Source organism: Pelobates fuscus, chromosome 2 (genome assembly GCF_036172605.1).
Source record: "Pelobates fuscus isolate aPelFus1 chromosome 2, aPelFus1.pri, whole genome shotgun sequence".
NCBI classification, from domain to species: domain Eukaryota; kingdom Metazoa; phylum Chordata; class Amphibia; order Anura; family Pelobatidae; genus Pelobates; species Pelobates fuscus.
Window position 1 is genome coordinate 202,013,066 of NC_086318.1, and position 576,716 is coordinate 202,589,781.

The window sequence follows — 576,716 nt, forward strand, 5'->3', positions numbered from 1 at the left end:
TAGAATCTAAATGGAGATTTGGGGGAAGGAAACTGACTAACAAAAAAATGGCTGCTTTCCAAAGAAACAGAAAATAAAATAAAAATTCAGGAACACTTCTTACAACTGTTCTGTGTGGTACTGCTTGAAACATGTTCCTACACAGAGTCCTGGTTTCGAAGGACAATCAGGACAGTGAAAAGGGGTGTCTGTCCTTTTCCCGTTTTTAAAACAGACCCGGCAACGTTTCTGGGGGTTTTTTTTTCTAGCAGTTGGCGGTAACTTAAAAATAAAAAGTCTGGACTCAGCTTGCACCGTTGTTGGAACTTGTCCATCTCCATAAATTGTTAAAGAAATTATTTTCAATTGAAATTGGAGAAAGGTGATTTTCCCTGGATTATTTTTTTTAAAAAGTAAAAATGAGTTGTGGGTTGCTATTTGCATCAGATATATAGCCACCTTTTTATACCATGCTTTGGTTTTTCGTAAAATAAGATACGGCTGCATAAGCTGATCAGCCAAATCAACACCACCCATGTACTTATTATACGCCCTGATGCAAACCGGTTTGGACTCTACTTTGCCCCGGACAGAGACGTCGGACATGCGTTCATCATGGATGGTGGTGAGCATTTGGACATCCTTCCTGTCCCTAAATTTTAGTGCAAGCACCTCAGCTTTCCGAAGTGCTTTACATTCGCCTTTTTTTAATTTTGCATCTATGAGAGATCGTGGAAAATCTTTGGAATTTTTTCTGGCAGTGCCGCAGGCCAGTGTCTGTAAAGCATAAAGGGTTTTAAATAGACGGACACTACTATAAAAATTATCCACATAAAGGTGGTAACCTTTATTAAACAAGGGGTTTAGTAGGTCCCATACAAGTTTCCCACTTGTCCCCAGGGAGTCAGGACAGTCAGGAGGGTCCAGTTGACCATCTTTCCCCTCATATACACGAAAGGCAAATGTGTATCCGCTTTCGCTCTCACACAGTTTGTACAGTTTAATGCCATACCTAGAGCGCTTTGAGGGGATGTATTGTCTGAACCCTAATCTCCCTTTGTATTTCATTAGAGATTCATCTATGGATAAATTTTGTTGGGGGGTATAAACATCCGAAAATTTGTCCTGAAAATGGTCTAGCAGTGGGCGTATTTTATAAAGCCTATCGTATTGGGGGTGATCTCTAGGGTGACAGAGGGTATTGTCACTGAAATGTAAAAATCTCAGCAGTAACTCGTATCTGGCTCTAGGCATGGTTTGGGAGAATACTGGACTCGACATTATTGGGTTGGTGCTCCAGTATGAGCGAATCGATGGCTTTTTTATAATCCCCATGAGCGATGTGAGAGCCCAGAATTTTTTAAGCTCTGGGACATCTGTGGGATGCCAGTCATGCTCCCTGGCTGTATAGCTACCTGGATTGTTGTCAATAAATTGGGTAGCATACAAGTTAGTCTGGGAAGCAATCTCCTCCCAGATGGTATCCCCTAAAAATAGTTCTACATACTGCATTGGGGAGAAGCCATCCACATTAACATTAATGCCTGCGTTGGCACTAAAAGGGGGGACGTTGGGCTCGGCTAACTGTGGAGGTACCCAGTCCTCCTCCACATTTGGCATAGCAGAGGAAGCACAGCTTCTTTCTTCAGCCGGCTCACACACAGATGACATGTCGTCTTGACTAGACATGTCAGAAAACTGACCTGGGTCAAAATCTGACGCAGTGTCAGTGGCGTCAGAGTCTGACGCCAAGAAGGCATATGCCTCCTGCAAGTTATACATACGCTGCATGTTTTACACACGACTAAAACAAATTACAAACACACAAATTTTTTTTTATACTTTTTTTTTTTTTTTTTTTACTAAAACAGACTAAACAGCAATCCCTAAACTAACTCCTGTCACAAAAATCTAATGGAGATTTGGGGGAAGGAAACTGACTGTCTACGACAGACTACGACAGACTACGACAGACTACGACAGACTACGACAGACTAAGACAGACTAAGACAGACTAAAACAGACTAAGACAGACTAAGACAAATATTTTTAAAACAAATTTAACCCTTTAAGGGCAAAAAAAAAAAAGACAGACAGTACAAATGAACTGCTGAAACAGATCTGGCAGGGAAGGGGTTAAAATGGATTTTGAATTCACTGCTGATACTTTTTACAACTCTCTGGAACACTCTGCTGCAACAAACTATCACGATCTCTGTCTCTCTCGCCTCACAAAACTCTACAGAGGAGAGAGGGGCAGAGATCACTGTCAAAGTGAGTGTTTGTAACACCCACTTTGACAGCAGCCAATTGTGAGCGATCGCGGATCGCTCACACACCGTAATTGGCTGTTACTATCTGCCTGGGATGTCTGGCAGATAGTTACATCATAGTACGGGCAAGAGCGATCTTTGATCGCTTCCTGCAGCCCGTTTTCCGCTATGACGGTTCAGGACCGTCAGCGGTCCAAACGCACGTTTTACCGCTGACGGTCCTGAACCGTCCGCGGTCGTGAAAGGGTTAATATCAAAAAATATAACAGAACGGCAACAGGTTGCTATACATCCTTTGCTTCTCTAAATGCGCTGCAAAAAAAAATATTTATAAAATAATTAAAAATAATATATATGTAAGATAAATCAAGGAAAAATAAAATTGTAAATATGAAGGATCTCTGATTACTTTTAAATTGAAATTGTTGAAAGGTTTATTTAAATGAAATGTTAAATACATTTACAGCTTTAAATGTGACCAAAAGATACTAAATGATGTGTTAAGCAGCCAGCCCAATTTACTAGAATAGCATAAGTATTCTATTATTTAAAGTGCATAATTCCTGCACATAATGACTTTACTTACTCAGGTACAGACTATTGCAATGGCGGAAGGATTACAGTCCACCAATTTTAAAAGGAAAAACTTACTTAAATCAGTGGTACAATCCCACTGTACCTGTAGTGTCAGCGGTATGGAAATTAGAACAATGATATTGTATAGTGATATACCGAACTGTCCACCGGCGAACAGTTCCCGGCAAAATTAGCGTGTTCGCGTTCACCGCGGCGGGCGGACACATGCGCAGTTCGATCCGCCCCCTATTCGTCATCATTGGGCAAACTTTGACCCTGTGCCTCTCGGTCAGCAGACACATTCCAGCCAATCAGCAGCACTCCCTCCCTTCCACACCCTCCAACCTCCCTCCCAGCATCCATTTTCGATTCTGTAGCGGCACCCCGGTGTAGTAGGGGTTTACGTCGCTGAGAAGGTGTCCTTTCCCCCCCCAAGATGAAGTCAGCTAAAGCATAACAGGTTCCCAGTAATTACGAATCCAAGTAATAGCCATCCCCTCCAAGCACGAGACGAGACTCTGTGTTGAGGGTCAAAGTAGGAATAATGTTGTAGCGGAGAGCCGATCTTGCACAGCTATTCTCCACTAGAGATTCCAGTGAGGCTCAGGAACAAGGTGATGTTAAGTCCACAGGCAAGGTTTCCAGCAGGTAAAGTAATACAGCAATATCCCCATCGCAATCCCAATAACTGGACGACACACAGTTTCAGGAGTAGACTGACAAGCTTTATTCCACAGTTCCTTATAAAGCCCTCTCCCATGCAAGGGAGGAGGTTCTATCACTTAAGACATTATCCAATCTCTAAGTAGTAACCTCCCACAGATCTCCTCCCCTCCTCTAGCATCATAATCCCCTTATTGTGTACACAGTTTTCCCCGAGTTTTGGATGTACCCTAAATACTTGGGGTACATCCACAAATCCAACATCCCCAGATAGCTCTATTCTGGGGGACCAACATACTTAAAAATTAGCCCATTCGGATGAATGGTTCGTGAGATATGGGGTTCCAAAGATTTGACCGACCGCATGGGTAAAGTAACCGAAAACAGTTCCATGCATTTTGGCCCTGCGGTCGGTCACAAACAAGGGAATGAAAACAGGCGAATTGCCTGTGTTATAGAGCCTGGAGAGGGTTTGAATGAATTCCCTTGTTTATGGGGCTCTTTCTACCGAACGGCGGGTCATTCGGTAGTTTCCATACGAATTTCTGGAAGTATGGAGGTCTCAGCGGTGTTTGCCTAGTCAAGTGTCCGATTTTAGTTCCAGACACTCGACGGCAAAACACCGCTGTTCGGTAGTTTAAGATGGCCGCCGCCACGTGTTTGTTTCCCGAATGGCGGCCACCCAGAGGACAAAGACCACACTGCACTGATTGCCAATTACCTGTTTGCAACATTGTTGCAAACGGTAATTGGAGGCACACTCATTCCTGGGTGGTCTGGTTGTTCGGTAGTTTCATTCCCTTGTTTTATTTGAATGATTCTACCGAACAACTAGAGGAATACAATTCTTTACATACATTTAACTGTCATTATACCCGGATACCATGCTTTCTATACATGTACATACACATTAAACCAGCCATATGACCAAATACACTTATTCTCATACATGTCGTGGGACAGCCCGGTACCAATCCGCTACACTGCTCCCCCTTGCCCACAAGCCGGCATACACAGTCTGATCCAACACGGATCGGCTTGGGGATGTCCGGGGGCTCACGGATCATTTCTCTAAGTCAGTTTGTCTTGACAACCCGTCAGCATTTCCATTCTGCTTACCCGGCCGGTACTGGATATTAAAGTCAAAAGGCTGTAGCGCCAAACTCCAGCGCAGCAGCCTGGCGTTGTCTCCAGCCACCCGGTTCAGCCAGACTAACGGGTTGTGATCCGTGAGCAAGGAAAAGGGCTGTCCATATAAATAGGGTTGTAGCTTCTTTAGGGCCCACACCACAGCCAGGCATTCCTTTTCGATGGCGGCGTAGCTTACTTCTCGAGGTAACAGTTTGCGACTGATGTAAGCCACTGGATGTTCCCCGCCATCGGCCCCGACTTGACTCAGTACTGCCCCCAATCCAAACATAGAAGCGTCTGTGTGAACAAGAAAACGTTTAGTTGGATTGGGAGCTGCCAAGACAGGGGCATTTATCAGTGCATTTTTCAATTGTTGGAATGCCTGCTCACACTCCGGGGTCCAGTTTACTTGGCGGGGAAGGTTCTTACGGGTCAGGTCAGTGAGGGGTTTGGCCAGGGCGCTATAATTGGGAACAAACTTCCGGTAATACCCTGCTGTCCCTAGAAATGCTAAAACCTGGGTCTTAGTCCTAGGGGTGGGCCACTGGGCTACAGCCTCTACTTTGGCGGGTTCGGGTTTTTGTTTACCGCACCCTACTCTATGTCCCAGGTATTGTACCTCAGCCATGCCGATACTACACTTGGCCGGCTTCAAGGTCAGACCTGCTTCCCTTATCCTATCTAGTACAGCTCCGATGTGAGCTAAGTGTTCCTGCCACGTATTGCTAAAAATAGCAATATCGTCCAGGTAGGCACATGTATAGTCCTGGAATCCATCTAGGAGTCGATCCACCATCCTTTGGAAGGTGGCTGGGGCGTTTTTCATCCCAAATGGCATGACCTTAAACTGGTACAAGCCAAATGGGGTGACAAAGGCCGACTTCGGGATGGCGTCTGGGGCCAGGGGGATTTGCCAATACCCTTTACACAAGTCAATAGTGGTGAGGTATTGGCCCCTGGCCATTCTGTCCAGTAACTCGTCTATCCGGGGCATCGGATAGGCGTCAGATACAGTCTTCTCGTTCAATCTCCTATAGTCCACGCAGAAGCGGGTCGTACCGTCTCGCTTTGGTACGAGGACTACAGGAGATGCCCAAGGACTGTCTGAGGGTTTAATCACCCCCAGTTGGAGCATTTCGTCGATCTCCTTACGCATGTTTGCCCGTACCGCTTCTGGAATGCGGTATGGCGTCTGGCGCATGGGTAGTTGCCCTGGGGTCTCGACCCGGTGAGTTGCCAGAGGCGTGTATCCAGGTACATTAGAGAACGTGTCGCGTTTCTCTTCCAATAGTTGCTGTACCTCGATCCGCTCCTGTGGGCTCAGCCGATCTCCCAGCGTAACCTCCCCTAAATCTCCGGACAGCTGCCCATCCCCCAGCAAATCGGGGAGGGGTAAGCTGTCAAACTCTTCCGTGTTAGGGGCACAGATGGCGGTTACCTCCTCAGTACGCTCGTGGTAGGGCTTCAGCATGTTCACATGGAGCATGCGTCGCCCCCCAGTCCCTGTGCAGGGGCCGATAATATAGGTGGTATCGCATCTTTGCTCCACCACCTTATATGGGCCCTGCCAGGCGGCCTGTAACTTATCATGTCGGACAGGTTTTAAAATTAGTACCTTCTGCCCGACCTGAAAGCTACGGTCCCTGGCTCCCCGATCATACCATGTACGCTGGCGGGTCTGGGCCTCCTGAAGGTTTTCCCGTACCGTCTTGGTCAACGCTTCTAGGCGGTCCCGAAAGGCCAACACATATGGTAGGATGGGAGTGCCATCTGTGCTCCGGTCTCCCTCCCAATGCTCTCTAATAAGATCCAATGGGCCTCGGACCCTCCTTCCAAACAATAATTCAAACGGGGAGAACCCTGTGGATTCCTGCGGCACCTCCCGGTATGCAAATAGGAGGTGCGGCAAGAATCGTTCCCAGTCCTTGTGGGTCTCTGCGAAGGTTCGGAGCATCTGCTTCAAGGTACCATTGAATCGTTCGCAGAGCCCGTTCGTCTGGGGGTGGTAAGGGGCGCTGATAATAGGCTTAATGCCACAGATCCTCCAGAGGTGTTGGGTGAATTCTGCGGTAAACTGGGTACCCTGATCCGAGATAATCTCCCTGGGTAATCCCATCCGGGAGAATATCCGCATGAGGGCATCCGCGACCGTCTCAGCGTGGATGTTGGTCAGAGCCACTGCTTCTGGATACCTGGTGGCATAATCTACGACCGTTAAAATATACCGTTTTCCTGACGGGCTAACTTTATTGAGGGGGCCTATCAGATCCACCGCTATTCGGCTAAAAGGTTCCTCTATTATGGGTAAGGGGTGAAGTTTAGCCTTCCTGCGATCCCCCCTTTTTCCCACTCTCTGGCAGGTATCGCAAGTCGTGCAATATCTGCGTACTTCCTGGCTAATCCCTGGCCAGAAGAAACTCTGGGTTAGTCTGTACCTGGTGCGACTAACCCCTAGATGTCCGGATAGCGGAATATCATGCGCTATCCGGAGTAATTCAGCCCGGTACCGCTGTGGTACCACTAATTGTCTCCTCGCTATCGGGTCTAACCCCGTAATCTGTTTGGTTGTTTCCCTGTATAAAAGTTGTTTATCCCAGATAAACTTCTCTCCCTCCGCCCCGGGGGAACCCGTGCCAACCTTGTCCCTATACACCTGAAGCGTGGGGTCTGTTGCGACTTCAGCTACAAATTCATTAGGTGGAGCCCAGGGGACACATTCTAGAGGGGGGGTAGGGTTGCTTACCTGGACCTCCGGCAGTGTGTTGTGGTCCTGGGTGCGGGCCTGTTGTCGGGTGACTACAGGGTTGACCTCTCCTGTGGTGGGTGACTGGGGCTCAAAAGCAGAAGTGAGCCTCCCCAGATCGTTCCCCAATAAAACCTCCGCCGGTAAATGTGGCATCAACCCCACCTCCACTTCCCCTGCCCCCGCTCCCCAATGTAAATGTACCCTTGCTGTAGGTAGCCGGTACACTGCTCCCCCAGCTACCCGGACGGCAACAGTTTTGTTCAGTTTTGCCTGATCTGAAATCAGGTGGCTCTGTACCAAAGTGATGGTGGCTCCCGAATCTCGTAATCCCCGGACTGCTGTACCATTCAGATATACCGTCTGTCGATGGTGCCGTAGATTATCCACATTGGCCTGGACCGGATCTGCCTCGTGCAGTACCTCCCATTGTTCCACAGTAGTAATGGGGACTGCGGAACCATATGGGGTGGTGACTAGGTCCTGGTAGTGGTGGGCTGCGGCCGCCCTGGGTGGAGGTGGGCCTGGACGAATCCAGGTGGAACGGTCCCGTAGCTGTGGGCATTCCCTTTTATAATGTCCCCACTTCTGGCAGTGATGACAGGGGCCAGCGGTGGGTTGTCGGAACCGGGGCTGTGCAGCGGGTGGTGGAGGTGGTGGTAGCGGTCTCGGTGGAGCTGGGGTGTAGTTGTTTCCCCCGAATGTTTTAAAGGTTGCTTTTGGAGCTGCAGGTTTTTGTGACCTGCGTGCATCCAGGTAGTCATCCGCTTTCCTAGCCGCCTCGGTAAGGGAAGTAGGGTTTCTGTCCCTTACCCATTCCTGGACCTCATTGGTTACTCCCTCATAGAACTGCTCCATCAGCAACATTTGTATTACATCCTCCATAGAACGTGCCTTGCTAGCTTGCACCCACCCGAGCGCTGCCCCCTGTAATCGGCATGCCCACTCTGCGTGCGAGTCCTTCTCTGTTTTCTTTAGATCCCGGAACCTCCGCCGGTATGCCTCGGGTGTTATAGCATACCTGGCGAGTATAATTTCTTTCACTTTACTGTAATTCCTTATTTCGTCATTAGGTACAGTCCGATATGCCTCTGCTGCCCTCCCGGTTAACCTTCCGGCCAAAATAGGTACCCAGTCCTCTGCGTTAATTTTATGCAGTGCACACAGTCTTTCAAAGTCTTGCAGGAAAGCGTCTATATCTTCCTCTGCCTCCACATATGTTTTAAAAGCCTGGTATGGTATTTTAGGCTTACCTTCCTGTGGCACATTAATTGCAGAGCTTTGTTCTGGTGCCTGTGTCCTTAGGATGAATTCTTGTACCTCGGCCATTGTCCTGGTAACAATTTCTGTTGGGGGGTTTTCCCCATAAAAGGATAGCCTGAACTGAACCTGCCTCTGGAATTCCGATCCTTGTGGTGTTCCTCCCGGCTCCCTCTGTGCCGGAACTGAATCGCCCTCCATTCTGTACTCTGCCATGAGTTCTGTAACAAGTACTGCTTTCTTCTTATTGCTGGCTTGTATACCCCTTGCCTCTAGGAGGTCCTTTAGCGTGGAGCGTTTTAGCGCAGAAAAATCAATCTCCATCCGTACTCCATTTACGCTTGTTCCTCTGTGAGTTTGGATCCCAGCGCTGCCAACCAATGTAGCGGAGAGCCGATCTTGCACAGCTATTCTCCACTAGAGATTCCAGTGAGGCTCAGGAACAAGGTGATGTTAAGTCCACAGGCAAGGTTTCCAGCAGGTAAAGTAATACAGCAATATCCCCATCGCAATCCCAATAACTGGACGACACACAGTTTCAGGAGTAGACTGACAAGCTTTATTCCACAGTTCCTTATAAAGCCCTCTCCCATGCAAGGGAGGAGGTTCTATCACTTAAGACATTATCCAATCTCTAAGTAGTAACCTCCCACAGATCTCCTCCCCTCCTCTAGCATCATAATCCCCTTATTGTGTACACAGTTTTCCCCGAGTTTTGGATGTACCCTAAATACTTGGGGTACATCCACAAATCCAACATCCCCAGATAGCTCTATTCTGGGGGACCAACATACTTAAAAATTAGCCCATTCGGATGAATGGTTCGTGAGATATGGGGTTCCAAAGATTTGACCGACCGCATGGGTAAAGTAACCGAAAACAGTTCCATGCATTTTGGCCCTGCGGTCGGTCACAAACAAGGGAATGAAAACAGGCGAATTGCCTGTGTTATAGAGCCTGGAGAGGGTTTGAATGAATTCCCTTGTTTATGGGGCTCTTTCTACCGAACGGCGGGTCATTCGGTAGTTTCCATACGAATTTCTGGAAGTATGGAGGTCTCAGCGGTGTTTGCCTAGTCAAGTGTCCGATTTTAGTTCCAGACACTCGACGGCAAAACACCGCTGTTCGGTAGTTTAAGATGGCCGCCGCCACGTGTTTGTTTCCCGAATGGCGGCCACCCAGAGGACAAAGACCACACTGCACTGATTGCCAATTACCTGTTTGCAACATTGTTGCAAACGGTAATTGGAGGCACACTCATTCCTGGGTGGTCTGGTTGTTCGGTAGTTTCATTCCCTTGTTTTATTTGAATGATTCTACCGAACAACTAGAGGAATACAATTCTTTACATACATTTAACTGTCATTATACCCGGATACCATGCTTTCTATACATGTACATACACATTAAACCAGCCATATGACCAAATACACTTATTCTCATACATGTCGTGGGACAGCCCGGTACCAATCCGCTACAAATGTTTATTCTGCAACTCGGGCTTTTATGCCGTACAACAACTCCTCCCCGTATCCGGAGGAGATAATACATTTACAGTGGGAGTCACTCCCACTGTACCGGGCAGAATATTTTACAATTATTACAGGTTTAATAACACACACAATATATAACGAAAATACAATGTGCTACGTGTATTAGGGAACGGAGATCTAAGGGAACAATATACGTGAAAATCCCCTAGATCGGTTGGGCCGTTCGCTAGATACACGTTTGCACCATTTACTCAGGAACCATATAACATAAACAAAAACTCTCTCTTGGATCCGGTGTCTCTATTTCGGTACTTTGGATCTGTCGACCAGCATGGGCGTACGTTACCGGTAAGGTTGAAATTCGTCGTGTGGAAAGTTCGTGAGTATTCGGTCATTAGTTCATGCGGTCAAAATGGCCGCGACCCATTGTTCTCTCCACGTGGCGGTGTGTACCGTACGGATCCACAAGTACCCGAAATCCACAATAATCCAAATACAACGGCAATTCTCCGAGATGGTATCTGTCACTCCAAAAGGGGTCTGTCACAGATTCATTCGGAAGATGCATGCTTAGTGAGAGGAGGGAAAGTTTAGCTGCTGCTGATTAGATAGGGAAATAGATAGCTAGGCTAGGGTATTCAGTGTCCACTACAATCCTGAAGGACTCATCTGATCTCTGCTGTAAGGACAGCACCCCAAAAAGCCCTTTTTAGGGCTATAACATCAGGCTGCTTTATTTTTTTTTTCCTGTGTAATGTAATTGCAGGTGCCTGCTTGCCAGCTTCTGTGTGAGGTTCACATTGGATACTGTGCCTATTTGCCCAGTGCCACCACTCATATCTGTTTTAACAATAGGTTAAGCTTTACATTTAAAATAAATATTTTTTTTTTCACTGTAATAGAAGAGCAGTTGCCTGCCTGCCTGCCAGCTTCTGTGTGAGGTTCACATTGGATACTGTGCCTATTTGCCCAGTGCCACCACTCATATCTGTTTTAACAATAGGTTAAGCTTTACATTTAAAATAAATATATTTTTTTCACTGTAATAGAAGAGCAGTTGCCTGCCTGCCAGCTTCTGTGTGAGGTTCACATTGGATACTGTGCCTATTTGCCCAGTGCCACCACTCATATCTGTTTTAACAATAGGTTAAGCTTTACATTTAAAATAAAAAAAAATTTCACTGTAATAGAAGAGCAGTTGCCTGCCTGCCAGCTTCTGTTTGAGGTTCACATTGGATACTGTGCCTATTTGCCCAGTGCCACCACTCATATCTGTTTTAACAATAGGTTAAGCTTTACATTTAAAATAAATATTTTTTTTTCACTGTAATAGAAGAGCAGTTAGTTGTCTGCAAGCGTCTGTGTTTCAGGCCTACTTCAGCGTGTGCTCTGCAGACCTGTGCCAGCGTGCTTTGACAGTTGCCAATCATATTTGGTGTCTCTTTAGCGTGCTTTTACAACCAAAATTTTGTTTCCACTGTAATAGAAGAGCAGTTGCCTGCCTGCCAGCTTCTGTGTGAGGTTCACATTGGATACTGTGCCTATTTGCCCAGTGCCACCACTCATATCTGTTTTAACAATAGGTTAAGCTTTACATTTAAAATAAATATTTTTTTTTCACTGTAATAGAAGAGCAGTTGCCTGCCTGCCTGCCAGCTTCTGTGTGAGGTTCACATTGGATACTGTGCCTATTTGCCCAGTGCCACCACTCATATCTGTTTTAACAATTGGTTAAGCTTTAGATTTAAAATAAATATTTTTTTTTCACTGTAATAGAAGATCAGTTAGTTGTCTGCAAGCGTCTGTGTTTTAGGCCTACTTCAGCGTGTGCTCTGCAGACCTGTGCCAGCGTGCTTTGACAGTTGCCACTCATATCTTGTGTCTCTATAGCGTGCTTTTACAACCAAAATTTTGTTTCCACTGTAATAGAAGAGCAGTTGCCTGCCTGCCAGCTTCTGTGTGAGATTCACATTGGATACTGTGCCTATTTGCCCAGTGCCACCACTCATATCTGTTTTAACAATAGGTTAAGCTTTACATTTAAAATAAATATTTTTTTTTCACTGTAATAGAAGAGCAGTTGCCTGCCTGCCAGCTTCTGTGTGAGGTTCACATTGGATACTGTGCCTATTTGCCCAGTGCCACCACTCATATCTGTTTTAACAATTGGTTAAGCTTTAGATTTAAAATAAATATTTTTTTTTCACTGTAATAGAAGATCAGTTAGTTGTCTGCAAGCGTCTGGGTGTCAGGCCTACTTCAGCGTGTGCTCTGTAGACCTGTTCCAGCGTGCTTTGACAGTTGCCAATCATATTTGGTGTCTCTATAGCGTGCTTTTAAAACCAAAATTTGTTTTTCACTGTTATAGATTGAATAGCAGTTACTTGTCTTCAAGCGGGTGTCTCAGGCCTACAGTGTGTGCTCTGCAGAACTGTTCCAGTGCACATTGCCAATCATATCTGGTGTCTCTATAGCGTGCTTTTAAAACCAAAATTTGTTTTTCACTGCTATAGATTGAATAGCAGTTACTTGTCTTCAAGCGGCTCTGTCAGTCCTTCCTTCAGCGTGTGCTCTGCAGAACTGTTCCAGTGCACATTGCCAATCATATCTGGTCTCACAGTAGCTTGCACGCATAGTACCACTAATCCCAAAAAAAATGACAGGCAGAGGCAGGCCACCCCGCAGGGGCCGTCGTGGTCGTGGTGCTGTGATTCCCTTTTGCCCTAGAATAATGCCCAGTTTTCAGAAGCCACGTACCCTGAACTTGAAAAGTTCTGAGGACTTAGTTGACTGGCTAACACACGACACACAATCTTGTACAGCCTCCGCTCGGAACCTTGACGCACCATCCTCCTCCAGCTTAGCTTCAGGCACCTCTCAAGATAGCACTCACCCGCCTGCCGCCACCACCAAAACTAGCACCACAGCCGCTTTACTTGGTATGTCAGAGGAGTTATTCACACACCCGTTTAAGAAATGAGTGATGCGCAACCATTATTGCTAGAGGATGTAGATAACAGGGATATGTCTCAGGCAGGCAGCATTAAACACATGGAGGTACGGTGTGATGATGATGATGTTGTACCCGCTGCTGCTTCCTTTTCTGAGTTGTCAGATACAAGCGAAGCGGTTGATGATGACGATGCGTCCATGGATGTCACGTGGGTGCCCGCTAGAAGAGAAGAAGAACAGGGCGAAAGTTCAGATGGGGAGACAGAGAGGAGGAGGAGGAGACCAGTTGGAAGCAGGGGGGGGTCGTCGCAAGGAGCTAGTGGCACAGTCAGACAGCATGCATCGGCACCCGGGGTCAGCCCGACAGCACGCCAATCAACGCATGCTGTGTCCACCACCAGAATGCCGTCATTGCAGAGCTCAGCAGTGTGGCATTTTTTTTGTGTGTCTGCCTCTGACAACAGCGATGCCCTTTGCAACCTGTGCCAAAGGAAACTGAGTCGTGGGAGGTCCAACACCCACCTAGGTACAACTGCTTTGCGTAGGCACATGATCTCACATCACAAACGCCTATGGGATCAACACATGAGTACAAGCAGCACGCCTACTCTAAGCCGCCATCCTCCTCCTGGTCCAGCATCTTCAGCCACGTCAACCACTGCTGTCCTTCTTGCCCCCTCTCAACCATCCGCCACTCCGTCTCCCACCTTGAGCAGTTCCCGCTCATCTGCCCACAGTCATGTGTCTGTCAAGGACATGTTTGAGCGTAAGAAGCCAATGTCACCAAGTCACCCCCTTGCCCAGCGTCTGACAGCTGGCTTGTCCGAACTATTAGCCCGCCAGATTTTACCATACAATCTGGTTGAGTCTGAGGCGTTCAAAAAATTTGTAGCTATTGGGACACCGCAGTGGAAGGTTCCCGGACGGAATTTCTTTTCACAAAAGGCAATCCCCAACTTGTACTCGATTGTGCAAAAGGAAGTCATGGCATGTCTGGCACACAGTGTTGGGGCAAGGGTCCATCTGACCACTGATACCTGGCCTGCAAAGCATGGTCAGGGCAGGTATATCACCTACACTGTGCATTGGGTAAACCTGCTGATGGCTGAAAAGCAAGGAATGCGTGGCATTGCAGAGGAGTTGGTGACACCGCCACGAATTGCAGGCAGTCCTGCTGCCACCTCCTCTACTCCTTCTACTCCATCCTCTTCCATAACCTCCTCGGCTGAGTCCTCTTGTGCCGCTGCTTCTTGCTCCACATCAACGGCACCCCCCCAGCTCCCCAGGTACTATTCCACATCCCGGATACGGCAGTGTCACGCCGTCTTGGGTTTGACTTGCTTGAAAGCAGAGAGTCACACCGGACAAGCACTCCTGTCCGCCCTGAACGCACAGGTGGAAAAGTGGCTGACTCCGCAGCAACTGAATATCGGCAAAGTAGTGTGTGAGACAACGGAAATAACTTGATATCGGCATTGAAGTTGGGCAAGTTGACACATGTGCCGTGCATGGCACATGTGTGTAATCTGATCGTACAACGCTTTGTGCATAAGTACACAGGCTTACAGGACGTCCTGAAGCAGGCCAGGAAGGTGTGTGGCCATTTCAGGCGTTCCTACATGGCCATGGCTCACTTTGCCGATATCCAGCGGCGAAACAACATGCCAGTGAGGCGCTTGATTTGCGACAGCCCTACACGTTGGAATTCAACACTCCTAATGTTCGACCGCCTGCTCCAACAAGAAAAAGCTGTTAATGAATATTTGTATGACCGGGGTGCTAGGACAGCCTCTGGGGAGCTGGGAATTTTTTTGCCACGTTACTGGACGCTCATGCGCAATGCCTGTAGGCTCATGCGTCCTTTTGAGGAGGTGACAAACCTAGTCAGTCGCACCGAAGGCACCATCAGCGACATCATACCATTTGTTTTCTTCATGGAGCGTGCCCTGTGAAGAGTGCTGGATCAGGCTGTGGATGAGCGTGAAGAGGAAGAGGAAGAGTTGTGGTCAGGGCCGCCATCAGAAATTTTGGGGCCCCTGACAAAGCACAAGGTCTGGGGCCCCCGGGCCCGCCCACGCCCTACCTAGTCCGCTGACAATGATGCGGGACTGAATGTGGTGTGTATAGTGGAAGTGAAATGTGTGTAATGGGTGTAGTGTTTGTGTGTATTAGATACTGTTTGTGCAGTGAATGCAGAGTGTGTGTTTGTGTAGCGGATGCAGTGTGTATACTGAATGCAGAGTGTGTTTGAGTAGTGGATGTAGTGTGTGTACAGTGATGTAGTGGATGTGTTTGTGTGTACTAGATGCATTGTGTTTAGTGGATGCAGTGTCTGTAGTGGATGTAGGGTGTGTATTAGACGCAGTGTCTGTGTATAGTGAATGCAGAGTGTTTCAATGTGTGGTGGATGTAGTGTGTGTACTGTGAATACAGGATGTTTGTGTAGTGGGTGCTGTGTGTATAGTTAATGCAGAGTGTGTGTCAGTGTAGTGAATGTAGTGTGTGTAATAAATGCAGTGTGTGTTAGTGTAGTGAATTCAGTGTGTGTTAGTGTGTAATGAATGCAGAGTGTGTGTGTGTTAGTGCAGTGAATGCAGAGTGTGTGTCAATGTGTAGTGAATGCAGAGTGTGTGTGTGTTGTACTAGTGAATGCAGAGAGTGTGTTAGTGTGTAGTCAATGCAGTGTGTGTGTCAGTGTAGTGTATGCAGGGTGTGTCAGTGTAGTGTATGCAGTGTGTGTCAGTGTAGTGGATGCCGTGTGTGTCAGTGTAGTGAATGCAGTGTGTGTCAGTGCAGTGGATGCAGTGTGTGTCAGCGTAGTGGATGCAGTGTGTGTCAGTGTAGTGGATGCAGTGTGTGTCAGTGTAGTGGATGCAGTGTGTGTCAGTGTAGTGGATGCAGTGTGTGTCAGTGTAGTGGATGCAGTGTGTGTCAGTGTAGTGGATGCAGTGTGTGTGAGTCAGTGTAGTGGATGCAGTGTGTGTGTGTCAGTGTAGTGGATGCAGTGTGTGTGTCAGTGTAGTGGATGCAGTGTGTGTGTGTCAGTGTAGTGGATGCAGTGTGTGTCAGTGTAGTGAATGCAGTGTGTGTCAGTGTAGTTGATGCAGTGTGTGTCGGTGTAGTCTAAGCAGTGTGTGTCAGTGTAGTGGATGCAGTGTGTGTCAGTGTAGTGGATGCCGAGTGTGTGTCAGTGTAGTGGATGCAGAGTGTGTGTCAGTGTAGTGGATGCAGAGTGTGTGTCAGTGTAGTGGATGCAGAGTGTGTGTCAGTGTAGTGTAAGCAGTGTGGGTCAGTGTAGTGTAAGCAGTGTGGGTCAGTGTAGTGGATGCAGTGTGTGTCAGTGTAGTGGATGCAGTGTGTGTCAGTGTAGTGTAAGCAGTGTGTGTGTGTAAATGTGCAATCTGTGGAGGGGGAGGGGTGGGGAAAGTGGCATTTTTATATTAATTTTATAATTGTATATTAAATTAATTAAATGTTTCTCCCCCCTCCCTGCTTCTTACCTGTGTCCAGGGAGGGGGGAGATTCCATCCTTGGTGGTCCGGTGGCATGAAGGGGCCCCCGGCCCCCAGTTACCGCAGAGGGGGCCCAGCACACAGCTTCTTCACATTCAGCTCATTGCCTCCAATAACTCTTGTGACGAAACCAATCTCGCCACATTGTATTGGAGGAGCCTGGTTGCCCGCCTGCTGCCTTTGGACTATGGCCCTGGGAGATTGGGCCCTTTACAAACAGTATTCGGCCCTAACAGAGTGCATGTCACTCATTCTGGCCCTTTAAATACAGTGGGGCCATTCGGTACTTGCCCTGTGTGAGCAGTGATACCCCCCAGATAGCTATGCCATGGAGCCTATTCATATAATGAAAGACTATGGGAAAGACTTTGGCTCCATGGCAATTAAGCTGTATTTGTGTGGTCTGCGTGCCATTCACCTAATAATGTGCACGCAGACCTGAGCTATCTGGGGATATGTTAAATGTCTGTGTTTAATGTATAAAATATGACTTTATGTATTTTAAAGAGTTTTATGTTGTTTTGCAACCATGTGGTTAATGGAGTCTGCCTCTAGTCCTGGATAATTAGATTTCTTCTCCAATTATCTCCAGGGCAGAAGGGAGGAAGCCAGGATGCATTGTGGGGATGTTTTACTTTTACTGTTTGAGCCAGGGGGAATAAAAGATACTTTTACTAACTTTTGAACCCCTGGTCTGATTCATGCCATTTTTTAATATGTTGTTCCCCTGAATGGATTGATTGTGGATATGTATTTTTATGTGAATGTGATGCATGGTTTTAAAGTTATGAAAGTTGTGTAAAAGTATATTTTGAACTGCACACATAATGGGATTAAGTGTCACACTAAGGGGAGGGGATGTGTGGGAGGTAACATCTATGTTATTGGTTATTTTATGCCTCCCCATGGGTGTGGCCTGTATGTGTACTCATGTAATAAAAACCAGGCTGGGTGCCCAGCACCTCAGACCACTGCTTGACCTTCAACACGGAGCCTTGTCTCGTTCTTGGGGGGATTCACTGTATGCTGTTGGAGATTTGACTGCTAGGAGTGTAAGCTGATGTCTGCTTTTCCTATTCATCTGCTAGCAGCTATTTGTGAGGTTCCAGCTGGAGTGCTACCTTATTCACCTATATCCAGTTCGTGAGTTCTGATGTTCTGCAGTAGCTGTGCCTTTCTGAGAAAAGGGGATTATCGCCTAAACGGATTTTAACCCCTCATATGCTGAAACGGTCCGTTACAATTGGTGGCAAGCGGCGGGATCGTTCCTACAGCCAGAAGGACAGCTACAGAACACCATTGCTTTGGATTTTTACAATTTGAGGGCAACGCATGTCTGAGTACAGCGACCCTGACAGCACCAGGATGGAACCAGCAGTGGAGTACAATGAGGGTGACATGGATGACCGGGATGCATTAAGGAAAGGCATCTGGTACCAGGCCCTGGATAACGTACAGTACCAGCAGGGCAAGAGTCTCCCCAGTGAAGAGCAGCGATGGCAGACACGACTGGCACTGCGGATGCCCTTCCTGGGAGAGCAGCCCCTGAAGGGATGGGTGAAGGAACTAGAGCACCGGGTATGGCAGGAGCTATGGCTGGAGGATGCCTACCAGGCGCTCTGGTGGTATATGGCACAGTATATACCCTGGACAGCCGAACATGACAAGCCAGAGGGAGAAGAATTTGATGGTCCTGGCTTGTTATGGGAGTCCTTTGCAGAGCCTGGCTTTGGGAGCCCTGCGCAAACCAGACTGCAGGACATTTTCTATGAGAGGGAGGCTAGGCATGAGTGGGATGACCCCCATGAGGTAGAGCAAGACCTGGCTCACCTAGCAACCCTGGAGTGGGAACTGGAGCAAAACTACCAAGATCTCTTCCACTTCATTGGGAAGGCTCAGCAGGACAGTAAGGTGACAGACCCAGATCCAGACCCCTTCCGCTGGGAAGATATTGTAGAGATTTACTGGGAAGAACCCCAGGTGGCCGGTAGAGATGGGACCGAGGTCTCTCCACCGGTCCTGCAGGGAATTGGGAGCCCAGTCTCCATTCCCCAGCGGCAGGCTGAGTTACAGGGGGCAGAGGTAGTTGGTCCTACCCCCCAGCAGCAGAGTGATATGCCGGGAAGGCAGTGTGAAGTGCAGGGAGAGGAGAGCAGCGTCCTCCCTCCCCAGCGGCAGGCTGAGTTACAGGGGTCAGAGGTAGTTGGTCCTACCCCCCAGCAGCAGAGTGATATGCCGGGAAGGCAGTGTGAAGTGCAGGGAGAGGAGAGCAGCGTCCTCCCTCCCCAGCGGCAGGCTGAGTTACAGGGGGCAGAGGTAGTTGGTCCTACCCCCCAGCAGCAGCGTGATTTTTTGGGAATAGAGAGCACAGTCTCCTTTCCCCAGCGGCAGAGTGTCCAGCAGGGAATAGAGAGCCCAGTCTCCTTTCCCCAGCAGCAGGACACTGTATTGGGAGAAGAGACAGTCGGTCTCCCTCCACAGATGATGGAAGTATGTATGGGAGAGGAGCTTGCTACCACCTCTCCCCAGCGGCGGATCATTGATATGCAGGGAATAGAGAGCCCAGTCTCCTTTCCCCAGCGGCAGAGTGTCCAGCAGGGAATAGAGAGCCCAGTCTCCTTTCCCCAGCAGCAGGACACTGTATTGGGAGGAGAGACAGTCGGTCTCCCTCCACAAAGGTGGAAAGTATGTATGGGAGAGGAGCTTGCTACCACCTCTCCCCAGCGGCGGATCCGTAATGTGCAGGGAATAGAGAGCCCAGTCTCCTTTCCCCAGCGGCAGAGTGTTCTAGTGGGAGAGGCGCCTGTTACCCCCTCTCCCCAGCGGCAGCTTAATATACCAGGGGGAGACTGTAAACCCCCCACCGGTGCAGATGGGACCGTGGTCTCTGCACTCACCACACAGGGGGTAGGGACGGTCGGTCCTACCCCCCCACGACAGAGCTGTGTATCCAAGGGGGAGACAACCGGTCTCCCCACTCAGCAGCAGAGCTATGCAACTAAGGGGGAGACAGTCCGTCTCCAGCAACCAGGCTCCAACCAGACTACTCCGGTGGTAGTGCTGGCACCAGGACAGAGTACCGCTGGTCTCTGCCCACTCAGCAACCCACCAAGGCAGCCTACCAGTCCCCTACACAACCGTGGTGAGGCACCTGGACATGGACAAACTTCTCCTCTACCCAGGTGTAGTAACTATTTATTGTGGGTGGGCTGTACTGTTTTTTTTGCTTTATGGGTGGGTTGCTGGACTAACAAGGGCACTGACCGGCAGGAGGTCAGGTACCCTGTTAGTCTTTTTGGAAAGGGGGAGAGATGTGATGAAACCAATCTCGCCACATTGTATTGGAGGAGCCTGGTTGCCCGCCTGCTGCCTTTGGACTATGGCCCTGGGAGATTGGGCCCTTTACAAACAGTATTCGGCCCTAACAGAGTGCATGTCACTCATTCTGGCCCTTTAAATACAGTGGGGCCATTCGGTACTTGCCCTGTGTGAGCAGTGATACCCCCCAGATAGCTATGCCATGGAGCCTATTCATATAATGAAAGACTATGGGAAAGACTTTGGCTCCATGGCAATTAAGCTGTATTGGTGTGGTCTGCGTGCCATTCACCTAATAATGTGCACGCAGACCTGAGCTATCTGGGGATATGTTAAATGTCTGTGTTTAATGTATAAAATATGACTTTATGTATTTTAAAGAGTTTTATGTTGTTTTGCAACCATGTGGTTAATGGAGTCTGCCTCTAGTCCTGGATAATTAGATTTCTTCTCCAATTATCTCCAGGGCAGAAGGGAGGAAGCCAGGATGCATTGTGGGGATGTTTTACTTTTACTGTTTGAGCCAGGGGGAATAAAAGATACTTTTACTAACTTTTGAACCCCTGGTCTGATTCATGCCATGTTTTAATATGTTGTTCCCCTGAATGGATTGATTGTGGATATGTATTTTTATGTGAATGTGATGCATGGTTTTAAAGTTATGAAAGTTGTGTAAAAGTATATTTTGAACTGTACACATAATGGGATTAAGTGTCACACTAAGGGGAGGGGATGTGTGGGAGGTAACATCTATGTTATTGGTTATTTTATGCCTCCCCCTGGGTGTGGCCTGTATGTGTACTCATGTAATAAAAACCAGGCTGGGTGCCCAGCACCTCAGACCACTGCTTGACCTTCAACACGGAGCCTTGTCTCGTTCTTGGGGGGATTCACTGTATGCTGTTGGAGATTTGACTGCTAGGAGTGTAAGCTGATGTCTGCTTTTCCTATTCATCTGCTAACAGCTATTTGTGAGGTTCCAGCTGGAGTGCTACCTTATTCACCTATATCCAGTTCGTGAGTTCTGATGTTCTCCAGTAGCTGTGCCTTTCTGAGAAAAGGGGATTATCGCCTAAACGGATTTTAACCCCTCATATGCTGAAACGGTCCGTTACAACTCTCGCGAGACCCGCGGAGCGTTGCCATGGCAACCGGGTCTCGCGAGAGTTAATAGAAGCGAGAAGAGGAGAAGCTGTGTGCTGGGCCCCCTCTGCGGTAACAGGGAGCCGGGGGGCCCGCGGCTGCACACATACATAGCGATATTCGCTATGTATGTGTGCAGAGACTAAAGAGGGGCCCAGGACTGCTAGAACAGTCCGGGCCCCCCAGGGCCGCCGGGCCCGTGACAACCGTCATGGTTGTCACCCCCTGATGGCGGCCCTGGTTGTGGTCACCATCACCCCCAGAAACAGCCTTATCAGCATCGCTTGCTGGACCTGCGGCAACGCTGGAAGAGGATTGTGAGGAAGAGGAGTCAGAGGAGGATTGTAGCTTTGAGGAGGAGGAGGAGGAGCAAGACCAAACACAACAGGCATCCCAGGGTGCTCGTTGTCACCTATCTGGTACCCGTGGTGTTGTACGTGGCTGGGGGGAGGAACATACCTTCAATGACATCAGTGAGGAGGAGGAATGGGAAATGAGTAGCTCGGCATCCAACCTTGTGCAAATGGGGTCTTTCATGCTGTCCTGCCTGTTGAGGGACCCTCGTATAAAAAGGCTGAAGGAGAACGACCTGTACTGGGTGTCCACGCTACTAGACCCCCGGTATAAGCAGAAAGTGGCGGAAATGTTACCCAATTACAACAAGTCGGAAAGGATGCAGCATTTGCAAAATAAATTAAAAAGTATGCTTTACACAGCGTATAAGGGTGATGTCACAGCACAACGGGAATCTAACAGGGGGAGAGGTGGAAGTCATCCTCCTCCTCCCACGACCACGCCGGCAAGGACAGGACGCTTTAAAGACGTGTTATTGATGGAGGACATGCGGACCTTTTTAAGTCCTATGCATCGCCACAGCCCTTCGGGATCCACCCTCAGAGAGCGACTCGACCGACAGGTAGCAGACTACCTCGCCTTAACTGCAGATATCGACACTCTGAGGAGCGATGAACCCCTTGACTACTGGGTGTGCAGGCTTGACCTGTGGCCTGAGCTATCCCAATTTGCGATAGAACTTCTGGCCTGCCCCGCTTCAAGTGTCCTGTCAGAAAGGACCTTCAGTGCAGCAGGAGGTATTGTCACTGAGAAGAGAAGTCGCCTAGGTCAAAAAAGTCTAGATTACCTCACCTTTATTAAGATGAATGAGGGATGGATCCCGAAGGGACTGACACTGGGCGATACATTCGATTAAAAAAGGCCTGATGAGATGAGCTGCCTTGGGCTAAAAATGGTCCACACGCTGCTGTATTTTACCTCTGAATGACGTTTCACTTGCGTGACTTATCCGCCACCAACTAGGGTTCAAGCCGCCATGTTTTAGGGCACTTTCTGCCTGTGAAACAAACATAAATTTTTCTGGCCGCTGCTACAGCAGCGGCTGCAACAATACCAAATTTTTCAGGCATGTGTACATGCCTAATTTTTAGGCCCACTGGTGCAGCACTGTGGCTTCAAAAACCAAACCAAAAATTAAAATCTTCCAAGATGGCACCAATATACCAGTGGTCTAAGCATCTTCCCACCTTGGCCTAAAAAGGGGAGGTGATTCAACAATTAAAAATCTCTGCCATTTACACGTCCACTGATAGGAGACGTGGAAGGTATTAAACTGATATGAACAATACTCCACTCCTATCAGTAGGTCCGTCCCATTGTGATTTATGCCCCCCACCCACCGCGCAGGGATGGGGTCCGGGGGGGAGGAAAGTAGGCCCCCCCATTGTGATTTATGCCCCCCACCCTCCGCACAGGGGTTGGGGAGGACAGTAGCTCCCCCCAGTGTGTATCAGGGGCTTTGAGGACAGGTGTCAATCCATACCTGCCAAGTGACCCTATGTAGGGGGAACAGTCTCTATTCTGCTCTGTGTCAGTGTGTATCATGGTCTCTGTGGACGGTGAACAGTCTCTATTCTGCTCTGTGTCAGTGTGTATCATGGTCTCTGTGGACAGGGAACAGTCTCTATTCTGCTCTGTGTCAGTGTGTATCAGGGGTTTTGAGGACAGGTGTCAATCCATATCTGCCAAGTGACCCTATGTAGGGGGAACAGTCTCTATTCTGCTCTGTGTCAGTGTGTATCAGGGGTTTTGAGGACAGGTGTCAATCCATATCTGCCAAGTGACCCTATGTAGGGGGAACAGTCTCTATTCTGCTCTGTGTCAGTGTGTATCAGGGATCATTAGGATAGGTGTCAATCCATATCTGCCAAGTGACCCTATGTAGGGGGAACAGTCTCTATTCTGCTCTGTGTCAGTGTGTATCAGGGGTTTTGAGGACAGGTGTCAATCCATATCTGCCAAGTGACCCTATGTAGGGGGAACAGTCTCTATTCTGCTGTGTATCAGGGATCATTAGGATAGGTGTCAATCCATATCTGCCAAGTGACCCTATGTAGGGGGAACAGTCCCTATTCTGCTCTGTGTCAGTGTGTATCAGGGGTTTTGAGGACAGGTGTCAATCCATATCTGCCAAGTGACCCTATGTAGGGGGAACAGTCTCTATTCTGCTCTGTGTCAGTGTGTATCAGGGCTGGGCTTTGAGGACAGGTGTCAATGTTAGGTGATTTCTGCCCTTTATGGATTAAAAGCAGACTCTGCATCAACTGTGCAATTTTCCATGGGAGTTTTGCCATGGATCCCCCTCTGGCATGCCACAGTCCAGGTGTTAGTCCCCTTGAAACAACTTTTTCATCACTATTGTGGCCAGAAAGAGTCCCTGTTGTTTTTAAAATTCGCCTGCCTATTGAAGTCAATGGCGGTTCGCGCGGTTCGCGAACATTTGCGGAAGTTCGCGTTCGCCGTTCGCGAACCGAAAATTTCGGGTTTGCGACAACACTAATATTGTACCACTGACTGTAATCAGATCAGACACATGTAATCTCAGTGAATTTCATAAATTAGGTTTTCATAAAATAAGATAAAATATCAATGTTGTTTATATATAAATATATCAATGTTGTTTATGAATAAATATATATTAACTAGACAATTAAAGCATTTACATGCTGTCTCAGAGCCAGAAACTGATTTATAAAAAAAAAAAGTTTAAAAATCTAGAGGAAAGCCCACAGTGATAGGTAAACCACATCCACATGATGGATAAAATAATTGCTTCTATAAAAGCTATGTGCTGCTGAAATGATGTATATAAATACAGATTAGGGAACAGCGTAGAAATAAAACTACAGTTTCAAATCTCATACATGGGGATTCAGTACTACATATTCTACACTGTCCCAATATTTGTGCATCCTACACTTAATCCAGTGGGAGATAGTGCTAATGCTGAAAGAGGCTAATTTTAATAATATGTTGTAAGAGCATTGCGAATATATATAATGCAAAATCAATGTGATATTGCAAAGCCTGCAATATTCTAAAAATACATTAAAATGTAAAAAGTAAAAAATAAAATGCATAATATTTTTTTTTAAGAAAAAAAAATTTGTGTCAAAGTTAGATTGCTCTGATATTTAAAATCACATTGCATATCACATAACTGCTATATGAAAAGCATAATTAAAGTGACATTGCTGTCCAAAGCCCCCTACGTTAAAAAAAATAAAAAATATATATGTGTAAATTTGTTCTAACTGTATTTTAAAATTAATATATATATATATATTGATATCAAAATACATGTAGAACGAAATAATATATATATCTATATACACTATATACATAAGTATATACACACACACACATATATATATATATATATATATATATATATATATATATATATATATATATATATATATATAGCTATATACAAATCCCCTCTCATCTATTTTATAGAATCTACACTTTTCTGTGGTTACCTCCAAAGGGGCCTTTGGAACTGGGGGTTGAGAGGGGGGCTCATCCCAATAGAAATCTGATTCTGATTCCAGACTTAAAGAACAAAATATGATAGCGAAGGAATCATGGGAACACTCAGAACATGCATTTTTGTATATAATCTTAATTTACAGATAATATATGCCTTAGAGACATATAAAGGATTTTAAAATAAATATGCAGGTATCTTTAAAAATTAATCAATGTAAAAAAAATATATATATTTTTACATATTTTATTTTTAACCTCAATATAAACAGCTTTGTTAAACAGTTTTAAATAGGCGGCGTGGCTAGCCGAGCAACAGAACGGACGCTCACCTCTGGAGCTCCAAGAGAGAACGCTAAAAATACCCTAAAATCTGTACTATAGAGACCCCACAGGCGGCATCCCTACTCACCCCCCAAAAGAGACAACCATGGGGCGCAAGAACAGAAAAAAACAGCCACCGACGACCCCAAGATTGCCGGATATTAGGCTCTCCTTTGAGAGGCCTGCAGCCGGGATTGCGGCTCCCGCCAAAATGGCGCCCGGGCTGAAGAGGGGGCCTCGGAAACATCCCAGGAGGAGGGAGACATATCCACCTCACCTGAACCGACCTCCAAGGACTGACAGGCCGCATGGGAGCTCTGGAAATAGACTCACACAACGCCAAACAACAAGTAACTCACCTGCAATCAGAGCTGCAGTCCCTACGGAAACACCATGCCGCCCTGGAAAGAAAAGTCACGTCCATGGAGCACGCAAGGCGATCCACGAACCTAAAGATCAGAGGGGTAGTGGAGACGATGCCAGACGCGGAATTACCGCACTTTGTGAGACGCCTCCTGTGCTCAATATTGCCCCCGAAACAGGCAAAACTGATAACACTGGAGAACCTGTTCACAATACCTAAGCCCCTTAAAGCTCCTAACAAAGCTCCCAGGGATCTGATAGTCTGCTTCCAGACCAAACAAGACAAAGCGGCAGTAATGACTGCCTTACAATGACACTCACCTTACACATTTGAAAACTCTTCCCTCACTTTCTTTGCGGACTTATCCGGGGACACGCTGAAGTGGCGAAGATCCATGCAGCCTCTCACAACGCTGCTCCGCTCACACACTATCACCTACCGGTGGAGGGCGGCCCACACCCTGATGATCACCCACGAGGGGAACTCCTACCCGGTTCATAAACTGGAGGAAACAGCTGCAATCCTAGGGAACCTGGGCCTCCCGCCCACTCAATCCTCAAAGCCGTGCACCAACCGTCGAACACACAGCACAACTGGGATCCGGCGAATGTCACCGCCTTCGTACCCCGGAGAACTCAGGAGACCACCTATGCCACAGTCACGACATGAGGATACAACATGAAGGAGAGTCGGCAGTTTACCCGCTGCACAAGACAGGTCACACCCCACTTGTCATAAAGACGGGGTCAGGACAGTTAGTGCAAAACCTAATAATCAATGACCCAACTATGCTCACCAGATAATGCTTTCAAAATGGTGGCGATATGCCTAATCCTTACCGCTCCTATTGCCAATTGCCGCTTGTGGCGGAACCAACCTCGCCACTGGCCACTGGAGGAGCATGGTCACCCGCCTCCTGCCACTGGACTATGGCCCCATGTTGAAACGCTGGATTTTCCCCTGCAAAGACATGAAAGCCGGGTAATTTGGTGCTTGCCCTGTTTGAGCGGTGATACCCCAGATAGCTATGCCATGGAGCCCATTCGTATAATGAAAGACTATGGGAAAGACTTTGGCTCCATGGCAATTGAACTGTATGCGTGTGATCTGGGCGCCATTCGGTAATAATGTGCGCTCAGATCTGAGCTATCTGGGGAGATGTTGAATGTATCTGTTTTATGCAATGGCCGCACAGTTATATATTTTTATGCATTTTATTGTCTTTTGCTGCCATGTGTTCAATGGAGTTTTGCCTCTGTCCTTGGAGATAATTAGATTACTTCCCAATTATCTCCAGGATAGAAGACTCTGTGGAACTGGTTTTGGGCAGAAAAGCCATGCTTCATTTGGTCACAAAGGACTACGATCTATCTTTTGAACCACTGGACCAATTTGGATGATTTTGACGTATGTTTGTATTTGGAGTATGCTGATTCTGAAAATGTGAATGTGATGCATACTTTTAAAGTTATGAATAATGTGGAAAAACTGTATTTCTCTGCCTGTAATAATTACATTACCCATTGTGTAAGGTAATTGTATCACAGGCAGAGGGGAGGATTTTGTGTGGGAGTGTCTGAGTGTATTGTACGTGTTTATTGGTTGTTTTCAAAAAACCCTGTGGGTGATACTAATGTGTATATAAGAACAATAAACCCACAGCTCTGGGAGTTCTGCTTGACCTCAAAACGAAGTGTAGTCTCGTTATTGGGGGAATTGGATTGTATGCTGATTTTGATTAATTCCATCCTTTAAATGTTGGGATATAATGCTGCATGCAATGCAGGCTCTACTAACATGCACTCTGATGCTAGACTCTCTGACCATACCACCCGCATTCCGACACCACCGTGCCTGACAATAAGATGCAAAGTAATCTCTGTTCCTCTATTTGTGTTTAATTGTTTTTGTTCTTTTTTGTTCTTTTTTTGTTTCGCTAAAGATCTCTAATATTGCCTTTCACAAAACTTATAACGATGTTGTCGCTAGCAACCCTGAGACAACCTACAGAAAGTAGCTTTGATTAATAGAGTACAGTCCAGGGGTTAATAATACTGACTATTTGGCCTTACCTGATAACTCACTTACTTACCTAACCCCCTTAACTAACAATCCACATGTCTGATGTACCCCACGACTGTCCCACCAAGCCTGTTTTTCTCCCAGACGTGTGGGTTCAAAAATTTTATAATGCTGCAATAGTAGACAGTAAAAACTCTAACTAATCACATGCCAAATACATTGCAGTAAATGTTGACCACTGCTAAACCTGTTATACCATTTATACCTTTAAAAATGTGCACGTACCCAGGCCACAAACAAGTTTGTATGGATATCTATATGCACGCTGTTGTGGCGTATGTGATTGTCTTGTACCTTCCTGCACAATAAAAATACAGAATAAAAAAAAATACATGTAGAACAAAATAATATACATATCTTTATACATAAGTATATACGTATATATCAATATATATATACCTATATATAAATAAAAATAATTAAAAAAATGTATATATATTCACAGGGCCGGCGCTACCTGTTAGGCAGACTAAGCAGCCGCCTAGAGCGCCCCCGGGGAAGGGGCGCCGCCAGGAGCGCCGGCCCCCCTCATGCTGCAGCTGCCCGAGCGCTCTATAGAGAGCCTCAGACGGCTGCAGCTTTGCCCGGGCTGGTGCATCCATGAGGGCGCACGGCCCGGACGCAGCATCAGGTGAGAGAGTGAAAGGAGGGAAGCGCTCAGCGCTCCCTCCTGTCACTCCCTCACTGTAGCGTGGCCGAGCCCTGTATGGTCTGCGGGTACAGGGAGCATCTGTCTCCTGTACCCAGTCGGACTAACAGGAAGTGTGCACTGAGTGTGCACTTCCTTTTAGTCCGGCCGGGTACAGGAAACAAAAGCTCCCTGCACCCGCGGACCATACAGGGCTCGGCCATGCTACAACAGAGGTTGGGGGGGGGGTGGGATTGACAGGGGGGGGAGAAAGACATTAGGAGGGAGGGGGGGAAAGAAATTGACAGGGAGGGGGAGAAAGAAATTGACAAGGGAGGGAGGGGAGAAAGACATTGACAGGGGGGGAGAAAGACATTGACAGGGGGGGGAGAAAGAAATTGACAGGGAGGGAGGGGAGAAAGACATTGACAGGGAGGGAGAAAGAAATTGACAAGGGATGGAGGGGGAGAAAGAAATTGACAGGGAGGGAGGGGGAGAAAGAAATTGACAAGGGAGGGAGGGGAGAAAGACATTGACAGGGAGGAGGGGAGAAAGACATTGACAGGAGGGGAGAAAGAAATTGACAAGGCGGGGGGAGAAAGAAATTGACAGGGAGGGGGGAGAAAGAAATTGACAGGGGGGGAGAAAGACATTGACAGGGAGGGGGGAGAAAGAAATTGACACGGGAGAGGGAAGGGGAGAAAGAAATTGACAGGGAGGGAGGGGAGAAAGAAATTGACAAGGGAGGGAGGGGAGAAAGACATTGACAGGGAGAAGGGGGAGAAAGAAATTGACAAGGGAGGGAGGGGGAGAAAGAAATTGACAAGGGAGGGAGGGGGAGAAAGAAATTGACAGGGAGGGAGGGGGAGAAAGAGAGTGACAAGGGAGGGGGAGAAAGAGAGTGACAAGGGAGGGGGGAAAAAGAGAGTGACAAGGGGGGAGAAGAGAGTGACAAGGGAGGGGAGGAGAAGAGAGTGACAAGGGAGGTGGGGGAGAAAGAAAGTGACAGGGAGGGGAGGAGAAAGACATTGACAGGGAGGGGAGGAAAAAGACATTGACAAGGGAGGGAGGGGCAGAAAGAAATTGACAAGGGAGGGAGTGGGAGAAAGAAATTGACAAGGAGGGAGAGGGAGAAAGGGGTGAGAGAAGAGAGTGACAAGGGGGGGGGAGAAGAGAGTGACAAGGGAGGGAGAGAGATTGACATCCATCACACACACACAATCACACAATCATGCAACCCTTACACACAGAAACACACAATGCATTCCTTACACACACTCAATGCACCCCTTACAGACGCACACACTGCATCCCGTACATACACAGAAACACACCTTGCAGCCCTTACACATACAAACACAGATTCACACAATGCATTCCTCACACACATATCAGGACATCCCCTACACACTACACCCCCTGTGAACAAACTCATTGGTGGAACATGAAGGTGGACCCTGGGACCCAGACCTTGAGCTGTGTAAAGGGCCCCAAAAAAGGGAGCTGCTTCCCGTTCTCCCAGAACATTGTTTTTTGTCACCACAGTTACAAACAGACTCCAGAGATCCTGTTCTACACCAGACCAGTGGAGCCAGACTGCAGCTAGAGCCCATTATCATCCTCATCTGGTTGTAAGTAGGCAATCTAGTATATTATTCGTGGCACTAATCTCTAATTTACCTCACATTAAAGAAATACTATAGTCCCCAGAACCGCAAATTCAAGTTTTTGTTTCCGTTTTGTTTTGATCACAACATGTACATTTGGCTCAGTCCTTAAGGGGTTAAAAAGCTGTTCTATTTGTCTCATGTTTAGGTCGGCCTTGTGATTCATATGCACACTACAAAAAATGACTTTTAGATGCACATTGTTTAACTTTGAAATTCCATTGTTAATACAGGAACTAAAGTAATTTAAAGAAAGTCGATTAATTGTAAAAGATTTCATTTATCTATTTTGGTCCACTGTTCACTGATCTATCGAGTCTCAGTCTGGTGTTCAAACTGTTTTCTTACAATACGTTGTGAGTTTATATCCACGACTGCATGTTGCTTTATGGAAACAAATTGAAAGCCTGGCATTGTAATATGTGTATGGACATGCTTATAACAAAGCTTGGTCCCTCTCCTCACGTAGTTGATCATTAACAGGCACTTTGATGCAATGTGTCTACCAACGCTATTCTGTGGTCACTGCATCACAAAAGCATACCCTATCTCTCAGTCGTGATCCAGAGTTTATGCTTGCAAGGATAACCAGATCTAATCCACCTGGTTATCCAAATAAATACTCCTATCGTTTAGAGGGGTTAATTATAAATTAACCATTGGAGGTAATAAGTTGGTTGTTCTTCCTGTAAAGGAAAGAAAGACTTGCCCTAAAAGCTTATTCGTGGCTAGGACAAGCTCATATAGATAGAGGTAATGCACTTATAACTCCTGAAAAGGAATATTGGTGGCTGAATATGGGAAATACTGTAGTTTGTGTGTTTAGTGATCGTAAGTATTTGCGTATTGCCTTATGAATATGTTTTTGTATGTGTTGATGCATGTACCAGGTTTACTTGGATATATCCTGTGCGAAGTGCAACCTCTGATAACACGATTGCTAGTCTCACTTCCTTAGTATGCATTTGGTAGTCCCAGGACCATCAACCCGGATGGTGGTCCTGCAGATAATGCAAAAGAAAACCCAAAACTGGGCAACCGCATTTGGGTTACTTTGGGAATTCAGTGTACCTAACCACCCCCAAAGTAGTGGGATTGTGATTCAGGAAAAATGCTGAGGTGAAATGACTATTAACCAAGTTACTAGTTGCTTGCCCCCACACAGTGGTATCTACTTATTCCTATGGTACAGATGAGCATTAACAAAATACCTGGTGATACAAATGGTGAGACACCATATGAAATGTTACACATTTTTCACTGACAATCATATTTCTGCACATTGAGAGCTTAGAACCATTGGGTCTATTAGAGAAATTTAGGGATTTCTTTTTTCCAGCCAACCTCACTATGCACTACCGTCTATTTCCTACTGTTGGCCAATTTGTTCTGGAGAGGGTGACTCCAAGAACTTTTACTACAGAGAACAATCAGAGCCAACAGAGAATAGTACAGAGAATTGATATTTTACAACCTGCTATACCAAGATGTTCACAGAACCTCTGACTGACACAATGGATGCTGTTAAAAAAGGCAAGATAAAACAAACAGAGGACGGCAGAAATGCCATCAGAACACAGCCACCAGAAGCATAGCCACATAACAGACTGAATCATGATCTGACATCTGAACCTGCAAATGTGAAGGAGAAGGATGAACAGGCAGACGTGATAAATTCACAGTTAACATGGAATATATGAAAAATTAATCATATTAATCAACGTTATTATCAGAAAGACTCTGGAGAAAAACTGTACCTGAATTATCTAATACAGTAAGAAAGAAATCCAAAGATGCAAGCAAAAGGATGCTAGAAAATTGGTTATGGTGTCTCCTTACAATCTGCAGCATTATCATAACATCAACCCTAGCTGTCGTTTTAAAACTGCATTGGGTTTATGTTAACAAGCAAGAAGCACCTGAACTGAATTGGACTGCACATAATACACGTTCTATGATCGTGAGGACAACCTCCAAGAACCATCTCAAAAGGAGAGACATAGCTCACAGTGAAATGATTGCTAATGTGACCTACACTGGTATTTCACAAGGAACCTATTATTCCGAAAACCGATTATACATGAGAAAAATGTGATTGAACTATTTCAAATCCTAATATTGGACTCAAAGATGATCGCAAAGCATGCTGAAATCAGAAAAATGAAGGTGATGCAAGAAAAGATTTTGCCATTTAGTTTATCATTGAATTATGCTGAAAAGAAGTGCTATACTAATTCTAGACATTGCTATTATGTTTCCAGACAGAAGATGGCCGGAAAAAGAAATAAAGCCTGATAACTGTAAACACCCAGCTATTTCTCAAGATGGAACATAGTACTGAGAATACCTAAATGATTGTAAAGGAATGCACCTTGATTCCAAGGCTCAAGCTTGTAGGCCCCATAAGTGTTGTCCTATATTAAAATTGGCTAACTTGGAATCATGTATTGCCCTGTGCTTAACCCCTTAAGGACCAAACGTCTGGAATAAAAGGGAATCATGACATGTCACACATGTCATGTGTCCTTAAGGGGTTAAAGTAAACTTTGAGTTGAGAGTGAAAAACCATACTGGAGGGGCGGAGCCTGGACGCCAAGCCGAGCGGACGCATCTGCCACGAGCTCCTGCCGGACGTGCCCAACAACGGGGAAAAGCAGCAGCAACATGGCACAACGACCCATAAGGGTGCACCACCCATGCCGGGGATGCACCGCCGATCCGGTAGCCACTACACCGGGGCCCGCCGGTGCCGGGAGTACGGAGATGAGGCCGCGGCCTACTGGGGCTGGAGCCGGGGAGAGACGGCCGATCTCCTCGGCGACGGAGCCCACAAGCGGCATAACTGCAACCTACCCCCCCCCCCATGGACCGGTGGGGGATATCCCGGTCCCTGCTGGCAGCCTCTACCTAAGCGGACAGACGACAAGCGAACCCCACGGCACACAGAGGCAGCAGTCTACCAAGGCCCTACCAAAATGGCCGCCAAGCACAGGCCCCAACAGAGGGTCGCACCACCCAAGCTACCCTCTCCCCAACTAAGTAACCTTGACTGGCTCTGCACAAGGCTTTGGGACATGCTACATAGCAGAGGCATAACCTACTACAGGGCAGAAACGATCGTAGTCTCGTGGATCCGACCGGCGGCACGCCGCAGTCACTACAGGCGCACACCACGAGCCTCCAGAGCGGCAGTTCGGCTATACAGGTTCCAGCAAGCCTTAAAGAGAGACAGAGCGCCAGGTCTCTCGCACGCACGCTCCCATTTCCAAACACACAAAGCCGGGACAACCACGCAAGCCACACTAGAAAGATACCCACCAGACTGGAACAATAATGGCCGGCGCAACACGACCCAGCTCCCGACCGCCATCGCTGCGACACAGGGGCGCGTGCGGCTGCACACCCCCATAGGTACCACCGGAGCTGAGACCTGGCATGGAGACACCGCATCCAGGGGCCCTGGAAATATGAGGCCGTATCACACAACCATTATATCGGGGGCAACCCAGCAGCAGCACCAAGGTACGACCAACCAACCCCATCAACCCACCTACCTACCCCGAATGGGGACCCAGAGACACTCTAAAGGGGCATTAGGACTTGGCCCGACTGGCGTAGGCTGAACAAAGAACACAGTGCAAACTGTCTACTTTGAGGACTAAAACCACCTGTACCGCTTAACCCTCCATTACCCAGCGGACTCACCCTTGCTTTAAAAGACTCTTGTTTGTTTTTGTCCGTCGTATAGCCTCATTAGACAACCCATTATAAGAATTTGAAATTGTTGTGCCTTAACCTCCTGTTTTAACTTGTTATGCCTTAATATTGGATTACCTTACTGTCATTTTAATACCCCTCAACTATACACAATTCCAATGACTCTGTTTAGTCTGTTAGGCCTTACACATATCTGCCTCACATACTGTAGTATTGTATAGATGTGAAGCCGACGGTCTCCACTGTTACCATGTTAATTCATGTCTAGAAACCACCTGTCTCTAACGTTCCAAAGCTCAGATTTTAGACATCTATGCAATCCCATGCCTCTCTCTACACATACGCTTAGTAATTAGGCAATGCATAAGTGTATAGGGACATCTGGCAAATAATGCACCCAAGCTGCTAATATAACGGTCATTATCCGGTAAAGATTTCCTGCTGCATCATACCACACTGACTAGACTAATGCTACAGTGAACCTCAGGTGTTACCCTAAGTTGAAGCACTGACCTTAGGCTTATCTCCCAAACCCTAGCAGCATTAACTACCCGGATGCCACTGCAGAATGTGCCAACTGTTACTTTACTCTAAAATCAAGCACTGTTTATTTTATATCACTTACTATAATATGTTAGTGTTGTTAGCATACCCTATTAGGCACTGAACTATTACTAAATTAGCACTGTTAAGCGACGACGAGCTTAATAATACTCTATCGACCTCACTATATAGTCAAGCTTGCTATAATCATATAATAACACTATGTTCTGAACGTAACTACAACAAAGCTTGACTTATCTCTGTTGACCAAATGTTTATAACCTGTTTCTTTAAAAAAAAAAAATGTGCAACGTACCTCTTTCATGTCAATATAAGCTATGAATCGCCTGAGTTGCTATTGTGGCACCACAGGCTTGTCTGTTAACTCTACTGCACGGAAAAAATAAAGAATTTAAAAACCATACTGGAACCATATTCTGTAATAATGAACTTTACAAAGACATTTAGTGGTATGTGAATTTGAATTCGGAAGAAACACATTAACAAAAGAAACCTTGATGCAATTAATAAATAATAACAAGACCGGCCTTCTAACAGCAATTCTATTGCTGATGTGATCTACCGATGTACTCTTTTGGTATAACTATACCAATCAAACATTAAATGGCTCCCTAGAACCATAGACAAATGATTCTTGCTGTATTCTGGACTTACAGGAATACAGTTTGCATGGACAGAAAAATTATAATTACTAAAGCAATCATGCTATTTTTTTCCTTGTATCAGAAATGTGTCAGTGACAATATGTAATATAATACAGTTACTATAATTAATGGTATAAAATAAATACATAATGTGTTAATTGCAAAGGTTTGACTTTGTGAGTATCTGAAATGTAATTGAAAATTATTGCTAAAATGCCATATGCAGCTGCGGTCTGGCCTACAAACAAATATGTTAGACGTAAGGTATAAGAGCATAACAGCTGATTATCCAGATGAATATACATTAATGCCTGTGTCTTGCAGCAAAAGGAAATAGCTAAACAATGCAGATTCCTTTATATCTACTGGACATTTACTTGTAGATTAAATCCAAGCAATGGCCACATTATCTGATTTTAACAATGTATCTTTACATAATTGAATCATGATACTTAACTATCATATGATTACAATAGCAACTGCAATAATGAATAATGTTTTAACCTTAAAAATGTTAAATGTTTTGATTAAATCAGAAACTACTCGATATTTGTTTAAGTTTGCAGATTGGTATGATTAATATATTCTAATTAATATAAGTGAAGTACTTCAACAGTTAAAATTTAACTGAAAGATAGGCAGAAACTTTACTTCAATTATTGCATACCTTTATTTGTAATGATAAACATGTTCAGTCTGCCAGAGCTAAGGTCAGTCAATGAAAGGTAAAAGAGTATTATGGATTAACTCTCAGGTGATATACATGATGAATCTGGAAATTGATAACTTAGGTCACCTATTGCAAACAGGTGAAAATATGTCAAATATATAAATTCAACATCCATACTACTATATGCATATATATTAAAATACATGTGATCGAATATTTTATTTATCTGTTTTTCAAATAAAAAGAAAATGTTATTTGGTTTGTGATGATTAAAGGTACATATACCTTGTGGTAATGATCCTGACACATCTATTGATTGTTCAATAGGCATGTGCATGGGGAAAATTTTCAGTTCGGTTCGGCATTCCGAAATTCGGAATTTTCGCAAATCGGGACTTCAACACTTCGGAACTTCGGCAACTTCGGAACTTCAGCAACTTCGGCAGTTCGACACTTCAGAACTTTGGCACTTCGGAACTTCGGCATTTTGGAACTTCGGAATTTCGGGTCTTCGGCACTTCTATTGCAGCCGCTTAGTAGATAACTCCCTAATTCCCACGGTATTAGGGAGTTATCTACCAAAAGGCTGAAAGACCTAAATTGGTATTTCAGACAAATTTACTAATACTAAGTAAAAATGACTTAGTATTGGTAAATTTTGCCCCTACTCGCTATACCGCAAGTAGGGGCATGTCTAGCCTGTGGCTGCTCACTGTTTAAAAAAAAAAAAAAAATAGGCCCCCCCGGCGGGTGGGGGCCCTAAAGTAAAACGATGGGGGGACCTATTGTCCTCCCCCTTGGCCCCCACCCCTGAGCGGTGGGTGGGGGCCCTATATACTAATATTTTTTTTAACAGTGAGCAGCCACAGGCTGCTCACTGTTTAATAGACATGCCCCTACTCGCGGTATAGCAAGTAGGGGCATAATTTACTAATACTAAGTAATCTTTACTTACTATTAGTAAATTTGTCTGAAAGACCAATTTAGGTATTTCAGCCTTTTAGTAGATAGCTCCCTAATGCCGTGGGAATTAGGGAGTTATCTACTTATTCATTCCTGTCATTACATTGACTGGCCAAGTAACTTACATTTTATATGAATGTATGTTACTTGATTGTTGTAAGTGTTGCAAATGCTTACAGGTGAATCCTGGCTATGTACACCTTTTATTTAAAATTGTATACAATGTAACATTTTTCTTCTTTCACTGGGTAAGTATATCAGTACTTAGGCAATACTGTGCTTCGGCACTTCGGCACTTCGGACATTCAGAAGTACCCGAATGTCCGAATTGCCCGAAATTCGTCCGAATACATATTCGGACCAAAACGAATTGTACATGTCTATTGTTCAATCAATACATCATATATATGATTATTAATTATAGATTATACTAGCTTTAGTGTAACTATAATCTTAATTTTATTAATGACAGGAGGTAAATATTTGCTTAAGTCTCTCTTTACTAGAACTCCACAGCAGAACATTAACATAGAGAGAAAAACAGCAATCACAAAAAAGTAAGGAATCCATAAAAAGGCTCCTCGCAACCAACTATTTCCTCTTTCACGCTGCGACAAAATAAAGTACATGTACAATACACAACTAATAAAAATAACAGAATAAATCAAACATAATAATACGATGATTGTCATCCGAAATTCTTACTTGGAACCAGTGGATGGAATCTTGACCTTTATCCTATAGAATATCCGGATGTGAGAACCGTAGTCGAACCATTAAACTGAAACGAGATAAACAGAGTTGAAAACTCTGATTATTGAATGAAATGTACTGTGAAAACATGAATCCCCCTCAACAAATAAGGACAGTACAAAATCCCAGATAAAACCCTACTCCCCTAGGAACAATACCAGACCTATCTATCATGGCCCAAGAGACCAGGCAAAACTAACAGTAGGTCAACCAAAACTAACAAAAAAAAAACAAGGGGAGGGAGAAACTGGGAGGGAAATATTTGCCTCCTGTCATTAATAAAAAATAAGATTATAGTTACACTAATGCTAGTATAATCTACAATTTTATAGCATGACAGGAGGCTTCATATTTGCTGTTTTAACACTCCAACAGCAAAGTAAAAGAAGCATAACCGACTGTCAAAGTATCTTCTCGTGACCAGTCAACTGAACACATGATGTCTTGCAGGGAAGCGCCTGCCATAAAGGCACCAGAAGCCGCCGCGCCTCTAACCTAATGCGTACCAAAGATCGAATTCACCCCCGCCAATGTCAATAACCATTTAATCCATCACGCCATAGAAGGAGTCGAAACTGATATGAGTGGTCTGACATAAGAAATCAACAACTGGCCAGAAGGGGAAGAGCGAGGAGGAGTGGAAACCGCTAACTCGCTACCCAAAGCTAAGGCGTGAAGCGTAAATACGGATAAAAAATTTCTTTCGAATCCGACTAGTACACTTAGACACCCTGAAAGTGACCCCATCCAGAAAGAAAGAAAAACTTTGATATCGAAGGCCGGGCCTCAGAAACACAACTGAAAGAGATAAGACATAGTAAGAGGGCAAAAAAATGAAGTTGACGAAAAGAGAGTCCTCGGTAATCGGGTCAATCCCGAAGAAAAAACGCATGCACGTGCCAGAAAGAAGAAAACTAGGCAGGGTGGTCGTTACAGTCTCATACCACGAAGAAACCTGCCGACTACTAGATCCTGATTAAATGGTAACCTATTATTAGTACGTGGGCCACGAACAGTAGATTTCGCCACCTTAACCGAACGATACGACCGTCTCCCAAACAGGTGAGACAGAAAGTACAGCACACTGGTAACAGGACCCGTGAATGGATTGGTATCTCATTCCAGACACCACCGACACCAGGAGCCCCCTGCCTAAAATAGCATCTCCTGGTCCCAGGGATCCAGGGATTACAGAGGAGATCCTAGCCCACTGTGATCATGCCTCAACCTTCCAGGCTCCCCTGAAAGAGTCCAGGCCTCCAACTGTAGAGGGGGCAAAAAAACTGCAGCCAAATATCCCCTCCGGGTACAGTGCATATCCCTTTAAATGGCACAAAACGAGCACTGTACCTTTAAGAGCGGCCGGCACTAAGCCGCAACCCCCCAGCGCGCACTACGAGGGTGAGCGAGGAAACAGTCACCGGCAGCAAGTGCATTAACTGACCGAAATATCTAGTGAAAAATCATATAATGCCTTCCCCTATTCACACAAATAATACCGCTCTCAGCACATGTTGGTGCAATATAATGAAAGGCCACCGACAGTAAGAGCAGGAACTGACAGGGATTAATAGTGAAAAATCATACAATGCTAGTCCCTATACACATACCTCAAACTGTAATACAGGGAAAACGGTCACTGACAGAAAAAGCCTGAACTGACAGGGATTATGTAAGGACATGAAGGGGTGCTGCTCCCCTAAATGTGGGAACCAACTTAGCAGAGAAATAATGCAAGGACACGATGAATGGAGTAATAAAGAAAATGTAATAAAGAAAACCAAAGGATATATATACACACAAAACAAAATATGTACAATGCCACAAAAAATATAAATATATACAAGAAATCAATATAAATACAATAGAGCAGGCAGAGTACACGTGATAGTCCTAGGCAAAAGTAAAGGCTTTAGTCAGGATAGTGCAGCCACCACAGAATATAAGTGGGGCACAGATCCTAAGCCACCAAGCACTAAATAAACACCAAGGAGCAAAGCCCGAAGCAGGTCACACAAAAATAAGGCAGCAAGGTCAGAATCACTGGAAATGGAGTCTAGGCAGGAACACTGCAGGCGAACACTGGAACAGGAGGCACAGGACGCAGGACCAGGCAGAGACAAGAACACAGGACCATAAGGACATTGGAACACAGGATCAGGATACACAGGATACACAGGATACACAGGATACACAGGATACAAGACACAGGAGCAAGGAGTCAGAATCACAGGAACCAGGAAACAGCAGGTACAGGATACAGGATGAAGGATAATGATCTGACCGGGAGTGAGGGGAGAAACCAGAATATATAGGTGCTAAACAAGGGCCAGGTGTAGTGCTTAACGAAAAGAAATGAGAATCAGTGCCAAACAGAAACAGTAGTGAGTGCGAGTACTGCACGAGGGCATATTAACTAAGGAGTGTCATGACAGATTAATAGTTAAAATCATACAATGCTCTGCCCCTATTCACATACATCATACTGTAACATAGGGAAAATGGTCACAGACAGTAAAAACATGAACTGACTCTCAGGCGATCGGGAGCAGTTGCTCCCATGTGGTCAGCCTGCTCTCCCACTACTGTCCACACCGCCCAGCCAAGCCGTGGTAATCTGGCGCTGCGAGCGGGACCGGGGACAGGGTGGGAGAGAGCAGGCAAACAGCTCCCACCCGGCGGATGGTGCCGGCGAGCGGGTAAACACGTGGTACTGCCAGAGTCTTACTCCGCGGTCCCAGCGGACGGCAATGGGAGGCGGTCGGAGGACCACCACCCAGCTACCGCTGAGCAAGCAAGGGGGGGGAAAGGAAGCGAGGGAAGGTGAAGTAAACTGCCTGGCAGGGTGAAGGAAATGGGGAACAGGCTACCCCAGAACCCTAGCCGGCAGGACAGACCACCAAAAAACAAAAACCCAAGCAGGAAGAACCCTGCACAAATCCCCCACACGGCATAGCAACATAGCACACCAAATAATGAAAATACAATAAGAACTAAACCTTATAAATCTGTATAAAATATGAGTAAATAATGTATAAAATATGCCTAAACATGTATAAAATCTCTACAAACCAAGTATAAATCATGTATAGAATATGCATAAAATATGTGAAGAAAGTGTATAAAATAAATATCAGCTATGAATAAACTATGAATAAATATGTGTAGAAAATATGTATAAAAAATCCACAGCCCCCCAAAGGAGCAGGTGGCAGTGGTACTCTGACATGTGCTTGATGTGGAGCAGCAAAGAAAGAGGAAATAGTTGGTTGTGAGGAACCTGTGGCGGAACCCACCCCGCCACTGGGCATTGGAGGGGCCTGGCTGCCTGCCTCTTACCCGCTGACTATGGCCCCTGGAAAACTGGTACATTTAAAGATTTATATTTGGGCATATTGTACTGTATATTGCTGCTACTGGCCCTTTTAACAGCATCTATGGACACATTGGGACTTTTGGGACTACTGTCCCTTTAAGACTGTGAAGCATGTTCTAGTGTGCTGCCTGTAGTATTATATATGTATTTATATATGTGTTAAGTTTAACCTGGGTGATTTGTATGCAGCATTCACTGATTGTTCGGTAGAATCACTCCATTCAGTATATTGAGTGAAACTACCGAACAACCAGACCACCCAGGAACGAGTGTGCCTCCAATTACCGTTTGCAACAATGTTGCAAACGGGTAATTGGCAATCAGTGCAGTGTGGTCTGTGTCCTCTGGGTGGCCGCCATTCGGGAGCCGAACACGTGGCGGCGGCCATCTTAAACTACCGAACAGCGGTGTTTTGCCGTCGAGTGTCTGGAACTGAAAACGGACACTCGACTAGGCAAGCACCGCTGAGCCTCCAGACTTCCAGGATTCCGTGGGGAAACTACCGAATGGCCCGCAGTTCGGTAGAAAGAAATGCACGAACTAGGGGATTCATACGAATCCCCCTTAGTCTCTATAATCCAAGTAATTCGCCTGTTTCTATTCCCTTTTCTGTGACCGACCGCAGGGCCAAAATGCATGGAACTGTTTTCGGATACTTTACCCATGCGGTCGGTCAAATCTTTGGAAACCCATATCTGCCGAACCATTCATCCGAATGACTTGAATTTTGAGTATGTTGTCCCCCTAAATAAGGGCTATCCAGCGATGCTGGATTTAAAGGTGTACCCCCTGTTTTTGGGGTACATCCAGAACTGGGCTGAAAAGGTGTACCAGATAATTGGGTTTAATGTTATCTGAGGGGAGGGGATGTGTGGGCTGAACCATGTATATTATTGGTTATTTTATGCCTCCCCCTGGGTGTGGCCTGTATGTGTATTATTGTAATAAAAGCCAGGCTGGATGAGCCAGTCCAGAGTTCCTGTTTTACCCTCAAAGTGATGTGTCGTCTCATTATTGGGGGAAGGATTTATTGCATGCTGTTCCAGTTGACTGCTAGGAGTACAAGCCTATTCGTATGGTTCCTATTCAATGGTCTACAGCATTCATATGCTTGGGAGAATTTAAAGGTTTCTCGGATTCGGTGATTGTGGTGTCTGTCAGAGTGCTTGGAGTCCTCAGGAAGCACTAGGAGCATCCATTAACGGAGGTACTCAGTCGGGGTGCCAGGTGATCCGTTACAGAACCTTTTATGGATTCCTTACTTTTTTGTGATTGGTGTTTTTCTCTCTATGTTAATGTGCTGCTGTGGAGTTCTAGTAAAGAGAGACTTAATAATATTCTAATTGTAACATACCCCCACTTCAACCAGTTATAGTTACAACAGATTCTGATATCTATTGTTATGGAAATGTTAAGACCACTTATACAAAGGTAGAGTTAAAATAATAATACCTTCAATATAGTATCTGAGTGCTTTCTTAACTCACTTCTAAAAAATAATAAAAATTCTAATCATCTTAAGCTGCACCCAACAGACGCTGGAAAATATACTTAAACAAATAAGATTCATATTGTTAAGCATCCAATCTCACGAACGTGACTTTCCACAATGTATCTGCCCTATCCCTGTACTTCTGGAGAGTCGGGTCTGCCCGGGTTTCCCTCCCAAACTCTTCTGGGGAATACCAGCTAACAGGGGTCTGATCTATGGTACCAGTCAGGGAATCGGGTCTTACCTGGGTCTCAGCAGCAGGCGGGCTGGTTCCAGTAGCACGGGTCTGAGCACGGGTAGTCACTGGGTTAACATCAGCAGGTCCCATTGGAGCATAAGCAGAAACCAAAGGGGCCAGATCATTCCCAAGCAAGACATCGGCAGGCAAGTCTTTCATGACCCCCACATCCACATGTCTAGCGCCCACTCCCCAATCCAAATGAACCCGGGCAACAGGTAGACGGAACACGGCGCCTCCTGCTACCCTCACTGCCACAGTGTCTCCAGTGTGTTGGTGTTCCGAAACTAGGTTCTTTTGGAGCAGGGTCATAGTGGCTCCGGTGTCTCTCAATCCATTGACCACTCTGCCATTCAGCCTAACAGTCTGCCTATGACGGTTGTCCTAATGTGCTGCTTGTACTGGATCAGCCTCATGTAGTATACCCCAAAACCCCTCCTGCTCAAGACAGTGAGCGGCAGGCTGGGGTGGATGCTGATTCCGCCGGCTGGTCTTCTCCATGACTGGGCTTGGTTAGAATTGTTCAATGGGCACTCCGGTCTCTTGTGCCCCAACTGTTTGCACCCAAAGCACCAAATAGGCTGTGAGTAATCCCGGGCATTGAATCGGGCTGGCTGAACATAGTTATTCGCTGGTGTCGTGAGGGTGCGTTGTGCTGGGGGGTGATACACAGTAGTGGTTGGAGGTGCTGTCGATTTGTACTCCACTCGGTTAGGGACCTTGGTTGCTGTCTGGTCCAACTTCCGTGCGTCGGTGTACTCATCGGCCAGACGAGCAGCTTCAGGTAAGGTAGAGGGTTTGCGGTCCCTAACCCACTCTCTAAGTCCTGCAGGTAACCGATCAAAGCAGTGCTCCAACGAAAACACTTGCAGCACCTCTTCCCCAGTTACCGCTTGGCACCCTGCCATCCAGTGGGCTGCTGTGCAGTGTACTCTGCATGCCCACTCCACATAGGAATCGCCAGCTTGTTTGTTGGTGTCCCAGAATCGCCGCCGGTACGCCTCAGGGGTCACAGCGTACCTGGCCAAAAGGGCATCTTTTACTGCCCAGTAGCTTGTGATTTCCTCCTCTGTGATGGCCCGAAACGCCTCACTGGCCCAGTCGGATAACTTCCCAGAGAGGATAGTGACCCATTCCTCTGTGGGTACCTGGTGTAGGGCACACTGTCTTTCAAAGTCAGCCGGGAACCCGTCAATCTCTCCCTCTGATTCCACAACATTTTTAAATGCAGCAAAGGGTACCTTTCTCCTTCCAACATTGTTATTGGGTACCTCTGCTGCTGCAGCTCCTCTTCCCTGGAGCGCCTGTTGTGCTGCTACTGCTGCTTGCACTTGCACCACAATATCTGCTGCAGGGTTGGGGCCAAAGTAGACTGGACTGCCCGGTTAAATTGTATCTCCTCGGGTGTTAAATCCAGTATGCCAGGCACATTAGCTCTCTAGATGAAGTTGCCGTTTAGTCAATAATCCCCTTTTCCAGAAATGCAGGTTCTGTACAGCTGACCGTCCAACTCTCGAACGGAGGATACGTGAACGCGGCAACTCCCGACCATCAAATCAGCCGAACTCCTTTCACAGCTAGAAATAACGAAAGCGCTGTCCCAGTAATAATTCCCCCCACAAATGAGACCAAGCTCCGTCTTGAGGGTCAAACAGGAAATGTGTTTAATGGGGGCTACCTGCCCGGTATTTATGCAGGTCTCCCACAAGGTGGACACTCCCCTAGGGGACCTTGTGGAAGACTGTAACACATATTGGACAGTAGCCAATCGCAGTGGCTTCAGTATAAGCCCTCCCCATCTTACCCATAAATCCTTCTTCTCTATCCCGGAGATAATTGGGAAGAAACCTAATTATCTCCAAGGATAGAGGCAAATCGCCATTTTAAATACAATAGGAAAAACAATTTAAAATACATAAATGAGGAAGTACCGAATAAATATGGTTCGTATAACGTATCCCCAGATAGCCTGGATCTGAGGGCATATTTCTACCGAATAGCGCTCAGATCCGATGTACATAGTTCAATCGCCATGGAGTCAAAGTCTCTCACAAGTCCTTCGGTATTCGATTAACTCCATGGGACGGCTATCTGGGTGAAGTCCACGTGTACGTTACAAAACTCCCGAACTGACCGGTGTTCGTATGCCTCAACGAAATAGAAGGCGGGTGGCAGTTTCCAGCGGTGTTCTTTAGATAAAGTGTCAGTTTTTAGTTCCATAGGATCGACACCAAACACCGCTGATCTTCCTCGTGTCCCAAAATGGCCGCCGCCTCGTGGTCGGCATACGAATGATGACCACCCGTACGGATGGAATGGAGAGGTGTCTGCGGTTAACCACAACGTTCTAATTGGGGCAAAGAGGTTAACCAGCAGCACACTCCTCTCCTGGGTGGCTGTCTGTTCGGTAATTTCAATCGGTATTCCGGAACCACACGAACAGGGGCATACGGACAGGAAATCCAACGAAATAAGGGCAAACAGACGAACCAGCATTACTAGTCTGTACAGATGGATCTGTCACACAAAAGACAAAGACAAATACCAGCACCATCACCATGGTGAAAACAGATGATGCTGATTCAATATATGGATAACTGGACTCTACAACCAATACTATACAGCTAATAAGTGAAAGACAAAAATAAAAGCAAGGGCTGCGCCATAATAAATAATAAATAAACACTGTCCAATTCCAATGATGGAAGCAAATATAAAAGAAGATCCAACCTAGGTATCCTCACTGTTGTCTTTAAAGTTCTTTGTACAGGGGTAAGGTCCTCAGGTTTGTAGTTCCACTTATATGTAAAATAAAAGAAAAGGGACAACCGATAGTGCAATATTTATAGCTCTAATGAAAACAATGGATAAAGATAATGGTAGAGAACTCACATTTATAAGAGCTATATCCAGCTCTAGGGTAAAGCGCATACCGTGGTATAATCCCCGATTGTGGGATATATGGTGAGTACCTCTCCGTCACTGGTGTCCAATACTCAAAAGAGAGGAGATAAAAGAGAAAGCCAATAGTGCTCTCTGTTTAACAATCTCAGTGGTAATTAATTAAAATGGTACTCACAAGTGGAGAGCAGACCTACTGCTCTTTGATGTCAGCGTTGGTGGAATTATCCCCACCTAGGATTTCTTGGGGTACAGGAAACTTCCACGAATTTTAAAAACCAGGGTAGTATAAAAAACAGGATAAAAAAAGCAGGATAATAAAAGGCCAGGATTAAATAAAAATAACGTGTATATAAAAAAAGATAATTGGCACAAACAAATGACCAAAACACCTTTAATTAATAAATACACAGTATAAAATTTAGATAACGCATTTCGTCAACAGACTTTATCACTATACAGCTAATACCCAGATATTCTACAAACACAACCTATCTGAGAGTCAAATAGAACCGTCAAATACTGTGCTTACAGCGCACTTTGACCCATTCAAATTTTTGGGGTGATAAAAAGCAAATTTGGGGTGTGCATTTCATATCTGAGAGTCAAATAGAACTGTCAAATACTGTGGTTACAGCGCAGTTTGACCAATTCAAATTTTTTTGGGTGCTAAATAGTACATTTGCGTCCGGCGGTGCATTTCTTGCAGTCCAATAAATAAAAACAAAAAAAAAATAGTAGATTAGATGGCTGACAGTGCCTCCAGTTCCTTCACATTGTCTTCCACCCGGTCCCCTGATGAAAGCTCAGAGTTGGCACCTGCAGCCCATGGCCATCTGTCTTTCACCTCACCCCCTTGCAAATCAGCCAAGCAGTCTGAGCCACAAGTCATGCAGCAGTCTCTTATTCTTTTTGATGAGGGGTTTCCGTGGGCCATCCACCAAGCCCTGCCCCAGAAGTGGAATAGATTGAGTGCACCGATGCACAACCACTTATGTGTCAGGATGTGGGCATGCAAGGACCACCGCAGCACGTCTCCGATGATGACGAAACACAGGTGCCAAAGTGGCTTTCTGCAGTGTGCAGACCGGCAAGGAGGGCGGGTTGAAGAGTGGGTGGAAGATGATGTGGAGGATGATGAGGTCCTAGACCCCACATGGAATGAAAGTCATGCAAGTGACGTGTGCAGTTTGGAGGAAGAGGTGGTGGTCGCACAGAGGCACCAGCATAGCATAAGAGGGAACAGGGTGCAAAAGCGGAGCAGCTGTCCCCTGGACTGCTACTGCCCACCGCACCCAGGGACCGAGCACACCAAAGCACACTGGCGTGGCAGTTCTTCAGACAATGTGCTGACGACAAGCAGGGCCGGACTGGGAACTAAAATCAGCCCTGGAAAAAAATTCTATACCAGCCCAATAATGCGTCGCGCCAGCATAGTGTGCTGATATAGAGGGTGAAAAAATAACTTAAAATTGAAAACTCTTACTCCAACGAAGGAACGCATATAGGGCTTCAAAATAAACAAAAGAGCGCCTTTATTTTAAGTAGACGTACATTTGCATGTAATCAATGTTTCAGTACAACTACTTTGGCCTATTAAGGACATTTTAGTAATGATACTGAAATGCTGAATGTCTGCAGTTGCACAACTAAAAAAAAAAGAAGTGATCTGGTTAATTTTGAAGTTCTATGGGTGCGTTCTTCACTTTGAATATGTTATTGTGCATGAGTATGCATCTAGCAACAAGACAGGGCCAATACGTGCTCATTACACACATACACACATACACACATATATGACATTTATGTGTGTATTATGCATATATAAATGTATATTACTATATGTGTAAATATTATAGGCTTAATTATATGTTACTAATACACACATCAATATACATGCATATATATATATATATATATATGTGTGTGTGTGTATTACTGTCAGGATCACATCAATTTACGTCTATTACCTTTACCTTGTTTAGTGTATCTTGTCTCCAATTGTCTCCTTTTTTTTCCTCTTACAGCAACCCTTGTGCATCTTTTACTTCATCCCAGTCCCTGTTTGTTTCTTTTTACCCTTCTCCAGCCTCTGTATTTCTCTTTCCCCCAGCCCCTTTTGTGTTGTTCTTAGCCCCAGCCACTTTGTCTCTTTCTCCCCTTCCAAATCTCATCTGTGTGTCTCTTTCTAACGCCAGACTCTGTGTGCCTCTTTCTCTTCTCCCAGCCACTCTCTGTCTCTTTTTCCCCAGCCCAGCGTTGCCTCCCACAAATCTTGTGTCACTTTGTTCCCCTTCCCTACTGTATGTCTCTTTGTCCCCCCAACAAACCTTCAGTGTGTCTCTCTTCCCCATCTCCTCCCTGTGTCTCTCTTCCCCATCTCCTCCCTGTGTCTCTCTATTACCCCATATGTCTCTGTGTCCCCCCTTCTCCTGTGTCTCTCTAATACCCCTCTCTTTGTCCCCCCAACCCCTATGTCTCTCTATTACCCCTCTGTCTCTATTACCCCTCTTTGTCCCCCCATCCCCTGTCTCTCTATTACCCCTCTGTCTCTTTGTCGTCGTCCCCCAACCTGATGTCTTTCTATTACCCCTCAGTCTCTGTGTCCCCCCTTCCCCTGTGTTTCTATTACCCCTCTATTTGTCTCTCCCCTTCCCCGCTATTTGCCCCCCCCTCCCCTCTATTTCTCTCCCCCCTTCCCCTCTATTTCTCTCCCCCTTCCCCTCTATTTGTCTCCCCCATCCCCTCTATTTGTCTCCCCCCCTTCCCCTCTATTTGCCTCCCCCCTTCCCCTCTATTTGCCTCCCCATTCCCCTCTATTTGCCTCCCCCTTCCCCCTCTATTCGCCTCCCCCTTCCCCTCTATTCGCCTCCCCCTTCCCCTCTATTCGCCTCCCCCTTCCCCTCTATTTGCCTCCCCCTTCCCCTCTATTTGCCCCCCTTCCCCTCTATTTGCCCCCTTCCCCTCTATTTGTCTCTCCCCCTTCCCCTCTATTTGTCTCCCCCCTCCCCTCTATTTGCCCCCCCCTCCCCTCTATTTGCCCCCCCTCCCCTCTATTTGCCCCCTTCCCCTGTGTTTCTATTACCCCTCTATTTGTCTCTCCCCTTCCCCTCTAGTTGTTTTCCCTCTATTTCCCCCCTTCCCCTCTATTTATCCCCCTTCCCCTCTATTTATCCCCCCCTTCCCCTCTATTTGCCCCCCCTACCCCTCTATTTGTATCCCCCATCCCCTCTATTTGCCTCCCCCTTGCCCTCTATTTGCCTCCCCCTTCCCCTCTATTTGCCCCCCCTTCCCCTCTATTTGTCCCCCTCCTTCCCCTCTATTTGTCCCCCTCCTTCCCCTCTATTTGTCCCCCTCCTTCCCCTCTATTTCTCTCCCCCCCTTCCCCTCTATTTCTCTCCCCCCTTCCCCTCTATTTGTCCCCCTCCTTCCCCTCTATTTGTCCCCCTCCTTCCCCTCTATTTGTCCCCCTCCTTCCCCTCTATTTGCCCCCCCTTCCCCTCTATTTGCCTCCCCCCTTCCCCTCTTTGTCCCCCCATTCCCCTCTATTTGCCCCCCTCCTCTCTATTTGTCCCCCTCCTCTCTATTTGTCCCCCTCCTCTCTATTTGTCCCCCTCCTCTCTATTTGCCCCCCCTTCCCCTCTATTTGCCCCCCTTCCCTCTATTTGCCCCCCTTCCCCTCTATTTGCCTCTCCCCCTTCCCCTCTATTTGACTTCCCCCCCCCCTATCTGCCCCCCTCTCCTCTATTTGCCCCCCCTTCCCCTCTATTTGCCTCCCCCCTTCCTCTCTATTTGCCTCCCCCCTCCCCTCTATTTGCCTCCCCCTTTCCCCTCTTTGTCCCCCCCATTCCCCTCTATTTGCCCCCCTCCTCTCTATTTGTCCCCCCCCCCCTTCCCCTTCTGACCTTTTTACAGGAGGACTGAGGGAGGGGGCGGAGCTAACTACCAAGCTCCCTCGCGGTTCCCATAATTCCCAGCATCTACACATCAAAGAGTAATCCCTACTCTATGATGTGTAGATGCTGGGAATTATGGGAACCGCGAGGGAGCTTGGTAGTTAGCTCCGCCCCCTTCCTCAGTCCTCCTGTGCTGACAGCTATGATGCTGTCAGTATCAGTGAGTGTGCTGCTGCATCGCTTAGGCGGCCGCCCGGCACACTCACTGATACTGATAGCATCATAGCAGTCAGCACAGGAGATGGGGCCGCCGGCCGCAAGGTGAGTAATCACCTCAGAGTGTGCAGCCGGACCGGCCACCCGGCGGCACTGACATGCGGCCGGCGGCCGCGATATTCTTGTGCAGCAGGGCTCCATCTCTCCCTCCAGCCCCCCAGGTGCCGCGGCCCACCGGGAAATTTCCCGGTATCCCGGTGGGCCAGTCCGGCCCTGACGACAAGACACGAGTGGTTTGCACGCTGTGCAATCAGAGCCTGAAGCGAGGCATAAACGTGCTAAACCTGTGCACAACCTGCATGACCAGGCATCTACATGCAAAGCGCAAGCTGCAGTGGAGTAAGCACCTCAAAAACCACGAAAGGTCTCAGGCTCCTCCTGCTTCCTCTTCTGCTGCTGTCTCTGCCTCTTCCTCCACCTCTGGAGTCACAGTGGCACTGCCACCCTGCAAACAGAGGATGTGGCAGCAACGCCACCACGTCCGCCACCATCCCAAAGCATCTCCACACTGTCCCATGGAAGCGTTCAGCTGTCCATCTCCCAAACACTGGACAGAAAGAGGAAGTACCCCCCCTAGCCACCAGCGATCCCTGGCCCTGAATGCCAGCATTTCAAAATCCGTGGCCTTTGAAATGCTGTCATTACGTCTGGTGAAGATGGACAGTTTTAAAAACCTGATGGCGTGGCTGTCTCACAGTACGTGGTTCCCAGCCGTCACTACTTTTCCAGACGAGCCATCTCTTCCCTGCACAACCAATTGGTGGACAAAATCAGGTGTGCACTGCGCAACGCCATCTGTGGCAAGGTCCACATAACCACAGATACATGGACCAGTAAGCACAGGCAGGGATGCTATATCTCCCTAACTACACACTGGGTAAATGTAGTGGCAGCTGGGTCTGAGGCGGATAACAGTTTGGCGCATGTCCTTCCACCACTGAGGATTGTAGGGCATTTCTCTTTGCCTCCTGTTGCCTCCTCGTCCTACTCCGCTTCCTCCTCCTCTACCACCACCTCATCCAGGCAGCATAACACTTTCACCACCAACTTCAGCACAGCCAGGGGGAAACGACAGCAGGCTGTTTTAAAACTCATCTGTTTGAGGGAAAACCCCGACACCGCTTAGGAGCTGTGAATGGGCATGGAACAACAGACCGATGAGTGGTTGTTGCCACTGAGCCTCAAGCCCGACCTAATGGTGTTCGATAATGGGCGAAATCTCGTAGCAGCTCTGGGCCTAGCCGTTTTGCCGCACATCCCTTGCCTGGCGCATGTGCTGAATTTGGTGATGCAGAAATTCCTGAAAAACTACCCAGATATATCAGAGCTGCTGCAGAAAGTGTGGTCCGTCTGTGCGTGCTTTCTGCGTTCTCACCCTGCTGCTGCTCGCCTGTCTGCGGTGCAGCGCAACTTTGGACTTCCCACTCACCGCCTCATATGCGACGTGCCCACAAGGTGGAACTCCACCTTGCACATGCTGGAGAGACTGTGTGAGCAGCAGCAGGCGATAGTGGAGTTTCAGATGCAGCACGCACGGGTCAGTTGCTCTGTGGAGCAGCACCACTTCACCACCAATGAGAGGGCCTCCATGCGAGACCTGTGTGCCATTTTGCACTGTTTCGAGTAATCCACCAACATGGCCAGTGCCAATGATGCCGTTCTCAGCCTTCTATCCCGCTTCTATGTCTCCTTGAAAAAAGGCTTTGGGCGATTTTGGAAGATGATGTGGCACAGGAGGAAGAGGAGGAGGAAGAGGGGTCATTTCCACGGTTATCAGGCCAGTCATTCACAAGTGGCTTGGAGGGTGGGTTCCTGCACCAGCATAGGCCAGGTACACAATTGTCCAGCCAGGGCACAGTTCTGGAGGATGAGGAGGATGAGCAGGAGGAACCGTGTTCACAGCAGGGTGGCCCCCAACACTGCTCATGGGCATCACTGGAGTGTGGCTGGGGGGATACGGAGGACACAGACGATAGAACTCCCACAGAGGACAGCTTGTCCTTGCTTCTGGGCAGCCTGGCACACATGAGCGACTACATACTGAAGTGCCTGCACAACGACTGCCGAGTTACCCACATTCTAACTTGTGCTGATTACTGCATGGCCACCCTGCTGGTTCCCCATTACAAGGACAACGTGCCGTCCTTAATTCCCTCACTGGAGCGTGATCAGAAGATGCGCGACTACAAGCGCACGCTGGTAGACGCACTGCTGAGAGCATTCCCAACTGACACCGGGGGCTCGGTGGAAGCACAAGGCGAAGGCAGAGGAGGAGGAAGAGGTCGCCAATGCAGCTGGGGCACCGCGTCCACCTCAGAAGGCAGGGTTAGCATGGCCGAAATGTGGAAACGCTTTGTCAGCATGCCACAACAACCAGCACCACCATCTGATATGGAACGTCTTAGCAGGAGGCAGCATTTCAGCAACATGGTGGAACAGTACGTGTGCATAAGCCTACACGTACTGACTGATGGGTCTGCCCCATTCAACTTCTGGGTCTCCAAAGTGGGCACATGGCCTGAGCTTGCCCTTTATGCCTTGGAGGTGCTGGCCTGCCCTGCAGCCAGTGTATTGTCAGAACGTGTGTTTAGCACGGCAGGGGGCGTTATCACAGAAAAGAGCAGCCGCCTGTCCACAGTCAACATGGACAAGCTCACGTTTATTAAAATGAACCAGGCATGGATCCCACCAGACTTGTCTGTACCTTGTGCAGAATAGACATTTATACCGGCCTCACCCAGCATTGTTATACTCAAGTGCACTTATTCTTTGTTTTCTTTTTTTTATATGTCCCAATATTTTGGGGACTACCCCAATTAAAAAAATAATAATAATAAAATAAACAAAACAAACAAATAAAAAACAGTGTTGGCTACCTCCGCTTCCACCTACACCGCCACGGTCACCGCCTCCTCAACCTATGGGTCACTTAGTATAAACTATGTACACAACAGCAGAGGCTTGTAAAGGCCTTTTATCCATGCATCAGGAGTTGAGCATTTCTCCATGCAACACGACTGCAAGAAATGCACTGCAGGCCGCAAATGTTTATTATTTTATATGTCCCAATATTTTGGGGGCTACCCCAATTAAAAAAATAAATAAATCAATAAACAAAACAAACAAATAAAAAACAGTGTTGGCTACCTCCTCCTCCTCCACCGCCGCTTCCACCTACACCACCACGGCTACCGCCTCCTCAACCAATGGGTCACTTAGTATAAACTATGTACACAATAGCAGAGGCTTGTGAAGGCCTTTTCCCCATGCATCAGGAGTTGAGCTCAGTTTGAACAATGAAAGAGAATACCCTGCACTCCAACCCTCTCTCAAATGGATAATTATGTTGATCCTCCTGACAGCCATGCTTTGGATTTTGATTTATTTTCTTCCAAAGCTAAAATCAAAGATTCCATCTAGTGCTATTTTATGGCTCAGCTGTATTTTTAATTTTTATGTATTTTATGTTATTTTAAGTGATTTCCCTATCCACATTTGTTTGCAGGGAACTTGTCCTACTCTTACCCCCATTTTACTTCCTTTTGCAGCCCTCTAGCCCTTTCCAGGACTTTCTTAGAGCCATTTTTGTGCCCAAAAGTTCGGGTCCCCATTGACTTCTATGGGGTTCGGGGTCAAGTTCGATCCCGCACCCGGACTTTTTTTCCGAAGTTCGTCCGAACCTGCCGGACTTGAACATCCAGGTGTCTGCTTTACTTACCTTCAGTGCATAATATGTTTACACCATTTTGTCCCAGACAAAATACAATAACAATAATGCATAAACAAGCTTCAAGGCTATGCTACGACTCTTTTAGTACATAATATACTGTGGTAACCCTAAATAGATAAGAAGTTCAGACTTTAAGATGCATCTTGTCTTAAGTCAGGGAACTTCCCTTGACGTGTGCACCCGTACGTTTTTATGGCCTTGTATTTTTTTCCAAGTTAAGGGAGTTCCCTAGAATGAACAAAAACAAAAGAAGTGTTACTTTTTCATTTATGATACCTAAGGTATAAATATGTGTACCTTTTAAATGTTAACACAGAGAGAGGAGAGATTTGGAAACAGACGCTGCTCCATCTTAAAATGACAGAGAGGCTGACATGATGACATGTTCAGGAGGGTATGTTAATCTATTAATGATATTTGCAAGCCTTTAGTTTAATCTTATAAACTCTGCTATAAACTGTAATGGATTTTATATGTCTATATTTATATTATTGTTATTATTATTATGTTATTATTTATATAGCGCCATCAAATTCCGCAGTGCTTTACAATGGGTGGACGAACAGACACAGTTGTAACCACACAAGTTGGACACCCAGGAACAGAGGGGTTAAGGGCCCTGCTCAATGAGCTTACATGCTAAAGGGAGTGGGGTAGAGATGTCCCGAACAGTTCGCCTGGAACTATTCACTGGCGAACATAGCTTGTCCGCGGTCGCCACGGCGAGCGAACATATGCGATGTTCAGTCCGACCCCTATTCGTCATCATTGAGTAAACTTTGACCCTGTACCTCACAGTCAGCAGCCACATTCCAGCCAATCAGCAGCAGGCCCTCCCTCCCAGACCCTCCCACCTCCATGACGAATAGGGGGCGGACCGAACATCGCATATGTTCGCCAGCCGCGGCGACCGCGAACAAGCTATGTTCGCCGGCGAACTGTTCGGGACATCTCTATAGTGGGTTAAAGTGACACAAAAAGGTAAGGATAGTATTAGACCAGTGACAGTTGCAAAAGAGGAATCAGTCAGGAGCTATTAACAGTTTAATTGATACGTTTTTATGAAGAAGTGGGTTTTTAATGATTTTTTGAAGGAGTGGAGACTGGGTGAGCATCTAATGGAGGAGGGAATCGAGTTCCACAGGAATGGTGCAGCCCTCGAAATGTCTTGAACAGCGACGGGAGGGGACCCTAAATATCAATAAGGGGGGGAAGCAGCTGGAACTAGCACCATATCTATACTGGTTTAGAAACCCAAATTAAATATGTTCAGGTACCCAAATTCTATTTCTGTCTACTACACTCTAAAGGCTGTCATATAAGGGTAGGTATTACCATTGACTATATCTGTGTCAAAAAAGGAGAGTAATCCAGAATGTCCTCAAATGTTTAAAATCCAGTTATCAAAGTCTCCATAAGTGCACTGATCAAACTCCAGGACATGATAAGCTTTAACCAGATATTATTCTCCAAATACTTCAAAACCAAATTGAAGTCACCTGGGGGGGTTAAATTTTTATTCAGGGGCGGGTGGGGGACGGGGGGAGGACAATAGGCCCCCCTTATTGATATTAAGGGGCCCCCACCCACCACTCAGGGTTGGGGGCCGGGGGGGAGGACAATAGTTCCCCCCCTTATTGATATTTAGGGCCCCCACCCACCGCTCAGGGGTGAGGGCCAGAGGGAAGGACAATAGGCCCCCCCATATTCTAATTTAGGGCCCCCACCCACCGCTCAGGGGTGGGGGCTAGGAGGGAGAACAATAGGTCCCCCTTATTGATATTTAGGGCCCCCACCCACATTTTTACTTAGTATTAGTAAATGTGGCTGAAAGACCAATTTAGATTGTTCAGCCTTTTGGTAGATAACTCCCTAATACTATAGGAATTAGGGAGTTATCTACTAAGCAGCTGCAAGATAAGTCCCGAAGTGCCGAAGTTCCGAAATTCAGAAGTGCCGAAGTTCTGAAGTTGCCGAAGTTCCGAACTGTCGAAGTGCCAAAGTTCCGAAGTGTCTAAGTGCCAAAGTTCCGGAGTGCTGAACTGAACCTAAGTGCCAAAGTTCCGAAATGCGAAGTCCCGAATTTCGGAATGCCGAACCGAAAATTTTACCCATGCACATTCCTAGTAACCAGCAGCAGAAGCAATGACAAAAAATTCATGTTCTGCCTGACATCCAAACCAGCCCAAGTATTCGACACACAACCTACTCTAAATATATGCTGTGAGTTCATTAACACTTTTTTTTTTGCAGAAATTTGGAATATCATGGAAACATTTTCTACTGACAGTTGAAATTATTCAAGAATACAGGACTGAGCTCTTAGAGCAGCTCTTTGTTGTCTTGGGCCTTCATTTAACATTTTTGTATAAGTTTTTCAAATGATTTAATTTTTTTAAATAAATGTATTCAATCATTTAAAATTTGATAATTTTTTATATATTGATTATATTATTAGTGTATATACAGTTACCGTATCTTATGACAACTGAATCATAAACTTGCTTAAGTTTTGTCAACATGACTACTATACATGAAGAAAAGTAGTCTCTACTTTTATTCATGTATTTAATTTAAACAAGAGAGCTCAGGAAATAATAAAAAATGCTTCAGGCACAGAGAGCTATATATAAACAGATTAGATTGTTTGTTTTTGGTGACAGGACAGCTTTAAGCCCCCTTACCCACATTGTGTGATTCTTATCCCTGTTACCCTTGTGTGTCTCTTAACCACCCATAATTGTTTATATGTCTCTTAACATCTCCTGTTTGTAGATTAATTCCAAATCACACACAGAAGAGAAAATAGCACAGTCAGTAAAAAAGGGGGACAAAACCTTTTTTAGATACATAAATGAGAAAAGAAAAGTAAAACAAGGATTAGTTAGATTAAAAACAAAAGAAGGAAGGTATGTAGATGAGGATAAAGGTCTAGCTGACTGCCTCAATGAATATTTTTGTTCGGTATTTACAGATGAAAATGAAGGAAAGGGACCTCAGTTAAGAAAAAGGATAAATGAGTCATTTATTACACGTGAGTTTACAGAGGAAGAGGTTCTATTTCAACTGTCAAAAGTAAAGACAAATAAGTCAATGGGACCTGATGGAATACACCCAAAGCTATTAAAAGAGCTTAGTGGTGTACTAGCAAAACCATTAACAGATTTATTTAACCAATCATTGATAACAGGAGTAGTCCCAGAAGATTGGAAGTTAGCGAATGTTGTGCCCATTCACAAGAAAGGTAATAGGGAGGAGTCGGGCAACTATAGGCCAGTAAGCCTAACTTCAGTAGTGGGGAAAGTGATGGAAACCATGTTAAAGGATAGGATTGTTGAACATCTAAAAACACATGGATTTCAAGATCAGAGACAACATGGGTTTACTTCAGGGAGATCATGCCAAACTAATCTTATTGATTTTTTTGATTGGGTAACTAAAATTATAGATCAGGGTGGTGCAGTAGACATTGCTTACCTCGATTTCAGTAAGGCTTTTGACACTGTTGCACATAGAAGGCTTATCAACAAACTACAATCTTTGAGTTTGGATTCCAATATTGTTGAATGGGTAAGGCAGTGGCTGAGTGACAGGCAACAGAGGGTTGTAGTCAATGGAGTATATTCGAAGCTTGGGCTTGTCACCAGTGGGGTACCTCAGGGATCTGTACTTGGACCCATTCTCTTTAATATTTTTATTAGTGATATTGCAGAAGGTCTTGATGGTAAGGTGTGTCTTTTTGCGCATGATACTAAGATATGTAACAGGGTTGATGTTCCAGGAGGGATAAGCCAAATGGAAAATGATTTAGGTAAACTAGAAAAATGATCAGAGTTGTGGCAACTGACATTTAATGTGGATAAGTGCAAGATAATGCATCTTGGACGTAAAAACCCAAGGGCAGAGTACAGAATATTTGATAGAGTCCTAACCTCAACATCTGAGGAAAGGGATTAGGGGTGATTATTTCTGATGACTTAAAGGTAGGCAGACAATGTAATAGAGCAGCAGGAAATGCTAGCAGAATGCTTGGTTGTATAGGGAGAGGTATTAGCAGTAGAAAGAGGGAAGTGCTCATGCCATTGTACAGAACACTGGTGAGACCTCACTTGGAGTACTGTACACAGTACTGGAGACCCTATCTTCAGAAGGATATTGATACCTTAGAGAGAGTTCAAAGAAGGGCTACTAAACTGGTTCATGGATTGCAGGATAAAACTTACCAGGAAAGGTTAAAGGATCTTAACATGTATAGCATGGAGGAAAGACGAGACAGGGGGGATATGATAGAAACATTTAAATACATAAAGGGAATCAACACAGTAAAGGAGGAGACTATATTTAAAAGAAGAAAAACTACCACAACAAGAGGACATAGTCTTAAATTAGAGGGACAAAGGTTTAAAAATAATATCAGGAAGTATTACTTTACTGAGAGGGTAGTGGATGCATGGAATAGCCTTCCAGCTGAAGTGGTAGAGGTTAACACAGTAAAGGAGTTTAAGCATGCGTGGGATAGGCATAAGGCTATCCTAACTATAAGATAAGGCCAGGGACTAATGAAAGTATTTAGAAAACTGGGCAGACTAGATGGGCCGAATGGTTCTTATCTGCCGTCACATTCTATGTTCTATGTTCTAATTAACACACACATTTTGTGTGTTTGTTATCTACTCTTTACCTCCCGTGTGTCTGTAATCCTCTTCCTTACACCTGGTATATCCCTATTCAACACTTCAGGCATATCACTTCTGATAAAAAAGTATTGCATTTGTGTGCAGAGCAACATCTACAGATGAAGGTGTTATTTATAGGCCCCCAGGACAAATAGAAGAGTTAGATAATCTACCAGTTGAGGAAATAGCTAAAATGACAATGAAGAGGGAAGTTATCATAATGGGTGGCTTTAATCTTTCTGATGTGAACTGGAAAACCAAAATAGCTGCTTGTGCCAGGAGAACACATATTCTAAACTCCCTACTGGGATTGTCTCTAATACAAGTCATTGAGAAGCCAACTCGTAAAGAGGCCATACTAGATTTAGTGTTAACAAGTCGAGATTTGGTATCAGATATTACTGTAGGTGAAAGTTTAGGATTCGGTGATCATCAGTCATTGTGGTTGAATATAAGAACAGTGACTGAGTCACACCACACAAAAACAAAAGTTTTAGAAAAACAGACTTCTAAAATTAAAATATGTGTATATGTGTAAAGGAATCATTATCAGACTGGAGCAGTTTAAATGGCGTCCATGAGAAATGGAATTATTTAAAAGTTGCACTGCTGAAGGCAACAGAAAATTGCATTAGGCTTGTCAGTTAAACCCCCCAAAATCAAAGAAACCACTGTGGTACTCCGCGGATGTGGCCAAAATAGTAAAACAAAATAAAAAGTTAGCATTTAGAAATTATAAAAAAACAGAGTGAGGAAGATAGACAGATCTATAATATTAGGCAGGAAGAGGCTAAGCAAGTTATAAGAGCTTCTAAATCACATACAGAAGAGAAAATAGCACAGTCAGTAAAAAAAAGGGGACAAAACATTTTTTAGATACATAAATGAGAAAAGGAAAGTAAAACAAGGATTAGTTAAATTAAAAACAAAATAAGGAAGATATGTAGAAGATGATAAAGGTCTAGCTGACTGTATCAATAAATATTTTTGTTCAGTATTTACAGATGGAAATGGAGGAAAAGGACCTCAGTTAGGAAAAAGGACAAATTAGTAATTTGTTACCTGTGAGTTTACAGAGGGAGATGTTCTATTTCAACTTTCAAAAATAAAGACAAATAAGTCACTGGGGCCTGATGGGATACACCCAAAGTTATTAAAAGAGTTTAGTGGTGTACTAGCAAAACCATTAACAGATTTATTTACCTAATGATTGTCAGGAGTAGTCCAAGAAGATTGGAAGTTAGCAAATGTTGTGCCCATTCACAAGAAAGGTAGAAGGCCAGGAGGTCAATTACAAACTGATCTCCCTATGTACTGTGGCGAACGCGAACACGCTATGTTCGCCAAGAACTATTCGCCAGCGAACCGTTCGGGACATCACTAGTCCACAGTACTTTCCAAGTGTTGCTTTCATTTACACTTCCCTAGTGTAACTATCTATCTACTTTCTTAATCACTGAGCAAAATGGCGTTACATCAAAGATCATTACACTGATACAGAGACTTTAACTTGTTGACAGTCCCATAACATTTAGTACCTTCAAATTGCAGTACCTTCTCCTTTATTATTACAGAATGCACTGCTTGACACGCATACAATAAATCCCCCCAAATACGAGACAAGGCTCCATTTTGAGGGTCAAGCAGGAACAGACAGAGCTGTGGGTTTATTGTTCTTATATACACATTCTTACACATTAGTACCACCCACAGGGTTTTGTAAAACAACCAATAAACATGTACAATACACTCAGACACTCCCACACAAAATCCTCCCCTCTGCCTGTGATACAATTACCTTACACAATGGGTTAATGTAATTATCACAGGCAGAGAAATACAGTTTTTCCACATTATTCATAACTTTGAAAGTATACATCACATTCACATTACATTTTCAGAATCAGCATACTCCAAATACAAACGTATGTCAAAATCATCCAAATTGGTCCATTGGTTCAAAAGATAGATCGTAATCCTTTGTGACCAAATGAAGCATGGCTTTTCTGCCCAAAACCAGTTCCACAGAGTCTTCTATCCTGGAGATAATTGGGAAGTAATCCAATTATCTCCAAGGACAGAGGCAAAACTCCATTTAACACATGGTAGCAAAAGACAATAAAATACATAAAAATATATAACTTTGCAGCTATTGCATAAAACAGGTACATTCAACATATCCCCAGTGTCAGGGTACCTGTAGTCTCTACCTCTGATAAGAGGAGAGACTTAGACGTTTTCCCGATCAGAAGGGCTGTTTCCTCCGTTCCTCGCGGTTCCTCCGGTCGGTTACACGCCGGCCGCGAGGGATCCACGCCCTTTTATGACGTGACACCCAGTAGCCGACGTCATGACGCCAAGCCTGCTCGACCTGTCACTCAAACCCTGAACACGAACCAGGACTCGTCGGGGGTGTGATTACCTCCTAGAACCGGGGTATTTAATAGAGCTTCCCGCATTTGCTCATTGCCCTGTCGTGGTTCTAGCCAATCTAGTCACTCAGTGCTCTTGTAAGTCTATTGTCTCTTTGGTTCTCACCCGGCTTGTCTCTCGCTTACCTGTCTTCTCGTTCCCTCGACCTCGGCTTGTCTCTGACCATCCTCTACTTACTCCTTACGTTAAGTCCGGCCATTCTAAGGTCCGGTATACGTACCTACTACGCTTTGTACTCTGCGTGTTGGATCCCTGTCCCGATCCTGACATTACGACAGGGCCAATGGATCCTGCAGGTACAAGTAGTCAGCTTGGTCCTTCCGATCCTAGGTTTGACGCCATGGAACATACAATGGATCAGATGGCCTTAGCGCTACAGGCGTTATTATCTCGTCCTAATAATCCACCAGAAGAGATGCGTAATAATTCTATCTCTCCTGTAAGTTCAGGTTTAGAGGTATCAACTGTAGGTGCCTCCTCCCGTATTACCCCACCTGTACGTTATGGTGGTTCTCCTGAGAAGTGTCGAGGTTTTTTAAACCAAATCAGTATCCACTTCGAATTACAACCCCGTTCCTATCCTACAGATAGGGCGAAGGTCGGATTTATTATCACCTTACTCATTGAGAAAGCTCTGAGATGGGCCAATCCGTTGTGGGAAAACGATAACCCGTTAGTATATAATTATAATGCCTTTGTAGCTGCTTTTAGAAGAACTTTTGACCCTCCTGGTAGAAAGGTCAATGCAGCCAGATTACTGTTGCGCCTTAGACAAGATAACCGAACACTTGTGGATTATGCACTAGAGTTCAGGTCCTTGGCGGCAGAAGTTAACTGGAATGAACAGGCTTATATAGACGTATTTTTAAACGGATTATCAGATGTAAAACTTGATGAGGTTGCTACTAGAGAGCTTCCTGAGAATTTGGAGGATTTAATCTCTTTTATCTCTCGCATTGATGAACGCTTAAGAGAGAGGCAGAACACTCGAGATAGAACTTGTAGACCTTCCTTCAAACTAGCTCCCTCATTTCTAAGTCCTGAGACCAAATCCTTACCTTTTCCAGAACCTATGCAGATAGGCAATACTCATCTCTCAGAAGAGGAGAGACAGTACAGAAGAAGGGAGGGGTTGTGTATGTACTGTGGAGTCAGAGGTCACTTACGCCTAAATTGTCCTAATCGATCGGGAAACGCTCGCACCTAAGTTTCTCTAGAGGACAGGCCTTGGGTGTTTCTATTTTGTCCTCTACTCATAATTATAAAGATCATAGGCTTCTGCTACCCGTTTCCTTAACTTGGGAGAGGGGAGTAGTAGAGACTGTGGCATTGATAGATTCCGGAGCTGCTGAGAGCTTTATCGACCAAGTTTTTGTCACTAAACACACTATTCCATCTCAGTTAAGGGAGACGCCCTTGGCCGTTGAGGCCATAGATGGTAGACCTTTAGTTGAGCCTGTGATTTTTCGTGAAACCATACCCGTTAACTTAACTGTTGGTATTTTACACGAGGAAGACATATCTCTGTTACTCATTTCATCCCCTTCTGTTCCCATAGTCCTGGGGTATTCTTGGTTAAAGAGACATAACCCTATTATTGATTGGGAATTAGGGGAGATAATCTCATGGGGTCAGAATTGTCAGGAGAAGTGTTTACAGAAAGTCTCACCGCTTTGCATAGTTAATACATCCACTCAGTCTACCGACTCTACAGAGGTACAAATACCGCCACTGTACCTGGACTTAAAGGCGGTATTTGACAAAAAGAAGGCAGATACTTTACCTCCACACAGGACCTTTGATTGTAAGATTAATCTACTCCCTGGTACTATGCCTCCCAGGGGCAATGTATACCCTTTGTCTACTAAAGAGAACGTAGTCCTAGAGGAGTATATTCGTGAAAATCTAGACAAAGGATTCATTAGGAGATCCTCCTCCCCTGCCGGGGCTGGGTTTTTTTTTGTTAAAAAGAAGGATGGTACGCTGAGACCTTGCATTGACTACCGAGGTTTGAACAAAATAACCGTTAGAAATGCCTACCCGATTCCTTTGATTACCGAGCTCTTTGATCGTTTAAAGGGTTCCAAGATTTTCACCAAGTTAGATCTCAGAGGGGCATATAACTTGGTGAGGATTCAGCAGGGTCTCGAGTGGATGACGGCGTTCAACACTCGATATGGGCACTACGAGTATACCGTAATGCCTTTTGGTCTCTGCAATGCGCCGGCAGTATTTCAGGACTTGATCAATGAAGTTCTTAGGGAATTTCAACATGACTGTGTTATTGTATACCTGGATGATATACTTATACATTCTAGGGACATTGAGACTCACCACAGACAAGTCAGAAGGGTTTTGCGCAAACTTCTTCAACATGGCTTATACTGCAAACTGGAGAAATTTTGTTTTGATCAGTCTCAGACAAACTTTCTTGGTTATGTGATTTCTGGGGAAGGGTTTAAGATGGATCCGGATAAACTCCAGTCCATTTTAGACTGGCCCTTACCTAAGGGTCTCAAGGCCATTCAGAGGTTTATTGGATTCTCCAATTATTATAGGCGCTTCATTAAGGGTTACTCCTCAATTATTGCTCCTATCACCAATATGACCAGACAGGGGGCTGACACTAAGAATTGGTCTACTGAAGCACTTCTTGCTTTCAAGACTCTCAAATAACTTTTTGCTTCCGCACCAATTTTAGTTCACCCTGATACTACTCTGCCTTTCCTACTCGAAGTAGACGCCTCAGAGACTGGTGTAGGCGCTATCCTGTCCCAAAGATTAGGTGTGGATAAACCATTACATCCATGTGTTTTTTTTTCCAAAAAGCTATCTGGCCCAGAGAGCAGATATGACATTGGTGACAGGGAACTACTAGCAGTTATCATGGCTTTAAAGGAGTGGAGACATTTATTGGAAGAACTTGTCCTATATTGGGGAGGCCAAGCGATTGTCCTCCAGGCAAGCTCGTTGGTCTTTATTTCTCACCCATTTCAATTACGTACTCACTTATAGACCTGGTTCTAAGAATTCTAAAGCCGATGCTTTGTCTCGCCAATATGAACCTTCTACTGTATCTGAGCCAGTTTTATCCTCTATAGTCCCCAAGTGCAATATTATCGCCAACACAAGTCTTAAAATTCATTCTCCACTGCTTGACCAAATCATGAAGTTGCAACATCTGGCACCTAGGCAGACTCCTGTGGCAAGACACTTCGTTCCTCCTGAACTCCAACGGGAGCTCTTACAGTGTTTTCACGAGAGTAAGGTGGCGGGGCACCCTGGCATTCGCAAGACATATTCCTTAATCTCTAAAGATTTCTGGTGGCCTTCTTTACGAAAGGATATTAAGGATTTCATTGCAGTGTGTGAGATCTGTACTAAGACTAAGAAACCTCATACTCTTCCATGTGGTCTATTACAACCCTTGGGCATTCCAGAGAGACCATGGTCCTGTTTGGCCATGGACTTTATTGTTGATTTGCCTATTTCTAAAAGACAGACTGTTATTCTCACTGTAGTCGATAGGTTTACTAAGATGGCTCATTTTGTGCCTTTACCTAAACTTCCGACTTCTCCTGAATTGGTGGAAATATTCGCTAAAGAAATTTTTCGTTTACATGGGATACCTTCCGAAATTATTTCTGATAGAGGTTCCCAATTTGTTTCACGTTTCTGGAGATCCTTCTGTTCTCAATTAGGCATCAAATTGAATTTTTCTTCTGCTTATCACCCTCAGTCTAACGGAGCTGCTGAACGTAGCAATCAAAAAATTGAACAATATTTACGTTGTTTTGTTTCCGAACATCATGACGATTGGGTCGGTTTGATTCCTTGGGCAGAGTTCGCACACAATAATCTTGTTTGTGATTCCACTCGTTCTAGTCCCTTTTTCATGAATTATGTCTTTCATCCTTCCATTCTTCCTTCGGTCTCTTCTTCCCAAGGGTTACCGTCGGTTGATGTTCAGGTTGCCAATCTGAGGAAGTTGTGGGATCAGACTCGACAAATTCTCCTACATAATTCCATGTTGTTCAAGAAACACGCTGATAAACGCAGAAGGGCGGCTCCTGTTTTTGTTCCTGGTGATAGGGTATGGTTGAGTACAAAAAACATCCGTTTAAAGGTTCCTTCTATGAAATTCGCTCCTCGTTACATTGGTCCTTACAGGGTCCTGACTCGTATTAACCCGGTTGCGTATCGCCTAGTTCTTCCATCTGCCTTACGCATCCCTAATTCTTTTCATGTTTCCTTGTTGAAACCGTTAATTTGCAACAGATTTTCCTCCACTGTTTCCTCCCCTCGCTCTGTTCAGGTTGAGGGTCAGGAGGAATACGAGATCAACTCCATTATCGATTCTCGAATTTCTCGAGGGAGGTTACAGTATCTTGTCGACTGGAAGGGATATGGTCCTGGTACCTCAGGAGGATGTACATGCTCCTCGCCTCCGCAGGGCTTTTCACTCCCGCTTTCCATCTCGTCCCGGTTGCTTCCGCCCGGTGGGCGTTTCTGAGAGGGGGGGTACTGTCAGGGTACCTGTAGTCTCTACCTCTGATAAGAGTAGAGACTTAGACGTTTTCCCGATCAGAAGGGCTGTTTCCTCCGTTCCTCGCGGTTCCTCCGGTCGGTTACACGCCGGCCGCGAGGGATCCACGCCCTTTTATGACGTGACGCCCAGTAGCCGACGTCATGACGCCAAGCCTGCTCGACCTGTCACTCAAACCCTGAACACGAACCAGGACTCGTCGGGGGTGTGATTACCTCCTAGAACCGGGGTATTTAATAGAGCTTCCCGCATTTGCTCATTGCCCTGTCGTGGTTCTAGCCAGTCTAGTCACTCAGTGCTCTTGTAAGTCTATTGTCTCTTTGGTTCTCACCCGGCTTGTCTCTCGCTTACCTGTCTTCTCGTTCCCTCGACCTCGGCTTGTCTCTGACCATCCTCTACTTACTCCTTACGTTAAGTCCGGCCATTCTAAGGTCCGGTATACGTACCTACTACGCTTTGTACTCTGCGTGTTGGATCCCTGTCCCGATCCTGACACCCAGATAGCTTAGATCTGAGCGCACATTATTACTGAATGGTGCTCAGATGACATACATACAGTTCAATTGCCATGGAGCCAAAGTCTTTCACATAGTCTTTCGTTATACAAATGGGCTCCATGGCATAGCTATCTGGGGTATCACTGTTCAAATAGGGCCAGTACCGAATGACCTGGCTTTCATGTCTTTGCAGGGGAAAATCAAGCATTTCAACATGGGGCCATAGTCTTAAGGCAGCAGGCGGGCAACCAGGCTCCTGCAATGCACAGTGGCGAGATTGGTCTCATCACAGTGAGGAACACTGAACTTAATGGACACGTCTGTTTTCAGCCTATGTATCTATATAAGTTCCCTCACTGAGCATATGTAATATAAATAGTCACATTATACACACTAGAACTTTATCATGGAATATAGGAATAAAAAGCTCAACATATCACTTTAGTTCACAGTCAAAGCACAAACGTTAGTGAAGGGAAAAGTTTAAAAGCAAAACAAGATAAAATAATTGTATCTGGTACACCTAATGTGCTAACCAGGGGTGAGGGAGTAGGACTGGCACTGGGGTGCTCAAATACTGGAAAAATAGGAATCCACTAAAACCTATAGAAAAAATACTATGGATAAACACTGATAGTGTGTGCAGATACCAGGAGCTGGCCTAGAATATGGCTGAGATAGGGTGAATATCTGGATATGAAAGTGAGTAGGTGTGCAATGGTACTGTGCCTTTAAGAGGGAACTGATGTTGATAAAAGGTAAAAGCAAGATAAATAGATAGCTATACTTAAAAAGCATAAATGGGATATATCTGGATAAGAAATCGGTATCTTATAGACAAATAATACATAAAATGAATGAATAAATGAATAAGTGAATGGATGAAAAAAAAAAATGATAAGTTTGTGTCCGAAGCAAAACTGTGCAGTGCAGGTGCCTCTATTACTGCTATGAAACAGAATGGCTGGTACTTGTACTAAATAGTATACTCTGTGTCTTAAAAAGATACAGATGGAAAAAGTACACAATGGGAATATAATAGCGATACAGTATGTGGAACTGTAAGCTAAAAATTGTTACAATGTAACAGCAGTACTAAAAAGCAATGGTTCTGAAACTGGATGGGAATAAAAAAACAGTTTATTGGACAAAGAATAAATTATATGAAAAAATAGGTATTGTTAAAAAATATGCATCAGGAGAAATTCATACAGATGTTACCAGTCAATATTGAAGTCAGAATTATTCAGAGACCTTCGGATTGTACTCGGATGGATGTAGATTACATTTCTTGCCGCTTGTGATAATACCGCCAGTGAGGACAGCCCTGCGGGAGCCTCACTCCGCAGGAGCGTGTGCTGTAGGCGGCTCCAATTCAGCAAAGAAAAAACCAACAGGTCCTGTAGGAGTACTGGCTTCAAATGATGTATGGATGCTGGGTCTGTATCCTGATGTGTGTCCAATAGTCTTACGCGTTTTGTAGAAGAAGTAGGGGTTCACCTACGAAATGCGTAAGACTATTGGACACACATAGATATCCAGATATTCACCCTATCTCAGCCATATTCTAGGCCAGCTCCTGGTATCTGCACACACTATCAGTGTTTATCCATAGTAAAAGCAAAACAAGCTTACCTTACAAATCCTCCAATGATCTTTAAATCACAATTATTCTAACTATTTTGTCCACTATTTTAGTGTCAGGTGATTATTTAGACCCCTTACCTTGTTACATCACCTTACCCAGTTGACTTTGAGCTGCAAATGGCTTCCTGCCCAGAGTAGCTATGCATATAGTTGCAGGTTCTTTATGATGTCACTCACTGTCTGTAGCCTGTATGATGTGATCAGCTGAACCGTGTATGTGATAGGCATATCTATATAGTTTAAAGTTGTAAATGGCTGCTGTGATTAACTACTTCACATTATTTAATTATTCTTATTATCTAAGAACTGATATTGATGGATTATGTTTTTCATTGCACTGGCCTTAAAAGAGAATTGCAGAATTGCAGATTTTGCATAGCCTGAGCTAGCTACGTATATAGTGACTGGTTCTTTATGATGTCTGTAACTGTTTGTTGATTTTGTGACTTTGTCAGCTGAGCTATTTATGTTATATGCAGAACTGTATAGTGCAAAACTGTAGATGAATCCGTTGTTATTCAATAAATGTGAACTAGGTTAATTATCTACTTTACAATTCTTACATTTGACTGTGAACTCATATTTAAGGCTTTGCATCAAAATTATGCCCTCTGTAAGGGTGCTGGACGTTCCTGCTTCCAGCATTAGTAGTGGAGGCAGAGAGGTGCCTAACAAACCCCAGGTAAGGACTTGTGAAAGATAAAAGATGACAAACAGTGAGCTGCTTTCACTTCCACTGTGACCTGATACCATCACCAAACTGTAAATTGCGCCTGCTGAGCAGAAAGGGGCAATCAAAGAACAATAACATTTAAACTCTGTTAAATTTATATGAATAAATCAAAAAGAAAGAATATGAGAACTCATTCTTTCTTTTGGCTTTAATGCATTAACGTGGTTAACCCCAAGTTAAAAGGGTAATCCAGACTCCCCGTGCTCACTGGACCTAGAGGGGTATCAGCTACACCACACTGACGAGGCCCAAAAGAAGGTCCAAACGATTGTCTGGGGTTGCTGTATCTCTCGTGCAGATGGAACTTGTTTACATTTTGAATCTAGTCTGCCCGTATAGGTGGGATTAGTCTGATATGCTTCAGATATGTTCTCTCTGTAACGGCACATGTGTGCAAAAACTATTTTGAGGCCAGCACGGGGATTTACCAAAGGGCAAGCTATTGAATCTCTCTAAGCTTTATATGAATAAATACATTATGCAGAGTCTCATCTTTGTGTGGTGCATGGAACCCATTGTAATTCAAGGCAGCCCTGTGCTTCTGGGAATTCAAATAAACTAAGCATTTCTTGTTGTCAGTATGAGATTTGGGTAAACACTGTTCGCATATGTTTATTGCTTTTACCACCCAGAGCACAATTAGATTGTCTTGGGATTAAACAAATATTTTGTAAAATTGTGCATCTGTGAAAAAGTCTTGTTTTACATTTACAACATTTAAGATTTTAGAAAATTCTGTAATGTGTACATGACTATGACTACAATACAATATGTATGTATCTATGTATCTATTATTATAATTTTTAATTTCTTTATTTATATAGCACCAGCAAATTCTGTAGCGCTGTACAATGGGTGGACTAACAGACACGTAATTGTAACCAGACAAATGGACCCACAGAAACAGAGGGGTTGAGGGCCCTGCTCAGCCCTGCTGAGCTTACATGCTAGAGGGAGTGGGGTATGGTGACACAAAGGGTAAAGGTAGGGGTAATGAAATGTTTCTAGAAAAGTATTTACTGATAACTTATTTTTGACAGTTGCAGGAGAGGAGTCATACGGGGGGCTGGGGGGGAATGAAAACCCCCTAACTGTTTAAATGATATGCTTTCCTGAAGATGTGTTTTTTCAAATACTTTTTGAAGGAGTGGAGACTGGGTGAAAGTCTGACGGAGAAGGGAAGGGAGTACCACAGAAAGGTGCAGCCCTGGAGAAGTATTAGAGGCGAGCATCAGATGTGGGACAGAGGATAGACGTAGATCTTCAGCAGAGCCCAGGGGCCTCGACGGGACAGACTCATGTATTAGGGAGGATAGGTAGATTGGAGCAGCATTATGCAGGGACTTGTAAGCAAGCACCAGAATCTTAAATTAAGTCCCTAAATCTAACTGGAAGCCAATGTAGGGAATGACAGAGGGGGGAGGCGTGGGAGGTGTGGGCGGTGCGGGCGGAGAGGAAAATTAGCCTCGCCGCCGCATTCATTCTAGATTGCAGCGGTGCAATCTGGGAACACGTACGACCACTGAGAAGGGGATTGCAATAGTCAAGGTGAAAAAGAACAATGGCATGGACCAGCACCTCTGCTGTGTCTAGTGTTAAATAGTGTGGCGAAGCCAACCTCGCCACTGTGAACTGGAGGAGCCTGGTTGCCCGCCTGCTGCCTTTAGATTATGGACCGGCAGCTAAAGGGTTAATTTTGCTGTGCAGGAGGATTTAATTCTCCCTCTCTGCACAGCCGTTCGGTAGATTCTATCTACCGAACAAACAGCCGTTTATCAGCTTCCCCAGAGCCGTGGGAAGCCGGCCGGCGCTGTTAATTGGCCACCCAGAAGCTGGAGTGTGCCCTCCATTTACCTCCCTGAAGCTGCGGTTAACCGCAGCTTAATTGATTGTTACTGGGTGGTCGCGGTTACACTTAGCCGCCACACGATGGCGCTGTTCTGGAGCTCCCCGGGCAGCCAGCGCTTGTCTGCCCGGCTTTCATGCACCAAACCCGGACACTGTTACGTGCAGGCACCGCTGAACCTCCAGCCCCTGGTTTTAATTCGTATGGATTTGGTGAATGCATGTAAATTCGGTAGTTTGTTTTATGTGAATGTTTTAACCCAGATAGCACAGCCATGGAGCCTGTTCGTATAATTAAAGACTTTAGCTCCATGGCAATTAAACTGTATTCGGGTGGTCTGAGTGCCATTCACCTAATAATGTGCACTCAGACCTGAGCTATCTGGGAATATGTTACATGTCTGTGTTTTATGTATAAAATGTGTCTTTATGTATTTTAAAGTGATAGGCTGTCTTTGTGTCCCCACGTGTGTAATGGAGTTTTGCCTTTGTCCTGGGAGATAATTGAATTACTTCTCCAATTATCTCCAGGACAGAGAGGAGGAAGCCAGGATGCATTGTGGGAAAGTATTGGGGCTGTATGTACTAAAGTGATACATGTCTGTCTGCTGTTTCAGTCTCCCATTTGGTTCCTTAGGGGAGTGTCCACCAAGTGGGAGACCTGCATAAATACTGGGAAGGTAGCCCTCAGTAAAACAGATTCTGCTTAACCCTAAAACCGAAGTGTCGTCTCGTTCTTGGGGGGAATTGGAGTGTATGCTGACTGCCAGGAGTGTAAGCTGTTTGTATGCTTTTCTTGTTCGGCTGATTCCAGGGTTCGTGTGTTTCCAGTTCGGGAGTTTCCAGAATTCGTAAGGTTTGCAGTTCGGGAGATTGGTGCTTGCAGTAGCTGCTGGTCTAGGAAAAAGGGGATTATCGCCTAAACGATTTTTATCCCCTTTTGAGCAAAACGGTTTGTTACAATTGGTGGCTGTGACGAGACCAATCTCGCCACATTGCTTTGGAGGAGCCTGGTTGCCCGCCTGCTGCCTTTGGACTATGGGCCAGACTGTAAAATACTTATTTGCCCTGCAGAAAGGCTTATTCGTGCCTTTTCTGCTGGGGTGTTCGGTAGATTTTATCTACCGAACAAACTACCGATTACATGGCCACCCGGGAGCTGGAGTGTGCCGCCAATTGACCACCCTGAAGCTGCGGTTAACCTTAATTGACGAAGGCAGGGTGGTCTTTGTTCGTCGACCGAACATGTGGCGGCGGCCATTTTACAAGTACCGTACGACCAGCGGTGTTCGGCACCTAAGCTATGGAACTATAAACGGACACTTATTTGCATGAACATCGCTGAGCCGTCCGTCTCCTGGTTCCTATTCGTGGGGATGTAGCCGAACAGCCGTTCATACGGTAGTTGTTTCATGTGAACTGTGGTAACCCAGATAGCTATGCCATGGAGCCTATAAGTATGATTAAAGACTTTGACTCCATGGCGATTAAACTGTATTTGTGTGGTCTGGGTGCCATTCACCTAATAATGTGCACTCAGACCTGAGCTATCTGGGGATATGTAACATGTCTGTGTTTAATGTAATAAAAGTAACTTTATATATTTTAAAGCATAATACTGTATTTAGGCCCCCACATGTGTAATGGAGTTTTGTCTTTGTCCTGGGAGATAATTGGATTACTTCTCCAATTATCTCCAGGGCAGAAGGGAGGAAGCCAGGATGCATTGTGGGGATGTTTTACTTCTGTTTGAGCCAGATTAAAATGCTGCCAGCCAGGGGAACAAAATATACTTTTACTAACTTTTGAACCCCTGGTCTGATTCATGCCATTTTTTAATATGTTGTTCCCCTGAATGGATTGATTATGGATATGTATTTTTATGTGAATGTGATGTAGGGTTTTAGAGTTATGAAAGTTGGGTAAAAAGTATGTTTTAACTGCATGTATAATTGAGTTTCCTCTCGGGATAAGGGGAGGGATCATGTGGGATGTAAATGATGTGTGAGTGGTTGTTTTATACCTCCCTGTGGGCGGACCTGTATTTGTAACAACTGCAATAAAAACCAGGCTGCGTGTGCCAGCACCTCAGACCACTGCTTGACCCTCAACACGGAGCCTTGTCTTGTCCTTGGGGGGATTCACTGTATGCTGTTGGAGATTGCCAGGAGTGTAAGCTGATGTATGCTTTTTCTGTTCGTCTGCTAGCAGCTATTCGTGAGGTTCCAGTTTGGAGTGCTACCTTATTCCCTTGTATGCCGTTCGGGAGTTTGGTGTATTCATTTATATCCGAATTCGTGAGTTTTGGTGCTTTTACAGTAGCTGTGCCTGTCTGTGAAAAGGGGATTATCGCCTAAATGGATTTTTCCCCTTTTCTGCGGAAACGGTCCGTTACAATTGGTGGCAAGCGGCAGGATCGTTCCTACAGCCAGAAGGACAGCTACAGGAGACACCATTGTTTTGGATTTTATAATTTGAGGGCAACGCATGTCTGAGTACAGCGACCCTGACAGCACCAGGATGGAACCAGCAGTGGAGTACGATGAGGGTGACATAGATGACCGGGATGCATGGAGGAAAGGCATTTGGTACCAGGCCCTGGATAACATACAGTACCAGCGGGGCAAGAGTCTCCCCAGTGAAGAGCAGCGAGTGCAGACACGACTGGCACTGTGGATGCCCTTCCTGGGAGAGCAGCCTCTGGAGCAATGGGTAAAGGAGCTCGAGCACCGGGTATGGCAGGAGCTGTGGCTGGATGATGCCTACCAGGCGCTCTGGTGGTATATGGCACAGTATATACCCTGGACAGCCGAACATGACAAGCCAGAGGGAGAGAAGTTTGATGGTCCTGGCTTGTTATGGGAGTCCTTTGCAGAGCCTGGCTTCGGGAGCCCTGCGCAAACCAGACTTCAGGACATTTTCTATGAGAGGGAGGCTAGGCATGAGTGGGATGACCCCCATGAGGTAGAGCAAGACCTGGCTCACCTAGCAAACATGGAGTGTGAACTGGAGCAGGACTACCAAGATCTCTTCCACTCCATTGGGAAGGCTCAGCAGGACAGTAAGGTGACAGACCCAGATCCAGACCCATTCCGCTGGGAAGATATTGTGGAGATTTACTGGGAAGAACCCCAGGTGGCCGGTAGAGATGGGACCGAGGTCTCTCCACCGGTCCTGCAGGGAATTGGGAGCCCAGTCTCCATTCCCCAGCGGCAGTGTGAATTGCAGGGAATTGGGAGCCCAGTCTCCATTCCCCAGCGGCAGGCTGAGTTACAGGGTGCAGAGGTAGTTGGTCCTACCCCCCAGCAGCAGAGTGAGATGCCGGGAAGGCAGTGTGAAATACAGGGAGAGGAGAGCAGCATCCTCCCTCCCCAGTGGCAGCTGAGTTACAGGGGGCAGAGGTAGTTGGTCCTACCCCCCAGCCGCAGAGTGATATGCCAGGAAGGCAGTGTGAAATGCAGGGAGAGGAGAGCAGCGTCCTCCCTCCGCAGCGGCAGGCTGAGTTACAAGGGGCAGAGGTAGTTGTTCCTACCCACCAGCAGCAGCGTGATTTATTGGGAATTGGGAGCCCAGTCTCCATTCCCCAGTGGCAGTGTGAATTGCAGGGAATTGGGAGCCCAGTCTCCATTCCCCAGCGGCAGGCTAAGTTACAGGGGGCAGAGGTAGTTGGTCCTACCCCCCAGCAGCAGCGTGATTTTTTGGGAATTGGGAGCCCAGTCTCCATTCCCCAGCGGCAGTGTGATGTGCCGGGAATTGAGAGCCCAGTCTCCTTTCCCCAGCAGCATAACTCTGTATTGGGAGGAGAGACAGTCGGTCTCCCTCCACAAAGACTGAAAGTATGTATGGGAGAGGAGCTTATTACCACCTCTCCCCAGTAACGGATCATTAATGGGAAGGGAATAGAGAGCTCAGTCTCCTTTCCCCAGCGGCAGAGTGTTCTATTGGGAGAGGAGCTTGATACCCCCTCTCCCCAGCGGCAGCTCAATGTACCAGGGGGAGACTGTAATATTTAATTTTATTTAGTTTTGTAAAATGCTTCCAAAATTTAACAGAATAACAAAATAAATAACAAAATAACAATAGCAACCAGCCAACATAAATCAACAAAAGAAACAATATAACTGAAATAATACCCAACTCAAACTTAATACCAAAATGAAACATAAATAACCAAATTAAACATAAATACTGAAATAAACTCTGGAAGGGGCACTAGTAGGGTATTAAACTCATACCAAACTTAAAACTGGGAAATAACAGGGAGAGGGATTAACATAAGGGGGAAACTAAATCATAAGGCGGGGGGCTCCATTACATCATATACCTCCAGCTCACCACCAGCCACTTATACCAATAATTGTAAGTTACCTCCACTTCACTTTCAAATCACTTGCACAAACTGAATCATTTTGACCTATTCACTGATTACCAAAGTCTTGCATTGTAATATACTGCAAAACTCATAGCACTCAGATGATTAATTCAAAGTAAAATAATTAAATTGATCATTGTGATACTCATTTGCATACATTTCCTGAAAGAATACATGCCGTTCAATACTACCTATGAATATTTTTCAATGAGAGTGCAGATTTTCTGTTGAAAACTCCAATGTAATTAGAGCTGTTCAATAAATTACACAGATATCTATCTACTCTTTTGTTTTTTGCATTCTTGCAGTAGGTCATGTATTGTAAAAAAAAATAAAAAAAAAAATAGAAAAGTTAAATGATTTTTGGGAGTGCATTTCTTTGATTAATGTTGCACTATTTTGCTGATAAATTAGAATTGTCACATATGGACGCAAATTGCTTCTGTTTTGCTTTAATAAATATAACTCATTGACTGTTTTAGGAGAACATGCTAAAGGTTTATATATCCAGAAAACACCAACAGGAATTTATCAAATAATGGAAATTATATCTGACAAGGTAGCTTGAATGATGGAATTCTTGATAAGAATAATCAGCTGCACATGGTTCCCTTTGGGTGAAAGGTATGTGCCATTTTCTACGCTAATATTTAGATAATTCCATGCTTTATTTTATTTCGCACCATTGTGTCCATGAATATTAGAAAATATGGAAAAAAAATATGTTGCTGGAGGGAGGGAGAGTTAGGATAAATGCTTTTAAGGATGAAGAGTGAATATTCTGTTGGAAAGTGAGAAAGAATAAATGGTAGATAGAAGGCAGAGGTGTAACTAGAAACCATTGGTGCAAACATTTTCTTGGGGTCCCCCATGTGTCTCATTACCCCCCCCCCAGTCCCTCCATGTGTCTCATTCCTCCTCAGTCCCTCCATGTGTCTCATTCTCCCCCCCCCCCAGCCACTCCATGTGTCTCATTCCCACAGACCCTCCATGTGACTCATTTCCCTGCCACCCCAACACTCAGAGTTTAGAAAAACAAGGGACAAGACTAGGAAATAACGTATTACCGGGCATTAGAATAACCAGACTAAACGTTAAACAGAAAAAAGTGTAATCAGAGACAAGCCAAGGTCAAGGTAATGGGCAGACAGCGAAAACGAGAACTAGCCAGAGTCAGGTACACGTCATCAGTCAGACTGATGTAGAATTATTAAAAATCTTTATTGAACTTGTACTGAATTATTGTACTAACTCCATTTTAACCTCACACTGTGACAAACCCTCCATTTTGTCCTCATTACCTGACAGATTCTCCATCTTAAACTACATTACATGACAGAATTTCCCAGCAACATTTAATACAATGAACAGAGACTGTATTTTCTATAAAGACATAGCTGACTCCGGAATTATTGAATCTCCTGTAACATGCAACAAAGTATAACCAAGGCCAGAGCCAAGGCCATGAGAACACTGTACTAATGAAATGTTCTATTCATAAAAGAACCTTGGACCTGACCACAAGATCTGACATCACCGACCGTGTAAAATGACGCTCAGGACCCCCTTGTCCCCACCCGTGTCCAAAACAATACCACCTCTTGGTGGGTGGACACGGAGCTAACCACTTAGTTTCTGAGCCAATTAATAATATTGATGGGTGGACACTGATATAGTCACATAACATTTAATCCAATTAATGATGTTTATTTGTTATTATCTGATGTTCAATGATGATGTCATTTTGCCATAACTGTTTTCCAACTGGATGGCATTAAATTTTCTGAAGTGCTTTTAACCTGAACTCCATGTGTCAGTGTGAACTTACTTCTGCGTATACGCAATTTAATCATCTCAGATTTGGACAGGAACAGATAGACATTTAAACATATTTGTTTATTTCTAAATTAATCTACATCAATTTGGCGCCCAGAAACGTGGGGCATCGGGCTATGTCTGGCCGGTGAGCCGTCCTAAGGAAGATGCTGTTGGACGGGGGAATCCTGGGGGTAGGAAAGGAGACTGATCACCTCCAGGTACACGGTAGAGACTTCTGCAGAGCCACCGGTATGTTCCGGCCCCTTTGATTGACCCGTCCACGTGTCTGTGACTGCTTCCCGGGAAGACATCAAAGACAGGTAATATCTTGCCCGGTGTCTCGTTACTCACTTGTTTACCTGCATTTAGTCTATCTGTTGCCTGGGTGTGTTTGTATTGGCCTATTTTAGCTTAAGTGCCCGGGTTGAGTGTCTGTTTGCTTGTTTTCCCCTTTTTGAGATAAAGGGGGGTGGACCTGCGGGGGTTTTGCCTGGGGTTCTCTGTTTTGCCTGTTTCCCCTTTTTGAGATAAAGGGGGGTGGACCTGCGGGGGTTTTGCCTGGGGTTCTCTGTTTTGACTGTTTTCCCCTTTTTGAGATAAAGGGGGGTGGACCTGCGGGGGTTTTGCCTGGGGTTCTCTGTTTTGACTGTTTGCTTGTTTACCCCTTTTGGGATAAAGGGGGGGGGGGGGGTGGACCCAGGGGATTTGCCTGGAGTCCTGTTGCCTGTTTACTCCTTTTAGGAGCCACGTGGCTGTGGTTGTAGGGAAAAAGGGGGGTTGACCTGTGGAAGTTTCCTGGGGGTCTTCTTTGCCTGTTTAACTCTTTTAGGAGCCTCGTGGCTGTGGCTGTATGGAAAAAGAGGTGTGTTGGATCTGTGGAGATTGTGTAGACTCATAGTTTCCTGGGGATCCTTCTGGTGTTACTTTGATAGCCTAGCTAGCTTCATTGTGCACATAACTCTGCTTGCAGAGAGGTGGTACCCTCCAGCTTTGAGCGCTAGGCTGGAGTCATTCCAATTGTTATTTGTGGTGCGTGAATTCGGGCAGGCATTGCTGTCTTCATCACCACGGACAGTGGTGTATCCTGGTTTTGTGCTGCCCTAGGCAGAACAAAACTCAGGCGCCCCCCCCCCCCCGCGCGCCACCCCCACCCAACCTTTACCCCGCCCCGCATTCTAAATACACACACACACACATTCACTGACAGATACGCATACACTAGCTAACAGAAACACACACTCGCTAACAGAAACACACACACTAATAGACAAACTCACACTCAGTAACAGACAAACTCACACTCAGTAACAGACACTCACTAACAGACACTCACTAACAGACACTCACTAACAGACACTCACTAACAGACACACACTCACTCACTAGCAGACACAAACTAGCAGACACACACACACGGTCAGACACACACACACACACACACACACTCACAGGCAAACACACACACACACTCACTAACAGACACACACTCACTCACTAACAGACACACACTCACTCACTAACAGACACACACACTCACACTCACTAACAGACACACACATTAACACTTTTTTTTTTTTTTTTTACTTTAACCCCCCAGCCTCCTTACCTTTGGGAATGCTGGGGGGGGGGGGGCTTATTTTTTCCCTGGTGGTCCAGTGGCTTTTTTTTTTTACTTTAACCCCCCCAGCCTCCTTACCTTTGGGAATGCTGGGGGGGGGAGGGGCTTCTTTTTTCCCTGGTGGTCCAGTGGCTTTTTTTTTTTACTTTAACCCCCCCAGCCTCCTTACCTTTGGGAATGCTGGGGGGGGGCTTATTTTTTCCCTGGTGGTCCAGTGGCTTTTTTTTTTTTTTACTTTAACCCCCCCCCGCCTCCTTACCTTTGGGAATGCTGGGGGGGGGGGGGAGGGGCTTCTTTTTTCCCTGGTGGTCCAGTGGCTTTTTTTTTAACTTTAACCCCCCCCCCAGCCTACTTACCTTTGGGAATGCTGGGGGGGGGGGCTTCTTTTTTCCCTGGTGGTCCAGTGGCTGCTGGGCGGTCGGGCGGCGCTGCTGGGCGGGCGGCGAGGGAGCACTTCCTCTGAGCTGTCTGCTCAGCTCCCTCGCGCGCCGCACAGTGAGGCTGGGAGGCGGAGCCGGAATATGACGTCATATTCCGGCTCCCAGCCTCACTGTGCGGCGCGCGAGGGAGCTGAGCAGACAGCTCAGAGGAAGTGCTCCCTCGCCGCTCGCCCAGCAGCGCCGCCCGACCGCCAAGCAGCAGCCCAGCATGTCTGTTAGCCGCAAGGCTAACAAGACATTTGCCTTGGGCATTTGGGGGGGCGGCTTTTTTTGCCGCCCCCTGGAAAATGCCGCCCAAGGCAAATGCCTTGTTTGCCTCGCGGCTAATACGCCCCTGACCACGGAGTAGTGAGACTTATGAGTGGGTCTCATAGGGGCACTACAAGGGTGAGGGTAGCGCAGACACTATTAGTGGACTGCTGTGACGAGGGAGGCATATGGATTTCGGACCGGTGTTAGCTGTTATCCTTGGCCGCTGGTAGTGAGACACTACGAGATTGAGGGAGGTGACTTTGGAGTAAGCACACGAGTAAAGGAAAGGGATTACTGTTGATTTTATTTGAACTGTGATGCATGCACTGTATTTCAATTGTATTGTTGTCTTGTTTGTTTAATTTGGAGTCATCCAAACTCCTGTGTCTGTCTCTAAGGATTTTCCTTACCTTTTTACCTTTTCTACACTTCCTGTACTATTATACTATCCACTCCCATCCCTCTTAACAGAGAAGTGATTGGTCACACACTTCTCACCTCGCTCCAATCCGTGTCTACCACCCCAGGTAGGCGGATTCAGTGACTAGTCTACGTTTTGGGAAGACGCACTTGAGTAGGACCCACCTACATTTAAAGTGGCAGTCGAGCATTGTAGACATTCCTGTTCAATTTTCCTTACCTTTCCCTATATCTAGGACGCTGGTGTAGGGGAAAGGGGATTATGGGGCAGGATTTGAGTAAGCCCAGTAAGGGCTGGTTAGCATGTGATTTAGTTGGTGACAGAGAGGGTGAGGAGATGGTTAAAGGTGTTGAAAAGATTGCAAAAGTATGTAAAATTGCTGTGCCTACATGTGGAAGATTGCAACCAGAAAGCTGGCGTAGGTTACTGACAGAGAAGAAAGGCAAGCTTGCAAATAATGATTTATTAAAGACAGCTGAAGCATGGTACAGAGTAGCGAAGGCTATTCAGCAAGAAGGTTGGGTTGAGGAAGAACTAAATCACAAAGGGTTAGGAATATATGTATATTATAATAATTGTTTTTGTATTTTGTGTTAGCCATTACCCTGGTAGAGGGTGGGGGTTTTGTATTGAGTTTCACTGAGTCTCTTTGCTTTTGCAATAATTGTGACGTAACTGTCTTTCCAGCACTGACATGGTTAAAATGTCATGCTTGCAGTCCCCCCTCTCCTACCCCTCCCTTTTTGCCTTCTGTGAGACAGGGGAGGGAGGAGGAGGGGGGGCGTGTTTGGGACTCAGTGCGATTCAGATTTGTGTTCCGTAGAGTTATTACTGATAAGACTTAGCAATGGAATTTTTGCTAGAAAATATTCTAATTGAGTATTTTGCTACTTACATAGGAGTGATGTGTCGTATAGGAGGTTTCTAGGGTTTGTGTGTTGTTGCTGCTGCCATTCGTGCGACGCCAGCAGGTTCCGTGGCGTTGTATATGTATTTGGACGTGTTGAGTGATTAATAGCTGGTGAATGATGGGGGAGGTTGGTTGCATCCCGTGAGTTTATTTTTTGCACCATGTTATTCCAAAGCTTCACGGGCTGTTAAATGTATAATGCTTTCATTTGTCAGCTGAAATGCCCTAAAAGAAAATGGCCCCTAGAACAAAAGAAGGTTGTCCTTAAAGAGACACGTCAGCCCAGGCTCCTGCCCTCACTCTGCCCTTAGTGAGGTCATATATACGCCCATATATAGTGTCACTTCGAGATCTACTTCTACCACGCTCATCCTATCCTAAGACATTCTGTCTTCCTTAATTCCCACATATTATGAACAAAAAGTTACAATTACTAAAATTATCCTACTATTAGTTTCCCTATATCAGGAAAGTGTCTGTGAACAAGTGTGTTTGAACTTTGTATAAAAAAAAAAAAAAAATTGATAACATGCTGGAAGAGGGGTTATCTTAAAGAACATTTACTAAAAGAAGTTTCTAATAAACAAAGATTTCTTGAACAAATGGTAATACAATTAAGGACTGGTTTTAAAATGTTTTGATCAAATTGAAAAGGAACCAGTTAACATTATAAGCATAACTATTAACAAATGAATAAGCCAAGTTTAAAGACTGACTAACATAATTTTTGTTGTAAGCCCAGATATTTTATTATTACATGTGCATAGGAATTGAGACTTTGGGCATTATAGTGTATTAATTATAGATCTGTTACTAGCAGCAAGTGCTTAGCCTTATGCCTATCCCACGCATGCTTAAACTCTTCTACTGAGTTAACCTCTACCACTACAGTTGGAAGACCATTCCATGCATCCACTACCCTCTCAGTAATGTAATGCTTCCTGATATTATTTTTAAACCTTGGTCCCTCTATTTTTGAGACTATGTCCTCTTGTTATGGTAGTTTTCCTTCTTTTAAATATAGTCTCCACTTTTACTGTGTTGTTTCCCTTTATGTATTTAAAATGCTTTTATCATATTTCCCCTGTCTCGTCTTTTCACCAAGCTATACCTGTCAAGATCCTTTAACCTTTCCTGGTGAATTTTATCCGGCAATCCATGAACCAGTTTAGTAGCCCTTCTTTGAACTCTCTCTAAGGTATCCATATCCTTCTGAAGATATGGTCTCCAGTACTGTATCCAGTACTCTAAGTGAGGTCTCACCAGTGTTCTGTACAATGGCATGAGCATTTCCCTCTTCCTACTGCTAATACCTCTCCCTATGCAACCAAGCATTCTGCTAGCATTTTCTACTGCTCTATTACATTGTACATTGCCATTAACAGCCAGGAACTGGAGAACAAGAAATGTGAATTCAGGTATAGCTGTTTAACAATGCTTAACAAAATTTCCGTTATCTTTTCCATTTATTTTGCAGAAGACAATGTTATTTGTCTATTTTGTTTGTTTTAAAAATACATTATCAGTGAAGAGTAGAATAAATGTTATCCCATTTGCGAGACATAAAATTGTGATAATGTATATTTGTGATATAAGTAGGAATTACATTTTGAGATGTTAGATATAAATTAATAAAATAAAGAACGAGAGTCAGGGATAGCGTCTGTCTCCACGGGCACAAGTCTGGTGTGGGAGATGTGGTGGGCTAGCCGCTGCGGGACACCCACGGAGTGAAACGTTCGAGGCTTGTGGAGACAAGATGAGCATGTTAGCCTTTTATTATTTTTCTCTAGGGAAAGCATAGGGCCAGTTAATAGTTGTTGTACATGGGCTATTTGCAGCCTCCATTGCATTTCTACCTAGTCTTGATTTCTGATGTACCCTCCATTGCTACATCACCTGTCTGCTCCCTTACCTGCCCACCCCCGCTTACTCCTCCCACCGATCCCTCCCCTTCATCTACAGTCCCCCACTTTCTCCTACTACCCCTCCCTCTACTCCACCTTCTCCTCTCTCCTCCTACTTCTCCTCTACTCCTCCTCCTACTCCTCCCTCTACTCCACCTTCTCCTCTTTCCTCCTACTTCTCCTCTACTCCTCCTACTCCTTCCTCCTGCTCTTACTCCTCCCTCCTCTTCCTACTCCCCCCTCTATTTCTCCTTCTCCTCCTCCTACTCCTCCCTCTACTCCACGTTCTCCTTCTACTCCACCTTCTCCTCTCTCCTCCTACTTCTCCTCTATTCCTCCTTCTCCTCCTCCTACTCCTCCCTCTACTTCACCTTCTTCCCTCTCACTCTATCCACTACTCATTCTTCCATCTCCCCACCACCATATCTATATCCTTTATATGCTTCCTCCCTTCTTATTCCTTACCAATTTCCTCCGCTCATAGACAACTCTGCCTCTACCTGACAACATTATATTTTGAAGAAAAGTTGCTCTGGCCACTCTTCCGCCACTTCCCAGGGGGGAATACCACATCCTGACCCAGATTCCCATGGAAGTAAGACACCTGTAAAGGAGGTGGCTGTCCCTCATGTTTTTTTCTTCACTAAGTCCCCAGAAATCTCATGAAAGAAACCTGACTCATTAGAACAAAACATGAACAATCAATTCACAACTCTCTACAGAGGGGGGTCAGCAAGAGAACTGTAAATAGAAAGACGAATACCCCTCAATCTCACACAGAAATAGGTGAGGAAACCTCTTCTACTGCTCCTCATGGTTGTTTTGAACAGATGAAAGAAGAAACAAGACACCTTTCAACAGAGCATGCAGTAGCTTTACCAGATCCTGACTCCACTCTGTTTGCGGATAATGAGGAAAGGTACCATACTGGATTTGCTGTTGCTACAGAAGATCAGGTACGTCAAGCATCTTCACTTTCCTCACTCACATCTGCTCAAGACGCTGAATTGACAGCCTTCTCAGTGGCATACAAAATGCCTGAAGGAAGACATGCCAATACCTACACTGACTCAAGATATGCCCTGGGTGCAGCACATTATTTTGGATCAATCTGGAAGATAAGAAGCACCACTCAGCTGACTAAAAGCTGCCAACCAAGCCACAAGTGCACCAAGGGAAGTGGACAGAATGGTGTCCGCTAAAGAAACTTCTATACTCACCATGTAGATCCTACCTACAGATCTCAAGCTTCTGAAAGAATGACAAGCAGCTGCTGACCCTGAAGAAATATAAAGCTGGAAAAACAGAAAGGGGCAACCCTTGAAGACGGGCTGTACTCCAACACTCTCAAGCTCTGTTTACCCAAAAACATGTACTGGGCAGTGAGCCCATGGAACTTTATACCTATCCAAGACCCTCATGAACTCTTTGATCTCTAAATACTCCTAAGCACCTAGCTAACTCTCAATATCCCTTTCAAGAATCCAGGTGACAAAGAGCTGCTGGGTCAAATATGCACTAGTTATAATAGACATTTTGTCAGGATGGCCAGAAGCCTAGCCGGTCATCAATGTGACAACCAAGACCATATACCCAATAGTGCATTGTGAAAGTTGCAGAGATCACTCAGTGGATTCATTGTTCCAGATTCAAGACGCTCTCTCTCTCTGCAACATGAGAAGTAACATTTGTTGATTTTGACACACTTTTGACTCTAAAGAAAAAATGACTTGTTAAAAAAAAAAAATAATAAAAAAAGATACCAACAAGTAGGTGTTTGATGGCCATAATAATGCCTGACCACCTGCCATCGATGGAAAGCCGAGGACCCCAAAAGGAGACCTCGTGAAGCTAAAGAGATCCAAACGCCAAGCTCCCTCAGGATTATTTGCCCATCCTGAGTTTGTGGTGATATTAATATTGACTAAATGATCCGAATCCACCTACGCTGATGTAGCGTGGGACAGGTTTAATACTACAATGCATAAGCAAATGCGCCCTAGCCAAGGTTATTATGTCCATACACATAATACATGACAAGGTACTCTTGACACACCACATTCATGCTTCAGAACATAAAGAGGAGCACCCCTCTAAAGGGAAAGTTTGACACATATATATATATATATATATATATTGATGCCATAGGTGTGCCAAGGGGGGTACCAGATGATTTTGCAGTAAAAGGAAAGTTTGAGTCCATTTTCCCAACCGTTACTGCTAATAATAATAATATTTTGATTTGCATTTATTATATCTATTGCAACCAATAACGTTTACCTGTCACCATGACTTGTTGTGCCTATACTCCAGATAACACAGGTCCATATGGTAATGTAAGCTTGTCTATTTATGATGTCCCTCTGAAGAACTAAGAAGACTTTAAGAACCGTTACTTCATAGGGTTTTGTGCCTTTGGGCTAACCTGTCTTCTGAGACTAACCAATCTGTCTTCTGAGACTAACCAATCTTTTAGAATTTAACATTTCATAGGGGGGACTGATGTAGAATTATTAAAAATCTTTATTGAACTTGTACTGAATTATTGTACTAACTCCATTTTAACCTCACACTGTGACAAACCCTCCATTTTGTCCTCATTACCTGACAGATTCTCCATCTTAAACTACATTACATGACAGAATTTCCCAGCAACATTTAATACAATGAACAGAGACTGTATTTTCTATAAAGACATAGCTGACTCCGGAATTATTGAATCTCCTGTAACATGCAACAAAGTATAACCAAGGCCAGAGCCAAGGCCATGAGAACACTGTACTAATGAAATGTTCTATTCATAAAAGAACCTTGGACCTGACCACAAGATCTGACATCACCGACCGTGTAAAATGACGCTCAGGACCCCCTTGTCCCCACCCGTGTCCAAAACAATACCACCTCTTGGTGGGTGGACACGGAGCTAACCACTTAGTTTCTGAGCCAATTAATAATATTGATGGGTGGACACTGATATAGTCACATAACATTTAATCCAATTAATGATGTTTATTTGTTATTATCTGATGTTCAATGATGATGTCATTTTGCCTTTAAAAAGGTCTGCATAACTGTTTTCCAACTGGATGGCATTAAATTTTCTGAAGTGCTTTTAACCTGAACTCCATGTGCCAGTGTGAACTTACTTCTGCGTATACGCAATTTAATCATCTCAGATTTGGACAGGAACAGATAGACATTTAAACATATTTGTTTATTTCTAAATTAATCTACATCAAGACAGGCAAACAAGACAGGAAAGGGTTAAAGATAAATTCAGAGTCAGATACAAAGCCAAGGTCAATATCAGAATAAACACAATAGAACAAAGAACTCACTAAAGGGAAACAGAAACCATGATAGGGCAAAGTGGATAGGGCTAGGAAAGTTTAAATATCCTTAACTAACATTTGATTGGCCCACGTCATGCCCACATCCCCAAAACGTGCGTGTGTCAGCGCACGCGGCCCACTCAGGCGGGAAGATTGAGGACCCCGGCCGTCCCCCGGATAAGATAAGTACCGCCACATTCCCCTGGTCACTCCATGTGTCTCATTCTCCCAACCACCCCTTTCCATTTGTCTCATTCTCCCCCCCAACCTCTCCATGTATCTCATTCGACCCTGCAGCTCCTGCATGTGTCTTATTCCCGCTCAGCCTCTCCATGTGTCTCATCCCCCCAACATCTCCATGTGTCTAATCTCCCCCCAAGCTCCTCAATGTGTCTCATTCTCCCCCCAGCCCATACATGTGTCTCATTCTCCCCAGCTCCTCCATGTGTCTCATTCTCCCCCAAGCTCCTCCATGTGTCTCATTCACCCTCGCAGCTCCTCCATGTGTCTCATTCTCCCCAGCTCCTCCATGTGTCTCATTCTCCCCCTGAACTCATCCATGTGTCTCATTCTCCCCCTGAATTCATCCATGTGTCTCATTCACCCTTGCAGCTCCTCCATGTGTCTCATTCCCCCATCTCCCTCCCCTCCTGTCCTGCTCACCTCCATGTAGCGTGGCCAAGCGGAGCAAGGTGCCTGGTCTGACAGGACGTGCTTGTTACTCTCAATGAGCATTAACTGTCTGACCTCTGTCTGCTTGGCCATGCTACATGCAGTGACTGGCAGGAGGGGAAGCACTGTGCTGTGCGCTCACCTCCTACTCGTCACCTGGTAACTGCACACCCCAGGCCAGTGTGGCCGTGCCCCGATCCTGACATTATGGACCTCTGCATAAGCAGGGGTTGACAGGGCATCTGGGCCCCCTGGAGTGATGGGACCGGTCACCGCTGCAACCCCTGAGACCACGGTAGTTCTGCCACTAACAGGAGTAAAAAATATACTGTGAAAGAAAGAGAGAAAGTGAACAGATTGATACAATTATTTACTAAAGTGAGAATTCAAATTGAAGGTCAGAGTAGCTGAGCTGAAATCATATCTCTGACTTTGACTTAGAGAATGTTTTCAGTTATTTATTTATTTATAGTTATATTTGAATTAACTTTAAATTCTCACTTTAGTGAATAACCCTGTGGGTATCAGGTTCAGAATGCCACAGTGAAACACAAATACAAATCAGCTTATTGACAATCATCCAAAAGATAAATAAACATAGCAGAAACTATACTTCCATCCAGTAGATACCTCCCAGAAGGTCCTTCCAATGATACTTTCAGCAATGAAACAATATGTAAAAGGGGAACATGAAAACAACAAGAGTGTAATATCCTCTAGAAACAGTTTAGGCTCTGTTTTAAATACAGTAGCTTAAACAAGGAGCACAACCACAAAAGTATATAGAAAAAAATGTTTATTACATGGGTCAAAATAATAGGCTCTCATAAACAGTATCAATGCATAAAAAGGACAATAAATGTCCAATAAAGCCTTGCCCCGCCCTGCAGTTAGGCTCAGAGCACTCTGATTGGTGGGTTTAAGCCATCCAATCAGAATGCTCTGGCAGGTAAATGAAGAGACTGACAGGTAAGTCGGTAAGTCTCTACATTTACCTGTCACAGCACTCTGATTGGTTGGTTTGAAATCCACCAATCAGAGTACTCTGTGTCATTTTACACAGCGTGGGAAAGTTCTGTGGAATTTTTCCACGCTGTGTAATTTGACTCATAACACTCTGATTGGTGGATTAAGTAACCAATCAGAGAGTTATGAGTCAAATTACACAGCGTGGGAAAATTCCAAAGAACTTTCCCACACTGTGTAAAATGACACAGAGCACTCTGATTGGTGGATTTCAAACCAACCAATCAGAGTGCTGTGACAGGTAAATGTAGAGACTTACCTGTCAGTCTCTTCATTTACCTGTCAGAGCATTCTGATTGGATGGCTTAAACCCACCAATCAGAGTGCTCTGAGCCTAATTGCAGGGCAGGGCAAGGCTTTATAAGCCCTCCCCGCCCTGCAGAGCTCAGTCTGCGCGGAGCCCTCGCCGGGTGAAGATGGATTTTTAAAAAAATTTTTTATTTCTTTTATTGCGTCGGTTTGGGGAACCCTAGTCACCTGGGGGGAGGGGGGTTAAATTTTCATTTAGGGCCCCCACCCACTGCTCAAGGGTGGGGGCCAGGTGGAGGATATTAGGTCCCCCCCATTATTCTTGTTTAGGGCCCCCACCCACCGCTCAGGGGTGGGGGCCAGGGGGAGGACAATAGGTCCCCCATTTGTATTTAAGGCCCCCACCCGCTGCTCAGGGGTGGGGGCCAGGGGGGAAAACATTAGGTCCCCCCATTTGTATTTAGGGCCCCCACCCGCTGCTCAGGGGTGGGGGCCAGGGGGGAGGACATTAGGTCCCCCCTTATTCTTGTTTAGGGCCCCCACCCATCGCTCAGGGGTGGGGGCCATGGGGAAGGACAATAGGTCCCCCCCCCCTTATTTTTGTTTAGTGCCCCCACCCACCGCTCAGGGTTGGGGGCCAGGGGGTGGCAATAGGTCCCCCCCTTGTTCTTGTTTAGGCCCCCACCCACTGCTCAGGGGTGGGGGCCAGGGGGGAGGACATTAGGTCCCCCCTTATTCTTGTTTAGGGCCCCCACCCATCGCTCAGGGGTGGGGGCCATGGGGAAGGACATTAGGTGTCCCCCCCTTATTCTCTTTAATTTCCCCCACCCACCACTCAGGGGTGGGGGCCAGGGGGGGAAGACATAAAGGGGGGATAATGTATAATAAACACAGGTTACTGGCTATGGGAGGATAATGTATAATAAGCACAGTTTACTGGCTATGGGGGTATAATGTATAATAAACACAGGTTACTGGCTATGGGGTGATAATGTATAATAAACACAGGTTACTGGCTATGGGGGATAATGTATAATAAACACAGCTTACTGGCTATGGAGGATAATGTATAATAAAAAAAAATTAAAGCAGCTTCAAAATTAATCTAAATTGTATGCTGTCTAGGAGGTGGGAGCGTCTGGGAGGGAGGGTCTGCTGCTTATTGGCTGGAATGTGTCTGCTGACTGTGAGGTACAGGGTCAAAGTTCACTCAATGATGATGAATAGGGGGCGGACCGAACATCGCATATGTTCGCCGTATGTGGCGAACGCGAACACGCTATGTTCGCCAGGAACTATTCGCCAGCGAACCGTTCGGGACATCACTTTATGTCACATATGCTATGTGTCCTTAAGGAGTTAAAAGGGCCTTCTTGTGATTTGAATCCATAGTCTAAGCACTGCTCGAAACCAACCAATCATAATGCTCTGACAAACAAGTCTCACCTCTTGCAAAATCTGCTTTGTAATGTGTTTAGATGTACAGTATAGCATTGCTGAAAATATAGTAAAAGGTCTTGGAATCCTGTGGAAGAGGATAAGAGTATAACATTTTTCTAGAGGGAATAGAGTTTATGTGTTTTTCACATGTTATGGAGACATTACAATGTACAGCTATACTTATAGTTATGGTTGAAGGAGAAGTGATAAGGGGAAATGTGAAATAACAAGGGTATTTAAAAAGGAGATGGTCATTATATCACATTAAAAACAAGCATCGTATTTTTATTCTAGTCCATGTGAAGCTTTTGGAACAACCATTGGACTCTAAAACTGTGCATTGAAATATAGTTTATTTTGATCAAATAATGGTTCTTAAATACATGTTATGTTTCCTTTATATTAATAGCAGTGTTTATATACCTAGGGCAATGATACTCTGAAAAATATTTGTAATCCATGTAAATATAATTAAGTTTTGCAAAAAGTAATGTCTTTGTTTTTTAACAAGGCTGCAATATCTGAAACTTAAGCCTCTTGATAAACCCAATCCCCTAGTAGCAACATACAGAGAATAATTTTTCTTTTAATTAAATATCAAGCCTGCACAGAAATGGTGTGGCTTCATGATTGCTAATATTTCTTGCTTGAACAGACATGTACTAGTAATATGAAGAAAATAGTATTTTTCAAAAACACTGATTATGTTTGTATACTTCATATCCATCAAGTATGATGGATTGGATGTCAGGCAGAGATGGCCACCGTTGCAATGACTTACAGCATATCAATCTGGAATTAAAATAACAATATTACTTGTTCAATGCCATCTGGAAATAATGTAAGAAGAATACAAGTTGTGAATCCAATAAATCGAATAAACGGTGGTCTTTGCTGTCATGAAAGAACGCTAAGCTGTAGAGACATTTATTTTTAAATATGATTTTTATTTTATTTATTGAATAGAAATAAAATATATGATTAAGATTTGAGGAGATCACTAGTTTTAGTATGAAGCAACTGCTGCACTTGTGTTAAAAAAATAAAGGTTATTATTTGGTGACATATGATAACTATGATGTGTGGCCCCCAAAGCCAGCAAGAGCTTCAAAGTGTCCCACTGAAATATTAACAATTTAAACTAAACTAAGGGACAGCTCTACAAGTGATATCCAGGCTGAAATATCACGAGAAGGTATTGTAATACAATCCTACACTGTAGAACGTAGTTAATTGTCTGTTTCCTAAGACAAACTGACCAACATAACCAGGCACAGAATCCATTGAGCTGTGGTCAACAGGATCTCTAAATAAACCCATTCACTAGCAAATAAACTATGCAAAAACAATTACATAATTTGTTCAAAATAAATGTAAAATAAAGAGCAGACAAACAAATGCCTTACGCGCGTTTGGCGCTAATGATGCACATTGATGTATCGAAGGGCAGGCTAATTGAGCTGTTGTCCGTCTTCAGCGCTCTCTTGTTTTTTGTTCTCCTTAAGCTTAAAGGGTAGTCCAGACGTGGACCCCTTGCTCATGGTGCCTAGAGAGATATTAGCTATGCCTCACTGATGATGCCTAACAAGGCTGAAACGATCGTCTGGGGTTGCTGTATCTCTCGTGCAGAGAGAGACGGCCTGTATTTTGGATCTGTTCTGCCCTGAGATGCATGGTCTAGTTCTCTTTGTAATGGCACAAGATGAGCTAAAACCAGCTTGAGAACTGAGCAGGGACCATCCGAAGGGCAGGCTAATTGAGCTGTTGTCCATCCTCAGCACTCTCTTGCGACTTGTTTTTTTGCTCACATTGTCTGGGGACACCCAGCATTATTATTTAAGCAGAGCCCCAATGTGGGAACACCAGGGGGACATATTTTTTCAAATGATATGCCACACCTGTGAGGTGAATGGATTATCTGGGCAAAGGAGAAGTGCTCACTAACACAGATTTAGACAGATTTGTGAACAATATTTGAGAGAAATAGGCCTTTTTTTGTAGATAGAAAAAGTCTTAGATCTTTGGGTATAGCTCATGAAAAATGGGGGAAAAAAACAAAAGTGTTGCATTTATAATTTTGTTCAGTGTATAACCACAAACCATTATCAATATAAAAGGCATGGGCCTGGGTCATCGGGGGGCACATTTATAGAATGATAACTTTGCAGCTATGTCTTAGGACCTTTGGTTGTTCAGGTAAGTGATTCAGATGAAACAAAAAACAATGAATGGAAACCTATTAACTGGAGAGTTATGCTGAGCTTGGAATAGCTAAGTGTACATTTTTGCCATCTTGGTTGTTTTGAGCTGAATTTTGTCAAGTGTTATCTCGCCACAAATAATCTTCATGAACCCATAGGACAGTGTTTTCCAAACATTTTTGGTTGTGACTATGAACACTGAATATTTTTTGACCTGGCAACCTGGCAACCCTTGATGACTATTTAGCAGCTACTGTGATGTTCTGTCAATGCATGGGCAAGTTCTTTCAGATTCAGCTCTATGATGACAGACATAGCACAGTGCAGATAATGCTTAGGATCCAGACAATTTCTTGCTTTAGTTCTGATCCAATTCATTCACAGATTTATACATACACTCACAGATACAAACACCTATACCATTCACAGACATACACTCACAGATTGTTTTGTAAATGCTGTTGTAAATGCAAGTCTTTTTTTTTTCATTAATAAAAAATCATTAATGTAAAAAAAATGTAAATTAAAAAAAAATCTAAATATTCTAATGTGATTTTAGGCAGCCCCTAATTTACTCAAAAAGGCTTTATTCTATAGGTGCTCACTATAATGAATTAATAGTAAAGGCAGTGTTGGATCACACAGGAATTCCCAAAATCTTGTATATTGAACCAAAGAAAACAAAGCAATACCACCCCAAAGGCTTATAAATGCAATATTAGCAAAACATATATCTTTCAGGATATGTTGATGTTAATAACCTTGAAAGGTAAACAGAAACAAATAATAGTGCAATACAGTATAGATAAAGTGCAGTGTTTTGCAGGTTCATGTAGGTGATTCACTCACGTTTTTCAGAGCTAACAAAGAGCTCTGCTGTGTTATGTAAGGATGGTATAATTCCAATCACACAAGTCATACACTACAAAAGCTGACCCTGATTCTGCAACCCTCAGGAGGATTCTTGTGACCCTTATTTGGTCACGATCATCAGTTAGGGAAGCACTGTCCTAAGAAAAGACGACCAATAAATGAGATGTTTAAACCGCAATTGGATAAATACTTGCAAAAACATAACATACAGGGATATAATTTCTAATTAGTGGGGTAATAGCTGCTTGATCCAAGGAGACATCTGACTGCTATTTTGGGGTCAAGAAGGAATTTTTTCCTAGTTTGTTGCAAAATTGGAAGCGCTTCAGACTGTGTTTTTTGCCTTCTTTTGGATCAACAGCAAAAGCATATGTGAGGAAGGCTGAACTTGATGGACGCAAGTCTCTTTTCAGCTATGTAACTATGTAACTATGTAAGAGTGATGACATATATATGTTTACATTTCAGCTCTAAGTCTGCCCTCTGTGGCTGCCTATCAGACAGCCACTGGGGGCGCTTCCGGATTCATAACGGACTTTTGGTCCGTTATCTGACGCTGGACGTCCTCACGGACTTCCAGCGTCAGATTTTCCCCATAGGAAAGCATTGAACAATGCTTTCCTATGGGGAGGTCTAATGCGCACGCGGCCAGTGCCGTGCATGCGCATTAGGTCTCCCCGCCGGCTGACGTCGGTGGGAGAGGAGCGTGGGCGGATTCTGTTTTAACCCCTTCAGTGACATAGGATTGGGGGCGGGAGGAAGGGGGGCACTGCAAGATCCTGCAGTGCCAGGAAAACGGGTTTGTTTTCCTGGCACTGGACAGTCCCTTTAACCCCTTAAGGACACATGACATGTGTGACATGTCATGATTCCCTTTTATTCCAGACGTTTGGTCCTTAAGGGGTTAAGTGCTTTAGGGATCTAGATCTAAGGTCTGCCCATTGCTAAAATTAGTCAAAGATCACAGTCCCTAGTTTTTCTTATATATAACTAAAACGTGAATTCCTTTCAAAGCAAAACCTGCAAAGTGACAGAGCTGCTTTAGCTTTCCAGCAAGCCTCAAGCAATGATTTGCATCCATAGTGCTAGAAGTTCTGGTATAGCTATACACCCTAATAGATTCTGCCGCTTGGCTTCCACAACGCCATGTGGTTGCAACTACATTAAAGTAACACTCTCCATACAGAAAACACTTGTGTTTGCTGAAGTGCTCTATGTGTGAAGAGTGTGTCTTCTTTTTTCATTTTATAAAAATGTTACAGCTTTCAATAGATAATTACCACTTTTATAACTAAACCTTGTTACATCCCTCTGGCTGTCAATCACACATCTGGTTCTTTTACTTCCTTCTACTTACTGAGAGGAGCTTAAAGGGACACTCCAGACCCCTAAAGAAATTAAACTTGCTGAAAAGCTTTATGTGTGAAGAGTGTGTCCTATAAGCTCAAGAGGCAGGATTAGCAGAGCACCAGCCTTGCAAAGACTTTTTATTGAGCTGCATTGGGAAGTAAGTGATTGGATACTGACAGAAAGTCTGGGCTGGGGAAGCAGGGGAAGGGTTTGCTAAGGCTTCAGATTGGAGAAGCTGCTTTTAGACAAGAGGGAAATCTCAATGTATCCTTTCTGGTAAAATATTTTATAAATAAATAAATAAAATAAATAAATATAATGAAACAATGTGTAATGTGTAATCAAATGAATGCACGAGTAATTATCACTTATAGACATCTGCTATTCTTTTTTTCTGGTAATGTTCTTTATGGAGTACAATTTTAGTTAGAAAACTAAAACAATTTTTCATCCAAATCCATTTGTTATACAGCCAATGCCACGCTGTTTGCTGTTTGCCAGCCCACCAGTCAACGTAATGACGCTCACAAATAAATACATTAACTGTAGTTAGTTTGTAATTAACTGTGACCATCGCAATAAGTATGTGACAGCATGATTTGTTTGTGTATGTGAGTGTCTGTCACTGGCTATATGAGTACTGTGTTTATACCGTTACAAATCTTGCTTTACCGAGACATTTCTCATGGTAAAATTACAGTAATTTTAAAATTCTAAATCAAGTGTAGTGTAGCAATAATCCAATTATTTCCATTTCCTGTAAAATATAAAAAGTTTTATAAACTAAAAAATGGTGTATCATCATGCCAAATCCAGAAATCTATTTTTCAGTACATCAGTTTGATTTAAGGACAGTACGGTATGTTTATGTAAAGCGTTCTCCCTTCTGTTTGTTGGAAAATGCCCATTATGAATACATGATTGCATCCCTAGGAAACTCATGCATAATGCTAAGATATGTCTCTGTATAATTTTTAAATATCCTTTTATTCTAGGACTCTAAACTGAATATCCTATGCCATTGTCTACTGATTATATGTCAAATCCCTCTGTGTTTACCCCATGCCTCATTAGCACAGTGTCTACGGCTGCAAAACTGTAATATAGTCCGTCAGATGGTACAGAAAATTACAGTGAAAGGTCATAATGATTTGCTAGTCCATGCATTCTGACCATATTAGATGAGTTTCTTTCAAATTGGAAAAAAGTGCAAAGTTTAAAGCCTTTCAATGGTATACATTAGTGTGGGTAGAATGTCAGAATGAAAAACCCTTTGTAAGCTAGAATGAAAGTAATCATTCAATTTTCTTGTTTGAATATTAACATGGAAAATTCAATCCTTTTGTAGAACTGATGAGTATCACTCAAAACAATGGCAAATAATTGATTGTTGCACTGTGCTGACTGGCACATATGACACGGAAATATATATACTTTTTCTGCACTCTCTCTGCATTTCATTCACTTCTACGTTCTAATTAAAACTCTATATCTGCCAGTAATCAACTAACTGTGTATTTATGGTATGCTTCTTTTAAAAATTAGTTATTTAACATAGACAAATCAAAGATATATGGGCAGAATAAGCAATGTGTGTGTTACATTCATCAGGCAACATTTTAAAAATCTAATTATGCAAACATTAAAAATAAAGATATATTAGGGAAAGATAATATTATAATATAATTTATTATAGGCTGTTGAAATGTGGTGAAAGTTTGCGCATCAGTTTAATAGAGTTAATTTTCACAGAATCTTTCGACTAATTGGTTACAACAGATTTCCTAGTTGCCACGTTAATTTTAAAAATAAATGTGTTTCTTTTTTTCATTTTGTGAGATTGTCCAGAAAATTGAATGTTTGGAATGAACCTAGGCCAAAATGAAAATGGTTTATAAAAAAACCTGAAAGAGCATTGCAGTGATTCAAGACCGCAAACGGGTTATTTTGCACAATGCCACTATATGTGGTGCCAGCAAATTTATGTTGCACTATTTTTTTCTATTTGCATTAAGAAAACAGGAGAATAATACTATCTGAACTACATTGTTCCTGAAGTATGACTAAAATAGAGAACATCCCCTTAATGTCTTTTTCACGTTTTGGCATGTATAATATTTTGATGTCTTCCTTAAGTGAGAGGTGAGCCAGAAACAGGAGAAAGGAAACAACATTATATATGTGCACATTGTTGATGGCTTACTTCAAAGAAAGATAGATTGGTCATAGCAGCGGAAAAGATATACAATTATCCATTTACAGATGCCTAAAAAATTCTACAGGAGTGAGACAGGTTCTCATGTAAGAAATGACAACTTCATTTTTGTAAAAGATGTAGGTTTCAGGACTACCTGATGGTTTGGACAAGTTATTATAGAATATGACAGGAAATATAGAGGAGGACACAATTAAAAAGATATATATCAGTGTGTGCAGCACAGCACTTAGAATGGTTACATGAGAGCTACACAGTCAAGACTCGATTTAATTTTAAGGAGTAAAAACTGTGATTTTTTTTAAAAATTGAATAATTCTTGCTGGCATGGTAATAAATGTATCTTCCTATTACTTGCCAAGGCCTGATCCACCCTTGGCCTGATCTTCCTCTGGTGATGCTACTCCCCCTCCCAGGCTGAGGGAGGACTTGGGCAGCTTCTGTTGAATATTGCATGTTGAATATTGCATTTTCTATCTAAACATTCTGACAACAGATACCAAATATGCATATAATTGACATTAGGCAGCTTAGAACTCTCATAGACAGGTGCAGGGCCGCCATCAAGGGTTGACAACCATGATGGTTGTAACGGGCCCGGCGGCCCTGGGGGGCCCGGACTGCTCTGGCAGTCCCGGGCCCCACTTTCCCTCTCTGCACACATAGATAGCGAATATCGCTATGTGTGCAGCCGCGGGCCCCCGGCTCCCTGTTACCGCAGAGGGGGCCCAGCACACAGCTTCTCCTATCTTCTCTCTTTGAATAACTCTCGCGAGACCCGGTTGCCATGGCAACGCTCCGCAAGAGTTATTGGAGGCAATGAGCTGAATGTGAAGATGCAGTGTGCTGGCCCCCCTCCGCGGTAACAGGGAGCCAGGGGGCCCCACCATGCCACCGGACCACCAGGGATGGAATCTCCCCCCTCCCTGGACACAGGTAAGAAGCAGGGATGGGGGAGAAACATTTAATTAATTTAATGTACTATTATAAAATTAATTTGAAAATGCCTCTTTCCCCACCCCTCCCCCTCCGCAGAGATTGCACATTTACACACACACACAAACTGCATACACTACACTGACACACACTGCATTCACTACACTGACACACACACTGCATCCACTACACTGACACACACACTGCATACACTACACTGACACACACTCTGCATTCACTACACTGACACACACTGCATGCACTACACTGACACACACACTGCATTCCCTACACTGACACACACTGCATACACTACACTGACACACAATCTGCATTCACTACACTGACACACACACTGCATCCACTACACTGACACACACTGCATTCACTACACTGACACACACTGCATACATTACACTGACACACACACTGCATTCACTACACTGACACACACACTGCATACACTACACTGACACACACACTGCATACACTACACTGACACACACACTGCATCCACTGCACTGACACACACTGCATTCACTGCACTGACACACACACTGCATACACTACACTGACACACACACATTGCATGCACTACACTGACACACACACTGCATAAACTACACTGACACACACACTGCATCCACTGCACTGACACACACACTGCATTCACTGCGCTGACACACACACTGCATACACTACACTGACACACACTCTGCATTCACTACACTGACACACACTGCATACACTACACTGACACACACACTGCATCCACTGCACTGACACACACTGCATTCACTGCACTGACACACACACTGCATACACTACACTGACACACACACATTGCATGCACTACACTGACACACACACTGCATACACTACACTGACACACACACTGCATCTACTGCACTGACACACACACTGCATTCACTGCGCTGACACACACACTGCATACACTACACTGACACACAATCTGCATTCACTACACTGACACACACACTGCATACACTACACTGACACACACATTGCATTCACTACACTGACACACACACTGCATACACTACACTGACACACACACACTGCATCCACTGTACTGACACACACACTGCATTCACTGCACTGACACACACACTGCATACACTACACTGACACACACACACTGCATTCAATACACTGACACACACACTGCATACACTACACTGACACACACACTGCATTCACTACACTGACACGCGCGCTGCATACACTACACTGACACATGCACTGCATTCACTACACTGACACACCCACTGCATCCACTGCACTGACACACACACTGCATTCACTGCACTGACACACACACTGCATCCACTGCACTGACACACACACTGCATTCACTGCGTTGACACACACACTGCATACACTACACTGACACACACACATTGCATTCACTACACTGACACACACACTGCATCCACTGCACTGACACACACTGCATCCACTGCACTGACACACACTGCATTCACTGCACTGACACACACTCTGCATTCACTACACTGACACACACTGCATCCACTACACTGACACACACTGCATTCACGACACTGACACACACACTGCATACATTACACTGACACACACACTGCATTCACTACACTGACACACACACTGCATACACTACACTGACACACACATTGCATTCACTACACTGACACACACACTGCATACACTACACTGACACACACACTGCATCCACTGCACTGACACACACACCGCATTCACTGCACTGACACACACTGCATACACTACACTGACACACACACACTGCATTCAATACACTGACAAACACACTGCATACACTACACTGACACAAACACTGCATTCACTACACTGACACACACGCTGCATACACTACACTGACACACACACTGTATTCACTACACTGACACACACACTGCATCCACTGCACTGACACACACACTGCATACACTACACTGACACACACACACTGCATTCGCTACACTGACGCACACACTGCATACACTACAGTGACACACACTGCATTCACTACACTGACACACACGCTGCATACACTACACTGACACACACACTGTATTCACTACACTGACACACACACTGCATCCACTGCACTGACACACACACTGCATACACTACACTGACACACACACACTGCATTCGCTACACTGACGCACACACTGCATACACTACAGTGACACACACTGCATTCACTACACTGACACACACACTGCATACACTACACTGACACACACTCTGCATACACTAGTACAACACACACACTGCATACACTACACAAACATCCTGTATTCACAGTACACACACTACATCCACCACACATTGAAACACTCTGCATTCACTATACACAGACACTGCGTCTAATACACACCCTACATCCACTACAGACACTGCATCCACTAAACACATTGCATGTAGTACACACAAACACTACATCCACTACATCACTGTACACACACTACATCCACTACTCAAACACACTCTGCGTTCACTATACACACTGCATCTGCTACACAAACACACACTCTGCATTCACTGCACAAACAGTATCTAATACACACAAACACTACATCCATTACACACATTCTAATTCACTTCCACTATACACACCACATTCAGTCCCGCATCATTGTCAGCGGACTAGGTAGGGCGTGGGCGGGCCCGGGGGGCCCCAGACCTTGTGCTTTGTCAGGGGCCCTAAAATTTCTGATGGCGGCCCTGGACAGGTGTATTTGTGGTGTAGTATTTGTGCAAAGGGGTCTGTTTCTGGAGTTTGGATACTGGCTGTGTTTATTTGTGTATAGAGATACATGGTGCGTGTGCATTAGTAGCTGTTGTGTGTGTTTATAGGGGCTGTAGTGTTTGGAATAGGGGTTCAGTGTGTGTAAAGTGGGTGTAGTGTGTGTGCATATGAGTTGTAGTGTGTGTATAAAGAGGGTGTAGTGTGTGTGTGTGTGTGTGTGTGTATACAAGGGTATAGTGTGTGCATGGATAGAGGTGGAGGGTGAGTGTATCTGTATATGGGGGGTGATATATACTGGTATAGGAGAGATGTTCACTTGCATAGTTGTGTGTGTGTATAGTGAATGTGCATAAGGGGTGTAGTGTGTGTATAGGGGTTGGAGTGAATGTGTATAGGGAGTGCAAGGTGTGTAGGGGGTATAGTAAATGTGTAGAGGCAGCATAGTGTGTGATTAGAGGTGTACTGCGTATATTGTGGGTGCCTACTGTTTGTGTATATGGGGTGAAGATAGTTTAAAGGGGTGGCAGAAGGTATTTTTAATTATTATTATTTTAAAAATTATTTTTAAAACATCAAAAACTGTTTTACACCCTGCCTTGTGTTATTTTGCAGGGAGGGGGACATTCAGATACCTGGTGATCCAGTGTGCCAAACTGAAAATAAAACATTTCCAAATAGAAATAAAAAAGCCAATCTTGATCTTTACATTCAAAACATCAAAATAAATATTGTGTTGCTTGATTCAATCCACATTGACATGCACCATTACATAGAGAAAATAAAATAATTATTCTACTGACAACCCATCTGCTCACAACAAAACACAAAATAATCCTTTCATCTTCCATGTAAGGTTTGGACTGGACCTGGCCAAAATCCATGTTGGAGAACCGCACAAAGTGCCATTCTGGGGGGGGGGGGGGGCCTTCCTGTTCAGAACTGGATTAGGACTGCCCAGGGCCCTAGCCAGAATGACAGATTGGTGTCTCCTTCTAGAGCCCTGGGCTCTGTTCTGAGAATGGGAATGTGTTGGTGGTTGAGTGCTGTGTGTGTGAGAGTGTGTAATGACTGAATGTTGTGTTTGACAGAGGCTGAGTGGTTGAGTGTATTTTTGTGTGGAGGAGTCTGTGTGTGTGCGGCAGGCCTGGACTGGCCATCAGGCATACCTTGCAAATGCCCAGTGGCCGCTCATCAAGAGATCTCCCCGGCTGGCTCATGCAGGGTCAGCACTATCCGAGCACTATCGGAGAAGGTTCTACTGTGTACCTTCATGGGCTGTCGGGGAGATCAAATATCTCCCTCACCGACCCACGGGCAATGAGATGGGCAGCCGGCAGCTCAGCTGGGTTCATCCTCTCACGTGGTCAGAGTATTGCCGTGGTTAACATGGCAACGCTCCGATCTTGCGAGAGGGAACTCTAGCCCCAGGAGCTGCTGGCTAGAGTTCAGTTCCTACCAGACCACTAAGGACTTACCACTGGACCACCAGAGATCGGAAGCAATATCCCCCTCCTGTCAAAAGTAAGAAGGGAGGGATATAAAGTATGTTTTTTTTTAAATTATATATATATGTATATCTTTGCTTTTTTGCCCCACTGCACCCCGCACACACACACTACCCACCCTTCATACATGCACACACTGCACCCCAAATCATACACACTCCACCCTTCACACACACACACACTGCACTCCAAACACACACACTGCACCACAAACACACACACTGTATCCCAAACACAAGCATGGGATCCTTCACACACACGGTGCACCCTACACACACACGCGCAATCCACCCTTCACACACGCAGTGAACTACAAACACACAGTGAACCCCTCACACACACAGTGCACCCTTCACACACACACACACACAATGCACCCCTATACACATTACATTTCAGACATACTCACTACATCCCTTATATACACACACACACACTAGTTTCCATACACAATCTGGATCCTCTACACACAAATACGCACACCAGAATTTCAATGCACACCCTTGGCCCTTCACACATACAATAGAACCCCTATAGACACACACTGAACCACATCCACACACACTACTTGACATATACACTCTGGGTTCCATATGCACACACTAAAACTCCTGTAAGAAAACACACTACATCCCCAAAACACATCTTTTACAACCCCTACACACAATACATCACCTATACATGTACGCTACAGCCCCTATGAACACACTTGCTACGTAATGACATATACACTCTTATGCACACACTAGATAAACTGTAAGCAAACACACACTACTTTCCTTAAACACACACACTTTACAACCTCTACACACACTATTTCATCTACACACACATGCACTACAGCCCCTATACTTACACTCTCTCACTCTCTACAGCCCCTAGCCACACATATTACACCACAAACACAGCACAACTGAAACAACAATCAACTCACTCTACACACACACAAATCCCACAAGTATGCTCCAAACACATGCACAATACACTTTCCTGGCCCTTTTGTCCTTTGGTATCCCACTTATGGAGACATCAGAGACATGTCACAGGTAAACACAGCACAAGCATGTTAATGAATTTGCTTGTGCTGCTTAGAACAAATACAGTGCCTTTTTCTCATGTGAAAGTTCTTCAGCAGGGCTCTGAGCATGGACTGCCCTGGAAGTGCATTGAACCATCACGCCCCCTTTTCAGTGGACCACTGTAATTAAAAAATGCCTGGGCTGATTTTCTTTCCCAGTCCGGTCCTGGTGTGTGGTGTTTGAATGTTTTGAAAAAGGAGATTGAGTGTGTGAGAAAGTTTTCATTTCCCTCCTCCAGCTAATCTTTTGGAAGGAGTGGGGACTCTGTGGAGAGTGGAGCCGGCTCTGGGCTGGAGTTGTGGTGGTCTGCACCATTCTCATGCGCAGATAACTTTAAGAACTCCCTCACAGTATGGGCATTTAGAACTCTGACTGCAGCACTCAGTGTCTTTCAGAAGCACCCATAACCATGAGGGAGATCTTAAACTCATCTGCACAGATAGTGTATGAGGGTGTCATAGTACCTTATGGTTGCCCAAGCTGTTAAACAGAGGTTTAGGAAGGGGAGACAGTCCCTTCCCACGGTCCCTTTCATGTCTCCGATTCCAATGCCGGCCGCTGTAACTCCGCCCCTTTTTATGATGCAGAACATACGTGCCGATGTCATGACGCCGATGATGTCACGGCCCGCCAACATTTTTCCATTCAAATGTTTTGGGGGTGTGGCTATCAATTAAAGGTGTAAGATATAAAAAGGACATTCGGGGTATTGATCATTGCCCTGTTGTGGTTTCTGTTTATAATACCCAAGAGTGCATTGCATTTCTGTGTCTCCTTTGTTTTTTGTTTTTATCTCGGCTGCCTCCTGACTATTCTCCGCTCTGTTATCCCTGACTCGGCTATTGGTTTTTCGCTTCCCTGAATTCTGGCTTCCCTGAATTCTGGCTTCCCTGACTCGGCTTGTCCCTTACCATTCTCTATTCTAATAACATATAACCCGGCCATTCTAAGGACTGGTAAAGGTTACCTAACCTATTATCATATTCACTAATGATAACCCTATAATTTATAACTACGCAGCCTTTTTCGAAGATTTTAGGAAAACATTTGATCCTCCAGGTAGGAAGGCTAAGAAACCTTTTATATCCGAGACGAGAGAATAAATATTTAGTAGAGTATGCACTTGAATTTAGATCCCTAGTTTAGAAGTGGGCTGGAATAACCAGGCTTATGTGGATGTATTTCTCAATGGTCTTTCCAATAGTCTTCTTGATGAGGTAGCTAACAGGGAGCTACCTACGAACCTAGAAGAACTGATCACCTACATGTCTCGTATAGATGAAAGATTGAGACATAGAATGAATACTAGGGAGAGACCTAGAAGGGCAGCCATAAGACTAGCACCCTCCTTTACCCCACTGATTCCATGGCCTTAGCAATACCAGAACCCATGCAACTAGGGGTGGCTAGACTATCAGAGGCTGAAAGGCAATACAGGAGAAGTGAAGGTCTGTGCATGTATTTTGGTAGTAGAGGGCATCTACTCTTGTCCTGCCCTAGCATGCCGGATAAACTCCCGCACCTAAGCCACTCAGGAGGACAGGCCTTGGGTGTTTCATCTTTGTCCTCCAATAATCACAAAAGAGATAGGCTTCTTATTCCCATCACTTTAACCTGCGGAAAGAATGTGCTACGTACCTTGGCATTATTAGATTCTGGGGCAGCCGGAAGTTTCATCGCCCAAACCCAATAACCATTACATTCCATCAAGGTTAAGGTATACACCCTTGGCCATTGAGGCCATAGATGGTAGACCACTTCAGAGTCCTATGGTTACTCACAAAGCCAAACTTATGACTGTAGGGGCTCTACATGATGAAATAATTGTGTTGAAAATGATTTTGTCTCCCTCTTTCCCAGTAGTCCTGGAATATCCATGGTTGAGAAAACACAATCCTTGCATAGATTGGGAGAAAGGAGAAATAATGTCCTGGGGTGTTTCTTGTATCCAGGGATGAGTTCAAAAAGTTAAACCCTTGTTACTTATAAATGTTCCTACCATGCTTCCCTTGTACACTATGGTTCCTGAACATTACTTGGATATTAAAGAAGTATTTGATAAGGGCAGGGCTGAGTCACTACCTCCTCACAAAGCTTATGACTGTGCCATTGACCTATTGCCTGGCACTATGCCACTTAGAAATACGGTGTATCCCCTCTCTGCTAAAGGAGGACGCTGTTTTGGAGGAATATATAAAGGAAAACATTAACAAAGGGTTTATCATTTCAGAGTGGGAGACACTTTTATGAAGCTGTTGACATAAATAGATGCTAAAATTATTGTCTATAAATGTCCAGGGTTTAAACACAAATAGAAAAAGGAGTAGATTGTATAATTCCCTTATTGAACATGATATACAAGTGGCATTCTCACAAGAAACTCACTGGCTTAAAGATTCTAAACAAAGATGGGGGGGGGGGGACAAATTTACAACTATTATTCATGCCTCATTAATGGATAAGAAAAAAAGAGGAGTTGCAATCATCTTTAATAGAGATATAAATCTTGAAATTAAACATATCGAATTAGACCCAGAAGCTAGATTCATAATAATAGTTTGCGCTAATGACAATAGGACTTATATTCTGGTCAATGTTTATCTCCCTAATGTAGATCCCACGGCCAAACTCTCGACAAAAATGGATAGAGTTGCTTAGGTCTATAAGGGACATTTAATTGTAGCTGGCGACTTTAACTGCGTGAGCGATCCCAAACTAGATAAGACGCATATATCTTCAATCTCAATTGATAAAAGAACTGTAAAGCAGGCTAAAAAATTACATAATATTTGCAAACAATATAATCTTCATGATATTTGGAGATTATTACACCATTTGGATAAAGATTATTCTCATCAATCCTGTGCATATGGCACATATGCACGGATTGATTTTTGTCTAGTCGATGCAAATTCGATACCTTTGTTTTAAATATTTTCATTGGTATCATGTCATAGGCGTGGGTTACAATTGCATTTAATCATTACGTTCGGTTGCCTGCGCAGAGGCGTGTTTCTCTTTGCGTCGATCTGAATATTCAGTTGCCTGCGCAGAGGCTTTTTACTCATTACATCAAACACAACATTTAGTTGCCTGCGCAGAGGCTTTGTTTTCATTGCATTTTTCATAACGCTTTGTTACCTGCACTGAGGCATGGTTCTCATTACGTCAGATGTAACGTTTAGTTGCCTGCGCAGAGGCTGTTTTTGCATCTTTATCATCTGTCATAGTGCGTGTGTTGCCTATAGTTTGGTTCGTGTGTGTGTGTTGTTCGATGAGTGTGGGCGTGTTCCTGTGTTTGTTTTGGGTTTTGTCGCGTGTTGCAGCGCTTTGTGTCGTATCTACAGAGGTGATCGCCCGCCTTATGTGTGGTTGGAGCGTTTTTAAGGCAGTGTGTGGTTGTGTATTGGATGGGTTCGTGGTGTGAGCGGGATTTGTTGCGGTCCTATGGGTAGTACTGTATCCAGTGTTCCGGGTGGGTTCATGCCCTTGGGTTGTCGCTATGTAGTTCATCGGGTCTGGGTGTGTCTCATTCTTTGGTCATGCTGTTGCTTTTACATATCTGGTTGTTCAGCTAATGTGCGGGCCAGGTTTTAGTTTGTTGTTTGTTGTGTGGGAGGGGGGGTCGTTGTTGCGGCCCGTGTCTCCTGTGTTTGAGTCTGTGGTGTGGGAGCGTTTATGTTACTTTGTCACGTCTTGTTCGGTCCGTGCTTGTTCGTCGTATGCTCTCGGAATGTTTGTGTGGTTTAGGTTTGTCATGTGTGTATCGTTTTGGCCTGTCGTTGGTTGTGATCGCGGTGTGCGTCTCCTTCTCTTCGTTTGGTAGTGTAACTTTCTCTTGTGTCCGGAGTCGATTTTTGAGTGTGTTAGTGTGCGTGGACGTGTCATGGATGGGTGGGTGAGGGGTGGATTGGATGGCCTTATTTTCTGTTTTCTAGTCCCCCGTCGCCACCTCGTTCTGTTCAGCCCCTGGGCCCCTCGGCCTCCCACTCGGGCCCGTCTCTCTCTCGCTCGTTCCCCTCGGGGGTGTTTGCTGTGAGGCGGCTTTGGAAGGGGTCCGACACGGTGTGGCGTAGCCAGTAAAACCAGCATTGAGTGTAGCGATCCCTTTGTCGCGTGGTGTTGGCTTTCAGGTCCTCAAATTTTTGCGTCGCTTCCACCTCTTCTATCCAGCGTCTCAGTGGGGGTGTAGTAGTTTGCTTCCAGTAGATGGGGATGGTCGCCTTGGCTGCATTGAGTAGTCTGGGAATAATGGATCTGATGTATGCCTGTGTCGGCATGGTGGTTTTGTGTAGAAGGAAGGCGGCTGGGGTCTCAGGCAGTAATTTATCTGTTACTTCATGTATAGTTTTCCTGACCGTCTCCCAGTATGGGCGGATCTTGGGGCATGTCCACCAGATGTGTGTGAACGTCCCCACTGCCTCCTCGTACCTCCAGCAGGTGTCTGGTATCTCCGGGTTTCTTGCATGGAGCGTTGATGGTGTCAAGTACCACCTGGTGAAGAGTTTGTAGGAGTTCTCCTGTAGGCGTGCTGAGCCCGGCGTTTTCTGTATCAAGGTGATGAGGGTGTCCCATTTCGCCTCTGTCATGGGTTCTTCTAGGTCCTCCTCCCACTGTCTGATGCATGAGGGTGCTAGTAGGTATCTGCTCGTGATTAGGAGCAAGTAGATTTGTGATATGGCGCGCGGCGTCGATACCTCTTTGTAATTCAATAAAAATTAAAGAGAATTTATGGTCAGATCATAGCTTTATACTAATTGATCTTGGAAATAAACCACCTGCGGCCCGCATGACCTGGAGATTGAATGATGCTCTTATTAATTACCCTAAGAGTAGGGATGAATTAACTCAGCTACTAAAATACTTTTGGTTAAAAATAGCTCTACCGATACACCTCCAGCAAATAATTGGTGCACGCATAAATCGGTTATGTGAGGGTATTTAATTAAATTAGAACATATAATGAGGATAAGGAACGGTAAGACTCTAGCCGACCGATATATTGAATTCTATAATCTATCTAAATTAAATAAACAGAATCCTTCTGTAGAATTAAAATCTCACTTAAATGCCATACAAAAACAAATTAATTTAAAAGTTGAACAGAAAATCAAATTAAATATTCACAAATTAAAATTAAAAAATTATTATACGGGCAACAGAGCAAATAAAAATTTGTCTAAAAGACTGCAAAATCAATATTCAAAAAACAGAGTGGAACAATTGATAGATGGTCAAAAGGTTTATTCGACACCTACTCTAATAGGGGAGAGATTTAATCAATTTTATGAGGATTTGTATAATCTCAAATTGTCTCCCAATTTAATGGATATTCAAAATTATTTAGCCAATACGCAGATTCCGAAAGTCTCATGTCAGGATTTATTAACTTTAAACAAAATTATTTTGCCCGAGGAAGTGCAATTTCAAATAAATAGATTAGCCATAAATAAAACACTGGGCCTTGATGGCTTCTCGAATCTATATTATAAACACATGCAGTCTTTATTAATAAATCCATTAACAGAAATGTTTAATCAGATAGCATTAAATTAATCTTTCCCAAGTGAACTATTGCAATCTAATCTCATTCCAATACTGAAACAAAATAAAAATAGCTCAGACCCCAGTAATTATAGACCTATAGCGTAAATTAATGTGTATATGAAGATATATTCTGCTATTGTTGCTGAGAGAATTAAGACTATTATACCGAGTCTGATCCACCCGAATCAAATTGGGTTTGTTCCGGGTAGATTAGCTTCTAATAATACTAGAAGAATAATAGATATTGTAGATTTGGCCAATAGAGACGGGTTCCGTCCCTGGCCCTGTCTTTGGACGCCGACAAATTATTATTATTAGAGTGAGGTCCTAAATGCTTTTGGGTTCACAGGTTGGATACATAATGCAATATTGGCTTTGTACTCTCCCCCTCCGCTGGAACCATAGGCCCGAAAATAACGGGCTGGTTTGAACTTAAAAATAGTACGCGCCAAGGGTGTCCCCTTTCCCCTTTGTTGTATATTTTATCTCTTGAGCCTTTGGCTATAAATATTAGGAATAATCAATTGATTAAAGGTGTACATACGAAATTGGCGGATATTAAAATATCACTCTATGCGGATGACGCGCTAGTTACTCTTTCATCTCCTTCTTCTTTACGATCCCTAATGTATGAAATTGATAAATATTCTAATATTTCAAACTTTAAGTTAAACATTACAAAAGCCACAGTATTGTTTCTGAATATAAATAATGATCAGGTAAACATCTTATCCCAGTCATATAAATTCATATGTACAGACAAAGAAATAAACTATTTAGGTTTAGTTATAACTGCTAATGTTTCTAGTATTATGGAGAGGAATGTGTGGATCCTTATGAGAAATATGAATGCTAAATTTAAAAAATGGAAAAATCTTGAAACTTCATGGCAAGGTAAAATAAATATTATTAATGCATATATTCTTCCCAAGTGGCTATATTTGTTTTCCATGGTTCCACTTAAAGTCCCCAGGCCCTGATTAGCACTAAACCAATTAAGCTTTAATAATTTTATTCTTCAACAAATTTGATAACATTATCCCAAACTTTGGAAGAATGGCTAGAAATTAAGAAAAAATTAGGTCTGAATAATCTTATACCTAAGACGTGTAGACTCGATATATTAGAAATAATTATAAAAGACTTCTCGTTAAAGAATTGGGTCAATGTTGACAATTTAAAGATCGCAGATATTATGCAGGGGGATAATGTATTGTCTTTTCAATGCATTATATATACCCTCCATATACCACGGAGAGAAATTTTTACCTATCTTCGTTTAAAAAAATTAATTCATAAAATTTTATTAACTCTTCCTCTCTGTTTGCCAAAAAAAATAGAATTTATATTTAGTAACCACTCTATCAAAAAGGTTGTCTGTTGCAGCCTCCATGTTGGAAGGTCTTAAGGAATCTCCCTATAAATTAATTAAGACTTGGGAAAAGGAATTGGAACTTGAGATTCCTCTAGATGACTGGCATTCCTCTTTAAGTCATTTAAACATACATATTCATTATTTGAATTTGTCTGAATGCCACTTTAAGGTTCTTTACAGATGGTATTATACTCCGACTAGATTAGCTAGAATGTATGATTCCTATTACCCTACTTGCTGGAGATGTGGTAGTCATCCAGGTACATATATTCATATTTAGTGGCTATGTCTTGTTGTTAGTCCCTTATGGTCATGGGCTTTTAACCCCTTAAGGACCAAACTTCTGGAATAAAAGGGAATCATGACATGTCAGACACGTCATGTGTCCTTAAGGGGTTAATATCTTTACGACTATGACTGCCAATAGAATTACGGAACATGCTGTCTCTGCTCTTTTGCATCTCAATTGGAAACTTAAATCTCAAAAAGATATTTGTTTTGCCACTCACTGTTTAGTTGCTGTTAAAATTATTATTGCGAGACACTGGAAATCATAAACGGTTATTGATTAATCAAATTATACGATCTTTATCTCTAAGAAAAAAGACTGGTATTATGAATGGTTAAAAAATATAAGGGATTATTTGGACAATCTTCTCCTTAGACAGATTCTCCTTATTACCGTATATACTCGAGTATAAGCCGAGTTTTTTAGCACATTTTTTGTGCTAAAAAACCCCAACTCGGCTTATACTCGAGTCAATAGTCTGTATTATGGCAATTTGCATTGCCATAATACAGACAGGGGCTGTGGGGGCTGTGAGAGAGCGTTACTTACCTGTACTGCAGCTCCTGTCAGCTCTCTCCTCCTCCGCGCCGTCCGTTCAGCACCTCGGTCAGCTCCCAGTGTAAATCTCGCGAGAGCCGCAGCTCTCGCGAGACTTACACTGTGAGCTGACAGAGGGAGCTGCACGGACGGCGCGGAGGAGGAGAGAGCTGACAGGAGCTGCAGGACAGGTAAGTTACAGCTCTGCCAGCCCCCCCTTCCCCCAACTGAACTGCCAATGCCACTGGACCACCAGGGAAGGAGAGCCCCCCTCCCTGTCATATATCAAGCAGGGAGGGGGGACGAAAAAAAATAATGAATAATAATAAAAAAATAATAATAATTAAATAATAAAAAATAATACAATAATAATAATAATAATTAAATAAATCAAAATAATAATTAATAATAATAAAAAACATTGTAATAATAAAAATTTAAATAATAAAAACAAAAAAACACCCACCCCCCACCAAGGCTCTGCAACTCTCACACTCTCACACACTCACACACTCACACACTCACGCTGCACTCATACACTCACACTGCACTCATACACTCACACTGCATTCATACACTCACACTGCATTCATACACTCACACTGCACTCATACACACACTGCACTCATACACACTGCACTCATACACACACGCTGCACTCATACACACACGCTGCACTCATACACACACGCTGCATTCATACACACACGCTACACTCATACACACGCTGCACTCATACACACGCTGCACTCATACACACGCTGCACTCATACACACACTGCATTCATACACACACACTGCATTCATACACACACACTGCATTCATTATACACACACTGTAAATAAATATTCAATTAATATATTTTTTTTAGGATCTAATTTTATTTAGAAATTTACCAGTAGCTGCTGCATTTCTCACCCTAGTCTTATACTCGAGTCAATAAGTTTTCCCAGTTTTTTGGGGTAAAATTAGGGGCCTCGGCTTATATTCGGGTCGGCTTATACTCGAGTATATACGGTAAGCTAATATTGGACATACTTATTAACATATAAAATACTACCGAATTTCACTATAATTATATAAGATTCATAATTAACTCACAGGGTACTAAAAATTTTTGAATATGGTCATAGAGACACCAATATGGTTTCAGTCTCATGTATTATTAATTTTTTTTGTTTGTTTGTTTAGAAATTCTCCTGCTCTGAATATGGTGATGTGTACTGTTATTTTATGTATGTTTTTTATTTATTTGTTATATTTTATGCTGGTCATTATGTGATAATGTTTCAATTAATTTGAGGATGTATAATGATGTAACATGTTTAATATGATATGTAAATATTTATTTGTATGCTGCATATGTTATGAATTTGATTGCAAGGTGCAGTATACTTGTTGTATACGGAAAAATTTGCTCCAATAAAAATTTAATTAAAAATAAAATAAAAGAAAGCGTTTATCATGAAGTCTTCATCACCAGCAGAAACAGGGTTTTTCCTTGTCTCCAAAAAGGAAGGTGATTTAAGGCCTTGTATAGATTACCATGATCTTAACAAAATCTCAGTTAGGAATGCATATCCCATCCCTTTGATAACTGAGCTACTCGATAGACTAAAAGGGGCTACCATTTTCACCAAGTTGGATCTTCGAGAAGCTTATAATTTAGTCAGAATACGCCAGAGAGATGAATGGAAGACAGCTTTTAATACCCATTACGGGCATTATGAGTATACCGTTATGCCTTTTCGGGTTATGCAATGCTCCTGCTGTATTAGGATCTAATAAACTATGTACTAAGGGACTTTTTACATGAATGTGCCATTGTACACCTAGATGACATTTAGATTTTTTCTAAAGACAAGGAAACGCACCATATTCATGTTAAGAAGGTACTGACCAAACTTCTACACAATGGTCTATATTGCAAATAAGAAAAGTGCCGGTTTGATCAAAAACACATTGCCTTTCTAGGATATATTATATTGGAGAAAGGATTTGCTATGGACTCAACTAAACTAGAACCCATACTTCAATGGCCTCTTCCTTCTTGACTTAAGACCATACAAAGGTTTATAGGCTTTTCTAACTATTACAGGAGGTTCATTAAAGGTTTCTCTTCCATAATCGCTAATACGACCAAGAAAGAAGACGATTCCAAAAGTTGGTCACAAGACACACTGGAAGCCTTTGATACCCTAAAAAAAGTCCTTTGCCTCTGCTTCTATACTGGCACATCCAGATCTCACATTACCTTACTTGTTAGAGGTTGATGCTTCTGAGACTGGGGTAGGAGCTGATGCACCCTTACACCCTTGTGGGTTTTAGTAAAAAAAACTGACTGATATGGAAAGGAGATATGAGATAGGAGACCGGGAATTACTAGTAATAATGCATGGAAGAAGGACGACATTTGTTCGAGGGTACCCCAATTCCCATTACTATCTTGACTGACCACAAAAATGTATCCTATCTTGGAGAGGCTAAGAGATTATGTGCTAGACAAGCCCGTTGGTCCCTTTTGCTAGCAAGATTTAATTGTATACTGACCAGTAGACCCTGGGCAAAAAATACTAACGCTGATGCCTTCTCTCGTCATAAGGGACCTCATGCTTGCCTTGTCGTTTAAAAAGCGACTATCGAGCCCACACGCAAGATGGTGGCTAATTTTTTTGTTTGGATTAAATCCAAACTCATTGGTAACATAGAAGCCAAACAACACCAAGCTCCTAAAAATTCACCTATAGGCAAGAAATACATACCTCCCGAGTATCAAAAGGGTATACTCCCCTTTTACCATGATGGTAAAACAGCTGGTCACCAAGGCATAAACAAAACGTACTCTCTGATAGTGTTGGGTTATTGGTGGTCTTCCTTACGTAAGGATGTTAAAGACTATGTTTTGGAATGTGATGTGTGAGCCAAAACCAAATTACCATGTACCATTCCTTGTGGAATATTACAACCTCTCGATATACCACATAAGCCATGGGAAAGCATTGTAATCGATTTTATTGTTTATTTGCCTGTATCTAAGAAACATACTGTCATACTAACTATGGCTCATTTTTTCCCCTTAGTAAAATTGCCTTCTTCACCTGTATTCTCCACTATCTTTGCCAAAGAGGTGTTTTGATTACATGGCATACCCAAGGAAATCATATCAGACAAAGGGTCACAGTTTATTTCTCGTTTCTGAAAGGCTTTCTGTGCGCAGTTGGGCATTATAATCCCCAATCTAAAGGAGCAGTCGAACGTACCAATCAAAAGTTGGAACAATACTTTAGATGTTTTGTCTCCGATCACTAGGACGATTTGGTTGACCTTGTTCCCTGGGCTGAATTTGCACATAATAATGTGGTCCGTGAGGCTACTCGTTACAGCTTGCTCTTTATTAATTTGGGTTTTGATCAGCTTGTTCTTCCATCCACAATGCCTTCGTAGGAACTGCCGATGGTGGAGGAACATGTGCAAACCTAAAAAGGACGTGGGAACAAATGCATCACATCCTGTCTCGTACTTCTGATTTTTATAAAAAGCATGCTGACAGCGTGCTGCTGTTGTGTATCAACTGGGTGATAAGGTCTGGCTCAGTACAAAGAATATCTGCCTGAAAACGCCATCAATGAAGCTTGCCCCTAGGTATATTGGTCCTTACAAGGTGTCAGGGTACCTGTGGTCTCTACCTCCGAAAGAGGTAGAGACTTAGCTTTTCCTCCATCCAGACGGTCTGATGGCTCCCTTCCCCGCGGTCTATCCGGTCATGCTAGGCCGGCCGCGAGGGAGTGACTGCCTTTTACAGCATCTAGGCAGGAAGTAGTCATCAGGACACTCCCCCGGAACAACCTGTCAGTCAATGGCTGCAGGACCAATCAGGACGCCTTGGAGGCGTGGTTACTGCTCTGAACAGGGTATTTAACAGAGCTTCTTTCATTAGCTCATTGCCCTGTCGTGGTTCTAGCTTGTTCTAGTCACTAAGTGCTTGTGTATTCTATTATCCCTTTTGGTTTTGACCCGGCTTGTTTACCTTACTCTGCTTATCTCTGTTACCCTTGATTCGGCTTGTCTCTCGCTTACCTGTCTTCTGTTACCCTCGACCTCGGCTTGTCTTTGACCATTCTATACTGTACTACTTACGTTAGTCCGGCCATTCTAAGGTCGTATACGTATCTGGCTACTGTTTGTACTCTGCGTGTTGGATCCCTGTCCCGATCCTGACATTACGACAGGGTCAATGGATCCTGCAAGTACAAACAGTAAGCTGGCTGCTCCTGATCCTAGGTTTGAAGCCATGGATCACAGAATGGATCAGATGGCGCTTGTGCTACAGGCTCTATTAGCTTGTGCCAATAACCCACCAGAGGAGATACGTAATACCCCTGTTTCTCCTGTCGGTTCAGGTCTAGAGGTAGCCACAGTGGGTGCTTCTTCTCACATTACCCCCCCCCCCCCCGTACGCTATGGTGGGGCTCCTGAGAGGTGTCGTGGTTTTTTAAACCAAATTAGTATCCACTTTGAATTGCAACCTCGCTCTTATCCTACAGATAGGGTAAAAGTAGGATTCCCTACTCATTGAGAAAGCTCTGAGATGGGCCAACCCATTATGGGAGAACGATAACCCATTAGTTTATAACTATAACGCATTTGTAGCTGCTTTTAGAAGAACATTTGACCCTCCAGGTAGAAAGGTTAATGCAGCCAGATTACTGTTGCGCCTGAGACAGGAGAACCGAACACTGGTGGATTATGCACTAGAGTTCAGGTCTCTGGCGGCAGAAATCAAGTGGAATGAGCAGGCGTATATGGATGTATTTTTGAATGGCCTATCTGATGTAATCCTTGATGAGGTTGCTACCAGAGAACTCCCTGAGAATTTAGAGGATTTAATTTCGTTCATCTCTCGTATAGATGAACGTTTAAGAGAGAGACAGAACACTCGAGAGAGGAACCAGAGACCTTCTTTTAGGTTAGCTCACGCTTTTCCAAGTCCTGACTCCACGATATCTTTGCTTACTGAACCTATGCAGATAGGGTATACCCGCCTCTCTGAGGAGGAAAGACAGCACAGGAGAAGAGAGGGTTTGTGTATGTACTGTGGGGCCAAGGGTCATTTACTCTCGAACTGTTCTAACCGCCCGGGAAACGCTTGCACAGGCCTTGGGTGTTTCTATTTTGTCCTCTACTCCTAATTATAAAGATCACAGGCTTCTGCTACCAGTTTCCTTAACTTGGGGGAAGGAAGTAGTAAGGGCTATGGCATTGATAGATTCCGGTGCTGCTGAGAATTTTATCGACCAAGCCTTTGCTAGTAAGAACAATTTCCCATCCCAGCTAACGGAGACACCTTTGGCCGTTGAGGCCATAGATGGTAGACCACTACTAGACCCTGTTATCTTTCGTGAGACCATACCCATTGATTTAAATGTTGGTATCCTACACGTGGAGAATTTATCTCTTATGCTCATTTCGTCTCCTTCCGTTCCCATAGTTCTGGGGTACCCATGGTTGAAAAAACATAACCCTATTATCGATTGGGAGTTAGGAGAGATACTCTCGTGGGGCCAGGGCTGCCAGGATCGGTGTTTGTGCAAGGTTTCTCCATTAGCTAATATTAACATACCGGAGAATCCTACTCAGTCCACAGAAAGACAAATACCAGACCTTTACCTAGACTTAAGGGCAGTGTTTGACAAGAAGAATGCCGATTCTTTGCCTCCACACAGGTCATTTGACTGTAAGATTAAGCTTCTACCCGGCACTATGCCTCCGAGGGGCCATGTATATCCTTTGTCTGTTCAGGAAAACTCGGTTCTAGAGGAGTATATTCGGGAGAATTTAGAAAAGGGATTCATCAGGAGGTCTTCTTCTCCGGCCGGGGCTGGGTTCTTTTTCATTAAGAAGAAGGATGGCACGCTGAGACCATGTATCGATTACCGAGGCTTGAATAAAATAACTGTCAGAAATGCCTATCCTATCCCACTGATTACCGAGTTATTTGATCGTCTTAAGGGCTCCAAAATCTTCACCAAGTTAGATCTCAGAGGGGCTTACAATTTGGTGAGAATCCAGCAAGGTCACGAGTGGATGACGGCATTCAATACCCGGTATGGCCATTACGAATACACTGTTATGCCATTTGGACTATGCAATGCTCCTGCAGTATTTCAAGATTTGATTAATGAGGTACTTAGGGAGTTTCAGCATGATTGTGTTATTGTTTACCTGGACGACATACTAATACACTCTAAGGAGATTGAGACTCACCATAGACAGGTCAGAAAGGTATTACACAAGCTGCTGCAACATGGTCTATATTGCAAATTGGAAAAGTGCAGTTTTGATCAGTCTCAGGTAGACTTTCTTGGATACGTGATTTCTGGGGAGGGTTTTAAAATGGATCCTGTAAAACTCCAATCTATTTTAGACTGGCCCTTGCCCAAAGGACTCAAGGCTATCCAAAGGTTTATTGGTTTTTCCAACTACTATAGGCGCTTCATTAAAGGATACTCCTCTATCATTGCGCCTATTACCAATATGACCAAACAAGGGGCTGATACTAAGTTCTGGTCTAAGGAAGCTCTTGGTGCTTTCAAGACTCTCAAGGAACTTTTTGCCTCGGCTCCCATTCTAGTCCATCCTGATACGACTCTGCCTTTCTTGCTCGAGGTCGATGCCTCTGAGACAGCAGTTGGGGCTGTTCTGTCTCAAAGGTTAGGGGTGGATAAACCGTTACACCCTTGTGGTTTTTTCGCTAAGAAATTTTCTGGGCCTGAGAGCAGATATGACATCGGGGAAAGGGAACTGTTAGCAGTCATTAAAGCCTTAAAGGAGTGGAGACATTTGTTGGAGGGGACCCTACACCCTATTACGATTTTGACGGACCACAAAAACTTGTCCTATATTGGGGAGGCTAAGCGCTTATCCTCTAGACAAGCTCGTTGGTCCTTATTCCTGACTCACTTCAATTATGTACTGACTTACAGACCTGGTTCTAAGAACTCTAAAGCCGATGCATTATCTCGCCAATATGAACCTTCTACTGTACCTGAACCAGTTCTTTCTTCTATAGTTCCGAAATGCAATATCATTGCTAATACGAATCTCAGGATTCATTCTCCATTACTGGCCGAGATAATTAAGTTGCAACATCTAGCACCTAAACAGACTCCTGCGGGCCGTCATTTCGTTCCTCCTGCTCTTCAACTGGAACTTTTATAGTGTTTACATAATAGCAAGATGGCGGGACATCCTGGTATTCGCAAAACTTACGCGTTGATCTCTAAGGACTTCTGGTGGCCTGCTTTACGGAGGGATATTGAGGAGTTCATCGCTGCATGTGAAGTTTGTACTAAAACCAAACAACCCCATACGCTTCCATGTGGATTCCTGCACCCCTTGGAGGTTCCAGAAAAACCATGGTCCTGTTTGGCCATGGACTTTATTGTCGATCTACCTATCTCTAAAAGACAGACTGTTATCCTCACCGTGGTTGACAGGTTTACTAAGATGGCACACTTCATTCCCCTGCCTAAACTCCCGTCTTCTCCCGAATTGGCAGAGATATTCGCTAAGGAGATTTCTCGCCTACATGGAATACCCTCTCAAATTGTATCGGACAGAGGCTCCCAATTTGTTTCCCGCTTTTGGAGGTCCTTCTGCTCTCAACTTGGTATTAAATTAAACTTTTCTTCTGCCTATCATCCTCAGTCTAACGGAGCTGCTGAACGTACCAACCAGAAAATCGAACAATATTTACGATGCTTTGTTTCTGAACACCAGGATGATTGGGTCGGTTTGATTCCTTGGGCGGAGTTTGCACACAACAATCTCGTTTGCGATTCTACTCATTCAAGCCCCTTCTTCATGAATTATGGTTTTCATCCGTCTATTCTTCCTTCGGATTCCCCTTCCCAGGGGGTGCCGTCGGTTGATGTTCATGTTGCCAATTTGAGGAAGTTGTGGGATCAAACTCGACAAATCCTTGGGCACAACTCTATGTTGGTCAAGAAACACGCTGATAAACGTAGAAGGGCGGCTCCGGTCTTTGTTCCAGGTGATAGGGTATGGCTGAGCACGAGGAACATCCGTTTAAAAGTGCCCTCCATGAAGTTCGCTCCTCGTTATATTGGACCCTACAGGGTGCTGACCCGTATCAATCCAGTTGCGTATCGTTTAGCTCTTCCTAATACCTTACGCATCCCGAACTCGTTTCACGTTTCATTGCTGAAACCAATCATATGTAACAGATTTTCCTCCACAATAGCCCCTCCTTGCCCCGTTCCGGTGGAGGGTCAGGAGGAGTATGAGGTTAACTCTATTATTGATTCTCGAATCTCCCGGGGGAGAGTACAATATCTGGTTGATTGGAAGGGATATGGTCCTGAGGAGAGGAGTTGGGTACCTCAGGAGGATGTTCATGCTCCCCGTTTCCGCAGGGCGTATCACTCTCGCTTCCCATCTCGTCCCGGTTCATTCCGCCCGGTGGGCGTATCTGAGAGGGGGGGTACTGTCAGGGTACCTGTGGTCTCTACCTCCGAAAGAGGTAGAGACTTAGCTTTTCCTCCATCCAGACGGTCTGATGGCTCCCTTCCCCGCGGTCTATCCGGTCATGCTAGGCCGGCCGCGAGGGAGTGACTGCCTTTTACAGCATCTAGGCAGGAAGTAGTCATCAGGACACTCCCCCGGAACAACCTGTCAGTCAATGGCTGCAGGACCAATCAGGACGCCTTGGAGGCGTGGTTACTGCTCTGAACAGGGTATTTAACAGAGCTTCTTTCATTAGCTCATTGCCCTGTCGTGGTTCTAGCTTGTTCTAGTCACTCAGTGCTTGTGTATTCTATTATCCCTTTTGGTTTTGACCCGGCTTGTTTACCTTACTCTGCTTATCTCTGTTACCCTTGATTCGGCTTGTCTCTCGCTTACCTGTCTTCTGTTACCCTCGACCTCGGCTTGTCTTTGACCATTCTATACTGTACTACTTACGTTAGTCCGGCCATTCTAAGGTCCGGTATACGTATCTGGCTACTGTTTGTACTCTGCGTGTTGGATCCCTGTCCCGATCCTGACACAAGGTCATACAACGTATCAATCCTGTGGCTTATAAACTGGCGCTTCCTCCTACATTATGTATCCCTAATTCTTTCCATGTCTCTTTATTGAAACCTCTGACGTATAATTGATACACTAGGTCCGTTGTCATTCCTCCTCCTGTCCATGTTGAGGGACAAGAGGAATACGAAGAGAGGGCCATTCTTGATTCTCTTATTTCAAGGAGTCATCTTCAATATTTGGTTGACTGGAAGAGGTATGGCCCTGACGAACGATCTTGGGTTGGTTCTTCTGACATTCATGCTCCTCGTCTCCTCAAATCGTTTCATGCTCGCTTTTCTTCTCGCCCTGGTTCTTACTGCCCGGTGGACGGTTCTCGAAGAGGGGGTCATGACACGGTACCTTGTATTGCCCAGGCTGTTAAACAGTCTGGGGAGGTCCAGGAAGGGGAGAGGGACCCGACAATAAAACTCTGTTATGGGGCGTGGCTTGGATCGCACCTGTGCAATAGGACCTACTAACACATATCTACAATGGCACTTTGAGGATCATACATTCCAGCCCTTAGTATTACTTCCTTTGGAATCCATGACACCTCCTATGCATCAAAAAGCCACAGATGTGGCTAAACTACAACCGTCTCCGAATCAAAGTTACCCAACTCCCCTTTGGTGACTTGCCTGCACCAGGATGAGAGGTATAGGCCATGCTACATAACCTTAGGCTCACACTGCTGGCAAATTTCAAGTTGGTTGTGGCTGAGCTCAGGAGAAAAGTGGGGGACCGCACAGATCACCTGGAGGTGAAAGCAAATGAGATGTGCATAGCTTACAATGAGCTGGTCGACACATTGCTCACTCTAGAAAACAACTGCACAGTACTTTTATATAATGTGGCTGATCTGGAGGATTGTTCTAAGAGGAACAACATCAGCCTGAGAGGGATACCAGAATGAATGAGGGCTACCAGATCTACCCGCTTACATCACAAATTTCTTTAAAATGCTTCTTCTGGGAATGGAAGAAAGTGACTTGCTCTTGGATAGAGCACACAGACTGCCAAAACTCAAGGGATTGCCTCTGACAGTATCCCAAAATAGTTCAGATCCACTTCTATCATCCGAGATAGTTCGGATCCACTCTTTGCTGAAATGTTCCTGGAAAATTGGGAAAATGGCAGAATGATACACTCAAACCATCCTGCACTCTAAACCTATCCTTCCACACGTGAGTGAGCAGAAGGGAAACCCTCCTCAACAACAACATACCCTTTCGTTCTACTATCTCCTCATCTAAAGATGGCCCACAACTACTCAGGCATAGGAACCTCGTTTCCTCACCTTGCAGCAAGTCATCTTGGACCTCCACCAGACTGGCAGAAGTTGGGGGCCCCCCACTGAGACCCATAAGAGTCTGTTGTAGGGCACTTCATTAATTGCATGCTGAAAAATGTATAGATCATTTATCATATCATGATGCCCTCTACAACATGTACTCTTTTTCTTTACAATTACATACATCTTCTGTTCTAATCTTGCCCCTCTCCCATCTCCACCCCTTGTGCTTAGCTAAAACCCATCTCCTTTCCCATCTCAGTTTTGTAGATTTCTGTGTAACCCCCAATAATACTTTAAGACCTCCTCCTACCTGCTAGCATAAAGATTGTATGCAAGTGTGAAATCAGCCCAGTGTTCTAAAAACCCAAACTCTCCTTGCAACAACATGACTTTACCACACATTGACCTCCCTAATCTCCTGCTGCATTTACACAGTAGCGCGTGGCACAGCTAATATTTCTGCGACCCGGAATGTACCCACTGTGGCCAGCCTCTTCTCAAGCACCTTTAAGACAGAAAACTGTCTAGTTATATATGATGTATCATAAATAAAGTCTAAAGAATAATTGGAATAATCCAGCAGATGTGATAAAATTAATAGGTAAACAAAAGCAACTAAAGTGCTGAATTAATGATTACAACTAAATAACCTAAGTGCTTACATTTCTAAAGTGTGCTTAATATAGTGCAACAATGCTGTTAAAGTGTAACAATGGTAATGTATAGTTCCTATAAAGGGGCCATCAAATTAATAAAATGATGGAAGAACTGCTGGAAATGAGCTGGTAATGGCAATTCAGTTTGCAGATTTATGTTTCAAAAATTTGACCTACGTAAAGGAGACCACAAGGACATTTTAAAATACAGATAACAAAAGCTGTGTTGCAAGTCACAAAGTGATTGATAGAATGCTTCCTTACTTTATGGGGATGATAAAATAACCCTGTATCATGGACTGACACAAAACATAGGTGAAACAAGGATAGTTACCTTTTGTTTATTTGAAGAATCAATAGGTTGTAAGTCTGCTCTTACAAGTTTGTCCTACAGTGAAGGGCACCATTTATATGCCAGGATTGGTTGAGTCACATATTCGGGAATTTCTCTAACTGTCAGGTAAAACATGCCAATGTCTTAAAATTATCTTTTGAATTACTGGTCCTTGAACACTAAATTGTGACCCAAATTTGATCCTGTTGTCCCTACTATACAACCTTTTTGGGGCAAATTGATGGCAAACTGTTGATATAACTAATTTTAGTAAATGTTTGTTTCCTCCAATTCATACATGAATATACTGGCATATGTGGGTGCTACATTGGAATCCACGGAAGTTCCTAGTTGGAGAACAAATTATCCTACTTACAAACAAGTGTTATCAACCATGACCATCTTCATAAACTCCATTAGTACCACTAATGTTTCACCTTCATATGCTAAATCAATCAAGGCCTTTTTGGTCGCCAAAAAGCCTGCTTGATGTGTGATAAGGTATACAAACTGGTGACATCATATGTCACCATAATTAACCCACTTGCATCCTACATTTCATTTAGTTTAATGTGTACCTCACATGTGTCTTTGACATAATAGTATGGGCAAATATTACAAGTTTTTAGAATGAAAAGTTATATTTCTTAAACTGTGTACTTTGTCTTAAGAGATTCTGCAAACTGACAATTTGTTAGAAATGGAAAATAGTGCTTTTCATACAATGTTTCTTTATTAAATGACCTCTTACCCATATTCAGGCAAGCCTCTTAGGGGGGTCCTACACTAACTATTCACATTGCTTCCTTGAGTTTTAGGCTCATTAGAATAGGTGAATAGGGGGGCGTGGTCTAACCCGCAACGAGGACGGTCGCATGTAGCCGGAGCTCCGCTCTCACGGACCCGAAATAAGCGTCTTTTAACAGCGAAATACAGGGTAAGAAGCCACCGGAGACCCTAAGAATGTCGCAAACAAAATGCAAGCCCAAAAACCCGGACAAAGGGGACAAAAACACGTTCTTTGGGACGAGGCCGCAAACTCACAAACCGGCCGCAATGCGAGGAAACGAGCAAGATGGCGGCGACGGAGACGACACGCTGCCTCTGCAGCAAGATCCTACAGATAATTTGCCGATCACACAAGGAGTACTACAGAAATGCCTAGATTCTATGTCGGACAAAATCCTGACCAACATAAATAACACCTTGGCCGACATGAAAAAGGACATACAAGATCTGAGTGACCGCACAGCGAGGATGGAAAATAGAATGGGAGAATATGCGGAAGCCCATAATGACATGGCGGAACATGTACAAACCCTCGAGCACCAACAAGAACAGCTACAACTGAAAATAATGGATCTGGAAGACAGGTCAAGACGCCAAAACATAAGATTTAGAAACATTTCTGAAGAGGTGAAACAACCGGACTTACAAGAATTCTTGACAGGATTGTTTAAGTCGCTTGCTCCAGACATACCCGTCGATATGCTGCTCATCGATAGAGCGCACAGAGTGGCCAAACCGAAGTTTTTACCAGCGGAGGCCTCACGGGATGTGCTGGCCAAACTCCATTACAACCACGTAAAAGACATCATCATGCAAGCATCAAGGACGAAGGACGACCTACCAGAAAAATACAGAAACATCCAGCTTTTTTCAGACTTATCTGCCCTTACTCTCCAGAAACGCAGAGAATTCCGAGGAATTACAGAGGCCTTGAGATCCCAGAGACTCCCTTACCGATGGGGCCACCCAGTCCGTCTAACCATCCACAGAAACGGGACTCTAACCACCATATTGTCACCAGAGGAAGGCAAGCGAATCCTGAAAACGTGGGGAATCAGTGTGCGACCGAGCACAGAGGACTCACGGCCCCCACGGGAAACACAAGCGGACTGGAAGAAATCCCGCAAATGAATGATCTCCCCGCAACCAGAAATAACATCTAATGGTTTGCATATAATTTAATAGCCAATCTAAGATAATAATGTTGTTATATACGTTAACTTATGTTTAACTAGCCGTAAATTTACAATGTGTTACTGAGACCTAAAGGATGAGGTCCAGGGTCAAAGTAAAGTAAACTGTTGTGTTTAAAGCTAAATAGCAATCTAGATACCAAAAGTTATGCATTTAAATGTTATGTATTCAGAAACAGTGAGACAAATGTCATAGTGAGTTTATTCTACACACGAAGGAAAACCTAATGAGAATGTACACACAGCAACCCATAAACAGCACAACGGGTAGCGTCTTCCACTCAATCCCCTTCCTCCAACACTCTCCGAGCAGATCCATAACATACTACTTGGGAGCATGACACGAAACCAGCCAGAGAGAGGAAAGGGTGACAGTAGACATAAGTATGGGTCAATGCAATACCCCCATAGAACTAAGGGCTTAGACCAATACTCCGATGAGCTACATCCCTATGCATTCAACCTAAATATCAACCCTGCCAACTAAGAACGAGGGTCGAGCATTATTGTTACCACACCGTTAATTAACCCCACACCACGCTCTCACTTAGTGCTAACCTTTAGCACTCAAGCCCGCCTTTGGGCACTAATAGTCAAGACTACTAATTTGTTTCTTCCTCCCATTCCCCATCACCTATCCCCATCCCAGTTATACGGTAAACCCCATCCTGATTCAGTGAGTTCAGAACTAACAGATACAGTAAGGTCTAGATTTAAACTAGACACACGCTACATAAGTACCGTAGGCCACGACACTGAGCCGAGCGACATACAGGATAAAACCACTACAACTACCACATACGCCACCGCGCGCTTCCTACCACAGACAAACAACTAGGATATAGGCGGGAACATAACATTAAATAATGAAAATATACTCTCACAATGTGAAAGGACTGAATACCCCTTACAAAAGGTACTGCTTAAACCGCGACCTAAAACAAGAACGGGCTGACATCGCATGCCTGCAAGAAACGCATTTCAAAACAGCGCCCGCTTTTAGACCAGACCTATACCCTCACCAATACCACTCAGTCACGGGACAAAAAACCAAAGGAGTGTCAATCCTCATCAAAAACACAGTAGCATTCACACACCATGAATCACACATAGATCCCGCAGGAAGGTATATTCTGCTGCTTTGTATGATTAACAACGTAGAGTACACAATAGTATCGATATATGCTCCAAACACTGACCAACGAAATTTCCTCCACAAACTGCTGGCGAAAATAACGAAAATCCAGAGAGGCATGCTAATCCTTTGTGGAGACTTTAATCACATCATAGATCCCTCCTGGGACACCACCGCACGTCCGAACTCTAAACAAAAAGCAAAAACCCAATCCAATTGTATAACTTACAAAAAGCTGCTAGATGATTATCAACTATATGACGTATGGCGGGTGCTACACCCGAACCAAACAGATTACACGTTCTACTCTGCACCACATAAGACATACACAAGAATAGACAGGTTCCACATCCATAGGCAGCACTTAGACCAACTGGCAGATAGCAATATACAGGTGATCAGTTGGTCGGACCATGCAGCAGTGACAATGACCATCAAAGATCAATACGAATACAAACATAAAAGCCCATGGAGACTTAACGAGTCGCTACTAACAGATGAAACATTTACAAACTCACTAGAAAAAGAAATTACACACTACTTCACCACCAACCAATCTCCACATATGCCAATGAGCACAGTTTGGCAAGCACACAAGGCGGTGATTAGAGGACTATTACTGAGAAGAGCTGCGCAGATGAAACATAGCACACAGGCGCAATGGGTAAGCTGGCACAGACAATTACATGAAGCACTCGCGCTACATAAAACCGAGCCAACCGCTAAAATACAAGCAACCATAAGAGACCTACAAGACAAACTTAAAGAACATACTCTTCAACGAGTGCACTACAACCTAAGAAGACTCAACATGCACCAATACACTCAAGGAAACAAAGCCGGCAAACTCTTGGCGTCTCGACTCAAACAAAGAGAAGCAAAGAACAAAATCGAATACCTCATCGACCAATCCAACAAGAAAGTAGTCTCACCGGTAGATATCAGCAAAACCTTTGCCACATACTACCAAGCCCTATACAACCTGAAACAGACAGAAGACATAGTAGAACCAAAGAAGGAGGATATTCGAAGGTACCTAGAGGACATCCAACTGCCATCTCTAACAGATACACAAAGAACAGATTTAGTAGCACCTATCACAGAAGAAGAAGTAGAGAATACGATCAAACTATTACCAAAAAACAAAGCTCCAGGACCGGATGGTTTCTCTAATTCATACTACCAAACCTTCCGTAAATCTCTGGCACCGCACCTAGCTCAATTGTTCAACCAGGCCACGCAATTAGGCACTTTACCCCAAGAACTACTAACAGCACATATCATCACACTCCCTAAGCCGGGCAAGTCCCCAACACAATGCCCTAACTTTCGCCCAATATCGCTACTGAATACTGACGCCAAACTATTCGCCAAAATCCATGCACAAAGACTAAGCAAGATACTCCCATCACTAATCCACAATGACCAGGTGGGATTTGTGGCAGGAAGGCAAGGATCGGACAACACGCGTAAAGTACTGAACCTCGTACACAGCATACGTAGAATGGGTAAAGAAAGTCTCCTGGTATCATTAGATGCCTTCGACCGCCTCAGTTGGCCATTCCTTCAAGAGGTTCTCAACAAGTTCAACTTTCCTAAACAATTCCTAGGAACAATCAGCGCATTATATAATCATCCCACAGCTAAGGTTGTCACTGCGGGTTTCTGCTCGGAGGCCTTCGAAATAACAAATGGAACCAGACAAGGCTGCCCACTATCGCCGCTCTTATACGTACTAGCACTGGAACCACTGGCAAGCAAGATTCGCAGTGAAACCTCGATCAAAGGTGTCAGATTGGGAGATGACGAATACAAGTTGAGCCTCTTCGCGGATGATGTTTTTCTCACATTAACAGAACCGCACATATCAATGCCTAACCTAATGAAACAGATCGAACAATATGGGAAACACTCATACTATAAGCTCAATGTGAACAAAACACAAGCTTTAGGGATAAACATCCCCACGCAAAAACTAGAAAGATTACAAGACAGCTTCCCATTAGATTGGCGCTCAGACTACCTGACATTCCTAGGCCTAAAGATCACAAAAAACCCAACCAACTTGTTCAAAGCCAATTATAGACAAATTTTGCCACTATTAAAACGACCCTACAAGACTGGGAGGGGAAATTTCTATCATGGATAGGCCGTATAGCAGCCATAAAAATGTCACTATTACCCAAACTACAATATTTGTTCAGGACTCTACAAATACCATTACCAAAGAGTTTCCTCATAGAAATCCAAAACATATTCCTAAAATTCGCCTGGCAAAACAAAAAAACAAGAGTAGCTACCAAAATACTACAGAAACCCATCAAAGAAGGCGGGCTGGGCTTCCCAGATGTCCAAGCATATCACCAGGCAGCACTACTTAACACTATCGCACAAACAATGTCAAAAGCCAACACCCCCCAGTGGTCACACATAGAGACACATTGGGCGAAACCCGTAGAAATAAGAACCATTCTATGGACCCCACAGAAGTGGAGACCGCAAACGTACCAATTACTGCCCACGACACAATTACTACTAGAAACCTGGGATTTACTCAAACACGACATGACAAATTACCAAACAATCCCGCTATCCACTAGCATAGAAGCACTTACGAAAATCATCCCTACATTAGACAAACAGCCGTGGCTGGCACAGGGAGTGAAACATGTAGTACAACTATTCGAAGCAGGGAAGTTGCTACCGTTTCCCGAGTTGAAATCTAAATATAACCTTCCAAGTCGGCTATTATTTCCATACCTGCAAATCAAATCTTGCATGGCAAGCATAAAACCAACCGACAACAAGACAGGAGCACCATCCATGCTGTCACACTTTGAGAAACTATGCTTAGACAGGATACCCCACAAGAAGACGATCTCGGCATGCTACAGTCAACTACTCTCCAACAAAACTGAAGGCAAAATAAGCTTCAAGCAAGCATGGCAAAAAGAACTTAAATGCACTATAGAAGAAGATCACTGGAAAAAAGCATATGCATCACACAAAGGCGTCACATCATGCACGAACCACCTAGAACTACAAAGGAAATTGCTTTACCGCTGGTATCTAGTTCCAGACAAAATACATAGAATATGGCCTAAAACATCCACAAATTTATGCTGGAGATGTAATACACAAGTTGGAACAATGCTCCACATCTGGTGGTCATGTCCGCTATTGCAACCCTTCTGGAAGAAGGTCCAAGAACTCATAGCACAGGCCTCGCAAATAGACATAACACCTGACGCAATCACCTGCATCCTGTTCATACAGCCAGAACAAATGAACAAGGTACAATGGGCAACTACGTACCATATACTCATTTCGGCGGCGACAGTGTTAGCCAGACTATGGAAAAAAACAACCCCACCCCGGATAGAACAGCTAATAGACCAAGTAAACACCAACTGGAAATACGAATCTATGCATGGGCGCCAATATGGTGAAAAGAAAATCTTAACCAAGGCCAGTCTCATGTGGAAAGACTACTGGACGAAGCAGAGCAATAGAGGACCTCATCAAGACAGGGAAACTAACAAAACACAGTAGAAGGGGAACACATACATAGCCCAAGAACTATCAGACACAAGGCACACCTAAGGAGGCCATAAGGGGTAACATGACCCGTCAACCCCTAGCACCCCTACCTGCATAATCTCCCCCTCACCTTCACTATCCACAACGAAACAGACACGTAGACTCCCGATACAAGAAGCCACCACTAGGTACCCAACACTAGATAACCAGTAAGAGGCCCTGGGCATTAGCAAGCACAACATTTATATGTAGCATGTACAGTACAGTTAAATTGAATTAGAATTGACCTGTGCACTTTGTACCTATGCCGAACAAGTGATTATAATATGTTCAATAAGTATGTACTATTTGTAATGGAACTGGTATGTCGCATTGAAACATTACTGATCTTGCTGATGATATACCCCCCCTCCCCTCCCCTCCCTTTTTCTTCTTTCTGTATCCACCCCCTGTTTACTCATGCAAATAAAAATTGTCAAATTGAAAAAAAAAGAATAGGTGAATAGTGGGGGGGCGTGACCGGACGTCGAGCACAATGGCAGCACACTGAAAGAGCTCTGCTTTCTAGGGCTCTTATACACGGCTAAAACAAGCTATTTGGCATCGTCCCCAGCACCGAACTAAGGGACACGATGTCCCAACACCATACGAAGAAAGCCACAGAGGCTAAAGACAAAGCAGCCTTTTTCACTGCCAGAACTCCGCTACCCAGACAGCCTGAGCACCAGGCCCAAGATGGCGCTGACTCAGACTTGGATGCAGAACAGGCGGGAGCAACGGGGAAACACACTGATACCCCACTCACTCAGCAACTACTACAAACCATGCTGGATGCAGAAGTCTCCAAGATGCAGACCACCGTTACAGCAGCTATAGAAGACATGAAAAGAGACCTCACTGACCTGGGCACCCGTACCTCACATTTAGAGAACAATAAGGAGGGCCACAACACTGCCCACACCACAATGGGGGAACGCATAGACTGGCTGAAGGAAAAGCTGTCTGCCCCCGAATCCAAGATCATGGACATGGAGGACAGGTCCCACCGCAACAATTTTCGCCTGAGAGGAGTACCGGAAGAGGTAGGAATGCAGGACCTGACAGCCTACACTATAGAGCTGTTCCGGGCAATACAATATACTATATAGAGATATCCCAGCTGACCTACTCCTCCTAGACCGCATACATAGAATACCCAGACCGCAGCATCTGCAGCCCTCCACACTGAGAGATGTACTCATGAGGCTGCACTACTACTACATAAAAGACCAGATTCTGCAAGCCCATAGGACCAGGAAAGCCTTACCTGAAAAATTTAAAGGCATCCTCATGTTCATGGACCTCTCTGCAGAAACGCTATGACGCAGACGATCATACAAGGACATTGCCGAAACGCTCATACACAAAAACATTCCCTACCACTGGGGGTACCCAGCCAAGCTCCTCATCACAAAGGGAGGAAAACTAATAGCAGCTGCTTTACCTGCAGAAGGAACAGAACTGCTACGCAAGTGGGGCATGTGAAGGAATTCCCAGCACCGTTCGGTTATTTCCACTCCCTGCTATCTGTTTCCCCTAGTTATTCATTTGAATAGTTTGTCCATTATTCAAATCATTCATTTTACTGAACGGAGACCACCCTGGGACTAATTAGAACATGAAACACTGTGTAGCAGTACAAAAAACGCAGACTAATTGAATGCTTCTAGGTGGCCGCCATTTCATGCATACAAACTCACGTGGTGAGAACAATGTCTTGTTTTAGGGCAGCACACATAGGGCGGGACTTGTTTTAGGCAGCACACTCGCACGAACCCCGGTCTCTATGGAAGTCCCCTACGTTCTACTTCCCAGCACTGTAGACGAATGGCGTTCGGGAGTTGGAAACAGACGAACGACAGGAGCATTCTACATGAACCACCTTTATTTCACCTATTGCGGTTTTCTTACACATCCACGTGAATTTGAGACCAGCTCTTGCTACAAATCATCTGTAACTGTTTCTCGGATTCACTCTCGTGGCAGACCGATCAAACTTCCACACGGTGCCGTTAGAAAACTGCCAAACGGATTGGGCTGAAATCTTAATATGTTTCTCCCACAGAGATCAGCTATTTAGGGTTTTTTTATGTATTTTTGGGGTATTTCTGGAAAATGTGAAAATGCTAACTTTTTCTGGCCAGCAGACAATTGAGTTTAGTATGTTTCCAAAACTCAGTTACCTCGCTGGCTCAGAGGAGGAGTTATGTGTTGTATAAATTGAATGCCCCTTCTTGCCATTAAACCAGTCTTGTTCCAGCATTAAGCTTTGGCTCATGTGTGGATTATTATGCGACACCAGTGATATTGTAACCTTGGGATAACTGCGATATTCTTTCAGGGAATAAGGAAATGCAAAACAGTGCAGACCATCACAGGGTATACCCAGAATCAACAGACCAGAAATACAAACACAAGCAGGAAGCCAAACAAAGAATGGCGGCCGCCTAGACCAAGACGTGCATCCCCGAAGAAGGACTGACACTGGATAGCAAGTTATAATCCTGTTATGCAGAATCTTAATATGTTGTAATACTATGCGCTTGTTCAGTTTTCTGGGGCACAGTTAGAATGTAATCCAAAGTACAGTCATATTAAGTCCAATAGAACACCTCCATAATGGAGAATCGTGGTGCCGTATATGGACCCATGGACAAGGCAACCATAACCAAGCCCCCAGACGTCAAAGCCAGGTATGACATATCTGCGCACTCCCGCCACCCCAGCAGTTACAACTGCAAACAAGGGAGTAACCCTACTAGCGCCTAAAAAACATATGACCTACAAGTGATAGAGCCCTGGCTGCATCATTCATAAAGGTGCATTTACCACCATGGGACGGCCAAGGTAAATCGAGCCCAAAGCTGCTGTCAGAAAGCCCCTACCACATTTCCATCACTTAAGAAGTGCCACCTTACGGCACTTACCCTTTAAAGCCATCACTGTATTATACTTTGTTTAACTGTTTAATTGATTTATTGTTGCATATTATATAATATACTCTGTTGGTAACAACCCCCTAAGTACAGGGACACAGTACGATCCCTGCCCCCACCAAACAGACACAAGGGGCCAAGCGAGACATTTTGGAAACAGAGCTATTGTCAATATGACACTGACAGATCTACAGCAATAACAGTTTTGTAGATGGCCACCTGCTTGACATACGACCATGACACCTGCCACAAGACAACCTAAACGAAGACCTACTGACACAAGCCACCCACGTTCACACACCACTAACACGAGCTTTCAGCTCCACTCACTCCCCACGCACCATGAAAATCTACACCCATAATTTCAGAAGGTTGAACACACCCCACAAAAGATATAACCTCCTTAAGAGCTGCAAAGCTCCCAAGTCAATGTTATTTGCCAACAGGAGACCCATTTCAAACACAACTCCAATATTGGGCCTCAAAAGTTTTCCTCACCAATACCACGCTATATCCTTGACCAAAAGCAGGGGGTCTCAAACCTGCTGAGCCATAAGCTAGCCTTAGACCAAATAGCAGTCCACCTAGACCTACAGGGTAGATTCATTATATTGAAGTGTACATTGAACAAAACCACTTATACAATAGTAAACTCCTATTTCTCAAACAAGAACAGAAAAGCTACATAATCACCCTTCTGATCAGAGTTGCGAAGCTCCGGAAAGGCACAATGATTATCTGCGAGGATTTCAACCTGCAGACTCCACAGCTCGACACTCATCCAAACAGAAAAAGTCCCTGCACAAACACTGCAACTCCCTAAACAAAATGTTGGCAGTGCACGGCCTCTATGACGTATGGAGAACCCTACCCCCAAACGCTAGAGAATACACCTGTAACAGAGCTTCTTGTACCCCGGTTGGGTACCACCGCCGACAGATGCTCCTAGTGCTCACCAAGGACGCCAAGCACTCCCCCAGACACCATCAGCACCGCAGTCCCCATGTCCAGCAGTTACAGCTTGGCTGGGAACTCGCCATCTCCTACCCACCCTGGACCTATGACAAGCCTCCAGGTTCCAGTGGGTAAACCTCTCTTCCAGAGAGTCAAGTAGGAACAGCTCTTAAAGGAGCTTAGTGATTATAATCCCTGGGGAGTATAGTGATATAGCTATCCCCAGGGTAGATGCAGCCTTTTCCCCCACACATGAGACAAGACTCTATGTTGAGGGTAAAACAGGAACTTTAATGGGACACACTTGCCTTTTATATATTTTTACCCCTCCAACACCAGATACAATCAGTACAGAGAGAAATAAACAAAATCCACCTACGCAGGGCCAGTATCATGCTAAAGAAATTCAAAGCAACATCCTATACCATGGGGAACAATGCCACAAAAGTGATGGCCCAGAGACTGCGAGACAAACAGGCACAGATGAGAATCCCATTCCTACACACACAGTCTGGTCAAAAAGTAATACAACCCACACAGATATGCAATGAATTTGCACATTACTTGCCCTTCCCACTATACAAGAACACCAATCACCACTTCTTTAACGAGGCAACCCGGATGGGAACCTTCCTGACCGAGTTCCTATCAGCCCATGTTATCACTATCCCAAAACCAGGGAAACCCCCGACCGCATGCCAAAATTTCAGACCGATCTCTCTATGCAAAAATCTACACAGAAAGGCTCAAAACCATACTACTGACCTTAGAACACACAGACCAAGTGGGATTCGTGACAGGCAGACAAGGCCCAGACAATACAAGAAAATTACTAGACCTATACAAACTCCTAAAAACAAACAAACAAGAGAGCGTTATGCTCTCCCTAGACGCCGGATAGGCATTTGATTGCCTGGACTGGCACTTCCGCCACGAGACCCTTACAACTTACGGCTTCCCACCCCTATTTATATCGGTAATTAAAGCCTTGTATAGCAACCCCACAGCTACAATGATGAGCTTGGGATTCTGTTCACAGCCATTCCTGATCACCAACGGAACTCAACAGGGATGTCCCCTATCCCCCCTCCACTATGTTTTGGCCCTGGAACCCATGGCCATAGCCATATGGAATAATAGCAACATACACGGGCCAAACAGAGTACAAACTCAATCTCTTTGCAGATGACATCCTACTAACACTCACACAACCACTCATTATACTCCCCACCCTACACAGAGAACTCCACTCATACAGCCAACAGTCATACTACAAACTCAACATTACCAAAACACAAGCAATATGCCTCAACATCCCCAAGACCATGGAATAGAGACTAAAGGCTGCCCATCGCTTTGATTGAAGAGAGGACCACCTGGTATACCTAGGTATCAGAATTACTAAAAAAGACAACAAACTATTCACAGCAAAATATACAAAACTACTAAAAGAGATCGAAAAGCAGCTACAAACATGGAAGACCATATTCCTGTCCTGGGTAGGGAAAATAGCGGCGATCAAGATGTCAATTCTACCCAAGATTCTCTACCTCTTCAGATCCCTGCAAATCAAGATACCACAAAATTCTATAACAAGCCTGCAAGCAATCCTCCTACGATTCAGCTAGGGAGGGAAGCACCCTCGAGTTCCTAAAGGACTACTTTTAAGACATGTGAAATGTGGGGCATGGGATTCCCGAACCTGAAAGCATACTACCAAACAGCCCACCTAACCAACGTAGTCAGCGCCCACTCGACCACCTACACCCCTCAATGGGTAGCAATAGAAAGTAGCTGCTGCGAAACCCAGGACCTGTCATCCATGCTCTGGACACCCCAACATTTGAGAACAATCCCCCCAAACACACTACCTGCCACCAGACACCTACTACAAATTTGGGATACATGTAGGAACCAACTATGTTCGGCACACCCATGGTCCCTAGTAGCCCCGATTAAAATTCTTATACAACTGCAACGGCACATTCCCATACCAGAAATGGGATCGAGTGGGAATCTCACATTTGTACCACCTCTACACAATTGAGGGACTGAAGACCTTCCCTGACCTTCAAACGGAATTTGCACTCCCCTCGAACTATACATTCGCTTACCTTCAAATCAAAGCAATTAAGACCAACAATAAGATACAAGTAAGAAAACAGTCACTACGAGCCTCCCTCACGAAGTTTGAACTACATTGCACATCAATACTCCTCCCAAAGAAAACATTATACACTTACTATACTATAACCTTGCAACCCCAAACTAAGAAACTGTATGGAAATTCATGTCGGACTGGCAAGCCAACCTCCAAGAAGCTATTCCTCCAAGAGAATCGGAGAAGATCTTCACAGAACATGGGGGATTATCAACTTGCGCCAAGCACTTCGAAACGTCACGTAAGATACTATATAGGTATATAGATGCCACTCACACAGGGGCACCATGCTACATATCTGGTGGTCATGCGACAGAGTGAATACCCTATGGAAGGAAACCGTCATACTGATCCGCGAGGTCATGGCCTGCGTGCTGGCAAACACACCGAAGACAATCCTACTCAAAGCCCTGCCAGGGAACATCCCCAAGCCCACTCGGAAAATTATATTCCTCCTACTGAGTATGGTGTCAATGTTGATAGCCAGAAACTGGAAGACCCCCAACCTGCCATCCCCACACAAAATTACAACTCTAAAGTCCTCCTCAACAGTGGACTACAAACTCATTATGTGGAACCAAACTAAAAAATAGGGAAAATAAGCCCCACCATTGCAACCATGTGGCGGACCTACCTACAATCTACCAACAACATGCCTACCCGGGTTAATTAAACCCTGACCAGAAAAAGGGCTTACACCACAGCCATCCACACAACACTGTCCAGAGTCCCCAACACACAAACCCGACAAATAAGCCATTCAGGGAAGCCCATCACAGCGGCAGAGACACATTTTCAAGTCCCCCTTGATGTATCATTGGCCCGGTATAGGTGCCTATTACATCTTCCTACAAATCACCCCGAGTTATACAATTCAAATTTTATTGAACAAACCTCCTAATGATAACAGTATTTTTTAAAACTTTTTTAAAAAATTTTTCCAATTTATTACGCATAGTAAGTTTCAAAACACTTTATAGATTGTAAAGAACTGAAAATTGTCAATTGTTTTGTTTGCAGCATATTTACTGAAATCAAAAGCTATTTCAATCAAACTTATAACAACATTTTAACTTTTTAAACATTTTAACAAGTCACGTTACATTTTAACATAGGACCCCTTTTTTGATTGCAGCTTCACAAGTCTTGAATCCATTGAACTTGTGAGTTTTTGGACAGTTTCTGCTTGAATTTGTTTGCAAGATGTCAGAATAGCCTCCCAGAGCTGCTGTTTGGATGGAAACTGCCTCCCACCCTCATAGATCTTTTGCTTGAGGATGCTCCAAAGGTTCTCAATAGGATTGAGGTCAGGGTAGGATGGAGGCCACACCATGACTTTCTCTCCTTTTATCCCCATAGCAGCCATTGATGCAGAGGCATCCTTTGCAGCATGTCATGCATGAAGATGATTTTATTACGGAAAGCATAGTTCTTCTTTCTGTACCAGGGAAGAAAGTGGTCAGTCAGAAACCCCACATACTTTGCAGAGTTCATCTTTACACCTTTGGGGACCCTACCCTACTACTCCATCCATCTGGACCATCCAGGGTTGCACGGCACTCATCAGTGAACAGGACTGTTTGGAAATTAGTCTTCATGTATTTTTCTGCCCAATGCAGCCGTTTCTGCTTGTGAGCATTGGTTAGTGGTGGCCGGATAGAAGGTTTATGCACAGTTGCAAGATTCTGGAGGACTCTACACCTTGATGTCCGTGGGACTCCAGAGGCACCAGCAGCTTGAAGTATCTGTTTGCTGCTATGTCATGGTATTTTAGCAGCTGCTCTCTTGATCCGATGCATGAATCTGGCAGAAATCTTAATTTTAATAAAATGTTTTATCTTCTTTTGATTTTTACGATTCATCAACCTAAAAGAAAACCTTGAAAGAATGATGTAGTTTATGTTCATGCCACATTAAAGAAAGTTAGTGATGTCACACATTAAAAAGCCAAAAAAGAAGCAAGGCTGAATAACAATGATATGGAATTACTGCCAACGGATGTGCTTCAAATTCCTGTACAAGTCAAGGTAATATTTTGTAAAATTAGCAGTATAAATATAGATATGCCAAAGTAATTCACTGACTAAATGCCCAAGTGTAATAAATTGAAACCTGGATTGCAACAGTTAGGCTAAAATGGCTAATTTAGAAAAATTCTCCAACTTTATAATTACAGTTTGTTATTTTACCCAAAATGTTACAATTCGGTCTCAGCTCACTGCAATTCAGTATTTTGAGTAAACACTTTGCTTGCAGTTTGTGTTGGAATCATTTTTTTGTCTGTTCATACAGTGTTGTTAATCATGGGTGCTGCTAGAATCCAACATCTCCCAGGACTCGAGCCCAAGACAAACAACCCTAACAATTTCTGCCTGTTTACATCTGCAATATATATATGCAATATATCATACTTTCAGTATGATCCTTACATACATGCACAGATACACACATTAAAATGCACACACATTGACAGATGCATACATAAATACAGAAACAGACAAGCAAAAAAAATCATAAACAGACACACAAAAACAGGGTTGCACACACACTCATACTCGGGCTCGTAGACTGGCTACACAGACACGAGCATATAAGACACACAGACTACACTTACTTGGAAACCAGAGTGATCTGATGTACCTTTCCTGGTTTTATACGTTGTTGTTATTATTTACAACAATATACTATGCCATTGGATTTCATTTTTGTCTTTACATATTGTGCTACCATTGGATGTGGAGATTATCATCTTTGATCAAAATACATCTAAGATGGGGATTGTACTATCCATGCTGACTACAGTAGAGTTCTAAGTAGCTCTTGTAAGTATGAGTGAGTTTTTGATATATAATGGCTTACCTCCTACTCTGTTATTTCATACTGCACTATTTTTGTTTGTCTCTGTTATTTTGGAGATGCTTGTAACTGAACATAAAGAACCTTTATTGGCCCACGTGTGTGTGTGTGTGTGTATATATATTTATATATATATATACACACTGGAGATGACTGCACTCTAAGGACTTTTGTAGGTTATACTAAAATATAACTTTTAATTGATATCATTAAAAAATCATCGCTGTTTCAGCCCCAGTACATGGGCTTTTATCAGGATGGCAATAAAAAAAAACTATATATATATATATATATATATATATATATATATATATATATATATGTATATATATATATATGGGTGTAGAAACAATCGCACTCCTGGGACTTGGTTGAAGTAGTAAAATTTAGCTTTTATTTATTCCATATAAAATATCAACGTTTCAGCTCCAACATGGAGCTTTCATCAGGATAGGTAACATGTAACAAATGTGCAGACAAGAGAATATATACCCCAGATCCCTCCAAAACAAACTGAACACTCAAATTAAATTAATCCCTTCAGGACGGAGTCAATAGTGCACGTTCTGATCAAAACAAAACGTAAACAAAAACTAAAATTTGCGCTACATGTCTGTTCACCCGTAGTTCCCCTCTTTCATATTCTATGCACCCACACTTATTATATATCATTTTGTTCAGGAGAAACAGGGCTTTAATTTACCATTAACTATTCATATATGGAACATAATTAATTATGAATAAAATTTAAAAAAAATGTGAGAAAATAAGATTTTTTTTAAAATTTGTATTTCCGTCTGACATTTTAGCTGTGAATGTCATAATACTGCACATATTTGTAATCAGCGATGTCTCACGAGTACAACAGTATCCCCCATTAACAGGTTTTATGGTGTTTTGGAAAGTTACAGGGTCAAATATAGAACGTTCCATTTTCAAATAGAAATTTGCCAGATTGGTAATGTTACCTTTGAGACGGTGTGGTAGCCCAGCAATGAGAATTACCCCCATAATGGCATACCATTTTAAAAAGTAGACAACCAAAGGTATTGAAAGTGGGGTATGTTTAGTCTTTTTTAGTAGCCACTTAGTCGCAAACACTGGCCAAAGTTAGCGTTCATATTTGTTTTTGTGTTAAAAAAGCAAAAAGCGAATATTTGGCCAGTGTTTGTGACTAGGTGGCTACTAAGAAAGACTGGACATACCCCACTTGCAATACCTTGGGTTGTCTACTTTTGCAAATGGTATGCCATCATGGGGGTAATTCTCATTCCTGTGCTACCATACGCTCTCAAAGGCAACAAAACCAATCTGGCAAATTTCAATGTAAAAAAAATGAAATGCAAGCCTTATATGTGACTCTCTAACTTTCCAAAACACCATGAAACCTGTACATGGGGGGTACTGTTATTCTCGGGAGACTTCACTAAACACAAATATTAGTGTTTTAAAACAGTAAAACATATTACAACAATAATATAGTCCATAAAAGTGCAGCTCGTTTGTAAAAAATGCAAAAAACTTCACTTTTACTTAAAATATCATCGTTGTAATACAATTTACCAATTTGAAACACTAATATTTGAGTTCAGCGAAGTTTCCCGAGTAAAACAGTACCCCCCATGTACAGGTTTTATGTTGTCTTGGAGAGTTACAGGGTCAAATATAGTGCTTGCGAATTAAATTCTCTGCACTTTCTCCCTGTGTTGTCAGGCATGTCAATCAAATTTTAATTAATCAAATCACATAATTACATTAAAAGATTATTTAAATATACATGTAGAATTTTAATATATATGCATTTATAGGTATTTAAATTCTACGTGTATACTAATGTAATATTTTATGTAATTATATGTATTTATCTATATATATATTTGCGGTTATTTGCATTTTATATATAGATAGATATAGATAGAATGTCATTCTAAGTGTATTTTGTTACCAATATATATATATATATTAATAACGAAATACAGTTAGAATGAAATTACATATGTATATATAATTTATATTAAATTTTGTTTCAATATTTTATTTATTAATTTTATTATTTTATGTATTTATTATTGTAATTATACGTATTTATATATGTAATATATGTGTATATATCTATTATATATATAATATATGTATATTATATATGTAACGTCATTCTAAGTGTATTTTAATACTAATATATGTACTTATATTAGTATTAAAATACACTATGTATGACGTTAAATATATATAATATACATATATATTATATATATACATATATTATATATATGTAAATACATTTGATTTATTTTAAAACATGTCTAATAATTTATTTTTTATACTTCCCACCAGCAGGGGGACTGTCTGATATTTCAGACAGTCCCCCTGCTGGCAGATCCACAGCCAGCTATAGGGGGCCATGTGATCGCTCTTTGAGAGCGATCACATGGCCCCCGGGTGCCTGGTTTGCCGTGGGGGGGCTGCTTGGGCTGTGTGGCAGTCCTCCCGAAGCGGAGCGCCGGGAAGGTAAGTATCCCGGGCGCTCCAGGGCTTAAAGCCGTTACGGCGTGCTATGCCGTCGTAACAGCTTTAAAGCCCACTTAAACCTTGACGGCATAGCACGTCGTAATGGCGTTAAGGGGTTAAATATGCACCACAGGAGTGCACTTACTGAATCAGTGTCCGGATGTAGCACAGCTGGCCATGGCTGTCTCCCACTCTGCCCTTGTATCTGCATAATTGGGGCTCAGAGGGAAGGGGGGAGTGTTTGTGTTCCAACCATTTCCTGGCAATATCCAGTATGCATGGTTTGAGGTTACCATGATTACAAACAGAACTTTAACTCTCATCATCCTTAGCCAGCGGTGTTGCCCGGGTACTTGATTCAGTAGTGTAAGTCCAAACCAGTTTCCCTTTTTCTCAGTCTCAATAATTCATGATAAATTTCTTTCAATGTTGTAGTGTTAGGTAAATCAGTACTTGTCGTTTCCCATCTTATCCTTTCTGCATCCTGCTCAGTGTATTGGAAAACCTCAGCTAGTTCTGCGAGGCCTCCTGCTTGAGTAAAAAAGTCATCCATAAGGTGATGTTTGAGAGGCAGACAGGTGTTGAATAGATGAGGTTGAAGGTACGATAAGATCGTATGGTATAGGTATCCTTGTGTTGCTTACAGTTGCAAGAGTATATAAGTAGTTTAATAGTTCTTATGGGGATGAGTTCCCTTCAGTCTGGGTGCATGGCAAGGCTCCTGCCTATGGAGTCATAATACATACATTGTAGTAGCTTGCACTCCAAGAAGACTTTTGTAGTGCCCGGTGCTGGTTGTGGCAAAGGTAGATATGGGTGTAGAAACATGTTGTCTTAGCACTAAAACCTTTTTGCCACTCAAAAAAAGTGCCAGTACAAGCTATTACTATAAGGTTGACGGTACTCTGTCGCTACTCCCACCAAGTCCTTCCCTTAAACTTATAGATAAGATGCATTCTAACTATCCATCTATTATACTAATAATTTGTTAGCTTTGTGATTCACCATCTTGTCCTGCGAGTATTTGTTTTTAGTAATTCACTGCTTAGTAACTTTCTATTTATACAAGCTTTTTCACACTACTGAATCAAGTACCCGGGCAACACCGCTGGCTAAGGATGATGAGAGTTAAAGTTCTGTTTGTAATCATGGTAACCTCAAACCATGCATACTGGATATTGCCAGGAAATGGTTGGAACACAAACACTCCCCTCCCCCCTTCCCTCTGAGCCCCAATTATGCAGATACAAGGGCAGAGTGGGAGACAGCCATGGCCAGCTGTGCTACATCCGGACAATGATTCAGTAAGTGCACTCCTGTGGTGCATATTTAATTTAATTTGAGTGTTCAGTTTGTTTTGGAGGGATCTGGGGTATATATTCTCTTGTCTGCACATTTGTTACATGTTACCTGTCCTGATGAAAGCTCCATGTTGGAGCTGAAACATTGATATTTTATATGGAATAAATAAAAGCCAAATTTTACTACTTCAACCAAGTCCCAGGAGTGCGATTGTTTCTACACCCATATCTACCTTTGCCACAACCAGCACCGGGCACTACAAAAGTCTTCTTGGAGTGCAAGCTACTACAATGTATATATATATATATATATATATATATATATATATATATATATATATATATATATATATATATATATATATATGTGTGTATATATATGTATATATTTTTTTTTTCCGGAACATTCTAAAAGCACCGGTATTAATAAAATTCAGGACAGAATGCATCCAGCAGGATGCACATTCACAACTAATTTTCACTTGCTTTCATGCACGTGGATGATAATTGTAGATTATACTAGCTTTAGTGTAACTATAATCTTAATTTTATTAATGACAGGAGGCGAATATTTGCTTAAGTCTCTCTTTACTAGCACTCCACAGCAGCACATTAACATAGAGATAAAAACACCAGAGACAAAAAAAAAATCAGGAATCTATAAAAGGCGACTCCCAACGAATTATTTCCTCTTTCACGCTGCGACAAATAAAGTACATAAACAATACACCACAAATACAATAACAGGAGAAACAAACATAACATAACGATGAATGCCATCCGAAATTGAAACGATGGAACCAGTGGGTGAAACCTTGACCTTTATCCTGTAGAGTAGTCGGATCTAAGAACTGTAGCCAAACCATTAAACTGAAATGAGATAAACAGAGTCGAAAACACTGATTAGCGAATGAAATGTATTGAGAAAACATGAATCCCCATCGTAAATACTGACAGTATAATATCCCAGATAAACCCCAACTCCCCCATATAACCAACCTTGCCCAGGAGACCAGGTGAATGAACAACAAGTCAGTCAAACCAACAAACAACAAGGGGAGGGAGAAACTGGGAGGGAAATATTTGCCTCCTGTCATTAATAAAATTAAGAGTATAGTTACACTAAAGCTAGTATAATCTACAATTTTATAGCATGACAGGAGGCTTCATATTTGCTGTTTTAACGCTCGGACAGCAAAGACCAAAGAAACACGATCCGCCGTACCAACCTAAACTCTGCGAAGATAGCTCCTCGTAACCGGCAGAAAAGCATACGATGTCTTGGAGAAAAACGCCCGCCATGTCGGTACCTGAAGTTGCAGTGTTACAGACTGAAGTGAACTGAAAAATCCTATACGCCCCGCCAATGTCAACCACAACCAAGCGGTACATGAAGGGAGAGAAAAAAGGGAAGAACCATTTAAACAAACGGTGACGCCGAACACCGCCTAAAGGTGGGAGCGCTACCAAAGTAAGAATATGACCCTCAGATCCGACTAAGGCTGATAGACAACTAAGGTCCAAACCGCCAAACCCATCTGAAAGAAAAACAAGGTATAATAACGGAAATAAATCCAGAATCAGTGAATGGGCAAAACCCGACAGAACCCACCATAGGAGCATGACAAAAATGCGTGTACCCCCTGGGGAGATGAATACCCGTCCTCAGGAATTGTAAAGGGAATTCTAAGCAGAGCTTGGCCCGCCGACAACAGTCTTATGCGCTACCTAATCTAACTAATATGGCAGTCCCCGGTAATAAAGTGACCGAACAATATCCGAACCCTGTAAAAGCGGTAGTTAAATTAGGAGATACGTACCAGACCCAACTATGTCAGTGTCATAATGCAGAACAAAGTCTCACAATCCCATGTCCGGGTCCCGACGCTTGGAAAACGAGAAAGATCTCTTCAGATAGTTCTGGTATTCCTGAATGTCCTCAATTCCTCCCAACCTGCCAACCAGGTTGTATTGTCGCTCAAATGACTGATGCACAAGATACCTATCTCACCAGGGAGAAGTTTCTTGAGGGCCACGTCTAATTCAAAGAAACTAATGAATATACGTTCAATCGTAGACTCGTGTCGGGACTCCGAGGGGCTCAGATCTCTTTATCCCAAGTCCAAATTGCATTTAGGAGTCCCATCTGGGATGTCATCCGAAAGTGGAGGCAAGTGTGAAATTCCGGGTCAAGGGTCCAATCCCCTATAAAAGGTACGGGTTGGAGGATACTTCCTCGTATGTTCAGCTAGCACAACTTACTCGTGTAGCGGAGAAAAATCGGCTTGCCAGTGCGGAATTAATAGTATAGGCACTGCAGTGGGCCGCACTAAGGATCTCCTGTATACTAGACAGGTGCTTAACCAGCAAAACCGCAGTGACCCATCGGGGTCTAAGTCTGGGTTTGCGGCTACTTTGTTCGGGAGCCCAGCTGGGAACACCGCTCGAATTATCCTGCGGGCTCTTCAAGCCAGTGGTCTACGGGCCCAGAAACGCACCGATGGTGCTAGGTGATCGGGCAGAGACCATTCCAAAGAAACCAGGTGAGCAATGGATCGAGGGTCGAACAGGGGTCCGTTTAAGGCAATCCACGAGACGACCTCTTCTTCCACGGTTGTCGGGGCCCCTGTATTGGACTTTGTTCTACATATGGTGCCACTAGGGGCCGTCATCATAATCCACACCCCCATCATCCTCTTCGCCCTCCATTCAGCTAGGGCGGCCATGGTGGGGGGGTTACGGGGACCTTCACCCCTGCACCACATAGGCAGTGTCGTCTGGCTGTCAAAGCCGATCGTATCAAGGCTAGAAACTTCTCTGGAGTCTAATCTTTCCGGGTGTCTGGTTCCGGGCCTTCACCTTACCCATAGTGCTTATGCGCCCTTGTCTGCTCTCCACTTGGAGAGTCTGACTCCTTCAAGTCGTCTGCCTTTTTAAGAAGGTGGTCACTGCCACATCCGGTGGTCATCGCCTCCCCCGCGCCATATAGGCAGGGCCGTCTGGCCAATTGCAGAGGGGTTCGCCGCTCCTCGGAGTCTTATCTTTCCGGGAGCCTGGTTCAGGGCATTCACCCTTCCAGTAGCGCTCATGCGCACTTGCCTACTCTCCTCAAGGAGAGTCTGACATATTCAAGTCACTGGTTCAGGGCCTTCACCCTTCCAGTAGCGCTCATGTGCCCTTGCCTGATCTCCTCTAGGAGAGTCTGACTCATTCAAGTCGCCTGCCATTTTAAAGGTGGTCCCTCTAGTGTTACGCTCCTGATAAGCTTAAGGGAGGACCCTGGCTGAAGCCTAATTCCAATCAGTAAGGCACGGACAAAGCCGGCCAAGTCCTGGGGCACAGACAAGTCAGGACCTTCAGAGATGTACAGGTGAGGAACTGCGCATTCCAGTCTTCCGATAAAATGTACCTTTCACCCTTTAGATAAGATGTACATAACACTTCTTCAGATTAATAGCACTCAACACACTTCTGTGTAACTGTACGTAACCTTCTTCTGTGTAACTGTACGTAACCTTCTTCTGTGCAGCCGTACATAACATCCTTCTGTGTAAACATACAATACGTTCTTCTGTGTAACCGTACCTAACGCTCTTCTGTGTAACGGTACATAACACTCTTCCAAGTAACTGTACGTACATTCTTCTGTGTATTTGTACATAACACTCTTCCATGTAACTGTACGTACGTTCTTCTGTGTATTTGTATATAACACTCTTCTGTATAACAGTACATAACATTCTTCTGTTTAACTGTACATAGCCTTCTACTGTGTAACTGTACATAGCGTGCTCCTGTGTAACTGTACATAGCATTCTTCTGTGTAACTGTACATAGTATATTACTGTGTAACTGTACATAGCCTTCTACTGTGTAACCGTAGATAGCATTCTTCTGTGTGACTGTACCTAGCATTCCACTGTGTAACTGTAGATAACGCACTTTAGTTAAATAGTGCCTGACACTGTGTAAATAGTGAACTTGCATATTGAGTACACCTGTAGTCAGGAAACTCACCAACTGAGTTACCTCACAAGAGGTGCTCCATTGGTCAATATGATAAAACAGAGCGCTGCAAGCAATCTGAACAAACAAAACGGGGGGATGAGTATAAGTGGTAAGACTGCCAATTGTGCCTGTAACCCTTGAAGGGTTGTGCACAGCTCTATACAGCATGCCTGTGATCTATATCATCCACTATGGTCCCCAGTAGCCTAACCTGCCAGCCACATGGGGCACAAAGCCAGGACAGCCTGAGGGTGCAATGCGCCCAAGTCATAGCTGAGTCCCAGTCAAAGCTACAGCACATGTGCCTGCCATCGATGGAACTAATGCGGTAAGTCTGGTAACTGGCCGGCCCCGCCCGCACCCGACCACGCGGTCGCGGGGAAGTGGATGCTCGGGGCTGCCGCACTGCATGGGAAGGTAACCACCCCCCCACCCATGCAGCGGGAGCAGTTAGACCGCAAGCGGAAGCGTCGGTCGGGTGAGGTGTGGAAGCAGAGGATCTCGCTCGGTGGATGAAGCCGGCGGGCGAGATCCAACACGTGGGACCGCTGGAGTCTTACTCCGGGATCCTGGTGGTCGGCACTGGAAAGTGGTCGGAGGACCGCTTTTCGGCGGCCGAAAAACGGATAGAAAAGTGAAGGGCGCAAAGCCACCCGGAAAAGGTAGAGGTAGGGAGGGAAAAAAGAAAAAAAAAAAAAACCCGAGAAAAAAAACGATCCCCATGCAGAAAATACATCCCTAGAGCAATAAAGTAGGGACAAAAAAATACAATCTAAAAAAATAAATCATAATGGCAGTAGGGAGGTAAACACATTCTAAACAAATAAATCCCTGCAGCCATAAGAAGGTAGATGCAGAAAAACAGAGTAAATAAATCAATCAAGCAATCACTACAGCACTAAGAAGGTAGGTGTAGAAAATACAGTATAGCTAAATAAATAAATCAATCACTAGAGCACTAAGAAGTTAGATGCAGAAAATACCCTCTAAATAAATAAATAAATCAATACAGTAATAAACATATAAATACAGTAAAATATCCACAACCACCCATATACAACAGGAGGTAGTGGTACTCTGACCCGTACTGACTGCGGAGCAGCAAAGAAAGAGGAAATAGTTAGTTGGTTGAAGCCTTTTATAGATTCCTGATTTTTTTTGTCTCTGGTGTTTTTATCTCTATGTTAATGTGCTGCTGTGGAGTTCTAGTAAAGAGAGACTTAAGCAAATATGAAGCCTCCTGTCTTGCTATAAAATTTCAAGTACAATTTGCACACTGGCAACTCTAGCGGTCTGTGGGCAAATAGTTTAAAAACCATTGTCGGCACTAATCTTAATTAAGTGGCAGCTGGCTGGTGCTCACTAGCCACATAAAAACAAACAAACAAAAAAATAATAATAATTGAAACTCCTGTGCAAGTCAAAAGGACACCCATATTATTATAATGGAGGTATTTCTCTTGCCTATGCCCTCACTTGCCTATTGTGTCCTCCCTGGTGCCCACCCATTTGCAGTAGGTGAGGACACTAAGGGTAAAAATCAGGTGGAGGACCTATTGTCAGGTGCCAGGTGGGGCCCTAATTTATTATAGAATTGGCGTATCTCCCCCACTCCTCAATCCTGGGTGCTAGGTGCTTCTCCTAGCCGCCCCCTATTAAAAATAATTACTCAATTAATAGTCAAGGGTGGTCAATAAATGTAATACCTGTGAAAAATAATATTCTTACCATCAGAAGTCTTTTTTTGAATTCTTCGCGTCTTTAGTCCCAAAAAAGGCTAAATAAATATCTAAAATTCCCAATGCAACTAATGGAAAAAACCAACAGATTCTCAAACAAAAACAAGAGAAGAAATAAAAGCACATGCCATAATAAAAGTGATTAATCTCCAACTATCAAGGGCTATGCCCAAACTGAGCTCTGATAACTTGGGAAAACATTTATATATTCCAGGTATTACAAAGCGTGACGAAAATTGAGTCTTCTCTCGAGACTTGGCTGTTAGGGCACTGATTGTTTGGCTATAGTCTGGAATTTTTTAAAATTCAGGTCCAGTTTGAAGCTTCAAGCCTGGATTTGCAGCACTTGATCCTGATTTCATACCTTGGCAGCATTCGGTCTGGTTGAAATCCTGACCAAATTCACACCTGTTCGGGGTCTGAATTGCAAAATCTGAGCATTGTTAAATAGCATGAACAATGTCCAGATTTTGCAATCTAAATACTCCCATATGCAGCTGGATGGTTTTGTGTCATTCGTTCAGGGCCATTAAGACTTTAGTGAGTAACCCCAAAAGTAAATTCTCACTTTAGTAACTAAACTTGTTAGATTCCTAAGAATTGTTATGCAGACTCTTTACTATGAAGTAAAATGTGATGAACTGAAGAAGGGAGCCAATTTTTTTTTCCCAACGTACATTGGACCACATTGACAGGTCAGGAGGTAGATAAGGCCCTTAGAACTGCAGTTGAAAAATGACTTGGTCATAAACTTTTCACTGTGATTACTATTTTCAAATTGTTGTGAGTCCCAGAGAATGAAATTGCAGGCTTTACAGCGCCCGCATTTTTAAGTTCCTTTCAGTTTGTTTGATAGCCAATGAGGTGCAGGAGCCTCTCTTTGGAAGTGACTATGCACTAAGAGATCTTTTATGTTTTTACCTCTCCTTTTACCTCCTGACCTGTCAATGTGGTCTAATGCACGTTGGGAAAACTTTTCTCCCCTTTAGGAGGCGCATTTTAGAACTTGTAAATTCTGTAAAAACACTTAGGAATATAGAAACCCCAATATCAAGACATGTCAAATGTGCCCATCAGGGCATTGCAAATGTACTTCGGTTTAAAGGCATAGAACTAGTAACACCTGATCAGAGAAAAGGCAATTTTGACACGCACCTCCTGAAGAGAGAGTGTTTATGGATATATCGTCTGGGAACTCTCTCTCTCCCCAGGGTTTGAATGAGGAATTTACTTATTCTGCCTTTATTAACGATCTCTAATAAATACATACAAAGGTTGAATCTAAATATATGAATTTTTCAACATATGTCCCCCCATTTTTTCAGAGAAAATGACTAGCTAGCAGACCTCTAGTAGCACCACATACTTCATATACACACTCGATACTCACCTCCAAAATTCATAAAAGTGCAGACTATCAAATTGAGACCATGGGATAACTTTTCTATGGTTACCAACATGAAATACTTCGTTTTTTCTGACAATCGCACAATTAGGCTTGGATCATCAATTGGACTGAAAGAGAAATTATTTAATGCGCATATTCTCCACTCCTGTTTATATGATATACTGAGCAATTTCTATATTTCTTGGCTCTATTCACTACTAAGCTATGATGATATCTCTTTAACCCCTTAAGGACTGAGGACGGTTCAGGGCCGTCATCGGCATTTTTGCGTTGCTAACTTTAAGATGTACTTACCCGATCGCCGTTGTTCCCCTGGTGGCGATCGGCGGTGCTCCCATTGTGGGGAGACTGCCTGCAGCCCAGACAGTCTCCCCATGGCGGATTAGGACCCCTGGGGCCATGTGATCGCTCAACAGAGCGATCACATGGTCACAATAGGTGTCCATGTGTCTGCCTGCAGGGGGACTGTCTGTGCTGACAGGCAGTCTCCCTGCTAGTGTAAAATCAAAGAAAAAATAAAGTTAATGTTAATAATAAAAAAAATTATATACCGTATATACTCGAGTATAAGCCGAGTTTTTCAGCACATTTTTTGTGCTGAAAAACCCCAACTCGGCTTATACTCGAGTCAATAGTCTGTATTATGGCAATTTGCATTGCCATAATACAGACTGGGGCTGTGGGGGCTGTCAGAGAGTTTACTTACCTCTCCTGCAGCTCCTGTCAGCTCTCTCCTCCTCCGCGCCGTCCGTTCAGCACCTCGGTCAGCTCCCACTGTAAGTCTCGCGAGAGCCGCGGCTCTCGCGAGACTTACAGTGTGAGCTGATAGAGGTGCTGAACGGACCGGCGCAGAGGAGGAGAGAGCTGACAGGAGCTGCAGGAGAGGTAAGTAAACTCTCTGACAGCCCCCTCCTCCCCCCCACTGAACTACCAATGCCACTAGACCACCAGGGAAGGAGCCCCCCTCCCTGCTATGTATAAAGCAGGGAGGGGGGACGAAAAAACATAAAATTAATAAATATTACTAATAAAAAATACATATTAAAATAATAAAAAAAAATTATAATTAAATAAAATAAAATAATAAAAATTAATCATAAAAAAATATTAAAATAATAATACCAAAAAATTGCCCACACACACACACACTGCATTCATACACACACTGCACACATACACACACTGCACTCATACATTCATACACACACTGCATTCATACACACACTGCATTCATTCACACACTGCACTCATATACACACACTGCATTCATACACACACTGCATTCATTCACACACTGCACTCATATACACACTGCACTCATATACACACACTGCATTCATACACACACACTGCATTCATACACACACACTGCATTCATACACACACTGCATTCATACACACACTGCATTCATAGACACACTGCACTCATACACACACTGCATTCATACACACACTGCACTCATACACACACTGCACTAATATACACACACTGCACTCACATACACAAACACTGCATTCATACATACACACACATCACTCATACACACACTGCACTCATACACACACTGCACTCATACACACACGCTGCATTCATACACACACGCTGCACTCATACACACATGCTGCACTGATACACACACGCTGCATTCATACACACACTGTAAATAAATATTCAATTAATATAATTTTTTTAGGATCTAATTTTATTTAGAAATTTACCAGTAGCTGCTGCATTTCCCACCCTAGTCTTATACTCGAGTCAATAAGTTTTCCCATTTTTTTGGGGTAAAATTAGGGGCCTCGGCTTATATTCGGGTCGGCTTATACTCGAGTATATACATATATATTATAAAATACAAATAATAAGTAAATGAAATTAAATATTTTTTTTAAATAATAAAAAATTAAAACAAAATTATATATCTATATGAAATGTTATTCTAACTGTATTTTGATATTAAAATATATACATTTATATCAAAATACACTTAGAATGAAATTGTATATATATCTATGTATATATAAATAAATAAAAATAATATGAAATATACATTTGTTTATATACAAAATTACATAAATAATTATATTAATATACACGTAGACTTCAAATATATAAATGTGCATATATATTTAAATTCTACATGCGTATTTATGTAATATTTTTACATAATTAAATAATTTTATTAATTGCAATTTGAGGGACCTGCCTGCCAACCCAGGCCGAAATTGCAGAGAATTTAATTTGCTAGCACTGTATTTTACCCTGTAACTTTCTAAGACACCCTAAAACCAGTACATGGGGGCTACCGTTTTACTCGAGAGACTTTGCTGAACACAAATATTAGTGATTCCAAACAGTAAAACCTATCACAGCGATGATATTGTCAGTGAAAGTGACTTTTTTCAAATTTTTCACACACAAACAGCACTTTTACTGATGATATAATTGTTGTGATACGTTTTCCTGTTTTGAAACACTAATATTTGTGTTCAGCAAAGTCTCCTGAGTTTAACAGTACCCCCATGTACAGATTTTATAGCGTTTTTGAAAGTTACAGGGTCAAATATGTGGGTCAAATATTTTTACATTGAAAAAGGCCAGGTTGATTACGTTGCCTTTAAAAGCGTATGGTAGCCCAGGAATGAGAATTACCCCCATGATGGCATACCATTTGCAAAAGAAGACAACCCAAGGTATTGCAAATGGGGTATGTCCAGTCTTTTTTAGTAGCCACTTAGTCACAAACACTGGCCAAAATTAGCGTTCAATTTAGTTTGTTACTTTTTCACACACAAACAAATATGAACGCTAACTTTGGCCAGTGTTTGCAACTAGGTGGCTACTAAAAAGACTGGACATACCCCATATTGAATACCCTGGGTTGTCTACTTTAAAAAAAATATGTACATGTGGGGTGTTATTCAGAGAATTTTGACAGATAATAGTGTTACAATGTCACTATTGATAAATTTGAAAAAATGTATGTTTTGAAACCACAATATCCTACTTGTACCTATAGCCCTATAACTTGCAAAAAAAAAAAAAAAGCAAAAAAGCATGTAAACACTGGATATTTTAAAACTCAGGACAAAATTTTGAATCTATTTAGCAGTTTTTTTTATTCGCTTTTGTAGATGAGTAAAAGATTTTTCAAGTAAAAGTCAAAAAACATGTATTTTTTTCATCATATTTTTTTATTTTTTTTAAATTAAATTACATGAGATTATATAAATAATGGTATGTAAAGAAAGCCTTTTTTTTGTCCTGAAAAAAACAACATATAATTTGTATAGGAACAGTAAATGAGAGAGCGGAAAATTACAGCTAAACACATTCTGCTGGGGATAACTCACATCAGGATCGCATGTATCTTGAAGAGGTAACTTTATTATAACCGCTTTATATTAGAGTCACGCATATTCTGTGGTCTGACCCAGTTGACATTTTCTAAGCTTTTCATCTGCAGATAAACCTTAAAAATTCTGGCAGGCATCAAAGGCTCACATGATGCTGGATGGAATTTAATAGCAATTGGTGCAATCGAATAATCCATACCTACCTCTAACCCTAATCAGAGTCAACTCAAATCTAATACCTGTAAAAAAAGTCATACTTCAGAATTATTTAAATATTATTTAGTCTTCTTTATTCAGTCTCCAAATGTTCACATGCATGTTTTGACATAACAAGGTCAATTGTGATCAATCCTTCCCCTAGTAGGGTCATTTAAACTCAAAGTTGAATTTTTATTGAGCCCTGTCATGGTTTCCAATTGTTGGTCAATCCGAGAGCGTGTATTTTCCTTGATTTTCTCTGGCTTATCTGTCCTTTGCTTTACCTTGACTATTCTACATTATATTGCTAACACAGAATAATGAGAAGAAAACATCCCCCTAAGAAGGGGTACATCTCCTCAGAACCACTACCCCTTTATAGACAATCAATGTGAGAGCTTGCAAAAATATAATAATCTTTATTGAAAGACAAATATAGAATCAAAAACACACACTTGCCCTATAAACTAGGGAATTAAAATTATATCAGTAGAGACTGAAAATATATCTGGCTCGAAGTGACTAGAGGGCATAATCCCCTAACAAAATTGCAACAGTTCTACAAATGTAGCTGATCAGCAGCACTAGTCGTCTCACATAAGTGAGAGTCGAAACAAAGTGGCAGCTAATGGAGAAACTATTGCAGAGTCACTACAGGGGAATAGAGCCTGGCAATAGTCAATTGATGCCAGAGAACCAGCATGACATGCCCAGGTATACTGGGAGAGAGTGGGTTGGATAATAAATATCCCCTATTTCAATCCAAAAAATTCCCTATATTACAAATATACATATATACAGGTATGGTTATAGTCGCCTAACGATACTATAAATCAGTAGGGTTATTACCCTGCTAACAGGGCAGTAGGTAAATCGAAAGGACAGGGAGATATCAATAGAGGAAAATAAAGAAGGAAAAACTTGTCTAGGGGTTTAAGTAAAGTAAAGAGAGAGGCCAGCCGGCCAATGGTCTCTCAGATAGGGTACGGAACAGGCTACCAGTACAGTCAGCTAAAAAAAATGCTAAAACCATAGGTACATTGGGCCTCCGAAGGGTCAGTGTTAGGACCCGCTTAGGGGGGGTCTGCCTTGACGTTGGCAGGCGGGCATCCCTCCAATGGCCATTGGAGCAACTAAATGACCTCCATTTGTCTAAATATACATAGGGATTAAGGAAAAAGCGCAAGTAACATTTTCTTTTCTTTGGTTTTTACTATATATTGGGGCTGATGTGTGTTGTAGTCCTTGCTGCTTTAGCGCAGGACTTCTCTTTTTGTATTTGTATTTACTTTGTATCACACAGCCTGGTTACAATGCTGCTACCCATCCCATGTGTTCCCTATTAAGGGTTAATAAGTAAAGGGGTGTATATAAAAAATACCCCTTTCTGTCTCATTAGAGATATCTTTGCCAGAAGCTCAAGGAAGCAGGCTGAAGGGTCAGTGTTAGGACCCGCTTAGGGGGGGGTCTGCCTTGACGTTGGCAGGCGGGCATCCCTCCAATGGCCATTGGAGCAACTAAATGACCTCCATTTGTCTAAATATACATAGGGATTAAGGAAAAAGCGCAAGTAACATTTTCTTTTCTTTGGTTTTTACTATATATTGGGGCTGATGTGTGTTGTAGTCCTTGCTGCTTTAGCGCAGGACTTCTCTTTTTGTATTTGTATTTACATTGGGCCTCCGATGCCTAATGTACCTATGGTTTTAGCATTTTTTTTAGCTGACTGTACTGGTAGCCTGTTCCGTACCCTATTTGAGAGACCATTGGCCGGCTGGACTCTCTCTTTACTTTGATGGTTGGGGATAAGTGGGTCTTTCTAGCGGTGGTGTCCCTCTTTTTACTTTGGACTCCCCCTAGACTAGTTTTTCCTTCTTTATTTTCCTCTATTGATATCTCCCTGTCCTTTCGATTTACCTACTGCCCTATTAGCGGGGTAATAACCCTACTGAATCATGGTATCGTTAGGCGACTATAACCATACCTGTATATATGTATAATTGTTATATAGGGAATTTTTTTGATTAAAATAGAGGATATTTATTATCCGACCCACTCTCTCCCAGTACACCTGGGCATGGCATGCTGCTTCTCTGGCATCAATTGACTATTGGCAGGCTCTATTCAATGGTAGTGACTCTGCAATAGTTTCTCCATTAGCTGCCACTTTGTTTCGACTCTCACTTATGTGAGACAACTAGTGCTGCTGATCAGCTACATTTGTAGAACTGTTGCAATTTTGTTAGGGGATTATGCCTCTAGTCACTTCTAGCCAGATATATTTTCAGTCTCTACTGATATAATTTTAATTCCCTAGTTTATAGGGCAAGTGTGTGTTTTTGATTCTATTTTTGTCTTTCAATAAAGATTATTATATTTTTGCAAGCTCTCACATTGATTGTCTATCAAGGGGTATTGGTTCTGAGGAGATTTACCCCTTTTTAGAGGGGTGTTTTCTCCTCACTATTCTGTGTTTTCTACATGTCCTGGGGTTATGCCCTTTACTACCCCTGTTACCCCTTCTCTACTCCCTGTCAGAATGTTTCTCTGGTTGAAAGTACTGTGTATATATACTTTCTATTGTTTTGACCTTTGGCTATTCTCTTGTTTATTCTGCTTTCTATTAACTTGACCTCAACTAGTCTTGTACTATTCTGTTTAGCATTCAGTCCAGCCACTCTAAGGCCTGGCAATATGCTTGTCTCCATTTAGATTTATCTGTTTTAGTTAAGCTCTCTGTTTTGGGTCATAGACACAATATGACAGGACTGGCCTTGAAAAGGCACAAGTGAAGTATTAAGCTCTCTGAAATACATTTGAGCTTATACTTGACTAGAAACAACTTGGTCAAGAGACACAGGGTCAAATGCATAGGAAAAGGAGAGAATCCTTAATGTTGTCGACAAAGGCATGATAGAATAGAACTGATGCCACACAAAAGGAAAGGACGGCAACAACATATGGGGGAACAAAAGCAAGAATACTACATTGTTACAAATGAGAGGACATACTAAACATTTTAGTAAACTATGATATACAATACATGACATTGAATGTCACTTTATAATCATAGAACTTTCATTTAGCCCCCAAAGTTATTAAATATTGAATAAACCATTCTTATATAGGCTTTAACCCCTTAAGGACACATGACATGTGTGACATGTCATGACTCCCTTTTATTCCAGAAGTTTGGTCCTTCAGGAGTTAAACTTAACATTTTTGGTTACACCTTTCAAATGATCACATTATGCTAGAAAAAAAGAAACTTTTCAGATTAATATACAAAAGTCTATGGGGATTTTGTAGATAAATCCTTTGAAAGATTTTTCCAACAGATTGTGGTAATTTAAAAGATTTCCTTAAATATTAAATAGAGGCCATAATGTTTTAAATTTTTTTTTTATTAATTGAGTTTATTGTTTTCGATCATAAAATAGAAAGGGTGGGGGTACAGAAAAAAAAGGGGTAGGGTGGGGGATTCAGGGTTACAGTACAAAGGATCAGATACAACACAGTGACATTCATATTTCATATTAATCACCGCCTATCTATGTACGCAGTGGTTTGGGCGTAGTGTAGTCTCTGCTCGTCCCAATTTAGAACGGGCGTTACCCATACCCCTCTTTTCCACTTTCAAGTGTAACTCGTCATTGAGACAGTGTAGCTATCAGCCTTTTATAGGCATGCAGGGGCGATGCTCTGGCTATCTTGTGTCTGTTCGTCATGTGATACGTGTACCTGCTATATACCTTAACCTTGTTGGGCATTCAGGGGGGTCAAGAAGTCTCAAGTGTCGGCTATCTACTCGACGAGGCTCTCCACCTACACGATTAATGCCTCCTATATATCCCCCTAAGTGTGGCACTCTGTGATGTATTACGTAAGTGTCAAGGCATTGCTCCGCCTGAACCTCCCAAATTAAAACATAATAACGGAAAAAACAAATAAAATACATTTAAAAAACAATCTAACATAAATCTAACATGAGGGAGAACCATAACTGCTTGCTATCCAGCAGCTATTCGGATTCCTATGGCTGTCGTCTTAGGCGATGGCATCGACCAGGATGGGGGGGGGGGGAGGAATAAGAAGCTCCCTGCCCTAAAGTTCTCTTATTTTTTTTTTTTTGTGTGTTTTTTTTTTTATAGTTAGTAACAGGTGTGTGCATGGTCTGGCTCTGAGGCCTATTGAAGGTTTTATGGAGGCTGGAACTGAAAGCGGCTACACCAAGGTTCCCAGTTTTGAGATATTTTATGTTTTTGGTCGGCAGTTATCGCCGATGAGATGTCATATACATAATTTAGTCGGATTTTGTCCATGAGGTTCTTTTCAGAGGGGCAATTGGTTGATTTCCAATTGAGCGCTATAAGAGCTCTAGCTGCTAGTATCACCTGTGCGGCCAATGCTTTCTCCTGCTTCGTCCAGCTGGCGGGAAGGTCCAACCATAGGCAGGCCCCAAACTCCAGCGGGAGAACAATATCTACTTTGCTAAGCAACCTAGAAACCTCCAACCACAATGGCCGAATAAGGTCGCATCCCCACCATATGTGGAGCGTCGTGCCTTTTTGTGCTCGGCATCTCCAACATCGGTCAGAAGTGTTTGGGTATATTTTGCTAAGTTTATCCGGCGTCAGATACCATCGGTACATTAGCTTTCTGTGAGCTTCAATATGTGAGTAGCACGCGGTATACCCAGTCAGTGCATTGACTAGTGCTAGCCATTTGTGGGGAAGAAGAGTTGTCCCACTTTCTTTTTCCCATTGGGACATAAATGATAGGTTTGGGGACAGTGGGAAGTTCGATATTGCTTTGTAGCACCTGGAGAGCAATTTAGGCCTAAGGGGGTATTTCCAACATGTCATAAGGAGATCGCATTGCTGAATAGATTCCCCAGCCTTGCCCTCTGTGGTCCTATCTACATGCTCCAATAGTGCGCTTTTAATTTGGAGGTAAGGGAACACATATCTAGGAGCTAGGCTGTACTTCTGTTGGAGCTCAGCAAAGGGAGTGATTTCCGTACCAGTAAACAATTGGGAGACACTAGTGATGCCCGCTTCTGCCCATGTGGATAGTGAGAGCCATGGTAACACTGTGGACATGGCGTTTAATGGCGCCAATCTGTGAAATCTAGGAGTCTTAGTCTGAATTGCTCTAAACTTATCCCATATGTGTACCGTCAGTTTTGTTGTGGAAAGGAGCGTGCGCGCCTTCCCCCTTTTAGCTGGTGGGGACCACATGTGCTCTAGGAGTGTCTCCTTAGGCCATTGTTTGCGTTCCATGTCGACCCAAAGTAGTTGTCCCTTGTCTGCATGGAGATTTACTGCCTGGGATAGTATGGCTGCCAAGTGATACATGGCCACCTGCGGCACCCCCATCCCTCCCATCTGGAACGGTCTATACAAGGTGTGACTCGCTACTCTCGCACGTTTGTTCCCCCATATAAAGCTATTAATAATGGACTGGGCTTTTTTACAAAAACTTTGTGGAATAGTTACAGGCAACATACGAAATAAGTACAGTAGTTTAGGTAGGGCCATCATTTTCACTGCATTAACTCTCCCTGCCCATGAGAGCATCACGTCTTTCCAGGAGTTCAGGTCTTTGCGGATGGTTTCCAAGAGAGGAATATGGTTTAGTTTGTATATAGTATGTATCGATTTGGCAACTCGTACTCCCAAATAGGTTACCGACTCCGTCCTCCAATCGAAATCGAAGGTCTTTCTTAACACCTCCGCATTCTCCAAAGGGAGGTTAATTGGCAAGGCTTGTGTCTTAGCCGTATTAAGTTTGTAATAGGAGATAGAGCCGAAAGATTGTAGGATGGGCATAAGGTTTGGGAGTGACACCTCTGGCCTTATCAGTGTCAGCAGAATATCATCTGCGAACAATGAGAGTTTGTATTGATGTTCGTCGATATTGACTCCGTGGATGTTCGGGTTCTGCCTAATGATCTGAGCTAAAGGTTCTAGACATATTATGAAAAGCAGGGGGGACAAAGGACAACCCTGTCTCGTTCCATTCGAAATTGGGAAGGGTGGGGAAATGAATCCCGCGTTAGTGACACTAGCTTCCGGGAAGGTGTATAAGGCCATAATCGCTTTTATGAATGCGGAAGGAAAGCCAAATTTGTCTAGTGCCGATTTCATGTATAGCCAATTGAGCCTATCGAAGGCTTTTTCCGCATCCAACGCAAGCAGCAGTCCTCCCAGTTTGTTAGTGTTGAGACCCTCCAAGACGTTAAGAAGAAGCCTAGAATTGTCTGAGCCCTGCCTGCCTTTGACAAAGCCAGATTGGTTATAGTGGATTAGAGTGGGGAGTAAGTGTTTGAGTCTAGTTGCCAGGATTTTTGCATATAGTTTGGTGTCAATATTCAATAGGGATATTGGGCGGAAGTTAGCACATGCTGTGGGTTTTTTACCCGGTTTAGGTAGTGTAACTATATGAGCTCGTAGCATTTCGCCAGGTAATTTACCTTGTGTGAAGCCTTGGTTAAACAGAGACACTAAATGTGGGGTAAGAGCAGTTTGGAAGGTTTTATAGTATATGGAGGAGAGTCCATCGGGCCCTGGTGATTTCGCGTTGGGTAAGTCTGTGATCATTTGTGTAACTTCCTCAACTGAGATTGGTTTAATCAGGTCAGGGATCTTATCAGTGGGCAGCGAAGGTAAATGGATTGTTTCTAGAAATTTATTTATCTGTTCTTGTGTTGGTTGGGATGTCAGGTTATCATCTTTAAGATTATAGAGTGTGCGGTAGAACTGAGCAAATTCCTGTACTATTTTATCTGGGTTTACAACTTTCTGACCCAGGGGATTGTGAACGTAAGCTATTTTGGTTGCTAGACTACGCTTTTTAAGTCTAGATGCAAGTACTTTCCCTGCTCTGTTTCCCTGCTCATAGAATTTTGCTTTAAGTCTTCGTAGAAAGAAATTTGTTTTAGCCACTTCCAGTTCTTGTAGTTGCGTTCGTATGTCTGTAATCTCTCTAAGATGCGTTTTTGAGGGTGTTTGTTTATTGAGTGTATTCAGTTTTGTGAGGCGGCTAGTGAGGGTTATATACCTGGCTATACGCACGGCTTTGGCCCTACTCGCATGCTTAATTAGTACTCCCCTGATATATGCCTTATGGGCTAACCACAAACTTTCTGTGGATGTGTTTGGTTGAGAGTTGGTCAGAAAATAGACTTCCAGTTCTCTATGGAGGTCTTCTAATACTTGGGGGTCACTGAGCAGGCTTTCGTTAAGCCGCCAAGTTCCTCTCCCTTTAGCAGGGAATTGTTCGTTCAGGTGGAGAATGATCGGCGCATGGTCCGACCACGATATCAGGCCTATACTAGTATTGACAACGTTGCCAATCAGGGAGGTAGGTATCAAAAATCGGTCTATTCGGGAGTACGAGTTATGAGCCACTGAGTGAAATGTGAAATCCTTTTCTTGCGGATGTGTCACCCTCCATGGGTCTATAAAATTCTGCTCTAATAGAAGTTGATTGAGGTGCCCCGAGTTTGTTTTTCTGCCTATCTCAGTAGATGCCTTCACTGTGTGTGAAGAGGATGTATCCAGTTGAGTATCTAAGATGAAATTCGTGTCCCCTCCTATTACTACATCCCCTAGTCTGCCTTCGTCCAGTGCATTGAAAATAGTAAGGAGAAATGTGGTTTGTGCTGTATGAGGGCCATAAACGTTAATTAAGGTGTATGGGGCGTTATTCAGCAAACATTGTATAATTAAATATCTTCCCTGTTTGTCTGTGCGTTTTTTTACTAGTTCAAACGCCACATCTTTCCCGATAAGGATCGACACCCCCCGCTTCTTTTTAGAGAAGCAGGAGTGAAAGTCTAGGGGATATAGAGGGGAATTAAATTTGGGTCTTTTACCCCACTGGAAATGGGTTTCTTGGAAGAATACAATTTGGGCTTTAGCCCTTTTCGCTTCCAATAGTGCCAGTCTCCTTTTATTTGGGGAGTTGAGTCCTTTAGTGTTCAATGACAGAAACGTCAGCACCATTATATTACATACAACCTAATATGCTGTCTAGTATTGCTGAATGGCAATTCATACTCCTTTAACTTAGTCCCCCTGTCAGTTACCATCTCCCTGGGGCTCTGAGTGCAAGCCTCTTTATGTGTCCGTACTATGATTCCCTCAATCAAGACAAAGAAAAAAACAGTAAGATTTAAGAACTGAAGAACAAAATAACAGAACAAACATATATACAGTTGCCTGAAAACCACGTGACAAGCACACGGTAGGCAATCAGAATTGGTGACGTATACTGTATACGTCTGAGTGGCCTGGCTTGGGCCACTGGGGGGTGAAGTATCGGGTGGTACCATCTGTTGGATACAACATGTCATAGGGGACCTTCCCTATCCATGGATTTAACCTTAGACCGAGTCAGAGATGGAAGTCTCCAAGTCGAGATAATGAAAGGACCTGACTTATGTATCGCTGACTCGCTCCCTACATATTTCGGCTTACCTTCTATGTCCATTTATACTTATATATTTTTAACCGTGTTAACTTATGGGAATATGTCAAACATGCCCGGTTATTTTCCCGTGTATTTTTTTTTTTATTATTATTATTATTATTTTTACCTTTATTTATTTATTTTTTTTATTATAGTTTTTTTTTTTTGTTGTTTTTTTTTTTTTTGTTGTTTTTGGTTATTATTATTCTTTTTTTTTTTTTATTCCTTTTTTTTTTTTTTTTTCTTTTTCTTTTTAGTGTGTTTAGTTTAACGTCTCATCCCATTATGTGATTTCTACCTGCATCCCATTTTACATTTACGGGATCCGGCCTCCAAAACACCTTCCCTCTCATTTAAAAGAGATGGAAAGAACTAATGACAATATAAGTGTCTGTGCCGTGACAATATAAGTGTGCCGTTCACTTAGCTGCGTCAATCCTGTGCCAGTCTCCAGCTACTCGGGATGGATGGGCTTGGGTGTTCTTTTCCGCCGACTCTGGTTGCGGCAAAGGAATGTTCCACTGTGTTAGCCCGTTCCTCCCGTCTTCTGGGTTGAGAAACACCCTCTCCACTCCATTTCTCCGTGCGATGAGGCGTGTCGGGAAGCCCCATTTATACTGTATGGACGCCTCTCTGAGTGCCTTGTTGATAGGGCCAAAAGCTCTTCGTTTAGCCATCGTCGCTGGTGACAAGTCGGTGTATAGCTGTATTTCCTTGAAGCGTTCTCCTAGGTTCCGCGCGTCTCGCGCCGCCATCATCAGCCTCTCTTTTGTCGTATAGAAATGCACCCTTACGATGATGTCTCTGGGCACTGCCGCTGGCAGGCCCCTGGGCTTCATCAGCCTGTGTACTCTATCTAGCTGTAACTCCTGCTCAGAAGCCTCTGGTAGTAGTGCCTGAAAGAGTTGGGTGACATAACCTCTTAACTCCGGTTGTTTAACCTCCTCAGAAATGCCGCGCAGGCGGATGTTGTTTCTGCGGGCTCTATCTTCTAAATCCACCACTTTTGTCTCCAACTGTTGGATTTGAGACTGAAATGTGGAGTAGGCGTCAGCCAGGGAATTATGTGCTTCTATGACCTCCTCCATCTTGTTTTCCAAATGGGCCGTGCGGTCCCCAATAGCCTGCACATCTCTTTTAATATCAGCAGCTAATTTTTGGAAGTCAGCTCTCATAGTGTGTTTGAGGTCTGACAACAGGATCCTAATGTCCCCTTCAACTTGGGGAATGTGTTGGAGGCGAGACACCGAAGTGACATCACTTGCCTCTGATTCAGATGCTGGTGAGTGCGCCACGTCGGCGCCATCTTGGAGCAGCTTGCTCGATGATGAGAGGGCCGAGATCTGCAGATTCGCGGCTTTCTGCCTCTGCTTTCTGGCTGGTTTGGACGACATCGCGGTCTGCCGGTGTTTAGCCGTGGAGGCAGCCGTTTTTTCCGGTCTAATGCTGTGGATACAAGCTGTTAAGGTACCCGGTCCGACGGAGCTAGTCTCTTACACGTCCAGCTTCGTCCGTGCCTTAGCCACGCCCCCATAATGTTTTAAATTTTAAAGATCACATCAAAGAAACTCAATGTACAATGTTATGCATCAGGCATATCTAGGTTGCATATTGCAATTATTTGTCAGCGAATTTATATTACAGTCATTTCCAGTTGCATACCAAATTAATGATGTGCTCTGAGTATATCAAGAAAGACTTAAAAATGTACTACACATATTTAACTCAGACCACAAACACACAAGGTATGCTTGTGCCTGTTGGTTGTGCTCATCTGTATGGACATACAGACACTTTATAAAATTTTAAAGGCCCTTAGAACTTTTATGATATACCAAGTCCAGCTGTGTTTATGATAAGAGGTTTCTATCTTTACTTTTATTTATATGCGTTCCATTTGGAGTGTTTGACTATCCTCGGAGGCTTAATACCATATGGAAGAACATGTTAGCTATATTGGAATTGTACCTGATTATTGCTACTACTATAACTGTAGGAATGGGCTACAGATTCCTCATAGCCTATTATGCAAGAATGGGCTATAGATTTTTCATTGCTTCTTTAAACTTATTCTCACACTATACACACATATATGTCTCAAAATAAAATCATGACAGGAAGATTTTTTTAAATCCATAAAATGTATAGAAATGATCAAGCAAAAGTGTGCTAGACATTTCATTTTTTCATTAAATGGAATGCCATTGTTTCTAAAGCTATATGAAGAAGCAAGAAGTTCATGAAGGTACATGTGAATGAAAGTAAAATGTGTTTTGTTCATAGTGATTAACTGATAAAGCATAAGGTCTGAACAAGTAGACCATCTTTTACACCCATAATGGATCCTCATCCTAACAAAAATTACAGAAGATGAGATATTGGAGATTCCAATAATAAAGAACCTCGTAACCCATGATCGTCTACTACATCCTTCACCCCACTGACTGTGCCTTCAGCCTTCAATGTTGAAAGAGAGAGACAATCAGAGAAGGGGAAATTAGACTACAGATGAAAGAGAAAAAAAGATGGGTCTGCTGGGATAGAGAGTGAGAAAATGGATATTCATGAGAGAAAAACAAAGAATGGAAAAAATTGTTTAAAGGTATGGGTAAGTAATACAAATAACAAAAACAGAGAAATTCAAATAAATAACTGGAGGAAAATAAATAACATGTTCTGGTGAAGAAAGTCATAATTGCCATTCAAAAACCATAACCCAGGCTAAAAAATCTCTCTGCATAATGTATAATACAGCTTTCAGGATCTGGTATATTAACAAGAGAAGTAAATAGGAAGGTGTTATTTATGAAGGAAAAGTGGGGTTCAGCAGAAGTAGTTGGCCATTAAAGGCTTCATTATTCCAGCTACCTATGATACATATACTCAAAAAAATTAATAGAACTTCTAACAGTAATTCCAATAGCTCATCTACAAGATCATACAAATTTAAATATACTTCTAACTTGCATGTTCATTAGTTAACTGTACGGTTTACAGTCGCTTAGTTCTAGCTTGCCATTATGACATAAATACATCAAAATCTCTCTAAATCCTTCCAACAAACGTGGCCATCTGGCCAGGCATTTCACAACATCAAACGAGTTGTTGACATTGAAACAGGTCAGTCATAGCCAACTAAATAGCTGGGCTGACCATATGGACATATCTTTCAAATTCATTTTTTCCATGTAAAATATGTGCAAGATTAAATAACCCAATTCCTATTTATTTTTCAAGATGTTTGAATATACAAAAACAAAAGGCTCAATGGCAGCATTTTGAAAAAAAGAAGTCTAAATGTTCTGCACCTGGTTTTTACGGCACTATCTTTCAATAGTGCTAGTCAACTGGATAAATCATTTGGCACAGAATGTAAACATCTTATAGCTATGTGTCTATTTTTGAATCTATAATTATGTTATGCATGCTTCTATATTAAATTAATATAATTGGTTAAAACAGGAGGAATGTTATAGTACTAGATATGGTTATTTGGAATTTAACGTTTTTTTTTCTCAAATGCAGTTCATGTCATTATAGTGTGTAATGATTTAGATGTTCTCAATTCTAATGTTTTAATCAATGAAATGGATGGACAGACAAACAAACAGACAAAGAGATCTGTGCATTAAGCAACTGCCAAATAAGCTGTTAATTGATTCTAAACACACCTGGCTGATTACATTCTATTGATAACTTATTATAACCCAAATGAAATGCCCTGGTGCTCCTCCAGCTACACAGATTTCACAAAGAATGAAGTACACGTGCCAGTCATTACAAACTGCGTCTGCTTTATTGAAAACAGTAAATTGTTAGGATTTGGACAATTTGTTATATGACTACTTTTTCTCCAATAAAACATTTGTGACCAGTAAGTGTTCCGCAGTTCTTTGTGATATATACTTCCGATGGGTTATATTAATAAGAAGACTAATATGAGAAATAAATGAGCCAGTCTAACAAGTATAAATAGATTTCGCTTGTTTTGAAAACAGACTGGTAAACCTAATTTAAATAGCATGTGTTTGAAATAGCCTTGGCATCTGCATGTTTTTTTTATTGAAATAGATGCACTGATTTTGCAAAATTATTATTATTACAAACTGCCAAACAGAAATGCTTTTGTTAAAGTTTTAGCTTCTTGCATTGCTGTTTTTTTATTGTCTTAAAACTAAACATATCTACGGCAACCTCATTGATTGTAAATATGTTATATAAAGACTTATAAACAAATTGTATATAATACAGGGCTGTGGGTACCAGAGCACTGCTTAGAGATGTAATTTCTACAGATTTTTCTGTTTCAATCAAGGAATCAGCATTACAACCAATTACATCACCATTACATCCAAACAACTATATTGCATTGTTTCCAGCTACGAAACTGCATTAGTATAGTTTCCATTTACTTTGATAATTATCCAGCTGCCAAGAGTAGAGAGGCAAATCATATTGGTACAAAGAATGGTTTTAGGAAAGTGTGGGATTCAATAAACTTACTAACTGTTTTTGTTATAAGAAATAGCAAATAGTTTAGTACAGGTTTCCATGATTCCCTCAAATCAGGAAACCACAAGGCTCTTTCAGAATCAGGCAGGGGTGTCATAGATTGTCTGAGTGCGGTCAGCTAGCACTCGCAGCCATTCAGTGACTCCCCATTCATAAAATTGGCGTAAAAAGAAACATCACAGTTTTATGAATGGGAAGTCTGTGGTTGACTGAGAGCGTCAGCTGCGCCCGCTGTCCGATTCTGCAAGAGACTTCCGATTTGCTGACTTTGAGTAAATGGAAGGACAGAGAGGCAGGGAGATTCAATGCTGGAACAGATTTGGGATTAAACCATTTCAGAACAGTTTAACCCCTTAAGGTGAGCCAGTGCCAGGGACCTCTTGGCACCATAACTTAATTTTGATTAGGTCGTTACGCTGCCCAAACTGGATCTTTAACTGTCTTAAAATGTTTTTTTTTTTTTTTTTTCAATGTCTGATTTTTATTGAAAAGTTTTCAAACAATAAGTGACAATTGGGGATACAGAAGATAAAAGGGGAAGGGAGTGAAAAGATATCAAAGATAGCAAATTTTGCACAATTATACACGGTACATGTAAAAACATATGGTAGTCCATACATACATAAGCACAAAGGAATTAGAAATAAAGTGTACGTATAGAGATGTACATGTATGTCGCATATTAAGAGCATAGTGACAGCAGTAGAGTTAACAATAATAGCCATTACATGATATGTGAAAAGAAAATGTTTTACACAGTATAACATACTCTAGTTCGTTCATAATGCCACGCATTGGTTCGGTAGGATAGCATAGAACATAATACACGATGTACAATTAATTACTGCTTGTGACACTGAAGTTGAAATATGCAACACTACTTTGACATTTTATGTGCCAATATTCCAAAGTGGTGCAATGAGTCGAGTGTCTCTGGTGTGTATGGTTTGCCTTCTCACTATGCTGTATATAATCTAGTGTGTATAGCATTAGTCGTCTACGTTTATGACTAGAGTAGCGGAGAAACTAACCTAGAGGTGCACTATGTAGCCACATGTCACACAAGCAGTGTAGAGCAGACCTAATCATCCCGAGGCACAAGTGTGGGTAATGATATGTAGCGTATGTTGAGTTGTTTGAGAAAACAATTGACTCGAATCATGCTATAATGCAGGACTAAGACATCTTAGTAGTGTTATAATCTATGTGTGATTCGTTGTTGTTGTAAAGTTGTAGACTTGTTGAGCTATTGACTTAAGTGCATCTTTTGTCACAGCATAATAGGGAGAGAAAAAGAGGAGAAGAAGTGGGGAGGCAGTAGGCAGGGGGGAGGGTGTGGGTGGAAAGGAAGAAAGAGGAAAGAAAGGAAGAAGGGAAGAAAAGAAAGAAAGGAAAGGAAAACCTCATATTCTGAATTTCAATTGTGGTGTAGAAAATTTGTTACATCATTGAAATCATGCCAGGCTAGCATATTGTTTGCATGTGGTATCCCAACTTTTCCATTGTTCATGGAATTTGGTCATATTACCCTTCTTCGCCCATTCCCTTTCATGACAGTAGGCGGTGTTAACTCTACTAAGCAATTCTTGTACAGAGGGAGTAATGTCACTCTTCCAATGAGCCGCAATGCATAGTTTTGCTGCTATCAAAATATTAATAATTGCTGCCGTCGAGGGGATATGATTCAAGTCGGGTATTAAATGGAGTAAGAATCCAGCTGGGCGAAGAGAGATTTGTGTCCCAGATATTGTTTGTATAAAGTTATTCACATAGTTCCAGAAGGTACGTAGTTTTGTACAATCCCAGGAAATATGTTTTATAGATCCTCTATCTCGGTTACACCTCCAACATGTAGAATCAGTTGCAGGGTATATTTTGCTCAATCTACTGGGTACTAAGTACCATCTCATCAAAACTTTGAAATATGCTTCCCAAAGAGTGACACATTTAGTGGATTTTTTGGTAAGTGCTATAGCAGATAACCATTCTTTTAATTGGAATTCCTCGTCCAAGTCTTTTTCCCAGTTTAGCATGTAAGCTAATTTATCATCTTTAAAGTTTTCTGATTGTGGTAAGTAGCATAATGTGAGAAATTTCGGTGGGAAACGTGTTTTACCTGACATATAACATTTGTGACCTATAGTGCTAAGTGACGATATATCCATATAGGCTATTGCTGCGGTGTCTAAAATGTGTTTTACCCTCAAATAGAGGAAGACATCTCGGTACGGTAGTTTATGGGAGGCTTGCAAATCAGGGAAGGTACGAAGGCCATTGATGTTATACAGAGAATATATATGAGTTAACCCTTGTTTAGACCAGTGTTGTATAGGTAAGTCTGGTGATATCGTTGAGAGGACTCGTAGTGGAGCTAGGTAAAGCAATTCTTGATGGGGACAAAGTTTCGTACTCCATGACTTCCAAGAGTTAAGAAGAAATTTCGTGCAAGGCAATGGTGAAGATGTGGTACAGCTGTTTGTTGACCACATTATGTCAGACAGGGAATGGAGATAGCCGCAAGCTTGTTCAAGTTTAAGCCATATTGGGTTGGTTTTACCTGTCATGATGTCCAAGCTTTGTGAGAGCGTAGAGGCTTTATAATAGTGTTATAATGTTGGGAACGCTCAGGCCCCCTTGGTGGATGGGGCGCCATAGAGAATGGAACGCAACTCAATTTTTCTTTTCCAAATGTGTGCGTTAATTGTTAACTGGAATTTTGTAAGAAGTGAGTTGGGGAGGGTAATGGGTATTGTCCTGAATAAATAAAGTATATGGGGTAACGCCATCATTTTTATAGAATTCACTCTTCCTATCCAGGAGGTATTCAGTCTATCCCACGATTTCAATTGATTGGAGATTTTAGTCAGGACTGCTTCGTGGTTTTCTTTTATAGTTTGTGATTTAGACTGAGTAAGCTTGATACCCAAATATGTAATGGAAGTTATGTGCCAATCAAAGGGGAATTGTGACCTCAGAATATCTATAACGTGGGATTCAAGGTTCAAGGGAAGTATTTGAGTCTTGCTGATATTATTTTTGTAAAATGAAATGTTTCCATATGAGACTAGAGTATTTAAGAGGTGGGGTATGGAGGAAATCGGGTTCGCCAGAAAGAGTATGATGTAATCCGCGAATAAAGCAAGATTTTTTTCCCCTGCAGGGGTTTTTAGGCCTGGAAGCAAGGGATCATTTTTGATTGAACAAATGAGTGGTTCTAGGCATAGAATGAATATTAAGGGGGATAAAGGGCATCCCTGCCTCGTTCCATTAGATATATTAAAGCTATTAGATGCAAAGCCTGGGTTGAAAACTTTCGCTGAAGGCGAGGAGTAGAGGGCCATTATACTTGTGATAAAGAGTTCTGAAAATCCAAAGGCTTGTAGGGTGGTTTTCATGTACGTCCAATTGAGGCGATCAAAGGCATTTTCTGCATCTAGAGCCATTAGGACCCCAGATTGACGTTGACGGTTAGCCCAGTCGATTAAGACCATACAAAATCTGGTGTTATCCCCCACCTGCTTACCAGGTACAAAGCCTGCCTGTTCCTCGGAGACTAGAGTAGGCAGCAAAGGTTTTAATCTGGTAGCTATAAGTTTCGCATATAATTTCGCATCAGCGTTTAACAATGATATTGGTCATAAGTTACCGCACGTTGTGGGTGGTTTATTCGGTTTGGGCAGAGTGATAATATATGCTTCCAGCATTTCTTTCGGGAAGCTACCTACTTCTTTTATTGCATTAAAAGGTTTTGTGATGTGTGGGGTTAGTTGTGGTTCCATTTTAATATAATAATAGTTGGAAAGTCCATCTGGACCGGGGGCTTTGTGCTTAGGAAGGGACTTAATGGCTGCAGACACTTCACATTCCGTGAACGGAGCGTCCAGTAGATCATTTTGTTGCGGTGTGATCTGTGGTAATGATAGGTGAGTTTGTCTTTTTTGACTGGATTATGTGTGTTCTTATTCTTGTCTAAGTTGTAAAGATCTTCGTAATAAGAAGACAGTTCGTTAACTATGTCGGTGGGGTTGTATATTTTTGTATTTGATTTGGATAGAATATATGGGATTTTTGTTTGAAGGTATTTAGATTTCAATTGATTAGCTAACAGTTTGCCGGCCTTGTTACCTAAGCTATAGTATTTTTGTTGAAGTTTTACTATATTATTAGTGAATTCTTGAACCTTAAGTTTTAGAATTTCTGCTCGCGTTTCTGTTATTTGTTTCGTCGTGATTCGAGAAGGGGATAATTTGTTGGAGTTTTCCAAAGTTGTGAGTTTTTGGTGTAGCGTGTTCTTTTGGTTGAGAAATTTTTTCTTAATAGTTGATCCTATTTTTATAAATTCTCCCCTAATTACCACCTTATGAGCTAACCATTGGGTTTCTATAGAAGTGTCTTCTGTAGTGTTGTCGGTAAAATAATTTTGTAATTCAAGAGCAATTTTCTGTAATTCCGTAGGTGAGTCGAGAATGGATTAATTTAATCTCCATTTGCCTCGGCCTTTTGCTGGGTATGGCACTGCTATTGTGATAACTATTGGAGCATGGTCAGACCATGTCCTTTGTCCTATTGTTTGGTCCAATAGGTGAGGTAATGTTGATTTATCTATCAGACAAATGTCTATCCGAGTATACGTTAAGTGGACTGGAGAGAAATATGTGAAGTCTTTGGCTGCTGGAAATAGATTTCTCCATGTGTCATAGAGATCATGCGAGAAAATGAGATTTGAGAATAGTTTGCTATTATGGATGGTTAATTTGTTAGGCTTTTGATTGTTAGTACGCTGTACATCCAATGAGGGGTCTAATGTGCAGTTACAGTCGCCACAAATTATAACGTGTCCTTGCTTTAAGGAAGATATTTTTTTTATAGCCTTATTAAAGAATGAGAATTGGGCATCATTCGGGGCATATAAGGATGTTATTGTTACCTGGATCCCGTTAAGTTCTCCCACTAGAATTAACAGTCTGCCAGTTGGATCAGCATATTGTATGGTGGGGGTAAACACCCAGTCCGTATGTATGAAAATGGCTACACCTTTGGATTTGTTTGGTGCATAAGCATGGTACGCTGTGGGGTATTTGGTGGAGCGTAGTTGAGGTGTGTTGTTCTTACAAAAGTGGGTTTCTTGGAGGCATACTATGGCAGCATTAGTGTTATGCATGTCTTTTAGCCCTTGTCTCCTTTTGTACGGGCTATTGAGACATTTAACGTTAAGAGATAACATTTTCATTGTGTTAGTCATTGTGGTAAGTAAGTTTGGCACTAAAGGTAGTGTGTAAATACAATGTCTTTGAGTGGGATGTGACGATCTGTCGGTCTATATGTAAAGAAATGTGGATACACATATTTGAGTCCCGGTGGCATATATATAAGGGTGAATTGTAGCTTCCAGATGGAATATTTGAACATGAGGGTAAGTTGTGAAAGAAGGAGAAAGGAAAGAAAACATTGAAATAAAAATAACTATATACACATTTATCTTCCTTGGAGGGAAGATGTAGCGCAGTCATGTTGAGAGCATTATGGGTGTCTCAAGTGATGACCTGGGGGCAGAAGGAGAGCTCCTACAACCTGATACAAACATTGTTATAGTAGGTGTGGCGAAACCAACCTCGCCACTGTCCACTGGAGAAGCCTGGTTGCCCGCCTCCTACCTGCTGACTATGGCCCCTGGTAAATTTGTACTTTGAAATAACTGATTTGGGCATGTTGTATTATATTATGCTGCTACTGGCCCTTTAAGAACCATCTGGGGACATACTGTGGAGTTACTGGGTGGCCACCATTTCATGTATCAGAGGCACATGGTGAGAACAATGGATGAAGCACATGGTGAGAACAATGGATGGCGGCCATTTTAACTCACAGACATTGTTGTGACTTTTCTACACGGTGCCATCTCGCCGGTATTTGGTACACAAAGACATCGTGCAGTAGTTTTAAACTATACAACAGGGGACACATTATACAGTAATTATTTTTTATATAATCTGTATATGTTCTGCGGAATCTGCATTAAACTGTATCTTCCAAACTACACAATGGATCTGGGCGAATTTTGGATATGTGGTTCACCCAGATCCCCTGGTTCTGAGGATATACTTTATATGGGGTTATTGCATGTTTTGGGGTCCCTGTGATATGTTTTATAAAACTGTATTCTTCTGCCTGTGATAATGAGATTACCCATTGTGTTCAGTAATCCTATTACAGGCAGAGGGGAGGATTTTGTGTGGGAGTGTCTGTGTGTATTGTACAGATTGATTGTTTGTTTTTTCCCTCCCTGTGGGCGGTCCTGTATTCTCAACAACTGTAATAAAAACCAGGCTGGGAGTGCCAGCCTCAGATTCTGCTTGACCCTCAAAACGAAGTGTCGTCTCGTTATTGGGGGAATTGGATTGTATTCTGACTGCCAGGAGTGTAAGTGGATTGTATGCTTTTCCTGTTCAGCTATTCCAGGGTTCGTGTGTTTCCAGTTCGGGAGTTGGAAGATTCGTACAGTTTGCAGTTCGGGAGATTGGTGCTTGCAGTAGCTGCTGGTCTATGGAAAGCGGGATTATTGCCTAAACGGTTTTTATCCCCTGCTGAGCGAAATGGTCTGTTACAGTATGTAACTGCATATAGGCTAGGGAATATTCCAGAGCAACAAGATCTAATAATTTCTTGTATAAATGAGGAAGTACTCCTTATGCCCGACATTTAACAATAACTATTAACAATTCACAGTTCTTCCTATATTGGAAGTATGCGCCCTGTGGAAGTTGAACGTTAGAGTTATGACTAAGACCTGATGTGAATTATAGAGGAACACTATCAACCATGATGAAAGGGATTCATGAGTATAATGAGGATTTATACTGCTGAAATTGTAAATCACACCTACCAAATTTAGCTTGGTCTATTATGCAACTCCTGATAGTTATGAGAGAGACATTGAGTTGGTCCTCATATTATTAGCAAGTAAACGGTATTGCTAACGATTAGTCATGGTATGTATCTTAATCAGGGTCGTCTATAATATGAATAGGACCCTGGGCAAAGCATTTTCTTGGGCCCCCTAGGCCCTGCCTGTCCACCCCCTAATTACGCCCAACCCCCCCCCCTCCCCGAATTACGCCCAACCCCCAATCACACTGACCTTCTGACACATACACACACAAAGACAGATATATTAAAACATTTGCAGATACATACTGACACACGTACACTGACACACAAATATATACTTATATACATTCAGACATACTGACACACATACACATACACTGACAGATATACTGAAACACACACAGGCAGATGTATTGACACACACAGACATTCTGACACACACACACACACACAGACATTCTGACACACACACAAGGATACTGACACACACAGGCATACTAACATACACACCGACAGGCATGCTGACACACACACACAGACATACTGACATACACACACACACACACAAACATACTGACATACACACACACACAAACATACTGACATACACACAAACATACTGACACACACACACATACATACTGACACACACAGACATACTGACATACACACAAACATACTGACACACACAAACAGACATACTGACATACACACAAACATACTGACACACACACACAGACATACTGACATACACACACACACACTGACACACACACACACACACACACACACATAGACATACTGACATACACACACAGACATACTGACACACACACACACACACACAGACATACTGACACACACAGACATACTGACACACACACACAGACATACTGACACACACACAGACATACTGACACACACACATAGACATACTGACACACACACATACATACTGACATACACACACACACACACACACACACAGACATACTGACATACACACACAGACACATTTAGCCACCCTCCAGGTTCTTACCTTTTCCTGGAGGGTGGTTTCCCTGGGGTCCAGTGGCAGGCTGAGGCAGATGGGAGTTCTCCTCTGGAACTCCCCTCCTCCTGCCTTTCTCCTCCCACGCGGCTATTATCTCCGGTGGGAGGAAGTGACGCGCGGCACTCACTTCCTCCCAGCCGGTACAGGAAGGGGCCCGGTCGCGCTGTTTAAGCGCCACAGTGCCCGACCGGGCCCCTGCTCACACATGCTTACCGGGTGGCCCTTAGTGCATGGGCCACCCAGGGGGGATCCCTAGTTGGCGGGCCGGTGCGGCTCTGTGCAGCCGCACCGCCGGGTACATGGGGGCAGCTCAAATCGCGGGGCCCACGGGGCAGCTGCTCTGGGGCCCCCCAGGAGCAACTGGGCCGCCGGGGCAGCTGCCCCGTTTGCCCCGCGCTAAAGACGGCCCTGATCTTAATGTTCACACGCCATGTGAGGCCTGCGTTCATTGCATATCACGGGATATGCATTAAAGGGTAAACGCAAATACGGGTGAACTCGTACATTGTATATGTATAAACATTATTATGCACTGTTATACAGTATGTTACTGTCGGGTTCCCAATTCGGAATATATAGTATCTAGGAGGAAGTGTTGTAATGAATGAATATGGACATAGAAGAGAGTCCTTTGAATGTGAAATCCAAGGGCTATCTGCAACACCATGTTTACATAAAAGGAAAAAGATAATATAACATAATAATAAGAAAAAACATTACACATGATGACACATATTAGTAGCACAAGAAAGCTATTATACTCATCATGTCACAGATGGGAGAATCTTAACATGGAACAATAACACATAATAATGCTTCTCATATTGGAGGTGTACGCCCGATAGAAGTTGAGCGTTTGAGTCATGACTGAAATCTACTGAGAGTCCTGGAGGAACACTCTCAACCACTATGAAAGGGATTCATGGGTATAAAGAGGAGTGATACTGCCGAAATCGGAGATGTCACCCACAGATATCAAAGTGGTTTGTTTATGTATTTCCCGGTACTCGTGGGACATACATTGAGTTAGTCTACAGACTATGAGTAGGGAGTATGGAGTAAACGGTAATTACTAACATTAGAACATAGCTTGTAGCTTAGTATTTACCTTTCGTGAGAGGCTAGCGTCCATTATATAGCACGGAATAAGCATTTAAAGGTAGATGCCTTTAATGACGAACTCATACCTCATCACATACGAACGTAAAGCAGTGGTATGGGTTATTATATAAATTGTTACTGTCAGATCCTAAGTACTGAATATATAGTAACTAGGTGGAGGTTTTGTAATGAAGGAATATGAACATAGAAGAGAGCCTGTTTGATGTGAAGTCTAAGGGCCATCTGCGCTGACATATTACAACAAGAAAGGAGATAATGTAGCGTAAAAAGAAAGAAAAAACATTTTACCTTATGTCACATTTTACCTGTTTTTGGATGACGATCCCGCCATGCTCCATTCTGTCTGAAGTCGCCTTGGAGAAATATCTGTTGATAGAAGGTCTGTTGGGGTTGTAGTGGTGGTAATCCAAAGACCCCAGGTGGTGAGAAGATTCATGCCTTCAGTTGGTTCATTGATGACTTGAGTCTTCCACTGTCACCAGACCAGTAGTTTCGTCGGGTATCCCCATTTATAAGAAACGTTATTATTATGTAGAGTTTTTGTTATGGTTATGAATTATTTCCTACGTGCCATGGTGGAGGCCGATAAATCAGCAAATAAGGATACCTGTTGAAAAGGTTCCGAGAGTGTGCCTGTTTTTCGTGCTGCGTTAAGTAAAGCGTCCTTGTGTGTGTAGTAGTGGAATTTCACAATGACATCTTTAGGGATGTCACCTGCCATGCGGGCCGGGCGCGGAGGTCTGTGCATGCGGTTGAAAGTCCAGGCAGAATCAGGCAGCTCCGGGACTAAAGATTTGCAAATAGAAAGTATAAAGGCAGGTAAAGCATCGTGGGATACGTCATCCGGGACACCCCTGAAACGAACGTTCTGCCTTTGAGACCTATCTTCTAGATCTGCTAATTTTAGTTTCAGTGTAGCGTTTTCCTCAGATATTTTTTGTAGTTTTTCAACCACTTCGTTGTGAGCTGTACACAATTCATCAGACCTGTTCTCCAGATGGCTGGTTCTGTCTCCCAATGCTGAAATTTCTTTTCTCAGTTCACTATCAATTTTGAGAAAATCCGTTCTTATAGTGGTCCGGAGTTCTTGCAACATTCTATGAAGGCTGCGTTTCATGACCGTAGTGTCTGAATATTTAGAAGAGATTGATTCACTGTCAGAATGGTCATCCGACATGTTAGTTATGTTGCCGCCATCTTGGTTTTCTCTTCGTCTGTCTTTTTTCCGGGTTTTCGCCGCTTCTGTTAGTTTCAGCTGCTTGGATGGTGACATGGTCGAGGGATACCTTTGTGGGAACGTAAGTATCCGAAGGAATTGCAGTTAATTGCTATTATTGTCGCTTCTCAGGTTGGATTCACAACGGAGCTCTCAAGCCATGCTACTGTGCTCGCCGGAAGTTGGACACGCCCCCCATCTTAAAATGTTTAATGATCAGTAAGTGCTAAACAATAATCCATCACAATCCTGTATTTTTAAGAAGTTCCAGGCAATACTGGCGAGTAGATTCCAGTCAATAAGCTATTATGATGTTCTAATAGTATGGAAATTTGACTGAGTGCTGTAACACAGGCCATTATCGTACCACATTATTCTGGCCTGTGACTAAGTGCCAGGTTTCCTTTGACCATTTTTTGCAATGTCTCTGTGTGGGTAGAATCAAACACAAGATAAAATATTATATGATTTAAGCAAACATTTAGTTTAATTCCTATGTAACTATTTTGCATAGATCATTTATTTAATAGGAGATAAGCAGTTAATCTGATAAGGGGGAAAGGTGAAATACTGGCTAAGTGACAGCTTTTTTCTCTCTACATGCATAGTAATAAGTCTATTATTTTTATATTTTTATATTTTTTTTCCATTTAGTACATTTCTAATCAACACTCATTTATTCATTTCAATACTGATTTGGTGTGGGAAATATGTCATCTTCATTCTCATGAATACAAATGGCGAAAACATTCAGGGCTTCAATAAGTCTGATATATTCAATAAATAACATAAAATCATGTTAGTTAACTGCATTTAATTGAAAAATAATAAAAACAGAACTTAACTACTGTCATTTGTAATACACAAGGCATTTTATTTAAAGAAAATTGACAATGAGTTCTAATTAAATTTCAGTAGGAACACTGCATATTTTTCCCAGAAGGCCAAGTAGCACTATTACAAATGAACATTTATAAAAATTACTAAGGGTACTGTTTTTTGAGTATATAATCTATTTGCAACATACCGTATATACTCGAGTATAAGACGAGTTTTTCAGCACATTTTTTGTGCTGAAAAACCCCCACTCGTCTTATACTCGAGTCAGTTGTCTGTATTATGGCAATTTACATTGCCATAATACAGACATGGACCGGGGGCTGTCAGGAAGCTGTAACTTACCTTCACAGCAGCTCCTGTCAGCTCCCTTCTCTCTTCTCCGGTGCGTGCAGCTCCCAGGTCAGCTTCCTCTGCAACTCTCGCGAGAGCCGCGGGGTCAGAGCGTTGCCACGGGTTACCGTGGCAACGCTCCGCGCGGCCGCGAGAGTTGCAGAGGAAGCTGACCTGGGAGCTGCACGCACCGGAGAAGAGAGAAGGGAGCTGACAGGAGCTGCTGTGAAGGTAAGTTACAGCTTCCTGACAGCCCCCTCCTACAGCCCATCCACTGGACCACCAGGGAGTGAGAGCCCCCCTCCCTGGCCAGCTAACAAGCAGGGAGGGGGGACGAAAAAATAAAAATATTATTAAGAAAACAAATAATAATAAGAAAAAAAAATTAAAATAATAACATACAAATAATAATAGAAATAATAATAAAATAAAAAAAATAGTTACCTAAAAAAAATAACATAAAAAAATTTAAATAATAATTAAATAATAATTAATAAAATGCCCACCCCCACCAATGCTCTGCACTCACACACACACACTGCACATACACACACTGCATTCATACACACACTGCACTGCATTCATTATAAACACACTGCATTCATACACACTGCACTCATACATACACACTGCACTCATACATACACACTGCACTCATACATACACACTGCATACACACTGCACTCATACACACACTGCACTGCATTCATACACACACTGCATTCATACACACACACACACTGCACTCACACACACTGCACTCACACACACTGCACTCACACACACACACACTGCACTCACACACACACACACTGCACTCACACACACACACACACTGCACTCACACACACACACTGCACTCACACACACACAGCACTCATATACACACTGCACTCATATACACACACTGCACTCATATACACACACTGCACTGCATTCATTATACACACACTGCATACACACTGCACTCATACACACACACACTGCACTCATACACACACTGCACTGCATTCATTATATACACACTGCATTCATTATATACACACTGCATTCATACATACACACTGCACTGCATTCATTATACACACACTGCACTCATACACACACACTGCACTCCATTCATTATATACACACTGCACTCATACACACTGCACTCATACACACACTGCATACACACACACTGCATACACACACACTGCATTAATTATATACACACACTGTAAATAAATATTCAGTTAATATAATTTTTTTAGGATCTAATTTTATTTAGAAATGTACCAGTAGCTGCTGCATTTCCCACCCTAGTCTTATACTCGAGTCAATAAGTTTTCCCAGTTTTTTGGGGTAAAATTAGGGGCCTCGGCTTATATTCGGGTCGGCTTATACTCGAGTATATACGGTAATATAAAATGTACTAATCTGGCAATATTTCTTTAAATAAAAGACAACATTTAAAAAACAGAATCAACTTCTATTTTCCATAAATATGAAATCATTTTAAATCGACATTAACTGAATCTCTAATTTCTATAACTGATGCCTGTAGCAAGGTGGGTTCCATGCTAGTTTGTAACACGGAAACCATAGATGTAGACTTATTCAGTTAAATTTACTAGTGGCTGGAAAAGTCATTGTATTTAAAAAACAAAAATGCTCCACAATTAGTAAAGATTCATGATATTTATTATCCTGGCTCATGAGTTAATTACTGAGTGTAACCTGGTTAAAGAGACACTATATGCACCCAGGCCCATCATCTCACTGAAGTGGTCTGGGTGCAGTGCCCAAGTCCCATTAACCCTGCAATCTAAAGCGTTTCAGAGAAATTGCAATGCTTATATTGGAGTATTAAAACTGCCTTTAGTGTCTTAATACTCCACTAGAGGTGTTTCTGCTGTTTCACAGAGTTTCACTTTATGAAGCAACACTGGATCCAGCATCTTCAAATTCCCTATAAGAAAGCATTAATTTGATGCTTTCCTATGTGGAAAGCCTAATGCATGCATGCCACTCACCATGCTTGGACATTAGGTTCTCCATTGGCACTAACTTTGGAGGAGGCAGACACAAAGCCAGTGCCGAGGGACTTGGTGCTAGAGTAAGGTGAGTGTAACATTTTTACATTTTAACATTTTTAGTCCTCTCCCTTCCCAGGTGATAGTGTATTATTTTGCCTACAGACTGCATAGTTTAACATATGCTCCCTAAAGGGCACATATTTGTTATTAAAAAATGCTTCCCCCCCCCCCTCTGATTTTTGTTGATTCCATCAACAACGGTTCCAACTAAGTATAAATATGTCTCCTTTAAAAGTTCCTGTACTAAAACATTTTACATTGTGTAGTGACCGTAACACACGTTGCTGCATACAATTATTCTTGGTTTTAATAGGTTTGCTACATGTCTTATACATTGCCATGCATTTACTTCCCATCTGCACATGCCTTATATAGGTTTACAGAATTTTCTACCGTCATCCAGTAGAAATTAAGTTACTTTCTTTAGAAGTATAATAAAATAGCCGAACGAATAACAATTATAGCAGCTATCTGAAACCTGGGCAATGTGCACTCACAGTGCAACGCTGTCAGAAATGATGGACTGCAGTCATTTCTTAAACACAAAACAATAAAGACCAGAAAATGAAACCATTCAATAACAATATAATCAGTTACAGCACCTGTAACAATGAAATGATGCTTCAGCAAACAAATGTGATACTTATCATTAAAGAGAGCACCATGACCATTAATAATTTGAATAATTCACATAGTTTGATTTCATCATGACAGCCTGCATTGTGATTTCCAGACAAAAAGCTTGTTTTAAATCTTTATATTAAATGAGCTCTGTGTTCTTGTGTGGCTGTTTTAAGAATCATTATTTTTTTTAATGTGGAAAGCTACAGATGGGTGGATGGGGGACAATTAATTTATTATCTAGTCTGGTTTATCCGTAGGTTACCATTTACAATGGGATAGCCCTAAGCCCTCTTTATTCTTCAGATGATAATGAATGCTACAATGAGGAATTTCTCATTTGGTAAAACAACAGGGTGGATTATGATTGAAATGAGATATGTGGGGAACATAATTTAGCGAAAAAGAAATTTGACTGTCACCTGTGGATTTAAGGAAAAGTATGTAGTATAAGTCACAATTTGATGCTTAGTATTTTTTGGTCTTATCCTGGGAAATAATTCCCAAAACAACATAGTTTTGGTAAAACCAGCATCTCACTAGAAAACAAAACAGAAAACCTAACAAAGTTTTAATGTGTAAATTGGGTGTATATTAGACTTAATACATTGGTTTTAAATAAATTGAGTTTCATCTGACTTTTGGGTTATCAGTAGGTCATTTGGTAAAACAGGATGGATTATGATTGAAAGGTTACTGATTGCACAAGGTTTGATTTCCTGTTGGTAATTGGTAAGTCATTTGATTTGATTAGCTAGGTACTTGCTATTGATTGTTGGTTAATTAGCATTTGTTTGCAAATAAGCACAGGCCCACCCAGGTGTGAAACATTCCTTGTGGGTGGTTCTTTTAGGAGTTATATAAGGGTTGTGGTCATTTAACTGGCTAATATAGCTTGGTTGCTACATCTAAGTGCTGCTTCTAAGTGTGTGATTGGAGTTATTCTGTAGATAATCTGGAGGTAATCTGAGGTATACAGGAGGACAAAAAAAAAGTAAGATTTGTTTGATTTAAATTACTCACCTAATTAAAATGTCAGACTTAGTTCAGTGTAGTTAGTTAGACTTAGTTGTTATGGAAACATAGAATGTGACGGCAGATAAGAACCATTCGGCCCATCTAGTCTGCTCAATTTTCTAAATACTTTCATTAGTCCCTGGCCTTATCTTATAGTTAGGATAGCCTTATGCCTATCCCACGCATGCTTAAACTCCTTTACTGTGTTAACCTCTACCACTTCAGCTGGAAGGCAAATCCATGCATCCATTACCCTCTAAGTAAAGTTATATTTCCTGATATTATTTTTAAACCTTTGCCCCTCTAATTTAGGACTATGTCCTCTTATTGTGGTAGTTTTTCTTCTTTTAAATATAGTCTCCTCCTTTACTGTGATTCCCTTTATGTATTTAAATGTTTCTATCATATCCCCCTATCTCGTCTTTCCTCCAAACTATACAGTTAAGCTCCTTTAACCCCTTAAGGACCAAACTTCTGGAATAAAAGGGAATCATGACATGTCACACATGTCATGTGTCCTTAAGGGGTTAAACTTTCCCTGTAAGTTTCATCCTGCAATCCATGAACCAGTTTAGTAGCCCTTCTTTGAACTCTTTCTAAAGTATCAATATCCTTCTGGAGATACGGTCTCCAGTACGGCGTACAATACTCCAAGTGAGGTCTCACCAGTGTGTTGTAGAATGACATGAGCATTTCCCTCTTTCTACTGCTAATACCACTCCCTATACAACCAAGCATTCTGCTAGTATTTCCTGCTGCTCTATTACATTGTCTGCCTAACTTTAAGTCATCAGAAATAATTACAACTAAATCCCTTTCCTCAGATGTTGATGTTAGGACGCTATCAAATATTCTGTACTCTGCCCTTGGGTTTTTATGTCCAAGATGCATTATCTTGCACTTATCCACATTAAATGTCAGTTGCCACAACTCTGACCATTTTTCTAGTTTGCCTAAATCATTTGCCATTTGGCTTATCCCTTCTGGAACATCAACCCTGTTACATATCTTAGTATCATCAGCAAAAATACATACCTTACCATCAAGACCTTCTGCAATATCACTAATAAAAATATTAAAGAGAATGGGTCCAAGTACAGATCCCTGAGGTACCCCACTGGTGACAAGCCCATGCTTCGAATATACTCCATTGACTACAACCCTCTGTTGCCTGTCACTCAGCCACTGCCTTACCCATTCAACAATATTGGAATCCAAACTTAAAGATTGCAGTCTATTGATAAGCCTTCTATGTGCAACAGTGTCAAAAGTCTTAATGAAATCTAGGTAAGCAATGTCTACTGCACCACCCTGATCTATTATTTTATTTACCCTATCAAAAAAAAAATAATAAGTTAGTTTGGCATGATCTCCCAGACGTAAACCCATGTTTTCTCTGATCTGGAAATCCATGTGATTTTAGATGTTCAACAATCCTATCTTTTAACATGGTTTCCATTACTTTCCCTACTACTGAAGTAAGGTTTACTGGCCTATAGTTTCCCGACTCCTCCCTACTACCTTTCTTGTTAATGGGTACAACATTCGCTAACTTCCAATCTTCTGGGACCACTCCTGTTAACAATGATTGGTTAAATAAATCTGTTAATGGTTTTGCTGGTACACCATTAAACTATTTTAATAACTTTGGGTGTATTGCATCAGGTTCCATTGACTTATTTGTCTTTACTTTTGACAGTTGAAATAGAACCTCTTCCTCTGTAAACTCCCATGTAACAACATACTCATTTGTCCTTTTTCCTAACTAAGACCCCTTTCCTTAATTTTCGTCTGTAAATACTGAACAAGAATATTCATTAGTAATTATGCTCATAGATAATCATTGCTTTGCTCTAATTGGATCTCAACCAGCTTCCAAAATGGAAGTTCATAAAAAAAGATAGGGTAGACTAACAGCTAAGAAACTGCTTGTCAGAAGATTGAAAAACACATAAAAGGGTATTTAAGGAATGAAGTTAAAAATGTACCAGCTCTTGATCGAGCAAGTCGCAGGGACACGGAGATCCGACGGCAAGGCACACAAAAAGCCAGAAAAAGACCACTTACCATGGCACAAAGTGCCCCAGACACAGCCAGAAGTGCTTCTCTAATGATGGGGTGAAAGAACAAGAAGCAGATATTGGTGCACCGATATTGGTGCGCCGATATTGATGATGTGCTGCGGAGACCGCATGGAGAGCAGAGGCCTGAAATGGCGTTGGATCTCTGGGATTTCTCTGATGCATCAGAGGATTACTCCCTCCACGACATGGCAGACCTGGGCTATACAGGGCCACCCAAGCCCACTCAACCCACTGTGGGACTGTAACCCCCTGTCACCACAGCCATACTCACCAGCCTACTGGCTGACCTCCGCCAAAGCCTTTCCTCTAAGATTACACACAGTCGAGCAAACCACAACAGCTCACACATCCCAAGTCCTAGAGCTGCAAAAGCAGGTCAGCGACCTCAATACAGCCCATGTAGTCTTCAGCCACCAACTAGCTGCCCTGGAAGATTAACGGAGGTTGAAATACCTGAAAATTGGAGGCCTAGCAGACAGCGTCACCACTGCGGTACTACCTCATCTGCACAGACTGTTCGCGGCCCTCCTGCCACCCAAACAGGCAAAATGCTGTCAGAATTACTGTAGATGCCCAACACGCAGAACTTAAGTAGATATAAAGTAAACACCTAAGACGTATTACCGGGCCTTAGAATGGCCGCATTTAACGTAAAAAGGCAAGTAGCTCCCCTATTACCACCAACTCCCAGCTCTGCACAAATAATCTCTCACTTTCCTCCAACATATGGAGCTGCCATTATGGATCACACCGCATCCCTATCTTTAAGTCCATGCTTACTTTTTAAAAATGTTCCTTGTTATGTTTGCTATATTGACCATTGTTGTTCCTTTAAACTAAACCTGCTTCTTATAACAACTATACAAAGTGCTTCAGCTAGGCTGTGTACTCTAATAAAAAATAAAAAAAAACACAGTAAACACAGTTAACATTACGTTTGACTGCATGTCACAAGCCATTGTCATGTTTTGACAATTGGATTACATGTTGTGAACACCATTACCCGGCCTGTGGCAAAAATAAAGAACTATATTTAAAAAAAAAAAAAAAGTATATAATAATAGGTAAGGGTGTCTATGAATCTCAGTTCATTTTAATGGCCCAATAATTAACAGATTAGCAAGTTAATGTTTTCTGCTTTTTGGCTTTTTTTCACAGTATTCCTAAATGACACATAAAACAATCCCTTACATAGTTAATTACAATGTTTATAACATAATGGCTGTGCTTCTGAAATATGCTTTTATATCTGCAAACAATCAGTTTAATAGACATCTTAAAGAATACCCGTCATTGTAAATGAAACTATTAGGAAACATAATTTAGCTTTTCATGCTGAAAAATATAGATATGTTTTCATCACTTATTATATTAAACACAAACTACATCTTAAGTGATACAGTTGTGCATTATGTACCTGCCTATTTCTAGTTTATTTTATTCCTGCTCACAAAGAACACGAGAACACAGCATATCATTTCTCACATGGGATTTTTTCAGTACAAGTATAATGAGTAAAATGAAATCCAAAGTACAGAACATATATTAGTCGCTATACCTAGTTCATTCAGTGTATTTTTTCATTAATCTTCATGTGAAATAGATAACTTTGATAATTATGCAATGTTGGAATATACATCAAGTATCATTTTTATTCCACTGTGATTTTTTTTTTTATAAAAGCTAAAGGCTGAATACCAGTGAAATGAATAATTTTCTCACTTGGTACATATCCCAAGCTAAATAAATTCAGCACTACAGGAGCGTTTTACACCGAGCTTGAGATAGTCTGCAACATGGAAGGTTAATGTGATTAAATATGATTAATATAACTGTGAGACAAATGGCATGAACATTGGTGATCTACAACTTGTATCCGTCCACTATACATATGTGCTACATTCTACAACACCAAAACAAAGATGGATGACACTCCACACCACCACAACCACTAGAATTATGAAAAAGTTCAAACTGGAAAGACATTTAAATTAGATTTAGTGCAATGAAAGATTGTAGGTTCATATTATGTGCAGGGCCAAATATAAGGGGGGCAGCATTTCTCAATTTCTGGATAAAATTGAGGGCAAACTAGGTCTGACTACCACTCATGCTGCGCCTGCCCCATTACATTGGTGGTGCAGTGTGGTAAAGTCTGGTCCATGTGAGAAGAATAATCCTCACTTCCTTGTGCTACTTCTGGTCAGGATTCCGCATAGTGACAGAGCTTCACAAGCTCAGAGTCGCTGGTACAATTGGGCGGGGCTCTGAGGCTGATCCAGAACCTAACCTCAGGTGGGGCACTTGTAGATTATTTTTAAAGGAACAATCATGGCACAATAACCACTACAGCTCCCTGGCTGAGATTGGACAGAAACCTTTGCAGTGCCCCTCTTGGTTGTAAGTGAACCTTTTTACTAAATAATCCCAATTATAATGCTGAAAACATTTTGATCTTGTGGTCATCTGCCTCTGAGAATTATTATTAGATTTCATCTACAATTTTATACTTCTATCAAGTTCAGCTGACTATTGGTAGTTCTTCAAGACACACAGCATTTTGCTCTCTTATTCTGACAATTATTGGGGTTTGTGATATGTTTGATATAATGCTTTGTATATATTTAATTTTTCTACATGCATTTCACCTATTTACTGGTATTTTCACAAAGTTGTTGGCAACTACATGAATACCAGTACATTGGATTATATTTCTAATTTGTGAGTTATGTAACAATTGACCACACCACTACAACTCTAAAATCTTCATTGTGAGCAAGTGTTCACATATATAATGGTGACCTCACAATGCTCATCCTTTCACAAGATACAAGATACCAGTGGCTACATGTGTGTATGGTTATGTGTGTCTGGTGGGCAGACCCGCTGGATTTTTTAGGTTTCCACTGTCATAAGTAGATCAGCCTCAATTCTAGAAGGAACAAAAGGAAGAGAAAACCTGAGGTAATCAAGCATACTAATATTAGAGTGCTAAAGTCTGTCATTAATGGTAGCAGTCATTGTGATAACATGTTGGCATGCAACATATACATTACATAAAATCACACACTACAATATCACATAAATACTATGCACATTATATCAAATAAACAGTTGTGTTAAGGAACTTTGGATGTCAATGAAAGCACACAAGCAAGGGTTATTATTGTAAAATGTCCATTTTCTCTTAATGTTATTTTTAATTTTAGCATAATACAAGAGGTGACCTTGCAGGCCCAGTAAAACACATCCCATGTGTTCCCTATTAAGGGTTAATAAGTATATAGGGATGTATATAAAAATACCCCTCTCTGTCTCAAGGAAGCAGGCTGAAGGGTCAGTGTTAGGACCCGCTTAGGGGGGTCTGCCTAGATGTTGGCAGGCGGGCATTCCCTCCAATGGCCATTGGAGCCACTAAATGACCTCCATTTGTCTAAATATACATAGGGATTAAGGAGAGAGCGCAGGTAACTTTTTCTTTTCTTTAATGTAGAGTGTTAGGCTAAACACCACAATTCATACTTTGACTATATCTTACTGATAGTGATGTACTAAACTGTTCGCTGGCGAATAGTTCCTGGCGAACATAGCATGTTCGCGTTCGCCACGGCGGGCGAACACATGCACGGTTCGATCCGCCCCGTATTCATCATCATTGAGGAAAATTTGACCCTGTGCCTCACGGTCAGCAGACACATTCCAGCAAATTAGCAGCAGACCCTCCCTTCCAGACCCTCCCACCTCCTATACAGCATCAATTTTAGATTCATTCTGAAGCTGCATTCTTAGATAGAGGAGGGAAAGTGTAGCTGCTGCTCATTAGATAGGGAAATTGATAGCTAGGCTAGGGTATTCAGTGTCCACTACAGTCTTGAAGGACTCATCCGATCTCTGCTGTAAGAACAGCACCCCAAAAAGCTTCTGTGTCAGGCTCACAGTGGATACTGTGCCCACTTGCCCAGTGCCACCACTCATATCTGGTGTCACAATAGCTTAAGCTTGCATTTAAAAACAAAAAAATGTTTTTCACTGTAATAGATTGAATAGCAGTTAGTTGTCTGCCAGCTTCTGTGTCAGGCTCACAGTGGATACTGTGCCCACTTGCCCAGTGCCACCACTCATATCTGGTGTCACAATAGCTTAAGCTTGCATTTAAAAACAATTTTTTTTTTCACTGTAATAGATTGAATAGCAGTTAGTTGTCTGCCAGCTTCTGTGTCAGGCTCACAGTAGATACTGTGCCCACTTGCCCAGTGCCACCACTCATATCTGGTGTCACAATAGCTTAAGCTTGCATTTAAAAACAAAAAACATGTTTTCACTGTAATAGATTGAATAGCAGTTAGTTGTCTGCCAGCTTCTGTGTCAGGCTCACAGTGGTTACGGTGCCCACTTGGCCAGTGCCACCACTCATATCTGGTGTCACAATAGCTTAAGCTTGCATTTAAAAACAAATTATTTTTTTTCACTGTAATAGATTGAATAGCAGTTAGTTGTCTGCCAGCTTCTGTGTCAAGCTCACAGTGGATACTGTGCCCACTTGCCCAGTGCCACCACTCATATCTGGTGTCACAATAACTTAAGCTTGCATTTAAAAAAAAAAAAATGTTTTCACTGTAATAGATTGAATATCAGTTAGTTGTCTGCAAGCGTCTGGGTGTCAGGCCTTCAGCGTGTACTCTGCCAACCTCTGGAAGTGCACTTTGCCACTCATTTCTGGTGTCACTATAGCGTGCCTTTGAAAAGCAAAAAAGTTTTTCACTGTAAGCTAATAGCAGTAGTGTCCTTCAAGAGGGTGTCAGGCCTTCAGCGTGCACTTTGCCACTCATATCTGGTGTCACAATAGCGTGCCTTTAAAAAGCAAAAAAGTTTTTCACTAAAAGCTAATAGCAGTCAGTGCACTTCAAGTGGGTGTCAGGCCTTCAGCGTGTACTCTGCCACTCATATTTGGTGTCACAATAGCGTGCCTTTAAGAAGCAAAAAAGTTTTTCACTGTAAGCTAATAGCAGTCAGTGTACTTCAAGTGGGTGTCAGGCCTTCAGCGTGTACTCTGCCAACCTCTGCAAGTGCTCTTTGCCACTCATATCTGGTGTCAAAATAGTGTGCCTTTAAAAAGCAAAAAAGTATTTCACTGTAAGCTAATAGCAGTCAGTGTCCTTCAAGCGGTTGTCAGGCCTTCAGCGCGCACTTTGCCACTCATATCTGGTGTCACAATAGCGTGCCTTTAGTAAGCAAAAAAGATTTTCACTGTAAGCTAATAGCAGTCCGTGTCCTTCAAGCGGGTGTCAGGCCTTCAGCGTGCACTTTGCCACTCATATCTGGTGTCACAATAGTGTGCCTTTAAGAAGCAAAAAAGTTTTAACTGTAAGCTAATAGCAGTCAGTGTACTTCAAGTGGGTGTCAGGCCTTCAGCGTGTACTCTGCCAACCTCTGCAAGTGCACTTTGCCACTCATATCTGGTGTCACTATAGCGTGCCTTTAAAAAGCAAAAAAGTTTTTACTGTAAGCTAATAGCAGTCAGTGTCCTTCAAGCGGGTGTCAGGCATTCAGCGTGCACTTTGCCACTCATATCTGGTGTCACAATAGCGTGCCTTTAAAAAGAAAAAAGTTTTTCACTGTTATAGATGGAATAGCAGTTAGTTGTCTTCAAGCGGGTGTCAGGTCTACAGCGTGTACTCTGCCAACCTCTGCCAGTGCACATTGCCACTCATATCTGGTCTCACGGTAGCTTGCACGCATAGTACCACTAATCCAAAAAAAATGACAGGCAGAGGCAGGCCACCCCGCAGGGGCCATCGTGGTCGTGGTGCTGTGATTCCCTTTGGCCCTAGAATAATGCCCAGTGTTCATAGGTCACGTACCCTGAACTTGAAAAGTTCTGAGGACATAGTTGACTGGCTAACACAGGACACCCAATCTTCTACAGCTTCTACAACCTTGGCGCACCATCCTCCTCCAGCTTAGCTTCGGGCACCTCTCAAGATACCACTCACCTGCCTGCCACCACCACCAATACTAGCACCACAGCTGCTTCACTTGGTATGTCAGAGGAGTTATTTACACATCCGTTTGAAGAAATGAGTGATGCGCAACCATTATTGCCAGAGAATATAGATAACAGGGATATGTCTCAGGCAGGCAGCATTACACACATGGACGTACGGTGTGATGATGATGATGTTGTACCTGCTGATGCTTCCTTTGCTGAGTTGTCAGATACAAGTGAAGCAGTTGATGATGACGATGCATCCATGGATGTCACGTGGGTGCCCACTCGGCAAGAAGAAGAACAGGGCGAAAGATCAGATGGGGAGACAGAGAGGAGGAGGAGGAGACGAGTTGGAAGCAGGGGGAGGTCGTCGCAAGGAGCTAGTGGCATAGTCAGACAGCATGCATCGGCACCCGGGGTCAGCCCGACAGCACGCCAATCAACGCATGCTGTGTCCACCACCAGAATGCCGTCATTGCAGAGCTCAGCAGTGTGGCATTTTTTTTGTGTGTCTGCCTCTGACAACAGCAATGCCATTTGCAACCTGTGCTAAAAGAAACTGAGTCGTGGGAAGTCCAACACCCACCTAGGTACAACTGCTTTGCGTAGGCACATGATCGCACATCACAAACGCCTATGGGATCAACACATGAGTACAAGCAGCACACAAACTCAAAGACGCCATCCTCCTCCTGGTCCAGCATCTTCAGCCATGTCAATCACTGCTGTCCTCCTTGCCCCCTCTCAACCATCCGCCACTCCGTCTCTCACCTTGAGCAGTAACCGCTCATCTGCCCACAGTCAGGTGTCTGTCAAGGACATGTTTGAGCGTAAGAAGCCAATGTCAGAAAGTCACCCCCTTGCCCAGCGTCTGACTGCTGGCTTGTCTGAACTATTAGCCCGCCAGCTTTTACCATACAAGCTGGTGGAGTCTGAGGCGTTCAAAAAATTTGTGGCTATTGGGATACCGCAGTGGAAGGTACCCGGATGAAATTTATTTGCACAAAAGGCAATCCCCAACCTGTACTCGATTGTGCAAAAGGAAGTAATGGCATGTCTGGCACACAGTGTTGGGGCAAGGGTTCATCTGACCACTGATACCTGGTCTGCAAAGCATGGTCAGGGCAGGTATATCATCTACACTGCGCATTGAGTAAACCTGCTGACTGCTGCCAAGCATGGAATGCGTGGCTCTGCAGAGGAGTTGGTGACACCGCCACGACTTGCAGGCAGGTCTGCTGTCACCTCCTCTACTCCTCCTACTCCATCCTCTTCCATAACCTCCTCGGCTGAGTCCTCTTCTGCTGCTGCGTCTTGCTCCACATAAATGGCACCCCCCCAGCTCCCCAGGTACTATTCCACATCCCGGATACGGCAGTGTCACGCCGTCTTGGGTTTGACTTGCTTGAAAGCAGAGAGTCACACCGGACAAGCACTCCTGTCCGCCCTGAACGCACAGGTGGAAAAGTGGCTGACTCCACAGCAACTGGATAAAGTGGTTTGTGACAATGGAACAATTTTGTTGGCGGCATTGAAGTTGGGCAAGTTGACACATGTGCCGTGCATGGCACATGTGTGTAATCTGATCGTACAACGCTTTGTGCATAAGTACACAGGCTTACAGGATGTCCTGAAGCAGGCCAGGAAGGTGTGTAGCCATTTCAGGTGTTCCTCCCCGGCCATGGCGCACTTTGCAGATATCCAGCGGCGAAACAACATGCCAGTGAGGCGCTTGATTTGCGACAGCCCGACACGTTGGAATTCAACACTGCTAATGTTCGACCGCCTGCTCCAACAAGAAAAAGCTGTTAATGAATATTTGTATGACCGGGGTGCTAGGACAGCATCTGGGGAGCAGGGAATTTTTTTTGCCACATTACTGGACGCTCATGCGCAATGCCTGTAGGCTCATGCGTCTTTTTGAGGAGGTGACAAACCTAGTCAGTCGCACCGAAGGCACCATCAGCGACATCATACCATTTGTTTTCTTCCTGGAGCGTGCCCTGTGAAGAGTGCTGGATCAGGCCGTAGATGAGCGTGAAGAGGAAGAGGAAGAGTTGTGGTCACCATCAGCACCAGAAACAGCCTTATCAGCATTGCTTGCTGGACCTGCGGCAACGCTGGAAGAGGATTGTGAGGAAGAGGAGTCAGAGGAGGAATGTGGCTTTGAGGAGGAGGAAGACCAACCACAACAGGCATCCCAGGGAGCTCGTTGTCACCTATCTGGTACCCGTGGTGTTGTACGTGGCTGGGGGGAAGAACATACCTTCATTGAGATCACCGAGGAGGAGGAACGGGAAATGAGTAGCTCGGCATCCAACCTTGTGCAAATTAGGTCTTTCATGCTGTCGTGCCTGTTGAGGAACCCTCGTATAAAAAGGCTGAAGGAGAACGACCTGTACTGGGTGTCCACGCTACTAGACCCCCGGTATAAGCAGAAAGTGGCGGAAATGTTACCAAATTACAACAAGTCGGAAAGGATGCAGCATTTGCTAAATAAATTAAAAAGTACAAAAATATAGGTAGTGTTTGCACTCAATTACTAGATGGTGCCGGTATTTAGAGGTATTCCCCCTTATACGTAACCTCAACAATCTATACAGAACAAAAATTAAATACCGCAATATATTGTTATATGTAAGCAAAATGATGAATAAGTTTCTATTCAATATGCAAAAAAATGAAATTTAATAGATTATACACTTAATATCTGAATTCATATATCTACAAATGGATGATAATTGCGTAATCCTCGGGCGGCTGGGACATCATAACCATCGAAGGGACATCATATCCCGAGCGCACAGCCTGAGGATTACTCAGCCACCAGAGGTTTACTCAGCCGCCTGAGGTTTACGCAATTATCATCCACACTTCACTGCCGTTGGCACGGATGGAGTACACATATCTATCAAACACTTTTGGCTCCTAGGAACAAGCTCAATTATTGGAGTACTTACAGTACTCATCTGAATTCGTGACTGCAACTTTCAAAGTGGTGAGATCCAACCATACTTATATTGTATACGTATATAGTGAACTTGCAAAGGACTTTTTTTCTTCTTTTTTCTTGTTTTCACAGTTTTTTATTTTTTCTTTTTTTTTCCCTTTTTTTCCTTTTTTTCACTCAATTTTTTCATTATATATATTTTTGGTTTTTTGTACATACATAATTTTTTCTAAGGAATGGTTCCATCAGAACATTGGACATTGTAGAGTGCTATGCATAGCCTAGGATGGGTGGATAGATTTTTGTATCATAGATTATTTTTTTTAGGAACTGATTACAATACATATGCAGTATCCATAGGATAAGTGATTTATTATCTATTTTGATAAAATAGACGTGTTGTTGATGGAGGACATGTGGAGCTTTTTAAGTCCTACGCATCGCCACAGCCCTTCGGGATCCACCCTCAGAGAACGACTCGACCGACAGGTAGCAGACTACCTCGCCTTAACTGCAGATATCGACACTCTGAGGAGCGATGAACCCCTTGACTACTGGGTGTGCAGGCTTGACCTGTGGCCTGAGCTATCCCAATTTGCGATAGAACTTCTGGCATGCCCCGCTTCAAGTGTCCTGTCATAAAGAACCTTCAGTGCAGCAGGAGGTATTGTCACTGAGAAGAGAAGTCGCCTAGGTCAAAAAAGTCTAGATTACCTCACCTTTATTAAGATGAATGAGGGATGGATCCTGAAGGGACTGACAGTGGGCGATACATTCGACTAAAAAAGGCCTGATGAGATGAGCTGCCTTGGGCTAAAAATGGTCCACACGCTGCTGTATTTTAGCTCTGAATGCCGGTTGACTTGCGTGACTTATCCACCACCAACTAGGGTTCAAGCCGTAATGTTTTAGGGCACTTTCTGCCTGGGAAACATCAATTTTTCTGGCCGCTGCTACAGCAGCGGCTGCAACAATACCTAATTTTTCAGGCATGTGTACATGCCTAATTTTTCGGCCCTCTGGTGCTGCACTGTGGCTTCAAAAACCAAACCAAAAAAAAGGCACATAACAGGGATGAAACTGATAGGAATAGTACTACTTAACACACCACTCCTATCTGGTGGCACATTAGATTGCACGCGCAGTGCCCCAAATTTGAAGTAGGAGGCCCGACCAAGCATCTTTTTCCATCTCCCGGTTCCTAAAATCGATGCCATATACACGTCCCCTGATAGGGCGCCAGCTCGTTATTCTCTTGGGCGCCAGCTCGTTATTCTCTTTTTCACTTCACTAGGGACACTTTACTGCACTATGGGCACTTAGACCCACTCTTTGTCTTGCACAGTGTTATTCCTAGCCAGCATCTGTGATGGGAAATCAGGCAGTCATCTAAACGTTTAGATTGAGCTTTAGCTTAGAACACCCTTGAAGGTGTTTAAGGAGATTAGGGCTAGTTTAGAGGATTCTTCTTAGACCTCTCTGAGTCTTTAAAGGCCTTCTACCTATCCAGCATTTCTGGAAACTAGCTAAGAGAAAGGGTGGCTGTGTGTCTGTGATACATTTAACTTTATATCACCTTATTGACACTTTATCACTCCGGTCTCCATACTCTCTGCCTATACCCATCTATTTAGAGGGAATTTCCTTGCCCCTGCCAATATTATATAATAGGTAATAGTATTACCATTATTACACAATTAGGTCTCTGAGGACAGGTGTCAATCCATATCTGCCAAGTGACCCTATGTAGGGGGAACAGTCCCTATTCTGCTCTGTGTCAGTGTGTATCAGGGATCCTTAGGACAGGTGTCAATCCATATCTGCCAAGTGACCCTATGTAGGGGGAACAGTCTCTATTCTGCTCTGTGTCAGTGTGTATCATGGTCTCTGAGGACAGGTGTCAATCAATATCTGCCAAGTTACCCTATGTAGGGGGAACAGTCTCTATTCTGCTCTGTGTCAGTGTGGATCATGATCTCTGAGGACAGGTGTCAATCCATATCTGCCAAGTGACCCTATGTAGGGGAAACAGTCTCTATTCTGCTCTGTGTCAGTGTGTATCAGGGGCTCTGAGGACAGGTGTCAATCCATATCTGCCAAGTGACCCTATGTAGGGGGAACAGTCTCTATTCTGCTCTGTGTCAGTGTGTATCATGGTCTCTGAGGACAGGTGTCAATCCATATCTGCCAAGTGACCCTATGTAGGGGGAACAGTCCCTATTCTGCTCTGTGTCAGTGTGTATCAGGGATCCTTAGGACAGGTGTCAATCCATATCTGCCAAGTGACCCTATGTAGGGGGAACAGTCTCTATTCTGCTCTGTGTCAGTGTGTATCATGGTCTCTGAGGACAGGTGTCAATCAATATCTGCCAAGTTACCCTATGTAGGGGGAACAGTCTCTATTCTGCTCTGTGTCAGTGTGTATCATGATCTCTGAGGACAGGTGTCAATCCATATCTGCCAAGTGACCCTATGTAGGGGGAACATTCTCTATTCTGCTCTGTGTCAGTGTGTATCAGGGGCTCTGAGGACAGGTGTCAATCCATATCTGCCAAGTGACCCTATGTAGGGGGAACAGTCTCTATTCTGCTCTGTGTCAGTGTGTATCATGGTCTCTGAGGACAGGTGTCAATCCATACCTGCCAAGTGACCCTATGTAGGTTCAACAGTCCCTATTCTGCTCTGTGTCAGTGTGTATCAGGTTCTCTGAGGACAGGTGTCAATCCATATGTCAAGGTGTCAATATGTCATATGTCAGGTGTCAATCCATATCCATTGTGATTTAGGAATGTTAGGTGATTTATGCACTTTATGGATTAAAACCAGACTCTGCATCAATTGTGTCATTTTCCATGGGAGTTTTGCCATGGATCCTCCTCCGGCATGCCACAGTCCAGGTGTTAGTCCCCTTGAAACAACTTTTCCGTCACTTTTGTGGCCAGAAAGAGTCCCTGTGGGTTTTAAAATTCGCCTGCCCATTGAAGTCAATGGCGGTTCGCCCGGTTCGCCGGTTCGCGAACGTTTGCGGGAGTTCCCGTTCGCCGTTCACGAACCGAAAATTTTGTGTTCGCGACATCACTACTGATGAGGTGGCAGATGATGTCCTCAGGGATCTCCTCCCAGACCTGGACTAAAGCATCTGCCAACTCATGGACAGTCTGTGGTGCAAAGTGACGTTGGTGGATGGAGCGAGACATGATGTCCCAGTTGTGCTCAATTGGATTCAAGTCTGGGGAACTGGCGGGTCAGTCCATAGCATCAATGTCTTCATCTTGCAGGATCTGCTGACACACTCCAGCCACATGAGGTCTAGTATTGTCTTGCATTAGGAGGAACCCAGGGCCAACCGCACCAGCATATGGTCTCACAAGGGGTCTGAGGATTTCATCTCGGTACCTAAAGGCAGTCAGGCTACCTCTGGCGAGCACATGGAGGTCTGTGCGCCCCCCCAAAGAAATGCCACCCCACACCATTACTGACCCACTGCCAAACCGGTCATGCTGGAGGATGTCGCAGGCAGCAGAACGTTCTCAACAGTGTCTCCACACTCTGTCACGTCTGTCACATGTGTTCAGTGTGCTTTCATCTGTGAAGAGCACAGGGTGCCAGTGGCGAATTTGCCAATCTTGGTGTTCTCTGGCAAATGCCAAACGTCCTGCACAGTGTTGGGCTGTAAGCACAACCGCCACCTTTGGATGTCGGGCCCTCATACCACCCTCATGGAGTCTGTTTCTGACTGTTTGAGCAGACACATGCACATTTGTGGCTTGCTGGAGGTCATTTTGCAGGGCTGTGGCAGTGCTCCTCCTGTTCCTCCTTGCACAAAGGCGGAGGTAGCGGTCCTGCTGCTGGGTTGTTGCCCTCCTACGGCCTCCTCCATGTCTCCTGATGTACTGGCCTGTCTCCTGGTAGCGCCTCTATGCTCTGGACACTATGCTGACAGACACAGCAAACCTAGCCACAGCTCGCATTGATGTGCCATCCTGGATGAGATGCACTAGCTGAGCCATTTGTGTGGGTTGTAGGCTCTGTCTCATGCTACCACTAGAGTGAAAGCACCGCCAGCATTCAAAACTGACCAAAACATCAGCCAGGAAGCATAGGAACTGAGAAGTGGTCTGTGGTCACCACCTGCAGAACCACTCATTTATTGGGGGTGTCTTGCTAATTGCCTATAATTTCCACCTGTTGTCTATACCATTTGCATAACAGCATGTGAAATTGATTGTCACTCAGTGTTGCTTCCTAAGTGGACAGTTTGATTTCACAGAAGTGTAATTGAATTGGAGTTACATTGTGTTGTTTAAGTGTTCACTTTATTTTTTTGAGCAGTGTATCATAAAATAATTAAATACGTTTATAATATATTATACATTTACAATGCATATAGGTGATTACATTATATTTTGAGATATATGTTCATTATATATGTATAATATATTATAACATTACTTAATTATTTTATCATATATTGTACATATATAATATATGTATAATATATATATATATATTTTTTACATTTTAGGTGTCAGGGGGACTGCCTAAGCAACTTGCTCAGGCAGTCCCCCTGCTGGCAGCTCCATATACTACCATTGTGGCCATGTGATCCTGGTGATCACATGACCCTGGAGGGCTGGAGAGGACAGAGCTGCAGCAGGGGGACTGCTGGGATCTCGGGCAGTCCCGCTGGACCAGGATCGCCGTCAATCGCCAGTCCAGGTGTGTACCCGGGTCATTTTAGCCGCGAACGTGCAGGGTAGGTCTGCGGTCATTAACTGATGTTTTTTGCACGTCCAAGGTCGGGAAGATATAAAGTTAGCTCCATTTCCTGTGATCAAAGAAATTTGCCCACAATACTCACCCATCCTCTGTGATCTTCATTCACTGTTAGAACCTCTTATCAAAAGGACGCCGGAGATACTACCAAATTTCGTGCTAACAGTTTGTCCACTCATGTTAGGACAAAATTCGTGCATTTTGTTTGGTTCAAAATTTCATTCAAATTAATGAAATTCTGATCCGATTCATGCCGCGGGTGCAGCTCGCAGCCGCTTAGTAGATAGCTCCCTAATTCCCACGGTGTCAGGGAGCCATCTACTAAATGACAAGTTAGTTTTTCACCCAACTTTACTAAGCAAAGATTACTAAATATTAGTAAATAAGGGAGTTTAACATCTCCCTTCTGTCAATAGAGGCATGTCTACTAAAAAAAAAACTCCCCCACTCCAGTAAAATGTCCCATGGTGGAGCACCTATTCAAAAAATTAACGGAAAGGACATAGTGTCCCCCCGAGCTGCCACCCATGACCTGTGAGTGGGGACTACTAAACTAAACACGGGACCAGACCAAAGGACAAAAGGACCAGACCAAAAGCAACATTATTAATGAACTGGCAAACAAGTGATGCTCAATTAAATAGGGAGAAGATAATTGCAAAGTAAGGTCAACTGGGAAAACAGAGAGAGCTCAGTCTGGGTGCAGCAGCCCGCAATAGCACCACAGACAGGTAGTGGCACTGTGAGGTACACACCAGACTGAGAGTAAACAGAATCGTGACACAGGAACTGTGCTTGAGTGCTCTTAGATATACATAACTCAGTAAGGGGACAGGAAGAACATAACACTATAACTACTCCTTTTTTTTTAGTGTCTGGAGAGTTTGCTAAGAACCATTGTTTGTGGTGTGTGTGGCGGACACCCCAATGGAAAAGGGGTTTTGCCGCCAAAGATGTTCTTTTTCCCCCAGTGTGAGTAGAGCTGCAATAATCCTTGAAGCGATAATCCTAAAAAGCAGTGATAAAGCTTTTCCCTACAAGCACGAGCCAAGGCTCTGTGTTGAGGGTAAAACTGGAACTGTTTAATAGAAGCCATAGCTGACCTTATATGCAAGTCCACATGCAAGGGGTTTCTGATGACATATACCACAGGGGCATTCACCACTGGACCTGAGAGGGGACAGCAGCATAAGCACACACATAATTACATTACCTCTCAGGTTCAGGACATGCATAATAAAAACAACCTAAAATAAATACTTAACAATGGAGTACCCCCTCAAGTTCTATATCTCCGGGTAACCTGGATCTGAGCGCCCACCATATCCAAAAAGCACTCAGATCCCATGAACGCAGCCGGAACGCCACTGGGGTATAGCTTAGACTGACCGCACACGAGGCGCCTGCCCAAAATAGTTCCATGAAATCAGGCTTTGCGGCCGGTCTCTTTCGGGTGTACCAAATACAACATTATATATGAATAAACGGTTCGTGCGTATGCTCACGCAGTGTATCTGGTTCAGTAGTATGCTCCCACCGAACGCCATTTCGTTCGTATGAATCCTACCAAACATAGTTAGAGGTGGAAATCCTAGCGGTGTTCGCACCGTTGAGTGTCCGATTTTAGTTCCATGCACTCGATGACCAAACACCGCTGTCTGTGTTCACAGCCAAAGATGGCTGCCGTGTGTTCGCACATATGAATGGCGACCAACCAGACGACCGCTTAAAACTTTTATTGCGGTTACAGAGGTGTTAGAAGAGGTTAATGGGGTCAACAAGCGGCACACTCCGCATATGGGTGGTCTGTCATTCGGTGATTTATTCGTTATTCGAACAGGGCAATGTTAACATACGAGGTGAACACAATTTACCAAACAAACAGGCGAAAGGAACAAAGAGGTGTATAATCCAGCGACAGGGAGATCTGTCACAGTGTGTATTTAAGAAAGGGAAGTGTCTTGCTGCTGTAAAGTCTCCTGCACTAGTAGTATGTCTGCCTGCTGTCTGTGTGCCCAACAAAGGAGAACTGCACTTAAAATTGGTCGTGGTAAGTCCAATGTGATAGGTGGGAGGCCCAGCTGTTCGGCATATTTTGGTGAATCTTTCACCTTGTTTAGGGTAAAAGATATACTGTCATTGCAGATTATGAATTTTAAAGGATGTTCCCAGATGTACCACAATCAAAAGTTCTGAAAAATTTGCAGGGGAATCCAATGTTGTGCGCATAAATGCATTCTTGACATGAAAATAGTGCAGACTATTGGATCCTCCTGAATCCTTGAGGATCCATGTGGATGGACTATTAGGAAGTAGGGTGCAGTAGGGTTCCCTCAAGGTTTAGGTGAGTGTGTCCATAGTAACTGACTCAGGGAGGAACTTTATGCGAATGTTGTTCCTGCGTGAGCGGTTGTTCACGTCATTTTGGAATTCTTTGAGAATTCTTACTTGGTCTTGTAGCTCAGCTAGGTCATCCTTGTGAGAGTTCGTCAATGTAATGACTTCATCCAATTTAATTTCAACCTTTTGTGTGCGTGTGGTGAGGTTGTACAGACCTTTTTTTTTTTTAAGGAGGTGAGGTGCTTATTAAACTCCTCTGCCAAACCCGTTTGGTTAATTTTTTCAGAAAGACCTTTAAGGCCCTTTTGGTGAGTGGGGAAGTTCCCTCAGGCATGTGGCTCAAGTCACTGATTACAAGTTGGCTAGAGGTAAGTCTTCTGATAGTGTGGAGCTTTTTTTGGATCTGTTTTCAGAAAAGTGGTGCCAACGTGAAATTATGTTTTTTTTTTTTTACTTCTATCCATTATATCTTAGTGAGTACTGTTTTTCGGAACCCCCAGTGTTTTTTGCAGGTGGTCTCTGCAGGGTTAATCATTAATGGTAGCTTAGTAATAAACATGCTGCTGTGGAGCTCTGACCAGATGTCACCATTTGCACTAGAAGTCAGATGCTGCCACCAGTCACCTGGTTCTATATGCAAAATTCAAAATATACTGTCACTGTGTGTGTCTGTCACTGTGTGTGTCTGTCACTGTGTGTGTGTCTGTCACTGTGTGTGTGTCTATCACTGTGTTTGTGTGACTGTCACTGTGTGTGTGTCTGTCACTGTGTGTGTGTGTGTGTGTGACTGTCAGTGTGTGTGTGTGTGACTGTCAGTGAGTGTGTGAGACTTTCAGTGTGTGTGTCTGTCACTGTGTGTGTGTCTGTCACTGTGTGTGTGTCTATCACTGTGTTTGTGTGACTGTCACTGTGTGTGTGTCTGTCACTGTGTGTGTGTGTGTGTGTGTGACTGTCAGTGTGTGTGTGTGTGACTGTCAGTGTGTGTGTGTGTGTGACTGTCAGTGTGTGTGTGTGTGTGACTGTCAGTGAGTGTGTGAGACTTTCAGTGTGTGTGTCTGTCACTGTGTGTGTGTCTATCTGCCAGTGTGTGTGTGTGATTGTCAGTGTGTGTTTGTTTGTTTGTGTGTGTGTCTGCCTGTCTGTCTGTCTGTGTGTGTCTGTGTGTGTCTGTCTGTGTCTGTTTGTGTGTGTGTATGTCTGAGAGTGTGTGTGTGTCTGTCAGTGTGTGTTGGTCAGTCTTGCTATGGCTGGACAGTGGAGAACCTGGCGGGGCACGCAATGCCACATTCTGACGTGACGTTAATGTGCTCCACCTTCACAGGTTTTCAAGGAGTAGCAGGAGGATCCGTTTGGCACAGGATGCGGACAGCGCTATTGGGGGTATACCAGAGGCTAGACTCTGGAGTCGCATACTGGCAGCGGCAATGTGAGTGGAGTCTGCTTGTTGGCCAATATTGTTTTTTGTTTTGTTTTTTTAAACAAGGGCTGGGGTTTACTAGAGGGGGGTGCTGGGATTTAGTATAGAGGGGTGCTAAGATTTAGTACAGAGGGGGGTACTTTGAATTAGTACTGATGGAGGGCTGTGAATTAGTATAGAGGGGGGGACTGGTATTAAGTACAGAGGGGGGACTGTGGTTTAGTAGAGGGGGATGCTGGTTTTTTTTTATACAGTACTTTTTAAAACAAACCTATGTTTCTATGAAAATGTAAGGGTTTTTTTTTGGGCGGCCCACATAAACTTAAAACTTGTTTATGTGACCCGTGCTAGCCTTTGAGCTTGACATGCTTGGCTTACATGCTAGAGGGAGTGGGGTATAGTGACACAAAGGGTATACGTGGGGGTAATGAAATAGGTTGCTAGAAAAGTAATCACTGAGAACTTAGGTTATTTTTGACAGTTGCAGGAGAAGAGTCATGGTTGGGATTGAAAACCCTCTAACAATTTAAATGATATGCTTTCCTGAAGAAGTACAAGAATTTTTTGAAGGAGTGGAAACTGGGTGAAAGTCTAACGGAGAAGTGAAGGGAGTTCCACAGAAAAGGTGCAGCCCTGGAGAAGGCTTGGAGGTGAGCATCAGATGTGGGAGTACAGACAGAGGATAGGCGTAGATCTTTGTCAGAGCGCAGGGGCCTCGACAGGACATATTTGTGTATTAGGGAGGATAGGTAGGTTGGAGCAGCATTATGTAGGGACTTGTAAGCAAGCACCAGAAGCTTAAATTGAGCCACATATCTAACTGGAAGCCAATGAAGGGACTGACAGAGGGGGGAGTCGTGGGAGGTGCGAGCGGAAAGGAAAATGAGCCTTGCCGCCGCATTCATTATAGATTGCAGCAGTGCAATCTGGAAACACGTAACACCACTGAGAAGAGGATTGCAGTAGTCAATGCGAGAAAGAACAATAGCATGTACCAGCACCTTAGCTGCGTCTGGTGTTAAATAAGGACGGATGCGAGCTATATATTTGAGATAGAAGTGGCAAGATTTGGCGATTGACTAGACATAAGGGGTGAAGGAGAGGTCGGAGTCAAAGAGAACACCTAGGCAGTGAGCCTGCGAGGCATAGGTGATGGTGGCGCTTTTGACTTGGAGGGAGGCAGACATGGGAGTAGCAACATTTGAGGGAGGAAAGATGAGAAGTTCTGTTTTGGACAGGTTGAGTTTAAGGAAGTGAGCAGCCATTCAGTTGGAAATCGCGGAGAGCAGTCAGAGACATGAGTCAAAATAGGCGGAGAGAGATCAAGAGAGGACAGGTAGATTTGTGTGTCATCTGCATATAAATGATAATGGAAGCCAAATGAGCTGATGAGTTTACCAAGGGAGGCAGTATAGATAGAGAAGTGTCGGGGACCAAGGATAGAACCTTGGGGAACGCCAACAGAGAGGGGTTGGGGAGCAGAGACAGAGCCAGAGAAAGAAACACTGAAAAAGCACTGGGAGAGGTAGGAGGAACACCAGGAGAGAGCAGTATCCTGTAGACCGAGATTACGGGGAATGAGAAGAAGCTGTTGATGATCAGCAGTGTCAAAGGCAGCAGAAAGATCAAGGAGAATTAGGATAGAGTAATTATTATTATTATTATGATATTTATAGAGCGCCGTCAAATTCCGCAGCGCTTTACAATAGGTGGACGAACAGACATGTAGTTGTAACCAGACAAGTTGGACACACAGGAACAGAGGGGTTGAGGGCCCTGCTCAATGAGCTTACATGCTAGAGGGAGTGGGGTAAAATGACACAAAAGGTAAGGATAGTATTAGAATAGTGACAGTTGCAGAAGAGGAATCAGTTGGGAGCTATTAACAGTTTAATTGATATGCTTTTATGAAGAAGTGGGTTTTTAACGATTTTTTGAAGGAGTGGAGACTGGGTGAGCATCTAACGGAGGAGGGAAGCGAGTTCCACAGGAATGGTGCAGCCCTTGAGAAATCTTGAAGGCGAGCATCAGAGGTGGGAGTACGGACAGAAGATAGACGTAAGTCTTCAGCAGATCGTAAGGGCCTAGACGGGACATACTTGTGTATAAGAGAGGATAGATAGGTGGGAGCAACATTATGTAGAGATTTGAAAGCAAGAACCAGAATTTTAAATTGAGCTCTATATTTTATAGGAAGCCAATGTAGGGACTGACAGAAGGGTGAGGCATGGGAGGTGCGGGCGGACAGGAAGATGAGCCTCGCCACCGCATTCATTATGGACTGTAATGGCGCAAGATTTAGCATGCCATTAAATCGTTGGATACTTTGGTCACAGCTGTTTCAACAGAGTGACAAGCGCGGAATCCAGACTGAAGCGGGGCAAGCGGAGAGTTGGATTCGAGGAAGTCTGTCAATCTCGCATACACAACTCTCTCAAGGATCTTGCAGGCAAATGGCAGTAGCGATAAAGTTGGATGGAGAGTTGGGGTCAAGGTTGGTCTTTTTCAGAATCGGCCTTATGGTTGCATGCTTGAAGGGTGAAGAAAGTGTGCTGGAGGAAAGGGAGAGATTGAAAATTTTAGTGAGAAGAAGAGCAAGAGAGGGAGACAGAGTGCGGATGAGATATGAGGGATTAGGATCGAGAGAACAGGTGGTGGGGTGAGCGGACCAGAGCAGGGCAGAAACCTCTTCTGTTATAGTAGGTGCGAATGAGCATAGAACAGCGGAGGGAGTGGGGTAGGGTGATGTCTTAGAAGTCTAGTGATTGTAGAAATCTTTTCAGTGAAGTGAGTTGCAAAGTTTGAGGTGGCCAGGGTGGTAGGAGGAGGGGGAGCAACAGGGCGAAGGAGAGCATTAAAAGTGTGAAATAGTCATTTGGGTTCGCAGGAGAGTGTGGTTATGAGGGTATTGAAGTAATTTACTTTTGCAGAGTAAAGAGCCAGAGTGTAGGAGCACAGCATAAATTTATAGTGGAGGAAGTCGGGTGCAGAGTGAGACTTTCTCCAATAGCGTTCAGCAGTTCTTGAACATTTTTGGAGATATTGGGTCAGCTTGGTGTGCCTGGGTTGTAATTGAGAAAGCTTGCTGTGCTTAAATGTAGGAGGTGCCGTGATGTCTAGTTGAGAGGAGAGAGTGGAGTTGTAGAGTGAGGTTGCAGAGTTAGGGCAATTGAGATTTGAGATGGGTAAAAGGGGAGTTTGGTGGAGAAATGCTGGAGATCAAGGCAGTGGAGGTTTCTGCAATAATGAAGAGTTGAGGGTTGTGAAATTTGGGTATGGGGTATGCAGTTGGTGGTCAGATAAAGGAAATGGAAATGGAACAGTGTAGAGATTCGAGGTGGTACAGAGATTGGTGAAGATGAGGTCGAGTATTTCCTGCTGTATGAGTTGCTGAAGTAGACCACTTTGTGAGGCCAAATGAGGAGGTTACAGAGAGCAGACGGGATGCATCAGGCCAGTTGAGGTTGTTGATTGGGATGTTAAAGTTCCAAGTATGAAGAAAGGAGTGCGAGAGGAGAGAACACCTAAAGAACTATAGGGCCAGGAATACAAGTTTGTATTCCTGACATAATAGTGTTCCTTTTCATAAAAGTGTTATTATATTAAAATTGTTTTGAGGAAATAATTGTCCTTCAATAAAGTGCTATCATGTCCAATGGACCAACTTACAGACAAAAGAGGTTGTTAAGAACAAAGCAAAGGGAATCCAAACTCACTTCATCTAATCTTGGCTTCAATTTAAGATTTTTGGATAAACTTTAAAAAATATTTAATATTTTTGGTTAAAGTTAAATACATTTTTTTAATATTAAGCCCTTCCCGACCTCGGATGTACCAGGTATGGCAGACAAAAAAACGGTCGTTAACGATGTTGGATGTACCTGGTATCTCAGCGGCAAATAGTAGCCCTGGACTTACCTGGACCAGCGATCTGCGGCGATCCCAGTCGGGGGGACTGCCTGAGACTCCATCAGTCACCCTGCAGCAGGTCCGGCCACACAAATCTACCATGATAAAATTTAGAAACTATTTAGCACAGGTGTTTTTTGGTGGTTGTAGATGCGTAACAGATTTGTGGGGGTCAAAGTTAGAAAAAGTGTGCTTTTTAAAGAAATGTCATCAATTTTATACTTATTTATAGTAAATTATATGATATATGTGAATGGGTACAGTAAGAGGAAAATTACAGCTAAACACAAACACCACAGAAATGTAAAAACAACCCTGGTCCTTAATTGTAAGAAAATTTAAAAACGGTCTGGACACCAAGGGGTAAAAATAATATTTATTTTAAAATATATCAGATATATACAAATATATCAATATGCCAAAAAATATCAACATATTAAAACTTTTTTAAAATATGAAATAATTTTAAAAGTTTATTTACAAAAACATTAAATATTTTGAAAAGCTTCGCCAAAAAGAATAAATCAAGATCTTTGCTAGGTAAATCTGACACCAAATATCTTGACTTACCCTATGATACTACAGATAAAACATTAATTTACCAGTAGATTACCAACTAGTTAAATGGAGCGCTAAATGTTTTAACACCCAAATAACTGAAAACACTGAATAACTGTGGCAAATTTCTTTCCAACAATTTAAATTGTTATTGCTTAAGAGTAATGGGAGCAGCCAACAAACAGTTGTGTTTTTTGTTAATACTGTTATGGCCAAATGCAAATATTACAAGTTTTAGATTGAAATGTTGTATTTCTTAAACTGTGTACTTTGTCTTTAAGAGATATTTCAAACTGACAAGGTGTTAGAAATTGAACATATTGTTTTTCATAGATGTTTCTTTAAGCAATAACCTCTTACCTACCTTCAGTGTATATTATGTTTACACCATTTTGTCCCAGACGCATTACAATAACAATAATGCATAAACAAGCTTTAAGGCTATGCTACGACTCTTTCAGTACACAATATACTGTGGTAACCCTAAGTAGATAAATTTGTTCACACTGTAAGATACCATCTTGAACTAAGTCAGGAAAATTTCCATGACGTATACACCCTTTAGTTATGAACTTGTATTTTTGCCAAGTTAAGGGAGATCCTAAAATGAATAAAGTAAAAAAGTTACGTTTTCATATATGAACTACGGTGACCCTAAAATGACGACACCGAAGGTATAAATAGGTGTACTTTAGGTATATTGTATTCTCAATTATTTATATATGTTAAATAGAGGATCTCGCACACTAACTATATAAAATTATGGCTAAGATATCGGTATGGTTAGCCCTACTAAGTTCTATGCTTTAAGACGTTATAGTGGTAAATAAGGGAACCAGCCGCCGTTACAATACATGTTCTGAAGTCTAATCGGCATGGAATATTTTCCCCTTTCTCTTTTAATTCATCACTATGGACGACAAACACATTTTGAAGATTCTGACAATATACTGTAAATATACTACATAAAATTTACTTTCTAAACGATCAAAACAATCGAAAACGCTACCGTGCTATATATACGAAGGTAAAAGAACATAAAAAATACAATGTTCACACACTGAGAGCCATCAGTTAGAGAATAGTGCAAACAGGACATTCTAAATGGACAGTTCAATGTTCTTCTTTTATAAAACATTCATGAAATATTGCATAGTTCCAATACCATGGAACATCGTTCAGGGAAATACTGAACGACAGCGAGGGAATTCACTATATATACTGCATACCAACACACATTGTGATAACAATACATCCATCTTGCTGGGACCTGACGACAATTTGTGATGTTTTTTTTTATTTTGTCAATGTGCCCGCTGCATTCAAGCATTTCTCCAATTTACAAATTATTATTTTAGAATGATTCATTTAACTGGCTACATTTGTTGCTTCTAGGGCAGAAAAGTATACACCATCTAAAAAGAAATGCCCTTGAAAATGTTCATTATTCATAAGCACATGACATTACATTACCACTATCTTGTTAATGCTGCACTTAGTAAAGTAAGGATGGAAGGTCATCTAAAATTTAATGTTGCAAAAATAGTATGAATGCAGCAGCTGATGTTATGCTCTAGAACAAATTCAATTTTCTTAATCCTTTTTTTCAGCAACAGTATATTTCCGAAGCTTGTAAAATATGTCATTAAACATATTACAGATTGGAAATCATTTAAAACGTGCAGTGTAAGGTCATGTATTTAATACTATTTACAGTTCATTTCCACATAAAATATTGTGGAATCTATTCATTAAATAGTATGCAAAATGTATCATCAGTTGCTTGATGTTAAATGATACAACATACAGGTCATTTTATGGTTGTCAAAAATGGTATTGCAAAGAGGACAAGAATCACACAGAAGTAAAAATAAATAAAAGAATCTGACACTTGACTGTAACATTTTATGTGCCATTTCTTTCCCATAATTTCCATGATACCAGAAAATGTTGTGTAAGTGGCAAGTTACAGCTGCATATAGTGATGCACTAAAATCCCAAAAGCCTTATTACAAATGAGGCAAAACCATCCAGTTGCATACGGACTGCAAAATCTGGATATTGCTAATGCTATTAAAAAACGTCTGGATATAATAACTTATACAGACTTACTGGCCTACATACGAGTAAGCAGGCTGAACCTTTGGAAATGCTTAATATGGACAAAAAAGAAAGAAGAAAAAGAGCCTTAACTGACTGGTACCTCCGTGTGGGGGATAACCCCTTTGTTGAGTGAATTAAAATGAAGAGAAGTTGGAGGTAGCAGTTGGGTTTAGATTAAATAACCGGGGAATTGCTATGATAATGACTGGATCCAAACATATGTTAAAGGAAAAAATAAATAAAAATAATAATAATAATGATAATAAAACGTCACTTTTAATGGATAGCTAAAAAGAAGCCCTTGTATGATATAAAGATATGCACACTGACACACAAACATAAAGTCAGAAATACAAAATCCACAAATTGTGAAATAAAAATTATTGTTTAGATTGTAATACCCAGAAATCGTTATATGTCAATATCTCCTGCAGTTAAATACTGACGGATCTAGCTGGGATACAATTCTAAGTGGAATCTAAACCACATAAAAGGAATTCAGGACTCGTAATTACGTGTTTCTCACACATCAAATATTTCGACATTGCAATAAGTGTTTTTACACACTTAATTGCAATAAGTGTTTTTTACACACTTAAAGATCTTTGATAGCGTGGCTAATTCAGTATAAATATAACACTGCTCTCAGTGGTTTAGATTACACTTAGAATTGTATCCCAGCTACATCCGTCAGTATTTAACTGCAGGAGATATTGACATATAACGATTTGTGTATTTTTTTTTTTTTCATTTAACATATGTTTTGATCCAGTCATTATCATAGCAATTCCCCGGTCATTTAATCTAAACCCAACTGAACCTTTGGAATGTTCCAAAGATTTCCACACGCAAGCTGGACGGTCGCTACTACAGGGTGGATCAAAATCTAGAGTATGTTTTGAGAAGTCAATAACTTTTTTATTAATGAACCAATTTCAATGATGTTACATAAAATGAATCCTTAACGTATTGAGATTTTATAACATGACAGGAGTTTTGTATTTTTGCATAATCTCTCTTTACTAAAACTCCAGCAGCACAGACTTAACAATAAAGTTTAGTGAAAAAAATCATTGCAACAGGGTATAAAAGACCCCTCCCCCTGTATCACTTCCTCTTTCTTTGCTGCTCCAGCCAAGGCATAGTTTAGAGATTTTCTCCACACTGTTCATTTATTGTAATAGCTATTTGCACTTTATTTGAACATTTGTGTATTGGTATTTATCCCCTGCTCCCCTTCTCCCTGCTTTACCCATTATGTTGGTTTAATATTGCTTTATCTGTGTTTTCAGCTGGCCCTGTGTTTCCCTTGTCACTATCCTCGCGCGGATCGCGTCTTCTCTACTGACAGGGTTCTGGGCTTCAAGGCAAGGGTACTGGGGGTGGAATGAGCGAGGGGGCGCTTTGCCATACCGGCAGGCTGCGATCGTGGGCCGCACAGCATATTTGCGTGCGAACGGCGGCCATCTTGGATCTTGCGATACAGCAAGATTCACGTCGGCCATCTTGGTTTTGCCAGTTCATCATTCCCACGAACTGGCATAGTTTTTCTCTGCAGGTTTTCTTATATATATATATATATATATATATATACATCACTATTCCCTGAGGTGGGTGCACAATGGAGGTATAAATAGACATACAGGATGTGTTTACTCCATGATTGTAGATTATAGGTGCTGGTTAAAAGTGTTCAGCTCTCTTCTACACTCACTAGTGTTCACCTTCAAGGATATAAGTCCTCTCCATTGGGGCAACAGTATTCAAATACCATATGTGGGTGCACTTAATTGAATATATTACAGGGGTCACCCCCCCTACGCTGGGTGACCCCCAAGCGAGTCTGGCATCAGTCCTAAGGGACATACATTTACAGCGGTGACCCCCTACGCTGGGTGACCCCCAAGTGAGAACTTCACAGGCCTTTCGGTGGCAGGAATACAATAGGGGTGACCCCCAAGTGCGACTTGTAAAGACCCATCAGGGCAAACGTTCTATAGGGATGACCCCCCCCCCCATTATTGCTGGGGTGACCCCGCATGCCTTAAAAGGCCATATATAATGTTGTGTGGGGGGCCTCTATGGGACTGCATTGAACAGAATTCAATATTCTATATATATATTTAAGGATACCATATGACATCTTAACAGGAATACCCTCATGATATCATTACCAGCCACCAGTGAATACTTTGTATTAAGGGTGACCCCCTTACTGCGTACTGGAGTGCCTGTGTTTACATAATCAAGTGTCAGGAATACCCACATTATATCGTTACCAACCGCCCGTGGCCACATTATATTTAGGGTGACCACCTTACTGCTAATGGTGTAACCCCCCACATACTAGAGTGCCTTTACTTATATGTGTACTAATATTAGTTAATTGATGCAGAGGTGCACTCCGCTGTATAACTGTACCACACATCCACACGCCCGACCAGTCGGCGGGCAGTTTTTACGAGGGTGACCCCCTCCATAGTACCCGTCCAATCCTACGGGACAATACAGGGGTAACACCCCTATTTATTTAGGACAATGTCAATGTCTCCAATGTAACCAAGGGAATCTTCCTGGCGTGAATGCATGACCTATGCCACCGGTCATTAGAGGGTGACCCCCTCTCATTTGGCACTCCAACCCACCTGAATCACGAGACATCTCCCGTCTGCCAACCAAGACGTGGTGGGAGCAGAGGGCTATGAGACATATAGGGTACCCATGGCCCTTCCTAAAAGGCACGAGGAAGTGCCATGAGATTTAGAGGAAGGCCTCCAATCAAGAGACCTGAGTGTGTAGAATCATGCAACATAATCCCTCCTCCACTTCCATCCTCGGAGGAGGAAGACTTTTATCCCAAGTCACACAGTATGACGAAAGTGGACGAATGGCGAACAGCCGGCTTGACCTCTGTTGCTGATGATGGGCACATTATGCCAATTACGGCAATCTCATTAAGTCAAGGAATACATAACGTAATACTCCCCAAAGAGAGTCACAAGATTACAAACACTGGTGAAAATGTCAACACACTGGGTTTACCCCATTCAACCCACGGGCACCACAACACGCATGATCTTCAAAGAAATTTACAACGGGCTTCCGGACCTAGGGAAGAGAGCAATAGGACCATTGGCAACTGGATTAATTTTTGCAGAACCTTTATCGCTGAACTTAAGCATCTGAATCTCTTCACCACATTCAACACACGGTTGGATCCTACGGACCATTCAGGAATACGTTATAGGATTCCACTCTCCACCCTCGCTGGTAGGATGTCCTCATCCTTTACAATTGGCGGCAACCCACGGACCTCTAATTGACAAAGGCATACAGGTCCTGCTCGCCAAAGGAGCAGTCCAGTTGTCTCCAGACAGGTCAGGTTTCCTTCAAGAAGATATTAGTGGTCAGGAAAAGACAGGTGACTACCATCCAGCCATCAACTCATGTCACACGAACAACTGTGTAGTCTAGTACCGTTTCAAGATGGAAGGTATTCGTCTGTTACAAGATCTCCTACTGGCCAACGGTTGGTTTATACATCTAAGTACAAAGGACGCCTATCTCTCCGTGCCCGTAGCGCCAGAGAGCACTCGGTCCTGGCAGATGAGACTCAGGAGGCGTCACATTCACATGACTACCATTCGGACTCGACTCGGCACCTTGGTGCATCCCCATACTTCTGAAACTGGTAATGGTTCATCGACGATCACAAGGGTTCGTTGTCTGATCTGGACAACATAATATTCCCTTGCGATTCCATTTCCAGACTGCGCTCACAGATGAAATTGGTAATACCTTCGTAAGCAAGGGGTCATCAACTCTAACACCACCTCAGGTGATACAAATTTCCGGGATTCGAGATCGGGTTGACCAAATGTGTCCTTTTACCTAACACGATAGAATCAAGACATTCACTGAGAAATCAGGCGTACTCTGCACAAGGACTCCATCCATTTCCGCATCCTGACTTGTGTGGTGGGACTCCTGTCCTCATCCATCCAGGTGATTTTCCAGGTCTACCACACTACAAAACTATGCACTAGGCCCATTATCTGTGGATGGGTCATGGTTACGGCCATTGGATACCAGTAACGCCCGAAGGAAGGGCAAAACTCTGTTGGTGATTACTTCACATACAGGCGTGGAATAGCTACATATCAGTGGTTCGATACATAAACCGCTTGGGCAGATCTCACAGAGGCGACATTGGACATATACCGATTTTGCCTGCCTCGCAACACCACTCTATGTGCAGTATTCTTACCAGGATTTGACAACCTATGGACGGACTGGGTTTCTCGACTCTGTAGAGATGTCAGCAGATGGGGACTGAACATCTCAATATTCTGCACACTGTGGACTCTGCTGGGTCTGCTCCAGTTAAATAATTTGCATCTCGGTCCAACAGGCCAGCTGGCTGCCGGATCCGGAGTACGAGGCAGTGGGCGCTTTACTTCGAAATTGGACGTTCCAAGGAGCCTATGCTCTTCCTCTGTCCTCTAGATTGGTGAGAATCCTTCATCACTTGTGGATCTACAAGCTCACTCTGTTGTTCATCACTCCCTGATGGCAAAGTCAAGCATGGTGCTACTGGAACTATCTCAGGATCACCCCTCCTGCTATAACCCTTATTGCGTCTATTGACGAACACCCAAGGGGAATTGCATCCACCTGTCCTCCAAAGACACTTGGACCTAGTGGCCTGGGGCCCCAGGCAATAGAGGGAGCCACAACTCCACATGGACCGGATGGAGTAATTGATGTATGGAGAGGGACCTCGATCCTTTTATGACACCTGTTACTGCCGTGCTAAATTTCTTATTCCATCCCTTTGAGTCGGGAATGTTGTATTGCCCTATCAGTGTTACACATTCTGCTATCTTGGTGGCTTATGCCCCTACAGGGGACTCTTGTAGGCCAGAACCCTCTGGTCTGTCACCTTCTAAGGGGATTCGTCTGTCTAGACCACCCGCTCCCAAATACTCGCGTATGTGGGACATTGTTCTAATTTTACATTTTCGTTGTGTATGGCCAGACAATACGAAATTGTCTTTGCGCCAACTCTCAGCGATACTTACTTTTGTGTCCTTTTTTTTGCCGATGTTCGAGCGTTCGGCGTAGATGTTTTTTTCCTTCACTCTGGAAGGAATGTATTTCTATCTCGCGTTGAACTAAGATGGAACTTCCTCTGTCTCATATCCCTGTTTCCCGCTTCTGCATGGTGGACACTTTACTAGGATAGGTGGAGCGTACCGCTCCTCTATGAACACCCTAGGCAGGACCTCTTATTAATTATTTTGCTGGTGGATATCCCTAGCGGGTGTAGACTCTTGTTTTGGCGCTCACTCTGTTCAGGGCGCGACCACATTGAAAGTTTTTCCGGCGGGTGCTTTGTCTACCGACATATTGAGATCCGTGGACTGGACTAGAGATAGTACATTCCGTGTTTGTTTATTCCGTCAGGTGTCTCATGCTTCTTTTGCTCTTCATCCACAGCTTTAAAAATGCAAAATACGCGAAAGCCTACTGTCATGTTATAAAATTGTAGATTATGCTAATGCAGTGTACTTGTAATCTTAATTTTATTAAGGACAGGAGGTGAGTATTTTCCCACTCTTTTCTCCCCTCCCTATTTATATGATTCATTGGTTTGTACTTCAATAAAGATTTGAATTCAGGGGAGTGTGTTTATTTCATTATAATGTGGTTTATTTTATATCACACATCTTGAGATTGCGATTATTATCCGTTATGATTACTTATTACATACAATTTCACTATATATATTAATGTATTTATCCTCAACTACCTATTACTAGTGATGTCCCGAACAGTTCGCTGGGAACCATTCGCAGTCGCGAACACACGCAATGTTCGGTCCGCCCCCTATTCGTCATCATTGAGTAAACTTTGACCCTGTACTTCATAGTCAGCAGACACATTCCAGCCAATCAGCAGCAGACCCTCCCTCCCAGACCCTCCCACCTCCATGATGAATAGGGGGCGGACCGAACATCGCGCGTGTTCGCGACCGCGAACACGCTATGTTCGCCAGCGAACGGTTCCTGGCGAACTGTTCGGGAAATCACTACCTATTACCTATCCTGTTACAAAAATGTTATTGTCTCATTTGGTAAATTCCCCTCTTTTTGTGAAGCGCTGCGGAATAAGCTGTCGCTATGTAAAGAGCAATAATAATAATGATAATAATAATGACGAACAGTTAATTTCCAAGTCCCTTTCACGTATTTTGTTTCTTTTCAGTTTGATTCTTCTTCATGGATCGATACATGGGATCATCTTTAAACTCTACGACAATCATCCATTTGGGATTCGGATCGTTTTCAGTCTGAATCTTCATTGTTATCGTTGTTTATTGTATTTACAGGATGTGTTTATGGTTATATCACATCAAAGAAAGAGTAAGTGATACATGGGGAGGGACCTTTTATACCCTGTTGCAATGTTTTTTTCACTAAACTTTATTGTTAAATATGTGTTGCTGGAGTTTTAGTAAAGAGAGATTATACAAAAATACTCACCTCCTGTCCTTAATAAAATTAAGATTATAGGTACACTGCGTTAGCATAATCTACAATTTGTTTGACTACACCTTGTTCCAAATTATTATGCAAATTCTATTTAAGTGTCACAAAGATTAAATATTTTGTTTTTCAGTTTAACTCATGGATGCCATTGTGCCTCAGGGCTCTTTTGATCACTGAAAACAATCTCGGACACCTGTGATAATCACATTGCCAGGTGAGCTACTACTAAAGGAGGGTGTTCCCCATTATTGAGCAGAGCACCATTTTCATGCAATATGGGGAAGAAAAAGGATATTTTCGCTGCCAAAAAGAGTGAAATAGTTCAATGCCTTGGACGAGGTATGAAAACATTAGATATTTCACGAAAACTTAAGCGTGATCATCGCACGATTAAGAGATTTGTGGCTGATTCAGAGCACAGACGGGTATATGCAGATAAAGTCACATTGAGGAAGATTTCTGCCAGATCCATGCATTGGATCAAGAGAGCAGCTACTAAAATACCATTACATAGCAGCAAACAGATATTTGAAGCTGCTGGTGCCTTTGGAGTCCCACGGACATCAAGGTGTAGAGTTCTCCAGAGTCTTGCAACTGTGCATAAACCTTCTATTCAGGCACCACTAACCAATGCTCACAAGCAGAAACGGCTGCATTGGGCAGAAAAGTACATGAAGACTAATTTTCAAACAGTCCTGTTCACTGCTGAGTGCCGTGCAACCCTGGATGGTCCAGATGGATGGAGTAGTGGATGATTGGTGGACGCCCACCCTGTTCCAACAAGGCTGCGACATCAGCAAGGCGATGGTGGAGTCCTATTTTGGGCTGGAATCATGGGAAGAGAGCTGATCGGCCCCTTTAGGGTCCCCGAAGGTGTAAAGATGACCTCTGCAAAGTATATGGAGTTTATGACTGACCACTTACTTCCCTGGTACAGAAGGTAGAACTATGCTTTCCGTAATAAAATCATCTTCATGCATGACAATGCACCATCTCATGCTGCAAAGAACTGTCCAAAAACTCACAAGTTCAATGGATGCAAGACTTGTGAAGCTGCTATCAAATAAGGGGTCCTATGTTAAAATGTAACGTGACCTGTTAAAATGTTTAAAAAGTTAAAATGTTGTTATAAGTTTGATTGAAATAGCTTTTGATATCAGTAAATATGCTGCAAACACAACAAATGACAATTTTCAGTTATTTACAACCTATAAAGTGTTTTGAAACTTTCTGTGCGTAATAATTTGGAACAGTGCATTGTAAGTTTTTATGTTTTACTGTTATCATTAGGAGGTTTGTTCAATACAATTTGAATTGTACTCTTAATAGTTGATAACATAAGAATTATGCTGATGTTATTTACATCAATTATTTAGGTAAATGAGAAAAATATCATTTGCATAATAATTTGGAATGGGGTGTAGATAAGCAAAATACGGAAGAGAACATCTTTTAAATCCATTTGCCGCTTTGCAAAGTTGGGCACTTATGATTGAGAGCGTATCCTGAGAGCGTATTCGGAACAAGCTCTGAAAAGAGCTAAGTGATTAAAGCTCAGGGGAATATGCAGAGCATAGCAATCCCCAGTGGGATATAGCAGTTCCCTCCAATAACGAGACAAGGCTACGTATTGAGGGTCAAAAAGAACTCAGGTGCTAGCACACCCAGCCTGGTTTTTATTACGGTTGTGCACATACAGAACACACCCAGGGGGAGGCATAAAATAACCAATCAAATAACAGTACAACCCACACATCCCCTCCCCTCAGATAAGCAGTTAACATAATTATTGCAGACAGTAAAAATACAGTTTTTACACATACACTATAACTGTAAAACCATACATTCAATCTCCATAAAAATATCCACATATCAATCCATTCAGGGGAACAACATATAAAAAAATTGCATGAATCAGACCAGGGGTTCAAAAGTTAGTAAAGTATCTTTTAAAACCCCTGCCAGCATGGCTTTCCGGCTCAGACCGGTTTTACAGAGCCCTCTCTCCTGGACACACTGGAGAAGTAATCCCTTTACCTCCCAGGACAGAGACAGACTCCATTGAGCACATGGGGACACAAAGACAGTAAAACACTTTAAAATACATAAAGTCACCTTTTACACATAACACACAGACATTTCACATATCCCTAGATAGCTGGGATCTGAGCGCACAAAACTACAGAATAGCGCGCAGATCCTATTCACACAGTTCAATTGCCATGGAGCTAAAGTCTTTCCCATAGTCTTTCATTCTCTGGATTTTCTGTACCCTAGAAACAACAGTTTTGCATATTTATGAAGCCATTTAAATAAAAATGAGCTTCTTCATACATGATGAGTTGATGAATAAATTGTTTTCTCTGACTTATTCATTGCTCCTTCATGAAATTAACCAAAATGAATTTCCCAAGACTCAGTTATAATATATACCAATAACAGAAAAACTGAACTACTATCAATTAAGTTATTCACCTGACAAATCCTACACTGAATTGTGGCCTCCCTGGGCTATGATTGTGTGTATTAGTGTCTGTCTATCTATAAAAGAGAACAATTACTTCAATTGCTAAAGAATAGTTATAGTAAGGGGAACCTGCATTTTGTACATTTCAAACTCTTTTTACAAAATGTCAAGGTCATTAAAAAAAAATGCAATTGGTTTCTATAAAAGAAGCAAAAGGTTATTGTTAACATTTAGTGACTCTTTACACTTAGGTAACTGGAAGATATCCAGAAAGAGACATTAGACGTTGCTGCGACATAGAAATAATCATTCAAAGGTCAGGCTAAAAACAGTGTTAAAGCAGTGTTTAAAACCACATAGGTTTAATAGGAATGAATCAGAAAATGTGCCAATGAGTAAATATATCAAAATATTCCAATAAATAAAATAAATTGAAACAGAAAAAATGTTTTACCTGTATGGTCTACATAGAATTTGAGAAACAGTTTAGGCACCATAACAACATCATCAACATTAAGTTGTTATGGTGCTGGCTTTTTTAAGGGGTTAATCCATTCTTGAATTGCCCACCAAGCAGGGCAGGGAGTGGAAATTGATCTGTCCACCCTCCATTTTTTTATTTCAAACTCCCCACCCAATGCCCCATTATTTTAAAGGACCCATCCCTATTGCTGGTCAGTTGACAGTTTTATATATTTAGTAAATATGCCCTCACCTGACATATTGCAAGTGGGGGCCTAGGAAGGTTTAAAACCTCATTTATAGTAATTTGGGAATCTAACTGAGCGCGACGTGGATTTTATTTATTTTATTTGTTTATTCATTTACTTTTTTTGAATGCAGCAGCTGGCTAGCAACTGCTTGGCAGCTACTACATGGCTAACCTTTGCAGTTAAAAAAAACAAAAACCTATTTTCTAATACTTGAAATTATAATTCACTTGCAAGAAGCCAGTCAACGCTAATTTGCAAACATGCATCCTGCCAGATATCCAGAATTGTGTTAAAACCGATGTTTTGTAAATATTCGAAATCCTATACTTTGTATAGGGTTGGGATTAGGGATGTGCATGGGCAAAAAATTTGGTTCGGTTCGGAAATCTTTGTAAGTAAAAAAAATGTGTCTGCTTTGGCAATTCGGACCAATGGCATTCAGTCCGGCACTTCGGAATGTTCGTTTTGAAACATAAACATTTGTGTTTTTTTTTCTTAAACAGCAATTGTTTTACATGGCCTAGTGGACCACAGCAGCACGCAGACCACTTAATCTTAAAGAAGTGGTCTGGGTTTAGTTAATAATTAGTAGTGTTAGTTTATTATATATACAATTTACAAAATTATATTTTCACTGCATGGATAGTGCAGCACACTATAATCCTACCCCTGTGTCACCATCTTTGTAGAGAGTTTGGGAGCAGAGAGTGACCAGAGTGTGAGAGCCAAGAGTGACCGGAGTGTGAAAGCCAAGAGTGACCGGAGTGTGAGAGCAGAGAGTGACCGGAGTGAGAGAGCAGAGAGAAAGCCATTTGTGTGTGAACAAGCAAGTGAGAGTGTGTGAGAGAGAGCAAAGTGAGAGCAAATGATTGGTGGTAGGGAGAACAGTGTAGGGTCCCCCTGGGAGAGTTGTGGTGGTGGTGATAGTGGGGTAGTTGTGGAAGATTTGCCCAGGGAGGGTGGTGGGAGGGAAGGTAGGCGTTCTAGGGGTAGGGAAGGTGGTGGGAGGGAAGGTAGGCGTTCTAAGGGCAGGAAGGGTGGTGGGAGGGAAGGTTGCGGCAATGTAGATTGCAGGGAGAGTCTCTCCCCAGCGACAGCGTATCTTACTGGGAGTGGAGACAAGCAATCTCCCTCCCAGCAGCAGTATGCATCCCAGGGGGCCAAAGATGCCGTCCTTTCCCCCCAGTGGCAGTCTGTCCTCCAGGGAGAAGAGACGGTCGGTCTTCCTCCCCAGCAGCAGGACAAGTTATTGGGAGTGGAGACGGTCGGTCTCACTCTCCAGCAGCAGTATGTGTTTCAGGGAGAGGAGCATATCGCCCTCTCTCCCCAGCGGCAGCTTACCCTACAGGGAGAGGAGACAACTGGTCTACAGAGTAGAGGAATTTCTATCCACTATGTTAAAGATGGGACCGTGGTCTCTGCACCATACCTACAGGGATGCTGGACGGCCTGTCCAGATCCCCAACTAACCTTGCAGGGATACCAGGTGGAGGAGGTAAGCAATGTCTCCCCTCCCCAGCCAATTTTCAGCCAGGCCTGACTACCTGCAGGCCACCCCAGCAGAAGCGCTGGCAACTGGGCAGAGCACAGTTAGCCTCTGCCCTCCCCTGGTCCTTAATCCAGGAACTACCAACTCCCCCTACTACGCAGCTGTACCGCTGGATATAGGACTGAGACCGATGAAAGGAGTCACCAGGTCCAGTCATTGCTTTTTGTGGGTAGGCTACTCGACTAACTTAGGCACTGACCGACAGAAGGTCAGGTACCTGGTTAGTCTCCCCTGGAAAGGGAAGATGTTTGATGAAAGCAACTTTGCCACTGGTTTTTGAAAGGCCTGTTTGTCAGCCTCCTACCCTGGGACTTTGGGCCCTGTGATAACCCATGTTCGAAAGTACTGTTTCTGCCTCTTGGACATTTAACTGGAACAGATTCAAACATGTAGTGGCTGCCATCTTCAATTGTCCAGCAGTGTTTTGTTGTCGAGTGTATGGAACTGTTTTGGGCATGGGACCATGTGCACGGTGGGGCAAAAATAAGACTTCCAGGAAATTCCTGAACCCCTGAAATGATCTGAGTGATTTTTGGATATGTTGTTCACCCAGATAAGGGCTACCAGGGGATATGTCATATTTTTGGGAATTGTAAAAATGTATGTTTTTTTCAGTTAATTGAGTTAGCCCATTGCCTTTGTTAATTGTATCACAGGCAGAGGGGAGGGATTGTGTACACTGTAGGGGAGTGTCTGCATGTAAGACTCTGTTTTTATTGGTTTGTTAATTCTGTGTCCTGTGCCCCACAAGGATCACCTTGGCGTCAACCTTGTGTGGAAAAACTGTATAAAAACTCAAGTTGTTCAATAAACCTTCAGACCTTCTTACCCTCAACTCGCCGTCTCGTGTTGTAGGGTACTGCTATATCACACTGGGGATAGCTATACTCTGTATACTCCACTGGATGCTAATCACTAGCTCTTCCAAGAGCTGTTCCTGCTTCACTCTCTGAAGGAAGAGAGGTTCACCCACTGGAGCCTGGAGACTTGTCGTAGGTCCAGGGTGGGTAGGAGACGGCGAGACCCCAACCAAGGTGCGGCGGTTTGTGGGGTCTGCAGTGCTTATGGTGTCTGGTGCGGTGCTGGTGGTCCTTGGTAAGCACTAGGAGCATCGATTGATGGAGGGTCCGTTTCACTGACCATAAGAATTTGGCATATATAGGGGTTGCTAAGCCACTGTCTTCTAGACAGGCTAGATGGTTTGTGTTCCTATCTCGCTTCAACTTTCTTATAACTTACAGACACGGTCCCAAAAATGTGAAGGCGGACGCCTTGTCTAGACAGTTTGATACTGAATCCGTGCAGGAACAAGAAACAATCCATATTGTTCATCCTGAAAGTATCATCGCTTCCATTGTCCTTTCATTATCTTCACCTCTGCTTGGCAACATCATGGAAGCTCAGTCTCAGGCGCCATGTAATAAACCCGCTAGATAAATAGTTTGTTCCATTGTGTGAAAGAGAGAATGTCATGAGAGTGTTCCACAACAACGTAACTGCTGGACACCCAGGCATTAATAAATCTATTTCCATGATCATGAGATCATTTTGTTGGGATTCATTCAGGAAAGACGTTATGTGCAGGCTTGTTCTGTTTGCGCAGTTTTAAAAGTTCCTCATAAGCTTCCATGTGGCTTGTTACGACCACTTCCTTTGCCCAATGTTCCATGGTCCCATTTATCCATGAATTTCACTGTTGAACATATGAATTCTAATGGCTATACCACTATCATTATGGTGGTTGACAGTTTTTCCTAAGATGGCTCATTTTGTTCTGCTCAAAAAATTGCCATCCTCACAATACCTGGTCCTTATCTTTATACGTGAGATTGTCCGACTGCATGGCATTCCTCACAATATTGTATCGAACAGAGGTTCTCAGTTTGTCTATCGGTTTTGGAGGGCTTTCAATAAACAGTTGGACATTGAATTGTCTTTTTCTTCCTCTTACCACCCCCAAACCAATGGCATGGCTGAGAGGGCTAACCAGTCATTGGAATTATATTTGCATTGTTTTGTTAATAGCACTCAGGATAATTGGTCCGAATTACTACCCTGGGCCGTGTTTGCTAGGAACAATGCTGACCATGACTCTTCTGGACATAGCCCACTCTTTATTAATAACGGTCGTCATCCTACTGTTCTACCGGCCGTCTTTTCTGATACAGCTATCCCTGCTTTGGATGACCACCTTGCTTCCATTTGTGATATTTGGATTAAAGTTCACTCCACTCTACACCCTTATCCAAATTATTATGCAAACTCTATTTAAGTGTCACAAAGATTAAATATTTTGTTTTTCAGTTTAACTCATGGATGGCATTGTGTCTCAGGGCTCTTTTGATCACTGAAAACAATCTCGGACACCTGTGATAATTAGATTGCCAGGTGAGCCCAATTTAAGGAAAAACTACTAAAGGAGGGTGTTCCACATTATTAAGCAGAGCACCATTTTCATGCAATATGGGGAAGAAAAAGGATCTCTCTGCTGACGAAAAGAGTACAATAGTTCAATGCCTTGGACGAGGTATGAAAACATTAGATATTTCACGAAAACTTAAGCGTGATCATCGCACGATTAAGAGATTTGTGGCTGATTCAGAGCACAGACGGGTATGTGCAGATAAAGGCACATTGAGGAAGATTTCTGCCAGATCCATGAATCGGATCAAGAGAGTAGCTGCTAAAATACCATTACATAGCAGCTAACAGATATTTGAAGCTGCTGGTGTCTTTGGAGTCCCACGGACATCAAGGTGTAGAGTCCTCCAGAGTCTTGCAACTGTGCATAAACCTTCTATTTGTCCGCCACTAACCAATGCTCACAAACAGAAACGGCTGCATTGGGCAGAAAAAAACATGAAGGATAATTTTCAAACATTACTGTTCACTGATGAGTGCTGTGCAACCCTGGATGGTCCAGATGGATGGAGTAGTGGATGGTTGGTGGACGGCCACCCTGTTCCAACAAGGCTGTGACGTCAGCAAGGCAGTGGTGGAGTCATGTTTTGGGCCGGAATCATGGGAAGAGAGCTGGTCGGCCCCTTTAGGGTCCCCAAAGGTGGATGACCTCTGCAAAGTATGTGGAGTTTCTGACTGACCACTTTCTTCCCTGGTACAGAAGGAAGAACTATGCTTTCCGTAATGAAATCATCTTTATGCATGACAATGCACCATCTCATGCTGCAAAGAATACCTCTGCATCAATGGCTGCTATGTTGATAAAAGGAGAGAAAGTCATGGTGTGGCCTCCATCCTCCCCTGACCTCACTGTTATTGAGAACCTTTGGAGCATCCTCAAGCAAAAGATCTATGAGGGTGGGATGCAGTTTCCATCCAAACAGCAGCTCTGGGAGGCTATTTTGACATCTTGCAAACAAATTTAAGCAGAGACTGTCCAAACACTCACAAGTTCAATGGATGCAAGTGAAGCTGCTATCAAATAAGGGGTCCTATGTTAAAATGTATCGTGACCTGTTAAAATGTTGTTACAAATTTGATTGAAATAGCTTTTGATTTCAGTAAATATGCTGCAAACACAACAAATGTCTATTTTCAGTACTTTACAACCTATTAAGTGTTTTGAAACTTACTGTGCGTAATAATTTGGAACAGTGCATTGTACGTTTTTACAACCAGGTCCTGCCCACCCGGTGGGCGGTCTTCTGGTGGGGGGTAATGTAACATACATTACAGCCATGCGTCTGTATAGCTGACTCTTGTAACATGTTGATGCATGCAGGCCACTGCGTGCATCAATCCCAAATTATACCCCCACGTCCGCCCACGTTAATGAGGATGTTGGCTAGCGCGTGACGTCACGCAGGAGACGCGCGCACACGTTTTGGGATCAAAGGCCGTTTTTGGCCAATCAGAACTGTAGAGCACTTATTCAAATTCAAATTTACTTTTCCTCATTGCCCTGTCGTGGTTTCACTAGTGGTTGTCTGAGAGTGTGTTCCTGAGCGTTTATTTCTGTTTTTTTACTTTGGCTTTGTTTGACTTCCCTGTATTCTGGTATCCTTGACTTCTGTCTTTCCCTTATCGTTGTGTCCATTTCTGTGCCCCCCGACCTTGGCAAGTATCCTGACTATTCTTTGGTACGTTAAGTCTGGCCATTCTAAGGCCCGGTAAAACGTTACCTTTTAGTCCTAGGTGTGATACAATTCTATGTACTGGATCAATCAGTAATCCTGACAGTCTCCTCCATAATTGATTCCAGGTTTTCTCGTGGTTCCTTACCACCTTAGGTCCCCTGAAATGTCAAACCCTGCTCCCATACATTACCCCCTCCCCCACACATGCAAACAGATACACATGTAGACATATACAGACAGGTACGAAGGCAGGGACACAGACACCTTTCACTGGGGTCAAGTGTTGGCTCAGGCTGATGGAAGTCAGAGTTCCGACTCTGACTCCCTCTCCTCCTTCCTCCCGTGTGGTTGCTGGGAGGAAGTGACCGGGGCAGTCACTTCCTCCCAGCCTCTAACATCATCAGAGGGGGCCCGGTCATGCTGACCGGGCCCACTGGAATTGTATAGCATCGGGTGGCCCGAACAGCATGGCAAAATAAAAATGTTTAAATTCCTAATGTTCAATTGGACATTACTAATAAAATCCTCCCTGTGTTTAAAATGTTCCTTTTTAATCCATCATCAGGCGAGATCCCTGGTGTTGTGTTCCAGCCTCTGTGATATCATCCCTGCCCTCTACAGTTCAATCAAAGGCTTGTTATAGAACAGCCTTTGATTTGATTGTTATGCCAGCTCAGATCGCATGCGTGCACTCTGATCCAGTGAGGGAGTGTTATTTTAAACTCTGCACAATCAGACTACTGCCTCCATGACCCCTATAACCCCTTAAGGACACATGCCATGTGTGACATGTCTTGATTCCCTTTTATTCCAGAAGTTTGGTCCTTAAGGGGTTAAATCCCCTGAAGTGTTCATGGTGGCTGTAGTAACCTAAAGCCAGATTCAGGTTGCCCTAGGCAGGGTGCCAGATTGGGGCCCTGGGCTCTTTTTCTGAGTGTGTACTGGAGTGTGTGTAAAGGAGGCTTAGGTGGAGGCTGAGTGTCTCGGTGTCTTGCATTATGTACCTTTTTTTGTATGTGCCATAGAGAGTGCATGTGTGATTCTTATTAGGCGATCATCTTGGTTGCCTAATGGTAAATCTGGCTATGGAGTAACACTATAACAACACTAACTAATTGGGATATACAGGACTACCATATTTATATCTAATCAAAGAATGTTTGTCTAATGCAGTCATGCGCAGTAGATTGCATGGGACAAACATCCAATGCCAGGCAGCATGTCCTTCAGGGTCCGCTGGCAGTCACGATGTGACGCGTACAGGATATGACCTCATTGCACAAAATTAATTAGCTTATTGGTTAAGATTCCTCTCATCATTCACGTAATTTTCCTTCCCTCTCTCTTGATTTGCCACTTTTCAGAAATCCAAATCACTTTGGCACTTTGGAGCTTACGCTCTTCCGAACTACCGAACTTCGACACTTTGAACATTCGTAAGCATCCGAATGGCATGAAATTTGGACGAATGTAGATTCGCAATGAAACAAATTGTAGATTTGGAATGAAACAAATTGCACATGTATATAAAATTCAGAAATTAGTAAAACAATTATAATTCAGTAAACCAAAGTGGGTGTAAGTGGCACTGGCAATAGAGGCTAGATTGTTCCTGTCCTATCTTCCTCTAATGGCGTAATCTTCACCATTCCCTCTACTATGACACAATAATATAAAAACATAAAAGTACCCCAAAACATAATAAAAACATACAATAACCCCACATATTATATATCCCCATGCTTAATGCTAATAAAAATGTTGATAGTGTCGGTACTGATGATTGTGGCATTAAAACATACAATAACCCCACATTTTATATATCCCCACATAACCCTGATCTGAGCACTCGTGTTCTCCAAATAGTGCTCAGATCCATGCAGTGTAGGAAAAATACCACTGCCTTAAAATTCTGATTTGCCCCACATGTGGTCCTATGCCCAAAATAATTCCAGGGCGTTTGGTGCTTTTGTCAGTCAACTTTTGGGAGCTGCTGCATTCAAAATATGGAATGCTCAGTCTGGCTCTCGGGTAGCATTTGTTCCCCTTAGTCTCAGGCACCCTCCAAAATGTGGTTCAAAACCCCGGACCAAGTTCCCCAGGAAACTGGACCCCGGACCAAGTTCCCCGGGTCACCTCATGCCGGAAACTGTTCCATAACATTCGCGGCTAAGTACCACCTAGGTGACCAGGGCCCCACGAAGTCCTCATGTTGAAATTAGTTCCATAGCAGTGGTGGTGTGAGGAACTGACTCTGCTGGGTTTCGAACCCTGGTTTACATGCTGCTAAACCTCTTCCTTACCAGTACACCAGCCTGCCTTTTGCAAATGTACCTGAGATCTGGTAACCTTGACTCTACAGCATTGGTATCAGTGACAAGTCTCTTCAGCTGTGTCTGGTCATGTGTCTGGTTCTTGGCCTATAAAAGCCACTTCCTGTCTCTGTACCTTTGCCAGATTATTGTGGTTCCTGTACTCTCTAATCAAGCTTGTTCCTGTTTCTCCTACCTGTTGCTGATTTTGGACCGTTTTGACTTTGCTGCTTCTCCTTCCCACTGACCTCGGCTTGCCTCACTACGATTATCATCTCTCTGTTCCAGTCTCCCATCTCTGCTTAAGACCAGAAGGCCACTCAAGGCTCAGGGGCTCAACCACCTGGGTAACGAGTGGCTACCTCTGGCAGAAAACATTGCTGATCTGGCTACTGGACTCCAAAACTTTGTAACATCAATATCATTACAGGTGGCTAATTACCGCTGAGGAACATTCATGGGTTTGGTTCATGCAAACGGCTGCGAGGGAGCTAGCTTTCAGTTCCATTCGAATGAAGGGAAAGTGCGGAACCATGGGAACCCATGGAAAGCTGCTAATGTGCAGGGTAACTCCCGAATGGTGTCTCAGACCAGAACCATAGTCGGTGGTCAGGAGGCCAGCTTCTGCAAACGTTCGTGGGAAGGTGCGTTTGTCACACAGTACCTTCAACCCCTGGCGTCTGCTGAAGGTGCGAATGGATTTGCATTGGTGACAGTAGATTTCACAGTCTTAGCTTGTATACTATCACTTGGCTGCTTAATGCTAATACAAATGTTGATAGTGTCGGTACTGATGATTGTGGCATTAGTGGTGGTGATGATAACATTAATAGTGGGTGAGCTTCTTGTGCCAGTGATAGCAGCTGATGTTTCACTTTGGTGAATGAGAACTCTGTGGCAGATACAAATTGACTTGGAGATGGTGGACAAGATGCAGCTGTCAAGTGCACAATAAGTGCCATTGAAAATACTGGGTCACTTTCTGTCTTCTCCAGACTCTTCTCTTCTAATCCCTCTGGATAAAAGGTAAAGGTGTTATGTATGTAGCTATGGAGGAAAAAGCAGATCACTAGATGTATTACCGCTGCCACTACTAAGGCCAGACATATTTGGTCACTGTTCTACCTCTTCAGTAAAATATGCCTCTTTGAGTCTCCAAATACAGGCAAAAAAATAAATGGGAATTGAAAAAAAAACAATCACCTTCTGGGTGGTGAATTGTATATAATAGACATGCTATTTCCGCTATTTTGAGAGTAAATACTAATATTGGAGGCGGTCAGCAGTCCTCTTAGAGGTACTACAGCTTATGGTGGATTGCTCAACACAATTCCTATCCTACATTAACATCTTCTTGGAATTCCGACATAACATTGATAGTTTATTTTTTTATTTTTTATTATTAAAATATTATTAAAATATATTGATATATTAATGTGTATTGTGTAACCTTACACAACTTTATTAAGCCCAAATAGATATTTGTGTTGAAAATTTAGTTTCTGCTTTGTAGATTTATTATTATTATTATTATTATTATTATTATTATTATTATTATCATCATTTATACAGATCGAAAATATACTGATATACTTTACAATTATAGAATGGGGGTATGTGACCAGTAATGGATATACAAAAATTACCAGAGACAAGAGGTAAAGGAGGCCCTACTCAAATGAGTTTACAATCTATTACTGTAACATTGCTTTTGTCTTTAAGAAACATTGCATTGCACAAAACACACAGTGCACTGCACAGTACTTGTACACTGTGAAGGAATGCACCTCGATTCCAAGGTTCAAGCTTGTAGGTGCCATAAATGGCTAGCCTATATTAAAATTGGCTAACTTGGACTTATGTAATGCTTTATGCTTAAATTAACTTTGTCCTACATTAAGTTATCTTTCTTACAACAACTAGCCCCCACCGGAGTACTTCTGTAAACTGTTCATCTTTTGACATGTCTCTTCTTACATTCCTTTCCTATGACTGTTTAAAAAAACAGTAAATATGTTTCACACGTATCTCCCTCTGTATAAAACCCCCAATTAAAGCTAGAAGCAATTCTTCTGGATTCACAACTATCGCCACGTGTCGTGTGCCTTATTGCTTCTCCACGTGCTTGAATTGATTTGGGCTCCCCTGAACATAATTAAAGGATGATTTATACTTGATAACACCATACACTGAACTAAACACACACACAAAAAATGATTTTATTTCTACAAGAAAAGGCCTGTCAAACTCGAATTCAGTGAGTCAAATTTGATGAAAGTGGCACTGGCAATGGATAACTACAGCATTAACCCAACCACCAGTCTCACACTAGAATCAATTAAACAAGATATATCTTTCTACGAACAAATGTTTGTGTAAGCAACACTCTGCCACTGGCAGTGGCCACGCAAAGCAGTAGCATAACCACAGTTGGATAAATTACCCAAGTTATCTTTCTTTATGTTTCCATCTTAGGTTAGTCCAGGGATTTTCAATCTTTCACACTCCAAATGTTGTAGACTATCTCTCTGCTAATGCACTAATGAAGGAGGGTGCCTACCCCAGGTTTAGACAAATTTAGTCTAATTTAGTTTAATACAGTATAATTATCACTAAAGGATGGTGAGTCCTTCAGTTGAAACAATCCTCACAAAATCATTTCAGTACTAAGTACTAAGTAATGTAAAATTCTTTAACTTTGTCAGTCCTTCAATAATGCTTGGACTGTAAGAGAGATCAATGTCACTGGAAGCATGTATCTCTGTCTTGCTTCACACCCAGGAGATGGGGTCATGCCCTCTATAAGTTGTGCCATTGATTTCTGTACAGTCTGTGCTTTAATCCATATAGAAATCTAAATTTCATTATTGAAAATCCCCAGAACTACAAAAACAGATTAATAATTGAGCATGTAGTTTATTTATTGAAAGAATGATGAAATTCATAAAAATGGAAATCCTGGAAATAAGCATCCTAGCAAACAAACAAGAAGTTATTGACATTTATAAGGACATGTGATAAATATTGTAGGCCAAACCAATGTCATTGTGTCAGGAAAATATAATATGTAAATATAAAGTCGTACAATTCAAACTCCAACTACACTTTATAAATATAAATATAAAGCTTGCATACTGTGGTTCGCTGAAAATAAGACTTTAAAGAAAGATAAATATACCATCTAGAAGAAGGCTGTTTACATCTTTGTGACAAGCAGTTTGGCAAATCCCTTCATACTGCTTTATATGATTTATATTAAATAAAAATAATTGGATGCAATATAAAAGGTTTGCTTTGTCTTCATATACTTGATTTACTGTAAATTGGAGTTGAAATGTGTTTTATATCCTTTCAGCAAGAAAGGAAGAGACCCATAGATGGGTGTTGCTCTGTGCTTTTGGCATTTTGAGGTCTTTTCTCATGTTTTTGAGGTGTAAATAGAACCTGGTAATGAGCAGAGAAACTTCTCATCTGACAATTGCCAATAGTATGATTCTTTTACTTAGTGGCAGAACAAGCAAGGTAATCTGAAATGTAAATGTCCCATTGACAAAGGGACACTATAGACAATGAAGCTGCTTCTGTGTTTAGATCATGACCCTGCCAATCCATTCCAATATACTTTTTTCAGCTTTCTACACCACTGCATCTCCTCTCATAGGCTCTCCTCACCTACTCCTTTACCTTCTAGAAGTACCTACTCATGTGAGCAATGCTCTATCTCCTCCTCCTCTTGTTTTCCCTCTTTTCCCTCAAAATCTGTCTTCCTACTTACCTCCCTCAAACCCCCAACAAGATCTTTGCTACACTCCCCCTCTTCTCTCATCTCATGCCCTACTAGGTGGGTCATGTCTTTGCTCACCTCGCATTCGTCAGCCCAAACATGCATGCCCATCCGGTAGTCATAGATGTCCCAAAACCTAGACTCCTCTGTGCTGACGAGATCAATGTCCTCCTCCAAGGCATCTCATAGTAACCCAGGGCCATCATATTCATCCCCTTTGGTTAAGTCGTGCTCGATCGTCCAGGGGTTATGTTGAACAGTATGCCACCATAGGGCCTGGTATGCGTTGTCTAGCCACATCTCTCGCCATACCAGGGTCTCCAGTCTTGTCACCCACTCATCCAGGGGCTGCTCTCCCAATAGATACATCCGCATTGCCACACGCTTCTGTAGCCGCTGCTCATCACTTGGGAGACTCTCACCTCGCTGCCACTGGGCATCTTCTAGAGCGTAATACCAGACTTCCTTTCTGTCTGCATCCCTGTAGTCCACGGCCGCCTCCTCCTCTTCGTCATGCAACGCTGTCCGAAAACTAGCCAATTCCATCCTGCTGTAGCCAGGGTTGCTGTACGGATACTAGCGCTGCCCTCAATATACTCCACACGTTATCGGTGTCTCCGAGTTGCTTCTGCTCGCACTAGGATGCCATCCCACCACTGCCACTACTGTGACGGACCGCCTGCCACCTCGACTAGGTGCCTCCGTCGAACGATGCTCCTAGTGCTCACCAAGGACCATCAGCACCGCACTCGACACCATAACCACCGTAAACCCCACGAACCGCCGCAGCTTGGTTGGGGTTTCGCCGTCCTCCACCCACCATGGACCCAAGACCGGGCTCCAGCTTCCAGTGGGTGAACCTCTCCTTAGTCTAGAGAGCGAAACAGGAACAGCTCCTACAAGAGCTAGTGATTATACTCTGGGGAGTATAGTGATTATAGAAATCCCCAGAGTGTAGTTCTTCAATCCCCCAAACATGAGCCAAGACTTCATGAAGGGTAGAACAGGTCTGTTTAATGCAAGCCAGTACTCACAATTAATACAATTCCTCAGGCCAGAGGCACACCCTCTGGGCCTGATGTAACACAGGCACACAAACCAATCAGAACAATACAACAATGTATGACACACCCACATACAGCACACAAGCCCTCCCCTCTGCCTGTGATACAATGGACTTACTCAATTAACTCTAAGCAGAAAAATACAAACATTTTTACAAACCTCAAAAAGTACCCCAAAATACAACATATCCCCACAAACGTTGCATCCCCTGATAGCCCCGATCTGAGTAAACAACATATCCACAAATCACCCAGATCGGTTCAGGAATTTCCTGGAAGTCTTATTTTTGCCCCACCGTGCACATGGTCCCATGCCCAAAATAGTTCCATACACTCGATGGCAAAACACTGCTGGACAATTTAAGATGGCCGCTTTCTCCAAGGGGCAGAAACAGTGCCTTTAAAATCCAATATGCCCAAATAGTGTTTTTAAAGGGCAATATAGTCACAGGGCAAGAGGCTGGCAAGCAGGCCTCTCCAAGTCCCAGTGACGAAGGTGTTTTCGTCTCACTGGCTAACCCACTTCCTCTCCTCTAGTACACTTTCCCTTATACTTGGGGACTTTAATACCTTGTCTGCTCTCTGTAACCTCTTCCTTTGGCCTCAAGCAATGGTCTATCTCAGAAACCCATACAGCAGGAAACACTTTTTATCTTATCTTCACCAATCTCTGTACCACCTCTAATCTCTCTAATGTTCCATTTCCAATGTTCCATCTAGCCACCATCTGCTGACCTTTGACATCGGCATATCCCGTACCCAAATTACACCCCCTTCACATCAGTTTCGCAGAAACTTCAACTATCATGACTTACAGCAATTCTCCACCAACCTCCAAACTTTACTCTTACCCATCTCAAACCTCACCTGCCCTAACTCTGCAACCTCTCCTTTTAACTAGACATTGTGGCACCTCCTACAGTTAAATACAGCAAGCGCTCACAACCTTGGCACACCAAACTAACCCAATACCTCCATAAATGTTCCAGAACAACTGAATGCTTCTGGAGAAAGTCTCACTCTGCAGAAGACTTCCTCCACTATTAATTTATGTTGCGCTCCTACAGTTTTGCTCTTTCCTCTGCAAAAGAAAACTACTTTTTTTCTCCTGTCAACCCAAACATCTATTTTATGCATTTAACTCTCCTTCGCCCTGTTACTTCTCCTCCTTGTAACAACTTTACCACCACAAACTGAAACTCACTTCACTCACTGAGAAGATTACTACAATCAGGGTGAGATCTCTCACCTCCCTCCTTCCCTTAATAGAACTTACTCCCTTTGCTGTTTTAAGCTTATACACACCCACTACAGTGGAAGAGGTTTCTGCTCTGCTCTGGTTCTCCTGTCCCACCACCTGTTACCTTGATCATATTTCCTAGTATCTCATCCATATTGTCAGTGTCTCCTTCTGTTGCTCTGTCTCTCACTACAATTTTCAATCTCTCCTCTGGCATATTTCCTTCACCCTTCAAACATGCAACCGCTACAGTGGAAGAGGTTGATTCTAAAAAAGCCCAACCTAGACCACAGCTCTCCATCCAACTACCACTCTATCTCACTACTACCATTTGTCATCCTTGAAAGAGTTGTGTATGTGAGATTGACAGACTTCCTTGAATCCAACTCTTTGCTTGACCCACTTCAGTCTGGATTCCATGCTAGTCACTCTGTTGAAAAGGCTGTGACCAAAATTTCTAATGATCTAATTGCTTCAAAATCTTGTGGTCACTATTCTATTCTACTTCTCCTTGACCTTTCTGCAGTTTTTGACACTGTTGATCATCAACAACTTCTTCTCATCCTCTGTAAGCTCAAGTCTATGAGATACTGCTTTCCTAGTGCTCCTCCACTCTCCAAGCACTCTTTCAGTGTTTCTTTCTCCTCAACCAATCTCTGTTGGTGTTCCCCAGGGTTCTGTTCTTGATCCCCCTGCTGTTCTTGATCTATACTGTCTCCCTTGGTAAACTCATCAGCTCCATTGAATTCCTTTGAATTGTGTAGGCGGATCACACGCAAATCTATTTTTCCTTTCCTGATCTCTCGCTGTACCTCTTGACTCATGTATTTGACTGCCTCTCTGCTATTTACAACTGGATGTCTGCTCACTTACTTTAACTTAACCTAATGGCTCCACCATCACCTAAATATTGCACGCTCGCTGCCTAGGTGTTCTCTTTACTGTGACATCTCCTTCACCCCTCATGTCCAGTCGATCACAAAATTCTGCTGCTTCCATCTTAAAAAACATAGCATGCATCTGCCCCTATTTAGTGCTGGATGCTGCTAAGGTGCTGGTTCATGCCACTATCCTCTCTCGCCTTGATTACTGCAATTCACTTCTAAATGGTCTTATGTGTTCCCAACTTGCACCACTGCAGTCTATAAGAATGTGGCAGTAAGGCTCATCTTCCTGTCTGGCTGCACCTCCCACACCTCCCTTCATCTGTCAGTCCCTACATAGGCTTCCCGTAAGATATAGGGCTCAATTTAAGATTTTGGTACTTGCTTACAAATCTCTACATAATGCTGTTTCAACCTACCTACCTACTAATACACAAGTATTTTTCCCTGTCTAGGCCACTGCCCTTTGCCAAAGACCTATGTCTATCCTTTGTTCATACTTCCACCTCTGATGCTTGCCTTCAAGACTTCTCTAGGGCTGCACCTTTTCTGTGGAAGTTTCTTCCCTCCTCTATTGGATTTTTCACTCAGATTTTGATTTCTTCAAAAAAAAATCATTGAAAACTCACTTCTTTAGGAAATTATATAAACTAAACTGTTAACAGCTCTGCCTCCCTGTAACCCTGTAACATACTAAGCACTCAGTGAATGCTATTCTATCAACCTACTTTTCTATCCTACCTTACCTTTTGTGTTACTATTTCCCACTCCCTCTAACATGTATAAGTCCAATTGTCCAAAGGGAAGGGGGTCCCACTTGACGCGTTTCGCCTCTCCAGAGGCTTTATCAAAAAAAAGTGACACTTTTGATAAAGCCTCTGGAGAGGCGAAACGCGTCAAGTGGGACCCCCTTCCCTTTGGACAATTGGACTTATACTTTTATATGCTTTATATTTTATAACAATAAAATAGTGTATTTTATATTGCATTGAGCCACTTATCCTTTATTATTTTACCTGCATTTCGATGTCCTGCTGACTACCTGGTTCCATCATATCCTTAGGTGGGGATAGTACCACCCATGCTGTAATCACTAGAGCAGGTCTTGCTCTACAAATTGTAAGTACAATACCTTTATTTAACTATCCTGGATTTACAGTACTTACTACACTATCAGAGTGTCTCTTCCTCTTATTTTTTATATTTCTCATCTGGAGGATCAAAATCATCTGTACCAGCTTGTATCCTTAGACGGGGATTATACCGTCCACGCTGAACAAAGTAGAGCTCTTTTATAGCTCTACCCTATGTGAGTGATTTTCCTAAAGTTACCCAGCACAAATATTTGCACTGTTATAAACTGTATTGCACTATTATTTTCCTCTGTTTTTATTTCGAGGTATTTTACCAACCTTCCCCTCAGAGGTGTATGTACGTATTACCCTTGGGCGCAGTATACGCCATATTTTATATATTTTTTGTTTCACTAATATACAAGGTTTTTGGGAATACTTGTATTGTATACAGCAGCCCTCACTGATTCACCACGTTATAGCGAGCGCCTATATACTCTGTTTTTTTCCTATTTCCTCTTTCAAGCTGCGACAAAAAATACATGTACAAAATAACTCAATAGTAGCATCATAAGAACTCACATGAAGTCAGCTGATGACTGTCATCCAACTTGAAATGAGCGTGGAACAGTAGATAAAACCTTGAACTTTATCACGAAGAAAATCTTGAACTTGGATCAGTAGACGAACCATTAAACTGAAACAAGATAAACCGAGTCAAAACACTGATTAGTGAATGAAATGTACTGTGAAAACATGAAGACCCATAATCAATTACAGACAGTACAACATTCCTAAAATCATACCCTGACTTCCCTCAGGACGGCAAATAATTGATCTACCTAGACACAGTCCTGGAGAAAAGACTACCAACTAGAGGAGGTCAAATAAAACAAACAAGAAACAAGGGTAGGGTGAAACTGGGAGGAAAATATTCACCTCCTGTCATTATAAAATTAAGATTATAGTTACACTAAAGCTAATATAATCTATAATTTTATAACATGATAGGAGGCTTCAGATTTGCTGTTTTAACGCTTAGACAACAAAGCAAAAGAAACACAATCCACCGGTCTAACCTAAAATAGGCAAAAGGTACCTTGTCGGAAACAGAAGCTGAATGCATGATGTCCTGGCGAGATGCCCCCGCCATGCAGGTGTCTGCAGCCGCTGCGCCACTAACTGAAAATGTACTGAAGATCGAATACAGCCCCGTCAATGTCACCCTAAATCCATCGCACTGAGGTAGGAGGCGAGACTGGAAAGCTCTGACAGAAGAAATCAACAACTGACCGGAACGAGAAAGGTGAAGAGGGAAAGGATCGCCACCTACGAGACAGCGTTGTTACAACGCAGAGTTTAGGAGGGTCGTGGAAATACAGGTAGAATAGCTGTCAAAGCCGACGAGTATGTATAGACATCCTGAAGGTGACCCCTTCCGGAGAGGAAGAAGAAGCATCGACATCTAAGGCCCGAACGCCCGAAACATGTCTGAAAGAAGTAAAACATAGTAAGAGGGCAAACAAACCGCGTGTATGTCCTAGAGAAAGGAACACCTAGGCCTCGGAGGCCGGAGACCTCCGGCAACCAGCGGGTCCTGACCAATGGAAGACCTCTAATCGGTATGAGGACCGCTGATCTAGCTACAGAAGTCAAACGATATGAACGTCCCAGGTCAAATAGGAGTGACCGAAAGTCCAGAACGCTGGTTACAGGGCCCGTAAAGGAATCTGTATCCCATTCCAGGCACAATGATAGGAGTCCAAGCAGATTGTGATAACGCCTCAACACTCAAGTCTACCCTAAAGAGTCCAGGCCACTACTCGGAGTCAACGCCTCATCTCCCCCTGGCAAACACGCGTGGGGGAGAGTGTCCAAGCCTGATCCATGAGTCCTCCGAAGCAGATTGTGACCCAGTAGTCCATCCATGAGGAGAAACTGTCTCCTCCCTCCTGCGATCCCGAGGAAGATGGGACGAGGGATCCTTCAAATCGCTGATGTCCCTCCAATGTCTGAAGAACCATTCGTCATCAGGTCCAACACCCCCAACCAAAATTCTGCCTGGAGGATAATGTTGCGTTGGAAGCAGAAACCTTCATAACCTTCGAGAGAATCCGGGAGCGGATTCCTCCCAGGCGGTTGAAGTCTTTCACTGCCAAAGCATTGTCCATCCGGAGGAGGACGCAGCAATTGAGAAAATGACTCGCAGACTATGAATTGTGGACAAAACCAAGGTAGTTCATGGGGGACTCCAACTCCAGCACCGACCATGGACCCCCGGTGAAACTGGTTGCGCAGGAGGTTCCCCCAAACCCAAGATTCGCGTCTAAGTCTAGCACGAAATCCGGAGACGGACTGAAGATCACCTTGCCGTACCGGCCGACATGAGAGGGAGTCACCAGTGCAGTTCGGTCCTCATGTCCGTAGTGAGGAGAACCACTTGGTGTAGGAGGGCCTCTTGTGTAGAGAATGAGCCTTCAGCCGTGGCCTGGCCCCGTAATGGAGCGGGCCCAGATGGATCGCCTGGATTGATGCAGAGAGAAGACCCAACACGCATAGGCCTATAGGACGACAGGTGAATTGGCAAGGTCTGTCTTACTTCGGGAAATGGCGAAATCTTCGGCACTCGTTTTCCGCCGGGACAGAGAGGTATGTGTCCTACAGATCCAGTCCTGCGAACCAACCTCGCGGCCAGAGGGGGCCCGTAGACGATGGGTGTCCTCCCTCCTGAAGTTTAAGATTCTTCAGCTTCACCAGGAGAAAGATACTGATTCATTACTTTCTAAGGTACTATACCTTTAACTTAATAATGAGACACCCCCCATGTATTTATATTATTTGCTGTTTGCATCAATTCATCTATTTATCTCAATTCCTGTTCCCCATTCAATTTCAACAATATCATATTTTGATATAAGATTGTATTATCCATGTATGTTTTGTTTTCCTATTCTTTTGCCTTTTGTTGTCCCTAATGGATCTCTTTATGAACTTTCCTAACCACATGTTCCGAAAACGTTTGTGAAAGAGGACAGTAACAACTTGCGATTGCAGTGGAACGCAAGGATGCATCCCAATTCAAAGAACAGGACGTATGCGTTCCACGGTGGAACGCACAACCCGGAAGTGGAAGTATCAACACGAACTGACGCCGGCCCCAACAAAGGCCAACTATGGACTATATAAAAGAAAACTTACGGACACAATACAGCAGCAACTGAGGAAGCCTCGAAACGAGGCGAAATGCGTTTTGCACCTTAAGAACTTTACCAAAGATTTACCTTCCAACTGTATGGTTTTAATTATACATTTTACTTACTTTATTTTCTTATTTGATTGTGCACTTTAAAATAAAGCACTTTACATTTTAAACCATTACTGAGAGGAAAATCCTATTGCTTGAGACCTCCTATCAGCATAAAGAAGGAAATGGGAACCTTTATACCCAACATAGCTGGAAGTTTGAGCCATATTCATTGGCTCTACGCTCGTGAGTGCTACTCCACCTACTACTTGCACTTTATTATTTAAGATTGGCAATATTGCACTATTATCTGTCTTTTTATATTTTATCTTTAGGATGATACCTGTCCAAGAATTGTTTTAAAATAAAAATAAGAAAAATACTCCACCTTATATTGTATGTACACACTGATACATGCACACTGACATAGACACATAAACACACAGATGCACACACTGACACATAGACTCACACACACACGGATATATACTCAGACACAGACACATGTACACAGAAGCACACACTGACACAGAATCCCACAAATACACAGATGTACACACTAGCATACAGACATACAGACACCTACACACACAGACGCATATTCATACAGACACACATGTAATCATTTTTAAATTTATAACCACCCTTCTGTTAACATACCTTACATATATAAGTGTGGGTCTAGCACTATCCTTGCTTGTCCCCAACTCCTTTGCCTGCTCTCTCCTTCCCACACGGTGACAGAGTGACAGACAGACAGACAAGTGACAGACACGCACTTCCTCCCAAAATCTGCGATATTACAGGGGCCTGGTTGGGCTATTAACCCCTTAAGGACCAAACTTCTGGAATAAAAGGGAATCATGACGTGTCAGACACGTCATGTGTCCTTAAGGGGTTAAAGGGCCACTTTGCCTGACCAGGCCCTTGTTCAAATATACCATCTGGTGTTCCATACACTTAGGGCAACCTGATGGGACTCCAGCTTGCAGTCCGCCACTGCTTCTACCATTATTGAGATTTTTTTCTCATACTCCTGGGGGTACTGTACCACAGGTTGGGAAACGCTGCTCTACAGGACGGTAATCATAACTAGAGTATAAATGAGGAAGAGTGAGGCTTTATGGACAAGATTTCATACTGCAAAACAAAACAAAATACGTGAAAACAAAACAAAAATGTGTACTCTATTTTGGTGTTAAACTCTATTGAAGGTGTTAATGTAAAATAATTAAGAAATAAATAAGATATCAGTCACTATAGCATTTATATATATATATATATATATATATATATATATATATGTATGCATTACAGGGATATTGTAGAAATTAAGTAATGAAATTATAGAATAATCTTTGCTTAATATGAGATGCAACAGGAATTCTATAGCCATTCATTTCCTCTTTATACTCTGTGGAGTTTCTGTTTGATGTAATAATATATTAAGAATAAGGTATATAAATGCACATTACAAAATGTTCTTATCTCTGTAGTCATTTAGTGTTAATATAGAATGAATTACTTATTTCCAGTTGTTAATACTTTTTATTGGTTAGTGGATTGTTAGTGACCTTCCTTGAGTAGAAAGGATAGATGAGCTACCTTGATGGCATTGACTCTAAAAAGCTTGGTGAGATGCCAAATGCCTTTAAAAGTCAAAGGAAAATGTTGCAATTTCTTACAGTTTTATTGATCCAAAATAGCAAACCTTCTGTAAACTCAATATATAGTGTGTTTAAAGGATCACTATAGTGTCAGAAAAACAAACTTGTTTTCCTGACACTGTAGCATCCTTAGGACCCTCTCCCTCAGGGTCCCCCTCTCTTGGCGCTGAAAGGGTTAAAACCCCTTCAATTACTTACCTTAAAGCAGCGCCGGGCTCCCTCAGCGCTGGTGACCTCTCCTCCCCCGCTGATGTCAACTCCTGAGTGGAGCGGAATGCACATGCGCGGCAAGAGCTGCGCGCACATTCAAACAGTCCATAGGAAAGCATTTCTCAATGCTTTCTGTGGCAAGGTCAGAGAGGCTTTCTATGTTAGTAATAGATTGGAGCGCTCTCTATTCCCAGCATGATGGGGTTAATTGGTGGGAGTCACCCCTTGAATGTTATTAACCAGCACTAGGGTTGTAAAAGGTTAGCCTCTGAAGACCTCAGGGAGTCTAACAGCTGGGAGAGAGGAGGCAGTTAAGCCTGAGACTCTGAGAAAAAGGTACTGTGTGAAACCTGCTTAAAGTGCTGTATTTCATTTTGTTTAAAACTGGGAACCAGATTAGCTGGCCAGTTGGATAGTTAGTAACACTGTTGTTTAGTAAGTCTCCAAGTTGGAGTAGGATTTATTTTATTTTTGTTTTATTTTGTGGAGGAGCACAACCTTGTATAAATTGTGGAAAGTGACAATAAACTGCAGTACTATTTTTCCCTTCAGATTAGAGGCAGTGCTTTACGACTGGGATTTCATCACCTGGAGGGAAAAAAACAGGCAGGCAATCTCCAAAACTTTTCAAGGACCTCCCCCAATTAACCTTTGGCCTAATAAATTGCTTCCTATCCAAGACATCCCCAGTTCTTTGCCTGCCTCCGACAGAGGAGGGTGTCAGGTCAGGTTTTCTCCTAGAAGTATGGTGAGAGGGCTGAGGCTCTACTTCTTTTAAATAAAATTTTCAGCGATCAGCCAGGGTTAACACTCCAGGCGGCTGTAGCTCCCCGGGTTGTATTAATTCCGTCTATACCGAGCCAGGTGCCGGGCAGACGATGGTGCGCTTTTGAGCACTAGCTGGGAAGTCCTGGCGGTGGAACACTCGTACAGGTTATGTTTATTTCCACCGTGGAATCGCGAAATGCAGGACATGCGTAATGTGATTTTAAAATTCAGGCGCCAATATCTTTGTTTTTTTTCTCCGGGGTCAAGATATTGGTTTCCAGGACTTAGAAAGGCTGTTTACCCAGCAGCAACTAACTGGTGCCAGGTAAGCCTTTTTGCTTTATCTTAAATGACTCTAGCCTGAATAAGTTAATTATCTGTGCTGCAAGGTAGATAACAAATGTTTCTAAGTAGGAGAGTTTTTAACTTCTCTTCAATTAACCCCTTAAGGACCAAACTTCTGGAATAAAAGGGAATCATGACATGTCATACATGTCATGTGTCCTTAAGGATTATTACTAAAGTCTTAAATCATATAGCGCTTTGCAGGGGTAAGCACTTAGTAGATCGGGTCCAAAATAGATTTTTCTTTGAGTAAAGCCTATAAAGGGTACTAGCATATACTTTTACACAATTCTATTGGGAAACTTTAAGTTTCCTTTCTGGCTCAAATTAGCTGCTCCTCGGTGATTAGTTAATAGGGGTTTCAATAATCACTAATTGCTGCAACAGGGTCAGCAATTAAAGTGAAGTGTTTGGTGGAATATATTCACAAGAGCATGACCCGTATGACTATTTGAAGATTATCCTCGGTATGTTATGCTTAGGAGGCTGATATTAAAATCTGGTTTTGGTTAAGTTAATATACTGTTGTAGCAGATGGATTCTTTAAATGCCAGGATCCTAGCTGCAGTGTTTATTTTCTAAAACATGCAGTAGGCTTTTAGCAATTGCTGTAGACAAAGCTCTGTTGCAATTAGCATTCTCACCACCTCAACTAGTTTCACCTGATATCAGTTTCTAAAAAGGCAGTCTGTTTTTCAGCTGGGGCAGAACTTTTCCTGTGCTTCACTCCATGGTTGCACATTTTATGTTTTATCTTAAATTCCAAGTCCTATGTTGTCAGATAGGTTTGAGCTAACTGACTGTTGGAATGGAAAATTCAAGAAAATGCTTCCTAATTTTGGTTCCTGCAGAGTTTGCATCAAACAGGTTTTAAATGCAGTTGCAAATATTCTGTCTGCTCTAGCCTCTGTTTCCCAAATACGGCTAATGAAAGCCTCTATCTGGCAAGGCTGTTGGTTGGAATTGCAATATTAAAGAATTACTTCTGCTATTGATTCCTGCTGAGTCTGCATCAAACAGGTTTTGAAGTACAGTTTGCAGATATTCTTTCTGCTCTAGCCTCTGCTTTCCAATTATGGCTAAGGAAGGCCTGGATCATGGGTATTGTCTTATGCTGACTGTATATCTATGTAATCAGTCTTGCTTCCGCCAATAAAGATGGTAATCTGTATGAACTAGTCTTCATGGAAAATAATTTCTTCCTCATGTTACTGGGCTTGAAGCAAATTCTAGTACAGCTGCTAGCCTATTGATCATGGTGTAGTTCCACCAGGCTCAATTTGTTCCCTGCAAATAGAAATGATATGACTGAGACGGTTTTCTGCCTAGGTTTGTCTGCAGTTTTCTTTTAAGTAAATGCTTATGGCAATTGCCGCTTGAGATTCTCTCACTATGCAAAATATTGCCATCCATAAATTTGTTGAATCTCTACAATTCTGCTTCCTCAGGGGCATCTAATTATTTTTTGTACACCAGCCACGAAAGGTTAGGGTGTTTCTACAGCATACAGGTGGATGCTAATCAATCTTCTGATAAAGAATTCCCTTTTCAGGAAGTGTGCAGTTCTGGTGTTTGTCAAGGAACAGTTCAGGTGTAAATATTTGGACAAGGGTTTTGACTCTCAGAGAATGGTAATTCCCTGAAGAAAAAAATTGTTGTTCTCTCTGTCATTATCACTTGAAATCTCACTTCTACTTCAGTAGACAGATACTTGGGAAATTATATTGGTTCCCGTCTTGTACAAACCTGCTTGGTCTCTTCAGCTTCTTTAGGTATAGCACTGTTTCCAGGTCCTTCAGTGGCCAGATACAGTTGCTAATAAAATGTTGCTGTAAAATCCTATATGTCGGTCATTCCTTTCTGAACCAGGCAGAAATAAAGGATGCCAGACGGTTCTTACTTTTTGTTCTAGTTCTCAAATCGATCGTTCCGAATTTTACGACTGATGCTTCAGGTCTCAGCTAGGTTCTCATAGGGATGAAGGGAAATTAGCTGAGATAATTTGTAAAAACTTATCCAACTACATAGGACCGAAGGCTATCTGGATAGCTCTTTGCCTTTCAGATAAAGACCAGGTATTGTCTTATCCAGATCTGGTCAGATAGTTCTACATCGGTAGCAATTATGTACAAACAAGGTCATCTTGTTTGAAAAATCTTGTTCCAGGATTTGCTGGGGTGAGTTTTTCTTAGGTCTTTTCACTTATGCATAGAACTTAATATTCCTCTGTTTAGCTGTAGCATTGAGTAGTCAACATTTAATACAAAGCAGAATGGTTCATACTCCTTGATCTTCACCCAAACGATAGTAAGAATTTGATGTTCCAGTTATGGAACTGGGACTTCTAGATCAAACAGCATGAAGTGTTTCATTGGACAAGCTTGGACAGAGCTGTAAGCTTTGGTTTCCTTTTCTTTCTTGGGAATTCCAGTCTAACCTATAGTTTCCTCCTGGTTCCCTATTCCCCAAGATCCTATAGGATGGGAAAGGTGAGAATGATAGTCTTCCTCCCTTGGTGGCAAGTAGCTGTTTCACCGTTCTTCAAAAAATTTCCGGAGGAATCTTTGGGGACCTTAACTGTAAATAGGCATCCTGGAATTCTTAAGGGTACCGCTTCTCAGATTTGTTGTAATTCAAGCTGATGACCTGGTTTATGTATACCAGATACTGAAGGATAATGTTTTGTCTCAGGAAATTGACAATTTCTTTTACTATAAATGGATCTTTTTCCAAGATTTATTCCAAGTATGGAAGGTGTTGTTTTTTTTAAGATATTGGTTCTTAGAAAAACAGGCATCCGCTTCAAAGTTTTAACCTCTTCTTTTTTTTTTTTTTTTTTTCTTCGGATGGGCTGTGCGGATGGTTTAACCCCTTAAGGACACATGACATGTGTGACATGTCATGATTCCCTTTTATTCCAGAAGTTTGGTCCTTAAGGGGTTAAAGCCAGAGATCCTCAAGGTCAAATTTCGGTTATCAGTTGATTTTCAGAGGTTTGTCTCCAAATCACCAGTATCTGCCAGGCTCTTTCGTGGTTAGTTCCTATCTTCAGGGGATTTTTTTTTTTTTTTTTTTTTTTTTTACTCTGCTGATGAGTCTTCAGTCTAGGTCTTTGGGGGTAGTCGCCCAAAATATTTTTGGAAGGATTTCAAGTTTCTGTTTTCAGTGGGAGAAAGTGGAGTGAAGTTGGATTTTTTAATTCTTCTCAATCTTCCATCTAACATTATTTTTCTAACTTTTCCCAACAGCGTTCTAGGGTCTTGAAATTCTAATTCCACTGCCTGGGCATTTAGTTCTCGTCTACGTTACCATAAAGGTCTGCATTCATTAGTTTTTCTCATCTAACACCTATCTCCATTGAAGCTCTTTCGCTCAGTTATGTTCAGATCAGTTGCCTGAGGGCTTCTGCTATACATTCTCTCGATTTCATAACAGCCACGAGGTGATCTCTTCACTCACATTGGTCTGTTGATCTTGGAAGATACAACTTTGGTTGCAGATTTTTGCAGTGAGACTTGAGTCCCGCCCTAAGGGATTGCTTTTGGAGATCCCAGTCATAAAGCACTGCCTCTAATCTGAAGGGAAAAACAAAAATTTTTACTTACCGTAAATTTCATTTTCCAGAAGATTAGAGGCAGTGCTTACTTTCCCCCCAAAATTTGTTCATAGTCTGAGTGGTACGATTATTCGGCTTTTGTAATTCCTGGGGATGTCTTGGATAGGAAGCAATTTATAAGGCCAAAGGTTAATTGAGGGAGGTCCTTGAAAAGTTTTGGAGATTGCCTGCCTGTTTTTTCCCTCCAGGTGATGAAATCCCAGTTGTAAAGCACTGCCTCTAATCTTCTGGAAAAAGAAATTTACGGTAAGTAAAACATTTTTGTTTGATCCTAACTGTTGCATTTGAAGTTTATTGTGAAGAGCCTGGCCATCCTGACACATTTCCTATAGACGTTCTGCACACTGGATGCGATTTTATTTATTTTTTTTTTTTTTTTTTTTTTGCATCCAGCATTGCAGAAGTGTCTCTAGTGGCTGTCAGGAAGACAGCCACTAGAGGTTGGATTAACCCTGCAATGTAAAGATAGCAGTTTCAGAGAAACTGCTATGTTAACATCTGAAGGGTTAAAACCTGGGAGACCTGGCACCCCGACCACATGAGCTGAAGTGGTCTGGGTGACTATAGTGTCCCTTTAACTTTCAGAGTTTATAAGAACGGGTGCAGAGTTTGCTGTTGGATAATTATTTTATATTGTATATACAATAACCAATTGAATTTATTTTTTACAGGGTTCATGAAGGAAATGTCTAGAAATCAACATGACAGATGAATGCACATGCTGCTGCATGCAGCCAGACAGTTGCAAAATTACCAGATTTTACTAATTTTATGACGTAAAGTCATGATTTTATCAAGGACACAGAGGCGAGTATTATGCTTAATCTCTTTCTTTATTCCTCAGCAGCAAAAGAAAGGATATTGTAGATATTCAATGAAAACAACAATAACAAACACAATTTACCCTAAGGGTTAACCACATATAACATATTAACCAATGAGAGTGTTCCTAGCACAATAATGTCCCATGTGACGCTAAGCTATTCCTCTTTCTTGATGTTGCCGACGGACACTCCCACAGACAGAAGGACATAATCCAATAGATGTGTAGAACAGCGATTCCCGGGAAAATACGACAAACGGAACTCTGAAGAACCTGGCAATCCTCTGCTTTAACTTGTATGGACTGACATGGACCAGAGTGAAAACCCAATTAGGAGGCTGTAAGACAGAGAAACTAAATGGTAAAATACGTTCTTGGATATTACTTCCACATGTCTATGCAGTAATAGTCAACCAGGTGAATGAAAGAGCCGCATTACCATGAGGACCGTATACCCATTACCTGACAATATACTCACAGGGAGGGCGCAAGATACCTGAATTTGGTGGGATAATACTTGCCTCCATGTCCTTTATAAAATCATGACTTTACGTCATGAAATTAGTAAAATCTGGTAATTTTATTAAAGGACACGGAAGCTCCTATTATGCTAGTTCAAAGCTGTGTGATCACTGAAGTGGGAAAAATTACAAAACTGGACGAAAATAAAATTCCCGGAACGTAGATTCGCTGGACCAATCGGCTGCACGGAGGAGGTCTTCCGGCTTACAACCCAAATAGAAAGCTTTTGATGACGTAGCACCCCTCACCGAGTGTGCTCCATACGTGGAGGTGTCGATGCCAGCCGACTCCATGATCCATTTAACCCAACGAGATATGGTAACTGTAGAAACCAGATGGTGTGGTTGTTGAATTGCCAGAAACAAATCCGGATACCGGGGATCACGAGCCGAAGCTGTTCTTTCTTCATATTCCTTGAGGCAAACCACTGGACACAGGTTAACGTTATGTGGAAAGGCTGGGTAGAAAACAGATGTAATGGATGTCTTAAAATAGGCTCTATTTTAATAAGAATCGCCTTGCGTCTTTCGGTGGCCACTGCAGTATTGGCGTTGTCCCACAAACATACGGATCGCTGGATCCACCCCCTGATGGCTACCAAATCTACAGGTGTACCACCTGCCAGTGCAATTTCAACCATGTTGAACATTTTTGCAATTGGTGCAAGGACATCTAGGCTCTTATCCTGGCAATTACGCCAGGCAAAATCCAGGCCCTTCCAACCTGATTTCCCCAAAAATTGGGCGATCTTAGGGTCCACGTCAGGGGTGACGCAGGCCATATCAGGGATAGTGGGGTGCGGGCATTCTGCCCGCAGTTTGTTCTGTGCCACCTTGTCAAGTGGCTTCCTAATGCGAGCAGCGATATATTTCGCCACGTGCTCTAGGGGATACCACTCTGAGGATCTCGGGTGTTGTAAGGTGTCAGGGTCAAAAGGCGGCTCACCTTGAGGGTCAACCAGGGCGGAGTAGTCAAGCCCATCCTTGGGATCTTCTCCAGGTACTGTCAAGATGCTGTGCTCCGGAAAACAAACACTGGAGTCATAAGAATCCTCCTCATCGGACTCGCTCTGTGCCTTCTCTTGATCCGATTCAGGTTTGGACGATTCAATCAGGGCTTTTGCCTTCCAGTTCCTCACCGATTTTGCCTGGTGGGGGGCTCTTAGTTGTGGTGCAACCACATGCTCTGTGTCTGTCTGAGGTTTTGGAGGCATCCTCGTCCAAATGACGAGACTTTTTGCGGATTTACACCCACTAGGGGCCACCTGTTTGCTCTCTGGGGGGTTGGCAGTGAGAGCTGGTGGTAGCTGAGTGGATCTCAGTGCATGGGTGATTGAATGGGAGATATTGTCAGACATGGCCCCCATAGCGGTAAAGATGGCTTGCGTCACCGACTTCGCCATAGCGGTGTCCAGGAGGGAATGTAACTCTTTAGAGTCCATTTGTTCCTGTAACGCTTAATTTAATGTGGGTGGTTTGGACACCGTTAGGGGTGTCGGGGTTATGGTGGCAGCCGGACGTTTCCATCTCTTTACCGGACTGCATGACACCGAAGTTAACGTTTATAAGTGTGACAGGCAGAAAATTATTCTAAGGGCCAGGCACTACAGGGACTGCAGAGTAGGGAGAAATCTACCAAGTAACAGGGTGTGAAATCGCAGTTGGAACAATAAGGCTATCAGGCACAGTTAAATATACTAAAAAGGCACAGTAATACAAAAAAACAGCAAGCTCACAGAGTGTTCCCTCAGGAATAAGCTTCTGGGAAGCACCGGTAACCAGCATAGCAACACAGCTGACCCAACGGCTTAATCCCGCCCCCAAATGAGCAGTATTGGCCGCGCAAGAAAATGCGCGGCAAAACCGCCAACTCGAAGATGGCCGCTGCAATGCGCACTAGCAATGTGCGCAAGCGGCACTAGCCACGGTCGAAGCCGCCATCCACTGGGACCGCAGGAAAGAATGTCACCAGGTCTGAGGCTCTCAAATAGACAACAGGGAAAACGGTTGGCCGATAATCAAACCGACTAGGTGACTGAGGGAACAAAGGTGGAGGGGGGAGGGGAGAGGGAAGGGAACAGTATGCCACTAAAGGACAATTAAATGACAATTCCCCCAAAATGGGAAATAAGGCAAAATGAAGGTAAATTAGGCAAAATTAACCCAAAACATACAGAAATAAACAAACCATTTCCCAAATCATGACAAAGGTAAAAAAAAATTGTACTTAGCTGAGGAGGCAGCAGCAAAAAAAGAGGAGTGGCTTAGGGTCACATGGGACATTATTGTGCTAGGAACACTCTCATTGGTTAATATGTTATATTTGGTAACCCTTAGGGTAAATGATGTTTGTTATTGTTTTTTTCGTTGAATATCTACAATATCCTTTTTTTTTTTTTTGCTGCTGAGGAATAAAGAAAGAGATTGAGCATGATAGGAGCCTCCGTGTCCTTTAATAAAATTATAATATTAATAAGAGAATAAAGAGCCCCTACAATACTAAACATCAACTGTGCAGGACTAACAACCCTTGCACCACAATGTGCAAGCTGAAAAATAATAGAGTGCTATGTATATTTTGACTGTAACTCTATCATCTTTTTGCGGAGGGGAGTTAATAAAACTAGGGAGGCCCCAGACAACTTTAAAAGGAACACTATAGCATTAGGAATACAAATGTGTATTCCTAACACTATAGTGCTCTAGTCATTGTTTAAGGAACTGAGCCCTCACTGCCAAGGTTAAAAAGCTAATTTGCTTACCTTTTCTACCTAGCAGTGCTGCCTTCCAGCATGCTGCTCTGACATTTTGGCTGGTATCATCGAGATTGGAGGCTAGTGCACATGTGCGGAAAACATTGCATCGCGCCAATCAGATGGTCTCTCTAACCATCTGCTCTGTTTGCTTTGTATTCCATTCTCTCTATGCTTTCCTGTTAAACACAGACAACTCTGTGTATCTTCTACCTGGGAAAACAATTCGTTACTGTCTACACTTGTAACATATCAACTGTAACCAGTTAATACAAGCTGTCACTTTTATAGTCAGCACATTTAATACTAGTGGAATTTACAGTGGTAAAACCTTGATCTTTGGTATAATTATAGCAGTCTTTTTAGTTCACTTTTTGTTCACTGTGTGTTTTTGCACAATTTATTAATGTGTGTGTGTGTATATATATATATATATATATATATATTATTTTTTTTTTTGTATAATAAAGTTTATGTTAATCATCCTATATTGATGTTTACGCAGGAGGCAGATTTAGTGAAGTGGGTCGACTCCCATGATTTGGAGCTTGCTACATTCTCTATTCTTTTTTTCATTAGTCTATATATTTATTCTTTTGATTTAAAGGAAAACAACATTGATATTTAATTGTATTTTAGTGGAGAAATCCCCTGAGATTACATGTGTCTGATCTGATTGCAATCAGCACCGTAGCATTGCTCTAATGTCCTTACTGCTACCGTTGCACGTACAGTGGTATAGTAACACTGCTTTAAGTAAGCTTTCCATTTTAAAATGGTGGACTTTAATCATTCTTTCATTGCAATAGACTAAAGTACTGTATATACTCGAGTATAAGCCGAGGCCCCTAATTTTACCCCCCAAAACTGGGAAAACTTATTGACTCGAGTATAAGCCTAGGGTGGGAAATGCAGCAGCTACTGGTAAATTTCTAAATAAAATTTGATCCTAAAAAAATTATATCAATTGAATATTTATTTACAGTGTGTGTGTATATAATGAGTGCAGTGTGTGTTGCCGAGTCTTGGTGGGGTTGGGCAATTTTATTATTTTTTATTATTATTATTATTATTATTATTATTATTATTATTATTATTTTTGTCCCCCCCTCCCTGCTTGATACATGGCAGGGAGGGGGGCTCTCACTCCCTGGTGGTCCAGTGGATGGGCACTGTGTAGGAGGGGGCTGGCAGGGAGCACTTACCTCTCCTGCAGCTCCTGTCAGCTCCCTCCTCCTCCGCGCCGGTCCGGTCAGCTCAGCTCCCCTGTCTCGCGAGAGCCGCACTATGACCCCGCGGCTCTCGCGAGATTTACACTGGGAGCTGACAGAGGTGCTGAACGAACCGGCGTGGAGGAGAAGGGAGCTGACAGGAGCTGCAGGAGAGGTAAGTAAACACTCTCTGCAGCCCCCACAGCACCATGTCTGTATTATGGCAATGTAAATTGCCATAATACAGACATTGACTCGAGTATAAGCCGAAAAAAATGTGCTGAAAAACTTGAGTGTGTGTGTGTATATATATATATATATCTTATACTCGAGTATGTATCTGAGTAAGCAAAGTCATTATGTGCAGGAGATGTGTACTTTAAATAATAGAATACTTGTGCTATTCTAGTGAATCGGGCTGGCTGCTTAACACATATACTGCTTAGTATCTTTTGGTTACATTTAAAGCTGAAACCTTTCTAAAAATTTCAGTTTAAAAGTTATCAGAGATCCTGTATATTTACAATTTTATTTTGCCATGATTTATCTTGCATATTTATTATTTTCAATTATTTTATACATTTATTTTTGCAGAGCATTTAGTGAAGCAAATGAAGTAAAACAATGTGTTGCACTTGTGTTATATTCCTTGATAACAGATTTTCTACTGGGGAGTATAATTTTCAATCCTGTTTATGTAAAAATATAAGCTAGTAAGCATATATTATATAAAAGAAATGTTGCAGTGTACTTTGCTGCACTGCAATGAATGCTGTTTAAAGCCACATTTTTCTTTTTGGCTGTGTGTAATAAGGTTGTTTATAATTTGGAATATAAAAAAAAACTTAATTCCTTGGAATGGAAGCATTGTTTATCTTTCTCTGTAACTCACTGCGCGCCAATTATAACCGCTGCTTCGTGACCTTGGCTGGAAATCCCAGACTCCAAATAGTTATGCTGTTATAATTCCAGATTTTTTAATTAACAGCAAGTGTAACTTGCAATATTGAAATTATCACTGTTTTTATAAAAAAAAATCATATATAGTGGATATTACAATGCAGAAGGCAGTAATGCAATAATTAAAATCCTGTCTGTCTTTTGCATTTGGGGTAATAAACCCTTCTGTGGCATGAGTGTTTTTATTAAGCCGTAATGCAATTTCACAAAAGCATACACTATCTCTCAGTCATGATGCAGAGTTTTTGCTTGCAAGGATAACCAGACCTAATCCACCTGGCTATCCAAATAAATACCCCTATCGTTTAGAGGGGTTAATTATAAATTAACCATTGGAGGTAATAAGTTGGTTGTTCTTCCTATAGAGGAAAGATAGACTTGCCCTACAAGATTTTTCATGGCTAGGACAGGCTCTTATAGAGCGAGGTAATGTACTTCTGACTCCTGAAAAGGAATATTGGTGGCCCTATATGGGAAATACTGTAGTTCATGTGTTTAGTAAACGTAAGCATTTGCTTATTGCCACATTACTGATGTAAACAAACAGAGGACAACAGGAATGCCACCAGAACACAGCCACTAGAATCAGAGCCACATAACAGACTGAATCATGATCTGACATCTGAACCTGCAAATGTGAAGAAGGATGAACAGACAGACGTGAAACATTCACAGTTAACATGGAATATATGAAAGATGAATCAACATCATTATCAGAAAGACTCTGGAGAAAACAGACTGTACCTGCATTTTATAACATGGCAGGAGGCTTCATATTTGCTTAAGTCTCTCTTTACTAGAACTCCACAGCAGCAAAAAACACAGAGAATAAACAACCAATCAGAAAACAGCAAGGAGACCATACAACTCCCTTCCCAACATACCATTTCCTCTTTCTTTGCTGCTCCACATCAGTACAGGTCATAGTACCACTTCCTCCTGCTTTTAGTGGGTGGCTTTGGGATTTTATTGCTTATATACAGTATTTTAAATTGTCCTTTGAGATGTTATTGAATATTCAGTATTTTATATATTGTCCTTGTGGGATTTTTATTGCTTATATACAGTAATGTATTCCCCTTGTGGGATGTTATTGCTTATGTTCAGTATTTTTCATTGCCCTTGTGGGATTTTACTGTGCTTATACAATAATGAATTATTGGACTGGGGAATGTTGTTGCTCATTTTCAGTGCTTATTGTCCTTGGGGATCTAATGACTATAGACTTTTTTTTTTTTTCTATGGTCTTGGTGGGATTTTGTTTATCTGTAACCTTGGGCTCTCACTATTCACTTCCCTAACTTTGGTTTGGGATTTGTGAGGGTCCTTGGAGCCCTTTCTGTCACATCTATTCCATTGATTTTTGCCCCATCTGTCCAGTACCCCCTATATTACGGTTACCCTCCGTTGTTTTTTGTCGGCACCCCTTGCCCTTACTCTGGGCGGCGCGTGTGCCACTCAGGAGCTCCATGAGGCTGACATTGTCTGCCTCCTCTGTCTCCCTGAGCTCTGGGACAGCAGAGCTCATCTCCAGTGGTCCTGTGTGTTTTTTCCTATGGTCGCGCGGGTACTTGCAAGTGTGCAAGAGTACCCGGCGGCCGGATCCTTTCTCCACGTGGCTGCTGCCTGCGGCCGCCCCCGTTTTACAGACCGAGTGTGTCCGACCCATTTTACAGACAGTGTGTCCCTCCCTTATCTGTACCTTATCAGAGAAGTTCTGCGGATGGATTTTTTGGTCATCTCATATGTATAGATTCGGGTTATAACTGGATAAGGGTACTACTGCTTAGCAGAGGGCAAGCTAGTGCACCTTTTTTCTAAGACAGAGGCTATGATTTCTACTTCCACATGGTGACAGTTTTTCCCCTCTATGAGGGGATCTACGCAGACTGCATCCTGCACCATCTGATAGTCTGCTAGGGCCCCCTCACCCTGCTTCAGAGTTAGACTATACATCCTGGTAATTTTTTTCCCTTTTTCTTTCGTGTCTTCCATTTTTCCTGTCGCTCGGGACTTTGAGAGGCCTGTATTGGCCTCCTCCGACCTCCCGGGCTCTCGTGGATCGCGGAGAACGTCTCCAGCATTTTCTTAGGCTACCGACGGCCGCCCTGGATCCCGCACAGTTGCGCGGGATCCAGGCAACCGCTTGTAGATTCCGTATTTTCTACTACTGCAGTTTTCTCGGCCTGCCCATTCTGGACTCAGGGGCTTGGCCCTAGGCTGAATTGTTCTAAGCAGTAATTGGTCAGTAATTTTTATTCCCGGTGGAGGCCACCTCTCGAAGGACAAATACAGAAAATGATTTCAGGGTTAGAACCCTCTCGGGACCTAAACCCTACTCGACTAGCATCAAAGGGCGAAATCCACGCACACAGTTACCCTAGGATGGAAGAGAACTTTGGTGGGTAAGGTTGGAGTGTGCGGCCCTCCCATAACCTTAACTTACAGGATTAGAGGGTGACCCCTCTCATATATTAACCAGACACTGTTAGAGGGCGCGTTCCTCCCATAAAGACCTCAGCCGAGACCGGTCTTCATGCAAATTGCTGGTGTTGAGCGTGACCCGCTCTTGTATACGGATCCAAACATGGATATAGACACTGATTTCATTATTGATGGATACAACCATCTCAGACTGTCAACCTGATACTGGCATGGACACCGCTTATGTTATTAGAGAGTGCGTCTCTCTCATATACGCAACCCGTGTAACGGACCGTTTCAGCACACAAGGGGTTAAAATCCGTTTAGGCGATATTTCCCTTTTAAATACATGAACAGCTGCTGCAAGCACCAATCTCCCGAATTGCAAACACATGAATACTCAAACTCCCAAACAGGAAACACACAAATTCACCAACTCCAGAACAGGAAACACACAAATTCACCAACTCCCGAACACACGAATGCTGTTAAACAGCCAAACAGGAAAAACCATACGAACAGCTTACACTCCTGGCAGTCGCACTGTAACAGCATACAATCCAATTCCCCCCCCCAAGAACGAGACGACACTTTGTTTGAGGGTCAAGCAGAGCTGATTTACTGGGGCTACCTGCCTGGCTTTTATGCAGGTCTCCCACCTGGTGAACACTCCCCTAGGGGACCAGATGGAAGACTGGGAAACATATTGGACATTGACCAATCACAAGCTTACAATCCCACAATGCATCACAATCCCTTCTCTCTGTACTGGAAATAATTGGGAAGGAATCCAATTATCTCCAAGGACAGAGGCAAAACTCCATGAACCACATGGCAGACAAAGGAAAATAAAAGACATAAAAATACATACTGTTACATTTATCACATAGAACATAGACATTCTACCTATCCCCAGATAGCTTAGATCTGAGCACACATTACTACCGGATGGCGCTCAGATCACATACATACTGTTCAATCGCCATGGAGCCAAAGTCTTTCATACAGTCTTTCAGTATACGGCTGGGCTCCATGGCATAGCTATCTGCGGTAGCATGGTTTAAACAGTAAAGTACCGAATGGACCGGTGTTCGGATAATTGACTGCAGATAGGAGAAGCCAGGTCGGCGGCTCAGCTGTGTTCATGACTTTAACAGTCCGCAGAAAGGCACGGACCAGCCTTTCTGCAGGCAAAAAGAACAGTGTTAAACATGGGGCCATAGTCTAAAGGGAGCAGGCGAGCAACCAGGCTCCTCCAGTGGCCAGGTTGGTTCCGCCACAACCCGCTACGGTGTTTCTTTCAGATGCGCAGACCGTTCTCTCAGTTTTCGTTATGGAGGTGCTACCTGATGGGACATGGTACTGCATGTTTAAACTAACTGTCTCTGTTACATCTCCTATAATTGGTCTGCTGGATCGATGCCACTATATCCTGCTTGGGATGTACTCACTGAGGTAGCACTGGGGAAGTTCCCCCTCCTTATTTCCATCTCCATGAGACCCTATTGGACAGGGTATGGGCTTCGGAACTGGCTGTCTCGGGTGCAGCTCCTTGGATTGGCCCACCTCCCAATTGGATATACTCCAGGAGGGTGTATTACTGTGGGGTGAACCCCAGTTATTGCAGGTATATAGGTTTTGGTATACTCTGCATTGTATCGAACGAGCAACCACGCTGTTATGTCTATACAAGCCATCCCAGACAGACCGCTCAGACAGTTTCTCCCCTATCAAGATAACATGAGCTGTTGAGATTTTCATAGGTCATTAACACTCTTGGGATGGATGACAGGAATACCTCTACTCTTCTGAGAACACTCTACTCTACTCTTCTGGAGAACATGATTCGTATATGGAGGACTTCACGAGCCGTCCTGGTCTTGATGTTTTCTCAACCACCTCTTCGGTTGGCGACTTGGATTCTATGGGGTCAACCCCGTTGTCCTACACAGACGCCACGGAGTCGGGACACAACCTACCGCTGGAGTATACTCGGCTTTCGTATCAGGTTCGGACCGGGCTACCAGACGTTATCAAACCGGACAGACCATGCTTCGGACGGTGGAGGCTATGCTCCATTTTCACTATAGCTATTATCTGGAGTCAGCTGTCACTTCCTAAGGGAGCTTACGTTTATCTATGGATTAGAGGACACTATGAGATCACGGGGCTCAAGACAAGGATGGCATGCCTAGACTTCAGATCACAAATTCGGATACCTAGATGCCTCATGCTATTATGCCCTAGCTTGGGTGTGACGGGCATACCATTACCCCCTCCATGGATTTTGACAGAGCTGGATGGGAGAGGGATCATTCAAGCAGTTAATCAGCTTCTTCCACTCTCTCTACCTAATCAGCCGACGGCCTCCCGGTAGGAAATCCTGGTCCAGACTCTCACACCAAGACCGATTCGAGTTCATCCAGCCTGTTTACCCTTCGAACCACCTTTGACCCCTTTGCGGTAGACCACGCAACTACAACACGTGACGGCTCTTCTTCGTTTATGCTGGTCACAATTATCTCTTGGATCCAGACAACTCTTCACTCCTCGACGAGGATGCATATCTCGACCTCTGGTTTTGTTTCCTCATTTGGATCTTCCAGGTTTCACAATCTCCCAGAGTAGTTGATCACCGTTTCACTACACAAATTCAGTTTAGAATTCTGATCGGACGTCCCTTGGGAGTACTTTGCCTGCTACAGTCGCAGGTTCCGCAACTGTAACGTTTACGACGAGTTCGGCCCACACTCTTGCCAGCAGGATAGAATCTTTTTCATAGAAGACCACTCGCATAGTAGGTCATAAAGGTAGGAAAAGAACCCTATTCTGGTCTGTCATGAAATTGGTGATGGACTCAGATGCGTTACTTGAGGTTGGAGTTGCCTGCAGAGCCACATCATCTGCTGATCCTGGCCTCGATCGGAGGAGCCATCTTCCATATCAAAGGTCGAGACCTGCTGACAGTTTCCGCAGTTCCAAGTCCGCATATGGTATGCGGAATTTGCACTTGCAAGAAATGGGCAATGGATCGGCCTTGCATTTCATGGAATGTCTTCAAGGAAAGGGGTCGGAATCCCATGTACAGTGGATCTGTCAGCGGATTGAGTGTTTTTTCCGTGATTGAGGGTACATCTACAAGCTGGTATCTTCATCGATGCAACTGCTGTCGTTTCTCGCACTTGGAAGGCCATTTAGGATCGCACTGGTTATCTCTCAGAATGGGTACCAGCGAGACAAACATTGTTGGATTTGTTGACTGAGCGTTAAAACGGCAAATATAAAGTCTCCTGTCATGTTACAAAATTGCAGATTATGCTAGCTTTAGTGTACCTATAATCTTAATTTTATTAATGACAGGAGGCGAAAATTTCCCACCCTTGACCCTTGTTTGTATTTGTTATCTTGTGTGGGGAGTATTATTAAGGAGGTATGTTACTTTTTCAGATGTTCTTATGGTTATTAGAACACCTCTCTGTTCTCATTACTATCTAGGGCGGGGATCTGTAGACTTGGTGGTGTTCACATTCAATTTTGCACTGGGTGGCTGCATGTTTTAGACGTACATTTCATTGGCTAATCACATTTTCGATTCTGTTTATCTCGTTTCAGTGTAAATTTCCAGGATGATTTCACGTTCAAATTTCCAATTTGGTTGAAGAATTCTATGAGAGTGGTTATTTCTATCAGAGACGGACTGTTATTGTTATGTTTTTTCTTACTGTGTTTATTATCGCAGCTTGAAAGAGGAAATGGAATGTTGGGAAGGGAGTTATATGGTCTCCTTGCTGTTTTCTGATTGGTTATTTATTCTCTGTGTTTTTTGCTACGGTGGAGTAATAGTAAAGAGAGACTTAAGCAAATATTTGCCTCCTGTCATTAATACAATTAAGATTATAGCTACACTAAAGCTAGCATAATCTACAATTATCTTATACAGTAAGAAAGAAATGCAAAGATGGAAGCAAAAGGATGCTAGAAAATTGGTTATGGTGTCTCCTTCTTACAATCTGCAGCATTATCATAACATCAACCCCAGCTGTCGTTTTAAAACTGCATTGGGATTATGTTAACAAGCAGGAAGCACCTGAACTGAATTGGACTGCATATAATACAACTAAAAACTATCTCAAAAGGAGAAACACAGCTCACAGTGAAATGATTTCTAATGTGACCTACACTGGTATTTCACAAGGAACCTATTGAAGATCATTCCAAAAAATGATTATACTTGAGAAAGATGTGATTGGAATATTTCAAATCCTAATAATGGATTCAACGATGATGGCAAAGCATGCTAGAATCAGAAAAAGACAGGAGAGATGCTTGTGAAAGACTTTGGATGCACGTATGAAGGTGATGTAAGAAAAGACTTTGCCATATAGTTTATCATTGAATGACTACCGCAAACAGCCTTCTTATGCGGAAAAGAAGTGCTATGCTAATTCTGGATATTGCTATTATGTTTCCAGACAGAAGATGACCGGAAAAATAAATAAAGACTGATAACTGTCAGCACCCAGCTATTTCGCAAGGTGGAACATAGTACTGATAATACCTGATTGACTGACTGTAAAGGAATGCACCTTAATTCCAAGGTTCAAGCTCGTAGGCCCCATAAGTGTTGTCCTATATTAAAATTGGCTAACTTGGAATCATGTATTGCCCTGTGCTAAAAGTGAACTTAAAGCTTAGAGTGAAAAACCATACTGGAACCATATTCTGTAATAATGAACTTTACAAAGACATTTGGTGGCATATGAATTTGAATTCGGAAGAAACAGATTAACGAAAGAAACCTTGATGCAATTAGTAAATAATAACAAGACAGACCTACTAAGAGCAGAAGCCCTGCCAAGAGAATGGAATATAAAAAGCCAGCAAAACATTTCAGAAATTCGACATAATGCAGCTTTTCTTAAAATCTACATATTATGTACATACCTGCAAAGCAAGGAACTCCTGTAAACCTAAACACATAGACATTGATACAACAAGGAATCTGTAATGGTTCTGTTGCAGATGTGCTCTACTGATGTACTCCTTGCTCTTTTGGTATAACTTTACCAATCAGAACGTTAAATGGCTCTATAGAACCTTGCTTGCTCTCTTGTGGTGGTGGGGGCTCCTCATTTCTTACCAGTTCGGGATAATTGGTCAAGAGGTATGTGACTATGTGGTCCAGACAAGAACAGAACAGCAGCCTGTGCACACCATGGTGTCCTCCAGAGCTGTGAGCCCCTCAGAGATGGAGGACAGAATTATTTTTTTGCACTTTAACAAGTGCCTAAAGGGTAATGTGCAGAGTATCTAGGTAATTTGCAGATTACCTAGGTAATGTGAGATATTTGAGAACCAAAATAATGTTCTGCACTTTAACTGATCACTCTAGTTAATCTGCAGATTAACTAGGTAATGTGCACATTAACTGATTTCTGCACTTTAACTGTAATATATATATATATATATATATATATATATATATATATATATATATACATACACATTTGATCAAATATTTTATCTGTTTTTCAAATACCAAGAAAATGTTATTTATTGTTATGGAAATGTTAAGACCACTTATACAAAGGTAGAGTTAAAATATAAATACCTTCAATATAGTATCAGAGTGCTTTATTAACTCACTTTTAAAAAGAATAATAAGTTCAAATAATCTTAAACTACTCCCAACACCCGCTGGAAAATATACTTAAACAAATAAGATTCTTATTGTTAAGCATCCAATCTCACGAATGTGACTCCATAATGGCTGTCAGATTTTGGTAAAAAATGTTTTTAAGACCATTTAAGACAATTTTTGGGTGTTTCTGGTATTTTAAGCTGTAGTATTTATATATTTACTTATTGTAATTTAGGAAATAAGTTGTCTTCTCCATAACGGGACAAAGAAAGATGAATAATGCCATGTTTCCAATTATCAACTATTCTAACTAGATTGAGAGATTTTGAATAAATGAGTATTTTTAACATTTAAAGAGAATGCAATTTTACATACCATTGTGAAAAAGGCGGTAAATTCTTTGCTGCTTTAAATGATCTTTATATATCTAAATCATATACAAGGGTGTTTATCTTTAAAACAAAACACTAGAAAGATGAACTATATTACTATTTCATCTGTCATTATTATACAAAGTATAACAAGTGTAAAGATTTTTCCACAGATTTTACCTGTTAACATTTTTAGCACAACAGCACCTGATGCCTGTGGCGGAACAAGCCCCGCCACTTGTGCCTGGAAAGGACTGCTTGCCAACCTCTTGCCATGTGATTATGGTCCCTGGGAGGTTTGGCCCTTGAAATAACAGATTTGGGCATATTGTATTTTATTATGCTGCTGCTGGCCCATTAAGAACCATCTGGGGACATACTGTGGAGTTACTGGGTGGCCACCATTTCATGTATCAGAGGCACATGGTGAGAACAATGGATGAAGCACATGGTGAGAACAATGGATGGCGGCCATTTTAACTCACAGACACTGTTTGGACTTTTCTACACAGTGCCATCTCGCCAGTATTTGGTGCACAAAGACATTGTTCGGTAGTTTTAAACTACAGAAGAGGGGGCACATTTAACAGTAATGATTTTTCATATAGCCTGTATATGTTCTGCGGAATCTGCATTAAACTGTATCTTCCAAACTACTGAACGGATCTGGGTGAATTTTGGATATGTGGTTCACCCAGATCCCCCGGTTCCGAGGGGTTATTGCATGTTTTGGGGTCCCTGTGATATGTTTTATAATACTGTATTTTTCTGCCTGTGATAATTATATTAACCATTGTGTTCAGTAATCATATCACAGGCAGAGGGGAGGATTTTGTGTGGGAGTGTCTGTGTGTATTGTACGGATTGATTGGTTGTATGTCAAAACCCTGTGGGCTGTACTATGTTTGTGGATTGTGAATAAAAGAGGCTGTATGTGCCAGAACAGTTAGTTCTGCTTGACCTCAAAACGAAGTATCGTCTCGTTATTGGGGGAATTGGATTGTATGCTGATTTGCCAGGAGTGTAAGCTGATTGTATGCTTTTCCTGTTAAGCTGTTTACAGCATTCACATGATTGAGAGCATTCATATGCTTCTCTGATTCGGTGGTTGTGGTGTCTACTGCAGTACTTGGAGTCCTCAGGAAGCGCTAGGAGCATCCTTCAACGGAGGTACCCAGTCGGCGTGCCCGTCGATCCGTTACAATGTCATTATACACCCTGTTCCAAATTATTATGCAAATTATATTTTTCTCATTTACCTAAATAATTGATGTAAATAACAGTCAGCATAATTCTCATGTTATCAACTATTAAGTGTCAGGGTGGTAGTCCGGTGCCCGGAACCCAGACACAGTGTCCAGGCGGTGGGGCGTGGGCTGGGACCCATTATGCCTGATGTTAAGTAGGAGTCACACTGTGGAGGAGGATTAGCAGGGTCTAGTGCAGGGTAACCGCATGCCCCCTGGTGTTGAGCACCAGCGTTTGTGCAGCCACATACCAAGACCCTGATTCAGCTTATGCGGATACCAGGAACTAGGAGCTTGGAAATTAAGCAGACCTCCCAGGAGCTGAATAGGGAGGCTCTGTAGCAAGATTGTATCCAGTACTAGAAACAAGGCAAGACTAGAGATAGGCACCAAACATGAAAACAAGACAGAACTAGTAGAACCCAGAACCAGAGAAAGATAGTAAGCTAAACCCAGAACATATACACAAGACATGAGGGAAACCTGAACATAACATGGGCAAGACTGGACAGGACTGTACATGGACTGGGTATACAAACTAAAACAAGACAAGATAAGATAGGCAAAAGAAGAGGAGAATTAACTAAGTACTACATATGGAAATCATGGGGATTTAGTCACACTATATGATCATACATTGCATAAGCCTGCCAACAACATGTCAGGGTACCTGCGGTCTCTACCTCCGAAAGAGGTAGAGACTTAGCTGTTCCTCCATCCAGACGGCCTGATGGCTCCCTTCCCCACGGTCTATCCGGTCATGCAAGGCCGGCCGCGAAGGAGTGACTGCCTTTTACAGCATCTAGGCAGGAAGTTGTCATCAGGACACTCCTCCGGAACGACCTGTCACTCAAGTGCTGCAGGACCAATCAGGACGCCTCGGAGGCGTGGTTACTGCTCTGAACAGGGTATTTAACAGAGCTTCGTTCATTAGCTCATTGCCCTGTCGTGGTTCTAGCTTGTTCTAGTCACTCAGTGCTTGTGTATTCTATTATCCCTTTTGGTTTTGACCCGGCTTGTTTACCTTACTCTGCTAATCTCTGTTACCCTTGATTCGTCTTGTCTCTTGCTTACCTGTCTTCTGTTACCCTCGACCTCGGCTTGTCTTTGACCATTCTATACTGTACTACTTACGTTAGTCCGGCCGTTCTAAGGTCCGGTATACGTATCTGGCTACTGTTTGTACTCTGCGTGTTGGATCCCTGTCCCGATCCTGACACAACACCAATGTACCCCATATCTGGCAGGTCCTACACTGCCTAATGTATGCTAAAACATCCTAAGTAGACATATATAGCACTTACCTGCAAGAAAGGGCAGAAGCTTTGAGCAGCTGCCTGCAGGACTCTGAAACAGAAAGGAATGATGGGAAAACAAATGGGTGTGGCAACATAAAACAAACATTTAAAGGAAACCTGGAGACTGGGAAATCCAGGGACGAACTATAGGAATGAACCCAGAAATCCCAGCATAAAGAAAACCAGACACAGAATAGAAAACCAAAAACCCAAGAAAGCTAAGCAAGAATAGCAAAAAGAGTACCGGATACCAGAAGCCAAGTCCAGACATCAGAACAGAGCAGAGCAGATCATGACATTAAGAGTACAATTCAAATTTTATTGAACAAACCTCCTAAGGATAACAGTATTATTTTTTAAATATAAAACACTTACAATGCACTGTTCCAAATTATTACGCACAGTAAGTTTCAAAACACTTTATAGGTTGTAAAGAACTGAAAATTGTCATTTGTTGTGTTTGCAGCATATTTATTGAAATCAAAAGCTATTTCGATCTCAAAATGGCTTTATTCATACAGAAACATTTCAGGGCTTGCCCTGATCGATGTACAGTAGCATGTAATTTTAGATTTAACATGCAAACATAATATAATGGACGCGCAGGTCCCAGCGAAGAATGTATGAACACCATTTGAACAATGTTACGTATTATACAGAAATGTTGTTTAATCATGGTTAACACGTTAGAGTAGTCATATGGGTGACCGGGTTGCGGCTTGAGGATAGGTATACTTATAGGTTGTACGTTGTGTCCGCCCGTTGGTCACTTTTAACATTTCCTTGTCGCCTTTGGGCCTCTTCCCTGATGAGATGGTGAAGGCTATTGGACCAACTTTAGTGGTCATTTGCTGTTTATGAGTGTTTCTTGTTTGTGTTGTGTGATGTCGTGATAGAGGTGTTTGCCTCCAGTCTGATGTGTGAGTGTGAGTGTGTGACGCATCCGTTAGCAATCTCGGGTTGAGGTGGGCTGCATCTGTTATTCAGATAGTACATGAATCGTTGTCGGAGAACTTAGAGGAAAGATGAGTGAGAGATAAGAGAAGGAGAAAAAAGGGGAGGGGGAAAGAGAAAGCGGTTTGGAGGAAGGGTGGGGAGCGTGGTGTGGGGGGTCCCATTGCCTGTGCCTATGGTATTGCATGTATCGTATCAGATTTCAGTCTCCATCCAGGGGGGGCGCGGGGTTCCTCGGGGCTGCAGACGGTCGTTCCTGTCTGTGCTTCGGTCTGCTATGTAGAGTAGCCATGGGCGCCATCTCTCCACATTTTTGTCCTCGAGACCCATAAGGGTTGCCTGCATTGATTCCGCTCTATATATCTCTTTCACACGCTCCATCCATTGCCTTATCATTGGGATAGTCGTCTGTTTCCAGTAGTGGAATTAGTGCTTTGGCTGCGTTCAGCAGGTGTCTATGAATGTTTTTCCTATATGCCCCTATGGGGTCTGGTGTGGAGTGTAGGAGGACCGCCTCTGCGTTGAGATTTCCTTCCGTCCCTAAGATTTCCCCTGTTTTATGTAGTACTTTGTCCCAGTATGGCTTAATGAGTGGGCAGTCCCACCATATGTGTAGTGGTGTACCTCGCTCATCCCCACATCTCCAGTATGTGTCAGGTATATTCGGGAAGATCCTGTGTAGGCTATCAGGTGTTCTGTACCAGAATGAGAGCAGTTTGTAGTTTGTTTCTTGATATTGGGAACTCGATGAGCATTTATGGTGCAATGTGAGGATCTTATCCCATTGGGACGCAGTGAAGGATGTATCCAGCATGCGTTCCCAGCTTCTGCGGAATTGGTCGTTGTTGGTGAGGTGTCCCACTAGCATGTGTTGATACAAAAGGGATATCACCTTATCTAGGGTAGTCTTGTGGTCGCAGAGTGTTTCGAACCATGTTAAGTCCCTATGTAATTTTTCCTTGCCCGGGAGTGTCTGATAGTATGATCTGAGTTGCATATAACGGAAGGTTTGTAAGCTGGTGGGTTGGTTGCCTTCCAGTAGTTCCCTCAGGGGGGTCATTCCCGTGTTGTTTAGTACCCAATGTATGGGGAATGATTCCCCCTCTCCTAGGAAGGACCATGCCGTCGGCGGCAGCCCTCTTCCTATCTGAGGATTATGTTGTATCTGAATCATCGGGCTTGGTGTTTGAGACACGTGAGGAGCTCTCCTGATAGCATCCCACGCTTTCAGTGTCTGCGCTACAGTAGAGGTCGGTTCCAGAATCACAGTGGCATCATCTTTGAGTTCCACACTGATGTCGGGAAGGAGGGGCCTATATGTTTTTTGTCTAGGTTGATCCATTGTTTGTGTGCTGGTTGGATATGCCACTCCAGTACACGTTGTAGCACTGTCGCATGATGGTATTTGCCATGGTCAGGGAGCGCCAGTCCCCCCCATGCTCGAGGCAAGCATAGGACTTCCTGTCGGAGCCTTGCCTGTTTCCCATTCCAAACGAACTTCACCATCGAAGTGATGTGAAATATGCCATCGGTAGGGCTTGCGGGACCGTCTGATATAGATATAATAGCCGCGGTAGTATATTCATCTTGAGAATTGCAATCCGGAAGAACCACGATATGTGGGGGTATGCCCATGTTTTTAGATCCTGTTGTATTCGTTGCAGCAGTGATAAGTTCATTCGGTACATGTCACCCAGGTCTCTGGTTATTGCTATACCTAGGTATTGCATGTGGGTTGCGCAACATCGGAATGGGAACTGGTTTTTCAATGCATTCGCTAGGGCTGTCGGAACGGTGATGTTGAGTACTTCGCATTTATTCATGTTCAGTTTGAATCCTGAGACCTCTCCGTAGTTTGTGACCATAGTGACCAGGTGGGGCATTGTTGCCTCCGCGTCCGTGATAAAAAATAGAAGATCATCCACGTATGCAGCTACTTTGTGTGTTGTATTACCGCTTTTGAAGCCCGGGATTTCATCTGAGTTGCGCACTGCTTCTGGGAACGGTTCGAGGGCCAGGGCAAAGAGCATGGGGGAGAGTGGGCATCCCTGTCTCGTCCCATTGTGAATTGGCAAGGAATCAGTAAGCGCTCCGTTCACTCTCACCTTCACGTTGGGGCATCGGTATAGCGCATCAATCCATTTCATCATGTTCTCCCGAAGCCCATTTCTCGAAGCGTGGCTATAAGGAACGTCCAGTCAACCCGGTCGAATGCTTTTTCCGCATCCATTGACAATAGTAGGAGCTTATCATTTGACCTCTTCGCCAGGTGATGGATGGACTGTACTCTAAGGGTGCTGTCCCTTGCCTCCCTTCCAGGGATGAACCCCGTCTGGTCTGGGTGGACCAGTCTTGGGAGTATTCTCCCAATTCTGGTGGATAGAATTTTGGTGAAAAGCTTCACATCCACATTCAGCAGTGAGATTGGTCTACAGCTGCTGCATAGTTCGGGATCCTTCCCCGGTTTCGGGAGAACCATTATAGTTGCCGCCAGGGACTCGTGTCGGAAATGGGCGTCGTCTACCAGAGCGTTGAACGCATTGGTGAGTTTCGGGAGCAATATGGTTCGGAATTTCTTATAGTAGTCCAAGGTAAAGCCGTCAGGGCCTGGTGCACGGCCCGTTTTGGCGGTCTTGATCGCTCTCGCTACTTCTGCTTGTGATCGGTGCATCCAATATCTCTGACTCTCCTTGCTGCAATCGTGTCCCCACGTGTGATTCGATGTAGCTCCTTATTCTGTCCCGTCTGACTGCCATCTCCTCCGGGAGTGTCGGTCCCGGGATGTTATATAGCGAAGCGTTGAACGAGTGAAACTCGGACGCTATTTTATCCGGGAATTGCGTGATCATGCCATCTGATGTTTGTAGCTTATGGACCTGGGTCATGCTCTGGGGGTCTCTAAGCATTCTGGCCAACAGCCTCGCCCCCTTGTTGGCGTGTTGGTAAAAGAAGGCCTTCGAGCGCTGTAGGGAGCTGTAGTATCAAGTTGTCATGTGGGTATGGAGTGATCTTCGGGCTTCCAGTAATTCTTTATATGTCTCTTCGAGGTGGGAGCATTTGTGTTGCAGTTCGAGGACATTTATGCGTGTTAATAGTTCCGTCATATGTCTCCGGGATTCCCTTTTCTTTTTAGAAGCTAAGTGTATCAGCGTACCTCTGAGCACACTTTTGTGGGCTTCCCATATCGTGGTCGCAGATAGTTTGTCTGTGGCGTTTAATGTGAAATAGGAAGTGAGTTCCTCGGTGACCCGTTCCTTCACCGCTGGGTCTAAGAGTAGAGAGTCCTGGAGGCTCCATGTCCAAGTGGATGGGCGCACCCTAGGGGAGTCCATTTGTAGGGTCACAGGTCCATGATCCAACCAGCTTGCTGATCCAATTTCTGCTTTTTGGATGACGTCGAGGCGCTCCTGTTGGAGGAAGATATAATCAATCCTCGCGTATCGCTTATGTATCACAGAGTAGTGGGTGTATTCCCTGTCCGCTGGGTGCATTGCGCGCTAGCAGTCCACCGGCCTGAGGTTCTTAAGTGATTTCTGTATGCTTCGGAGGGCTCCTTGGGAAATGCTACTGTGTCCCATGGACAAGTCTGTTTGGGGGATGAGGGGTACATTGAGGTCTCCGCCAACGATCAATGTGCCCTCTGTGAATAAGGAGAGCCTGGAGAGAGTTTTACGGATGTAGTGTGATTGGTTGTTATTCAGCACATAGATCGTCGCAAATGTATACCTACGATTCTGTATATCTCCCTTGAGGAACAGATATCTGCCGTTAGGGTCAACCATCGGTTCCGCTTCCTGGAACTGTAGTTTAGCATGGAGGAGGACCGCCACACCCGCCCTACGAGTGGTCAGATGGTTGCTATAGGCCGCATTGGGATAGTGTTTGCTTTTCAGCAGCGGAGCATGTCCTTCCTTAAAATGTGTTTCCTGTAGGAAAGCAATTGAAATGTGTCTAGAGGATAGTTCCCGAAGGAGCTGTGATCTGCGCTCCGGGATATTTAGGCCTCTGCAGTTCATGGTCGTGACGCGTAAATGATCTGGTTCGTAGGCAATTTGTGGTGGGCGTGAGTGGTTCACTATGGCCTTTGACGGTTTGTTTGCACTTCCAGGCGAAGTCTGCTACCGTGTTGTACCCCGTCCCCGTAGTAGTTCCGCAGGCACTATGGCAATGGGAGGGGGGGGGGTAACTGTGGGAAGGCTGGGGGGGCTGGATCAGAATTGTAGGGAGGATGAGGCAGGGGATAGAGAAGGGGTTGAGGTGAAGTAGGGAGAGACCCCTGTCTGCACGACTGCGCAGGCGGGGGTGTGAAGGTGAAGATGAATTCTCCTTCCCCAGAGGGAGACGGTTACGGCACCTAGAGGTAGGTGTCGGAAGTCCCTCCTGGGAGGGCTGGTTCACGTGACCACGGCAGCAGCCGGCAGTCGGGCCTGTCAGATAGTATCCAACGACCTCCAACTATCGACTCCCCGTGGTTCGGGTTTGTTCATGCAAACTTGTCGGGGGTTAGTGGTTGTGTCCTTGTTTTTTCACCAAATTAGGATGTGTTTTCTAGATGTCGCTTTAGGTATATAAGTCCGAGATTACCCAACGGGTGTGCCACCACCTTGGGAGCGTTTGAATGTCTTTTGCCCATGTTAGTGTAAGTATTGGGCCCTATCTTGGGCCACCAGCGGCTATCAGTATTGTCGTTATTTGCAGCCTATCAAGGGGATATCGTGTGGGGGCGGAGGTGGGAGTCCCACTCCGTTATGTCCCTTATTTGCCCTCCTCCCTTGGGGTAGTGGGGTGTGGATGACCGCGAGATGATGTGGGTCAATGTATGATCATGGAATTGAGCATTGTTGGTCATGGATATTCCTCTGGGTGGATGGGTGTGGAGGCACATCAGGTATTCGGGTTTCTTTGGGGCCCCTCCGTGGGGTCCGCGGTTGTCTCGGGGTCTGGGTTCTCGGTCCAGCAGTTCCAGTATCCAGTCCAGAACCGCTATGGGCTGGAGGTCCAGCCTTAGGAGAAAGCGTGGTATTTCGTCCGGCCAGCGCGCAGCGACCCATTAGTTATGGTGTCTCACTTGGATGCTAAATGGGGATCCCCATTTGTATAGGATATTGCGTTCCCTCAGTGCTGTAGTGATAGGTCTGAGAGCACGTCTAGTCTCCAACGTGGTAGGGGAGAGGTCATTGTACAGGGAAACCTCCGCCTCTTGATATCGCCACGTGGGCCGGCTCCTGGCCTGTTGCATTATGCGTTCTTTAAGGGGAAATTAGTGTAAGCAGCAGATAATGTCTCTGTGGTCCCCATCCCTGATCCTTGGTCTCAAGGCCCTGTGTGCCCGCTCAAAGTGTATGTCCCCTCACCCTCTGGCACCCCCCTTACCCGAATGATTGAGCGGCAGCTCTGGTTATCCAGGTCCTCTACTTGTCTGCGCAGGGCCAGTAGCATGTTGCCCTGCCTTGTTAGGGCCGTGTCTGCAGCTGATGCTTGGTGCTGTGTTTCTAGGGCCTGTGTTTCTAAGGCCTGGATGCGGCCGCCCTGTGCCTCCATGTCTGTGCGCAGTGCCGTGACCGCGGATGTGAGGGAAGCCATGAGGGTGGCTGTCAGGGACTGCAGGTCTGACTTGGTGACCATATTGGCTGCCAGTCTCCTGATCTCTGCCCCAATATCAGCCAGTGTAGGCTGTTTGGGCTCCGAGCAGGAGGAAGCTGGGTAGACGGACGCCATCTTGGATCTGTGCGCCTCGCGGCTCGGTCCCAGCGGGGTTTGTAGGAATCCCTCCATCGGTCCCGATGGCGGTGCCGGTGGTGCTGCCCTGGGGGTCTGCTGGTTCTCCTGTCTCTTTGTGCATCCCATTTAGGTAAGCTGGTGGGCTACAGACAGCTAATGGTGGCTTGGTGGCGAGGAGCTCGGGACTCACACTTCCATGCTGGTCGGATTTCAGGCCACGCCCCATCAAAAGCTATTTCAATCAAACTTATAACAACATTTTAACTTTTTAAACATTTTAACAGGTCACATTACATTTTAACATAGGACCCCTTATTTGATAGCAGCTTCACAAGTCTTGCATCCATTGAACTTGTGAGTTTTTGGACAGTTTCTGCTTGAATTTGTTTGCAAGATGTCAGAATAGCCTCCCAGAGCTGCTGTTTGGATGGAAACTGCCTCCCGCCCTCATAGATCTTTTGCTTGAGGATGATCCAAAGGTTCTCAATAGGATTGAGGTCAGGGGAGGATGGAGGCCACACCATGACATTCTCTCCTTTTATCCACATAGCAGCCATTGATGCAGAGGTATTCTTTGCAGCATGAGATGGTGCTTTGTCATGCATGAAGATGGTTTTATTACGGAAAGCATAGTTCTTCCTACTGTACCAGGGAAGAAAGTGGTCAGTCAGAAACTCCACATACTTTGCAGAGGTCATCTTTACACCTTTGGGGACCCTAAAGGGGCCGACCAGCTCTCTTCCCATAATTCTGGCTCAAAACATGACTCCACCACCCCCTTGCTGACGTCGCAGCCTTGTTGGAACAGGGTGGCTGTCCACCAACCATACACTACTCCATTCATCTGGACCATCCAGGGTGGCACGGCACTCATTAGTCTTCATATATTTTTCTACCCAATGCAGCCATTTCTGCTTCTGAATATTGGTTAGTGGTGGCCGAACAGAAGGTTTATGCACAGTTGCAAGACTCTGGAGGACTCTACACCTTGATGTCCTTGGGACTCCAGAGGCACCATCAGCTTCAAATATCTGTTTGCTGCTGTGTAATGGTATTTTAGCAGCTGCTCTCTTGATTCGATGCATGGATCTGGCAGAAATCTTCCTCAATGTGCCTTTATCTGCACATACCCGTCTGTGCTCTGAATCAGCCACAAATCTCTTAATCGTGCGATGATCACGCTTACGTTTTCGTGAAATATCTAATGTTTTCATACCTCGTCCAAGGCATTGAACTATTTCACTCTTTTCGGCAGCAGAGAGATCCTTTTTCTTCCCCATATTGCATGAAAATGTTGCTCTGCTTAATAATGTGGAACACCCTCCTCTAGTAGTTTTTCCTTAAATTGGGCTCACCTGGCAATCTAATTATCACAGGTGTCCGAGATTGTTTTCAGTGATCAAAAGAGCCCTGAGACACAATGCCATCCATGAGTTAAACTGAAAAACAAAATATTTATTCTTTGTGACACTTAAATAGAATTTGCATAATAATTTTGAACAGGCTGTATGTCTATCATTCGGATGTAGAGGTGTTACCAAGATTCCAATTGAGCAAAAAGAGGCGTTCTTGAGATACCACTATGATTGCTGTACCAATATAACATTTACTATAATAGGATCCATGTCACTTAAAACAATGTCTTGATAATGCTATTAATTAATGTATTCCGTAAAAAAATATCGGCGAGTATCCAATCTATACACATCATAAACGGTGTAAAAAGTGTTTCATGGAAAAAAAAAACAGAACAAAAAACAAACCAGCAAAGACAAATATCAACACCATCCCCACGTGATAACAGATGATGCTGATTCAATATCTGCAACCAGTTCTAGCCAAATATTTGGATAACTGGACTCTACAACCAATACTATACAATTAATACCCGGGTATAAAGATGTCCCGAATAGTTCGCTGGCGAATAGTTCCTGGCGAACATAGCTTGTTCGCATTGGCCACGGACAGCAAACATATGCGATGTTCGGTCCGCCCCCTATTCGTCATCATTGAGTAAACTTTTACCCTGTACCTCAGTCAGCAGACCCTCCCACCTCCTGGACAGCATCCATTTTAGATTAATTCGGAAGCTGCATTTTTTTTTTTAAGACAGAAGTGTATTATATTTGCGCATTCTAGGCTGAACGTGCGTATATCATGGCTAGTTGCACTGAGGGTATGAGTATATAGCAGTACGTTGTTGTGAAAGATGGCTGTCATGTTTAGGGTGTAGCTTGCACGTTATCAACTGTGTATTTATATCAGCAGCTCCACCACTAGTTATAAATCAAGTGTGAGTCGCCCCCATGAGATGAGACTAGTGAATAACATAATACATGAACGTTTAAGGTAAAGGCATGTAAGGAACTACGACAATAAACTCTTTAGGAGGTGAAATAATGACATGGTTAAACGCTTGCTACTTTACAATTAGTTAATGGGCAGAGAGCAGTTCATGTAATCAAAGGCATGGTGTGGAGGATCGGCTATAGTGGGTCATGCTTGGCAGGCTGCTGTTTACTCCTTGTGCTCATCCGATCCTTTCTGGGCACCAGTTGCAGACACTGGGAGTCCCTGATACCTGGAACAACAAAGGCAAGTCTCTGGCTGAGTGCCGGGTTCGCGGCTTGAGGTGGTCGGGTGGTCGGATCTGTCCCGGAGGTGCTTCACGTCCGGTGCGGGATTGTGGTGGCTTAAGGTTGGATTAGACGTGGGGCAGCTCTGCATTTCTGTTTGTGCCTCCGGTCCCGTCTTCAACGCCTTTTGCGTTGGTGGATTTTAATGGGGACTGCTTCGCTTAGCTGTGGTGGAGCTTGTTGTGGCTTCCTGCTTGTTATTTGCTTCCAAAATTGATTAAAGAGTCTGTCCAGCTTAGACTCAATATCCTGCCATGCTTTGCTGGTACCAGGAGGACACGCAGCTGCCGCCATATTGGAAGAGTCGCAGATGAGTATGTCAGCCTGGGCGGCTGTGCTCTGTGTGTCCATTAGCTCCAGACAGCGTCTCAGGGGTGGACCTGGATAACCCCTACCGGTCCAAGGGGGGGGGGGGGGGGGGGAACGGAGCTGCTGCCAGGAAGTAGCTGCTCCTGGGCATCCCACGATCGGGAGATCGTCCGCCTCTCCCGCCCGGTGAGCACCAGGCCACACTTGCCACGCGGAGGTAAGTAAGACTCTGTCGAGTTGCTGACCGCTATTAAGCATGTCGGGTCAGTCAGGTAGGAGCAACATTGCTGGGTCATCCCCTTCTGGGGTGAAATTCGCTTGTTGATAGCTGCTTAAAGTGAGATATTGAGGGAGCTCACACGGAGTGCGTCTTTCCTCCATGACCGCTAGGCCCCGCCCCCCGGAAGCTGCATTCTTAGTGAGAGGAGGGGCAGTGTAGCTGCTGCTGATTTAATAGGGAAATTGATAGCTAGGCTAGTGTATTCAGTGTCTACTACAGTCCTGAAGGACTCATCTGATCTCTGCTGCATCCCAAAAAGCCCTTTTTAGGGCTAGAACATCAGGCTGCTTTTTTTTTTTTTGTGTAATCTAAATGCAGTTGTCTGCCTGCCAGCGTGTGTGTCAGGCTGACAGCGTATACTGTGCCCACTTGCCCAGTGCCACCACTCATATCTGGTGTCACAATAGCTTGCATTTAAAAAAAAAAACACTTTTTTGACTGTAATATAATAGCAGTCAGTTTCCTTCACACGTGTGCGTTTCAGGGCCTGCCAGGGCACAGTGTCACACCAGTGCAACTCATATCTGGTGTAACAGTAGTGTACATTTAAAAGAAAAAAAAATGTTTTTTGACTGTAATAGATTGAATAGCAGTTAGTTGTCTGCAAGCGTGTGTGTCAGGCCTACAGCGTCTACTCTGCCAACTTCTGCCAGTGCACAGTGACATTCATATCTGTTGTCACAGTAGCTTGCACACATAGTACCACTGATCGAAAAAAAATGACAGGCAGAGGCAGGCCACCCCGCAGGGGCAGTCGTGGTCGTGGTGCTGTGATTCCCTTCAGCCCTAGAATAATGCCCAGTGTTCAGAGGCCACCTGAAGTCGAAAAGTTCTGAGGACATAGTTGACTGGCTAACACATGACAGTCCCGTGGGTGCCCGCTAGAAGAGAAGAAGAACAGGGGGAAAGTTCAGATGGGGAGACAGAGGAGGAGGAGACGAGTTGGAAGCAGGTGGAGGTCATCGCAAGGAGCTAGTGGCACAGTCAGACAGCATGCATCGGCACCCGGGGTCAGCCAGACAGCACGCCAATCAATGCATGCTGTTGCCACCACCAGAATGCCGTCATTGCAAAGCTCAGCAGTGTGGAATTTTTTTGTGTGTCTGCCTCTGACAACAGTTTGCGGTGTTTGCGGTGCGTTAAATGGGGAGTTTGGTCTGTCACTGTGAAGCGGGCGTAACCCTTACACTACCTGATCGATACAACATCATACCTGATGTTTTAAAGCACGTTATTCCAAACAATTTAGGAATGTTAGATGATTTATGCCCTTTATGGATTAAAACCAGACTCTGCATCAACTATGAAATTTTCCATGGGAGTTTTGCCATGGATCCCCCTTTGGCATGCCACAGTCCAGGTGTTAGTCCCCTTGAAACAACTTTTCCATCACTATTGTGGCCAGAAAGAGTCCCTGTGGGTTTTATAATTCGCCTGCCCATTGAAGTCTATGGCGGTTCGCCCCGGTTCGCCCGTTCGCGAACATTTGCGGAAATTCGCGTTCGCCATTCGCAAACGAAAAATGTTATGTTCGCGACATCTCTACCCGGGTATTCTACAAACACAACCTCCAGCAATGTATATAAGAATGTAAACTTCTACAGGCCTTTAAAGACTTTAGATTACAAATACAATTACTACTTTTAACTTTGGATTACAATTCCTATCAGGATCCATCCATGAATATCCTACTCTGGAACACGATGTTCTTTTCAATTCTTTCCCAGACAAAAGCTTTGCTCATTTTAATCAACCACCTTTACATGCAAAGATCACACTATGGATGTTTTGCCACTACAATAATGATCAAAGATGCTGGGAGCATAAATGCCTAAAGACTGTTGGGGAACTTTGGTTTACTAATTTAAGGAACAAATGCTCTACAATGCCCACAGTTTAATGGAGAGGGTGTTATGGGCAAATACAAATATTGTATTCCTCAAACTGTGTACTTTGTCTTTAAGAGATATTGCAAACTGACAAGGTGTTAGAAATGGAACATATTGTTTTTCATGTTTCTTTAAGCAATAACTTCTTACTTACCGTCAGTGCTTATTATGTTTACACCATTTTGTCCTAGACGAATTACAATAACAATAATGCATAAACAAGCGTCAAGGCTATGCTACGACTCTTTTAGTACATAATATACTGTGGTAACCCTAAACAGATAAAGATGTTCAGGCTTTAAGATGCCATCTTGACCTAAGTCAGGAAAATTTCCATGACGTGTACACCCTTTAGTTATGGCCTTGTATTTTTGCCAAGTTAAGGGAGGTCCTAAATTGAATAAAAGTAATGGAAGTTACTTTTTCATATATGAACTATGGTGACCCTAAAATGAAGACACCTAAGGTAAAAATAGATGTACTTTTAAATGTTAAGACACAGACAGAGGAGAGACATGGAGACAAACGCTGCTCCATCTTAAAATGACAGAGAGGCTGGCATGATGACATGTTCAGGAGGGTATGTTACTCTATTAATGATATTTGCAAGCATTTAGTTTAATCTTATAAACTCTGCTATAATTTTTTGTAATGGATTTTATATGTCTATATTGATATTTTTAGATAATAAATATCTAAAAAGATAAAACTCCACCAGTAGTCTACAACTGGAGTGGGCGGAGTAACTGTTATTATTTATATAGCACATTTAATTGCAACGTTGTTGCCCAAAGTGCTTCACAGTTACATTAACCCCTTAAGACCGCAGGACGTACCATGCCGTCCTTATTTGGGCGGCTCTAAACGCCGCAGGACGGCATGGTACGTCCTGGGCGGTCTTACCCCCCACGTGGCCGGCGGAACATGGCCGCTGCAGATCGCGGTCGGGGGGCATGCCTGGCCCCCCAGGCAGCCCCCCTGTGCCTGGGGACCGCGGTCTGCAGCTTCCGATCGCAGTGACAGGCTGTCACTGCGATCGGTATTTACCATGTGTCAGCCGATTTTAAAATCGGCTGACACATGGAGCCGGACGCATTTTCACTCTGCAGATCGCGGTCGGAGGACATGCCTGGCCCCCCAGGCAGTCCCCCTGCGGTCAGTGACCGCGATTTGCAGAGTATGATCGCAGGGAGAGGCTGTCTCTGCGATCTGAATGCAGAGACAGCCTCTCCCTGCGATCTGATCGCAGTGACAGCCTGTCACTGCGATCAGAGTTACTATGTGTCAGCCTATTGGCTGACGCATAGTAACTGCAGGCAGGATCCCCCTGCAGATCGCGGTGGGGGGCATGCCTGGCCACCCAGGCACTCCCCCTGTGGCCAATTACCGCGATCTGCAGGAGGTGATCACAGTGACAGCCAGTCACTGTGATCACTGATCCTGTGTGTCAGCCAGTGATGTAAAATCACTGGCTGACACTGTCTCTGCCCCTCTCCTCCCCTCTTAACCCCTTAAAGTAAAAAAAAATAAAAATTAAAGTTAAAAAGAAAATATACTTAGATCATTTATATATATATTATATATATGATCGAAGTGTGTGTGTGTATATATATATATATATATATATATATATATATATATATACGCACACATTTACACATACACTAAGTGTATTTTAATATTTATATATATAATTATATATATATTAATATCAAAATACACGTAGAAGGATATTGATTAAATATATACATAATTATATATATATATATATATATATATTATAATAAAAAAATATGTAAATACGTAAATAAAAAAAAAATATAATTAAAAATATATATGTGTGTAATTTCGTTCTAACTGTATTTTGATATATATATATATATATATATATATATATATATATCAAAATACACGTAGAACGAAATAATATATATATATATATATGTATATACGTATACATCACTATATGTATACCTATATATAAATAAAAATAATAGTAAAAAAATTATATACATATATATACATATATATACACACACGTGTGTATATATAATAATTTTACATATATATTTAATAATTTTACATAATTAGGTCCTTTTATTAATTACAATTTGCAGGACCTGCCTAACAACCCAGGCCGAAAGTATAGGGAATTTAATTTGCTAGCACTATATTTAACCCTATAAATTTCCAAGACACTATAAAACCTGTACATGGGGGGTACTGTTTTACTCGGGAGACATCGCTGAATACAAATATTTGTGTTTCAAAACCGTAAAATTTATTACAACAATGATATCGTCAGGGAAAGTGAAATTTATTGCATTTTTCGCACACAAACGGCACTTACACTGACGATATTTTTGCTGTCATACTTTTTACTGTTTTGAAACACAAATATTTGTGTTCAGCAAAGTCTCCTGAGTATAACAGTACCCCTCATGTACAGGTTTTATGGTGTTTTCAAAAGTTACAGAGTCAAATATAAGGCTTGCGTTTCAGTTTTTTCACAATGAAATTCGCCAGATTGGTTACGTTGGCTTTGAGACCGTATAGTAGCCCAGAAATAAGAATTACCTCCATAATGGCATACCATTTGCAAAAGTAGACAACCCAAGGTATTGCAAATGGGGTATGTTCAGTCTTTTTTAGTAGCCACTTAGTCACAAACACTGGCCAAAATTGGCTTTCAAATTAGTTTTTTGCATTTTTCACACACAAACAAATATTAACGTTAACTTTGGCTAGTGTTTGTGACCAAGTGGCTACTAAAAAAGACTGGACATACCCCATTTGCAACACCTTGGGTTGTCTACTTTTGCAAATGGTATGCCATCATGGGGGTAATTTTCATTCCTGGGCTACCCTATGGTCTCAAAGGCAACAGAACCAAACTGGCAAATTTCAATGTGAAAAAACTGAAAAGTGTAACATGCTATATTTGACCCTGTAACTTCCCTAAACACCATAAAACCTGTACATAGGGGGTACTGTTTTACACATGAGACATCGCTGAATACAAATATGTGTATTTTATTGCAGTAAAAGCAAACAGTATTATGACATTCACAGTTAGAATGTCACATAGAACTAAGAAAATTTTAAAAAAATCATATTTGCTCTCATTTTTTTATATTGTATTCATATTACGTTATGTTCCATACCTAAATATTTGATGTTAAATGAAAGCCCTGTTTCCCCTGAATAAAATGATATATAATAAGTGTGGGTGCATTTAATATGAAAGAGGTAAATTATTGTTGAACAGACATATAGTCAAAATCTGTGGTTTGTTTATATCTTTTTTGGTTCACAACTTGTACATTTGGCTGCGGTCTTAAGGGGTTAAAACATAAATTTATAAAAACATTAGCAGGTGTACAAAAGGCCCTGTCTATGACATCACGTGCTGCTGCAGCCTTGCACAGGTCAGAGTATTTTGGCGGTTGCCATCTTCAAACGGTCGTATTTTAACAACTATACATCCTACAGTGAAGAGCTTTATATTGTGAGAATCACAAGACCCAGACCAACATTTTGATGCATAGTATGTCTCTGAAGTATCAAAAATGAAGGCACAATCGCAGTTTAGAAATTGCCCTTCAAATGTGAGCTTTGCAGAGTGGAGTTTCAATGAATGTCAATGGACGGCGTGAGTTGCAAACAAATGGTCATATTGTGAAAACTATCAGGACTATGGCTTAGCCGTGGACATTTCTAGTGGCAGCAGGGATAGCTGAACGTTTTGATATAAGATCAGGTGGGCTTGAAAGTGAGGGAGTAGTGGCAGTTTAGAAATCATGTCCTGATTTTTCAGCTTTTCCCACTCTAGTTTTGAATAATTTGACATTCATTCCTTTGGGACCAATTTCGCCACAAGAATGACGATATTCCATGAACCATTCGGCGAAATGTTCCACAAAGTAATAGCAATCCAATCAGGAACAATCCGCACGTTTCGGTATATTTCTGTCTATGTAGTGTAAAAACTGTGGGAGGAGTTAGAGTGGTAAATTTGGCTATAATAATAATAATAATATATATGTGAGAACTTTAAGTGGTCTTGCTATGCAAGAACACTTAATTATTTATATATGTTAAATAGAGGATCTCTTACTAACTATATAAAATTATGGCTAAGATATCTGTATGGTATGGTAAGATATTATAGTGGTAAATAAGGGAACCAGCCGCGGTTACACTGGTGCAAATTCACATAAGATCTCTCTTTGTTTCTGGGTTACAAATAGCTCATTAAATATTTGATATTTCAAGATTTGTGCCATGACAAAGTATTGTGTTTTTTCTTACGTATAAGAGGTTACCTAGGTATATATATATATTATTTTGTAGGTAAAGATTCCAAAGTACAAGCCCTCATTGGGCGCCAATTGTAACCGCAGCCATTTCCCCTATTTACCACTATAACGTCTTAAAGCATAGAACTTAGCAGGGCTAACCATACAGATATCTTAGCCATAATATTATATAGTTAGTAAGAGTTCCTCTACTTAAAATATATAAATGAGAATACAGTATAAAATAGGGATTGTCTTGGAAGCAATACAGTTTTGTCTTTTAAATATTTTATTAAAGAAATATATAAATATAGACATATAAAATCCATTACAATAATGTATAGCAGAGTTTATAAGATTAAATTATATGCTTGTAATATCAGTAAACAGAATAACATACCCTCCTGAACATGTCAACCTCTATCAATCATGATAAAATGGAGCAGTATCTCTGTCTCCAAAATCTCTCCTCTGGGTCCTAACATTAATAAGTACACATATTTATACCTTACATCAGTGGTTCACAACCTTTTTTTCACTTAAGTACCCCCTGGAAGCCCATTTCCATAAATTGTACCCCTCATATTAGCAAAATGTTTGTAATGAACAGAGTTGCTGTTATTTTAAATATATTTGTTTTTCTATGCTCTCCTTGCTCTTCCCTCTGCCCCAGGCTCTCCCCACTCTTCCCCTCTTTCCCCTCTTTCCCATTCTCTCCCTGCTCTTCCCCTCTGCACCAGACTCTCCCTGCTCTTCTCCTCTGCCCCAGGTTCTCCCTGCTCCTTCCCTCTGCCTCAGGCTCTCCCTGCTCTTCACTCTGCCCCAGGCTCTCCCTGCTCTCCTTTCTGCCATAGGCTCTCCCTGCTCTCCTTTCTGCCATAGGCTCTCCCTGCTCTCCCCTGTGCCCCAGGCTCTCCGTGCTCTCCCCTGTGCCCCAGGTTCTCCGTGCTCTCCCCTGTGCCCCAGGTTCTCCGTGCTCTCCCCTGTGCCCCAGGTTCTCCGTGCTCTCCCCTGTGCCCCAGGTTCTCCGTGCTCTCCCCTGTGCCCCAGGTTCTCCGTGCTCTCCCCTGTGCCCCAGGTTCTCCGTGCTCTCCCCTGTGCCCCAGGTTCTCCGTGCTCTCCCCTGTGCCCCAGGCTCTCCCTGCTCTACCCCTCTGCCCCAGGTTCTCCCTGCTCCCCCCCCTGTTCTAGGCTCTCCCTGCTCTCCCTTCTGCCTCAGGCTCCCCACACATGCAGATTCACAGATACAAACACTGACACTCATACAGATAAGGACACACAGGTACAAACACTGACACACATGTAGATACACATACACACTGTATCTGCATTTGTGTCAGTATGTGTATCAGTGTGTCTGTGTATCTGCATATGTCAGTGATTGTATTTATGTGTCTACATATCTGCATGTGTGTCAGTGTGTGTATCAGTTTGTCTGTGCAACTGTATGTGTGTCTGTGCATCTGCATGTCGGTCAGTATGTGTATCAAACATTGCCACACATACAGATGTAAAGACACACAGATACAAGCACTGCCACACATACAGTTGCACAGACACACTCTTACACACACCAACGCACATACAGATAAAGGCAAACAGATACACATACTCACACATACAGGTCACACACTGACACACATACAGATGTAGAGACATACAGATACACACATACAAATAAAGATACATACTGCTACACAGACATACATATACACACACTGACACAAATACAGATGCTCAGACATACAGATATACACACACTGACACACATACACCTGCATAGACATACAGATACACACAGGCACATATAGATATACACACACTGACACATACACTTGCACAGACATACAGATACACACTGACACATACTCCGATACACAGACATACAGATACACAGATACAGACATACATATACACACACTGCCACACATATAGATACACACTGACACAAACACAGATATAGACACACAATTACATACAGATACACACGCTGACACACATATACAGATACACAGACATGTAGATGCACAGACATACAGATTCAGACACTCACACAGACATACAGATTCAGACACCCACACAGACATACAGATTCAGACACCCACACAGACATACAGATTCAGACACCCACACAGACATACAGATTCAGACACCCACACAGACATACAGATTCAGACACCCACACAGACATACAGATTCAGACACCCACACAGACATACAGATTCAGACACCCACACAGACAAGCAGATTCAGACACTCACACAGACATACAGATTCAAAAACTCACACAGACATACCGTCACGTATTCATCCACTCATAAAATGTGGTTAATGGCATTTACTGTCGTGACAGGAAAAGTTGTGCCGAGCAACATTACCGTCCTGACAGGAAAAGTTGTGCCGAGCAGCAATCATGCACATAGAAACCTGGTAATTGCTTTTGGGGTCAAAGGCCGGTTACAACCAATTGGATCCACAGGATCTCCCATATGTGACCCTGGCGAACATAATCAAAGAGGGTAAAATCAAACCACTTAATAAGCTATGCCCCCAGGAACTGCCAACTTTCATGGACAAATTCTGGTACCATCAACTATCTCAATTTGTTACCAAAGTTGGGAATCTCCCTGTATCCATCCAATACTCCAAATGTGAGACCTGGTGCTGGAAACCTCTCTCCTTAAAAAAAAAATCACTTTCCCTAATTTACTCTACCATACAGGACATAGCCTGTGAATCCCTACCCAACTACACAGATGATTTGAACCAATAGTTACACTTTCACCCTCTGATTGGTATAACATTTTCCACACCATCCACAAAAACACTCAGAATATCTCTCTAGTTGAAACCAATTATAAACTGATCGCTAGATGGTACAAAACACCCCTGCGACTCCACCGCATATACCTACTAGTACCCAACCAGTGCTGGAGGTGCAAGAAGGATAAGGGCACCTACCAGCATATATGGTGGGATTGTCCTGCGCACCTTCTGGAAATCCCATCTTAAATTTGATTTGCCTCTGTGGACACAGTACCGGAACCACACTCTGTCTCAGAGATTTTCCTGCACCTCTCCCCTAAACCTATTCAATTATATTGCAACTCATTAGAATTTTACTTATTGACAGCGGTGAAGGCCCTAATTCTGAAATATTGGAAACAACAAATCCCACCCACGATTGAGGAACGGTTTTCCAGGGTAGAACACATTTGAATTATAGAGGAGATCAGACACTCCCTCTCCAGACAAATTACAAATTACCCACTCGTATGGGAACTCTGGATTCTTCATTTGTCACAAAAAAAGGTTGCCCCTTATTCACAATGTGACAAACCCTGACATCCTGACATTGCCCTCACAATCTTAGACACTAGCCACAATCTCAGACAAAAGTAACAATGGAACTAATTTTACATTATCAACGTTGCATTTGAATTTGTTGATGGCTCAGTTGCACAACAATACCGTTCCGCAGAGGAATTTGGTAGACCTTGCCTATAATACAGATCATACAGGATCCAAGATAAATATAATTATGAAAGATGCACTTGCAGCAAATCAGATTACTGTTATAGTTCACTTTTTACTTTCATTGACTTTGTTTCACACAATTTCTTATTCTCTTTTTTTTTTTCAATGTATTTTATTTTTCGTTTGTCAGAAATAATAATAACATGAAAAATCACATTGGTGAGGGGGGTACAGAAAAGAAAAAGGGAGGGGGAAGGAGAGGACAACAGCATATACCACATCTGTTTTGAATACACATCAGTTGTATACATACAAGGTTTCATCCAGTTTGAACATAGTGTAAAAACAAAAATTGGTACAGTTGACAGATTTACAGTTTAGTCACTAAGCATATAACCAATCAGTACAGGAATCCCTGATAGCGATGTGTAGGATGGCCTATACGCATCTTGTCCTAACTGGGTAGTGGGGGAGGAGGGAGGGAGGCAGCAGCGCGCGCTAACCTGTGATCGCTTACCATCTTCGTTACGCTAGGAGTTCTCTGGCCCTAAATTAAGTATTATGTGTCGTTTGGCTGTTGGGCGCTTGTTATTTACTTATTTAAATATATATATAGTTTTATTTTTTATTTTATGTTTTAATCTATATTTTATTATTTACTTATTTTTTCATGTTTTAATTATTTACATGTTTCACCCTGCTGGTATTTCACCCATCTGTGCCAGTGTGTCATGTGTTTGACTTGGTTACTGGTCAGACGACTAGCCATACATTCGTACGTGTAGGTGGAATCTAGTCTACTCAGGATCTCTGACAGGGTAGGCGTCTGTGTGGACTTCCATTTATGGGCTATAGCAGTCTTAGTTGCCAACAAGCAGTGGATCATCAGATAGAGTTCGTCTGCAGGGATGGTGTTCGGGAGGATGTGTAACAGAAAGCTTTCAGGCCTCATAGGCTCCTCAATCCCTAAGTGATTGCGTAGGAATGACGCCACGTCACCCCATAGTGTGGAGATCTTTGGGCAAGACCAGAAAATATGGTAAAGGGTACCCACCTGGTTCTGACACCGCCAACACATGTTATCCGACCCTGGGTATATGTGAGCTAGCTTGGATGGAACCAAATACCAGCGCATAGTCAATTTGCAATATGATTCCCAATGGGAGAGGCTACGGGAGGCCTGTTTTGTTTTCTTTTGGGCATGGTACCATGTGTCTATCGGGAAGCAGTTCCCTATATCTATTTCCCACTTTGTCATGTATGAGGGTTTTGTTTGTATGTTTTGGGATAGCAGTGCATGATAACACATAGATAATGCTTTAACCTTCGGTAGTTTCCCCATACATTTTTGAATAAACGGCGGTAGGGAGGCTGGCTGTTCGAGTCGGAGTCCGCACTCCAGTGTGATATTTCTAATCCTTAGGTAAGGGAACAATTCTCGGGATGGTAGTTGGTATTCTCTAGCTAATTCCGGAAATGGTTTGATGCCTTGGGGCGTCAGGAGGGAGCGAACATATTGGACCCCATGCCTCAGCCACGGGTCAACCTGGAGGTTCGAAGTCCGGGCCGTCAGAGCCTGTAACGGCGCGGCCATAAGTAAGTCGTTTTTCTTATTCTCTTTTTATCTATGTCTGTGCAGCACCTCGAGATACAGGAACAGGAAGTGACGCCATAGTATTGTATAATTGGTGTATGAATATTAATGTACTTATGTTCTACCTTGATTGTAACACAAAAAATGCTTTATATTTTTATCCATATACTACAACTTTGTTTCTATTACTATTTTTATCCTATCTGTGTTGCACATGTATGTCTGCACATGAAGTTGAGATAAAATTAACTAAAAACAAAATAAACAAAAAAATGTTTAGCTACGCAAACAGTAGGTGGGGCTCACCAACAATACAGGTAAACGTAATAGTAAAGTGTGGAATTACCCACCAGAAAAATGCTGGCAAATTGGGTGTCACCCACAATGAACAGGTTATAAATTTAGGTTCAGGTGACCCACTAATGTAAATGAGTAGCAGACAAATGTAAAAGAACCATTTTAAAAGGTAAATAAATAGGGAATACCATACAAGTCACGAAAGGGTATCACCTTAAAATAAAAGGGCACTATAGGGTATGTGACTCAGTGATATCAATAGCTCAGCCCTGTACTGAACTACTTTCTGGTTCCCCATTTAACCCTCTTTAGACCGGTAGGGACAGAGGCGGCTCTAGACTTTATGAGGCCTTAGGCGAAACGCAAACATGAGGCCCCACTAACAAAAAAATAAAGTGTCACATATACACATTGATGCACTGTCTACCTGTGTATGTGCCTGAGAGTGTGTCTGACAGAGAGTATCCTTGTGTGTGTGAATGTATGTCTCTGAACATGTTTGCGTTTTTGTCTGAGACCCTATGTGTATGGGGTAGCTGCTTCAAGTGTGCTGTGTGCAGGGGGGGGAGAGGCGGGTGATGGTGAGAGGCGGGTGATGGTGAGAGGCGGGTGATGGTGAGAGGCGGGTGATGGTGAGAGTGGGGATGATGGTGAGAGGGAGAGGGGGGGTGATGGTGAGAGGGGGGTGATGGTGAGAGGGAGAGGGGGGTGATGGTGAGATTGAGCAGGGGGGTGATGGTGAGATTGAGCGGGGGGGTGATGGTGAGATTGAGCGGGGGGTTGATGGTGAGAGGGAGCGGGGGGTTGATGGTGAGAGGGAGCGGGGGGTTGATGGTGAGAGGGAGCGGGGGTTGATGGTGAGAGTGAGAGGGGGGATAATGTGAGAGTGAGATAATGTGAGTGTGAGAGGGGGGTAATGTGAGAGTGAGAGGGGGTGAGGCTGAGGGTGGTGAGAGGGTTATGCTGAGGGTGGTGGGGGGGTGATGCTGAGGGTGGTGGGGGGTGATGCTGAGGGTGGTGGGGGGGTGATGCTGAGGCTGAGGGTGGTGGGGGGGTGATGCTGAGGCTGAGGGTGGTGGGGGGGTGATGCTGAGGGTGAGGGTGGTGGGGGGGTGATGCTGAGGGTGAGGGTGGTGGGGGTGATGCTGAGGGTGGTGGGGGGGTGTGATGCTGAGGGTGGCGAGGGTTGTGATGCTGAGGATGGTGGGGGTGATGCTAAGGGTAGTGGATGGTGAGGGGTGAGGGGGTGAGGGTGGTGGGGGGAGGTGATGCTGAGGGTGGTGGGTGGTGGGGGGTGAGGCTGAGGGGGGTGGGGGTGAGGCTGAGGGGGGTGATGCTGAGGGGCTGGGGGTGAGGCTGAGGGGGGCTGGGGGTGAGACTGAGCGGGGTGATGCTGAGGGTGGTGGGGGTGGTGGTGAGGGTGGTGGGGGCTAGGGATGGTGAGGGTGGTGATGGTGAGGGTGGTGGGTGGTGATGGTGAGGGTGGTGGGGGTGATGGTGAGGGTGGGGGGGGTGAGGCTGAGGGTGGTGGGGGCTAGGGGTAGTGAGGCTGAGGGTGGTGGGAGGGGTGATGGTGAGGGTGAGGCTGAGGGTGGTGAGGGTGAGGCTTAGGGTGGTGGGGGGAGGTGATGCTGAGGGTGGTGGGGGTGGTGGTGAGGGTGGTGGGGGCTAGGGATGGTGAGGGTGGTGATGGTGAGGGTGGTGGGGGTGATGGTGAGGGTGGTGGGGGGTGAGGCTGAGGGTGGTGGGGGCTAGGGGTAGTGAGGCTGAGGGTGGTGGGAGGGGTGATGGTGAGGGTGAGGCTGAGGGTGGTGAGGGTGAGGCTTAGGGTGGTGGGGGGAGGTGATGCTGAGGGTGGTGGGGGAGGTGATGCTGAGGGTGGTGGGGGAGGTGACGCTGAGGGTGGTGGGGGTTGATGGTGAGGGTGGTGGGGGTGATGGTGGGGGTGATGGTGAGGCTGAGGTTGGTGGGGGTGATGGTGAGGCTGAGGGTGGTGGGGGTGATGGTGAGGGTGGTGATGGTGAGGGTGGTGGGGGTTGATGGTGAGGGTGGTGGGGGGTGATGGTGAGGGTGGTGGGGGTGATGGTGAGGGTGGTGGGCGGGTGAGGCTGAGAGGAGTGGGGGTGAGGCTGAGGGGGGTGGGGGTTTAGGCTGAGGGGGTGGGGGTGAGGCTGAGGGGGGTGTTGCTGAGGGGGGTGGGGGTGAGGCTGAGGGGGGCTGGGGGTGAGACTGAGGGGGGTGATGCTGAGGGTGGTGGGGGCTAGGGGTGGTGAGGCTGAGGGTGGTGGGGGGTGATGGTGAGGGTGAGGGTGATGGTGAGGCTGAGGGTGGTGGGGGGTGATGGTGAGGGTGGTGGGGGCTAGGGGTGGTGAGGCTGAGGGTGGTGGGGGGTGATGGTGAGGGTGATGGTGAGGCTGAGGGTGGTGGGGGTGATGGTGAGGGTGGTGGGGGTTAGGGGTAGTGAGGCTGTGGGTGGTGGGAGATGAGGCTGAGGGTGGTGGGGGTGAGGCTGAGGGGGGCTGGGGGTGAGGCTGAGGAGGGCTGGGGGTGAGACTGAGGGGGTGATGGTGAGGGTGGTGGGGGCTAGGGGTGGTGAGGCTGAGGGTGATGGTGGTGGTGGGTGGTGAGGCTGAGGGGGGTGAGGGTGGTGGGGGGATGGTGAGGCTGGGGGTGAGGCTGAGTGTGGTGATGGTGACTGGGGGGTGAGGCTGAGTGTTGTGGGGGGTGATGGTGAGCCTACCTTGATTTCCCTGGTGGTCCAGTGGGCTCCCTGGTGGTCTGGTGGCCACTGCTCCTGGTCTGAAGCTCCGCAGAGCTGCAGACCATGTAGTCTCGCGAGATTTCAGAGCGTTGCCGTGGTAACCCGCGGCAACGCTCTGATTGGCCAATTCTCGCGAGTCACATGGTCTGCAGCTCTGCACACTGCGGAGCTGCAGACCAGTGTCTGCGATGGTGGCCGGGCAGCCAGGAGGGGCCTCGCACTGACCGAGGACCTGACACACTCTGCCCACAGGCGGTTTAGGTGGCCGCGAGGCTCCAGCCAGCGCGAGGCCTTAGGCGGCCGCCTAAACCGCCTAATTAGAGAGCCGCCTCTGGGTAGGGATGACCCCGGTCTACTTCCTGGAGGCTCCCTGCTTGCACTGAGGCCCATGGCATACTCCCTGTGCAAGAAACAAGACATAAGACATAAGACATAAGATAGCAGATGCCATATGCTCCTCCAATCCCAATGGAGGGACCTATGATGTCCTGCATTAACTGAATGAACTTTTTGAGTCTTCTGGGCAAAGCAGAATGCATGTCTCGGACCCACAGCACCATGTCAACTGACTAGCACTGAGAGCTACAGGTGAAGCCATGCAGATGGTCAGAAATCCCCTTTCACAATCGCACCCAAGTGGTGCGATGACGCTGTCAGAGACCCACTGTGGTACTGGTGCTATATGACCTCTTGGGACTCCACCGCAGAGCCTGTATCCCAAACCATGCTGGGGTTTGATACCATCGGGAGGAACCTCACAGACCCAACAGGGCTTTCCGGATTTCCACACTCAGACCACATGCCTTCAATTAAGGGGGCTACTAGGGATGACACCGGGCCTTCCATGGTGAAACACTGTGCGGTCAAAGCATGGCATTAGCTGAATTCAGGGCTGAGCCTGGGACTCTCTATCTCTCACATTGTTGACCAGCATTACATCTAATGTTGCCATTTATAATGTGGGTACATAGTTGTCACTGTTGTCACTACATGGAACTCCCTCATAGCCTATGTGGGTTGCCTCCTACGGGTCTTAATTTTTAGTTAAGCTGCTCGATACTTACTATAGCTATTTACTGTTTCTTACTCTCAGTGCATTTAAACCGCTTACTTATTTCCCTTATGTTTTATATACCTGTCACTGCGTTATTCTTGCCTTTACCTTTATTTCTTTTCTAAAAAATGTGCTGTTATCCTATGTACACTTACTTTGATTAGATATGTAATTTCCTTGCTGACTTTCCAGTGACCATAATGTCATTTTTGATATTACTATGCACATCAAAAACATGTGAAATTCACGTTGAATTCTCAGCTTCTCAAACTTTAGTCATTAAACTTGACAATGTAAGATACATAGTCAAAGTTAGTACTCCCGCAGGGATTTTATTTCTGGGATTTTTCTCTTCAACCTCGGTTTTTGCTTTTAAGAATGCTTTGAATCTTTCTTACAGCATCTTGGGGTCTATGCTAGTTCTTTAAGAGTAAATTATTACAATAGAATAAGGCAATAGCATTTTGAATGATTGTTTAGTTGCAATACAGTGAAACATTTAACTGACATATACATTCTAATCAGCAACCGCAACAGAGATAATGGTAAATAGTTTATTAGAAGTATAATATATTATGTATTTTCTTTTCAGTAAAGTATCAAGGTTACCAAGTAATTGGCATTTGTGTAAAATAAGGATCATTAGCTACCACAAAGCATATTTTTAGACTCAAATATAAGGCTGCTTTGTACTGTGATTTTCATAGCATTTGCTCAATTAATTTTAAATGAACAGCATAACCAAAGCAGTAATTTTGTACAAAGCACTGATGACCAACCTTGAAGCCCCATATATTTATGAACTGCATTTCCCATGATGCTCAGCCAACCTAGAAGGAAAATAGAAAAATTAGCATACTAAAGTTTAAAGATTATTATTGTACATCTACATGGTCTACACCAGGGTTAGGCAACTCTCGGCACTCCAGATGTTGTGGACTACATCCCACATAATGCTGGCAATGCATCATGGGAGATGTAGTCCAAAACATCTGCAGTGCCGAAGGTTGCCTATGACTGGTCTACACCAATGGTTCCCATACCAGTCATCATGACCCAGCAACAGTTGAGGTTTTGTCAGTATCTCCATTGGAATGAAAATGAGAATTACAGAAATCCTGGATTGTTTGCGGGCCATGAGGATTGTTTTGCTACACCATAGATTAGGAAAACTTCATATTCATAGAGGAGATATCTGGATTCATTCACAAAGATTTTTTGACAGGATAAATCTGACAGACAAAAGTGAAATCCTTCTTAGAGGTGAAGACAAAGGGATATAAATAAGTATTATCAGACCTAAGAATGGCTTAAGACAGGGTGTGACAAATTTGCTTTAAATTTAGGAGCCAGCTTAAAAAGTTAGAAGCCATGATTTTTTTTAAAACTAACAGAGCTTTATTTTCAACAGCAAAAATGCAATTCTTGAAGGGTCTAAAGGGATTCTATAGTTTTAGGAACACAAATCGGAATTAATAACACTATAGTTCTTTCTGGCCCACCACTCCCTCATGCCCGCTCTTCCCCAGGAATGGGAAGAGTTAAAAAAAAACTTTTGTCTACTCATTCCAGTGCCGATCTCCCTCTGCGCTGGCCTTTTCCAGCGCATTATGCCCTCCCCATAGGAAAGCATTGCCTAAATGCTTTCCTATGGAGATTTTACTGATGCTGAATGTACTCAATGCTTTCCTATGGATGCTGGGAAGGAGGAAATAGGTCTCCCCCCTTATTTTCACTAGGGCCCCCATCTGCCGCTCGTGGGTGGGGCCGGGGGCGGGATATCAGGTCCTCCCTACCTTGTAACTTAGGGCCCCCACCTGCCACTTATGGGTGGGGCAGGGGGGGACAATAGATCTTCCCCCCTATTGTCAATAGGGCACCGTTTTTCTCCCATAATGAAAGATGGTCAATCACGTTGCAGACTGTAAGCATGTGTAAGCTTTGCTCTTTTAAGAGTGGAAACAATGAGCGGATCATCAATTGCCCATGCTCACTCACTTTTTCCTTAGAAAAATAAGTGACTATTCTTCAGTGCAAAAAAAAAAGCAATGCTCTTCCAGCTTCTCCCAACTGCAACTGCGGAGGTAATAGGCACCTGCCAGTGGTGGCAGGTGGAGATGATGTCTCAGCTTTCTTGGTTGGAAGAGATGGTTCTATGGCAGATACAGATGGTCTTGGAGATAGTGGACAGGATGCAGGGGGCGAGGGCCAGTGGTGTATCCTGGTTTTGTGCTGCCCTAGGCTGGGCGGGCGCTGACGTCATATTGCGGCTCCCAGCCTCACTTTGTGGGCGGCGCACAAGGGAGCTGAGCAGAGAGCTCAGGGGAAAGTGCTCCCTCGCCAGCGCCGCCCGCCCAGCAGCCAGCCCAGCAGCCCAACCAGCATGTCAGTTAGCCGCAAGGCTAACAAGACATTTGCCCTGGGCATTTGGGGGCGGCTTTTTTTGCGATTTTCGTCATGTATATGCATATGCCAGCTACTTATATCTTGCCTAACTGATAAATCATACTAATTAAATTGTTATTGTATGTCCATTTTGGCTTGAAAAAAATATCATGATAAAGATTTTTTTTTTTAAAAAAAGACCCTTGACATTCTTCTGGTATCACAAATAATAACAGACACTGTACCATTTTATGTAATGCGCAGGTGCCCTCTTTGGCCATATTTTCAATTAAAATATTATTCCTGAGAAGCAAAAGTACACGTTGAATTCTACAAAAAGAAGAACCAGGGTACAAAGCAAGTAGACCTGCTGTAGTACATTCACACATTCTTACATGCAATCTCATCAAGAAACATATGTTTTGGTTATGAAATTGTTAATGTTTTGTTTGTTTTTATTTTGTATTTTGTTTGTATTTGTGTAGTTTATGTCTGTATAGTTTGTATTTTCTAACAAAAACGTTTTAATAAAAGATATTTGACAAGAAAAGAGCTGTGATGCACAGTAGGATTGTACACCTTTTAAGGCAGTACTAATGGATTGTCCATTTCTCTACTTACAAAGATGTGTAAGGAATAAGTTGGCGCAATAGGGAATCAACTAAATACTGATAAAATAATATTATGAGGATGCAGCAACCTACAAGAAGTTCTGATATAAATAACCTCCAAGAAATCAAGAATAAAAAAATGATCATTTATAATTAATTACTTCTCAGGACCTGATTAGATACAATTTGGAGTTTTTCTACGATATGATTGTTCATTTTATAAGATTTGTTTAGGTAATACACCCCTTTTTTTTAAAGATCTTGTTTAGATGTTTTTATGTTTTGTTTCTTCCTACAAAGATGCACAGTGATACTTTGACTAACAATTTTTGCTCTTTTATCAAAAGACGACAAATAGGGGCTTGAGTGAATAAATGATTTTAGGTGATATGCCCCTTTTGAGTGTATAGCCCTCTGATGCACTTGCACATATATGTCTTATGAATCTAGCCTGGGATCACTCAGGCTAATGCACTTACTTATATAATCTGGAGTTTTTAGACATTACATTTTTATTGATATACTGCATTTAGGTGATATGCCCTTGTTTTTATTCCATGTAATCTTTATTGAATTTTCTTTTACTGGTGCTTTTTATGTCTTCATCCGTTCTCTATAATTCCACCTTCTATGTCATGTGGACTTATACTTTGGAGATAGACACACCTTCGATTGATTAAAGAAGGTATAAAACACACGCCCGACAGAACTCACTTGTGCTTGAGAAAGCCCCGAGAGGCGGGGCGAAACATGTAGCTCGCCAAACCCGGAAGTCACTACACGTGGATGGATAGTCTGCGATCAGCTGTAACACACAGTGTGATAGAACTTGTACGGTTTATCCACTGACTTGATCTACTTCTACACCACTTTTTATTATTTTTACCATTGATATATTTATTTGGCAATTAAAGGAATATTTTTGTATACTTCAACCCTTTGGCTGAGAGTGAGTTCATCAAGCACACTGTACTTGGATCCTACGTTCTCCAGGGGCTGATCCTCCCAGAGCCTGATAGTTTGGAGTGGTACTTCAACCACTCCACAAATGTGAGCTAAATACTTCTACATAAACTTTACAAAGGACTTTTTTTTTTACAATATTGCACTAGGTTCTTGCTTTTATGTATTCTAGATTAAGCTGTTCCCGTATACAAGTGCAAGTATAAATTTACTGTTCACATTATATTTTATATATTTTGCCTGACCACTTGGTGTTTTATGCATGCTTCAGCTGCCCACTGATCTTGTTTTTATTTCTGCATATACTTCTGTGTATATATTGGTATACCTCACATATTATCTGTTCAAGTATATTTCTCTGGTTGCTATTTTATAAACAACTTTGCGCATCTGAACCTTTTGGATTTGTATTCTTCATTTCTCAACTTACACATACTGCTTATAATATTTTTTAAATGTCAAGAGGAGCTAAAGAAAAAAAAAGCTCAATATAGATTATAGGTCTTTATTGTAATATTCTATATGTAAACCTAACACAACATTAAGTATGAAAAAATGGGAACAAAAATAATAAACAACCACATACTGCTTATGATATATTTTCTTTAATTTTAAGAGCAACTAAAGGAAAAGAAAAGCTCAAAATAGATTCACATAAACCTGATTGCTAAATTCGTCATTTGTCAGGGAATCTAAATTAATTTGTGGTTATTAATACCAACCCTTTATCAATCCACCCCATAACACTGTGCCAACCCTACCACTAACCGTATGTTTACATTAACTCTAAACATATTCTTACCTTAATGTTACTCCTAATCTTAACACTGCAGTAGCCTTAAAGCGGCACTGTCATGCCGAACTTACCTTTCCTCAATCTCTTCCTCTTCTCCCCCTCTCTCAGGATCTGTTCTTCTTTTCTTCCTGTCTTCTTTAGTTTTCTTTAAAATTATAAGACAAAGTAGGGACTCTTTGTCTTATGGAGGATTTCTCCGCTTGACCAGCTCAGACCAGCGGAGGAGCAAAGTGTACTTCATTTCCGCTGGTCAGAGCAATTTTCCCATGATCCTTAGCTTTCCTCCCTGTTCCCACAATGCTTCCTGTCAGTATTGCCGAACGTCCTGTCACTTAGACAGAACGCCGGCAAAACTGCCGAATTGCATCCTAACAGAATGAGCACTGTTTCTCCATTGGTGTTAGGATGCAATTCGGTACTTTGATCGTATCGGAATTTCATTCTAATGAATGAAACTCCGATCCTATTCATTGCCGCTGCTGCATCTTGCAGCCGCTTAGTAGATAACTCCCTAATTCCCACGATATCAGGGAGCTATCTACTAAAAGGCTGAAAAGACCTAAATTGGTCTTTCAGCCAACTTTACTAATACTAAGTAAAGATTACTTAGTATAAGTAAATAATATGCCCCTACTCGCTATACTGCGAGTAGGGGCAGGTCTAGTAAACAGTGAGCAGCCTGTGGCTCACTGTAAAAAAAAAAAAAAAACTAATAAACACCCCCCCCCGCGCGGGGGTTAAAGATGGGGGGACCTACTGTCCTCCCCTCTGGCCCCCACCCCTGCGCAGTGGCTGGGGGCCCTAATAAAACAATAAGGGAGGGGGACCTACTGTCCTCCCCCCCCTGGCCCCCACCCCTGCGTGGTGGGTGGGGGCCATAATAAAACAATAAGGGGGGGGGACCTACTGTCCTCCCCCCCAGCCCCCACCCCTCAGCGGTGGGTGGGGGCCCTAATAAAACAATAAGGGGGGACCTATTGTCCTCCCCCCCTGGCCCCCACCCCTGTGCGGTGGGTGGGGGCCCTGATAAAACAATAAGGGGGGCGACCTATTGTCCTCCCCCCGGCCTGCACCCCTGCGCGGTGGGTGGGGGCCCTAATAAAACAATAAGGGGGGTAGACCTACTGTCCTCCCCCCCTGGCCCCCACCCCTGAGCGGTGGGTGGGGGCCCTAATAAAACAATATGGGGGGGGACCTACTGTCCTCCCCCCTGGCCCCCACCCCTGCGCGGTGGGTGGGGGCCCTAAATGACCCCCCCATCAAGGTGACTAGGGGTCCCAAGCCCCTAGTCACCCCCCCCACCCAAAACATTCTATCCCCTACCTACCCCCCTCACCCTAAAAATAGTGAGGGGGGAATAAAATAACTAACCTGTAAAAAAAAAAATTAAACTTACCATTTGACGTCTTCTTTTTTCTAAATTCTTCTTTCTTCAGCCCCCCCAAAAGGCCAAATAAAAATCCATCATACCCGTCGCACTTGAAAACCATCCAATCACAGTGATCTGTCATTTTACACAGTGTGGGAAAGTTCTTTTGAATTTTCCCACGCTGTGTAAAATGACACAGAGCACTCTGATTGGCTTAAACCAACCAATCAGTGTGTTCTAAGCCTAATTGCAGGGTGGGGCAAGGCTTTTATAGGCCTTGACCCGCCCTGCAGAGCTCAGTACGCGGCCTGCCCTCCATGGGTGAACATGGATTAATTTTTGTTTGCGCTCGTTTTTTTTTTTGTTTTTTTTTTAAAGTGCGACGGGTATGATGGATTTTTATTTGGCCTTTTGGGGGGCTGAAGAAAGAAGAATTTAGAAAAAAGAAGACGTCAAATGGTAAGTTTCATTTTTTTTTTTACAGGTTAGTTATTTTATTCCCCCCTCACTATTTTTAGGGTGAGGGGGGTAGGTAGTGGATAGAATGTTTTGGGTGGGGGGGTGACTAGGGGCTTGGGACCCCTAGTCACCTTGATGGGGGGGGGTTCATTTAGGGCCCCCACCCACCGCTCAGGGGTGGGGACCAGGGGGGGAGGACAGTAGGTCCCCCCCTTATTGTTTTATTAGGGCCCCCACCCACCGCGCAGGGGTGGGGGCCAGGGGGCGAGGACAATAGGTCCCCCCCTTATTGTTTTATTAGGGCCCCCACCCACCGCTCAGGGGTGGGGGCCAGGGGGGAGAGGACAGTAGGTCCCCCCCTTATTGTTTTATTAGGGCCCCCACCCACCGCGCAGGGGTGGGGGCCGGGGGGGCAGACAATAGGTTCCCCCCGGTATTGTTTTATTAGGGCCCCCACCCACCGCTCAGGGGTGGGGGCCGGGGGGAGGACAGTAGGTCCCCCCCCTTATTGTTTTATCAGGTCCCCCACCCACCGCTCACGGGTGGGGGCCGGGGGGGAGGACAGTAGGTCCCCCCCTTATTGTTTTATTAGGGCCCCCACCCACCGCTCAGGGGTGGGGGCCGGGGGGGAGGACAGTAGGTCCCCCCCTTATTGTTTTATAAGGGCCCCCACCCACCGCTCAGGGGTGGGGGCCGGGGGGAGGACAGTAGGTCCCCCCCTTATTGTTTTATTAGGGCCCCCACCCACCGCTCAGGGGTGGGGGCCGGGGGGAGGACAGTAGGTCCCCCCCTTATTGTTTTATTAGGGCCCCCACCCACCATGCAGGGGTGGGGGCCAGGGGGAGGACAGTAGGTCCCCCCTTATTGTTTTATTAGGGCCCCCACCCACCACTCAGGGGTGGGGGCCGGGGGGAGGACAGTTGGCCCCCCCCCTTATTATTTTATTAGGGCCCCCACCCACCGCTCAGGGGTGGGGGCCAGGGGGGGAGGACAGTAGGTCCCCCCCTTATTGTTTTATTAGGGCTCCCACCCACCGCGCAGGGGTGGGCGCCGGGGGGAGGACAATAGTTCCCCCCTTATTGTTTTATTAGGGCCCCCACCCACCGCGCAGGGGTGGGGGCCGGGGGAGGACAATAGGTCCCCCCCCTACCTTATTTTTTTATTAGGGCCCCCACCCACCGCTCAGGGGTGGGGGCCGGGGGGAGGACAGTAGGTCCCCCCCTTATTATTTTATTAGGGCCCCCACCCACCGCTCAGGGGTGGGGGCCGGGGGGAGGACAGTAGGTCCCCCCTTATTGTTTTATCAGGGCCCCCACCCACCGCTCAGGGGTGGGGGCCAGGGGGGAGGACGGTAGGTCCCCCCCCTTATTGCTTTATCAGGGCCCCCACCCACCGCGCAGGGGTGGGGGCCAGGGGGAGGACAGTAGCCCCCCCCCCCCCTTATTACCATTTTTTTTTTACAGTGAGCAGCCACAGGCTCCCTGCCGCTTCTATAGTTACATATTACAAGGAGGGAGCTGCACGCCGGTAGCTCCCTCCTTGTAATAAACTGAACGAACAAACGAACACTGATACTCTGTTTTTTTTTCTATTCATTCATTTTCTAGATTTTTCTATTCATTCATTCGTCTGTCTGATGAATGAATGAATAGATGAAATTCCCGTTCGCATGTCCAGGTGTTTAACTGGGCATGTGCGGGAATCTCACAGTCTATCTAGTGTGGGCAGATGACGTGTCCCACAGGGACTTCACCTACCCACACAAAGATGGCGGCGCCCTGAATATAGATCGGGGCAGAAGATAAAGAATACAAAATAGGTAATGTGGGGGGCTTAGGGGCATTTGGGGTGACTAGGGGGTCGATTGGATGTAGTGGAGGCGGGAGGGGGGTTAAAAAATAAAAACAGGATTCGGCATGACAGTGCCACTTTAACCCTAAACCTGAGAGGGAAGCCTCAGGTACTTGGGTCTCCTTGGTGTGAGTGAGGATTTAAAATTAGGATATTCCATGCAATCCTAACAGCATCAAGGTCCACTATTGTTAGGACTACATATGTGCAAATATTTATAGTATTTGAAATTGCTTCTATATTTCATAAAACAGAATGGAAAGTTTGTTTTATGAAAATAGAGCTATCTTTCAAACTATTATGTTTCCAAATATTATGTGTTGCCATCTGTGCTTGGCAGGATACCCTAAGTCTTTAATATTGTGGCAATCACTATTACTATTCTGCCTAAAATCAAAAAGAGCAGAAAAATATTATTTATTGGGCGTTCAACATTTTTTGGCATAAGGGTGCATGCTTTTAATCCACAGTAAATGACAAAATGTTATGCCTCAGGACATCTGTTTAAAATATGTTTTGATGTTAGATTATTTTTCTTGGGAATGGCAGTTTTGAATTGTTTACCTATACTAATCCTTAGCAAATAATATAAATTAATGTAAAGGTTCCAATATTCTTTTTTTATGTTAACTCCTCAGTCTTTGTGTTCATATTGTAGAACGTGTTTTCACTTTTATGTACATTGTTGAAATTAATTGAATCCAATCACCCTTATTTATAACCTAGGAATGATTACAAGCCTGTAAAGGAAATAATAAGTCTGCCAGAAGCCACTAGTCACACATTTAATGCCTACTAGTGTGCTGAAAATGACGACTCATCCCTCCTTTCCAACAGTAATGGAAATTTCAAGGAGTGATACCATTCCTACAGTCAGGAGGGGGGAAGAGTTAATGGCTCATTATAAGATTAGCATTACTTTAGCCACCCAGAGTGATAGATATATAATCATTTTTAAATATATGATTTAATAGTATTTACTGTACGTGGGCATAATTCTGAAATGCAGACAATTGATTTATAATCTGTTTCCATTTTCAGTAAGCTCTGCTGTTAGTAGTATCTTCAGGGTCCTAACAAATAGGAATAAACAAGCTATATGACTTTTTTTTATTTATCTATTTTGTCACACCTACTGTATGTGAGAAAATTTGTATTTTGCTTGTATATGAGAAAGTTGTCAATCGGAGCAGTTAACTTAAATGGGTACACTTTATTTAGGAAGGATAGGAAAAACAAGAAGGGTGGTGGGGTATGTTTGTATGTCAAATCTTAGACATGTGGAGTGTGACAACGAAAATTTGAAAGCTTTATGGGTAGATATCTGCTTGGGGCAAACAAAGGGAAATTAATTGTTCGTTGGGATATGTTATAAACCACCTAATGTAAATATTAATGAGGAAGAACAGCTTTAAAGCATTTAAATCGGACAAATCAGAGGCATCCTATAAGGCACCCATAAAACAGTAGTATATTATGATAGTTAAAATGAATCTTATAAGAGCATTTGGATGAGTAAAAATAGTATAAATGTGATTATTAATTCATTTTGGTATGTAGGTTTCTATATCAAATATTTTTTATACTATTTTTACTCATCCAAATGCTCTTATAAGATTCATTTTAACTATCATAATATACTACTGTTTTATGAACTCTCTACCTAATAATATTCTCTCTCTCTCCTTATACCTCTATGTTATATGGACTCTAAACACGGACTTGGAGTGATAGGGGTTTCCTATCCTCCTCACTGTTTGTTCTTGCACGTAAGCTTAATCGCTTATCCACGCCCCTCCCCGGTATCACGTGACTGGTAGCTGCATCACGTGACCGGAGGAAAGCGAAACCGGAAGGGCACACACACATCGTCTTGGTAATGACGCGCGGCCATCTTGGGAAGGTCGCACACACTCCTATGGACATTAACAGACGGCGGCCATCTTGGAGGAGGCATGAGCATTAGAACCCTCGCCGGAAACACTCCTTATATGGATTTTAAGGATGGACTTCACAGCTGCCGATATTTTATAGTAATTTGATTAGTAATTGTATGTGTTAGGCATGATATATAAGAAAACTGTCAGTCCATTTGTGTTATGCACCTGAGGAAGACCTATTGGACTAGGTCGAAACGCGTTGTGCTTTATTTATATATTTTTATGTATTAAATTAAAGTATTTACTTATTATCTATTTGGTGATCCTGGTCCCTGATTTATACACAAAGGAGGCGGTTGGCGTTTTTCCCAAGGGACCCTGACTGCATTACCAGCACCAGATTCAGCATACTGCTTTTAAAGTTTAGAGCCAACTCAGAAAGGCTCTAAATATTGTGAGTTTTCCAAGTTTTTTACACTTTTTACTGTGGCTAAGATGTATTGCCCTATGATGGTTTTTTATATTCGCAGAACCTAAGGGTCTACACTTAAGACCAAGGATATCATTCACTGTGTGCGCAACCATCGCCCTCTTTTCTGTTTTATCTTTGTAGTAAGTGTTATAAAGTGACTATACACTTGGGTGGTTTTTATGTGTGCTGCACTGGTTTTTTATATATGATATTTTGAACATATTACTATTAATTTTTAGCGCCATCCTTTATCTCTGCTTTTTACAGGTACCTATTTGGGCCTATACCCCTAACTTGCCAGTACTCTATGGCCTATGGAGAATGAAACGTATGTGAACTACAACGTGAGCAGGCTTACGTACCTGGTAGTATGTATAATGTTTTTGAGATTCGAGAGGTATGATAAACCTGGATAAACCTAAAAGGGTAGAAACAAAATGTGGTAGAGTGAGAATGGATCCTGTGAGACCTGTGTAGTCTGTATAGGCTGGGATTAGGGCTTCTACCAATATGTGTGGGAGGTGTAAAAGTCTATGAGTATGATAGTGACATGACTGGCCCATGCTTGGTGATAAGCGTTAAGCTGAGTCCGATACCTGGCAGCAGGGGCTTGGCCGTGTATTGTGTGTCTATAGAGGGTGACCAGATGATATGCATGTCACTAACTGATGTGGGAAATGCTAGGGTTTGGAGTATTCAATGATGCAGGGAGGGATGTGATGATCATTTATAGAATATATATGTGCCGTGGCATAAAAAAAAAAAAATGGAATGTTGTGGATGAGGTTGGGGGAAGAAAAATAATTTTTATGTGAAATGACAATATGCAGAAACATAAATGTTGTTGTAACATGACGTATGAATGGTTGAACCAAAACGTGTGATTCAACCCGAAAGTCTTGTGAAAGATATGACCGTGTTCTTGTATACTCGTGTTACGTCGTCTGAGTATGCCAATAAATGGCCTGAGTTTGTAAGTGCCATGTAAAACGTGGTGTACATGGTTGTAAGTAAAAGTTTGATCACCATAAAACCTTATAAATAAGCCATAATCGTAGGTTAACCATTACTTGTAATATACATGAAATATCTATAATTTAGTCATTTTAAAATCACTATAATCTAAACCAATACATAAGAGAAAATTTTTAACAAGATAGGAACTTAGTATTGTATGAATAAGTATAGAAAGTAGAACTGATTTAAACGAATTTATGACAGTACCTAGAAAAAGGTAAATGAACCGAATTTGGTTTAATATAAAACAGAAACAGAGTTTGCCGTATGACAGATATGAAACTAATGCGTTCATATCTGAGCAAACTGCCGAAAGCATAATTAGAATGAATAGAAAGAAAACAGTGTCATTTGTCAAAAGTTTGACCGACCTAGATGAAAGATATTTGTAACAACCGAACGGAAAGCAGCATGAATGAGAGTTTACGGTACAATGAAGCGAAAATGAAATGAAACGAAATGGTGTTTAGGAAACCTGTGTACCATACGGTAGAACATACCGAAAGGATTATGGCACGAACAAGTTTAAACCGAAATGAGAAATAACGTATGATTTGCGACCTGGCCGTAAAGCCGTAAAGCCGTAAAGTGAGGACCCGTTTGAAAACAGAACGCCGTGGGACTAAACCGGGCATCTGACTTACGATTTTGAAGTCCCTGGGACGTTGTATTCGACAAAGACCGGCGTCACGAGGAGCTGGACGGGCGGAAAACCTTCAAGAGGATACCTGGACACAGCTACATGTGAAGAAAATTGTCGGTTTCTGAAAAACCAAGATGGCGCCGTACAAGAACCGGAAGTGGATCCTCATGCAGCGCTGACCTCGAACGGTATGGAGCCAGGTAAGGGGTGTCCCTTAAGTAGGGAAGAGGTGTGTCATACGCCCCTCCCACAATTACAGGTCAAAAGGCCTTAATACATATATATATCAAAATACACTTAGAATGAAATTATATATAAAACATCTAAAAAACATTATGTGTGTGTGTGTGTGTGTGTGTATATATATATCTATATATATATATATATATATGTGAATATATATATGTGAATCAGTGGCGTACTAAGTGGGAGGTGGGGGGGGGGGCGGACTGCCCCGGGTGCCACTTACAATGGGGTTGCCATTACCAGGTCACACATGCAGGGGTAGGCAGTCACAGAACTTGAAAACCGGACACAAGTAAGGAAGTGGGGGCGGAGCTAAACACAGAGTTCCTGCTTCCCCAACTAACAGACTCTAGGAGCTTCAATGAATCCACTCCTATTCCAGCCTATACTGTCTGGAAGTGAGAGAAAGAGTGTGTGTGTGTATGTGTGACTATGTGTAACTGTGTGTGTATGACTGTTTTGCCTGTAACTGTGTGTGTGTGTGTGTGTGTGTGTGTGACTGTCTGCCTGTGATTGTGTGTGTGTGTGACTGTCTGCCTGTGACTGTGTGTGTGTGTGTGTGACTGTCTGCCTGTAACTGTGTGTGTGTATGCGACTGTCTACCTTACTGTGTGTGACTTACAAAATACACAATCCAGCGCACTCACTTATTTACTAAATAATTATTTCAAATCTTACAGATTGTATTAGTTTTATTTAAAAACACCTCATCTAGGCAAAAGATAATGGGGGTTTAGTTACATTATATGATAATATATTGCATAAGCCTGCCACAACACCAATGTGCATGTCCTACTCTAGCAGCCTAATGCTTGCTCTTATGGAATTAATCCACTTACGTGGGAAATACTTTCTTACTGGGCTTCTCGGCAAGTTGAGGCTAAATAGGGTCCTGGAATGAGGTACCTGTGGCAGGAAGGGGTGCAAAACCAAGGAGTTGGCCTGGACTCCCAAATATATAAATGAAACCAAGAGGGCTGCACTCACCTGTCAGTATGAAAGGGGTTAGAGTTATAGTATAAATGCAGTTTAGGATTATTGAGTTTACGTGGTCAGGTACCTACTGTGCGTAATGGGAAATTCAGCCCTGCAAGTGGGGTCCTTATATTACATAAAAGGGGGAGCGAACCTAGTCACTCCCAGCATCCCCCAATTAGCATTGTGTATTAGTATTAATAGTAAATGGGCCATGTCCTAGTGCCACACTCTAGGGCCCTAATATTAATTGTGGCAAACTCCCATTTTTACCAGAGTTTACCACAAGCTCCTGGAGAAGCCTGCTTGCCAGCCTCCTGCCCACAGACTATGGGCCCTGCAAAAACCTGTAAAAGACTACCGAACTTGACCGACTGTTAGCACTGTTTTCCCTGGAACTGTTTGAAGCATAGGACCATGTGCACGGTCGGTCAAAACTATGACTTTCAGAAAATTTCTGAACCCCTGAACCATCTGGGTGATTTTTGGATATGTTGTTCACCCAGATCGGGAATATCGGGTTTTATGTGTTTTTAAGGTACTTTTTGGGAATTCACAAAATTGTATGTTTTTCTGTGCTTGGAGAAAATTGGGCTAGATTAGTACAGATCCTGATTTAATTATCTCCCAAGCACAGAAGATGGATTCGATTGTTTGAGTATGGGAGTGTCTTACTGTATGACTCTGTTTTTATTGGTTCATTCACTTTGTGTCCCTGTGCCCAAAAAGGTCCACCTCGGTGTTGGGAAACTTGCATAAAAGGCCAGTGTGCCTCCATTAAAATTTGATTCCAGCTTACACTCCAAAATTGTGTGTCGTCCTGTTATTGGAGGGAAAGAAGATTTACTCCTTTGTCTGTTGTTCCAGCTTGCAGGGGATTCAACGGGGAAAGTCCTTGTAAGGACTAGAGCTAATCCCCTATTTGGCTCCAGGAAGGAGCGGTTCCAGGGCACCAGTCAAGCAGAAGTGGGCAGAAGTGCTGTGTTTTGTCCCCTGTTCCATCTAGGAAGCGGAGGTACCCAGTCGGGGTATAGCGAGCTCCGTTACATTAATAATAAAGGGGAAGGACCCAGTGTTCCCTCACCTGGACCCCACCCATGGACATTGGATGGGTGTCCTTAATTGCCCCCCAATAATAACATACCCCCTCCTCTTCCCAATCCCTTAGCCTCCCTAAAATAAATAAAAATCACTACCTATTTTCCCTAATTATAGTGAGGGGTACAATAAATCTAAATCCTGTTAAAATGAAATTGAACTTACCATCAGAAGTCTTCTTTCATCTAATTCTTCAGCCCCAGAAAAGGCCATATTAAAACTGATAATAATTAACACCATTAATTAAAATGTAAAAAAGGCCCAATTGCAAAAAACAAAAAATGTCAGAAAATGTCAAAACCGTACTGCAATAAAAAAAATAATGCTTGTTCACTAGTGATGTACCGAACTGTCCGCCGGCGAACAGTTCCCGGCGAACTTAGCGTGTTCGCGTTCGCCGCGGCGGGTGGACACATGCGCAGTTCGATCCGCCCGCTATTCGTCATCATTGGGCAAACTTTGACCCTGTGCCTCTCGGTCAGCAGACACATTCCAGCCAATCAGCAGCACTCCCTCCCTTCCACACCCTCCAACCTCCCTCCCAGCATCGATTTTCGATTCATTCTGAAGCTGCATGCTTAGTGAGAGGAGGGAAAGTTTAGCTGCTGCTGATTAAATAGGGAAATTGATAGCTAGGCTAGGGTATTCAGTGTCCACTACAATCCCGAAAGACTCATCTGATCTCTGCTGTAAGGACAGCACCCCCAAAAAGCCCTTTTTAGGGCTAGAACATCAGGCTGCTTATTTTTTTTTTCCTGTGTAATGTAATTGCAGGTGCCTGCCTGCCAGCTTCTGTGTGAGGTTCACATTGGATACTGTGCCCACTTGCCCAGTGCCACCACTCATATCTGTTTTTACAATAGGTTAAGCTTTAGATTTAAAAGAAATTATTTTTTTTTTCACTGTAATAGAAGAGCAGTTGCCTGCCTGCCAGCTTCTGTGTCAGGTTGGATGCCTTGTATATAGGATATAGAATGCACACCATAACAATCTCAAAAAAATATTTAAATTTTATTATGTACAAAAAAGTACCAGAATGTAAACATATAAGAAAAATATATATAAATATATAAATATAAACAAAGTAACAGAAGTAAAGGCAGATACAATAAAATAATAGTAATAAATTACCACAAAAATCCTTACAAGCCTCAGACAGAAACACGAGTCACCAAAACCCCCAACGTTTCGGCACCAACTGGCTGCCTTTATCAAGGGTACCACCACTCATATCTGTTTTTACAATAGGTTAAGCTTTAGATTTAAAAGAAATAATTTGTTTTCACTGTAATAGAAGAGCAGTTGCCTGCCTGCCAGCTTCTGTGTCAGGTTCACATTGGATACTGTGCCCACTTGCCCAGTGCCGCCACTCATAGATTTAAAAGAAATAATTTTTTTTCACTGTAATAGAAGAGCAGTTAGTTGTCTGCAAGCGTCTGGGTGTCAGGCCTACTTCAGCGTGTGCTCTGCAGACCTGTGCCAGCGTGCTTTGACAGTTGCCAATCATATCTGGTGTCTCTTTAGGGTGCTTTTACAAAGAAAAAAGGTTTCCAGTGTAAGCTAATAGCAGCCAGTCAGTGTCCTTCAAGCGGCTCTGTCAGGCCTTCCTTCAGCGTGTGCCCTGCACAACCCTGCCAGCGTACTTTGACAGTTGCCACTCATATCTGGTGTCTCTATAGCGTGCTTTTACAAAGAAAAAAGGTTTCCAGTGTAAGCTAATAGCAGCCAGTCAGTGTCCTTCAAGCGGCTCTGTCAGGCCTTCCTTCAGCGTGTGCCCTGCACAACCCTGCCAGCGTACTTTGACAGTTGCCAATCATATCTGGTGTCTCTTTAGTGTGCTTTTACAACCAAAATTTTGTTTCCACTGTAATAGAAGAGCAGTTGCCTGCCTGCCAGCTTCTGTGTGAGGTTCACAGTGGATACTGTGCCCTCTTGCCCAGTGTGTCATATCTGTTTTTACAATAGCTTAAGCTTTAGATTTAAAATAAATATTTTTTTTTTCACTGTAATAGAAGAGCAGTTAGTTGTCTGCAAGCGTCTGGGTGTCAGGCCTACTTCAGCGCATGCTCTGCAGACCTGTGCCAGCGTGCTTTGACAGTTGCCAATCATATCTGGTGTCTCTTTAGCGTGCTTTTACAAAGAAAAAAGGTTTCCAGTGTAAGCTAATAGCAGCCAGTCAGTGTCCTTCAAGCGGCTCTGTCAGGCCTTCCTTCAGCGTGTGCCCTGCACAACCCTGCCAGCGTACTTTGACAGTTGCCACTCATATCTGGTGTCTCTATAGCGTGCTTTTACAAAGAAAAAAGGTTTCCAGTGTAAGCTAATAGCAGCCAGTCAGTGTCCTTCAAGCGGCTCTGTCAGGCATTCCTTCAGCGTGTGCCCTGCACAACACTGCCAGCGTGCTTTGACAGTTGCCAATCATATCTGGTGTCTCTTTAGCGTGCTTTTACAAAGAAAAAAGGTTTCCAGTGTAAGCTAATAGCAGCCAGTCAGTGTCCTTCAAGCGGCTCTGTCAGGCCTTCCTTCAGAGTGTGCCCTGCACAACCCTGCCAGCGTACTTTGACAGTTGCCACTCATATCTGGTGTCTCTATAGCGTGCTTTTAAAACCAAAATTTTGTTTCCACTGTAATAGAAGAGCAGTTGCCTGCCTGCCAGCTTCTGTGTGAGGTTCACAGTGGATACTGTGCCCTCTTGCCCAGTGCCACCACTCATATCTGTTTTTACAATAGCTTAAGCTTTAGATTTAAAATAAATAATTTTTTTTCACTGTAATAGAAGAGCAGTTAGTTGTCTGCAAGCGTCTGGGTGTCAGGCCTACTTCAGCGTGTGCTCTGCAGACATGTGCCAGCGTGCTTTGACAGTTGCCAATCATATCTGGTGTCTCTTTAGCGTGCTTTTACAAAGAAAAAAGGTTTCCAGTGTAAGCTAATAGCAGCCAGTCAGTGTCCTTCAAGCGGCTCTGTCAGGCCTTCCTTCAGCGTGTGCCCTGCACAACCCTGCCAGCGTACTTTGACAGTTGCCACTCATATCTGGTGTCTCTATAGCGTGCTTTTAAAACCAAAATTTTGTTTCCACTGTAATAGAAGAGCAGTTGCCTGCCTGCCAGCTTCTGTGTGAGGTTCACAGTGGATACTGTGCCCTCTTGCCCAGTGCCACCACTCATATCTGTTTTTACAATAGCTTAAGCTTTAGATTTAAAATAAATATTTTTTTTTCACTGTAATAGAAGAGCAGTTAGTTGTCTGCAAGCGTCTGGGTGTCAGGCCTACTTCAGCGTGTGCTCTGCAGACCTGTGCCAGCGTGCTTTGACAGTTGCCAATCATATCTGGTGTCTCTTTAGCGTGCTTTTACAAAGAAAAAAGGTTTCCAGTGTAAGCTAATAGCAGCCAGTCAGTGTCCTTCAAGCGGCTCTGTCAGGCCTTCCTTCAGCGTGTGCCCTGCACAACCCTACCAGCGTACTTTGACAGTTTCCACTCATATCTGGTGTCTCTATAGCGTGCTTTTAAAACCAAAATTTAGTTTCCACTGTAATAGAAGAGCAGTTGCCTGCCTGCCAGCTTCTGTGTGAGGTTCACAGTGGATACTGTGCCCTCTTGCCCAGTGCCACCACTCATATCTGTTTTTACAATAGCTTAAGCTTTAGATTTAAAATAAATAATTTTTTTTCACTGTAATAGAAGAGCAGTTAGTTGTCTGCAAGCGTCTGGGTGTCAGGCCTACTTCAGCGTGTGCTCTGCAGACCTGTGCCAGCGTGCTTTGACAGTTGCCAATCATATCTGGTGTCTCTTTAGCGTGCTTTTACAAAGAAAAAAGGTTTCCAGTGTAAGCTAATAGCAGCCAGTCAGTGTCCTTCAAGCGGCTCTGTCAGGCCTTCCTTCAGCGTGTGCCCTGCACAACCCTGCCAGCGTACTTTGACAGTTGCCACTCATATCTGGTGTCTCTATAGCGTGCTTTTACAAAGAAAAAAGGTTTCCAGTGTAAGCTAATAGCAGCCAGTCAGTGTCCTTCAAGCGGCTCTGTCAGGCATTCCTTCAGCGTGTGCCCTGCACAACACTGCCAGCGTGCTTTGACAGTTGCCAATCATATCTGGTGTCTCTTTAGCGTGCTTTTACAAAGAAAAAAGGTTTCCAGTGTAAGCTAATAGCAGCCAGTCAGTGTCCTTCAAGCGGCTCTGTCAGGCCTTCCTTCAGAGTGTGCCCTGCACAACCCTGCCAGCGTACTTTGACAGTTGCCACTCATATCTGGTGTCTCTATAGCGTGCTTTTAAAACCAAAATTTAGTTTCCACTGTAATAGAAGAGCAGTTGCCTGCCTGCCAGCTTCTGTGTGAGGTTCACAGTGGATACTGTGCCCTCTTGCCCAGTGCCACCACTCATATCTGTTTTTACAATAGCTTAAGCTTTAGATTTAAAATAAATAATTTTTTTTCACTGTAATAGAAGAGCAGTTAGTTGTCTGCAAGCGTCTGGGTGTCAGGCCTACTTCAGCGTGTGCTCTGCAGACCTGTGCCAGCGTGCTTTGACAGTTGCCAATCATATCTGGTGTCTCTTTAGCGTGCTTTTACAAAGAAAAAAGGTTTCCAGTGTAAGCTAATAGCAGCCAGTCAGTGTCCTTCAAGCGGCTCTGTCAGGCCTTCCTTCAGCGTGTGCCCTGCACAACCCTGCCAGCGTACTTTGACAGTTGCCACTCATATCTGGTGTCTCTATAGCGTGCTTTTAAAACCAAAATTTTGTTTCCACTGTAATAGAAGAGCAGTTGCCTGCCTGCCAGCTTCTGTGTGAGGTTCACAGTGGATACTGTGCCCTCTTGCCCAGTGCCACCACTCATATCTGTTTTTACAATAGCTTAAGCTTTAGATTTAAAATAAATATTTTTTTTTCACTGTAATAGAAGAGCAGTTAGTTGTCTGCAAGCGTCTGGGTGTCAGGCCTACTTCAGCGTGTGCTCTGCAGACCTGTGCCAGCGTGCTTTGACAGTTGCCAATCATATCTGGTGTCTCTTTAGCGTGCTTTTACAAAGAAAAAAGGTTTCCAGTGTAAGCTAATAGCAGCCAGTCAGTGTCCTTCAAGCGGCTCTGTCAGGCCTTCCTTCAGCGTGTGCCCTGCACAACCCTACCAGCGTACTTTGACAGTTTCCACTCATATCTGGTGTCTCTATAGCGTGCTTTTACAAAGAAAAAAGGTTTCCAGTGTAAGCTAATAGCAGCCAGTCAGTGTCCTTCAAGCGGCTCTGTCAGGCCTTCCTTCAGCGTGTGCCCTGCACAACACTGCCAGCGTGCTTTGACAGTTGCCAATCATATCTGGTGTCTCTTTAGCGTGCTTTTACAAAGAAAAAAGGTTTCCAGTGTAAGCTAATAGCAGCCAGTCAGTGTCCTTCAAGCGGCTCTGTCAGGCCTTCCTTCAGCGTGTGCCCTGCACAACACTGCCAGCATGCTTTGACAGTTGCCAATCATATCTGGTGTCTCTTTAGCGTGCTTTTACAAAGAAAAAAGGTTTCCAGTGTAAGCTAATAGCAGCCAGTCAGTGTCCTTCAAGCGGCTCTGTCAGGCCTTCCTTCAGAGTGTGCCCTGCACAACCCTGCCAGCGTACTTTGACAGTTGCCACTCATATCTGGTGTCTCTATAGCGTGCTTTTAAAACCAAAATTTAGTTTCCACTGTAATAGAAGAGCAGTTGCCTGCCTGCCAGCTTCTGTGTGAGGTTCACAGTGGATACTGTGCCCTCTTGCCCAGTGCCACCACTCATATCTGTTTTTACAATAGCTTAAGCTTTAGATTTAAAATAAATAATTTTTTTTCACTGTAATAGAAGAGCAGTTAGTTGTCTGCAAGCGTCTGGGTGTCAGGCCTACTTCAGCGTGTGCTCTGCAGACCTGTGCCAGCGTGCTTTGACAGTTGCCAATCATATCTGGTGTCTCTTTAGCGTGCTTTTACAAAGAAAAAAGGTTTCCAGTGTAAGCTAATAGCAGCCAGTCAGTGTCCTTCAAGCGGCTCTGTCAGGCCTTCCTTCAGCGTGTGCCCTGCACAACCCTGCCAGCGTACTTTGACAGTTGCCACTCATATCTGGTGTCTCTATAGCGTGCTTTTACAAAGAAAAAAGGTTTCCAGTGTAAGCTAATAGCAGCCAGTCAGTGTCCTTCAAGCGGCTCTGTCAGGCCTTCCTTCAGCGTGTGCCCTGCACAACACTGCCAGCGTGCTTTGACAGTTGCCAATCATATCTGGTGTCTCTTTAGCGTGCTTTTACAAAGAAAAAAGGTTTCCAGTGTAAGCTAATAGCAGCCAGTCAGTGTCCTTCAAGCGGCTCTGTCAGGCCTTCCTTCAGCGTGTGCCCTGCACAACCCTGCCAGCGTACTTTGACAGTTGCCACTCATATCTGGTGTCTCTATAGCGTGCTTTTAAAACCAAAATTTTGTTTCCACTGTAATAGAAGAGCAGTTGCCTGCCTGCCAGCTTCTGTGTGAGGTTCACAGTGGATACTGTGCCCTCTTGCCCAGTGCCACCACTCATATCTGTTTTAACAATAGCTTAAGCTTTAGATTTAAAATAAATAATTTTTTTTCACTGTAATAGAAGAGCAGTTAGTTGTCTGCAAGCGTCTGGGTGTCAGGCCTACTTCAGCGTGTGCTCTGCAGACCTGTGCCAGCGTGCTTTGACAGTTGCCAATCATATCTGGTGTCTCTTTAGCGTGCTTTTACAAAGAAAAAAGGTTTCCAGTGTATGCTAATAGCAGCCAGTCAGTGTCCTTCAAGCGGCTCTGTCAGGCCTTCCTTCAGCGTGTGCCCTGCACAACACTGCCAGCGTACTTTGACAGTTGCCAATCATATCTGGTGTCTCTATAGCGTGCTTTTAAAACCAAAATTTGTTTTTCACTGTTATAGATTGAATAGCAGTTACTTGTCTTCAAGCGGGTGTGTCAGGCCTACAGTGTGTGCTCTGAAGAACTGTTCAAGTGCACATTGCCAATCATATCTGGTGTCTCTATAGCGTGCTTTTATCATGGTCTCTGTGGACGGGGAACAGTCTCTATTCTGCTCTGTGTCAGTGTGTATCAGGGGCTTTGAGGACAGGTGTCAATCCATACCTGCCAAGTGACCCTATGTAGGGGGAACAGTCCCTATTCTGCTCTGTGTCAGTGTGTATCATGGTCTCTGTGGACGGGGAACAGTCTCTATTCTGCTCTGTGTCAGTGTGTATCATGGTCTCTGTGGACGGGGAACAGTCTCTATTCTGCTCTGTGTCAGTGTGTATCATGGTCTCTGTGGACAGGGAACAGTCTCTATTCTGCTCTGTGTCAGTGTGTATCATGGTCTCTGTGGACAGGGAACAGTCTCTATTCTGCTCTGTGTCAGTGTGTATCAGGTGTTTTGAGGACAGGTGTCAATCCATATCTGCCAAGTGACCCTATGTAGGGGGAACAGTCCCTATTCTGCTCTGTGTCAGTGTGTATCAGGGGCTCTGAGGACAGGTGTCAATCCATATCTGCCAAGTGACCCTATGTAGGGGGAACAGTCTCTATTCTGCTCTGTGTCAGTGTGTATCATGGTCTCTGTGGACGGGGAACAGTCTCTATTCTGCTCTGTGTCAGTGTGTATCATGGTCTCTGTGGACAGGGAGCAGTCTCTATTCTGCTCTGTGTCCGTGTGTATCAGGGGCTTTGAGGACAGGTGTCAATCCATACCTGCCAAGTGACCCTATGTAGGGGGAACAGTCTCTATTCTGCTCTGCGTCAGTGTGTATCATGGTCTCTGTGGACGGGGAACAGTCTCTATTCTGCTCTGTGTCAGTGTGTATCATGGACTCTGTGGACAGGGAACAGTCTCTATTCTGCTCTGTGTCAGTGTGTATCAGGGGCTTTGAGGACAGGTGTCAATCCATACCTGCCAAGTGACCCTATGTAGGGGGAACAGTCTCTATTCTTCTCTGTGTCAGTGTGTATCATGGTCTCTGTGGACAGGGAACAGTCTCTATTCTGCTCTGTGTCAGTGTGTATCAGGTGTTTTGAGGACAGGTGTCAATCCATATCTGCCAAGTGACCCTATGTAGGGGGAACAGTCCCTTTTATGCTCTGTGTCAGTGTGTATCAGGGGCTTTGAGGACAGGTGTCAATCCATATCTGCCAAGTGACCCAATGTAGGAGGAACAGTCCCTATTCTGCTCTGTGTCAGTGTGTATCAGGGGTTTTGAGGACAGGTGTCAATCCATATCTGAAAGTGACCCTATGTAGGGGGAACAGTCCCTTTTATGCTCTGTGTCAGTGTGTATCAGGGGCTTTGAGGACAGGTGTCAATCCATATCTGCCAAGTGACCCTATGTAGGGGGAACAGTCCCTATTCTGCTCTGTGTGAGGAGGAGGAACGGGAAATGAGTAGCTCGGCATCCAACCTTGTGCAAATGGGGTCTTTCATGCTGTCGTGCCTGTTGAGGGACCCTCGTATAAAAAGGCTGAAGGAGAACAACCTGTGCTGGGTGTCCACGCTACTAGACCCCCGGTCTCTATTCTGCTCTGTGTCAGTGTGTATCAGGGGTTTTGAGGACAGGTGTCAATCCATATCTGCCAAGTGACCCTATGTAGGGGGAACAGTCCCTATTCTGCTCTGTGTCAGTGTGTATCAGGGGTTTTGAGGACAGGTGTCAATCCATATCTGCCAAGTGACCCTATGTAGGGGGAACATTCCCTATTCTGCTCTGTGTCAGTGTGTATCAGGGGTTTTGAGGACAGGTGTCAATCCATATCTGCCAAGTGACCCTATGTAGGGGGAACAGTCCCTTTTATGCTCTGTGTCAGTGTGTATCAGGGGTTTTGAGGACAGGTGTCAATCCATATCTGCCACGTGACCCTATGTAGGGGGAACAGTCCCTATTCTGCTCTGTGTCAGTGTGTATCAGGGGTTTTGAGGACAGGTGTCAATCCATATCTGCCAAGTGACCCTATGTAGGGGGAACAGTCTCTATTCTGCTCTGTGTCAGTGTGTATCAGGGATCATTAGGATAGGTGTCAATCCATATCTGCCAAGTGACCGTATGTAGGGGGAACAGTCCCTATTCTGCTCTGTGTCAGTGTGTATCAGGGATTTGACTATCTTTATTCAGATTGAAAAATTACAATTCCAGGAAAAATTTAACAAACATTTACAAGAACATGTTATGCACATCATAGAAACAACGTGAACCTCTTTAAAGCCACAAACTTAAGACAAAAAATACGTACACACAATGTGTAAGGGTTTGAAAGAATATTCTGAATCCTTACGTGTTTACTTTATCGTTTGTTTGATTTTTGTGAACCATATATAAACTACAAGCAGCGTGAAAACTATAAAAACTCAAGTGGCCATGCTGATCAAATTAAATAGTATGCTTTACACAGCGTATAAGGGTGATGTCACAGCACAACGGGAATCTAACAGGGGAAGAGGTGAAAGTCATCCTCCCCCTCCCACGACCCTGCCATATCTGCCAAGTGACCCTATGTAGGGGTAACAGTCTCTATTCTGCTCTGTGTCAGTGTGTATCATGGTCTCTGAGGACGGGGAACAGTCTCTATTCTGCTCTGTGTCAGTGTGTATCAGGGGCTTTGAGGACAGGTGTCAATGTTAGGTGATTTCTGCCCTTTATGGATTAAAAGCAGACTCTGCATCAACTGTGTAATTTTCCATGCAAGTTTTGCCATGGATCCCCCTCCGGCATGCCACAGTCCAGGTGTTAGTCCCCTTGAAACAACTTTTCCATCACTTTTGCGGCCAGAAAGAGTCCCTGTTGGTTTTAAAATTCGCCTGCCCATTGAAGTCAATGGCGGTTCGCCGGTTCGCGAACATTTGCGGAAGTTCGCGTTCGCCGTTCGCGAACCGAAAATTTCGGGTTCGCGACAACACCATTGTTCACCTATATAGGGCTTGCTGCACAATGAACTCTGATGTGAACTCTAATAGCTTGCATAGGCTTTCCCACACTATCTCAGCTATTGCAAAGCATGGGCAGATCTCCCAAAAACTTTGCAACTTTGCAAGCAAACCAGAGAGTTCTGACAGTTCCTTTTGCAAAGGAAAGTTTTTTACACAATTTCTCATAGTTCTTTGGGCTTTTTCTGTGTCTGATTTATGTTATTTATTGTTTAAACCTATTAATAGTGCATTGCTCACCAACAAAAAGAACATGTTCCATTTTTTATATTTTTCAATTTACTTGATTTTCTCTGCTCAGTGTGTAGTTAAGGCTTTTGCAAGCTTTAAAGTCTCTTCCACTCTATTATATAAAGCTAGACTAATAAAGTACATTTATAGCAGAGCTGTGAGCATCACATGCTGTGAGAAAAATCATGTCTTGTACTAGTTTCACATTTTTTTTAGAAACGTTGTATTCAGCAAATAACCATCAGATCAGGCATAGGCAACCTTTGGCACTGCAGATGTTTTGGACAACACCTCTCATGATGCTTTGTCAGCATTATGTGTGTAAGAGCATTATGGGGATGTAGTCCACAACATCTGGAGTGCCGAAGGTTGCCTATCCTTGACCTAGATAATTCAATCTCAGTAAAAGTTAGTGCTCTTACATTAAAATGTGCAATGGCATTTACACTTTAAAGTGGCAGTACAAACTATAGAAATTGACCTTTCTATTTAAACCATTGTATAAATACATGCCAAAATATACCACTTTAAAGCAGCGCTGTCATGGCGCATCTGTTTTTGTTAACTCCCCCCTCCAGACTCCACTACATCTAATTGTCCCCCTAGTCGCCCCCAAATGCCCCTAAGCATTTATTTTTTTATCTTTATTTTGTGGACTTAAGTCCTGGGCACCGCCATCTTTCTGTGGGCAGTTGAAGGCCCTGTAGGACACGTCCTCTGCCAACACTAGATAGCACTGGGAAATTCCTGTGCATGCCCAGGAACACTGGGGAATTCGCTATTGTCCGAAATTCGGATGTTATGCCCTGAGTAGGAGCATGTCTACTAAACCGTGAGCAGCCCTCCCCGTCTAATAAATGACCCTCATGGTGGGACATCTATTAACTAGTGGGGGGGACATAGTGTCCCCGCCGAGCCCTCACCCATGCCCCGCAAGTGGGGGCTATTCAACTAAACGGGGACATAGGGTCCCCCTTGGCCCCAACCCATGAGCGGTGGTTGGGCCCTAAATGGCAATGGGGGGACCTATTGTCCTCCCACCCAGTCAATATTATAAAATAGATAAATAAGACAAAACGTAGTGCAATATTATTTTTATATAAAGTAACAAGACACTTCTCCTGGTTGCATTTACAATACAGATGTAGTAAAAGAGCCGTTAAGGTGCCTCCCCTGTTGGTTGTGGAGGGGTTGAAGCCCTCTCCTGGTGGTGGCCCCAATCTGGAAGCCAAATTCAGGAACTTCAATAATGTTAAAATCCAGAGATACAATGAAAGGTACAAGATTGCTATATTGGCATATATAATACAAAAATAATTTAAAAGAACAATTGTTCAAAAACAAAAGCCAAGTAGGTTCTATGCATTTCGTTTCACGTAGAGAACTTCCTCAGTGACCAATGTGTTTCCTCATTTTTGATGATGCGCTTCCATGCGTTTCAATGTTTAATCCAGTCAATATGGCCGTGCAGGTGAGTAAAAAAGTTACCTCATCACCCTCTGGTGTTCTCCAAGGGTACTTACAGTGGTCCATAAACCTAGGTACAACATAATGTTATCACCATATCATGACTGTAAGTAAAAACCTACATATTCATAAGGTAAAACATACTTTTCACTTGCATATATTATAGGTTGCAAGCTCTCACATTGCTTCACAAATCCACATACATATCTGTTTATAAGGTCGCCTTGTTCTTGTGTTCCATCTTATTATCAAAAAGTCATACTTTATAGATGGCCTTATTTCCTTATACAAATACATGTCAAAATAAGCATATGGGTTATGTGATTTCAAAGCGAATGCTTGTCAAATTGCTTCACAAATCCATATACATATCTGTTTACAATGTTGCCCTGTTCTTGTGTTGTCACATTTCTTCATAAATCCACATACACATTTTGTAACTGGATGCTTTAGGAAAGTCTGACCCATGCCATCAGACTTTCCTATGCCATCAGACTTTCCTAAAGCATTCACTTACAAAAAATGTATGTGGATTTATTCCATAGGAATAGAGCAACCCTTGAAGAATACTGAAGATGAGAGTTGGCATTGCAGGAACAAGCAGATGACAGGAGAAGGTCACTGATGACACTGAGTGAAGGTAATGAGAAGTGGTATATATGTTGACTAAAGAGGGAATGAAGTGAGGAGAGAAATTATTAAAGGCTTTGAAGATTAGTGTTAGCAATTTGAATTGGATACTGATGGGTACAGGAAGTCAATTAAAATAATGGCAAAGGGGTAAGATGTGGGAGTAGTGGTCAGTCAAGACCATGAGTTTGGAGGCAGCATTCATTGATGACTGAAGATGGGCAATATGGATATTTGGAAGGCCAGTGAGTAGTGAATTGCAATAGTCAAGTCTGGAAATGATGTGTGTTTGTACAAGTTGTATATTGATCATTAGCCATTGAGATGTTTTGTCTACTCTAGAAAGTAGCTTGACCTATCAGGAGCCTCTCACCCAGAACAGGTCGTTCTCCTTCAGCCTTTTTATACGAGGGTCCCTCAACAGGCACGACAGCATGAAAGACCCCATTTGCACAAAATTGGATGCCGAGCTACTCATGTCCCGTTCCTCGTCCTCAGTGTTCTCACTGAAGGTATGTTCTTCCCCCAGCCACGTACAACACCACGGGTACCAGATAGGTGACAACGAGCACCCTGGGATGCCTGTTGTGGTTGGTCTTCCTCCTCCTCCTCAAAGCCACATTCCTCCTCTGACTCATCTTCCTCACAATCCTCTTCCAGCGTTGCCGCAGGTCCAGCAAGTGATGCTGATAAGGCTGTTTCTGGTGGTGATGGTGACCACAACTCTTCCTCTTCCTCTTCACGCTCATCTACGGCCTGATTCAGCACTCTTCGCAGGGCATGCTCCAGGAAGAAAACAAATGGTATGATGTAGCTGATGGTGCCTTCGGTGCGACTGACTAGGTTTGTCACCTCTTTAAAAGGACGCATGAGCCTACAGGCATTGCGCATGAGCGTCCAGTAACGTGGCAAAAAAATTCCCAGCTCCGCAGAGGCTGTCCTAGAACCCGGTCATACAAATAGTCGTTAATGGCTTTTTCTTGTTGGAGCAGGCGGTCGAACATTAGGAATGTTGAATTCCAACATGTCGGGCTGTCGCAAATCAAGCGCCTCACTGGCATGTTGTTTCGCCGCTGGATATCTGAAAAGTGCCCCATGGCCGTGTAGGAACGCCTGAAATGGCCACACACCTTCCTGGCCTGCTTTAGGACGTCCTGTAAGCCTGGGTACTTATGCACAAAGCGTTGTACGATCAGAGTACACACATGTGCCATGCCCAAATTCAATGCTGCCAACAAATTTCTTCCGTTGTCAAAAAACACTTTGCCGATCTCCAGTTGGTGCGGAGTCAGCCTCTGATCCACCTGTGCATTCAGGGCGGACAGGAGTGCTGGTCCGGTGTGACTCTCTGCTTTCAGGCAAGTCAACCCCAAGACGGTGTGACACTGCCGTATCCGGGATGTGGAATAGTGCCTGGGGAGCTGGGGGGGTGCCTTTGATGTGGAGCAAGACGCAGCAGCAGAAAAGGACTCAGCCGAGGAGGTTATGGAAGAGGATGGAGTAGGAGGAGTAGAGGAGGTGGCAGCAGGCCTGCCTGCAAGTCGTGGCAGTGTCACCAACTCCTCTGCAGAGCCACGCATTCCATACTTGGCAGCCGTCAGCAGGTTTACCCAATGCGCAGTGTAGGTGATATACCTGTCCTGACCATGATTTGCAGACCAGGTATCAGTGGTCAGATGGACCCTTGCCCCAACACTGTGTGCCAGACATGCCATTACTTCCTTTTGTACAATCGAGTACAGGTTGGGGATGGCCTTTTGTGTAAAGAAATTTCGGCCGGGTACGTTCCACTGCGGTGTCCCAATAGCTACAAATTTTTGGAATGCCTCAGACTCCACCAGCTTGTATGGTAAAAGCTGGCGGGCTAAGAGTTCAGACAAGCCAGCTGTCAGATGCCAGGCAAGGGGGTGACTTTGTGACATTGGCTTCTTACGCTCAAACATGTCCTTGACAGACACCTGACTGGGCAGATAAGCAGGAACTGCTCAAGGCGAGAGACGGAGTGGCGGATGGTTGAGAGGGGGCAAGGAGGACAGCAGTGGTTGACGTGGCTGAAGATGCTGGACCAGGAGGAGGATGGCGGTTTTGAGTTTGTGTGCTGCTTGTACTCATGTGTTGATCCCATAGGCGTTTGTGATGTGCGTTCATGTGCCTACGCAAAGCAGTTGTACCTAGGTGGGTGTTGGACTTCCCACGACTCAGTTTCTTTTGGCACAGGTTGCAAATGGTATCGCTGTTGTCAGAGGCAGACACACAAAAAAAATGCCACACTGCTGAGCTCTGCAATGACGGCATTCTGGTGGTGGCAACAGCATGCGTTGATTGGCGTGCTGCTGGCTGACCCCGGGTGCCGATGCATGCTGTCTGACTGTGCCACTAGCTCCTTGCGACGACCTCCCCCTGCTTCCAACTCGTCTGCTCCTCCTCCTCTGTCTCCCCATCTGAACTTTCCCCCTGTTCTTCTTCTCTTCTAGAGGGCACCCACGTGACATCCACAGACGCATCGTCTTCATCAACCGCTTCACTTGTATCTGACAACTCAGCAAAGGAAGCAGCAGCGGGTACAACATCATCATCACACCGTACGTCCATGTGTGTAATGCTGCCTGACTGAGACATATCCCTGTTATGTACATCCTCTGTCAATAATGGTTGCGCATCACTCATTTCTTCCAATTGATGTGTAAATAACTCCTCTGACAGATCAAGTGAAGCGTCTGTGGTGCTAGTGTTGGTGGTGGCGGCAGGCAGGCGAGTGGTAACTTGAGAGGTGCCCGAAGCCAAGCTGGAGGAGGATGGTGCATCAAGGTTCCGAACGGAAGCTGTAGAAGATTGGGTGTCCTGTGTTAGCCAGTCAACTATGTCCTCAGAACTTTTCGAGTTCAGGGTACGTGGCCTCTGAACACTGGGCATTATTCTAGGGCCAAAGGGAATCACAGCACCACGACCACGATGGCCCCTGTGGGGTGGCCTGCCTCTGCCTGTCATTTTTTTTCGATTAGTGGTACTATGCGTGCAAGTTACTGTGACAACAGATATGAGTGGCACTGTGCACTGGCAGAAGTTGGCAGAGTAGACGCTGTAGGCCTGACACGCTTGCAGACAACTAACTGCTATTCAATCTATTTTTTTTTTTTTAAATGTACACTGCTGTTACACCAGATATGAGTTGCACTGGTGTGACACTGTGCCCTGGCAGGCCCTGAAACCACACGTGTGAAGGAAACTGACTGCTATTATTTCACAGTCAAAAAAGTGTTTTGTTTTTTTAAATGTACACTACTGTTACACCAGATATGAGTTGCACTGGTGTGACACTGTGCCCTGGCAGGCCCTGAAATGCACACATGTGAAGGAAACTGACTGCTATTATATTACAGTCAAAAAAGTTTTTGGGTTTTTTTAAATGCAAGCTATTGTTACACCAGATATGAGTGGTGGCACTGGGTAAGTGGGCACAGTACACGCTGTGAGCCTGACACACATGCTGGCAGGCAGGCAACTGCAATTATATTACACAGTTACACAGGAAAAAGCAGACTGATGTTCTAGCCCTAAAAAGGGCTTTTTGGGGTGCTGTCCTTACAGCAGAGATCAGATGAGTCCTTCAGTCCTTCAGATATGAGTGGTGGCACTGGGTAAGTGGGCACAGTACACGCTGTGAGCCTGACACACATGCTGGCAGGCAGGCAACTGCAATTATATTACACAGTTACACAGGAAAAAAAAAAAAAGCAGACTGATGTTCTAGCCCTAAAAAGGGCTTTTTGGGGTGCTGTCCTTACAGCAGAGATCAGATGAGTCCTTCAGGACTGTAGTGGACACTGAATACACTAGCCTAGCTATCGATTTCCCTATTAAATCAGCAGCAACTACACTGTCCCTCCTCTTATTAAGAATGCAGCTTCCGAATGAATCTAAAATGGATGCTGTCCAGGAGGTGGGAAGGTCTGGGAGGGAGGGTCTGCTGCTGATTGGCTGAAATGTGTCTGCTGACTGTGAGGTACAGGGTCAAAGTTTACTCAATGATGACGAATAGGGGGCGGACCAAACATCGCATATGTTCGCCCGCCATGGCGAACGCGAACAAGCTATGTTCGCCAGGAACTATTCGCCAGCGAACTATTCGGGACATCTCTATTCACAAGTTGCATAGCAAGGAATTTACACTTAGCTTTCATATTTTTTTTTAATATGACTCATTGTATGAATGTCATAAATGTTATTAAGTTTGCAATGATGAGTTGAATTGAGGGACCAACCTTATGCTGGTATGAACAAATACTATAGACCCTGTGTCTGTAGCATGTAACCACTGAGGTAGCACCCCAGCAATAATGGTTCCTAAATAACCACTGAACTATGGATACCCCTGAGTGAACAAGTTAAATACCGGATTTGAATTTATATTAGCATTTGTTTCTCTTGAAAAATATAAGTTTGAGGATAAATGACTCAAAATAAAAACAATGTGAAGAAGAAGGTAACCAGCTTCCAGTGAGGAATAAGGGTTCAGACTTCATACAGTCATCACATTCTTTATATGACAACTTTGTTGAAGAATTATATTTTGTGTTTCAGAAACACGTTTTTGTATCTCCTGGTGATTCTTTATCAATAAAAACGAACACTATGAGACACAAAATGCATAGATTAATGTGGATATCCTGACAGTAAACCCACCCTTATACCTTATATTTTGTTGAAGGTTATGTGTATGGTTTTTTTTTATATTTATCTTATTTATTCAATAGAATTTTCAACAAGTACATAAGAAAAACACTCTTGCTTGTCCCATATCAATCCAAATGTATCAAAAATGTAACAATAGGTATAGACATCATATATATATATATATATATATATATATATATATATATATATATATGTACATAAGAAATGATCAATAAATCAATACCTATAATATAATTATATGGGAGAGTACAAATATGAATTTACTTATAAACACAAAAACAAAAAAAGAAACAAAAATAAATAAAAAAAAAACATATTTACAAAACACAGATACAAAAATTCAAATTCTGGTCGATTTTGAGGAGAGGGGAGAACATTCCAGAGATATAATTAAGTACTACTAGGATATTTGGAAGGCCAGGGAGACCAAATTGTTTCATTTTTCCTGGAGAGTGAATTAAAAAAATAGCTTGTCTCCATTTTATGCTGAAATTCAATTTAAAGCCAAAATTTCTATCCAATCAGGAGGTATAGGGGATTTCCAACATCTAGCGATGTTGATTTTGACTGCAAAAAAATGTGGGTCAAAAGTCTGCTTAGGTTGTTATCCTGTGTAGGAAGGCCGATATTAAATATAAACATTTGTGTACTGATTTCATTTATATCATAACATATAGATTTTACCAATTCAGACATCTGTAGTTTTAAATTGTTTAGTCTAGAGCATTCCCACCAAATATGGTATATAGTACCATCTTCTTGTCCACATCTCCAACATATTTTACTATGGATAGGATCGATCTTATATAATCTAACTGGGACTAGATACCATCTATAAATTAGTTTGAAATGAGTTTCTATTAATGATACATTATGAATAGATTGCTTGACTAATTGGGTACCTCTAGTCCACTCTATGAAGGGTAGAGCTTTGCCAATATTGATTTCCCATTTATTAAAGGAAGGGATTTGAAAATCCTGATCCATTAAGTCGAGTAGTCTAGAAAATCTCGCGATGCTCCCTTTTTTTGGCTATTGGCAATTTGAAAGGTTATATAATGTTCTTTACATATTAATTTAGACATTAAGAAGTTATTTAGTCTTAAATATTTAAATATATCACTTATAGGTATGTTATACTTTGATTGTAATTCATTGAATGTAGTCAATTTATGTCCTTCACATATATCTGAAATCTTACTTATCCCTAGTTGGAACCAGGGTTTAATATCTAAATCTATCAATATATAACGTAAAACTTCTAATGGAGTATCATAAAATATTTTATCTTTCAAGTTTAGTTTCCTCATAAGTATTTTTGAAGTTGTAACCATAACATTTAAAATCTCGCGATGCTCCCTTTTTTTGGCTATTGGCAATTTGAAAGGTTATATAATGTTCTTTACATATTAATTTAGACATTAAGAAGTTCTTTAGTCTTAAATATTTAAATATATCTCTTATAGGTATGTTATACTTTGATTGTAATTCATTGAATGTAGTCAATTTATGTCTTTCACATATATCTGAAATCTTACTTATCCCTAGTTGGAACCAGGGTTTAATATCTAAATCTATCAATATATAACGTAAAACTTCTAATGGAGTATCATAAAATATTTTATCTTTCAAGTTTAGTTTCCTCATAAGTATTTTTGAAGTTGTAACCATAACATTTAAAATATTATTAGAAAAAAAAAATTTTCTCCAGTGTCAATAAGTTTAATAGGCCTATCCATACAAGAATAGGCAGTTTATACCTGGGACTATTTTCTTGTTCTATATTAAACCATGGTGAGATATCATGATCTGTATTCATCCACATTGTAAGCTGGGAAGCTTTACAGGCTTCATGTATCTTAGATACATCCGGAAAAGCTATATCCCCTTTCGGGTAGCTTCTACACAGAACTTCAAATGTAATCCTAGGAGGTTTATTGGCCAATATATAGCTGGAAAATACACTTTGAAACCGGTTAAGCATTTCTATCTTAGTTCTAAATGGAATTGCCCTGAATAAATATAGGAGTTTCGGTATCAAGAATGCATTAACCATGTTTATTCTTCCAATCCAAGAGGGTTCTAGTCATTTCCATTTTATAATTTGATGTTGTAGATTTCTAAATAAATTGTCGTAATTCAATTGAATCACACTAGTGATGTCAAGAGAAATCTTTATCCCCAGGTAATCAATCTCATCCTTAGCCCAAACTAAATGGAACTGTTTAGATATTATTTCTTTTTCAGCATCACTCAACATATGAGATAAAATTTGATTTTTTTTCATATTAATTTTATAATCAGAAAAAAAACTGTATGTGGCTATATCTCCTAACAAATAAGCAATTGATACCTGTGGATTAACTAAAGTAAGAATAATATCATCTGCGAATAAGGTTATTTTCACCTCACTGTCTCGCATTTCTACTCATTTTCTATTAATGTTGTGCCTAATCAAGGCAGCCAGTGGTTCAATTGACAATATATATAATAGAGGGGCCAAAGGACAGCCTTGCCTAGTACCATTATTGATTTCGAAGATATCTGAATCAAAAAATGGATTACTAATTTTTGCTGCAACATTCTTATATAGTGTCATAGTCTTGCTCCTAAATTGGCCCACGATGCCGAACCGGCCCATGACAGAGTCAAGGAATCTCCAATTGACTCTGTCAAAGGCCTTTTCGGCATTGAGGGCCATAACCACCGAACCCAATCTATTTTCATTAATTCTATGTATTAAGTTGAAAATCCTACGAGTATTGTCAGTAGTACTTCTTCCCTTTACAAAACCCGACTGGTCCACTCCGATCAAATGATTAATAATAACTTTAAGTCGACCAGACAATATACTGGAAAAAAATTTTATATCCGTATTAATCAATGAGATCGGTCTATAATTTGTCATTAGAGTAGGGTCCTTGTCGGTCTTTGGAATAGGTATAATTGATGCTATCATCATCTCTTTTGGGGAAGGGAGAATCTATAGATACCTTTGTAAACATTTCTAACAAAATAGAAGAGATAGGATCAAGGAAAGTTTTATAAAATATTGCCAGGAACCCATCAGGGCCAGGCGCTTTATTAGGTTTTAAGTTGGTTATTGCCTCAGTAATTTCTGTTAATAGAATTGGAGCATTAGAATTGGAGCATTAAGTTTTTCTAGATTTGAGGTTTTTATTTTAGGGAGTTTAAGACTACCCAGTAAGCTGTCAATTTCCAAATCGGTAGCTTTTACTTTATCCAAATTATACAAAGATCTATAATAATCCACAAATGCCTTAGCAATATCATTTGGTGAAGTTAAGTGGGCATCTCCTAAAATAATTTTTTTTATAGATTTATCTTTATTATAGAAGATAACCAGCTTCCAGTGAGGAATAAGGGTTCAGCCTTGAGACAGTCATCACATTCTTTATATGACAACTTTGTTGAAGAATTATATTTTGTGTTTCAGAAACACGTTTTTGTATCTCCTGGTGATACTTTATCAATAAAAATGAACACTATGAGACACAAAATGCATAGATTAATGTGGATATCCTGACAGTAAACCCACCCTTATACCTTATAGTTTGTTGAAGGTTATGTGTATGTTTTTATATACACTCTAATTAGTATATGCATTTTGAAAGTTTCTGTTGTAATTCTTCAATTGTTTAACAGAAGTTCTTTTTATGTGCATTTATGCATATCCATAGTGGGGTCTTGAAAACGTTGGGTCTAATTTTATTACCATTACATTGTTAGTCCTGAGTCCCCTGTTATATTGAGAGAATTGAAACATCTCCAATTATATATTTTTTGACAATGCAACTTTAATGCACACAATTTATAGTTAGTTATATAGGATTGCTGGTGTTATTGCTGAGGGTACATAGTTTTATGCAGTTGGAAAAGGGTCAATACAGCATGGTTTGGGGTTAATAGAGCAGGTGTGGAGTTTACAAATGTAGGTTTAACTTATGCCCTGAATATAGAACAAATTACGGTTTAGGGTCAGACTTAAAGCATAGCATAGGGCAGCTTTCAGAAAAGGGCTTACATGTGTGGGTAGAGGTATAACATTTACCCTTTTGCCATTTAGCAATGCCCCTGAATGTTTAAAATTTAATAAATACTTATTCAGGTATCGCATTGATAGAAAATTATCCAGGCTATATCAAAAGTCATGGAACATAACCCCCAGGTAAAATAAAGCAACATACACAATCAATATTTGTAACTTACGGTAGTTAATTTAATTTTAATTGCAAATCACACTTGGCAACAGTTAAAGATAACATTTATAATTAATCTAAAGCTCTATGATTAATGGATTCCATGATGCATATATCCTAAGACATTCCAGATCATTAATGATGAAGCACATAAAAATAAAATGCTCGAGTGAAATGGCATTATAATAAAGTTATGATCCACTGGATGCAATTAACTACACCCAAACGCATCTCTAATTCAAAAAGATTATAATTATCAAGTCTTCGGGATGTAACTTATATGCTTAATGTTATTTACTTATATGTCAAAAATGTGTCTTTATCAACAACAATGCCCATGTGTATATAAAAAGTATTTGCAGACAAAAATGGTATCAGTAAATCTATTAACACATGAATAAAATGCAGGGAAGTAGCTCTTCAGATTGTTAATGTCACTCTTATATGGCAAACACATTTTACAAACTATATAATGAATATTCATATAGAGAAATATTGTGACTGTGGAGAAGATTGCATCTTAACTCATGCGGTGATAGGCCTCCTTACTGCTATAATGGCAAAATAGGCAATATGCAAATAGACCTGTTTCAGTTTTGTTTATTAAGATTGATGATATGATGATATATAATCACATTCAATGATCTTCGAGGTGCTGGGTGTTTTTTATAAATAGGTACAACTCATTTTAATTGAAAATGTTGCAATAAACATAATAATAGAGGTTATTAATGAATACTATATTTAATCAGACCTAGAAATCAAAATATTTGTGGAGTGATATGATGAAGCTTTTTGAGAATAATTTACTATTTAAGTGAATCCCTGTCTTTTTATGATATATGTCATATCTTCCAGCTAGTGACGTTCAGAGACTTGTACAGTTCTTGTAATTTTTTTTAGTAATGGCCTATTCCTGGATATGTTTATGTTACTTAGCGATATAGGTTTTACAATTAGATTCAAGACAATTCATTTTATCTGCATTTTGTGAAAGAAATATGCTCACCTGAATTATGTTTATCAGGGTCAGACTGGACTGATAAGGTTTTATCCTTAAATGCAAATTTACAGTGGTTGATACTAAAGAGTGCCGCCTGTCAACTCCTAAACCAATCATGCTATTTGGAGAGCATGGAATTTCATCAGTACATTGTGCTAGCAGTCTTGCTAGCAAGTGTATAGTTTGGTAAAAAATGGGAGAAAAACCCATTTAAAAATAGATTTTTCTCCCACCTGCTAATTCTTGGCATAGCCTCCCAGAGCTGGTCCTTCTGCTCATCACCAATAGCAACCACAGTGCATGAGCTATGGTAACTCACTAGCTGATGCTGCTAGCACTGGTTTACTTGAGAAAGTAAAGTCACTCTGTTCAGATACCGGCATGCAGAGTTTTCAGGAGTAGAATCACACACTGTAAGACTCAGCTAGGCAGGCTGGAACAAATACCATTGAAGGCATTTTACAACACCACCACATGTTACAATAATTCTAGAAATATAGAAAAAATATACGAAGGCAATTTGTGTCTATGGGGGTAGCATGTGTATGTTTGTATGTCAACCATGAGTTAAAGCCAAATCTTAAGCAAGTGGAATGTGACAAGGAAAACGTGGAAGGTTTATGGGTAGATATTTGCTTGGGGCAAAAGAAAGTAAATCAATTGTTGGTTGGGATCTGTTATAAATAGAGTTGAGCGGACACCTGGATGTTCGAGTCCGGCGGGTTCGGCCAAACTTTGAAAAAAAGTCCGGGTACGGGCTCGAACTGGAGCCCGAACTTTACCCCGAACCCAAACCCATTGATGTCAATGGGGACCCGAACTTTTGCCCACAAAAATGGCTCTAAAAAACTCCTGGAAAGGGCTAGAGGGCTGCAAAAGGAAGTAAATGGGGGTAAGAGTAGGACAAGTGCCCTGCAAACAAATGTGGATAGGGAAATCACTTAAAAATAACATTAAAAAAAGCAGCCGCTTAGTAGATAACTCCCTAATTCACACGGTATTAGGGAGCTATCTACCAAAAGGCTGAAAGACCTAAATTGTTCACCTAAATTGGTCTTTCAGCCACATTTACTAATACTAAGCAAAGATTACTTAGTATTAGTAAATTCAGCCCCTACTCGCTATACCGCGAGTATGGGCGTGTCTAGTAAACAGTGAGAAGCCAGTGGGTGGGGGCCATCAATAAGAATTGGGGGGGGGAACCTACTGTCCTCCCCCCGGCCCCCAACCCTGAGCGGTGGCTGGGGGCCATAAATAAAAAATGGGCGGAGACCTAATGTCCTCCCCCACGGCCCCCACCCCTACACGGCGGGTGGGGGCCCTAAATAACTATAAGGGGGAGGACCTACTGTCCTCCCCCCAGACCTCACCCTTGAGTGGTGGGTGGGGGCCATAAATAAAAATTGGGGGGGGGGAACCTAATGTCCTCCTCCCAGGCCCCCACCCCTGAGTGGTGGGTGGGGGCCATAAATAAAAATTGGGGGGGACCTAATGTCCTCCTCCCCGGCCCCCACCCCTGAGCAGCGGGTGGGGGCCATAAATAAAAATTGGAGGGGGACCTAATGTCCTCCCCCCGGCCCCCACCCCTGAGCGGTGGCTGGGGCCATAAATAAAAAAATGGGCGGGGACCTAATGTCCTCCCCCCTGGCCCCCACCACTGCACGGCGGGTGGGGGCCCTGAATAACAATAAGGGGGAGGACCTACTGTCCTCCTCCCAAGCCCCCACCCCTGAGCCTCCTCCCAGGCCCCCACCCCTGAGTGGTGGGTGGGGGCCATAAATAAAAATTGGGGGGGACCTACTGTCCTCCCCCCCGGCCCCCACCCCTGAGTGGTGGGTGGGGGCCATAAATAAAAATTGGGGGGGGAACCTAATGTCCTCCTCCCCGGCCCCCACCACAGCGTGGCGGGTGGGGGCCCTAAATAACAATAAGGGGGGGACCCAGTCAATAAGTTTTCCCAGTTTTTTGGGGTAAAATTAGGGGTTTTGACTATACTCGAGTATATACGGTACTTTCCTCTAGCAAAGTGCATATAGTGGACAACAGAAATTAAGAGCAATATAGTGCCATTTTGTATATAAGTACATGGTATGCTTACCTTAAAAATAAAAAATGGCTCCACTTTTGTTGACTACTTGCCAAAATTATGGGATTGCAAAGCCCCTTTTTCTTGCAGTTAATTATATATACTTTATTAAATAATAATAAAAAATGGTTTTAGGGGGACGCGGCTTGAATTGATGGTGGGAGGTGACGCACATTTCCTGTTCTTCCTGTTCTTCCTGTGTCACCTCTGTTGTTTCCAGTGCATTGTCCGTAAAAAGAAAACCCCAGACAACAGTTGCATCTATCCGGAAATTACGTATCTGATGTCTGCTCTCAGACACGTCACATCTGTATTTTGGGACCATTAGGCACTCCGAATCGCTTGATTCGCTATGCAAATTCAAAAGTTCAAACTACATTACTCATAGAACATTTTACCTTTTGGCACTCATAGTATTGGAAAAAATATATGTATAAAACATGGGAAAAAAAACAGGGGAAAGTGGAAAGGACAATGATTAGTGTTTGCATGAATCCTAAAATGTATTTTGACAAATAGTAATACAAAAAAAAAAAGAATTAAAATAAAAAATGGTGGAACAAAAATGGGACAAAAATATTGTATCAAAAGTGCTTAAATGTAAAGACATATACATTACCCTAAATATGTATATAGATAAGAGGCTAGACATAGAAAAAAATTACATCTGGATGAAAAAAAATTGTATATATCTTTCAACTCTAAAGTGGCCTTGGTGGATGAAAGGGATTTTTTAAATTATGTCTAAAAATGCTTGTATTAAAAAAATATAAAATAATACTTAAATAATAAATTAATTAATTAAATAATAAATAAATATTAAAGATAAAATATTAGTATTATAAAAATGCCATAGTTTAAAATTTACATTGAGTCCATAAGGGATCAATGTATTCAGATAAAAAAAAATCCATTTAATTTCAGCTTGGCCTAAAGATTTGATCTCCACCTCTCCAATTTGTAGGTACGTGTTGTATTGCTCACATTTTTAGTTCATGTGGATTATTATTGTGGTATGTTTTAAAATAGAGAGATACGTTATATTTCTCATACCTTTTCTAATATTCCTATTCTGTTCCTTAATCCTGTAAGGGATGTTTAGTCCTACAAATTGCAAGTTCACCATAAAATATAAATCAGGTTTAATTAATTACGTGTCCTTTACTGCTATTCATGACCCTACAAGATAAACAAACACCACACCAAAATCCCTCCTGTTGTAAAAATGTATATTTCTATTCTTTTTTTCTGAAAATTGTGCACCATTTTTTTCTTTAGATTGGGAGTGCCTCTATATATTATTTTGAGGTTTTCTGGTAAGATGTCAGTTAAAATACAATCACTTTTTAAAATTGACAAAAAAAATTGTTAACAATCTTTTTACTTGCTGACTGTCTTTATTAAAGTCACATGTAAAAGGCATTTTAAAGGTTATTTTTGGTAGTTTTAGGTTTGTAAGTTAAATGTGTTTCTCTATTAATATCCTATTAATATCCTTTATTTCTTCTATTGTTTGTCTTTTTTCCATTTGCATCCTTTTTCAATAAAATGTCTTTGATTTTTTTTTTTAAGCTTGAGTGTTAAACATTTCTATATCTGTGCAATTTGCAAGCAGTCTAAGAAACTGGGACGTAGGTATGCTTCTTAGCCAAGGAATAAAATGGCAGCTATCCAGTTGTGTAAAATTATTATTATAAATTTTAAACAGGTATTGGTTTTAATTTCACTGTATTGAATAAAAATGTTTAAATCTAGAAATTCTACAAACTTGGAGCCAGTCTTTTATGGGCTCCAAGCAAAGGTGACTATGTATACAAAATTGCACTAGATTGCTCTCCATTTCATCCACTATATGCACTTTGCTGGAGGAAAGTAAGCTGTTGACTGAAGAGGTACTGTTGCCGCCAAAAGGGCAGAGAAGCCTGTACATTTAGAGCCATCTCATTTACAAAGGCTCTAAAAATTGTGAGTATATTTCACATACAGTACATGCAAGTTCCATTTATTTATAATATAACAAAATTGCACTTTTGGATATTTTTATCTTCTATTTATTTTAAATCTTTATTTTCTTTTTCATGTTACAACATATTACAACAAATGCATCAAATTTTAAATATTTCATATTAGTTTGTGTGACGAAATGCCTTTTGTCACTGGGTTTATTGGTGACAAGCTGCCCTTTACCCCTGGCTGTTGGAGGAGCCTGATTGCCAGCCTCTTACCTGTTGACTATGGTCCCTGGGAGATTTGGCCCTTCAGGTGCAACATTTGGGCATATTGGATTTGTATGGTGCTGCTGCTGGCCCTTTAAAAAACATCCGTGGACATATTATGACTTTTAGGAACAATGACCCTTTAAGACTGTGTAGCAGATTGCATTCAGGCTGTCTTCAATATTATGTATGCTATTATGTGTTCGGTAAATTGTAAATGTGTAGGTTCTATGTGATAAATGTAACAGTATGTATTTTTATGTCTTTTATTGTCCTTTGTCTGCCATGTGGCTAATGGAGTTTTGCCTCTGTCCTTGGAGATAATTGGATTACTTCCCAATTATCTCCAGGATAGAGACTCTGTGGAACTTGTTTTGGGCAGAAAAGCCATGCTTCATTTGGTCACAAAGGACTTTCCCTTAACTTTTGAACCACTGGTCTGAATGGATTGATTGTGAATATGTAATCTATGGAGATTGGATTTATGGTTTTAGAGTTATGAAAATTGGGTAAAAAGTATGTTTTAACTGTGTGTAATTGGGTTACCTCCCAGGATAAGGGGAGGGAATCTGTGGGTTGTAACTGAGATGTTATTGGTTGTTTTATACCTCCCTGTGGGCGGTCCTGTATTGGCAAAGATTGTAATAAAAACCAGACTGGGTGTGCCAGCACCTCAGATCATCTTGTACCTTCATGAAGTTTCAGCTCATGTTTGGGGGATTGGAGAACTACACTCTGGGGATTGCTATAATCACTATACTCCCCAGGGTATAATCGCTGAGCTCTGCTAAGAGCTTGTTCCTGTTCCTGCTCTCTGGAATTCGGAGAGGTCCACCTACTGGAAGCAGGACCCTGGTCTTGGGTCCAGAGTGGGTGGAGTCGGCGAGACCCCAACCAAGCTGCGGCGGTTCGTGGGGTCTGCAGTGGTTATGGTGTCAGGCAGAGTGCTTGGAGACCTCGGAAAGCACTAGGAGCATCCGTCAGTGGAGGGTACCCGGTCGGGGTGCCAGCGGTTCCGTTACAGTTTGTATAAGTTCTCCACACATAAGAGGGTATTTCCCTTTTTTTGGAATTAGAGTAATAGATATTTGTAACATTGGTGTGGGTAGAGTTATCCCTGGATATTTTTCAATTTTTTTTCTCTTTAGTCTTTAGATGCATTTGAATATTTTGAGTATTTCTATCTATAGGAGTAATCATTATTTGATTAATTTGGGCTGCTCCTGCACTTTTAGTGTTTGGAAAGCAGGACAGATAACCTAAACAGTGAAGTAACTTTTTTTTTAATTGTTTCATCTAAATTGTATTGTTTGAGGAACATGCATTAGATAGCCTTATAAGATTTAAACATGTATTTTTATGTGTGCACCGTAACTTAATCTGTATAGTGTATAATTTTTGCTCACTACGGCAGCACCATTACTTCAAAATGCATGTTCCAGATGTGCAACTAGATATTATTTAATAGCTACAGTAGCAAGGATAGTCGATTAACACACTAAATATTGATATGGGTAGCAGACAGCTAATGATCAAGTCATTTGGATCAGGAATACAAAAAACATGGTCAATGAGTGAGTTACTTAAAATACATCGTATACAAAAGACAAATTCAGGAACGTGCATGGAGGTAAAGGAAGGCTGGATCTTTAAAATCCTTCCCTAAGTGCACCTAGTTTATGCCAGTAGAAAATCAAGGAGAACTGATGATGAAATATATGATGAGTTGTCAGTAAAATGTACCAAGTGTAGCACAGCATCATGATGAGTTATGTCAATAAATGGGTGTAGCGAACCACAGGTAACCCGGCTGGTTACTTGCGCTAATTCCTTAACTCCGCCACTCTGGAAACATTAAAACCTGCAGACATCCATTTCCCTAGTAACCAGATGAAACATAGTACTGGGAGTCAACTGATTTTATACAGGCCACACACGGCTTTTATGCCCAGACCCCTACATGGGGTTTTCAACACACAAATATAGGGTTTTCAATCCCAGGATCCTCTGTGCCGGAGAGATAATTGCATGAGAAAAACATATAATCAAATTATCTCTCAGGTACAGAAAATCCATACAACATATACAGTACCCCAAAAGTGTCCCCAACATACTCAGGAACCCCACAAAAAGTACATCCCCAAGTAGCCCCAACCTGAGTGTATAACACATCCAAAGATCACTCAGATCGGTTTGGTGAAACGTGAATGCCATCGAGGTAAAACTTTGACCAGCCAGACTCGAGGCGGAAGCCCAAAACAGTTCCAGTGAAATAGCTGTCTGGGCCGGTCTCTGTTCAGGGTTTCCTGTGCGAACACCATGCAAGGGAATCTCTTAGTTTCAGGATACGAATGCTCCCCTGTTCAGTAATTCATATCTCCCGAATGTAGTTCGTATAGGTGGTTGAGAAATAGAATGGGCAACAGTCTAATCTTTACCAGGGTTCGTGTGAGTGTCTCACCGAAAAAGGTTTCAGGCAGTCGACGACCAAGTACCGCTAACCACGTTCGGAGACAAGATGGCGGAATTCATTCATACTTCATTCATACTTCCCTTGCGGTTTCGCACTTAAGTTGCTGGTGTGAGCGTTCTAATGGGGTAAATTGTTGTCTATAAATGTATGGCTGTAGCTTTTTGAGGGCCCACACCACCGCCAGACACTCCTTTTCGATGGCGGCATAGCTCACCACCATGGTAGTAATTTTCTGCTAAGGTAAGCTACTGGATGTTCTCCACCATGGTCTCTGACCTGACTCAGCACTGTTCCTAATCCAAACATAGGTGGGGATACAGCAAAAAAACCCTTGGCAAGATTTTGGCCATTGCTCACGCAAGATCACCACTTAAAAGATGTTATCCCCCCACGTGTCTCGATAACGGTGAAAAGGGGGAAATATCTAAAGGACCTGCTAGTACCAAGCAATTTCTCGAAACATAATACAAACAAGAGAAGTTGGATCAATGTGCAGGGTACCTATCAGTGTGGACGGTGTGTAGCTTGTCGTTACATAGAAAGAGATTCCAAGTTTATAACTGACTCCTCTGGTACATTAAAAATCCCAATTAAACAGTTCTTTAATTGCAATTCAACGGGGGTAGTCTACCTTCTTATTTGTAAATGCGGTGAAAAATATGTAGGGAAAACAATACGTCCCTTTAAAAGAAGCATTATGGAACACATCCATTCAGTTACATCTGAAAGAGACACCCCCGTTGCCAGACATGCCAGATTACATCACAGTGACGCACCTAGATGTTTTAAATTTGTGGGAGTTGAAAAGGTAATAATGGGGAAAAGAGGAGGAGATTTGGATTTGATCCTCAAAAGGAGAGAATGTTTTTGGATCCATAAACTGGATACTTTATTTCCAAATAGCCTCAATGAAGGTTTCACCTTCACCCCCTTTATTGCAGCATAGTAGTCCTTCTTATGTATATATATATTAGTTTACTTGTTACTATTTACATTAAGTGTATATACCAAAATCAATAAACATATCACAATCATGAACCATTGAGGTCAAAATAGTTACATGGATTACATGTGGCTATTGAGCTATCTGGTTTAACCTGAGCAACATTATGTGCATCATATCACTTTAACCCTTTAAGTCCGCCGGGTGTATATTTACGTCCTTTTAAAAGCGGCTCTAAACGCCGCAGGACGTAAATATACGCCCGCCGTTTTTTTTTAACTTACCCGGTCGCCGGTGGTCCCACGCCGGCGATCGCGGTTGGGGGGACTCCCAGGGAGCCCCCCCGCGGCAGATCTTCCTCCTCCGGTCCCTCCCGGTCATGTGAGAGTGAGGTCCTTGCGAGGACCTCACAATCACATGGCCGGTATAGCTGGCTCAGGCATTGCCAGCAGGGGGACCAACTGTAATGACAGTTGGTCCCCCTGCTGGCTGAAAATAAAATAAAATAAAGTTAAAAGTGTAAAAAAAAAATATATATATATATATACTTAGATCATATATATATATTATATATATATGATCTAAGTATATATATACACATATACACACATACACATACACCGTCTAGGTGTATTTTAATATTAATATATATATAATTATATATATATATTAATATCAAATTACACGTAGACTGATACTGATTAAATATATATATAATTATTGTTATATATATATTTATAAATAATATAAAAAAAATATGTAAATACGTAAAAAAATTAAATAAAAAAAATAATTTAAAATAAAATATTAAAAAATATATAGATGTGTTTTATTTCGTTCTAACTGTATTGTGATATTAATATATATATATTTATATCAAAATACATGTAGAACGAAATAATATATATATCTATATACATAAATATATACGTATATATCACTATATATATACCTATATATCAGTGATGGCGAACCTTTTTGAGCCCAAGTGCCCAAACCGCAATACATGCCAACTTTTTTTTCCTTAAAGTGCCAACACGGCAATTGCGTGTGTGTGGGTGGGGGGGGGGTGCGTGGGGGGGTGCGTGTGTGTGTGGGGGGTGCGTGTGTGGAGGGGTGTGCGTGTGTGTGGGGGGGTGTGCGTGTGTGTGTGGGGGTGCTGTGTGTGGGGGGGGGTGCTGTGTGTGTGGGGGGGTGCTGTATGTGTGTGAGGGGGGTGCTGTATGTGTGTGAGAGGGGTGCTGTATGTGTGTGAGAGGGGTGCTGTGCTGTGGGGGGTAAGGGGTACTGTGTGGGGGGTAGGGATACTGTGTGTGGGGGGTAGGGGTGCTGTGGGGGGTAGGGGTACTGTGTGTGGGGGTAGGGGTGCTGTGTGGGGGGGTAGGGGTACTGTGTGTGGGGGGTAGGGGTACTGTGTGTGGGGGGGTAGGGGTACTGTTGTGGGGGAGTAGGGGTACTGCTGGGGGGTAGGGTTTTTTCTGGGGGGGTAGGGGTACTTCTGGGGGGTAGGGGTGCTGCTGGGGGGTGGGGTGGTGCTGTGGGGGTAGGGTGCTGCTGGGGGGGTGGGGTGGTGCTGTGTAGGGGTGGTGCTCTGGTGGGTAGGGGTGGTGCTGTGGTGGGTAGGGGTGGTGCTGTGGTGGGTAGGGGTGGTGCTGGGGGGGTAGGGTGCTGCTGGGGGGTGGGGTGGTGCTGTGGTGGCTAGGGGTGGTGCTGTGGTGGGTAAGGCTGGTGCTGGGGGGGTGGGGTGCTGCTGGGGGAGTAAGGGTACTTCTGGGGGGGTAGGGGTGGTGTGTTAGTATCCCACCCCCCTCCTTCTTACCTTCAATGAAGTGTGGGGTGGGGGGGGGGACACAGCCATCCCTGGTGGTCCGATGGTGGTAAGTACTGCAGGGGGAGGGATCTGTGTAGCAGCTCCCCCTGTCCTCCTGCGCGATGCTGTGTGGAGCGTTGCCATGGTAACGCTCGGTAACGCTCCACACAGCATCGCGCGGGAGGACAGGGGAGCTGCTACACAGATGCCTCCCCCTGCCTCCCGACCCGGAAGCAGAATAGGCGCCTGCCGTTTCGGGCAGGCAGGCGCCTATTCTGCAGTGATGGCGGACCTGTGGCCGCGTGCCCACAGAGAGGGCTCGGCGTGCCAGCTGTGGCACGCGTGCCATAGGTTCGCCATCACTGCTATATATAAATAAAAATATTAAAAAAATATATATACATAATATATAAATATATGTATACAAAATATATAAAATATATAAAATATATATATACATATATTAATTCTACACATATATTTATGTAATAATTTTACATAATTAGGTATCCTAATTAATTACAATTAGCAGGACCTGCCTGACAACCCATACCGAAAGTATAAGGAATTTAATTTGCTAGCACTATATTTAACCCTATAACTTTCTAAGACACCATAAAACCTGTACATGGGGGGTACTGTTTTACTCGGGAGACTTCGCTGAACACAAATATTAGTGTTTCAAAACAGTAAAATGTATTACAACGATGATATCGCCAGTAAAAGTGATGTTTTTTGCATTTTTCACGCACAAACAGCACTTACACGGACGATATTACTGCTGCAATACTTTTTACTGTTTTGAAACACAAATATTTGTGTTCAGCGAAGTCTCCCGAGTACAACAGTACCCCTCATGTACAGGTTTTATGGTGTTTTCAAAAATTACAGCGTCAAATATAAGGCTTGTGTTTCATTTTTTTCACATTAAAATTCGCCAGATTGCTTACGTTGCCTTTATGACCCTATGGTAGCCCAAGAATGAAAATTACCCCTATGATGGCATACTATTTGCAATAGTAGACAACCCAAGGTATTGCAAATGGGGTATGTCCAGTCTATTTTAGTAGCCACTTAGTCAAACACTGGCCAAAATTGGCGTTTTTTGCATTTTTCACACACAAACAAATACTAACGCTAACTTTGGCCAGTGTTTGTGACCAAATGGCTACTAAAAAAGACTGGACATACCCCATTTGCAATACCTTGGGTCGTCTACTATTGCAAATGGTATGCCATTATGGGTGTAAATGTATTTCCTGGGCTACTATACAGTCTCAAAGGCAACGTAACCAATCTGGCGAATTTCAATTTCAAATGTAACACGCTATATTTGACCCTGTAACTACCCAAAACACCATAAAACCTGTACATAGGGGGTACTGTTTTACACGTGAGACTTTGCTGAATACAAATATGTGTATTTTATTGCAGTAAAAGCAAACAGTATTATGACATTGACAGTTAAAATGTCATGTAGAACTAAAAAAATAAAAAAAAATCTTATTTTCTCCCATGTTTTTCATATTAAATTATGTTTCATAGCTAAATATTTGATATTAAATGAAAGCCCTGTTTCCCCTGAATAAAATTATATATAATAAGGGGGGGTGCATTTAATATGAAAGAGGTGAATTACGGTTTGACAGACATATAGCGCAAATGCCAGGTTTTGTTTACATTTTGTTTCGTTCACAACTTGTACATTTGGCTGCGGTGTTAAGGGGTTAAATAAACCTTTCTGGGATACAACTGTATAATGGGACCTTTATCTTTTAAACAATGTTGGCGCTGATTTATTATCTTTTGGAAGTTGTTGTTCCATATCAATCATATAAAACCATACTGTGGTAGAGCCATGTATATACATCACTTTTTCCTATAAGGTTATATACTTGTGTCTCTGTCTGTGTTGAACACAGCTACCACGTTCGGTTTTCTATTGCATAAGTGGAAGATTACAATCTTACAATAATTTTTCATTCCATATGGGGCATTATATGTCCCTGGTTCTATCTATATACGGATTTACAGTATGTATTCGATATTACAATGATGCGTGATTTGATGCCTAAGTTATGATTAAAAAATGGGAGCCGAGAGCTTGTGCCCATGGTAATGCAATGCGCAGGCGTTTCCGCATTTGGCACTAAGCTCCGCCCACCCTATTTTGATTGGTGCGATCACGGACGACTGACAGAAGGCTGGCACTATTCCGATTGGTAGGCGTGTAAATGTAACGCCGCCCATAATTTCCTCTGATTGGTCCACCAATGCCGCTCAGGATATATAATACGGGCTCGAGTGAATAACCTCTTTGATAGCCTTTGAGAAAGGTGCTTGTTTTAGCGCCGAAACACGTTAGGCGTATTTATGATTTTATAATCACTGCACTTTTCATTTTGGCATTGTTTGGGGTGTTCATTTAGGGTATGGGGAGTTGAAGCCTGATTTGAGCGGAGGTTAGGAAGGGAGTTAGCCTGCTTTAACTATATAGCTCTCATTTACATAGGATACCTTCTGTAAGCACTAGATAGTGTGTTACATTGTAGCATAGATGCAAAGTGCTCTATTTGGAATCCTAGTGTGCAGCAATTACTGGGGTTGGAGGGTGTCTCTACCTTTGATTATGGAATAGTATTTTCCCGATATTTAAGAGGTTTATTTAGCCTTTTTTAGGCTCTTCACTTACTCTCGGGTTTTATATTGGGCATTCATATACCATCCAGTTATATTTAACCTCCTATTACCCCTAGTGCAGGCTTCCCTCCTAGCTCACTGAGCTTCATTTTCTCCTCTTTGTTTAAGTAGTGTGTTTTTTTCATTTATTTATTTTTGTTCATGTTTGTGATTAATAAACTTACGGTTTTTAAAGTAACAGTGTACTCAGACCATTATCCCATTAGTGTATCCTGGACTTTCTAGTTCTAGGATCACTTTTTTTCTTCTTTTTTTCTAGGATACAATGAGGGTTACCCCCTTTGCGGATATGGCCTGGACACACTATATAGTCCCTGTTTAAGGGACATTTTCTCTTTGTTCTTTTCTAATCCAAACACAGAAGCATCTGTGTACATGAGAAAATGGTTATTCGGATTAGGAGCGGCCAGGACGGGTGCATCTATAGAAGCGCTCTTAAGGGCTTGAAACGCAATTTACTTGTCTTTTGGGTTAGATCGGTGAGGAGCTTAGTTATGGCACTATAATTTGGGACAAACTTCAGTTAATAGCCAGCAGTCCCTAAGAAGGTGATCACCTGAGCCTTAGTGTGGGAAAGGGGCCAGTTAGCTACTGCCCTAATTTTAGCTGGCTCGGGCTTCTGCTTCCCACACACTACTCAGTGTCCCAGGTACTGTACTTCTGCAGTGGTACTTGCTGGGCTTCAATGTTAACCCTGTCTCCCTGATTTTATCTAGTATGGTTTCTACATGTACCAGATGCTCCTACCAAGTGTCGTTGTATAACGCGATTTCATCCAGGAGGCCGTCTAACAGCCCGTCCACAATCCTTTGGAAAGTAGCCGGGGCATTTTTCATTCCAAATGGCATTACTTTAAATTGGTATAGGCCAAATGGAGTGACAAATGCCGACTTGGGAATAGCATCTGCCACTAACGGAATCTGCCAGTACCCCTTACATAAATCTATCGTAGTGAGGTACTGACCCCGAGACATCCTATCCAAGAGCTCGTCTATACGAGGTATGGGGTATGGATCTGAAACCGCCTTGTCATTGAGCCTCCTGTAGTCCACGTAGAACCTGGTGGTTCCATCACATTTTGGAACTAGAACTACTGGTGAAGCCCACGGATTCTTATACGGCTCAATTACCCCCAGTTGGAGCATCTCTTGGATCGCCTGCCTCATATTCTCCTGAACTGTCTCTGGTATTCAGTATGGGGTCTGTCGCAGAGGTTGTTGGTCAGGAGTCTCTACTCTATGGGTGGTTAGTGGGGTAAACCCTAGTAAATTAGAGAATTTGTCTCTCTTTGCAGACAGCATATGCTGTGCTTGCCTGTGTTCTTCCCTGGTTAGTTGGTCCCCTACTAGGACCTCATCTATGGATCCTACCTGAACTCCATCCTCTACGAGATCAGGCAGGGGAAGATTATTAAAATCTTCTGAGGCTGAAGATATATAGCGGCTACATATAGCGGCTAATTGCGTGAGAAAAACCTATAATCCAAGTATCTCTCAGGTACAGAATATCCATACAAAATATACGCAACCCCAAGAGTGCCACCACCATACTCAGGAACCCCACAAAAAGTATATCCCAGGATAGCCCTGATCTGAGTGTATAACATATCCAAGGATCACTCAGATCGGTTTGGTGATACAGGAATGCCATTGAGGTAAAGTTTTGTCTTGCCGGACACAAGGCGGTAGCCCAAAACAGTTCCAGGGAAATAGGTGTCCTGGCCAGTCTCTGTTCTGGGTTTCCTGTGCAAACACCATGCAAGGGAATCTCTTCGTTTCAGGATACGAATGCTCCCCCTGTTCGGTAGTTCATATCTCCCGAACGTCAGTCGTGTAGGTGGTCGGGAAATAAAACGGGCAGTGGGCTAATCTTTACCAGGATTCTTGTGAGTGCCTCGCCGAAATGAGTTCCAGGCACTTGATGATCAAGTGCCGTTGCCCACGTTTGGGAGACAAGATGGCCGCAATTCGTTTCTATTTCACATGCATTAGGCTATACCAGGGATAGGCAACCTTCGGCTCTCCAGATGTTGTGGACTACATCTCCCATAATGCTCTTACACACATAATGCTTGTGGGAGGCTTTTGCAAGTCTTTCTTATTTTTTTTTTCAATTCTTTATTTTTGTTGTGCGGGTGGGTACAGGGTATCAACAGAGGCCACAACGGCATATTGCAAGATTTACATGTTGGACAGTGGCATGAAGATTCGCACATTTTTTGTGTTTTTATCCAGCGTAACTAAACAATTGTATTGCCATAGTTAAGTAAATAAAGCAAGTGAAAACTATTTATGCTTGACCATGCTAGATTAGCTGTACTAGTGTAGTTAAATCTATATGCTGAGTTACATGCTAGTTGAGTCGTTATTGTAGTCGCTTATGTAGATGCTATGTGTTTGCACATTTCGCTTATCCCAGCTATACTTGTTTAAGCGTAAATATTTGTTGTTCGGTTACCTGTTGTACGGAAAGGAATAATTATGAATACCCTACATTTGCATATAACATTAGCTTATCACAGTTGCATAGAATATTTGCTAATAACAATTGCATAGAACGTTTGCATATAGTATTTGCATATAACATTTGTGAGAGAGTTAGTAATAAAACGTAGTGGGGTATTCAGCTTGGGAGCGGGGTCGCATGTGTGATGACAGACTGAGCTGCTAAGAGGGTGAGGAGGGGACATCAGCGCCGTCGTGGGTGCTCTGAGCACCATCTGTATGAGCCCAAAGTAAGTCCCGTTTTGTCCATCAGGATGGGGGCTGACAGGATAAAGTAGAAACTGATAACTGCCCCCAGTGAGGCATGCCCGCTTATGAGGCACCAAGGTAGTCCCTTCAGCTGATGCCCAGTGCGTTGACGTGTCTCTTGCCGTCGGTCTTTGTCTCTGCAGAGGCGCCCCTGGACCAGGACTCAGCTCCAGCAGCATTTAGCAGAGTGTGCAGCTTTGCGGCTCCCCAATTTGCGGCTGTGGCTTGGAAGGATGGTGACGAGCTGTGCCGTGCACCGGTTCCCAGGTCGGGTGAGTGGCTTATATGGAGGCCTGGTTTGGTGGTTTCGCTCTCATGGATGTGGGGGCAAACATGTGGCTTGTTACGGGAGGTCTCCGCCTTGAAGCAATCCCCAAGCTCACTTGTGTGCTGCTCGGTGTCCACGCCATATTGTGCGCTGGTTAGGTGTTGGGTCTTTCTTATTTTTAACTATTTGCCCCACCCCCAATTCTATTTTTTCCCACTTTAACAACTCACCAACCAAATAGGGGTGAGGGCATAGGTGGGCGCTTTGGTAGCCTAACATTTTTTTGCTTTTTATTTTCTCTCATTCTATACCCGAGGGTATAGTGGTAAAAAAGTCAGAAAACAGCAGGGTTCTTTTTAAAAAAAATTCTGTCAACAATAGCACTAAACCATCTGATGGGTAATACCTGATTTGTCTCTCTGTCTGCATTCTTCCTCAACCATCTTAAAGACCCAGAAGTTTAAAGCAACATTAATCTCTTAAATTAATATTATGTGTGTGAGAAAGTTTGATGAGAAATCTCATTTTATATTTTATTAATTATCCACATAATATTTAGTTGCTTTTGTATATTCACTGATTTTGATTGCTTTGAAAAATTAGCAGCAAACAACTATGCTTCTAAAGCTATTACTACATAGGCACTTTAGGTTGGAGAAGCAGGTGGTTTTAATAAGTTGTTTTCTATGAACCTTTTAGCGAGATATCCTGTTAAAGTGGTCTTTGAGTTTAATTGGTGTAATCATAATTATACTTGCACATATAAGAAAATTTTACTTGTTTGTATAATAAAATATAGCTTTCTGTCTTTCCATCCATCTTTCTGTATGTCAGTCTGTTCAGCAATTTAATCTATTTGTTTGGTATTGAATATGTTTTATTTATGCCATTGAAAGGGCCACTATAGGCACCCAGACCACTTCATCTCATGTGAGTGGTCTGGGTGCAGTGTCCCTGTCCCCTTAAGCCTGCAATGTAAAACATTGGAGTTTCAGAGGAATTGCACTGTTTACATTGCAAGGTTAAGGCTGCCTCTAGTTTGATTTTTGATTTCATGAATATTTTGTATATTCAATTTAAATCCACAGCTGATTAGTGTGTTGTATAATGTTCACCTGCAGAGTGGCATCAGTCTGGGCAGAGCAAACTGCATGACAAACTATATTAATTGCAAAATGTAAGCCAACTAAACTTCTACATTACATTATGTAGTAAAAATTGTATTCTAATCCTGCTGACAGGTACAATAATGTATTTGAGTACTTAAATTTACAATCTTACAATATTGTCACAGTAACAAATGACTATTTCAGTAGTCAATCAATTTGACTAGTCAATGAAAATAATGAGAAATATATCCATGGTAGAAAAAGACAACAAAGAGTTAATCAATTGCCAAGACAGCTGATTGTCACAGGTTGGTAGCATTGTAGGGCATCTTTCAAAGAACACCATATGCTTTTCGAGGAAATATTCCAGAAAATGTTTTTTTGTGCAGCTTAGGAATGTTAGCTGTAAAACAAGTTTATGTGAGCAACACAATAAACACTAATGCTTTGTATTTTTCCCCTTTTAATTATGATTATGTTTATTGCTGTATTTATTGATTTGTAGCAAACATAAAATGTAACAAAACTCACTGAGAACAATCAACAATATAATTGTTTGTTTTAAGGATTCATTGTATTACCCCCTTAGTGATCAGACTGTTTTTCAATTTTCTTACTGTTAAGGACCAGGGCTATTTTTACATTTCTGTGGTGTTTGTGTTCAGCTGTAATTTTCCTCTTACTCATTTACTGTACTCACACATATTATATATAGTTTTCTAAAGATACCATTATTTTCATCATATTATATAATTTACTATAATAAAGTATAACATATGATGAACTTTAAAAAAAAAAAAAAGACACTTTTTAGAACTTTGATCCCCAAAATCTGTTACGCATCTATAACCGCCAAAAAACACCCATGCTTCTAGATCGAGTCCTACATCACCCCCTCAACCTGTCATTTGTAAATGTAATCTTGACTCGTGTTACCTTGTTTAACTACCATATAAAACGGTGCCGATACCCTAACAAGTGATATGATCTTGTACTATCATCTTAACTGTATTGCTGATGTTTTGAAGGGTTAATATGTCTATGCAACGCACCAACAAAATAAAGAATTTAAAAAAAAAAAAAACACCCATGCTAAATGGTTTCTACATTTTGTCCTGAGTTTAGAAATACCCAATGTTAACATGTTCTTAGCTTTTTTTTTGTGCAAGTTATAGGGCTATAAGTACAAGTAGGATATTGCTGTTTCAAAATATATATTTTTAAAATGTATCAATAGTGACATTGTAGCACTCTTTTCTGTCATATTTCTCTGAATCACACTTTACATATACATATTTTTTTTAAAGTAGACAACCCAGGGTATTCAATATGGGGTATGTCCAGTCTTTTTAAGCAGCCACTTAGTCACAAACACTGGCCAAAGTTAGCATTTATATTTGTTTTTGTGTTAATGTTTGTGACTAAGTGGCTACAAAAAAAAAAGTCTAACATACCTCATTTGCAATACCTTGGGTTGTCTTCTTTTGCAAATGATATGCCATCATGGGGGTAATTGTCATTCCTGAACACACAGATTGGTGATTACTGTGTATAGTGCGCTTACAAATGTAATTGAGTTAGAAATAAGCAGCTACACACTCTGGTGGATACTTTCTCATCCCACTAATTATAGTAATGAACCAAAGTGAGCTTCGTACAATCTGGATATAACGTCCAGACTCTACTAATCAAATGAGTGGAACGCTAAAGGTATAAACTTACCCTAAAATGGGGTTAAATCTCAGATGAATATCAGTACATATAAAGGAAACAAAAAAATAAAACACAATATAGTGTAAATCCACAGGTGATAATGTATTTTGGTGATAATTCAAGTAGTCAAACTCACATTGATCCGAGCCTTAAAGGGACAGGCTCAAATCACTTAAAACAGTAGTATAGTATGGAGACACTGCACCCCTTTGCCTGGAATGGATTTCCTCAAAGGAAAGAGAAAGGGAGACTTCCTAGTGTATTATGTTTCAACCAAAGTAAAAAACACAGTGGTTATGGTTGTGCTCACCTTTTCCTGAGCCAATGAGAACCTGCAGTGCCTACAGAACAAGATGTTGGAAATGTCATCGCTTGTAATCCAGTTTAGATGCAGCAGCCTTCCAAAAATTGAAAGAATTGGTTGCCAATCATGTGGATGACCTTCCGTAGCAGATGAAAGCATGCAAATGTGAAGAACAACTTCCCTGACTATACTAATGTTAAGGTATACAAAGGCTAAAAACCTTTAAGGATCAATGGTGCTGTAATTAAAATCGAGTGCAGTCAATAAATCACCCAAGTGCAATGTCACTTTAACACTTAATATATTCATAGATCAGACAGGGAACAAGGTGATTGGATAAACACTGGTTAAAAAAAAAAAAAAAAAGAGCTTTTTAACCACTGTGTGTGCAATCACCTTGTTCCCTGTTAAATGGAACAAAGACTCAACCCAAACAGAGCTCCTAAAAAAGACACCATATAAAGAACAGAAAAGAAAACTCTGCCAGATCATTGGTTAAAACAAAGATACAGTGACTTATTTAAAGGTTTGTATGAGTCAATTTAATGATATGGAGTACAGGCAGGAATGATATAAACAATATCAAACACAGACCGGGTCATGTAGGCAAACATTAAGTGGTTAAACCATTTGCAAACAGTTTAATCTCACAGTGCTCTAGGTGGCACCTTGTCCCTCTGCCTCTGCTCCAGACCTGACTTCGATGCAGTAGCCTTACATGATGCTTGTGATAGACTGAGAGCCTACTGACTATCACGCTCACCCTATTAGTGGGCTGCTATAGAAAAAAAATGCATATAAAAGGTCCTCCTTAACCTGTCAGAATCTTTAGTAGTATTTAATTAGGCAAGATGAAGGAAAGGTGAAACTTTCCGAAAAGTCAGTTTCATTTAAAAGTATTTTTTTCAGTCTAAACTATTATGTTACTTAATGATGATGAACTGAAATAAAGTAGCTGTAATTGTGGCACAATTCAGTCAAATATATTATAATGATTTTGTTAACATTTTATAGCTAGCAATGATAATATGTGTCATTTTTGTTTTATTTTCTGTGTGCTAAGCAAACCCTACTGTCTCTTGTTTTGCATCCTTTGCGTTTGACCCAATTAGGTTCCTTAATTACCCAAGCAATTACACAATGTATGAGGTAATTACAATGATGGATGACATCAAAATTTGGAAGTTCATTTATGATATACATTTTTAATGAGAACATTCCAAGACTACCAGTTTCCAAGATATGAATCAATGGATATAATGCTGAAATGAGCAGTTCAATGATTGAGTAGAGAATAAAGAAATTACAGTGTAATTGATAATTAAATGTACATTTCAACAAAGAAGAGAAATATTAGGTCATAATCTGTAACAAAACAAAAGAGCAATATAACATCAGAACTTAAATAATTCATTCTCATTTAAACAGTGTGCATTAGCATCTAGTTTAGATAAATAGATTATTATTGCTGCAAAGATTATAGATTATAATGCAATAAGAGGATTCAAGAAGGGATCACTATTTTTCACTCACACTATTAAATACTATTGAAGCATTTAGTAGAGTGAGGTTTGCAGTCGAGATAAGTATAAAACGTACATGCATTAGTGCAGATATTTTTCTATTATGTATTATATTTGAATATTTTTTTTCCCCACAATGATATGCAGGTGGCTGTCATTTGCTTGTAATATTATTGTTATTCTTATTTTGCATTTACAAAGTTTTAAAATATTCCATTTGAAAGTACATGATCATGTGTATATTATCAAGATATTCTAATGTTTGCATCATATGCTAGGTTTTGCATTGAAAGCATCATACATTATGTAAATGAAAACTAGAAAGAAAAACAGATCAGTGGGTGAAAAATATAACAGCACAATCACTACTGAATTTGAGTTAGTTGTTGGATGATGCAAAATATGAAAAGATGCATTTCCCCTTGCATGGACTATTTTCAATAAATGGCAAAATCAAAATCATATAAATAAAATTACAAAATCAAAATTGAATACAACTATTTATGAAAGATTGATTTTCCAAAAGATAAATCTTTTGGAAAGTGACAATTCATAAAACATCTAAAACCGTTCTGGTTTGCCGACTAAAGCCTCGATTGAATAATGCTTGGTATGCTTTTTAAAATGAATTGATATATTTGGGTAAACCTTTGAAATATTTTTTTTCAACTTATTAAAATACCAATATATTACATATAATAGATATATCAATATATCAAAATATTACAAAATTCTTCATACTATTTAACCCCTTAAGGACCAAACTTCTGGAATCAAAGGGAATCATGACATGTCACACATGTCATGTGTCCTTAAGGGGTTAAAGCTCATCCAAAAATCATTTGTAAAGCTTAAATCGAGGCCTAAGTCATTAAACAATCAAACTCATGACAAATATTCTAGTTGTCACTAACATTCAAACACTAAAGAGTAATATAAGAGAAAGTAGGTCATCATATTATCCCATTAAATGAAAGAAATGTTAAAATGAGTATTAAAATATCACATGTAAGGATGGAATTTAGACACAGATGGCCAAACTAAGATTTTTGCCTGGGCAAAATCCCAGTTTAAATTTGCAAATATTAGAGTTGATTCCTGCCTTAATCATATATCTTACGCCTCTAGGCATCAACTGCTATAGGCCAATTGTCCAAACACTGTGGTTCCTCCAAAGTAGTTCTTAGTATGTTTGTGAATATAAACACCCATGATTCTTAGTATGTTTGTGAATATAAACACCCATGATTCTTAGTATGTTTGTGAATATAAACACCCATGATTCTGAAAACAAAGCATAGTTCTCTTTATTTAACAATACAAATCAAAATATTCACTTTAAAAAGTATAATGTTAACTAGAATTAAACTAATAATATGCAAAGGCATTTACTGAATAAAACATGAATGTATCAATAAGTCACATACAGGGCTCGAGTCCTGCAGGAACGCATGGGAACGGCGTTCCTGCACTTTTTCCAAAGCAGGAACGCCGTTCCCGTTCCCAGTCCTGCAGGACCTGCCCTGCTACCTGCACACAGGGGCCTTCACACGCTGTGTTCCTCTCCAGCACTAACTCTCGCGAGACCCGCGGCTGTAAGAGCGTTGCCACGGGTTACCATGGCAACGCTCCGCACAGGCGAGTCTCGCGAGAGTTAGAGACGGAGAGGGAACACAGCGTGTGATGGGCCCTGTGTGCAGCGGCTGGCTCCCCCACCGGACCACAGGGCGATCTCCCCCCTCCCTGACAAGGTAAGAAGCAGGGAGGGGGTAATAAAAAAAAATATACACACATAAAGTTTTAAAACAAAAAATGCTCCCCCCCCATCATCCTGCACACACACACACACACACACACACACATCATCATCCAACACACACACACACATCATCCAGCACACACACACACATCATCCAGCACACACACACACACACACACATCATCCAGCACACACACACACACACATCATCCTGCACACGCACACACACACACACACATCATCCAGCACACACACACACATCATCCAGCACACACACACACACACACAAATAATCCAACACACACACACACATCATCCAACACACACACACAAATAATCCAACACACACACACCATCCAGCACACGCACACGCACACACACATCATCCAGCACACACACTACATTCATTATACACACTCTGCACTCACTACAAACACACTACATTCACTATACACACTGCACTCACTACACACACACTACATTCACTATACACACTTTGCACTCACTGCAAACACACTACATTCATTATACACACTGCACTTACTACACACACTACATTCATTATGCACTCACTACAAACACACTACATTAATTATACACACTATGCACTCACTACAAACACACTGCATTCATTATACACACTCTGCACTCACTACAAACACACTACATTCCTTATACACACTCTGCACTCACTACAAACACACTACATCCCTTATACACACTCTGCACTCACTACAAACACACTACATTCATTATACACACTCTGCACTCACTACACACACACTACATTCACTATACACACTTTGCACTCACTGCAAACACACTACATTCACTATACACACTGCACTCACTACACACACACTACATTCACTATACACACTTTGCACTCACTGCAAACACACTACATTCATTATACACACTGCACTTACTACACACACTACATTCATTATACACATTATGCACTCACTACAAACACACTACATTCATTATACACACACTGCACTATATGCATAGGAGTGTAAAAAAAATTTTTTTTAAGGGGGAGGGGCGGGAATCTTGGGTGAGTTCCCACACTTTTTTCCCCAGGACTTGACCCCTGGTCACATAAGTAACAGTAGCAACGAAACAGAACATGAGATGGGAAACCCAGTCTTCGGAAAGAGAAGAAAATATAGAGAGTTATAATATAACATCAGGGAGGAGGAAATGTAATAAATGTAAAGGGTCATTCTATGGCATGGGGATCTTTTTAAGAAAAGCTTTTTGTTTATGCTCATACAGGAAGAAGTGTAATAGAAGTAGAAGCCACTAGTGGCAGAACTAATGTAGAGAGTCCCTGGCGCAAAAATGTTTTGGGCCCTCCCATTGCAAGGGTGGCCAAAACATAGATCCCAGTCTGTTGTACTACGACACATGATTTGCCAGCTGGGGATCTACCATTTCTCAATCCCTGCACATATGTATTTAGCACTGTGTGTGTATGTGTTTAAGTTGTAAGCATGTTTTAGTATGGAGTAAGTGTCTGTGTGAGTGAATGTAGGGGTATGTTTACATGTAGTGTTGTCATTTAAATGCAGGCATGCATTTTTGTGTAGTGTTAGTTTCTGAATGCATGGGTCTGTTTAAATGTAATGTTGATGTTTTAATGCACAAGAGTGTTTCTATGTCATGAATGCAGGGGTTTGTTTGTTTGTATGTATTGTTGATGTCTTAATGCAGGGGTGTATTTGTGTGTAGTGTTGGTGTTTGAATTCTGAGATGTATGCACATATGCACATACCCTACCACACACACTGATACACATATACACACACTGACACACACACAGATACACAGACACCTAGATACATACACTAGCAGTAGTTCCACCGCTGGAAGACACACCTTCCTAATCAATTCAATTATACAGCTGATTGTTTCATTTTGTGGGAGATTTACCTGTTTAATGGTGTTACACTATTGTATTGTATATTTCCTTTTTCTAGATTCTCTGCTGTTTTCCCATTGTGTGCGTTGTGCGTGTGTGTGTATATATGTGTGTGTGTGTGTATATATATATATATATATAGAGAAAAAAGCAATGAAGGGAGCACACTAGGTCTTCGTAATAGTGCAAAGTTATTTACTGCATTCCAAGCAGGGCCGGCGCTACCATAAGGCGGCCCAGGCGGCCGCCTTAGGGCGCACCGGCCCTGGGGGCGCAAAATCAGGCTGACCGGAAGGAGGGAAGCGCACTGCGCTCCCCTCCAACCGACGACCTGTCGTAGCGTGGCCGAGCGCCCGGTTCTGCGGGCGCGCGAGGGAGCACTCTCCCATGTGTGCTTCCTCTTCAGCTCCCTCGCGCGCCGCATACTGATACCGGAGCCGGAAGATGACGTCATCTTCCGGCGCCGGCATCCCTACGCGGTGTGCGAGGGAGCTGAAGAGGAAGCACACATGGGAGAGTGCTCCCTCGCGCCCGCCCGGGAGCCAGTCAGCAAGCCAGCCAGCCAGGGAGGGAGCCAGCCAGCCAGCCCAGGAGCCCAGCAGCACCACTGGACCCCAGGGAATCCCTTCAGCACTCCAAAAAGGTAAGGAGGCTGAGGGATTAAATTAAAAAAAAAAAACCATGTGTTAGTGTGAGTGTTAGTGTGTGTGTGTCTGCTAGTGAGTGTCAGTGTGTGTGTCTGCTAGTGAGTGTCAGTGAGTGTGTTTGCTAGTGAGTGTCAGTGAGTGTGTTTGCTAGTGAGTGTCAGTGAGTGTCAGTGAGTGTGTCTGCTAGTGTGTCAGTGAGTGTGTCTGCTAGTGAGTGTCAGTGTGTGTGTTTGCTAGTGAGTGTCAGTAAGTGTGTTACTGTGTGTCTCTTACTGAGTGTGTTTGTGTGTATTAGTGCGTCTGTTTGATGTCTGTTAGTGAGTGTGTGTTTGTCAGTGAGAGTGTATGTTTTGTGAGTGAGTGTGTATGTATGTCTGTCGCTGAGTGTGTCTGTCAGTAAATGTGTGTGTCTGTTAGCTGGTGTGTATGCATCTGTAGCACTTACCTTTCTCTAGCGCCGGACTCCCTTGGCGCTGGGGATCCCTCCGCCTCTCAGCTCCGAATGCTCTTGCCGCGCACGCATTCAAACCGCCCATAGGAAAGCATTACTCAATGCTTTCCTATGGACGTTCAGTGTTTTAGAATAGCGGAAGCTCCTCTAGCGGCTGTCAGTGAGACATCCACTAGAGGCTGGATTAACCCTCGGTGAAACGTAAATGTTTTCAGCTGCAGGGTTAAAACTAGAGGGACCTGACACACAGACCACTTCATTGAGCTGATGTGGGTGATCTGGGTGTCTGTAGTGGTCCTTTAATTGTGTGTGCATCTGCATGCACTGGCGTACATACCGCGGTCGCAGGGGTCACAGCCCTGCAACCCCTGCGACCAGGTGCCCGCCGCCATGTGTTGGAGGGGGCGAGGATATGAATGACATCATATCCCTGCTCCCTGTGTACCACACAGCGCGGCTGGCACCCTGTGATGGGGCTGGGCTGCAGGACAGGACTCCAAGGAGCCAGACAGCATGCATCCAGGGGACAAGATTGAACTGATGTAAGTATGTAATTGTGTATGTCTCTGTATGTGTGTATGTATGTATGTAGGTCTCTGTATGCCTGTATGTCTTTGTATGTATGTTTCTGTATGCATGTATGTGTCTGTATGTTTCTGTATGTACAAATGTATGTGTCCGTATGTCTCTGTATGTACAAATGTATGTGTCTGTATGCCTGTATGTCTCTGTATGTACAAATGTATGTGTCTGTATGCCTGTATGTCTTTGTACGTATGTGTCTGTATGCCTGTATGTCTCTGTATACCTGTATATATGTATGTGTCTGTATGACGGTATGTCTCTGTATGCGTGTATGTGTCTGTATGCCTGGATGTCTCTGTATGTATGTTTCTGTATGTCTGTGTCTGTATGACGGTATGCCTCTGTATGTATGTCTATATGCCTGCATGTATGTCTCTGTCTGTGTCTGTATGTCTCTGTATGATTATTTCTGTGTTTGTATGAACCTTATTTTAAACGAGGGTGGGGGGCACCAAAATTCATCTTCGCCTGTGTAACTAAAAATCCTAGCACCGGTCCTGATTCCAAGGAATACATCTCTGTGTTATACAAAACAATCAACGTTTCGACCCTGCTGGGTCTTTATCAAGATCACAGTGACAAATGAAAGTTATTAACAATTTATACATAATCGTGTAATGAGCTTACCAGTAAGATGATCGGACAGCCGATAGACTGAAAACCCGGAAGTGAGAACCACCACGTGTCGTCGTGCGTGTGACGTGTTACGTGTTACGTATCAAACAGATAGCGTAGTTGCTAGGGAACTACGTTCAGAAAATACAAACATACACCCGGAAAAGGGAAAACCGGAGGAAACAAAGGCTATATCAGTCCACAGACATGTATATACAACAAGAGCTGAGCCCATCTCCCCAGAATCTGCACAAGTACATCTATGTCCGTGCACAGAAAACGTGAAGTGAAAAATTGTGTGGAAAAAAACATCGGAGTGAAAACTTACAGTGTATAAGCAATATACATAGACTATCTGTACATATGGGGATCGGGCTAAAATACAAAGTATTTAGTAAACTATAAAATTGCGTTGTGTTGTGTATACCAACGTCTAATCAATAAGACTAATGATTATTCTTATAGCATGTAGTGGGCCTTAAGCTAGAGGCATAACATAATATTATGGCTAAATCTATTGTGTTCATAAGACAATGTACAATTGTCTCCCACATAAATGTTAACCTTAATGCTTTATGGATCTGGACCTATTTTTATCTCAATTTTACTTACTGTATATTAGAGAATGCTTCTAGGCTTAAATTTAACTATTTCCCGTGTGTGTCACATCGGGGACCATACTGTAGTAGCTAGTGAGCCCATTCCAAAGTGAGCTATCTGGGTTGTACACTTTGAACAGAACAACTTAAGGTTGTATCCTATTCTATAGTATAGAGACAGGGAATTACAAATTGATGGAACCAATCTAGTATAAACAATACTCTAGAGCTACGAACGTTATTTTATGGGTACTGGATTATGTCCTTTAAGACAAGTCCCAATTTACAGCTTGCAGGAGTGCTGGTTTAAAGGAACATGGACAATACAAGGTGTTCATTGAGTCCATTTGGAGTCACGGTGTTCAGATGATGGATCCAGTGGGCCTCGCGTTGTAGGAGCAGTTTGGATCTGTCGCCTCCTCTCGGTTGTACCGGAACATGGTCGATTGCAATAAATCGTAATGTAGGTAGATGGTGTTGGCTGGCCAGAAAGTGTTTCGCGACAGGTTTGTCGGTCCGTTGGTCTCTAAAAGCCGTCATTATTCCCGATCGGTGTCCTCTGATGCGGTCACGCAAGGTCATATCAGTTTTTCCGACGTACGAGAGTCCACAGGGACATGTAATCATATAGATGACATGTGTAGTCATGCACGTAATATAGTGTTTGATTGCCATTCTTTTGCCACTATGTGGATGGGCAAATGTTGATCCCGTAAGCATGTGGCTGCAGGTGACACATCCACTACATTTAAAACAGCCTTTTTTATGAATAGAGGGTGGTTTAGCATAGCAGTGCCGAGGGTCATTCCGAACCAACAGGTCCCTTAGGTTACGGCCCCGTCTGTAGCTGATCATTGGGCTCTGTTTAAATTTATTTGGAAGACTTTGGTCTGATTGGAAAATGTTCCAATTTTTCTGTATAGATTTTTTAAGCGATGGGGTTACTGTATTATACGTCAAGGGAAGAAAAAGCTTGTCTTTTGTATTGGACTTAGCTATCTTGGTCTGTTTAAATTTACTCCAGGCCTTTTCCTGTGCAGTATCCAGTGTCCTGGGGTGGAATCCCCTTGCTAAGAAGCGGTCACGAACTTCCTGTAATTGCTCTTCACATTTAATTGCGTTGCTATTAAATCTTAGTACTCGCAGAAACTGTGATATGGGTAAAGAGTCTTTGATATGCTGAGGGTGGAAGCTAGTGGCTGATAATAGTGTATTACGGTCGGTTGCCTTCCTGTATAAAGTAAAGCCCAACCGATTTTCTTCTTTGAAAATAGAGACATCCAAGAATTCAATGTTGGTTTTATGCCAACTCAATGTGAGGGTTACTGGAATAGGCAAAGAGTTGATATTTTCCACCATCTCCTCGAGTGTGGTGATGGTTCCTTTCCAAATCATGAAGATATCGTCCACATATCTTAGGTATTTAATAATTTGCTGTTGGTATTTAGGAAGGATATGTGTGTTCTCAAACCAATACATGAATCCATTGGCATATGCCGGTGCCATAGCCGCCCCCATGGCCGTGCCGGAGGTCTGTAGATAGAAGTACTCTTCAAATTTGAAGTAATTACATGTAAGAGCAATCTCTAGCCATTCCATTAAATATGGAATTGGGGGACCTTGGTATGCCACGTCTTGTTGTAGAATTTCACTGATAGCTTCAATGCCTTCTTTTTTTGGTATTATGGTGTAAAGACTTTTGACATCCATGGTTGCTAGAATGATTTCTTCATCGATTAGCTTTATGTTTTCTATCTGGTTGATAAAGTGTTGAGTGTCAAGTAGGCACGTAGGTAATTTTCTTACACTGCGGTTGATATGGAAGTCGATGAATTGGGCAATAGGCTCTAGTAACCCTTCTTTCGCCGATACAATGGGTCGGCCAGGTGGATGCTTAGCATCCTTATGGATTTTTGGTAGGGTGTACATCACCGGGTGCTTAGGATACTTTACAAATAGAAATTCGGCCGTGTGCTCATCCAAATAGCGATGTGCTATTCCTTCTTCAATCAGTAATGTAATTCTTTTCTGAAATTTTTTGACTGGATCGAATGTAAGTTTTAAATAAGTCGATTCATCCTGTAACTGTTGTAGGATTTCGTTCCTGTAGTCTTCGTATGATTGAATTACCACGGCACCGCCTTTATCCGCAGGTCGAACTATAATTTTGGGATCTTGCATTAGATCCTTAAGTGCGGTGTGTTCTTCAGGTGTCAAATTGTCACGATGAGAGGACGGTGTAGTACATACCGATTTAATTTCATGTCTTACGGTTTGCATGAACGTCTTAATTGAGGGATTAGATGTATAGATGTCCTTCTTATTCCGTTTCGGGAATACATATGCTTTATTTGGAGGCCCTTCCTTCATGATCTCATTGCTGTACAGAGTTCTTTGTAGTTTGTATAGGTCAATTGCCATCTCAAATTGTTTTGGATGGGTGACCGGTATAAATGTAAGTCCTTTTTGTAGAACCGAAAGGTGGTTATGGTCCAGTGTCTTTTGTGATAGATTGAATATTGATATTACCTCCGTGGTCTGGGAGGTTTTCCCGTGTTGCCTGTATTTCTTGTGACCCTTTTGTCCACGTCTGGGGTGTCTCTTACGTCTCTTCCGTCCCGTCTGTTGGTATTGTATGTCCGTGGTGGATCGTTTGGATGTTCTCCAGCTTTTAAAAAAGTAACCTGTTTCGTGGTTTGATGGTCGGCATGGGTGTCCCCATCTGAGGCTGATTCCCCTGAACTCACATCTACCGTTTGTAGTGATGGCTTTCTTATGCGTGTACGGAATCTTGGAGGCGGATTACGTGTGTTTGAGTCAGATCCGCTAAGCCAGCGGTACACCTGATGAAACTTGTAGTCGTGGTTTACCTTCTCTACTTTTACCTTTTTAAAACGGATCAATTCATCCTGATACCTTTGTATATCATCCTGTAATTTTAACATAAAGTCCGTAGATGGTATTGATTGTAGCGCACTCACATGGGTAAGTTCAAAGTCTTGTATTGATTTTTTAACTTGTACAAGTTCTGTTCCGACTTCTTCGATTACAATCACTAGCCAATCTAAGGAACATTTGTTGGAGATGTTCATCCACTTTTTGCAGAATTCAGGGTTTTGCCTCCCAATAGTGGGAGCGTTTTTTATACGAAAGCCCCTGGGAATCCGTTTAGATCTGAAGTAATCTGACAAAAATACTCCGTGTAAGTCAAGGTCCACCTCTCTTTTCTTCAGTCTGGATAGGTCGTTGTATAAATCCTTAGCTGTGTGTCTTTGTGGTAAGTCCTGTGAGCTGCGTGGCCATAGTACAGATTGAGCTTTTTCGTCCGTAATGGATAGTGTTTCCGCTGTCTCTGTTAATGCCCCTGCTCGGTGTAGAAAATCCTCCATGTTGAAAACGATCTTGGTGGCTATATCCAAATCACCGTTAAGGTAATGCGTCCAATTTTAAGCAGTGGGGGTGCTCAGGCAAGTGCTACGCCAGCACTTCTATATATAGAAAAAATCCAAGAGCCAGGCACTCCTCCTTTACAAAAAACTTTCAAGTGTATATATGGGCCTAGGTGCAATCCCGCGTTATATATAGAGAAAAAAGCAATGAAGGGAGCACACTAGGTCTTCGTAATAGTGCAAAGTTATTTACTGCATTCCAAGGAATACATCTCTGTGTTATACAAAATAATCAACGTTTCGACCCTGCTGGGTCTTTATCAAGATCACAGTGACAAATGAAAGTTATTAACAATTTATACATAATCGTGTAATGAGCTTACCAGTAAGATGATCGGACAGCCGATAGACTGAAAACCCGGAAGTGAGAACCACCACGTGTCGTCGTGCGTGTGACGTGTTACGTGTTACGTATCAAACAGATAGCGTAGTTGCTAGGGAACTACGTTCAGAAAATACAAACATACACCCGGAAAAGGGAAAACCGGAGGAAACAAAGGCTATATCAGTCCACAGACATGTATATACAACAAGAGCTGAGCCCATCTCCCCAGAATCTGCACAAGTACATCTATGTCCGTGCACAGAAAACGTGAAGTGAAAAATTGTGTGGAAAAAAACATCGGAGTGAAAACTTACAGTGTATAAGCAATATACATAGACTATCTGTACATATGGGGATCGGGCTAAAATACAAAGTATTTAGTAAACTATAAAATTGCGTTGTGTTGTGTATACCAACGTCTAATCAATAAGACTAATGATTATTCTTATAGCATGTAGTGGGCCTTAAGCTAGAGGCATAACATAATATTATGGCTAAATCTATTGTGTTCATAAGACAATGTACAATTGTCTCCCACATAAATGTTAACCTTAATGCTTTATGGATCTGGACCTATTTTTATCTCAATTTTACTTACTGTATATTAGAGAATGCTTCTAGGCTTAAATTTAACTATTTCCCGTGTGTGTCACATCGGGGACCATACTGTAGTAGCTAGTGAGCCCATTCCAAAGTGAGCTATCTGGGTGTACCCATATGTACAGATAGTCTATGTATATTGCTTATACACTGTAAGTTTTCACTCCGATGTTTTTTTCCACACAATTTTTCACTTCACGTTTTCTGTGCACGGACATAGATGTACTTGTGCAGATTCTGGGGAGATGGGCTCAGCTCTTGTTGTATATACATGTCTGTGGACTGATATAGCCTTTGTTTCCTCCGGTTTTCCCTTTTCCGGGTGTATGTTTGTATTTTCTGAACGTAGTTCCCTAGCAACTACGCTATCTGTTTGATACGTAACACGTAACACGTCACACGCACGACGACACGTGGTGGTTCTCACTTCCGGGTTTTCAGTCTATCGGCTGTCCGATCATCTTACTGGTAAGCTCATTACACGATTATGTATAAATTGTTAATAACTTTCATTTGTCACTGTGATCTTGATAAAGACCCAGCAGGGTCGAAACGTTGATTGTTTTGTATAACACAGAGATGTATTCCTTGGAATGCAGTAAATAACTTTGCACTATTACGAAGACCTAGTGTGCTCCCTTCATTGCTTTTTTCTCTATATATAACGCGGGATTGCACCTAGGCCCATATATACACTTGAAAGTTTTTTGTAAAGGAGGAGTGCCTGGCTCTTGGATTTTTTCTATATATAGAAGTGCTGGCGTAGCACTTGCCTGAGCACCCCCACTGCTTAAAATTGGACGCATTACCTTAACGGTGATTTGGATATAGCCACCAAGATCGTTTTCAACATGGAGGATTTTCTACACCGAGCAGGGGCATTAACAGAGACAGCGGAAACACTATCCATTACGGACGAAAAAGCTCAATCTGTACTATGGCCACGCAGCTCACAGGACTTACCACAAAGACACACAGCTAAGGATTTATACAACGACCTATCCAGACTGAAGAAAAGAGAGGTGGACCTTGACTTACACGGAGTATTTTTGTCAGATTACTTCAGATCTAAACGGATTCCCAGGGGCTTTCGTATAAAAAACGCTCCCACTATTGGGAGGCAAAACCCTGAATTCTGCAAAAAGTGGATGAACATCTCCAACAAATGTTCCTTAGATTGGCTAGTGATTGTAATCGAAGAAGTCGGAACAGAACTTGTACAAGTTAAAAAATCAATACAAGACTTTAAACTTACCCATGTGAGTGCGCTACAATCAATACCATCTACGGACTTTATGTTAAAATTACAGGATGATATACAAAGGTATCAGGATGAATTGATCCGTTTTAAAAAGGTAAAAGTAGAGAAGGTAAACCACGACTACAAGTTTCATCAGGTGTACCGCTGGCTTAGCGGATCTGACTCAAACACACGTAATCCGCCTCCAAGATTCCGTACACGCATAAGAAAGCCATCACTACAAACGGTAGATGTGAGTTCAGGGGAATCAGCCTCAGATGGGGACACCCATGCCGACCATCAAACCACGAAACAGGTTACTTTTTTAAAAGCTGGAGAACATCCAAACGATCCACCACGGACATACAATACCAACAGACGGGACGGAAGAGACGTAAGAGACACCCCAGACGTGGACAAAAGGGTCACAAGAAATACAGGCAACACGGGAAAACCTCCCAGACCACGGAGGTAATATCAATATTCAATCTATCACAAAAGACACTGGACCATAACCACCTTTCGGTTCTACAAAAAGGACTTACATTTATACCGGTCACCCATCCAAAACAATTTGAGATGGCAATTGACCTATACAAACTACAAAGAACTCTGTACAGCAATGAGATCATGAAGGAAGGACCTCCAAATAAAGCATATGTATTCCCGAAACGGAATAAGAAGGACATCTATACATCTAATCCCTCAATTAAGACGTTCATGCAAACCGTAAGACATGAAATTAAATCGGTATGTACTACACCGTCCTCTCATCGTGACAATTTGACACCTGAAGAACACACCGCACTTAAGGATCTAATGCAAGATCCCAAAATTATAGTTCGACCTGCGGATAAAGGCGGTGCCGTGGTAATTCAATCATACGAAGACTACAGGAACGAAATCCTACAACAGTTACAGGATGAATTGACTTATTTAAAACTTACATTCGATCCAGTCAAAAAATTTCAGAAAAGAATTACATTACTGATTGAAGAAGGAATAGCACATCGCTATTTGGATGAGCACACGGCCGAATTTCTATTTGTAAAGTATCCTAAGCACCCGGTGATGTACACCCTACCAAAAATCCATAAGGATGCTAAGCATCCACCTGGCCGACCCATTGTATCGGCGAAAGAAGGGTTACTAGAGCCTATTGCCCAATTCATCGACTTCCATATCAACCGCAGTGTAAGAAAATTACCTACGTGCCTACTTGACACTCAACACTTTATCAACCAGATAGAAAACATAAAGCTAATCGATGAAGAAATCATTCTAGCAACCATGGATGTCAAAAGTCTTTACACCATAATACCAAAAAAAGAAGGCATTGAAGCTATCAGTGAAATTCTACAACAAGACGTGGCATACCAAGGTCCCCCAATTCCATATTTAATGGAATGGCTAGAGATTGCTCTTACATGTAATTACTTCAAATTTGAAGAGTACTTCTATCTACAGACCTCCGGCACGGCCATGGGGGCGGCTATGGCACCGGCATATGCCAATGGATTCATGTATTGGTTTGAGAACACACATATCCTTCCTAAATACCAACAGCAAATTATTAAATACCTAAGATATGTGGACGATATCTTCATGATTTGGAAAGGAACCATCACCACACTCGAGGAGATGGTGGAAAATATCAACTCTTTGCCTATTCCAGTAACCCTCACATTGAGTTGGCATAAAACCAACATTGAATTCTTGGATGTCTCTATTTTCAAAGAAGAAAATCGGTTGGGCTTTACTTTATACAGGAAGGCAACCGACCGTAATACACTATTATCAGCCACTAGCTTCCACCCTCAGCATATCAAAGACTCTTTACCCATATCACAGTTTCTGCGAGTACTAAGATTTAATAGCAACGCAATTAAATGTGAAGAGCAATTACAGGAAGTTCGTGACCGCTTCTTAGCAAGGGGATTCCACCCCAGGACACTGGATACTGCACAGGAAAAGGCCTGGAGTAAATTTAAACAGACCAAGATAGCTAAGTCCAATACAAAAGACAAGCTTTTTCTTCCCTTGACGTATAATACAGTAACCCCATCGCTTAAAAAATCTATACAGAAAAATTGGAACATTTTCCAATCAGACCAAAGTCTTCCAAATAAATTTAAACAGAGCCCAATGATCAGCTACAGACGGGGCCGTAACCTAAGGGACCTGTTGGTTCGGAATGACCCTCGGCACTGCTATGCTAAACCACCCTCTATTCATAAAAAAGGCTGTTTTAAATGTAGTGGATGTGTCACCTGCAGCCACATGCTTACGGGATCAACATTTGCCCATCCACATAGTGGCAAAAGAATGGCAATCAAACACTATATTACGTGCATGACTACACATGTCATCTATATGATTACATGTCCCTGTGGACTCTCGTACGTCGGAAAAACTGATATGACCTTGCGTGACCGCATCAGAGGACACCGATCGGGAATAATGACGGCTTTTAGAGACCAACGGACCGACAAACCTGTCGCGAAACACTTTCTGGCCAGCCAACACCATCTACCTACATTACGATTTATTGCAATCGACCATGTTCCGGTACAACCGAGAGGAGGCGACAGATCCAAACTGCTCCTACAACGCGAGGCCCACTGGATCCATCATCTGAACACCGTGACTCCAAATGGACTCAATGAACACCTTGTATTGTCCATGTTCCTTTAAACCAGCACTCCTGCAAGCTGTAAATTGGGACTTGTCTTAAAGGACATAATCCAGTACCCATAAAATAACGTTCGTAGCTCTAGAGTATTGTTTATACTAGATTGGTTCCATCAATTTGTAATTCCCTGTCTCTATACTATAGAATAGGATACAACCTTAAGTTGTTCTGTTCAAAGTGTACAACCCAGATAGCTCACTTTGGAATGGGCTCACTAGCTACTACAGTATGGTCCCCGATGTGACACACACGGGAAATAGTTAAATTTAAGCCTAGAAGCATTCTCTAATATACAGTAAGTAAAATTGAGATAAAAATAGGTCCAGATCCATAAAGCATTAAGGTTAACATTTATGTGGGAGACAATTGTACATTGTCTTATGAACACAATAGATTTAGCCATAATATTATGTTATGCCTCTAGCTTAAGGCCCACTACATGCTATAAGAATAATCATTAGTCTTATTGATTAGACGTTGGTATACACAACACAACGCAATTTTATAGTTTACTAAATACTTTGTATTTTAGCCCGATCCCCATATGTACAGATAGTCTATGTATATTGCTTATACACTGTAAGTTTTCACTCCGATGTTTTTTTCCACACAATTTTTCACTTCACGTTTTCTGTGCACGGACATAGATGTACTTGTGCAGATTCTGGGGAGATGGGCTCAGCTCTTGTTGTATATACATGTCTGTGGACTGATATAGCCTTTGTTTCCTCCGGTTTTCCCTTTTCCGGGTGTATGTTTGTATTTTCTGAACGTAGTTCCCTAGCAACTACGCTATCTGTTTGATACGTAACACGTAACACGTCACACGCACGACGACACGTGGTGGTTCTCACTTCCGGGTTTTCAGTCTATCGGCTGTCCGATCATCTTACTGGTAAGCTCATTACACGATTATGTATAAATTGTTAATAACTTTCATTTGTCACTGTGATCTTGATAAAGACCCAGCAGGGTCGAAACGTTGATTGTTTTGTATAACACAGAGATGTATTCCTTGGAATGCAGTAAATAACTTTGCACTATTACGAAGACCTAGTGTGCTCCCTTCATTGCTTTTTTCTCTATATATAACGCGGGATTGCACCTAGGCCCATATATACACTTGAAAGTTTTTTGTAAAGGAGGAGTGCCTGGCTCTTGGATTTTTTCTATATATATATATATATATATATATATATATATATATAGAAAATAAAGATTCAGAGCACTCCAAAGGGCTTGGTGAAAAAATACTTTATCTGTGTAGAAAGATCAACGTTTCGACCCGCAGGTCTTTATCAAGATAACATAACATACAAACAAGTGTTCTTAAATAACCATGGTAATTAGCAGGAAATTGCTTACCCCAGTGTGACCGTGGTGCCCCATCACCATGTGTAGCCACTGTGTAATGATTGAAATGTGGCGTGTAGCGTGCGTAGCCCAGTGATGACGTAAGCGGTGTGTATCCAATGAAATTTGTGAATAGGTATCATGTGTCTATGATGACGATCGTTGCGGGCGCATACGTAAAAGCGTGAGGCATGGAGCGTCGCGCCATGATGACGTAGATTGTATGTGTCCAATAGAGAATGCGAAGAGAGAGTTGTGTGTCTATGACAACCACCTTTTACGTGCGCATGCGTGCGCGTGCGTGTCTATGACAACCACCTTTTACGTGCGCATGCGTGGAACAGTAAAACACAAGAAAATTAAAATCAAAGTAGAGGAAGACATTCTAACAGTTATTAGTAAATAAACACGTAGATACAGAAATTATTGAATAGTCTAAATTTAGACCACAGATGCATATCTAATAAGTTAACGTGGCATATATGCCGCTATTGAAAGTTATGGAATAGCGTCCTGTAGCTATGGGAACCAATTTGACGTGTGCCTGCATAAAGAGTTGAGTGAGTCTCAGAGGGATCTAGAAGAATGTGATGTGTATGTACGGAATATATACAAGAGATGTATGATCCAGGTGGATCATAGATATGTGTAAGAGATGTGGTAAATCTAGTGAAAGTGACCTAGTGAATAAAGTAAAGATTTTAAAGGGGCAAGAAGGGGGCGAGGAACATGGGTGAAATATAACGTGGGTAGGGCCATAGGAAAAATAAGAAAGAATTATCTCATTATTTTTCGTTTTATCATTTTTTCTATACTTTCATGCTCATCCTCATGATATACATAGAGCTACATATCGATTTATAGCCTATTCCTGTATGCTACATAATGCATTTTTTACAGATGGTTTACACCCAGGGGATCGAGACCTCTACACCCTGTACATATGTATATACACCTACTACCACTAGTCACACTGTACATATTTTTTCCCTCTCCGGGGTACCCTTAATGGGAGTCGTTTCTTACTTATATTGTTTATGTTCTTATGCTTCTCACTGGTTGGGTCCCTACCCACGTTATATTTCACCCATGTTCCTCGCCCCCTTCTTGCCCCTTTGAAATCTTTACTTTATTCACTAGGTCACTTTCACTAGATTTACCACATCTCTTACACATATCTATGATCCACCTGGATCATACATCTCTTGTATATATTCCATACATACACATCACATTCTTCTAGATCCCTCTGAGACTCACTCAACTCTTTATGCAGGCACACGTCAAATTGGTTCCCATGGCTACAGGACGCTATTCCATAACTTTCAATAGCGGCATATATGCCACGTTAACTTATTAGATATGCATCTGTGGTCTAAATTTAGACTATTCAATAATTTCTGTATCTACGTGTTTATTTACTAATAACTGTTAGAATGTCTTCCTCTACTTTGATTTTAATTTTCTTGTGTTTTACTGTTCCACGCATGCGCACGTAAAAGGTGGTTGTCATAGACACGCACGCGCACGCATGCGCACGTAAAAGGTGGTTGTCATAGACACACAACTCTCTCTTCGCATTCTCTATTGGACACATACAATCTACGTCATCATGGCGCGACGCTCCATGCCTCACGCTTTTACGTATGCGCCCGCAACGATCGTCATCATAGACACATGATACCTTTTCACAAATTTCATTGGATACACACCGCTTACGTCATCACTGGGCTACGCACGCTACACGCCACATTTCAATCATTACACAGTGGCTACACATGGTGATGGGGCACCACGGTCACACTGGGGTAAGCAATTTCCTGCTAATTACCATGGTTATTTAAGAACACTTGTTTGTATGTTATGTTATCTTGATAAAGACCTGCGGGTCGAAACGTTGATCTTTCTACACAGATAAAGTATTTTTTCACCAAGCCCTTTGGAGTGCTCTGAATCTTTATTTTCTACATAACAACGCTCTGCAGCACCAAGGCATTTTTTTGAATAAGAAAAGCAAGTAAGGTAGAGTGCCAGACTCCGAATTTGTTTATATATATATATATATATATATATATATATATATATAGGTATATAGGTATATATAGGTATATATATAATACACAAGATCCAGCGCACTCTCCTATCTACTAAACAGCAACTTCAATGTTGACAGATTTTATTACTTTTTACATTTTTTTATTTAAAAACACCTTATCTAGGCAAAAAATAATGGGGATTTAGTTACATTATATGATCATACATTGCATAAGCCTGCCACAACGTCAATGTACCCCATCTTTGGCAGGTCCTACTCTCACAGTCTAATGTCTGCTCTTATGAGATTAACCCACTTACTTGGGAAAAAAATTCCATCTGAGGCTCTCTGCAGTACAAGGCTAAATAGGGACCTGAGATGAGGCACCTGTGACAGGGAGGGGTGCAAAACCAAGGAGTTGGCTAGACTCCCAAATATATATATATATGGAACATGGGGGGGTGGTTGCACTCACCTGAACATGCTTAAATGGGGTGCTGCTGGGGGCCATATTATACAATACACAAGATCCAGCGCACTCTCCTATCTACTAAACAGCAACTTCAATGTTGACAGATTTTATTACTTTTTAAATTTTTTTATTTAAAAACACCTTATCTAGGCAAAAAATAATGGGGATTTAGTTACATTATATGATCATACATTGCATAAGCCTGCCACAACGTCAATGTACCCCATCTTTGGCAGGTCCTACTCTCACAGTCTAATGTCTGCTCTTATGAGATTAACCCACTTACTTGGGAAAAAAATTCCATCTGAGGCTCTCTGCAGTACAAGGCTAAATAGGGACCTGAGATGAGGCACCTGTGACAGGGAGGGGTGCAAAACCAAGGAGTTGGCTAGACTCCCAAATATATATATATATATGGAACATGGGGGGGTGGTTGCACTCACCTGAACATGCTTAAATGGGGTGCTGCTGGGGGCCATATTATACAATACACAAGATCCAGCGCACTCTCCTATCTACTAAACAGCAACTTCAATGTTGACAGATTTTATTACTTTTTAAATTTTTTTATTTAAAAACACCTTATCTAGGCAAAAAGGTATATATATATATATAGGTATATATAGGTATATATATATATATATATATATATATATATATATATATATATATATATATATATGTATATGTAAATTTTGGAAGTCTCTCCCAATCAAATAATCAAGCACAGAAAAAAAACTTCTACTTCCAGCAGAATTATTAAATTAATACAGCAACTTCATCCTATATGGCATTAACAATACAAAAAACACATCCAAGGGGGAATAAAATAATAATAGTTTGACAGCATACCAAAACATGAATGTAATGGTAAACCCAACAGGAGTTGCAGAGATTACCAGACATAACAGAGAGAGACAAAGTTAGAATACTGGCGAAGGTCAGGAATATAGATAGACAGATAAATGGAAGGAACTAGCCAGGTCATGGTTAAAGATAATCAGAAATCATAGAACAAGCTGGGTTAGGCTCACAGAGGAACTAAAAATTGTAATAAACTCTCCGAGGTCAAAAACAGAAAACACATTGAAAACTCAAGAAACACACTGATCAGGAACTAAGGTAGCAACATGACAGGGCACAGAACAAAGGATAAACCATGTTAAGATTGGTCTTCAATTGCTCTGGGTTATCCCCTAATTTAACTTTTATGTCAATCATATTTTATTGGTGAGGTATCACAGGTAACAGTAACAGCATTTTCACATAAGTCACACGGAAATATAGATTTAACCTTTTGCAACATTGAAACAGTGAAACAAGTTGAGGTGCATAATTAAGAAGTAGGTTTCTGGGAAACATAGGTAGCTAAGTTGTCCTTGGCATAACCACTCGCTTGCTTTCCCCTGGGTTTGCTTGGAAATATTTGGGCGCCTCTGAGGTTGGCAGTTCCCATTCCCATATCCCCCCATATTAGCAACGTATTTCCAGGGTCCCCACCTCGGGGACAGCTCCTTACTACCCCAGAACCTACTTCGTAACAGGATATGAATACCCAGTGTTTGCATGGGTAGTCCAAGAGGGACCAGGTTCCGTTGCTGTGTGAAGTTATTGGAGCAATGTGTCCCTTGGGAGACCTACTTAGGGATTATGCAGCCCCAGGTGTTTCCCTTCTCGGTGGGGTATCCTTTCGGAGGTATCAGCCGTGTCTGATGGGCCATAGCTGTCCGTGGGTTCATGTCTGGGCGATGGCCTACTGTCTCATCTACGTCCGTCTGGATTACTTTCCCTGACACCTAAGTCCACTCAAAGAGGTATTGTTCCGTACTATGTCGTGTGGTCCGGTTTCGATTGTAAGCATCTAAGTGTGAATAGGGTTACCTGTCCGTCAGTGTAGAGTCTAGTCAGTCGTGGGGCCAGAATCCTCTGGTGTCTGGTAGTGTGAAAGGTCCGTCAAGTCGGGGATTGGTAGAAGGGAAGTGGGGGTGGGGGAGCGGGGCCGGTACAGGGGGGAGAGAAGAGGGGGGGGATCTGGAGCCCGGGTGAGGTCTCCTCAGTCTAAACAGCTTTCCTGTCTCATCTGCGCTGGATATAGTCCGACCTGTCTGCGCAGCTCAGGTAGCCACTCCGAGCTCCCTGCCTGTTCCGGGAAATTTACGCGATTCCTCTGGAGATGTAAAGTCGCCAGGGGTACCATTGCAGTGCGCACTTATCTGAGCGTCCCTGCAGGGAGGCTGTCAGTATCTCCATATCATAGACGCTTTCCACCTTGTCCACCCATTGTCTAAATGAAGGTGCGGATGTGCGCTTCCAGCTAATTTAACTTTTAATACTCAGACTGCCTTCGTTTTCATTTTTTAGTGCCCTTCTATTCTAATTCAAAACAGGACTATATATGGTTACCTAAGTTCTGATTGGTCCACATCACCCCTGCAACTCCCAAAAGTGCTTACGTGTGGTTGCCTGGGTGACGAGACATTGCACGAATTGTCAGCATTTAAGGGTGCGCCTGTGAGCGGTCAGCATCCGAATAGCCATGAGGAAGCAGGTAGAGCTTCTGAACAGCGCTTTTGACATATGTGAACTTCAAGGAGGACAAATCAGTGGTGCCGATCTGATAAGTAACGGTACAAGTAAAAAAAAAAACACCTTGACAGCAAATAGTGAATGCACTTTAAAAAAGCAAATCTTTATCGAAACTGCCTCCACAAAGAAAATGTGTATTTTTTACAGCACAATGTGTTTACTTCAGTTCTTGTTATTTAAGTATATAATATATAATATATATTATTGAAGTTATTATTTCCTGTTCTTTTAATCAAACTTTAAAGGACAACTGTCATCAAATTTTTACTAGTCTTATTTTAAAAGTTTAATACATTTAATAAACATTATGAGGGGGCGGGGCCTGACAGCAGAGCTGGCCAGACATACTTGCAGAGAGCTTTGGCACAGCTAAGCCTAAAAGCAACGAAAACTCGTCATAATTGTGTTTTTTACAGACCAACATAACAGAGGCTCATTGCTGCATCGAGTGGGAGCTTGTGGACACCAAAAAAGTGACTTTCCGTCGAGATCTGCCACACTCCATACCTAAGGCCTAGCATGACAGGCGGCCTGATGGCTGGGAGAAACAGCAACATGAGAACCAAACCGAGCAGCCACTATATCAACACCCCGCTTCCCCCCCTCTGGACCGGTTGGGGTGATCCTAATCCCAGTTGGAAAAACCCTCAGACCTACAGCAGTAGAGTACCCGGCTGGAACAAAATTTGCATACAGTAACCAAGATGGCCGCCGAGCCACAACCTCATGAGAGCCTGCAGGCCTGGAGAGAGGGCTTTGAGGCCAGGTTCAATAAGATCTGTGAAGACTTTTGGAGGCGATTAGAGCGCAGACCCAAAGCGTTTCACTCATCCGCCACATGAAGTGGAAACAGCAGCTCCCCGAGACGACATAAGACAGGGGCCAAGTAAGGAGTAGCGCCCACCCCTCCGCCCGCCTTACCAGCGGTCTCCCCGGACACCCAGACGTAAAGCAGCACCACATCGCCGCAAACCCGCCTTACCGCACAGACGGCGCTCCGCCGTGCGACACCTCGGAGGGGCACGAAAATGCACCTGTCCACTGCCCTACCAGGAGAATCTCACCAGGCAGCACTGCTCACGGGCGCTGAGAAGGCTTGAAGACCATAGCCCTGCTCATTAAATGCACCTCTAGACATGCGGCCTATTGCTTTAAAGTTAACCCTCTTTGCTGAGGCCTGCATAGCATAGCACTACTGTCCCAAGCTCTAAGGGTCACCTGCCTGGGGCACCCCTGCTCACGGGCGCTGAGAAGGCTTGAAGACCATAACGCTGCTCAGTAAATGCACCTCTAGACATGCGGTCTATTGCTTTAAAGTTAACCCTCTTTGCTGAGGCTTGCATAGCATAGCACTACTGTCCCAAGCTCTAAGGGTCACCTGCCTGGGGCACCCCTAGGGATTTACTTCTGTCTCCAACTGCTGCCATGAAAAGGTTACGTTATTGAAACGCTCGCATCGGCACTAAAAGTTGAAGCACGTTATTACCATTACTGTTTGACTATTATAAATTAGCATGACTTTTATTACTAATCACACTTGCTTATCTTCTGGCATTCATAGCACCAACCTGTTAACGTATAAAATAGTGCAGCTCATGTGACATTTTAAGCAAAGCTTTGTCTCGTAGGTTGCATACTCCTGCCGAAATGTCTAAATAATGCCTATAATCATACAAAATGTACAAAGCAAGTCATTAACCCTGTTGTTATACCTTTTTAAAAATTGTGCATGTCTTTCTCACTGCCCTACTACATGTAAGCTATCTATTGTGTATCTACTGTCATTGGCTGTTGGGGCATGACAAAATTGTATGTATTTTTTCTGCACTACAACAATAAAGAATAAAAAAAAACCTTATGATATTTTTTCTTAAATAATGTATACAGATTTTTTGAGAAATTTTTTTTTTTGTATCTAGCTGAGCAGCCAGGGTGTTTCAGACATCATTGTTAAGTTGTTTTGGTGTTTAAAGTTTTCCTTTTGTTAGAAGCTTCGGTGCCTGTCTGCTTGTCGCTCATGTCTGGTAATGTAAAACACTGCTGTAGTGTTTTCAATTTACCATAAAAATGTCATCAGACTGACAGTCACCAGAGGGAGGCTCTTACACATTGAAGATCTTCAAACTATAAAGGTCTACACATTTACAGAGAACACGCACATCATGACATTGTCAAACTATGTGGAGGCTTCTTCTAGAGAATCTTCTAGAGAATCATAAATTCAATGCTTCTCTTTGAAGGGGGTAATCAAAATATATTAAAACAGCAAACTTAATGGTATTCTCAAAATGTACAGATGTAATCATAATGATTTAACCCCCCATTGAAAATCAAGTTTACGGTCAACATTTACATTGGGGAATGTAGCTGTTTTGCAAAGAACAAATCAAATAAAAGCAATTGAAATATCTCAACAAAATGAATGCTTCAAGTGGTTTCCCCTAATTCAACTGAAAATCCAACTTATGATGACTTCTCCAGTCTCAAAATTATTCAATGCCTTGATGGCAAGCATTCTTAGTACTTAGTAGAGCACCCTTTTGCTGTTATGACATGCTGCAAATGAGATGCATAGCCAAACACCAGCTTCTGGCAGCGTTCCTGAGAAATATTAGCTAATGAGCAATGGCCTCTAGTTCAGTAATATTTTTGGCTTTGCAAGCTGCACCCACCTTCTTTAAATTCCACCAGATATTTTCCAAGGGGTTCAAGTAAGGTGGCCACTGAAGAATTTCCAGGACCAAGCCTTAGTGGAATTTGAGGTATGCGTGGCATAATTGTCTTGTTGCAAGGTTCAATGATGCCCAAGCTTCAGCTTCTTCACAAATGGCATGATGTTTTCTTCTAGGATTTCCTAATAATTTAGTGAATTCATCTTGCCTTCCACACACTGCAGGTTTCCAGTGCCAGAGGATGCATAGCAGCCCCAGAGCATCTCTGAGCCACCAGTATACTTAACTGTAGGCAAAGTGTCCTTTTCAGCATATGCATCATTCTTTTTCCTCCAGACATACTGCTGATCCACTGGGCCAAAAAGTTCCAGTTTTGTTTCATTGCTCCACAGAACAGAATCCCACAATTTGTGCGGATTATTTATATGGTTTTGAGCATATTGGAACCAACTGTTCATGTGCTTTTGGGTCAGTGGTGGTGTAGATTATGGAGTTTAAGCATGGAAACCATCTGTGTTTATTATGGACCTTACTGTGCTCACTGAAACCTGTTGCACCACGTCTTACTGCAGGTCTTTTGCAAGGTTTTTCACAACCTTTTAATTTGTGCCCCGGGAGATCCTGATTTTCAATAGGGGTTGAATAATTTTGATTATAACTGTACATATAAGTTAGCTCATCTGCACCACATCTAATGGCATGCAAGTCCACTAATTTTCTAAAGATAGTTTTAGAATAGATAACCATTCCAACAGTGAGTGGAACAATGGTAAATATGGGTATACAGAAAGAATTCCTTATCTTCCACTTATCTCAACTAGCCAAATAAGTCCCATCCAAGGCTCAGAAAAATATGAAAGAATATTTGAGTAACAAAATCTTCAGGTAATATACTCTAGGTGAAATTATAAAAGAACAAAGTCAAAATTACAAATAGAATAGAATAAATACAATGATACTAATATATAAATGAGTAAATACAAATAGGAGTCAAACATAGTCTTAATATATGTAAGAGCCCAGAATGTCCCGGATAATCGGTAGTCACTTAGTATAATCTAGAAATACAAAACTGCTAACTATATATATATATAGTATACAGAAAAGAGGGAGTCAGACCATTAGACAAAATGAAATGTATCCTCCTAACTATTTAGGTATATTACCTAGAGGTTTTGTTACCCACTAATTGTATAATTTGTAAAAAAATAAAAAGCGTCAGAAGAATATTATTAATAAGTATTGTTATTGTATTATATATTAATATACTAAAATAATTAAGCATTCAGCACATTTTAAACTAGCAAAGTAAATCATATTCATTTATTACCCTAACTTGTACATGTTTAATTGTTTTTGCTTTAAATTTACAGTATATTCATTAATATAAACTAACTTATGAACCAACATTAATTGTATTTATCAGCACTTACTTGTTTGTCTCTTTTCAATAAATGTATAAAACTTGTTGTATTTTAACCCCTTAAGGACACATGACATGTGTGACATGTCATGATTCCCTTTTAATCCAGAAGTTTGGTCCTTAAGGGGTTAAAAAAATATTCCAGTTGTAGATTTGCATTTTAAGTGATACATATGGAGGGAATCATATTCAATTAAAATGTTTTCCAAATTTAAAGCTCTTGAAATGTCAACTTCCATTTGTGGCATGCTAATTTGTATATATTAATAATTGTAAGTAATTTTGACTTTATCTGCATACTTGTGTATGACACCTTATTAATGTGCATCCACTTCTAGTTTAAGAAACATCACAAAACAGGTTAAAATCTATTCAATCATATTGCTTTGGGTGGATCTGTGCCAAAATTGAACAATAAATTGTCACAGAGCATTCAGCATAATTGTATATGACATGATGAGAATACTGAGAATTTATATAAAGAAACATTTCCCCTTACCCCTGGCCATAAAAACCCTTTATTTATTTATTAGTGCAAGTAGCTGCAAAAAACCTGGAGCCATACATAGAAGATTTTATCAAACATCCAGATGTGGAATGGAACTTCAGAAAACCTACTATTGAGAGATGCCATAGAGTAAATAAACCGAGAGGAGTCCCAGACCACCTTCCAAGATATGTGTTGAGATGCTGCGCTTCTTTTAAACTCAAGACTCAAATAATGAGTGCTATAAGAAGCAAAAAATGCGCTGAAGAATATGAAACCCTGTAAATATTTCAGGACCTTTCATGGCCACCCAGACAAAACAACACACCTGGTTAAAGATCTACAATCTTAGAGTTTTTAACAAAAATAGGGTACAAAGCTTCAACCTACAAGAAACACACTGGATAAAATCCAGTATGAACAATAGGTTCATTAAGATACCCCACCATCATAAGCGCTTCTATGGATAAAAAAAAAAAAAAGAGGTGTCGCCTTTCTGTTTGAAAAAAATGTTTCCCTTGATATTAAACACGAAGAACTAGATCCAGAAGGCCGATACATCATTTTAGTATGTGAAATCAATAATAAGTTATTTACAATAGCCAACATATACGCAACAAATAAATCTACAATACATTTTATCGCAAAAGTCCTCAAGAAGATAGAACAGATTAAACAAGGACTGGTACTATTAATGGGGGACTTCAACTGTGTAATTGATCCCGTGAAAGATAGGAAGAGCAATAAAGATTGAAAGAATAAGATAACACGTGGAAATAGATTGCAAAATGTATTGAACAACTACAATTTGAGTGATATAGGGAGAACATTTCACCCTTCAGACTTAGACTATACATGTTATTCTAGAATTGACCTTATGCTGGGAAATGTGACCATGCTTTAGGTGGTTAAAAAAATAGAGATAAAAGATATAACATGGTCAGATCATAGTTCGCTTATATTAGAATATAAGGATACCTTTGATAACTTTCGTAAAGATAAAATAAATATTTTTTTTTCACTGTAATAGAAGAGCAGTTGCCTGCCTGCCAGCTTCTGTGTGAGGTTCACATTGGATACTGTGCCCACTTGCCCAGTGCCACCACTCATATCTGTTTTAACAATTGGTTAAGCTTTAGATTTAAAATAAATAATTTGTTTTCACTGTAATAGAAGAGCAGTTGCCTGCCTGCCAGCTTCTGTGTCAGGTTGGATGCCTTGCCCATTTGCACAGTCAGTGCCACCACTCATATCTGTTTTAACAATAGCTTAAGCTTCAGATTTTAAAGAAATCATTTTTTTTCACTATAATAGAAGAGCAGTTAGTTGTCTGCAAGCGTCTGGGTGTCAGGCCTACTTCAGCGTGTGCTCTGCAGACCTGTGCCAGCGTGCTTTGGCAGTTGCCAATCATATCTGGTGTCTCTTTAGCGTGCTTTTACAAAGAAAAAAGGTTTCCAGTGTAAGCTAATAGCAGACAGTCAGTGTCCTTCAAGCGGCTCTGTCAGGCCTTCCTTCAGCGTGTGCCCTGCACAACCCTGCCAGCGTACTTTGACAGTTGCCACTCATATCTGGTGTCTCTATAGCGTGCTTTTACAACCAAAATTTTGTTTCCACTGTAATAGAAGAGCAGTTGCCTGCCTGCCAGCTTCTGTGTGAGGTTCACATTGGATACTGTGCCTACTTGCCCAGTGCCACCACTCATATCTGTTTTAACAATTGGTTAAGCTTTACATTTAAAATAAATATTTTTTTTCACTGTAATAGAAGAGCAGTTGCCTGCCTGCCAGCTTCTGTGTGAGGTTCACATTGGATACTGTGCCCACTTGCCCAGTGCCACCACTCATATCTGTTTTAACAATTGGTTAAGCTTTAGATTTAAAATAAATAATTTGTTTTCACTGTAATAGAAGAGCAGTTGCCTGCCTGCCAGCTTCTGTGTCAGGTTGGATGCCTTGCCCATTTGCACAGTCAGTGCCACCACTCATATCTGTTTTAACAATAGCTTAAGCTTTAGATTTTAAAGAAATCATTTTTTTTCACTGTAATAGAAGATCAGTTAGTTGTCTGCAAGCGTCTGGGTGTCAGGCCTACTTCAGCGTGTGCTCTGTAGACCTGTTCCAGCGTGCTTTGACAGTTGCCAATCATATTTGGTGTCTCTATAGCGTGCTTTTAAAACCAAAATTTGTTTTTCACTGTTATAGATTGAATAGCAGTTACTTGTCTTCAAGCGGCTCTGTCAGTCCTTCCTTCAGCGTGTGCTCTGCAGAACTGTTCCAGTGCACATTGCCAATCATATCTGGTGTCTCTATAGCGTGCTTTTAAAACCAAAATTAGTTTTTCACTGTTATAGATTGAATAGCAGTTACTTGTCTTCAAGCTGGTGTCTCAGGCCTACAGTGTGTGCTCTGCAGAACTGTTCCAGTGCACATTGCCAATCATATCTGGTGTCTCTATAGCGTGCTTTTAAAACCAAAATTTGTTTTTCACTGTTATAGATTGAATAGCAGTTACTTGTCTTCAAGCGGGTGTCTCAGGCCTACAGTGTGTGCTCTGCAGAACTGTTCCAGTGCACATTGCCAATCATATCTGGTGTCTCTATAGCGTGCTTTTAAAACCAAAATTTGTTTTTCACTGTTATAGATTGAATAGCAGTTACTTGTCTTCAAGCGGCTCTGTCAGTCCTTCCTTCAGCGTGTGCTCTGCAGAACTGTTCCAGTGCACATTGCCAATCATATCTGGTGTCTCTATAGCGTGCTTTTAAAATCAAAATTTATTTTTCACTGTTATAGATTGAATAGCAGTTACTTGTCTTCAAGCGGGTGTCTCAGGCCTACAGTGTGTGCTCTGCAGAACTGTTCCAGTGCACATTGCCAATCATATCTGGTCTCACAGTAGCTTGCACGCATAGTACCACTAATCCCCAAAAAAATGACAGGCAGAGGCAGGCCACCCCGCAGGGGCCGTCGTGGTCGTGGTGCTGTGATTCCCTTTTGCCCTAGAATAATGCCCAGTTTTCAGAAGCCACGTACCCTGAACTTGAAAAGTTCTGAGGACATAGTTGACTGGCTAACACAGGACACCCAATCTTGTACAGCCTCCGCTCGGAACCTTGACGCACCATCCTCCTCCAGCTTAGCTTCAGGCACCTCTCAAGATAGCACTCACCCGCCTGCTGCCACCACCAAAACTAGCACCACAGCCGCTTTACTTGGTATGTCAGAGGAGTTATTCACACACCCGTTTGAAGAAATGAGTGATGCGCAACCATTATTGCTAGAGGATGTAGATAACAGGGATATGTCTCAGGCAGGCAGCATTAAACACATGGAGGTACGGTGTGATGATGATGATGTTGTACCCGCTGCTGCTTCCTTTTCTGAGTTGTCAGATACAAGCGAAGCGGTTGATGATGACGATGCGTCCATGGATGTCACGTGGGTGCCCGCTCGGCAAGAAGAAGAACAGGGCGAAAGTTCAGATGGGGAGACAGAGAGGAGGAGGAGACGAGTTGGAAGCAGGAGGGGGTCATCGCAAGGAGCTAGTGGCACAGTCAGACAGCATGCATCGGCACCCGGGGTCAGCCCGACAGCACGCCAATCAACGCATGCTGTGTCCACCACCAGAATGCCGTCATTGCACAGCTCAGCAGTGTGGCATTTTTTTGTGTGTCTGCCTCTGACAACAGCGATGCCATTTGCAACCTGTGCCAAAGGAAACTGAGTCGTGGGAGGTCCAACACCCACATAGGTACAACTGCTTTGCGTAGGCACATGATCTCACATCACAAACGCCTATGGGATCAACACATGAGTACAAGCAGCACGCCTACTCTAAGCCGCCATCCTCCTCCTGGTCCAGAATCTTCAGCCACGTCAACCACTGCTGTCCTTCTTGCCCCCTCTCAACCATCCGCCACTCCGTCTCCCGCCTTGAGCAGTTCCCGCTCATCTGCCCACAGTCCTGTGTTTCTGTCAAGGACATGTTTGAGCGTAAGAAGCCAATGTCACCAAGTCACCCCCTTGCCCAGCGTCTGACAGCTGGCTTGTCCGAACTATTAGCCCGCCAGCTTTTACCATACAATCTGGTTGAGTCTGAGGCGTTCAAAAAATTTGTAGCTATTGGGACACCGCAGTGGAAGGTACCCGGCCGGAATTTCTTTTCACAAAAGGCAATCCCCAACTTGTACTCGATTGTGCAAAAGGAAGTCATGGCATGTCTGGCACACAGTGTTGCGGCAAGGGTCCATCTGACCACTGATACCTCGTCTGCAAAGCATGGTCAGGGCAGGTATATCACCTACACTGCGCATTGGGTAAACCTGCTGACGGCTGACAAGCAAGGAATGCGTGGCATTGCAGAGGAGTTGGTGACACCGCCACGAATTGCAGGCAGTCCTGCTGCCACCTCCTCTACTCCTCCTACTCCATCCTCTTCCATAACCTCCTCGGCTGAGTCCTCTTGTGCCGCTGCTTCTTGCTCCACATCAACGGCACCCCCCCAGCTTCCCAGGTACTATTCCACATCCCGGATACGGCAGTGTCACGCCATCTTGGGTTTGACTTGCTTGAAAGCAGAGCGTCACACCGGACAAGCACTCCTGTCCGCCCTGAACGCACAGGTGGAAAAGTGGCTGACTCCGCAGCAACTGGATATCGGCAAAGTGGTGTGTGACAACGGAAAAAATTTGATAGCGGCATTGAAGTTGGGCAAGTTGACACATGTGCCGTGCATGGCACATGTGTGTAATCTGATCGTACAACGCTTTGTGCATAAGTACACAGGCTTACAGGACGTCCTGAAGCAGGCCAGGAAGGTGTGTGGCCATTTCAGACGTTCCTACACGGCCATGGCTCACTTTGCCGATATCCAGCGGCGAAACAACATGCCAGTGAGGCGCTTGATTTGCGACAGCCCTACACGTTGGAATTCAACACTCCTAATGTTCGACCGCCTGCTCCAACAAGAAAAAGCTGTTAATGAATATTTGTATGACCGGGGTGCTAGGACAGCCTCTGGGGAGCTGGGAATTTTTTTGCCACGTTACTGGACGCTCATGCGCAATGCCTGTAGGCTCATGCGTCCTTTTGAGGAGGTGACAAACCTAGTCAGTCGCAACGAAGGCACCATCAGCGACATCATACCATTTGTTTTCTTCATGGAGCGTGTCCTGCGAAGAGTGCTGGATCAGGCTGTAGATGAGCGTGAAGAGGAAGAGGAAGAGTTGTGGTCACCATCACCACCAGAAACAGCCTTATCAGCATCGCTTGCTGGACCTGCGGCAACGCTGGAAGAGGATTGTGAGGAAGAGGAGTCAGAGGAGGATTGTAGCTTTGAGGAGGAGGAGGAGGAGCAAGACCAAACACAACAGGCATCCCAGGGTGCTCGTTGTCACCTATCTGGTACCCGTGGTGTTGTACGTGGCTGGGGGGAAGAACATACCTTCAATGACATCAGTGAGGAGGAGGAGCGGGAAATGAGTAGCTCGGCATCCAACCTTGTGCAAATGGGGTCTTTCATGCTGTCCTGCCTGTTGAGGGACCCTCGTATAAAAAGGCTGAAGGAGAACGACCTGTACTGGGTGTCCACGCTACTAGACCCCCGGTATAAGCAGAAAGTGGCGGAAATGTTACCGAATTACAACAAGTCGGAAAGGATGCAGCATTTGCAAAATAAATTAAAATGTATGCTTTACACAGCGTATAAGGGTGATGTCACAGCACAACGGGAATCTAACAGGGGGAGAGGTGGAAGTCATCCTCCTCCTCCTCCTCCCACGAGCACGCCGGCAAGGACAGGACGCTTTAAAGACGTGTTGTTGATGGAGGACATGCGGACCTTTTTAAGTCCTATGCATCGCCACAGCCCTTCGGGATCCACCCTCAGAGAGCGACTCGACCGACAGGTAACAGACTACCTCGCCTTAACTGCAGATATCGACACTCTGAGGAGCGATGAACCCCTTGACTACTGGGTGTGCAGGCTTGACCTGTGGCCTGAGCTATCCCAATTTGCGATAGAACTTCTGGCCTGCCCCGCTTCAAGTGTCCTGTCAGAAAGGACCTTCAGTGCAGCAGGAGGTATTGTCACTGAGAAGAGAAGTCGCCTAGGTCAAAAAAGTCTAGATTACCTCACCTTTATTAAGATGAATGAGGGATGGATCCCGAAGGGACTGACACTGGGCGATACATTCGCTTAAAAAAGGCCTGATGAGATGAGCTGCCTTGGGCTAAAAATGGTCCACACGCTGCTGTATTTTAGCTCTGAATGACGTTTGACTTGCGTGACTTATCCGCCACCAACTAGGGTTCAAGCCGCCATGTTTTAGGGCACTTTCTGCCTGTGAAACAAACATCAATTTTTCTGGCCGCTGCTACAGCAGCGGCTGCAACAATACCAAATTTTTCAGGCATGTGTACATGCCTAATTTTTAGGCCCACTGGTGCAGCACTGTGGCTTCAAAAACCAAACCAAAAATTAAAATCCTCCAAGATGGCACCAATATACCAGTGGTCTAAGCATCTTCCCACCTTGGCCTAAAAAGGGGAGGTGATTCAACAATTAAAAATCTCTGCCATTTACACGTCCACTGATAGGAGACGCGGAAGGTATTAAACTGATATGAACAATACTCCACTCCTATCAGTAGGTCCGTCCCATTGTGAGTTATGCCCCCCACCCACCGCGCAGGGATGGGGGCCGGGGGGGAGGAAAGTAGCCCCCCCCCATTGTGATTTATGCCCCCCACCCACCGCGCAGGGGTGGGGGCCGAGGGGGGGAGGACAGTAGGTCACCCCATTGTGATTTATGGCCCCTACCCACCGCGCAGGGGTTGGGGAGGACAGTAGCTCCCCCCAGTGTGTATCAGGGGCTTTGAGGACAGGTGTCAATCCATACCTGCCAAGTGACCCTATGTAGGGGGAACAGTCTCTATTCTGCTCTGTGTCAGTGTGTATCATGGTCTCTGTGGACGGGGAACAGTCTCTATTCTGCTCTGTGTCAGTGTGTATCATGGTCTCTGTGGACAGGGAACAGTCTCTATTCTGCTCTGTGTCAGTGTGTATCATGGTCTCTGTGGACAGGGAACAGTCTCTATTCTGCTCTGTGTCAGTGTGTATCAGGGGTTTTGAGGACAGGTGTCAATCCATATCTGCCAAGTGACCCTATGTAGGGGGAACAGTCCCTATTCTGCTCTGTGTCAGTGTGTATCAGGGGTTTTGAGGACAGGTGTCAATCCATATCTGCCAAGTGACCCTATGTAGGGGGAACAGTCTCTATTCTGCTCTGTGTCAGTGTGTATCAGGGGTTTTGAGGACAGGTGTCAATCCATATCTGCCAAGTGACCCTATGTAGGGGGAACAGTCCCTATTCTGCTCTGTGTCAGTGTGTATCAGGGGTTTTGAGGACAGGTGTCAATCCATATCTGCCAAGTGACCCTATGTAGGGGGAACAGTCTCTATTCTGCTCTGTGTCAGTGTGTATCAGGGGTTTTGAGGACAGGTGTCAATCCATATCTGCCACGTGACCCTATGTAGGGGGAACAGTCCCTATTCTGCTCTGTGTCAGTGTGTATCAGGGATTTTGAGGACAGGTGTCAATCCATATCTGCCACCTAACCCTATGTAGGGGGAACAGTCTCTATTCTGCTCTGTGTCAGTGTGTATCAGGGCTGGGCTTTGAGGACAGGTGTCAATGTTAGGTGATTTCTGCCCTTTATGGATTAAAAGCAGACTCTGCATCAACTGTGCAATTTTCCATGGGAGTTTTGCCATGGATCCCCCTCTGGCATGCCACAGCCCAGGTGTTAGTCCCCTTGAAACAACTTTTCCATCACTATTGTGGCCAGGAAGAGTCCCGGTTGTTTTTAAAATTCGCCTGCCCATTGAAGTCAATGGCGGTTCGCGCGGTTCGCCGGTTCGCGAACATTTGCGGAAGTTCGCGTTCGCCGTTCGCGAACCGAAAATTTCGGGTTCGCGACAACACTACTAATGACCAATAAAATCAAAAAAGAAAAACACAAAAGAGCAATATACAAAATAAAGGATAAATAAACTTGTCTATTGCCCCCAGAAAAATTAGGAAAAGCATTTGGAAAATTATATCAGGATCTATATAATTTACCAGAAGAAACATACGGTAAATAAGAAGAAATAGATAAATTCTTCCAAAATATACATATGCCACAAATTCTACCTGACCAATTAAAAAGGATAAATCAACCGATAACAGAAATAGAGGCTAGCAAATCAATAGATAAGCTTAAACCAAAGACTGCCCCAGGCCCAGATGGTTTTACTAATAAATGTTATAAATTAATAAAAGAGCAACTAAAAGGAGAACTCGTTAAAGGAACACTATAGTCACCTAAATTACTTTAGCTAAATAAAGCAGTTTTAGTGTATAGATCATTCCCCTGCAATTTCACTGCTCAATTCACTGTCATTTAGGAGTTAAATCACTTTGTTTCTGTTTATGCAGCCCTAGCCACACCTCCCCTGGCTATGATTGACAGAGCCTGCATGAAAAAAAAATGGTTTCACTTTCAAACAGATGTAATTTACCTTAAATAATTGTATCTCAATCTCTAAATTGAACTTTAATCACATACAGGAGGCTCTTGCAGGGGCTAGCAAGCTATTAACATAACTTGCAATAAAGAAAGACTAAATAGGGCTCTCTTTACATGAAGTGTTTATGGAAGCTGGTTTCCTTAACACACCAATCAAGTCACTAAACCTGCCCTCACCTGAATTCATTTAACACACTGCATCCTTAAATTAGTTTAAACACACATTGATATTTGTGTGTTTGTATATATGATCTACATATCTATATAATACACATTTTCTCTAATGTTCTCCCTTCTATTTTTCACTTTAACACTAACTTCTCTCATCACTAAAATATCCCTATCCTTTCACTCACCTGTCCCTGGCAACACCATCATCATTACTTCCACCGTACTCCACTCCCCTCTCTATTCATCCCATGCACTCTACACATACCTTTCCAGTCTATCTCCACCAACTCCTCCCAAATCCTCTACATACATACCCTCCTACAAAACTTTCAAATCCTACTCCCACCTTCACTTCCTTTCTATCCTTCTGCTCCTTGCAGCTGGTGATGTCTCTCCAAACCCCGGTCCCCTCTCAACAAACTCAGCACATACTAACCCAAGGATCCACACTAACCTCATACCCATCTCATGTTCCTCTAAATCCTCTTTCAATACTGCCCTCTGGAACGCACGCTCTGTTTGCAATATAACTAAATCCACTGCTGTCCATGACTTCTTCATCTCTCGTTTAATAGATTTACTAGCCTTAACAGAAACCTGGCTCTCCCCCTCTGATACTGCCACCCCTGCATCTTTGTCCTTCGGTGGTCTCCAACTTACCCACAGCCCAAGAAACTCTGAATGTAAAGGTGGTGGTGTTGGATTTCTCCTCTCCCCTCACTGCTCTTTTAAACCTCTTCCCACCCCCCCTTCCTTCTCTTTCCCGTCATTTGAAATACACTCAATTCGCCTTTTCAAACCCTTCTCTGCTAACATTGCTGTTATTTACCGTCCCCCTGGTTCCCCTCTTCTTTTCCTTGACCACTTTGCTGCCTGGCTACCCTATTTCCTCTCTTCTAACATTCCATCCCTAATTCTCGGGGACTTCAATATTCCTATAAACCCACCTTTGACCTCTGCGGCCACTAAACTACTTTCAATTACTTCCTCCCTCGGGCTATCACAGTGGGCAAATTCTCCCACCCATGTAGCTGGCAATACCCTTGACCTAATCTTCACTTATGCATGTACAGTATCTAATATCTGCAACACTCCATATCCACTCTCTGATCACCACCTCTTATCATTTGCTCTCACGTACCCCCTCACCCAGCAACCTCAGCCTAACCCCCCTCAACTCAGGAGGAACCATAATTCTCTTGATCTCCAACAGTTGTCAGCTGACATTGATTCACAACTGCTGTCTATCCCTTCCCTCTCCTGTCCTTCACTGCCCATCTCCATATATAACTCTACTCTTGATACCGGAGAAACTGACGGAAGCCAAGCACAGAGAGATGGACACAGGTTTCTTCAGGAAGGAAGAGATTCTTTATTGGATCACCGATCGGGACTCAGAGGGACTAATGTCACCAAAATACAGCAAGTTCTGAGCCCCGGACAATAGTGCAGGCTCCTTATATAGGCACATAACTCCTCCCATATTAAGCTCCACCCGCACATTCTCTTAACCAATCAACACAAATAAGAATTAACTTCCTGTTTGACCGCATGGCTTGTCCAGCACAATGGAGGAGGGGGAATACTATATCCTGTATTCTTGCACATGCTCCGTACACTACTGATCGTATCTTGCCTCGTGCAACCAACTGATCGATACGTCAGCATATGCACGTACACATGCCACGTGGTAATCTCGGCCTACTAAATTTATTTTTACCGAGATTCCACCACATTCCCCCCTTTGATGCCTCTTGATATTTTACTATTACTTGAGGCATCACTTAACCTTGGTTTGCATATACCGCAAGTTACCTTGAACCAGACCAGACTTATCTTATGATGTGAATCTTTTAACACTCATCTTCCTGCATTGGTTCTCCCTGATCTAAAGCCTTATACTTATAAATCGCCATTATCTGTGCAGCAGCCTTCCTCTCTGCTATACTTCCTATCAGGCTTTGCACAGACCTAACTACTAGGGGTATAAGACACGGCAGGAGTAGACACAACATTAAAATTAGTAGAACTCCACCTACCACTGCCTTAAGCCCTCCAAACCACTCATACCAGCTACCAAACCAACTACTTGGATTATACCCTTTCCATACCTGAGTAGGCACATGCGTTAGTTTAACCATATGGCTAGTAAGCTCAGCTATTGCTTGCCCTTCGTCATCTATTTGAAGACAGCAATTGCTCAGGTTAAACTTCCCACATACACCTCCCTCTACTGCCAAAAGGTAATCCAAGGCTAATCTATTTTGGTAGACTGCTGTCCTCATCCTGGTGTTATGCTTCGCTAGAAGATTGAGCGCTTGTGATGTCTCGTTAGTAATAATCTCAACCACCGCCTGTAATCTTATAATACGGTTGAGCATATAAATAGGGGTTCTGTAACCAAAGGTACCATCCACAGCCCACGTGGCTGGCCCATAATAATCTATGATACGCTGGGGAGGCCATTCATTATCTTCCCAGGTGCCTATCTCTATGGGTCCCCTTTTCTTCCTATGATTCACATCATACACTTTAACACCTAAAGTCTCACCTGTTTCAATCGGTAACAAGAAGAAGGATGGTTTGAGCATACCCAACACACATGCCCCTTCCCAGTCCTGTGGCAACTCCGAATAGGCTTTCTTACCACAGATCCAGTACAAATTTGCTGGGGCTCTCCAGGTAGATGTGATGGATAAATCAAACCACACATCCTTTAAATTGGCGTATCTAGCAAACGGGTTAGATGGTTCTGAGACATTTGAAGCCGACCACCAAGTTGTATTCTTTGTATCATCATCATAAGCTTTTTGCCCTAGACAAGTTAATTCTCCTACAGAAGTATTATACATTATTCCTTTCCTTGCTATGCAAACATAACCTATGATGGAGGTCTTTAATCTCCACTCAGATTTACCTCTAACACTCATATGATAATCGGCTTGTGTAGATATTAATTGGTCAACTGCCTCAGAACCGGACATTACCTCCTTTGCTTCCCAAGGCCATTGGTCTCCCATGTTAGTACCTCCACACACATAGCAGTTGGTAACATTAAGACTACCGGCAATACTTTCAGCTAAATCGATGAACAGGTTTTTAGCATTATGGGGGATCTTATTATCTATACTCATCTCTTCATAAAAGGAATGGTATACTTGATGAGTTTGGGAGGATACCGTATCAGTCTCTATCCCTATAAACAATAATGTCCCAGGATCTAAACCCGTCCCGTATATCTGAAACCCAAATAAATTGCCATATTTGTCTAAGAACTTATCGGGGTTATTTATAAGTATATGGATGGGATTACATTCCATAGACTTACAATATGGGCTAGTCGGCAACTTAGTCACTATCATGTCTTTATCTACTGTCTGTCCCCAAGTCGCCCACCCCACACAAGACCAATATGGACAAAAGTTATAGTCTTTATTTGGGCATCTAGGACTTACATATTTATTTTTACTACTGGGACAAATATATTTATCATTAGACCCATACGTCCTCTCCCATCTAAGATCCCCACATACATTCCACGGCTTTCTACCACTCGATATCGCTTTACACGCATCAAATAGCAGAACACCCGAAGAATGTACGGATTCTAACACCGTCTTATTAATTAGGGTCCCCTGAGGATCTCCATTCCTGAGAGTCAACCAAATTGTACGAGGTTGATACTCCGGACTGAAGCACTTAGGTTCTCCTACTCCTAAATGGCACACACTATAGTCTATATTTAAGTATCTACATCTCGATACATCTCCTTTACACTCGTATTGTGAATGCCAGATTAGGGTTTGGGAAATATGGTTACCTGTTCTCGTAGTCTTAATGCATACCTCACAGCTAGGAGTGTCGGTACCTCTACCTTCCTGAATATAAAAACACATATAAATAAACACTATCAAAAGCACATCTTTCGCCGTCATCCTCAGTCTTCGTCCGTGCGATGGCGCCTCAGCTTCCAGGATGTGAGGGCTGCAGGGAATGGAGTTCTGCTCGTCTTCACAGGTGTCCCTTCGAGACTTTCCTGGCTTATATACTATGTGTTGGTAAGCGGACAGGCTTTATTATGGCCTTCTCACTCACGCACCAAATCCCAAAAATAATAAACTTTGTAATCCACAATAGTTCCTCGTTACTCCGACTGAGTAGTGCGTTTTAACCGGATCTTGCAGGGATTCTCTGGATCTGCTGTAACTTGCCAAGAATCGACTGCCGCTGGCTTAACCCTGGAGTGATGTATCCACGGAGTCACTTCGGCTACTTTTATCGCTGTAGGGGTAGACAAAAGAACAACATAAGGACCTCTCCACTTGGGCCCTAACGGTACATTATTCCACTCTTTAATCCACACTTGATCTCCTGGATGATAACTATGAACAGGGGGATAAATATTCACAGGTAATCTATCTTGTACCCATTTCTGTACCTCCTCCATAGTCTTACCCAACTCTACAACCTGCTGCCGGGTAATTCCTTCTCCCAACTGACTCAAATCCCCCCTTAAGTTACCAAGTACGGGAGGTGGTCGCCCATACATAATTTCAAAAGGAGAGAGACCCATCCTTCTGGTAGGGGTACTGCGGATTCGCAATAAAGCTATGGGTAAGAGAACGTTCCACTTAAGTTGGGTTTCCTGACACATTTTAGCCAACTGGTTCTTTATAGTTCTATTCATTCTCTCTACCTTACCAGAACTCTGGGGTCTATATGCAGTATGAAGCCTCCACTTTATACCAAGCATATGAGTCAGTTGTTGTAGGCACTGATGAACAAAAGCTGGACCATTGTCCGATCCTATAGAACAGGGTAGTCCATATCGGGGTATTATTTCTCGTAGCAGGAATCTTACAACTTCTCCTGCTTTCTCTGTACGAGTAGGACATGCTTCTACCCAGCCTGAATAGGTGCACACAATTACCAGCAGGTAACGATGTCCACCCGATTTAGGCATCACTGTAAAGTCTATTTGTAGATCGGACATGGGGAGTCCCCCCATAAACTGGACTCCTGGTGGCTTTACTGGTCCTTGTCTTGCATTATTTTTAGCACATGTTACACATCTTCGTACAATGGCCTGAGTCAAGTTGGACAATCTTGGTATGTAGAAATGTTTTCTGAGAGATTCTTCAGTACTGTCTCTCCCAGAATGTGTCCCGTTGTGATAATTTTGGACAATTTCTACCGCTAGTGATGCTGGTATGACTATTCTTCCATCTTCTAGCTGATACCACTTGTTCTCCAAATACTTTCCCGGCTCGGTCTTTAACCACTCCTCTTCTTGAGCTGTATAAACTGGAGTCCATTGGGACAGTGGAGTTGGTATAAGAGCAGCTATATGCCCCACATACTCCTGTCTTCCTGATTCAGCAGCACGCTTAGCTGCACTATCTGCCATCCGATTTCCCTTGGTTACATCACCATCTCCTCTCAGATGCGCTCGACAATGTATGATACCGACTTCTTTCGGCTCCCACACTGCTTCCAATAGTTGTAGGATTTCAGCTGCGTACTTGATTTCTTTGCCTTCTGAATTCAGTAGTCCTCTTTCTTTATACAAAGCTCCGTGGGCATGAGTGGTTAAAAACGCATACTTAGAGTCCGTATAGATATTCACTCTTAAACCTTCAGCCAATTGTAACGCTCGTGTTAGTGCTATTAATTCTGCCTTTTGTGCTGATGTTCCTTTCGCCAGTGGCCGAGCTTCTATCACCTTGTCTATTGTTGTTACTGCATATCCTGCATAGCGGATCCCTTCTTTCACATAACTACTGCCGTCGGTATAATATTGAACATCGGGGTTCTGGATGGGAAAATCACGAAGATCTGGTCTACTTGAGAATACTTCATCCATTACTTCCAAACAATCATGTTGACTTTCAGTAGGTTGTGGCAAAAGGGTAGCTGGATTTAAGGTGTTTACAGTCTCTAAATGCACTCTTGGGTTTTCACACAACATTGCTTGATACTTGGTCATACGGCTGTTACTAAACCAATGATTTCCTTTGTAATCCAACAACGTCTGTACTGCATGTGGGACTCGTACATAAAGTTCTTGACCCAGAGTGAGTTTATCGGCTTCAGCTACTAGCAGGGCGGCTGCAGCTACTGCTCTTAGACAAGGTGGAAGTCCGCTGGCCACTGCATCCAATTGCTTAGACATGTAGGCAACAGGTCTTTGCCATGATCCCAAGTACTGTGTCAATACTCCCACAGCCATTCTTCTTTGCTCGTGTACATATAAGTAGAATGGTCGTGTGTGATCAGGTAGACCTAATGCTGGGGCACTCATCAAAGCCTTCTTCACATCTTCAAATGCCGTTTGCTGTTCTTGGGTCCATAAGAAGGGGTCGTGCTCTGTACCTTTGATAGCTGCGTACAGAGGTTTTGCTAGTATCGCATAGCTGGGAATCCATATCCTACAGAAGCCTGCTGCCCCCAAGAATTCTCGCACTTGTCTTCTATTCTTGGGTATTGGTATTTGGCAGACAGCCTCTTTTCTCTCTGGCCCCATAATTCTTTGACCTTCAGAGATATGGAATCCCAGATACTTGACAGTTGGCAAACACAACTGAGCCTTCTTTCTAGACACCTTGTATCCTGCCTTCCAGAGAATGTGCAGTAAATCGTGCGTTGCTTGCTGACAGATTTCTTTTGTAACTGCTGCTATCAACAAGTCATCTACATATTGTAACAATACACACTCTCCTGGGATGGACTCGAAATCCAGTAGATCTTGACTTAGGGCTGAACCAAATAGGGTAGGTGAATTTTTAAACCCTTGGGGCAGTCTTGTCCAAGTCATTTGGCGTTTTGAGCCCGTTACAGCGTTCTCCCATTGGAAAGCGAAAATACATTGACTTTCTGCGGCAATTCGGAGGCAAAAGAAGGCATCCTTGAGGTCTAAGACTGTAAAGTAGGTAGCCCCGCCCGGAATTAAAGCAAGCAGGTTATATGGATTGGGTACAACTGGATGTATACTAACAACCGCATCATTGACTGCTCTCAAGTCCTGCACAGGTCGATACTCATCTGTACCGGGCTTTTGAACAGGCAGCAATGGGGTGTTCCAGGGGGAAGTACAGAATTTTAGGATACCATACCGTATGAACTTATCCAGATAGGATTGGATGTTCTTCTTAGCCTTCTGCGGGATGTGGTATTGTCTTAGGCTCACTGGATAAACCCCAAGTTTTAGTTCAATTTTTATAGGTGGAATATTGCGGGCCAGTCCTGGTGGGTTGTTCTCTGCCCAAACTCCTGGTATGTTAAATAATGTCTCATCACTCCTAGGGTTTTGGCTAGTCAACGCTGTATAAAGTCGCCACTCTTCTTCCTTTGGTACAGATAATGTCATGATACCTGAAGGTCCATTAAACTTTAAAGATGTTGTTCCATTTGGTAGGAACGTAATCTGCGCTTGTAATTTTGATAGCATATCACGTCCCAGCAATTGGACTGGACATTCAGGCATATAAAGGAATTGATGTTTGATTACGTGGCCTCCCAATGTACAGAGTCGACTTTTAAGAACCGGTTTTTCAGCACTTCTTCCAGTTGCTCCTATCACAGTAATAGTCCTTCCAGATGGAGGAGCAACTAGATTAGTCACCACTGAATGTTCAGCACCAGTGTCGATCATGAACGCACTCCTTTTCCCCCCTATTGATACTTCGACCATAGGCTCCGCTCGACCAAGGGGGATGGAGCCCGGTCGGTATCAATAGTCCTCCATGACCGTGTCAGCCAATCCTACAAAGTCCCTACCTTCTCTATCGCGGGACCTTTGCGCTGCTGGAATATACCTGTCTTCCCTAACACTTCCTCTGTTCCCATTACTCCCTCTATTACCATTACTCCCTCCGGGGCCTCCTCTACCTCTCGCTCTGCCTCTAAAGTTTACATAACCTGTCCTAGGTCTGTCTCTCTCAGACTGTTCTCTTCGAGGACACTCATTTCTCCAATGCCCTTCTTCCTTACAGTAAGCGCACTGATTTCTACTTAGAGGTTCCTCATTCCACTTACTATCGCCTCTATCTGGGCCCCGTCTATCTACGCCTGCGATCGCTACCGCTAGCATATCAGCCTTTCTACGCATCTTGCGCTCTTCCTCTTTCTTGCTTTCTGTTTCCCTATTCATATAAACCTTGTTCGCTACCTCCATTAGTTGGGTGATTGACATACCTGCGAACCCTTCTAACTTTTGTAGCTTGCGCTTAATATCTCCGTAAGCTTGGCTGACAAAGGCGGAGTTAACCATTCGGGAATTGTCTGCGTCTTCTGGATTAAAGGGGGTATACAAGCGGTATGCCTCCAATAATCGGTCATAAAAGACACTGGGCGCTTCATCGCTTTTCTGAATCACCTCAACTGTCTTCGACATGTTAATAGCTTTCTTTCCTCCGGCTTTCATGCCAGCAATTATAGCGTCTCTATAGGCTCTGAGTTGAACCATATCAGCACCATTTACGTTCCAATCGGGATCGGTGTTGGGATAATGTGTTGCGGCCCATGCTGATGGATTAGCTTGGTTTAAAGTACGGGCTTTATCCTCTAGTGCTTTAATGGCTGCTTGATTTATTCTTGTCCTTTCCTCATTGTTAAATAAAGTCATTAATAACTGCTGGCAATCAGCCCATGTCGGGTTATGTGTCTGTACTATTGAGGTGAACAGATCAGTCATAGCTTGTGGTTTCTCGGTATACGAGGAATTGTGGGTCTTCCAGTTTAAAAGATCGGTTGTAGTAAATGGGACATATACGAAGACAGGGTCAGCGTGTGCCATTTGACCTGCGGCATCGATATAGGCTGACCCGGGATTCAGACGAAGAGGCATCTGATAGTGCTTTAATTGTTGGGCACCGGTCAACTGTCGGGTCTGTATGGGGCTATGTGGAGGGGCGTCAGTCATGGGTTCCAGTCGGGGAGAAATAGGGTATGGGGATGTGGGAGCTTGGTTTTGGGAAAGGTGGTAAATAAAACACTTCGAGCCGAGCGAGATGAAGCTTGACCGGAAGTCTGAAGTGGCGCCAAATCAGGATATTTGTTTTTAATGGGGGTTGGTTCTGATTCCGGAAGGGGAGATTTAGTACGAGGGGGGGTAGATCCTGTACTGGAGGAGGAAGCGGAAGTGGATGGGGGTAATGAGGGGAGGGCTGCAGGTCTTCCTGCATTTGCGTCACTTCCTCTTAACGGAAAGTAAGGGGGCGGCAAAGGGATCTCGGACTCAGGGGGCGTGTCCAAAATGGGCCTAACACCAGTCCTAGTGGACGAACAAGTCCTAGCTACCATGAGGCGACACTGCTCCTCGTGGCATGTCCGGAGCCATTTTGGCGAGTCATTTACGGCCTGTCTCCAACAGTCAATATAAGGAAACTGGCCGTAAAGTTCAGGCCTACCTGATACAGCCACGTGTAAGCGCTGTACCAGAGTTGGATCCAAACTGCCACGTGGCGGCCATGCCGCAACCAAAGTAGGCCACTCCCTAGTACACAAAGTGACCAAACGTACAGGAGACATTTTAACCCCAAAATCACATGTCTTGAATCCCTTTTTAAAATTCTTCACCATACAACCTAAGGGATCCGGAATCGTTGACTGCGACGCACCCATACTTAACAATGGAACGTCGTCGACAACGAATACTATACACGCGTACTATTCAACAGTCACACCCGTTTCCTCTGGCAACAGCACCACGTGGTACGGTTACCAAGTGAAACATACACAATAACAATAAACACTCAGGGAATTCCCGTACACACACAGCTGTTACACCAGTCACTAGATAATCAATATTATGCCCTTTGGCGTAACTATACAGTCACCCACGCTATAATTCTCTATATACGAATTACCCGTCTATAACACACCCCAGTAACATCGTCTTTTACAAATAGCGGTTACAGTACGGTTAGCATAGGTCAAAGCACAAGTTAAGGTCACAATACAATTATTAGTGGTTATGGTGTTAAACATGCAATGGACGACAATGATTAGTACTTATATACAGTGTCAGTAAATATACAGGGTTATGGTACCGTGCACTATAATACAGCAACACACTATTAACACTCTCGCTAGACGGCTGAGCTCGCGCTATCTAACAAGATATACACTTTACTAAACAATCGTTAACACATTTACAATTCCCAACTAAACTATTGGCCAGTACCTTGAATGGACTACCTAAAAACAATCTACATACGTTTTGGTTAGCCACACTGCCCAATCACCACATATATAGCGAGCTAGAGGACCGAATTTACACAGACGCCTCTTAGTCGCACTATCAAAAGTCTAGTGGGTTCCAAATTTACACGCCTTCCCACTTAGCCCAGATAGGATGAGAACTAGCGAACCGAATTTACACAGACGCCGCTTAGTCTCCCGGTCCCTCCGACCTAGCGAACAAAATGTACACCCTAGAACGCTAGTCTAGACAAGACACCGGTGTCCGACTAGGGCTATTTACACCAGAGCCCCGCCTGACTAACAGAATCAAACGGTCTGACTAAAGAGCGTTCGATCGAGCGGTGCGCCTTCGCTCCTTCCCTCCGACAGAGGGGGCAGATACACAGATTCAAAACCCCTTTGGGCCTACCGCACAATCGGTATACCCCTAGTGGGTCCTGCCGTCTAAAACAGCAGTTGTCTTACCTCCTCGTTCCTGAACCTGAGTTCACACTCATCGACGGGGACACCCCAGCACTTCTCACGTAGAGGCCGATGATCTCCTGGACAACAGACCAGTGGCGCCGAGACGAAGGGAGGTCCACGCAGAAGTTCAGGGGTGCAGCCGTAGAGAACGTGGGCAAAGATAGACCGTCTCACGCCTCTGCCTCTCAGCTACCGTTGAACGATGAGCTTCCCGGCCAATGCACCAAATGATACCGGAGAAACTGACGGAAGCCAAGCACAGAGAGATGGACACAGGTTTCTTCAGGAAGGAAGAGATTCTTTATTGGATCACCGATCGGGACTCAGAGGGACTAATGTCACCAAAATACAGCAAGTTCTGAGCCCCGGACAATAGTGCAGGCTCCTTATATAGGCACATAACTCCTCCCATATTAAGCTCCACCCGCACATTCTCTTAACCAATCAACACAAATAAGAATTAACTTCCTGTTTGACCGCATGGCTTGTCCAGCACAATGGAGGAGGGGGAATACTATATCCTGTATTCTTGCACATGCTCCGTACACTACTGATCGTATCTTGCCTCGTGCAACCAACTGATCGATACGTCAGCATATGCACGTACACATGCCACGTGGTAATCTCGGCCTACTAAATTTATTTTTACTGAGATTCCACCACACTCTTACATCTGCCTTGAACACTGCAGCACCACTCCAAACAAGCACCTCAAGGAGGACCTGCCCCCAACCATGGCATACTAAATCAACACGCTGCCTGAAAAGATGCTCTCGTTGTGCTGAACACTCCTGGAGGAAGTCTTGTACCCAATCAGACTTTCTCCATTATAGATTCATATTGTGTTCATACAGTGCAGCCCTTGCCCTTGCCAAACAGTCCTATTTTTCCTCTCTCATTAGTTCATGTTCCCGTAACCCCAGGCGTCTCTTTGACACCTTTAATTCTCTTCTTCGCCCTGCTGTGGCCACCCCCAAAACTAACCTTACTGCTGATGACTTTGCATGTTACTTCACTGACAAGATTGAACAGCTAAGGAAAGAATTCTCCCTTCCTTGCCTTTCTGTTTCTCAATCACACATAGATCATGCCTTTCCTACCCTTCAGACATTCTCCCCAGCTACTGACCAAGAGGTGGCTGCTCTTCTTTGCTCCTCTCGCCCCACCACTTGCCCGCTCGATCCTGTCCCATCTCACCTTATCAGATCTCTCTCCACTTGTCTCGTGCCTTCTCTAACACACATCTTCAACTGCTCGCTCTCTTCTGGCATCATCCCTGCTGACCTTAAACATGCCACTGTAGTACCTATACTAAAAAAAACATCCCTCGACCCATCCACCCTCTCTAACTACCGTCCCATACCCCTACTCCCTTTTTCCTCAAAGCTTCTGGAAAGACTTGTCTTTACCCGTGTGTCTGATTTCCTCAATTCCAACTCTCTCCTTGACCCCCTTCAATCTGGCTTCCGCCCTCTCCACTCTACTGAGACTGCCCTTATCAAAGTTACTAACGACCTAATAGCAGCTAAATCCAAAGGCCACTACTCCATACTAATTCTTCTCGACCTCTCAGCGGAATTTGACACCGTTGATCATGCTCTCCTTCTTCAAACTCTTCAATCGCTTGGTCTCCGTGACTCTGTCCTCTCGTGGTTTTCCTCTTATCTGTCCCAACGCTCATTCAGTGTCTCCTTTTCTAATGATACCTTCTCCCCTCACCCTGTCTCGGTTGGAGTCCCCCAAGGCTCCGTCCTTGGTCCCCTTCTATTTTCTCTTTATACTGCCTCTCTTGGCAAACTTATTACCTCTTTTGGATTCCACTACCACCTGTACGCTGATGACACCCAGCTATATATCTCCTCCCCAGACCTCTCCCCTGCTTTCCTGCAACATGTCACTGCTTGCCTTTCTTCCATCTCTGACTGGATGTCCTCCCGCTTTCTGAAACTCAATCTCTCAAAAACTGAGCTGCTTGTCTTTCCTCCTCCTAATACTGATCCTCCTCTTTCGCTCTCCCTTCAAGTTTGTGGTACCAACATCAGTCCATCCTTGCAAGCACGCTGTCTTGGCGTCATACTTGACTCTGGTCTCACCTTTGAGCCTCACATCCAGCATGTTGCCAAATCCTGTAGATTCCATCTTAAAAACATAGCCCGCATCCGCCCCTTTCTTGCACCAGATACTACCAAGGAGCTTGTCCATGCTCTAGTAATTTCCCGCATGGATTATTCTAACCCTCTCCTGATTGGTCTTCCCAATAGCCATACTGCACCCCTACAGTCCGTAATGAACGCTGCTGCTAGATTGATTTTCCTCTCTAGTCGTTTCTCTCACACCTCACCCCTCTGCCAGTCCTTACATTGGCTTCCTGTATGCTATAGGAGTCAATTCAAGGTACTAACTCACACCTATAAAGCACTGAACAACTCTAGCCCCTCTTATATCTCCTCACAGATCCATAGGTATGTCCCTTCTCGGTCTCTCTGCTCTGTCCGTGACCACCTCCTGTCCGTCGTCCGCACTCATACAGCCAACTCGCACTTGCAGGACTTCTCGCGGGCGGCTCCCTTCCTATGGAATAGCCTGCCTACCGCCATCAGACTCTCCCCTAGTCTTGCATCTTTTAAGAAGTGCCTTAAAACCCATCTCTTTAGGAAAGCGTATGGCCTCCAAGACTAACCCCTACCTCACATACCTGTCTCTTGCCCTCTCCTAAAGGGCAGCCCACCTTATTTGATTGCAAATTCCTGTCCTAATGTGTTTTACACCCCACCTCCTATAGAATGTAAGCTCAATTGAGCAGGGTCCTCTTCAACCTATTGTTCCTGTAAGTTTATTTGTAATTGTCCTATTTATAGTTAAATCCCCTCTCATAATATTGTAAAGCGCTACGGAATCTGTTGGCGCTATATAAATGGCAATAATAATAATAATAATAATGGAAGGCTGTGCAAGTCACATGCAGGGAGGTGTGACTAGGGTTCATAAACAAAGGGATTTAACTCCTAAATGGCAGAGGTTTGAGCAATGAGGCTGCAGGGGCATGTCCGATACACCAAAACTGCTTCATTAAGCTAAAGTTGTTCAGGTGACTATAGTGTCCCTTTAATATTTATAATTATATAATGAGAACGGGACATTGTCCTGAAGAGTTGCTGAGAGCAAACATAGTTCCTATCCCAAAAACAGACAAAGATTCAGGGTTGATCAGTAACTATAGACCGATTTCATTAATTAACACTGCTATTAAAATCTTCTATTCTGGCGGAAAGGCAACTAAAAATAGTTATACCACAACTAATTAAAAACGATCAAGTGGGGTTTATACCAGAGAGGTCACCCATCAACAATCTCAGAAAAATAATTGATATATTAAAAGAAACAGAAAAAATAAAACTCCTCTAATGTTACTATTAATAGATGCAGAGAAAGCATTTGATTGGGTGGGTTGCGGTTTTATGTTTGCGACACTAAAACAACTTGGAATCACGGGTTTAATGCTACACGCGATATCAGCCCCCTACACGGATCCATCAGCAAAGGTTATAGGGTCAGGATTCACATAACAAAATTTCAATATAAAAAATGGGACAAGACAGGGTTGCCCAGTTTCTCCGCTATTGTACATAATGGTTTTAGAACCCTTAGCAACTTCAATAAGACAAAACAAAAAAAATAAAAATAAAAGACTTTACCAATATTACTGGACAAACAAAGTTAAATATATACCCAGATAATATTCTATTAACATTAGAAGATCCTGAAATCTCAGTCCCAGAGTTACTGAAGGAAATAAAAATATACTCTAAAGTCTCAGGATACAAAATGAAGCTAGAGAAATCGATATATATGGTTAAAATATGGATTAAAGAGTAACCAACTTTCTTGTACAAAATATAGGGCTCCCTGATAACAAGGATAGACTAAGTTATTTAGGCATAATCAAAACTCCAGATTTAAAAGATCGAATCAAAGCTAATTTTCGACCCTTATTAAAACAAACCAATAAAAAAACTAAAGGACTGGAAAGGACTAGGCTTTTCTTGGTTAGGTAGAATTAACATTCTAAAAACATACATTTTACCAAAATGCCTATACTTATGGAGAATGATACCTCTTAATTTCCCCGATCATTGGTTAGCGTTATTACATTCATTGTTCTGCAAATTTGTATGGGGAGGCAAAAAAGCTAGGGTAGAAATGAAAAATCTAGCTAGGTCAAAGCAAGACGGAGGTCAGGGGTATCCAGAAATTATGCATTATTATTATGTTACCTGGCTAGCAGACTCTTCCACATTTTGATCACCCAAAATTATACTTGAAAACGAGAGAAATCTCAATGTATCTTTCCTGGTAAAATATTTTATAAATAAATAAATATGGCAACCAAAGAAACTTGGTACAATATGGAAAAAACGAAAACATGGGTAAATAATTTGCCCTCACTATTTTGGGTTCAAGATCTGAATAAAAAAGCGATTGAAGATGCACGGAGCAAATCACAGATACTTAAAGAACTAACGTACATACATAAGGTGGAGCTTCTTGTACAAGTTGTTCAATATGTATCTGTAATAATATAAATACAAAACACAAATAGTGCAATATTGTTGTAATAGAAATGATCTATAAAGAGACATATATAATGTCACTCACAAGTCAGGAGTCATAAACCACATATAACTCGGATGGTAAGCGCTTGTGGACACTTTAACCCCTTAAGGACCAAACTTCTGGAATAAAAGGGAATCATGACGTGTCACACATGTCATGTGTCCTTAAGGGGTTAAGGATGTCCAATCCTTTCTTGTGGTGACTTTGATGGAAACCTGGTTCCTTTTGCTTTTTGAAGTGGTGATGGTTATTCAATATTCCCAGTATTTGGTATGTGTATATAGGATGCCACAGCAAAGTTTTCAAAAACAATTTGCTTTTATTGGTGATCCACAATAAATATACACTAAAAATGCAATGTTAAAAAACTTAATGCAAGTAAAATAAATATAAATACCGGATACAAATGTCTCTGGATGACTAAATAGTCCAAATGAATGTCCAACTTGGACATTCATTTGGACTATTTAGTCATCCAGAGACATTTGTATCCGGTATTTATATTTATTTTACTTGCATTAAGTTTTTTAACATTGCATTTTTAGTGTATATTTATTGTGGATCACCAATAAAAGCAAATTGTTTTTGAAAACTTTGCTGTGGCATCCTATATACACATACCAAATACTGGGAATATTGAATAACCATCACCACTTCAAAAAGCAAAAGGAACCAGGTTTCCAGCAAAGTCACCACAAGAAAGGATTGGACATCCTTAAAGTGTCCACAAGCGCTTACCATCCGAGTCATATGTGGTTTATGACTCCTGACTTGTGAGTGACATTATATACGTCTCTTTATAGATCATTTCTATTACTACAATATTGCACTATTTGTGTTTTGTATTTATATTATTACAGATACATATTGAACAACTTGTACAAGAAGCTCCACCTTATGTATGTATGTTTTTTTGTATTTTGTAGAGGTGGTTTAGGGGATACCACTTAAGGTGTTTGAGCTTCACTTGAAATTCTGTAGACTCCATATTGTGCACCTATTTATTGATTTAAAGAACTAACGAGCTGGTGGGATAAAATCACATTCAATTTAGGATTTAGAAATAAAATAATAGAGGTGCTTCCATTCTCTATGATTTCAGACATGCAAGAAAATATAAAAATAGACACCTGGAAAACCGGGGGGGATTAGGGAATTCAAAAATATTGTAGTGGAGAATAAAATTAAACCCTTTGGGCAAATCATGGAGGAATTCAGCATCTCCAGTAATGAAACCTTTAATTATCTGAGAATCAAGGTCTTCATTTCAGAATATTTATCCAAGAACAAGGAGGAGAAAAATATAAAACTCAGACATCTTCTGGAACTAAAGAATTATAAAAACCTATTGGCAAAATGCGCCAAAGTTATATATGGATGGAGACATGATAAACCAATAGGATTGATCAATAAATGGGAAAAAGAACTACCAAGTATCCATAGAAGAAGAAGAATGGCTAAGCTCCCTAAATAAAGTATATAAAGATATACATTGCCTAAATCTCACAGAAACACAAAAAAGAAACTGAAGGATATAACAAAACCGAGGAACACATGCCTTGGCTACTAAAGATCCATGAGCCCAACCATATGCTTAGCCAATCAGTGGAGCAGGATGATAAAAAGAAAACATAAGGAAAGTAAGAGGCAAACTTGAAGAGGCACCTCCAGTCCCCACCGAGAGACCACTCAACCCCCTCCACCAGCAGGACATAGTCCTTTCAAACAGACATGATTCCTCCGGCATGCCACCAGACTGTCGCCAAGGTTGGCAAAAAAGAGGAAACTGAACTGTCCAGTGACCGCAATAGTAGTTAAAAGCTAACTTTTAATTTATTAAAGTTAAAAAAGAGCTAGAAAAATACCTAGCTCGAAACGAATAAGTGAATATAGAACACTACATTAACCAAATCAATGTATAACTAGTTGCTGCAGAGTGTATTCTTGTAGTTGGTATAGAGGAGTCCTCCAGTTGTTCTACTCATATTTTATAGTGGTACAACTGTAAGGCACCAAGCAGCTGTAGGGCACTGTTGTGGGGCTGTGGTGTCAATAGTTAGCGCCCGGGTCATACCATTAGAGCCGCAGGTATTCCAAGTGCTAGTCCCATGGTTGTCCACAGAGGGCGACAAGACCCCCGAGGGAGGCCGCCTTCTTCACAGCGTGCTCGAAGTTTAGAGCAGGCGTCGCCCCCATCTTGAGAGGTGAGTGTGACCTGGCATTATCTGGGCCACAGGGTGGACCGGGATCACCCCCCCTGGCCCAAAGGGCTGCAGTTTTAAGGGGACAGTGCTTGCCAGACCACTTAAATTAGATGAACTAGTCTGGGTGCCTATAGTTTCCCTTTAACTAAAAGTAAATGTTAAAATTAAAAATTAACATATCTTACTGTACACAAACACCTTCCAATTGATTAGATGCCACTATCATTCAATTATAATGAAATGATATAGTATCATGTATTAAAAGTACCTATTTCTGCAACAATATTACCTCTATAGTAATTTAAAAATATATACTCTTAGATACAAATTGACTAGTAATTTTAAGATATAGCGCACATAAAATTGGCTAAAAATAACTTGCTGGAGACATTAACATAGAACCTATAGCTATACTTTGTTAAAGCAAGTCAATATTATAAATATCAGCATATTGCTCTTTTAATTATAGCCATATGCTTATGGACACTAAAGAGAGTGCTTTATCAGCAAGTATCAGAGAATAATGGAATATGGATTGAGCTTTACTGTTTCCAATTAAAATTCACAGCAAGCAAAGGCATCATGTTGTCCTGAGAGAAAATCATCCTCATTTGAATTTAGTAAGATGATGAAAAGTTTACAATTTACATCTTTCAATTATTGCTTGTCATTTGAAAACTCAGTTTTCCATTTCTGAAGATGTTAATTAATGCAAACCCATAGGGAGGTGTTGTTAACATGTAACCTAAAATATTACATTTTAAATTGTATTATAGCAATGACATCCTTGTAATCATGTGTGTAAGTTGTCATTGTAATTATTGGTTACATATGGTCTTTTGAAAATAATGATTTTTTTTGTGATGCTATCATTCAAGCTACTGTAAAAATGAATGATGTCAAGGAGAGCACAGATATGGTCATACATTATAGGCTTTTCTTGTGAATCCAAATGTTTGTACAAATATGCAAATGGCATCATGTTAGGTATCTCACACTGAAATCAGCCAGACTATAAAGGTTTCACATGTTTTATGTAAAGGTCTACATCATGGTCATTGGAAAAATATTCCTTGGGATAATAAGAATTTATTTTAAAAAATCTGTCCACTCCTCTTAATTTTTGGCACATCCTATTAACAGTGTCTTTGCAATCGAAATCAGAACCAGGACATGTTAGGCTATTGACAATTTGAGTTATATAATTTGTTGTTTGTATCTCACATTGCTGTTTAGTTGACCACTGAGAGAAAATAAAAAGGACTGGAGATAGTGAAATAGCACCTAATAAATAAAGACACAAATAAAGACTCATTCCAGAACCAGACACAAGTAGTTAATTTCAGAGCAAATGCAGAAGATTTCAAGAAAGTAAGCGTGCTCTTGGCTATAGAACATATAACAATACAAACACAAGGAGAAATAATAATACATAAAAGAAAACACAAAATTATTAATTAATTTAAAATTTTCATAGTCTTTGGAAAAAAAAAGTCAGGGGTCCTCAAGCTCCGGCCACCTAGATGTTGCTGAACTATGACTCCCATGATTCTCTGGTTATCTATGTAATTCAAAGAATCATGGGAGTTGTAGTTCAGCAACATCTGGGGGACCAGAATTTGAGGACCCCTGGCGTAAAGGATTGAGTAGTTTAGGTGTTGTTTTTTAGGGAAGAGTATTTTTATTAATATATATTAATTGATAGTGATGTACCGAACTGTCCGCCGGCGAACAGTTCCCGGCGAAATTAGCGTGTTCGCGTTCGCCGCGGCGGGCGGACACATGCGCAGTTCGATCCGCCCCCTATTCGTCATCATTGGGCAAACTTTGACCCTGTGCCTCTCGGTCAGCAGACACATTCCAGCCAATCAGCAGCACTCCCTCCCTTCCACACCCTCCAACCTCCCTCCCAGCATCCATTTTCGATTCATTCGGAAGATGCATGCTTAGTGAGAGGAGGGAAAGTTTAGCTGCTGCTGATTAGATAGGGAAATTGATAGCTAGGCTAGGGTATTCAGTGTCCACTACAATCCTGAAGGACTCATCTGATCTCTGCTGTAAGGACAGCACCCCAAAAAGCCCTTTTTAGGGCTAGAACATCAGGCTGCTTTTTTTTTTTTTTTTTCCTGTGTAATGTAATTGCAGGTGCCTGCCTGCCAGCTTCTGTGTGAGGTTCACATTGGATACTATGCCTATTTGCCCAGTGCCACCACTCATATCTGTTTTAACAATAGGTTAAGCTTTACATTTAAAATAAATATTTTTTTTTCACTGTAAGAGAAGAGCAGTTGCCTGCCTGCCAGCTTCTGTGTGAGGTTCACATTGGATACTGTGCCTATTTGCCCAGTGCCACCACTCATATCTGTTTGAACAATAGGTTAAGCTTTACATTTAAAATAAATATATTTTTTTCACTGTAATAAAAGAGCAGTTAGTTGTCTGCAAGCGTCTGTGTTTCAGGCCTACTTCAGCGTGTGCTCTGCAGACCTGTGCCAGCGTGCTTTGACAGTTGCCACTCATATCTTGTGTCTCTATAGCGTGCTTTTACAACCAAAATGTTGTTTCCACTGTAATAGAAGAGCAGTTGCCTGCCTGCCAGCTTCTGTGTGAGGTTCACATTGGATACTGTGCCTATTTGCCCAGTGCCACCACTCATATCTGTTTTAACAATAGGTTAAGCTTTACATTTAAAATAAATATTTTTTTTTCACTGTAATAGAAGAGCAGTTGCCTGCCTGCCAGCTTCTGTGTGAGGTTCACATTGGATACTGTGCCTATTTGCCCAGTGCCACCACTCATTTCTGTTTGAACAATAGGTTAAGCTTTACATTTAAAATATTTTTTTTTCACTGTAATAGAAGAGCAGTTAGTTGTCTGCAAGCGTCTGTGTTTCAGGCCTACTTCAGCGTGTGCTCTGCAGACCTGTACCAGCGTGCTTTGACAGTTGCCACTCATATCTTGTGTCTCTATAGCGTGCTTTTACAACCAAAATTTTGTTTCCATTGTAATAGAAGAGCAGTTGCCTGCCTGCCAGCTTCTGTGTGAGGTTCACATTGGATACTGTGCCTATTTGCCCAGTGCCACCACTCATATCTGTTTGAACAATAGGTTAAGCTTTACATTTAAAATAAATATATTTTTTTCACTGTAATAGAAGAGCAGTTAGTTGTCTGCAAGCGTCTGTGTTTCAGGCCTACTTCAGCGTGTGCTCTGCAGACCTGTGCCAGCGTGCTTTGACAGTTGCCACTCATATCTTGTGTCTCTATAGCGTGCTTTTACAACCAAAATTTTGTTTCCACTGTAATAGAAGAGCAGTTGCCTGCCTGCCAGCTTCTGTGTGAGGTTCACATTGGATACTGTGCCTATTTGCCCAGTGCCACCACTCATATCTGTTTGAACAATAGGTTAAGCTTTACATTTAAAATAAATATATTTTTTTCACTGTAATAAAAGAGCAGTTAGTTGTCTGCAAGCGTCTGTGTTTCAGGCCTACTTCAGCGTGTGCTCTGCAGACCTGTGCCAGCGTGCTTTGACAGTTGCCACTCATATCTTGTGTCTCTATAGCGTGCTTTTACAACCAAAATGTTGTTTCCACTGTAATAGAAGAGCAGTTGCCTGCCTGCCAGCTTCTGTGTGAGGTTCACATTGGATACTGTGCCTATTTGCCCAGTGCCACCACTCATATCTGTTTTAACAATAGGTTAAGCTTTACATTTAAAATAAATATTTTTTTTTCACTGTAATAGAAGAGCAGTTGCCTGCCTGCCAGCTTCTGTGTGAGGTTCACATTGGATACTGTGCCTATTTGCCCAGTGCCACCACTCATATCTGTTTTAACAATAGGTTAAGCTTTACATTTAAAATAAATATTTTTTTTTCACTGTAATAGAAGAGCAGTTGCCTGCCTGCCAGCTTCTGTGTGAGGTTCACATTGGATACTGTGCCTATTTGCCCAGTGCCACCACTCATTTCTGTTTGAACAATAGGTTAAGCTTTACATTTAAAATATTTTTTTTTCACTGTAATAGAAGAGCAGTTAGTTGTCTGCAAGCGTCTGTGTTTCAGGCCTACTTCAGCGTGTGCTCTGCAGACCTGTGCCAGCGTGCTTTGACAGTTGCCACTCATATCTTGTGTCTCTATAGCGTGCTTTTACAACCAAAATTTTGTTTCCACTGTAATAGAAGAGCAGTTGCCTGCCTGCCAGCTTCTGTGTGAGGTTCACATTGGATACTGTGCCTATTTGCCCAGTGCCACCACTCATATCTGTTTTAACAATAGGTTAAGCTTTACATTTAAAATAAATATTTTTTTTTCACTGTAATAGAAGAGCAGTTGCCTGCCTGCCAGCTTCTGTGTGAGGTTCACATTGGATACTGTGCCTATTTGCCCAGTGCCACCACTCATATCTGTTTGAACAATAGGTTAAGCTTTACATTTAAAATAAATATTTTTTTTTCACTGTAATAGAAGAGCAGTTAGTTGTCTGCCAGCTTCTGTGTGAGGTTCACATTGGATACTGTGCCTATTTGCCCAGTGCCACCACTCATATCTGTTTTAACAATAGGTTAAGCTTTACATTTAAAATAAATAAAAAAATTTCACTGTAATAGAAGAGCAGTTAGTTGTCTGCAAGCATCTGTGTTTCAGGCCTACTTCAGCGTGTGCTCTGCAGACCTGTGCCAGCTTGCTTTGACAGTTGCCACTCATATCTTGTGTCTCTATAGCGTGCTTTTACAACCAAAATTTTGTTTCCACTGTAATAGAAGAGCAGTTGCCTGCCTGCCAGCTTCTGTGTGAGGTTCACAATGGATACTGTGCCTATTTGCCCAGTGCCACCACTCATATCTGTTTTAACAATAGGTTAAGCTTTACATTTAAAATAAATATTTTTTTTCACTGTAATAGAAGAGCAGTTGCCTGCCTGCCAGCTTCTGTGTGAGGTTCACATTGGATACTGTGCCTATTTGCCCAGTGCCACCACTCATATCTGTTTGAACAATAGGTTAAGCTTTACATTTAAAATAAATATTTTTTTTTCACTGTCATAGAAGAGCAGTTGCCTGCCTGCCAGCTTCTGTGTGAGGTTCACATTGGATACTGTGCCTATTTGCCCAGTGCCACCACTCATATCTGTTTTAACAATAGGTTAAGCTTTACATTTAAAATAAATATTTTTTTTTCACTGTAATAGAAGAGCAGTTGCCTGCCTGCCAGCTTCTGTGTGAGGTTCACATTGGATACTGTGCCTATTTGCCCAGTGCCACCACTCATTTCTGTTTGAACAATAGGTTAAGCTTTACATTTAAAATATTTTTTTTTCACTGTAATAGAAGAGCAGTTAGTTGTCTGCAAGCGTCTGTGTTTCAGGCCTACTTCAGCGTGTGCTCTGCAGACCTGTGCCAGCGTGCTTTGACAGTTGCCACTCATATCTTGGGTCTCTATAGCGTGCTTTTACAACCAAAATTTTGTTTCCACTGTAATAGAAGAGCAGTTGCCTGCCTGCCAGCTTCTGTGTGAGGTTCACATTGGATACTGTGCCTATTTGCCCAGTGCCACCACTCATATCTGTTTTAACAATAGGTTAAGCTTTACATTTAAAATAAATATTTTTTTTTCACTGTAATAGAAGAGCAGTTGCCTGCCTGCCAGCTTCTGTGTGAGGTTCACATTGGATACTGTGCCTATTTGCCCAGTGCCACCACTCATATCTGTTTGAACAATAGGTTAAGCTTTACATTTAAAATAAATATTTTTTTTTCACTGTAATAGAAGAGCAGTTAGTTGTCTGCCAGCTTCTGTGTGAGGTTCACATTGGATACTGTGCCTATTTGCCCAGTGCCACCACTCATATCTGTTTTAACAATAGGTTAAGCTTTACATTTAAAATAAATAAAAAAATTTCACTGTAATAGAAGAGCAGTTAGTTGTCTGCAAGCGTCTGTGTTTCAGGCCTACTTCAGCGTGTGCTCTGCAGACCTGTGCCAGCTTGCTTTGACAGTTGCCACTCATATCTTGTGTCTCTATAGCGTGCTTTTACAACCAAAATTTTGTTTCCACTGTAATAGAAGAGCAGTTGCCTGCCTGCCAGCTTCTGTGTGAGGTTCACAATGGATACTGTGCCTATTTGCCCAGTGCCACCACTCATATCTGTTTTAACAATAGGTTAAGCTTTACATTTAAAATAAATATTTTTTTCACTGTAATAGAAGAGCAGTTGCCTGCCTGCCAGCTTCTGTGTGAGGTTCACATTGGATACTGTGCCTATTTGCCCAGTGCCACCACTCATATCTGTTTGAACAATAGGTTAAGCTTTACATTTAAAATAAATATTTTTTTTTCACTGTCATAGAGGAGCAGTTAGTTGTCTGCAAGCGTCTGTGTTTCAGGCCTACTTCAGCGTGTGCTCTGCAGACCTGTGCCAGCGTGCTTTGACAGTTGCCACTCATATCTTGTGTCTCTATAGCGTGCTTTTACAACGAAAATTTTGTTTCCACTGTAATAGAAGAGCAGTTGCCTGCCTGCCAGCTTCTGTGTGAGGTTCACATTGGATACTGTGCCTATTTGCCCAGTGCCACCACTCATATCTGTTTTAACAATAGGTTAAGCTTTACATTTAAAATAAATCTTTTTTTTCACTGTAATAGAAGAGCAGTTGCCTGCCTGCCAGCTTCTGTGTGAGGTTCACATTGGATACTGTGCCTATTTGCCCAGTGCCACCACTCATATCTGTTTTAACAATAGGTTAAGCTTTACATTTAAAATAAATATTTTTTTTTCACTGTAATAGAAGAGCAGTTGCCTGCCTGCCAGCTTCTGTGTGAGGTTCACATTGGATACTGTGCCTATTTGCCCAGTGCCACCACTCATATCTGTTTTAACAATAGGTTAAGCTTTACATTTAAAATAAATTAAAAAAATTCACTGTAATAGAAGAGCAGTTAGTTGTCTGCAAGCGTCTGTGTTTCAGGCCTACTTCAGCGTGTGCTCTGCAGACCTGTGCCAGCGTGCTTTGACAGTTGCCACTCATATCTTGTGTCTCTATAGCGTGCTTTTACAACCAAAATTTTGTTTCCACTGTAATAGAAGAGCAGTTGCCTGCCTGCCAGCTTCTGTGTGAGGTTCACATTGGATACTGTGCCTATTTGCCCAGTGCCACCACTCATATCTGTTTTAACAATAGGTTAAGCTTTACATTTAAAATAAATATTTTTTTTTCACTGTAATAGAAGAGCAGTTGCCTGCCTGCCAGCTTCTGTGTGAGGTTCACATTGGATACTGTGCCTATTTGCCCAGTGCCACCACTCATATCTGTTTGAACAATAGGTTAAGCTTTACATTTAAAATAAATATTTTTTTTCACTGTAATAGAAGAGCAGTTAGTTGTCTGCCAGCTTCTGTGTGAGGTTCACATTGGATACTGTGCCTATTTGCCCAGTGCCACCACTCATATCTGTTTTAACAATAGGTTAAGCTTTACATTTAAAATAAATATTTTTTTTTCACTGTAATAGAAGAGCAGTTAGTTGTCTGCAAGCGTCTGTGTTTCAGGCCTACTTCAGCGTGTGCTCTGCAGACCTGTGCCAGCGTGCTTTGACAGTTGCCACTCATATCTTGTGTCTCTATAGCGTGCTTTTACAACCAAAATTTTGTTTCCACTGTAATAGAAGAGCAGTTGCCTGCCTGCCAGCTTCTGTGTGAGGTTCACAATGGATACTGTGCCTATTTGCCCAGTGCCACCACTCATATCTGTTTTAACAATAGGTTAAGCTTTACATTTAAAATAAATATTTTTTTTCACTGTAATAGAAGAGCAGTTGCCTGCCTGCCAGCTTCTGTGTGAGGTTCACATTGGATACTGTGCCTATTTGCCCAGTGCCACCACTCATATCTGTTTGAACAATAGGTTAAGCTTTACATTTAAAATAAATATTTTTTTTTCACTGTAATAGAAGAGCAGTTAGTTATCTGCAAGCGTCTGTGTTTCAGGCCTACTTCAGCGTGTGCTCTGCAGACCTGTACCAGCGTGCTTTGACAGTTGCCACTCATATCTTGTGTCTCTATAGCGTGCCTTTACAACCAAAATTTTGTTTCCATTGTAATAGAAGAGCAGTTGCCTGCCTGCCAGCTTCTGTGTGAGGTTCACATTGGATACTGTGCCTATTTGCCCAGTGCCACCACTCATATCTGTTTTAACAATAGGTTAAGCTTTACATTTAAAATAAAAAAATTTTTTCACTGTAATAGAAGAGCAGTTGCCTGCCTGCCAGCTTCTGTGTGAGGTTCACATTGGATACTGAGCCTATTTGCCCAGTGCCACCACTCATATCTGTTTGAACAATAGGTTAAGCTTTACATTTAAAATAAATAATTTTTTTTCACTGTCATAGAAGAGCAGTTAGTTGTCTGCAAGCGTCTGTGTTTCAGGCCTACTTCAGCGTGTGCTCTGCAGACCTGTGCCAGTGTGCTTTGACAGTTGCCACTCATATCTTGTGTCTCTATAGCGTGCTTTTAAAACCAAAATTTTGTTTCCACTGTAATAGAAGAGCAGTTGCCTGCCTGCCAGCTTCTGTGTGAGGTTCACATTGGATACTGTGCCTATTTGCCCAGTGCCACCACTCATATCTGTTTTAACAATAGGTTAAGCTTTACATTTAAAATAAATATTTTTTTTTCACTGTAATAGAAGAGCAGTTGCCTGCCTGCCAGCTTCTGTGTGAGGTTCACATTGGATACTGTGCCTATTTGCCCAGTGCCACCACTCATATCTGTTTGAACAATAGGTTAAGCTTTACATTTAAAATAAAAAAAAATTTTTCACTGTAATAGAAGAGCAGTTAGTTGTCTGCAAGCGTCTGTGTTTCAGGCCTACTTCAGCGTGTGCTCTGCAGACCTGTACCAGCGTGCTTTGACAGTTGCCACTCATATCTTGTGTCTCTATAGCGTGCTTTTACAACCAAAATTTTGTTTCCATTGTAATAGAAGAGCAGTTGCCTGCCTGCCAGCTTCTGTGTGAGGTTCACAGTGGATACTGTGCCTATTTGCCCAGTGCCACCACGCATATCTGTTTTAACAATAGGTTAAGCTTTACATTTAAAATAAATATTTTTTTTTCACTGTAATAGAAGAGCAGTTGCCTGCCTGCCAGCTTCTGTGTGAGGTTCACATTGGATACTGTGCCTATTTGCCCAGTGCCACCACTCATATCTGTTTGAACAATAGGTTAAGCTTTACATTTAAAATAAATATTTTTTTTTCACTGTAATAGAAGAGCAGTTAGTTGTCTGCCAGCTTCTGTGTGAGGTTCACATTGGATACTGTGCCTATTTGCCCAGTGCCACCACTCATATCTGTTTGAACAATAGGTTAAGCTTTACATTTAAAATAAATATTTTTTTTTCACTGTCATAGAGGAGCAGTTAGTTGTCTGCAAGCGTCTGTGTTTCAGGCCTACTTCAGCGTGTGCTCTGCAGACCTGTGCCAGCGTGCTTTGACAGTTGCCACTCATATCTTGTGTCTCTATAGCGTGCTTTTACAACGAAAATTTTGTTTCCACTGTAATAGAAGAGCAGTTGCCTGCCTGCCAGCTTCTGTGTGAGGTTCACATTGGATACTGTGCCTATTTGCCCAGTGCCACCACTCATATCTGTTTTAACAATAGGTTAAGCTTTACATTTAAAATAAATCTTTTTTTTCACTGTAATAGAAGAGCAGTTGCCTGCCTGCCAGCTTCTGTGTGAGGTTCACATTGGATACTGTGCCTATTTGCCCAGTGCCACCACTCATATCTGTTTTAACAATAGGTTAAGCTTTACATTTAAAATAAATATTTTTTTTTCACTGTAATAGAAGAGCAGTTGCCTGCCTGCCAGCTTCTGTGTGAGGTTCACATTGGATACTGTGCCTATTTGCCCAGTGCCACCACTCATATCTGTTTTAACAATAGGTTAAGCTTTACATTTAAAATAAATAAAAAAAATTCACTGTAATAGAAGAGCAGTTAGTTGTCTGCAAGCGTCTGTGTTTCAGGCCTACTTCAGCGTGTGCTCTGCAGACCTGTGCCAGCGTGCTTTGACAGTTGCCACTCATATCTTGTGTCTCTATAGCGTGCTTTTACAACCAAAATTTTGTTTCCACTGTAATAGAAGAGCAGTTGCCTGCCTGCCAGCTTCTGTGTGAGGTTCACATTGGATACTGTGCCTATTTGCCCAGTGCCACCACTCATATCTGTTTGAACAATAGGTTAAGCTTTACATTTAAAATAAATATTTTTTTTTCACTGTAATAGAAGAGCAGTTAGTTATCTGCAAGCGTCTGTGTTTCAGGCCTACTTCAGCGTGTGCTCTGCAGACCTGTACCAGCGTGCTTTGACAGTTGCCACTCATATCTTGTGTCTCTATAGCGTGCCTTTACAACCAAAATTTTGTTTCCATTGTAATAGAAGAGCAGTTGCCTGCCTGCCAGCTTCTGTGTGAGGTTCACATTGGATACTGTGCCTATTTGCCCAGTGCCACCACTCATATCTGTTTTAACAATAGGTTAAGCTTTACATTTAAAATAAAAAAATTTTTTCACTGTAATAGAAGAGCAGTTGCCTGCCTGCCAGCTTCTGTGTGAGGTTCACATTGGATACTGAGCCTATTTGCCCAGTGCCACCACTCATATCTGTTTGAACAATAGGTTAAGCTTTACATTTAAAATAAATAATTTTTTTTCACTGTCATAGAAGAGCAGTTAGTTGTCTGCAAGCGTCTGTGTTTCAGGCCTACTTCAGCGTGTGCTCTGCAGACCTGTGCCAGTGTGCTTTGACAGTTGCCACTCATATCTTGTGTCTCTATAGCGTGCTTTTAAAACCAAAATTTTGTTTCCACTGTAATAGAAGAGCAGTTGCCTGCCTGCCAGCTTCTGTGTGAGGTTCACATTGGATACTGTGCCTATTTGCCCAGTGCCACCACTCATATCTGTTTTAACAATAGGTTAAGCTTTACATTTAAAATAAATATTTTTTTTTCACTGTAATAGAAGAGCAGTTGCCTGCCTGCCAGCTTCTGTGTGAGGTTCACATTGGATACTGTGCCTATTTGCCCAGTGCCACCACTCATATCTGTTTGAACAATAGGTTAAGCTTTACATTTAAAATAAAAAAAATTTTTTCACTGTAATAGAAGAGCAGTTAGTTGTCTGCAAGCGTCTGTGTTTCAGGCCTACTTCAGCGTGTGCTCTGCAGACCTGTACCAGCGTGCTTTGACAGTTGCCACTCATATCTTGTGTCTCTATAGCGTGCTTTTACAACCAAAATTTTGTTTCCATTGTAATAGAAGAGCAGTTGCCTGCCTGCCAGCTTCTGTGTGAGGTTCACAGTGGATACTGTGCCTATTTGCCCAGTGCCACCACGCATATCTGTTTTAACAATAGGTTAAGCTTTACATTTAAAATAAATATTTTTTTTTCACTGTAATAGAAGAGCAGTTGCCTGCCTGCCAGCTTCTGTGTGAGGTTCACATTGGATACTGTGCCTATTTGCCCAGTGCCACCACTCATATCTGTTTGAACAATAGGTTAAGCTTTACATTTAAAATAAATATTTTTTTTTCACTGTAATAGAAGAGCAGTTAGTTGTCTGCAAGCGTCTGTGTTTCAGGCCTACTTCAGCGTGTGCTCTGCAGACCTGTGCCAGCGTGCTTTGACAGTTGCCACTCATATCTTGTGTCTCTATAGCGTGCTTTTACAACCAAAATTTTGTTTCCACTGTAATAGAAGAGCAGTTGCCTGCCTGCCAGCTTCTGTGTGAGGTTCACATTGGATACTGTGCCTATTTGCCCAGTGCCACCACTCATATCTGTTTTAACAATAGGTTAAGCTTTACATTTAAAATAAATTATTTTTTTTTCACTGTAATAGAAGAGCAGTTGCCTGCCTGCCAGCTTCTGTGTGAGGTTCACATTGGATACTGTGCCTATTTGCCCAGTGCCACCACTCATATCTGTTTTAACAATAGGTTAAGCTTTACATTTAAAATAAATATTTTTTTTTCACTGTAATAGAAGAGCAGTTGCCTGCCTGCCAGCTTCTGTGTGAGGTTCACATTGGATACTGTGCCTATTCGCCCAGTGCCACCACTCATATCTGTTTTAACAATAGGTTAAGCTTTACATTTAAAATAAATAAAAAAAATTCACTGTAATAGAAGAGCAGTTAGTTGTCTGCAAGCGTCTGTGTTTCAGGCCTACTTCAGTGTGTGCTCTGCAGACCTGTGCCAGCGTGCTTTGACAGTTGCCACTCATATCTTGTGTCTCTATAGCGTGCTTTTACAACCATAATTTTGTTTCCACTGTAATAGAAGAGCAGTTGCCTGCCTGCCAGCTTCTGTGTGAGGTTCACATTGGATACTGTGCCTATTTGCCCAGTGCCACCACTCATATCTGTTTTAACAATAGGTTAAGCTTTACATTTAAAATAATAATTTTTTTTCACTGTAATAGAAGAGCAGTTGCCTGCCTGCCAGCTTCTGTGTGAGGTTCACATTGGATACTGTGCCTATTTGCCCAGTGCCACCACTCATATCTGTTTTAACAATAGGTTAAGCTTTACATTTAAAATAAATATTTTTTTTTCACTGTAATAGAAGAGCAGTTAGTTGTCTGCAAGCGTCTGTGTTTCAGGCCTACTTCAGCGTGTGCTCTGCAGACCTGTGCCAGCGTGCTTTGACAGTTGCCAATCATATCTTGTGTCTCTATAGCGTGCTTTTACAACCAAAATTTTGTTTCCACTGTAATAGAAGAGCAGTTGCCTGCATGCCAGCTTCTGTGTGAGGTTCACATTGGATACTGTGCCTATTTGCCCAGTGCCACCACTCATATCTGTTTTAACAATAGGTTAAGCTTTACATTTAAAATAAATATTTTTTTTCACTGTAATAGAAGAGCAGTTGCCTGCCTGCCAGCTTCTGTGTGAGGTTCACATTGGATACTGTGCCTATTTGCCCAGTGCCACCACTCATATCTGTTTTAACAATAGGTTAAGCTTTACATTTAAAATAAATATTTTTTTTTCAGTGTAATAGAAGAGCAGTTGCCTGCCTGCCAGCTTCTGTGTGAGGTTCACATTGGATACTGTGCCTATTTGCCCAGTGCCACCACTCATATCTGTTTTAACAATATGTTAAGCTTTACATTTAAAATAAATAAAAAAAATTCACTGTAATAGAAGAGCAGTTAGTTGTCTGCAAGCGTCTGTGTTTCAGGCCTACTTCAGCGTGTGCTCTGCAGACCTGTGCCAGCGTGCTTTGACAGTTGCCACTCATATCTTGTGTCTCTATAGCGTGCTTTTACAACCATAATTTTGTTTCCACTGTAATAGAAGAGCAGTTGCCTGCCTGCCAGCTTCTGTGTGAGGTTCACATTGGATACTGTGCCTATTTGCCCAGTGCCACCACTCATATCTGTTTTAACAATAGGTTAAGCTTTACATTTAAAATAAATATTTTTTTTCACTGTAATAGAAGAGCAGTTGCCTGCCTGCCAGCTTCTGTGTGAGGTTCACATTGGATACTGTGCCTATTTGCCCAGTGCCACCACTCATATCTGTTTGAACAATAGGTTAAGCTTTACATTTTAAATAAATATTTTTTTTTCACTGTAATAGAAGAGCAGTTAGTTGTCTGCAAGCGTCTGTGTTTCAGGCCTACTTCAGCGTGTGCTCTGCAGACCTGTGCCAGCGTGCTTTGACAGTTGCCACTCATATCTTGTGTCTCTATAGCGTGCTTTTACAACCAAAATTTTGTTTCCACTGTAATAGAAGAGCAGTTGCCTGCCTGCCAGCTTCTGTGTGAGGTTCACATTGGATACTGTGCCTATTTGCCCAGTGCCACCACTCATATCTGTTTGAACAATAGGTTAAGCTTTACATTTAAAATAAATATATTTTTTTCACTGTAATAAAAGAGCAGTTAGTTGTCTGCAAGCGTCTGTGTTTCAGGCCTACTTCAGCGTGTGCTCTGCAGACCTGTGCCAGCGTGCTTTGACAGTTGCCACTCATATCTTGTGTCTCTATAGCGTGCTTTTACAACCAAAATGTTGTTTCCACTGTAATAGAAGAGCAGTTGCCTGCCTGCCAGCTTCTGTGTGAGGTTCACATTGGATACTGTGCCTATTTGCCCAGTGCCACCACTCATATCTGTTTTAACAATAGGTTAAGCTTTACATTTAAAATAAATATTTTTTTTTCACTGTAATAGAAGAGCAGTTGCCTGCCTGCCAGCTTCTGTGTGAGGTTCACATTGGATACTGTGCCTATTTGCCCAGTGCCACCACTCATATCTGTTTTAACAATAGGTTAAGCTTTACATTTAAAATAAATATTTTTTTTTCACTGTAATAGAAGAGCAGTTGCCTGCCTGCCAGCTTCTGTGTGAGGTTCACATTGGATACTGTGCCTATTTGCCCAGTGCCACCACTCATTTCTGTTTGAACAATAGGTTAAGCTTTACATTTAAAATAAATAAAAAAAATTCACTGTAATAGAAGAGCAGTTAGTTGTCTGCAAGCGTCTGTGTTTCAGGCCTACTTCAGCGTGTGCTCTGCAGACCTGTGCCAGTGTGCTTTGACAGTTGCCACTCATATCTTGTGTCTCTATAGCGTGCTTTTACAACCAAAATTTTGTTTCCACTGTAATAGAAGAGCAGTTGCCTGCCTGCCAGCTTCTGTGTGAGGTTCACATTGGATACTGTGCCTATTTGCCCAGTGCCACCACTCATATCTGTTTTAACAATAGGTTAAGCTTTACATTTAAAATAAATATTTTTTTTTCACTGTAATAGAAGAGCAGTTGCCTGCCTGCCAGCTTCTGTGTGAGGTTCACATTGGATACTGTGCCTATTTGCCCAGTGCCACCACTCATATCTGTTTGAACAATAGGTTAAGCTTTACATTTAAAATAAACATTTTTTTTTCACTGTAATAGAAGAGCAGTTAGTTGTCTGCAAGCGTCTGTGTTTCAGGCCTACTTCAGCGTGTGCTCTGCAGACCTGTGCCAGCGTGCTTTGACAGTTGCCACTCATATCTTGTGTCTCTATAGCGTGCTTTTACAACCAAAATTTTGTTTCCACTGTAATAGAAGAGCAGTTGCCTGCCTGCCAGCTTCTGTGTGAGGTTCACATTGGATACTGTGCCTATTTGCCCAGTGCCACCACTCATATCTGTTTGAACAATAGGTTAAGCTTTACATTTAAAATAAATATATTTTTTTCACTGTAATAAAAGAGCAGTTAGTTGTCTGCAAGCGTCTGTGTTTCAGGCCTACTTCAGCGTGTGCTCTGCAGACCTGTGCCAGCGTGCTTTGACAGTTGCCACTCATATCTTGTGTCTCTATAGCGTGCTTTTACAACCAAAATGTTGTTTCCACTGTAATAGAAGAGCAGTTGCCTGCCTGCCAGCTTCTGTGTGAGGTTCACATTGGATACTGTGCCTATTTGCCCAGTGCCACCACTCATATCTGTTTTAACAATAGGTTAAGCTTTACATTTAAAATAAATATTTTTTTTTCACTGTAATAGAAGAGCAGTTGCCTGCCTGCCAGCTTCTGTGTGAGGTTCACATTGGATACTGTGCCTATTTGCCCAGTGCCACCACTCATATCTGTTTTAACAATAGGTTAAGCTTTACATTTAAAATAAATATTTTTTTTTCACTGTAATAGAAGAGCAGTTGCCTGCCTGCCAGCTTCTGTGTGAGGTTCACATTGGATACTGTGCCTATTTGCCCAGTGCCACCACTCATATCTGTTTGAACAATAGGTTAAGCTTTACATTTAAAATAAATATTTTTTTTTCACTGTAATAGAAGAGCAGTTGCCTGCCTGCCAGCTTCTGTGTGAGGTTCACATTGGATACTGTGCCTATTTGCCCAGTGCCACCACTCATTTCTGTTTGAACAATAGGTTAAGCTTTACATTTAAAATATTTTTTTTTCACTGTAATAGAAGAGCAGTTAGTTGTCTGCAAGCGTCTGTGTTTCAGGCCTACTTCAGCGTGTGCTCTGCAGACCTGTGCCAGCGTGCTTTGACAGTTGCCACTCATATCTTGGGTCTCTATAGCGTGCTTTTACAACCAAAATTTTGTTTCCACTGTAATAGAAGAGCAGTTGCCTGCCTGCCAGCTTCTGTGTGAGGTTCACATTGGATACTGTGCCTATTTGCCCAGTGCCACCACTCATATCTGTTTTAACAATAGGTTAAGCTTTACATTTAAAATAAATATTTTTTTTTCACTGTAATAGAAGAGCAGTTGCCTGCCTGCCAGCTTCTGTGTGAGGTTCACATTGGATACTGTGCCTATTTGCCCAGTGCCACCACTCATATCTGTTTGAACAATAGGTTAAGCTTTACATTTAAAATAAATATTTTTTTTTCACTGTAATAGAAGAGCAGTTAGTTGTCTGCCAGCTTCTGTGTGAGGTTCACATTGGATACTGTGCCTATTTGCCCAGTGCCACCACTCATATCTGTTTTAACAATAGGTTAAGCTTTACATTTAAAATAAATAAAAAAATTTCACTGTAATAGAAGAGCAGTTAGTTGTCTGCAAGCGTCTGTGTTTCAGGCCTACTTCAGCGTGTGCTCTGCAGACCTGTGCCAGTTTGCTTTGACAGTTGCCACTCATATCTTGTGTCTCTATAGCGTGCTTTTACAACCAAAATTTTGTTTCCACTGTAATAGAAGAGCAGTTGCCTGCCTGCCAGCTTCTGTGTGAGGTTCACAATGGATACTGTGCCTATTTGCCCAGTGCCACCACTCATATCTGTTTTAACAATAGGTTAAGCTTTACATTTAAAATAAATATTTTTTTCACTGTAATAGAAGAGCAGTTGCCTGCCTGCCAGCTTCTGTGTGAGGTTCACATTGGATACTGTGCCTATTTGCCCAGTGCCACCACTCATATCTGTTTGAACAATAGGTTAAGCTTTACATTTAAAATAAATATTTTTTTTTCACTGTCATAGAGGAGCAGTTAGTTGTCTGCAAGCGTCTGTGTTTCAGGCCTACTTCAGCGTGTGCTCTGCAGACCTGTGCCAGCGTGCTTTGACAGTTGCCACTCATATCTTGTGTCTCTATAGCGTGCTTTTACAACCAAAATTTTGTTTCCACTGTAATAGAAGAGCAGTTGCCTGCCTGCCAGCTTCTGTGTGAGGTTCACATTGGATACTGTGCCTATTTGCCCAGTGCCACCACTCATATCTGTTTTAACAATAGGTTAAGCTTTACATTTAAAATAAATCTTTTTTTTCACTGTAATAGAAGAGCAGTTGCCTGCCTGCCAGCTTCTGTGTGAGGTTCACATTGGATACTGTGCCTATTTGCCCAGTGCCACCACTCATATCTGTTTTAACAATAGGTTAAGCTTTACATTTAAAATAAATATTTTTTTTTCACTGTAATAGAAGAGCAGTTGCCTGCCTGCCAGCTTCTGTGTGAGGTTCACATTGGATACTGTGCCTATTTGCCCAGTGCCACCACTCATATCTGTTTTAACAATAGGTTAAGCTTTACATTTAAAATAAATAAAAAAAAAATCACTGTAATAGAAGAGCAGTTAGTTGTCTGCAAGCGTCTGTGTTTCAGGCCTACTTCAGCGTGTGCTCTGCAGACCTGTGCCAGCGTGCTTTGACAGTTGCCACTCATATCTTGTGTCTCTATAGCGTGCTTTTACAACCAAAATTTTGTTTCCACTGTAATAGAAGAGCAGTTGCCTGCCTGCCAGCTTCTGTGTGAGGTTCACATTGGATACTGTGCCTATTTGCCCAGTGCCACCACTCATATCTGTTTTAACAATAGGTTAAGCTTTACATTTAAAATAAATATTTTTTTTTCACTGTAATAGAAGAGCAGTTGCCTGCCTGCCAGCTTCTGTGTGAGGTTCACATTGGATACTGTGCCTATTTGCCCAGTGCCACCACTCATATCTGTTTGAACAATAGGTTAAGCTTTACATTTAAAATAAATATTTTTTTTCACTGTAATAGAAGAGCAGTTAGTTGTCTGCCAGCTTCTGTGTGAGGTTCACATTGGATACTGTGCCTATTTGCCCAGTGCCACCACTCATATCTGTTTTAACAATAGGTTAAGCTTTACATTTAAAATAAATATTTTTTTTTCACTGTAATAGAAGAGCAGTTAGTTGTCTGCAAGCGTCTGTGTTTCAGGCCTACTTCAGCGTGTGCTCTGCAGACCTGTGCCAGCGTGCTTTGACAGTTGCCACTCATATCTTGTGTCTCTATAGCGTGCTTTTACAACCAAAATTTTGTTTCCACTGTAATAGAAGAGCAGTTGCCTGCCTGCCAGCTTCTGTGTGAGGTTCACAATGGATACTGTGCCTATTTGCCCAGTGCCACCACTCATATCTGTTTTAACAATAGGTTTAGCTTTACATTTAAAATAAATATTTTTTTTCACTGTAATAGAAGAGCAGTTGCCTGCCTGCCAGCTTCTGTGTGAGGTTCACATTGGATACTGTGCCTATTTGCCCAGTGCCACCACTCATATCTGTTTGAACAATAGGTTAAGCTTTACATTTAAAATAAATATTTTTTTTTCACTGTAATAGAAGAGCAGTTAGTTATCTGCAAGCGTCTGTGTTTCAGGCCTACTTCAGCGTGTGCTCTGCAGACCTGTACCAGCGTGCTTTGACAGTTGCCACTCATATCTTGTGTCTCTATAGCGTGCCTTTACAACCAAAATTTTGTTTCCATTGTAATAGAAGAGCAGTTGCCTGCCTGCCAGCTTCTGTGTGAGGTTCACATTGGATACTGTGCCTATTTGCCCAGTGCCACCACTCATATCTGTTTTAACAATAGGTTAAGCTTTACATTTAAAATAAAAAAAAATTTTCACTGTAATAGAAGAGCAGTTGCCTGCCTGCCAGCTTCTGTGTGAGGTTCACATTGGATACTGAGCCTATTTGCCCAGTGCCACCACTCATATCTGTTTGAACAATAGGTTAAGCTTTACATTTAAAATAAATAATTTTTTTTCACTGTCATAGAAGAGCAGTTAGTTGTCTGCAAGCGTCTGTGTTTCAGGCCTACTTCAGCGTGTGCTCTGCAGACCTGTGCCAGTGTGCTTTGACAGTTGCCACTCATATCTTGTGTCTCTATAGCGTGCTTTTAAAACCAAAATTTTGTTTCCACTGTAATAGAAGAGCAGTTGCCTGCCTGCCAGCTTCTGTGTGAGGTTCACATTGGATACTGTGCCTATTTGCCCAGTGCCACCACTCATATCTGTTTTAACAATAGGTTAAGCTTTACATTTAAAATAAATATTTTTTTTTCACTGTAATAGAAGAGCAGTTGCCTGCCTGCCAGCTTCTGTGTGAGGTTCACATTGGATACTGTGCCTATTTGCCCAGTGCCACCACTCATATCTGTTTGAACAATAGGTTAAGCTTTACATTTAAAATAAAAAATTTTTTTTCACTGTAATAGAAGAGCAGTTAGTTGTCTGCAAGCGTCTGTGTTTCAGGCCTACTTCAGCGTGTGCTCTGCAGACCTGTACCAGCGTGCTTTGACAGTTGCCACTCATATCTTGTGTCTCTATAGCGTGCTTTTACAACCAAAATTGTGTTTCCATTGTAATAGAAGAGCAGTTGCCTGCCTGCCAGCTTCTGTGTGAGGTTCACAGTGGATACTGTGCCTATTTGCCCAGTGCCACCACGCATATCTGTTTTAACAATAGGTTAAGCTTTACATTTAAAATAAATATTTTTTTTTCACTGTAATAGAAGAGCAGTTGCCTGCCTGCCAGCTTCTGTGTGAGGTTCACATTGGATACTGTGCCTATTTGCCCAGTGCCACCACTCATATCTGTTTGAACAATAGGTTAAGCTTTACATTTAAAATAAATATTTTTTTTTCACTGTAATAGAAGAGCAGTTAGTTGTCTGCAAGCGTCTGTGTTTCAGGCCTACTTCAGCGTGTGCTCTGCAGACCTGTGCCAGCGTGCTTTGACAGTTGCCACTCATATCTTGTGTCTCTATAGCGTGCTTTTACAACCAAAATTTTGTTTCCACTGTAATAGAAGAGCAGTTGCCTGCCTGCCAGCTTCTGTGTGAGGTTCACATTGGATACTGTGCCTATTTGCCCAGTGCCACCACTCATATCTGTTTTAACAATAGGTTAAGCTTTACATTTAAAATAAATTATTTTTTTTTCACTGTAATAGAAGAGCAGTTGCCTGCCTGCCAGCTTCTGTGTGAGGTTCACATTGGATACTGTGCCTATTTGCCCAGTGCCACCACTCATATCTGTTTTAACAATAGGTTAAGCTTTACATTTAAAATAAATATTTTTTTTTCACTGTAATAGAAGAGCAGTTGCCTGCCTGCCAGCTTCTGTGTGAGGTTCACATTGGATACTGTGCCTATTCGCCCAGTGCCACCACTCATATCTGTTTTAACAATAGGTTAAGCTTTACATTTAAAATAAATAAAAAAAATTCACTGTAATAGAAGAGCAGTTAGTTGTCTGCAAGCGTCTGTGTTTCAGGCCTACTTCAGCGTGTGCTCTGCAGACCTGTGCCAGCGTGCTTTGACAGTTGCCAATCATATCTTGTGTCTCTATAGCGTGCTTTTACAACCAAAATTTTGTTTCCACTGTAATAGAAGAGCAGTTGCCTGCCTGCCAGCTTCTGTGTGAGGTTCACATTGGATACTGTGCCTATTTGCCCAGTGCCACCACTCATATCTGTTTTAACAATAGGTTAAGCTTTACATTTAAAATAAATATTTTTTTTCACTGTAATAGAAGAGCAGTTGCCTGCCTGCCAGCTTCTGTGTGAGGTTCACATTGGATACTGTGCCTATTTGCCCAGTGCCACCACTCATATCTGTTTTAACAATAGGTTAAGCTTTACATTTAAAATAAATATTTTTTTTTCAGTGTAATAGAAGAGCAGTTGCCTGCCTGCCAGCTTCTGTGTGAGGTTCACATTGGATACTGTGCCTATTTGCCCAGTGCCACCACTCATATCTGTTTTAACAATATGTTAAGCTTTACATTTAAAATAAATAAAAAAAATTCACTGTAATAGAAGAGCAGTTAGTTGTCTGCAAGCGTCTGTGTTTCAGGCCTACTTCAGCGTGTGCTCTGCAGACCTGTGCCAGCGTGCTTTGACAGTTGCCACTCATATCTTGTGTCTCTATAGCGTGCTTTTACAACCATAATTTTGTTTCCACTGTAATAGAAGAGCAGTTGCCTGCCTGCCAGCTTCTGTGTGAGGTTCACATTGGATACTGTGCCTATTTGCCCAGTGCCACCACTCATATCTGTTTTAACAATAGGTTAAGCTTTACATTTAAAATAAATATTTTTTTTCACTGTAATAGAAGAGCAGTTGCCTGCCTGCCAGCTTCTGTGTGAGGTTCACATTGGATACTGTGCCTATTTGCCCAGTGCCACCACTCATATCTGTTTGAACAATAGGTTAAGCTTTACATTTTAAATAAATATTTTTTTTTCACTGTAATAGAAGAGCAGTTAGTTATCTGCAAGCGTCTGTGTTTCAGGCCTACTTCAGCGTGTGCTCTGCAGACCTGTGCCAGCGTGCTTTGACAGTTGCCAATCATATCTTGTGTCTCTATAGCGTGCTTTTACAACCAAAATTTTGTTTCCACTGTAATAGAAGAGCAGTTGCCTGCCTGCCAGCTTCTGTGTGAGGTTCACATTGGATACTGTGCCTATTTGCCCAGTGCCACCACTCATATCTGTTTTAACAATAGGTTAAGCTTTACATTTAAAATAAATATTTTTTTTTCACTGTAATAGAAGAGCAGTTGCCTGCCTGCCAGCTTCTGTGTGAGGTTCACATTGGATACTGTGCCTATTTGCCCAGTGCCACCACTCATATCTGTTTTAACAATAGGTTAAGCTTTACATTTAAAATAAATATTTTTTTTCAGTGTAATAGAAGAGCAGTTGCCTGCCTGCCAGCTTCTGTGTGAGGTTCACATTGGATACTGTGCCTATTTGCCCAGTGCCACCACTCATATCTGTTTTAACAATATGTTAAGCTTTACATTTAAAATAAATAAAAAAAATTCACTGTAATAGAAGAGCAGTTAGTTGTCTGCAAGCGTCTGTGTTTCAGGCCTCCTTCAGCGTGTGCTCTGCAGACCTGTGCCAGCGTGCTTTGACAGTTGCCACTCATATCTTGTGTCTCTATAGCGTGCTTTTACAACCAAAATTTTGTTTCCACTGTAATAGAAGAGCAGTTGCCTGCCTGCCAGCTTCTGTGTGAGGTTCACATTGGATACTGTGCCTATTTGCCCAGTGCCACCACTCATATCTGTTTTAACAATAGGTTAAGCTTTACATTTAAAATAAATATTTTTTTTCACTGTAATAGAAGATCAGTTGCCTGCCTGCCTGCCAGCTTCTGTGTGAGGTTCACATTGGATACTGTGCCTATTTGCCCAGTGCCACCACTCATATCTGTTTGAACAATAGGTTAAGCTTTACATTTAAAATATTTGTTTTTTTTTCACTGTAATAGAAGAGCAGTTAGTTGTCTGCAAGCGTCTGTGTTTCAGGCCTACTTCAGCGTGTGCTCTGCAGACCTGTGCCAGCGTGCTTTGACAGTTGCCACTCATATCTTGTGTCTCTATAGCGTGCTTTTACAACCAAAATTTTGTTTCCACTGTAATAGAAGAGCAGTTGCCTGCCTGCCAGCTTCTGTGTGAGGTTCACATTGGATACTGTGCCTATTTGCCCAGTGCCACCACTCATATCTGTTTTAACAATAGGTTAAGCTTTACATTTAAAATAAATATTTTTTTTCACTGTAATAGAAGAGCAGTTGCCTGCCTGCCAGCTTCTGTGTGAGGTTCACATTGGATACTGTGCCTATTTGCCCAGTGCCACCACTCATATCTGTTTTAACAATAGGTTAAGCTTTACATTTAAAATAAATATTTTTTTTTCAGTGTAATAGAAGAGCAGTTGCCTGCCTGCCAGCTTCTGTGTGAGGTTCACATTGGATACTGTGCCTATTTGCCCAGTGCCACCACTCATATCTGTTTTAACAATAGGTTAAGCTTTACATTTAAAATAAATAAAAAAAATTCACTGTAATAGAAGAGCAGTTAGTTGTCTGCAAGCGTCTGTGTTTCATGCCTACTTCAGCGTGTGCTCTGCAGACCTGTGCCAGCGTGCTTTGACAGTTGCCACTCATATCTTGTGTCTCTATAGCGTGCTTTTACAACCAAAATTTTGTTTCCACTGTAATAGAAGAGCAGTTGCCTGCCTGCCAGCTTCTGTGTGAGGTTCACATTGGATACTGTGCCTATTTGCCCAGTGCCACCACTCATATCTGTTTTAACAATAGGTTAAGCTTTACATTTAAAATAAATATTTTTTTTTCACTGTAATAGAAGAGCAGTTCCCTGCCTGCCAGCTTCTGTGTGAGGTTCACATTGGATACTGTGCCTATTTGCCCAGTGCCACCACTCATATCTGTTTTAACAATAGGTTAAGCTTTACATTTAAAATAAATTTTTTTTTTTCAGTGTAATAGAAGAGCAGTTGCCTGCCTGCCAGCTTCTGTGTGAGGTTCACATTGGATACTGTGCCTATTTGCCCAGTGCCACCACTCATATCTGTTTTAACAATAGGTTAAGCTTTACATTTAAAATAAATAAAAAAAATTCACTGTAATAGAAGAGCAGTTAGTTGTCTGCAAGCGTCTGTGTTTCAGGCCTACTTCAGCGTGTGCTCTGCAGACCTGTGCCAGTGTGCTTTGACAGTTGCCACTCATATCTTGTGTCTCTATAGCGTGCTTTTAAAACCAAAATTTTGTTTCCACTGTAATAGAAGAGCAGTTGCCTGCCTGCCAGCTTCTGTGTGAGGTTCACATTGGATACTGTGCCTATTTGCCCAGTGCCACCACTCATATCTGTTTTAACAATAGGTTAAGCTTTACATTTAAAATAAATATTTTTTTTTCACTGTAATAGAAGAGCAGTTGCCTGCCTGCCAGCTTCTGTGTGAGGTTCACATTGGATACTTTGCCTATTTGCCCAGTGCCACCACTCATATCTGTTTGAACAATAGGTTAAGCTTTACATTTAAAATAAACATTTTTTTTTCACTGTAATAGAAGAGCAGTTAGTTGTCTGCAAGCGTCTGTGTTTCAGGCCTACTTCAGCGTGTGCTCTGCAGACCTGTACCAGCGTGCTTTGACAGTTGCCACTCATATCTTGTGTCTCTATAGCGTGCTTTTACAACCAAAATTTTGTTTCCATTGTAATAGAAGAGCAGTTGCCTGCCTGCCAGCTTCTGTGTGAGGTTCACAGTGGATACTGTGCCTATTTGCCCAGTGCCACCACTCATATCTGTTTTAACAATAGGTTAAGCTTTACATTTAAAATAAATATTTTTTTTCACTGTAATAGAAGAGCAGTTGCCTGCCTGCCAGCTTCTGTGTGAGGTTCACATTGGATACTGTGCCTATTTGCCCAGTGCCACCACTCATATCTGTTTGAACAATAGGTTAAGCTTTACATTTAAAATAAATATTTTTTTTTCACTGTAATAGAAGAGCAGTTAGTTGTCTGCAAGCGTCTGTGTTTCAGGCCTACTTCAGCGTGTGCTCTGCAGACCTGTGCCAGCGTGCTTTGACAGTTGCCACTCATATCTTGTGTCTCTATAGCGTGCTTTTACAACCAAAATTTTGTTTCCACTGTAATAGAAGAGCAGTTGCCTGCCTGCCAGCTTCTGTGTGAGGTTCACATTGGATACTGTGCCTATTTGCCCAGTGCCACCACTCATATCTGTTTTAACAATAGGTTAAGCTTTACATTTAAAATAAATTATTTTTTTTTCACTGTAATAGAAGAGCAGTTGCCTGCCTGCCAGCTTCTGTGTGAGGTTCACATTGGATACTGTGCCTATTTGCCCAGTGCCACCACTCATATCTGTTTTAACAATAGGTTAAGCTTTACATTTAAAATAAATATTTTTTTTTCAGTGTAATAGAAGAGCAGTTGCCTGCCTGCCAGCTTCTGTGTGAGGTTCACATTGGATACTGTGCCTATTTGCCCAGTGCCACCACTCATATCTGTTTTAACAATAGGTTAAGCTTTACATTTAAAATAAATAAAAAAATTCACTGTAATAGAAGAGCAGTTAGTTGTCTGCAAGCGTCTGTGTTTCAGGCCTACTTCAGCGTGTGCTCTGCAGACCTGTGCCAGCGTGCTTTGACAGTTGCCACTCATATCTTGTGTCTCTATAGCGTGCTTTTACAACCAAAATTTTGTTTCCACTGTAATAGAAGAGCAGTTGCCTGCCTGCCAGCTTCTGTGTGAGGTTCACATTGGATACTGTGCCTATTTGCCCAGTGCCACCACTCATATCTGTTTTAACAATAGGTTAAGCTTTACATTTAAAATAAATATTTTTTTTTCACTGTAATAGAAGAGCAGTTGCCTGCCTGCCAGCTTCTGTGTGAGGTTCACATTGGATACTGTGCCTATTTGCCCAGTGCCACCACTCATTTCTGTTTGAACAATAGGTTAAGCTTTAAATTTAAAATATTTTTTTTTTCACTGTAATAGAAGAGCAGTTAGTTGTCTGCAAGCGTCTGTGTTTCATGCCTACTTCAGCGTGTGCTCTGCAGACCTGTGCCAGCGTGCTTTGACAGTTGCCACTCATATCTTGTGTCTCTATAGCGTGCTTTTACAACCAAAATTTTGTTTCCACTGTAATAGAAGAGCAGTTGCCTGCCTGCCAGCTTCTGTGTGAGGTTCACATTGGATACTGTGCCTATTTGCCCAGTGCCACCACTCATATCTGTTTTAACAATAGGTTAAGCTTTACATTTAAAATAAATATTTTTTTTTCACTGTAATAGAAGAGCAGTTGCCTGCCTGCCAGCTTCTGTGTGAGGTTCACATTGGATACTGTGCCTATTTGCCCAGTGCCACCACTCATATCTGTTTTAACAATAGGTTAAGCTTTACATTTAAAATAAATATTTTTTTTTCAGTGTAATAGAAGAGCAGTTGCCTGCCTGCCAGCTTCTGTGTGAGGTTCACATTGGATACTGTGCCTATTTGCCCAGTGCCACCACTCATATCTGTTTTAACAATAGGTTAAGCTTTACATTTAAAATAAATAAAAAAAATTCACTGTAATAGAAGAGCAGTTAGTTGTCTGCAAGCGTCTGTGTTTCAGGCCTACTTCAGCGTGTGCTCTGCAGACCTGTGCCAGTGTGCTTTGACAGTTGCCACTCATATCTTGTGTCTCTATAGCGTGCTTTTACAACCAAAATTTTGTTTCCACTGTAATAGAAGAGCAGTTGCCTGCCTGCCAGCTTCTGTGTGAGGTTCACATTGGATACTGTGCCTATTTGCCCAGTGCCACCACTCATATCTGTTTTAACAATAGGTTAAGCTTTACATTTAAAATAAATATTTTTTTTTCACTGTAATAGAAGAGCAGTTGCCTGCCTGCCAGCTTCTGTGTGAGGTTCACATTGGATACTGTGCCTATTTGCCCAGTGCCACCACTCATATCTGTTTGAACAATAGGTTAAGCTTTACATTTAAAATAAACATTTTTTTTTCACTGTAATAGAAGAGCAGTTAGTTGTCTGCAAGCGTCTGTGTTTCAGGCCTACTTCAGCGTGTGCTCTGCAGACCTGTACCAGCGTGCTTTGACAGTTGCCACTCATATCTTGTGTCTCTATAGCGTGCTTTTACAACCAAAATTTTGTTTCCATTGTAATAGAAGAGCAGTTGCCTGCCTGCCAGCTTCTGTGTGAGGTTCACAGTGGATACTGTGCCTATTTGCCCAGTGCCACCACTCATATCTGTTTTAACAATAGGTTAAGCTTTACATTTAAAATAAATATTATTTTTTCACTGTAATAGAAGAGCAGTTGCCTGCCTGCCAGCTTCTGTGTGAGGTTCACATTGGATACTGTGCCTATTTGCCCAGTGCCACCACTCATATCTGTTTGAACAATAGGTTAAGCTTTACATTTAAAATAAATATTTTTTTTTCACTGTAATAGAAGAGCAGTTAGTTGTCTGCAAGCGTCTGTGTTTCAGGCCTACTTCAGCGTGTGCTCTGCAGACCTGTGCCAGCGTGCTTTGACAGTTGCCACTCATATCTTGTGTCTCTATAGCGTGCTTTTACAACCAAAATTTTGTTTCCACTGTAATAGAAGAGCAGTTGCCTGCCTGCCAGCTTCTGTGTGAGGTTCACATTGGATACTGTGCCTATTTGCCCAGTGCCACCACTCATATCTGTTTGAACAATAGGTTAAGCTTTACATTTAAAATAAATATTTTTTTTTCACTGTAATAGAAGAGCAGTTAGTTGTCTGCAAGCGTCTGTGTTTCAGGCCTACTTCAGCGTGTGCTCTGCAGACCTGTGCCAGTGTGCTTTGACAGTTGCCACTCATATCTTGTGTCTCTATAGCGTGCTTTTAAAACCAAAATTTTGTTTCCACTGTAATAGAAGAGCAGTTGCCTGCCTGCCAGCTTCTGTGTGAGGTTCACATTGGATACTGTGCCTATTTGCCCAGTGCCACCACTCATATCTGTTTTAACAATAGGTTAAGCTTTACATTTAAAATAAATATTTTTTTTTCACTGTAATAGAAGAGCAGTTGCCTGCCTGCCAGCTTCTGTGTGAGGTTCACATTGGATACTGTGCCTATTTGCCCAGTGCCACCACTCATATCTGTTTGAACAATAGGTTAAGCTTTACATTTAAAATAAACATTTTTTTTTCACTGTAATAGAAGAGCAGTTAGTTGTCTGCAAGCGTCTGTTTTTCAGGCCTACTTCAGCGTGTGCTCTGCAGACCTGTACCAGCGTGCTTTGACAGTTGCCACTCATATCTTGTGTCTCTATAGCGTGCTTTTACAACCAAAATTTTGTTTCCATTGTAATAGAAGAGCAGTTGCCTGCCTGCCAGCTTCTGTGTGAGGTTCACAGTGGATACTGTGCCTATTTGCCCAGTGCCACCACTCATATCTGTTTTAACAATAGGTTAAGCTTTACATTTAAAATAAATTTTTTTTTTTCACTGTAATAGAAGAGCAGTTGCCTGCCTGCCAGCTTCTGTGTGAGGTTCACATTGGATACTGTGCCTATTTGCCCAGTGCCACCACTCATATCTGTTTGAACAATAGGTTAAGCTTTACATTTAAAATAAATATTTTTTTTTCACTGTAATAGAAGAGCAGTTAGTTGTCTGCAAGCGTCTGTGTTTCAGGCCTACTTCAGCGTGTGCTCTGCAGACCTGTGCCAGCGTGCTTTGACAGTTGCCACTCATATCTTGTGTCTCTATAGCGTGCTTTTACAACCAAAATTTTGTTTCCACTGTAATAGAAGAGCAGTTGCCTGCCTGCCAGCTTCTGTGTGAGGTTCACATTGGATACTGTGCCTATTTGCCCAGTGCCACCACTCATATCTGTTTTAACAATAGGTTAAGCTTTACATTTAAAATAAATATTTTTTTTTCACTGTAATAGAAGAGCAGTTCCCTGCCTGCCAGCTTCTGTGTGAGGTTCACATTGGATACTGTGCCTATTTGCCCAGTGCCACCACTCATATCTGTTTTAACAATAGGTTAAGCTTTACATTTAAAATAAATATTTTTTTTTTCAGTGTAATAGAAGAGCAGTTGCCTGCCTGCCAGCTTCTGTGTGAGGTTCACATTGGATACTGTGCCTATTTGCCCAGTGCCACCACTCATATCTGTTTTAACAATAGGTTAAGCTTTACATTTAAAATAAATAAAAAAAATTCACTGTAATAGAAGAGCAGTTAGTTGTCTGCAAGCGTCTGTGTTTCAGGCCTACTTCAGCGTGTGCTCTGCAGACCTGTGCCAGTGTGCTTTGACAGTTGCCACTCATATCTTGTGTCTCTATAGCGTGCTTTTAAAACCAAAATTTTGTTTCCACTGTAATAGAAGAGCAGTTGCCTGCCTGCCAGCTTCTGTGTGAGGTTCACATTGGATACTGTGCCTATTTGCCCAGTGCCACCACTCATATCTGTTTTAACAATAGGTTAAGCTTTACATTTAAAATAAATATTTTTTTTTCACTGTAATAGAAGAGCAGTTGCCTGCCTGCCAGCTTCTGTGTGAGGTTCACATTGGATACTGTGCCTATTTGCCCAGTGCCACCACTCATATCTGTTTGAACAATAGGTTAAGCTTTACATTTAAAATAAACATTTTTTTTTCACTGTAATAGAAGAGCAGTTAGTTGTCTGCAAGCGTCTGTGTTTCAGGCCTACTTCAGCGTGTGCTCTGCAGACCTGTACCAGCGTGCTTTGACAGTTGCCACTCATATCTTGTGTCTCTATAGCGTGCTTTTACAACCAAAATTTTGTTTCCATTGTAATAGAAGAGCAGTTGCCTGCCTGCCAGCTTCTGTGTGAGGTTCACAGTGGATACTGTGCCTATTTGCCCAGTGCCACCACTCATATCTGTTTTAACAATAGGTTAAGCTTTACATTTAAAATAAATATTTTTTTTCACTGTAATAGAAGAGCAGTTGCCTGCCTGCCAGCTTCTGTGTGAGGTTCACATTGGATACTGTGCCTATTTGCCCAGTGCCACCACTCATATCTGTTTGAACAATAGGTTAAGCTTTACATTTAAAATAAATATTTTTTTTTCACTGTAATAGAAGAGCAGTTAGTTGTCTGCAAGCGTCTGTGTTTCAGGCCTACTTCAGCGTGTGCTCTGCAGACCTGTGCCAGCGTGCTTTGACAGTTGCCACTCATATCTTGTGTCTCTATAGCGTGCTTTTACAACCAAAATTTTGTTTCCACTGTAATAGAAGAGCAGTTGCCTGCCTGCCAGCTTCTGTGTGAGGTTCACATTGGATACTGTGCCTATTTGCCCAGTGCCACCACTCATATCTGTTTTAACAATAGGTTAAGCTTTACATTTAAAATAAATTATTTTTTTTTCACTGTAATAGAAGAGCAGTTGCCTGCCTGCCAGCTTCTGTGTGAGGTTCACATTGGATACTGTGCCTATTTGCCCAGTGCCACCACTCATATCTGTTTTAACAATAGGTTAAGCTTTACATTTAAAATAAATATTTTTTTTTCAGTGTAATAGAAGAGCAGTTGCCTGCCTGCCAGCTTCTGTGTGAGGTTCACATTGGATACTGTGCCTATTTGCCCAGTGCCACCACTCATATCTGTTTTAACAATAGGTTAAGCTTTACATTTAAAATAAATAAAAAAATTCACTGTAATAGAAGAGCAGTTAGTTGTCTGCAAGCGTCTGTGTTTCAGGCCTACTTCAGCGTGTGCTCTGCAGACCTGTGCCAGCGTGCTTTGACAGTTGCCACTCATATCTTGTGTCTCTATAGCGTGCTTTTACAACCAAAATTTTGTTTCCACTGTAATAGAAGAGCAGTTGCCTGCCTGCCAGCTTCTGTGTGAGGTTCACATTGGATACTGTGCCTATTTGCCCAGTGCCACCACTCATATCTGTTTTAACAATAGGTTAAGCTTTACATTTAAAATAAATATTTTTTTTTCACTGTAATAGAAGAGCAGTTGCCTGCCTGCCAGCTTCTGTGTGAGGTTCACATTGGATACTGTGCCTATTTGCCCAGTGCCACCACTCATTTCTGTTTGAACAATAGGTTAAGCTTTAAATTTAAAATATTTTTTTTTTCACTGTAATAGAAGAGCAGTTAGTTGTCTGCAAGCGTCTGTGTTTCATGCCTACTTCAGCGTGTGCTCTGCAGACCTGTGCCAGCGTGCTTTGACAGTTGCCACTCATATCTTGTGTCTCTATAGCGTGCTTTTACAACCAAAATTTTGTTTCCACTGTAATAGAAGAGCAGTTGCCTGCCTGCCAGCTTCTGTGTGAGGTTCACATTGGATACTGTGCCTATTTGCCCAGTGCCACCACTCATATCTGTTTTAACAATAGGTTAAGCTTTACATTTAAAATAAATATTTTTTTTTCACTGTAATAGAAGAGCAGTTGCCTGCCTGCCAGCTTCTGTGTGAGGTTCACATTGGATACTGTGCCTATTTGCCCAGTGCCACCACTCATATCTGTTTTAACAATAGGTTAAGCTTTACATTTAAAATATTTTTTTTTTTTTCAGTGTAATAGAAGAGCAGTTGCCTGCCTGCCAGCTTCTGTGTGAGGTTCACATTGGATACTGTGCCTATTTGCCCAGTGCCACCACTCATATCTGTTTTAACAATAGGTTAAGCTTTACATTTAAAATAAATAAAAAAAATTCACTGTAATAGAAGAGCAGTTAGTTGTCTGCAAGCGTCTGTGTTTCAGGCCTACTTCAGCGTGTGCTCTGCAGACCTGTGCCAGTGTGCTTTGACAGTTGCCACTCATATCTTGTGTCTCTATAGCGTGCTTTTACAACCAAAATTTTGTTTCCACTGTAATAGAAGAGCAGTTGCCTGCCTGCCAGCTTCTGTGTGAGGTTCACATTGGATACTGTGCCTATTTGCCCAGTGCCACCACTCATATCTGTTTTAACAATAGGTTAAGCTTTACATTTAAAATAAATATTTTTTTTTCACTGTAATAGAAGAGCAGTTGCCTGCCTGCCAGCTTCTGTGTGAGGTTCACATTGGATACTGTGCCTATTTGCCCAGTGCCACCACTCATATCTGTTTGAACAATAGGTTAAGCTTTACATTTAAAATAAACATTTTTTTTTCACTGTAATAGAAGAGCAGTTAGTTGTCTGCAAGCGTCTGTGTTTCAGGCCTACTTCAGCGTGTGCTCTGCAGACCTGTACCAGCGTGCTTTGACAGTTGCCACTCATATCTTGTGTCTCTATAGCGTGCTTTTACAACCAAAATTTTGTTTCCATTGTAATAGAAGAGCAGTTGCCTGCCTGCCAGCTTCTGTGTGAGGTTCACAGTGGATACTGTGCCTATTTGCCCAGTGCCACCACTCATATCTGTTTTAACAATAGGTTAAGCTTTACATTTAAAATAAATATTTTTTTTTCACTGTAATAGAAGAGCAGTTGCCTGCCTGCCAGCTTCTGTGTGAGGTTCACATTGGATACTGTGCCTATTTGCCCAGTGCCACCACTCATATCTGTTTGAACAATAGGTTAAGCTTTACATTTAAAATAAATATTTTTTTTTCACTGTAATAGAAGAGCAGTTAGTTGTCTGCAAGCGTCTGTGTTTCAGGCCTACTTCAGCGTGTGCTCTGCAGACCTGTGCCAGCGTGCTTTGACAGTTGCCACTCATATCTTGTGTCTCTATAGCGTGCTTTTACAACCAAAATTTTGTTTCCACTGTAATAGAAGAGCAGTTGCCTGCCTGCCAGCTTCTGTGTGAGGTTCACATTGGATACTGTGCCTATTTGCCCAGTGCCACCACTCATATCTGTTTGAACAATAGGTTAAGCTTTACATTTAAAATAAATATATTTTTTTCACTGTAATAGAAGAGCAGTTAGTTGTCTGCAAGCGTCTGTGTTTCAGGCCTACTTCAGCGTGTGCTCTGCAGACCTGTGCCAGTGTGCTTTGACAGTTGCCACTCATATCTTGTGTCTCTATAGCGTGCTTTTAAAACCAAAATTTTGTTTCCACTGTAATAGAAGAGCAGTTGCCTGCCTGCCAGCTTCTGTGTGAGGTTCACATTGGATACTGTGCCTATTTGCCCAGTGCCACCACTCATATCTGTTTTAACAATAGGTTAAGCTTTACATTTAAAATAAATATTTTTTTTTCACTGTAATAGAAGAGCAGTTGCCTGCCTGCCAGCTTCTGTGTGAGGTTCACATTGGATACTGTGCCTATTTGCCCAGTGCCACCACTCATATCTGTTTGAACAATAGGTTAAGCTTTACATTTAAAATAAACATTTTTTTTTCACTGTAATAGAAGAGCAGTTAGTTGTCTGCAAGCGTCTGTTTTTCAGGCCTACTTCAGCGTGTGCTCTGCAGACCTGTACCAGCGTGCTTTGACAGTTGCCACTCATATCTTGTGTCTCTATAGCGTGCTTTTACAACCAAAATTTTGTTTCCATTGTAATAGAAGAGCAGTTGCCTGCCTGCCAGCTTCTGTGTGAGGTTCACAGTGGATACTGTGCCTATTTGCCAAGTGCCACCACTCATATCTGTTTTAACAATAGGTTAAGCTTTACATTTAAAATAATTTTTTTTTTTCACTGTAATAGAAGAGCAGTTGCCTGCCTGCCAGCTTCTGTGTGAGGTTCACATTGGATACTGTGCCTATTTGCCCAGTGCCACCACTCATATCTGTTTGAACAATAGGTTAAGCTTTACATTTAAAATAAATATTTTTTTTTCACTGTAATAGAAGAGCAGTTAGTTGTCTGCAAGCGTCTGTGTTTCAGGCCTACTTCAGCGTGTGCTCTGCAGACCTGTGCCAGCGTGCTTTGACAGTTGCCACTCATATCTTGTGTCTCTATAGCGTGCTTTTACAACCAAAATTTTGTTTCCACTGTAATAGAAGAGCAGTTGCCTGCCTGCCAGCTTCTGTGTGAGGTTCACATTGGATACTGTGCCTATTTGCCCAGTGCCACCACTCATATCTGTTTTAACAATAGGTTAAGCTTTACATTTAAAATGAATTATTTTTTTTTCACTGTAATAGAAGAGCAGTTGCCTGCCTGCCAGCTTCTGTGTGAGGTTCACATTGGATACTGTGCCTATTTGCCCAGTGCCACCACTCATATCTGTTTTAACAATAGGTTAAGCTTTACATTTAAAATAAATATTTTTTTTTCAGTGTAATAGAAGAGCAGTTGCCTGCCTGCCAGCTTCTGTGTGAGGTTCACATTGGATACTGTGCCTATTTGCCCAGTGCCACCACTCATATCTGTTTTAACAATAGGTTAAGCTTTACATTTAAAATAAATGAAAAAAATTCACTGTAATAGAAGAGCAGTTAGTTGTCTGCAAGCGTCTGTGTTTCAGGCCTACTTCAGCGTGTGCTCTGCAGACCTGTGCCAGCGTGCTTTGACAGTTGCCACTCATATCTTGTGTCTCTATAGCGTGCTTTTACAACCAAAATTTTGTTTCCACTGTAATAGAAGAGCAGTTGCCTGCCTGCCAGCTTCTGTGTGAGGTTCACATTGGATACTGTGCCTATTTGCCCAGTGCCACCACTCATATCTGTTTTAACAATAGGTTAAGCTTTACATTTAAAATAAATATTTTTTTTTCACTGTAATAGAAGAGCAGTTGCCTGCCTGCCAGCTTCTGTGTGAGGTTCACATTGGATACTGTGCCTATTTGCCCAGTGCCACCACTCATTTCTGTTTGAACAATAGGTTAAGCTTTACATTTAAAATATTTTTTTTTCACTGTAATAGAAGAGCAGTTAGTTGTCTGCAAGCGTCTGTGTTTCAGGCCTACTTCAGCGTGTGCTCTGCAGACCTGTGCCAGTGTGCTTTGACAGTTGCCACTCATATCTTGTGTCTCTATAGCGTGCTTTTAAAACCAAAATTTTGTTTCCACTGTAATAGAAGAGCAGTTGCCTGCCTGCCAGCTTCTGTGTGAGGTTCACATTGGATACTGTGCCTATTTGCCCAGTGCCACCACTCATATCTGTTTTAACAATAGGTTAAGCTTTACATTTAAAATAAATATTTTTTTTTCACTGTAAAAGAAGAGCAGTTGCCTGCCTGCCAGCTTCTGTGTGAGGTTCACATTGGATACTGTGCCTATTTGCCCAGTGTCACCACTCATATCTGTTTGAACAATAGGTTAAGCTTTACATTTAAAATAAACATTTTTTTTTCACTGGAATAGAAGAGCAGTTAGTTGTCTGCAAGCGTCTGTGTTTCAGGCCTACTTCAGCGTGTGCTCTGCAGACCTGTACCAGCGTGCTTTGACAGTTGCCACTCATATCTTGTGTCTCTATAGCGTGCTTTTACAACCAAAATTTTGTTTCCATTGTAATAGAAGAGCAGTTGCCTGCCTGCCAGCTTCTGTGTGAGGTTCACAGTGGATACTGTGCCTATTTGCCCAGTGCCACCACTCATATCTGTTTTAACAATAGGTTAAGCTTTACATTTAAAATAAATATTTTTTTTTCACTGTAATAGAAGAGCAGTTGCCTGCCTGCCAGCTTCTGTGTGAGGTTCACATTGGATACTGTGCCTATTTGCCCAGTGCCACCACTCATATCTGTTTGAACAATAGGTTAAGCTTTACATTTAAAATAAATATTTTTTTTTCACTGTAATAGAAGAGCAGTTAGTTGTCTGCAAGCGTCTGTGTTTCAGGCCTACTTCAGCGTGTGCTCTGCAGACCTGTGCCAGCGTGCTTTGACAGTTGCCACTCATATCTTGTGTCTCTATAGCGTGCTTTTACAACCAAAATTTTGTTTCCACTGTAATAGAAGAGCAGTTGCCTGCCTGCAAGCTTCTGTGTGAGGTTCACATTGGATACTGTGCCTATTTGCCCAGTGCCACCACTCATATCTGTTTTAACAATAGGTTAAGCTTTACATTTAAAATAAATTATTTTTTTTTCACTGTAATAGAAGAGCAGTTGCCTGCCTGCCAGCTTCTGTGTGAGGTTCACATTGGATACTGTGCCTATTTTCCCAGTGCCACCACTCATATCTGTTTTAACAATAGGTTAAGCTTTACATTTAAAATAAATATTTTTTTTTCACTGTAATAGAAGAGCAGTTGCCTGCCTGCCAGCTTCTGTGTGAGGTTCACATTGGATACTGTGCCTATTCGCCCAGTGCCACCACTCATATCTGTTTTAACAATAGGTTAAGCTTTACATTTAAAATAAATAAAAAAAAATTCACTGTAATAGAAGAGCAGTTAGTTGTCTGCAAGCGTCTGTGTTTCAGGCCTACTTCAGCGTGTGCTCTGCAGACCTGTGCCAGCGTGCTTTGACAGTTGCCACTCATATCTTGTGTCTCTATAGCGTGCTTTTACAACCATAATTTTGTTTCCACTGTAATAGAAGAGCAGTTGCCTGCCTGCCAGCTTCTGTGTGAGGTTCACATTGGATACTGTGCCTATTTGCCCAGTGCCACCACTCATATCTGTTTTAACAATAGGTTAAGCTTTACATTTAAAATAAATATTTTTTTTCACTGTAATAGAAGAGCAGTTGCCTGCCTGCCAGCTTCTGTGTGAGGTTCACATTGGATACTGTGCCTATTTGCCCAGTGCCACCACTCATATCTGTTTTAACAATAGGTTAAGCTTTACATTTAAAATAAATATTTTTTTTTCAGTGTAATAGAAGAGCAGTTGCCTGCCTGCCAGCTTCTGTGTGAGGTTCACATTGGATACTGTGCCTATTTGCCCAGTGCCACCACTCATTTCTGTTTGAACAATAGGTTAAGCTTTAAATTTAAAATATTTTTTTTTCACTGTAATAGAAGAGCAGTTAGTTGTCTGCAAGCGTCTGTGTTTCATGCCTACTTCAGCGTGTGCTCTGCAGACCTGTGCCAGCGTGCTTTGACAGTTGCCACTCATATCTTGTGTCTCTATAGCGTGCTTTTACAACCAAAATTTTGTTTCCACTGTAATAGAAGAGCAGTTGCCTGCCTGCCAGCTTCTGTGTGAGGTTCACATTGGATACTGTGCCTATTTGCCCAGTGCCACCACTCATATCTGTTTTAACAATAGGTTAAGCTTTACATTTAAAATAAATATTTTTTTTTCACTGTAATAGAAGAGCAGTTGCCTGCCTGCCAGCTTCTGTGTGAGGTTCACATTGGATACTGTGCCTATTTGCCCAGTGCCACCACTCATATCTGTTTTAACAATAGGTTAAGCTTTACATTTAAAATAAACATTTTTTTTTCAGTGTAATAGAAGAGCAGTTGCCTGCCTGCCAGCTTCTGTGTGAGGTTCACATTGGATACTGTGCCTATTTGCCCAGTGCCACCACTCATATCTGTTTGAACAATAGGTTAAGCTTTACATTTAAAATAAATATTTTTTTTTCACTGTAATAGAAGAGCAGTTAGTTGTCTGCAAGCGTCTGTGTTTCAGGCCTACTTCAGCGTGTGCTCTGCAGACCTGTGCCAGCGTGCTTTGACAGTTGCCACTCATATCTTGTGTCTCTATAGCGTGCTTTTACAACCAAAATTTTGTTTCCACTGTAATAGAAGAGCAGTTGCCTGCCTGCCAGCTTCTGTGTGAGGTTCACATTGGATACTGTGCCTATTTGCCCAGTGCCACCACTCATATCTGTTTTAACAATAGGTTAAGCTTTACATTTAAAATAAATATTTTTTTTTCACTGTAATAGAAGAGCAGTTGCCTGCCTTCCAGCTTCTGTGTGAGGTTCACATTGGATACTGTGCCTATTTGCCCAGTGCCACCACTCATTTCTGTTTGAACAATAGGTTAAGCTTTAAATTTAAAATATTTTTTTTTTCACTGTAATAGAAGAGCAGTTAGTTGTCTGCAAGCGTCTGTGTTTCATGCCTACTTCAGCGTGTGCTCTGCAGACCTGTGCCAGCGTGCTTTGACAGTTGCCACTCATATCTTGTGTCTCTATAGCGTGCTTTTACAACCAAAATTTTGTTTCCACTGTAATAGAAGAGCAGTTGCCTGCCTGCCAGCTTCTGTGTGAGGTTCACATTGGATACTGTGCCTATTTGCCCAGTGCCACCACTCATATCTGTTTTAACAATAGGTTAAGCTTTACATTTAAAATAAATATTTTTTTTTCACTGTAATAGAAGAGCAGTTGCCTGCCTGCCAGCTTCTGTGTGAGGTTCACATTGGATACTGTGCCTATTTGCCCAGTGCCACCACTCATATCTGTTTTAACAATAGGTTAAGCTTTACATTTAAAATAAACATTTTTTTTTCAGTGTAATAGAAGAGCAGTTGCCTGCCTGCCAGCTTCTGTGTGAGGTTCACATTGGATACTGTGCCTATTTGCCCAGTGCCACCACTCATATCTGTTTTAACAATAGGTTAAGCTTTACATTTAAAATAAATAAAAAAAATTCACTGTAATAGAAGAGCAGTTAGTTGTCTGCAAGCGTCTGTGTTTCAGGCCTACTTCAGCGTGTGCTCTGCAGACCTGTGCCATTGTGCTTTGACAGTTGCCACTCATATCTTGTGTCTCTATAGCGTGCTTTTACAACCAAAATTTTGTTTCCACTGTAATAGAAGAGCAGTTGCCTGCCTGCCAGCTTCTGTGTGAGGTTCACATTGGATACTGTGCCTATTTGCCCAGTGCCACCACTCATATCTGTTTTAACAATAGGTTAAGCTTTACATTTAAAATAAATATTTTTTTTTCACTGTAATAGAAGAGCAGTTGCCTGCCTGCCAGCTTCTGTGTGAGGTTCACATTGGATACTGTGCCTATTTGCCCAGTGCCACCACTCATATCTGTTTGAACAATAGGTTAAGCTTTACATTTAAAATAAACATTTTTTTTTCACTGTAATAGAAGAGCAGTTAGTTGTCTGCAAGCGTCTGTGTTTCAGGCCTACTTCAGCGTGTGCTCTGCAGACCTGTACCAGCGTGCTTTGACAGTTGCCACTCATATCTTGTGTCTCTATAGCGTGCTTTTACAACCAAAATTTTGTTTCCATTGTAATAGAAGAGCAGTTGCCTGCCTGCCAGCTTCTGTGTGAGGTTCACAGTGGATACTGTGCCTATTTGCCCAGTGCCACCACTCATATCTGTTTTAACAATAGGTTAAGCTTTACATTTAAAATAAATATTTTTTTTTCACTGTAATAAAAGAGCAGTTGCCTGCCTGCCAGCTTCTGTGTGAGGTTCACATTGGATACTGTGCCTATTTGCCCAGTGCCACCACTCATATCTGTTTGAACAATAGGTTAAGCTTTACATTTAAAATAAATATTTTTTTTTCACTGTAATAGAAGAGCAGTTAGTTGTCTGCAAGCGTCTGTTTTTCAGGCCTACTTCAGCGTGTGCTCTGCAGACCTGTGCCAGCGTGCTTTGACAGTTGCCACTCATATCTTGTGTCTCTATAGCGTGCTTTTACAACCAAAATTTTGTTTCCACTGTAATAGAAGAGCAGTTGCCTGCCTGCCAGCTTCTGTGTGAGGTTCACATTGGATACTGTGCCTATTTGCCCAGTGCCACCACTCATATCTGTTTGAACAATAGGTTAAGCTTTACATTTAAAATAAATATTTTTTTTTCACTGTAATAGAAGAGCAGTTAGTTGTCTGCAAGCGTCTGTGTTTCAGGCCTACTTCAGCGTGTGCTCTGCAGACCTGTGCCAGTGTGCTTTGACAGTTGCCACTCATATCTTGTGTCTCTATAGCGTGCTTTTAAAACCAAAATTTTGTTTCCACTGTAATAGAAGAGCAGTTGCCTGCCTGCCAGCTTCTGTGTGAGGTTCACATTGGATACTGTGCCTATTTGCCCAGTGCCACCACTCATATCTGTTTTAACAATAGGTTAAGCTTTACATTTAAAATAAATATTTTTTTTCACTGTAATAGAAGAGCAGTTGCCTGCCTGCCAGCTTCTGTGTGAGGTTCACATTGGATACTGTGCCTATTTGCCCAGTGCCACCACTCATATCTGTTTGAACAATAGGTTAAGCTTTACATTTAAAATAAACATTTTTTTTTCACTGTAATAGAAGAGCAGTTAGTTGTCTGCAAGCGTCTGTTTTTCAGGCCTACTTCAGCGTGTGCTCTGCAGACCTGTACCAGCGTGCTTTGACAGTTGCCACTCATATCTTGTGTCTCTATAGCGTGCTTTTACAACCAAAATTTTGTTTCCATTGTAATAGAAGAGCAGTTGCCTGCCTGCCAAATTCTGTGTGAGGTTCACATTGGATACTGTGCCTATTTGCCCAGTGCCACCACTCATATCTGTTTTAACAATAGGTTAAGCTTTACATTTAAAATAAAAAATTTTTTTTCACTGTAATAGAAGAGCAGTTGCCTGCCTGCCAGCTTCTGTGTGAGGTTCACATTGGATACTGTGCCTATTTGCCCAGTGCCACCACTCATATCTGTTTGAACAATAGGTTAAGCTTTACATTTAAAATAAATATTTTTTTTTCACTGTAATAGAAGAGCAGTTAGTTGTCTGCAAGCGTCTGTGTTTCAGGCCTACTTCAGCGTGTGCTCTGCAGACCTGTGCCAGCGTGCTTTGACAGTTGCCACTCATATCTTGTGTCTCTATAGCGTGCTTTTACAACCAAAATTTTGTTTCCACTGTAATAGAAGAGCAGTTGCCTGCCTGCCAGCTTCTGTGTGAGGTTCACATTGGATACTGTGCCTATTTGCCCAGTGCCACCACTCATATCTGTTTTAACAATAGGTTAAGCTTTACATTTAAAATAAATTATTTTTTTTTCACTGTAATAGAAGAGCAGTTGCCTGCCTGCCAGCTTCTGTGTGAGGTTCACATTGGATACTGTGCCTATTTGCCCAGTGCCACCACTCATATCTGTTTTAACAATAGGTTAAGCTTTACATTTAAAATAAATATTTTTTTTTCAGTGTAATAGAAGAGCAGTTGCCTGCCTGCCAGCTTCTGTGTGAGGTTCACATTGGATACTGTGCCTATTTGCCCAGTGCCACCACTCATATCTGTTTTAACAATAGGTTAAGCTTTACATTTAAAATAAATAAAAAAAATTCACTGTAATAGAAGAGCAGTTAGTTGTCTGCAAGCGTCTGTGTTTCAGGCCTACTTCAGCGTGTGCTCTGCAGACCTGTGCCAGCGTGCTTTGACAGTTGCCACTCATATCTTGTGTCTCTATAGCGTGCTTTTACAACCAAAATTTTGTTTCCACTGTAATAGAAGAGCAGTTGCCTGCCTGCCAGCTTCTGTGTGAGGTTCACATTGGATACTGTGACTATTTGCCCAGTGCCACCACTCATATCTGTTTTAACAATAGGTTAAGCTTTACATTTAAAATAAATAAAATTTTTTCACTGTAATAGAAGAGCAGTTGCCTGCCTGCCAGCTTCTGTGTGAGGTTCACATTGGATACTGTGCCTATTTGCCCAGTGCCACCACTCATATCTGTTTTAACAATAGGTTAAGCTTTACATTTAAAATAAATATTTTTTTTTCAGTGTAATAGAAGAGCAGTTGCCTGCCTGCCAGCTTCTGTGTGAGGTTCACATTGGATACTGTGCCTATTTGCCCAGTGCCACCACTCATATCTGTTTGAACAATAGGTTAAGCTTTACATTTAAAATAAATATTTTTTTTCACTGTAATAGAAGAGCAGTTAGTTGTCTGCAAGCGTCTGTGTTTCAGGCCTACTTCAGCGTGTGCTCTGCAGACCTGTGCCAGCGTGCTTTGACAGTTGCCAATCATATCTTGTGTCTCTATAGCGTGCTTTTACAACTAAAATTTTGTTTCCACTGTAATAGAAGAGCAGTTGCCTGCCTGCCAGCTTCTGTGTGAGGTTCACATTGGATACTGTGCCTATTTGCCCAGTGCCACCACTCATATCTGTTTTAACAATAGGTTAAGCTTTACATTTAAAATAAATATTTTTTTTTCACTGTAATAGAAGAGCAGTTGCCTGCCTGCCAGCTTCTGTGTGAGGTTCACATTGGATACTGTGCCTATTTGCCCAGTGCCACCACTCATATCTGTTTTAACAATAGGTTAAGCTTTACATTTAAAATAAATAAAAAAAATTCACTGTAATAGAAGAGCAGTTAGTTGTCTGCAAGCGTCTGTGTTTCAGGCCTACTTCAGCGTGTGCTCTGCAGACCTGTGCCAGCGTGCTTTGACAGTTGCCACTCATATCTTGTGTCTCTATAGCGTGCTTTTACAACCATAATTTTGTTTCCACTGTAATAGAAGAGCAGTTGCCTGCCTGCCAGCTTCTGTGTGAGGTTCACATTGGATACTGTGCCTATTTGCCCAGTGCCACCACTCATATCTGTTTTAACAATAGGTTAAGCTTTACATTTAAAATAAATATTTTTTTTCACTGTAATAGAAGAGCAGTTGCCTGCCTGCCAGCTTCTGTGTGAGGTTCACATTGGATACTGTGCCTATTTGCCCAGTGCCACCACTCATATCTGTTTGAACAATAGGTTAAGCTTTACATTTAAAATAAATATTTTTTTTTCACTGTAATAGAAGAGCAGTTAGTTATCTGCAAGCGTCTGTGTTTCAGGCCTACTTCAGCGTGTGCTCTGCAGACCTGTGCCAGCGTGCTTTGACAGTTGCCAATCATATCTTGTGTCTCTATAGCGTGCTTTTACAACCAAAATTTTGTTTCCACTGTAATAGAAGAGCAGTTGCCTGCCTGCCAGCTTCTGTGTGAGGTTCACATTGGATACTGTGCCTATTTGCCCAGTGCCACCACTCATATCTGTTTTAACAATAGGTTAAGCTTTACATTTAAAATAAATATTTTTTTTTCACTGTAATAGAAGAGCAGTTGCCTGCCTGCCAGCTTCTGTGTGAGGTTCACATTGGATACTGTGCCTATTTGCCCAGTGCCACCACTCATATCTGTTTTAACAATAGGTTAAGCTTTACATTTAAAATAAATATTTTTTTTTCAGTGTAATAAAAGAGCAGTTGCCTGCCTGCCAGCTTCTGTGTGAGGTTCACATTGGATACTGTGCCTATTTGCCCAGTGCCAACACTCATATCTGTTTGAACAATAGGTTAAGCTTTACATTTAAAATAAATATTTTTTTTTCACTGTAATAGAAGAGCAGTTAGTTGTCTGCAAGCGTCTGTGTTTCAGGCCTACTTCAGCGTGTGCTATGCAGACCTGTGCCAGAGTGCTTTGACAGTTGCCACTCATATCTTGTGTCTCTATAGCGTGCTTTTACAACCAAAATTTTGTTTCCACTGTAATAGAAGAGCAGTTGCCTGCCTGCCAGCTTCTGTGTGAGGTTCACATTGGATACTGTGCCTATTTGCAAAGTGCCACCACTCATATCTGTTTTAACAATAGGTTAAGCTTTACATTTAAAATAAATATTTTTTTTTCACTGTAATAGAAGAGCAGTTGCCTGCCTGCCAGCTTCTGTGTGAGGTTCACATTGGATACTGTGCCTATTTGCCCAGTGCCACCACTCATATCTGTTTTAACAATAGGTTAAGCTTTACATTTAAAATAAATAAAAAAAATTCACTGTAATAGAAGAGCAGTTAGTTGTCTGCAAGCGTCTGTGTTTCAGGCCTACTTCAGCGTGTGCTCTGCAGACCTGTGCCAGCGTGCTTTGACAGTTGCCACTCATATCTTGTGTCTCTATAGCGTGCTTTTACAACCAAAATTTTGTTTCCACTGTAATAGAAGAGCAGTTGCCTGCCTGCCAGCTTCTGTGTGAGGTTCACATTGGATACTGTGCCTATTTGCCCAGTGCCACCACTCATATCTGTTTTAACAATAGGTTAAGCTTTACATTTAAAATAAATATTTTTTTTTCACTGTAATAGAAGAGCAGTTGCCTGCCTGCCAGCTTCTGTGTGAGGTTCACATTGGATACTGTGCCTATTTGCCCAGTGCCACCACTCATATCTGTTTTAACAATAGGTTAAGCTTTACATTTAAATTAAATTAAAAAAATTCACTGTAATAGAAGAGCAGTTAGTTGTCTGCAAGCGTCTGTGTTTCAGGCCTACTTCAGCGTGTGCTCTGCAGACCTGTGCCAGCGTGCTTTGACAGTTGCCACTCATATCTTGTGTCTCTATAGCGTGCTTTTACAACCATAATTTTGTTTCCACTGTAATAGAAGAGCAGTTGCCTGCCTGCCAGCTTCTGTGTGAGGTTCACATTGGATACTGTGCCTATTTGCCCAGTGCCACCACTCATATCTGATTTTTTTTTCAATGTATGATTTTTATTGAAGAATTTTTCATATAAATAATACTGATCGGGGGGGGGATACAGAAAGGAAAAAGGGGGGGGAAGGGGGGGGTAACAAATGTAGCAAAATACACACAGTAGAGCACATTGTTCTCAAATCACAAATATACAGATATACAGATATACAGATATGGGTAGGGAAGAGGCATATAAGCGATCACAGTCCCGCCATGACACCACAATAGCATATTTCGACATCAATAGATCGGCATTGTACATTATACCTTGCTCTTTTACGGCTCACATTAAGGAAGACTTGCAAGTGGTTCACAATCAGGTAAGAGCGTCACGATATTGGCGTGAATTTTATGTGTGGAATCGATTTATATAAGGAATAAGGAATAAGGAACCCTCACAGAATTAAGGAGTGAGTGAAAACAACACAGTAATCATGTAGGGCAACTTGGTAAACATAAAGATTTACAAATTTACAAAATTACAAAATCTTTTTTACTGTGTAGGGGATTTAATCAGCAACATGCAACCTTTGTACCTCTTCCCAATTTTGCCATAGAGCATGGAATTTCGACATGTCTCCTCTCTTAGCCATTCTTTTTCATACATGTATGTAGTATTGACTTTGGTAATAACCTCTTGTAATGTTGGACAAACTGTGCCTTTCCAGCGGGTTGCAATGCAGATCTTTGCTGTAGTGAGAATGTTTAGCACCGCGGCTCGTGAGGGGAGCAGTTCTAGATCTGGTATCAAATGGAGAAGGTAAAGTGTTGGAGAGAGTGGTAATAATTGGCCACTTACTGATACTATGAGGTTTTGAATTTGAATCCAGTAATTGGTAAGCATAGTGCAATCCCAAAAAACATGTGGAAGCGTACCTTTTTGAAGGTTGCACCTCCAACATAGGGGAGAAGCATTTGGAAAAATATTGCTGAGTCTATCTGGTGTTAAATACCATCTCATTACCACTTTGAGGTACGCTTCCCAATGAGTGACGCATTTTGACGATTGTTTGGTGTACCTGACTGCTTTATCCCATTCAGAGCTCTGGGTATCTATACTCAGATCTCTTTCCCAGCGAAGTCTATATGATAATTTGTCACTCGTCTTAGCCAGCGATAGCTGTAGATAGCAGAGGGAGAGGGATTTCAAGGATGCTAGGTTCGCCTTGCGAGTATAGCCTATGCGCCCCACTATACTTAACGTAGAGGGGTCAATATATTCAATCTCTCTGGATTGTAATAGGTGTTTCACCCTTAAGTATAAAAACAGATCTCGTGGCGTTAGCGTGAATGTACGTTGAAGATCTGGAAATGGGATCAAGCCTGTACGTGCATATAACAGATGTACATGGGTTATACCCTTTGCCACCCAGTTGTGCACTGGTAGGTTTGGTGAAATAACTGAAAGAGCTTGTAGTGGTGCTACATATAGTAATTCCTTTTGAGGGCATAGTATTGAACTCTCCACTATCCATGATTTCAATAAAAACCTTGTGGTCGTCAGCATGGATGATGATGCTGGGAGAACTCTAGACCAAAGGTTATCGGATATAGACCGAGTGTTCCCACACATAGCCTCCAATTTCAACCATACTGGTTTGGATCTATTAGTGATGATGTCTAGGCCTTGAGCTAGAATTGTTGCCCTGTAGTAGTTTTTAATGTTTGGGAGGTTAAGGCCACCTTTATTGAAAGGGATCCAGAGTGACTGGGCCGCAATCCTCGGTGGTTTTCTTTTCCAAACGTGTGCGTTTATTGCAATTTGGAATCTGTTTAAAAGAGCGTTTGGTAGGGCGATCGGTAGTGTTCTAAAAAGGTACAATATGTTGGGCATTAACATCATTTTAATGGCATTGATCCTGCCTATCCAAGATGTATGTGCCAATTCCCAAGAATTAGTTTGTTTTAAAATCCCAGCTAGTACTGTTTCATGATTTTCTCGAATAATTTGTGTTTGGGAACACGCAATTTTTACTCCCAAATATAAAATTGACGTTTTGCGCCATTCAAAGGAGTATTTATCTTTTAGAGTATGGATGATCCCCTGGTCCAGGTGGACAGGAAGTATTTGTGTTTTTTTTATATTGTTCTTATAATAAGATACATTGCCGTATTCATGCAGGGTGTCTATAAGGTGGGGGATAGATTGTTCCGGTGTTTGAAGGAACAGCATAACGTCATCAGCGAAAAGTGCAATTTTCTTTTCGCCGTCTGGCGTTTGTAGACCTGGAAGTAAAGGGTTTTTTCGTATTGTTTTTACCAATGGCTCTAAACATAAAATGAAAATAAGGGGAGATAATGGACAGCCTTGCCTGGTGCCATTTGTTATGGTGAAGTTGCGTGAGGTGAACCCCGTATTAAATACCTTAGCTGATGGCGATGAGTATAAGGCCAAAATGCTATTTATAAAGGGTCGGGAGATATTAAACGCTGATAGCGTGCTAGTCATGTAGTTCCAGTTAAGGCGATCAAATGCCTTTTCCGCATCCAACGCCATTAGGACTCCTTGTTGTTTATGTTTAAAAGCCCATTCCAATAAATCCATACAGTATCTAGTATTATCACCAACTTGCCGTCCAGGCACAAAGCCCGCTTGTTCCCCCGAAACCAGAGTAGTTAAAAGGGGTTTTAGTCTATTGGCTAACAATTTCGCATATAATTTTACATCGGCGTTCAGTAATGATATCGGCCGCAGATTGCTGCAAATTGTAGGTGCTTTGTTCGGTTTAGGTAAGGTTATGATATAGGCTTCTAACATTTCCCCAGGAAACTTCCCGTTTTGTCTAACTTTGTTGAACAACCTTGTAAGATGAGGAGTAATTTGATCAGTTAATTTGATGTAATAATAATTCGATAGCCCATCAGGGCCTGGGGCCTTATGTTTGGGGAGTGCTCGAATTGCTTCTTTAACCTCATTTTCTGTGAATGGAGCATTTAGTTGCTCGTTGTGGAGTGTCGTAAGTTGTGGGAGTTCTATTTTTGATAAATAATTGTCTATTTCTAATTGAGAAGGTATGTGTGTGTCTCCTTGTGATTTTAGGTTGTATAGACCTTCGTAATAATAGGATAGTTCATCCACTATATCGTTGGGGTTGTAGATCCTGGTGTCAGAGTTGGAGATCAGGTACGGGATTTTTGTTTGGAGGTATCTAGATTTCAATTTGCTTGCTAACAATTTGCCCGCTTTGTTACCCATATGGTAATAATGTTGGTTAAGCCTCCGAGCATATGTTGTAAATGCCTGTGTGTTTAGATGTTGGAGGGCTGCGCGGGTGCTAGTAATCTGTTTGGATAGAGCTTTTGAGGAGGATGCTTTATTCAACGTCTCTAGTGATGATAGTTTTTGGGTCAGGGTGGCAAGTTCCTTGCTAAAATGGGATTTAATAGAAGAGCCCAATTGGACAAAAACCCCTCTAATAACCGCCTTATGTGCTAGCCACTGCGTTTCTATGGAGGTGTCGTCAGTGTTGTTGATAGTAAAATACTCCTCCAAAGCCGACTGTACTTTTTGTAGATGTGCAGGGCCGTCTAGTATGGATTCATTTAGTCTCCATTTGCCTCTGCCCTTAGCGGGGTATGGAACTGCAATAGTGGTAATAATTGGGGCATGATCAGACCATGTTCGTGGTTCAATCGATTGGCTAATTAAATGCGGCAACGTGAGTTTGTCTATTAAGCACATATCAATTCGTGTATATGTGGTGTGGACATGTGAGAAGTATGTGAAATCTTTAGCTGTGGGATAGAGATTTCTCCATGAATCGTATAGGTCGTGTGAGTGTATGAGTTGGGAAAAAAGCTTGCTTGTCTGCTTAGAGATTTTATTTGGCCGTTTGTTGTGTATGCGTTGTACATCTAAAAGCGGATCTAATGTGCAATTAAAGTCACCACAGATTATTACGTGGCCTTTGCGCATTCGGAGTATTCTTTTAACGGCTTTAGATAGGAAGGAGATTTGGGCTGTGTTAGGTGTATACAAGGAGGCAACTGTTATTAGTAAGCCATTTAATTCACCTACTAATATTAGTAGTCTGCCCGCTTGATCTGCATATTGGGCATGTAATGTGAAGCTCCAGTCGGAGTGGAAGAATATAGCAACACCTTTCGTTTTATTGTCTGCATGTGCGTGGAATCCCCTGGGGTATCTTGGGGAACGGAGCGTGGGTGGATTATTCTTAGAGAGATGGGTCTCTTGAAGGCATACTATTGCCGCATTGGAGGCATTCATATCTCTCAGAACTTGGCGCCTTTTATAGGGACTATTAAGCCCTTTGACATTGAGGGAAAAAATTTTCATGACGCTGTTAGTCATTTGCATAGAGTAAATACCTGCATTGGGAGTTGCTATTCGTATTCGAATTTAAGAGTATGGTTTGGTGTAGTCCTGATGACAGCTTGCTAACATACGCGTAGAATGTGTGTCCTATAGTAGTTAAGGCTAGGTTCTGTGGAGGTGATTCATTTGGACTGATACAATGTGGTACTGGGTGTGGGAGTACAGTAAGCAGGATATGAGGGGAGGTGGTGGATGAAGGAGGGGGTAGGTATAATGGAAAGAAACCAAAGTATATACAAACCGCTCCCTCGCAGGGAAGACACAAAAAGGTCATGTAGAGAGCACACCGAGTGCACTCAAGGGGTGACCTGAAATAGAGGGGGGGAGGGGTAAGAGCGTTCCCGTCGACCTGACAGAAAGTGGTTTGAGTGCCATTTGAATAAAGGACAACTGATAAGAGAAATAAAGTATAACAGTGCAACTTACTGAACAAAATGATAAATATGAACCTTATTAGTAAGGACTAACCGCGGTCCTTGTCTTTAACCAAGTGGTAGTTGGATTCTCTCAACATAATAGTATATCGCGTGTGTGTTGCGTGGGTTGAGCGCCAGGTAAGTGCTATGGCTCTATGAAGGGTGTATGAAAGGGCAGCAGAGTGTATTACCAGGTAAGGAGCATGCTGAGTGGAGTTGTGCACGTCTTTTATATCTGGCAGGAAAGTAAGCATGATACGCCTATTGTTGGTCAAGAGCGTGAGGCTCCGTGTTGAAAGTGCTGTTTGCATGCTCGAGGTGATATAACCCATAAACATTTCCCTTGAGCTCCGGGTATGTGAGTGGTTACCAAGATCGAATTTATATGTTAAACCATACATTTGCGCCAGTTAGGGCCGGGAAGAATCCCCTGTCGCTGCATGCGGTAAACATGCCGCAAGAGGGATTAAACCCGGCCGCTGGGACATTCGTATAAAACATAGGAAACTAACAATCTATCACTCGCAATATAATTCCCAATAACATTGCTTACAGTCATAACCTTAGGTCTCTGGGCATGAGACTAACTTCATGGAGCTAATTAGCATGTCGCAGTATAGTCTAGCGGTGTTGACAATGACTGTCGGGAAGAATCCCCGGTTGCTGCACGTGGTTACATGCCGCAAGTGGGATTAAACCCGACCTATAGAAAGTGTGTGCTATGGTACGTTTTGCTTAGAACATAAGAAATTAACAGTCTATCATGCATATGACCTGTTTCATTTGTTCGAGTTCATACCCATACCGCCAACACGGTCAAGACGCGGATTAGATGCGAAAGTCTATTTTTTCTTATTTTGCGTGCCGGCCATCTGCCAATCCGACGATACTTTCTTGGGAGAAGTCGCGGTAGTGAGTTCTTGATGGTCGGTTTCGTTGTGCCAGAGACCCCATTCTTTCAGTAGTTTCATACCATCTTCGGGTTCAGCAATCACTCGAGTCTTGCCTTGACGCCATACGAGTAACTTGGTCGGATATCCCCATTTATAGGCCACGTTATTGTTGCGCAGAGTCTTGGTGATGGTGATAAATTCTTTTCTTCGTGCCATAGTAGACGCTGAGAGATCCGCGAATAAAGCTATTTTAGCATGCGGTTCTGGAAGTGTAGGGGATTTTCTTGCAGCAGACAGCAGTGCCTCTTTGTGGACGTAGTAGTGAAACTTGACAATTGTGTCTCTAGGGTTGTCGCTGGTTAGTCGGGCCGGCCTGGGGAGTCTATGCATTCTGTCATATGCCCATGCAGAATCAGGCACATCAGGGACTAGCGCTTTGCAGATGGACAGAATGTAGGCTGGGAGGGCGTCGTTAGAGACATCTTCAGGGATCCCCCTGAAGCGGATATTCTGTCGTCTTGATCTGTCCTCTAAATCCGCCAGCTTTAGTTTCAAGGTGGTATTTTCTTCTGCTAAGCTTTGAAGTTTGTCTACTACTTCATTGTGAGCAGAGCACAGTTCCGCCGACTTCTTTTCAAGATGGTTGGTCCTTTCGCCAATACTTGCTATTTCTCTCCTTAAGTCCCCGTCAATGCGTTGGAAATCCGCTTTTATCGTGGCTCTTAGGTTTTGTAGCATTCTATGGAGGCTTTTTTCCGTTACAACGGAGTCGGAGTATTTAGAGGATACCGATTCTGGATCAGATAGGCCGTCGGAAAAGTTTTCTGCCTCCTCGTCGCCATCTTGGATCGTTTTCCGGCGGTCTTTTTTCCTCGATTTCATCGAGTCCTGTAGCTTCATTTGCTTGGACGGTGACATAGTGCAGCTCCTCGTCGGTCAGGGAATGTAAAAATCAATATTTCTCTGAGTTTGAAATAAAATATTGCGTATATTGTAGCTAGTCAGGTCGAGCAGCCGACGGAGCTCTTAGCCCATGCGACCAGACGCACCGGAAGCCAGACACGCCCCCCACTCATATCTGTTTTAACAATAGGTTAAGCTTTACATTTAAAATAAATATTTTTTTTCACTGTAATAGAAGAGCAGTTGCCTGCCTGCCAGCTTCTGTGTGAGGTTCACATTGGATACTGTGCCTATTTGCCCAGTGCCACCACTCATATCTGTTTTAACAATAGGTTAAGCTTTACATTTAAAATAAATATTTTTTTTTCACTGTAATAGAAGAGCAGTTGCCTGCCTGCCAGCTTCTGTGTGAGGTTCACATTGGATACTGTGCCTATTTGCCCAGTGCCACCACTCATATCTGTTTTAACAATAGGTTAAGCTTTACATTTAAAATAAATATTTTTTTTTCAGTGTAATAGAAGAGCAGTTGCCTGCCTGCCAGCTTCTGTGTGAGGTTCACATTGGATACTGGGCCTATTTGCCCAGTGCCACCACTCATATCTGTTTTAACAATAGGTTAAGCTTTACATTTAAAATAAATAAAAAAAATTCACTGTAATAGAAGAGCAGTTAGTTGTCTGCAAGCGTCTGTGTTTCAGGCCTACTTCAGCGTGTGCTCTGCAGACCTGTGCCAGCGTGCTTTGACAGTTGCCACTCATATCTTGTGTCTCCATAGCGTGCTTTTACAACCAAAATTTTGTTTCCACTGTAATAGAAGAGCAGTTGCCTGCCTGCCAGCTTCTGTGTGAGGTTCACATTGGATACTGTGCCTATTTGCCCAGTGCCACCACTCATATCTGTTTGAACAATAGGTTAAGCTTTACATTTAAAATAAACATTTTTTTCACTGTAATAGAAGAGCAGTTAGTTGTCTGCAAGCGTCTGTGTTTCAGGCCTACTTCAGCGTGTGCTCTGCAGACCTGTACCAGCGTGCTTTGACAGTTGCCACTCATATCTTGTGTCTCTATAGCGTGCTTTTACAACCAAAATTTTGTTTCCATTGTAATAGAAGAGCAGTTGCCTGCCTGCCAGCTTCTGTGTGAGGTTCACATTGGATACTGTGCTTATTTGCCCAGTGCCACCACTCATATCTGTTTTAACAATAGGTTAAGCTTTACATTTAAAATAAATATTTTTTTTCACTGTAATAGAAGAGCAGTTGCCTGCCTGCCAGCTTCTGTGTGAGGTTCACATTGGATACTGTGCCTATTTGCCCAGTGCCACCACTCATATCTGTTTGAACAATAGGTTTAGCTTTACATTTAAAATAAATATTTTTTTTTCACTGTAATAGAAGAGCAGTTAGTTGTCTGCAAGCGTCTGTGTTTCAGGCCTACTTCAGCGTGTGCTCTGCAGACCTGTGCCAGCGTGCTTTGACAGTTGCCACTCATATCTTGTGTCTCTATAGCGTGCTTTTACAACCAAAATTTTGTTTCCACTGTAATAGAAGAGCAGTTGCCTGCCTGCCAGCTTCTGTGTGAGGTTCACATTGGATACTGTGCCTATTTGCCCAGTGCCACCACTCATATCTGTTTTAACAATAGGTTAAGCTTTACATTTAAAATAAATATTTTTTTTTCACTGTAATAGAAGAGCAGTTGCCTGCCTGCCAGCTTCTGTGTGAGGTTCACATTGGATACTGTGCCTATTTGCCCAGTGCCACCACTCATATCTGTTTTAACAATAGGTTAAGCTTAAAATTTAAAATAAATATTTTTTTTTCACTGTAATAGAAGAGCAGTTGCCTGCCTGCCAGCTTCTGTGTGAGGTTCACATTGGATACTGTGCCTATTTGCCCAGTGCCACCACTCATATCTGTTTTAACAATAGGTTAAGCTTTACATTTAAAATAAATAAAAAAATTTCACTGTAATAGAAGAGCAGTTAGTTGTCTGCAAGCGTCTGTGTTTCAGGCCTACTTCAGCGTGTGCTCTGCAGACCTGTGCCAGCGTGCTTTGACAGTTGCCACTCATATCTTGTGTCTCTATAGCGTGCTTTTACAACCAAAATTTTGTTTCCACTGTAATAGAAGAGCAGTTGCCTGCCTGCCAGCTTCTGTGTGAGGTTCACATTGGATACTGTGCCTATTTGCCCAGTGCCACCACTCATATCTGTTTTAACAATAGGTTAAGCTTTACATTTAAAATAAATATTTTTTTTCACTGTAATAGAAGAGCAGTTGCCTGCCTGCCAGCTTCTGTGTGAGGTTCACATTGGATACTGTGCCTATTTGCCCAGTGCCACCACTCATTTCTGTTTGAACAATAGGTTAAGCTTTACATTTAAAATATTATTTTTTTTCACTGTAATAGAAGAGCAGTTAGTTGTCTGCAAGAGTCTGTGTTTCAGGCCTACTTCAGTGTGTGCTCTGCAGACCTGTGCCAGCGTGCTTTGACAGTTGCCACTCATATCTTGTGTCTCTATAGCGTGCTTTTACAACCAACATTTTGTTTCCACTGTAATAGAAGAGCAGTTGCCTGCCTGCCAGCTTCTGTGTGAGGTTCACATTGGATACTGTGCCTATTTGCCCAGTGCCACCACTCATATCTGTTTTAACAATAGGTTAAGCTTTACATTTAAAATAAATATTTTTTTTCACTGTAATAGAAGAGCAGTTGCCTGCCTGCCAGCTTCTGTGTGAGGTTCACATTGGATACTGAGCCTATTTGCCCAGTGCCACCACTCATATCTGTTTGAACAATAGGTTAAGGTTTACATTTAAAATAAATATTTTTTTTTCACTGTAATAGAAGAGCAGTTAGTTGTCTGCAAGCGTCTGTGTTTCAGGCCTACTTCAGCGTGTGCTCTGCAGACCTGTGCCAGCGTGCTTTGACAGTTGCCACTCATATCTTGTGTCTCTATAGCGTGCTTTTACAACCAAAATTTTGTTTCTACTGTAATAGAAGAGCAGTTGCCTGCCTGCCAGCTTCTGTGTGAGGTTCACATTAGATAATGTGCCTATTTGCCCAGTGCCACCACTCATATCTGTTTTAACAATAGGTTAAGCTTTACATTTAAAATAAATATTTTTTTTCACTGTAATAGAAGAGCAGTTGCCTGCCTGCCAGCTTCTGTGTGAGGTTCACATTGGATACTGTGCCCAGGGCTGCCATCAGAAATTTTGGGGCCCCTGACAAAGCACAAGGTCTGGGCCCCCCTCCTGGGCCCGCCCACGCCCTACCTAGTCCGCTGACAATGATGCGGGACTGAATGTGGTGTGTATAGTGTAAGTGAATTAGAATGTGTGTAATGGATGTAGTGTTTGTGTGTATTAGATACTGTTTGTGCAGTGAATGCAGAGTGTGTTAGTGTAGCGGATGCAGTGTGTATAGTGAACGCAGAGTGTGTTTGAGTAGTGGATGTAGTGTGTGTACAGTGATGTAGTGTGTGTTTGTGTAGTGGATGTAGTGTTTGTATGTACTAGATGAAATGTGTTTAGTGGATGCAGTGTCTGTAGTGGATGTAGTGTGTGTATTAGACACAGTGTCTGTGTATAGTGAATGCAGAGTGTTTCAATTTGTGGTGGATGTAGTGTGTGTACTGTGAATACTGGATGTTTGTGTAGTGGATGCTGTGTGTACAGTTGATGCAGAGTTTATGTTAGTGTAGTGAATGCAGAGTGTGTGTTAGTATAGTGAATGCAGAGTGTGTGTTAGTATAGTGAATGCAGTGTGTGTGTTAGTATAGTGAATGCAGAGTGTGTGCATAGTTTAGTGAATGCAGAGTGTGTGTTAGTGTGTAGCGGATGCAGAGTGTGTGTTAGTGTAGTGAATGCAGAGAGTGTGTTAGTGTGTAGCGGATGCAGAGTGTGTGTTAGTGTAGCGAATGCAGAGTGTGTGTTAGTGTAGCGAATGCAGAGTGTGTGTCAGTATAGTGGATGTGGTGAGTGTGTTAGTGTGTAGTGTATGCAGAGTGCATGTTGTATTAGTGAATGCAGTGTGTGTATTGTATTAGTGTATGCACTGTGTGTGTTAGTGTATGCAGTGTGAGTGTTGTATTAGTGTATGCAGTGTGTGTGTGTTGTGTTAGTGTATGCAGTATGTGTGTGTGTGTTAGTGTATGCAGTGTGTGTTGTATTAGTGTATGCAGGGTGTGTTGTGTCAGTGTATGCAGAGTGTGTGTTGTGTCAGTGTATGCAGAGTGTGTGTTGTGTTAGTGTATGCAGAGTGTGTGTTGTGTTGGTGTATGCAGTGTGTGTTGTGTTAGTGTATGCAGTGTGTGTTGTGTTGGTGTATGCAGTGTGTGTTGTGTCAGTGTATGCAGTGTGTGTGTTGTGTCAGTGTATGCAGTGTGTTTGTTGTGTTAGTGTGTGTGTGTGTTATGTCAGTGTATGTTGTGTCAGTGTATGCAGTGTGTGTGTTGTGTTAGTGTGTGTGTTGTGTCAGTGTGTGTTGTGTCAGTGTGTGTTGTGTCAGTGTGTGTTGTGTCAGTGTATGTAGTGTGTGTATGTTGTGTCAGTGTGTGTTGTGTCAGTGTGTGTTGTGTCAGTGTGTGTTGTGTCAGTGTGTGTTGTGTCAGTGTATGTAGTGTGTGTGTGTTGTGTCAGTGTGTGTTGTGTCAGTGTGTGTTGTGTCAGTGTGTGTTGTGTCAGTGTGTGTTGTCAGTGTGTGTTGTGTCAGTGTGTGTTGTGTCAGTGTGTGTTGTGTCAGTGTGTGTAGTGTGTGTGTGTGTGTGTTGTGTCAGTGTATGTTGTGTCAGTGTATGTAGTGTGTGTGTGTTGTGTCAGTGTGTGTTGTGTCAGTGTATGTAGTGTGTGTTGTGTCAGTGTATGTTGTGTCAGTGTGTGTTGTCAGTGTATGTTGTGTCAGTGTATGTAGTGTGTGTGTTGTGTCAGTGTATGTTGTGTCAGTGTGTGTTGTGTCAGTGTGTGTTGTGTCAGTGTGTGTTGTGTCAGTGTGTGTTGTGTCAGTGTATGTAGAGTGTGTGTTGTGTCAGTGTATGTTGTGTCAGTGTATGTAGTGTGTGTGTTGTGTCAGTGTGTGTTGTGTCAGTGTATGTAGTGTTTGTGTGTGTTGTGTCAGTGTGTGTTGTGTCAGTGTATGTAGTGTGTGTGTTGTGTCAGTGTATGTTGTGTCAGTGTATGTAGTGTGTGTGTTGTGTCATTGTATGTTGTGTCAGTGTATGTAGTGTGTGTTGTGTCAGTGTGTGTAGTGTGTGTTGTGTCAGTGTATGTTGTTTCAGTGTATGTTGTGTCAGTGTGTGTTGTGTCAGTGTATGTAGTGTGTGTGTTGTGTCAGTGTGTGTTGTGTCAGTGTATGTAGTGTGTGTGTGTTGTGTCAGTGTATGTTGTGTCAGTGTGTGTTGTGTCAGTGTATGTAGTGTGTGTATGTTGTGTCAGTGTATGTAGTGTGTGTTGTGTCAGTGTATGTTGTGTCAGTGTGTGTAGTGTGTGTGTGTTGTGTCAGTGTATGTTGTGTCAGTGTGTGTTGTGTCAGTGTATGTAGTGTGTGTATGTTGTGTCAGTGTATGTAGTGTGTGTTGTGTCAGTGTATGTTGTGTCAGTGTGTGTAGTGTGTGTGTGTTGTGTCAGTGTATGTTGTGTCAGTGTGTGTTGTGTCAGTGTATGTAGTGTGTGTGTGTTGTGTCAGTGTATGTTGTGTCAGTGTATGTAGTGTGTGTTGTGTCAGTGTATGTTGTGTCAGTGTATGTAGTGTGTGTGTGTGTAAATGTGCAATCTGGGGGAGGGGGAGGGGGAGGAAGGGGCATTTTAACATAATAAAAAAAAATAAAAAAAAATAATTAAATTGTTTCTCCCCCCTCCCTGCTTACCTGTGTCTAGGGAGGGGGGAGATTCCATCCCTGGTGGTCCGGTGGCATGGTGGGGCCCCCTGGGTTCCCTGTTACCGCAGAGGGGGCCCAGGCAGCACACAGCCTCTTCTCTCCTCTGTTCCAATAACTCTCGCGAGACCCGCGGAGCGTTGCCATGGCAACCGGGTCTCGCGAGAGTTATTAGCAGAGAGGAGAAGAGGAGAACAGGAAGTGTGCTGCCTGGGCCCCCTCTGCGGTAACAGGGAGCCGGGGGCCCGGGGCTGCACACATAGATAGCGATATTCGCTATCTATGTGTGCAGGGAAAGAAAGTGGGGCCCAGGACTGCCAGAGCAGTCCGGGCCCCCCAGGGCCGCCGGGCCCGTGACAACTGTCATGGTTGTCACCCCCTGATGGCGGCCCTGACTGTGCCTATTTGCCCAGTGCCACCACTCATATCTGTTTGAACAATAGGTTAAGCTTTACATTTAAAATAAATATTTTTTTTTCACTGTAATAGAAGAGCAGTTAGTTGTCTGCAAGCGTCTGTGTTTCAGGCCTACTTCAGCGTGTGCTCTGCAGACCTGTGCCAGCGTGCTTTGACAGTTGCCACTCATATCTTGTGTCTCTATAGCGTGCTTTTACAACCAAAATTTTGTTTCCACTGTAATAGAAGAGCAGTTGCCTGCCTGCCAGCTTCTGTGTGAGGTTCACATTGGATACTGTGCCTATTTGCCCAGTGCCACCACTCATATCTGTTTTAACAATAGGTTAAGCTTTACATTTAAAATAAATATTTTTTTTCACTGTAATAGAAGAGCAGTTGCCTGCCTGCCAGCTTCTGTGTGAGGTTCACATTGGATACTGTGCCTATTTGCCCAGTGCCACCACTCATATCTGTTTTAACAATAGGTTAAGCTTTACATTTAAAATAAATATTTTTTTTCAGTGTAATAGAAGAGCAGTTGCCTGCCTGCCAGCTTCTGTGTGAGGTTCACATTGGATACTGTGCCTATTTGCCCAATGCCACCACTCATATCTTTTTTAACAATAGGTTAAGCTTTACATTTAAAATAAATATTTTTTTTTCACTGTAATAGAAGAGCAGTTGCCTGCCTGCCAGCTTCTGTGTGAGGTTCACATTGGATACTGTGCCTATTTGCCCAGTGCCACCACTCATATCTGTTTGAACAATAGGTTAAGCTTTACATTTAAAATAAACATTTTTTTTCACTGTAATAGAAGAGCAGTTAGTTGTCTGCAAGAGTCTGTGTTTCAGGCCTACTTCAGCGTGTGCTCTGCAGACCTGTGCCAACGTGCTTTGACAGTTGCCACTCATATCTTGTGTCTCTATAGCGTGCTTTTACAACCAAAATTTTGTTTCCACTGTAATAGAAGAGCAGTTGCCTGCCTGCCAGCTTCTGTGTGAGGTTCACATTGGATACTGTGCCTATTTGCCCAGTGCCACCACTCATATCTGTTTTAACAATAGGTTAAGCTTTACATTTAAAATAAATATATATTTTTTTTCACTGTAATAGAAGAGCAGTTAGTTGTCTGCAAGCGTCTGTGTTTCAGGCCTACTTCAGCGTGTGCTCTGCAGACCTGTGCCAGCGTGCTTTGACAGTTGCCACTCATATCTTGTGTCTCTATAGCGTGCTTTTACAACCAAAATTTTGTTTCCACTGTAATAGAAGAGCAGTTGCCTGCCTGCCAGCTTCTGTGTGAGGTTCACATTGGATACTGTGCCTATTTGCCCAGTGCCACCACTCATATCTGTTTTAACAATAGGTTAAGCTTTACATTTAAAATAAATATTTTTTTTCACTGTAATAGAAGAGCAGTTGCCTGCCTGCCAGCTTCTGTGTGAGGTTCACATTGGATACTGTGCCTATTTGCCCAGTGCCACCACTCATATCTGTTTTAACAATAGGTTAAGCTTTACATTTAAAATAAATATTTTTTTTTCAGTGTAATAGAAGAGCAGTTGCCTGCCTGCCAGCTTCTGTGTGAGGTTCACATTGGATACTGTGCCTATTTGCCCAGTGCCACCACTCATATCTGTTTTAACAATAGGTTAAGCTTTACATTTAAAATAAATATTTTTTTTTCACTGTAATAGAAGAGCAGTTGCCTGCCTGCCAGCTTCTGTGTGAGGTTCACATTGGATACTGTGCCTATTTGCCCAGTGCCACCACTCATATCTGTTTGAACAATAGGTTAAGCTTTACATTTAAAATAAACATTTTTTTTCACTGTAATAGAAGAGCAGTTAGTTGTCTGCAAGAGTCTGTGTTTCAGGCCTACTTCAGCGTGTGCTCTGCAGACCTGTGCCAGCGTGCTTTGACAGTTGCCACTCATATCTTGTGTCTCTATAGCGTGCTTTTACAACCAAAATTTTGTTTCCACTGTAATAGAAGAGCAGTTGCCTGCCTGCCAGCTTCTGTGTGAGGTTCACATTGGATACTGTGCCTATTTGCCCAGTGCCACCACTCATATCTGTTTTAACAATAGGTTAAGCTTTACATTTAAAATAAATATATTTTTTTTTTCACTGTAATAGAAGAGCAGTTAGTTGTCTGCAAGCGTCTGTGTTTCAGGCCTACTTCAGCGTGTGCTCTGCAGACCTGTGCCAGCGTGCTTTGACAGTTGCCACTCATATCTTGTGTCTCTATAGCGTGCTTTTACAACCAAAATTTTGTTTCCACTGTAATAGAAGAGCAGTTGCCTGCCTGCCAGCTTCTGTGTGAGGTTCACATTGGATACTGTGCCTATTTGCCCAGTGCCACCACTCATATCTGTTTTAACAATAGGTTAAGCTTTACATTTAAAATAAATATTTTTTTTTCAGTGTAATAGAAGAGCAGTTGCCTGCCTGCCAGCTTCTGTGTGAGGTTCACATTGGATACTGTGCCTATTTGCCCAGTGCCACCACTCATATCTGTTTTAACAATAGGTTAAGCTTTACATTTAAAATAAATATTTTTTTTTCAGTGTAATAGAAGAGCAGTTGCCTGCCTGCCAGCTTCTGTGTGAGGTTCACATTGGATACTGTGCCTATTTGCCCAGTGCCACCACTCATATCTGTTTTAACAATAGGTTAAGCTTTACATTTAAAATAAATATTTTTTTTCACTGTAATAGAAGAGCAGTTGCCTGCCTGCCAGCTTCTGTGTGAGGTTCACATTGGATACTGTGCCTATTTGCCCAGTGCCACCACTCATATCTGTTTGAACAATAGGTTAAGCTTTACATTTAAAATAAATATTTTTTTTTCACTGTAATAGAAGAGCAGTTAGTTGTCTGCAAGCGTCTGTGTTTCAGGCCTACTTCAGCGTGTGCTCTGCAGACCTGTGCCAGCGTGCTTTGACAGTTGCCACTCATATCTTGTGTCTCTATAGCGTGCTTTTACAACCAAAATTTTGTTTCCATTGTAATAGAAGAGCAGTTGCCTGCCTGCCAGCTTCTGTGTGAGGTTCACAGTGGATACTGTGCTTATTTGCCCAGTGCCACCACTCATATCTGTTTTAACAATAGGTTAAGCTTTACATTTAAAATAAATATTTTTTTTTCACTGTAATAGAAGAGCAGTTGCCTGCCTGCCAGCTTCTGTGTGAGGTTCACATTGGATACTGTGCCTATTTGCCCAGTGCCACCACTCATATCTGTTTGAACAATAGGTTAAGCTTTACATTTAAAATAAATATTTTTTTTTCACTGTAATAGAAGAGCAGTTAGTTGTCTGCAAGCGTCTGTGTTTCAGGCCTACTTCAGCGTGTGCTCTGCAGACCTGTGCCAGCGTGCTTTGACAGTTGCCACTCATATCTTGTGTCTCTATAGCGTGCTTTTACAACCAAAATTTTGTTTCCACTGTAATAGAAGAGCAGTTGCCTGCCTGCCAGCTTCTGTGTGAGGTTCACATTGGATACTGTGCCTATTTGCCCAGTGCCACCACTCATATCTGTTTTAACAATAGGTTAAGCTTTACATTTAAAATAAATATTTTTTTTTCACTGTAATAGAAGAGCAGTTGCCTGCCTGCCAGCTTCTGTGTGAGGTTCACATTGGATACTGTGCCTATTTGCCCAGTGCCACCACTCATATCTGTTTTAACAATAGGTTAAGCTTAAAATTTAAAATAAATATTTTTTTTTCACTGTAATAGAAGAGCAGTTGCCTGCCTGCCAGCTTCTGTGTGAGGTTCACATTGGATACTGTGCCTATTTGCCCAGTGCCACCACTCATATCTGTTTTAACAATAGGTTAAGCTTTACATTTAAAATAAATAAAAAAATTTCACTGTAATAGAAGAGCAGTTAGTTGTCTGCAAGCGTCTGTGTTTCAGGCCTACTTCAGCGTGTGCTCTGCAGACCTGTGCCAGCGTGCTTTGACAGTTGCCACTCATATCTTGTGTCTCTATAGCGTGCTTTTACAACCAAAATTTTGTTTCCACTGTAATAGAAGAGCAGTTGCCTGCCTGCCAGCTTCTGTGTGAGGTTCACATTGGATACTGTGCCTATTTGCCCAGTGCCACCACTCATATCTGTTTTAACAATAGGTTAAGCTTTACATTTAAAATAAATATTTTTTTTCACTGTAATAGAAGAGCAGTTGCCTGCCTGCCAGCTTCTGTGTGAGGTTCACATTGGATACTGTGCCTATTTGCCCAGTGCCACCACTCATTTCTGTTTGAACAATAGGTTAAGCTTTACATTTAAAATATTTTTTTTTTCACTGTAATAGAAGAGCAGTTAGTTGTCTGCAAGAGTCTGTGTTTCAGGCCTACTTCAGCGTGTGCTCTGCAGACCTGTGCCAGCGTGCTTTGACAGTTGCCACTCATATCTTGTGTCTCTATAGCGTGCTTTTACAACCAAAATTTTGTTTCCACTGTAATAGAAGAGCAGTTGCCTGCCTGCCAGCTTCTGTGTGAGGTTCACATTGGATACTGTGCCTATTTGCCCAGTGCCACCACTCATATCTGTTTGAACAATAGGTTAAGCTTTACATTTAAAATAAATATTTTTTTTCACTGTAATAGAAGAGCAGTTGCCTGCCTGCCAGCTTCTGTGTGAGGTTCACATTGGATACTGAGCCTATTTGCCCAGTGCCACCACTCATATCTGTTTGAACAATAGGTTAAGGTTTACATTTAAAATAAATATTTTTTTTTCACTGTAATAGAAGAGCAGTTAGTTGTCTGCAAGCGTCTGTGTTTCAGGCCTACTTCAGCGTGTGCTCTGCAGACCTGTGCCAGCGTGCTTTGACAGTTGCCACTCATATCTTGTGTCTCTATAGCGTGCTTTTACAACCAAAATTTTGTTTCTACTGTAATAGAAGAGCAGTTGCCTGCCTGCCAGCTTCTGTGTGAGGTTCACATTGGATACTGTGCCCAGGGCTGCCATCAGAAATTTTGGGGCCCCTGACAAAGCACAAGGTCTGGGCCCCCCTCCTGGGCCCGCCCACGCCCTACCTAGTCCGCTGACAATGATGCGGGACTGAATGTGGTGTGTATAGTGTAAGTGAATTAGAATGTGTGTAATGGATGTAGTGTTTGTGTGTATTAGATACTGTTTGTGCAGTGAATGCAGAGTGTGTTAGTGTAGCGGATGCAGTGTGTATAGTGAACGCAGAGTGTGTTTGAGTAGTGGATGTAGTGTGTGTACAGTGATGTAGTGTGTGTTTGTGTAGTGGATGTAGTGTTTGTATGTACTAGATGAAATGTGTTTAGTGGATGCAGTGTCTGTAGTGGATGTAGTGTGTGTATTAGACACAGTGTCTGTGTATAGTGAATGCAGAGTGTTTCAATTTGTGGTGGATGTAGTGTGTGTACTGTGAATACTGGATGTTTGTGTAGTGGATGCTGTGTGTACAGTTGATGCAGAGTTTATGTTAGTGTAGTGAATGCAGAGTGTGTGTTAGTATAGTGAATGCAGAGTGTGTGTTAGTATAGTGAATGCAGAGTGTGTGTTAGTATAGTGAATGCAGAGTGTGTGCATAGTTTAGTGAATGCAGAGTGTGTGTTAGTGTGTAGCGGATGCAGAGTGTGTGTTAGTGTAGTGAATGCAGAGAGTGTGTTAGTGTGTAGCGGATGCAGAGTGTGTGTTAGTGTAGCGAATGCAGAGTGTGTGTTAGTGTAGCGAATGCAGAGTGTGTGTCAGTATAGTGGATGTGGTGAGTGTGTTAGTGTGTAGTGTATGCAGAGTGCATGTTGTATTAGTGAATGCAGTGTGTGTATTGTATTAGTGTATGCACTGTGTGTGTTAGTGTATGCAGTGTGAGTGTTGTATTAGTGTATGCAGTGTGTGTGTGTTGTGTTAGTGTATGCAGTATGTGTGTGTGTGTTAGTGTATGCAGTGTGTGTTGTATTAGTGTATGCAGGGTGTGTTGTGTCAGTGTATGCAGAGTGTGTGTTGTGTCAGTGTATGCAGAGTGTGTGTTGTGTTAGTGTATGCAGAGTGTGTGTTGTGTTGGTGTATGCAGTGTGTGTTGTGTTAGTGTATGCAGTGTGTGTTGTGTTGGTGTATGCAGTGTGTGTTGTGTCAGTGTATGCAGTGTGTGTGTTGTGTCAGTGTATGCAGTGTGTTTGTTGTGTTAGTGTGTGTGTGTGTTATGTCAGTGTATGTTGTGTCAGTGTATGCAGTGTGTGTGTTGTGTTAGTGTGTGTGTTGTGTCAGTGTGTGTTGTGTCAGTGTGTGTTGTGTCAGTGTGTGTTGTGTCAGTGTATGTAGTGTGTGTATGTTGTGTCAGTGTGTGTTGTGTCAGTGTGTGTTGTGTCAGTGTGTGTTGTGTCAGTGTGTGTTGTGTCAGTGTATGTAGTGTGTGTGTGTTGTGTCAGTGTGTGTTGTGTCAGTGTGTGTTGTGTCAGTGTGTGTTGTGTCAGTGTGTGTTGTCAGTGTGTGTTGTGTCAGTGTGTGTTGTGTCAGTGTGTGTTGTGTCAGTGTGTGTAGTGTGTGTGTGTGTGTGTTGTGTCAGTGTATGTTGTGTCAGTGTATGTAGTGTGTGTGTGTTGTGTCAGTGTGTGTTGTGTCAGTGTATGTAGTGTGTGTTGTGTCAGTGTATGTTGTGTCAGTGTGTGTTGTCAGTGTATGTTGTGTCAGTGTATGTAGTGTGTGTGTTGTGTCAGTGTATGTTGTGTCAGTGTGTGTTGTGTCAGTGTGTGTTGTGTCAGTGTGTGTTGTGTCAGTGTGTGTTGTGTCAGTGTATGTAGAGTGTGTGTTGTGTCAGTGTATGTTGTGTCAGTGTATGTAGTGTGTGTGTTGTGTCAGTGTGTGTTGTGTCAGTGTATGTAGTGTTTGTGTGTGTTGTGTCAGTGTGTGTTGTGTCAGTGTATGTAGTGTGTGTGTTGTGTCAGTGTATGTTGTGTCAGTGTATGTAGTGTGTGTGTTGTGTCATTGTATGTTGTGTCAGTGTATGTAGTGTGTGTTGTGTCAGTGTGTGTAGTGTGTGTGTGTTGTGTCAGTGTATGTTGTTTCAGTGTATGTTGTGTCAGTGTGTGTTGTGTCAGTGTATGTAGTGTGTGTGTTGTGTCAGTGTGTGTTGTGTCAGTGTATGTAGTGTGTGTGTGTGTTGTGTCAGTGTATGTTGTGTCAGTGTGTGTTGTGTCAGTGTATGTAGTGTGTGTATGTTGTGTCAGTGTATGTAGTGTGTGTTGTGTCAGTGTATGTTGTGTCAGTGTGTGTAGTGTGTGTGTGTTGTGTCAGTGTATGTTGTGTCAGTGTGTGTTGTGTCAGTGTATGTAGTGTGTGTATGTTGTGTCAGTGTATGTAGTGTGTGTTGTGTCAGTGTATGTTGTGTCAGTGTGTGTAGTGTGTGTGTGTTGTGTCAGTGTATGTTGTGTCAGTGTGTGTTGTGTCAGTGTATGTAGTGTGTGTGTGTTGTGTCAGTGTATGTTGTGTCAGTGTATGTAGTGTGTGTTGTGTCAGTGTATGTTGTGTCAGTGTATGTAGTGTGTGTGTGTGTGTAAATGTGCAATCTGGGGGAGGGGGAGGGGGAGGAAGGGGCATTTTAACATAATAAAAAAAAATAAAAATAAATAATTAAATTGTTTCTCCCCCCTCCCTGCTTACCTGTGTCTAGGGAGGGGGGAGATTCCATCCCTGGTGGTCCGGTGGCATGGTGGGGCCCCCTGGGTTCCCTGTTACCGCAGAGGGGGCCCAGGCAGCACACAGCCTCTTCTCTCCTCTGTTCCAATAACTCTCGCGAGACCCGCGGAGCGTTGCCATGGCAACCGGGTCTCGCGAGAGTTATTAGCAGAGAGGAGAAGAGGAGAACAGGAAGTGTGCTGCCTGGGCCCCCTCTGCGGTAACAGGGAGCCGGGGGCCCGGGGCTGCACACATAGATAGCGATATTCGCTATCTATGTGTGCAGGGAAAGAAAGTGGGGCCCAGGACTGCCAGAGCAGTCCGGGCCCCCCAGGGCCGCCGGGCCCGTGACAACTGTCATGGTTGTCACCCCCTGATGGCGGCCCTGACTGTGCCTATTTGCCCAGTGCCACCACTCATATCTGTTTGAACAATAGGTTAAGCTTTACATTTAAAATAAATATTTTTTTTTCACTGTAATAGAAGAGCAGTTAGTTGTCTGCAAGCGTCTGTGTTTCAGGCCTACTTCAGCGTGTGCTCTGCAGACCTGTGCCAGCGTGCTTTGACAGTTGCCACTCATATCTTGTGTCTCTATAGCGTGCTTTTACAACCAAAATTTTGTTTCCACTGTAATAGAAGAGCAGTTGCCTGCCTGCCAGCTTCTGTGTGAGGTTCACATTGGATACTGTGCCTATTTGCCCAGTGCCACCACTCATATCTGTTTTAACAATAGGTTAAGCTTTACATTTAAAATAAATATTTTTTTTCACTGTAATAGAAGAGCAGTTGCCTGCCTGCCAGCTTCTGTGTGAGGTTCACATTGGATACTCTGCCTATTTGCCCAGTGCCACCACTCATATCTGTTTTAACAATAGGTTAAGCTTTACATTTAAAATAAATATTTTTTTTCAGTGTAATAGAAGAGCAGTTGCCTGCCTGCCAGCTTCTGTGTGAGGTTCACATTGGATACTGTGCCTATTTGCCCAGTGCCACCACTCATATCTGTTTTAACAATAGGTTAAGCTTTACATTTAAAATAAATAAAAAAAATTCACTGTAATAGAAGAGCAGTTAGTTGTCTGCAAGCGTCTGTGTTTCAGGCCTACTTCAGCGTGTGCTCTGCAGACCTGTGCCAGCGTGCTTTGACAGTTGCCACTCATATCTTGTGTCTCTATAGCGTGCTTTTACAACCAAAATTTTGTTTCCACTGTAATAGAAGAGCAGTTGCCTGCCTGCCAGCTTCTGTGTGAGGTTCACATTGGATACTGTGCCTATTTGCCCAATGCCACCACTCATATCTTTTTTAACAATAGGTTAAGCTTTACATTTAAAATAAATATTTTTTTTTCACTGTAATAGAAGAGCAGTTGCCTGCCTGCCAGCTTCTGTGTGAGGTTCACATTGGATACTGTGCCTATTTGCCCAGTGCCACCACTCATATCTGTTTGAACAATAGGTTAAGCTTTACATTTAAAATAAACATTTTTTTTCACTGTAATAGAAGAGCAGTTAGTTGTCTGCAAGAGTCTGTGTTTCAGGCCTACTTCAGCGTGTGCTCTGCAGACCTGTGCCAGCGTGCTTTGACAGTTGCCACTCATATCTTGTGTCTCTATAGCGTGCTTTTACAACCAAAATTTTGTTTCCACTGTAATAGAAGAGCAGTTGCCTGCCTGCCAGCTTCTGTGTGAGGTTCACATTGGATACTGTGCCTATTTGCCCAGTGCCACCACTCATATCTGTTTTAACAATAGGTTAAGCTTTACATTTAAAATAAATATATTTTTTTTTTCACTGTAATAGAAGAGCAGTTAGTTGTCTGCAAGCGTCTGTGTTTCAGGCCTACTTCAGCGTGTGCTCTGCAGACCTGTGCCAGCGTGCTTTGACAGTTGCCACTCATATCTTGTGTCTCTATAGCGTGCTTTTACAACCAAAATTTTGTTTCCACTGTAATAGAAGAGCAGTTGCCTGCCTGCCAGCTTCTGTGTGAGGTTCACATTGGATACTGTGCCTATTTGCCCAGTGCCACCACTCATATCTGTTTTAACAATAGGTTAAGCTTTACATTTAAAATAAATATTTTTTTTTCACTGTAATAGAAGAGCAGTTGCCTGCCTGCCAGCTTCTGTGTGAGGTTCACATTGGATACTGTGCCTATTTGCCCAGTGCCACCACTCATATCTGTTTTAACAATAGGTTAAGCTTTACATTTAAAATAAATATTTTTTTTTCAGTGTAATAGAAGAGCAGTTGCCTGCCTGCCAGCTTCTGTGTGAGGTTCACATTGGATACTGTGCCTATTTGCCCAGTGCCACCACTCATATCTGTTTTAACAATAGGTTAAGCTTTACATTTAAAATAAATATTTTTTTTTCACTGTAATAGAAGAGCAGTTGCCTGCCTGCCAGCTTCTGTGTGAGGTTCACATTGGATACTGTGCCTATTTGCCCAGTGCCACCACTCATATCTGTTTGAACAATAGGTTAAGCTTTACATTTAAAATAAATATTTTTTTTTCACTGTAATAGAAGAGCAGTTAGTTGTCTGCAAGCGTCTGTGTTTCAGGCCTACTTCAGCGTGTGCTCTGCAGACCTGTGCCAGCGTGCTTTGACAGTTGCCACTCATATCTTGTGTCTCTATAGCGTGCTTTTACAACCAAAATTTTGTTTCCATTGTAATAGAAGAGCAGTTGCCTGCCTGCCAGCTTCTGTGTGAGGTTCACAGTGGATACTGTGCTTATTTGCCCAGTGCCACCACTCATATCTGTTTTAACAATAGGTTAAGCTTTACATTTAAAATAAATATTTTTTTTTCACTGTAATAGAAGAGCAGTTGCCTGCCTGCCAGCTTCTGTGTGAGGTTCACATTGGATACTGTGCCTATTTGCCCAGTGCCACCACTCATATCTGTTTGAACAATAGGTTAAGCTTTACATTTAAAATAAATATTTTTTTTTCACTGTAATAGAAGAGCAGTTAGTTGTCTGCAAGCGTCTGTGTTTCAGGCCTACTTCAGCGTGTGCTCTGCAGACCTGTGCCAGCGTGCTTTGACAGTTGCCACTCATATCTTGTGTCTCTATAGCGTGCTTTTACAACCAAAATTTTGTTTCCACTGTAATAGAAGAGCAGTTGCCTGCCTGCCAGCTTCTGTGTGAGGTTCACATTGGATACTGTGCCTATTTGCCCAGTGCCACCACTCATATCTGTTTTAACAATAGGTTAAGCTTTACATTTAAAATAAATATTTTTTTTTCACTGTAATAGAAGAGCAGTTGCCTGCCTGCCAGCTTCTGTGTGAGGTTCACATTGGATACTGTGCCTATTTGCCCAGTGCCACCACTCATATCTGTTTGAACAATAGGTTAAGCTTTACATTTAAAATAAACATTTTTTTTCACTGTAATAGAAGAGCAGTTAGTTGTCTGCAAGAGTCTGTGTTTCAGGCCTACTTCAGCGTGTGCTCTGCAGACCTGTGCCAGCGTGCTTTGACAGTTGCCACTCATATCTTGTGTCTCTATAGCGTGCTTTTACAACCAAAATTTTGTTTCCACTGTAATAGAAGAGCAGTTGCCTGCCTGCCAGCTTCTGTGTGAGGTTCACATTGGATACTGTGCCTATTTGCCCAGTGCCACCACTCATATCTGTTTTAACAATAGGTTAAGCTTTACATTTAAAATAAATATATATTTTTTTTCACTGTAATAGAAGAGCAGTTAGTTGTCTGCAAGCGTCTGTGTTTCAGGCCTACTTCAGCGTGTGCTCTGCAGACCTGTGCCAGCGTGCTTTGACAGTTGCCACTCATATCTTGTGTCTCTATAGCGTGCTTTTACAACCAAAATTTTGTTTCCACTGTAATAGAAGAGCAGTTGCCTGCCTGCCAGCTTCTGTGTGAGGTTCACATTGGATACTGTGCCTATTTGCCCAGTGCCACCACTCATATCTGTTTTAACAATAGGTTAAGCTTTACATTTAAAATAAATATTTTTTTTTCACTGTAATAGAAGAGCAGTTGCCTGCCTGCCAGCTTCTGTGTGAGGTTCACATTGGATACTGTGCCTATTTGCCCAGTGCCACCACTCATATCTGTTTTAACAATAGGTTAAGCTTTACATTTAAAATAAATATTTTTTTTTCAGTGTAATAGAAGAGCAGTTGCCTGCCTGCCAGCTTCTGTGTGAGGTTCACATTGGATACTGTGCCTATTTGCCCAGTGCCACCACTCATATCTGTTTTAACAATAGGTTAAGCTTTACATTTAAAATAAATATTTTTTTTCACTGTAATAGAAGAGCAGTTGCCTGCCTGCCAGCTTCTGTGTGAGGTTCACATTGGATACTGTGCCTATTTGCCCAGTGCCACCACTCATATCTGTTTGAACAATAGGTTAAGCTTTACATTTAAAATAAATATTTTTTTTTCACTGTAATAGAAGAGCAGTTAGTTGTCTGCAAGCGTCTGTGTTTCAGGCCTACTTCAGCGTGTGCTCTGCAGACCTGTGCCAGCGTGCTTTGACAGTTGCCACTCATATCTTGTGTCTCTATAGCGTGCTTTTACAACCAAAATTTTGTTTCCATTGTAATAGAAGAGCAGTTGCCTGCCTGCCAGCTTCTGTGTGAGGTTCACATTGGATACTGTGCCTATTTGCCCAGTGCCACCACTCATATCTGTTTTAACAATAGGTTAAGCTTTACATTTAAAATAAATATTTTTTTTCACTGTAATAGAAGAGCAGTTGCCTGCCTGCCAGCTTCTGTGTGAGGTTCACATTGGATACTGAGCCTATTTGCCCAGTGCCACCACTCATATCTGTTTGAACAATAGGTTAAGGTTTACATTTAAAATAAATATTTTTTTTTCACTGTAATAGAAGAGCAGTTAGTTGTCTGCAAGCGTCTGTGTTTCAGGCCTACTTCAGCGTGTGCTCTGCAGACCTGTGCCAGCGTGCTTTGACAGTTGCCACTCATATCTTGTGTCTCTATAGCGTGCTTTTACAACCAAAATTTTGTTTCTACTGTAATAGAAGAGCAGTTGCCTGCCTGCCAGCTTCTGTGTGAGGTTCACATTGGATACTGTGCCTATTTGCCCAGTGCCACCACTCATATCTGTTTTAACAATAGGTTAAGCTTTACATTTAAAATAAATATTTTTTTTCACTGTAATAGAAGAGCAGTTGCCTGCCTGCCAGCTTCTGTGTGAGGTTCACATTGGATACTGTGCCTATTTGCCCAGTGCCACCACTCATATCTGTTTTAACAATAGGTTAAGCTTAAAATTTAAAATAAATATTTTTTTTTCACTGTAATAGAAGAGCAGTTGCCTGCCTGCCAGCTTCTGTGTGAGGTTCACATTGGATACTGTGCCTATTTGCCCAGTGCCACCACTCATATCTGTTTTAACAATAGGTTAAGCTTTACATTTAAAATAAATAAAAAAATTTCACTGTAATAGAAGAGCAGTTAGTTGTCTGCAAGCGTCTGTGTTTCAGGCCTACTTCAGCGTGTGCTCTGCAGACCTGTGCCAGCGTGCTTTGACAGTTGCCACTCATATCTTGTGTCTCTATAGCATGCTTTTACAACCAAAATTTTGTTTCCACTGTAATAGAAGAGCAGTTGCCTGCCTGCCAGCTTCTGTGTGAGGTTCACATTGGATACTGTGCCTATTTGCCCAGTGCCACCACTCATATCTGTTTTAACAATAGGTTAAGCTTTACATTTAAAATAAATATTTTTTTTCACTGTAATAGAAGAGCAGTTGCCTGCCTGCCAGCTTCTGTGTGAGGTTCACATTGGATACTGTGCCTATTTGCCCAGTGCCACCACTCATTTCTGTTTGAACAATAGGTTAAGCTTTACATTTAAAATATTTTTTTTTTCACTGTAATAGAAGAGCAGTTAGTTGTCTGCAAGAGTCTGTGTTTCAGGCCTACTTCAGCGTGTGCTCTGCAGACCTGTGCCAGCGTGCTTTGACAGTTGCCACTCATATCTTGTGTCTCTATAGCGTGCTTTTACAACCAAAATTTTGTTTCCACTGTAATAGAAGAGCAGTTGCCTGTCTGCCAGCTTCTGTGTGAGGTTCACATTGGATACTGTGCCTATTTGCCCAGTGCCACCACTCATATCTGTTTTAACAATAGGTTAAGCTTTACATTTAAAATAAATATTTTTTTTCACTGTAATAGAAGAGCAGTTGCCTGCCTGCCAGCTTCTGTGTGAGGTTCACATTGGATACTGAGCCTATTTGCCCAGTGCCACCACTCATATCTGTTTGAACAATAGGTTAAGGTTTACATTTAAAATAAATATTTTTTTTTTCACTGTAATAGAAGAGCAGTTGCCTGCCTGCCAGCTTCTGTGTGAGGTTCACATTGGATACTGTGCCTATTTGCCCAGTGCCACCACTCATATCTGTTTGAACAATAGGTTAAGCTTTACATTTAAAATAAATATTTTTTTTTCACTGTAATAGAAGAGCAGTTAGTTGTCTGCAAGCGTCTGTGTTTCAGGCCTACTTCAGCGTGTGCTCTGCAGACCTGTGCCAGCGTGCTTTGACAGTTGCCACTCATATCTTGTGTCTCTATAGCGTGCTTTTACAACCAAAATTTTGTTTCCATTGTAATAGAAGAGCAGTTGCCTGCCTGCCAGCTTCTGTGTGAGGTTCACAGTGGATACTGTGCTTATTTGCCCAGTGCCACCACTCATATCTGTTTTAACAATAGGTTAAGCTTTACATTTAAAATAAATATTTTTTTTTCACTGTAATAGAAGAGCAGTTGCCTGCCTGCCAGCTTCTGTGTGAGGTTCACATTGGATACTGTGCCTATTTGCCCAGTGCCACCACTCATATCTGTTTGAACAATAGGTTAAGCTTTACATTTAAAATAAATATTTTTTTTTCACTGTAATAGAAGAGCAGTTAGTTGTCTGCAAGCGTCTGTGTTTCAGGCCTACTTCAGCGTGTGCTCTGCAGACCTGTGCCAGCGTGCTTTGACAGTTGCCACTCATATCTTGTGTCTCTATAGCGTGCTTTTACAACCAAAATTTTGTTTCCACTGTAATAGAAGAGCAGTTGCCTGCCTGCCAGCTTCTGTGTGAGGTTCACATTGGATACTGTGCCTATTTGCCCAGTGCCACCACTCATATCTGTTTTAACAATAGGTTAAGCTTTACATTTAAAATAAATATTTTTTTTTCACTGTAATAGAAGAGCAGTTGCCTGCCTGCCAGCTTCTGTGTGAGGTTCACATTGGATACTGTGCCTATTTGCCCAGTGCCACCACTCATATCTGTTTTAACAATAGGTTAAGCTTAAAATTTAAAATAAATATTTTTTTTTCACTGTAATAGAAGAGCAGTTGCCTGCCTGCCAGCTTCTGTGTGAGGTTCACATTGGATACTGTGCCTATTTGCCCAGTGCCACCACTCATATCTGTTTTAACAATAGGTTAAGCTTTACATTTAAAATAAATAAAAAAATTTCACTGTAATAGAAGAGCAGTTAGTTGTCTGCAAGCGTCTGTGTTTCAGGCCTACTTCAGCGTGTGCTCTGCAGACCTGTGCCAGCGTGCTTTGACAGTTGCCACTCATATCTTGTGTCTCTATAGCGTGCTTTTACAACCAAAATTTTGTTTCCACTGTAATAGAAGAGCAGTTGCCTGCCTGCCAGCTTCTGTGTGAGGTTCACATTGGATACTGTGCCTATTTGCCCAGTGCCACCACTCATATCTGTTTTAACAATAGGTTAAGCTTTACATTTAAAATAAATATTTTTTTTCACTGTAATAGAAGAGCAGTTGCCTGCCTGCCAGCTTCTGTGTGAGGTTCACATTGGATACTGTGCCTATTTGCCCAGTGCCACCACTCATTTCTGTTTGAACAATAGGTTAAGCTTTACATTTAAAATATTTTTTTTTTCACTGTAATAGAAGAGCAGTTAGTTGTCTGCAAGAGTCTGTGTTTCAGGCCTACTTCAGCGTGTGCTCTGCAGACCTGTGCCAGCGTGCTTTGACAGTTGCCACTCATATCTTGTGTCTCTATAGCGTGCTTTTACAACCAAAATTTTGTTTCCACTGTAATAGAAGAGCAGTTGCCTGCCTGCCAGCTTCTGTGTGAGGTTCACATTGGATACTGTGCCTATTTGCCCAGTGCCACCACTCATATCTGTTTTAACAATAGGTTAAGCTTTACATTTAAAATAAATATTTTTTTTCACTGTAATAGAAGAGCAGTTGCCTGCCTGCCAGCTTCTGTGTGAGGTTCACATTGGATACTGAGCCTATTTGCCCAGTGCCACCACTCATATCTGTTTGAACAATAGGTTAAGGTTTACATTTAAAATAAATATTTTTTTTTCACTGTAATAGAAGAGCAGTTAGTTGTCTGCAAGCGTCTGTGTTTCAGGCCTACTTCAGCGTGTGCTCTGCAGACCTGTGCCAGCGTGCTTTGACAGTTGCCACTCATATCTTGTGTCTCTATAGCGTGCTTTTACAACCAAAATTTTGTTTCTACTGTAATAGAAGAGCAGTTGCCTGCCTGCCAGCTTCTGTGTGAGGTTCACATTGGATACTGTGCCTATTTGCCCAGTGCCACCACTCATATCTGTTTTAACAATAGGTTAAGCTTTACATTTAAAATAAATATTTTTTTTCACTGTAATAGAAGAGCAGTTGCCTGCCTGCCAGCTTCTGTGTGAGGTTCACATTGGATACTGTGCCCAGGGCTGCCATCAGAAATTTTGGGGCCCCTGACAAAGCACAAGGTCTGGGCCCCCCTCCTGGGCCCGCCCACGCCCTACCTAGTCCGCTGACAATGATGCGGGACTGAATGTGGTGTGTATAGTGTAAGTGAATTAGAATGTGTGTAATGGATGTAGTGTTTGTGTGTATTAGATACTGTTTGTGCAGTGAATGCAGAGTGTGTTAGTGTAGCGGATGCAGTGTGTATAGTGAACGCAGAGTGTGTTTGAGTAGTGGATGTAGTGCGTGTACAGTGATGTAGTGTGTGTTTGTGTAGTGGATGTAGTGTTTGTATGTACTAGATGAAATGTGTTTAGTGGATGCAGTGTCTGTAGTGGATGTAGTGTGTGTATTAGACACAGTGTCTGTGTATAGTGAATGCAGAGTGTTTCAATTTGTGGTGGATGTAGTGTGTGTACTGTGAATACTGGATGTTTGTGTAGTGGATGCTGTGTGTACAGTTGATGCAGAGTTTATGTTAGTGTAGTGAATGCAGAGTGTGTGTTAGTATAGTGAATGCAGAGTGTGTGTTAGTATAGTGAATGCAGAGTGTGTGCATAGTTTAGTGAATGCAGAGTGTGTGTTAGTGTGTAGCGGATGCAGAGTGTGTGTTAGTGTAGTGAATGCAGAGAGTGTGTTAGTGTGTAGCGGATGCAGAGTGTGTGTTAGTGTAGCGAATGCAGAGTGTGTGTTAGTGTAGCGAATGCAGAGTGTGTGTCAGTATAGTGGATGTGGTGAGTGTGTTAGTGTGTAGTGTATGCAGAGTGCATGTTGTATTAGTGAATGCAGTGTGTGTATTGTATTAGTGTATGCACTGTGTGTGTTAGTGTATGCAGTGTGAGTGTTGTATTAGTGTATGCAGTGTGTGTGTGTTGTGTTAGTGTATGCAGTATGTGTGTGTGTGTTAGTGTATGCAGTGTGTGTTGTATTAGTGTATGCAGGGTGTGTTGTGTCAGTGTATGCAGAGTGTGTGTTGTGTCAGTGTATGCAGAGTGTGTGTTGTGTTAGTGTATGCAGAGTGTGTGTTGTGTTGGTGTATGCAGTGTGTGTTGTGTTAGTGTATGCAGTGTGTGTTGTGTTGGTGTATGCAGTGTGTGTTGTGTCAGTGTATGCAGTGTGTGTGTTGTGTCAGTGTATGCAGTGTGTTTGTTGTGTTAGTGTGTGTGTGTGTTATGTCAGTGTATGTTGTGTCAGTGTATGCAGTGTGTGTGTTGTGTTAGTGTGTGTGTTGTGTCAGTGTGTGTTGTGTCAGTGTGTGTTGTGTCAGTGTGTGTTGTGTCAGTGTATGTAGTGTGTGTATGTTGTGTCAGTGTGTGTTGTGTCAGTGTGTGTTGTGTCAGTGTGTGTTGTGTCAGTGTATGTAGTGTGTGTGTGTTGTGTCAGTGTGTGTTGTGTCAGTGTGTGTTGTGTCAGTGTGTGTTGTGTCAGTGTGTGTTGTCAGTGTGTGTTGTGTCAGTGTGTGTTGTGTCAGTGTGTGTTGTGTCAGTGTGTGTAGTGTGTGTGTGTGTGTGTTGTATCAGTGTATGTTGTGTCAGTGTATGTAGTGTGTGTGTGTTGTGTCAGTGTGTGTTGTGTCAGTGTATGTAGTGTGTGTTGTGTCAGTGTATGTTGTGTCAGTGTGTGTTGTCAGTGTATGTTGTGTCAGTGTATGTAGTGTGTGTGTTGTGTCAGTGTATGTTGTGTCAGTGTGTGTTGTGTCAGTGTGTGTTGTGTCAGTGTGTGTTGTGTCAGTGTGTGTTGTGTCAGTGTATGTAGAGTGTGTGTTGTGTCAGTGTATGTTGTGTCAGTGTATGTAGTGTGTGTGTTGTGTCAGTGTGTGTTGTGTCAGTGTATGTAGTGTTTGTGTGTGTTGTGTCAGTGTGTGTTGTGTCAGTGTATGTAGTGTGTGTGTTGTGTCAGTGTATGTTGTGTCAGTGTATGTAGTGTGTGTGTTGTGTCATTGTATGTTGTGTCAGTGTATGTACTGTGTGTTGTGTCAGTGTGTGTAGTGTGTGTGTGTTGTGTCAGTGTATATTGTTTCAGTGTATGTTGTGTCAGTGTGTGTTGTGTCAGTGTATGTAGTGTGTGTGTTGTGTCAGTGTGTGTTGTGTCAGTGTATGTAGTGTGTGTGTGTGTTGTGTCAGTGTATGTTGTGTCAGTGTGTGTTGTGTCAGTGTATGTAGTGTGTGTATGTTGTGTCAGTGTATGTAGTGTGTGTTGTGTCAGTGTATGTTGTGTCAGTGTGTGTAGTGTGTGTGTGTTGTGTCAGTGTATGTTGTGTCAGTGTGTGTTGTGTCAGTGTATGTAGTGTGTGTATGTTGTGTCAGTGTATGTAGTGTGTGTTGTGTCAGTGTATGTTGTGTCAGTGTGTGTAGTGTGTGTGTGTTGTGTCAGTGTATGTTGTGTCAGTGTGTGTTGTGTCAGTGTATGTAGTGTGTGTGTGTTGTGTCAGTGTATGTTGTGTCAGTGTATGTAGTGTGTGTTGTGTCAGTGTATGTTGTGTCAGTGTATGTAGTGTGTGTGTGTGTAAATGTGCAATCTGGGGGAGGGGGAGGGGGAGGAAGGGGCATTTTAACATAATAAAAAAAATTAAAAATAAATAATTAAATTGTTTCTCCCCCCTCCCTGCTTACCTGTGTCTAGGGAGGGGGGATATTCCATCCCTGGTGGTCCGGTGGCATGGTGGGGCCCCCTGGGTTCCCTGTTACCGCAGAGGGGGCCCAGGCAGCACACAGCCTCTTCTCTCCTCTGTTCCAATAACTCTCGCGAGACCCGCGGAGCGTTGCCATGGCAACCAGGTCTCGCGAGAGTTATTAGCAGAGAGGAGAAGAGGAGAACAGGAAGTGTGCTGCCTGGGCCCCCTCTGCGGTAACAGGGAGCCGGGGGCCCGGGGCTGCACACATAGATAGCGATATTCGCTATCTATGTGTGCAGGGAAAGAAAGTGGGGCCCAGGACTGCCAGAGCAGTCCGGGCCCCCCAGGGCCGCCGGGCCCGTGACAATTGTCATGGTTGTCACCCCCTGATGGCGGCCCTGACTGTGCCTATTTGCCCAGTGCCACCACTCATATCTGTTTGAACAATAGGTTAAGCTTTACATTTAAAATAAATATTTTTTTTTCACTGTAATAGAAGAGCAGTTAGTTGTCTGCAAGCGTCTGTGTTTCAGGCCTACTTCAGCGTGTGCTCTGCAGACCTGTGCCAGCGTGCTTTGACAGTTGCCACTCATATCTTGTGTCTCTATAGCGTGCTTTTACAACCAAAATTTTGTTTCCACTGTAATAGAAGAGCAGTTGCCTGCCTGCCAGCTTCTGTGTGAGGTTCACATTGGATACTGTGCCTATTTGCCCAGTGCCACCACTCATATCTGTTTTAACAATAGGTTAAGCTTTACATTTAAAATAAATATTTTTTTTCACTGTAATAGAAGAGCAGTTGCCTGCCTGCCAGCTTCTGTGTGAGGTTCACATTGGATACTGTGCCTATTTGCCCAGTGCCACCACTCATATCTGTTTTAACAATAGGTTAAGCTTTACATTTAAAATAAATATTTTTTTTCAGTGTAATAGAAGAGCAGTTGCCTGCCTGCCAGCTTCTGTGTGAGGTTCACATTGGATACTGTGCCTATTTGCCCAGTGCCACCACTCATATCTGTTTTAACAATAGGTTAAGCTTTACATTTAAAATAAATAAAAAAAATTCACTGTAATAGAAGAGCAGTTAGTTGTCTGCAAGCGTCTGTGTTTCAGGCCTACTTCAGCGTGTGCTCTGCAGACCTGTGCCAGCGTGCTTTGACAGTTGCCACTCATATCTTGTGTCTCTATAGCGTGCTTTTACAACCAAAATTTTGTTTCCACTGTAATAGAAGAGCAGTTGCCTGCCTGCCAGCTTCTGTGTGAGGTTCACATTGGATACTGTGCCTATTTGCCCAATGCCACCACTCATATCTTTTTTAACAATAGGTTAAGCTTTACATTTAAAATAAATATTTTTTTTTCACTGTAATGGAAGAGCAGTTGCCTGCCTGCCAGCTTCTGTGTGAGGTTCACATTGGATACTGTGCCTATTTGCCCAGTGCCACCACTCATATCTGTTTGAACAATAGGTTAAGCTTTACATTTAAAATAAACATTTTTTTTCACTGTAATAGAAGAGCAGTTAGTTGTCTGCAAGAGTATGTGTTTCAGGCCTACTTCAGCGTGTGCTCTGCAGACCTGTGCCAGCGTGCTTTGACAGTTGCCACTCATATCTTGTGTCTCTATAGCGTGCTTTTACAACCAAAATTTTGTTTCCACTGTAATAGAAGAGCAGTTGCCTGCCTGCCAGCTTCTGTGTGAGGTTCACATTGGATACTGTGCCTATTTGCCCAGTGCCACCACTCATATCTGTTTTAACAATAGGTTAAGCTTTACATTTAAAATAAATATTTTTTTTCACTGTAATAGAAGAGCAGTTGCCTGCCTGCCAGCTTCTGTGTGAGGTTCACATTGGATACTGAGCCTATTTGCCCAGTGCCACCACTCATATCTGTTTGAACAATAGGTTAAGCTTTACATTTAAAATAAATATTTTTTTTTCACTGTAATAGAAGAGCAGTTAGTTGTCTGCAAGCGTCTGTGTTTCAGGCCTACTTCAGCGTGTGCTCTGCAGACCTGTGCCAGCGTGCTTTGACAGTTGCCACTCATATGTTGTGTCTCTATAGCGTGCTTTTACAACCAAAATTTTGTTTCTACTGTAATAGAAGAGCAGTTGCCTGCCTGCCAGCTTCTGTGTGAGGTTCACATTGGATACTGTGCCTATTTGCCCAGTGCCACCACTCATATCTGTTTTAACAATAGGTTAAGCTTTACAGTTAAAATAAATATTTTTTTTCACTGTAATAGAAGAGCAGTTGCCTGCCTGCCAGCTTCTGTGTGAGGTTCACATTGGATACTGTGCCCAGGGCTGCCATCAGAAATTTTGGGGCCCCTGACAAAGCACAAGGTCTGGGCCCCCCTCCTGGGCCCGCCCACGCCCTACCTAGTCCGCTGACAATGATGCGGGACTGAATGTGGTGTGTATAGTGTAAGTGAATTAGAATGTGTGTAATGGATGTAGTGTTTGTGTGTATTAGATACTGTTTGTGCAGTGAATGCAGAGTGTGTTAGTGTAGCGGATGCAGTGTGTATAGTGAACGCAGAGTGTGTTTGAGTAGTGGATGTAGTGTGTGTACAGTGATGTAGTGTGTGTTTGTGTAGTGGATGTAGTGTTTGTATGTACTAGATGAAATGTGTTTAGTGGATGCAGTGTCTGTAGTGGATGTAGTGTGTGTATTAGACACAGTGTCTGTGTATAGTGAATGCAGAGTGTTTCAATTTGTGGTGGATGTAGTGTGTGTACTGTGAATACTGGATGTTTGTGTAGTGGATGCTGTGTGTACAGTTGATGCAGAGTTTATGTTAGTGTAGTGAATGCAGAGTGTGTGTTAGTATAGTGAATGCAGAGTGTGTGTTAGTATAGTGAATGCAGAGTGTGTGTTAGTATAGTGAATGCAGAGTGTGTGCATAGTTTAGTGAATGCAGAGTGTGTGTTAGTGTGTAGCGGATGCAGAGTGTGTGTTAGTGTAGTGAATGCAGAGAGTGTGTTAGTGTGTAGCGGATGCAGAGTGTGTGTTAGTGTAGCGAATGCAGAGTGTGTGTTAGTGTAGCGAATGCAGAGTGTGTGTCAGTATAGTGGATGTGGTGAGTGTGTTAGTGTGTAGTGTATGCAGAGTGCATGTTGTATTAGTGAATGCAGTGTGTGTATTGTATTAGTGTATGCACTGTGTGTGTTAGTGTATGCAGTGTGAGTGTTGTATTAGTGTATGCAGTGTGTGTGTGTTGTGTTAGTGTATGCAGTATGTGTGTGTGTGTTAGTGTATGCAGTGTGTGTTGTATTAGTGTATGCAGGGTGTGTTGTGTCAGTGTATGCAGAGTGTGTGTTGTGTCAGTGTATGCAGAGTGTGTGTTGTGTTAGTGTATGCAGAGTGTGTGTTGTGTTGGTGTATGCAGTGTGTGTTGTGTTAGTGTATGCAGTGTGTGTTGTGTTGGTGTATGCAGTGTGTGTTGTGTCAGTGTATGCAGTGTGTGTGTTGTGTCAGTGTATGCAGTGTGTTTGTTGTGTTAGTGTGTGTGTGTGTTATGTCAGTGTATGTTGTGTCAGTGTATGCAGTGTGTGTGTTGTGTTAGTGTGTGTGTTGTGTCAGTGTGTGTTATGTCAGTGTGTGTTGTGTCAGTGTGTGTTGTGTCAGTGTATGTAGTGTGTGTATGTTGTGTCAGTGTGTGTTGTGTCAGTGTGTGTTGTGTCAGTGTATGTAGTGTGTGTGTGTTGTGTCAGTGTGTGTTGTGTCAGTGTGTGTTGTGTCAGTGTGTGTTGTGTCAGTGTGTGTTATCAGTGTGTGTTGTGTCAGTGTGTGTTGTGTCAGTGTGTGTTGTGTCAGTGTGTGTAGTGTGTGTGTGTGTTGTGTCAGTGTATGTTGTGTCAGTGTGTGGTGTGTCAGTGTATGTAGTGTGTGTGTGTTGTGTCAGTGTGTGTTGTGTCAGTGTATGTAGTGTGTGTTGTGTCAGTGTATGTTGTGTCAGTGTGTGTTGTCAGTGTATGTTGTGTCAGTGTATGTAGTGTGTGTGTTGTGTCAGTGTATGTTGTGTCAGTGTGTGTTGTGTCAGTGTGTGTTGTGTCAGTGTGTGTTGTGTCAGTGTGTGTTGTGTCAGTGTATGTAGAGTGTGTGTTGTGTCAGTGTATGTTGTGTCAGTGTATGTAGTGTGTGTTGTGTCAGTGTATGTAGTGTGTGTGTGTGTGTTGTGTCAGTGTGTGTTGTGTCAGTGTATGTAGTGTGTGTGTTGTGTCAGTGTATGTAGTGTGTGTGTTGTGTCATTGTATGTTGTGTCAGTGTATGTAGTGTGTGTTGTGTCAGTGTATGTTGTGTCAGTGTGTGTAGTGTGTGTGTTGTGTCAGTGTATGTTGTTTCAGTGTATGTTGTGTCAGTGTGTGTTGTGTCAGTGTATGTAGTGTGTGTGTTGTGTCAGTGTGTGTTGTGTCAGTGTATGTAGTGTGTGTGTGTTGTGTCAGTGTATGTTGTGTCAGTGTGTGTTGTGTCAGTGTATGTAGTGTGTGTATGTTGTGTCAGTGTATGTAGTGTGTGTTGTGTCAGTGTATGTTGTGTCAGTGTGTGTAGTGTGTGTGTGTTGTGTCAGTGTATGTTGTGTCAGTGTGTGTTGTGTCAGTGTATGTAGTGTGTGTATGTTGTGTCAGTGTATGTAGTGTGTGTTGTGTCAGTGTATGTTGTGTCAGTGTGTGTAGTGTGTGTGTTGTGTCAGTGTATGTTGTGTCAGTGTGTGTTGTGTCAGTGTATGTAGTGTGTGTGTGTTGTGTCAGTGTATGTTGTGTCAGTGTATGTAGTGTGTGTTGTGTCAGTGTATGTTGTGTCAGTGTATGTAGTGTGTGTGTGTGTAAATGTGCAATCTGGGGGAGGGGGAGGGGGAGGAAGGGGCATTTTAACATAATAAAAAAAAAAAATAATTAAATTGTTTCTCCCCCCTCCCTGCTTACCTGTGTCTAGGGAGGGGGGAGATTCCATCCCTGGTGGTCCGGTGGCATGGTGGGGCCCCCTGGGTTCCCTGTTACCGCAGAGGGGGCCCAGGCAGCACACAGCCTCTTCTCTCCTCTGTTCCAATAACTCTCGCGAGACCCGCGGAGCGTTGCCATGGCAACCGGGTCTCGCGAGAGTTATTAGCAGAGAGGAGAAGAGGAGAACAGGAAGTGTGCTGCCTGGGCCCCCTCTGCGGTAACAGGGAGCCGGGGGCCCGGGGCTGCACACATAGATAGCGATATTCGCTATCTATGTGTGCAGGGAAAGAAAGTGGGGCCCAGGACTGCCAGAGCAGTCCGGGCCCCCCAGGGCCGCCGGGCCCGTGACAACTGTCATGGTTGTCACCCCCTGATGGCGGCCCTGACTGTGCCTATTTGCCCAGTGCCACCACTCATATCTGTTTGAACAATAGGTTAAGCTTTACATTTAAAATAAATATTTTTTTTTCACTGTAATAGAAGAGCAGTTAGTTGTCTGCAAGCGTCTGTGTTTCAGGCCTACTTCAGCGTGTGCTCTGCAGACCTGTGCCAGCGTGCTTTGACAGTTGCCACTCATATCTTGTGTCTCTATAGCGTGCTTTTACAACCAAAATTTTGTTTCCACTGTAATAGAAGAGCAGTTGCCTGCCTGCCAGCTTCTGTGTGAGGTTCACATTGGATACTGTGCCTATTTGCCCAGTGCCACCACTCATATCTGTTTTAACAATAGGTTAAGCTTTACATTTAAAATAAATATTTTTTTTCACTGTAATAGAAGAGCAGTTGCCTGCCTGCCAGCTTCTGTGTGAGGTTCACATTGGATACTGTGCCTATTTGCCCAGTGCCACCACTCATATCTGTTTTAACAATAGGTTAAGCTTTACATTTAAAATAAATATTTTTTTTCAGTGTAATAGAAGAGCAGTTGCCTGCCTGCCAGCTTCTGTGTGAGGTTCACATTGGATACTGTGCCTATTTGCCCAGTGCCACCACTCATATCTGTTTTAACAATAGGTTAAGCTTTACATTTAAAATAAATAAAAAAAATTCACTGTAATAGAAGAGCAGTTAGTTGTCTGCAAGCGTCTGTGTTTCAGGCCTACTTCAGCGTGTGCTCTGCAGACCTGTGCCAGCGTGCTTTGACAGTTGCCACTCATATCTTGTGTCTCTATAGCGTGCTTTTACAACCAAAATTTTGTTTCCACTGTAATAGAAGAGCAGTTGCCTGCCTGCCAGCTTCTGTGTGAGGTTCACATTGGATACTGTGCCTATTTGCCCAGTGCCACCACTCATATCTGTTTTAACAATAGGTTAAGCTTTACATTTAAAATAAATATTTTTTTTTCACTGTAATAGAAGAGCAGTTGCCTGCCTGCCAGCTTCTGTGTGAGGTTCACATTGGATACTGTGCCTATTTGCCCAGTGCCACCACTCATATCTGTTTGAACAATAGGTTAAGCTTTACATTTAAAATAAACATTTTTTTTCACTGTAATAGAAGAGCAGTTAGTTGTCTGCAAGAGTCTGTGTTTCAGGCCTACTTCAGCGTGTGCTCTGCAGACCTGTACCAGCGTGCTTTGACAGTTGCCACTCATATCTTGTGTCTCTATAGCGTGCTTTTACAACCAAAATTTTGTTTCCATTGTAATAGAAGAGCAGTTGCCTGCCTGCCAGCTTCTGTGTGAGGTTCACAGTGGATACTGTGCCTATTTGCCCAGTGCCACCACTCATATCTGTTTTAACAATAGGTTAAGCTTTACATTTAAAATAAATATTTTTTTTTCACTGTAATAGAAGAGCAGTTGCCTGCCTGCCAGCTTCTGTGTGAGGTTCACATTGGATACTGTGCCTATTTGCCCAGTGCCACCACTCATATCTGTTTGAACAATAGGTTAAGCTTTACATTTAAAATAAATATTTTTTTTCACTGTAATAGAAGAGCAGTTAGTTGTCTGCAAGCGTCTGTGTTTCAGGCCTACTTCAGCGTGTGCTCTGCAGACCTGTGCCAGCGTGCTTTGACAGTTGCCACTCATATCTTGTGTCTCTATAGCGTGCTTTTACAACCAAAATTTTGTTTCCACTGTAATAGAAGAGCAGTTGCCTGCCTGCCAGCTTCTGTGTGAGGTTCACATTGGATACTGTGCCTATTTGCCCAGTGCCACCACTCATATCTGTTTTAACAATAGGTTAAGCTTTACATTTAAAATAAATATTTTTTTTTTCACTGTAATAGAAGAGCAGTTGCCTGCCTGCCAGCTTCTGTGTGAGGTTCACATTGGATACTGTGCCTAATTGCCCAGTGCCACCACTCATATCTGTTTTAACAATAGGTTAAGCTTTACATTTAAAATAAATATTTTTTTTTTACTGTAATAGAAGAGCAGTTGCCTGCCTGCCAGCTTCTGTGTGAGGTTCACATTGGATACTGTGCCTATTTTCCCAGTGCCACCACTCATATCTGTTTTAACAATAGGTTAAGCTTTACATTTAAAATAAATAAAAAAAATTCACTGTAATAGAAGAGCAGTTAGTTGTCTGCAAGCGTCTGTGTTTCAGGCCTACTTCAGCGTGTGCTCTGCAGACCTGTGCCAGCGTGCTTTGACAGTTGCCACTCATATCTTGTGTCTCTATAGCGTGCTTTTACAACCAAAATTTAGTTTCCACTGTAATAGAAGAGCAGTTGCCTGCCTGCCAGCTTCTGTGTGAGGTTCACATTGGATACTGTGCCTATTTGCCCAGTGCCACCACTCATATCTGTTTTAACAATAGGTTAAGCTTTACATTTAAAATAAATATTTTTTTTTCACTGTAATAGAAGAGCAGTTGCCTGCCTGCCAGCTTCTGTGTGAGGTTCACATTGGATACTGTGCCTATTTGCCCAGTGCCACCACTCATTTCTGTTTGAACAATAGGTTAAGCTTTACATTTAAAATATTTTTTTTTTCACTGTAATAGAAGAGCAGTTAGTTGTCTGCAAGAGTCTGTGTTTCAGGCCTACTTCAGCGTGTGCTCTGCAGACCTGTGCCAGCGTGCTTTGACAGTTGCCACTCATATCTTGTGTCTCTGTAGCGTGCTTTTACAACCAAAATTTTGTTTCCACTGTAATAGAAGAGCAGTTGCCTGCCTGCCAGCTTCTGTGTGCGGTTCACATTGGATACTGTGCCTATTTGCCCAGTGCCACCACTCATATCTGTTTTAACAATAGGTTAAGCTTTACATTTAAAATAAATATTTTTTTTTCACTGTAATAGAAGAGCAGTTGCCTGCCTGCCAGCTTCTGTGTGAGGTTCACATTGGATACTGTGCCTATTTGCCCAGTGCCACCACTCATATCTGTTTGAACAATAGGTTAAGCTTTACATTTAAAATAAATATTTTTTTTTCACTGTAATAGAAGAGCAGTTAGTTGTCTGCAAGCGTCTGTGTTTCAGGCCTACTTCAGCGTGTGCTCTGCAGACCTGTACCAGCGTGCTTTGACAGTTGCCACTCATATCTTGTGTCTCTATAGCGTGCTTTTACAACTAAAATTTTGTTTCCATTGTAATAGAAGAGCAGTTGCCTGCCTGCCAGCTTCTGTGTGAGGTTCACATTGGATACTGTGCCTATTTGCCCAGTGCCACCACTCATATCTGTTTTAACAATAGGTTAAGCTTTACATTTAAAATAAATATTTTTTTTTCACTGTAATAGAAGAGCAGTTGCCTGCCTGCCAGCTTCTGTGTGAGGTTCACATTGGATACTGAGCCTATTTGCCCAGTGCCACCACTCATATCTGTTTGAACAATAGGTTAAGCTTTACATTTAAAATAAATATTTTTTTTTCACTGTAATAGAAGAGCAGTTAGTTGTCTGCCAGCTTCTGTGTGAGGTTCACATTGGATACTGTGCCTATTTGCCCAGTGCCACCACTCATATCTGTTTTAACAATAGGTTAAGCTTTACATTTAAAATATTTTTTTTTTTTCACTGTAATAGAAGAGCAGTTGCCTGCCTGCCAGCTTCTTTGTGAGGTTCACATTGGATACTGTGCCTATTTGCCCAGTGCCACCACTCATATCTGTTTTAACAATAGGTTAAGCTTTACATTTAAAATAAATATTTTTTTTTCAGTGTAATAGAAGAGCAGTTGCCTGCCTGCCAGCTTCTGTGTGAGGTTCACATTGGATACTGTGCCTATTTGCCCAGTGCCACCACTCATATCTGTTTTAACAATAGGTTAAGATTTTCATTAAAATAAATAAAAAAATTCACTGTAATAGAAGAGCAGTTAGTTGTCTGCAAGCGTCTGTGTTTCAGGCCTACTTCAACGTGTGCTCTGCAGACCTGTGCCAGCGTGCTTTGACAGTTGCCACTCATATCTTGTGTCTCTATAGCGTGCTTTTACAACCAAAATTTTGTTTCCACTGTAATAGAAGAGCAGTTGCCTGCCTGCCAGCTTCTGTGTGAGGTTCACAGTGGATACTGTGCCTATTTGCCCAGTGCCACCACTCATATCTGTTTTAACAATAGGTTAAGCTTTACATTTAAAATAATTTTTTTTTTTCACTGTAATAGAAGAGCAGTTAGTTGTCTGCAAGCGTCTGTGTTTCAGGCCTACTTCAGCGTGTGCTCTGCAGACCTGTGCCAGCGTGCTTTGACAGTTGCCACTCATATCTTGTGTCTCTACAGCGTGCTTTTACAACCAAAATTTTTTTTTCACTGTAATAGAAGAGCAGTTGCCTGCCTGCCAGCTTCTGTGTGAGGTTCACATTGGATACTGTGCCTATTTGCCCAGTGCCACCACTCATATCTGTTTTAACAATAGGTTAAGCTTTACATTTAAAATAAATATTTTTTTTCAGTGTAATAGAAGAGCAGTTGCCTGCCTGCCAGCTTCTGTGTGAGGTTCACATTGGATACTGTGCCTATTTGCCCAGTGCCACCACTCATATCTGTTTCAACAATAGGTTAAGATTTACATTAAAATAAATAAAAAAAATTCACTGTAATAGAAGAGCAGTTAGTTGTCTGCAAGCGTCTGTGTTTCAGGCCTACTTCAGCGTGTGCTCTGCAGACCTGTGCCAGCGTGCTTTGACAGTTGCCACTCATATCTTGTGTCTCTATAGCGTGCTTTTACAACCAAAATTTTGTTTCCACTGTAATAGAAGAGCAGTTGCCTGCCTGCCAGCTTCTGTGTGAGGTTCACATTGGATACTGTGCCTATTTGCCCAGTGCCACCACTCATATCTGTTTTAACAATAGGTTAAGCTTTACATTTAAAATAAATATTTTTTTTTCACTGTAATAGAAGAGCAGTTAGTTGTCTGCAAGCGTCTGTGTTTCAGGCCTACTTCAGCGTGTGCTCTGCAGACCTGTGCCAGCGTGCTTTGACAGTTGCCACTCATATCTTGTGTCTCTATAGCGTGCTTTTACAACCAAAATTTTGTTTCCACTGTAATAGAAGAGCTGTTGCCTGCCTGCCAGCTTCTGTGTGAGGTTCACATTGGATACTGTGCCTATTTGCCCAGTGCCACCACTCATATCTGTTTTAACAATAGGTTAAGCTTTACATTTAAAAAAAATATTTTTTTTTCACTGTAATAGAAGAGCAGTTGCCTGCCTGCCAGCTTCTGTGTGAGGTTCACATTGGATACTGTGCCTATTTGCCCAGTGCCACCACTCATATCTGTTTTAACAATAGGTTAAGCTTTACATTTAAAATAAATATATTTTTTTCACTGTAATAGAAGAGCAGTTGCCTGCCTGCCAGCTTCTGTGTGAGGTTCACATTGGATACTGAGCCTATTTGCCCAGTGCCACCACTCATATCTGTTTGAACAATAGGTTAAGCTTTACATTTAAAATAAATATTTTTTTTTCACTGTAATAGAAGAGCAGTTGCCTGCCTGCCAGCTTCTGTGTGAGGTTCACATAGGATACTGTGCCTATTTGCCCAGTGCCACCACTCATATCTGTTTTAACAATAGGTTAAGCTTTACATTTAAAATAAATATTTTTTTTTCACTGTAATAGAAGAGCAGTTAGTTGTCTGCCAGCTTCTGTGTGAGGTTCACATTGGATACTGTGCCTATTTGCCCAGTGCCACCACTCATATCTGTTTTAACAATAGGTTAAGCTTTACATTTAAAATAAATATTTTTTTTTCAGTGTAATAGAAGAGCAGTTGCCTGCCTGCCAGCTTCTGTGTGAGGTTCACATTGGATACTGTGCCTATTTGCCCAGTGCCACCACTCATATCTGTTTTAACAATAGGTTAAGATTTTCATTAAAATAAATAAAAAAAATTCACTGTAATAGAAGAGCAGTTAGTTGTCTGCAAGCGTCTGTGTTTCAGGCCTACTTCAGCGTGTGCTCTGCAGACCTGTGCCAGCGTGCTTTGACAGTTGCCACTCATATCTTGTGTCTCTATAGCGTGCTTTTACAACCAAAATTTTGTTTCCACTGTAATAGAAGAGCAGTTGCCTGCCTGCCAGCTTCTGTGTGAGGTTCACATTGGATACTGTGCCTATTTGCCCAGTGCCACCACTCATATCTGTTTTAACAATAGGTTAAGCTTTACATTTAAAATAAATATTTTTTTTTCACTGTAATAGAAGAGCAGTTAGTTGTCTGCAAGCGTCTGTGTTTCAGGCCTACTTCAGCGTGTGCTCTGCAGACCTGTACCAGCGTGCTTTGACAGTTGCCACTCATATCTTGTGTCTCTATAGTGTGCTTTTACAACCAAAATTTTGTTTCCATTGTAATAGAAGAGCAGTTGCCTGCCTGCCAGCTTCTGTGTGAGGTTCACATTGGATACTGTGCCTGTTTTCCCAGTGTCACCACTCATATCTGTTTTAACAATAGGTTAAGCTTTACATTTAAAATAAATATTTTTTTTCACTGTAATAGAAGAGCTGTTGCCTGCCTGCCAGCTTCTGTGTGAGGTTCACATTGGATACTGTGCCTATTTGCCCAGTGCCACCACTCATATCTGTTTGAACAATAGGTTAAGCTTTACATTTAAAATAAATATTTTTTTTCACTGTAATAGAAGAGCAGTTGCCTGCCTGCCAGCTTCTGTGTGAGGTTCACATTGGATACTGTGCCTATTTGCCCAGTGCCACCACTCATATCTGTTTGAACAATAGGTTAAGCTTTACATTTAAAATAAATATTTTTTTTTCACTGTAATAGAAGAGCAGTTAGATGTCTGCAAGCGTCTGTGTTTCTTGCCTACTTCAGCGTGTGCTCTGCAGACCTGTGCCAGCGTGCTTTGACAGTTGCCACTCATATCTTGTGTCTCTATAGCGTGCTTTTACAACCAAAATTTTGTTTCCACTGTAATAGAAGAGCAGTTGCCTGCCTGCCAGCTTCTGTGTGAGGTTCACATTGGATACTGTGCCTATTTGCCCAGTGCCACCACTCATATCTGTTTTAACAATAGGTTAAGCTTTACATTTAAAAAAAATATTTTTTTTTCACTGTAATAGAAGAGCAGTTGCCTGCCTGCCAGCTTCTGTGTGAGGTTCACATTGGATACTGTGCCTATTTGCCCAGTGCCACCACTCATATCTGTTTGAACAATAGGTTAAGCTTTACATTTAAAATAAATATTTTTTTTCACTGTAATAGAAGAGCAGTTAGTTGTCTGCAAGCGTCTGTGTTTCAGGCCTACTTCAGCGTGTGCTCTGCAGACCTGTGCCAGCGTGCTTTGACAGTTGCCACTCATATCTTGTGTCTCTATAGCGTGCTTTTACAACCAAAATTTTGTTTCCACTGTAATAGAAGAGCAGTTGCCTGCCTGCCAGCTTCTGTGTGAGGTTCACATTGGATACTGTGCCTATTTGCCCAGTGCCACCACTCATATCTGTTTTAACAATAGGTTAAGCTTTACATTTAAAATAAATATTTTTTTTTTCACTGTAATAGAAGAGCAGTTGCCTGCCTGCCAGCTTCTGTGTGAGGTTCACATTGGATACTGTGCCTAATTGCCCAGTGCCACCACTCATATCTGTTTTAACAATAGGTTAAGCTTTACATTTAAAATAAATATTTTTTTTTTACTGTAATAGAAGAGCAGTTGCCTGCCTGCCAGCTTCTGTGTGAGGTTCACATTGGATACTGTGCCTATTTTCCCAGTGCCACCACTCATATCTGTTTTAACAATAGGTTAAGCTTTACATTTAAAATAAATAAAAAAAATTCACTGTAATAGAAGAGCAGTTAGTTGTCTGCAAGCGTCTGTGTTTCAGGCCTACTTCAGCGTGTGCTCTGCAGACCTGTGCCAGCGTGCTTTGACAGTTGCCACTCATATCTTGTGTCTCTATAGCGTGCTTTTACAACCAAAATTTAGTTTCCACTGTAATAGAAGAGCAGTTGCCTGCCTGCCAGCTTCTGTGTGAGGTTCACATTGGATACTGTGCCTATTTGCCCAGTGCCACCACTCATATCTGTTTTAACAATAGGTTAAGCTTTACATTTAAAATAAATATTTTTTTTCACTGTAATAGAAGAGCAGTTGCCTGCCTGCCAGCTTCTGTGTGAGGTTCACATTGGATACTGTGCCTATTTGCCCAGTGCCACCACTCATTTCTGTTTGAACAATAGGTTAAGCTTTACATTTAAAATATTTTTTTTTCACTGTAATAGAAGAGCAGTTAGTTGTCTGCAAGAGTCTGTGTTTCAGGCCTACTTCAGCGTGTGCTCTGCAGACCTGTGCCAGCGTGCTTTGACAGTTGCCACTCATATCTTGTGTCTCTGTAGCGTGCTTTTACAACCAAAATTTTGTTTCCACTGTAATAGAAGAGCAGTTGCCTGCCTGCCAGCTTCTGTGTGCGGTTCACATTGGATACTGTGCCTATTTGCCCAGTGCCACCACTCATATCTGTTTTAACAATAGGTTAAGCTTTACATTTAAAATAAATATTTTTTTTTCACTGTAATAGAAGAGCAGTTGCCTGCCTGCCAGCTTCTGTGTGAGGTTCACATTGGATACTGTGCCTATTTGCCCAGTGCCACCACTCATATCTGTTTGAACAATAGGTTAAGCTTTACATTTAAAATAAATATTTTTTTTTCACTGTAATAGAAGAGCAGTTAGTTGTCTGCAAGCGTCTGTGTTTCAGGCCTACTTCAGCGTGTGCTCTGCAGACCTGTACCAGCGTGCTTTGACAGTTGCCACTCATATCTTGTGTCTCTATAGCGTGCTTTTACAACTAAAATTTTGTTTCCATTGTAATAGAAGAGCAGTTGCCTGCCTGCCAGCTTCTGTGTGAGGTTCACATTGGATACTGTGCCTATTTGCCCAGTGCCACCACTCATATCTGTTTTAACAATAGGTTAAGCTTTACATTTAAAATAAATATTTTTTTTTCACTGTAATAGAAGAGCAGTTGCCTGCCTGCCAGCTTCTGTGTGAGGTTCACATTGGATACTGAGCCTATTTGCCCAGTGCCACCACTCATATCTGTTTGAACAATAGGTTAAGCTTTACATTTAAAATAAATATTTTTTTTTCACTGTAATAGAAGAGCAGTTAGTTGTCTGCCAGCTTCTGTGTGAGGTTCACATTGGATACTGTGCCTATTTGCCCAGTGCCACCACTCATATCTGTTTTAACAATAGGTTAAGCTTTACATTTAAAATATTTTTTTTTTTTCACTGTAATAGAAGAGCAGTTGCCTGCCTGCCAGCTTCTTTGTGAGGTTCACATTGGATACTGTGCCTATTTGCCCAGTGCCACCACTCATATCTGTTTTAACAATAGGTTAAGCTTTACATTTAAAATAAATATTTTTTTTTCAGTGTAATAGAAGAGCAGTTGCCTGCCTGCCAGCTTCTGTGTGAGGTTCACATTGGATACTGTGCCTATTTGCCCAGTGCCACCACTCATATCTGTTTTAACAATAGGTTAAGATTTTCATTAAAATAAATAAAAAAAATTCACTGTAATAGAAGAGCAGTTAGTTGTCTGCAAGCGTCTGTGTTTCAGGCCTACTTCAACGTGTGCTCTGCAGACCTGTGCCAGCGTGCTTTGACAGTTGCCACTCATATCTTGTGTCTCTATAGCGTGCTTTTACAACCAAAATTTTGTTTCCACTGTAATAGAAGAGCAGTTGCCTGCCTGCCAGCTTCTGTGTGAGGTTCACAGTGGATACTGTGCCTATTTGCCCAGTGCCACCACTCATATCTGTTTTAACAATAGGTTAAGCTTTACATTTAAAATAATTTTTTTTTTTCACTGTAATAGAAGAGCAGTTAGTTGTCTGCAAGCGTCTGTGTTTCAGGCCTACTTCAGCGTGTGCTCTGCAGACCTGTGCCAGCGTGCTTTGACAGTTGCCACTCATATCTTGTGTCTCTATAGCGTGCTTTTACAACCAAAATTTTTTTTTCACTGTAATAGAAGAGCAGTTGCCTGCCTGCCAGCTTCTGTGTGAGGTTCACATTGGATACTGTGCCTATTTGCCCAGTGCCACCACTCATATCTGTTTTAACAATAGGTTAAGCTTTACATTTAAAATAAATATTTTTTTTCAGTGTAATAGAAGAGCAGTTGCCTGCCTGCCAGCTTCTGTGTGAGGTTCACATTGGATACTGTGCCTATTTGCCCAGTGCCACCACTCATATCTGTTTCAACAATAGGTTAAGATTTACATTAAAATAAATAAAAAAAATTCACTGTAATAGAAGAGCAGTTAGTTGTCTGCAAGCGTCTGTGTTTCAGGCCTACTTCAGCGTGTGCTCTGCAGACCTGTGCCAGCGTGCTTTGACAGTTGCCACTCATATCTTGTGTCTCTATAGCGTGCTTTTACAACCAAAATTTTGTTTCCACTGTAATAGAAGAGCAGTTGCCTGCCTGCCAGCTTCTGTGTGAGGTTCACATTGGATACTGTGCCTATTTGCCCAGTGCCACCACTCATATCTGTTTTAACAATAGGTTAAGCTTTACATTTAAAATAAATATTTTTTTTTCACTGTAATAGAAGAGCAGTTAGTTGTCTGCAAGCGTCTGTGTTTCAGGCCTACTTCAGCGTGTGCTCTGCAGACCTGTGCCAGCGTGCTTTGACAGTTGCCACTCATATCTTGTGTCTCTATAGCGTGCTTTTACAACCAAAATTTTGTTTCCACTGTAATAGAAGAGCTGTTGCCTGCCTGCCAGCTTCTGTGTGAGGTTCACATTGGATACTGTGCCTATTTGCCCAGTGCCACCACTCATATCTGTTTTAACAATAGGTTAAGCTTTACATTTAAAAAAAATATTTTTTTTTCACTGTAATAGAAGAGCAGTTGCCTGCCTGCCAGCTTCTGTGTGAGGTTCACATTGGATACTGTGCCTATTTGCCCAGTGCCACCACTCATATCTGTTTTAACAATAGGTTAAGCTTTACATTTAAAATAAATATATTTTTTTCACTGTAATAGAAGAGCAGTTGCCTGCCTGCCAGCTTCTGTGTGAGGTTCACATTGGATACTGAGCCTATTTGCCCAGTGCCACCACTCATATCTGTTTGAACAATAGGTTAAGCTTTACATTTAAAATAAATATTTTTTTTTCACTGTAATAGAAGAGCAGTTGCCTGCCTGCCAGCTTCTGTGTGAGGTTCACATAGGATACTGTGCCTATTTGCCCAGTGCCACCACTCATATCTGTTTTAACAATAGGTTAAGCTTTACATTTAAAATAAATATTTTTTTTTCACTGTAATAGAAGAGCAGTTAGTTGTCTGCCAGCTTCTGTGTGAGGTTCACATTGGATACTGTGCCTATTTGCCCAGTGCCACCACTCATATCTGTTTTAACAATAGGTTAAGCTTTACATTTAAAATAAATATTTTTTTTTCAGTGTAATAGAAGAGCAGTTGCCTGCCTGCCAGCTTCTGTGTGAGGTTCACATTGGATACTGTGCCTATTTGCCCAGTGCCACCACTCATATCTGTTTTAACAATAGGTTAAGATTTTCATTAAAATAAATAAAAAAAATTCACTGTAATAGAAGAGCAGTTAGTTGTCTGCAAGCGTCTGTGTTTCAGGCCTACTTCAGCGTGTGCTCTGCAGACCTGTGCCAGCGTGCTTTGACAGTTGCCACTCATATCTTGTGTCTCTATAGCGTGCTTTTACAACCAAAATTTTGTTTCCACTGTAATAGAAGAGCAGTTGCCTGCCTGCCAGCTTCTGTGTGAGGTTCACATTGGATACTGTGCCTATTTGCCCAGTGCCACCACTCATATCTGTTTTAACAATAGGTTAAGCTTTACATTTAAAATAAATATTTTTTTTTCACTGTAATAGAAGAGCAGTTAGTTGTCTGCAAGCGTCTGTGTTTCAGGCCTACTTCAGCGTGTGCTCTGCAGACCTGTACCAGCGTGCTTTGACAGTTGCCACTCATATCTTGTGTCTCTATAGTGTGCTTTTACAACCAAAATTTTGTTTCCATTGTAATAGAAGAGCAGTTGCCTGCCTGCCAGCTTCTGTGTGAGGTTCACATTGGATACTGTGCCTGTTTTCCCAGTGTCACCACTCATATCTGTTTTAACAATAGGTTAAGCTTTACATTTAAAATAAATATTTTTTTTCACTGTAATAGAAGAGCTGTTGCCTGCCTGCCAGCTTCTGTGTGAGGTTCACATTGGATACTGTGCCTATTTGCCCAGTGCCACCACTCATATCTGTTTGAACAATAGGTTAAGCTTTACATTTAAAATAAATATTTTTTTTCACTGTAATAGAAGAGCAGTTGCCTGCCTGCCAGCTTCTGTGTGAGGTTCACATTGGATACTGTGCCTATTTGCCCAGTGCCACCACTCATATCTGTTTGAACAATAGGTTAAGCTTTACATTTAAAATAAATATTTTTTTTTCACTGTAATAGAAGAGCAGTTAGATGTCTGCAAGCGTCTGTGTTTCTTGCCTACTTCAGCGTGTGCTCTGCAGACCTGTGCCAGCGTGCTTTGACAGTTGCCACTCATATCTTGTGTCTCTATAGCGTGCTTTTACAACCAAAATTTTGTTTCCACTGTAATAGAAGAGCAGTTGCCTGCCTGCCAGCTTCTGTGTGAGGTTCACATTGGATACTGTGCCTATTTGCCCAGTGCCACCACTCATATCTGTTTTAACAATAGGTTAAGCTTTACATTTAAAAAAAATATTTTTTTTTCACTGTAATAGAAGAGCAGTTGCCTGCCTGCCAGCTTCTGTGTGAGGTTCACATTGGATACTGTGCCTATTTGCCCAGTGCCACCACTCATATCTGTTTTAACAATAGGTTAAGCTTTACATTTAAAATAAATATTTTTTTTCAGTGTAATAGAAGAGCAGTTGCCTGCCTGCCAGCTTCTGTGTGAGGTTCACATTGGATACTGTGCCTATTTGCCCAGTGCCACCACTCATATCTGTTTTAACAATAGGTTAAGCTTTACATTTAAAAAAAATATTTTTTTTTCACTGTAATAGAAGAGCAGTTGCCTGCCTGCCAGCTTCTGTGTGAGGTTCACATTGGATACTGTGCCTATTTGCCCAGTGCCACCACTCATATCTGTTTTAACAATAGGTTAAGCTTTACATTTAAAATAAATATATTTTTTTCACTGTAATAGAAGAGCAGTTGCCTGCCTGCCAGCTTCTGTGTGAGGTTCACATTGGATACTGAGCCTATTTGCCCAGTGCCACCACTCATATCTGTTTTAACAATAGGTTAAGCTTTACATTTAAAAAAAATATTTTTTTTTCACTGTAATAGAAGAGCAGTTGCCTGCCTGCCAGCTTCTGTGTGAGGTTCACATTGGATACTGCTCCTATTTGCCCAGTGCCACCACTCATATCTGTTTTAACAATAGGTTAAGCTTTACATTTAAAATAAATATTTTTTTTCAGTGTAATAGAAGAGCAGTTGCTTGCCTGCCAGCTTCTGTGTGAGGTTCACATTGGATACTGTGCCTATTTGCCCAGTGCCACCACTCATATCTGTTTTAACAATAGGTTAAGCTTTACATTTAAAAAAAATATTTTTTTTTCACTGTAATAGAAGAGCAGTTGCCTGCCTGCCAGCTTCTGTGTGAGGTTCACATTGGATACTGTGCCTATTTGCCCAGTGCCACCACTCATATCTGTTTTAACAATAGGTTAAGCTTTACATTTAAAATAAATATTTTTTTTTCACTGTAATAGAAGAGCAGTTGCCTGCCTGCCAGCTTCTGTGTGAGGTTCACATTGGATACTGAGCCTATTTGCCCAGTGCCACCACTCATATCTGTTTGAACAATAGGTTAAGCTTTACATTTAAAATAAATATTTTTTTTTCACTGTAATAGAAGAGCAGTTAGTTGTCTGCAAGCGTCTGTGTTTCAGGCCTACTTCAGCGTGTGCTCTGCAGACCTGTGCCAGCGTGCTTTGACAGTTGCCACTCATATCTTGTGTCTCTAAAGCGTGCTTTTACAACCAAAATTTTGTTTCCACTGTAATAGAAGAGCAGTTGCCTGCCTGCCAGCTTCTGTGTGAGGTTCACATTGGATACTGTGCCTATTTGCCCAGTGCCACCACTCATATCTGTTTTAACAATAGGTTAAGCTTTACATTTAAAATAAATATTTTATTTTTCACTGTAATAGAAGAGCAGTTAGTTGTCTGCAAGCGTCTGTGTTTCAGGCCTACTTCAGCGTGTGCTCTGCAGACCTGTACCAGCGTGCTTTGACAGTTGCCACTCATATCTTGTGTCTCTATAGTGTGCTTTTACAACCAAAATTTTGTTTCCATTGTAATAGAAGAGCAGTTGCCTGCCTGCCAGCTTCTGTGTGAGGTTCACATTGGATACTGTGCCTGTTTTCCCAGTGTCACCACTCATATCTGTTTTAACAATAGGTTAAGCTTTACATTTAAAATAAATATTTTTTTTCACTGTAATAGAAGAGCTGTTGCCTGCCTGCCAGCTTCTGTGTGAGGTTCACATTGGATACTGTGCCTATTTGCCCAGTGCCACCACTCATATCTGTTTGAACAATAGGTTAAGCTTTACATTTAAAATAAATATTTTTTTTCACTGTAATAGAAGAGCAGTTGCCTGCCTGCCAGCTTCTGTGTGAGGTTCACATTGGATACTGTGCCTATTTGCCCAGTGCCACCACTCATATCTGTTTGAACAATAGGTTAAGCTTTACATTTAAAATAAATATTTTTTTTTCACTGTAATAGAAGAGCAGTTAGTTGACTGCAAGCGTCTGTGTTTCAGGCCTACTTCAGCGTGTGCTCTGCAGACCTGTGCCAGCGTGCTTTGACAGTTGCCACTCATATCTTGTGTCTCTATAGCGTGCTTTTACAACCAAAATTTTGTTTCCACTGTAATAGAAGAGCAGTTGCCTGCCTGCCAGCTTCTGTGTGAGGTTCACATTGGATACTGTGCCTATTTGCCCAGTGCCACCACTCATATCTGTTTTAACAATAGGTTAAGCTTTACATTTAAAAAAAATATTTTTTTTTTCACTGTAATAGAAGAGCAGTTGCCTGCCTGCCAGCTTCTGTGTGAGGTTCACATTGGATACTGTGCCTATTTGCCCAGTGCCACCACTCATATCTGTTTTAACAATAGGTTAAGCTTTACATTTAAAATAAATATTTTTTTTCAGTGTAATAGAAGAGCAGTTGCCTGCCTGCCAGCTTCTGTGTGAGGTTCACATTGGATACTGTGCCTATTTGCCCAGTGCCACCACTCATATCTGTTTTAACAATAGGTTAAGCTTTACATTTAAAAAAAATATTTTTTTTTCACTGTAATAGAAGAGCAGTTGCCTGCCTGCCAGCTTCTGTGTGAGGTTCACATTGGATACTGTGCCTATTTGCCCAGTGCCACCACTCATATCTGTTTGAACAATAGGTTAAGCTTTACATTTAAAATACATATTTTTTTTTCACTGTAATAGAAGAGCAGTTAGTTGTCTGCAAGCGTCTGTGTTTCAGGCCTACTTCAGCGTGTGCTCTGCAGACCTGTGCCAGCGTGCTTTGACAGTTGCCACTCATATCTTGTGTCTCTATAGCGTGCTTTTACAACCAAAATTTTGTTTCCACTGTAATAGAAGAGCAATTGCCTGCCTGCCAGCTTCTGTGTGAGGTTCACATTGGATACTGTGCCTATTTGCCCAGTGCCACCACTCATATCTGTTTTAACAATAGGTTAAGCTTTACATTTAAAAAAAATATTTTTTTTTCACTGTAATAGAAGAGCAGTTGCCTGCCTGCCAGCTTCTGTGTGAGGTTCACATTGGATACTGTGCCTATTTGCCCAGTGCCACCACTCATATCTGCTTTAACAATAGGTTAAGCTTTACATTTAAAATAAATATTTTTTTTCAGTGTAATAGAAGAGCAGTTGCCTGCCTGCCAGCTTCTGTGTGAGGTTCACATTGGATACTGTGCCTATTTGCCCAGTGCCACCACTCATATCTGTTTTAACAATAGGTTAAGCTTTACATTTAAAAAAAATATTTTTTTTTCACTGTAATAGAAGAGCAGTTGCCTGCCTGCCAGCTTCTGTGTGAGGTTCACATTGGATACTGTGCCTATTTGCCCAGTGCCACCACTCATATCTGTTTTAACAATAGGTTAAGCTTTACATTTAAAATAAATATTTTTTTTTCACTGTAATAGAAGAGCAGTTGCCTGCCTGCCAGCTTCTGTGTGAGGTTCACATTGGATACTGAGCCTATTTGCCCAGTGCCACCACTCATATCTGTTTTAACAATAGGTTAAGCTTTACATTTAAAAAAAATATTTTTTTTTCACTGTAATAGAAGAGCAGTTGCCTGCCTGCCAGCTTCTGTGTGAGGTTCACATTGGATACTGTGCCTATTTGCCCAGTGCCACCACTCATATCTGTTTTAACAATAGGTTAAGCTTTACATTTAAAATAAATATTTTTTTTCAGTGTAATAGAAGAGCAGTTGCCTGCCTGCCAGCTTCTGTGTGAGGTTCACATTGGATACTGTGCCTATTTGCCCAGTGCCACCACTCATATCTGTTTTAACAATAGGTTAAGCTTTACATTTAAAAAAAACATTTTTTTTTCACTGTAATAGAAGAGCAGTTGCCTGCCTGCCAGCTTCTGTGTGAGGTTCACATTGGATACTGTGCCTATTTGCCCAGTGCCACCACTCATATCTGTTTTAACAATAGGTTAAGCTTTACATTTAAAATAAATATTTTTTTTTTCACTGTAATAGAAGAGCAGTTAGTTGTCTGCAAGCGTCTGTGTTTCAGGCCTACTTCAGCGTGTGCTCTGCAGACCTGTACCAGCGTGCTTTGACAGTTGCCACTCATATCTTGTGTCTCTATAGTGTGCTTTTACAACCAAAATTTTGTTTCCATTGTAATAGAAGAGCAGTTGCCTGCCTGCCAGCTTCTGTGTGAGGTTCACATTGGATACTGTGCCTGTTTTCCCAGTGTCACCACTCATATCTGTTTTAACAATAGGTTAAGCTTTACATTTAAAATAAATATTTTTTTCACTGTAATAGAAGAGCTGTTGCCTGCCTGCCAGCTTCTGTGTGAGGTTCACATTGGATACTGTGCCTATTTGCCCAGTGCCACCACTCATATCTGTTTGAACAATAGGTTAAGCTTTACATTTAAAATAAATATTTTTTTTCACTGTAATAGAAGAGCAGTTGCCTGCCTGCCAGCTTCTGTGTGAGGTTCACATTGGATACTGTGACTATTTGCCCAGTGCCACCACTCATATCTGTTTGAACAATAGGTTAAGCTTTACATTTAAAATAAATATTTTTTTTTCACTGTAATAGAAGAGCAGTTAGTTGTCTGCAAGCGTCTGTGTTTCAGGCCTACTTCAGCGTGTGCTCTGCAGACCTGTGCCAGCGTGCTTTGACAGTTGCCACTCATATCTTGTGTCTCTATAGCGTGCTTTTACAACCAAAATTTTGTTTCCACTGTAATAGAAGAGCAGTTGCCTGCCTGCCAGCTTCTGTGTGAGGTTCACATTGGATACTGTGCCTATTTGCCCAGTGCCACCACTCATATCTGTTTTAACAATAGGTTAAGCTTTACATTTAAAAAAAATATTTTTTTTTCACTGTAATAGAAGAGCAGTTGCCTGCCTGCCAGCTTCTGTGTGAGGTTCACATTGGATACTGTGCCTATTTGCCCAGTGCCACCACTCATATCTGTTTTAACAATAGGTTAAGCTTTACATTTAAAATAAATATTTTTTTTCAGTGTAATAGAAGAGCAGTTGCCTGCCTGCCAGCTTCTGTGTGAGGTTCACATTGGATACTGTGCCTATTTGCCCAGTGCCACCACTCATATCTGTTTTAACAATAGGTTAAGCTTTACATTTAAAAAAAATATTTTTTTTTCACTGTAATAGAAGAGCAGTTGCCTGCCTGCCAGCTTCTGTGTGAGGTTCACATTGGATACTGTGCCTATTTGCCCAGTGCCACCACTCATATCTGTTTTAACAATAGGTTAAGCTTTACATTTAAAATAAATATTTTTTTTTCACTGTAATAGAAGAGCAGTTGCCTGCCTGCCAGCTTCTGTGTGAGGTTCACATTGGATACTGAGCCTATTTGCCCAGTGCCACCACTCATATCTGTTTGAACAATAGGTTAAGCTTTACATTTAAAATAAATATTTTTTTTTCACTGTAATAGAAGAGCAGTTAGTTGTCTGCAAGCGTCTGTGTTTCAGGCCTACTTCAGCGTGTGCTCTGCAGACCTGTGCCAGCGTGCTTTGACAGTTGCCACTCATATCTTGTGTCTCTATAGCGTGCTTTTACAACCAAAATTTTGTTTCTACTGTAATAGAAGAGCAGTTGCCTGCCTGCCAGCTTCTGTGTGAGGTTCACATTGGATACTGTGCCTATTTGCCCAGTGCCACCACTCATATCTGTTTTAACAATAGGTTAAGCTTTACATTTAAAATAAATATTTTTTTTTCACTGTAATAGAAGAGCAGTTGCCTGCCTGCCAGCTTCTGTGTGAGGTTCACATAGGATACTGTGCCTATTTGCCCAGTGCCACCACTCATATCTGTTTTAACAATAGGTTAAGCTTTACATTTAAAATAAATATTTTTTTTTCACTTTAATAGAAGAGCAGTTAGTTGTCTGCCAGCTTCTGTGTGAGGTTCACATTGGATACTGTGCCTATTTGCCCAGTGCCACCACTCATATCTGTTTTAACAATAGGTTAAGCTTTACATTTAAAATAAATATTTTTTTTTCAGTGTAATAGAAGAGCAGTTGCCTGCCTGCCAGCTTCTGTGTGAGGTTCACATTGGATACTGTGCCTATTTGCCCAGTGCCACCACTCATATCTGTTTTAACAATAGGTTAAGCTTTACATTTAAAATAAATATTTTTTTTTCAGTGTAATAGAAGAGCAGTTGCCTGCCTGCCAGCTTCTGTGTGAGGTTCACATTGTATACTGTGCCTATTTGCCCAGTGCCACCACTCATATCTGTTTTAACAATAGGTTAAGATTTTCATTAAAATAAATAAAAAAAATTCACTGTAATAGAAGAGCAGTTAGTTGTCTGCAAGCGTCTGTGTTTCAGGCCTACTTCAGCGTGTGCTCTGCAGACCTGTGCAAGCGTGCTTTGACAGTTGCCACTCATATCTTGTGTCTCTGTAGCGTGCTTTTACAACCAAAATTTTGTTTCCATTGTAATAGAAGAGCAGTTGCCTGCCTGCCAGCTTCTGTGTGAGGTTCACATTGGATACTGTGCCTGTTTTCCCAGTGTCACCACTCATATCTGTTTTAACAATAGGTTAAGCTTTACATTTAAAATAAATATTTTTTTTCACTGTAATAGAAGAGCTGTTGCCTGCCTGCCAGCTTCTGTGTGAGGTTCACATTGGATACTGTGCCTATTTGCCCAGTGCCACCACTCATATCTGTTTGAACAATAGGTTAAGCTTTACATTTAAAATAAATATTTTTTTTCACTGTAATAGAAGAGCAGTTGCCTGCCTGCCAGCTTCTGTGTGAGGTTCACATTGGATACTGTGCCTATTTGCCCAGTGCCACCACTCATATCTGTTTGAACAATAGGTTAAGCTTTACATTTAAAATAAATATTTTTTTTTCACTGTAATAGAAGAGCAGTTAGTTGACTGCAAGCGTCTGTGTTTCAGGCCTACTTCAGCGTGTGCTCTGCAGACCTGTGCCAGCGTGCTTTGACAGTTGCCACTCATATCTTGTGTCTCTATAGCGTGCTTTTACAACCAAAATTTTGTTTCCACTGTAATAGAAGAGCAGTTGCCTGCCTGCCAGCTTCTGTGTGAGGTTCACATTGGATACTGTGCCTATTTGCCCAGTGCCACCACTCATATCTGTTTTAACAATAGGTTAAGCTTTACATTTAAAAAAAATATTTTTTTTTCACTGTAATAGAAGAGCAGTTGCCTGCCTGCCAGCTTCTGTGTGAGGTTCACATTGGATACTGTGCCTATTTGCCCAGTGCCACCACTCATATCTGTTTTAACAATAGGTTAAGCTTTACATTTAAAATAAATATTTTTTTTCAGTGTAATAGAAGAGCAGTTGCCTGCCTGCCAGCTTCTGTGTGAGGTTCACATTGGATACTGTGCCTATTTGCCCAGTGCCACCACTCATATCTGTTTTAACAATAGGTTAAGCTTTACATTTAAAAAAAATATTTTTTTTTCACTGTAATAGAAGAGCAGTTGCCTGCCTGCCAGCTTCTGTGTGAGGTTCACATTGGATACTGTGCCTATTTGCCCAGTGCCACCACTCATATCTGTTTGAACAATAGGTTAAGCTTTACATTTAAAATACATATTTTTTTTTCACTGTAATAGAAGAGCAGTTAGTTGTCTGCAAGCGTCTGTGTTTCAGGCCTACTTCAGCGTGTGCTCTGCAGACCTGTGCCAGCGTGCTTTGACAGTTGCCACTCATATCTTGTGTCTCTATAGCGTGCTTTTACAACCAAAATTTTGTTTCCACTGTAATAGAAGAGCAATTGCCTGCCTGCCAGCTTCTGTGTGAGGTTCACATTGGATACTGTGCCTATTTGCCCAGTGCCACCACTCATATCTGTTTTAACAATAGGTTAAGCTTTACATTTAAAAAAAATATTTTTTTTTCACTGTAATAGAAGAGCAGTTGCCTGCCTGCCAGCTTCTGTGTGAGGTTCACATTGGATACTGTGCCTATTTGCCCAGTGCCACCACTCATATCTGCTTTAACAATAGGTTAAGCTTTACATTTAAAATAAATATTTTTTTTCAGTGTAATAGAAGAGCAGTTGCCTGCCTGCCAGCTTCTGTGTGAGGTTCACATTGGATACTGTGCCTATTTGCCCAGTGCCACCACTCATATCTGTTTTAACAATAGGTTAAGCTTTACATTTAAAAAAAATATTTTTTTTTCACTGTAATAGAAGAGCAGTTGCCTGCCTGCCAGCTTCTGTGTGAGGTTCACATTGGATACTGTGCCTATTTGCCCAGTGCCACCACTCATATCTGTTTTAACAATAGGTTAAGCTTTACATTTAAAATAAATATTTTTTTTTCACTGTAATAGAAGAGCAGTTGCCTGCCTGCCAGCTTCTGTGTGAGGTTCACATTGGATACTGAGCCTATTTGCCCAGTGCCACCACTCATATCTGTTTTAACAATAGGTTAAGCTTTACATTTAAAAAAAATATTTTTTTTTCACTGTAATAGAAGAGCAGTTGCCTGCCTGCCAGCTTCTGTGTGAGGTTCACATTGGATACTGTGCCTATTTGCCCAGTGCCACCACTCATATCTGTTTTAACAATAGGTTAAGCTTTACATTTAAAATAAATATTTTTTTTCAGTGTAATAGAAGAGCAGTTGCCTGCCTGCCAGCTTCTGTGTGAGGTTCACATTGGATACTGTGCCTATTTGCCCAGTGCCACCACTCATATCTGTTTTAACAATAGGTTAAGCTTTACATTTAAAAAAAACATTTTTTTTTCACTGTAATAGAAGAGCAGTTGCCTGCCTGCCAGCTTCTGTGTGAGGTTCACATTGGATACTGTGCCTATTTGCCCAGTGCCACCACTCATATCTGTTTTAACAATAGGTTAAGCTTTACATTTAAAATAAATATTTTTTTTTTCACTGTAATAGAAGAGCAGTTAGTTGTCTGCAAGCGTCTGTGTTTCAGGCCTACTTCAGCGTGTGCTCTGCAGACCTGTACCAGCGTGCTTTGACAGTTGCCACTCATATCTTGTGTCTCTATAGTGTGCTTTTACAACCAAAATTTTGTTTCCATTGTAATAGAAGAGCAGTTGCCTGCCTGCCAGCTTCTGTGTGAGGTTCACATTGGATACTGTGCCTGTTTTCCCAGTGTCACCACTCATATCTGTTTTAACAATAGGTTAAGCTTTACATTTAAAATAAATATTTTTTTCACTGTAATAGAAGAGCTGTTGCCTGCCTGCCAGCTTCTGTGTGAGGTTCACATTGGATACTGTGCCTATTTGCCCAGTGCCACCACTCATATCTGTTTGAACAATAGGTTAAGCTTTACATTTAAAATAAATATTTTTTTTCACTGTAATAGAAGAGCAGTTGCCTGCCTGCCAGCTTCTGTGTGAGGTTCACATTGGATACTGTGACTATTTGCCCAGTGCCACCACTCATATCTGTTTGAACAATAGGTTAAGCTTTACATTTAAAATAAATATTTTTTTTTCACTGTAATAGAAGAGCAGTTAGTTGTCTGCAAGCGTCTGTGTTTCAGGCCTACTTCAGCGTGTGCTCTGCAGACCTGTGCCAGCGTGCTTTGACAGTTGCCACTCATATCTTGTGTCTCTATAGCGTGCTTTTACAACCAAAATTTTGTTTCCACTGTAATAGAAGAGCAGTTGCCTGCCTGCCAGCTTCTGTGTGAGGTTCACATTGGATACTGTGCCTATTTGCCCAGTGCCACCACTCATATCTGTTTTAACAATAGGTTAAGCTTTACATTTAAAAAAAATATTTTTTTTTCACTGTAATAGAAGAGCAGTTGCCTGCCTGCCAGCTTCTGTGTGAGGTTCACATTGGATACTGTGCCTATTTGCCCAGTGCCACCACTCATATCTGTTTTAACAATAGGTTAAGCTTTACATTTAAAATAAATATTTTTTTTCAGTGTAATAGAAGAGCAGTTGCCTGCCTGCCAGCTTCTGTGTGAGGTTCACATTGGATACTGTGCCTATTTGCCCAGTGCCACCACTCATATCTGTTTTAACAATAGGTTAAGCTTTACATTTAAAAAAAATATTTTTTTTTCACTGTAATAGAAGAGCAGTTGCCTGCCTGCCAGCTTCTGTGTGAGGTTCACATTGGATACTGTGCCTATTTGCCCAGTGCCACCACTCATATCTGTTTTAACAATAGGTTAAGCTTTACATTTAAAATAAATATTTTTTTTTCACTGTAATAGAAGAGCAGTTGCCTGCCTGCCAGCTTCTGTGTGAGGTTCACATTGGATACTGAGCCTATTTGCCCAGTGCCACCACTCATATCTGTTTGAACAATAGGTTAAGCTTTACATTTAAAATAAATATTTTTTTTTCACTGTAATAGAAGAGCAGTTAGTTGTCTGCAAGCGTCTGTGTTTCAGGCCTACTTCAGCGTGTGCTCTGCAGACCTGTGCCAGCGTGCTTTGACAGTTGCCACTCATATCTTGTGTCTCTATAGCGTGCTTTTACAACCAAAATTTTGTTTCTACTGTAATAGAAGAGCAGTTGCCTGCCTGCCAGCTTCTGTGTGAGGTTCACATTGGATACTGTGCCTATTTGCCCAGTGCCACCACTCATATCTGTTTTAACAATAGGTTAAGCTTTACATTTAAAATAAATATTTTTTTTTCACTGTAATAGAAGAGCAGTTGCCTGCCTGCCAGCTTCTGTGTGAGGTTCACATTGGATACTGTGCCTATTTGCCCAGTGCCACCACTCATATCTGTTTTAACAATAGGTTAAGCTTTACATTTAAAATAAATATTTTTTTTCACTGTAATAGAAGAGCAGTTGCCTGCCTGCCAGCTTCTGTGTGAGGTTCACATTGGATCCTGTGCCTATTTGCCCAGTGCCACCACTCATATCTGTTTTAACAATAGGTTAAGATTTACATTTAAAATAAATAAAAAAAAAATCACTGTAATAGAAGAGCAGTTAGTTGTCTGCAAGCGTCTGTGTTTCAGGCCTACTTCAGCGTGTGCTCTGCAGACCTGTGCCAGCGTGCTTTGACAGTTGCCACTCATATCTTGTGTCTCTATAGCGTGCTTTTACAACCAAAATTTTGTTTCCACTGTAATAGAAGAGCAGTTGCCTGCCTGCCAGCTTCTGTGTGAGGTTCACATTGGATACTGTGCCTATTTGCCCAGTGCCACTACTCATATCTGTTTTAACAATAGGTTAAGCTTTACATTTAAAATAAATATTTTTTTTTCACTGTAATAGAAGAGCAGTTGCCTGCCTGCCAGCTTCTGTGTGAGGTTCACATTGGATACTGTGCCTATTTGCCCAGTGCCACCACTCATATCTGTTTGAACAATAGGTTAAGCTTTACATTTAAAATAAATATATTTTTTTCACTGTAATAGAAGAGCAGTTAGTTGTCTGCAAGCGTCTGTGTTTCAGGCCTACTTCAGCGTGTGCTCTGCAGACCTGTGCCAGCGTGCTTTGACAGTTGCCACTCATATCTTGTGTCTCTATAGCGTGCTTTTACAACCAAAATTTTGTTTCCACTGTAATAGAAGAGCAGTTGCCTGCCTGCCAGCTTCTGTGTGAGGTTCACATTGGATACTGTGCCTATTTGCCCAGTGCCACCACTCATATCTGTTTTAACAATAGGTTAAGCTTTACATTTAAAATAAATATTTTTTTTCACTGTAATAGAAGAGCAGTTGCCTGCCTGCCAGCTTCTGTGTGAGGTTCACATTGGATACTGTGCCTATTTGCCCAGTGCCACCACTCATATCTGTTTTCACAATAGGTTAAGCTTTACATTTAAAATAAATATTTTTTTTTCACTGTAATAGAAGAGCAGTTAGTTGTCTGCAAGCGTCTGTGTTTCAGGCCTACTTCAGCGTGTGCTCTGCAGACCTGTACCAGCGTGCTTTGACAGTTGCCACTCATATCTTGTGTCTCTATAGCGTGCTTTTACAACCAACATTTTGTTTCCATTGTAATAGAAGAGCAGTTGCCTGCCTGCCAGCTTCTGTGTGAGGTTCACATTGGATACTGTGCCTATTTGCCCAGTGCCACCACTCATATCTGTTTTAACAATAGGTTAAGCTTTACATTTAAAATAAATATTTTTTTTTCACTGTAATAGAAGAGCAGTTGCCTGCCTGCCAGCTTCTGTGTGAGGTTCACATTGGATACTGAGCCTATTTTCCCAGTGCCACCACTCATATCTGTTTGAACAATAGGTTAAGCTTTACATTTAAAATAAATATTTTTTTTTCACTGTAATAGAAGAGCAGTTAGTTGTCTGCAAGCGTCTGTGTTTCAGGCCTACTTCAGCGTGTGCTCTGCAGACCTGTGCCAGCGTGCTTTGACAGTTGCCACTCATATCTTGTGTCTCTATAGCGTGCTTTTACAACCAAAATTTTGTTTCCACTGTAATAGAAGAGCAGTTGCCTGCCTGCCAGCTTCTGTGTGAGGTTCACATTGGATACTGTGCCTATTTGCCCAGTGCCACCACTCATATCTGTTTTAACAATAGGTTAAGCTTTACATTTAAAATAAATATTTTTTTTCACTGTAATAGAAGAGCAGTTGCCTGCCTGCCAGCTTCTGTGTGAGGTTCACATTGGATACTGTGCCTATTTGCCCAGTGCCACCACTCATATCTGTTTTAACAATAGGTTAAGCTTTACATTTAAAATAAATATTTTTTTTCACTGTAATAGAAGAGCAGTTGCCTGCCTGCCAGCTTCTGTGTGAGGTTCACATTGGATACTGTGCCTATTTGCCCAGTGCCACCACTCATATCTGTTTGAACAATAGGTTAAGCTTTACATTTAAAATAAATATTTTTTTTTCACTGTAATAGAAGAGCAGTTAGTTGTCTGCAAGCGTCTGTGTTTCAGGCCTACTTCAGCGTGTGCTCTGCAGACCTGTGCCAGCGTGCTTTGACAGTTGCCACTCATATCTTGTGTCTCTATAGCGTGCTTTTACAACCAAAATTTTGTTTCCACTGTAATAGAAGAGCAGTTGCCTGCCTGCCAGCTTCTGCCTGAGGTTCATATTGGATACTGTGCCTATTTGCCCAGTGCCACCACTCATATCTGTTTTAACAATAGGTTAAGCTTTACATTTAAAATAAATATTTTTTTTCACTGTAATAGAAGAGCAGTTGCCTGCCTGCCAGCTTCTGTGTGAGGTTCACATTGGATACTGTGCCTATTTGCCCAGTGCCACCACTCATATCTGTTTGAACAATAGGTTAAGCTTTACATTTAAAATAAATATTTTTTTTTCACTGTAATAGAAGAGCAGTTAGTTGTCTGCAAGCGTCTGTGTTTCAGGCCTACTTCAGCGTGTGCTCTGCAGACCTGTGCCAGCGTGCTTTGACAGTTGCCACTCATATCTTGTGTCTCTATAGCGTGCTTTTACAACCAAAATTTTGTTTCCACTGTAATAGAAGAGCAGTTGCCTGCCTGCCAGCTTCTGCCTGAGGTTCATATTGGATACTGTGCCTATTTGCCCAGTGCCACCACTCATATCTGTTTTAACAATAGGTTAAGCTTTACATTTAAAATAAATATTTTTTTTTCACTGTAATAGAAGAGCAGTTAGTTGTCTGCAAGCGTCTGTGTTTCAGGCCTACTTCAGCGTGTGCTCTGCAGACCTGTACCAGCGTGCTTTGACAGTTGCCACTCATATCTTGTGTCTCTATAGTGTGCTTTTACAACCAAAATTTTGTTTCCATTGTAATAGAAGAGCAGTTGCCTGCCTGCCAGCTTCTGTGTGAGGTTCACATTGGATACTGTGCCTATTTGCCCAGTGCCACCACTCATATCTGTTTTAACAATAGGTTAAGCTTTACATTTAAAATAAATATTTTTTTTTCACTGTAATAGAAGAGCAGTTGCCTGCCTGCCAGCTTCTGTGTGAGGTTCACATTGGATACTGTGCCTATTTGCCCAGTGCCACCACTCATATCTGTTTGAACAATAGGTTAAGCTTTACATTTAAAATAAATATTTTTTTTTCACTGTAATAGAAGAGCAGTTAGTTGTCTGCAAGCGTCTGTGTTTCAGGCCTACTTCAGCGTGTGCTCTGCAGACCTGTGCCAGCATGCTTTGACAGTTGCCACTAATATCTTGAGTCTCTATAGCGTGCTTTTACAACCAAAATTTTGTTTCCACTGTAATAGAAGAGCAGTTGCCTGCCTGCCAGCTTCTGTGTGAGGTTCACATTGGATACTGTGCCTATTTGCCCAGTGCCACCACTCATATCTGTTTTAACAATAGGTTAAGCTTTACATTTAAAATAAATATTTTTTTTCACTGTAATAGAAGAGCAGTTGCCTGCCTGCCAGCTTCTGTGTGAGGTTCACATTGGATACTGTGCCTATTTGCCCAGTGCCACCACTCATATCTGTTTTAACAATAGGTTAAGCTTTACATTTAAAATAAATATTTTTTTTCACTGTAATAGAAGAGCAGTTGCCTGCCTGCCAGCTTCTGTGTGAGGTTCACATTGGATACTGTGCCTATTTGCCCAGTGCCACCACTCATATCTGTTTTCACAATAGGTTAAGCTTTACATTTAAAATAAATATTTTTTTTTCACTGTAATAGAAGAGCAGTTAGTTGTCTGCAAGCGTCTGTGTTTCAGGCCTACTTCAGCGTGTGCTCTGCAGACCTGTGCCAGCGTGCTTTGACAGTTGCCACTCATATCTTGTGTCTCTATAGCGTGCTTTTACAACCAAAATTTTGTTTCCACCGTAATAGAAGAGCAGTTGCCTGCCTGCCAGCTTCTGTGTGAGGTTCACATTGGATACTGTGCCTATTTGCCCAGTGCCACCACTCATATCTGTATAACAATAGGTTAAGATTTACATTTAAAATAAATATTTTTTTTTCACTGTAATAGAAGAGCAGTTGCCTGCCTGCCAGCTTCTGTGTGAGGTTCACATTGGATACTGTGCCTATTTGCCCAGTGCCACTACTCATATCTGTTTTAACAATAGGTTAAGCTTTACATTTAAAATAAATATTTTTTTTTCACTGTAATAGAAGAGCAGTTGCCTGCCTGCCAGCTTCTGTGTGAGGTTTACATTGGATACTGTGCCTATTTGCCCAGTGCCACCACTCATATCTGTTTGAACAATAGGTTAAGCTTTACATTTAAAATAAATATATTTTTTTCACTGTAATAGAAGAGCAGTTAGTTGTCTGCAAGCGTCTGAGTTTCAGGCCTACTTCAGCGTGTGCTCTGCAGACCTGTGCCAGCGTGCTTTGACAGTTGCCACTCATATCTTGTGTCTCTATAGCGTGCTTTTACAACCAAAATTTTGTTTCCACTGTAATAGAAGAGCAGTTGCCTGCCAGCCAGCTTCTGTGTGAGGTTCACATTGGATACTGTGCCTATTTGCCCAGTGCCACCACTCATATCTGTTTTAACAATAGGTTAAGCTTTACATTTAAAATAAATATTTTTTTTTTACTGTAATAGAAGAGCAGTTGCCTGCCTGCCAGCTTCTGTGTGAGGTTCACATTGGATACTGTGCCTATTTGCCCAGTGCCACCACTCATATCTGTTTGAACAATAGGTTAAGCTTTACATTTAAAATAAATATTTTTTTTTCACTGTAATAGAAGAGCAGTTAGTTGTCTGCAAGCGTCTGTGTTTCAGGCCTACTTCAGCGTGTGCTCTGCAGACCTGTTCCAGCGTGCTTTGACAGTTGCCACTCATATCTTGTGTCTCTATAGCGTGCTTTTACAACCAAAATTTTGTTTCCATTGTAATAGAAGAGCAGTTGCCTGCCTGCCAGCTTCTGTGTGAGGTTCACATTGGATACTGTGCCTATTTGCCCAGTGCCACCACTCATATCTGTTTTAACAATAGGTTAAGCTTTACATTTAAAATAAATATTTTTTTTTCACTGTAATAGAAGAGCAGTTGCCTGCCTGCCAGCTTCTGTGTGAGGTTCACATTGGATACTGTGCCTATTTGCCCAGTGCCACCACTCATATCTGTTTGAACAATAGGTTAAGCTTTACATTTAAAATAAATATTTTTTTTCACTGTAATAGAAGAGCAGTTAGTTGTCTGCAAGCGTCTGTGTTTCAGGCCTACTTCAGCGTGTGCTCTGCAGACCTGTGCCAGCGTGCTTTGACAGTTGCCACTCATATCTTGTGTCTCTATAGTGTGCTTTTAAAACCAAAATTTTGTTTCCACTGTAATAGAAGAGCAGTTGCCTGCCTGCCAGCTTCTGTGTGAGGTTCACATTGGATACTGTGCCTATTTGCCCAGTGCCACCACTCATATCTGTTTGAACAATAGGTTAAGCTTTACATTTAAAATAAATATTTTTTTTCACTGTAATAGAAGAGCAGTTGCCTGCCTGCCAGCTTCTGTGTGAGGTTCACATTGGATACTGTGCCTATTTGCCCAGTGCCACCACTCATATCTGTTTGAACAATAGGTTAAGCTTTACATTTAAAATAAATATTTTTTTTTCACTGTAATAGAAGAGCAGTTAGTTGTCTGCAAGCGTCTGTGTTTCAGGCCTACTTCAGCGTGTGCTCTGCAGACCTGTGCCAGCGTGCTTTGACAGTTGCCACTCATATCTTGTGTCTCTATAGCATGCTTTTACAACCAAAATTTTGTTTCCACTGTAATAGAAGAGCAGTTGCCTGCCTGCCAGCTTCTGTGTGAGGTTCACATTGGATACTGTGCCTATTTGCCCAGTGCCACCACTCATATCTGTTTTAACAATAGGTTAAGCTTTACATTTAAAAAAAATATTTTTTTTTCACTGTAATAGAAGAGCAGTTGCCTGCCTGCCAGCTTCTGTGTGAGGTTCACATTGGATACTGTGCCTATTTGCCCAGTGCCACCACTCATATCTGTTTTAACAATAGGTTAAGCTTTACATTTAAAATAAATATTTTTTTTCAGTGTAATAGAAGAGCAGTTGCCTGCCTGCCAGCTTCTGTGTGAGGTTCACATTGGATACTGTGCCTATTTGCCCAGTGCCACCACTCATATCTGTTTTAACAATAGGTTAAGATTTACATTAAAATAAATAAAAAAAAATCACTGTAATAGAAGAGCAGTTAGTTGTCTGCAAGCGTCTGTGTTTCAGGCCTACTTCAGCGTGTGCTCTGCAGACCTGTGCCAGCGTGCTTTGACAGTTGCCACTCATATCTTGTGTCTCTATAGCGTGCTTTTACAACCAAAATTTTGTTTCCACTGTAATAGAAGAGCAGTTGCCTGCCTGCCAGCTTCTGTGTGAGGTTCACATTGGATACTGTGCCTATTTGCCCAGTGCCACCACTCATATCTGTTTTAACAATAGGTTAAGCTTTACATTTAAAATAAATATTTTTTTTTCACTGTAATAGAAGAGCAGTTAGTTGTCTGCAAGCGTCTGTGTTTCAGGCCTACTTCAGCGTGTGCTCTGCAGACCTGTGCCAGCGTGCTTTGACAGTTGCCACTCATATCTTGTGTCTCTATAGCGTGCTTTTACAACCAAAATTTTGTTTCCACTGTAATAGAAGAGCTGTTGCCTGCCTGCCAGCTTCTGTGTGAGGTTCACATTGGATACTGTGCCTATTTGCCCAGTGCCACCACTCATATCTGTTTTAACAATAGGTTAAGCTTTACATTTAAAAAAAATATTTTTTTTTCACTGTAATAGAAGAGCAGTTGCCTGCCTGCCAGCTTCTGTGTGAGGTTCACATTGGATACTGTGCCTATTTGCCCAGTGCCACCACTCATATCTGTTTTAACAATAGGTTAAGCTTTACATTTAAAATAAATATTTTTTTTCAGTGTAATAGAAGAGCAGTTGCCTGCCTGCCAGCTTCTGTGTGAGGTTCACATTGGATACTGTGCCTATTTGCCCAGTGCCACCACTCATATCTGTTTGAACAATAGGTTAAGCTTTACATTTAAAATAAATATTTTTTTTTCACTGTAATAGAAGAGCAGTTAGTTGTCTGCAAGCGTCTGTGTTTCAGGCCTACTTCAGCGTGTGCTCTGCAGACCTGTGCCAGCGTGCTTTGACAGTTGCCACTCATATCTTGTGTCTCTATAGCGTGCTTTTACAACCAAAATTTTGTTTCCACTGTAATAGAAGAGCAGTTGCCTGCCTGCCAGCTTCTGTGTGAGGTTCACATTGGATACTGTGCCTATTTGCCCAGTGCCACCACTCATATCTGTTTTAACAATATGTTAAGCTTTACATTTAAAATAAATATTTTTTTTCACTGTAATAGAAGAGCAGTTGCCTGCCTGCCAGCTTCTGTGTGAGGTTCACATTGGATACTGTGCCTATTTGCCCAGTGCCACCACTCATATCTGTTTTAACAATAGGTTAAGCTTTACATTTAAAATAAATATTTTTTTTCACTGTAATAGAAGAGCAGTTGCCTGCCTGCCAGCTTCTGTGTGAGGTTCACATTGGATACTGTGCCTATTTGCCCAGTGCCACCACTCATATCTGTTTTCACAATAGGTTAAGCTTTACATTTAAAATAAATATTTTTTTTTCACTGTAATAGAAGAGCAGTTAGTTGTCTGCAAGCGTCTGTGTTTCAGGCCTACTTCAGCGTGTGCTCTGCAGACCTGTGCCAGCGTGCTTTGACAGTTGCCACTCATATCTTGTGTCTCTATAGCGTGCTTTTACAACCAAAATTTTGTTTCCACCGTAATAGAAGAGCAGTTGCCTGCCTGCCAGCTTCTGTGTGAGGTTCACATTGGATACTGTGCCTATTTGCCCAGTGCCACCACTCATATCTGTATAACAATAGGTTAAGATTTACATTTAAAATAAATATTTTTTTTTCACTGTAATAGAAGAGCAGTTGCCTGCCTGCCAGCTTCTGTGTGAGGTTCACATTGGATACTGTGCCTATTTGCCCAGTGCCACTACTCATATCTGTTTTAACAATAGGTTAAGCTTTACATTTAAAATAAATATTTTTTTTTCACTGTAATAGAAGAGCAGTTGCCTGCCTGCCAGCTTCTGTGTGAGGTTTACATTGGATACTGTGCCTATTTGCCCAGTGCCACCACTCATATCTGTTTGAACAATAGGTTAAGCTTTACATTTAAAATAAATATATTTTTTTCACTGTAATAGAAGAGCAGTTAGTTGTCTGCAAGCGTCTGAGTTTCAGGCCTACTTCAGCGTGTGCTCTGCAGACCTGTGCCAGCGTGCTTTGACAGTTGCCACTCATATCTTGTGTCTCTATAGCGTGCTTTTACAACCAAAATTTTGTTTCCACTATAATAGAAGAGCAGTTGCCTGCCTGCCAGCTTCTGCCTGAGGTTCATATTGGATACTGTGCCTATTTGCCCAGTGCCACCACTCATATCTGTTTTAACAATAGGTTAAGCTTTACATTTAAAATAAATATTTTTTTTTTCACTATAATAGAAGAGCAGTTGCCTGCCTGCCAGCTTCTGTGTGAGGTTCACATTGGATACTGTGCCTATTTGCCCAGTGCAACCACTCATATCTGTTTTAACAATAGGTTAAGCTTTACATTTAAAATAAATATTTTTTTTCAGTGTAATAGAAGAGCAGTTGCCTGCCTGCCAGCTTCTGTGTGAGGTTCACATTGGATACTGTGCCTATTTGCCCAGTGCCACCACTCATATCTGTTTTAACAATAGGTTAAGATTTACATTTAAAATAAATAAAAAAAATTCACTGTAATAGAAGAGCAGTTAGTTGTCTGCAAGCGTCTGTGTTTCAGGCTTACTTCAGCGTGTGCTCTGCAGACCTGTGCCAGCGTGCTTTGACAGTTGCCACTCATATCTTGTGTCTCTATAGCGTGCTTTTACAACCAAAATTTTGTTTCCACTGTAATAGAAGAGCAGTTGCCTGCCTGCCAGCTTCTGTGTGAGGTTCACATTGGATACTGTGCCTATTTGCCCAGTGCCACCACTCATATCTGTTTTAACAATAGGTTAAGCTTTACATTTAAAATAAATATTTTTTTTCACTGTAATAGAAGAGCAGTTGCCTGCCTGCCAGCTTCTGTGTGAGGTTCACATTGGATACTGTGCCTATTTGCCCAGTGCCACCACTCATATCTGTTTGAACAATAGGTTAAGCTTTACATTTAAAATAAATATTTTTTTTTCACTGTAATAGAAGAGCAGTTAGTTGTCTGCAAGCGTCTGTGTTTCAGGCCTACTTCAGCGTGTGCTCTGCAGACCTGTACCAGCGTGCTTTGACAGTTGCCACTCATATCTTGTGTCTCTATAGCGTGCTTTTACAACCAAAATTTTGTTTCCATTGTAATAGAAGAGCAGTTGCCTGCCTGCCAGCTTCTGTGTGAGGTTCACATTGGATACTGTGCCTATTTGCCCAGTGCCACCACTCATATCTGTTTTAACAATAGGTTAAGCTTTACATTTAAAATAAATATTTTTTTTTCACTGTAATAGAAGAGCAGTTGCCTGCCTGCCAGCTTCTGTGTGAGGTTCACATTGGATACTGAGCCTATTTTCCCAGTGCCACCACTCATATCTGTTTGAACAATAGGTTAAGCTTTACATTTAAAATAAATATTTTTTTTTCACTGTAATAGAAGAGCAGTTAGTTGTCTGCAAGCGTCTGTGTTTCAGGCCTACTTCAGCGTGTGCTCTGCAGACCTGTACCAGCGTGCTTTGACAGTTGCCACTCATATCTTGTGTCTCTATAGCGTGCTTTTACAACCAAAATTTTGTTTCCACTGTAATAGAAGAGCAGTTGCCTGCCTGCCAGCTTCTGTGTGAGGTTCACATTGGATACTGTGCCTATTTGCCCAGTGCCACCACTCATATCTGTTTTAACAATAGGTTAAGCTTTACATTTAAAATAAATATTTTTTTTCACTGTAATAGAAGAGCAGTTGCCTGCCTGCCAGCTTCTGTGTGAGGTTCACATTGGATACTGTGCCTATTTGCCCAGTGCCACCACTCATATCTGTTTTAACAATAGGTTAAGCTTTACATTTAAAATAAATATTTTTTTTCACTGTAATAGAAGAGCAGTTGCCTGCCTGCCAGCTTCTGTGTGAGGTTCACATTGGATACTGTGCCTATTTGCCCAGTGCCACCACTCATATCTGTTTGAACAATAGGTTAAGCTTTACATTTAAAATAAATATTTTTTTTTCACTGTAATAGAAGAGCAGTTAGTTGTCTGCAAGCGTCTGTGTTTCAGGCCTACTTCAGCGTGTGCTCTGCAGACCTGTGCCAGCGTGCTTTGACAGTTGCCACTCATATCTTGTGTCTCTATTGCGTGCTTTTACAACCAAAATTTTGTTTCCACTATAATAGAAGAGCAGTTGCCTGCCTGCCAGCTTCTGCCTGAGGTTCATATTGGATACTGTGCCTATTTGCCCAGTGCCACCACTCATATCTGTTTTAACAATAGGTTAAGCTTTACATTTAAAATAAATATTTTTTTTTTCACTATAATAGAAGAGCAGTTGCCTGCCTGCCAGCTTCTGTGTGAGGTTCACATTGGATACTGTGCCTATTTGCCCAGTGCAACCACTCATATCTGTTTTAACAATAGGTTAAGCTTTACATTTAAAATAAATATTTTTTTTCAGTGTAATAGAAGAGCAGTTGCCTGCCTGCCAGCTTCTGTGTGAGGTTCACATTGGATACTGTGCCTATTTGCCCAGTGCCACCACTCATATCTGTTTTAACAATAGGTTAAGATTTACATTTAAAATAAATAAAAAAAATTCACTGTAATAGAAGAGCAGTTAGTTGTCTGCAAGCGTCTGTGTTTCAGGCTTACTTCAGCGTGTGCTCTGCAGACCTGTGCCAGCGTGCTTTGACAGTTGCCACTCATATCTTGTGTCTCTATAGCGTGCTTTTACAACCAAAATTTTGTTTCCACTGTAATAGAAGAGCAGTTGCCTGCCTGCCAGCTTCTGTGTGAGGTTCACATTGGATACTGTGCCTATTTGCCCAGTGCCACCACTCATATCTGTTTTAACAATAGGTTAAGCTTTACATTTAAAATAAATATTTTTTTTCACTGTAATAGAAGAGCAGTTGCCTGCCTGCCAGCTTCTGTGTGAGGTTCACATTGGATACTGTGCCTATTTGCCCAGTGCCACCACTCATATCTGTTTGAACAATAGGTTAAGCTTTACATTTAAAATAAATATTTTTTTTTCACTGTAATAGAAGAGCAGTTAGTTGTCTGCAAGCGTCTGTGTTTCAGGCCTACTTCAGCGTGTGCTCTGCAGACCTGTACCAGCGTGCTTTGACAGTTGCCACTCATATCTTGTGTCTCTATAGTGTGCTTTTACAACCAAAATTTTGTTTCCATTGTAAAAGAAGAGCAGTTGCCTGCCTGCCAGCTTCTGTGTGAGGTTCACACTGGATACTGTGCCTATTTGCCCAGTGCCACCACTCATATCTGTTTTAACAATAGGTTAAGCTTTACATTTAAAATAAATATTTTTTTTTCACTGTAATAGAAGAGCAGTTGCCTGCCTGCCAGCTTCTGTGTGAGGTTCACATTGGATACTGTGCCTATTTGCCCAGTGCCACCACTCATATCTGTTTGAACAATAGGTTAAGCTTTACATTTAAAATAAATATTTTTTTTTCACTGTAATAGAAGAGCAGTTAGTTGTCTGCAAGCGTCTGTGTTTCAGGCCTACTTCAGCGTGTGCTCTGCAGACCTGTGCCAGCATGCTTTGACAGTTGCCACTCATATCTTGTGTCTCTATAGCGTGCTTTTACAACCAAAATTTTGTTTCCACTGTAATAGAAGAGCAGTTGCCTGCCTGCCAGCTTCTGTGTGAGGTTCACATTGGATACTGTGCCTATTTGCCCAGTGCCACCACTCATATCTGTTTTAACAATAGGTTAAGCTTTACATTTAAAATAAATATTTTTTTTCACTGTAATAGAAGAGCAGTTGCCTGCCTGCCAGCTTCTGTGTGAGGTTCACATTGGATACTGTGCCTATTTGCCCAGTGCCACCACTCATATCTGTTTTAACAATAGGTTAAGCTTTACATTTAAAATAAATATTTTTTTTCACTGTAATAGAAGAGCAGTTGCCTGCCTGCCAGCTTCTGTGTGAGGTTCACATTGGATACTGTGCCTATTTGCCCAGTGCCACCACTCATATCTGTTTTCACAATAGGTTAAGCTTTACATTTAAAATAAATATTTTTTTTTCACTGTAATAGAAGAGCAGTTAGTTGTCTGCAAGCGTCTGTGTTTCAGGCCTACTTCAGCGTGTGCTCTGCAGACCTGTGCCAGCGTGCTTTGACAGTTGCCACTCATATCTTGTGTCTCTATAGCGTGCTTTTACAACCAAAATTTTGTTTCCACCGTAATAGAAGAGCAGTTGCCTGCCTGCCAGCTTCTGTGTGAGGTTCACATTGGATACTGTGCCTATTTGCCCAGTGCCACCACTCATATCTGTATAACAATAGGTTAAGATTTACATTTAAAATAAATATTTTTTTTTCACTGTAATAGAAGAGCAGTTGCCTGCCTGCCAGCTTCTGTGTGAGGTTCACATTGGATACTGTGCCTATTTGCCCAGTGCCACCACTCATTTCTGTTTGAACAATAGGTTAAGCTTTACATTTAAAATATTTTTTTTTCACTGTAATAGAAGAGCAGTTAGTTGTCTGCAAGCGTCTGTGTTTCAGGCCTACTTCAGCGTGTGCTCTGCAGACCTGTGCCAGCGTGCTTTGACAGTTGCCACTCATATCTTGTGTCTCTATAGCGTGCTTTTACAACCAAAATTTTCTTTCCACTGTAATAGAAGAGCAGTTGCCTGCCTGCCAGCTTCTGTGTGAGGTTCACATTGGATACTGTGCCTATTTGCCCAGTGCCACCACTCATATCTGTTTTAACAATAGGTTAAGCTTTACATTTAAAATAAATATTTTTTTTTCACTGTAATAGAAGAGCAGTTGCCTGCCTGCCAGCTTCTGTGTGAGGTTCACATTGGATACTGTGCCTATTTGCCCAGTGCCACCACTCATATCTGTTTGAACAATAGGTTAAGCTTTACATTTAAAATAAATATTTTTTTTTCACTGTAATAGAAGAGCAGTTAGTTGTCTGCAAGCGTCTGTGTTTCAGGCCTACTTCAGCGTGTGCTCTGCAGACCTGTACCAGCGTGCTTTGACAGTTGCTACTCATATCTTGTGTCTCTATAGCGTGCTTTTACAACCAAAATTTTGTTTCCATTGTAATAGAAGAGCAGTTGCCTGCCTGCCTGCCAGCTTCTGTGTGAGGTTCACATTGGATACTGTGCCTATTTGCCCAGTGCCACCACTCATATCTGTTTTAACAATAGGTTAAGCTTTACATTTAAAATAAATATTTTTTTTTCACTGTAATAGAAGAGCAGTTAGTTGTCTGCAAGCGTCTGTGTTTCAGGCCTACTTCAGCGTGTGCTCTGCAGACCTGTGCCAGCGTGCTTTGACAGTTGCCACTCATATCTTGTGTCTCTATAGCGTGCTTTTACAACCAAAATTTTGTTTCCATTGTAATAGAAGAGCAGTTGCCTGCCTGCCAGCTTCTGTGTGAGGTTCACATTGGATACTGTGCCTATTTGCCAGTGCCACCACTCATATCTGTTTTAACAATAGGTTAAGCTTTACATTTAAAATAAATATTTTTTTTTCACTGTAATAGAAGAGCAGTTGCCTGCCTGCCAGCTTCTGTGTGAGGTTCACATTGGATACTGTGCCTATTTGCCCAGTGCCACCACTCATATCTGTTTGAACAATAGGTTAAGCTTTACATTTAAAATAAATATTTTTTTTTCACTGTAATAGAAGAGCAGTTGCCTGCCTGCCAGCTTCTGTGTGAGGTTCACATTGGATACTGTGCCTATTTGCCCAGTGCCACCACTCATATCTGTTTGAACAATAGGTTAAGCTTTACATTTAAAATAAATATTTTTTTTTCACTGTAATAGAAGAGCAGTTAGTTGTCTGCAAGCGTCTGTGTTTCAGGCCTACTTCAGCGTGTGCTCTGCAGACAGGGCCGGTGTAAGGATTTTTGCCGCCCTAGGCAAAAACATTTTTGCCGCCCCCCCATATGTCCAGCCCACCATGTGACATCACAATGCCCCGCCCATATGCTCTGCCATATGGGCCAACGCCTGTCTTCACAAAGTGTCATCTGAAAAGACAGTGTGTTTACATTAAAAAGCCTACAGGCACAGGCTATAGACACCAGAACCACTACATTATGCTGTAGTGCTTCTGGTGACTATAGTATCCATTTAATGTGAGGTAAATTAGAGATTAGTGCCACTAATAATATATTGGATTGCCTACTTACCACCAGATAAGGACAAGAGGCTGATGATGGGCTCAGTCTGGCTCCACAGGTCTGGTGTAGAAGAGGCTCTCTGGAGACTGTTTTTAACAGTGCTCACAACAATTAACGAACAGGAAGCAGCTCCATTTTTTAGGGCCCCTTACACAGCTCAAGGTCTGGGACCCCAGGGGGCATACGCCTACAATGCCCACCCATAAATCCACCTACATGGCCCATCCATGAGTTGGGGATGTTTTATGTGTGCAATTTGTGTAAGGGATGTAGTGTGTTTATAAGGAATGCATTGTATGTTTCTGGGTATGTGTGTGTGTAAGGGGTGCAAGGTTTGTTTCTGTGTATGTAATTGAATGCAGTGTGTGTCTGTAAGGGGTGCATTAATAATGTAAGAGAATGTAAGGGATGAATTGTGTGTTTCGGGTGTGTCTGTGTGTGAGTAGGAATGCATTGTATGTTTCTGTGTGTGTGTGGGGGGGATGCATTGTGTATGTGTGTAGTGTAAAAGAGAGGGTTTGTGGGGTAGGATAGGGACTGAGATGGGAACAGCTTTCTTTTTTTTAAAAAAATTGATAGTGCTCTCCCCTCAATTATTGATTTCCCCTTCCCTTCTGTCCCTCCGTGTTCTCCCCTTCTGTCACTTAGTGCTCTCCCTTGGCCCCCTGTCCCTCTGCAGTCCCCCTTGGTGGTCTTCTCACTCCCCCCTCCCCCCTTAGTGGTCCTCCCTCTCCCAAACCCCTTAGTGGTCCTCCCTCTCCCAAACCCCTTAGTAGACCTTCCCCTACTCCCCCCACCCCTTAGTGGTAATCACCCCCCTCCCCTCTCCTTAGTAGTCCTCCCTCCTTACCCCCCTTTGGTGGTCCTTCCCCCCCTTAGTGGTCCTTATCCCCCCTCCCCTAGTGGTCCTTATCCCCCCCAACCTCCCATAGTGGTCCTTATCCCCCCACCCTCCCCCCCAGTGGTCCTTATCCCCCTCCCCTAGTGGTCCTTATCCCCCCTCCCCTAGTGGTCCTTATCCCCCCTCCCCTAGTGGTCCTTATCCCCCCTCCCCTAGTGGTCCTTATCCCACCTCCCATAGTGGTCCTTACCCCCCTCCCTCCCATAGTGGTCCTTACCCCCCCCTCCCTCCCATAGTGGTCCTTATCCCCCCTCCCTCCCATAGTGGTCCTTATCCCCCCCTCCCTCCCATAGTGGTCCTTATCCCCCCACCCTCCCTCCCATAGTGGTCCTTATCCCCCCTCCCTCCCATAGTGCTCCTTATCCCCACCTCCCATAGTGGTCCTTATCCCCCCCATCCCTCCCCTAGTAGTCCTTATACCCCCCATCCCTCCCCTAGTGGTCCTTATACCCCCCATCCCTCCCCTAGTGGTCCTTATACCCCCCATCCCTCCCCTAGTGGTCCTTATACCTCCCCTCCCCTAGTGGTCCTTATACCTCCCCCCTCCCCTAGTGGTCCTTATACCCCCCCTCCCTTAGTGGTCCTTATACCCCCCCTCTCTTAGTGGTCCTTATACCCCCCCCTCCCTTAGTGGTCCTTATACCCCCCTCCCTTAGTGGTCCTTATACCCCCCCTCCCCTTAGTGGTCCTTAAACCCACCCTCCCCCCTTAGTGGTCCTTATAACCCCCCTCCCCCCCAGTGGTCCTTAACCCCCCCTCCCCCCTTAGTGGTCCTTATAACCCCTCCCCCCCCTTAGTGGTCCTTAAACCCCCCCCTCCCCCCCTTAGTGGTCCTTAAACCCCCCCTCCCCCCCTTAGTGGTCCTTAAACCCCCCCCCCCATAGTGGTCCTTACCCTCCCCCCCCCATAGTGGTCCTTACCCGCCCCTCCTGCCCATGTAGCGTGGCCAGGCGGCGCGGAACGCGGGACAGGAACCTTTGTTTCCTGTACCCGGCCGCCGGCGGAATGACAGGAAATGCTCACTGAGTGAGCACTTCCTGTCATTCCGCCGGCGGCCGGGTACAGGAAACAAAGGTTCCTGTTCCGCGCCGCCCGGCCATGCTACATGGAGAGACCGGCAGGAGGGAGCGCTCTGCGCTTCCCTCCTGCCGGTCATAAACCCGGCCGCTCTCCATGCAGCAGTGCTGCGCCGCCTGGGGCTTGCTAAAGCGCTCAGGCGGCGCAGCATGAGGAGGCGCAGCGAGGACAGGGATCCGGCGCCCCCTGGTAAGTTGCGCCCTAGGCGGCTGCCTAGGTCGCCTTACAGGTGGCGCCGGCCCTGTCTGCAGACCTGTGCCAGCGTGCTTTGACAGTTGCCACTCATATCTTGTGTTTGCTTTTACAACCAAAATTTTGTTTCCACTGTAATAGAAGAGCAGTTGCCTGCCTGCCAGCTTCTGTGTGAGGTTCACATTGGATTATGTGCCTATTTGCCCAGTGCCACCACTCATATCTGTTTTAACAATAGGTTAAGCTTTACATTTAAAATAAATATTTTTTTCACTGTAATAGAAGAGCAGTTGCCTGCCTGCCAGCTTCTGTGTGAGGTTCACATTGGATACTGTGCCTATTTGCCCAGTGCCACCACTCATATCTGTTTTACCAATAGGTTAAGCTTTACATTTAAAATAAATATTTTTTTTTCACTGTAATAGAAGAGCAGTTAGTTGTCTGCAAGCGTCTGTGTTTCAGGCCTACTTCAGCGTGTGCTCTGCAGACCTGTGCCAGCGTGCTTTGACAGTTGCCACTCATATCTTGTGTCTCTATAGCGTGCTTTTACAACCAAAATTTTGTTTCCATTGTAATAGAAGAGCAGTTGCCTGCCTGCCAGCTTCTGTGTGAGGTTCACATTGGATACTGTGCCTATTTGCCCAGTGCCACCACTCATATCTGTTTTAACAATAGGTTAAGCTTTACATTTAAAATAAATATTTTTTTTTCACTGTATTAAAAGATCAGTTAGTTGTCTGCAAGCGTCTGGGTGTCAGGCCTACTTCAGCGTGTGCTCTGCAGACCTGTCCCAGCGTGCTTTGACAGTTGCCAATCATATTTGGTGTCTCTATAGCGTGCTTTTAAAACCAAAATGTGTTTTTCACTGTTATAGATTGAATAGCAGTTACTTGTCTTCAAGCAGGTGTCTCAGGCCTACAGTGTGTGCTCTGCAGAACTGTTCCAGTGCACATTGCCAATCATATCTGGTGTCTCTATAGCGTGCTTTTAAAACCAAAATTTGTTTTTCACTGTTATAGATTGAATAGCAGTTACTTGTCTTCAAGCGGGTGTCTCAGGCCTACAGTGTGTGCTCTGCAGAACTGTTCCAGTGCACATTGCCAATCATATCTGGTCTCACAGTAGCTTGCACGCATAGTACCACTAATCCCAAAAAAAATGACAGGCAGAGGCAGGCCACCCCGCAGGGGCCGTCGTGGTCGTGGTGCTGTGATTCCCTTTTGCTCTAGAATAATGCCCAGTTTTCAGAAGCCACGTACCCTGAACTTGAAAAGTTCTGAGGACTTAGTTGACTGGCTAACACAGGACACCCAATCTTGTTCAGCCTCCGCTCGGAACCTTGACGCACCATCCTCCTTCAGCTTAGCTTCAGGCACCTCTCAAGATAGCACTCACCCACCTGCCGCCACCACCAAAACTAGCACCACAGCCGCTTTACTTGGTATGTCAGAGGAGTTATTCACACACCCGTTTGAAGAAATGAGTGATGCGCAACCATTATTGCTAGAGGATGTAGATAACAGGGATATGTCTCAGGCAGGCAGCATTAAACACATGGAGGTACGGTGTGATGATGATGATGTTGTACCCGCTGCTGCTTCCTTTTCTGAGTTGTCAGATACAAGCGAAGCGGTTGATGATGACGATGCGTCCATGGATGTCACGTGGGTGCCCGCTAGAAGAGAAGAAGAACAGGGCGAAAAATCAGATGGGGAGACAGAGAGGAGGAGGAGGAGACGAGTTGGAAGCAGGGGGGGTCGTCGCAAGGAGCTAGTGGCACAGTCAGACAGCATGCATCGGCATCCGGGGTCAGCCCGACAGCACGCCAATCAACGCATGCTGTGTCCACCACCAGAATGCCGTCATTGCAGAGCTCAGCAGTGTGGCATTTTTTTTTGTTTGTCTGCCTCTGACAACAGCAATGCCATTTGCAACCTGTGCCAAAGGAAACTGAGTCGTGGGAGGTCCAACACCCACCTAGGTACAACTGCTTTGCGTAGGCACATGATCTCACATCACAAACGCCTATGGGATCAACACATGAGTACAAGCAGCACGCCTACTCTAAGCCGCCATCCTCCTCCTGGTCCAGCATCTTCAGCCACGTCAACCACTGCTGTCCTTCTTGCCCCCTCTCAACCATCCACCACTCCGTCTCCCGCCTTGAGCAGTTCCCGCTCATCTGCCCACAGTCATGTGTCTGTCAAGGACATGTTTGAGCGTAAGAAGCCAATGTCACCAAGTCACCCCCTTGCCCAGCGTCTGACAGCTGGCTTGTCCGAACTATTAGCCCGCCAGCTTTTACCATACAATCTGGTTGAGTCTGAGGCGTTCAAAAAATTTGTAGCTATTGGGACACCGCAGTGGAAGGTACCCGGCCGGAATTTCTTTTCACAAAAGGCAATCCCCAACTTGTACTCGATTGTGCAAAAGGAAGTCATGGCATGTCTGGCACACAGTGTTGGGGCAAGGGTCCATCTGACCACTGATACCTGGTCTGCAAAGCATGGTCAGGGCAGGTATATCACCTACACTGCGCATTGGGTAAACCTGCTGACGGCTGACAAGCAAGGAATGCGTGGCATTGCAGAGGAGTTGGTGACACCGCCACGAATTGCAGGCAGTCCTGCTGCCACCTCCTCTACTCCTCCTACTCCATCCTGTTCCATAACCTCCTCGGCTGAGTCCTCTTGTGCCGCTGCTTCTTGCTCCACATCAACGGCACCCCCCCAGCTCCCCAGGTACTATTCCACATCCCGGATACGGCAGTGTCACGCCGTCTTGGGTTTGACTTGCTTGAAAGCAGAGAGTCACACCGGACAAGCACTCCTGTCCGCCCTGAACGCACAGGTGGAAAAGTGGCTGACTCTGCAGCAACTGGATATCGGCAAAGTGGTGTGTGACAACGGAAAAAATTTGATAGCGGCATTGAAGTTGGGCAAGTTGACACATGTGCCGTGCATGGCACATGTGTGTAATCTGATCGTACAACGCTTTGTGCATAAGTACACAGGCTTACAGGACGTCCTGAAGCAGGCCAGGAAGGTGTGTGGCCATTTCAGGCGTTCCTACACGGCCATGGCTCACTTTGCCGATATCCAGCGGCGAAACAACATGCCAGTGAGGCGCTTGATTTGCGACAGCCCTACACGTTGGAATTCAACACTCCTAATGTTCGACCGCATGCTCCAACAAGAAAAAGCTGTTAATGAATATTTGTATGACCGGGGTGCTAGGACAGCCTCTGGGGAGCTGGGAATTTTTTTGCCACGTTACTGGACGCTCATGCGCAATGCCTGTAGGCTCATGCGTCCTTTTGAGGAGGTGACAAACCTAGTCAGTCGCAACGAAGGCACCATCAGCGACATCATACCATTTGTTTTCTTCCTGGAGCGTGCCCTGCGAAGAGTGCTGGATCAGGCTGTAGATGAGCGTGAAGAGGAAGAGGAAGAGTTGTGGTCACCATCACCACCAGAAACAGCCTTATCAGCATCGCTTGCTGGACCTGCGGCAACGCTGGAAGAGGATTGTGAGGAAGAGGAGTCAGAGGAGGATTGTAGCTTTGAGGAGGAGGAGCAAGACCAAACACAACAGGCATCTCAGGGTGCTCGTTGTCAACTATCTGGTACCCGTGGTGTTGTACGTGGCTGGGGGGAAGAACATACCTTCAATGACATCAGTGAGGAGGAGGAACGGGAAATGAGTAGCTCGACATCCAACCTTGTGCAAATGGGGTCTTTCATGCTGTCCTGCCTGTTGAGGGACCCTCGTATAAAAAGGCTGAAGGAGAACGACCTGTACTGGGTGTCGACGCTACTAGACCCCCGGTATAAGCAGAAAGTGGCGGAAATGTTACCGAATTACAACAAGTCGGAAAGGATGCAGCATTTGCAAAATAAATTAAAAAGTATGCTTTACACAGCGTATAAGGGTGATGTCACAGCACAACGGGAATCTAACATGGGGAGAGGTGGAAGTCATCCTCCTCCTCGCACGACCACGCCGGCAAGGACAGGACGCTTTAAAGACGTGTTGTTGATGGAGGACATGCGGACCTTTTTAAGTCCTATGCATCGCCACAGCCCTTCGGGATCCACCCTCAGAGAGCGACTCGACCGACAGGTAGCAGACTACCTCGCCTTAACTGCAGATATCAACACTCTGAGGAGCGATGAACCCCTTGACTACTGGGTGTGCAGGCTTGACCTGTGGCCTGAGCTATCCCAATTTGCGATAGAACTTCTGGCCTGCCCCGCTTCAAGTGTCCTGTCAGAAAGGACCTTCAGTGCAGCAGGAGGTATTGTCACTGAGAAGAGAAGTCGCCTAGGTAAAAAAAGTCTAGATTACCTCACCTTTATTAAGATGAATGAGGGATGGATCCCGAAGGGACTGACACTGGGCGATACATTCGCTTAAAAAAGGCCTGATGAGATGAGCTGCCTTGGGCTAAAAATGGTCCACACGCTGCTGTATTTTAGCTCTGAATGACGTTTGACTTGCGTGACTTATCCGCCACCAACTAGGGTTCAAGCCGCCATGTTTTAGGGCACTTTCTGCCTGTGAAACAAACATAAATTTTTCTGACCGCTGCTACAGCAGCGGCTGCAACAATACCAAATTTTTCAGGCATGTGTACATGCCTAATTTTTAGGCCCACTGGTGCAGCACTGTGGCTTCAAAAACCAAACCAAAAATTAAAATCCTCCAAGATGGCACCAATATACCAGTGGTCTAAGCATCTTCCCACCTTGGCCTAAAAAGGGGAGGTGATTCAACAATTAAAAATCTCTGCCATTTACACGTCCACTAATAGGAGACGCGGAAGGTATTAAACTGATATGAACAATACTCCACTCCTATCAGTAGGTCCGTCCCATTGTGATTTATGCCCCCCACCCACCGCGCAGGGATGGGGGCCAGGGGGGAGGAAAGTAGGCCCCCCATTGTGATTTATGCCCCCCACCCACCGCGCAGGGGTGGGGGCCGAGGGGGGGAGGACAGTAGGTCACCCCATTGTGATTTATGGCCCCCACCCACCGCGCAGGGGTTGGGGAGGACAGTAGCTCCCCCCAGTGTGTATCAGGGGCTTTGAGGACAGGTGTCAATCCATATCTGCCAAGTGACCCTATGTAGGGGGAACAGTCCCTATTCTGCTCTGTGTCAGTGTGTATCAGGGGTTTTGAGGACAGGTGTCAATCCATATCTGCCAAGTGACCCTATGTAGGGGGAACAGTCCCTATTCTGCTCTGTGTCAGTGTGTATCAGGGGTTTTGAGGACAGGTGTCAATCCATATCTGCCAAGTGACCCTATGTAGGGGGAACAGTCTCTATTCTGCTCTGTGTCAGTGTGTATCAGGGCTGGGCTTTGAGGACAGGTGTCAATGTTAGGTGATTTCTGCCCTTTATGGATTAAAAGCAGACTCTGCATCAACTGTGCAATTTTCCATGGGAGTTTTGCCATGGATCCCCCTCTGGCATGCCACAGTCCAGGTGTTAGTCCCCTTGAAACATCTTTTCCATCACTATTGTGGCCAGAAAGAGTCCCTGTTGTTTTTAAAATTCGCCTGCCCATTGAAGTCAATAGCGGTTCGCGCGGTTCGCGCGGTTCGCCGGTTCGCGAACATTTGCGGAAGTTCGCGTTCGCCGTTCGCGAACCGAAAATTTCGGGTTCGCGACAACACTATTAATTGATTATTTTCAGTTGTGGATGAGTTTACACTTACACTATCTATATTTTGGTATAGAATATACAAGCCATTTTACATGTGGAATTATATGCCCAGGACATACTTGAAAACTGGAGAAATCTAAATGTATCTTTCCTGGTAAAATATTTTATAAATAATATGCTCGATTTTATCATTTGTTCCTATATTTATGAGGTTATCTGTTGAGGAGAGGGGATTTTTGCCACTGTAAAATAATTCAAGAGCCTGGCAAACATATACATTTATAAATAGAGAAAATGTTATGTTTTTTAGATACAGTAACATGAAAAAGAAAGTACACACTCTTTGAAGTCTATGGTTTTACATATCATGACATAATAACAATCATTTGTTCCTTAACCGGTCTTAAAATTAGGTAAATACAACCTCAGATGAACACATGACATTTTACAACATGTCACAATTTATTTAACAAAAATAAATCCAAAATGGAGAAGCCATGTGTGCAAAACAATGTACACTAGTTCCATAGGAATTAAGAGCCTAATTAACAAACAGGTGCTGCCAATCAAATGCCCTTGATTAATTGATCATCAGCAAGTGTGACCACCTCTATAAAAGCCAAAGTTTTTGCAGGTTGCTGCTCTGGAGCATTCAGGTGTGTATTAACACAATGCCAGACAGGAAAGACATCAGCAATGATCTTAGAGAAGGAATTGCTGCTGCTGCCCATCAAACTTGAGAGGGTTATAAGGCCATTTCCAAATAAAGAAGGATTATTCGATAGTAGAAAACATTGAAAAAAGTTGCCAATCATCCCAGGAGACATCCCAGCAGACGAGACAAAATGGAGATGTTTGGCTATAATGCACAGCACGACGTTTGGTGAAAACCAAACACAGCATATCAGCACAAATGATTTGGGCTTGTTTTGCAGACACGGGAACCGGGAACCTTGCTGTCATTAAGTCGACCATGAACTCCTTTGTATACCAAAGTATTCCAGAGTCAAATGAGAGGCTATCTCATTTCAGTTAAAGCTTGGCTGAAATTGGGTCATGCAATATGACAGTGATCCCAAGCACACCAGCAAATCTACAACAGAATGTCTAAAAAAAGAAAAGAATCAAGGTATTGCAATGGCCCAGTCCAAATCTCAACCCAAGTGAAATGCTGTGGCGGGACCTAAAGAGAGCTGTGCATAAACAAATGCCAGCACACAGTGAACTGAAGCAACATTGCAAAGAGTAGGCCGAAATTCCTCGACAACGATGTGAGAGACTGATAAAGTCATTGCTGCTACAGTGAGGTAAAAAAGGTATTTGATACCCTGCTGATTTTGAACGTTTGTCCACTGACAAACAAATGATGAGTCTATAATTTTAATGGTAGGTGTATTTTAACAGTTAGAGACAGAATAACAAAAAGAAATTGAGAAAAATGCACATCAAAAAAGTTATAAATTGATTTGCCTGTCAATGAGTGAAATAAGTATTTAATCCCCTATCAATCAGCAAGATTTCTGTCTCCCAGGTGTCTTTTAAACAGGTAACAAGCTGAGATTAGGAGCACTCTCTTAAAGGGAGTGCTCCTAATCTCAGCCCAGTACCTGATTAAAAGACACCTGCCCACAGAATCAATCAATCACATTCCAAACTCTCCACCATGGCCAAGACCAAAGAGCTGTCCAAGGATGTCAGGGACAAGATTGTAGACCTACACAAGGCTGGAATGGGCTACAATGCCATCGCCAAGCAGCTTGGTGAGAAGGTGATAACAGTTGGTGTGATTATTCGCAAATGGAGAAAACACAAAATGACTGTCAGTCTCCCTCGGTCTGGTGCTCCATGCAAGATCTCACCTCTTGGAGTTTCAATGATCATGAGAATGGTGAAGAATCAGCCCAGAACTACACCAGAGGATAGTGTTAATGATCTAAAGACAGCTGGGATCATAGTCACCAAGAAAACATTTGGTTACACACTACACCGTGAAGGACTGAAATCCTTCAGGTCCCCTTGTTCAAGAAAGCACATGTACAGGCCCATCTGAAGATTGCCAATGAACATCTGAATGATTCAGTGGAGAAGTGGGTGAAAGTGATCGGATGAGACCAAAATCAAGCTCTTTGGCATCAGCTCAACTCGCCTTATTGGAGGAGGAGGAATGCTGCCTAGACCCCCAAGAACACCATCAAAGGGGTCAAACACTTATTTCACTAATTGAAATACAAATCAATTTATAACTTTTTTGACATGCAATTTTTTTTTTTGTTATTCTGTTTCTAACTGTTAATATACACCTACCATTAAAATTATAGACGGCTCATTTCTTTGTCTGTACGCAAACATTCAAAATCAGCAGGGGATCAAATACTTTTTTTCTTCACAGTAAATGTGCTTCTATAAGCTATTGAGTCATAAGGTGTACTTCTTTTTTCACACATAGCTTCTCCATTTTGTTAAATAAATCATGTCATGGTGTAATATGCCATGTGTTGTTTATCCGAGGTTGCATTTACGTAATTTTAAGTCCTGCTAAGGAACAGAAACTAGTTATTATGTCCTGAAATTTAAAACCATAGAATTCAAAGAGGGTGTACTTTCTTTTTCCCATGACTGTATATTGTGCTATTAAAAGCTTAATTTTTTGGTTCAGTACTGCAGCACAAAACAACAACTCAATAGGGAGGTGGAGCCTGACCTCCGAGCAGTGCAGACGTGGGCAGCACAAGCTCCCGCCTAACATGAGGATTTTGGGGTACAACCTGAGGCTCACGAGCCAAAATACTTACCACGGTGCACTACCCACGTCGGGGGTGCACTGCTAAATCGACTGAAGCCTCGAGTCCGCCGCGGCCGGGAGACCGGAACGCTGAACTGTGGCCTAATAGAGCTGGTGCTGGGGAGAGGTGACCGCTCTTCCTGACACTAGACTCACCAAGTGACTCAGTTGGACTTACCCCCCCACCTCCCCCCATTTGAACCAGTGGGGGTTACCCCCATTAACATAATTTGTACCATCAACATTTCCATTAGCATTAGCAACCTAGGTGTTAATACAGGCTTGTGTTGCAACAGCTTCCACTGCCATGGATGAAAATCCACCTGCATTTTCAGCAAATGTAAAGTAAAAGGTTGAAGAGCGACTGTATTGCTCCAACAAACAAAAGTTTGGGATCACTTTAAGTTCCTCCAAGAAAGACGACTTGCAAAGTGCAAATTGTGTAGGAAGGAACTGAGTAGGGAATGAGTGAAGGGTCACTCACTAGTGCCAGCATGAAGCAACATCTGCAAAGATACCATAATTCTATATTATTGAGAGAAAAAGCAGAACAAGAAAGTACTAGGGAAGGGAGCAGTTCCACTGCTACTGTATATGACTCAGTTGTCAAAAGCTAGCACCAGCACTACCTACTCCACTACATAGAAATATAGAATGTGACGGCAGATTTTCATTAGTCCCTGGCCTTATCTTTTAGTTAGGATAGCCTTATGCCTATCCCATGCATGCTTAAACTCCTTTACTGTGTTAACCTCTACCACTTCAGCTGGAAGGCTATTCCATGCATCCACTACCCTCTCAGTAAAGTAATACTTCCTGATATTATTTTAAACCTTTGCCCCTCTAATTTAAGACTATGTCCTCTTGTTGTGGTAGTTTTTCTTCTTTTACATATAGTCTCCTCCTTTACCGTGTTGATTCCCTTTATGTATTTAAATGTTTCTATCATATCCCTCCTGTCTTGTCTTTCTTCCAAGCCATACATGTTAAGATCCTTTAACCTTTCCTTGTAAGTTTTATCCTGCAATCCATGAACCAATTTAGTAGCCCTTCTATGAATTCTATCTCACTACTACCACAACGAAAGCAGTGAGGATGGTGAGAATAGTATCAGAAGGCAATAGAGACAGGTTGGATAGGAACAGTCTAAACCCTCATCATTCAAAGAATTAAAAAAGAAAAAGTGGGAAAAAAAGAAAATAAACAAATAGAGTAGTTCCTCTTGCCTAGCTGCTAAATACCAGTGGCACTTACATCCACTCTTTCACTGATTAACAATTGTTTTACTGATTTGTAACGGTTTAAAAATTTCTAGTAAGAGATGGATTATCTGATTTGCAGTGTACTTTTGTTTATAGACAAACAACACGTGGATCAGTGCTAAGGGACCAGCCAGAAAATATATGAATACAGGCTGCAAAACCTAAAGTATGGGGCTCCCTTACAAACCTCAACATAAAAGGGTGTACATAATAGAACAATAAATAGGTTGGGCCACAAGTAGATAATATTAAAATAATGATAAAAATACCAATAGGTAAAAACAGTAAGATACAGTTGTAGATTATGCTAACACAGTGTACATATAATATTATTTTTATCAAGGACAAGAGGCAAATATTGTGCATTAAACTCTCTTTGCTAAACTCCAGCAGCACAGATTTAAAAAGTTTAGTGAAAAAACAAACAAACATATTGCAACAGGGTATAAAATGCCCCTCCCTCTTTAGCTCTTCATCTTTCTTTGATGTGATATAACAAGAAACACATCCTTAAATTACAATAAACAACAACAATAACGACAACAATGAAGATTCAGATTGTATATGATCCAAATCCCGAATGGAGGGTTTTTGTAGAGTGCGAAGACGATCCCATGCATTGATCCATGAAGCTGAATCAAACTGGAAAGAAACAGCAAGACGTGAAAAGACTTGTAAATTAACTGTTTGTCATTAGTGATGTCCCGAACGGTTCACTGGCGAATAGTTCCTGGTGAACATTGCTTGATCGCGTTCGCCTCGGATGCCGAACATGTGCGCTGTTCGGTCTGCCCCCTATTCGTCATCATTGAGTAAACTTTGACCCTGTACCTCACAGTCAGCAGACACATTCCAGTCAATCAGCAGCAGACCCTCCCTCCCAGACCCTCCCACCTCCTGGACAGCATCCATTTTACATTCATTGTGAAGCAGCATTCTTAGTGAGAGGAGGGACAGTGTAGCTGCTGCTGATTTGATAGGGAAATTGATAGCTAGGCTAGTGTATTCAGTGTCCACTACAGTCCTGAAGGACTCATCTGATCTCTGCTGTAAGGACAGCACCCCAACAAGCCCTTTTTAGGGCTAGAACATAAATCTGTTTTTTTTTTCTGTGTAATGTAATTGCAGTTGCCTGCCTGCCAGCCTGTGTGTCAGGCTCACAGTATATACTGTGCCCACTTGCCCAGTGCCACCACTCACTCACTGGTGTCACAATAGCTTGCATTTAAAAAAAACAAAACTTTTTTGACTGTAATATAATAGCAGTCAGTTTCCTTCACTAGTGTGCGTTTCAGGGCCTGCCCAGTGCCACCACTCACTCACTGGTGTCACAATAGCTTGCATTTAACAAAAAAACTTTTTTGACTGTAATATAATAGCAGCCAGTTTCCTTCACGCGTGTGCGTTTCAGGGCCTGCCAGGGCACAGTGTCACACCAGTGCAACTCATATCTGGTGTAACAGTAGTGTAAATTTTTTTTAAAAAATACAATTTTGACTGTAATAGATTGAATAGCAGTTAGTTGTCTGCCAGTGTGTGTGTCAGGCTCACAGCGTATACTGTGCCTACTTGCCTAGTGCCACCACTCATATCTGGTGTCACAATAGCTTGCATTTAACAAAAAAAAACTTTTTAGACTGTAATATAATAGCAGTCAGTTTCCTTCACGAGTGTTCGTTTCAGGGCCTGCCCAGTGCCACCACTCACTCATATCTGGTGTCCCAATAGCTTGCATTTAAAAAAAACAAAACTTTTTTGACTGTAATATAATAGCAGTCAGTTTCCTTAACGCGTGTGCGTTTCAGGGCCTGCCAGGGCACAGTGTCACACCAGTGCAACTCATATCTGGTGTAACAGTAGTGTACATTTAAAAAAAAAATACAATTTTGAATGTAATAGATTGAATAGCAGTTAGTTGTCTGCAAGCGTGTGTGTCAGGCCTACAGCGTCTACTCTGCCAACTTCTGCCACTGCACAGTGCCACTCATATCTGTTGTCACAGTAGCTTGCACGCATAGTACCACTAATCGAAAAAAAAATGACAGGCAGAGGCAGGCCAACCCGCAGGGGCCATCGTAGTCGTGGTGCTGTGATTCCCTTTGGCCCTAGAATAATGCCCAGTGTTCAGAGGCCACGTACCCTGAACTTGAAAAGTTCAGAGGACATAGTTGACTGGCTAACACATGACACACAATCTTCTACAGCTTCCGCTCGGAACCTTGACGCACCATCCTCCACCAGCTTAGCTTCGGGCACCTCTCAAGTTACCACTCGCCCACCTGCCGCCACCACCAACACTAGCACCACAGCCGCTTCACTTGGTATGTCAGAGGAGTTATTTACACATCAGTTGGAAGAAATGAGTGATGCGCAACCATTATTGTCAGAGGATGTAGATAACAGGGATATGTCTCAGTCAGGCAGCATTACACACGTATGGTGTGATGATGATGATGTTGTACCCGCTGCTGCTTCCTTTGCTGAGTTGTCAGATACAAGTGAAGCGGTTGATGATGATGATGCGTCCGAGGATGTCACGTGGGTGCCCGCTAGAAGAGAAGAAGAACAGGGGGAAAGTTCAGATGGGGAGACAGAGGAGGAGGAGGAAGAGACGAGTTGGAAGCAGGGGGAGGTCGTCGCAAGGAGATAATGGCACAGTCAGACAGCATGCATTGGCACCAGGGGTCAGCCAGACAGCACACCAATCAATGCATGCTGTTGCCACCACCAGAATGCCGTCATTGCAGAGCTCAGCAGTGTGGCATTTTTTTTGTGTGTCTGCCTCTGACAACAGCGATGCCATTTTCAACCTGTGCCAAAAGAAACTGAGTCGTGGGAAGTCCAACACCCACCTAGGTACAACTGCTTTGCGAAGGCACATGATCGCACATCACAAATGCCTATGGGATCAACACATGAGTACAAGCAGCACACAAACTCAAAGCCGCCATCCTCCTCCTGGTCCAGCATCTTCAGCCACGTTAACCACTGCTGTCCTCCTTGCCCCCTCTCAACCATCCGCCACTCCGTCTCTCGCCTTGAGCAGTTCCTGCTCATCTGCCCACAGTCAGGTGTCTGTCAAGGACATGTTTGAGCATAAGAAGCCAATGTCACAAAGTCACCCCCATGCCCGGCGTCTGACAGCTGGCTTGACTGAACTCTTAGCCCGCCAGCTATTACCATACAAGCTGGTGGAGTCTGAGGCGTTCCAGAAATTTGTAGCTATTGGGACACCGCAGTGGAAGGTACCCGGACGAAATTTCTTTGCACAAAAGGCAATCCCCAACCTGTACTCGATTGTGCAAAAGGAAGTAATGGCATGTCTGGCACACAGTGTTGGGACAAGGGTCCATCTGACCACTGATACCTGGTCTGCAAAGCATGGTCAGGGCAGGTATATCACCTACACTGTGCATTGGGTAAACCTGCTGATGGCTGCCAAGCATGGAATGCGTGGCTCTGCAGAGGAGTTGGTGACACCGCCACGACTTGCAGGCAGGCCTGCTGCCACCTCCTCTACTCCTCCTACTCCATCCTCTTCCATAACCTCCTCGGCTGAGTCCTCTTCTGCTGCTGCGTCTTGCTTCACATCAAAGGCACCCCCCAGCTCCCCAGGTACTGTTCCACATTACGGATACGGCAGTGTCACGCCGTCTTGCGGTTGACTTGCCTGAAAGCAGAGAGTCACACCAGACCAGCACTCCTGTCCGCCCTGAATGCACAGGTGTATCAGTGGCTGACTCTGCACCAACTGGAGATCGGCAAAGTGGTTTGTGACAACGGAAGAAATTTGTTGGCGGCATTGCATTTGGGCAAGTTTACACATGTGCCGTGCATGGCACATGTGTGTAATCTGATCGTACAATGCTTTGTGCATAAGTACCCAGGCTTATAGGACGTCCTTAAGCAGGCCAGGAAGGTGTGTGGCCATTTCAGGCGTTCCTACACAGCCATGGTGCACTTTTCCGATATCCAGTGGCGAAAAAACATGCTAGTGAGGCGCTTGATTTGCGACTGCCCGACACGTTGGAATTCAACACTCCTAATGTTCGACCGCCTGCTCCAACAAGAAAAAGCCGTTAACGACTATTTGTATGACCGGGGTGCTAGGACAGCCTCTGCGGAGCTGGGATTTTTTTGCCACGTTACTGGACGCTCATGCGCAATGCCTGTAGGCTCATGCGTCCTTTTGAGGAGGTGACAAACCTAGTCAGTCGCACCGAAGGCACCATTAGCGACATCATACCATTTGTTTTCTTCCTGGAACGTGCCCTGCAAAGATTGCTGGATCAGGCCATAGATGAGCGTGAAGAGGAAGAGTTGAGGTCACCATCACGACCAGAAACAGCCTTATCAGCATCGCTTGCTGGACCTGCGGCAACGCTGGAAGAGGATTGTGAGGAAGAGGAGTCAGAGGAGGAATGTGGCTTTGAGGAGGAGGAGTTAGACCAACCACAACAGGCATCCCAGGGTGCTCATTTTCACCTAAATGGTACCCGTGGTGTTGTACGTGGCTGGGGGGAAGAACATACCTTCAGTGAGATCACTGAGGACGAGGAACAGGACATGAGTAGCTCGGCATCCAACCTTGTGCAAATGGGGTCTTTCATCCTGTCGTGCCTGTTGAGGGACCCTCATATAAAAAGGCTGAAGGAGAATGACCTGTACTGGGTGTCCACGCTGCTAGACCCCCGGTATAAGCAGAAAGTGCCTGAAATGTTACCGAATTACGCCAAGTCGGAAAGAATGCAGCAGTTCCAAAATCAATTAAAAAGTATGCTTTACACAGCGTATAAGGGTGATGTCACAGCACAACGGGAAACCTAACAGGGGAAGAGGTGAAAGTAATCCTCCTCCTCCCACGACCACGCCGGCAAGGACAGGACGCTTTACAGACGTGTTGTTGATGGAGGACATGCAGAGCTTTTTAAGTCCTACGCATTGCCACAGCCCTTCGCGGTCCACCCTCAGAGAACGACTCGACCGACAGGTAGCAGACTACCTCGCCTTAACTGCAGATATCGACACTCTGAGGAGCGATGAACCCCTTGACTACTGGGTGTGCAGGCTTGACCTGTGGCCTGAGCTATCCCAATTTGCGATAGAACTTCTGGCCTGCCCCGCTTCAAGTGTCCTGATAGAAAGGACCTTCAGTGCAGCAGGAGGTATTGTCACTGAGAAGAGAAGTCGCCTAGGTCAAAAAAGTCTAGATTACCTCACCTTTATTAAGATCAATGAGGGATGGAACCCGAAGGGACTGACAGTGGGTGATACATTCGACTAAAAACGGCCTGATGAGGGGGACGTAACAGGGTGTTGCGGCTGCCGGCCCGCCGCGTGATATTTAAATCCCTAGCTCACCCCAGTACCTTGCCCTGTCGTGGTTTCCTGTTCCTGGTTTCCTGAGAGTGCTTTATCATTGTGAATCTGATTTCCTGGTATCCTGATCTTGGCTTTTCCCTGGTTATTCTGAATTCTGGTTTCGCTGACTTGGCTTGTGTAAACGGTATTGTGTATTAAGTTGTATAAATGAGAGACAGTTAAATGAACAGCTAAACTCAAAAGATAGACAATTGCACAGAACACCTGACTTTTAAAGTCTTCTCTTTAAGACACATGACATGTGTGACATGTCATGATTCCCTTTTATTCCTGAAGTTTGGTCCTTAAGGGGTTAAACAGTATTAGGAAGTCTGTGGACAGCACAGAAAATCTGGTCCAGGAATAGGGGGGAGCTTGCAAAGGCTGCAGGCAAGATATTTGCAGTTTTGCATGGTGCTTTTATACCCCCAGGGATTTATATTTCTTTATTTGAGCAATGGAGTTTCCCTTTAATGAGAACCTAAACAGCCATTCTAACACCATGCCTAAAAAAGTTATGTATTATAAAAGAAGCATTATAGTGGCATGTGAGTTATGGGAAAATTATGCTATTTAGAGTTTTTTTTGTTTTTTTTAAATATAGGCCTGTGGTTGTGTAAGGTTAATCAAGTAATATGGCATTCGTAATAGACACAGGTGCAGGTATTCTTGAATGTCCCCTGCCCTCTAGAAAAATAATAAGCCCAAAATTAGGCACCACACACAAAGAATTGTAGATTAATTTATTTGCAAGCACACATCCAAACATTGTTCATATCATGGAGCCAAAACCTAGCCTGAATTATCTGTAAAACAACATATGAATGTATGTTATAGCATAAATAAAAATAAATCAGGCAATCTCCTTTGCCAAGTCCAGTCAGCACTGGTTTATAATCTTATATTGGAGAGCAACAGAAAATAGATTAAAACACACATTTTCCTATTCGTCTCAAAGAAAGTCTACTGTGATCTGCTGAACAGTATTTCTACCCATGAAATTAAATGTGGTACTTAAATCTAATTATTAGCTATCTGACCACTATAATCGAAACATGGTTTCACATGCCCATAAATGCTTATTATGGATATAAAACATGTCATGTTAAATCTATGTTCCTTCTTGTACAAAAGGCTGCTTTTTGTTATATGTGTGAATCATAATTTAATAAATACACTTTTGGTAATTGAATATATTACTCATGTTCATAAAAGGGTCTTATTTTTCAATTGCTGTTATATTCAACTCCTGGCAGCTTTTAATTATAGCAGAAATATATGATGGTACCGGTGTCTGTTATTGGTTATTAAAGGGCTTTGTCATGCTGTGAGCAGAGTAAAAAACAAATATATATATATATAACTCACCTGTGCAAAATGAATATCAATCATGTGTTGCCTCCAAATCCCAACACACCATTTCCTTTATGTCTATTAAAACATATGTTTAAAACTGATATTGTACATATGGAATAGACATATGTCATCTCCGGTATCAGATTTGGTCATTCTGTGGAGGGCTATGCTCCATAGATATGAAAAACCACTTGTACCTCTACATGTCTCTAACCAAATGGTATGCTTTAGGTACTGTTTGTTACTTTCCTTTTCCTGGCAGTATACCCGCATCTATGTTAAAAACATGAAAATTCTCAATAAATATTGTTGGAAAAAATTATATATGTAATGGTTAAACCCATATTATGTTTAAGTTGTAATATTAATGGTTAACTCATATCTGCTTAAAGGAACACCATAATGTTAATAATATAAAAGTGTGTTCCTAACATTTTCATGTCCCTCTGCCTCCCCCCTCGGCACTGCAAGGTTTAATAACCCTTCAATCACTTACCCGATGCCAGTTTTAACAGTATTAAATCATTTCGAAAGCTAATTAAATCAAGACCAGCGTTATAAGCAAACAGAACAATCAATAATAAAAAATAGTGTATACATAAAGGATGCACATCATGGCTGTATCAAAGAATGCTAAGGACATGCAGTGGTAAACCTAAAAAAATGTAAGCAAATAAAATAACATAGTGTGGTATCCTCTTAACCCCTTAAAGGATCTTACTATAGTGTCAGAAAAACAAACTTGTTTTCCTGGCACTATATAACCCTTAGGTCCCCCCCACCCTCAGGGTCCCCTTCCCGCTGGGCTGAAGGGGTTAAAACCCCTTTCAGCACCTTACCTTAATCCAGTGCCGGGCCCCCTCGGCGCTGGTGACCTCTGCTCCCCCGACGATGTCAGTGGAGCGGAATGCGCATGAGCGGCAAGAGCCGCGGCGCTCATTCAAACAGTCCATAGGAAAGCATTCTGTGAGTGCATTATATTGGTGTGTCATATATTGTTTAAGAGGATACAACACTATGTTATTTTGTTTGTTTACATTTTTTTAGGTTTGCAGCTGTATCCCATTTCTTTCCTACATTCTATATATCTACTAGTTAGTGACCCGCTGTGAAGGGTCACTCTGGGTAGCTGCTGATTAACTAACTAAGTTAAGTGATTTATATATATTATTTTCTTTTTTGTAAGGATATGCAGTGTATTACATGGGTATGCCCAGTGGCGTACACACAACCCATTGGGCCCCGGTGCGAAAACTAATCCGGGCCCCCCCCCCCCCCCCCCCGCGCGAGCGCTTACTCTGCGCAGGCTGGGGCCGCAACACATGGCGGCGGGCACCTGGTCGCAGGGCTGCGACCCGTGCGACCGCGGTATGTATGCCAGTGCATGCATAAACACATACACTTAAAGGACCACTACAGACACCCAGATCACATCAGCTCAATGAAGTGGTCTGGGTGCCAGGTCTCTCTAGTTTTAACCCTGCAGCTGAAAACATAGCAGTTTCAGAGAAACTGCTATGTTTCACTGAGGGTTAATCCAGCCTCTAGTGGCTGTCTCATTGACAGCCGCTAGAGGATTTTCTGCGATTCTCACTGTGAAAATCACAGTGAGAAGACGCTGAACGTCCATAGGAAAGCATTGAGTAATGCTTTCCTATGGGCGGTTTGAATGCGCGCGTGGCTCTTGCCACGCATGTGCATTCGGAGCTGAGAGGCGAATGGGGACGGAGAGATCCCCAGCGTTAAGGGAGTCCGGCGCTGGAGAAAGGTAAGTGCTTAAGACACACACACACACACTTTTACTGACGCACACATTTACTGACAGACACACACTCAGTGACAGACGCACACAAACATACTCAGTAACAGACACACACACTAACACACACACTCTAACACACACACTCACTAACACTAACACACTCACTAACACACACACTATAACACTAACACACACACACACTCACTAACACACACACTCACTAACACACACACTCACTAACACACACACTCACGAACACACTCACTAACACACACACTCTAACACTAACACACACACTCACTAACACTAACACACACACTAACACTAACACACTCACTAACACTAACACACTCACTAACACACACACTCACTAACACACACACACACACACACTCACTAACACACACACACTCACACACTCACTAACACTAACACACTCTAACACTAACACACACACTCACTAACACACACACTCACTAACACACACACTCACTAACACACACACTCTAACACTAACACACACACTCACTAACACTAACACACACTCACTAACACTCACTAACACTCACTAACACTAACACTCACTAACACTAACACACACACTCACTAACACACACATTCACTAACACACACACTCACTAACACACACACTCACTAACACACACACTCACTAACACACTCACTAACACACACACTCTAACACTAACACACACTCACTAACACACACTCACTAACACTCACTAACACTAACACTCACTAACACTAACACTCACTAACACTAACACACTCACTAACACACACACTCACTAACACACACACTCACTAACACACACACTCACTAACACACTCACTAACACTAACACACTCACTAACACACTCACTAACACACACACACACACACTCACTAACACTAACACACTCACTAACACACTCACTAACACACACACACACACTCACTAACACTAACACACTCACTAACACACTCACTAACACACACACACACTCACTAACACACTCAAACGTTTTTTGTTTTTTTTGTAATCCCCCCAGCCTCCTTACCTGTGGGAGAGCTGGGGGGATTCCCTGGGGTCCAGTGGTGTTGCTGGCCCTGCTGTCACCCGGCTGGCTGGCGGGCGCGCGAGGGAGCAATGTCCCCTGGGTTCTCCCTCTTCAGCTCCCTCGTGCGCAGCGTACTGATGCCGGAGCCGGAAGATGACGTCATCTTCCGGCTCCGGTTTCAGTGCGTTGCGCGAGGGAGCTGAAGAGGGATAACCCAGGGGACATTGCTCCCTCGCGCGCCCGCCAGCCAGCCGGGTGACAGCAGGGCCAGCCTCGGGGGGCCCGGAGGTGGCCGGCTCATGGGCCCCCCAGCAGAAGAGGCTGGCCCAGTGACCTACATACCTGGGTCGCAGGGCGGCCGGGCCCCCTGGTGGGCCGGGCCCGGTCGCAGCCGCGACCCCTGCGACCCTGGTATGTACGCCACTGGGTATGTCATTCCTGAGTTAAAACTTACAATCATGCAATGGCTGGAGAAAACTGGACACTACCATGTTCAATTTCACAAAAAATCTTCACTATTACCAATACAGGCCTTGATTTAATATTTCCAGATAAACTTTTACAATTATTATTTTTTTTTAATTCTTTATTTTTGCAATGGCAGATTGTATGGTAAAGTAACATTGTTAGGCTTGTGCAAAAGCCATATCATAGTACATATGTCGACAATGTATTACAGAAAGAAAAAGAAAGTCAATACTTATTTTGTTAAGGCATTTGTTCATGTTGTGGTGGTCGACTTGGTCGCAATCCGCAAGAGTTTAGTTTTTTATAGTTAAAGAAGAACAATAACAGAAAACAAATAACCTTGTATTGTATTTAACATACTATGTAGGAGTGGGAGGGGTGTTTGTTGCAATGTTATTCAATGACTTTGGTAGTGTATTGTTGTCATAGGATGTGATATGCACGTGAGATGTGATCATCATCTGTATGCATTGAGTGGGTAAAGAACGATGTATAACAATGAAAGTAGTAACTATATTACATGTCATAATGCCGTTTTATACCGAATGTCATGAGCATTTAACTACATTTCATAAATTTGCTCTAGGTCTGTTTATCTAATAGTAGTATGCTCTTTATATCCATGTTGCTTTGATTGTTCTGCAACCCATGAATCTATATATGTTGGTCTTTCCCTTTCTCCCTCCCCTCCCTCCCTTCAGACTTTTTCAAAGTCAATAACTATTTACAATTACCGGTCCACTGAACAGCCCCGCCCCCCAAGAACAGTAAATTGAGTTATGGAATGGGTAGCACTGGGCAGCACAACCAATGGTCCCGTCACCACCTCGGTCGAGAACCATGCCGTGTACTCCAATGTTGCTCTAATTCTAGATTGGAAGGAGGAATCCTGCATAGAAATATACCATTTCCACGTGAGGAATTGTTTTTTAACCAGAAGTTCCTTGTTGGCTGTGGTATAAAGCCAATCCATTTTAAAAATTTGAGTTTGGTTAAGAATAAAGTAAGTGGTGGAGTACCCGGCTGGTTCCAAATCTGAAGAGTGGTTTTGCGGCCCACCGCTGCTATGATCATAGAGAAGCATCTATTAGGCTCAGGGTCACCACGAACGGGTCCCAATAATAGGAAACTGAGATTTAATGGTAAGGGCGTCATATTGTTGTTCATTGAGTATTGCGCAACCTCTCTCCAGAAGGTCTGAATCATGGGACACTCCAACAGACAGTGATACATATCCGCTTTCTTGAGGGTGAATTTAAAGCAGGTAGAGGAATCCTTCCTTGCCATGAGATGTAGTCAGTGCGGGGTGAAATATGCGTAGTATGTGGTATTCAGGAACATGTCTCGATAAGAAACCATGGGGAGCAGTTGACTTTGAGTGTAGTGTGAGTTTTGAATGCTCTCAGCTGTGATATCAGGGAATTGAATTTTCCATTTCCCCAGACCCGTTCGTAGTGTGTTCCAATCGGGTGTGTATCGTAAAAGGGCATACAGGGTAGAGATAGAGTAAAATGCTGGATTTGTGAATGAGATGATCCAGAGAATTACTCCAATCGGAGACCATGAGGCACTGACATATAGTGTAAAAATAATGTTGTACTTCAAAGTATGCAAACCAGGGTATGTGAATGTCGTAGGCAACCCATGGTGAGAAATTTTTGCGTGTCAAAATCTGCAAAGGAACTCAAAGACCCGAGACCCTGCCCTGACCCCATCGTGAATGGATATGTGTTGGATCCATCCTGGAACTCCGGATTCTGGAGCAGAGGCACATGTATGGAACATAGCGGGCTCACCCCCAAACTGGCCCGAGCCATCTTCCAGACCTTAATCGGGACTGCCAGAGAGGGTTTGAGAGAATATCATCTGAAAGCAGGTTGTGTGGTTTGTGTAAAAGTACTAGTAAGGAGTCAGGCTGCGCCAGAAAGGAGTCCAAGGCTAGATCTGAGTATCTTTTTTTTTTTTTTTTTAATTCTTTATTTAGGAACAGACAACAAAACGAATCCCTTGTACGTTATTTCGGTTTGTGCAGAAACCAACCTTAGCATGAGATAGCATGAGATATTTTGCAGTTAAAATTACAAGTTCAAGGGTTACGCAGAAGCCAAACATACTTTTTTTTTTTTTTAAGTCGGTTTGTTTGGTACATGACAAATGCCTTCACCGTCTGTCACTTTTTAAATTTCAGGTATCAATCAATGACAATCAAGTGTATGTTACACGTCATATGAACAAGTTTTTTTTTTTATAATTCTTTATTTTGTTGTGCATGTGAGTACAAATCAACTTAATAACCCCACAACAGCGTATACTTCATAGGCGTGCGCACGGGGTGTGCCGGGTGTGCCTGGGCACACCCTATTCCCCGCGGCACGCCTCTGGATTGAGACCGGCAGGGGAGATCTCAGGATCCCCCCTGTCGGTCCATGCAGAGCCGGCGCTATCCGAGCGCCGGCTCTGCTCTCAGCCTCCCCTCACCGGCTCACAGGCAGGGAGGGAGGCAGGAGAGGACCCGGGGAGCTATTGCCAGCAGCTCCGCCGGGTTCCTCTCGCGAGATCTGAGCGTTGCCGCGGCAACGCTCAGATCTCGCGTGAGTGAACTCTAGCCCTGCGGGGCTAGAGTTCACTCTCCACTGGACCACCAGGGAAGGATTGCAGCAGCAGCAGGATCCCCCCTCCCAGGCATAAGGTAAGAAGGGAGGGGGGATAACTGATCTGCCCCCACCTCCACTGGACCACCACTTCTCTCCTTTTTCCTTTGTTTTTGCTGTATTTTGAAAACAGACTTCTGAACAAATTGCCACAACAGCAGGCTACGTGTACAGATGGGCCTTCTTTCCCCAGGCTGAGACCCGAGGATACTACCAGGACAAGTGTAACTGTTTTTATCAACAGCGTCCATTTTCCAAGGTATCCTCTTATTATAAAGCCACTGAGTATTGTTTTTATCTGCAAGACAAAAGAAATTATGAGAAACGTCCTTTAACAGTTTAGCAGTTCACTGTCACATGTGTTATTAGTTAGCAGAAAATATCAGAATATCATAATAACAATTACAGTTCAGTTTATAATCCAAATCATATGCTGTTCTTTTAAAATGGAGCAACAATGTTATAGAGATGCACATTTTTATATTAACAACAAAATGTAGCCTACCAGAGAAGTCTATGTGTGATTTGTTGTGAAAGCATTGTACATAAAGTTGGTTGAATGTAAAAATCCATTGTTGATGTTTGTCTATGGCATGACTGACTGAAGAATTCTGTGGCAGCTATAACTAAACAATGTGAAGTGCTCAAGGAAATAATATATGTTGCTGTCGGTTTCTGAGAGTGCAATACCATTGAAGGTTTATATACTTTAAACGGGACATATTATGCCCACTATGACGAACACATTCCATACCTGCCAACATTTCAAACAAAAAAAGAGGGTTAATATTTGGGGTGTGAGTGGTGGTGTTGCCAGGAGCACGGCTGTCCTGAGAAATTTTAGGTGACTCACTAACAACAATTTATGCAACTAAAATGTAATATAGAACAAGAACAATATATCTAATTTCCACAGACTGATTTCTAAACAAATTTATTGTGGTTAAAGACACACAGCAGTGTGTGTGTGTGTGTATATATATATATATATATATATATATATATATATATATATATATATATATACACATACATACATACATACATACATACATATATATATACGCAGCGTGTGCTTGTGCTTTAGGGTGCAATAGGCTGCGCACGCCTATGTTATACTTTGTCATTTCAGTGAAACAGTGGCAGGAAAAAACTGTGCACATTTTTAAATTATTAACAGGCGTAAACTTTTAACACGTCACATGTTGCTGAGTCGGGTGACAAGATGTGGTGGGCATGCGTGCGTGTAGGTAGCTTAATTTGCAGATGATAATTAGGCGTGAACTTATGAGTGTGTCGCTAAGGAGTTGGATGGCAGTATGAGTAGGACATGCGTGTGTTCTGGCTTTAGTGTGGAGACTTAGTTTGTATATTGTAAGCCAGCTGAAGTTTTCTATCATGTCTCATATGGTAAAACGGTAATGATACATGGGGGTTATCATGCTGTGCTAGTCAGGTTAACTTGAGCCCCCTAGAGTGCTGAATATGAGTATGCTAACTGCGATACATGAATATTGTGAGAATACAAAACTTTAATCTAATGGGTTAGTCTCACTGTTCAATTCTCTGCAATTTATGAGTTAAAACACTTTGTTTATGCAGAACTAGCCACACCTAGCTGAGACTCACACTCCATTTTACAGCACAGTGTGTTTATTTTAGAAAATCTTACCTTCTACTCTGTTAATTTAACAATAAAAGTTATTTTCAGGCTCTCACATGCAGTTAATAAAGCAGAAGATAAATAATATTTGAAATGCACTCTGCAATAAGAGAAGCAAAAATTTATTTTTTTTTTACGATAGGTGCCCACGAAGGCACAGCATAAGATACTATATCTTCTTAAATACAGCTCCTGGTAATTGCTGTATAAGTATTAGAAGCTTAGAAATTCAATTAGAATATCAGGTACTTATTAAATCTACCCTAACACTAGCGACAAAACTAATCATGATAGAAGCTGTCTTTCTTATAGCAACTATAGCAATCTTACTCTCCTCAGGCGATAGGTTCCACGAAGGCACAGCACAGGATACTATATCTTCTACAACACAGCTCAGGATAATGGCTGTATAATAATTAGAAGCTTAGAAATTCAGTTTTATTAGAATATTATGTACTTTTTAAAACACAGCTTAGTTTATCTACCCTAATACTAGCATCTCTATTAGACAGTCTTCTATCATTTGCATTAACACTATATGGATCACTTTGGCTCTAGCTAATTAACTGCAGCACTGGTTAATTAGCCTTTTATTATTTCTTTGAATATATTCTTGACTGTTTAGCAAACTCAACGACATTTGGGCATTACATTTAAAAGTCGCCTGGCTGATTGCCAGCACTAACGAACTTGACTAAAAGCTTGCTCTAGTTTATCAGCTAATCAGAATCGTGGCTATCTTTCCAGTCAGTTTAACAATTTAATACCTTAATGGCTACTCTCAGAAAAAGCAACACTTTGATACATATGTTGCTATCTTTGTTAATCAATCTGACTGCCAGCATTGGCAAACTTAATTCAGCTAGAGCTCATCTGTATATATTTCCTTTTACTTTTTGTTTTATATAAAGTGTCTCACCATACATATTATGTTTGATCTCCATATTGTGTGATTAAAATGTTTTGCTTTTTAAAATAACTTTAATAAAAGATAAAAAAAAAATGTAAACTGATCTATACACTTAATAGTTTGTGGGCAAAGTCTGCAATCTGCCAAGATAACTTCTACTGAGGGTTATTCCCTCCCTATGCCCGCATACAAAACCTATTGAGCTCCCCGTATCTCCCTATTTCATTAGCCAGACATGGTTTTACTAGACTTTTGCACAGTGAAAAAAAATATTTTGACTGAACCACTTGGTCCAAAAAAAACTAAACCAATTTTTGGGTTCAGCTGACTTCTGGCCATATGATGGTTAGCTCATCTAAATTTAATTAAGGTAATGAATGAAATATAATTTGTAAAACAAATCAGATGAATTCAAAAGGGAGTGAAATTGGGGCCATCAGTATATTACAAATTATACACAATAATACTTGAAACAAGTAGGTAATAATATATAAAATATGGTAACAATAAACCACAGGCAGCTTCACAACATCGTCAAGCGACGATATGTATAATAATAATATAAAAAAATGTGCGTGTGTGAGCGCTCCATTTATATGAAAATGTAATTAATTATCTATAACCAATCTACACAGGAATCTACACAACTAAAACATAATAAATTAAAGGACCACTATAGTGCCAGGAAAACAAACTTGTTTTTCTGGCACTATAGGGTCTTTAAGTCCCCCCCTCCCAAATTTGCTTTAAAAGTACACTATAGTCACCAAAACAACTGTAGTTTAATTAATCTACATTAATACCCTACCGACAGGTCAAAAGTAGTTTTTCTTATAAATCAGCTTACTGATAGAGCCAGTGACATACACACAATTCATGGGGCCCCGGTGCGAAACTGATCCGTACCCCCCTTCCACTCCCCCACGACAAACACACACATACACAGACAGACAGATACATACAAACACACACACAGACGTTAAGTCACCCTACAGTTTCCTACCTTTTAGGTGCAGGAGGGTGACTCTCCCTGGGGTCCAGTGGTGGCTCAGGTTGATGGGAGTCAGAATACCAATCAAAGAATACCTCCTTTTACAGAGGGATGTGTATAACAGAGTGTTTATAAACAGATGTAGTGATTTCTAAGCTGCTCAGTACACTTTGGTGGAAGTATCCTCTATTCCACAAAACAGAATTAAAGTTATTAATGTGGTGTAGGTGACAAAAGACTTATACCAGTAAGTGGAGCGCTTTAACATATATAGCTTACCAAATGGTTTTTCATTCAATCATAGAATATGAAGTACATATCGAGAGAAAATATAAGAGATACAATATAGTGCAGATGGTAATAGTAAGATTGTAATGAAATAATAATAATATAATAATAGTGATATCTTGATGAATGAGACACTCACATTTTTAGGAGCCTGTATATATGAACACTGGCTCCGTATGTTGGCTTGTGTGCTTATTGAGGGTAGCACCGCCCGTCTCCTTCGATGTGGAGTATTTCTCAAAGACAAAAAAGGGGGAAGCAGACCAATGTGTAGATGGTATTGATAAAATACGATATTTAAGGAATAAGTGGTGTGCTCACCTGGTCCTAAGCCTGTAAGTCCCGGCTCTAGGTATATGAGTATTGTGCCAATTTGTGTGGGGATGGCACTACCCCTGGGAAAATATTCTTGAGGATTCCAAAGGAAGGACTTGAAAGGATCTTTTAAACAAAGTAGTAGATTTATTATAATATAAAATAAAATAAATAAAAACAGTAGTAGTAAAACAGTCCTTAATAAAGTCTCCTTGAAATGAGCCAATACGCGTTTCACTCCTTGCTATGGAGCTTCCTCAGCCGACTGAAAAACCATTTGGTAAGCTATATATGTTAAAGCGCTCCACTTACTGGTATAAGTCTTTTGTCACTTACAACACATTAATAACTTTGATTGGAGTCAGAGTTCTCACTCTGACTCCCTCTGCTTCCTCCCACACGGGCTGTGTGTGTTATCTGGGAGGAGTGACGTGCAGTCACTTCCTCCCAGCATGTGTTCTCATCACATGAGGCCCGGTCACGCTGTTAAAGCACCGCAGTGCTGACCGGTCCCCCTGATAATCCATCTCGATTGGGTGGCCACCCAATGGATCCTTTGGACGGCAGCCCCAGCGGTTTGCTGCGCGGGCCAAGGCCGCAAAAGATGGCGGTGGGTATCCGGTCACAGGGGTATTCAGGGACCCCTGCGACCGCGGTATGTAGGCCACTGGATAGAGCTTTGACTTGGGCTAATCCAATTCGGGAGTCATCTATGGTGTTTAATTATATGGACTTCATCTCCACATTTAGAAGAACTTTTGATATGCCATGTTAATTCTGCAGGCAAGTATTTAGAGAGAATAAAGCATGGATCACGTTCAGTTTTGGATTATGCCATAGTTCAGGAACTTAGCTTCACTGGTAGTGCTGAATAACAATTTTCAGGTGACTGCTTTTCAGGAGTGATTAGTAGTTTTTAGTTTTTAGATGAGATAGCAGTCAAAGGCTTACCCACAGATTTATGCCATCTAATAGATTATTATATCAACATTGACAATTGGCTAAGGCAGCAACACAAACACATAGGGAGAGACGTGTGTATACATGTCCTGCCCTAGGACTACCTTCCACTGATCTTTACCAACTCCTTAACCCATGCAATAAGGTGTGACAAAACTAACTGAAGGAAGGCTTATGTCTATAGTGTGGGAAGAGGGGATATCTGAAAAAAGACTGTACTAGCCATTCATCCATACTGGGGGCTGACCCTGGGTGTAATGACATTGTCCCCAATTACCTTGTCAGCTAGACTGATTATACCTGTCATCATACATGTCAATGATATCACTATACCTTCCAACTACTTGATTGATACCGGTGCAGCAGAAAACTTTCTTGTTCTCTTATTCAAAAGGCAGCACTATGTGCCATAGAACCCACTACCGCACACCTGGAATTCTGAAACGCCCACTAGTAGGCAGTAGGGACCAGGTTGACGACCCCTGGCATAAAGGTTTCAAAGTATTTGATGAAACTTCATCTTAGAGGGGCTCATAACCTGGTGATGATACAAGATAAGGATGAATGGGAAACAGCCCTTAAAACCCATAAAGGTCATTATGAGTATTTGGTTATGCCTTTTGGACTGTGTCCCGGATCTTATTATGTGGCATATTACCCATATGTACTTCTCTTGTATCTTAATGATATTCTGATCCATTCCCCATACCTCCACTCTCATCACAAACATGCCAGAATGGCTCTGAAAAGGTTACTCAAAAATGGTCTATTCTGCAAATTGGAAAAGTGCCTCTTTGTTTAGAAGACTGTTCAATTCCTTGGTTATGTAATTTCAGAATCAGAGTTTAGCATGGATCCTACAAAACGAGAGGTAATATGCTCATGGCCACTTCCACAGGGTCTTAAAGCCATCCAATGCTTTATAGAGTTTGCAAATTATTATAGAAAATGCAATAAAAACGTTTCTAGTATCATATCTCCTGTAATTCAAATGATGGATATTAGCCACAAAAAAAGGATATTAATCCACACAAAAAGACACTGGAGGCTTTAAAAGCTTTTAAAGTCCTGAAATCTGCTTTTTCTATTGCACCACTTTTGGTACACCCTGATACTGCATTACATTTCATCTTGCAGATGTATGCCTTGCAGAATCTGGAGTATGTGCTTTCTTGTTACAAAGCAACAAAGCAGCAAACCAGACACATTTACACCCATGCTGTTTTTGTTCTAAGAAATTGTCAGACTCAGAAATTATGACACATGGAATAGGTAGCTTCTTGCTATAGTATTAGCATTTAAATAATGGATACACCTATTGGAAGGATGTAGACATCCCATTTTAGTGATAACTGATCATAAAAACGTATCATATATAGCAGAAGCAAAATAAAATAAAATTGTCTTCTAGACAAGCACATTGGTACTTGTTCCTATCACGTTTTAACTTTGCCATAACATACTGATCTGGGTATTGTAATATTAAAGCAGACAGTTTGTTTCTACAATTTGAAACATAGGAATTGGTTGACAAAGAACCAGAACATATTGTAACTGCTGTAATGACTTCTCTAATATGCTTGAAAGAATAAAGACATATCAAGACTAACGTCATCCAATAGACTCTCAAACGGTTCGCCAGTAACCTGTGTTTATTATACATTATCCCCCCATAACCAGTAACCTGTGTTTATAATACATTATCCCCCCCATAGCCAGTAACCTGTGTTTATTATACATTATCCCTCCCATAACCAGTAACCTGTGTTTATTATACATTATCCCCCCCATAGCCAGTAACCTGTGTTTATTATACATTATCCCCCCATAGCCAGTAACCTGTGTTTATTATACATTATCCTCCCCATAGCCAGTAACCTGTGTGTATTATACATTATCCTCCCATAGCCAGTAAACTGTGTTTATTATACATTATCCACCCATAGCCAGAAACCTGTGTTTATTATACATTATCCCCCCCATAGCCAGTAACCTGTGTTTATTATACATTATCCCCCCAATAGCCTGTAACCTGTGTTTATTATACATTATCCCCCCATAGCAAGTAACCTGTGTTTATTATACATTATCCCCCCATAGCCAGTAACCTGTGTTTATTATACATTACCCCCCATAGCCAGTAACCTGTGTTTATTATACATTATCCTCCCCATAGCCAGTAACCTGTGTTTATTATACATTATCCTCCCATAGCCAGTAAACTGTGTTTATTATACATTATCCACCCATAGCAGGAAACCTGTGTTTATTATACATTATCCCCCCCCCCATAGCCAGTAACCTGTGTTTATTATACATTATCCCTCCCAAAGCCTGTAACCTGTGTTTATTATACATTATCCCACCATAGCAAGTAACCTGTGTTTATTATACATTTTCCCCCCCATAGCCAGTAACCTGTGTTTATAATACATTATCCCCCCCATAGCCAGTAACCTGTGTTTATTATACATTATCCCTCCCATAACCAGTAACCTGTGTTTATTATACATTATCCCCCCCCCATAGCCAGTAACCTGTGTTTATTATACATTATCCCCCCATAGCCAGTAACCTGTGTTTATTATACATTATCCTCCCCATAGCCAGTAACCTGTGTGTATTATACATTATCCTCCCATAGCCAGTAAACTGTGTTTATTATACATTATCCACCCATAGCCAGAAACCTGTGTTTATTATACATTATCCCCCCCATAGCCAGTAACCTGTGTTTATTATACATTATCCCCCCAATAGCCTGTAACCTGTGTTTATTATACATTATCCCCCCATAGCAAGTAACCTGTGTTTATTATACATTATCCCCCCATAGCCAGTAACCTGTGTTTATTATACATTACCCCCCATAGCCAGTAACCTGTGTTTATTATACATTATCCTCCCCATAGCCAGTAACCTGTGTTTATTATACATTATCCTCCCATAGCCAGTAAACTGTGTTTATTATACATTATCCACCCATAGCCAGAAACCTGTGTTTATTATACATTATCCCCCCCCCATAGCCAGTAACCTGTGTTTATTATACATTATCCCTCCCAAAGCCTGTAACCTGTGTTTATTATACATTATCCCACCATAGCAAGTAACCTGTGTTTATTATACATTTCCCCCCCCATAGCCAGTAACCTGTGTTTATTATACATTATCCCTCCCATAGCCAGTAACCTGTGTTTATTATACATTATCCCCCCTTAGCCAGTAACCTGTGTTTATTATACATTATCCTCCCACAGCCAGTAACCTGTGTTTATTATACATTATATCCCCATAGCCAGTAACCTGTGCTTATTATACATTATCCTCCCATAGCCAGTAACCTGTGTTTATTATACATTATCCTCCCATAGCCAGTAACCTGTGTTTATTATACATTATTCCCCCCATAGCCAGTAACCTGTGCTTATTATACATTATCCTCCCATAGCCAGTAACCTGTGTTTATTATACATTATCCTCCCCATAGCCAGTAACCTGTGTTTATTATTCATTATCCTCCCCATAGCCAATAACCTGTGTTTATTATACATTATCCTCACATAGCCAGTAACCTGTGTTTATTATACATTATCCCCCCATAGCCAGTAACCTGTGTTTATTATACATTATCCCCCATAGCCAGTAACCTGTGTTCATTATACATTATCTTCCCATAGCCAGTAACCTGTGTTTATTATACATTATCCTCCCCATAGCCAGTAACCTGTGTTTATTATACATTATCCCTCCCATAGCCAGTAACCTGTGTTTATTATATATTATCCCCCCATAGCCAGTAACCTGTGTTTATTATACATTATCCCCCATAGCCAGTAACCTGTGTTTATTATACATTATCTTCCCATAGCTAGTAACCTGTGTTTATTATTCATTATCCCCCCCATAGCCAGTAACCTGTGTTTATTATACATTATCCCTCCCATAGCCAGTAACCTGTGTTTATTATACATTATCCTCCATAGCCAGTAACCTGTGTTTATTATACATTATCCCCCATAGTCATTTATCGTTGGAGCTAGGCAGCATGATGTCTTAGGCCGGCCCAGAGAGTGAGTGAGTGAATAATATAATATATATGTTCAGAAACATATTAGTAATATATGTAAATCGGGTTCATGCAAAGAGGGTGAAAAGGTATTAAAGAAAAACACACTTATTGCATCAAATTTACAAAGCCAAACTTTTAAAAGCTTTCCTTATTTCTTTTTCGGGATGAGGAATATATCGGTTGTGGACTGAGGATTTCCATCTGCCCAATCTTTTAATAATATGCACTGGAGTGTCAGTGTTTCTAGGAGACCGAAGCTGCTCCTATTCTAAATGAAAGACCAGAGACATAGATACAACCCAATCTTAGGAGTAGTGTTCTGATGAAGAAGATGAATTTAGCCAGAGGGATTCAGTGAGAGTAGTGGTGAAATGTGTGTGGCATGACTGAGTGTGGGTAAGTAAGAGTCAAGTATTTTAACTGGGCACTAGTTCTAGGTGGGATAAAGTAGTATAGCGGATGGATGAGTAGTTTGGTTCATTTTAGAGGTTTGTAGAGAAAGTATATAGTGATCATGATTTTTAGCGATATCCAATATTTTTAAGGTGGTCTCAAACAAACATAAAATGCTATACAAAATTTGTGGGAATATCGAATAGTCGTGTACAGTAAATCAGAGAGGGCTCAGAATAACGAACCATCGATTGGTAACCTGGATGAAGTAGGGGGGTCTATCTGTTTTATTAAATAGGCGGTAATATGCTTTTAATGGGATAGGACGTTATGAAAGGTGTGTGATTGGGATAAGTGGTTGTGGCTGTATTTACCTTATCCTGGGACCGACCTGGCTCCTAAGCTTGAGCCGCGCGTGGCTGGATCACTCCTGCCTCCACACGAGCCGCATGCGGCTTGATCTCCTCTTCTGACTTAGCCGCGTGCACTGACCGCAGTGATCGGTCACGTGGCCCGCCTGGCACTAGGAGCACGGCTCAAGTCACGAGCTCGCTCTTAAAGGGGCAGTGGGAGCCAAAAGTTGATTCAGGCTCCCATTGGCCCACGTCATTCCAGCACCCCCACACATGAACGTTTTGGGGGCGTAGGCATGACGTGGGCCAATGAAATGTTAAAGGATATTTAAACTTCCCTAGCCCTATCCACTTTGTCCTATTGTGGTTTCTGTGTCAGTACCCTTTATACTACAGAATATTCTGAGTCCCAGGAGAGCAAGCTGGAACGCAAACCGGAGCCGCAGTGGAACGCAGGCGGCTGTCAGCGAGTCTGTCCACAACACGAGGAGGTCCACATCTGATTTCATCCGGCCGGTGAGAAAGATTTTCTGAGTCCCAGGAGAGCAAGAATATTCTGAGTCCCAGGAGAGAGAGAATATTCTGAGTCCCAGGAGAGCAAGCTGGAACGCAAACCGGAGCCGCAGTGGAACGCAGGCGGCTGTCAGCGAGTCTGTCCACAACACGAGGAGGTCCACATCTGATTTCATCCGGCCGGTGAGAAAGATTTTTACATCTCTTTGGACACTCGTAATTTTAACCAGACAGCAGTTGCTCTCCATATTTGGGAACTTCCATGAACTTTTATTGTCTTTTATATTTTATGTGTTAGTCCCTGACAGTTAATTGTTGTTAAATAAAATCGTGCATATTTTAACCAATCTGTCGGCTGCACAGTATAATTGGCATAATTCGTTTTCTACTACAGTGGGATTACACACAATTTTTCCCTAATTTATTTATTTCCAAGTGTATTGGTTAACACATATTGTGGAACCTCTACTAGATTATTTATATTCAGCTGATTTTATTTATCTTTCTTGCCCTCATATGGGAAGAAAAGATACAAACAGCTGAAACATTTGTTATACAATTTGGTTATCTTGCTATTTTTGGAAACTATATTGCAACAATCTCCACAGAGTCCTGCAAATCACTATTGATTTTCAATAGATACCCCATATTTATACTCTTAACCGTAGGTGGCGGTTATTCCTGCAGTGACACAGTGGTTATGGTACACATATCCGGTCTCATTATTTAAACTTGAAGAGTTATTCACCAGTGGATACTGGCGTTTATCTATTAAGTTGCCTTTTAATTTGCTAGAACATCAGTCTGTTTGTTTTTTCCTGTGTAATCGAATTGCAGTTGCCTGCCTGCCAGCGTGTGTGTCAGGCTCACAGCGTATACTGTGCCCACTTGCCAAGTGCCACCACTCATATCTGGTGTCACAATAGCTTGCATTTAAAAAAAAACAAAAAACTTTTTTGACTGTAATATAATAGCAGTCAGTTTCCTTCACACGTGTGCGTTTCAGGGCCTGCCAGGGCACAGTGTCACACCAGTGCAACTCATATCTGGTGTAACAGTAGTGTACATTAAAAAAAAAAAACTAGAAATTTGACTGTGAAATAATAGCAGTCAGTTTCCTTCACACGTGTGCGTTTCAGGGCCTGCCAGAGCACAGTGTCACACCAGTGCAACTCATATCTGGTGTAACAGTAGTGTACATTTAAAAAAAAAAATACAGGGGGCTTGTTGTCACCTTTCGGGGACCCTTGGTGTTGTATGTGGCTGGGTGGAGTAAGAGACCTTCAATGACATCAGTGAGGACAAGGAACGGGACATGGCTAGCTTGGTATCCAACCTTGTGCAAATGGGGAGTTTGCGGTTGTGCAAATGGACTGTTTTCGGTTGTTTGCGGTGCGTTAACGGGGAGTTTGGTCTGTCACTGTGAAGCGGGCATAACCCTTATACTACCTGATTGATACAACATCATACCTGATGTTTTAAAGCACGTTATTCCAAACAATTTAGGAATGTTAGGTGATTTATGCCCTTTATGGATTAAAAACAGACTCTGCATCAACTATGTAATTTTCCATGGGAGTTTTGCCATGGATCCTCCTCCGGTATGCCACAGTTCAGGTGTTAGTCCCCTTGAAACAACTTTTCCATCACTATTGTGGCCAGAAAGAGTCCCTGTGGGTTTTAAAATTTGCCTGCCTATTGAAGTCTATGGCGGTTCGCCGGGTTCGCCCGTTCGCGATCAATTGCGGAAGTTCGTGTTCGCTGTTCGCGAACGGAAAATTTTATGTTTGCGACATCACTACCTATCACAGCAAACAAATATAGGGATTCAGTTCCACCACATGGCCATATTGTGTTAATCCTACCACTACTTCACAGTACCCCAATATCAGTGGGTCCTACACTAATTCCAAATGTGGGAGACAAAAGTAATAGTGCTAGTGCTAAATAAACTAACATGTATTTAATTAATATATTGTAAGAGCATTTTTATTATTTATAATGCAAAATTAATGTGATAAAAGCATTTCAAAACAGTGTCAAAACTAAACAATTAAAGTGATAGTGCTTGGATGATATCCAAACTAACATGGTAAAGACAAAAAGAAACATGCTTTTCTCAGAAATGCTGCTTCCATGGAGACCAAAATAAATACATAATACATATTAAGGAACAGTTCACACATAGAAATACAGTTTAACATTTTATAAGACTATACAACTCAGAGACCCCTCCACGAAATTCGCCTAGATAAATTGGTCCCTATAAAGTTCTCAGGAGGATTAATCTTGTCTCTTTTTTTTTTTTTTTGCTCTTCTCCTTTTTCTTTCCCTTCTTTTTCCAGTAAGTTTTCCCTCCCTGTGGGTATCTATATGATACTTTGATGTTGGAATCATGTTGTATTCCAATACGTAAGTGTTGCATAATTTGTGTATGATGTTTTTTAACATCTTAAAATATTTGTTGTTTGTCTATTAATGTTGTTGTACAATTATTTGGTTGAATAAGAAAGGGTCAATAGAAATTGTAAGTCTACAGGGAAAAAAATGAAAGAAATTATTTGAAATTAACAATTGGAAATGTTAAAACTAATATCAATTAATGTTCAAGGACTCAACTCCCCAAATAAAAGAGCTTATTTATATAATACTCTACTCAAAGAAAAAGCTCAAATTTCTTTTATACAGGAAACTCATTGGAAGAAACAAGATAATCATTATTGGAACTATAAAAAGTTCAATATTATTGCTGAAGCATCAGATCAAATAAAAAAAGGGAGTAGCAATATTGTTTTCTAATATAATTAATTATTCATGTGATTATTCTGATTGTGACTCAGAAGGTAGATTTATTATATGGATAGGAAAGATCAATGAGATTCAATACACTCTTCTCAATATTTATCTACCCAATAAAGCCCCAATCAAATATCTATCAAAAATAATGAGAAGAGTGGAAACAATCCGAAAAGGAATATTATTAATAGCAGGTGATTTTAATTGTGTGGCCGACCCTAAATTAGATAAACAAATAAAACCTGGTCAACATATAGATAAAAATCTCGCTAATCAAGCAGCTTCGTTATGTAATTTGGCAAAAAAAAAAATGATATTTTTGATTTATGGAGAACTTTTCACCCCACTGATCGTAACTATACCCACACTTCATCTGCTCATAAAACTTCAGCAAGAATAGATATGTGTTGGGGCGACTCTGACCTTATAAAACGAGTAAAAACTATCAAAATAGAGATCAATACATGGTCAGACCATGATTTTCTTATATTAGAAATCAAAGAAAATGGGAAGAAATATTTTTCACCATGGAAACTTAATGATTCCTTATTAGCAAAAAAACAAAATATAGAATATATAAAAAATCTTTCTGAATTATTCTTTGAGGAAAATCTCCCTGAAACTACATCTAACCAAAATGTATGGTGCACATATAAAGCGGTCACTAGAGGTTATTTCATAAAACTTGCAAGTTATAAAAAAAAATGAGAGGGGCTCCAATATCAGAACTCTATTTACAATTATACAAACTTCAAGCTCAAAATAATAAAAAAAAATTCTCAGGATACAATACTTTTGATAACAAAATATAAAAATATGATAAATCAAAAGATTCTTAAAAATAATCAAATTCAATTTAAAACAATTAAAAACGAAATTTTACTACCGGAGCAATAAAATAGATAAAATATTAACAAGCCGACTTAAGAAAAATAAAATGAAAAATAAGATTTATAAAATTATTGAAGATGGAAAAGTTTTGTTGACCCCAGAAGACATGGGTGATTAATTCAGGAAGTACTATGAAAAGCTATATAACCTACATCATACACCTACAGATCAGGCTATCGATAAATATCTACATAAAATAAAAATTCCTAAAATGACCTTACTTCAAAGAGAAAATCTAAATAAAAAAATATCACAGATAGAGGTAGAAGAAGCTATAAATAATCTACAACCATCAAAAACACCTGGCCCTGATGGTTTTTCTAATTTATTTTTTTAAATATTTAAAAAAAATTATAATACCTAATATAACTGCAACGTTTAATGAAATTGCCTCCTCTGGCAAAATAACTCGAGAACTATTAAGAGCTAATATAAAACCTATTTTGAAACCCAACAAAGCTCCAACAGAAATAACTAATTATAGGCCTATCTCCTTAATAAATATAGATGTTAAACTATATGCTGCAATATTAGCTAATAGACTTAATTTAGTACTCCCTGAACTGATACATATAGATCAAATAGGGTTTGTTAGAGGTCGCCATGCTAGCGATAATTCTCGTAGAATCATTGATTTATTTGAATATGCTCAATTAACAAAGACGCCCCTTCTGACCCTGTCGATTGATGCAGAAAAGGCTTTCGACAGGGTCGGATGGGGATATATGAATAAAGTTCTGACTGCATTTGGTTTGGAGGGATGGATTGCTCTCGCGATCAAGGCTCTTTACAAAGGTCCATTGGCAAGAATAATAGGATATGACATATGCTCAGAATGGTTCGATATTAGCAACGGAACGAGACAGGGATGCCCATTATCGCCCCTGCTATACTATTCTCTCAATCGAACCATTCGCTATAACTATTAGAGAAAATGTAGGAATAAAAGGTATGATATTGGAAGAGTTAGAAGCAAAGATATGTCTCTATGCAGACAATGTATTAATCTCAATAACAGATCCCGAGATTTCCCTTTTTAATTTATTGCAAGAGATTAAAAACTATGAGGATGTGTCAAATTATAAGATAAACTTCCATAAAACTATAGCCTTAACAATTAATATAAATTCTCACATACTAGGATCCCTTCAAGAGAAATACAATTTTCAGTGGACTAAAAAAGAGTTCCAATACTTAGGAATTACTATTACGGCGAATCCTCAAAATATAGTAGAGACTAATTTTCTGAAAATGTTAAAACACACCAAATTTGGAAATTTCTTGGTGGGGAAGAGTTAACACAATAAAAGCATATGTTATCCCCAAATGGACATATTTGTTCAATATGATCCCACTTAAAGTTCCAAAACCTTGGTTGAACATGCTCCAACATTAATTTTCTAACTTTATTTGGAATGGGAAAACACCTAAAATATGAATAAAATCTCAAGTTTTAACAAAGAAAACAAAGAAAATTAACCAAGGAGGAATGGCCTTTCCACTAATCAAAGTATATATAGTGCTAATATAATTTCCCATATACATAAATTTTATATCTCTGAGTCAAGAAAACAACCTTGGTATCAGATTGAATCAATAAAAACAAAAGAGAAAGATTTATCGCTTATAATCTGGGATGATAAGACCAATTATAATAGGCATTTAATGCAAGCTAATTCTATAATTGTATCTCATCTTATCGAAGAATGGCAACAAATTAAAAAATTACCTAAGATAACAACAAAGATAATTGAAGGAGCAAATATACGAGCTATTGAAAGAGCTATTCCAGACCTAAACCTCTCCAAATGGAGATTTGAAAGAGAGATTTATATTAAAGATCTCCTTCAAAACAATAAGATGATGCCATTTAATAATCTTAAATCTAAATTTAATCTTTCTGATACAGAAATCTTTTCTTATATGAGAGTAAGAGGATTTCTAAATGAGTCCTTGTTAAGAAAGGATTGTAGTATAAATAATTTAGTTTATAAGATTTTTGAGAAAACTAAAACAAAATCAATATGTTCTATTGCAACTGATTTGATTAGACAAATTTATTCAGATATCTATCCTACAGCTAAAAAACAATGGGAAAAATAACTCAATATTATATTAACTGATAAGGATTGGTGCACACCTATGAAATTACTTAGAAAATATATACATTGTTTACATTTAATTGCAACTTTTTTTAAAGTCCTTCATAGGTGGTACCTAGTACCAACGAGATTAGCTAAAATATCTACATCTAATTCCTCCTTATGTTGGAGATGCCTAATGCATGAGGGAGATATGTTACACATTTGGTGGAGTTGCCCAAAAATTTCCAGCTTATGGGACTCAATATATAGTATTCTATTTTTTCTATTAAAATAAAAAAAATTCCACAAATAGGCTTACTCCATCTCAATTGGGATAGACTCCCGAAAGATCAATTAATATTGACCATCCATTCTCTTATTGCAGTGAAGATACTAATTGCAAGAACTTGGAAACAAATTAATACACCAGATAGGAAACAATTTATAACTCAATTATTGTTCCAGCTTGAAATGGAAAGAGGAGTTGCATATTTTAATAATGATGGAAAATATATTCATCATTTTGATAACTTGATATCTAAGATTAAAGAACGTTTTAGTTGACTTGGACTTGGAAAATGAAAAGAAAATTTATTCTAATAAAGAAAAATTTATACTTATCTCGTCTCTTATACTCTAGAGTTGTCTCAGTCTCTCTGCATCCTTAATGGTATTTCATATGTTCCTTTTTAAACCATTGATATGCAATCAATTTACTCTGCCTGTTCATAGGCCTGGTTCAATCTCTTCTGTTTCCTGTGATTAGTTTGAGGTTCTAACTTTACTTAATTAACAAATATATTGTGGAGTATTACAGTATCTAGTACATTAGAAGTGTTACGGTCCCAAGGGCCATTCACGGATTTCTTCCTATGATGTTTAGTTCCTTTCATGACATTTTCTACACCAGCCTTCTGTTCTCCACTCGATGGCCGGTCCTCAAATGGGTGGTACTGTATTGCTTGATATCTTACTTGGACCCTCCAGTGTTTTCTGTGATGCTGCATGCACCATGTGTTTTTATGTGCAACAAACTTCAGGTCCGAATGCTGACTTTGCCGGGCTGAATTTGGGTCCAAATGCTGAATTCATTGGACCGAATTTGGGTCTGAATGTCGATTTTACTGGACTAAATTTGGGGCCAAATGTTGAATTCGCTGGACCAAATTCAGCACAATGTTATGATGTTAGTGAGCAGTCAAATATGTTTTTCTTTTACCACCCATCATATCCTGATCTATGTTCTCCTTTGACCTTGGCTAGTTTACCGTCTATTGAGTTTTCCCTGCCCTTGACCTTGGCTATTCCTTCAAAAACAAGAAGGAACCACACCCAATTCCAGTTTACACCAGGTGCACTGAAGCAGGACGAGCAAATCCCACAATGATAAGGCACCAGAATAAAGAATCTCCAGACAGGCTTATTGAATCAAAGGTGACAGACCAGCAACGTTTGGACCTCCTAAGAGGTCTTTATCAAGCTTGAATATTTGCCTGCACTTTGAATAATTTGAGTGCATGGAGATTCTTTCTTCTTTTGCCTCAGCTATTCTTTCAGACACTGTCCACCATTAGTCTGGCCACTTTATGGACCCGCACACGGAAAATTAATTTTGTTGTGATCTGGGTCAGTACGTTTAGGCTCCAACCTTATCCTAACACTCTGAAAACAGGCAAAAGCTCAGAGAAACCTCAAGAACTTGCCCTTTTGTTAGTCCCTGCTCATGTGTCAAAAATGTTTTTACTCACTTGTGCCATTACAGAGAGAAGCTATATAATCAGCATATCAGACTAATGCCACCCAAAAAGCAGTCCAGAGATGAAATGCTGGCAAGTTATCTCTGCATGAGCGATACATCAACACTGGACAATCATTTTGGTTCTTTTTGGACCTTGTCAGAAAGGTATAGAGGATACCTCTCTAGGCACAGTGTGCACAACGTCTACATGAGAATTTTTTTTTTTTATGAGTATCATATTTTTCTTTTGAAGCTTTAATTATAACACCGTCAGGGTGATGCAGTTCACCAGTGTAAATTGGCCGCTCTGACTAAGAATAACATTTTTACAGCATTATGTTAATTTGCATTTATCTTGTGTAGGTGTTGCAATATGATTTAATTCAGCTTTTTATTTTTGTCTCCATGAACCACTAGTGACCTGACTTTTATATGAGTAATATATGTAGGTGGTTTAACATGAAAGGATAGCTGTTATATGAATGTTTTAACCAACTGAATATATTGTTGTTGTTTTATTATTTTAAATTCTAATATTCTCCAACATAGGTTTTATATACTGCAACTTTTAAAGTACACTGGTCATGCATAACATAACTTGTAACATAACAGTGTTATTTTTTTAAAAGAAAATGTTAAAATATATTTCATGTGTAACTTACCAAATATTATTGACAGAGACAAGGGTGAAGAAGGCCCTGCTCTTACAACCAAGTAGGGATGAATCAGGCCAATTGATATTGATTGGAACATTGGCAAGCATTTGCTTGGTATCCCCTGGATCCTCCCCCCTCCCTACTCCCTGACATACAATCACGCCCTGCATCCCCTTATGCAGTGGCAGAACTAAAGAAGAGAGGGCACTGGTTCAAGAAATTTATTGGGCCCGCCTATAGCAAGGGTGACCAAAAGGTAGACCCACATCTCCAGCAATGCTTTGATAGCTGGGGCTCTACCATTTTCCCATGCTTGTATGGTTGTATTTAGCACTGAGCAGTGTTTGTGTGAATGTAGGGGTGTGTTTGAATGTAGTGTTGACATTTTAATAGAAGGGTGTATTTGTATGTAGTGTTGAAGTTTGAATGCAGGGGTGTATTTGTGCATAGTGTTGGCTTTTGAATGCAGATATGCTTGCACATGTACACATACACACTGTGATACACATACACACAAACAATGAAACATGTAGATACACAATTATACACAATGACACACATGGAGGTATAAATACACAAATATAGGCTGACACAGACACACAGATAAAAGCACTGACACATACAGACACACAGATAAACAACCTAACACACATACAGATATACAGACACTCAGATACAAACACTGACCCACATGCAGATACACAGATACAAGACGACATACAGATACACACACTGACACAAATACCAACATGCAGATACACAACGTGACATACATGCATATACACAGACTGACTACATACAGATACATAGATATACACACTGACACACACACAGATATATATACTGACAACATACAGATACACACTGACAGACATACAGACACACATAGACACACACATACACCCATATACACATACATACATATTAACAAACACACAGACAAACATACTGACACACACTGACACATACAGACAGACACACAGACAGGCATACTGACAGACATACACACACTGACAGACATACTGGCACACACAGACAGACATACTGACACACAGACAAACTGACAGACATACTGCGAGACACACTGACACACACATAGACACACTGACAGACATACTGACACACATCCAGCAAAATTCTGCTTATGATTAAAGTTCAATTAACAGAGCAGGATATAAGAACTTCTAAAGGAAAACATACTGTGCTGTACGATTTATTTGTTTTAAGTAAACATTTTTTTTCATGTAAGCTGTGTAAATCAGAGTCAAGGGAGGATTGATTAAGGTGACATGAGCCGAGTGATTTAACTCCTAAGCAGAATAGAAATGAGTAGTAACATCGCAAGGGCATAATCTATACACGAAAAATGCTTTATTAAGCTAAAGTTGTTTTGGTGCTTATCCCTTTAGACTCATAAAAATTGTGAATTGAAAAACCAATTGGAATGCTATCCCACAGTACATCCAACTTTCCACAACTCTGCAGTGCTTCAAATAAATCCCTAAAAACACACTTTTTATAGAGAAGCCTAACTGCTCTCCTCTGAGCTCCTCATCCACTAGAATCTTTCTCAAAGGTCTACCACCTACTGGGCTCTTTCATCCCATTCATCCCTCCCATACATTCAAATCACGTGATTTCCTTGCTTCCCTTTCTGTATTTGATCCTCATTCCTTTAGATTGTGTGCTTGTTTTGGTAAAGCTTTCTTCACTTACTCTGCCCTTACATGTTTAGTTAGAAAGAATTTAATAGTTGTCTTTTTTCCTACTGTACAGTGTGGCAGACCATGTTGGTGCTATATGAATAATTGTATTTATAATTTATGATATTGGATATCATTAACTTCCAGTTTCTAATTCAATTGCTTGTAATTTTGGATCCTCTAAATGCACAATTAAAGTTGTATGTTTATAAAATACACTGAATATGTACAAGGTAGTTACCTCATACAATGATTTTAATGGATTGAAAAAAAAAAAAGAAAAGCTGTGCTATAATTAATAACAACAACAGCTGGTGTACCATATGTCATGTGAATACTCCATGTGAAACTGAGACTATAATGGCAAAATGAGTGATTAGTGTAGCTATCAGCTATGTGACTAAGTAGGGATCAGTTGTAATGTCTCCCATAGGCTGACTAACAGTTCTTTAAAGAATAAAAAGCAACACTAACTCAAATGGGGGCTCTTGAGTCCAGTGAACATTATGGGATAATAGCATTTGCAAAAAAATAATAATTGTCCTTGCACAATAACAAGAATGTTTTACTTATTAAAATGTGCATAACAAAACATTAAATAAAATAGAAAATACTACCCCTCAAGAAAACTGAGTTAGCTCCATATGCTGCAAATCATGTTGTCAACTAAGCTCTAGAGCATGAATATGCTGGGTTCTATAATTCTCCACTGGTATAACCATTGCTTCTGCTGCCAATATGATTCATTTAAGCATCCAATGTTTATGGTTGATTAAATGTGTAGCTTTGAAGAAAAAAAAATCAATAATTCTATGTTGTTTGGAAACAAAAAGTTTTTGTACACTAAAGTCCCTGGTCAGGATCAGACAGAATAATCTGGGACTTTCCAAAGGCGTTTAGGCTGCAAAATAAAGATATAATTCAGAAGATTTATCAATGTACAAGTTTTACAACCTAGCCCCTTATTTAGACTGCATGTACTCTAGATTTCAGCGTGTACTGATACAATCAAAAGCCTGAAATCTGGAACCAAATTATAAAAATGCCAAGACGAATGGTCAGATTAAAGAGAAGTGGGCTCTATCTTCCTTCAAATTCGGTTTAACCGAATTTATACACTAAGCGAAAAACAAATACGTGCAATTAGTACCATTATAATAGCTAGTCCACCCAGAAAGGGTTAACCACAATTACGAAAACATTTAAGCATAACTAAAATGTGTAGCATATTATCATTAACTAATTTATATTATTTTTTACATTTATAGCTGTTACTCTTTTTTCTTTAAACATTGCCTTCTGGCTGCTTGTACAACCAATGGCAATATATATTTTTAGTATACCTGCATGATAGTATAATATCATGTAGTTTCCACTTATGCTGCCAAACAGCTGTAATGTATAGAGGCATGGATTCCACAGGACCTCTGAACTTGTCCTGTGGTATCTGGCACCAAGACCTTTAAGTGCTGTTAGTTGTAAATCATTTAAATCCTGCAAGTTGCGAGGTTGGGCCTCCATAAATCACATTTGCTGTTCAGATTGATATCAGGGGAATTTGGAGGCCAAGGTAACACTTTGAACACTTTGCCATGTTTCTTAAACCATTCATGAAATATGTTTGCAGTGTGACAGGGTGCATTTTCCTGCTGAAAGAAGCCATTGCTATCAGGGAACACCATGGCCATGAGGGTGTGTACATGGTCTGCAACAATCTCTAGGTAGGTGGAATGTGTCAAAGTAACATCTACATTCCAGGACCAAAGATTTTGCATCAGAATATTGCCCAGAGCATAACACTGCCTTCGCCAGGCTGCCTTCTCTTCCCCTGATAAAGAACACACAAGAACCTGGCCATCCCCTTGATCTAAAAGAATACATGATTCATCAGACAAGGTAACCTACTTTCATTGCTCATTGGTCTGGTTCTGATCCTTAAATACCCTTTCCATCATGGGCAATATTATGTTTTTCAGAAATTTGAACTGCAGTAGCTCTTGTTGCCCACGCCAATTGTCTTGGGCATCCTTGATCCTTACGACATTTCACTGATTTCCCTTAGTTGCACCACTTTTGGTAGGTACTTACCACTGTATACTGGAACACCACACAATACTTGCTGTTCTGGAGATGCTCTGACCCAGTTGTCTAGCCATCACTATTTCCCCTTGGTCAAAGACACTCTTTACACTTGCCCATTTTCAATGCTGCCAACACATGAAATTCACTTGCTGCCTAATATATTCCACCACTTGACAGGTGTCATTGTAGAAATATGATTCCAGTGCCAATGTCCCTCAGCACTGGATCTGTCTCCTTCATCTGCATCATCACAACGATGGGGGAACCTAATGCGCAGGCTTATTTACATTGCAGGGTTAATGGAACAGGGACACTGCACCCAGACCACTTCCTTGAGATGAAGTGGTTTTGGTGCCTTAGTGTCTCTTTATTCTAATTTTAGTTTTGTTAATGTTAGTTTAGTTTAGTTTAGCTTGACTTTGCTTCTATGATTATCTGTTCCTGCCTTCAGTGGCTTGGCTAGTGTTATCAACTTTGAATATATTGGCTGTCCTTACCTAAGTTTCCTTAATGTTTCCACCGTCTTATTCTATATTTTTCATCTTGCTTTATCTTTTAAGCATAGCCATTCTAAGGTCCGATAATACTTTTTCTGTTACTTTACCTTCTTTTAAGACCTAAAAATACCTTCTAGCCTTACATCCACTATCTAAAATGCATACACAGTTGAATTCTGTTTAGCTGATCGATTTGGTTGGATACAATTTTTATGTACAGTATTTTTTATTACTTAGCATAGATAAACCGCTGTTGTGGTATAGCAAGTTGCCTTAACAGCTCAATGGCTGGCAAAAGATTATAGAAGTTGTGGTTCTGCAAGAACTGGAGATCTATGTTCTGGATACATTTGCTCTAGGTGCTCCTTCTAAGTATAATTTGTGTAACTCATATACTCTGATTTTATTAATCTCCCTGGTTCTCAAGGACAAGTCTTAGGTTGTAGGAAAGCTCTCATTTTGGCGGAGACTCAATTGGTTTCTGTTTTTACCAAGTCTAACTGTGGAAAATGTATGGGACTTTACAGTGATTAAATCTCTATTATACTAAGGGTCAGAACTGCATCCTTTGTCCCGCACCCAACACCTCTCATGTGGTTAATATCATTTTATAAACACATAAGATATTGATTTCTGCAAGTTATTATTTATTATAGGATTTGAAAAGCTTTCTCTTAATAGACTGTTTCAGCAAGTTTCTCTTGTCTTTTTCTATTTTTCCAATCTGTTTCAAATACATGAGATCTTGTTTATTTAAGGCCGATCTGATACTTTAGTCCATTGTCAAGTCCTACTCCATTCCTTGGGACCCCATGTTTAAAAGCTAATTTTATTCCACCTAATGAGCCTTTTGATGAGGTTTCAAACTTTATGATATCATAGAATGATCTTCTGGTTCCTAACCTCATCTTCAGAGTCCTGAGGATTCCAGATGTAGTTGGTACAAAAACCCATTCTGTTCAGGCTATATTCTCCTTTTGCTTCAAGACCCTCCTGATGAAATGTCACTTCCTAGTCTTACTTTAAGACATTCATTACACACTATCATCTAGATATAGCTGATAGAGTGCTCTTACACAAACATTTTCTGAAATATCTTTTCTTGTCGAAATACATTTTTTCTACATTTTCTATACTAATTATTGGTATAGAACACAAAAAGCAAGGGTGGAACAGCGCTACAATAACTGATCACAAGGGGGCTGCAATCCTGAATATGAAGGTAACCCTCAAAACCGTCAAGGATAAATCAAACAAACAGAACAAAGGATACAGGTAGCACCAAAATAAATACAAAATTGTGGTAAGTAATCAAAAGAGGTACCAAGTAAAAGATAAAAATGTCCTTTTGAGGCTTTAAAAGTCTTCAAATGTTGAATAAGATGTCTCTGGAGTGGTATCACACATCAATGGCATATGCAAAAGAAAGAATAGGAGACCAATAGTGCAGTATTGTAAGTCTATGGACTATAGACAACGTAGAACTAAAAATTGCCAACTCACGTTTTTCAGAGCTATAACCAGCTCTTGGTAAAACAGCTTACAGTGGTATTTCAACTCCCCACTTGTAGGATATCCCTCAAACGGTAGTTGTAGTTTAGTTTGCATGCAATTAAAGAAAAAGAAGGCCCATAGTGCTCTCCATATTTGCAAATAAGTAGTAGTAAAATGAGATATACTTACAATTTTGAGAGCAGGCAAACCGCTCTATGGTGACAGCGTGGGTGGAACAATCCCCACCTAGGATACTTTTAATGATGGACCTGATGTGACAAATAAAATAAAATAAAAAACTAAATAAAAGTATAAAAGACTGTCCTAAAGCAAATAGGTAGTCTAAAAATCTTACTTTTATTTAAACAAATAATAATAAAATCACAACGTATTTCGCCCTGTTAGGCTTCTTCGAGTGATATAAAATATATACCTGGCAGCTTGGGTTTATATAGGAGACTAAATGACATAAAATTTGTGGATTTTGGCGCCAAAATGACGTCACAGGCCATGTGTCACATGAGGTTTTTTTATTTACATTTTTTTATTTATTTATTTTATTTAAAAAAAATAGACAAAATTCAATACAAATAAGACTTGTTTTAAAAATATATATATATATCACTAAAGCTTATGGACCTTGATAAAAGGTTATATTGTGCTTAGTTTTGAAATTCTATGATATATATACAAAGGTAATATATTCTTACATTATGACAGCAAAAAGGGATACATTGCAAAGTGGAAATGTATTGGTTTATGAAACATATAGTGATTAGTAAAACCACAATTAAAAATTAGAGATTCTAATGCTCTGGGTATTTTGGGTATTATGAGAAATGTAGTGATCGGACAGTAACGTGTCATAGATGAGAAGGGGGGGCGGCCATCTTTGAAACGGGAATCGGATGGGCAAAATAACTAATAAGGAATAAACTTTGTTAAATGGAATTCAAGTAATTAAAGAAAGTGAGAAAGGGGGGTAATAGGAATGGATTCAATGCTGTATAAGGTGTCAAGAGGTTTGAAAAATAAATGGATAGAATTATCAAATCTGAGGAGTGAAAAGGGTTTAGTGATAGCAACTAGCTCATAAATATACCTCTGAGGTTTGAATAACAGCGATAAAATCAAGAATAAAAAAGGAAGGAAATTATTATTGGAATACTATATGAGCAAAAAGGGGGCAGAATTAATCAAAAAATGATTAAGGAAAAATCTAAAAAGAGATGTGAAAATAGGAAAAGGTGTGGATTTAATGGTCTAGGACTTGGAGTGATGTACATAGATATAGACATGTTGAATAAAGCAGTTACAAAACTTTTATAACATATATGAACATTAAAAACACAATAGCTTTGCTTGTTATTTGAAGCATAGATTTTAAAGATCATAAAAAATTAAAAAGATCAAAATCTGCATTTAAACCTTTTGGTACTAGACTGTCCAGATTAAAAACCCATTCCATTTCATTTCTACCTAAAATATTTTTTATATCCCCTCCTCTCCATGGGATTGTCCTTTTTTGTTATACCTATGAATTTTAAACTACATGCATTTTTCTGGTGATGTGTTAGGAAATGTTTTGAAACTGTATGGTTTCCATATCCGTTTTTAATATTGCGACATTGTTCAGATATTCTTGTTTTTAAATTTCTGGATGTCATGCCTACGTATTGGAGGCCACAAGCGCACTCCAATAGGTAAATTAAATTTTTGAGTTGAATGTAACAAATTATTTTGTCATAGGATATGTTGGTGACATTTGACCTAAAATGGGTTATTTTGTTAGGAACTAACCCTTGGGTGGTTTTACACACAATTATTTTTTTGCATTTTAAAAAAAAAATTTGTCTGTTAAAGTGGAGATTTTAGATTGCTTATTTTTAGTAATTTTTTTGTGAGCAGGGTTTTAACATTTGGAGCACATCTAAATATGATGTTGGGCTTTTCGGGAATAATCATATTAAGAACATCATCTTGTTGTAAAATGTGCCAGTGGTTTTGGATTATTTTTTTTAATAACTTTGTTGTTATTGTTATAATCAAATATAATCGGAATAGATGGTGTGGTCATTTTGTTTGTACTTTTGTCTTTATAAGTTAGGAGGCTGCCATTCAATTTTACTTTATTTATAATTCCACCTAATCTATCTTCTGAATAATTTTTATATAAAAATGTATTCTTTAAAATAATAGTTTGTCCGTAAAAATCTTCTGGTTTTGAACAGTTTCTTTTCAATAAAACTGACTCTTTGGGGCACTCTCAAGTCAGGGGGTATAGTGGCAGCTCTTTTGGTCAATGACATTGTTTGTACAAACCTTTTTTTTAAAAAGTCTTAGTATTTACAGTATTCTAATAATCAATTTATTAAGGTCTACACAATTGATTTCCTCTTTACTGTATTCAGTAGTTAAAACGATACCTTTATCATTATCATTAAGATGGTTAAAAAATGAGTTAAGAGAACTTTTGTATCCATTCCAAATAAAAAATAGATCATCTTTATAGCAGAAATATGAGACCAGGTTTGTACGCCAGCTATGGTCTCCCCACATTAGCCACCTGTCTCCCAATTAACCATAAATAAGTTAGCATAGCTGGGGGCAAACCTAGTCCCCATCGCTGTGCCTCTTTTTTGGAGATAAAAGGAATCTAAAATCCAGAAGAAATTATTATTTAAAATTATCTCTATGCCATCTTGGATAAAATCAATTTGAGATTTTGGGTTGTTATTTCCTTTACTTAATATTCTGGTGACTGCTTCACATCCATTTATGGAGGATAATTGTATAGAGGGACTGGATATCACAAGTCACCAGAATATAATTTGGATGCCAGATAAAATCCTTTAAAAACAGCAGAAGAGACATGGAGTCCTTTAAATAAGATTCCGTATTTTTTACATAGGGTTGAAGTAAAATATCGATAGATTAGATAAAATAGAGTTAATCTATCTCTTCATCTGATTGCAATTCCTTAAGGGCCTGTCTTTTTTATAGTTGGGATTAAGTTTATCTGAATTTTTATTTTTAATTTTATTAAAATCTTCTAAAACACATTTTTCAAAAACTTCTAAGGGACCTGATTTAAAATTGGGCGGATAAAATTTAGATTTTGGTTTTAGATTTGTATTTAGTGATGTCGCGATCATAAAATTTTCCGTTCGCAAACGGCGAACTTCCGCAAATGTTCGCGAACAGGTGAACCCGGTGAACCGCCATAGACTTCAATAGGCAGGTGAATTTTAAAACCCACAGGGACTCTTTCTGGCCACAATAGTGATGGAAAAGTTGTTTCAAGGGGATTAACACCTGGACTGTGGCATGCCGGAGGGGGATCCATGGCAAAACTCCCATGGAAAATTACATAGTTGATGCAGAGTCTGGTTTTAATCCATAAAGGGCATAAATCACCTAACATTCCTAAATTGTTTGGAATAATGTGCTTTAAAACATCAGGTATGATGTTGTATCGATCAGGTAGTGTAAGGGTTACGCCCGCTTCACAGTGACAGACCAAACTCCCCGTTTCTTGTCCTCACTGCTGTCATTGAAGGTCTCTTCCTCCACACAGCCACGTACAACACCAAGGGTCCCCGAAAGGTGACAACAAGCCCCCTGCATTTTTTTTTAAATGTACACTACTGTTACACCAGATATGAGTTGCACTGGTGTGACACTGTGCCCTGGCAGGCCCTGAAACGAACACGTGTGAAGGAAACTGACTGCTATTATATAGTTTTTTTTTTTTTTTTAAATACAAGCTATTGTGCCCCCAAAATGTTCGTGTGTGGCGGTGCTGAAATGACGGCAATAAATCTGATTGTTAAACCTGTGTTCGATTTCATAGTATTTATTGTGATATTTTTAGAATCATTCATAAAGATAGTGGTATTTCATCAAAGTAACACATAATTCATCCTATATACACCAGCTATTTACATATATCTACACACATAATCCTCCTTTGTTTGATGAACAGTTCAAAGTCTGTGTATCTGTACACACTAATTGGTGATCTTAAGCGCAAAGAAGATAGAAAAACAAATGAGGAAAAAATCATGTGAAAAAATGAAAAAGTGAAAAACTGGAAAAATGAGAAAAAAATTGGAAAAACGTCCAATCAAGAAAAATATTGCAAAGAAACAGAGAAAAAAAAAGAAAAAGAAAAAAAAGAGACAAAATAAAGATCAAAGAAAAAATAAAACAATGAAAAAAAATGCAAAGTACTACAGTCTTGATCAATTGCAGTCCAGTATATAGTGCACTATATATACCCCACTATCTGTGGGTTGATCTCACCAATGTCGTATATGTCTTTATGCTGTATCATGTAGGAAGATCCTGTAGTCTGTGGGAGATTATGTGATTGAAGAGGATGAAAGCAGTTCCTGATGGTTGTAGAGATGATCACCACACTATATCAGCAGGTAGCTGGTAAATCCTTGTGTAGTAAGTGAAGTCAATCCTAGGGCTCTCCTATAATTGGGCTGCGTGCTCGGGACATGCGTGTCCCTTCGATGGCCCCAGTGTATTCCGTGCTGTTACAGAAGATCAAGAGGAAAAAGGAAGTCTTGATATAAAAAAGCTAGTTGGGCAACCAGCTGTCTCACATAGCCCCATTGTGTCCCTGGGCCCTGTCTGTGAGGGACCCTGAACTGTCGACAGGTAGCGGACCCAGAGGGGTCAAAGTGTTGGCAGGAAAGAACCACGGACCAATGTTGGTCACGGGGAGCCTCTGTGTCTAAGGGAAGAACGGTACATGGACCACATTCTGAAATGTTATGCCTCACATCCTCCCTGTTTCCTTCCTCATGTCGATTTCCTTGTGTAGTCTGAGTATTGCTGTCAGTAAATGCTGTTATTGTGTCCACGGTATGCTGACCTGAAATATTGTGTATCAGAGATTGCGTCTGGATTAGGGCGGTCGGCTTTGGTTTTTCTCCCGTGTGCCTCTTGTTGTAACCCCCCCGCCTGATGTTTCTTCCTGTCGTGTACCTCTCTCTAAAAAAGTCATTCCGGAGGATGAGGAGGCAGAGGAGGAAGATGTAGCCCCTTCTGTATCTGAGCGCCATCTCTGTGAAGTTGTGTCTCTGTTAGGTCTGAAAGAACGGTTATCTGTTCTGGAGTACCAGGTATAGACCTGATCCCTTTGGTAGTCTAATTCGTCTCTATGGAATTTTTTCTTTTTAAATTCCTCAGTTTCTCTCTGATACTCTTTTAGTTTGTCTTCTATTTGTTTTTTGAGTGTTTCTAAATCAGTAGATGCGGTGACTGCTGCCAATTCCTGCTCTGCTGTTGCTATTTCTTTAATCAGTTTAGTTAATTCTTTTTGTAGAGATTCAATGGTTAGTACCATAAGGTCCACTGAGCATTTATTTAAAATTTTGTACCACACTGTGCGGTGTTCAATATTATCCCTACACAATGTAGGATGTAACCTAACCCTTAGGCCCCTTGGGATTCTCTTTTGTCTCAGGTACTCGCCTAGGGTGCTTACGTGTAATTCCCAACTAATTTTCCTTTTTAGATCTCTCTCAAGTTTTTGAGCTATCCCACGCTCACTGTCATTCGTTAAAAATTCTCTGGCTTAAAAATATTGGATATCGCTAAAAATCATGATCACTAAATACTTTCTCTACACACCTCTAAAACGAACCAAACTACTCATCCATCTGCTATACCACTTTATCCCACCTAGAACTAGTGCCCATATAAAATACTTGACTCTTACCACCACTACTCTCACTCAGGGCCGGATTAACATAGGGGCTGATGGAGCTGCAGCTCCAGGCCCAGGCCCATGGAAAAGGCCCATTTAAAAAAAAAAAAAAATCTTTTTTTTTTTTACACACTACTCTTAGGTTTGCCATCTGACTGGTATTTTACTGGCACAGCCGGTATTTGAGGCTTCCTGGCTGTGCCGGTATTGCAGTAATACCAGCAATACAAATGCAGGTATTTTTCTCAGAATAAATGGAGATTACTCTGCAATACCAGCACCGGCCAGTAGGGGTCACTGTGTGTGGAGAGAGGCAGGTATAGGAAGTTACAGCATATCCCTGCCTCTCTCTACTACTCACTGATCCGTGGGGGAGCAGCAACACAGCACAGAGTCCAGACAACAGCTCTACAGTAAGTCAGGGATGGGGGGAAAGATAGTAGGGACACATGGGGACACTGAGACACTAGGGGACACTGAGACACTAGGGGACACTAAGGGACATATGGGGACACTCAGACACTAGGGGACACTGAGACACTAGGACATATGGGGACACAGACACTGGGAGACCTGGGAACACAGACACTTGGGGACACTGGAAAACATGGGGACACTGAGACACTAGGGGACGCTGGGACACTAGGGGACGCTGGGACACTAGGGGACGCTGGGACACTAGGGGACACTGGGACGCTGGGACACTAGGGGACACAGACACATGGGGACGCTGTGAGACATAGGGATATTGGGAGACACTATGTCCCCATGTCCCCCAGCCAGTGTCCCCAAGTCTCCCAGTGTCTGTGTCCCATGTCTCTCAGTGTGCCTAGTGTCCCCATGTGTCCCTATATGTCCCCATGTCTATGTCCACAACTGTCCCCATGTCTCCCAGTGTCCCCAAGTGTCTGTCTCCCAGCCAGTTACAATACTTGCCCATAGGATTGGCTGAGACTGTTAACTAGGCAGATCAGGGGCAGAGCCAGCACAAGTCCAACATAGCCCTGGCCAATCAGCATCTCCTCATAAAGATAAATTGAATCAATGCATCTCTATGAGGAAAGTTCAGTGTCTGCATGCAGAGGGTGGAAACACTGAATGGCAGTGCTGCACACTAGGCAGTACTGCCCCAGGAAGCACCTATAGCAGCCATCTAAGGAGTGGCCAGTGGAGTTATTTTCTCTGAAAAGACAGTGTTTACTGCAAAAGGCCTGAATGGAATGATTTTACTTACCAGAACAAATACAATAAGCTGTAGTTGTTCTGGTGACTATAGTGTCCCTTTAAGTTTGGAAGCTTAAGAGGGATGTATGGGAACAAAACCTGTGTGGACTGGCTGACAATAAAATTAGTTTAGGTAATGCTGTTGGTCTCTCTAACACTGTGGTATGTCCCCTCCTTTCTTCTACACTCACTACATACACCTTTTCTCTGTCTCAGACTGTATACCAGGAACTTCTGCCTGCTAGTAAGAAAATAAGGAGACAAGTGGACCAGCGAGTGCTAGGGGACAGTCCTTAGAAAGCATGGAGTGAGCGCATCATTAGACGCATTTATGTCAAGCTCAGGGTGCTGCCTGCATAGTATGCCCTTAGTTGGCCAGCCTGCAGGATTGGCGGGCAGCCTGACATGCATTCATGCCAGGCTGTCCTTCAAATTCTTTGGACAGACATGCCCCCTTTTTGGGCATGTTCTCCACTTTTGGCATGTCTGGTGACGTGGTTCGCACCAGTGGCCCACCCTTTTATCCCGCCCATTGACATCCTGCTTCACTGGACACTGCTGTTAGGGGGTATGGATTTACTTGAAAGACGAAAGAATAAATTAGAGAGAGATTAGCATAGAATATGTGTTTTCTTATAGCTGCATCCTATGAGTTTCCCTCCAACACCATCTCCATCAGATATTGACGCTTGGGATGTATGACCGTTTTAGTGTTTTTGGTCGATAAGATTCTGTAAATAGGCCCATCATAATTGTCAGCACCAGGCCCACTGGGCTCTTAATCCGGCCCTGCTCTCACTGAATCCCTCTGACTACGGCTAAATTCATCTTCTTCATCAGAACACTACTCCTAAGATTGGGTTGTATCCATGTCTCGGGTCTTTCATTTAGAATAGGGGCAGCTTCGGTCTCCTTCAACACTGACACTCCAGTGCATATTATTAAAAGATTGGGCAGATGGAAATCCTCAGTCTACAACCGATATATTCATCATCCCAAGAAAGAAATGAGGAAAGCAATAAGTGTGTTTTTCTTTACTACCTTTTCACCCTCTTTGCATGAAACCGATTTACATATATTACTAATACGTTTCTGAACATATATATTATATTATTCACTCACTCACTCACTCTCTGGGCCGGCCTAAGACATCATGCTGCCTAGGTCCAACGATAAATGACTATGGGGGATAATGTATAATAAACACAGGCTACTGGCTATGGGGAGGATAATGTATAATAAACACAGGTTACTGGCTATGGGAGGGATAATGTATAATAAACACAGGTTACTGGCTATGGGAGGATAATGTATAATAAACACAGGTTACTGGCTATGGGGGGATAATGTATAATAAGCGCAGGTTACTGGCTATGGGAGGGAAAATGTATAATAAACACAGGTTACTGGCTATGGGAGGGATAATGTATAATAAACACAGGTTACTGGCTATGGGAGGGATAATGTATAATAAACACAGGTTACTGGCTATGGGGGGGATAATGTATAATAAACACAGGTTACTGGCTATGGGGGGATAATGTATAATAAACACAGGTTACTGGCTCTGGGGGGGATAATGTATAATAAACACAGATTACTGGCTATGGAGGATAATGTATAATAAACACAAACACAAAAAAAATACAAAAATAAAAATAAAAAAAGAATGCAGCTTCAGAATTAATCTAAATTGTCAAATGGTCAAAGTTTACTCAATGATGATGAATAGGGGGCGGACCGAACATCGCATATGTTCGCCATCCGTGGCGAACGCGAACAAGCTATGTTCGCCAGGAACTATTCTCCAGCGAACCGTTCGGGACATCACTATTTGTATTTATAACGATGGAGAAGTATGAGTAGCAGCTTGCGTTTCTGTTAGTTCTAGGTTTGTTTAAATAAAAGTAAGATTTTTAGACTACCTATTTGCTTTGTGAATTTTAATTTTTAATTTTATTAAAATCTTCTAAAAAAAATGTTCAAAAACTTCTAAGGACCTGATTTAAAATTGGGCGGATAAAATTTAGATTTTGGTTTTAGATTTGTATTTATAACAGATGGAGAAGTATTAGTAGCAGCTTGCGTGTCTGATAGTTCTAGGTTTGTTTAAATAAAAGTAAGATTTTTAGACTACCTATTTGCTTTGGGGCAGTCTTTTATACTTTTTTTTTAAAATTCTTTATTTTTGGTGTGCACAAAAGGAACAGTAAGCCCTGGTGCGCCACAACAGCGACATCAGAGTATAATTATAAACATTCATTTTACAGGTTGTGGTTATCAATAGTCAGGCACATTTTTTTGGTTAAAAAGAAAAACAAAGATTGCAACAGTAAGATTTCGATAAGCTTAAACATTGTAGTTATGTAGCACAATGTTATAGTGTAATCACGTTTAGCGCAGTGATGCAGCATCAGATGTATCGTAATAAAATGTAAATGTTTGTTGCATGGCTTGTCTGGTTAACGCTATATAGCGAACTGGCTTAATATAGGCTGTGTGTTCTAGGAGTTATGCTGCACCTGTTGTGGGTGAGATACGACAGACATAAGCATTGGCCATTAGTTACAGCTTTAACTTGCTTGCATACATGTTTAAGTTGAATTACTATTAGCATTGGTACGATGTAAACTACAAGTAAGGCCCCCCTGTGATCTCCTGTGTGAGTCAACGTGAGAACATAACTTAAAGAAAGGATATTAAGAATCTACAGATAATGGTGTGACACTGTGCCCTGGCAGGCCCTGAAACGAACACGTGTGAAGGAAACTGACTGCTATTATATAGTTTTTTTTTTTTTTTTAAATACAAGCTATTGTGCCCCCAAAATGTTCGTGTGTGGCGGTGCTGAAATGACGGCAATAAATCTGATTGTTAAACCTGTGTTCGATTTCATAGTATTTATTGTGATATTTTTAGAATCATTCATAAAGATAGTGGTATTTCATCAAAGTAACACATAATTCATCCTATATACACCAGCTATTTACATATATCTACACACATAATCCTCCTTTGTTTGATGAACAGTTCAAAGTCTGTGTATCTGTACACACTAATTGGTGATCTTAAGCGCAAAGAAGATAGAAAAACAAATGAGGAAAAAATCATGTGAAAAAATGAAAAAGTGAAAAACTGGAAAAATGAGAAAAAAATTGGAAAAACGTCCAATCAAGAAAAATATTGCAAAGAAACAGAGAAAAAAAAAGAAAAAGAAAAAAAAGAGACAAAATAAAGATCAAAGAAAAAATAAAACAATGAAAAAAAATGCAAAGTACTACAGTCTTGATCAATTGCAGTCCAGTATATAGTGCACTATATATACCCCACTATCTGTGGGTTGATCTCACCAATGTCGTATATGTCTTTATGCTGTATCATGTAGGAAGATCCTGTAGTCTGTGGGAGATTATGTGATTGAAGAGGATGAAAGCAGTTCCTGATGGTTGTAGAGATGATCACCACACTATATCAGCAGGTAGCTGGTAAATCCTTGTGTAGTAAGTGAAGTCAATCCTAGGGCTCTCCTATAATTGGGCTGCGTGCTCGGGACATGCGTGTCCCTTCGATGGCCCCAGTGTATTCCGTGCTGTTACAGAAGATCAAGAGGAAAAAGGAAGTCTTGATATAAAAAAGCTAGTTGGGCAACCAGCTGTCTCACATAGCCCCATTGTGTCCCTGGGCCCTGTCTGTGAGGGACCCTGAACTGTCGACAGGTAGCGGACCCAGAGGGGTCAAAGTGTTGGCAGGAAAGAACCACGGACCAATGTTGGTCACGGGGAGCCTCTGTGTCTAAGGGAAGAACGGTACATGGACCACATTCTGAAATGTTATGCCTCACATCCTCCCTGTTTCCTTCCTCATGTCGATTTCCTTGTGTAGTCTGAGTATTGCTGTCAGTAAATGCTGTTATTGTGTCCACGGTATGCTGACCTGAAATATTGTGTATCAGAGATTGCGTCTGGATTAGGGCGGTCGGCTTTGGTTTTTCTCCCGTGTGCCTCTTGTTGTAACCCCCCCGCCTGATGTTTCTTCCTGTCGTGTACCTCTCTCTAAAAAAGTCATTCCGGAGGATGAGGAGGCAGAGGAGGAAGATGTAGCCCCTTCTGTATCTGAGCGCCATCTCTGTGAAGTTGTGTCTCTGTTAGGTCTGAAAGAACGGTTATCTGTTCTGGAGTACCAGGTATAGACCTGATCCCTTTGGTAGTCTAATTCGTCTCTATGGAATTTTTTTCTTTTTAAATTCCTCAGTTTCTCTCTGATACTCTTTTAGTTTGTCTTCTATTTGTTTTTTGAGTGTTTCTAAATCAGTAGATGCGGTGACTGCTGCCAATTCCTGCTCTGCTGTTGCTATTTCTTTAATCAGTTTAGTTAATTCTTTTTGTAGAGATTCAATGGTTAGTACCATAAGGTCCACTGAGCATTTATTTAAAATTTTGTACCACACTGTGCGGTGTTCAATATTATCCCTACACAATGTAGGATGTAACCTAACCCTTAGGCCCCTTGGGATTCTCTTTTGTCTCAGGTACTCGCCTAGGGTGCTTACGTGTAATTCCCAACTAATTTTCCTTTTTAGATCTCTCTCAAGTTTTTGAGCTATCCCACGCTCACTGTCATTCGTTAAAAATTCTCTGGCTTAAAAATATTGGATATCGCTAAAAATCATGATCACTAAATACTTTCTCTACACACCTCTAAAACGAACCAAACTACTCATCCATCTGCTATACCACTTTATCCCACCTAGAACTAGTGCCCATATAAAATACTTGACTCTTACCACCACTACTCTCACTCAGGGCCGGATTAACATAGGGGCTGATGGAGCTGCAGCTCCAGGCCCAGGCCCATGGAAAAGGCCCATTTAAAAAAAAAAAAAAATCTTTTTTTTTTTTACACACTACTCTTAGGTTTGCCATCTGACTGGTATTTTACTGGCACAGCCGGTATTTGAGGCTTCCTGGCTGTGCCGGTATTGCAGTAATACCAGCAATACAAATGCAGGTATTTTTCTCAGAATAAATGGAGATTACTCTGCAATACCAGCACCGGCCAGTAGGGGTCACTGTGTGTGGAGAGAGGCAGGTATAGGAAGTTACAGCATATCCCTGCCTCTCTCTACTACTCACTGATCCGTGGGGGAGCAGCAACACAGCACAGAGTCCAGACAACAGCTCTACAGTAAGTCAGGGATGGGGGGAAAGATAGTAGGGACACATGGGGACACTGAGACACTAGGGGACACTGAGACACTAGGGGACACTAAGGGACATATGGGGACACTCAGACACTAGGGGACACTGAGACACTAGGACATATGGGGACACAGACACTGGGAGACCTGGGAACACAGACACTTGGGGACACTGGAAAACATGGGGACACTGAGACACTAGGGGACGCTGGGACACTAGGGGACGCTGGGACACTAGGGGACGCTGGGACACTAGGGGACACTGGGACGCTGGGACACTAGGGGACACAGACACATGGGGACGCTGTGAGACATAGGGATATTGGGAGACACTATGTCCCCATGTCCCCCAGCCAGTGTCCCCAAGTCTCCCAGTGTCTGTGTCCCATGTCTCTCAGTGTGCCTAGTGTCCCCATGTGTCCCTATATGTCCCCATGTCTATGTCCACAACTGTCCCCATGTCTCCCAGTGTCCCCAAGTGTCTGTCTCCCAGCCAGTTACAATACTTGCCCATAGGATTGGCTGAGACTGTTAACTAGGCAGATCAGGGGCAGAGCCAGCACAAGTCCAACATAGCCCTGGCCAATCAGCATCTCCTCATAAAGATAAATTGAATCAATGCATCTCTATGAGGAAAGTTCAGTGTCTGCATGCAGAGGGTGGAAACACTGAATGGCAGTGCTGCACACTAGGCAGTACTGCCCCAGGAAGCACCTATAGCAGCCATCTAAGGAGTGGCCAGTGGAGTTATTTTCTCTGAAAAGACAGTGTTTACTGCAAAAGGCCTGAATGGAATGATTTTACTTACCAGAACAAATACAATAAGCTGTAGTTGTTCTGGTGACTATAGTGTCCCTTTAAGTTTGGAAGCTTAAGAGGGATGTATGGGAACAAAACCTGTGTGGACTGGCTGACAATAAAATTAGTTTAGGTAATGCTGTTGGTCTCTCTAACACTGTGGTATGTCCCCTCCTTTCTTCTACACTCACTACATACACCTTTTCTCTGTCTCAGACTGTATACCAGGAACTTCTGCCTGCTAGTAAGAAAATAAGGAGACAAGTGGACCAGCGAGTGCTAGGGGACAGTCCTTAGAAAGCATGGAGTGAGCGCATCATTAGACGCATTTATGTCAAGCTCAGGGTGCTGCCTGCATAGTATGCCCTTAGTTGGCCAGCCTGCAGGATTGGCGGGCAGCCTGACATGCATTCATGCCAGGCTGTCCTTCAAATTCTTTGGACAGACATGCCCCCTTTTTGGGCATGTTCTCCACTTTTGGCAGGTCTGGTGACGTGGTTCGCACCAGTGGCCCACCCTTTTATCCCGCCCATTGACATCCTGCTTCACTGGACACTGCTGTTAGGGGGTATGGATTTACTTGAAAGACGAAAGAATAAATTAGAGAGAGATTAGCATAGAATATGTGTTTTCTTATAGCTGCATCCTATGAGTTTCCCTCCAACACCATCTCCATCAGATATTGACGCTTGGGATGTATGACCGTTTTAGTGTTTTTGGTCGATAAGATTCTGTAAATAGGCCCATCATAATTGTCAGCACCAGGCCCACTGGGCTCTTAATCCGGCCCTGCTCTCACTGAATCCCTCTGACTACGGCTAAATTCATCTTCTTCATCAGAACACTACTCCTAAGATTGGGTTGTATCCATGTCTCGGGTCTTTCATTTAGAATAGGGGCAGCTTCGGTCTCCTTCAACACTGACACTCCAGTGCATATTATTAAAAGATTGGGCAGATGGAAATCCTCAGTCTACAACCGATATATTCATCATCCCAAGAAAGAAATGAGGAAAGCAATAAGTGTGTTTTTCTTTACTACCTTTTCACCCTCTTTGCATGAAACCGATTTACATATATTACTAATACGTTTCTGAACATATATATTATATTATTCACTCACTCACTCACTCTCTGGGCCGGCCTAAGACATCATGCTGCCTAGGTCCAACGATAAATGACTATGGGGGATAATGTATAATAAACACAGGCTACTGGCTATGGGGAGGATAATGTATAATAAACACAGGTTACTGGCTATGGGAGGGATAATGTATAATAAACACAGGTTACTGGCTATGGGAGGATAATGTATAATAAACACAGGTTACTGGCTATGGGGGGATAATGTATAATAAGCGCAGGTTACTGGCTATGGGAGGGAAAATGTATAATAAACACAGGTTACTGGCTATGGGAGGGATAATGTATAATAAACACAGGTTACTGGCTATGGGAGGGATAATGTATAATAAACACAGGTTACTGGCTATGGGGGGGATAATGTATAATAAACACAGGTTACTGGCTATGGGGGGATAATGTATAATAAACACAGGTTACTGGCTCTGGGGGGGATAATGTATAATAAACACAGATTACTGGCTATGGAGGATAATGTATAATAAACACAAACACAAAAAAAATACAAAAATAAAAATAAAAAAAGAATGCAGCTTCAGAATTAATCTAAATTGTCAAATGGTCAAAGTTTACTCAATGATGATGAATAGGGGGCGGACCGAACATCGCATATGTTCGCCATCCGTGGCGAACGCGAACAAGCTATGTTCGCCAGGAACTATTCTCCAGCGAACCGTTCGGGACATCACTATTTGTATTTATAACGATGGAGAAGTATGAGTAGCAGCTTGCGTTTCTGTTAGTTCTAGGTTTGTTTAAATAAAAGTAAGATTTTTAGACTACCTATTTGCTTTGTGAATTTTAATTTTTAATTTTATTAAAATCTTCTAAAAAAAATGTTCAAAAACTTCTAAGGACCTGATTTAAAATTGGGCGGATAAAATTTAGATTTTGGTTTTAGATTTGTATTTATAACAGATGGAGAAGTATTAGTAGCAGCTTGCGTGTCTGATAGTTCTAGGTTTGTTTAAATAAAAGTAAGATTTTTAGACTACCTATTTGCTTTGGGGCAGTCTTTTATACTTTTTTTTTAAAATTCTTTATTTTTGGTGTGCACAAAAGGAACAGTAAGCCCTGGTGCGCCACAACAGCGACATCAGAGTATAATTATAAACATTCATTTTACAGGTTGTGGTTATCAATAGTCAGGCACATTTTTTTGGTTAAAAAGAAAAACAAAGATTGCAACAGTAAGATTTCGATAAGCTTAAACATTGTAGTTATGTAGCACAATGTTATAGTGTAATCACGTTTAGCGCAGTGATGCAGCATCAGATGTATCGTAATAAAATGTAAATGTTTGTTGCATGGCTTGTCTGGTTAACGCTATATAGCGAACTGGCTTAATATAGGCTGTGTGTTCTAGGAGTTATGCTGCACCTGTTGTGGGTGAGATACGACAGACATAAGCATTGGCCATTAGTTACAGCTTTAACTTGCTTGCATACATGTTTAAGTTGAATTACTATTAGCATTGGTACGATGTAAACTACAAGTAAGGCCCCCCTGTGATCTCCTGTGTGAGTCAACGTGAGAACATAACTTAAAGAAAGGATATTAAGAATCTACAGATAATGTAGTATAGGGGGTTAAACAGGATTAAGCTGTTAGCAGTCATATCATTGTTATTAGCTTTGAATACTGGTTAGCGTGGTGAGTAGCATGTCAGTGCAGGGATTTTAGAGGTCAGGGACCACTGGGTCATTGTATGGAATAGTCATGCTCAATTAGTGAAGCTTAGGCTGCCCCCTGTGGCAGGAATACTTTTGTTTGCAATTTAGGCGATTTTAAAACATATTATAAAGTAAATAACAGCAGCTCATGCTTTACAGGAGAGTGAGCTGTGTTAGAGGGTAACACATGCTGTGAACCTGTGGAGCCGGTCTGTGATGGAAGACGGGTCTCTCTCTCAAAATTATCATATAAAACAGGCTGCTCACGTTAACATGGGTCACATGCATTAAGTACCACAGAAGTATGCACTGGGGCTAGTTATGGGCACAGTAACATCTGTCTTGTGATAAATAGTTGGCATTGATTGACCTGGTTACGCTAACTGCTAGTACTGTCAGTATAAGACAACGGTTTGCATTAAACAATGTATGGGAAAAAACAGTGGAGTAACATAAACATCATAAATGAAAACTATACGATGTCTGCAATGGTCGTGGGAGCCAGTCTCTGTGTGGACCTTCTGGTTTCTCAGATTGGAGTTTAGTAGGCGACAAGGAAAATAGAGGTACTTTAGAGTCAAAACATATATCTGAAAACATGACCGTGTCCTCAATAGTAGGAGGTTTCCGACTCTGGTGCCTCAAGGTTGTGGGGATTCATCCGACTCCGACCTTGTGCATGCACCCCTCATGGTTGGGAGATGTAGCTGTGTCTCTTTGTACCTTCTTGAAGGTCTGTGTTCGATGCTGGGTCTTGTGTAGGTGAGTGTCAGTCCTCCGCTTTGTCTCCAGCCTAGGCTGCTGTGGGAAGCTGTTTTTAGCTTGATGTGCAGAGTATGTTTGTAGGCTACTGCTCTTCTGGCCTTTCGTGGCGTAACTTGTGGTGTATTGGGCAGGTGATATCTTGCGAGCTGAGGGGGGTCCGTGTGCGGCTCTCATGTGCGGCTTTGGCGCTGTTATTCGGACTCTGTGTGTCCGCTTCGGGCATGCAGTGTCCCCCCGTCGCTTCCTCTGTTTGGTTGTGATGCCGCTTACCCGCACCTGTGGGGTCATTGCCTTGCTCAGGCGCTCTGGCTGCCAATGCTGGGGTACACATTGGCGCAGTAACCCCGTGGCTGGCAGCGGAACATGAGGTACGTTTCCCGCCTCTAGTCGCTCCCAGAATTTCTGGCAGATCGCATTGAATTTAGTTTCGAAGGCTGCTGCTCACTCATCAGCAGTCTGTAGCTTTGCATTGTCAGCCTCCCAGTCGGCCATCTTGACTGGGCCTCGTGTGATCGGCTGGTCGGAGGTGTGCTGAAAGATGTCCCAGAGGTGAGTGGTCTCCTTGGGCTGGTGGACCGGGATAACCCCCGCCGGTCCAGAGGGGGGGGGAACAGTGGCCTTTCGTCACAGAGACGTCTAGTGGTGGTGGGGGGAGAGCAGCCGTCTCTCCCACGTCCGCTTGTTGAGTAGGCCTCAGGTGCTTGT